Genomic DNA, 442,761 nt, shown 5'->3' on the forward strand with positions numbered 1-442,761 from the left:
CATTTAACTGCCAAACCCTCCATCTTCCTTACCAACAGAATCTTGATTTCATTCAGAAGAAAATGTGTTGACCTAAAGAACAAATTAAGTTGATCTAAGCCAATCATGTCCATTCTATCCTCACATTACTGAGTCATGGTTGAGGAAATCCCATCTAATCGAAATGTCAATCTTCTGGAGAGAACTTCCGGGAAAGATTTTCTACTCTGATAAAAGATAGAAGAAAGTCCTTTTCTTCCATCCTTCCTGCATGAGACAGGTTCTATGAGGATGTGAAGTTTGGAACTATGGTAGCCAACTTGCAACCTTCACAAAGACATACTGAAGAAGACAGATGGCAGGAGAAAAAGCCAGAATCTATGATGACACTGTTGCACTAACTGCCTACTCACTGCCAGACATAAAACAAAACAAAACAAAACAAAACAAAACAAAACAAAACAAAAACAAGAAACATTATTGTGGTTTTAAGCCATTGTCATCTGGTTTCCTATTACTTACAACCAAACTCAGCCTAACTTACATAGGGCACCACGGGGAGAAACAAACAAACAAAAAAAGGAAAAAGTCTGATCTGTTTGTTTCACCTGGCTCCTTCTAGCTGCCATAACTTTCCCTCAGTCTCCATACCCAAGTCTGGCTACAGTAAAACTAGTATCTTGATACTTTAAGAAATTGAGAAGTACAGAGCACTGAGCAAGCAATACCAATTCAAGAAAACCTTAAAAGTATAATAGCCGGCTCAGTTTTTAATAGTGAAATATTAAATTGTTCTAGAAATAGCCTAAAAATGTTATTCTATATATTTTCTAGTCCAAATTCTCCCACTGTCTAATCGGTAAGAAGGTCACCACAATGAAATCCAACAGTCTCAGCACTGAACTTGTTGGAGTCTGTTTCTTTTATTACAGTCTTATATATCAGTTTCCAAATTGATGAGAGAAAGCCAAAATTCCACCTTTTTAAGTCTAAGCTACAAAAACAAAAAGCCAAAAAATATTTCCCCAACCCACCTCCCACTGTAATCCTTATGACACTTAAAAACACTTAAATTTGAACTTTCTTGAGTGATGGAAATAGGTGGGATAGCAATAATTATTGTGGTAGATGTAAAATATGCTTGTATATCTATACTTATTCCTTGATTGGGTTTTATGACTATATACCTTTGTCACAATTGCCCTCCTGAATCTTGACCAGTGTTGGTTTATCAATACCTTTCATAAAATTTTTGCCAAGAACTGAGTATAGTACTCAAGATATAGTCAGACGAGCACAGACTAGACGTGGCATCTTGTCCTTCCTATTTTAGATGCCATCTAGGTTTCGCTAAGAAGTAACATTAGCTCTTCGAAAGCAAGTGATTCAGTGTTTGTAGGCAATTAACACCTATGGGTTCTGAATCTAATTTCAAAATTTTAAATGTATTTCTGTAAATCTATTCTTGTTAATTTGGCCCCAGTTCTTTCTAGATCATTCCAGACTCCAGTTTCTTTTTTTTTTTTAAATAGTAAGATTTTATTTATTCATTCATGAAAGACATAGAGAGAGAGAGAGGCAGAGACATAGGCAAAGGGAGAAGCAGGCTCCATGCAGGAAGCCCAATGTGGGACTCGATCCCAGGACTCCAGGATTACGCCCTGAGCTGAAGACAGATGCTCAACCACTGAGCCACGCAGGCGTCCCCAGACTCCCAATTTCTATTTTATATATATTGGCTCTTCCATTTTAGCTTTGTGACATCTGTAATTTGGTGTGCATGTTTTTGTTTATAGTATTTTGGAGACCATAAAGAATAGGTCATAAACATTTTTACAGTGTGATCCTGTTTTTATTTAAAATACTTACAACATTATCTTTTGATGGACACTTAGATTGTTTCCATATCCTGGCTATAGTAAATAATGCTACAATAAATGTAGAAATGCAGATTATCTCTTTGATATCTTGTTTTCATTTCCTTTGGATATATGTCTAGAGGTGAAAGTCCTGGATCATTTGGTAGTTTTATTTTTAGTTTTTTTTTTTATTTTTTTTTTATTTTTAGTTTTTTGAGGAACCTCCATAATGTTTTCTATAGAGGCCGCAGCAATTTACATTCCCATTAACACTGTACAAGGATTCCCTTTCCTCCATATCCTTGCCAGTATTTGTTTTCTCTTGTCTTTTTGATGACAACCACACTAACAGGTCTGAGGTTATACACTCTGATCCTATTGTAAATGGAATTGTTTTCTTAATTTATCTTAATGATAGTTCATTTTTAGTGTATAGAAATGCAACTGATATACATATAGATAGATATAGATATATAGATAAAGATTTATTTAAAAGATCTTATTTATTTATTCATGAGAGAGAGGGAGAGGCAGAGACACAGGCAGAGGGAGAAGCAGGCTCCATGCAGGAAGCCCGACGTGGGACTCGATCCCCGGGGTCTCCAGGATCACGCCCTGGGCTGAAGGCGGTGCTAAATCCCTGAGCCACCCAGGCATTCCTATATATTGATTTTTTTTTATGCTGCAAATTTACTGAATTCATCTACTGTTTCTAATAGTTTTTTTGGTTGAGTCTTTAGAGTTTTCTATATATATTATCATATCATCTGAAAAGAGAGACAATTTTATTTCTTCCTTTCTGACATTCTAAATGTACTTCGTGCCACTGGACTGTACGCTTAAAACTGGTTAAAATGGTAACTTCTGTCACGTATATTTTAACCAGTTAGAAACAATAAGAGCAGCCCCCCTGCAGTACTAAGAACTTAGAGCTTTTAGATTCATGAGAACCTTCACATGTAAAGCTAATATACTGGGGAGGCGCCCCGAATTCATCAGATTTGGGGTTTACCTTGTGTTTTCAGAGCTCCTGTGAACCTTGGGGGCTGAGGTGTGAGGCGGCCCTGCCTATGCGGCCGAGCAGGTTCCAGGAACGACTCCACAACCCGCCGCCCACCGCGCCCGAGAAGGCACCAGCCGGATTCGGGGCGGACACCGGCTGCCGCCCCGCAGCCGCCTTTAAAGCCGGGGAGATGCACAGTCTTCCAATCAAAGGGCCCCGGCGAGAGCTCCGAAGACAGAGCCAATCGCAAGACGCCCATTCCCTCTTGTCCCGCCCTCCCCTGCTTCCTACTGGCGGGTTTCAAACCCACAGGAGCCAATCAGAGCGAGCAGACGCGTTATGCCCCAGCCGTAGCTGCAGGCGCGGGCTTTGAAAAAAAAAACTGTCGCGGAGCCGTCATGGTGCCACCGGGGCCATCCGCAGCCGCCCGTGAGTATGACCAGGAGTCCCTGCGTCTTGCAGGCGCTCCAGCAAGGGCGGGGAAGAAGGGAGGCCACCCAGTCAGTTCTTTCTGCGGGAGGTGGCCGTCCGCTCGCGTGCCTGCCTCAGTCTCCCCCTGGGCGTTTTCCAGTCCAGGGGACGCTGACGCGAGCCCAGACGCCGGCCCTGGTAGAGGAGAGTAGATGCGGGGCCAGATGCCTCACAGGCATCCTCCCCGTAATTCCTGCAGCCGCTCTGCAAAGAGATGTCGTTGTCACCTCGTTTAGGTGGAAAACCTGATACCCTCCCTTGCTCCGGTCGCACATCCAGAAGAAAGCCATGCGCTCTTGCCACCCAGATTTGGCTACAGGCAGAGCCTGGGTGTGGTCATTTGTGCTGCGGCCTGAACTTTGACAGCTGCTTAGAGGCGGGGTCTGACCCTAACTGGGGGCACTGGAAGTTGATGGTTAAATCTGCACCAAGAACTGAGGGTCCTGGGTTCCCTGACCAGCTAAATGTACAGGGAGCCTTTAGCTTGCCTTTCAAAATACAATTCAGATGCCAACCACCTCCCAAATGCACTCAGTGTTTTGATAGTTTCAGTAACTCATAATACCTGTTGACTGTCTGCTAGGACCTGGGCATTGTTCTAGGCCTTTTACATAATAGCACTTAGAGACGGGCGTTTCTTTCTTTCTTTTCTTTTTTTTTTTTTTTTTTTAAGATTTTATTTATTTGACGGAGACATGGAGATAGACAGGGAGAGCACAAGCAGGGGGAGCAGCAGGCAGAGGGACAGGGAGAAGCAGGCTCCCTCCTGAGCAGGGAGCCCAACACCTGGCTGATCCCAGGACTCTGAGATCATGACCTGAGCCGAAGGCAGACATTTAACCAACTGAGGCACCCCAAGATGGAAATTTCTGTCTCCATTTTATAGGTTCAGCAGCAGCGAGGTTTGCTAACTTGCTAGAAACCACAGCGTTGGGATTCCAGCTGGGTGTCTTAGCACCTGATCTCTATACTGCCTGGCAAAGGATAAAATGCATAATCCTCAAAGCTGTCTCCTAGGAATGCATCAGAGCCAGATATTAAAACACACAGCACCTCAGTTTAGGTGAAATTAAGAATAGTTTTGCACCTCTATTATCTTTTTGTGTGTGTGTGTCCATTATTGACTTTAGACTTTTCCAACCACCTATTCTTCATTTTAGACTTTTCCAACCACCTATTCTTCTCTCTCAGTTCCTGCCTCCGAACTCCTGTAATTTTCTTTGACCCTTTCTTATGGTACCCAGGTTTTGCCTTATATTGTAATTATTCTTGTGTTTATTTTATCTCCCCTAGTAAATTGAAACTTTCTGAAGACAGAAATACTGCATTTTCATCCCCTCACAAATGCCTTGCTTAGAAAGTTACCATGTAATAGATGTTTGCCATGAACCACCTAACCTGGCCTATTTTGTCTGTAGGCCCAAAGGAAACCCTGTAAGGGTTTGTGGCAAAAACCATCATCCCTGTCAAAAAAAATATATAACTACTAAGACCAGGCCAGGGCACCTGGGTGGCTCCATCAGTTAGGCACTGGACTCTTGATTTCAGCTCAGATCTTGATCTCAGAGTCGTGAGTTCAAACCTCATGTTGGGATCCATACTGGGCATGGAGCCTACTTAAAAACAAGTTCAAAATCAAAAAATATATATTTAAAAAAGACCAAGACTGGTTCACCAACTCAGGTGAGCCAGTAACAGATTTCTTCATGCAGTGCATATGTTGTAGCTGAGAATGGTGGCTGTAAGTAAGGGTTCTGGGGTTGGACAAACATGGTTTCAGATCCCAGCTTTGCTACATATCAGCTAGGCATCTCATTTACCCTCTTTAGATTTCAGACTGTAAAAAACCTTGTGATGAGGATTAAAGAAAAATAATGTAAATATGAAGAACTTAGTATAGGACATGGCACACAAATGATACTGTTGATATAGACATTAACTTAGAGGCAAATTTGTGGATCTAGGGACTTATAATATGGTCCAATGCCAAAATCATTACCAATAAGTGCCATCTTTTAGAATATAGATGAACTGGTTAAAAATCTCCATCTAAAGTCCTGTTGTTTGTTTGCTTGCCTATCTTGCAGAAGAGCGACAGAGAAAGCTCCAGGAGTACCTAGCAGCCAAAGGAAAACTGAAGTGCCAAACCACCAAGTGAGTTTGTTTCACACAGTTACGCAAGTTTGGTTACCCTCGCTGCAACTAGCAATTTAAAGCCTTTCAAAACATAGCCCTATTGTTTGCAGTGTACTCAGCCTGCGTTGACATCCTATGATCCCTCAAAAAAGGGTATATTAGTCCAGACATGACAAAAACCCCTGGGCAGCCCAAGCACTATTATTGTGACAGTTTCTGTAGGAAGGGGGAGAAGGTCCACAGCATTGCCTACTGGAAACTTTCCCTGACCCTGCTTTTTCTTTCCTGGGAAAGTGATTCTTGTGAAGGCTAGAAAGAGTTCAGGAGTTGAATGATGCTGGTTCTGTTTGTCCTTAGTAAGGCAGGAGAGCCAGTTCTAGTCAGTCTTCCCTAGCTGCACACCATCATCCTCCAGCCTGACAGTGCTCTTTGGTCATTCTCTTAGCATTTACTCTTAAGGTGGACAGATTATGACTAATTCACTTTTATCTTTTGTCAACAGCTTGCCATTGTAGTGGTGTTATTAGTCCCTCTTGTTTTAGTCTTGATGTATTTTTCTCCCCAGATGTTGCTAAATTTTTATTTGGAAGTGAATTTTTACAAAGTTAGTTTTGGCCTTGTATTTTAGTTTCCTTTTACTCTGGGACTTCACTCAACTCTAGTTCCTTGATTAAATAAATCTAATTCATTTGTCCAACAAATCCTTATTTAATACCTCTACTATATCAATCACTCTTGGTTCTGGAGATATGGTACTTAAAAAGACAGAGAGGTACCTTCCCCTCCAGGGTTTATATTCAAGATACAGGAAACTAACAGCAAGTCATGATCAAAGTCCCTATTAGGCTGGCAATTATTTTTGATTCATGCATATTGAATCCTTCTAAATACTCCTCTACTTTCCTAACCTTTTTTGCATTTTCTGTCTCACTGGCTAGATTTTATATATGCCTCTGGTTTTTATTTTTTTAATATTCAGGGGTAAATAATGAATATTCACGGTGAAAGATACTTAAAACAAGGAAATTTTTCAAAGGAGCTGTTACCTTACTTGACATTGTATCTCTAGAGGAGCCTGGCACATTGCCATGTTCAAGGAATGATGTTTGAATGAACAACACTATGCAAATATGAAGAAAACACATATATTTCATTAACCTTGTTAGAGTACTGTATTTATGCATAGGACATCTCTGAAAGAATCACAAAAAAATGGGAGAGTGGTGTGGTCACTGAGGAGTAGAATAGCAGGCATAAGAAAGGGATAATAAGAAGACTTTATTGCATATAATTTTGAATTATTTTACTATATACAGAAATTCCAGTTATTTATAATTCTAATTATAATAAATTTTAATCACTATACTTCCCAAACCTTACTGATCATTCTGTACTAAGAATTAATCTTATTTTATCTTTTATAGGCCTTATCTAAAAGCCAAGAGTAATCGTCTGAATCCTCCACCTTCTAAATCTGTAAGTAGAAATAAGTCTTTTAAAAAAAGTATTATTTTGTGGGTGCCTGGGTGCCTGACTCTTGATTTTGGTTCAGGTCATAATCTCAAAGTTGTAAGATCAAGCCCCACATCGGGCTCTCCCCTAGCGTAGAGTCTGCTTAAGATGTACCTGAGTCCAGCCCTCCCCCTTCTCTCTCTCTCTCTCTCTCTCTCTCTCTAAAATAAGTAAATAAAATAAATCTTTAAAAAATAATCATCATCATTTTGGGGACACCTGGGTGACTCAGTCAGTTGAGCGACCGACTCATGATTTCGGCTTAGGTCATGATCTCAGGGTCCTGGGATCCAGCTCCACATCAGGCTCTGTGCTCAGCAGCATCTGCTTGAGATTGTGCCTCTTCCTCTCCCTCTGCCCCTCCCCCACTCACCGCATGCATTCTCTCTCTAAATAAATAAAATCTTTAAAACTAATAATCATCATTTTGGATGATTAATGATAAAAATAATAAAGATGTTTGCAACCTAAAGACTATGTTATGCAAAGATATTTCTCATAAATAAAAAACATTTGGTTTAGTAAGAGATAGAATCACTTTTTGAAAAGTATAGCATGTTATAGTTCAGCTTTATTAACCAAAAAAATCCTCAGGTGTACATTGGTCCTCTTAATAACTAACACTAATTGAGTACATGCTATGTGTAGCACTTTTCTGACTTAACATAAACTCATTGAGTCCTTATAACTTTATAAGGTAAGTACTTAGTAGCCCCATATTACAGATGAGGGACCTAACTCACAGAAACATTAAGTAACTTCCCAAGGTCACATAGTTCTTACATGATAGAGTGAGAGCCTATGGTCTTAACCACTTTGGTACTGCCATGAAGTTAAATGGCTCGGTAGCCATTAAAAGGGAACACCTATATTAGATCTTCCAAGCTGCTTAACAAGATAGCTTCCTCAACAGTTCAATTCAGCTAGATTATGGATAGAGTGGTAAAGGATCCTCACATTTTCAAGGTTTAAATGGGAAAAACTAGTCTTCTGAAAGGCTACATATAACATAATTGACACTGTGAAGGATAGAAAATGAATATAAGGCAAAATTAGTACATCATGATGTGAACAGTTGAGAATCACTAGGTTAAACTTCTACTTTATGCAGATTGAATTAGTGTAGCATGCAAGTCTTAGAGGAAAAATCTCCTGGGAAAAAAAAACTGTCCACATTCAGAGTTCCCAGAGGCTTCTCTAGAAGCTGACAATACTGATTTTCAGTAAATCATCTCTTATGTGAGGTGATGCCTACCTATCTTTTTTACCCAATTGTGAAGATAAAAATTAAGGGGGAAAGGCAATTATGGAATAGGAGAAACTAAAAGGACTAGGCAAATAATAGTCATCATTTATATGACAGAATTTATAAAAAACTTATAAAACATTTTCATACCTAATTGTAATAGCTAACATTTGAGTACTTATCATCCAGATACTGGACAAGACACTTTACACACAGTATCTCAATATTCAAAACAACCCTGTAAGAAGAGTGGCCTTACGATTTAATGCCCAGATACTTTTGAGATTAAAGGGGGAAACTTGTTGGGCCAATAGCCATAAATAAAAACTATCTTTTGAAAACCAGAATGTTATGACACCCTTCCTAGAAGATAAATATCATTATTGTTATTCCCATTTTACAGATGAGAAGACTGAGGCTAAAGGAGATTGAGTACTTTGCCAAAATTACACAGCCATTAAGGGTTAGAGCCAGGACTTGAACAAAGCTTTTCTGGCATACTCTTACCGCAGTATTACTACTTAAAGGAACACATAATGTTTTTCATCTTCTGTTCCTATCTGGCAGTTTAACATATTGAACCAAGATTTGAAAGGATTCCTTGGGGCCATGCTCTTAAGTTTATTGAGAAACTGTAAAGCATAATTGTTAAAAAATACCTAGGTCCAAATCCTAACTCCTTCATTTTCTAGTTAAATGACTTTGGGCAAGTTATTTAACTTTATCTGTAAAATGGAAATAAGAGGTGGTATCTCATAGAGCTGTTCAAAGGGATTGAGTTAGTGCATATTGAAATACATTTAGAAATGTCTACACACTGGACTGTATGATCCTCTGGAGGTGCATAAATATCTCCATTGGGTAAACATTTTAGTAGAATCAATTTCCAGATTTTCAACTTCCAATGCTTAAAATTGATTTGTTGTAGAATGTGCCTCACATACAGTTAATCCTTTCCCACATCCCTTGGCAATGTCATCCTTCTACCATTTCTATTAGTGCTCCTCAGCGGCAGGTGTCCTCTCCTCTCATCTTTGCATGCCCTTAGAGTCTGGTACAGTGCCTAGTATACATCCAGAAAACCTGTCTTGATTTAAATTCTAGTCATATCCTTTGTGCATTTTCTCTCTCCTCTGGCTTCATATGTCCAAAATAAAGTGACCCAATTCAGTTTGAATCAATTGTTCTTTCTTGTACATTCTTGGATTTTTTTTTTTTAATCATTTTGATCCATCAATTCTGAGGTGAGTTATCAGAAATGAGGAGCTGGAGACTGAAGTTCTAGCTCCAGCCCTGCCTATGCCTGACCTTTCCTTCTTAAATGGAGGGGCTCAATTCCAACCCAAGGAGCACTCAGCTGGCTCAGTCAGTAGAGCATGCAACTCTTGATCTTGATTTGTAGGTTTGAGCCCCATGTTGAGTATAGAGATTACTTAAAAGTAAAATCTTAAAAAAAAATAATAATGATGATAATAAAATAAAATTCCAGCCTTAATGGTCTGTATTTGCATATTGATTGCAGGCTATTTTGTTAGCCAGATGACTTTTGTAAGCATAGTGTTTCTTGTAAGCATTTAGTACTTAAAACTGAAGGACAGGACCGTTTCTACCACTTAAATAAATTAGCAAGGTCAGGCTGATCTCAAAGGAATAAAAACTGAACAAAAGAGAAAAATACCTGCAAGTCTTATATATGATAAGAACCTATACTACCCAGGATATATAAAGAACCCTTGTAGCTCAACAATTAAAAGACAAATAACCCAACTTTAAAATAGACAAAGAAAAATAGTAATATAATAATAATAATAATAATAATTTAAAAATGGACAAAAGATCTGAATAAACATTTCTCCAAAGATATACAGGTGGCCAATAAGGGCATGAAAAGATGCTCCATATCATTACCCATCAAGGAAATGCAAATAAAAACCACAATGAAATACCACTTCATACCCACTAGGATGGTTATAATCAAAAAAAGACAGATAACAAGGATTGGGGAAGATGTGGAGAAATTAGAGTCTTATACAATGTTGGTGGGAATGTAAAATGCTACAGCCACTTTGGAAAACAGTCTAGCAGTTCCTCGAAGTTAAGCAGAATTACCATATGATCCAGCAATTCCACTCCTAGGTATATATCCAAGAGAACTGAAAAAAATCTGCTCCCATAAAAGCTTATAACAAATGTTCATAGCAACATAATTCATAATAGCCAAAAAGTGGAAACAATTCAAATGCCCATCAGTCAATGTGTAGATAACCAAAATATGGTATATCCATGAAATGGAATATTTATTCAGCCATAAAAAGTAATGAAATGCATGTATGCAGACAAGGAGTTTACAAGAATTTGTACTTGTCACTCAAATTTGCTTTGAACCTAAAACTGCTCTAAAAAAATAAAGTTTATTATTGAAAAATTGTGGTGAAGATTGACACATGCTGCAATATGAATGAGCCTCAAGAACATTCTGCTACATGAAAGAAGCCAGACACAAAAGGCCCATATTATATGATTCCATTCATATGAAATGTCTAGAACAGCCAAATCTGTAGAGGCAGAAAGTAGATTAGTGGTTGCCACTGTTTGTGGGGAGAAGGAAATGAGTGGCTTCTATCAGGTATGGGATTTCTTTCTGGGGTGATGAAAATATTCTGAATCTAGAGAGTGGTGATGGTTATACAACCTTGTGAATATACTAAAACTCACTGACTTAGACATTTTAATGATGAATTCTATGGGATGCAAATTATATCTCAATTTAAATAAAAAGAACAACTAATGAATAGCACATGTTTGGAAACTTTGATACCATCATCCCTGCCTCTTCACTAAGCAATAATGGAATGATCAGAGGTGGATGTAAACGTTAGGACTCAAGGAGTAACCCAGCTTTAACCATGGTAACCATGTAACCATCCATCTCCTTGCCTCCCACTTCCAACCCTGCCCCATCCCACCCCCAGCAACACTGCTGTACATTTACCATTCTAGAGCGAACATCTCTGCCCTTAATGTCAAATAGTTCTGATTATAGACTTTCTTTATATGTTCACAAAGTTTACATAGTAATTCTCAAGAATATTACCAAATCAAAAGTAAAGAGTGGTAACTCTAGCACTCCCATATCTTCCCCTGGACATATATAATCTATAAATCTCTGCCAAATTCTCCTTTCTAAATACTTGCTCTCAGGGACACCTAGGTGGCTCAGTGGTTGAGCATCTGCCTTTGGCTCAGGTCATGATCCCAGGGTCCTGGGATTGAGTCCCACATCAGGCTCCCCAAAGGGAGTCTACTCCCTCTGCCTGTATCTCTGCCTCTCTCTGTGTGTCTCTCATGAATAAATAAATAAAATCTTTTAAAAATAATAATAAATAGGGATCCCTGGGTGGCTCAGTGGTTTAGCATCTGCTTTCATCCCAGGGCATGATCCTGGGGACCCGGGATCGAGTCCCACGTCCCTGCATGGAGCCTGCTTCTCCCTCTGCCTGTGTCTCTGCCTCTCTGTTTCTCTCTGTGTCTCTCATGAATAAATAAATAAATAAATCTTTAAAAAATAATAAAAATAATAATAATAATAAATAAGTAAATACTTGTTCTCAGTGCAAATGCTCCAGAATCCACAGTGGCTTGCTCTAATTATTTCCCATATCAATTATAAATTCCTATCCCTAGTTTTCTAAGTTCTCTATGACCTAGTCCTACCTTTCTTATCCAAGATAAAATCACATAACTAAAATATTTACTTGATAATAATGTAGAATCTAACCTTAAAACCGTGTCCCGGCTTTAAAAATATGACTAACTTTCTACTAAGATGTTAGATTTTATTGAAAACTGTTCTAAAGTATCTTAGGCCTCCCAGCATCTACCACCTATCCTTGCACTGATCTCCAGAGACAAGACAAAGGTTCTTGTGTGACAATGACCTTTACAAAAACAGTGTTGTTTAAAAAAGAAAAGAAGAAGAAAAAATTAGTGGAGCAATACACAGTACTACTAGGAGGCACTTGGGAGATACCTCAACAGAAGTTTATTATGTATCTATCTTCCCAGAGTCCCTCCCTAGAAGGACACTTGATCTGGAACATAATGGAGCATTCAGCAAGTACTTGTTCAACTGAGGCAAATTTATTTTTTAAATAGCAATTTTTGGATGTTCACTGTATCTCTGCTTAATTCTATCAAGCTTAAATATTCTGGTATATTCTGATTACAGTTCAAGTTTTCAAGATCATCTAGGGGCATCTGAGTGGCTCAGTCATTTGAGCATCTGACTTTTAGTTTCAGCTCAGGTCATGATCTCATGGTCAGGAGATCAAGCCTTGGTCTGGCTCTACACTCTGCACTCAGTGGGGAGTCTGCTTGAAATTCTCTCCCTCTGCCCCTCCCCCCACCCACTCATGCTCACTCTCTAAATTAAATAAATAAATTTTAAGTCATCAATGAGCATTTATTTTCTCAGATTCAGCTTTTTAAATTCTAAATAAAATAATTTTTTTTATTTTTTAGTAATTTTTTATTTTAAAAATAGTGAGCTATTGTGATGAATTTACTTTTTTATGTTTCTCTTTGTCTTTTTAGAATATAATACCCAAAAAGGATGTTACCAATCATGTTGCTTTGCCTATCAAAGCTACAAGACCCATCAGCATTAAGCTCCAGCCCAGACCTGGCAATCTTATGGGATCCCAGAAGTCAAAGTTGGAGCCACCAAAACTTCTGGGTAGAAGGCTGACTTCAGGATGTGTTTCTTCTAACTCGAACTGTAAGCCTTCCAGCAAAGGCCAACAGCATAAAGCTGTATCATCCACTACTGAAGAATTATCTAGAAAAACCATGGGATCACTTAATATGCAAGAATTGAAAACTGCAAAGCAGCAAGTAGCAGATCAAGGAAATACTAAATATGCAGACTCTGTGAACAGTAACCATATTGAAAATGAACCCTTGGATAGCTTTCTAAAAGAGATGAACAAAGAGAACTTGCCCCAAACTTTACCAGACTCTGAAACGAAGCCAAATCCTGAATTATGGGCCATAGGTAAGCCAAAGACTAACTCTTATAATCAAGTCAAGAGCAGTTTGGCTCCTAAACAAGCCTTGGGCAAAGGTTCAGGAAATAGTGCTGTTCTGAAAGACAGAGTTAATAAACAGTTTGTTGGAAAAACACAAATTAGGACACCACCAGTAAAGTCACAGCAACTCTCAAGAGGAACAAATCTTGCAAGACCAGGAGAAAAACTCCCAAAGACAGTTCCGTCTCATAATGTTCAGACCCTTGGTAGGACTCAGGCATCAAAAAAAACAGTGGTCAAGGACATAAAGGATATAAAGGTTAATAGAGATAACTCTGAAAGACCAAATGAAAGTAAGGTACAGTCACACACTGTTACTGAACAGAAAGTAAAACAAACCAAACCCTGGACATGCCCCAGTGTGCTTCGGGGAGGCTTTAACAACAGACATCCAAACATTAAGCAAGATCAGAAATCCACTCAACCTTGTTCCAAAACTCAGACGTCATGTGCACCACAAAAATCAAAACGCACAAGCCAAAGGCCTAATTTGGCAGTTGGCAGTTTTAATTCAGTCATTCCAAGCACCCCTGTCATAACAGCAAATGGAACCAGTGGTAATAAATGCCGCAACAGCTATGAACAAAAAGCACAGACTTTGGACTCCAAGTTGAAAAAGACTCTTCCCCAGAACCACTTTCTTAATAAGACAGCTCCCAAAACTCAAGCTGGTAACAAAACTATAAATGGAGGAAGAGTCCCAAATGGGACCCAGACCAATCCAAATATTAAGAAGATCACAGCAGAGGATCGAAGGTACTTTGTCTAATTCCATAGTTTTGCAATTTAAGATTAGGCAAACTGAGAATCAGGAATACTCAATCAGGAGATAGGCTTCTGTAAATAATGGATTCTGAGTAATTTTTAGCTACAACCCTGAAAAAGAGAAGATTGGAAGCAAATATAACAAATATTAAGACTTGATAGAGCTGGGTAGTACATACATGTGTTAGAAATTATTTTCTGTAATTTTCTGTATGCTTGAAATAATTTATTTTTTTAGTATATGTGCTGCCGAAGCGAAAAATAATTTATTTTTAAAAAGAAATTGAAACAATGGTTGAGTGAGGAATAGGGGTTGAAGATGTAGACTACTCATTCAAGAAACACCCTGCAGGGACTGAAGAGCAGTGCAAGAGGCCAAATGGGAGGAGCTAGAACACTGAATTTACATAGCTAGCACGTGGGGAGCTGGTAGTCGTTGTTAAGCAGACCAGTGGTTAAATTCAGAAAAGCTATCAGGGAAGAAGGAACAGGAAACTTCCATGAGTGTGAGCAGGCCGTTTTGGAACGTAAGCTAAGACAAAGAGGAGCAATGAGTTCACATCCAGAGTTCAAATGGTAGAAATCAGGATCTCAGGGTACTGGGAGTTAACATTAACACCCATGTAGCTGGAAACCAAGCCAAGGGATTTCACACTGTCTGCCTGCACAGGACCTGATATAGTCTCATAATGCAGTGAACCTCCCAGAAGAAGCACTTGTGTACACTTGGTTGGAGTAGAAAATAAGGAGATTCCCAACAAAGGTGAAATGAACATGGAAAATGAGATGGTAGCCAAAAGGTATATAGCAGGATGAAGTGAGGGCAGGATTTATTCCCTGAATACAGCCCTGCACACCACCAACAAGCTCTCTGCCCTCCTGAAGAGACAGAAAATAAACAGTTTAATTTAGGGTGAAGTGATTGAGAGAATGAGGCTGAGTTGACTTCTTGAGATAGATGGGTCAGGGAAATACTTTCAACAGTGACATCTGGTCTAGGAAAAGATAGTGACAAAAAAAAGGATGAGCCTTCTGAGCAAAGAGAAAACTGAGTACAAGACCTCAAGCTGGTGAATGAGGAAGTCAGGGTGTCTCCCCTGGAGCTCATAGTCTAGACCAGATAAGGGATGATGGGTCTTTAAGACAGTGTGTGGAGTGCTGACCATGTTTGATTACATAAGAGGAATCTGTGAAGAGGGATAGATCACTCACTCATTGCTCAAATGTCCCTTCAGCACCTATAATGTACTGGACACTGAGAGATACAGGGGTGAGCACAGTCTGCCTTAGTGGAGTTTTTTCTGGTGTCTATATGGAAAGTACTAGAATAATAAAATCATAGCATTGAGGTTCTGGGAATAAGTTGGCTTTAGAAAAAGGTAAATTTCTTCTTCATTTATCGTTGGAAGGAAGGCTAAGATAGGAAGAATGCCAGGACCCTAGAGGAAACATATGCCAGAATCTCAGCATCTGTCATTATAAGCAGGTGGTCAGCATGAAGGTGAAGGGAGCAGGGCAGTTGGGCCTGAAATAAGTGCTATGGATTGTGCTCTGGAGTCAAGGAGAGAAGCTAAGAGGTTTTAATTCATTACTGATATTCTGGAAAAAAGCAAAACCATAAGGTCAGAATAGATTGGTGATCACCAGGAGCTGGGAAGAGAAACAGAAGTGACTACCAAGAAGCATGAGGGAATTTTTGAAGGTATATATTGAATGTAGTTATAGTTAGATAGCTTTGTGCATTTGTCAAAACTCGCAGAACTATATACTTGAAAAAAAGTGAATTTTGCTGTAGATTACTGAACACTTGTGTGTTCTAGGCACTGAGCTAGGCACTGGTATATCCATGGTGTTTGCCTTCACAGAATTTGCATTCTAGTGGAGAAGACAAAAAATGAACACATTGATGAAATAAAATAATTACCGATAATTACCTCTTAAAGAGGTGTCATTTGGGCAGAAGACTGGATGAAGACGATAATTCAAGACCCTGAGACAGGAATGAGCATGGCTCAAGTAACTGAAGGGATACCAGAGCTCCTGGAGGGGAGGGAGAGGGAAAGTGGTATGACATGAGGTTGGAGAGGCAGGCAGGACACAAATTATACTGCCTTTCCGCCATGGAAAATATGTTTAATTTTATTCCAAGAGCCATGGGAAGTTTCTGGTAGTGGCACAGTCCACTTTACACTTTAAAAACCACTCTGGCTACTGTGCACATGATGAATTTGATAAGGATGAAAGTGGAAGCAAGGACATGGTTTAGGAAAGAGGCTGCTATGGCATTTCAGGCAGAAGGTGATAGTGATAAGGACTAGGAGGGTGGTAGGAGGGATAGAAGCCTACTGCCTCTACAGTGGTTTGTCAGAGGTGGGGAAAAGAAAGAACTACATAAAGACAACTCCTAGCTTTAGATCCTAGCAACTGGGTAGATTGGGGTACTATTCACCAATGTAGGAAAGGCTGTTTGGGAACAGGTTTAGAGATGAAAATCAAGACCTTTGTTTTAGACAGTATTAAATTTGAAATGCCTGCCAGCATCAAATAAAAAAACCAACAAGGGGGTGCCTGAGTGGCTCAGTCAGTTGAATGTGCCAGGTTCCTGGGATTGAGCTCCATGTTGGGGGAGGGGGGATTCCCTGCTCAGCAGGGAGCCTGCTTTTCCCTCTCCCTCTGTCTGCTGCTCCCCCTGCTTGTCCTTGCTCTATTTCTCTAAAATAAATAAATAAAATCTTTTTTTTTCTCTCAAGGATTTTATTTATTTATTCATGAGAGACACAGAAAGAGGGATCCCTGGGTGGCACAGCGGTTTGGCGCCTGCCTTTGGCCCAGGGCGCGATCCTGGACACCTGGGATCGAATCCCACGTCGGGCTCCCGGTGCATGGAGCCTGCTTCTCCCTCCGCCTGTGTCTCTGCCTCTCTCTCTCTCTCTCTGTGTGTGACTATCATAAATAAATAAAAATTTAAAAAAAAAAAAAAAAAAAGAGAGACACAGAAAGAGAGGCAGAGACACAGGCAGAGGGAGAAGCAGGCTCCATGCAGGGAGCCCGATGCGGGACTCAATCCCAGGACTCCAGAATCATGCCCTGGGCAGAAGGCAGGTGCTAAACCGCTGAGCCATCCAGGGATGGCCCCAATAAAATATTTTTTTAGAAAATTTTTAATAAAAATAACAATTAGGAGTGGGTTTTACAAAGTTTGAGGCTCCAGGGAAAAATCTGGCTTGAAATATATATCTGTGAGTTATAAACATGTAGTAATTTAAAGAAGCTAAAGACCATACATTCACATGCTTGAATCCATGGGGCTTGATCCCTCCTCCAACAGTAGTCTGTTGACTGCTTAGAAGCAGGAGTGGAAGATGTGAACAGTGGAGGAGAATGAGGATTAGAACTTGGCCACCATCAGAGACTAGCTCCTTAACACTCTTGAAATTACTGATCTTGTTTAGGAAGGAAGAAAAAATAAATAAATAAATAAAAAATAAAAAATAAAAAAAATAAAAAAAAAAGAAGGAAGGGGGTCATATGTGGTCAGGAGAGGGCTAAGGAACTGGGCAAAGTGGATCATTCTGCCCAAGACCCTAATAAGGGCAGAATGCAGGTTTGGTGGGTCTGTTTGAATGGCAGAGAGTTTATGGTAAGAGAAATGGAGTACTGAGTTTGAGATCTCAGAGGTGGAAGGATCTCCTAGGAAAGCAAATACTAGAGGTAATATACAGGTGAAATGAAAATTTTTAGAAAAAAATAATGAAGAATAATTGTGAAGTCAAGGAATTTGAAGATTAAGATACTAGCCACTGTATCACAGGGATTACTGTAATCCTAGTAATCCCTCTGCAGTCTGCCTTCTGAAGGGTAGGGGCAACCAGTGCTGCCATTACCCATTTGTAAATTGTTTTTATTCCATTTTCCTAATTTTGTGTATCGGTGTAGGTATTTAGCGGTACTCAATCCATGCATATCTATACTTCGGAACTGTGACTATATACAAAAAGAAACCTAAAGCATTTTCCCACCCCACCCCCTTTAATTTTATAACAGGAAACAACTGGAAGAATGGCAGAAGTCTAAGGGGAAAATCTATAAACGGCCTCCTATGGAACTTAAAACAAAAAGAAAAGTAATAGAGGAAATGAATATTTCATTCTGGAAGAGTATGGAAAAAGAAGATGAAGAAAAGAAAGCACAACTTGAACTGTCCAATAAAATTAACAGCACCCTAACACAATGTCTGCAGCTCATTGAGGAGGTGAGAAGGATAAGCTCCCAAAGCCTTGGCCTAGAGTCTTAGAGTTTTTAAACAGTTTTCTTAAATATAGTTTAAGAGAAAAAAAACCTGGTCTAAGCAGAAATTCAGCTGCTTTTTTTAATTATAGAAGAAGAGTAGCAATAATAATGATGACATGCACTTAAATAGTGGCTCTTGAATGCCAGGCCCTATTCTAACACTTTATATGATCTCATACAATTATCATAAAAGAAGAGAAAGGAAGTATATAGTTTTGTGAATTGCAAATATTTTATTTCAGATTTTTATGTATATTCTTTAGTTGTCTTTTCCTGTGTTTCCCTAAAATTAGTATTGTGCTGTCTTTGTCAAATAAGTTGGGCATTTTCCTTTCCTCCTATACTCTGAAAATAGTTTATACAACATGAGAATTATTTTTTTCTTTGAAAGTTTAGTAAGAACTTGCCCATAAAGTTATCTAGACTATGGGGGATAGTTTTAGGTATATCTTTTCAATTTTTTTCTATGATCATTAGTTTATTGGGATTTTATATTTCTCCAGGTAATGTTAGTAATTTTGTGCCTTTTATTTAAAGATTTCTCTATTAATCTTTTTAAAAGGCCATCTTTGGGGTTTTATTGATTTTTTTTCTCTTGCATCCATGTCTGCATCTATTTTTATGTTTGTTTTTTATTAGCCTTTTTAGTTGAAAGCTTAAATCATTTATATCAGTCTTATTTTCTTAAAAATATAATTAATGCTATAAATTTGCCTCTGAATTTAGCTTTGGTCATACCCTTTACATTTGACTAAGTAATGTTCTGTGTTAGAGTCAAGTCAGAAAAGCAGAAATTGCACCAGGTATCTTCATAAAAAGAATGTAATGTAAAGGTTGTTTTCACAGTGTCTTTTGTAAGTTCCCTAGAAGCAAACCCTAAGAGGAGAATTTGTGTGAAAGTAATTTATTAGGAAGAGGATCCCAAGGAAAACTAAGAGGGGAGTGGGGATGTGAAGCCAGGAAGGGAAAGGAGGACAAGTAGGATGTAGTATCAAACAAAATCCATGGAATATAACTGTGAGCACAATCCCACAGGGGAGCTCTGGAGACTGGATCAGACCTCTCAGAGTCATCCTGATTAGGGGCAAGGAGCAATAGTATTAATACTTCCCTAGTCATTGATTAACAGCCACACTGGAGAGACAATTTCCCAGGCACCCTGACTCCCCGGTACATACTAAGAGGAGCAGATGCTGGCTGTGGGATATGAAAGCACTTTGTGAGCCTGTGTGCACAAAAAATGGTAAAGGGACCATCAGAGGAGATGTGGGTACTACACACAGGGCTGGCAGCAAAAGGGAACCTGACATAACAGTGGCAGTAACTTTGGGAAGCAGCTATCACCCACTGGGTCTGGGAGAGTGGGGACAAAGAAAGGTTGAGGGTATCGGAACCAAGAAGCTGAGACTGACAAACTCCAGCTCTAACGAACTAGCTAGGAGATGCCAGGAGATGCGGGTTCCAGAGGAACTGGAGGAGGGGCCCAGCAGGTCTAGGACTCAGACCTTGAGGAAACGATGCTACCTTGTTGGTGCCCTTGCCGCTGAAGGAGCACAGTGAGGCAGGATCTCTAAGTACCAGGAAAAAACGTGGAGGGTAGAACTAACTGCTGCTGCCAGAGTGAAGGCCCATTGCTGGCTTGGCAAAAGGAAATAGGAAAGAGGAAGTCCCTCTCTTCTCCATCCCCACAACCTCCCTCAACGTCCCCCTACTGGCAGAGTCCAGCAAGGAGCTGCTGCGAAAGCAGCCAGTGATTTACAGAATCCCAGCGCGCAGCGCCCCCCCCCCCCCAAAATATTGGAAGAATATTTTTCAACTTCCAGATAGAGTTCTGTTTTGTTTTGTGGGGTTTTTTTCTATTTTTCTTTCAACTTTTAATTATACTGCATTGTAAATGTAGCCTACATGTGTTCTGCTTGATAGAATTTGTTGAAATTAGTGTCTGATCAGTCTTGGTGAATGTTCCCTCTCTTAGATGGGTGTTGGAATTCCTGAGTAATAGATACACCCTCCAGAACTCAACTTCCTTTCATGCTCTTCATTACTTTGTTCTGTCGCACTGAGTTCTGGGAGAATTCCACAGCCAAATTATCAGCTCATTGATTTCTTCTTCAACTCTGTTGAGTTTTATGTCTCTTTCATGTAGTGTTGGTTTACTCAAACATTGATGATTCTTGATTATGAGCTTATCTTTGGGGCTCCCCTGTCTCAGGAGAAGTAGGAGGCACTGCTTGGCCAGGTATGCCAGTATCTGGGTTTCTGGACATGGTAGCTCCCCACATTCCTCTGGGTCCATGTCACTGCCTTGCTCCAGGTACAAGCCAGAAGGGGACCAAATCAGTGAGGCCATTTCAAAGTTACTTTTTGTAAGAATTAGCCCTTTTTATATACACTGCATGAATCCCCAAACACACACATATATATAGCCCTTGACCCTTGCTTACCTATGCCATCCTTCATACTTCTGTTAGAGGCATATGGAAATTCTATTCACTATTCAGTGTTTACAGTATTATGAATTTGTAAGAAATATATGCATGTTGATTATTCTAAGGTTTGGCTCGGTTTAGGGGTTGGTTTTGCATTAAAATGTAAACATAGTCCTTACCTTCAGCTATGAAAAACGTTTTCCTATTTGGTCTCATATAACTCTTAAAATTAAATGACCAGTGTCAAAATTCATTTAAATAAACTGTTTAAATGGGTGCATTTTATTATATGTAAACTGTACCTCAGTATAACTGAATTTTTTTTAAAAAAAGTAAGAAAAAGTGATCAGACTGATTTCTATATAACTGATGAATATTAAATGTGAGAATAACAACAAAGTGGTAATAATACCTCTGGGTATTTTTTTTTAACAGGGTGTACCTTCTAATGCAATATTAACCATATTGTCCAGTATTCCTGAGATTGAAAAATTTTCTAAATTCTGGATCCTTAAAGCAAAGTTGTTGGCAAGTAAAGGTACCTTTGATGTTATTGGGCTGTATGAAGAGGCCATTAGAAATGGGGCAACAGTGAGTATCTGTCTTGGCTGGGTAACTTCCTGAAAATCCTCTCATGTGAGTGGTCTGTTGTTTGCAATGTGGCAGTCATACAGTGTCATGTTAAATCTCTAATTCACTTCATAAAGTTATATACAATATACAAAGCACAACATGTCCTTTATGTATATTTAATTAAAAATGTATATAGAAACTCATGATTTCAGTTCAGGTCATGATCTCATGGATCATGTGATCAGGCTCCATGTGGGGCTTCCCAGTAGGGAGTCTGCTTGAGATTCTCTCCCTCTCCCTCTGCCCCTCCCCCCCACTCGTGTGCACACGCACTCTCTTTCAAATGAATAAACTTTGAAAATATTTTTTTTAATTTATTTGGCAAGAAGTAGTGTTTCATGTAAACCAATAGAATCACTGTTGTTGTGAAGTGAGTGTGTCTCACTTTACACTCATTGTAGAAATAGGCATTTGTGGAAAGTAATAGCATGAAAGTTACGTCAATTTGCAGTACTTACAAAGTCATACCCCACTATAAAGGACCTAAAAACACATTAAGCCCAACATGTCAATATTCACCCAGCAATAATTCAGAGCCAGGGCATGAAAAAAAATTTAATTCTAAAACCTAGTAAAACCACTGTCTCCATATAACTTTTTTTTTTTAAGATTTTATTTATTTATTCATGAGAGACACACACACAGAGAGAGAGAGAGAGGCAGAGACATAGGCAGAGGGAGAAGCAGGCTCCATGCAGAGGGCCCAATGTGGGCCTCAATCCTGGGTCTCTAGGATCACGCCCTGGGTTAAAGGCAGCGCTAAACCACTGAGCCACCTGGGCTGCCCCTCCATATAACTTTTTTTAACAAAGACTGCCTCCAAGTTTTATGACTCTTTTCACTTAAATGTCACTTACCATGTCATTTTATATTCCAATGTGCCTCTTCCCATGATTGTTCAAAATCAGAGTTGTACACACACATGGATTAAATAGTCAAAAACATTTAATAAGTTTCTTTCCATAAGGCCTCTGTGTCCCTCCCCTCCCATTCCCCACTTCCCAGAGCAAACATTATTTTCACATTTACCTGGATAGTTTGAGATATTATACTTATATTGCTATTTCTTGATTTTTCAGTTTTAGACATGATTTGTAGACTTCCAACTGTGCAATATGAGGATTTAACCCTCTTTCTCTCATACACACATACACACACACACACACACACACACACGCCTGCAAGAGATAGATGCCTGCAAACTTTTGCCATCCTCCATATTTCCACTAGAGTCATATGGAAATCCTGGTCACTATTGTTATGAATAATGCTGTGTTTATATTGTTATGAATATGTAAGAAATACATGAATACATATAGCCATGTAATATATACTATGGTTACTTTGCCTTTCAAGCACAACTTTCTACTTTCCTGAAGTTAATTTTTGTCTTATTTTCTTAGTTCTTAGTCCTTTGCTTAGTTCTCTGAGTATTTATTACTATATAATTAATTCCCAAGCTTTTTTCTGTTTGTATTTTTCAATGCTTTTTTTTTTTTTAATTCAAGTTAGTTAACATGTATTTTAGTATTGGTTTCAGGAGTAGAATTTAGTGATTCATCACTTACACGTAATACCATGTACTCATCACAATAAGGCCCTTTTTAATGCCCATCACACACCCACCTCCCCTCCAGCAACTCTGTTTATTCTCTATAGTTAAGCGTCACCTCCCTCTCTGTTTTCATCTTATTTTATTTTTCCTTTCCTTTCCTTCCCCTATGTTCATCTGTTTGGTTTCCTAAATTCTACTTATGAGTGAAATCATATGATATTTGTCTTCTTCTGACTGATTAATTTCACTTAGCATAATACACTCTAGTTCCATCCATGTTGTTGCAAATGGCAAGATTTCATTCTTTTTGATGGCTGAGTAATATTCCATTCCAATATTCTGGCTATTGTAGATAGTGCTGCTATAAACATTGAGGTGCACGTACCCCTTCAAATCAACATTTTTGTATCTATTGGATAAATACCCAGTAGTACAATTGCTGGTGATTAGAATTTATAATTCTAAAAATAGAATTATAATTCTATTTTTAACTTTTTGAGGAACCTCCATACTGTTTTCCAGAATGGCTGCACCAGTTTGCATTCCCACCAACAAAACAAGAGGGTTCCCCTTTCTCTGCATCCTCGCCAACATCTGTTATTTCCTGAGTTGTTAATTTAAGCCATTCTGACAGGTGTGAGGTGGTATCTAATTGCAGTTTTGATTTGTATTTCCCTGATGGCAAGTAATGTTGAGCATTTTTTCATGTGTGTTGGCCATTTGTATGTCTTCTTTGGAGAAATGTCTGTTCATGTTCTCTGCCTGAAGAAGCAATAAGTAACTGGATTATTTATTTTTGGAGTGTTGATTTTGAGAAGTTCTTTATAGATTCTAGATATTAACCCTTTTTCGGATATATCGTTTACAAATATCTTTTCCCATTCCATTGGTTGCCTTTTAGTTTTGTTGTTTCCTTTGCTGTGCAAAAGCTTTTTATCTTGATGAGGTCCAAAATATCCCAATACTTTTAAAACATCAGATATCCTAGCAATTTCTTTTTCTTAGAAACCCTTCTCCCAGAACTTTCTGACATATTCCAGGCTTGATAGGTTGCATTGGGCTTCCTGCTTTTCCCTCTCTCTCTCCCTCTGCCACTCCGCCTGCTTGTGCTTTCTCTCTCTCTCTGTCTCTCTCTCAATTAAATAAAGAAAATCTTTAAAGAAAAAAAAAAAAAAAAAAAGAGGGGCAGCCCCGGTGGCACAGTGGTTTAGCGCCGCCTGCAGCCCGGGTGTGATCCTGGGGACTGGGGATCAAGTCCCACATCGGGCTTCCTGCATGGAGCCTGCTTCTCCCTCTGCCTGTGTCTCTGCCTCTCTCTCGTTCTCTCTGAATAAGTAAATAAATAAATCTTTAAAAAAAGACTTAGAGGTCTGACTGCTGAACAGATGTTTGAGTCCTCCTGATTTTGACCCCACCCTTCATTCCTGAGCCTTTCCGAAAGGCCCTGGGGTTGAATCATGTTGTGCCACACTGCCAGCTTAGGATTCAGGTCTTTCAAGTTGGCTAAGTTGATTACCTCTTCCTTCTACATTCTAGCTTCCAAATCTTGATATTTCTTCTATTCTTCATAGCTATTGCTTCCTTTATTCCCATTATCATTTTAGTAGAGTTCAGTGGGGGTTAGAAATAAATGTATATTGAATCCATCATCTTTAACTAGAAGACTGTAAAAATGTAAAATATGTTTGATAAATGTTTTATATAATTCAGACTTTTTGCAAGGTATTCTGTACATTTATTCCCATTCCCTTAAGCTTAAAGCACATTAGACTTTGTGAAAATGTATAAATAGCTTTGCTATTATACTTTATTGTCAGTTTACATTTATCATTTATTTGATACAGAATCCCAGGTCAAAAAGACCAAGCTCCAAATACAATGTTCCTATGAAATATTACAGTTCATTTATGATGTTCTGCTCCATGGCATGGTTTAGATACTTTGAAAAAAGGAAGGCTATCTCAGAAAAGTTTACCAGAAAAGTACTGTTTAATATTTTACCAGAAAAGTACTTTTAATAATAATGGATTTTTTCTAATATTATATTTTTATGTGAGGTTTAATATTTATTTTATATATTGTGTTTAGTGCTATGTTATATTACTAAATAAAAGAAGAAAGAAAGGAAAGGCTGGGAAAAATTATCCAAAATGCTAACTAAAGGCTGTATTTGGGTGATTGGATTGTGGGTGATTTCTCTTTTTAGGTTTGAATATTGTTCAGTTTTCCTGTAATAATAATATGATATAATAGTATATGGCTTTTATGATAAACACAAAGACACTTAAGACAACACTGAAAACATATGCTACATTTTTGTATAGCTAACTTTACATCTTTGAGCCAGAATCTTTATGTGGAAACACACCTCAGTGGGATCATATAAGTCATTAAGAAAATTAACTGATTAGAGAAATGTCACTATAGATAGCTTTCCATAAGCATATCTCTTCATTAAAGTCAAGCATGCCAGCATTTAACCAACATCTTCTTTGTTCCTTCATTTTTCACATAAAGCTCTAAGTCTGGAACTTTTTAAATGTTATAGTTAGATAAGAGGTAAAAAAGGAAACATTTTTATTATTAAAAAAAAGCTCATTGGTTGGTAAGCAAAGTTCCTTAGATCATTTTCTCCATTAATGTTTTTAATACTGTTTATGTATTTTCTTTCTTCTAGCCAATACAAGAGTTACGGGAAGTCGTTCTTAAAATTTTGCAAGACCCAAACAGAACCACAGAAGGTACTGTTATTTTTGTATTTAAATTCACTCCCTCCAGCTGCTCAAGTAAAAGTCATTGAGGAATTCAAAAGGGAAAAAAAGAAAAGAATTAGAAGTCCCCTGAAATCCCTCTCACTTCTTGGTTCATTTAGCCACGTTTTTTTTTAGCCACGGTCAGTAGCTGATTTTTTTAGCCACAGTCAGTAGCTGATTTATTTCTATTTTTACAGGTAAATATACTGCTCAGCACCACACAAAGGTTATTTGCACAAAAGCAGCCTAGAGTAAGGTGTCTTGCTTCCCTGGAGCACTAGGTAGGAGCAGACAAGTGGCTCTTTCTCAGACAAGACTGAGGCAGAAGGGAGAGATGCCTCTATGTTATAACAACCCACCAGCACTTACATCCAAATTCACATTATAGCCTTTTAAAATAGCTGGAGTGGGAACCTTTTCACTCAGTTAACCATTGCTGTAATTGGTCAGAAGCTTTAGAAAACTCTTCTATGAAAAATACTGTGCCAAACACAGTAGTGGCCCACTATAGTTGTTTATATTTGTTATATGAATGGAAAGAAAAAACAAGCTACTTTGAGAAAATAAAATAGATTCATTTTCTGATCCTGGAAGGTGACAAATGCTTTTCTTTTAAGACAGTTTGAACTTTGGGGAACAATCAAGTCATGTGGAATGATGTCTAACTAGCCCATTACTTTTGGTGATAAGGTCACAGAGAAGATATATGCAATCATACCCTTATACTGGGCATGATGTTACTATTCAGATATTTATTTATAATTTATAGCATTATTCTTCTGAAGGCTGAGAAGAAAGACAGGAATCCATGCCTTTCCCACTTCTTGGCCCCCACTGACCTCTCTTAGAGCTTTAGCCTCCAGCCATAATATCTGCCTATCTCATTCTAATTTCCATCCTTTCATTTTGGTTGTTGTGACTGAGCTATCACAAGACATTTTTTCACCCACTTCCCAAAATAATAGCCATGTGGTCATCTCTGGGTAGGAAGAGATTGGAAGGTCAAATGAGTTAACCCTAGTAAGTCAAGGAAATTGACCCTAGGTACAGCATTAGAGTAAAGGACAATGATTAGTCCCTATGGGAACCTCCCTCAAGAATGAATAAGAGATTAGGGATGTGTTCAGAATGTTGAAAAGGTATCAAGAATCCATCTCAAGTGGCAAGAAAACCCAAAGGCTGTCTGGAGGGCTGGTTAGAAGGATGGCCTGATATAGCAGGGTGTTTCTAGAGGGCTGGGCAGGAAAAACTAGTTATACATCTCACTTCAAATCAGTTGCTCTGTATTTAACTGGGAAATCATTGTATATATTGATTTTTCATTTTATTGCCTTTTAGTTTCAGCATTAAGTTGTTAAACCTTATTTTCCTTCTTGACCTTGCATATACAGGAGTTACCTCTGACTCTATAGTTACTGACACAAATATAACATCAACAGAAGAACTGGCCAATAAGACAGAATCTGAAATGTCTTGTCTTTCTCTGAACGAGAGAGAACAGGTTACAGCAACACCCCAAATAACCAAGGCAGAACAGGATAATCATCCTAGTATCAAACTACAGATCGCCCCAATCCCTAGGTAAGCAACCTCTAAAGTAAGCTATGTGTTTACAGATCTAATTCAAGCCCTGTTCTCAGTCTCACTTCCATAGATCCAGAGTACCAGCAGTTTGGGAACACTCCCACATCATGTGAAGACCAAGGGGGTCTAATCCATCTTTGGCATTAAGGAAAGGAGCTGAGCGTGAGGGGAGGGTTGAAACCATTGACAAGAAATCTGTGCCCTTTCTGTGCACACACACCATCTCCCAACACAGCACTCTAAGGAGACCTAACCCACCATGAGGAAGGTGATGCTGGAATGTGGAGATGGGTTGGAATGGATTTCCCCTCCCTCCTGGATTTGGTCCTGCACTCACAGATCCTACCCGCCTTTCCTCCCAGCCCCAGGGAGGGACACAGAGTGCCAAGCAGGGACAACTTCTGTAATTGTGGGAGAGAAGAGACAGCCAATAGGCCTATAAGGACAGGCTGTGCAGTCAGGTATGTACTAGATAGAAGCTGCTAATTTTATTGAAAGTGTTCAGTTTTTGAATAAGTATAAGACAGAATTCATAGGAACTGTGTCAGGGTACCAGTGCTATTTCCTAAAACGTTAATATAACATCAGTCTCTATTTGTGATTTTTATTTTAAGATTTTATTTATTTATCCATGAGAGAGAAAGAGGGAGGGAAGGAGGGAGAGGGAGAAGCAGGCTCCTTGCTGAGCAGGGAGCCCAATGCAGGACTCGATCCCAGGACCCTGGGATCATGACCTGAGCCAAAGGCAGACACTTAAACGATGGAGCCACCCAGGTACCCTCTATTTGTGATCTTAAATAATTTTTATTTTTTATTTATTTATTCATGAGAGACACAGAGAGAGAGAGAGGCAGAGACACAGGCAGAGGGAGAAACCGGCTCCATGCAGGGAGCCAGATGTGGGACTGCATCCTGGGTCTCCAGGATCAGGCTCTGGACTGAAGGTGGTGCTAAACCGCTGAGCCACCTGGGCTGCCCTATTTGTGGATTCCCTTTTAAGGGAATTCCAAACGAAAGTACCAGGACCACTCAGTTCTATATTTTAGTTCCCTGGAAAGCACAGCTGGGCCTCTTCCAGTCCAAAACCCCTCCTTCAGTCCTGGCATTACAGCCGGCTCACAGACAGATGAAGGCAAGCAGGTGACCTGAAAATAATCTCTGGAATTCATGATGAGAGTTTCTAGCAGTTTGTGAGGCGTAGACCAGATTCACTACATGGAAAGATCTCTGCAAACTATCCTCCTGGCTACTTTTTATTGGAACACATTAAAACTCACAAGGAAGATGACCCGTTTGTTCTAGTTTGTTTGTGGTTTGGTCCACCATCTTTAAAGGTATTTTTTTAATAATTTTCTGTCAAAGCTAGAAAGAATGTTAGAATTCATTAGTCCAACGCCATTTGGTGTTAGACCCAGTTTCCTCAAAACCTAGCAACTCTCTGAAAGTCTATGGAATAAACAAACACCAAATGCCAAGTATTTGACTCCAAATAAAAACTACGCTTAACACTTCATTCAGTAAATCCCTGTGCTTATCTCATTTGAGAGCAGATGGATACCATCCAGTTCATTCTGATGATCAAGGAAAAGCCATCTTCGGAGGAGAGTGGCCCTACACGTACTCTTACATCCACTTTCCTTGACATGTCTACCGTATATTATTAGGGAAGAAGAAAAAAATTCAGAAGAATTTTAAAAGAAATTATAAGATTCTGAATGCATCTTTCTTTCTCACAGAATAAGTGGAATGCCAGACGTGCAAGACATGAAGCTCATCACCCCTGTACGGCGTTCGGCAAGGATTGAGCGAGCCATGTCCCGCTACCCAGAAATGTTGCAGGAACATGATATAGTCGTGGCTTCTCTTAATGAGCTGTTAGAAGTGGAAGAAACAGAGTGTTTTATATTCCGTAAAAATGAGGCTTTGCCAGTAACATTAGGGTTTAAAGTCCTCGAGTCATAATTTCTTGATGCCCTTTTTTTTCTTAAAGATGTTTCAGAGCCTCTGTGAACCAAGAAATACCCTTCTCCAGGTGACCTGGAAAAAACTATAATGGACAGACAGATTGTGGGATCTCAAGATTTAGTATTCACTGGGCTTACTCTCAAATTTAATATCCCCACAGGACTGTGTTTGGTTTATTGAAGACTATAGTTTGCCACAGTTTTATAGTACATAAATTTTAAAATATTGAATATTAATTTACCCCACAAGTATGGTAAAAATTTTCACTTTATTGATCTAAATTACTCTCAATATAGTTCTTTTTTATATCACAATGTTGGTGCCACAGTATGCTAGACTTTCCTTCCTACATCTGCCTTAGCAGAGAGGGTGAGTCCTCCCTGCCCCAACAGTGTTGCTTAGAAGCTAGCCTTCTGGACCAGATGCCATGTGACAGACTGTCTGATCAAATTCCCCTCATTTTATGGAGCTGATGCTAGCTATGCTTTTGCTTAGAGATCCTACATGTTTTTTGTGTGCAACTTTGACTTCTGACACAGCGTCCCTATAGATGAGGGGCAATTCACGTCCTCTCTGTGCCAAGGCTTCTCCAATGAAACACAGTTCTGAATGGGGTAGTCATCTAGCTTTTTATATCCAAATCCAGTTTTACATTTGTTATTCAGAAATGCTTCAAATAAAAACAAAAGGGAGCGGGAAAGAGGGGAGGGGAGGGTCACTTGCTTCTTCACTGCCATTCTTTGCTCTACTATGGGACACCTGGCCTGAGAAGACTGTACAAGCCCCAGAGGCTTTCCTTTCCTTCCTCCTGGGCAACTGTTCTTAGGTAAAATCAGAATCATTATGTAAATATAATGTGTAGAAAAACTTAGCCAACATATTTTGAATTTTAGCTTTCTTAATATTTAAGTACTATCTAAAACAAAATAATTAAATTTTGTTCATTCCTGCTTATTTATTTATTATTTTTTTAAAAAACAGTGATAATCGCTTGGCCTGGAGAATTAGGGTTTTGTCCAAGAAACACTGATAGACAATCTTAAGAGGCCTCATAGGGAACATTCATTGCCATGGAGAACTCCTCTTGATCAAGGGTCTGACCGTCATCCTCACCCAGGAACTAGATTTTATCACAATAAGGGAAGCACCATCCCTCTATGTCAGGTTTATAATAACAAGATCCATAAAACTGAGCTATAAAACCATAAAGTTAATATGCTACTTTTCAATAAGAATAGATAGCCACCATAACAAAAATACAGGAATCCACACAGCCAGTCCTTTCCTTGCCTTTGGACAGACTTCCTTTACCTGCAAAGCCAAATAATGTCCAGGGAGTTATTTAGAGATCACAAAATCTAAAAGCCAGTTTCAATTAGGTTTCTGTCAGTTGCTAGGAGAAAAGTCCTACACACACAAACAATAGTGTAAGACACTGTTATTTACTGCTTCCTTTGGCCATGTTCTGGGCATCTTATCTCACTACATCTTCACAATAGCCTTATGATATAGGGATGGAGACGATAGTTAGACAGTCAATGATAGGGCTGAAATTTCAAACTCAGAGTTGTCTGGTGCCAAGTCCAGAGCTTTCAATCCCTACCTCTACTTGAAGTAAAATAATGAGTAGGAAGGTGATAAGGAAAGAGAATTTCCCATTTGCCAAATTGCTATGAGAGCCAGAGTACTGTTTATTCTACAAATGAGGTGACTTGATCACATTTTTTTAATCACTAGGCCACCAACGCAGGAATGATGCTTCCATTCCCTTTATTTCTGACTGCTCAGGGCTGGATGTCAGAATTATCAATTCAGCTGCTGTAACTAATCCCAAAGGGAAAGCATCCAAGTGAACCTGTCCAGTGTCAGATGCCAGGCTCAGGTGACATCTGTCTTGTGGCTCTGCCATCCCCAAGGTACAGCCTCATTCATATGGCCAGGGGTGGCTCCAACGAATGTCATATCCCAGCCAGAGGGATGGGAGAAGAAAGAAGGTGGAAGACATGCCCCTCTTCTTTTAAGGTTACAACTTGGAAGTTGGACACATTATTCATTATTCCTACTTAGGATTGCAGGGCCATCGGGCACATGCATTTATCTTCAAAGAAGGCTGGGAAACATTTTGGGTGGCCACACGCCCAACTAAAAACTCTTCCTGAAATGGACTACAGTCTGGAATAATGGAGTACATTTCCAACTAAGGTGTAGGAAAATGAGTACAAAGGTAACATTAGGTTTAAAAAAAAAAAATGCATTAAATGAACAGCCCCTGGATGGAAGTATCTTCCACCCTGCCGTGCCCCTGCTGAGTTCCTAAGAGTTTAGAAGAGCTTTTTTTTTTTTTTTTTTTTTTTTTAAGATTTTCTTTATTCATGAGAGACATAGAGAGAGAGAGGCAGAGGGAGAAGCAGGCTCCCTGCAGGGAGAGCCTGATGTAGGGACTCAATCCCAGGACTCCAGGATCACACCCTGAGCCAAAGGCAGACACTCAACCACTGAGTCACCCAGGTGCCCCTGGAAGAGTTCTAATCCAAAGCTTTCTAGTCTTTCCCCACTTCCTCTTGTCTTATAATAATCTTTGGCCCCACCTTCTCCCCTGCAATGTAATAATAAACCAGATGGACCTCGCCTGCGCCCGCCCCGAGCCCGCATCCTCCACTCGCCCCGCAGCCAGGGACACGCGCCGCCCACCGACCCCGACGGAGCGGACATGGGCAGAGCGATGGTGGCCAGGCTCGGACTGGGGCTGCTGCTCCTGGCGCTGCTCCTACCCACGCAGATGTATTCAAATCAAACAACTATTGTAACACTTTCAAGTAACTCCTCCCAGAGTACCTCGACTGCCCCAAATCCAGCAAATACCACCACCACACCAACTGGCGGTGCTCTGCTGTCAACAGCCAGTCTCTTCGTGATCTCGTTCTCCCTTCTACATCTCTACTGTTAAAAGACTCAGGCCAAGAAACGTCTATACTTCCCCATCTTCTAAACCCAATCCAAATGGCGTCTAGACATCCAGTGTGACAAGGAAAAATACAGGTCTTCATTGAATCTGCTAATTCCACACCTTATTTTATTGACACAAAATGTTGAGGATCCCAAATTTGATTGGTTTGAAGAACATGTGAAGGGTTTGACTAGATGATGAATGTTTATTAAATCTACTGGAGTTTCATGTACAAGATGAAGAGACAACATCCAAGATTAGATAAGAGATAATTTCTTTAAATGTGGCTTAAAAAGTATGGACATGTAAAATTCTACCTTGAAAATGAGAATAGATTTTCTCTTACCAAGATGTAAAAGATGGGACATGAACAGATTCAGTTTTCATTCGGTTCATTAAATCTTTAAGGCCATAAAACGGTTAATACAAGAAGCTTCCATGATTCTATTTATATGTACATTAGAAGGAACTTCCAGGTGTTACTGTAAATCCTCAATGCATTGTTTCAGCAGTACTAATTTAATGCCTATGTACTCTAGATAAAAGTTTTACATTGTTAAGCTATCACTGTTTCTTAGGAACTGAACTCTCCTCTGAGGCTTTAGGTTTGACATTGCATTTGATTTTTTATATAGTAATTGACATGTGCCAGGGCAATGATGAATTGGAATCTACCCCTGATTGTGAAGCATAACGAATAAATTTTGCTTAAATATTTATCACTTATTCCTATTGAACAAGGATGCCAGATTCATTTAGCTAAACTGATTCCAAAGAGTAGAAGTACGTTGACTTCAACTAATTTCAAAATGCTTATTTCTGCATAGGTGGAGTACTTCTTACAATTTAAAAATGATCTGTTTTCAAGGTAAAATCGACAAATCTTGAAATTAAAAAAGGCAAAATATGTGCGGGAGCCAAAAATCATAAATCAAGTATTTGGGAAGTGAAGACTGGAAGCTTGCTTACATTAAATTTGGAAAAACTTTTATACTTTTTCTGTAAATACTTTAAAAAAAAAAAAAACTCTGAATCAGAATAGCCACATTTGGAACACTTTCTGTTAGTCAATATTTTTAGATAGTTAGAACCTGGTCCTAAGCCTAAAGTGGGCTTGATTCTGGAAAGTAAATCTTTTCACAACTGCCTCGATGCACAGAAAGCTTTTTAAAAATAGACACTCTAAGGTCTTTTGTTGGGGGATCCCTGGGTGGCGCAGCGGTTTAGCGCCTGCCTTTGGCCCAGGGCGCGATCCTGGAGACCCAGGATCAAATCCCACGTCGGGCTCCCGGTGCATGGAGCCTGCTTCTCCCTCTGCCTGTGTCTCTGCCTCTCTCTTTCTCTCTGTGTGACTATCATAAGTAAATAAAAAATTAAAAAAAAAAAAAATAAGGTCTTTTGTTCGCATGGTCACACACTGATGCTTAGATGTTCCAGTATCTAATATGGCCACAGTAGTCTTGATAACCAAAGTCATTTTTCCCATCTTTAGGAACCTACACCAGAACAACAATATCCAACAGATCTCAAGCTACTGTGTGTGTGAATGAACATTACGTTTTGTTTCATCCCTGAATGCTGTACATCAGTTTTGGATTGTATATTGTGTTTGTGTATTTATGCTTTGATTCATAGTAACTTCTCATGTTATGGAATTGATTTGCATTGAACACAAACTGTAAATAAAAAGAAATGGCTGAAAGAGCAAAATAATAATAATAATAATAATAATAATAATAATAATAATAAACCAGATGATGTAGTTCACTCAGTAAAACAGGACACCATAGACGCCAGAGATGCAACGATGAGCCACGTGACCTGGCCCCGTGAAGCCAAGAGTCTTGGGGGGACACATGTGAAAATGGAATAATCCTCAGAAAGAGAGGTCACTAGGAGAGAGACTAAGAGAAGGATCTGATCCAGTCAGGGAGGTAGGGAGGCCTGTTAAGTCTGAGGAAAGACAAGTTTAACAGAAGAGGTAGAGGATGCTTCAGGCAGAAGGAAAAGCAAGCAAAAGGCCCTTTGGCCACATCTCCCCCCCCCCCCCCATTCTTCCTCAGATCCAAAGAGTTCTTCTGGTGACTATTCATCCTCCAGCCCTCTCTGCATTCTTGCTACCCTAGGAGGGAATTCTAAGGATTGATGGGTAGCATTAGCTACTGCACCATATTTCAGCATCTTTCCAGAAAAGCATGGGCCCTAGGGTCTGGGCAATTTTTCTGATAAAATTCTACCCTCTGGCCCTTGAATAAGAATATAGTGTTTGAAAACATAAGGCCAGGGATACCTGGTCTCTGCCTGGAGAATCCGCCTAACAGACTCAGGCCCAAAGGTCAATCCAGGAAGAAGAACAAAAGGCCTTAGTGCCAGACCTAGAAGCTTCTGAAACTTATTCGGAAATAAACCCTTATTTATCCTCAGATATTCCAAATGTTTCCCTTGTTTATCCATAGAAAGTAAAACTAGTGAACTGTTTCACGGACCTGTTCCTTCAAGAGTTTGTCATTTCAGTTATGTAGGTATATTCATCCTAAGCCTCTAGATGATGCCAGATGATGCTACTAACAGACAAAACAGGAGCCGCAGAAGTGAATTCAAATCAGTGACATCAGAACAATGAAGGGCCCAGGCTTAGCACCGCATAGCATCTCCTGCCAAAATAAAATGAGTCTTTATGTCATAAGTTTGACTTTGTATATGTTCCTTTTTTTAAAAGATTTTATTTATTCATTCATTCATGAGAGACACAGAGAAAGGGGCGGGGGGCAGAGACACAGGCAGAGGGAGAAGCAGGCTCCACGCAGGGAGCCGGACGTGGGACTCGATCCCAGGTCCCCAGGATCACACCCCGGGCTGCAGGCTGCGCTAAACCGCTGAGCCACCTGGGCTGCCCTTTGTATATGTTCTAATGCCATGTATGCATCAAGCTCAAAGATGGTTGGGCTGTCTCATTTCCTGTCTTTCACAGTGACCTGGAGAGAAAGAACAGTTAATGAAGTCATGTAAAGTCAATTGAATATTATTGTTAATACTAGTAACAGAATCAAAGTACCCAAAAATGCTATTTTTAAAAAGAAATGTGTACAAATAAAACTGGATGTGAATGATGATGCAACTCAGGGGACCTAGGTAAAATCATTCTACTTGTTATGCCCATTTTCAAATGGTTCAAAGGCCACAGGGGATGTCTTCTAGGATGAGGACTCCCTTCTCCCTAAAAGACAAATTTTGGGGCTCCAATCTGTTACATTTATATTTCAATATGACCTCTTTTTCTCTCTTCCATACTTTTCCATTGATCTGAAAAATATCTCAAGTAGAAGACTACTATTATGCCAGCCCATGTCCAGGATTCACTCAGCCTCAACGCAGCCCTCTTGGTCCTCATCTCTCTTTGCCCTCAGCCTTCTAAGAAACAAAGAAAGCTCGTCATGGGATCTGCCCTCCTGAGCTCACACAATGGCTCCCAATCCAGGGTAGAGAATGTGTCAAAATGCCCTAGTCTGGTTTGGGATGGTGATGAGGGGTAGAGAAATCAAACCACACACATATCCCCCAGAGAACTCGCAGTTCTGATGGGATTGTGTCCAGCCCTCTGGTGGGTCAAGATGGAAAAATAGTTGCAGACCACTGATAAAAGACTGCTAATGTACTTAAATTGTGAGCTCCTCCTAGGCATGAGTAAGGTAGCTTATGATTCGCTTTCTAAATTACTAGGCAAGCAGGAGGCACTTGGTAAACACTGATAGAAAAAATTCACACTGAGCCTAGAACTGCCCAGCCACAGGAAGCCCATGAAATGGCCATGTTAAAACTCAAGCCCCAGGAAGCCTCATGCCAGGCTCAGGGATGCAAAACCAGGCTAGGAGCCAAGCCACTCACAGGGGTACCAGGAGTACAAAGTGACAAAGGAGCTGAAGAAGAGGCCCTTCTCATTGTGTTTATAAAGGCTGTCTGGAGAGGAATCCTGGCTCAGAAGAGCACATGTTCTTTTCCAGAGTTGGGAATAGATTTGTCAGATGAATCAGCCAAAAGTGGTCTGGAGAGATGGGAGGCACCAGCTAACCTCTGCTGAACAAGACCTGTGAATCTGGGCTTCAAGCCAGTGCTTCCTGGCCCTAGGGGACCCAATGCCCCATTTTAAAAACAAACATTTTCATTTCTTCTTTCCTCTCCTGAATTGAGGTTCATAGATAATATAATTATTGTCTCTATAACTTTAAAAATCTATGTACTACTATAACAGGAGAAATAAAAAGAAAAGCAATTTATGATAAAATAATATCTATTTCTACATAAGTACTCAGGAATGATTACACTGAAGACAACAAAGATCCCACAAATCTCCAGAATGCCTCCTCAGTTTAATACCATTCCACTGGGAACCCCTAGCCTAGCCCATGGTAGTCCCAGGTAGCTGAGCTCCCACACACACAGCCAAGGGGCTCCTCCCAGCTCCTGTGGAAATGAGCAACCTGCCACCTTCTAGCAACTCGTTCTCTGGCTGTAGAAGAGGTAGGCGAGGGGATCCAGGTTAGCTCGTTCTTGCTCCACAGCTGATCCATGGGGCATCTGTAGAGACAAATGCAGGTGGAGATGGAGCAGCTCCCTCAGTGGCAAGGCTTTCTGGAAGCCCTCAGTTATGCATAGACAACCACCCATTCCACTCTGCCCACAGCTGCCAGCTTCCTGTCCAACGATGCTGCGCAAGAGGAAGCTCAGGAGGGTCAGCTGGAGAAGGCAGGTTCTGGCAGATGGACATCACTTTCTCAAAAATCCCAGGCCAGCATGGCTAAGTAAAGGTCAGATTTCTTTACATGCTTCACTCTGGTACTCAGGTTGCTTTTTCTTCACCTGTCTGGTCACTACTTTCATAATGATGTCCAATAACACCGATAACTAGGCTTCGGATCCCCAGGAATGCTCCAGCCCCGCTCATCTAAAAACCTGGAGATGAGATGAGGCTTCACCCAGAGGGCTCACTCCCCTCTGCCAGCGTGCAGCAGTGCAGTGCAGGGGACAGAGCATGTCCTCAGTTCTTCAAAAGCACTGGGTTTAAATCCTGGCTCTGCAGTCTCCCAGCAGCGTGACACAGCAAGTTACTTAGGATCTCTGCACTTCCATTTCGCCAATGGTACAATGAGGATTTTAAAAAACTACTGGTGGGTTATACTGAGCATTAAGCAAAATTACTTAAAAAAAAAAAAAAAGGCAAAGGCCCCCAAGCCCAATGCAGGAAACCCAGGAGACACTCAGAAAATGGTTTTCCCCTCTTGAACATCTGGAAGGCAGCTGAGAGTGGCAAGCAAAGCAGGAAACAAGGAGCCCCAGAGAATACTTGCAAGTCCAGATCTTTGACACAAGACCACATGTCCTACGATGAAAATACTGACATTTCGTTGGGAGAACTGGCACGAGTGCTCAGGGAAGTGCTGCACTGGTGGGTCTCTCAGCTCCCGCTAACCCAGTGGCATCATCGCCACCCCCACTCCCTGCTCTTGACTCAGGAGTGTGTGCAGGTGTTCCAGAGGAAAACCAGCAGAGGTGTTTACTGTATCATCTGCTGCTTCGTCCATTTCTTCTGAAGTCACTGTTAATTGAGGGTCGAGGGACTGCAGCCTTCCACCTAGCAGCTGGCACCCTTTCTACTAAGGAAATACCGAGGTAATGTGGTCTCAGCTTAAAGCAGGTGTGAAGGCTGGGCAGGAAGCAAACCTCCCCAGCAGAGCCATCCCATCTCCATAACTGTAACTCCTCCCCTGCATTTTTTTATATCACCACAGTTCCCTGCCAGGCTTTGACCCACTTGTGTCTGGAGGTGGGAGATTGGGTCTATAGTGACCTTGAAAGCTCTTGGCGGGGCTGGGGACCAGCTGGGGCAGAGGATAGGGGATGCCAAGGATGGTCTAGGACCCACCAGCTCTGGGCCTGCCTGAAACAGCGAGCTGAGCGGCTAGCGCAGAGGCTGAGGCAGGTGGCAGCGTGGAGGTCTGCACAGCGCGGCAGCTGCTTGGAGAAGAGCGTCTGGCGGAAGCTGCAGCGGAACAGGCTGCCCTTCGTGCTGTAGCACAGGGCCTGCTCCTCCGTGACACGCTGGGAGAGGAGCGATCCCACCCACCTGGACCTGCATCACCCAGAGCCGACCCTACCCTGCTGGGGCTGGCCCCCCTCTGCCCTCCCTGAGTCTGTCGCCCCAGGACATTGGAGCCTCTCTCCCCGTAGGGAAGAAGCTAAGTTCTCTAAACCCAGAGGCGGCGCATGGTGCTTTGGGAGGTGGGCAGCTCTCCACTTTGCGCCGGGCCCCCCTCCCTGCTTTCCTCATGGTTACCTGCCTGGACCTGGAGAATGACCACCCAGACTAAACGCTCAGCTTAAGGTAGTTTCTGATGCCCCGACAGAGGGCTCTGCAGAGGCCCGCGCACTGGACCCCATGCCTGCCCCCTTGCAGGCCCCCACCTCATCACTAGACCTTGCTTTTAGCATCTAGAGAACTGGCCTGGACATTTCCTCCCAGACTGATCAGAAGCATGCTATCGCCCCTCTCTGAGCCTCCGTTTCCTCATCTGGAAAATAAAGAGAACTGCCCCTGCCGAGCCCACTTCTCAGGGCTATGGAAGGATCCAGTAGCGTGCAAGGGGCCCTATACCCCGCCAAAGGCTCCGCAGAGATCTTCCATTATTGGGCCCAGCGGGCTCTGGGTAAGCCAAATGGCCTCAATCCCGTCCACCGGGCCTGTGGGACTCCCCCAGCTTCGGTGGCTGCTCAGGAGCGCCACAGGGCGTCTCCCCTCCTCCTTTCCCCAGGACCCGTCAGCTCCCTGGCCCTAAACCCCACCCTCCGGGGCGGCGCCTCCAGCTGCCCCCAGAGGCGGATCACAGCTGGCCAGTGGGTCACAGGAGGCCCCAAGCGGGCAGGCTGCCGCGTCTCGAGGAGGGTTCCCGGAGACTGCGAGATGCGCCACCCCCCGACCCCCCTCGCCCCCGCTCCTTCCCCGCAACCCCGGGCTAAACTCAGCCCTTCCGCGCCGGACCTCTGCTGTCATTTGGAACGTGGGCCGGCAGAGGGCGCCGGCAGACAAGGACAGGTGGCGCTGGGCGGAGGCTGCGGGACGGGACCGGCGGATGGGGGCACACACCCCACTCCCCCAGCCCCGCCGGGGTCTCCTCCTCACTCAGCACTCACTCTTAGCTGCATCTCCCTCTTGATGGAGCTGATGACTTGCCACCTATAGCTGCTCCCATCCGTGTGCCTAGTGCAAAAATGGCCACATGACCCAGGAGAAGAGGAACCTGGCCTCCAAGCTCCAGACACAACCTCCCTAGACCACAGGGGGGTCAGAGGGCATTCACGGGCACCCAGTGAGGCCCCTGAGCTGGGTGCGCATACACGTGGGTGAGAAGATAGGCAGTCTGAGTCCATGATGAGTGGGTAAGGAGGAAGGGCCTAGAGGTCACACACAGTGTGGCCCAAGGGGGGCACAGGGATCCCAAAATCCAGTTTACTAGGGAAGCCCAGCCTGGAACAGAACTAGATTTCCTGACTACCCTGACCAGGACCCTCCATCCCCCCTCTGCAGGCGGGGATCGACCCTATCCTGGGCCCTTCAGGGCTCTCGAGGTACAGCTTTACCAGGTGCATGTCCAACCTCTTCAGCTCCTCCCTCCACTCTGAGAAGTTGACCGGGAACAGCAGGGGGGTGGGGGGAGTGACAGTCCTGCCTACCTTTGTCTGCTCCAGGCCCAGGTCCACCATGTGGTGAGGGTAGAGAGGTCACCAGGGGTCTACACACCTCTCCCCCCACCACCACCCCAAACTGTGTGCATAACATCCTTCACCCCCTCCTTACATCAAGTGAAGCTCCACCCAGAGCAAAGCAGAGACAGCAAAGGTCCTGTGGGACAGGTAAGGAAGCCCGTCAGGGAGTCAGGTGACCCACCCGAAATCACATGCCAATGACTCAAACCCATCTCTTAGAACAAACCAGAATTGTTAAGGCTCATAGTCACTCCCGCCCCTGAGGATACTTTAAGTCATTCCCAGGTCGGGGAGTGTGCCTTCCACTCTCTAAGAGTCCTCAGATGAGTGGGGAGGGCAGAGTCAGGTGAGGAAGGAAGCCTCAGACTACAGAAACACCACAGTACTCAGGAGTGAGGAGAGAGAAGTTGAGTCGGCTTTGCCCTTTCTGGCTGTGTGACTTTGGGCAAGCGGCTTAGCCTCTCTGGATCTGTTTCCTCGTTTACAAAGTAGACCACAGAGTGGACCATATTATTATAGTCACTACCAACCCCCAAAAGGAAAGAGAGCAAGATGATGAAGGGGCAGGCCTCTGCACTAGTGGCCAGCGCCCCCCTACCTGGCCCTGACCCCTCCACAGCTCACCCTTCCCTTGGACCCAGACGCCCAGCTCCCGGGACAGCTCAGGAACCCCCATGCAAGTCCACAGCCCTGCTGCTTCTTAGACTTGAGGCTGTCCTTGAAGATGTGGTCCCCGATGTACAGAATATCCTTCCCATGCACCCCGAGCAGCTCGCGCACCTCGTCCGAGGAGCCTGCCCTGCCAAGGGGACACAGGCTTGCTCATGGCCCCTCTCCCGGCGGACAGGTTGGGGACACGGGCTCCCAGTCAAGGTAGGGTGCCTGCGGAGGCAGGGGGGCCAGGAGGGAGCTGGTGCGTCCAGAGTCAACCGCACGGTGCTGGTGGGGCCCCGGGCAGGGGCCCAAGTCCTGCTGGGGCAGGGGGCACCCAGGTCAGAGAGAGCCGGCGGCAGCGAGCGGCAGGGAGCGGCAGGGATAACCATGGGGTGCGGGAGGAACGACGCGACAGCGGGCCCCGAAGGGGAACCCTGGTTCCCGGGCTCCAGGGACAGACAGAGCAGCAGGGAGGCAGCTGCCAAGGGCAGGTCAAGCCTGAGGGGCAGCCTCCCTCCCCACAACGAGGCCACAGGGCCCTCAGCCCCCCACTAGGGCCACTACCCTGTTGCTCTGTCTGGGCCCCGTGCCCTCGGCAGAGAGGCGCGCTCAGTGTGTCTACCACAGTCTGGTCCCAGGAGGACATCCAGGGCCCGGCTGAGGCCCGACCGTGACACAGCCCGCGGCTCCTGCGGTCACTGCCCACCCCCCACCTTGCTTGGCAGGGGCACCGGCCCAGGTTCAGCCGCTCTGCGCCGGGGAAGCTTGCCAGCCCCGAGGTCACAGCCCATCCACGTGCGCCGCAGCACCCCTGGATCTGGCTCCCCAGCCTCCCTGACCATGCTCGCCGGCTTGAGGAAGTGCTCAAAAGGAGTTCGTGGGAGCAGGTGTAGGATACTGTGCGGGCTCTCCTGGCAGCCTCCAGAGCCCCTTGCAGCGCTCATGCCCGGTCAGCGACCCAGGGACACAGGATAGGAGTGCCATTGGTGACTTAGAGCCCCGCTCACCCGTTAGCCTGCCAGTGACTCCTGGTCACACACGGTGCCACAGGGTGTGTCACACACTCCCCTCTCTTGGGTCTGCCACAGCCTGATCTCACCCCCTTGCATCTCCTCCAACGTCCGACTGCCTTTTTGTGGCCTCCCCCCCACCCCCCAAAAGGTCCTCCCTTAGCCTGGCTGAGGTCACTGGCCTCCCACCCCCTGCTCTCTCTGACCACTTCCAGGGAGGCCCATGTGTGGGAGACGCCCCCTCCCACACTTGGTTCTTCCTCAAGGGGAGAGCCAGACAGGAGAGAGGCATCACTCTGGTCCTGGAAGGAAGAGGCTTCGGAAGGAGTGAAGAGGTTCCCATGCCGATAGCTAGTGTCACAGCTGGGGCAGGCCGAGAGGACAGGGGAGGCTGATGAGGCGGCTGAGGTGACCACCAAACCTGGACCCTATACCAGAGTCAGCCCTCGAACCACACTGGGTTTATGTCCCAGCTATGCTGGAAGGAGTGTCACCTGTGCTGAGGGTCATCCTTTGGGGGGCATGGGGGTGGGGCCTGCAGTGAAAGCCTTCCCACTGAGCTCTTAGAGCCCCTCAGCAGGGGTCTTTGCTCCTTGACAGGGACCCCAGTTCAGAGCCTGGGCCCTGGGCAGTGGCAGTGTCCAGTCGGTCACTCAGGGCTGGACAGGGCACAGGACACCCTGGGTATAGCGGGAGCGCCAGAGAAGTCCACCATGCAGACCTACAGGTAGGTTTCTGGGGTGGAGAGGCCAGTCAGTCCCTGGCCCAGGGATCCAGGCAGCACCCCACCAAGCCAGAGCTGGGTGCCCCGAGGACACCCCTATCCTGCCCTCACCAGGCAGGTTGAAGAGCCTGTTGAGGATGTGGAACCTCTACAGGCCATCCCTCTGAATGAACTTGCTGGGGTGGAAGCTCCAGATCTCTGCCCTGGGGTGGGGGGAGTGGGCTGGGTGTACTCAATGGCCCCTCCCTAGTGGCCCATTCAAGCCCTGCCATTCCATCCCACCTCCACCCACCAATGCTCTCTCTCTTTTATCCAGCGGGCATTGTTACGCCTCTGCTGTGAGCCCCAGTCTCTCCTCCCACCTCCTTCTTTCCTCCAGCATCTTTGCCCTCCACCCCTTGTCCCTTATTCTGAAAGGCAGGTGAGGCCATGGGTGCCCACCTTCAGCAGGTTCCTATCAAGCACATCAAACACCAGCCCCCCAGGGAGAGAGTGCAGAGGCCTTGGATGGGGGTGCCAGGGCTGGCAACTGGCCACTGCCTCCCTCCCCAGCAAGCTCATACACCTAGTGGGGGAGGAGGTGTCGCAGGTGTAACGCAGGATCTCACGTGGGTACCCCATGCACACTGGGCACTCCAGCAGTAACTCAAAGGCCGGTGCCTCATAGGCTGGAGATTTATAAGCTGTGGGAATCGAAGTGGCCGATGAGCAGAATCTCAGAATCAGAAAAAAAGTGGTATCAAGTGAATATCAAGAGCAGAGCAATTGAGACATTGAGTGTAGAGCTGCAAAGAGTCCTGAGGGCCCTCAGTGCTGATTTTACAACAAATCACTATGACTGCCATTTACAGCTTCGACCTGGATCATCTGAAAAGACATATGGATGTAGCATGTCCTCTTTTTAAAAGGAAGACAAGGGCAGCCCCGGTGGCTCAGCGGTTTAGCGCCACCTTCAGCCCAGGGTGTGATCCTGGAGACCCAGGATTGAGTCCCACATTAGGCTCCCAGCATGGAGCCTGCTTCTCCCTCTGCCTGTGTCTCTGCCTCTGTGTGTGTGTGTGTGTGTGTGTGTGTGTGTGTGTCTCATGAATAAATAAATAAAATCTTTTAAAAAAAATAGAATGATGAAGTAAGAATCTGGAGATTCAGGAGCTATAGTCCCTCACTGGATGGATGGATGGATGGATGGATGGACGGACAGATGGACAGTTGGATAGACGGATGGATGGATGTTTATATAAATAAGTGGGTGAGGGGGTGGATGGATGGATGGATGGACAATTAGATGAGTAGATAAATGGACAGACAGATGGACCATAAATGGCAGGCTTTATTGAGAGTATCAGAGGAATATCAAGCTTCAGAAAGCAGGATTTCCAGAGTCTGTTTCACCCATAATCCTGTGATTTCTGCTCATGTTGAGTCAACCTTTTAAAAATCACTCTTTCCAGAGCACCTGGGTGGCTCAGTTGGTTGGGCATCCAACTCTTGATTTTGGCTCAGGTCTCAATCTCAGGGTCATGAGATCGGGCCCCATGTCAGGCCCTGAGTCAAGCTCCACACTGGGCTGGAGTCTGCCCTCTCCCTCTGCCTCTCCCCCCTCATGCTCTCTCTCTCTCTCAATAAATAAATAAAATCTTTAAAAAAATAAAAATTACCCTTCCTATGGTACTTTGCATGGTTCCCATCTAGTCAGAAACAAAGGAGCACAGGGGGGTCTTGGTTATAGGAAATCACTGGGAAGCTCCTAGCCCTAGCCCTTCCACTGGAAGTCAACACACAACACTTGCTTTTCCTATAGGCAAACATGGGGTTCCATGTTCATGAAAGCTTCCCTTTCACCTGAGGACAGGGAGGTCAGCCAATGACGTTCGTACACTCTGTCACTTCAGCTCTTTCTTGGGCCACTTCTCCAAGTGCACTCCCAGCCACCTCCTGGAGGGGACTGAATGACGTGAGGCTTATGCCTGGTCGTGCTTGTAGCTGGCAACTACTGCCCATCACTTCTCTGTGGGGCCTGTTGTGACCTGCGCTGGCACAGCTAGGAGCCAGCTTCTCCTCGTGTTTGTGTCTGCTGAGGTGGCCAGTCTCTGCTCCCATCCCAGGACATGGAGAGCTCCTTAACCACCTACAGGTCCAGCTAGAGAAGGACCTTTGGCTGTCACAGGGCCCTCTTGACCTTGACCCCTGTGCCACTGTCACACATGTGAGGCTTGCTTCATTTCAGAACCCTTCAGGAAAAGATTTGTCATAGTAACAGTAAAAGAATCCTTGCATTGCGCTTACCACAAGGCAGGCCTCAGACCAACCCTATGAGACAGGCCTCGTGCTATTCCAAATTTACAAACGACTGAACAGAGGCACTGAGGAGTTTAGCATCTTGCCCAGATGTACAAAACTAATACACAGCAGAGCAAGGACTGCACCCAGAGGCCAGGCTCTGTGCTCTGGTCCCCACAAATGTGCTTAGGACAGTGTACCAGTCAGCACTTCTCAAACTGTGAGGTGCATAGGAATTACCTGGGGTCTGGTTAAGTGCAGCTACTGATTTAGCAGGTTTGAGGGGCCTGAGAGTTTACATCTCTAACAAGTGCCCAAATCATCACTGGCATGCCAGCCGCATTCACCACATTTGGGTGACAAGGGTGTAGCGTTAGCGGCATGTGCCAATCACCTGGGGAGCTAGATCACCTGTTGATGAGTGAGCATCAGCCAGGCAAGTGCAGGTGGGGGGGCATTCGAGCCCAGGAGGACTGAGTGCTGAGTACTGAGTGACAGCCTGGCAGGTGGGCAGACCTTCTCCCTCTCCGAGATTCGCAGGTAACTGGTCCAGAGTGGGACCTAAGTATTGGGCATTTTTTACTCCTTAGGTGAGTATAACATACAACAGTTCAGGACTTCACTTTAAAAAGACATTTAACAAATCAAGCCAACACCAGATACAGTGGGTGCACATGGAGGCTGAAGCTGCCCTATCCTTGGGCCTTGGGAATCTCATCCCTCGTGGAAACACCTAGCATTTTTTGAAAACTATGTCTTCAGTTCATTTTCTCATTTGATTCTCACCTCACCCCTGTACTGTGGATATTATTACTATTATTACCATCTTCTTCTCTTTCTAGAGGAGGAAATGGAGGCTGAGCCAAGTTGAGGGCTTGCTTCCTCTTCATTCTCTGAGGCTTTGCTTTTTCCTTCACTAACCCTCCTCTTAAAGACCTGATGCCACCACAAACAATACCACCACCCACTCTCTGGGGAAGGTTCTGGGGCAAACATCCCTGCTGATTTCCATGTAGTCTGCCCTGAGTCTCAGCCACAGCCCCATCCCAGTTGGCAGGGTGGCGGGGGAGGGGTGGTCCTTAGTCCCTCTTCCACTTGGCCCAGTAGACAGATGGAGGGCAGGGGTAAGAATAGATATCCCTGTTGCAGGCACCTAGGTAGCTCAGATGGTTGAGCAACTGACTCTTGATTTCAATTCAGGTCATGGTCTCAGAGTCGTGGAATCGGGCCCTGAGGCTGGTTCTGCGCTCAGCAAGGAGTCTGCTTTCTCTCTCTCGCTCTCTCTCAAATAAATACATCTTTAAAAAGAAAAAAAAAAAAAACAAGACTAGAAATCCTTACAGTTGCACTGGGCCAGGAGCTCTGCTCAAGGTATAAAGGAGTGGAGGGCAGAAGGGGAGGGGTCAGCAGCCAGATGTTTTTGTTGAGCTTGAAATCCTCTGCAAGCCTGGCCACTATCTCCTGTTGAATCAGCCAGGACGTGGAGAGAGCATGGGACCTGGGCCTGTCCTCCAGGCCACATTCCGAGAATGACCACGCCCTCCACATACACCATTTGTTGTCAGCAGTCACTATCCCCTCCCCAGGCTTCAGGCAGATCCAGTCCCAAGAATTCCCATTTCGTTTGAATCCTCCAGTTCTGAGAATCCATCCTTTACAAAACCACCTAGGAAAGAAAAAAGCTAAATGTAAGATGATTCATGAAAAAGAATAGACCACCTCAGTGTCCAACGAAAGAGCACATCTGTATCTTTAAACAGTTGAACAAACTTTACTAATTGTGGTTAAGAAGCTGAACTCAAAAACTGCTAAAGACAGAATGCCACGCAAGAAAAAAAGCAGAACACAAAATTGCTTTTGCACTGGCGTGCCAACCATTTACAAAATGCAGACACAAAAGGACTGGAGACAATAACTCAAAATAAACAACAGCTTAATGTGCGTATGAGTCACACAGGGGTGGTCAAAATGTAAGGTTATATTTAATTTCCTGTCTTCAGTATCTCAATATTCTGATACATGGCTTGAAAATGAAAAAAAAAAAAAAAGAGCTACATGAAGTGACATAGAAACTCGAGAAATACTTATGCCAAATGAAAATAGCAGAATACAAAATGCTATATAATTGATATTTTTGTTTTAAATAAGACTTTTTATTTCCCTTGAAGAATGGGCCCCCTGATCATACCAATATCTAGCACCCATGTCCTGAGCACAGGATGCTGCCCATGAGGTCCAGAGGCAGCCAGCCAGAGCGACCGGGGAACTCCTCTGTTAGGGGTGAGGGCAGTCCCCAGAAGAAAGTGATGCCAGCCAGATTTTACAAAGAACTCCCAGCAGGACAACTACAAGTATGAAAGTAAAAAGGTGTGCAACGAGCCCACAACTCTTTCTGGGAGACCCAAAGAGGTAAGGTAGGGAAGCAAAACCAGATCAGGAAAAGTCCTATGTTCTACTAAAGAACTTGACCTCACGGAGCTTAGGGGGCTCAGTTGATTAAGCATCTGCCTTCCACTCAGACCATGGTCTCAGGGTCCTGGGATTGGGCAGCCTGGGTGGCTCAGCGGTTTAGTGCCGCCTTCAGCCCAGGGCGTGATCCTGGAGACCCGGGATCGAGTCCCACCTCAGGCTCCCTGCATGGAGCCTGCTTCTCCCTCTGCCTGTGTCTGCCTCTCTGTGTGTGTGTCTTTCATGAATGAATAATAAAATCTTAAAAAAAAAAAAAAAAATCAGGGTCCTGGGATCAAGTCCCGCATTGGGTTCCCTGTTCAAGGGGGGGAACCTGCTACTCCCTCCCCCCTCTCCTTGTGCTCTCTATTTCTGTCTCGCTGTCTCTTAAATTTTTAAAAATCAAAAGAAAGAAAAGAACGGACAAACTTGACCTTGACCCTAAAGGAGCTGCCTCTGGGGGCGCCTTGGTGGCTCAGATGGTTAAGCATCTGCCTTAGGTTCAGGTCATGATCTCTGCATCCTGGGAGCCCTGTGGTCCTAGGATCGGCCCCAAGGCTTTGGCACGTGGCTGTCTCCTCAATGAAGAGTCTGGTTCTCTCTCTGCCTCTGCCTCTCCCCCTGCTTGTACTCTCTCTGTCTCTCTCTCAATCTCTCAAATGAATAAATTTTTTTAAAACTTTTTAAAGCTGCCTCTGGTGTCAGTGCCAAGGACTGGCCAGCTAGGAAAAGGGACAGCTACTGAGAGGTCACTGCAGTAGCCCTGGCAGTGGTGTGGTGTGCCTGAATTAAAGGGAACAGAGAGAGGAGGGGTAAGCAGAGAGTCACTGGGGTAGTCAGGACCTGGGAATGATGAACTGGAGGTGATTCTAAGGAAGGAAAAAGCTAAGACACTGAAAAGCCACAGGTATAGGGGCCACCAACTCAGAGATGACAGCAGGAAATAAAAGGGTTTGTTGGCAGGGCATGAGGTGGGGAGACGGCTCTGGGTCTGCAAACCCCTACCTAAAGTCCAAGGGGCCAGATATGTTTCAATATTTTCTGAGTTTAAGAAGGTAATACATGATTTACTGTATATATGCACAATCACACCCTTGATGGGTCTGGGACAAGAGCCCATAACCAAACACATTGACATTCCTGCAGCCAACGTATGAATATTCATTCACACGAAGTGGGTATATAACTCCAATAAACAAGTTCATGTCAGGGCCCGTTCAAGGCTTGCCACCAAATGAGTTTGGAAAATCCTTTCAGTTTGGGGATCTAGGGATTGAGGAGGAAGGAAGTTGCATTGGTATCTATGGTAGCTAATGACCCAAGAGGGCCCTTCAGTAGAGATGAGAGCTGAGGACAGAGCCCCAGGAACAACCACCTGGGGATGGACACAGGAGAGGAGACAGCAAAGGAGGCTGAGAGGGAGCAGCCAGATTTGCAGGAGAGAAGTAGAAAAGGCTTTCCCCGAAACCTTGTGGGGAAAGAGCCATAAGCAGGGACAGGGCCACAGAAAGGCCAAGTCAGAGAACCCCCAAATGTCACCTACAAATGACAAAGGTAGGTCAGAGGAGACCTGAACCAATGGAGCGTCAGAGTCAAGATGACGACAGCTGAGTGGGGCAGAGGGTAGGGAAGCAGGAGTAGCATGAAAGAGGCTCCCCTTGCAGGGGTGTTGACCACAAAAGAAATGAGACTGGGCACAGTAACCAGACTGATAAACCAAAAAATGTGGTGCAGCTGCCAGATTGGGGTGTCAATAAGCAACAAAGAGGGCGAGAAAAGAAAGCAGCTTATGGAGATAATGTGTGTCCACCAAAGAATGGGTAAATAAATGGAGATACGTCCATCCAATGGAATTAGCAGTGAAAAATAACTACACTGTCCACAACACCATGGGCAGATCGTACAGACATACGATGCATAAGAATTCATGTACTTTATTGTATGTACCTTATTCCTCAATAAAAAAAAAAAATTCAGGATGATGGAATTTAAGGTTTCAGATGTGGAGCAGTCTGGGAGAAGACAAGGCCAAGTGCTGCCTTGCCGGGTGGAGCTGAAGCAGGTCCAAGGGAGCCTGATGGGGTCTGGGAGGCGAGGGAGGTCTGTGCTCCACTGACAGAGAAATCATTCAGCAGTTGAGGTAGATGATTGTAAGGACAGCTCCGAAAGCTCTTCTTGGAGGAGCAACTCCTGGGCAACTCCGGCTCCGCTCCGCTGAGGCTGCCAGTCCCGCTGTCCCCTCCCAGTCCCCCAGTGCATCGCAGCTCCCCCTGGGCCCGCCCTGCCCAGGACTGTGGACCCAGCGCCCACCACCACTCACTCACATCCTCCCCCCCACCCGCAAACCTGGATAAAGAGGTTAGGGAATCCATAGAGGGGAGTGGCCCTTGCCAGCGCCTTTACAATCAGGCTGGTCGCAGACTCCTTTTTCCCTTGGATGGGGTTCCCAAACCAGGAGAGGGGCTCTCTTGCAAATGAGATTTCTGAGAATACTCCCTCCCACATGGGCCCACCTGCCAGCCACTCCAGGGCCCACAGGGTATGACACGGTTTACGGAGGAGGCCCCAGGGAGCAAGACAGAAGAGGTGCCTGGCATAGCAGCTATTGTCATCCCAGATTACTGTCAACCCAAAATGGTCAGAATGTTGACTTCATGAGTCTTACTTTTCTCTTCCATAAAATTGGGAGGTCTTGTTACTTTTCTTTTTTTCTTTTAGGATTTTATTTATTTTTTCATGAGAGACACACATAGAGAGGCAGAGACACCAGGCAGAGGGAGAAGCAGGCTCCCTGCTGGGAACCCATGCGGGACTGGATCCCAGGACCCTGGGATCAGAACCTGAGCCAAAGGCAGACGCTCAACCACTGAGCAACCCGGGGGTCCCTAAATTACTTTTTTGAAGGAGACGTGTTAGAGGGACGGGAGGGTGGCTGCTCTGGAAGGGCAGGGTGACAGTTCACAGATTTCTCAAATCCAGACTAAGCAGCCATAGCAGCGGCCCAGGAGGCTCAGCGCTCCAGCCTGAGATCCGTCTCAGGGGTTCTGGGCGGCGCAAGCTGAGCTCGGTGCAAGGATTCTAGGGCAGCAAGAGACTGACCTAATTAAACACCTGGCCTTATTCTTAGACAAGGAGCCCCAGTTAGGGCCCCTGGACAGCCACCACGCAAAGGCACAGCCCTAGAGGTGACTGGAATAATTCTTATTTTAAATAGCAGTTACTTCTGATTATAAAAGTAGTACATACTCATCATAGAACATCTGGAAAATACGGAAAGCACAGAAAAGAGAACGCGAGCCAGAGATAACCACTAGTTTTGCCTCTTTCCTCACAGTCTTTGTCTATTCATACTTACATGTTTGACACTTGGCAGAAGTGCTTATTCACATGATGTAAGTGAAAAAATATACAAAGTTATAGAGAGCATGATCCTGTATTTGTTATATAAATTAGGATTGTCATATGGCTATAGTTCTGTATCCCATTTATCCACTCAGTATTAAAATGCAAACATCTCCCCCGTTCATTAAACATCCAGCTACTTGATTCTTATGGCTGCATAGTATCCATCATATAGAATAAAATATAAACTATGACCTTGTGATGGGGCATTTAGGTTGTTTCCAATTTGTCAAATAACTCTGTTATGAACCTCCCTGCATATCCCCGGTTATTTTCTTGACCTAGATTTCTAGAAGTAAAAATTATTTTAGAACTCTCATTATACGTTGCCAAATGGCTTTTCAAACATTCCAAGCAACTGGTCCTGCCACTAGCAAAGTATGGGATTTCGTAGTGCCCATGGCATACCTTGATTCCTATAATAACCAGGGCTTCTTTATCAGTTGGTGGTAAATCCAGATCCAACCCAGAGGCCACTGTAGACAGGTAAAGCAGTTCCCCAGACCCATCTAGGACTCTGTGACTGATCACAGCCCTTGCAATTTGCTCGGCATAAGCCAGTTTTCACAAGGTGAGGGTGAAGTAACAAAAGATCCAGAGTTTTAGGAGCTCATGACAAGCAAGGTTTATTTCTCACCCATATTACTCATAAGATGTGGATCAGCTGTGGCTTTTGACCAAATGTCCCCTGGTTCTGGGGCCCAGGCTGACAGAACAATCTCTGTCTCCATTCTCATGTCCAAGGACAAAGACACAGCAGGAGCCCATGCTGGCTCTGAAAGCTCTGACTCGGACATGGCAGGTGTCACCTCGGCTCACTTCCATCAGCCCAGGGAGGTAATGTGGCCAAGGCTGATGCCAGTGAGGGGACATGTCCACTCCTCCCACGGGGATGCACTCACTGAAGGTCATATTCAGGGGTACAGAAGCTCTATGGAGTGGACAGGAAATACCTGGAAACAAAATTATAATTGACCACAGCCACGCCCTCAGAAACAATGCTTGGTATTTGTCATCACCTCCAGTACTGAATCTGACATCGGAATGTCCAGCAGCCAGAACGCCTCCTCATACAGAAACCCCGATGCCCTAGAAGGCTTCCCACTGGCCAATGAAGAGGGTCACTTAGGTTTGCCCTTTATACGAATACAAGAAAAAATACATATGTTTGTGTGAGTGATTACGTGTATATATTTATAGGTAGCTCCATTAAAAATAGTAAAGATATATTGTTAAATTTTTAAAAGGCAAAAGAAGGGGTGCCCAGCTGGCTCAGTCAGAAGAGCATATAGCTCTTGATCTCAGGGTCGTGAGCTAGACCCCCACGTGGGGTGTAGAGATTACTTAAATAAATAAATGTCTAAAGAAAAGCCTTATGTATAACAGGCTACCATTTATTTTTAAAAGAGAATACATATACATAATGTATGTAATTTATGCTTATATATGCATAAAATATCTCCAAAAAATCAATAAGAAGCTAGTAACAGTGGTTATTTTAGGAAAGCAAACGTGGGGACTGATGGTGGAGGGGAGAGGCTTGCTTTGCATGCTATATTCGGTTTTCTACAGTTTGGATTGTTTTCTTTTCTTTTTTTTTTTTTGGATTGTTTTCCTTGTGTTTATATCACCTTTCATTGTCCTTTCCCAACCCTTTCTCACACACTCACTGTTGCTCCTCTTCCTCCATCGCTCCCATATTAGGGTGTCCTGACTCCCACTCCTAGAGCCTCAGAAAGCAGAATTTCCAGAAAACACCCAAAACCCTAAGAAAAACAAATAGCAAGAGTTATAAAAAAAAAAAAAAAAAAAAACATTCATGCTCCAACAGGCCAGGCCACCTCACATCATGCTCGTGACTGACCGCCAGAGAAACCCCTTCCAGTAAGGTAAGATCAAAAGATAGAGCTGAACTTCTCTTGCATGAGTCAGGAGTCTTGCTCCCGAGAGGAAGGTAGACAGACGGTGAGAAAAGGAGACAGAGAGAAAGCCACAACATTTGCTGCGGAAACCAGTGGCGCCCCCGAAGACAGGGCACTTTAAAGGTGGGGCTGCCTGCTATGCCATCGGCTGCCAAGACCCCTCCTCTGTCCTCCTCACATCCCCGCATGTGCTCCAGATCTTCAGCACCGCCTCCCATGCCCCACATGCTTGGTGTGAGCAGGTCCCTTTGTAGAAATATAAAGGGCTGACATTTACCATCTGGATGAGTGGAACAGAGACAGCACCCATGGGGGCGGGAGCTGAAGTCAGAGATAACATGAGAACATAATCTTCAGGGTGTTGGTGAGGACACTGGGGAGTGCTTTGGATTTCTAGAGGGCATGAGATATGGAGTTCAGATCAAGCCTATGTCTAGATAAGCCTGGAGCCCACAGCCATCACTGGGTTATACAAGCAAAGCTGCTGAATACAGAATGTCCTGCATAAGCAGGTGTGGTGAGGGTGGTCTACACCAGCAGCACCTGCTGCTGGGATTGTCAGGGGAGGCTCACATTCTCTGAGGCTTCTTCCACACCCTGGCAAAACCCGAAAGGCCCTGAGGAAGTGCGGGATTCACAGCACATTTGCATAGGACACCGTGTCACTGAGACCCTGATCTGGGACACTTTGATTGCCTGCACAAGCTCCTGGGCTCCCTGTAGTGTCCCACAGAACCAGCGACTGCAAAGGTGTTACTAGGGTTCCATGAAGCAAAGGTGTTGTAATTAAATAAGTTTGGGAACCAGTTTGAACGAACAGGGATTTATAATTGCAGGACCTGGAGGACAGTTTGCTAATGAGATAAGTCAGAGAAAGACAAATACCATAGGATTTCACTTATATGTGGAACCTAAAACGTATAGTTATTTTAAAAAGAGGGGTGCTTGGGTGGCTCAGTTGGCTAAGCAACTGATTCTTGGTTTCGGCTCAGGTCATGATCTCTGGGTCCGGAGATTGAGCCCTGTGTCGGGCTCCATGGTCAGTGAGGAGTCGGCTTGAGATTCTCTCTCTCTCTCTCTCTCTCCTTCTGCCCTCGTGCTCACTGTCTCTAAAATAAACAAATAAATATTTTTAGAAATTGAACGAAAGAAAGAGAGGAGAGAAGAAAGGAGGGAAGGAAGGAAGGACTGAACTAACGAACAAACTAAGCTCATAGATACAGATAACAAATTGGTGGTTGCCGGAGGTGGGCGTTAGGGGCAGGAGAAACGGGTGAGCTGTTTTTGTTATTTTAATTTAAATAAAATTTCTTAAAAAGTAGGCAAGAACCATAGAAAAATCTATTGTAAAAATTAAAAGTTCCCTCACTAAGGCCCTTCCCTATTCTCACTGTCCAGGGGTAACCACTGTTAAGTTCTATCTATCCTTCCAGACCTTTCTCTATATACAACTACACAGACACATGTATGCATAGAATTATGATGTGTATACCATTGTTCAGTAACTTAAATCATTTGTTAACCTGGACATTCTCCCATGTATGAGCATAGAAACCTACCTCAACTTCCTTAAACCCGTGATTTGAGAAATGCTTGACATTTGTTATAAAATGAATGCATGCACATGGTAATAAAAAAATGTTTAAGGGGCACCTGGGTGGCTCAGTCGGTTGCACGTCTGCTCAGTCGGTTATGCATCTGCTTACACTTAAGCTCAGATCATGATCTCAGGGTCGTGGGACCGGGCCCTGTGTCAGACCCTCTGCTCACCTCCTGCTCATGCTCGCTCTCTCTTTCTCTCTCTCTCTCAAATAAATAAAATATTTTTAATATTTTTAAATGTTTTAAATAAAACTGCCGATACCAATTTTCACCTATCAGATTGGCAAAAATCCAACAAGTTGATAATCCACCCCATCGGTAAGGCTATGGAAAAAGGAACTTTCACACATTCTTTGTGAGTTGGTGAAGTGGTACAACTCCTTCGGCAAGGAAGTTTGGCAGCATCTGTCAAAATTAAGAGAAAACTTCTCACCCAGAAGCTCCACTGTTACACTTAAGACTGACTTGTACACATCTCAAGTGACCACATATACAAGTATACTCATTACAACAATCTTCGTAATGTGAAAAAAATAGTAAATACTCATCCACAGAGGACTGGTTAAATAAATAAGCTCCCTCCATAATAGAATACCTGATATGTATGGAACTATGGAAAAAATCTACTAGTAAGGAAAATTTTCCAAGGTATATTGATAACATGGGGGGAAAAAGAGGTTGTAGAACAATTAGTGTGCTACATTCTGTGTATAAAGGGGGGGGCGGTTAAGAATCAATATTTGTATTTGCTTGTATTTTATAAAGAAACCCTGGAATAATATATAAGAAACTAAAAATAGGGGGCAGCCCCAGTGTCCGAGCAGTTTAGCACGGTCTTTGCCTTCAACCCGGATGTGATCCTGGAGACCAAGGATCGAGTTCCACGTTGGGCTCCCTGCATGGAGCCTGCTTCTCCCTCTGCCTGTATCTCTGCCCCTCTCTCTCTCTCTCTCTCTCTCTCTGTGAGTCTGTCATGAATAAATAAATAAAATCTTAAAAAAAATAGGATATTAGAGGATAGAGAAGGTAGGAGGAATCAGAGATGGGAAATAAGGAGAAAAAAAACTTCACAGTATGCTGACTTGTATTATTGGATTGTGAGCCATGTAAATTTCTTACTTCTTCAAAAGATGAAATAAAAACCATAGGGAAATGATCATATACAGAAAATGTGATTACAACCAGATACAAAATTATACCCTGAGTGTGCTCAGTCATTATTAGAATTAAAGATGTATTTTTAACTCAGTAGGGACAAGACAAATGCCTCGGACCCAAACTTTGCAAGATAATTTAAGCCATATCAACAGACCAAATGCTAATGGAATGCGGTGATGTGACAAAGCAAGATGATGAATATACCCAGGAGTTAGATGCCAGAGAACCAGCTGAACCACCAAACTATAGGAAATTGTGATGTACATTTCATTTTTATTCCTGTCATGTTACTATGGAAAAGGCAAAGTTTTTGCCTCTCTGTTTCTCAGTTATAAGGAAAAAGGAAAGAAAGAAGGAAGGAAGGGAGAGGAGGAAAGAAGGAGGGAGAGAGAAAAAGCAAGAAGGAAGGAGGGAGCCATGGAAGCAAGGGAGAATGCAGGCAGGAAGGGAGGAAAGAAGGGAAGAAGGATCAAAGAGCCCATTGATAGGAAGTACCCTTTTTGCAGGGCAATTTTGCAACATCTAGCAACACTTAATACACATATCTTTAGACCCAGGAAGGGGTCTGCAAATGTACCCAACAGATATATTCCCACAGCGATGTCAAAAGTAATGTGGCATATAAAGATCTTTAGTGCAGCATAGTTTGTAGAGCCAAGAAGCTGGAAGCTACCAAAATCAGCAGAAAACTGGCTCAATTGTGGAGTATCCTAAAACACAGCCCTCTACAGGATGATGCAAATACGTCTAGACCAAAATGGAAACATGGTCTAGATATTGGCAAGGGGAAAACAAATTATGGTATAGTCAACAACATGATTCTATCTGTATAAGGACAAAACATGGTGAAGGACAAGCACATCTAGGGAAAATGTCTGGAAGGATCCACCGGCATCTGCTAACAATGGGTAACTCTGAGGAGGTAAACAGGATCAGGAGCCAGAGGGAGGGGATGGGGAGGATCAATAGGAAAACATTTCTTTCTTACAAAAAAAAATATATATATATATATATTTTTTTTTTTTTTTTGACACACAGAGAGAGAGCACAAGCAGAGGGAGGCAGAGGGAGAGGGAGAAGCAGATTCCCTGCTGAGCAGAGAGCCCAACAACGTAGGGCTCCTCCCCAGGACCCTGAGATCATGACCTGAGCCAAAGGCAGACACTTAACCGACTGAGCCACCCAGGTGCCCAAACATTTCCTTTCTTGAATAAATTATGCTCACCATGGGCATGTATTACTTTGTTTATTCTTATTGTGGTCTAATATACATAACAGAAAATTTACCACTTTAACCATTTTTTTTTAAGATTTTACTTATTTTAGAGAGAGAGAGCAGGGGGAGGAAGGGGAGAGGGAGAGGAGAGAGAATCTCAAGCAGACTCCCCACTGAGCAGGGAACCTGACTCGGGCTCGATCCCAGGGCTCCAGGATCAAGACTTGAGCCGAAGGCAGCCATGTAACCGACTGAGCCCCCCAAGCACCCCAGGGATCAATTTTTTTTAATACATTAGCCACTTGTTAGAAAAAAAAAAAACTGTGCTGCCGTCTGTGGAGGCCTTTCTGGGGAAGGAGGAAAGAAAGTCAGAAGAGCCTGGGAAGCATGAATTCCTCCTGATGGATATCCCCACCCCAACCACAGTCAACACCCCAGGCGCTCCTCAGGCCCCAGTGGCATTCCAGAGCCCAGGACACCAGCTGGCTGCAGCTGCTGGGGCCCAAGGCCAGGCTGGCCGCGGGCCCGGCCCCGGGACCTGCCACAGCAGTACAAAGCGGGGCTCTGCTTGGGGCCCGCCGGCAGCGCATTGGATTTCCAAAGCCGGCGACCAGATTTCTTGTTAAATAGGACATCTTCTCAAACCTTTTCGGTCACGTGAGTGTCCCAGAGGACAAGCAGGTCTCTCCGGAGGCTACCTCATTTCACCTGTTCACCTGCTACCTACTTTACCGCCAGCTTGGTGTTCCAGAGATGCTGGCTCTTTTGAGTTTCGTGGGTCTTTACTGCCTAAACAATAACCACAAATGCGTGGGAATGAAAATCCAACACACCTGTGTTCAGGCCCAACACCTAATTTCCATGGAGACACAAGTGGGGGCTTTGAGGAGGGGCTCTTTGGGAATGGGGAGGGGAGGGAGGGGCTGCCTCTCCTCCCAGCTGGTTCCAGGTCACGGGCACAGCCATTGCTTCCTTTACCTGCTCTGACCCATTCTCCAGACAGAACTGGAGAGACCTCCTAAGAACCCAAAGAAGAATTGGTGGCTGGCAGAGTGTATCAAAGCTTCACCCCCCAAACTGGCTTCAAGTTCTTTATCCCAGGGCCCCTCCTGGCCTCTCCCAGCTCATCACTCCTTCTCCCCCCGCTCGAGTTTCTCCAGCCACACCAACCTTCTACCCCTTGAAACCCCCAAGTCTTTCCTATTTCAGGCCCTGGCTCTCCCTGAGCCTTCCCAGCTCTTGCACCATCACTCTGCCACCATCTTGTCCCAAAAGGGACAGAGGCTTCCTCTCAGACAGCTGGCAGGCAATGGTTTGACTGAGGTGCAGATAAAGTGGAGCAGAGGGGGCCTTACTAGGTGCTTCTAATCTGCACATTGTGGGCATTCCTCTTTTGAACCTCAAGGTCCATTCCCAGAGCTTCTCAGCTTCAGAATGAACTCAAACTTGGAAACTGAGAAAACCAGAGAGAGTCTGGAAAGCATCCAATAGAATCCTGCAAAACACTGGCTCCTGTGGCTTTGATGCTGGGGTCTCATCGCAGGTTCCCAGTCTGAATCCAAAGCCCAGTTCTCTCTTGACACTGAGCAAGCCCACCCAGAAAAACCCTTCCTCCACCCTTCTGTTCCCCATTCCCACGCAGCCACAAGTCCAAAGACCAGGACAGCAAGGGCTGACAGTGTACCCCCTCCTGCCAGGGAACAGAGAGCTTGCGTCTCTTCCCAGGAGGGGAAAGTAGCTGCAATGACTAACCTCCAGCTACTGCTTTAAGCTGCTCAAAGCTCCTAATTACGTTTGATTCCCTGCCCCCTCCCCCCTAAGCATCCTATAAGGTAGAGAGCACAGCTAATTATCACACCCTTGTTATGGATGAGAAGATTGGTTCCAGAAAGTTCAAATGTGTTGTGTAGGTTGTTCAGTGGGAAGGTGGATCTCAAATCCAGATTTTCTGATTTGTTTTTCTTTCTTCTTAAAACACCTGTGTCTAATCCTCTTGCGCTTGCTCTGTACTAGGACCTAATGATAAACAAATTCAAATATCCAGATTTTAATGGGTTCATGATTTCACTATTTTCATTTCACAAGGAACCCAAAGATCCTGTATTAACCCAGTCTGATAAAAGAGCTAGTGCTAAGTAAGGAGAATTTTCTAGGACCTTCAAATCACAAATCTCAGAATTCATCAGTTGAACCTTCAGGCCCACATTTGTGACTCATTTCCTTCTTCAGGGGCTCCCGCTCTGTCTCCCAGTGACTCACCCTCCCCCTACATTCCGGCTCCTCAGCTGTGCCCATCCACCCCCACCAGGACACTCCTACCTGCCTCAGGGTGACCAGAGGAGAGCCATGGGATTGGAAAAGATTGAGCCCAATCTCTTGCGGTCAGAGGTTCCAGCATCTAATCTCTGCGAGGCAAAGGAGGGAATGCAAAGGCGAGTCCTCACAGGAGAAGATGCAGCAGAGAGGCCGAGGCTGGCTCTGGCCTCAGCTCCCAGTGTGGGTGTGGGAGTGAGGGAGCTACGGAGGGTCCAGAGGGCCCACTGCAGGGAGGAGGAAGCTGTGATGGCAGAGAGCCTGGGCAGAGAGCAGACATGCAGTGCAGACCCTGCTGGACCAAAGTGAGGGAAACCGGGCAGTCACAGATCCTGAGGATTGGGGTCAGGGGTTCTTGTGACTACTGTCATAGCCTCACCGCAGAAGCCAGAGGTCAAATCCAGGCTTGCTGGTTTCTGGCAGTAGAGCCAACAGTAGCAAGCGAAAAATGCCACTGATGAGAAGGTGAGAATCACAGAACGAAACAGCAAAAACCAAAGTCAGGAAGGCGGGAGAAAGGGCAGCTGTGGGGATGGGAAGAGCAAGCAGGGCTGGGGCATCTGCCCCCGTGTCTCTGGCCAGAGTCTGCCCCAGCTCTCACCTCACTCCACGCAGAAGTCAAAGTCCAGCTAGAATCGCTTCTTGGCCTTTGGTTCAGATCAAGTGTTCAGCTAGTCACTTGCCCTCACACCAGCTAGCGAGGGCTGCTTTCCCCAGCATGCACCTGACCTTGAACACGTGGAAGGAAATGGGGTTGCTGCATTCAGAAAAAGAGTGAGTACAAAGGGGACAGGGAACCGAACATCATTCCAGTCCCACGGTGAGGGATCAGCCTACAAACCTATCCCTCAAAATAAGGATTTGAGTTGCTCAGTGGCTATAAAAACGTCCAAGAGGGATCCCTGGGTGGCGCAGCGCTTTGGCGCCTGCCTTTGGCCCAGGGCGCGATCCTGGAGACCCGGGATCGAATCCCACATCGGGCTCCCGGTGCATGGAGCCTGCTTCTCCCTCTGCCTATGTCTCTGCCTCTCTCTCTCTCTCTCTGTGACTATCATAAATAAATAAAAATTAAAAAAAAAAAAAACGTCCAAGAGAGGGCAGCCCGGGTGGCTCAGTGGTTTAGCACTGCCTTCAGTCCAGGGCCTGATCCTGGAGACCTGGGATCGGGTCCTGCGTCAGGCTCCCTGCATGGAACCTGCTTCTCCCTCTGCCTCTGTCTCTGCCTCTCTCTCTCTCTCATGAATAAATAAATAAAATATTTTTTAAAAATATCCAAGAGATATTAGGCCAAGTTGCCAACCAGGTCCCAGGCACTTCGTCTAATATAACCATTTCTGGGGCTTTCTTCCAAGTCTCTGAGCTCCAGACAATGCAGCTGGTCATAGTGGAACAAGAAATTCAGCCCTCTGCAGATATAGCTACTGTTTGGGTTGTGACATTTCTCACTGTAGACTTCCTGCCAAGCCTCACTCAGGTGCCTACACCCACCCACAGGCACATGGAGACCTCACCAGCAGCAGCCCCTATAACTTCATGCCTAGGAGGGCGAAGGGCTAGCGTTCACCTCCAGCTGGACCCAGCCATGTCCCTGCATGCACAGAGGTGAGATATGCAAGCACAAGGATGCAGCACAGTTTGAATTCCTAACGATGAACGACTCCATGTTCATCCAGAGTGATATATTAAGTAAATCGTGGTTCATTCACTCATCAGTCATCAAAACACATACGGCAGCTCTCTACTTGTACTACGATGAAATGACCTCTGAGCTATGCTGTAAAAAGTCAGGTGCCAAAGCCTTGTGCAGAGAAGGACATAACTCATATAAAAAATGCACACAGATTTTGGTCCCTCTCACATGTTTACGTTGGCCAGGATAAAATCATTGAGCATTCAGAGGTTCCCATCAGTGTTTGAATCCCAAAGCTGTTATATGAAGCGCTCTAGAAAACCCACTCAGGAGACAGGTGGCCATGGTGGCAGTACATTCGTTCTCCAGGGCGGCGGTTGCAATGGCCCTAGCAGCTGGCAAGCTGGGGCGAGAGTGGGCGCTGTGGTGGTGTTGCAGGCTGCAGCCGCCAGCACCCACATCAGTGGTCAGGACATTTTAAGCAGACCAACTCCATGACATGATTTTTGGGTTGGTCTCGCCTACAGAGGCTCCCAGCTGTGAGCAATCCAGAGATTGTGTGAGCACCTAATATTGTCTAACAGAAAACAGAGCTTTCTCTTGCTTACAACCAAGAATCCTGACCGAGACACGTGTGTGCTGTGTACCTCTCTCCTCAATGCTCTCAAGAGACCTTCAATAAAGACCTACACAATTTTCAAATGCAAGGCCACATTTCACTGTGCTAAGGCAAGAATGCAGAGGCCAGGGGGCAGACAACGTGCATTTTGGATGTTGGAAATGTGGGGGGAGATTTTCCACAGCCTTCCACAGTGGCTGTCCTGAGGAATGAGGACAACCTGGGGAGAATGACTTCTCAACGGACATTTCTTCTGTACTTTTGAATCTGGTTTTGCCATATTCATCTATTATTTTTAAATGTTTTTACAGTTTAAAATAAGCACCTAAAAAGAAATGTGATACATCCACAAATATATCAGTGTCTACATAAGAAAAAAATAAAGTAAAATATGCATTCTGGCAAAAAAAAAGGGTAGGCTTTTGAAGAAGCAAATGGTAAGGAATTGGTAGCCTGCTAAAATCGGGCAAAAATCTTAATTTGGTGGGCTGTCAGGAGTGCACCCTTTTTTTTTTTTTTAGTTTTTTATCTGGCATCTTTTGTTGTTACTTTATACTACTTATGCAATAAATGATTATTTTTAACATAACCTTAACCAAAAGAATTGCTTGCTCTACAGCAGACCTAAGGCAATAGAGGGATAGGGGAGAAAGGGCTCAGGTTAGCAGGAAAAAGTAGAAGAGAAAGATCCAGTACATATACAGGCCACCAGTGACCCCAAGGGGGCAAATGAAAAGACCATCTCTTGTAAAGTCAAAAATAAGAACGGGATCCCTGGGTGGTGCAGAGGTTTGGCGCCTGCCTTTGGCCCAGGGCGCGATCCTGGAGACCCGGGATCGAATCCCACATTGGGCTCCCGGTGCATGGAGCCTGCTTCTCCCTCTGCCTGTGTCTCTGCCTCTCTCTCTGTGTGTGTGTGACTATCATAAATAAAAAAAAAATTAAAAAAAAAATAAGAACAATTCTAAAACTTGTGGTATACCCATACAATGGAATATTATTCAGCAACAAAAAGAAAAATACTGCTGATACAGCAACACAGAAAAACCTCACAAACATATGGATTGACAAACACAAAAGAATACATACTGCTTGATATAATTTGGTTTTGCTTTAAAATATTTTATTAGAATCTTTTTGATAAACCAAGTACTTGTTTATGATAAAGAAGTCAGGGGTGCCTGGGTGGCTCAGTGGTTGAGCATCTAACTTTGGCTCAGGTCATGATCTCAGGATCCTGGGATCGAGTCCCACACATTGGGGAGGATCCTTGCTCAGAGGGGAGCATGCTTCTGCCTCTCCCTCTGCTGCTCCCCCTGCTTGTTGTGCTCTCTGTCAAATAAATAAATAAAATCTTAAAAAAAAAAAAGACATCCTAGGCATCTTTTTTTTTAAGCTTTTATTTATTTATTCATAGAGACACACACAGAGAGAGAGGGGCAGAGACACAGGCAGAGGGAGAAGCAGGCTCCATGCAGGAAGCCCGACGTGGGACTTGATCCCAGGTCTCTAGGATCACGCCCTGGGCTGCAGGCGGCGCTAAACCGCTGTGCCACTGGGGCTGCCCCATCCTAGGCATCTCAACAGCACTTCTCCAAGAGGGTAAATTCCAAACTTCAGCCCCACAGTCACCAGATTAGTACCTTATCTGTGAAAGGGCACTGCCCCAGCTAGACTTTCAGAATAATCATGCTGGAGGAGGAAAGACGTTCTCTTGATTACCAGTCTTAGCAGGACCAACTGACTGGCCCTGAGCTCAGGACATGTTCATCAGGAAAGCATCAGGTATGTGGGCTGGCCAGAGCTTCCATTTTATTTTCAAGGTTTGGTGTTCATTCCTCCTATTGGGAAATAGGCAAGCAACATCATGAAAACCAGACCCAAAAAAATCATAACAGTGACTGTCACTGTCAGTTCCACATTCCATCTCCTTGCACAACCCACCGAGTGAGCGCCTGACACCACTCGGGGGTGGGGAGAGAAACCAAGGAGGCCCCAGGCTCTTGCCCTCAACTCACTCACTCGCTCCCTCTCAAGGGCCAGAGGCCTGTGCCCAGGCCCTACCCAGCCTTGATCTTCAGGTCCTAGGTTGAGAGGCAGGGCAGCCCAGCAGGAATTAATTATCTTTAAAACCTGACTTCAAAAGGGTTGGGGGGGCACTCGCTTGGGCAGCATATCTAGAAAAGTGGAGCAGTACAGAAAAGATAGGTACAAAAAAAAAAGAAAGAAAGAAAGAAAGAAAGAAAGAAAGAAAGAAAGAAAGAAAGAAAGAAAGAAAGAAAGAAAGAAAAAAGAAAAGGTAGGTACAGGGGCACCTGGGTGGCTCAGTGGTTGAGTGTCTGCCTTTGGCTCAGGTCGTATTCCTGGGGTTCTGGGATTGAGTCCCACATCGGGCTCACCACAGGGAGCCTCTTCTCCCTCTGCTGTGTCTCTGCCTCTCTCTCTGTCTCATGAATAAACAAAATCTTAAAAAAGAGAAAAGATAGGTACAAACTTCCAGTTATAAAATAAATCGATCATGGGGATGAAAAGTACTACATTGGGAATACAATCAATAAGATTTTAACAATTTCATATGCTGACAGATGAAGCTTATCTACATCTGTCAAGAAGATTTTAACAACTTCATATGCTACACTAATCGTGGCAAGTATAGCAGAATGTGTATAACTGTTAAATCACCATGTTGTACACCTGAAACTAATATCATATGTCAACTAGATTTCAATTTAAAAAGTTTTTAAAAGAATGTGAGGAACACCTTTCTCACTCTGATTGTAAGAAGAGGAGCGGTCAAGAGAGAGAAGTTACTGTGAGTTCCAGCTCCAGCCAGCTCCTGATAACTCTACGTGGAAATATATATATGTCAGAATGAGAAGACAGGCTCTGGGCCAAGGGCAGACTCATATTTTTATCCAGAGAATTTAAGATTGCAAAGGCTTTCTGATGGGAGTATTCTCAGAAGCTCCAAAGATTAATACCAATTGCAGCTAGTTTGAAAGAAAATTAATAATGCTGATTAAGCACAATAGCAACCTACATGTACTTACAGCTTTAAGATTTACAGGCTTTCAGTTAAATTATTACACTTGATCTTCAGAGAAACTTTAAAGACAGAGAACATATTATTATCCAGGTTCAAGTTAATGCTGTAAAATTTTATATCAATTCAGAAAAGCACTTTGAAGATCTAATACACTGACAAACATTGTTTGGCATTATTGGATAGAATTGGCTATGTTATCTGGATCTTTGTGATATTTGTGGAGACATCGCAGATCTCTCTGGTGAGCCGCAGGGCTGGTTCTACATGGTATTTCCATTCTCAGCCCCCTCTTCTGCTCAACAGCACTATCTCTGCCTGGCTAACCCACACCCTGCTGCTCTGTCTCTTGACTTACATTTTTGAGCTAAGAGTTCATGTTTGGTAGGTAGTTGCTTCTATTATAATAAAGTATTCATTAGAAAAATCACCAAAATTCATAGATCACATAAAATGATCTCTTGGTTGGCCACACCCAGGGAAAACCAGCCTGAAGACCCCAGATGGACAGCAGGACCCTGGCATGGTGACTGTCCCCTTGAAGGTCAGCGCAGGGCCTGGGAACAGTAGGGGATGTCCTCCAATACAGGGAATAATGTATATTCAACCTGCCTTCCAGGAATGCTGGGGACATAGCACCCTGGTAGCTATATACTGATATCATATGATAACATAAATATATCATCATATCACAAATGCATATGCATTATCATCATATAATATTAATAGTATCATCATTCTTATGAATGCCTTCTCTTTTTTCTCCTGGGCGTTTTTGGTCTCTGTGGAGGGGCTAAGCCTCATAGAAACGAAAAATGCTGTGCACAGATGAATATCAAGGGTCATGGAAGACTGGCAAGTGGGTCCTTGAGAAGGCCTCTGGGAATCTTTTTTCTGGGCAGCTTATCAGGGAGACCCTACTCACCGAGACCAACAGCCCAGGCCGTCCTGCTGCTGGGAGATAATTTGACCTGTCTCCTTCAGCCTCCAGGGGCCCCTCCCTACTCTGAACCCCACTGCACTATCCAGCTTGTCACTGCACTAGAAGTGAATTGGTTTTGTCTCCCCTGATGGCCTGTGAACTCCAAGGAGTCCAGAACTGTGCCAAGGGCTGTGGAGGCGAATGGGTGTCATGGGAGGAGCAGCTGAGGAGGAGAGGGAAGGCTGGGTCTGTCCCTGCTCTGCTGGGCATACCTGTGGGCCCTCTGTGCCTCTCTTTCTCCAGCTTTAAAAGAGGGGAAATAAGCCTGCCTACCTCATAGAGCTTAGAGGTGCACTAGCCAGTATGGTGGCCGCAAGACATGTGGAGCTATTGAGAACTTGAGGTATGGCTGGTCTGATTCAAGGAGTCTTCTAAGTATAAAATACCAGCTATCAAAGACTTAGTACCAAAAAATAAAGATAAATCTCAATAATTTTCTATGGATTACATGTTAAAATAATATTTTCAATATTGGATTAAATCCAATATATTATTAAAATTAATTTCACCTGTTTCTTTTTACTTTGTTTTTTTAAGTAGGCTCCATGCCTAGTAAGGAGCCCAACGTGGGGCTTGAACTCATGACCCTGAGGTCGAGGCTTGAGCTGAGATCCAGAGTCAGATGTTTAGCCTACAAAGTCACCCAGGTACCCCTTTTTACTTATCCAAATGTGGCTACTAGAAATGCTACAATTACACACAGTCTCTCATTATACTTCTATGGAGCAGGGCTAATTTAGAAAATCAAGAAAGCACAGTAAAGAGCTATCCAGATGAACAGTTCTTATAACCTGATTTCTTCTGTTTCTTTCTCCTGCACCTCGCAGAACATAGGCACAGCCAGAAGGGCTTGAGAAGTCCCTAGCAGACATAAAAATGTTGGAATTTTTCAGCTAAAATGTCAGGTCATCCAAATCCACCTCCCCTCCCCCAATGATGAGGATGAAGACACTGAAACCAGAAGCAAATTAAGTGACATCCTCTGATGATCCACCAGCAAGACAACATAATCCTTTCCCCCAGGAGTTTTTAGACTTTTCTGTTCCAGAGGTCTCTCCTGAACATCTTTTCTACATTAGCTTTTACACTGATAACACTGCTTTGTTCTGCTGCTCATAGACTCCTTCTCCCATGTACTCTGCCCAGCTTTCCTTAGTGACTTAATAATAAGGGAGCTCTGGGCTCCCTGTACATACAAAGGCCCTTGGGTTTACTTTTACCAGGTAAAAGTTCCTGAATAGGAAAGCATCAAACCTAAGTGATGAAAAAAAAAACAAAAAAACAAAAATACAAAAAACAAAACCTAAGTGATGTCCCTCTTTCTGGACTTCAGGTTGCCAAGCTCTAAAATTGGCCCTGTCACCTCTCTACTTTGTATTTGGCCAAATCCCAGTGATGGAAGAAATATATTTGTCTTTTTGTAAATAAATTATCTGTCATAAATTTGCAAGGCCCACATTGCTAACTCTTTTTTTTAAGATTTTTTATTATTTTTAAGTAATCTCTACACCCAACCTAGGGCTCAAACTGACAACCCTGAGATCAAGAGTCACATGCTCCGTGCACCTGAGCCAGCCAGGCGCCCCCTACATTGCTACCTCTTAATGAAGAAGAAAAACAAGGGAATATTTTGGCACAAAGTCTTCATGATTCATCAGCCTTTGACAGCAGCAGTTGAGCACTGTAGGCATCTGAGGGTCTACACCATCCAGCCCACATTTTACAGATGAGAAGATCAAGGGCTCAGGGGAGGAGGGAAAGGGTCTGGCCCAAAGACCAGAAGCCAAGACTGCAAAACTCTGGAAGAGCACTTGGTTTGTACTCTACAATCACTTTGCTTAAAAATTACATTTATTTTGTATCACAAAGTAGCCCCCTTTAGAAATTTCTAAAAATACACAGTTATGGTTATAGTTATGGCTATAGTCCATAACTCAGTCTTCTCAACCAGAGATAATCCAATCAACTGCTTGCTGTCTTTACATGGTCGTTTTTCTACTCACGGGAACATTTTTTTTTTTCTTTTACAAATGTGACACTACTACAAATTTGTGATTTCTTCTCCCTCGGAATAAATGGTAAACATTCTTCTAAGTGAAATATCCTTTACACAATTATTACATTCATTGATGACTCCACGGTATTCCCTTGAACAGATGTTTAATTATCTTTTAATTATTGGACACTGACTTTTTCTCGTTTTTATCTATTATAATAGTGCTATAATGGGAAGTCTTGCAGGGTTCTTTCATTTTTGCATACTTTCATGATCATTCACTTTTTAAGTTTTTTATATTGACAACTGCCCCTCAAAAGGATATAACTTTGCATTCTCTCAATGATACATGAGTATCCATTTCTCCAAACCTTATCTATGCTATAATGGGGGTTATTAGTTTTTCCTCCTTTCCAGTATCCTAGGTAAACTAAGCACCTACCCTTAAATTTTTATTTCTCTGCTTATTGCTAAAATTATGGGCCTCCCAGGTGGCTCACGGTTCTGCGCCGCCTTCAGCCCAGGGTGTGATCCTGGAAACCTGAGATCGGGTCCCACGTCAGGCTCCCTGCATGGAGCCTGCTTCTCCCTCTGCCTATGTCTCTGCCTCTCTCTGTGTGTGTCTCTCATGAGTGAATAAATAAACAAACAAACAAACAAACATTGTTCCAAAAAAATTAAATTAAATTAAATTAGGGATCCCTGGGTGGCTCAGAGGTTTGGCGCCTGCCTGTGGCCCGGGGCGTAATCCTGGAGTCCCGGGATTGAGTCCCACATCAGGCTTCCTGCAGGGAGCCTGCTTCTCCCTCTGCCTGTGTCTCTGCCTCTGTGTCTCTCATGAGTAAATAAATAAAATCTTTAAAAATTAATCAATTAATTAATTAAATTAAACATTGTTCATAGGTTTATTGACCTTCTTTCTTTTCTTAATATCTTCCTGGCCATCCACTTCCATTGCTCATTTTCAACTGTAGTCTGTTACCATTTTCTTCATTATTTTTTAAAAGTCGGCTCCATGCCCAATGGAGGGCTTGAACTTGAGATCAAAAGACCTGACATCCAGAGTCAAACATCTGGGACGCCTGGGTAGCTCAGCAGTTGAGTGTCTGCCTTTGGCTCAGGGCGTGATCCTGGAGAACTGAGATCAAGTCCCGCATTGGGCTCCCTGCAGGGACCCTGCTTTTCTCTCTGCCTATGTCTCTGCCTCTCTCTCTGTGTCTCTCATGAATAAATAAATAAAAGTTTTAGAAAAAAAAAAGAGTCAGACACCCTACCAACTGAGCCACCCAGGCTCCCATTTCTTGACTATTTCTAATAGCTCCTTATATGTTAAGACTAATACCACAGCCAGACAAGGACACTACAAGAAAAGAAAATTACAGGTCAATATCCAGTACTACTCAGCCATGAAAAAAGTGAAATGTTATCATTTGCAACAACATGGATGGACCTTGAGGGGTTAAGTGAAATAGGTCAGACAGGGGATCCCTGGGTGGCTCAGCGGTTTCGCTCCTGCCTTTGGCCCAGGGTGCGGTCCTGGAGTCCCGGGATCGAGTCCCGTGTCGGGCTCTTGGTATGGAGCCTGCTTCTCCCTCTGCCTGTCTGTCTCTCTCTCTGTCTATCATAAAATAAAAGTAAATCTTAAAAAAAAAAGAAATAGGTCAGACAGAAAAACACAAATGTGATCTCATTTATATGTGGAATCTAAAAAAAAAAAAAAAGCCAAGCTCTTAGATACAGAAATCAAATTAGGGAGTGGATGGAGTAGGTGAAGGCAGTTAAAAAGTACAAACCTCCAGTTATAAAATAAATATGTCCTGGGGATGTAATGTACACAGCATGGTGATTGTAGTTAATAATACAGTATTACATATTTCAAAGTTACTAAGAGAGTAAATCTTAAAAGTTCTTAACACAAGAAAAAAATACTAGCAAAGCAAATTCCACAGAGCATATTAAAAAGATCATACATATACATCAATTATATCTCAATAAAGCTGAGGGGTGGGAAAGATTGTACACCAATCAAGTGGGATTTATCTCTGGGATGCAAAAATTGTTCAACATATGCAAATCGATAAACATGGTACACCACATTAACAGAATGAAGGGTAAAAAAACCTACAATCATCTCAGTAGATGAAGAAGAAGGACTTGACAAAACTGAATGTATTATCATGATAAAAGCTCTCATATTGAGTGTAGAAGGAATGTACCTCAACACAATAAAGGCCCTGTATGATAATCCATAGCTAAGATCATACTTGATTGTGAAAAGCTGAAAACTTTTCCTTAAGATCAGAAACAAGACAAGGATGCTCACTTGTATTCAACATAGTACTGAAAATCCTAGCCAGCAATTAGGCAAGGAACGGAAACAAAAGCATCCAAATCGAAAAGGAAGAAGTAAAATTGTCTTTTTATAGATGATGTGATTATATATATATATATATATATATATATATATATATGTGTGTGTGTATATACGTATATACATATATATACGTGTGTATATATATATATATGATCAAGTTCATATATGATCTCAAGTTTATATATATATATATATATATATAACCCTAATGATTCCACCAAAATATTTAGAACCAATAAATTAATTCAGTAAAGTTGCAGGATACAAAATCAACATACAAAACTCAGTTGTGGGGCAGCCTGGGTGGCTCAGCAGTTTAGTGCCGCCTTCAGCCCAAGGCCTAATCCTGGAGACCTGGGATTGAGTCCCACTTCAGGCTCCCTGCATGGAGCCTGCTTCTCCCTCTGCCTGTGTCTCTGCCTCTCTCTCTCTCTCTCTCTCTCTGTGTGTGTGTCTCATGACTAAATAAATAAAAACTTAAAAAAAAACCCTCAGTTGTGTTTCTATACACTAACAATTAACTCTCTGAAAGAGAAATTAAGAAAATAATCCCATTTACAGTAGCGCAAAAAGAATATAAACACTTAGTAATAAATTTCACCAAGAAGGTGAAAGATCTTTACACTGAAAACTAAAAACTGATGATGAAAGAAATTGAAGAAGATACAAATAAATGGAAAGATATCCTGTGTTCATAGATTGGAAGGAGTAATATTGTTAACCTGTCCATACTACCCAAAATGATCTACAGATTTAATGCAATTCATATCAAAATTCCAATGGCATTTTTTACAAAAAAATAAAAAACCAATCCTAAAATTTGTATGGAGCCAGAAAGACTCCAAATAGCCAAAGCAATCTTAAGAAAGAAGAACAAAGCTAGGGATCCCTGGGTGGCGCAGCGGTTTGGCGCCTGCCTTTGGCCCAGGGCGCGATCCTGGAGATCCGGGATCGAATCCCACGTCGGGCTCCCGGTGCATGGAGCCTGCTTCTCCCTCTGCCTGTGTCTCTGCCTCTCTCTCTCTCTCACTGTGTGCCTATCATGAATAAATTAAAAAAAAAAAATTTTTTTTTTAAAAAAAAAAAGAAGAACAAAGCTAGAAGCATCACATTTCTTGATTTCACTCTATATTACAAAACTAAAGTAATCAAAACAGTATGGTATTGGTAATAAAAATAAATTCATAGGCCAATGGAACAGAATACAAAGCCCAGATATAAACCCAATATATGATTAATTAATGATCAATTCATTTTTAGTTGATTATAAGGTCAATTGTTTTTAACAGAGGTGCCAAGAATATATAATAGGGAAAGGGACTGTCTCTTCAACAGATGGTCCTGGGAAAACTGGATATTCACATGCAATGGAATGAAATTGGAACCTTATAATATATACAAAAATCAACCCAAAATAGGTTAAATATTTAAACATATGACCTAAAACTATAAAGCTTCTAAAAGTAAATATAGAGAATAAGCTCTCCAACACTGGTCTTGGCAATGATTTTTTTCGATGACACTAAAAGCACTGGCAACAAAAGCAAAATTATGGGACTACACCAAATTAAAAAACTTCTGCACAAAGAAACAATCAACAAAGTGGAAAGGCAATCTCCAGAACATGAGAAAAGCTTTACAAACCATATATCTGATAAGGGGTTAAGATCCAAAATATACAAAGAAGTCACAAGACTCAATAGTAATAACAATAGCCCAATTAAAAAATGGCCAAAGACATTGAATAGGCATACAAATGGCCAACATTTGTTGGTATATGAAAAGGTACTCAACAGTACTAATCATTAGAGAAATGCAAATCAAAACTGAGCCACAACAATATATCACCTTACTCCTGTTAGGACGGCTATTATTAAAAAAAAAAAGAAAGAAAGAAACAAGAGATACCGGGTGTTGGCAAGGTTATGGAGAAAAGGGAATACTTGTACACTGCTGGTGGGATGTCAACAGGTACAGCCATGATAGAAAACAGTATGGAGGTTCCTCAAAAAACTAAAAATAGAACTACCATATGATCCAGCAATTCCACTTCTTGGGTATATATCCAAAGGAAATTAAATCAGGGACGATTGGATGGTTCAGTCCATGGAGCATGCAATACCTGATCACAGGATTGTGAATTCCAGTCCCATGTTGGGTGTAGAGATTACTTAAAAATAAAATCTTTAGGGTGCCTGGGTGGCTTAGGTGACTGAACATCAGCCTTTGCCTCAGATAATGATCTCTGGGTCCTGGGATCAAGCCCAAGTCTAGCTCCCTGCTCTGCAGGGAGTCTGCTTCTCCCTCTGCCTCTCTCTCAGATCATTCTCTCTCTCTCCCTCCCTCTCTCTCTCAGTAAATGAATAAATAATTTTTAAAAATCTTAAAGGGGTGGCTAGGTATCTCAGTTAAGTGTCAGACTCTTGACTTCTGCTCAAGTCACAATCTCAGGGTTGTGGGATCTGCACTCAGCAGAGAGTCTGCCTGAGATTCTCTCTCTCCTCCTCTGTCTGCCCCTCCCCCCCAAAATAAATAAGTAAATCTTTTAAAAATACAAAAATTTAGGGCAGCCCGGGTGGCTCAGTGGTTTAGCGCCACCTTCAGCCCAGGGCCTGATCCTGGAGACCCGGGATCAAGTCCCACGTCGGGCTCCCTGCATGGAGCCTGCTTCTCCCTCTGCCTGTGTCTCTGCCTCTCTCTCTCTCTGTGTATGTCTCTCATGAATAAATAAAAAAAATATTTAAAAATAAAAAATAAAATAAGAATATAAAAATTTAAAAATAAAATGAAATCTTAAAAAAAAAAAAAGGAAATGAAATCAGCATCTCAAAGAGATATCTGCACTGCAAAGTTCATTGCAATACTATTCACAATAGCCAAGATATGGAAACAACCAATATAAGTTGATGGATGAATAAAAGAATTCTAATAGATATCTTATGATATATATTTTTATTTCATTATATTATATATACTATAATGGAAAATGACTTAGCCTTAAAAAAGGAGAGAAATTCTGCCATTTGCAATAACATGGATGAACTTGGAGAACACAGCTAGTCACAGAAAGACAAATATTGCAGGATATCACTTATATGTAGAATTTAAAATTATCAAATTTGAGGGCAGCTGGGTGGCTTAGTCAGTTAAGCAGCTTCCTTTGGTTTGAGTCATGATCCCAGGGTCCTGCATCAGGCTTTCTGCTCAGTGGGGAGCCTACTTCTCCCTCTCCTTCTGCCTGCCACTCCATCTGCTTATGTGCTCTCTGTCAAATGAATAAATGATCTTTCAAAATAAAAATAAATAGGGATCCCTGGGTGGCGCAGCGGTTTGGCGCCTGCCTTTGGCCCAGGGCGTGATCCTGGAGACCCGGGATCGAATCCCACATCAGGCTCCCAGTGCATGGAGCCTGCTTCTCCCTCTGTCTGTGTCTCTGCCTCTCTCTCTCTCTCTCTCTGTGACTATCATAAATAAATTAAAAAAATAAAAAATAAAATAAAATAAAAACAAAATAAAAATAAATAAAATCATCAAATTTGGAGAAACACTTAAGAAATGATGTTTTCCAAATAATCCAATTTAAAAGTAGGCAGAAGACATGAACAGAAATTTCTCCAAAGAAGACATGCAGATGGCCAACACACGAAAAGATGTTCATCACTTACAATCAGGGGAATGCAAATCAGAACTACAATGAGATATCATCTCATACCTGTCAGAATGGCTAGAATCAAAAACACAAGAAACAACAGGTTTTGGTGAGAATGTGAAGAAAGGGGAACCCTTGTGCACGGAGAAAGGGGAAACTTCATGCACTGTTGGTGGGAACGCAAGCTTATATAGCCATTGTGAAAACAGCATGGAGGTTCCTCAAGGAGTTAAACATAGAACTACCCTACCATCCAGCAACTGCACTTCTAGGTTCTAGCCAAAGAATACAAAAACAATAATTCAAAAAGATACATGCACCCTTATGTTTATAGCAGCATTATTTACATTAGCCAAATTATGGAAGCTGCCCATGTGTCCATCAATTGATGAATGGATAAAAAAAAGGAGTGAGATTGGGACATCTGGGTGGCTCAGCAATTGAGCACCTACCTTCAGCCCAGGGCGTGATCCTGGAGTCCCAGGATCAAGTCTCACATTGGGCTCCCTGCGTGGAGCCTGCTTCTCTCTCTGCCTGTGTCTCTACCTCTCTGTGTGTCTCTCATGAATAAATAAATAAAATCTTAAAAAAAAAAAAAAAAGATGAGGGCAGCCCTGGTGGCTCAGCAGTTTAGCACCTGCCTTCAGCCCAGGGTGTGATCCTGGAGACCCCGGATCGAATCCCACGTCAGGCTCCCTCATGGAGCCTGCTTCTCCCTCTGCCTGCTTCTCCCTCCGCCTGTGTCTCTGCCTCTCTGTGTGTCTTTCATGAATAAATAAATAAAAATTTTTAAAAAGGATGAGATATACATAATGGAATATATGTATATATAATGTGTATATATGTACATATATATGTATAGATAGATATATATACATATAATGGAATATATATATTGAAATATAATGGAATATTATTATATTACATAATGGAATATTATTCAGCCATAAAAAGAATGAAATACTGCCATTTGCAACAACACAGAGCTAAAGAGTATAATGCTAAGCAAGTCAGTCAGAGAAAGACGAATACTCTGATTTCACTCATATGTGGAATTTAAAAAATAAAACAAATAAGCAAAGGGAAAAGAGACAAATCAAGAAACAGATTCTTTTTTTTCAGATTTTTATTATTTATTCATGAGAGACACAGAGAGACAAGCAGAGACACAGGCAGAGGGAGAAGCAGGCTCCACGCAGAAAGCCCAATCAATGCAGGACTTGATCCCAGGACTCCAGGACCACGCCCTGGGCCAAAGGCAGGCACTAAACCGCTGAGCCACCCAGGCGTCCCCAGACTCTTTTTTTTTTTTTTAAGATTTTATTTATTTATTCATGAGAGACGCAGAGGGAGAAGCAGGCTCCCTCTGAGGAGTTTGATGCAGGACTCAACCCAGGACCCCGGGATCACAACCTGAGCCAAAGGCAGACGCTCAACCACTGAGCCACCCAGGTGCCCATGGAGTTGTTGAATCACTATATTGTACACCTGAAACTAATATAATACTGTATGTTAACTGTAATTAAAATTAAAACTTAAAAAAGAAAAAGAAATGCATTTCTTTGTCAAATGTATGAGGCTCATAGCTTCACTTAGCATAATGAATATTCTTATTGGAGTTTTGCATTATCATTTCTAGACAATAATAAATCAATTATGAAAAAATTGTTTTCCAGGGACTAGGTAGTGGAGAGGTCGGGGATGTTGGTCATAGGGAAAAACTTTAAGTTATAAGATGAATACATTCTAGAAAACTAAGGTAGAGAATGATAACTATGGTTAGTAAGTTTTTATATTTGAAATTTGCTAAGAGAATAGATCTTAAGTGTGTTCATCACATATACACACATGCACACAAATTTTAACTATGTGAAGTAACAGATATGTTAATTGTGTTGTGTTGATCATTATCATCACTTCTATCAAAACACCACATTGTATCTTTTTTTTTTTTTTTTTTAAGATTTTATTTGAAAGAGAGAAAGCACAAGAGAGGGAGAAGAAGCAGACTCTCCCACTGAGCAGGGAGCCCAATGTGGGGCTCAATCTCAGGAATTTGAGACCATGACCTGAACTGAAGGCAAATGCTCAACCTGACTGAGCCACCCAGGCACCCCCACATCGTGCACCTTAAGGACATACAATTTTTTTAGTGTCAATCATACCTCAATATAGCTGGAAAAAAGTCATTGCAAAATGATGTTTGACTAATCTCTTTCAATGTTTTTATTTTTTATTTATTTATGATAGTCACAGAGAGAGAAAGAGAGAGGCAGAGACATAGGCAGAGGGAGAAGCAGGCTCCATGCACCGGGAGCCCGATGTGGGATTCAATCCCGGGTCTCCAGGATCGCGCCCTGGGCCAAAGGCAGGCGCCAAACCGCTGCGCCACCCAAGGATCCCATCTCTTTCAATGTTAATAAAATCCTCCCAATATGAAAAAATAAATATATTAATCCTTTGTCACACATGTTGCAACTCTTGTAGGTATTTTTTAAATTGTCTTTATGGTGTTTTGTCATGATTAGAGTTAAATCTATTGATATTTCCTTCCTTGTTTCTGATTGTATGGTTCAAAAAGTCTCTACACTATAAGGATAAATATCTAGGTCTTTTTCTAAGTTTTATTAAAGGTCTTATTAAAGATTCTACTTATTAAAATGTATTTATCTAACCTGAAATTATTTCTATTGTGATATGATTCAGAATCTAACTCCATTTCCTTTTCCTGAATGGCTAGCCAATTCTTCCAGTTATCTCATTTATCCCAAGGTTTCTTGAAAGTGGCATTCTTGGTATTTGGGGCCAGAAACTTCTTTGATGCAGGGTTACCTGCACATTGTAAAATATTTAGCAGCATCCTCAACCTCTATCAAATTCCAGGATCATTTCTCCAGGTATGACAACCAAAAATGTCTCCAGACACTGCAAAGTATCCCCTGGGAGACAAAATCACCCCCAGTTGATAACTACTGATTTATTGTTTCCCCCAGTGATTTGAAATACTCCTTTTACATTGGCAATGAATCCTTACACACTTAGGTCTGTTTCAGTACTTTCCAATGATTTGATATCTATTCTTGGACCTTATGTAAAGTAGCACTAAACTGTTTCCGTTATTGTGCTTTTGTATTAATTTTTAATCAGTTATGCTCTCCCTCTCCCTATCTCCCTATCTCTCCCTCTCCCTATCTCTTTAAAGCCAGGTGGCTTTAAATCCCTCATACAGGATACTTAATCTTATTGATCAACTAGGTGGGAAAGAAACAAGATACCCAAGTGGAATCTGAGGCAAAGGAGGCCCTGCCTTCCTGCCATCAAGTCCCAGATTGGGTGGTGCAGACAGGCATAGGGCTGCCTAGGCTGATAGAAAAAGGCATCTGACAGCACCTGAAAGCCACATCCCCAGGACCATCCAGTGAGACCCAAAGGGAAGGAGTGACAGAAAACAAAAACAAAAGGCAGACAGTGTTTTGAGCTGCCAGGATCTTTTATTCATTTTATTGTTTTTTTAAGTAGGCTCCAGGCCCACCATGGATCCCAACATAGGACTTGAACTCACAACCCTGAGATCAAGACTTGAGCTGAGATTTAGAGTCAGACACTTGGGATGCATGGGTGGCTCAGTCAGTTGACTCTGACTCAAGAGTCAGTCTGACTCTTCATTTCAGCTCAGGTCATGATCTCAGGGTTGTGAGATGGAGCCCCACGTTGGGCTCTGTGCTCAGTGGGGAGTCTGCTTGAGGCTCTCTCAATCTCCATCTGCCCCTTCCCACCACACATGCTCTCTCATAAAAATTAATAAATAAATATTTTTAAAAAGTCAGAGGCTTAACCAAGCTGCTGGTATTAAATGAAGATAGGGGAAGGATGGAGAATGGGACATTTGTGGTTATTTACAGGGTATCTAGACTTCCCTTGTTCTAAAGGGACTTGAATATAGTCCTATATGGAATTAGGCCTTTAAGCCCAGTGGGCAAACCATATTCACACGGCATAACTGCTTGACAGTCAACTCCCTCAGGACCAGGCAGTTAGGTCCTCCTCACCTCTGGGAAGAAGGGCTCCACCTCTGCTAGGACTATTGGGATGAACAAGTCAGGGCTGCCCCCTCCTCCCCACCGCCGGAGTCTACAGCCCTGGGGTTCTAGAATTCTCAGAAGGGCCTATGCCATGATTCCCAAGTTGTCCCTCCTCTACATCAGAAAGAACAGCTCAGATCAAAGTAGTAACTGGCATCCCACAGGTACCAGTTAAGATGGTTTCAGTTGCAAAAAACAGAAAACCTGACTCAAACTGGCTTAAATAACAATGGAAATTCATAGAAGCAGAGTGGAAGAGTCCACAGTGAGGCTTCCTCCAGTAGTTCAGTAATGTTTTAAAAATCGGTTTCTAGGGGCAGTCCTGGTGGCACAGCCGTTTAGCACCACCCTTGGCCCAGGGCGTGATCCTGGAGACCCAGGATCGAGTCCCACGTCGGGCTCCCTGCATGGAGCCTGCTTCTCCCTCTGCCTGTGTCTCTGCCTCTCCCTCTATGTATCTCATGAATAAATAAATAAATGAAAAATTTTTTAAAAATCGGTTTCTAGGGCAACCCGGGTGGCTCAGCAGTTTAGTGCCGCCTTCAGCCCAGGGTGTGATCCTGGAGACCCAGGATCGAGTCCCACATTGGTCTCCCTGCATGGAGCCTGCTTCTCCCTGCCTATGTCTCTGCCCCTCTCTCTTTCATGAATAAATGAAATCTTTAAAAAAAAAAAAAAAAAAAAAAGCAAAGATCTTTAGTGGGAAGGATCCTTGCTGTCTCACCTGCTATATGCCAAGCATTGTAATAACTTTAAAAAAAAAAAAATCGGTTTCTCGGGGCACCTGGGTAGCTTTTTCTATCAGCGTCTGCCTTCAGCTCTGGTCGTGATCCCAGAGCCCTGGGATCCCCTGCGGGGAGGCTGCTTCTCCCTCTACCTGTGTCTCTGTCTCTCATGAATAAAAAAATATTTTTTTAAAAAAATGTTTCTATCCTTGGCTCTGCACTTTCTCATTGCTAGTGGCATCTTTGGTTGGATACCTGGGGCTGCCGCATGCTTCCTTTTGGATAGATTGTGGTGATAATCACAAAGCAGAAATTCCCAGCAAAAGTCCTGAGAATCCCTCTGATTAGACCACACTTGTTCACATGTCCATCCCAGAAGATAGAATTGGCTTGTCTTGATTGGCTTAGAGCTGGAACCACTTACGACCTCCACCAGAAATCTGGAGCTGCCAAGAAGGAAGGGGGAGAGGGAAGAGGGAGTGGCTGCTGAGATGTCCACAAGTATCCATTGTTCCTGCTTCTGAAGGAACTGGAAGGGAAGCAGCCTGGAACCTGGATCTTGAAATCTGAAGAGAAATACTTGTCACTGGAGGAAACTTGCCTCCTAAATTTTAGATGGACTCACAACATCACTTGTCTTTATAATATCCTTATAATTTCTTCCCAAGCTCAGGATTCGAAAGCCAAATTCCTGCTGTCTATTCCAGTCAGTCTCTCAATAAAGTGTACACACGAGCTCTAAGTGATGGGGATGTGTAACAGGGCTTTGTGTGGGAAACAAGTTCCAACTATTACAACAAAAAGGGCCCTTGTGATGCAAGTTTGCCTGACAAGGTCACTGTCTATCCTGAGGTAACAGGTTATTCTTTGGTGCCAGAAGGGCTGCTCAGGATGAAGGAAGCAAAGAAGCCAGCCTCAGTCTGGTGTTAACCCAGCAGCTTTATGAAGGCAATTCCAGGAACAGCCCCTTTCCAGAGCAGGTTTCTCATCTGCTTGTCCCAGCAGTTTTGTGTCAATTAGATCAGTGGCTCCTATCCATGAACTCTATCATGTGACTGAAAGTACAAGGTGAGAGTGGGGAGTTGCCTCTTTCACGCAGGGTGGGGGCAAACCAGGCTTAGCCCATTAGGACACCATCATGCCTCAAGCCTCCTTCTGCCGTCAGGGTAGACCAATATGCCACAGGCCACAGGTTTGCACTGGGAATGCCAGTTTCATGCCAGGCATGCAGAAAATGGCAGCATTATCAGTATCACCATAATTAGACTTGCAAATCAGACTGTTTAAAGTCCAGCGCTTCACCTTGGTTCACTAATATGGTAGAGTACAAGCTTCCCAGCACCAAAACCCCAGAGGTGGGGAACAAAGGCATCTCTACCATCTACTAAGCCAACAACCACCTCACTGTTCTTTAGTTTCCCTGTTTTGTTTTTGTTTCTTTAAGATTTAGAGAGTGAGCAGGTGAGTTGGGAGGGATGGAAGGGATGGAGAAAGTATCTCAAGCAGACTTCCCTCTGAGCAGGGAGCCCAAGTAGTGACTCAATCCCAGGACTATGGGATCATGACTAGAGCTGAAGGTAGATGCTTAAGCAACTGAGCCACCCAGGTGCCCCAGGTCTTGGGTTCCTTAGTAAGGACTCTTTTCTCCAAGTACATGCACAAGTCTCAGTGGGTTGTCTTTATGGTATCCAGCTCTTCCGCTGGCTAGTTTTCTGAAGGAGCTATTGCCAAAGCACACAGCCAATGTTGTTTCCATGCTCCTTAACTTGTCTTCCTAGCACTGGGTCACTGCAGGAGGAGCAGTCCAACTGGCATCTAGCAGTCCATTTATCTGATCTGGAAATGCTCCTGCCTCACTTGATGAATGTGTTCTCTCTGTAAGGGCCACAGATACACTGTTTCTTGTACTTTAACTTTCTCCATTACCATAATGTCTCCATTACCATAACTTAGTGTGCTGGTTATGTGACCTTGCATTGTTTCCTAAACCCTAGGATGCCTTAGTCTTTTTTTAAAAAAAGATTTTATTTATTTATTCATGAGAGACACAGAGAGGCAGAGATATAGGCAGTGAGAGAGAAGCAGGCTCCATGCATAGAGCCCGATGTGGGACTCTGTCCTGGGACTCTAGGATCACGCCCTGGGCCGAAGGTAGGCAGGTGCTCAACCACAGGAGCCACCCAGGCGTCCCTGACTTAGTCTTCTCATTTGTAGTATGCAACTTCCTGAGTTATTGTATAAATGAGTTAAAGCACAGTGAGTGCTAAATTAACGTGAACTACGAATAATTTTATACCATCCTAACAGTGATTTCCCCTTAACCAAATCCATCTGAAAATTTTAACATGGGAAATTTAAATTGCATCTATTTCATAATAGCATAATTAATTAGAAATTAAATATTTCATTAAAGCAAAGACTAGAACAGAACATGGAAAAATGAAAATAGTAGATTGGGAGTCATGGGTAGGTGATTTTATAAATGTGCTACTTGCAGAACATGGGAAAAATAAACACCAAATAGTTGTATTGGGTGGATCTCAAATTTTGACATGTTAGTTAAATATACTTTTCCATATCCATGAAGGGTAAGAAATGTCTCCCCTTCACTTTCTATCTTGCCTGTAGCTCTGGTTATCTATTATCACATAACGAATAAAGAACACAAGTAGTTAGGCCCTAAATGGAAAAAAGGGAAACAATCCAGGCCCTGGAACCTTAAGCTATATTGCAGGTACAAGAGTGTTCATTATTTTATCCTTTATATAACCTTTCCCCGTGTCTTAAATGTTTCACATTAAATTTTAAAAGTTTTAAAGACCTGCTTTATATAATTATGTAGCACAATGCTGGGGATAGGCAAAGGCTCCATATACTAGTAACAACTTCTATCCTTTTTACTGAGACATTTCACCCCTTGTGTTTACTCATTTGGGGATTCTCTCCTTCACTGCATGCATAAGATACAAAAATGTTTCCATTTTTACAGAAGTTCAAATGAATTTATGATTAGTCATGAGAATTGCTCTAAATCTGGTTGCCTGGATCTAGACTAGCTGGGTCAGAATGGATTTTGAGAACTTTTTTCTTTGAAGGGGAGAAGTCAAATTTACAAACATGCCATGTGGTCAAACACTAACAGTGGGCAGATTTCTGGAAGTGCAGATATGAAAGCAAGGCATGCCAATAAACCCAGTTCAATTCCTTCATTCCCATCCAATGGAAAGGAACAGATAATCTTAATTTACTCCATGTGACCAATGTAAGCTGCCTGTTCCAGAGCCCTCAACTCTGGAAGCATATTGGAATCCATGAGAGCTTTTCAAAATCCTGATACCCAGGTCACATCTATACCTATGACGTCCTAATGCCCCAGGCTGGAACTCAGGCCTCATCTCTCCAGGTGAGTCCAGGGTGCAGCCATGATGAGAACCACTGGCCTATGTTGTCATCTCAGGAGAATGAGGACCCTGAAACACTAATTCTGGTTGTTTTTCTTCATCCTTCCATATGTAAAACAATTCTTATTCTAAACACTTTTACTATTCAAGTTAATTATAGACCCAATTGTAGATCTAAAAGACTGCTTAGGCCAGGAATTGTTAAGAGTGTTAGCTGCCTACACCAGTGTCTGTTCCATCCCAGCTCTTAAGTATTATTAGAACTCCAACTCAGCTGTGTATGTGGCCACCCAAGTGAAAACCACGTTTCCTATGGCAAGAGAAGAAAGGTTCTTTCTTTTCTTGCCTTTACCAAAGAATGTCAACTAATAAACATATAAGGAATGAGAAACAGGAAAATCACCATTATTTTATTTTTAAGTAGGCTCCACACCGGGCATGGGGCTTAAACTCAGGACCCTGAGATCAAGACCTGAGCTGAGATTAAGAGTGGGACACTTGGGACACCTGGGTGGCTCAGTGGTTGAGCATCTGCCTTTGGCTCAGGGCGAGATCCCGGGGTCCTGGAATTGAGTCCCACAGGGAGCCTGCTTAGGTCTCTGCCTCTATGTCTCTCATGAATACATAAAAATCTTTAAAAAAAAAAAAAAAAGGTTGGACACTTAACCAACCCTTCTAGGTGCCCCCAAAATCACCATTTTACAACCATCTTAGTGGTAATTGATTCAAGTTACATTCATCAGTGGATACTAAGGCAACTGAGTGTAAGACTGCTAGAGCACAGGTCACACAATCTTTCACTCCACTGATCAGGTATTAATTCCAAAGATTCTTCTGAAATGGATAAATCTGGGGCACCTGGTTGGCTCAGTCAGTAGAGCACACAACTCTTGATCATGGGTTTGTAAGTTTGAGCCCCACATTGGGTATAGAAATTACTTTAAAAAAAATCTGAAAAAGAATTCATAAAACTCTAGAAAGTAAAATAAAATGGAGACATCTGGCAGGCACCCCCAGTGTTGGATAAGCTCATATCTCAGCCTCTAAGCTTTGTGGGGATATTGGGTGCAGGACACATGATGCGAGACATACTCCCCCAATCACATTGGCTTGCAGCTGCTTCTCTGTTGCAGTCTGCCACTAGGGGGAGTTAGGTGGAGACCAGGGGGGAAGGAGCTTCCCCCTTGCTTGCTTCTTGTTCCTGGTGAAGGAACGTTTCACTAGGACAGCAGCAATACCCTCCTATACAGCAGCCCTCACAGAATCAGCCCTCTTCACAGACCTTAGTCACTATACGCCAGCATGCCCTCAATGGTTCGGGCCCTGCTCCAGCCCACAGCAACCATTCCTCAGAGGTCTGAGTTTTTCAGCTTCACCTTCACCAGGGTTCTTCTGCTTCTAAGGTTTTAATATTTCCAACGTCTTATCTTTGTTTTCCCAGTATGCTACTGCTAGGATACTGCTGTGTCTGCCTTTTGCCATTTCAGTTGCACTGGTAGCTCTTTAATTCTCTGTTAAAACACCTATGATTTGTCTTCTGACTGGATTCAGAGGCAGAAATTAGTACCAAGAGTGGGGTTTATATCCCACCACCACCCCAGCATGTATACATATCTTACTAAGGCATTTAAACTACTTGCATTTCCTGTTCATTAAGACTAAGTAATCAAACAATATTACCAATGAGAAAACTGGCATGTTTGGGTCTTTAAGTCTTGAGGTAATAGTCCCATGCTGAAGATGAGGAAAGATAGAATCTATCCCAATGACCACCATGCCCCTTTAACAGCCATTATAAAAAACAAACAAAAAAAAAAAAAAACACTTTTTCCCTGTTCTTAGGATTTCCTGTCACTCAGCTTAATCTAATCCCAATTTATAGAGTCCTATATACTTTTCCTCAAAGACACTCCAAAGTTAGGTCCTTTACTTTAGACTTAAGAAATGATGATAGAGGGACGCCTGGGTGGCTCGGCGGTTAAGCATCTGCCTTTGACTCAGGGCGTGATCCCCAGGTCTGGGGATCAAGTCCCATATCGGGTTCCCTGCAGGGAGCCTGCTTCTCCCTCTATCTGCCTCTCTCTGTGTGTTTCTCATGAATAAATAAAATCTTTAAAAAAAGAAAAGAAAAACAAATGATGATCAAGGGCAGCCCTGGTGGCGCAGCGGTTTAGCGCCGCCTGCAGCCTGGGGCGTGATGCTGGAGACCTGGGATCAAGTCCCACATCGGGCTCCCTGCATGGGGTCTGCTTCTCCCTCTGCCTGTGTCTCTGCCTCTCTCTCGCTCTGTGTCTCTCATGAGTAAATTTAAAAAAATAAAATCTTAAAAAAAAAAAAAAGAAAAAAGAAATGATGATCGAGTTAAGAAAAATTATTTGTCCCACCAGTCAGGGAGGAAAGGTTATCATGTCAAGTTGAACATCATCAAGAAAATTACCTATATTTATTTGGAGGATGAGATCCATTAACATTATTTACAAAGGGCTTATGAAGTGTCAGGCATTACACACTTCACATGCATTATTTCATATAAACCTCATGAAAATCCTGTGACATAAGTACCAGTATTATCACCAATCTAAACAAGGAACTGAGGCTTAGAAAGATTAAACAGCCTCCAAGATATACAACTAGCAAATGCTAAAGCTGGGATTAGAACCCAGATAAATGTGGCTCCAGATCTTATGTTCCTAACCACTATACTATACTGCACACATGAGGTAATCAACTGCCTTTAAGACCTCTGATTCCAGGATCCCTGGGTGGCGCAGCGGTTTGGCGCCTGCCTTTGGCCCAGGGCGCGATCCTGGAGACCCGGGATCGAATCCCACATCGGGCTCCCGGTGCATGGAGCCTGCTTCTCCCTCTGCCTATGTCTCTGCCTCTCTCTCTCTCTCTGTGACTATCATAAATAAATAAAAATTAAAAAAAAAAAAAAAAAAAAAAAAAAAAAAGACCTCTGATTCCAAAGGAAACTTTGAGTTTAAAGCCCTTCTCTATACTAGACAGTGACTCTAACAGGAACTCTTGAGAAAAACCAAAGATTCTAAACAGAAGTGTCACACCAACTCTATACACACAAGCTGACAGTATTCCCAAAAAGCTGGCAAGGCTAACCATATTTGATGTGGATGGAAAGCTCGCCAGAAGCCCAAGATCTTAGCTAAAAAAAAAAAAAATTATCTCCCTTCCAAATCAATAAAGTACATACAAGGCATCTCCTAGGACTGTTCAACTAATGGGAAATATTGATTTACATTCCCAGAACCTGCCCCCCGAAAAATTTTAATTGAAATTAAATGTAATAAAAGCTCCTAGAAAAAGGTACCAAATCAATAGGCACTGAGTTCGTACGGGCTGAAGCTTGATCTCTAATGGTCCTTATACACAGCGTAAGTTCTCCCTGCAGCATCCTGGGTGGCTCAGCCGTTTAGTGCCGCCTTCAGCCCAGGGCCTGATCCTGGAAACCCAGGATCGAGTCCCACATCGGGCTTCCTGCATGGAGCCTGCTTCTCCACCTCTCTCTCTCTGTCTCTCATGAATAAATAAATAAAATCTTAAAAAAAAAAAAAAAGTTCTCCCTGGAATTTCCAAAGATCCATTATCCTTAGAGCTAACCTAAAAAGCACCACTTTACTTTAGGAACCAAAGTGGCAACTCAGCTGCCAACTATTATTTTGCAAAGCAGGACACAGTTAGTTCAGAATTATATTTTTCCAATTAGCACAGTGGGAAACACTGTTGAGGCATTCAGCCCAAGCCTGCAATTAGAGAACATTTGCTTGCTTCTAGAAATAGAATGAATGGGAACTAGAAACCTGCTATCTAGGTCTTTAGCAATAATACTATGGGAGGAGAGACCTTGCTATATCAGCAGTCTCCAGAAAATAACCATCTTGTCCTCTTAATAAGTAGCATTCTGCATTGCACCACAGCATGCTCAGATGAGAGAAATCCAGCATCATCTCTGAATATAACAAAACAGGTTTACATTAAAGCTCAATCATTACAAAGGCAAAGACTATGGCCAATGAGCAGTTCCAGTGTTTTCTTTTAGTTATTTTTAAAAAACTCTATTCATAAACTCTCAAAAGTCTCCATCTGTCACAAAAGGAATAGTTTGGTATCAACTCCTCAGCAATCTACAGCCAGCTGACCCCTCTCAGCTTTTCAAATAGCTCAGTGTCTCAGGTGAAACAATGGATGAGATTTAGATCTCTCAAATAGAGCAGAAGAGAAAGGCAGAGAACAGTATTACAAAGAAACAAGTTTCACACCACAGGTAGGAAATCAAGAACCTTACCAAAATTTGGAGCACTTAACAAAATTTTGGCATGAGGCAAGAAAAAAACATTGCCAATTAAGATATATATGAAAATCAGAGTGCCTGGGTGGCTCAGTCGGTTGTCTGCCGTGGGCTCAGGTCATGATCCTGGGATCAAGCCCCAAGTCCAGCTCCCTGCTCAGTGAGGAGTCTGCTTCTCCCACTCCTGCTCCCCTCTCGCTTGTGCTCTCAAATAAATGAATTTGGAAAGAAAAACAAAACAAGCTCAGAAGTTCAGTAACAGCTTCTAAATACAAGTATAATCTTAGCAAAATTAAGACCCAATTATACAGTGAAAGTGGGAGGTTGGGTCAGTGTATGGTAAAAGTTAAAGACAACTGAAACTTTACATCAGACTCCTGAGTGGCTCAGAGGTTGAGCATCTGCCTTCAGCTCAGGGAGTGATCCGGGATTGAGTCCCGCATCGGGCTCCTTGCACAGAGCCTGCTTCTCCCTCTGCCTGTGTCTCTGCCCCCGCCCCCTCTGTGTGTCTCTCATGAATAAATACAATCTTTAAAAAAAAAAAATTTTTTTTCATCATTTTCCACAATGGGAAGGCAAAAGCCAAAAGCTGGAAGGGCCAAGTGGTTTTTTTTTTGTTTTTTGTTTTTTGTTTTTAAGATTTATTTATTCATGAGAGACACAGAGAGAGGCAGAGACACAAGCAGAGAGAAGCAGGCTCCATGCAGGAAGCCCGACCTGGGAATTATTATTTCCAAATCCCAGATCCCGAGATCACATCCTGAGCCAAAGGCAGATGCTCAACCGCTAAGCCACCCAGGCATCCAAGGGTCAAGTAGTTTTACAAACATGTTATCATTCGGCAACACTGAGGCAAATACCAAGTGGACTGAGTGGGGCAGCCCAAGTGGCTCAGCAGTTTAGTGCCACCTTCAGCTAAGAGATCCTGGAGACCCAGGATCGAGTCCCAAGTCGGGCTCCCTGCATGGAGCCTGCTTCTCCCTCTAGCCTGTGTCTCTGCCTCTTTCTCTCTGGATGTCTCATGAATAAATAAAATCTTTTTTAAAAAAAAGACTGAGTGGAGCAGCATCAGGAAAAGAGAGATGGTGGTGGGAGACCCATTCTGTTATAAGCTTTACTGAATCACGACTCCTCCATAACCACACATACAACCTTGACTTTAAAAACGTTGTTTAAAAAAAGACATCTATGCCCAAGAAACACAGACCAAGGTTCTCCAAAGCATGTATCCCCAACCCATGGCAGTGGTTATTACTGTATCCAGAAATACAAACTTCTTCTGGTCTCTTCCTAGCTCTTGGGGTTCCTCTTCCCCAGATCTAGCTGCTCTTCCTAGAGAAACACATCCTTGATTCAAGTATTTTCTCAGCTATTCTCTCCCAAGCCAAGGAGAAAATGCTCAAGAGAGTTCATTTCATCACAGGAAAACTGGATCGAGGCTTGTGTCAGGTCACGAGGAAAGAAAGCTAATACCAAAACTAAGAGGAGTGTCTCCCCCAAAACCTTCAGTTCAGGGATTAATGCTAAGTTCTCTTTACCATACAGGGCCCCCTCCCTCCTTCCTCAAATAAAAGTCACAAGGCTACATTCCACCAGCCCCAAAGGCTACAACTGATGTCCATTCTCTGCTAACATGTAATACTAGGCAAGATAGAGCTCCCCAGGCCGGTTCTATCACCTGTAAAAGACCTACTCAAAGAGGTCCTGAGAGTTAAATGTAGATGAAAAGCTTAGCCCAGTGTCTGACCTTAAATGGTGAATACTGACTCAGCAAGTCTATGGCATGTACCCAACCAGTGATCTAATCTCTCTCTCAGGCATTAAGTCAGGCAGGCATAGCTTTATGCAGTACAGTGTGGCTTCTCAAAAGCTCTTCTTAAAGCACAACTCTCAGGACAGGAACTTTCAACCTAGTTTGCAAAGCAAAGCATTTTTCATAAACTGTTCTGATAAAGGAATGAGACTCAAGAACCCGGGACACCTGGGTGGTTCAGTGGTTAAACGTCTGCCTTCAGCTCAGGGTCATGATTCCAAGGTCCTGGGACCGAATTCCACATTGGGCTCCTCGCAGGGAGCCTGCTTCTCCCTCTGCCTATGTTTCTGCCTCTCTCTCTGTCTCTCTCACGAATAAATAAATAAAATCTTAAAAAAAAAAGACTCAACCCAACACAGAATTTTTAAATAAGTTGAGCTCTATACACATACACACACCCCCATGTGTGTATCCTTCATAACATCCTTCATAACAGCAAAGCTAGGAACACTCTAAAGGATCTGGTAAAACAGACCATTCAAACAGGAAAACTTTGTGGCTATCAAACAATGAGTAGATTTATACATGCTAACATGAAAGTATCTAGACTGTGCTATTACAAGGAAAAATGCCAAAAGGCTACAACAGTCGAATATATATATATATATATATATGCTGTGATCACAAACTTAACAAGGAGGAGTGGGGGGAAACTTAAGTGGGTCGGTAGTTCCCATTTAAGATATTCACATTCTCCTAAAAATGGCCTAGGGCTAATTCATTTGGAGTCCATATGCTTCAAATAAGAACAAAAACCATGAGGACAAAATTTTCTAGAAATTGTAGGCTTTTTTATTCAGTTAAGAGGTAGACAGATGAACATGGAAGGCTGTCCCATTTAACTTGTCCAAAGTTCATATTCCACTCCATTCATCCATCCCACACTGCCGGAACTCTTAAATAACCCAGACTGCCAGAAGGCTTTTTCTTCCTACTTCTTTTTAGCAATAATAGTCAATGAACTGCTTGCAAAGAAGTTACTACTAACTTAAATTTTCAGTGTCCAAAGAACCTCGTCCCTCTAAGAAGTTCCCACATATGCCAATGGAACCTGCCACTACCGACAGGAGGGCAGAGTACAAATGGCTCTATTTCTCTAAGAGACTACAAGGGAAGCTTCAGTTATGTTTCTGTTGTTAAGTCCCTGTGCATGTTAGGGCAGAAGCTGGTGAAACCACCAAAACAGAGCACATTGTCAAATGGCTCTGAATGGTTGTTTAAAAAAAAAAAAAAAGTTTTCTTCAGAGACAACATTAAAACATAATGGAATTGAAGCCTGATACAAAAAGTAGAGAATTATGTACAGGAATTCACAGCCCAGAAGGAAAAGGGACCTCAATAGGAACCAGTGGAAACCTGGCTATTTTACATAGCTAAGTTTGAGACAAGTCATATTTAGCACAAAAGCAATTATAGCACAAGTAACACTTCCCTCCCACAGCTCCCAAACTTTAAAAAGACTCTTGTCGGTCTTCTGTAACACTGTGATCCTTCTTCAAAGGAGCAGGAATGTGTAAGGTGGCCCCAAACATTGACATGAATTTTAATCTCAAATAGCTTTAGCTCTGAGGATGACATATTTGAAGAGTGCCATAATAGCAGCACTTATAATCCCAGAAATGGGGACCGTGACAAACCAAGCCATAAAAATGTTGCGGAAGAGTCGCCAGTCAACAGCCTTTTTGGATCGGAGCCAGCCAACGGATACAACAGATCCCACCTAGCAGAGAAAGGGGTATCAAGGAAACTGGTTAGTAAAGGCCAATGATATTTTGGTAACAGACATATGACCCTACATAGGTAAGGCGCCCCAGTCTGCTGGATGAGACAGATTCCATGAAAGATGGTCTGTAACAGGTTAAGAAACAGATTACTCATGGGAAGATGGAGGCAATATAAAAATCCAATCATTAAATCTGTGTTAATTGGGGTAAAATATGAAAACACTTCCTCTTTCCTGAGCTACTGGAATGTAATCAACTGCTTTAATAATGACTGTTTTTAATAAATTAATTTTCAAGTTTTCCAAACATCATTTTAGAGGGGGGCAGATATTAGACCTCATATAGCCAATCACCTGGAGATACCCTAGAAGAAAAAGGATGACTCACAGGCTCCATGAGACGAACCAACTTAAATTGCCTCAAGGAAGCCAGTTTCTTCCTTTTTCTACAGTTATTATATGGCCATCAAGCAACTTCAGAATTCAACAAGATTCTTAGTACTTCAGTTCTGAGAGGCTATGAATATATGCCTTCCATAAATCATGCTGCCCTTCAATAGCCCAGTAAGCCTTACAGATGGGCTAAACGGACTTTTGCCATCATTTGGGGATCACATACATTATTGGCTTAAATAAGAGTACTGACCCAAGGAATTGTAAATTATAAGCCTTTACGTTATTGTGGTCATTTGTCCTAAATTTGTAAACTCTTCAAAGACTTCAATTGCATAAAACTTTCTAAACCACAGTATCACGCTTAAAAACAAAAAACAAAAGTATTACTAGAACCATCCAATAGACACAGTACGTATACATTACACTTACTTTACAATGTGTTGTACTGATGGGAAGACCAATATTTGATGCAATTACCACAGTGAGAGCAGATGCCAATTCAATACTGAAGCCACTGAAGACATAAAAAGATTACTTGTCAAGAATGGAAGTTGTTTTTGTTTTATAAGCTAACCCTACCTCAAAGTTAACACAATCTTACTGTGCTCTACTCAGACAAAATCTTCACTAACATCTTTAATTTGCTATATAGCTCCTGAAATCTACTTTAAATCAGGCTCTCTTCCCTCTTCTTTAATGTTTTGAGGTTTTAAGTTTTACTGGAAGCCCATTATTAAAGTCTGCATGTTTATTATGAAGAATTTAATAAACAGTCTTAGCTCCTAAGACAAATAAATGACAAGTATACAGAGCTATTCACTACACACACACACACACACACACACCCCTTTCTCAGAAAAGTTACATTTTTAAGAGACCACCAGAGATGAATATTTGACCAAAATCATGCATAAGGGCCAGACAATATATAAAAATCTAAAAAGTTCACAACAAGAGTAATTATCAGGAACCTACACAAGCTTGGATTACATTAGCTGAACAATTGTGTGTTAATACTACATAGTATTACACACCCTAAGAAAATGAGCATTAGCTTAAGATCTGCTTTACCAACTTACCTAGAAGGTGTGATTGGTGTCAGATCTTTCCCCATGGTCTGGATAACTCTCCTTCCCCAAACCCACAGACCAATACAAATACCAACTCCACCATAAAGCAGAAGCCATATTGGTGTTGCTACTTTTGAAGAAACATCTCCTGTGTCATAAACCAGATACAAAGCAACCAGAGGACCAATGGCATTGCTGAAAGAAGAAAGAGGACAAAGATGATTTTTCAGGCAGAACTAGAACTCGGCAAGGTCCAGTTTGCTAAATGATCTACTAGATTATTTAAAGCAAAGTGGTCAAGCTCATTTAGGAAATGGTCCTTTCAATAGAAATAAATGGAACCCCAACATGCATAGCAGAAGAAAATGAAAGCTGCTCGCAGAAAAAAATCCCATGCATTTGGTGGCCTATTTTCCAACAGGTAGCCTAGAACTCAGGTTCCAATGACCAATTTACAAACCACAGAACTGAGGCTAACAGCCTCCAACTTCATTACCTAGGTCAGTGATTTTTAAGTTTTTCATCTCAGTCCACAGAATTTACTATCACAGAACTGGATCCTATCTCAATAAACAAGAAGCTCTCTCCATGAAGAATATCCGTGTTTATCATCTACAGTAACATTCTTTGTAATCTCTAAAGGAAAAGAATTTTTTTTAAAGACTATTTTTAAGTAATCTCTACACTCAACATGGGACTCGAACTTACAACCCTGTGATCAAGAGTCACGTGTTCTACCAACTGTGCCAGTCACAATTGGTAAAAAAAAAAAAAAAAGAAATTTTACTGCATATTTTATTAAGTCAGTAACTGCTATTACCACATCCTCTTTAGACTATTTATGTTCCATGGGGTGGTCTGAGTACCAAAGCCACAGCATAGCCTTATAAACGGGATAAGTGACATAAAAATAGAAAGTGTGATGCTGAGATTCCAAGTCAACTGACCTGACATCATTTCCACCATGGGCGAATGACCCAAAGCAAGCTGTAAGGATCTGCAAGAACTGGAAGAGGAGAGACACCTCTGGTTTATCCTGGTCATACCATTCTTCTAGAGAGCTGCTACTTCCTTTTCGGTCACCCAGACCCATGTCTGCCTTGACACTCATGTCCATCTCGGATGCCGAGTGAATATCAGACACAGCATTGCAGTAACTGGTGTAACTGTCCATTCGAATTCGCTTCTTGCTATCTGCGTTAGGCCATGTCAGCTTCTCCATTTCTTCCCCTTTCTGTTCACCTTCTTTGGCACGGAATGAATCCAGAGGCATGCCACAAATTGCCATGGTATAGGAAGTATAGCTATTGTTGCGCCTCAAGGGTTTGTCTCCAGAGTCTCCCATGCAGTCTCCCACCTTAGCAAGATGTAATTTATGAAGCAGCTCTTTGTATAAGCCAGAATCTTTATGCACGGTGTGATACTGATAGTGGCCACTGGAATTTATCTGGTTACTGACGGCTTGATTGAACTGAACAAGGTTCCCATTAGGCAACTGCACTGCCCCTGGCCAAGACCAAAACAGTAACACTAAATACAAAGAGCATCAGGTCCAAACAGTGAGCCTCCTCACCAGTACAAGTAACAAGTAAAATTCTATTTTCCCCACTGAAGAAACTCCACTCACCGTTCATGGCACTGTCTATGCTGGTTTCCTCTTTCAGATCCACGCTGGGAAGCCTCTCTCGCTCTGGAGCTTCCTCTAAGTCTCCAAGTTTGAACGAAACTGTTCTCTCCTCCACCACAGCCCGAAGGGGCACAGTGGCAGACCCTACCTCAGAAATGGGATTCCTGGTCTCAATATCACTGAGAGACAACTTTGTTTCTTCATGGTCTTCTTTCAAGCTATTCTTTTTTTCCATTAAGGGGCTTTCAGAAGGACTAGACTTTATTTCTCCTAGAAAAAAAGGGGTTTTTGATTTGGTTTTGACCAAACTCACTTGTTTCATATCTCACTTCTCCCCCCAAAAAATCCATCTCAAAATAATATATTTCAGTGAAAATTCAGGATAATTTTCCCTATCTACTTCAGTTGCCGTATCATGTATCTCTCCTTTGGGAAGAAATCAGCAATGCTTCAGAAATCAGAAACTTCTTCAGTAAAGAGCCAGACAGTAAAATATTTTAGGCTTTATGGGCTTTGCTGTGTATTCTCCTTTACGAAACAAAGGTTTTGGTATTACAAGGGTAAAAACCATTCCTAGGTTCCCTGCTGACCCATTCTGAGGTGAAAGGTACCTCAAAAGCATGACGCTGAGAGATTGAAAATTTACACTGCGTCCAATTCATGTTCTTTTTAAAAGAGGAATGACCTCAAACACAGCTCAATGCCAGTAAAGATTGCCACCTTGAATTTCCAGCTCTGTAAAACACAGGTATGCCTTAAGGTTCTGCCTTACGGTTCTAAATGCCCTGATTAGGCAGGAGCGTTTTCTGTCTACCAAGGCCCGTATGTTTACATGTTCATTCAGGCATCACAACCAAGCTACAGACCAGGACATAAAACATTAGCATGATTTGTCTCATCTTCTCCCAAACCAGGGGAAAAATGAGGTCAGGAAGTCATGTAAGCCTCACTCCCACCATGCGCTCGGCCCAAGCAGGCTAGCACAGACTAGAGCCTCTCTGAGCCACCTCAGTGCAGCTGCGTGACGCAGCACTCTTCCTAGTGCCCCTGCAGTCCATGCATCCCTCCACTTCCCGAAGAGGAACCTGAAATCACTAACCAAGCATTTGCAAATGAAAAGGGCAGAAAAAGATTATTCTAACAGATCTTAGCCAATAAGGAAATAAATACAAGATATAAAGAAGACAGACACTGACAAAATTTATTCCATTTAATTACACTCTACTACCACACACAGTAATGGTCTAATGATTCCCTCACATTAACACAGAAAATGTCTGCCTCTACAATCTCTGCTACAATTTTGAGAATTAGCCAAATCTAAAGTCAGATATTAATATGTGACTCAGCTTTGCATGTCTAAATCTGAAGTTACACACGGAAGAGGTTAGGACAAAGTTTCCTCCTTGACAATATTTCGTACCTACACCCCTATTAACACATTAAAATATCTTCACACTTCCCAATTAATGTTAAGCTACATCTCTGTTTGCTACCAGCAACTGATGTCAAGGTACACTAAAAAGTAGGTTAAATAAACAGTTTGTCCCCAGCACTGTCAAATATTTCTTTATGACTAGATCTCAGGTCATTACAAGTCAACAAAAATAGTTTGGACAATAAGCCATATCCTGAAATCTCATTTAAAATTTTGACTTTGCCAATCTATCCAAATAGTGGATTTTTATTAAGTGATCACACAAGAAGAAACAAGCACATTGCTAGTTAAAATGATCTGTCACAATTTGGTACTTACGTTCAATTTTTCTCTTCATCCTGGGACATACAAAGAACCAGACGATAAGGGCACAGAAAACTGCACAACCCACCGAGATGAGGATGGTGCCCCACAGAGGAAGTTTGTCAAAGCCCAGCACTAGGAGATAAAATGGTGCATCTTGAAAACCCCAGGGCAACAGCCCCCTGCAACAATGTGTAAACCCTCCTCTGGGGACTCTGGGGTTCCCCAAGCCAGCCCATCACCCTTTTCTAACTGCTACCAGCCTTAGGTCCACAGGGTTTATAGTGCTAATGACTACACAAATTCAGGAGGGGAGAAAAATCCCATGGTCATCTGAAACCCACACCTCCACCTCTGGCCCACTCTCCACACCTGTTAGATTCAAGTATCCCAACCTCCTTCGAAAACTAGCTCTTTTCCTTTCTTTGCTTAGTAGAGAATAAGGATCACTATACTGAGGATCTGCAACTAGCTATGGAAAAAAAAAATGGAAGTGTTCCACTCCCTAAACTCCAGATGGTAGCTGCCACACATTATGTTTGCACATACAGATTTTGATGTTAAAAAAGAAAGGGTCCCCAAGAGTCAAATTTGTCATACTGACAGAATTCTCTGTGGAAGTTATCACATCCATTGTATTACCCTCCAGTAAAATCCTTTAACGAGATTATCTCTTAGGAGACATTATCAAACTAAGATACAGAAAACCAGAATATTATCTATCAAAAGATAAGAATAGTTCAAAGGGCTATCTTTCACAAAAAGAAAATAGTTTAGTGGTAATTTCATTAACAAGCCCTATCTTAGAGACTTGCCTACTTTTCACCTGACTTTGGGATCATTAGTATCATTCCTCACCTGCTTATGACTCAAATGCCAACAGACTCCAAGCTACTAGCCTAGACTAATGACAGAAGCAACGCACTATAGAATTCTATTAAGCCTAAAAGATGTTATAATAATCTATAGTTCATCCAAGAATAGCTTGGCTACCTGCAGTTCTTTTGCTTTTTATTCTGATTAGGAATTAAATTACTTATAAAATGGAAAATCTATTGTCCCAATGATTGATATTTAAAAATCAGATATAAATTATAGTCTCTTCAAAACTAAAGGTTCTATAGTGACTATAAATCTTTCCATTTTAATTCCTATCAATTCTAACCATGTGATTAGTCACACAAACTAAAATATACATGAAATTTAATAAATCTCTATCACAATTTAAATTTGCCTATATTCAAAGTCCAAAAGGGTTTCAAAATAAGAGGGGAAATTTTTCTTGTAAATGATCCACAAAGAACAGAAAATGTTCCAAGTTCCTTCTTCAAAAACAATTGAAAGTTTACGTTTCTGATTTCACTGAACTATGAGCTTTGCTCTACCAGTTAAAACATCAGTGCTCAGAGCCTCACAAGACTTTTTTAGTTTAGCACGAAGCAGTCAATTTAAAACAAAAGAAATGTAGCATCCAAGTTTTTCTTTGCCTGTACCATTTGGTTAAGGAATCTTTATCTCCTAAGTAGGATCAATATTCTCATAAAGTTGTCCATTTTCTTTCCTAATTATTCTAAAATTAAAGACAAGGTTAAAAATACTTAGCTAATTCCATTTTTGGTGACTTATTACTTCAGTGAAGTTTAAGAAGCAAGTTATAATCTATTAGTTAGAAAAGTGATCAATTTAGTGGGCCCCAATGAGCATTAAAAAAAGCTAGAGAACTGTCTGAAAATAGGAGTATACAGCATATCGTGAGGGTAAGTAGCTTCAAAATACTATTCTGTTGGGATGCCTGGGTGGCTGAGCAGTTGAGCATCTGCCTTCAGCCCAGGATGTGATCCTGGAATCTCAGGATCGAGTCCCACATCGGGCTTCCTGCATGGAGCCTGCTTCTTCCTCTGCCTAGGTCTCTGCCTCTCTCCTGTGTCTCTCGTGAATAAATAAATAAATCCTTAAAAAAAAATACTATTTTGTTTTTCCCTCCTCTCTGTCTCTACACGTGTGTCTTGGGTAGCAATGTACAATGTATTTTTTCCAGTGGGTCACAATCAAAAGATCTAAAGTCACTGACTTGACCATCAAGTCAAATGACCCTAGGGAGCAAAACTGAACTGATCAAAGCATGTACTGTCCTGATCTGTTACAAGTGATTGATCTTTTTCAGTTGCTAAATTAAACATGTATAATTTAATCCATACTTTGCCTTAGTCCCAAAATAAAAGTAATCATTTCAATCTTTATATCCTCACAAATTATTTCCTCATAGCTGCAAAAATTCTTCTTCCAAGTGTACTTAGACCAGTTGTTAAACATCCCAACTCTTCTTATTCAAGCAGATTCAGGAAGTAAATTTAGTGCTTAGAAACCAAAGTAGCTCCATTTGGGAGAGAAAAATGAGAATATCCAGCAAACCAGTCCTAAATGACCGATTATTGAAGACCAAATATAACTAATGACTCTTCAGTAGTCAGTAGTCGAGGTCAGTATAATTCCAGTATTTTTTAGCATAATAGATAGGAAAAAGGGAGGGAGAAGATCATATTATCGGTGGATCCTGTGAAGACTAAAGAGTAAAGGTCTGTAGTGATTTAGAATCTGAGCAGGTCTCTTTGGTTGAAAAACTATCTAGGTTAACTCAGCATACACTAGCCTGCAGCCTTCTGAAATGGGCGCAGGCCAGCCACCTTCTAGGAGATTTCAGCCCTGTAAAGCAAAAAGGGGTAAATTGGGCATTTAATGCAAGTTTTATAAACAACTTTAAATTCACATTTAAATATTTTGATATGTACTTACAAGGTGCTCCAGTATACATGATGGAAAAAAGGTTTATTCCAACTGTGCAAGCATAGAAAACTGGCAAAGCTCGCAAACCATTAGGAACTGGATCTGCCTGTAAAAAATCATGATGATCAATACCTTAAAAGGTGTTAGTTATTTCCACAGAACCTTGTAAAAGGGTAGATTCAAGAATTATAGTGCCAGTTAATGGCCTCCATAATAGTAGGAAAAACCCAATTGGCCTTGTTCCTGGAAGTCTCCCTACCAAGGCTGATCTCATCTTTTACATCTACCTAAATTTAAGTTTCTACTTGTTTTTCTTTTTAATTATTGGGGGGAGGGGGTGCTATTTCTAACAAGGCTACCTATACCAATGACTGGGAATATCTCAATCAGTTTCATGACCCACTGTTTTTGTTTTTTTGTTTTTTAAAGATTTTATTTATTTATTCATGAGAGACACAGAGGGAGAGAGGCAGAGACACAGGCAGAGGGAGAAGCAGGCTCCATGCAGGGAGCCCAACATAGGACTTGATCCCGGGACTCCAGGATCACGCCCTGGGCCAAAGGCAGGCGCTAAACTGCTAAGCCACCCAGGGATTCCCATGACCCACTGTTCTAAGGTACCTGATATCCAGATGTAAATCTGAACATCCATCTGAGAAGTACTATACGTTTGTAAAAGATGTCAAGAAATAGACTATGAGGGGAGGTGGGTGGGGGGAATCAGAAACGATGACAGGCACTGTGGAGGGCACATGATTAGATGAGCACTGAATGTCATACTATATGGTGGCAAAATTGAATTTAAATAAAATTTTTAAAAAGAAAGAAATAGACTGAGGTGTTAGGACATTTCTCACCATGTCTGCAAAGATTTCTTAAAACCAAAACATGCAGAATTTACCTGCAACCATCTTTTCTAGACATCAATAAACATGCCATTATTAATGTTTATCAAAGTGCAAAGATAAAAATCAACTGTACAGGGATCCCTGGGTGGCGCAGTGGTTTGGCGCCTGCCTTTGGCCCAGGGCGCGATCCTGGAGATCCGGGATCGAATCCCACGTCAGGCTCCCGGTGCATGGAGCCTGCTTCTTCCTCTGCCTGTGTCTCTGCCTCTCTCTCTCTCTCTCTATCAAAATAAATAAATTAAAAAAAAAAAAATCAACTGTACACTAAGTCTCCTCTTCATTAAACAAGACTGTTGAAAAAAAAAAAAACAGACTGTTGTAGAACACTATCCTGGGCACTAAAATATGGGAATAAATGAGACAAAATTCCTGCCCTCAGAGAACTTACATTTACATTCCAGTACAGAATAAAGTAGCAATAAATATTATGAAGAAAATAAAGGATAAGGGGAAGTGATGGAAGGAGACGCACACTAGGACTATGAGGGGTACAAAGACATAGGTGGTTAAGTCAACAAACTCTGTACATACCTAAGGGTGGAAAAAAAAAAAAAAAAGCAAGCCACTTTGGGGGGGAGGGAGAGAATGTTCCAGACAGAGATATCAGCAAGTACAAAAGCCCTGAGGCAAAAACTCAAAATGTTTAAGGAATTGCAAGGCCAGTGTGACTAGAAGTAAGAAGAGTTCCACTTACAACAAATGTGTAATAATTCTACAGGAAAACACTAAAATCAATCACTTCAAGAGAACACAGATTTGAATATACAGAAAGACTAAACTTTGAAGATGTTATCCAAAGGTTTAATGTTGTCTTGATCACAATCCAAAAGAAAATCTTGAGAAAAAGACCCAAAGTGATTCTAAATCTTCTGACTAGGGACGGATGGCTGGCTCAGTCGGTGGAGCATGTGACTCTTGATCTCAGAGTTGTGAATTCAAGCCCCACAATGGGCACAGAGAGTATTTAAAAATAAAATCTTTTGGGCAGCCCTGGTGGCTCAGCAGTTTAGTACTGCCTTCGGCCCAGGGCGGGATCCTGGAGACCGGGGATCAAGTCCCATGTCAGGATCAAGTCCCATGTCAGGCTCCCTGCATGAAGCCTGCTTCTCCCTCTGCCTGTGTCTCTGCCTCTCTCTCTCTCTCTCTCTGTCTCTCTCAGGAGTAAATAAGTAAAACCTTTAAAAAAAAAAAAAAAATCTTGGGACACCTGGGTGGCTCAGCGGTTGAGCCTCTTCCTTCGGCTCAGGGCGTGATGCTGGAGACCCGGGATCGAGTCCCACATCGGGCTCCTTGCATAGAGCCTGATTCTCCCTCTGTCTGTGTCTCTGTCTCTGTGTCTTTCATGGATAAATAAAATCTTAAAAAAAAAAAATATTTAAAAAATAAATAAATAAAGCTTCTGATTAGGGTAATCGGACATTAGGACGAGGGAGGTAGAGGCCAGAGATGCACTCAACAGAAGATGCTGTTCCAAATCAGTAGAAATGAGCCCTCACAGAAAACCACTTTGAATTTTAGCTTCCATACTTTAGCAATGAAAACCAGAAAACCACTTTGAATTTTAGGTAGCCATACTTTAAATATACATATATAATATATAAATAAATATACAAACAAATAAATGCTACAAATAGGAAAGTAAAATAAAAATAGCTTATGCCCAATAACTATTCTATACCTAGAAACTGTTAAGAATCCTGGAATAACTCAACAGGGTGGATCACACTCCAAGGACAGTCAATAAAGTTATAAATTTGATGCGTACATGCATTTTTCTTCTAAGAACTATCCATGGTTTTAAAAGCCCCCCAAAGCCAAAACCTGTTAGGGTTCTATAAACATTATATAGGGACCTCTCAACTGATTTTTTTTTTAAGATTTATTTATTCATGAGACACACACAGAGAGAGGAAGAAACATAGGCAGAGGGAGAAGCAGGCTCCTTGCAGGGAGCTTGATGTAGGACTTGATGCCCAGACTCCAGGATCACCGGAGCCGAAGGCAGATACTCAACCACTGAGCCACCCAGGCATCCCTTAACAGATTTTCAAATACTTTTAGGTAATATGGTACTGAATCAAATTAATAAGAGTCGGCAGTAGCTTATGTTTTGTTTTTCTATATAGCCCAATTATATATTCCCTGAAGGTAGCCAATAATTAATTAGTTGGGGGGAAGGTAGGGAATGAATGATACTACTATGGTTTATTATGAAACACAGGCTCATAATTTTAAAAAAGGCTAAGTTCAGTGACGCCTGGGTGGCTCAGCGATGGTTGAGCATCTGCGTTGGGCTCAGGGCGTGATCCCGGGATCCCTGATTGAGTCCCACACTGATCTCCCCACAGGGAGCCTGCTTCTCCCTCCTATGTCTTTGCCTCTATGTGTCTGTCGCTCATGAATAAATAAATAAAATCTTAAAAAAAAAAAAAAACAAAAAAAGGCTAAGATAATAAATTGGCTGGGAGGGGAGGGGATAAAACAAACTGTGTCCTCCCTTTTGCTTCCTCCCGACTCGTCTCTGTCCCACACAAGAGATAACCACAGCTAACAACTTTAGAGTATTTTTTATTACTGTATGACCCATCTGACATGCACCTGAAACTTTACCTGGAAATAATGTAAATATCTCATCATCCAGTTATGTGCGATGTGAAAAGAAGATCTTCATAACTCCCTGTCTTCAACCAGACTAGCCCATTGTTTACATACTGGATGTTTCCACAAGCCTTTGTCTAAAGAAAAAGGCTCCTCTGAGTTTGAAAAGATGTCCTAGATTTAATGGGATTCTTAACAAAAGGGAGAATGCTGAAGAACCCAGTTTTCTCTGACTAGCATTTAAATACTCCACAGGAAAACTTTCCCTTTTCCCCTATTTCTTGTTTACTGCCCCCCAGTCCTTAAGGAGAAGTACCTCACCTCCTTTCTGGTTTTTCCTACTACTAGACTACCCAATACCCTTGAACAGACATTCAAAAAACAGAAAATTTTGAAAAATCAATTTTAATATTAATTCCCCAAATAAAATCTTAAGTTGGAAAGCATCTAAATGGTCAAATATTCAGACTTTAGCTTACTAGCATAAAGTTGTTTTTTTCTTGGGATTTATAATCTAACAGTAATCAGAACTATTCACATTCATCACCTAAAAACTCACTGATAGATTGGGCCATGACAAGGAAAGGGGGGTTTGGAGATAAAGAAGTTCCTCAAAATCAATATCGTTTTAAACACTATTCCAATCATTCTTGATCATGTCCATTCTCATTCCCACATGAATAATACATAGTTAAGAAGTTAACATATTTAACTTAAGCTCTCAATTGTGGGTAAAAAAATACCTGCCATGCATTTCTCAAATGAGAAATCCTGGGCACTAAAAATCCCTCTTCACATCTCTGAGCACCATCATTATCCCTCCAAAAAAGAAGACAAGTTTGTTTTGTCTTGTAATACACAAAGCCTCCCCAGAATCAGAACAATCTGCTTCCCAATAATCAACAAAGACGCAGTGTAAAACTTTTATAAAGCAGGAATCCCTAACAGGGGATCCTATTAATTCTCCTGGTTCTCTAGTATGGAGCAGGCTATATGGCTACAATAAGAACATTGAAAAATCTGACCTATGACTACTGGTAAGCCTCAAATCTAAGAATCATGTTATATGGTACGGCAGTTGTGGGGATTGAGAGGGTAGGTGCTCATCACACTTGTTTCCGAAGTAGAACAATACCAAACTTCTAATCCATTAGTAACAATGAACTATTTACTCTCGAATTACAACCAACTACACGTTTCAAATTTTCCAAGTATTCAACTGCTATACTCTGCCAGACTCAGGCCATAGGAAGAGTGATTCATGAATCAACTTATCAGTCATTATTTCTAGAGGTACAAACCCTTCCCTACAGCAGCTTACAACTAGTCCAAACAAGTGGGTCTGAATATATTCTTACCCCTTGGGATTAAGCTACCTATCTCCCTTCACTCAGATTTCTACAGTTTAGGAGCATTTTTAAGAACTTACAATGGACCGTTAAGAGCTATTCACCTCAGAAAAAGGACAACTTTGTTTCCTGAGAAAAATGCATTTATTCTTATTCAGTAAGTAACTCAGTCCAGCAACAACATCCCTTGTTGTCTACATTTTGGAGCCAGCATCAGACTTCTTGATAAAAGAAATGCTATTGGGTCACTCAAAAGGGATTTTCAAATGGGGCAGGAAATTAAATGACTATCTGGAATTTTTTTTTTTTTTGCCAAGAAAAACAAAACAAACCAAAAACTACCTTTACTGGCTCTTTTTACCTAGTCTAAGAAATTACTCAAGTCACTGTGAGAGACTGAGTCCCCACCTAGAAACTTATAAACTGGTTAGGATAATCAAAACTAACTACCTGGAGACCCAAACTACTCAATTTAACTATTAGCTAAAAAAAAAAAAAAAAAAAAAAAAAGCCACAAGAGACATTGTGACTCACTGAACCTCAAGCTTATAAGTCAAACTGGATTGTATATGATGGTTTAGGTAAAGCAATCATCTGCAAACACCTGTACAAAGCCACCCTGAATAAATTTCCTTATTTTTTCATTCCCAGCTTCTCCTATTACTTGGCACACCAGAGTACTCATTCAATTTTCCGTTCCTGAATGCATTCTTGATTATTGAAAACTTGTTTCTTTGAGAGAACTCAGCAACATATAAGACATATACCGAACATAAATTTTTTAATTTTCCAAACCCATACCAATCATATCTGCAAGAATGCCAGCAGTCTGAATCCCATCAAAGGTCATAAAAGAGGTGAAAGATTACCTTACGGAGGATGAATGCACGAACAAGGAAGAATAAAATTCCAGACATAATACCAGAAAGCAGTGGAGAGATGAACCAAGACATCACTGGAACAGAACACATTTAACAAAAAAAAAAAAAAGTCAACTAATGAAAATCAGAAACCAAAAGAAAAAACCCACTTTAAATTTTAATATTGTATCTTCAAAACTTCCTATCCCTCCATTTTACACCATATATTTGACATAATGCCATGGTAGCACATAACAAGAATAAAAATTTTAAAACCCTCCAATAAAAAATACAATTTAAAAACCATTTAGAATTAAACATACCAATTTTTATCAGTTCAGACCACTTGACACCCTCCTGCCCTTTTGCCACAAGAGAGAAACCAATGGTTGCACCAACAATACAATGGGTTCCAGAAATGGGAAGCTTCAAAAACGAAGCCACTAGTTGCCACACAGCAGAACCTGAAACACAGGCAAGTCTCATTAAATGACAAAATTCCTAGGACTGCAGTACGTTCTGAAGAAAAAAAAATCTGAAAAGGAGAGCCCAGAAATGGAACTACCTACCCATTTGCTCACCCACCCCTAAGGGGCAATACATAAAAAGAACTTACCAAACATCGCACTGACGGAGCCGGCCATCAACAGCTGTTGGGTCGAGTTGTACATCTCCACGTCGATCAAGCCCTTCCTGATGGTTTCGCTCACTTTGGCCCCCAGTAGGGCGGAGCCCACGGTTTCAAAGATACTAGCTAGGATGCAGGCTTGCTTGAGGGTCACTACACCTGAGCCCACAGCTGTACCAAACGAATTTGCTACATCATTGGCTCCCACGGAGAATGCCAAGACAAATGCAATAATGAAGCCCAGGATCAGCATCCATAGGTAGTCCACCTTCAGTGGACCAGAAGCAGCAGTAGCAGCAATAGTACTGGTAATCAGCGTTGCCACGGTAGATGCCATTCTCTAGACTAGTGGTTTGTTTTCTTTTTTTGTTTTTTTTTGTTTTTTAATTATAAGAGAATTACTGAGCGGCTTTCGAGATGTGTAAACAGAATATGAGGTATCAAAAATGCTATAATAAATAATATATATTATATAAAATTAAATACTGTAAACTACGGCACAGAAACCGAGCTGGGGAGTTACTGCTATACGCTGCGTATGGGCATCTGTTGTCTGGGGTTTCTTTGGCTCTGGAGGGCTAAAAGCGAGGAGAATTCCATGGCGGAGAAGAGAAAGGACGCAAGTTCATCCTGGGGGGAGGGGGGAGAAAATAACAATAGCAGCGCGCCCTTGGGGGACCGGAGTGGCGCCCCGCGCTGGCCCACGCGGCTGGGGGGGGGGGGGGCCGGGGGAGACCTTGTCCTCCGCCCGCAGCCCCCCGGCCCCGACCCGAGCAGGGCGCGCCAGGCGGCGGGCACGTGGCGCCGGGGACCTCCTCGGCCGGCGCGCGCCCAGCCCGCCGCCCAGCCCGCCCGCGCGCGCCCTTCCCACGAAAACCGGAAAAAGGCCGTTCCCGCGCGCGCCGCCCGGGGACCGCCAAAAAGGCCCGCGGGCGGGCGGGCGGGCGGGCCGGCGGGGTGGGGGAGGGAGGAGGGCAGAAACGAAGCGAGGATCCGGCCGCGTCCCGCGCCACGGCGCTGGCGCCCGGCCCCACAGCGAGAAGAAAGCCTTTCCAAGGTGGCGCCACCACTCACCAGAGGAAACGGAGGGCCGAGCGGGAGACGACGGGAGCAGGTAGCGGCGGGGGGCTGGAGCCACGGACGCACGCACCTGTGAGCGACGAGGCGACGGCCCGGGCGGAGGCTCCGAGGACGGTCCGGCGGGGCTCGGCGACCCACCCGGGAAGCACCCGCGGGCGCCTCAGCGGCCGAGAAGGAGCAGCACGCAGCGCGCGCCGGCAGCCATCACTCTGGCGGCACGCGCCGCTGGCCGCTACTTATAGCCCGGCGCCGCGCCCCGCGTGACCCGCCGCGCCTCGCCCCGGCTCCGGAGCCCCGCCCCCGGGTGGCGCAGCCCCCACCGGCCGGCGTGCCCAACCGGGTGAGCCCAGCGGCGGCGCTCATTGGCCGGGCCCGCGCGGGCGGCCACGCCCCCGGCGGGGAGGGGGTCCACGTGGGGAGGGCCAGCCCCCTCTGCAGCCTCGCCCTGGCATCTGTGCGGAGTGCGGCGGCGCCGGGTAGCTCAGGGGTAGGGGGCCCCGGCGCTAGCGCGGGAGGCCGTCCAGTGGGGTTATGGAGGCCGCGACCAAGGTCGTCCGCACCCCCCCCCCGCCCCCCGACCCGGCGGGCCCCATTTCACGGTGCTGATCGCTTCGTCTCCAGCTTCCCTTTGAGCGCACTGGTGACCTGCCGCGTCCGGAGGCCGCACCTGGGCGAGGTCCCCGCCCGTCCGTCCAGTGACGCTGCCGGGGAGCTCGAGCCCTCGGGCTCCGGATCCAGTCCTGGCACGTTGGCGCACCTGTGACTTGCCCTTGGCCAGACAGGCACTGGCCCTCGCGGGGGTAGGGAGAAGGCTCACGTGGTCGCTTTGCTCCCGCAGTCATGCACTTGGGTGAGAACAGAGAGACCGAGGAGTCACGAGGACCAGGTTGTCTCCCCGTTGATGGCGCAGAACCTCTGAAAGGCCGTGGATCATTAATTTCCCCGTAGTAGACCTGTGTTTTCTGCGTGGTGGCTGGGCCGGGGCGGGGGTGGGGGAGGACACTGCTTCAGATTCAAATCCTGACTCCTGCTTGCTGCAGTGTGTCACCTTGAGCAAATTCCAGATCTCTCCGACTGCACTGCCAACGAATGGAAACTGTTAACAGTGGCAGGACTACTTTGTTGGCAGGACTTAAATGAGTTAACGTGTGCGAATGTGACCAGAACGTTCAGTAGGCACAGAATGCTAACTTCCGGTTTGCTCTTAATATATTTTTTTTTAAATGCTTGTTTTAGGATGTAGGAAAGGGTGTAAAGGGACGTTCTCTGTGCATCCCAGAAGCTTTCCTGTTCTTTTGATGTAAAGAATGATTTCTGATCTCCTACAGGGTACGTAATGTAGTTTTGACATTAATAAGATTTGTTCTGAGTATTTGGGGGCATTCACTCTATTGTGCGGCTTAAGATCAAAACTAATCATGCCGGGAGATTAAAGTCGTGGTTTCTTGTCAGGGTTGTAGTGAGATTGAAGAATTTCAACTAGAAATACTTACCAGGCTTAGAATGTTCTGGAGCACTCCCCACCTTTTTGCCATCTCTAGTAGCAGGGCACTGAATCCCGGAAGGAAAGATGCTATAAGCCATTGCTATGTCTGGGACATCGATGGGGGCTTAAACTACGTGTAAGTATCCCCTGACCTGCCCATAACATCTGGTGCAGTTCTGTGAGTAACTGCAAAGCTCTGGGTCCCAAGGTCATGTCTGAAACAGAAAGGGCATGTCCAGGAGCAATGACCCAAGAATGCAATTCTGATGTAATCCTGGCACCTTAAAACGTACTCCTCCCTCCACCTTCAGTTCATTTCAAGGTTATGAAAAAATTAAATCAAAGGTCCTTAGTGTTCTGCCGCTTAAAACAATAATTTTGGGTTGGAGGAGGTATGTGTGAAATAGGTGGAGGGGATTAAGAGAACACTTATCATGATGAGCACTAAGTAATGTGTTAAATTGTTGAATCATTATACACCTAAAACTAATGTAACACTGTATGTTAATTATACTTGAATTTCAAAAATAAATAATAAAAATTTAAAAACAATGTTCAAAGCAGCTATTTGTAAGGGAATTGCTTAAAACTTTTCACAGCATGTGTGGTTTGTTTGATTTTTTTTTTTTTTTTCATTTTGTCCATACTTTTTCTGGCCTGTGGTATTAGCCCTTCCAGTTTGCAAATACTTGCTGGACAACCTCTGTGTGAGGGGGTGGGGCAGCCACAGTGAGTAGCCATCAGGGTGAGAGTTCACCCTCGGGCCCCTTGGAATGGGTTGGTAGGGAATAGGAGAGCCCTGGGGCAGAGATTCAAAGAGACTTCCCCTTGCATTACAGATGAATTCCCTCAACATCTTTAGACTGATCCTTTCCTTCCTCAGGACAACAGAGTGCTGCCTCTGCCAACCAGGTTACAAGGAGAGAGAAGTTGGAGATTGGGGTGGGTCCTGGCCACCTCACCATGGAAGAGAGGGTCAGTGGGGTACAGCCCTTAGAGACCTGGACTTGCCTTGGTCCTGACACCTTCATCCTCCCATAGGGGAGGAAAGGTAGGACTCTGCCTGTAAGAGAAGTTACAGTGTGGAAAGAGAAGGTAGGACCCCCAAGTCATGCACAAATGACACTGGTTCTGACCTTATCACTAAACTTGGAAAAGAGGGTAGAGATCCTAATGATAATGTTTATCTATTAGAGTCAAGGTGTTGGTACACACCCTTTAGGATCTTAGGCCATTCAGTCTAGTGATTAAACACAGACTGTAAAGCCAGATTACCTCCTCTGCTATTCACTAGTCATATGACCAAGGGCAAATAAATTCTCTGCCTAATTTCCCTCATCTGTAGAGGTGAAATGCAGAGTTCCTACTTGATAGGGCCATTGTGAGGACTTAGTGTGTAAAAAAACTCTTCTAGAGTTCTCACACATGGCTAGTGCTACCTCAGCATTCATACTGCCCTTACCTGCTGAAGCCCTACTGTGTGTGTGTGTCTGTGTGTGTGTGTGTGTGTGTGTGTGTGTAAGGTGTCAAAGCTATGATCCAGCCCAAGCTCTTTTAGACTTCTCCCACTGCTGATAAAAAAATGGGAGGCGGGATCCCTGGGTGGCTCAGCTGTTTAGCGTCTGCCTTCAGCCCAGGGCATGATCCTGGAGACCAAGGATCCAGTCCCACATCAGGCTCCCTGTGTGGAACCTGCTTCTCCCTCTGCCTGTGTCTCTGCCTCTCTGTTTCTCTGTGTCTCTCATGAATAAATAAATAAATAAATACATCTTTTAAAAAAAATGGGAGGCCATACGGACACCTGGGTGGCTCAGCAGTTGAGCGTCTGCCTTTGGCTCAGGGCGTCATCACAGGATCCAGGATAGAGTCCTACATTGGGCTTCCTGTGGGGGGCCTGCTTCTCCCTCTGCCTATGTCTCTGCCTCTCTCTCTATCTCTCATGAATAAATAAATAAATCTTTAAAAAAAATGAGGCCACAAAATCCTGGGGACTTGCTGCCAGAGGGGGAAGGGCAGTGTGTGGCACAAAACATATGGGGGGCTCACTGGCCTGGGCAGAGGACATCTTCGGTAGATCAGAGTCCCTGCCATCGAGCTTGGAAGCCCAAAGGACCCGACCCATCCTCTTCAAAGAAGACAGAAAGACAGCCTACTATATGCTGCTAAACACCAACCTGGCACTGTGGGCTCAGGAGCTTTCTGGAAGATGTTTCCATCCCTCACTAACTCAAGGGAGTTAAGTTTCTGAGAGCTGGGAAAGCAGACCCACCAGCCCCTCTAGACCTGCAGAAGTGGGAAAAAGGAGGCTTCCTGAGCCTGAAAGACACTTGCAGTCCAGGAAATGCATCTGAGGTCACTGTTCAATGAGCATGAACCAAGTATCCGGGAAATAGTCTACTTGGAGGGGCAGGGACTGCAGTGGCAATGGGAACATCTTGGAGCCAGACCAGGATCCGAGGCAATTTCAGAGACTGTCCATTAGGACTGGGATAGAGGGACGCCTGGGTGGCTCAGGGCGTGATCCTGGTCCAGGGATGAAGCTCCGCATCAGGCTTCCTGCAAGGACCCTGCTTTTCCCTTTGCCTATGTCTCTGCCTCTCTATGTCTCTCATGAATAAATAAATAAAACCTTAAAAAAAAAAAAAAAGGACTTGGATGGAGTAGGAAAAAGAAAGTAGGAACCTTTGAATAAAGGAAAATCATCTCGCCTCTATCCACCACTCCCTTCCACTTGGCTATGGTCACAGATGAATGAGGTCATAGTATCTATGATTGTTTGATTGGATGTTTACAAGTGCCAAACATTGCTTCAGGTGGTCTGTGTGTATCATCTCATGTGACACTCTACATAAACCTCAGGTTGCCATACCTTATTTTACACTCAGAGAAACCGAGGCACAGAGAATAAAGCAACATGTAAAAACTCCAAGTTCATAGGTGCTTCTTCCCTGGCTGTCAGTAAGTGCAGAGGCAAATATGATGCCCTCGGGTGTTAATTCTTATTTGCACTTAACACATCTACTTGCCCTTTCTTTCCTCTTTATTTTTATTAACTTTGTTGTTTTTACCCTGTTGTTTCTCCTGCCTACATATAAGCCTCCTCAAACCCTGCTGGAATAGAAAGGGCATTTCTAGGACACCTGACTCCAAGATTGTCTCCAGTTTCCCCAGAGTAAAAAGCGGAGGCAGGAAGCCAGGGGCACATTGAAATAAAGTCAATTCAGTAGCCTGACCAGTCTTCGAGTTACTGAAAACTCCGTTCTCTTGAGACTTCTCAAGAAAGGAAATCTATCTTGCACCCACCTGTAGTCAATTCCTACAGGCAATAGGTTCAGAATAAATTAATAAACAATAATAATGAATGAATAATAAATAATAGTAAAGTTAGGACCACACATCACCGTTACCACCAGCACTTTCCCACCTGCTGTGGATGTAGCTGCCCTCTGCCTTCAAACTTTTCCCCACTCCCCATCAAATAGAACTGGGCACCCAGTATCCATGGCTCTGCCCTCACCAGGTCCAGGGTAAGTTCCAGACAGAGACAGAGTGCAGGGGGAGGGTGCTTTCAAGTACCCAGACAGCCAATGTCTGATGTGGGGACACTGGTTGAGACTGGTCGCAGGCCAGTGTCCCACAGCAATAAAGAGCCAGATTTTAGTTGCCTCAGACAATGGGTCAGTCCATTCCTCTGCCCATCCCAGGAGTGAGGGACAAGGCTACCCACTCCAGAGTTTATGTGCCTCCTCCCTGACTGCTCATCGCCTGGTTTCTTTCCTTTGGTTTTAAGTTCATACTTTTGGGTGTGATGTGGCCTAGCACCCAGACAGAGGGGGCAGAGGGATAGTTCTTAGAGCTAGAAATGGCCCTGAAGTCTCTGGTTCTCCTTCAAGCCAGCTTCAGGACAGCCCAGTGTTCTTGAACACTTCTTTGGAAAGACCTCTCCAGAGACCTGAACTGGGACCCATTTTCTCCAAGGTCCAAATTTCTCAGCTCTTACCCGGAAAGCAGGGAGAAAAGGCAGCTGGCTGGAAACTCAGGAACTGTGTGTCATGAAGATCCTGTAGCAGAAGGGGGGAAGAGGTCAGCTCACTGCCACCACACCCCAGGACATGTGGTTTTAGGCTGAGAAAGTGAGTGGGCAGCAGGACGTGAGTCATCCACATAGCCATCTCAAGGACGAGGTAGAGGATAAGGACTCCAGGCACTGCAGCTGCTTCCCCTAGCTCTTCATTTGTTCATTCATTCAACAAATAGTCTGCGATGGATTTGGCAGATCAACAAAATTGACCAGCCCACGCCCTCACAAAACACAAACTCTTTCTTACATCTAGAACTTCATACTGAGGACCAGCCACGATCACAACAGCCAAGGAGGCAAAGTCAACCTTCTACCCAACGCCAGACTTCCTAGTCCTGTACCCAGCTCGCATGACTCCTTTTCCAGTACATCCTTATTATTGTTCTCTCAGTGAACATTTCCAGGGTGCAAGAGAGTGCCAGGCCACTCATCTCAGCCTACTCACCCTGCCCCGCCTCCTGCTCTCCATAGGCTCCCCCCCGCCCCCTGCCGCTGGCTCAGGGACCCTGTCTTCAGATCTCCTCAGCAAGAGAAAAGAATCCCACAGGGCTCCATGGGTAAAGTTGAAGAAAAAGCTGTCTGACTTGGGGGAGAGATCAGAGCTTCAGCAGGTCCAGAAATTTTGGTCTTTGGGGACTCAAAGACGAGCTTCAGCAGTTGGAAGCTGCCTCGTGGGAGCCTAAGGATCTGAGCAGTTTCTTTATTTTCAGTGGCAAATCCATTTCCTATGATGAGGACCTTCTAGCCCTCTGCCTAATGCCTGGCTCCTTAAAGTGCGGTCTGCAGACCAGCAAGCCAGGCGGTTTGCAGTCTCTGGTCCCACCCAGACCTACTGAATCAGAATCTGCATTTTAACAAGGTCACCATGTGATTCATATGTACATTACAGCTTGAGAAGCAGTTACAGAAAAAGAATGGTTCTTGCTACTGGAAAGTTTAGGAACATTATGTTAAAGACCTTCAGTCCGATGTTGAAAAGCCACCCCTTTTTTCTATATTAAGTCCCCCTTTTCCTGAGCAAGTACTCCTACCGTTTTAGCTGAGGAGTCCTTCAGCACATAGACTCTGGGGTCAGACAATCTGAAATTAAAATCCTGGCTCTACCATTTCCCTTGCTAGGACTGAGGGCAAATCACTTTACTGCTCTGTGCCGCCCATTCCTCCACTATAAAGTGGAGATAATAGGGTTGTCATGAGGATCAAATAACTAAAGTGCTTGCACTATACCTGGCATTTAGCAAGCATGCAATACGTTTGGATACTAATTGGATTTGGGTGTCTCCAAATTTCCTATGTACTGTATTTACCATCTTTTAGGCTGAAATGCTTCTGTAGTAGATGATCTCATCTATTATGTACAGATTCTTCCTAGTTTTATTTTCAAAAGGTTACTTTATTTCCTGAGGGCAACCTACTGTCACTTCCAAATGCATCTGTTTCAGGACTGTTTAATTTACCCCCTTGCCAGCTGCAGGCAACTGAACTTTTTTTTTTCCCTTTTTTTTTTTAATTCTGGTATAGTTAACATACAATGTGGTGTTAGTTTCAGGTGTACAACATAGTGATTCAGCCATTCTATACATTACTCAGTGCTCATCATGGCAAGTGTGCTCTTCATCCTCCTCACCCATTTCACCCATCTCCCTACCATCTCCCCTCTGGTAACTAACTGCCAGTTTGTTCTAGAGTTAAGAGTCTGGGGTTTTTCCTGCAGATCTCTTTTGTTTTCTTCATTCCTTTGTTTCTTAAATTCTACATATGAGTGAGATCATGTGGTATTTCTCTTTCTCTGATTCAATTTCAGTCAGCATTATACCTCTAGATCCATCCATGTCATTGCAAATGGCAAGCTTTCAATCTTTTTTTAATATTTTATTTATTTATTCATGAGAGACACAGAGAGAGAGAGAGAGAAAGAGAGAGACATAGGCAGAGGGAGAAGCAGGCTGCCCTTGGGGAGCCCAGTGTGGGACTTGATCCCAGAACCCAGGATCACGACCTGAGCCAAAGGTAGATGTTCAACCATTAAGCCACCTAGGTACCCCGGTTTCGATCTTTTTTATGGCTGAGTAATATTCCATTGTGCATATGTGCATATGCATGTGCATGTGTGTATGTGTGTGTATACCACATCTTCTTTATCCATTCATCTATGGTGGACACTTGTGTTGTTTCCATATCTTGGCTATTGTAAATAATGCTGCGATAAACATAGGGGTGTACATAGCTTTTCAAATTAGTGTTTTCATATTCCTTGTATAAATACCCACTAGTGAGGGGTGGGTATTTATACACCTGGGTGGCTCAGTTGGTTAAGCATTTGCCTTTTAGCTCAGGTCACGATCCCAGAGTTTGGGGACTCGAGCCCTGAGGCACCCCCTTCTCACTCCCCCTGCTTGTGCTCTCTCTCTGTCAAATAAATAAATAAAATCCTTAAAGTTCAAGATAGGGCTACCCTAAAACCCAGCAATTGCAATACTACTGAGTATTTACCCCAATGTTCATAGAGCAATGTCCACAATAGCCAAGCTGTGGAAGGAGCCAAGATATCTCTCAACATATGAATGCATAAAGAAGATGTGCAGGTGGCTGGGTGGCTCAGTGGTTGAGCGTCTGCCTTTGGCTTAGGTTGTGGTCCCAGGATCGAGCCCTGCACCAGGCTCCCTATGGAAGCCTGTTTCTCCCTCTGCCTATGTCTCTGACTCTTTTCTGTCTCTGTGTCTCTCATGAATAAATAAATAAAATCTTAAAAAAAAGTGTGGTGTATATATACAATGAAATATTATTCAACCATCAGAAAGGATAAATACCTACCATTTATATTGATGTGGATGGAACTGGAGGGTATTATGCTGAGTGAAATTGGAGAAAGACAAGTATATGTTTTCACTCATGTGGGATATAGGAAATAGTGAAAGGGACCATTGGGAAGGAGGGGAAACTGAGTGGGGAAAAATTAGGGAGAAAGACAAACCATGAGAGACTCGACTCTGGGAAACAAACAGAGGGTTGCTGAAGGAGAAGTGGGTGGGGGTATGGGGTAACTGGGTGGTGGGCATTAAGGAGAGTAGGTGATGTGATGAGCACTGGGTGTTATACTACATGTTGGCAAACAGAATTTAAATTTAAAAAATTGGAACAAAAAATAATAAAATCTTTTTAAAAAATAATAAATACCCACTAGTGGAATTACTGGATCACATGGTGATTCTGTTTGTTTATTTATTTATTTATTTATTTATTTATTTATTTATTTATCTATATTTTAATTCCAGTATAGTTGACATACAATGTTATATTCGTTTTTTTGTTTTTGTTTTTGTTTTTTTTTATTTATGATAGTCACACACAGAAAGAGAGAGAGAGAGAGGCAGAGACATAGGCAGAGGGAGAAGCAGGCTCCATGCACCGGGAGCCCGACGTGGAATTCGATCCCGGGTCTCCAGGATCGCGCCCTGGGCCAAAGGCAGGCGCTAAACCACTGCGCCACCCAGGGATCCCTGTTACATTCGTTTTGCATGTAAAATATGATTCAATAGTTCCATATACTACTCAGTGCTCAGGATATGTGTACTCTTCATCGCCTTCACCTATTTCACTCATTCTCTCACCCAATTCCATAATTCTGTTTTTAACTTCTTGAGGAACTTCCATACTGTTTTCCACAGTGTCTGTAACAGTTTGCATTCCCCCTGCCAAGGGTACAAGAGGGTTCCTTTTTTTCTGCATCCTTGCCAACAGTTGTTTTTTTGTGTTGTTGATTTCAGCCATTCTGACAGGTATGATGTGATACCTCACTGTAGTTTTGATTTGCATTCCCTTGATAATCAGTGATGTTACGCATCTTTTTATATGTCTGTGAGCCATCAGTATGTCTAAGTCTTCTGCCCATTTTGGGGACACCTGGGTGGTTCAGCAGTTGAGCCTCTGCCTTTGGCTCAGGCCATGATCCCAGTCCAGGGATCCAGTCCCTCATTGGGCTCCCTGCAAGAAGCATGCTTCTCCCTCTCCCTCTATGTCTCTGCCTCTCTCTGTGTGTCTCTCATAAATAAATAAAATCTTAATAAAAAAAAAAGTCATCTGCCCATTTTGATTGGATTATCTGGTTTTTGCATGTTGAGTTGTTTAAGTTTTTTTTATAGATTTTGGATACTAACTGCAGAGAATTGAAGTTTGTTTCCTTTTTCAAGATTTTATTTTTAAGTATTCTCTACATGCAACATGGGGCTCAAACTCCCAACCCTGAGATCAAGAGTTGCACGCTCCCCCAATAAAGCCAGTTAGGTGCTCCAGGAATTAAATTTTTAATTGTGACCTTGGATAATGCCTCTGATAATGATTTATAAAAACCTCAAATCTGTATATAGGACTCTTACCCTCCTAGTTCCAGGTATTTTCAAAAGCTTTTTCATTTCATCTGTGTGATATAGATGTTGTTGCTCTGTGCTTTGGAGCCAAAACATAATGTGAAGATAGAGTTTGGGATAAAGAGAAATAATAGCTTTATTGCTTTGCCCAGCAGCAGGCTATGGCCTTCAAAGACTGCAAGCCTGCCCAGAGGAAAGGGCTGGGGGGTTTAATAGGGAAAATCAGTGCATGTACTGCCAGCCCCCTAAGTCATTAGTCATTTTCAGGATGGCACCAAGTTCCTGAAACAAAAGGCTAAGCAGGGAAGATGGGAGGTTTGCAGAACAGAGGAAAAAGGTGACTTTGAAATTAAACTTCACTGAAGCATTAGTGCATCCATTTTTATTTTTGTTCAACTTTATGCTTTTAAATGGTTTTATAGGCAGAACAAGTATTATTACTCCATCTTACAGGGATATGCCAAGAGCCCACAGCCAGATAGTAAGTAGGGGAATAGGGCCTAGAACACTGGCACAGTAGGCCCTGGCAGGGAGTCCATGAATGAATAACCCAAAGGCCAACGTTTTTCCCTCCAGATTTACACCAGAGAAGCTGTTTACAGGAGTGAGACTTCCAGGCCAGATAAGGGAGAGAGAAGAAAAGGAGAGTGTACTTCACTTTCTAGGATGACCTCCATTGCAAATATTCTGTGCCATTGTCCCTGTAAAAATTCGTATTTATCAGCCTTGTGTTCCGACTATCTAATTCACAAAATGTGATCACTGAAACTATCAAGCTAAATAATATATGCTGCTATTAAAAACCACACCATGTGGATATTAAAAAGAAAATCCAGGCCCTAAATGGAGTCACTTATGCTAGGCCAAGTCACCCAACTGGGGCTTAATCTTTAATCTAATGGCAGTTCCAACTTTTCCCAGAAATGTGGTCTTAACCAACTAGCCAGGAATTTGCTAGAAAGCACCAGTGTGGTCATCTGTCACAGGGGCCCTCTCCATCCCCCAAAGGAAGATGAGGTAATCCACCTAGTAAGACCCTTGCTCTTCCCCCTAAGGGAAGATAACCTTGCCTGAAAATATCCTTTCTTTCCTTTTGCTAATTGCTCCACCCACTCACCCACCCCCATCTGCCTCTGTTTCTGCCTGTAAAGTCCTTCTGTTTTGTGCAACTCCTTGGAACTCCTTCCTATTTTGCTAGGTGATTTTCTGCCTGGTTCCTGGATGGTTGAACAAAGCCAGTTTGATCTTGAATTTTTTTTAAGTTCATTTATTTTTCTTTAGTAATCTCTACACCCAAAGTGGGGCTTGAAGTCACAACCCCAAGATCAAGAGTCGCATGTTCTCCTGATTGAGCCAGGCGCCCCAAATTTGGAGGAGGGGGTTTGTATGAATTTTGTTTTTTAACACTGAAGACTATCCAGTTAAATGTGGCCCTCCGTAGAACCCCAATTTTCTAATCCAACCCCCAAAATAACTACTAACTGTTCCTTATGAATTCAAGTTGTATACATAAATGCATACAGCTGGTTGTATGTCAGTCATACCTCAAGAAAGTGTTTTTAATTCCTTGTGATATACACATGCAAACATGTTTGTATTTCTCTATAATATATAATATACATCATTCTTTTTTTAAGATTTTATTTATTCATGAGAGACACACACACAGAGAAGTAGAGACACAGGCAGAGGGAGAAGCAGGCTTCATGCAGGGAGCCGGATGTGAGACTCGATCCCGGGTCTCCAGGATCATGCCCTGGGCCGAAGGTGGCGCCAAACCTCTGAGCCACCCGGGCTGCCCTACGTCATTCTTTTTTTAATCAAATGAAACACTACCATGTACAATGATACAACCTGTGCTTTTCACTTAACATTGTCTTAGATACCTTTGCATGCATGTCATTGCAGATAGAGCTGTTTCTTTTTTTTTTTTTTTAAGATTTTATTTATTTTTTCGTGGGAGACACAGAGAGAGAGAAAGAGAGAGAGGCAGAGACACGGGCAGAGGGAGAAGCAGGCTCCATGCAGGAAGCCGGACGTGGGACTCGATCCCGAGTCTCCAGGATCACGCCCTGGGCCGAAGGCAGCGCTAAACCACGGAGTGACCCGGGATGCCCTGCTTCATTCTTTTAATATCTGAATAAGAGTCCATTATAAAGTGTGTGCATGTGTACACGTGCACACCCTAGGGCGAATAGAGTAGCTGGGCTATTGGCCGTTTGAATGTTTTCATTTTCTAAAATATCAAGGCCCACCCACCATATAATGGGAAATGCCAGTTTCGAGGCTCAGAATGTTTTAGATCTCCTTCAGATGACACGATGTCAGGGCCTAATGGCCCACCCAGATGTCCATCCATACAGCCTACCTCTTCAGAGAGTCTTCTCGCTGGGCCAGAAAGAACCCTTCGGACTCTCAGCCCCAGCAATGGGCTTTCCCTTTTCCTCTTTAGCCCTTGTCATTCTGGCACCATCCCTTTCCCTTTGGTACTGTCCCTTCCAGCTTAGCTCTGTCTTCCCACCCTGCACTCTCCAGAACAGCCTCCCCCAGCCACGCTGGGAGCCAGCACCTCCTTCCCCTCCTAGGATGTGTTTGCTTTTGGGGTGAGGTCATCGTCACCACCACCTCCTTGCTTGTTGATGCTCCTACCTCTGCCGGGTCTGTTGGGGTGGTGGTTGTTATGGTCTCAGCGTAGGTGACCAGACCCTGAAGAGACACAAACTTTGTGGCTAAGAACTCTACATCTGTAGTTACTTACTCATCGTCTCAGCAAAGGCTAGCTGGGAGCATGTGGCTGAGAATTCCTACGATTAACCCGGTCCTCGATCCCTCCTCCTTGTGGTCACACTACTTTCACTTCTGGTCTGCCTGTTTGTGCCTGCGCACCTAAAACAGGGGCCAGAGGCTTCCCTACTGTGTACAGCCCTCTGGAGAGTATGGAGCCACCAGGTCTAACGGGGCCCTGTGATAGAGAAAAGGGGAGGAATCCATGGCAAAGGGGATGAGGGATTACTGCTGGTGCTCTGGGTCCCAGATCGAGGGAAGAACCCAGCCTGCCCCTCCCCACTTCCTTTTGCTGCCTAACCACAAGAATGAGAACCATGGACAGCGGGGGGGGGGGGGGGGGGGGGGGTTTTGGGGGGGGAGGTACCCAGGACTTGGCCCAACATTGAGGGACAAGGAGATGCAGAAGTTGTGAAATCCAAGGTGAGCATGTCCATCTACCTCTTGCACCTCCTCTGGGTCCTGTCTTCTTCATTTTATCCCTTATTTTGACTAGATCTAGTTCTCTCACCTCTGTATCCTTCCTTCTACCTTCAAACTTTCATGGGTTTCCTTTTGTTCCTACTGTGGCTTCTATCTGCTACAGGCTCCTTGAGATAATGCTCTGTACCTGTTATTACCTTCCTCCCCACCCATTCTCCTTGACTCTGAGATATGTTGACCCCTTCTCCACACCAGCAGAAATCCCTGTTGCCTCCTAGCTTCAAACCCCTGGCTTTTCTCCACTCTGTTCTTCTGGAAGCTCCTGTAGTTGATAATGCTAACAGACCTCTTCCTTCCCTGCTGACATCTGTTTACTCTCCACCCCTTCAATTCCAGGTTAGTCTCCTCCTCTGATTTCTCCTGGTTGCTCTTCCCCCTTTCCCCCTTACCTGTCTCTCTCTCCACCTTGCCCCACCTCATCTCCCATGGTAGTCCCATCTAATCCACTGCTGCCCTGAATCATCACCTCTGTCTCCATCCTAAATGCCAGCTGCATATTTCTTCCATCAAATGTAACACGTTTAGATCAAAATTTCTTTCAACTTCTTGCACACCACCCCAAGCAGCTGCCTTCTGATGACTTTCCTGTCGTAGTCTAGAACAGCATCTCTAAGATGCTCCAAGCTTCCCTGATACCCTCTGGATCCTTTGACTCCCACTCTGCACACCAGTCTTTACATCGTCAAAGTACCTGGGGCACCTGCCTGGCTCAGTCGGTAGAGCATTCAACTCTTGATCTCAGGGTTGTAAATGCAAGCCCCACGTTGGGTATAGAGATTACTTAGAAAAATAAAATCTTGGAATACCTGGGTGGCTCAGTCAGTTAAGTGTCTGCCTTTGGCTCAGGTCCTGATGGTTGGTCTCCCTGCACAGTGGGGAGTCTCCTTCTCCCTCTGCCCCTCTCCCACTGCTTGTGTACTTTCTCTCAAATAAATGGATAAAATATATTTTTAAATTATTTATTTATTTATTCATGAGAGACAGAGAGAGAGGCAGAGACACAGGCAGAGGGAGAAGTAGGCTCCTTGCAAGGAGCTTGATATGGGACTCCATTTCAGGACTCTGGAATCACGACCCTGAGCCAAAGGCAGACGCTCAACCACTGAGCCACCCAGGCATCCCGATGAAATATTTTTTTAAAACATCTTTTTTTAATAAAAATAAGATCTTTAAAAAAATTTCTCCCTAATTCAGCTCCCACATACCCCCTACATTTCCTGGATTGTGTTTTGTGTTCATCATCACCACCCTGTGCAAACACCTCAGAGGTGGTCCTGAGCTGCATGTGCACCTTCTCAACACTGGCTCCTCCTGCCTGTCCCTATCTGGGAGCATCCCTACCTTGTCTCCAATTGAGAACTGTCTCTTCCAGCAAGTTGCCCCTGACTTCTACATACCCTTTTCTCATGACCTCATTAGGAGTAGAGCTCCTGTGTAAGCTCAACTCAAAATACCAGTGTCTGCCCCATACATTGGGTCTGGTATGCCCAATGTATTGGCCTGTGTATTTGTTTTGTTTTAGTTTTCCCAGCAATGTTGGAAGCTCCTGGAACATCTTTGGTTTGTTTTTGTTTAAATATTTTATTTTAAAAAATAAATAAATAAATGAATAAATAATTAAATATTTTATTTATTTATTTGGCAGAAAGAGAGAGAGAAAGCACGAGCAAGGGAAGAGGCAGGGAGAGGCAGAGGGAGAAGCAGACTCCCCACTGAGCAAGGAGCCAGTGAGCCACTGAGCAGGATGCCAGGCTTGATCCCAGGACCCCAGGACCATGACCTGAACTGAAGGCAGACACCTAACTAACTGAGCCACCCAGGTGCCCCTGGGACATCTTTGTATTTCTTTGTGCCTTCTAGGATGGGACTGGTAAATTCATAAGCCCAGGTGCCACCAGTTTGAGATCCTCACCCAGGTGCCTTGCCTCGGCCACTATTTCATGAACATTTCTTTATAGTTGATCCCCCCAGAGGCAGCAGTCAGTCCCTCAGTGTCTGGCAAGTGAACCGAGTGACCTGATTTCTTTGGCTTAGAGTAGAAGGAGCAATGGGCCTCAGCAGCCTAGAGGTATCACCTCTCTTCTCACCCACCCAGTTGTACTGCACTTGATGTCAGGTGCTGTCACTTGGCTCCAGCTTCCTGTGAGGTCTAACCTGCAGTAGCTTTTCTCACTCACATACTAAAGAAAACGTGGGCCTGCTCTCCCCGCTCATGACCCAATCAATGCCAGCCAGAGCAGCTTTACCCAGGAAGGCCTGCCAGGCAGCATCTTTATCATCAGCAGCATTTGCTGGGCCACATTTGCCTGCCTCCTTAGGTGGTAGAAGGACACAGGGCTGATAATGAAGGTGGGGGTAGGGGTGGGGACGGGACAAGAAGGAGAAAAACAGACAGGGAGAAAGAAAGAAGCGGTGCGGGGAATATATAGAGCTATCAGAAACCCAGTTTTGACTCCTCTTGGGGCCTGCCTCTCACACCTGCTCCCCCCTGCCCGCCCCGGTCCTTCTAAGCCTCCTAAGTCCAGCTGCTCACCCCTCTTCCCAGCTTCCAGTCTCACTCTGCTTCCAACCAGACTTTAGGCCAGACTAATCTGCCAAACCGTTACTTTCATGAAGTCTTTCACCTGCTACCACTGCCTACAGAACAAAATGCAGCCAGTTCCGTCTGGCTGAGGTTTTTCCATGACTGGGCCCTCTAACCACCCAGCTTTATTTTCCACTGATTCACAACGGGGAAAGCCTACTCTGTCCGGTCTGGCTCCCCACCTCTGTCTCTCTTCCTTGCCCTGAAGCCAGTGGGCTTGCGTGGTCACCTCAGAAAGTTACCAGCTTCACGAAGGTTAGCTGTTCCCATCTCTATCCCCTCATTCCCCTCCTTGCAGTGGCCTGGGGAGCAGCATGGCTGTCCTCATGCTACAGAGGAGAAGAAATTGGGTTCAGAAAGAGTCAGTCTCGTCCCAGGACTACAGGGATTGTGAGTGGCAGAGCCAAAGTCTCTGCTCAGACCTTTGTTCTTTTCAGGCCACGGCCTTCTCATTTTACCTTAGTTACACGAGAGAGGTCAGCTCAGAGGGAACAAGGGCCAGGTTCTCTTCCCCATGTGATAATGCTTATGGTGGATTATAACTTGGGTGTGTAACAGAAAGCAGAACTAGGCAAACAGCTAAGAGGAATTCGTTTTTGTTTCTTTTTAACCTGCAGAGCTGCTTGCGCAAATCCTTCTGCAAGTTAAATTTCCTCCCCTGTGGGAGACACCACAGTGCTATCCTGCTAGAAGGCATTCAGTAAGGTTGAAAGAACAAAGACACAAAGGGAGTGGGGCCCAGATGCAGGCAGAAACCAGCTGGAATGTTCTGGAATCAGATGCCAGGTTCCCTTCTGTGGTGTTGGGCCCTGTGCAGAATGGAGCTAGCAATGTTTGTTGTTTCTTTCTTTGTGAAAGTGTGGCTACCCCCATCATAGGACAAGCAGAACCATAACTTACATGTCCCATTGTAGTGCTGTGATTTATGTGCTACTGATGTGTCATGATCTGTGTCATTTATGACAGTTACATGAAAATTTTCTACCAGGACTATTAGCATGTTGGATTGAGAGATGGAGGGACACGGCATTCACCGCCCTCTGTCCCTGTATTCTCCTTACTTGCTCAGGGTGATGTATAACAGAGCAGAGAAGAGGCGGGAGCTCTGGAGGCTCTGGGCTTGGATTAACTAGCCAGGAAAGACTTGGGTCACCTTTGTGTTCCTGGTGCTGGGCCATTGGTTGCCACCTGCCATTCCTTTTTTTTTTTTTTAGATTTTATTTATTTGAGAGAGTGAGTGAGAGAGACAGAGAGAGATAATGAGAGCATGGGCAGGCAGGAGAGGTAGAAGCAGGCTCCCCATGGGCAGAAAGCCTGTCTTGGGGCTTGATCCCAGGCCCCTGGGATCATGACCTGAGCCAAAGGCAGACGCTTAACCAACTGAGTCCCCTAGGCGCCCCTCCACCTGCGACTCTAATTAGTTCATCAGTGACTCCAGTCACCAGTCCCAAGAGCCTGCTTTCGAGTGTCAAAGTTTACCCTGAAGCTCAGGCTTATCGTCTTCCTTTATTATTATTTTTTAAGATTTTATTTATTTATTTGTAAAGAGACAGAGAGAGAAAGAGGCACAGACAAGGCAGAGAGGGAAGCAGGCCCCCCGCAGGAAGCCCATTGAGGGACTCCATCCTGGATCCCATGATCACGCCCTGAGCCGAAGGCAGATGCTCAACTGCTGAGCCACCCAGGTGTCTTCATTTCTTAAATTGTGAGATTTCTACACAAAGTGAAGAGATAAATGAGTTTTGTAAATTCCCTGTTGAATTCCGGGCACCACTGCTTCCTGCCTGTGGGCAGCACCTGCCCATCCTGCTCCAGAGCAGCTTGACCCTGCCTGCTTCTCCCTGGTCTCACCACCCTGAGCCCGTGGCAACCCCCTACCCAGGCCGCAGTCAAGAAGAGACGAGCGCCTGCAGACCCCAAGAGTGCAGCCACTCATCTCAGACACACCCCAACCCCTTCTTGACATAGGAAAGCTAGGCCCCCTCCAGGAATTCAGTTGAGCAGCCAGCCACGGGGAAAAGACTTACATTTCGGTCTGGCATGATAAGAGCAATCACAGAGGTCTGCACGGAGTGCCACGGGAGGACCTCTTTGTGAGGTGGGGATGGCTATGTCAAGGAAAGAAGGAAAACTGTGAGGGTCCGAACAGGAAAGATGCCAATGGTCACAGTAGCCCCGCGCTGAGGTCCATCAATGGTCAATAAAGCCCACCCAGCCCTCTGCTTCATAATAAGGCCAAAGCCCTTCTGGTCCGCACATCAGGGCTGGCTGAGGCCCTCATTTGTTTACAGCTTAATCCTAATCTGATCCTGGCTTGGAAGGGAAGCTCTTCTCATTTGAGCTACAACAGCTTTTTTTTCTTTAGGACTGTGGCTTTCCACCTGCAAGTCCCAATAAACACTTTAAAGGAGAAGGAAAGAGAGAGAAATAAAAGAGAAAATATCAGAGTGCATCTAACACAGTAAGTATTATTTCTTGAAACTTTTGTTTCAGTTAGGTGTGTGTATGATGAGTCTGCGTAAACTGGGTCATGGTGTAAAAGATATTTTTTACTGAGAGCTGTGGTTTAAAAAGTTTAAGGAACATTGTTGTAAGGGAAAATGGCCATTCCTCAAATACTAAACAAATACTGTCAAAAACTGTATCTTGCTCTAGTACAGAAAAAAAGCAAGACTAAGCTCCGAGCCTGAGGGTGGAAAGACAAACAGTCACTGGGAACAGGATATGAAAACCACACAGACAGAGGAGTGGGCGCCCCTCCTCCCAGTTCCAAGGAGGGAGCCACCACTTCACCCCAAAGTCCCCGGGCTCCCCTAGGAGGTGGTGTGTGGCTGGGGCTGGTGAGGCTGCCCCGAGGCAGGGTTGGGGGCCGGTGCTGGGGAGGGAACAGGCAGCAGGCAGCAATGAAAAGATCAGAAGGGGCCAGATGATGACTTCATCCTCTGAGAGATGTGAGATCAGTTCTGTTGTTTCACAAGGGGATGACCCTACACCACATGGAGGGCAACAATTTTTTTTTTTTAAGATTTTAGTAATTTATTCATGAGACACACTCAGAGAGGCAAGAGAGACAAAGGCAGAGGGAGAAGCAGGCTCCCTGTGAGGAGCCCGATGTGGGACTCCATCCCAGCACCCCGGGATCACACCCAGAGCCAAAGGCAGACGCTCAACCACTGAGCCACCCAGGCGTCCTGAGGGCAGCAATTTGAAAGCTATTGTTGTAATGGTCCCTGGTTCAAGATAAGCTTTTCAGGTTTATCTGAATATGGGTGCTGATAAAAACTTAGGATATACAGTTAAACATTCGTCTGATACAAATGTCCAGGTTTTTATTTTCTTCATGTTTCCGCTTTGCTACCTAGCCAGAACCAGCACTGGTGTCTGCCCACTGGGCTCGGCCTGCTTTCCTTCCTTCTGTATCCCCCAGCCTCCTTGCTGGCCCTCCCTGTCTCCTCTCATTATCCCGGCTGAGCATTAAACCCTCCAGCTGAGGAGATGAGAAGTGCTTTCCCTTAACACCTCTCCTTGCATAGCCCGGGGGCTGCCCGCAGGCTGGCTTGAGACTGGTGCAAGGCTAACAGTCTGCCTTTCCGCTCAGCAAACAAGCTGGGAGTGGCTCCTCTTCCTGCTTGTGAATCTCCGCGGAGGAAGTAGAGATGGAAGAGGAGAGCAAAAGCAACAAAAGAGCTAGCATTTCATTTCTCCTTTGCATGCAAAAGGAGTTTTGAACCTGTTGATCCAGACTATAGTGTCTACCTTTTCCTAGTAATTTCGTTGAGCCCCTACTAACTGGAAAGAGTCTAGACAAATATCAAATATCAATTTACAGCTATGAAAGGGCTAACGTCTAGGGCCTGTGAGAATTCACCTACCTCATCCCAGCCTCACTGTGGCCACCTTCCTCCCATAATGTTCAGCTTGATTTTGAACCCCAACACATCTCCAAGAAGGTTACGTATGCACTCTTCTATGTTGTCCATTGTTCTGCAAAGGCTGGTCTTCTTGACTCCCCGCACCAACCCCTTTCCTGCACCTCTGCTCTCAGTGGGTTCTACTGCCTGGAATTCCTTCGCCCCCTTTCCCACACCAATCTGAATCCTACCTACAATCTCATCTCCAGGAAGCCAGCCCTCAAGGAATGCTCAGAATTCCTGAAATCTTTATGGCCTTTACATCTTTATGAATGATAAGGGACTAATTCATTTCCCTATTTTTATAGCTTCATGGTGTTAAATGTTAATTACTGAGGTTGTAGATTCTTAGAACCCAGAGGGGCTAATTCATTCTTCTGTGTCTGACACAGAGCTGAGAATATAATATGATCTGAGAACTGAGACCTCCTACAGACCTGGTACAAAATCTGAGTTCAAGTCCCTGGGACCTTGGCAGCTTCCTGAATCCCACTGAGGCATGACTTCCTCTCTTGTAAAACTAGGATCGTAACAGCACCTACCATTTAGAGATGTTGCACGGGTTAAGTGAACTGCAGGGTAATGTTTAACATATAAGGGAACAATTATTTTCACTGGAATGTGAGATAGAAGTCAAAGGGCATTCTTTACTACTTATTTCTAAGTATATTCCATTTTTAGGGGTTTCCCCATCCTAGTGACTTTCGTGTTATTTTTATTTATTTTTGAAATGAAAATAAATTTATTTTTTGAAAAATCAAAACGGCTCCAAAAGCCAAGTCAGAACAAGAAGATATTTCAGAGAAGCATCATCCCCCTCATTCCCTCTGGCCTTTCCATCCTGTTTTCACCATGCCCTGCAGCTAACTAATCTCATTAGTCTAGTTTTCACTTTTTCTCTTTCTTTTCCCTTGAATAAGTAGTTAAATGCCCTTATTTCCTCCCCCCAAATGATATTCTTGAGATGATGTTCTCTTGAGATGGGATTTTCAGGACCCTCTTTTGCACAGCTGCTTGGGAGGTGCTTGCAAGCAGGAGCTAATAATCCTCACCCAGATTACTCATGGTGAGAACAACTGACACTCCTCACAGGACTGGCTCCATCCCAGGTACCAAAGGTGTCTCTATGACAGGTAATGAGGCCACAGCCCTATTCCTGCCACTCAGGAGGCTGAGCCCTAATGAGGCATCTCCACCAAGCCTGCTGATTCTCCTGGACAGGGTGAAAATGCCAGCATGCCTGCGTTGAGGATACACTTGTATAACACTGGATTTTTTAATTTATTATTTTTTAAAAGACTTTAATTTTTTTAATTTTTTAAGATTTCATTTATTTATTTGACAGAGAGTACAAGCAGGGGATGCGGGAGAGGTAAAAGCAGGCTCCCCACTGAGCAGGGAACCTGGTGTGGGGCTCCATCCCAGGACCCTGGGATCAAGACCTGAGCCAAAGGCAGACACTTAACCTACTGAGCCACCCAGGTGCCCCAACACTGGATTTTTAAAAAACCATGCTCAATCCTTGCAAAGCCACTACAGACACATGCTGTATCCCTGGGACCTTCTTCACACAATGTGGGGAATCAGCACTTCATGCCACTAGGCATTACTTCTTGGTGAGATCTGGGGAATTAAGGTTGAAAGTCCCCTGGGTACTTCTCCATAGGACCTCATTTCAAGGAGTAAAAGACCTGAGTAAATAGAAGTTTCTAGCTGTCCCGAGGTGGCCAGAGGAAGTGGAGTGCCACAGTGTGCCACAGCTGGAGGTATTCATTGGAAAAAGCAGTGGGAGGGAAGTTCTGTCTTGGAGTCAAGCTGTCCGCAAGTCAGCTCCGAAGCTGTGACTCACTGTGAGGAAAAGGAGGGCCCTGTATCCTGGGGGAGGCTACTTTCTCCAAACAGGGGATCGGAGGCCAAGGAAGGAAATGAAGTAATCCAGGACCAAGCAGCCCGCAGGGCAGGCGGAGCTGGAAGTCCAATCCTGCCCAGCTACCGAGTTTGAAAGAGGGGAATGACACCAAAGGGACCCCACTGGTGAGAAAGGGAATAATCGGGCCTGATCTTGGGCAAATTGTGTTCCCTCTCAGGACCTCAGTTTCTCACCATAAGATGAAAGAGAGGCCTGGAAGCCAGCGTCCCAGCGCAGCCCCAGGTGTTTTCTTTTCCTCTTGGTGAGGAGCCCAGTGAATGTAGGTGCTTTGGCCAGGCTTGTCTCCAGCTCACACAGCCACTGTCATTCCCCACCGTCTCACCCTGAGTCAGTAAGACAAATTGAGGCTCCCTGCCTGCATTTGAAGTTATTTGAAATGGCAACTCCTAGACCAGCAGTTCCCAAGTCCCTTCCAGCTCTGGGGACTCTATGCCTTGGAAAACCAGATCCTGAACGAGTAGAAACAGGGCAAGCAGCCTGCAATGGGATGAGAAAGAAATGATCCTTCGTCCCAGGACCCTAGAGAGGGTGAATGTGGCACAGCGCCAGGGCTGAGCATCTGCCAGGCAGAGCTGCCACAGCTTAGAGAGAATTCAAAACAGCCTTTTTTTTTTTTTTTTTTTTTTTTTTACAGCCTGCTGGTGCATCCTGTTTCTCTCGGGCTGCTGCCGCCAGCAAGTGGGCACCATGCCCAAGCTTCAGTGGCCAGTGAGGGGGCTAGGTACCCATCTGTCCAGTTTCCTAAGCAAGTTGCTAGGAAAGTGGTGCCCAGGCTCTGGCTGCCCTCTGCTGGGCAAGCACAGATGCTGCTGTACCGTCAGAGGCAACAGAAAGATCCAGAGGGGAAGGAGGCCCCCCTCTCCTAGAGTTTCCACATCTGCTGAGGTCAAGAAGGCCAATAGTCATGGAAGAGGTCTTCTAGAGACTTTTTACGAGGCACTGATATTTGAGGCTTCCTGGATAAGTCCAGAAAGACCCTATTTCTGACATAGGGTCTGACACAACAGTAAACATTTATTGAATAAATAATTAGATGGGCAGTCACCTCAGGTGGAAGGCGCTCCTGAACAAAGCCAGGAGCGCATTTACAGTTTACTGTCTCTCTTTCTGAAATTCCTCTAACAGATCTCTTGTCTGGCTCTCCCAGTTCCAAGCTGCTTCTCTTGGTGATTCCACTTGGGCTTCCTCCTTTGGTCTCAGGGACCTCTAGCTCCTTAACCCCACACCCAGTAACCCCTCATTCCCACCCCAAGATGCTTACTAATTACATGAGACCTAGTGCACAGCTCCTCCCATTTCTCTCTATGTATTTTCTTCTGTCTCCCTTCTAGACCTCTGGGTGCTCATTTGGCCTTTTAGCTCATGGGGGTTAAAGGTACTTTTTCCTTCCAGAAGCAGCTACAGGCAAGTCTCTCTTTCTGCCATTAACTTACCGACTGCGGTTACTTGACACTTGTAACTAAGATGGGTGGGTGGGAAGGGCTGGAAACTTCTGGTTTCCAGGAGGGAACTCTGGGAACCACCCACTCAGGGTTAGTCTGGGGCAAGGCCAGGCACAGGGAGGGGTTGAGGTGTGGCCTCAGGTCCAGACCATGTAGGCCGCATGGCAGGACACTCAGTAAGCATTGAGCTTTCCCTCAAGCCTGTCTGGGGGTATTCTCAAGCAGCCCCATGTGACCATCTCACCATACTTAGTGGTGTGTGGTCCTTATGTTTTTTTTCCCATTATTTCTCTTACAACTTGTTTTTCCTAATCAATAATAGGGCTCTAGGGGCACCTGGCTGGCTTAGTTGATAGAGCATGTGACTTTTGATCTCAGGGTTGTGAGTTCAAGCCTTACAATGGATGTAGAGCTTACTTAAAATAATAAGAAGAAGAAGGATCAAACTTATTTTTGAGTAGCTAGGTAAAATACATAGTGTTAAAAGATAGAGGTGTCTGGGTGGCTCAGTCAGTTGAGCATCTGACTCTTGATTTCAGTTCAGGTCATGATCTCAGAGTCCTGGAATCAAGCCCCTCATGGGTCTCCATGCTGAGCAGGGAGTCGACTTGAGGATTGTCTCCTTCCTTTCTCTCTTCCCCTACCCCCACTTGTGCTCTCTCTTCTCTCTCTCTCTCTCTCTCTCTCAAATAAACAAATCTTTTTTTTAAAGATTTTATTTATTTATTCATGTGAGACACAGAGAGAGAGAGGCAGAGACATAGGCAGAGAGAGAAGCAGACTCCATGCAGGGAGCCCAATGTGGGACTCGATCCTAGTTCTCGATCCTGGGACTCCAGTATCACACCCTGAACTGAAGGAAGGCGCTCAACCCAGGCATCCCTCAAACAAATCTTAAAAAAAGATAAATTGAGGCACATTAAAAATTGCTTATTTGAGCAAAAAGTAATTATAATCTGGCAACATTCAACCTAACACACAGAAAAGAGCTCTGAAGAGCTATACAAAATGAAAGACTTTTATAGCCAGAAGGGGCAGGAACAAGGAAGGAAGTCATATTAGGGGGAAAAATGGATAGGGTATTGCAAGGTTGATTTCCCTTAGGGGATGGCAGGGGTCTCTCAGGCAGGTCGCCTAACTAGTGTTGATCAGGTGACTCCTGATCGACTGCTTTAGTATTATTCCCTTTCTGTCACTCTTGGTTTGGTGATGTGGGGCGCAGCATGAACAATTTTATTTGGAGCCTCTTGTCTTGTTTTTAACAATGGGTAGGAAAAATTCAAAGGCTGAACAGAGTCAGTGAAAATTATACTCACTCCCACTCTTTCTCCCATTTCCCTTACCCACAGGAGGTCTCCTGCCATTTCCTTGCAGATCCTTATAGAAACAGTATCATGAACATAAAGATGTGGGTGTATAGTCATTCATTCTATCAGTACTTATCGAACACCTGCTATGATTCGTGCACTGTTCTTGCCCCAAACACAAAAATTCTTGCTCTAGGGAATTTACACTGTAGAGGGGTGAGGGAGTCAAGCAATAAAGGAGATAAATCAGTCAAATCTGTGATGTGTTAGATGCTTACACTGGCCATGGGAAACACTTAAGTAGGCTGAAGGGCTGGGGCTCGTCCAAATGCCCTTCCTCTCTGCTGCCTTAGCCACACCCTGAGAACCTGGCTACCCCCTGCCCCCATGAGTCAGGCCTCCACTGTGCTTACTGTTGCTGAGGGGCTTATCCACATGACCAGGAGGGGCTGTGGCAAGACCCTGGGGGATCAGTTGGGGAGCATCCGAAGCAAATATTGAGGTGGGGGCTGCTCATTTTCATTTATTCTGGGTCAAAGTTTATGAATATTTTTCTGGCTTCAATTAAATGTTACCACAACTCAGGGAACCTGGGTGGCTCAGTTTGTTAAGCATCAGACTTTTGAGTTTGGCTCAGGTCATGATCTCAGAATTGTGAGATCAACCCCAACCCAACCCCGTACTTCCCCCCCCCCCCCCCCCCCGGCCCCGCCCCGCTGAGTCAGGCTCAGCTCTGTGCTGGGCATGAAGCCTACGGAAGATTCTCTCTCTCCCTCTCCCTCTGCCCCTCCCCTACTCCCTCTCTCTAAAGAAAAAAAAAAGTAACAGAAAACTCTGAATACTCTACATCAGTAGTTAAGTGTGGTCTGTGGACCAGCAGCATCAGGATCAGCATCATTTGGGAACTTATCATAAATGCAAATTCTTTGGCCCCACCGCAGTCCTACTGGATCACAAACTAAGGCTGGCATCCAGAAATCGGTGTTTTAATTTGATATTTGCTCTACAGCAATGCTTTACCAATTCACACTGCTACAAGCTATGGTTAGAGCACACATTTTCTACAGTCTTATGAACTTTTATAAAATCTTTCCCAAATTAAATCCTAGACTAGGGGTACAGATTAGATGTTAAGAAGTAAGAGATAAATCTCATAGCTCAATTACTGGAAGATAAGGATCAAGTCATTTGATTCTCTGGTCCTTACTATCCAATCTGTCACGTAAGAATATTCATTCAACCTAATGAGTGACCTAGACCTAAGTTCCTATCCCTAAGTTCTGTTATTAAGAAGCAAAAAAGAGGCACCTGGGTGACTCAGTCAGCTAGGCATCTACCTTTAGCTCAGGTCATGATCCCAGGGTCCTGGGCTCCCTGCTCAGCAGGGAGTCTGCTTCTCCCTCTGCCTTTACCTGACCCCCTGCCCATGCTCACGTGTTCTCTCTCTCTCTCTCTCAAATGAATAAATAAAATCTTTAAAAAAAGAAGTAACAAAAATTAGAAATAAATGAGAAATTATTAAAAATGCATAAAATGAGGTATTAAAATACTCATAGATAGTAATATATATTTCTATTCTTCTTTATGCTTTCTAGAAGAAGTGGATGGTCCTGATGGGTGTTAGGCTGTATCCTAGGCAGGGTGCAAAGCACTCGATGTGTAATCTTATCATATCAGCACAAACAAGAAACAATCAGAAGAATATTTTTGGCTTTACAAATGAGTAAACAGGCTCAGAGAGTTTAAGGATTTTTCCCAATACACGCCTAACAAGAGAGAGGATTGGGAATCAGGTGCTTTAATCTCAGTCTATGATCATTTTACTGAAAGCCACATTTGTAGATACTGGTGCTTATCTGAGCCTAATCCCTGGAGCACTGTGATTCATTGGAGAAAGGATTAGAGAGGACAGAAGGATAAGTGTTGGCCAGAGTCCATCTCATAGAGGGTCAGGTGGGATCCCAGACACACCGTGTGGCTATTTTGCCAGCCTTGCTTCCTTTACCAGACGAATAGGTCTACTACAGTAAGAACAGCCAAATGAAGTCCTTGAATAGGCCTCCTACAGCCAAGATAATACCCCAAAATTCTGTGCTTCTGGGACATTGCAGAAATTAGTTCCATAAAAATTTGAAAGATGCAGGGCTAATGACTGTTACCACATCTGCATTGACCTCCCCTATGTGGTTGTGGTGGGCAATGAAGGAAAGTGAACAGAAACATATTCTTTTTTTTTTTTTTAATAAAGATTGTATTTATTTATTCATGAGAGATACACACACAGAGAGAGGCAGAGACATAGGCAGAAGGAGAAGCTGTCTCCATGCAGGAAGCCCGATGTGGGACTCGATCCCAGCACTCCGGGATCATGGCCTGACCCAAAGGCAGATACTCAACCGCTGAACCACCCAGGCATCCCCAAACATATTCTTGGTATGGATTTGTTTACCTGCCCACAGCACTTCTACCAAATCACTGTATGTAGATTTACAAATGCTTATTCAATTATAATGGTGTCCCACAAATTATTTGGCCATGAGACACTATTTTATGACAAAAAAATGTGGGCTGTGTGCCCAAATCATGGAATTCCCTGATGTTACCACATGCCGTATCTCCTAGAAGTGGCTAGCCTCCCAGAATGATGTGACAGCCTGCTGGAGTCTCATTGTGGTGGCAGTATGAACACAATGACTTTAGGGTGAGTAGTAGACCTCCGGACACTTCCCTGAATCCCTATCAGGACTCACTCCTCAAGCTGCCAGGGTATTCACTGCTAGTTACTCCCAGCTGAGTCCCCTTCAAGAATGAACTTAGCCCACAGGAACAATTGTATCCAGGTCATGCATCCTCCACAGTGTGGGGACACACAGCTATTTCAAGTATGTGTAGAACTTCTCTTGATGGTAAGAGACCCCACTGGGCAGATGCTACAAAGACAGTGCCAGTGGAATGAATATCCGTGAGGGACCCAGCAGGTGCCCCAGCCAGGCCCTGTGGCGTGGGGAGGCAGTACAGGATGTGGGGATGAGCCTACCTCACTGATGGAAGAGCTGGTGTGGGCAGGAGTGCTTAAGACCACTGTCCCACAGTCTGTCTGCGCTGCCCACCCCCTCTGACCAGTTTGTCCCGGTGAGCATTTTCTCTTGTCTTTTTTTTTTTTTTTTAAGATTTTCTTTCTTTATTTATTCATGAGACCCACAGAGAGAGAGACAGAGACACAGGCAGAGGGAGAAGCAGGCTCTCTGTGGGAAACCCGATGTGGGACTCAATCCCAGGACTCTGGGATCATGACCTGAGCCAAAGGCAGATGCTTAACCACTGAGTCGCCCAGATGCCCCACCTGTGAGCCTTTTAAACTGCAAAAGTCAGTGACTGGCTACTCCACAGGCTGGAGCCTCCAGGCATCAAAAGAGTCATGATGCTGCATAAAAATGAGATCAGACATCCCCAGATGCAGTGACCCCAGAGGAAAAGTTGGTGCCAGCGCCTCCAGCTTCTTGGGGGCACTAGTGCACCAAGGTCTCAGAGGATGCCTGGGCCCCATTCATAGATGGATCAGTCAAGTTAAAGGCCAATGGAATGTGCTTGGTCCCTGCAGCCGTGCAGTCACAGAAAACAAGTGTTTACAACTTTGCACGAAAAAGAAAACTCTTCCCAATGGACAGTTGGAGTCAATTGTGCTTGTCCTAAATAAACCCTCCAAAATGTATGTTGCTATGTGTTCAGTGATTCATGAACAGGAGCCAGTGGATTGCAGGGACTGGATATACCAACTACGCGACCATGTACGTAGAGCAACCACCCAGGCTCGTGGTGAAGGAATACCTTAGACCTTTCTTGGCTGCAGAACACCTGGCTCTGCCTGTCATCTTGGAGCACTTCAGTAACCTGGTCCCACAATATCACTACTGCCCTCAACCTAACTACAGGACACCTATTCTAGTGGAGACCTTAAATTAAGTTCTGGAAAAGTGGAGACTTTGGGCCCAACATATAAAAAAAGCCCACAAAATTCCCTTGGATTGCTGAATCTGTCTTACCCCTTTTGACCCGCTGACAAACCATTGAGAGGTCCTCCTTTGAATACTTTGGAAGTATTTTTCTAGAAAGTATTCTCTCTTATAGGTTCTTTCTGGTACTTAAGTTTCCTTTACATGGCTAATCCCAATCACCAGTCTTGTAAGAATTGGACCTTGACTTCACATTAGCAAAATGCTGCTGCTGAGGTGACTTGAACTTGCTATTAGCAGAATCTAAATCATCTCGGACAGGACACAGTGTTGGGCTGGGCTATATGATAGCTGGATAGTTACACTTCGAATATACCTTTGCCCCAAGTGAACAGTACTGTTTACAGGGAATATCAGGTACATAATTGCCTGCCACTAGTAAACAGTCTAACCTATCTCATGTGAGTGGTGATAGATGATCACACTGCCCTGGGTTGTCTGCTGACCAGTCAAGGCAGGGTATGTACAATAACCAACACCTCTTCTGGCACCAAAAATAATGACATATTAAATTAGCCTGGGCTGGATGGGAAGCCTGATTGCAATCCATCTTCTAAGTTGGCCTTGTTGTCCTAAGAGGAGTCGTGGTTGTGTCCACTCTCATTCAATGTTGCCTAAAGGAAGGAAAAAGGATTTGGTCTAAGTCCCTGTCAGCACAACTACCTATAGTATTTGATGGAGTGGCTTCTTTTTCTTTCTATCTTTTATTATTTATTTATTTATCTATTTATTTAAAGTTTTATTTATTTATTTATTTATGAGAGAGAGAGAGACACACACACACACACACACAGGGCAGCAGAGACACAGGCAGAGGGAGAGGCAGAGGGAGAAGCAGGCTCTATGCAGGGACCCTGATGTGGGACTCGATCCCAGCACTCCAGGATCACGCCCTGAGCCAAAGGCAAATGCTCAGCCGCTGAGCCACCCAAGCGTCCCTCTTTCGTTCTTTCTTAAAGTGTCCAATCTGAAAAAGGGCTCACTGTTCTTTGCCCACATATCAGCCAGACCTTAGAGCTGCTGGAGTGCCGGGGCTACCTGCTGCTTGGCCACAGCAGTAAGATAGCAGGCCTACAGGGTGAGGATGGGATGGAACACCAGAGGAACTGCAGGACATGGCCAATGTGTCCAGCAGGAGCTGGGGAATCCACGGGACTGGGTTCTCTTCATGCTGCACCAAGTAAGGCAAAACATGAAGTTAGATAAGGGAGAATGGATTAAGCTGGGAGCACTGTCGTGTAGTACAGGATTTAGCACCCTGGCAATGCACTAATGCTCTAGGGGTGCTTGGGTAGCTCAGTAGGTTAAGCATCTGACTTCAGCTCGGGTCATGATCTCAGGGTCCTGGGAACCAGTCCCACATCTGTCTCTGTGCTCAGCATGGAATCTGCTTGCCCCTTTCCCTTTGCCCCTCCCCCCACGTATGCGCACACACACACACACACACACACACACACATTCTCTCTCTCTCTCTCATAAATAAATAAAATCTTTAAAAAAAAAAAAAAAAGCTCCACTTGGCTGGCTCATGGAAACTTAGGAAAAGCAATGGCCCACACTAAGGGAAACAGAACTGTCAGAACCACCATGGCAAATAGGGGTGAAGGGATCCAAAAACTCAGAGAAATGGGCCTGCTAGTGTAGAGAGGCTACTGAGACAGAAAACCCACCAGGAAAAAAAAGAAAAAAGAAAAAAAAGAAAACCCACCAGGTGGCCACAAGAAGACCTGAAGAATGTTTTATTCTCTTGAGTGAGAAGGCTTGGGCTGGTGAACATGGCCAGCAGCATAAGTGAGAAGTTCAGTGGTGGCTCCTTTCTAGACCAGGGCTAGATGGGAGATGCCAGTTAAGAAAGAAGTATGCTTGGGGCGCCTGGGTGGCTCAGTGGTTGAGCCTCTGCCTTCAGCTCCAGGCGTGATCCTGAGGACTCAGGATCAAATCCCACATTGGGCTCTTTATGTGGAGCCTGCTTCTCCCTCTGCCATATCTCTGCCTCTCTCTCTCTCTGTCTCTCATGAATAAATGAAATAAAAAAAAAAAGAAAGAAAGAAAGAAGAAAGAAAGAAAGAAAGAAAGAAAGAAAGAAAGAAAGAAAGAAAGAATGCTTCTAATCCTAATAGGGATGACGGAATCTCAGAATAACCGAGGCCGGGTGACGGCCAGCCACTGCCAGCAGCAAGATGGGTGAGCTGACTGTAATACATGACAAGAACAGTAGTGATTCATGGCAGCCAGAGGAGTCTGTTCTCACAGAGAATTAGAGAGATGGTATTAAAACATAGTATTCCTAGGGGGCAAGATATAGCTTAATTTATACAACTAAAGGGAATCAGGATGGATGATAAAGGTTCAAGGCAGCCATCCCAATAAAAAATTATGATCCCTTGCCCCTCAGACTTCTAACTGAAAGGGAGGCTGGGCTGCATAAGGAAGGATCCTATACAATGTCATGGCAAATGTACATGGTAATGATGCCCTCAGTCCTTTTCCAAATGGATCTCCAAAAGGACCTCAGAGGTTGGGGATCTCTGGGTGGCTCAGCGGTTAAGCGTCAGCCTTCGGCGCAGGGCGTGATCCTGGAGTCCCAGGATCGAGTCCCACATCGGGCTCCCTGCATGGAGCCTGCTTCTCCCTCTGCCTGTCTCTCTCTCAGTCTGTGTGTGTGTGTGTGTCATGAATAAATAAATAAAATCTTTCAAAAATAAATAAGTTAAAAAAATAAAAGGACCCCAGAGGAAAGGGGAATAACCAGACATTTCAAGGACTGTTGGACACAGGACCTGAGTTAACACTGAAAAGTAGAGACTTGAAGCATCATCATTACAAAAGCAAGGTCATTTGTGGAGTCCTGGGCCAGAGCAAGTCATAGTGGATCCACAGTGTCCATAGATCCACCTGATGCTCATTTCCCTGATCCACAAATAGATCATTGGAATGGACATGCTTGCCAATGGGAATAACCCCACATGGTCCTTAGCCTGTAGGGAAGGTGGGAAAGGTCAAGTAAAAGCCCTGAGACTGTTTCCTCTGACCAAAATAATCCATCAAAAACAACACTCATCCCAGGGGGATTGGCCCAGATTAGTGTGACTCATAAAGAGGAAAGAATGTGCAGAAAGAGGTGCTTATCATACCTCCTTTAAATTACATCTGGTTCCTACACCAACTATACTTTCTGTCCTGGCAGAAGGCAAGTAGACAGCTTGCATACAACCAAAGGGTAGCCCCAGTGGTTATCACTGCCTCCCCTGAGAGGGCATCCAGATGTCTTCTTGGGGGAGCTAAACAGGCTATGGGTGGGGCGAATGCTGTAGGCAGTCAGTGGTCTAGCAAATGGTTCTTTTGTATCCTTGGTTGGGACCACTTACAGTCTTACCCCAGGGTGTAACTCTCCCACCCTCTGGCTGTGCTCAAAGGTGATTTGAGGTGGAATTAGGACCTCCTGAGACCAAGTCTGGGTTAGGTTAAAAAAAAAAAAAAAAAAAAAAAGAAGATGATCTTGTAGGGTCACAAGCAGGAGTAGACCAACTAAAGTGTTTACAGATAACTGGAGTCATCAGCAACATAATGAGCACAGAACTCCCTTTTGGAACCCAAGCTTCGGGAATTTGTATTAATTTCTAGCACCTCCCTCAGGACAGACTGGAGCGAAAGACATTGGAAGCAAGGAAAGAGGTTACTTGCACAAGCCCTGTATCCTGTCTCCCAAGACCAACTTTCCCCACCGTCTCTCTGCTCTGGGGCTTGACCCCACCCTCCAAATTCTGCATTTTGTGTATCTTCCTCTGCAGCCATTCCACATAGAGATCTGCTCCTTCTCCCCCGAAACTAAGCATGGACCTCCAGCCTCTTCCTGTCTTCCCACCCATTGGCCCTTAAACCCTCCTCCCCACATGGCCAGTATCAGGAATCCTTGATCCTCAGCTTCTATGTCTCTCAGTCTGTGCGTCCCACATCTGACCTGGGAGTCCAGCGGACAGAGGCAGGTGCCTCAGTGTTGCCGGGGTTATTTAAAGGGTATTTTAGGGATCCCTGGGTGGCGCAGCGGTTTGGCGCCTGCCTTTGGCCCAGGGCGCGATCCTGGAGACCCGGGATCGAATCCCACATCGGGCTCCCGGTGTGGAGCCTGCTTCTCCCTCTGCCTATGTCTCTGCCTCTCTCTCTCTCTCTCTCTCTGTGTGACTATCATAAATAAATAAAGAAAAAAAATATTAAAAAAAAAAAAAATAAAATAAAAAAAAAAATAAAGGGTATTTTAATCTTTCATCCTGGAGACAGCTTCTTGCTTATTTCCAGGCCTTAGTAGTTCTTCAGGCAGCCCAGGTCACAAGTTATTATGAGCAGGAAAGCCTCTGGGTATTTAACGACCTAGGACCTCTTCTTCCTGTAGAATCCCCTTCTCCACCATTTTTGAGCAAGTACTTGAGTTCCAACCATATGACAATCACTGTGCTTGAGCTGAGAATATAAGGATAACATCAAGACTTGCAGCTAACTTCTCGCCAGCAAGATTGGAAGCCAGAAAATGGTGGAATATATCCAGTGTTCTGAGATGAAATGACTGTGTGTCACGGCTCTTTCAGGTTCAACAGTTCACCAGGAGGGGTCACAGGACTCAGCATATAGTCAGACTCGTGCAATGATTTATTACAGTAAAAGGATACAAAGAAAAAACAAAAAGGAAATGGTGCATGGGGCACAGTCCAAAGGAAACCAGGTGCAAGTTTCCAAGAGTCCTCTCCCAGTGGAGTCACACGGGATGTGCTTAATTCTTCCAATGGAATTGTGACAACACGTGTGAAATGTTGTCCACCAGGAAAGCTCATTAGAGACTGTGTAAGATTTGTATTGGGAACTGGTAACGTAGGCACCCCTGTCTAGCACACATCAAAATTCCGGACTTCCAGTAGGAGAGCAGATGTTCAGCAGAGACCATATGGTATAGTTTCAACACAGTAAGACATTCTTGTCAGTTAGGGAATGATGGGAACCCTTCTGAAATCCAAGGGCCCAAATGCCAGCCAAGGGCCATCCTTGTAAGCAGTCCTTTCTAAAGATAGCAGTCTTGAGCCTGCTATGTTAACTCTTTTTTTCTCACCAACTGTCGACTTGGAATTTTGCAATCAGTAAAAATACTCTTGAAGAATGAAAGCAAAATGAAGACATTTCAAGCTAACAGTGTAGAGGGGTTGCCTCCAACAGAGCTGCAGTAAATTCTAAAGGATATACTTTAGACAGAAGGAGAGCAATCCAGAAAAAAAAAAAAAAAGAAGGAAAAAATGAAGAACATTTATGGTACAAAACATTAAAAAAACGTCTGCCGGGCTTAAAATAACAAGATGAAAAACAAAATAAGGAATAGAGGATGTGAGGTCAATGTATCCAATTATCCCTCTATGATGTGAAGGATAGTAAAGCTATTCATTAATTTTAGACTTCAATAAGTTCATTGTGAGTATCAAAATATCTGGGGTAAAAATTATTAAGCTAGGAATAGAAATCCCACACTTGTCCAGAGGGGGGGGAAAAAAAGAATTATAGAAAACTATTTAATCAGTACAAAAGAAGCCAATGACAAATAGAACTAAAAGGGAAGGCAAATATAAAGCACAAAATAAGGTGGCTAAAATATTCCAAACAGGTTGCTGATTGTCATATAAATATCATACAAATAACTGAAAATTTTCACTTAAAAGCTTTATACTAAAGGAATGTAAAAGGATATATTTAGACAAACAAAGGAAAAGAAAGCAGATGTGGCTATGTTATTATCAGACCAAATAGAATTTAGGGCAAAAAGCATTACTAGAGATAAAAAGGATCACTCCATTATGATAAAAGGCTTAATTCACCAGAACATGAAATAAATACAAACTTGTGTGAACCTAACTGAATAGCATAAAATACTGTATATAAATAAAATATGGGCAGAACTACAAGGAGAAATTCACGATACTACTATCCATGGGATATTTACACATCACTTTCAGTAATACTTTGATCAAGATGTTACTATAGTGACTGCACTCAGTAGTTAAAAGCATATCTTTTGGGTAGAAATGGAACAACAGTTGTGGAGTACACACTCTTTTGAATCTTACGTTGAACTTTTATGAAAAAAGACCACACATAACATTTTTCACCAAACCTCAAAGGATTGATGTCACTCCCTGACCACGTTTCAATCAAATTAGAAAGTATTAACCAAAAAAGAAAATTAGAAAAACATATTTGGAAATTCATGAAACAACATCTATTCTTTTTTTTATTTATTCTTTTTAAGTAGGCTCCACGCCCAACGTGGGGTTTGAACTCACGAACCGAGAACCAGAATCAAATGCTCTATCTACTGATCCAGCCAGGTACCCCTTCATTAAATAACTTCTAAATAATTCAACTGTCAATGAAGAAACCATAGTGGAAATCACTTAGGATTTAGAAATGAAAAACAGTGACAATACCACCATATCACAAACACTGTCTAGATATTGCAGCCTTAAATGCTTATGTTAGAGAAAACTAAAGGGTGAAAATTAAAGATCCATGTAAGTAATTTAACTTAAGCTGTTGCAAAAAGACAAAATAAATGGGTTTCTAGATGGTGAATTGCTGAGTTAAAGTTACTGATATTTTTCTTTTTTTTAAGACTTTATTTATTCATAAGAGACACATAGAGGCAGAAACATAGGCAGAGGGAAAAGCAGGCTCCTCTCAGGGAGCTCGATGCAGGACTCGATCCCAGGACCCCGGGATCATGCCCTGAGTCGAAGGCAGATGCTCAACCACTGAGCCACCCAGGCATCCCAAATAAAATCTTAAAAAAAAAAAAAAAAAAAAAAAAAAGATTCTCTCCCTCTCTCTCTGTCCCTCCCCACTCTAAAGAAATAAATAAAATAAATTATCCATAATGAAAAGTGTAATTAAATGTAGAGACCTAAGGAACCAGAATTCCAGGTAATCTCCATTCTTTTTCTTTGACGGGAGGGGGGTGGTGCTGAGGTAGTAGAGGGAGAAAGTATCTTAAGCAGGCTCTTTTTTTTTTATTATTTATGATACGCACACAGTGAGAGAGAGAGAGAGAGAGGCAGAGACACAGGCAGAGGGAGAAGCAGGCTCCATGCACCGGGAGCCCGACGTGGGATTCGATCCCGGGTCTCCAGGATCGCGCCCTGGGCGAAAGGCAGGCGCTAAACCGCTGCGCCACCCAGGGACCCCTTAAGCATGCCCTTAAAACAAGAATCGGAGGCTTAAGTAACAGCCACCCAGGTGCTCTTCCTCCTCTTTTTATAAAGGAGTTAGAAGTTTATCACACTGCAAGAGAGCGGTGGGCAGGACAGCAGAGGAGAGAGGCGGTCAGCCTACATCCTTTTCTTTAGAGAGAGTGTTCACCTGCATGAGGGGTGAAATGAAGAAGCAGAGGGAGAGAGAATCTCAAGCAGACTCCACACCAAGCACAGAACCCGACACAGGGCTTGCTTGATCTCACCACCCTGAGAGCATGACCTGAGCTGAAATCAAGAGTCAGATGCTTAACCAACGGAGCCATTCAGGTGCCCCTTAACTAACTAGAATTTTTTTTTTAAGATTTATTTATTCATGAGAGACTCAGAGAGAAAGAGAGAGAGAGAAACAGAGAGAGAGAGAGAGAGGCAGAGACACAGGCAGAGGGAGAAGCAGGCTCCACGCAGGGAGCCCGATGCAGGACTTGATCCCGGATCCCGGGATCATGCCCTGAGCCAAAGGCAGATGCTCAACTGCTGAGCCACCCAGGCGTCCCAACTAACTAGAATTTAGATAAAAACTTGAAAACATTAAAAAGTAAATAAATAAATAAAAAGAGAGAAGGAAAGGAAAGGAAAGGAGAGGAGAGGAGAGGAGAGGAGAGGAGAGGAGAGGAGAGAGGAGAGGAGAGGAGAGGAGAGGAGAGGAGAGGAGACAGTACTTAACAAGCATTCACTCCCCATTCCTCCCCCTCCCTAGTCCCTGGCAACCATGAATCTACTTTTCTGTCTCTGGGTTTGTCAATTCTGGCCATTTTATATAAATAGAATCATATAGTATATAGTCATTTGCAATTGTCTCCTTTTACTCAATATGATGTTTTCAAGGTTCATCTGTGTTGCAGCATGAGCAGTACTTTACCCCTTCTTTTTTTATAGTTTCTTTTTTTATATATAAATTTATTTTTTATTGGTGTTCAATTTGCTAACATATAGAATAACACCCAGTGCTCATCCCGTCAAGTGCCCACCTCAGTGCCCGTCACCCAGTCACCCCCACCCCCCGCCCTCCTCCCCTTCCACCATCCCTAGCTCGTTTCCCAGAGTTAGGAGACTTTCATGTTCTGTCTCCCTTTCTGATATTTCTACTTTACCCCTTCTTATGGCTGAATTATATGCCATTGTATGGAGATAGCACATTCTGTTTATTCATCAGTTGATAAAGATGTGGGTTCTTTTCCCCACTGTTGGGCTATTATGAATAATGTTGCTATGAAAATTCTTGCACGAATTTTTGTGTGAATATGTTTTCAACTCTCTTGGGGGGATACATGCAGGAGGGGAGTAGCTGGGTCATATGGTAACTCCACGTTTAACTTATTGAGGAACTTCCAGACTGTTTTCCAAAGCAGTGGCACCATATTACATTCCCATCAGAAATGTAGGATATTCTGAATATCCTGAGTTCTTGCATAGCAATGTATTTCATATTTCACAATCCTGAAAAGCACCCACTGAGCACCCACTTTCTTGCTGCTTCTCAAATTAAGTAAAAATACTGATTTTAACCAGTGATTTTGCTGAAATGAAGGCAAAAAAATAATTTAATGAAATAAATATTTAATAATTCTGAATTCTACTTGTTCTTATTTTATTAGTCATCCAACCATCATCAATCACTCAGACATGAGCAATAAACATTAAATGTTGGGACACCTGGGTGGCTCAGCGGTTGGGCGGCTGGGATCTGGGATCAAGTCCACATCCGGCTCCTGTGAAGAGCATGCTTCTCTCCCTCTGCCTATGTCTCTGCCTCTGTGTGTGTGTGTGTGTTTCTCATGAATAAATAATAAAAAGAAATCTTAAAAAAAATTAGATGTAATCACCTTTAAAATGTCAACTCTAGGGGCACCTGGGAGGCTCAGTGGTTGAGCATCTGCCTTTGGCTCAGATTGTGATCCTGGGGTCCTGGGATTGAGTCCTGCATCAGGCTCCCTGCAGGGAGCCTGCTTCTCCCTCTGCCTATGTCTCTGCCTCTCTCTCTGTGTCTCTCGTGAATAAATAAATAAAATCTTTTTTAAAAATAAAATGTTGTCGATTTTAATCATTTATAGCTACAGCTTTATACATGGGCTGAAGGCGGTGCTAAACTGCTGAGCCACCCAGGCTGCTCAGGACATATTTCTTTTAGCATCTTGTCAGTTTGACTTTTTAAATATTGGCTGTATTGGGGCAGGGCCTCCACTGCACTCTTGCCGTGGCTGCAAATGTTGGGGCCAGCTGGTAGTTGCCTGACTCTACTTTGTAATCTAGGAAATTAATCTCTCTTTTTTCCCCCCTTGCCAGATCTGGTAGGTGGAAAATGCTGGATAAGGATCTACGGTTTGAGTGTGAAATAAGAGAGCAGCTTTCCCAAATGAAGTTAATGAGACCAGGTTACTATCTAATCAAGCTGAGGTGGACTTTCAGCCTCTCTTCAGGGCCGGGGACATTGCCAAGACAATGAGTTTAATGTGGTTTAAAAACAATAGGCAGGGCAGCCCCAGTGGCTTGGTGGCTTAGCTGTTTAGTGCCGTTGTCAGCGCAGAATGTGATCCTGGAGACCCGGAATCGAGTCCCACATTGGGCTCCTGCGTAGAGCCTGCTTCTCCCTCTGCCTGTGTCTCTGCCTCTCTCTCTGTGTGTCTCTCATGAATAAATAAATAAAATCTTTAAAAAAATAATAGGCAGATTTACTCTTCTGAAAATCTGACCCCCCTGTAAAAACGGGTTGGGGGAAGACCATGTTACTCTGTACAGCTATCACAATCCTGTTTTAAGATGATTTCATTTGGGTGTGTTATTCTTCTTCATGAATACAGACTATGAGGTGTCTTCTCTATGAACTTAAATTCTTTTTTTTTTAAGATTATTTATTTACTTACTTATTTGAGAGAGGGAGAGAGAAAGAGAGAAAGCAAGTAGGGGAAGAGGCAGAGAGAAGAAGAAGCAGACTCCCAGCTGAGAAGGGAGCCTGATGCAGGGGCTCCATTCTAGGACTCTGGGGTCATGACCTGAGTCGAAGGCAGATGCTTAACAGGCTGAGCCACTCAGGCACCTCTATGAACTGAAATTTTTTCTTGGACTGCAGCCAAATGTAGACAAGTAGGATGAAAGCATGGTCCAGCTGATGCTTTCACCTCTGGCATTTCTCCAAACCAAGGTGGCCTTGATGCCTAGGAAAGCTCCACGCACAGGGCAGTCTGGTGGGGGAAGCAGGGTGAAGAAAGGCCTCTCCCCACCAGGAAGGACATCCACATAATTGTTTCCTGATGTGAATTCATAAATTCATGAGATACAGAAAACAACATCCTCTAATGAAAATTTTGGACTTAATAAAGTGCTTTCATAAAATTCTGAAAGTCTCAGGGAAAAATTAAAAGTTAACATCTGTAACATGTGCATGCATACAACGCAGTACAAGATAGGTGTCCCGGGACGCCTGAGTGGCTCAGTGGTTGAGCACCTGCCTTTGGCTCAGGGCGTGATCCCAGATTCCCAGGTTGAGTCCCACATCGGGCTCCTTGCATGGAGCCTACTTCTCCCTCTGCCTGTGTCTCTGCCTCTCTCTCTGTATCTCTCATGAATAAATACATAAAATATATATAAAAAAAAAACAAGATAGGTGTCCCAACAGAAAATGTAAAATGATAATTCACTGGATAGAGAAACATGGTATTTCTTTCCTTTTTAAAAAAATATCTTTTTTAAAGATTTTATTTTTATTTATTTGCTGGATAGAGAGTACAAGTGGTAAGGAGGAGCAGAGGGAGAGGGAGAAGAAGACTCAGTGCTGAGCATGGAGCCTGATGTGGGAGTCGATCCTGATCCCATAACTCTGAGATCATGACCTGAACCAAAATCAAAAACCAGTTGCTTAATATGTCACATATGTGTAAATACACATGTATATGAATGATAGGTATAGGTACATATCTAAAGTTAGATATAGATATATAAATATATATACAAACACTTTTTTTTTCTGAACTGTTTGGGAGTAAGTTGTATTTATTATGGGGCTTTGATCCTATACACTCCAACATGTACTTCCCACAAAGGACATTCTTCTATATTAAACTCAATATCATTATCAAACCCAAGACTTTTAATATTTGCACAATATTCATCTAATATGCAGTCCTTATTCAAATATCCCCAGTTATCCCAATGATGGCTTTTAGGGATGGTCTGGGCATGGGCAATGTTTCTTTTGTCTCTAATCAAGTACCATCTTCTGGGTATTTTCTTTCATGACACCGATATTTTTGAAGAGTCCAGTCCAGTCACTTTGCAGAGTATCTCTCAACTTGGATCTGCCTGATATTTCCTTTTTCAAGCGGGGTCATGAGTGAGAAGCTTGAATGTTGCTATGAAAATACATAGAAGTGGAATCCAGCCCTCTGAAGAGGAGGCAGAGAGGGAAGACTCTCTGAGGGGCTCTGGGCTAAGCTCAGGTCTGAAAGGTGAATTAACTGAGCACACTTTGCCATCAAGAGCAAGAGTACTCCAGGCCCAGAGTCCAGGACATGGTGGCAAGAGACAGCATGGCGGCTGAGAGGAATGACAAACTGGAGGGAACAATGCCTTCAGTCCTGGATGCCGTGGGGCTGAGTGTTCCCAGAGAAATATAAGGATAGGTCTGTGTAGCCAGGTGGAAGCCCGACTGGGCTGGGCTGGACATAATCATCCGCAAGCCAGTGATTTGTTTGATATTCTCTATAATGAATGAGATCACTGCAGAGTAGAGAATAGAAGAGATGGGGATTAGGCCTTGAAGAATACCACCATATGGTGGCTGGGTAGGAGGGGAGGAATAGCCAGAGAAGGAGGACTCCTGCAGAGTGTGTGTGAAAAAAGACAAGGGAAGAAGGGTTTCAAGAAAGTAGGAGGGAGGGCACCTGGCTGTCTCAGTCCACTGAGCATCTGCCTTTGGCTCAGGACGTGATCCCCCATGATGTGGGGCTGGGATTGAGCCCCATATCAGGCTTCCAGCTCCATGGGGAACCTACGTCTCCCTGCCTTTGCCTCCTTTTCTCTGTCTCTCATGAATAAATAAAATCCTTTATTTTTAAAAAAGATTTATTTAGGGGATCCCTGGGTGGCTCAGCAGTTTAGCACCTGCCTTCGGCCCAGGGCGTGATCCTGGAGTCCCGGGATCGAGTCCCACATGGGGCTCCCTACATAAAGCCTGCTTCTCCCTCTGCCTGTGTCTCTGCCTCTCTCTCTCTCATGAATAAATAAATAAAATCTTAAAAAAATAAAATAAAATAATAAAAATATTTATTTATTTATTCATGAGAGACACACACACAGAGAGGCAGAGACACAGGCAGAAGGAGAAGCAGGCTCTTCGCAGGAGCCCGATGCGGGACTTGATCCCAGATCACCGGATCACAACCTGAGCCATGGGCAGCCGCCCAACCGCTGAGCCATCCAGGCATCCCTAAATAAAATCCTTTAAAAGATAAATTAAAAAGAAATAAATAAAAGAAAGCAGGAGGGGGAAAAAAGTAGGAGGGCAGTTAAAGAAAAAAGTCATCTGACACTTGTTAAAAGAATAAGAAAGATTTTATTCAGGCTGTTGCAATAAGGGTATTGCAATAGGGGAGCAAAATCTGGCTCAACTCTGAATCCATGGCCAAGTGGGGATTTATAGCCAACAAACAGAGTGGATGGTCAGTGGATGGAAAACTACTAAGAGGGGACATCAGGGAAAGGGGATTTCTTGCTAAAGGCAAGAATCAAAGATGGGGTGTAAGGAATTGATCAGATAGCAAAGGTAAAGAGATTCTTGCTAAACCACTTTGCAGGGTTCTTTGCTGATACTGGGCTGGGCAGGCCAGCCTACAGGATGGGGCTCAAAAAGAGGCCCAGAGGAACCTGACTAAAATTTGCTCAAGCTGAGCATCCTTGTCAGGGGTCCACCAGCCAGCTGTAGAGATGAGGACCAAAAAGTGTAACGACATGGAGGTCATTTGGGCTTTTGCAAGAGCTATGAAGCTTGAGGATTTTTTCATATAGTTCTATGTATGTACAGAAAATACTTAATTTTAAATATAATTCCTTTGTATATCCATATATAGAAATATTATGAAGTTATAAATAGAACAAGAGAATTATTTATGTACTGACAAGGAATGGTTGCCAACTTCAATTTTTAGGTGAGAAAAGGAAAGTGAAGAACCTGCATAGTAAGTTAGCATTTGTATAAAAAAGGAGGTGATAAAAATATACAGACATATATGTGCAAGTGTGCCCACATATACATACACTTGCTGGTGTATGTAAAAGATGCTTTTGGGCAGCCCAGGTGGCTCAGCAGTTTAGCGCCTGCCTTCAGCCCAGGGTGTGATCCTGGAGACCCGGGATCGAGTCCCATGTTGGGCTCCCTGCATGGAGCCTGCTTCTCCCTCTGCCTGTGTCTCTGCCTCTCTGTGTGTCTCTCATGAATAAATAAATAAAAATCTTTAAAAAAAAAAAAAGATGCTTCTGGAAGGAGATACAAGCAACTGGGAGCATGGGTTAACTGCAAAGACAGGAACTCAATGATCCAAAGAATGAGTGAAAGGGAGACTTTGTAATGGACAGCCTTTTGTGCCTTTTGAATTTGAGAGCATACGCAAGTAAAGTTAAAATTAGTTATAGTTAAAAATTAGTTAAAAATTAGTATATGAATATTAGTTAAAATTAGTTAAAAATTAGTATATGAATATTCTTTCTGAGATAATATAATTTTCATTTTGTTAGACAATATCAGGAGATCTTCATTTTCATATTGTTATATGCATTCCATTTTATAGACAAATCATTATTTCCAACTATTCATTATTCTAAACTATACATGGGGTGTATCCTGTACATTCATGTTTGTGCACATGTTTCTGTAGCACAAATTCCAAGACTGCCTTCCTAAAAGGCTGTTCTAGGCCACATGTCTCTTCCCTCCATAGCAGTGTTTGCCTGTTGCTCCATGTATTTTACACTGAGTATTCACCCAAAATTTTGCAAGGTCTCTGCTGTGGCAGAAACGATGCTGAGTGCTCCCTACTTTTCCCCTGGAGCACACTGGTAGGCCACATTTTCCAGCATCCCTTACACTGAGGTAGGACTGAGTTCTGGTTGATGACAGTAGTGATGTATACCAGCACTTCTAGAGTTGACCCCTAAAAGAAAATCTCTCTGTAATCCTTGAAGCTCTCTCTCTTTCTTCATCTGCTCAGTGGATACAGAAGGGCACATGGAGGACTCTGAGCTCTAGAGCATTACTGGTTGAGCAGAGAAATAAGCTTACCATATCCCATTGCTGCCCCACTCCCTCCCTCCTAACTGGGATTTGATCCCATACGCAGGACCTGGCACCAAGTCTTTGCTCAAATGTCATCTTCGCAAAGTGCATTCCCTACCACCCAACTCAGCACAACCTCCTGCCACACTTCACTTCTCTGAGCCCTTCTCCTTCTGAGGGATCTGGCTGTCTTCCACAGTTAGCTGATACTTGCATTCCCTATCAACCTTCCTCCTCAGACAATGCTGCAACCTTGATCAACCTGGCTAGAGCCTCTTAGAGTGGGAGGTGAGAGGAAGCAGGAGTTGGCCACTAGGCCTCTGACCTCAGCCCATCACCCAACCACCATTCTGGGGACTCCATACCTCAAGACAACTACAGTCACACTTTCCGAGCTATAACCTGAACACAACCTGGTGACCACCTCCTTCACTCATTCTAAACTATTTACTGAGTACCTACTAAGTACTATATACTATTCTAAATTTATTGAATATATCAGGGAACAAAGGAAACATATATCCTTGCCCCATTCTGATGGGCAAGACAGATAAACAATAAGCCTGCCAAATAAGTGCCTTACATGAAAAGAGGTGATAGGGTAAAGATGAGGTCATTAGAAGCAGGGTAAGGAGTAGGTATATGTGCTAAGTAGGGCAGAAAGAAGGTGGCATTTGAGAAAAGACCTAGAGGTAACAGTCACATGTTTATCTGGGAGAAGTTTTCCAGTGAAACAATTATGCAAAGGCTTTGAGGTAGGGCCAAGCTTGGAGTGTTCAAAGGGCAGGAAGGCCATGTGGCTGGGAATGTGGAAAGAAATGATGTCAGAGAAGTAATGATGAGGGTGCCCAGATCACACAGGGCTTTGGAGGTGACTGTAAGGACTTTGACTTTTACTCTGAGTGAGATGATGTGCCCTTACATAGTTTTAGACAGAGAAGTGACTTATGTTCTGACTTTTGTATTAAAAGGGATCCCTCTGGCTCTTGTATTGAAAGCCTGCCATGGGATGGGAGCAAAGTAGAAATAGGGAGAGCAGGAAGGAGGCTGCTACAGAACCCAGGAGGAGCAACAGTGGTTTGTGTTGGATTTGGTAACAGGAGGTGTGGTTCTATTTTGAAGATGGAGCCAACAGGATATCCTAATGCATTTGCTACTGAGAAAACAGGGGTCGAGAAAGCTCCAAGGTCTTTGCCAGAACACCTAGAAGAATGGAACTGCATGAGTTACAGAAGGCTGAGGGTGGAGGGTGCAGTTCTGGGAGCAGGATCAGGGGCTCAGGTCTGAGCTTGGGCAGACTAGGACGCTTCAAGACATCAAAATAGAGATGTTGGGTAAGCAGTGGGTTACAAGTCTGTAGTTTAGGGGAGAAGTCTGAGTGGAGATTAAACTTCAGAAAGTGACTACCTTCAGGTCACCTGGGCGGCTCATTGGGTTGGGTGTCTGCCTTCAGCTCAGGTCATGATCTCAGGGTCCTGGGATCAAGCCTCCCGCTGAGCGGGGAGCCTATTTCTCCCTCTCCCTCTGCCACTCCTCCTGCTTGTGCTCTCTCTCTGCCAAATAAATAAATAAAATCTTAAAAAAAAGAAAAAAGAAGCTGACTACTTTCCATAGTTGCTGTGGCTCTCCAACCCCTCTACCCCCGGTCTGTACTGTGTGACTCAGAATAATGAATCATTTCTGGCTGCATCACTCTGAATGATGTGACTTAATGTGTGCAGCTTAAGAACAGTCTGTGCACTGAGCGTGGAGCGAGGCAGATCTCACCACCCTGAGATCACAACCTGAGCCAAAACCAAGAGTCGAAGGCTTAACCCACTGAGCGGCCCAGGCACCCCTCTAATTTTTAACAATGAGTATCATAAATGCATTTTCTAGGAGTTTGGATAATTCAAAACAGGATGGTTACATAACAATGCCAGCATGACCCAGACATCACCGAAAACACAGACTAAGTGATTAAGGTAGTTTCATAACAAATGGGAGGACACATATAACTGGATTAGAGAAGTAACCAGAACAGATCAGACCGCTCACAGTGCAGAAAGGAACGTGAGCTTGTGCATTGTGCACAGAAATATAGGAAAGTAATATGAATATGGAGACTGAATCTCACAAGCTCAGGATAAGACAGGCAAGTGCTTCGAAATCTGTCGGTAGTGAAGGGGTTTTTGTCTCCCCCAAAGAGACCAATGCTCAGTAGAAACCAACAGCTGCTGAATGGGCTTGGGCATACTCCACAAACAAGCAGCCGTTATCGTATCGTTCCCTTAAATGCTCTGCGACACTGAGCACCCTTCTCCTTCCTGATTCAGGCATTGCAACTCAAATATCCTGTGGGCTTCCAAAAGGGGAAATCCTGGTAACAGAAGTGTTGGCCCCTTAGGGTGCAAAACCCATTCTATCATGTCTTCCTATGGTTATTTTTTTTTAAAGCTTTTATTTATTTATTCATGAGAGACACACAGAGAGAGGCAGAGACATAGACAGGGGGAGAAGACAGAGGGCTCCCCTGCAGGGAGCCCAATGCAGGACTCAATCCCAGGACCCCAGGATCACGAGCTAAGCCAAGGGAGATGCTCAACCACTGAACCACCCAGGTATCCCTTCTTATGGTTATTCCTGCCATAGTTCTCATCCTATAGTCAACTGCAGTGTGGCAGCAACAACGAATGTGCCCCCTAGCTCTCAGGTGTTTTGATTTGAAAAATGGCATTTTGGTCATCTTAATTTCTATGACGATTGTAATGAAATTGCAGAAAACATAAAAGATTGATCTTTTATCCAAAGACAAACTAGAGGGACGCCTGGGTGGCTCAGCAGTTGAGCATCTGCCTTTGGCTCAGGGTGTGATCCTGGAGTCCCGGGATCGAGTCCCATTTTAGGCTCCCTGCATGGAGCCTGCTTCTCCCTCTGCCTGTGCCTCTGCTTCTCTCTCTCTGTGTCTCTCATGAATAAATAAAATAAAATCTTAAAAAAAAAAGACAAACTAGACTTTTCTTACTTATTTGCGTACTTGGCAGGCAGTACAAATGTAAATTTTGGAGCATCCCATTTGGTCTATGTTTCTTACGAAGGAAAATGAAAAGATCTTACGTGTTAGGTGTCCTGGACATCTTATATACAATGTTGCTAAAACAGAGATGTGATGTACTTACCTGTGATTCTGAGGCTTCCATAATGTGCATTTTGGTCAGGTTTCCATTTCTTCAAAATGTACAGAAGCATTTAATGAGATTTTTTTTCTTGATCACTTTTACTTCATTATGTAAAATTTGCTTTGATTTGCAGCTCAGCAAGCCCACATCATGCTGACTCCTGGTGTCAATCTGTCCTGGTGTCAATGTGATGCCATCAAACTCACTATCCTCTCAACAAAAGCACGGACCACGTAAGAATTAGGATTTTCAGTTTTTCCACTACATAAGGGCATCTTCAAAAACGCAGGCAGTTTAGAAAATTATTACTAGATGGGCAGCCCAGGTGGCCCATGGTTTAGCACCGCCTTCAGCCCAGGGCATGATCCTGGAGACCCGGGATCAAGTCCCACGTCAGGCTCCCTGCGTGGAGCCTGCTTCTCCCTCTGCCTGTGTCTCTGCCTCTCTCTCTCTCTGTGTCTCTCATGAATAAATAAAATCTTTAAAAAAAATATTACTAGAAAAGGAAATAGAGCGAAACTTTTTTTTTTTTAGAGCGAAACTCTTAACTATCATCAGACAGAAAGAAGTATGTAGTTGCTTTTTATTCAATAGAGGTAATTTGCTTTTTAAGTAGTATGATTGGGTTTACATTCTGCTTTTTAATTTTTTTTTTAATTTATGATAGTCACAGAGAGAGAGAGAGAGGCAGAGACATAGGCAGAGGGAGAAGCAGGCTCCATGCACCGGGAGCTGGATGTGGGATTCGATCCCGGGTCTCCAGGATCGCGCCCTGGGCCAAAGGCAGGCACCAAACCGCTGCACCACCCAGGGATCCCTACATTCTGCTTTTTAAAAGTCTTGCACTTATGTATCTTAAGAACATACATGCTTGCCTGGGCCCGGTTCCCTGGGCCTGGTGCTCTGCTGGGTATAGATGCCTTGGGGTTGTTCTGGTTCTTCATCTTTCTGGTCTGCAATTCCCCCTTTTCCTCACCAATACCTTATACTGCTGGACCACAGTCATGGGTGTTATCCCCAGTGGCTTATCCTGGGAAGTACGAGATTTGCCTATCTGCCCACACTCTGCAACAAAGGTAGTTCCAGGGACGGTGTCCAGATATCTGCCCTTGGGAGCCTCGGGAGGGCAGGTCCCTTCATCACACAAACCTGTTCATGTCCTTGGCATTTTTGTTGCTTTGTAATACTTTCCAGAGTGACATTCTTTCCTTCTATCCAGCTGACCTGACACACCATGCATCCCATAATTTCTGGCCCTCAGAGAAGGAATGGATTTAAACTATTTGGGTCTGACCTTGTCTCACATGTCACCACCTCACTGGTAAATATTTACTGAGTTTAAAAAAAAAAATACTATTGTGACACTCATCAGCTCCCTGGACTCTGAAACCTCTGTATCATCAGGGGCTTTAAAATAAGTTGACAACTTTCAAGCCTTAATTCCAAGTATGTTAATTTTATAAAACACAGTCAATCAAAATTGAGGAATTCCACTAGGACCGTGGTTCTCAGCCTTGCCTGCATATTGAAACAGATCTCAAAATCAGTATATAAAGGTGCCTGGGTGGCTCAGTTGGTTAAATGTCTGCCTTCGGCTCAGGTCATGATCCCAGCATCCTGGGATCAAGCCCCACATTGGTTCCCTGATCAGCAGGGCTGTCTGCTTCTCCCTCTCCCTCTGCCTCGGCTCCCTTGCACACACGTGCTACTCTCTCGCGCACTCTCTCAAATAAAATCTTACACACACACACATGCTGCTCTCTCGCGCGAGTACACACACACACTCTCAAATAAATCTTAAAAAATAAAACACACATATATGATTTTTTAAATATTTTATTTATTTATTCACGAGAGACACAGAGAGGCAAAGACATAGGCAGAGGGAGAAGCAGGCTCCATGCAGGGAGCCTGACGTGGGACTCGATCCCAGGTCTCCAGGATCACACCCTGGGCTGAAGGTGGCGCTAAACCACTGAGCCACCAGGGCTGCCTATGATTTTATTTTTAAATAAGCTCTGTACCGAATGTGGGCCTTGAACTCACATCCCTGAGATTAAGAGTCACATGCTTTATCCATTGAGCCAGCCAGTGCCCTCCCAACTTACTTTCTTTCAGGATTATGCATTTCCTTAGAGAATCTGGCTTCTATTTGTACAGATTCTGCCCAAAAGTTTTTCACAGCATAAAACAGGTGCTTACCCACTGAAGGCAAGTACTGTTTATTATCATACTTATTCTGATTATCTCTATACATCTTTATCAACAAAGTCAGTATATTCAATGGCAGGCACAAATTCTCAGTTCAACCACCAAAGGTGAAACAGAGACTTTTGACTCTGCTTTCTGGTTAACATACCCTACCTCCTCACCTCTGCGCTCGACTGGCATATCCTGCCTCTTCACAATCCTGAGAGTCATCAGCTCACTTGATCACTTCAACATCTGCACACGTCTCTCTACATTGCCACTTGTCTCCTCCCCACACAGTTCTCAGTACTCCCCCAGCCTTCATGCCCACCACCTCTAGTTGGCCTCCTCGGTTGAATATAGCCATCCTTTGTGAAGAGTCAAGCATTTTGAAAGCATTCATGTTATTGCAATACCTCCACCAATGGTACCTGTGACAGGATGCAGTCATGGGAGGCAGCAGTGACAGGCAGCAAAGGTAGCTGAGATGCTGTGGTGGCTGCTGTGGAGGTAGCCAGGACAGGCTGCGGAAATGGTGGCTATGGCCACGGGTCACATTGCAATGAAAAGCCACTGAGTGGCTACCACTGAAGCAGCTGCTCTTTGCTCCACCAAAGCCCACTCTGCCTGTGTATCTGGCAAACAGGAAGCAGCAGGGGATTTAAAATTCCAGCCCCCTAGGTGACCCTGAACAGAATGACTGATGGGGGTTAGTGTATAATTACCCCCACCCCTTGAGGGGGAAATTTATGTTCCCCACTGTTTCCCAGAGTTCCCCAGAGGATTAAGATGTCACCCAGTGATAACTTGCTGGATAATGCAGCCTTGATGTGCTGCTTTCCTTTCCTGTCTCACTTCCCTCTGCCCTACCAGTGCCTTTTGGGGTCATCTCCCAAAGTGTTGCCTCAAAATCTGTTTCTGGGGGAACATAACCTAAGATAGTGCATCATGAACCAAGGATTATGATTCAAGCACAGATGGCACATTAACAAAAGCCAACCCTATGCCAAGCCATAAAGTCTCAACATATTTCTAAAGATTGAAACCATATAAAATGTGTTCCCAATCCAATTGCAATTAGGCAAGATAACTAGAAAAGTCCCCATATGTTCAGAAATTTAAAAATACAGTTTTAAACTTCCAAATAATCTGGGATCAATGGGAAATGTAAAATAGAAAGGCTTGTGGGAAATTTAAGTGCATACATTAGAAAAGAAAGGTGGCTAAAAATCAGTGAGCTAAACCTTCACTTCAAAAAGAGAGAAAACAAAATTAAATCCAAAAAAGATAATTATAAAGAAGATAATTAAGAACAAATAAACAAAGTAAAGAATACCAGCAAGACCAAAAGTAAATTCTGTGAAAAGATTAATAAGTTAATAAACCATCAAGATTAAATAAGAAAAAAAGGAAGAGGGTACAAATAAACAATGTCAGAAATGAGAAAGGGGCTTTCACTACACATTCTGTAGATCTTAAAAAGATTATATGAGGATATTATGAACAAATTTATGGTAATTTGAAATTCAGATCATGTCAAAATTCCTAGATAAATACAATTTACCAAAATAGACACAGGAATAGAAACTATTGAGCTTTTTTTTTTTTTTTTTAGATTTATTTATTTTGAGAGAGAGAATGCATGTGTGAGAGGCAGAGGCAGAGGAAGAATTCCAAGTGGACTCCGTGCTGAGCACAGACATGGCACCAGGCTCAATTCCACAACCATGAGATCACGACCTGAGCTGAAACAAAGAGTTGACTGTACCAACTGCACTATCCAGAGGCCCCCAAACTATTAAATTTTTATGGTAGTTTAAATGTGGGCAAAATCCCTTTCAGCCAAATGCCATCGAGAGGTAATCTCCCCACCCCTTTAATCTGGGTTGGCCATGAGACTTGCATTGACCAATAGAATGTGATAAAAATGATGACTTTGAAGTTTCCATTTTTGCTTTCCTTGGGACCACTGGTATACCACCAGATAAGGAAGCTGGTGTAGCCTACTGGAAGAGAGGCCACTTAAGAGATTCTAAAATGTAGTCTTGACCTGTTTTGTTTGTTATACTTTTTTTTTTTTTTTTTTTTTTAATTGAGAGGGGCAGAGGGAGAGGAAGAGAGAGAATCTCAAGCAGAATCCTCAGAGTATGGAGCCTGACATGGGGCCGATCTCATGATCCAAGTCAAAATCCAAAGTTGGGTTCTTAACTGAGCCACCCAGGGACCCCCTTATTACATTTCTTTAATTACACAGAGCAGAATCCCACTCAAGCTTACCTAAGCAAAGTGGGATTGACTGAAAACATACAAAGAAACCTGAGGACTCAATCCACATCCCAAGGAAACCAAAGCTAGGAATAGAAAGCCACTAGGCCCCAAGCAGCCCTTTCAGGGACCCCAAGAACTATCACATCCCTTTTCTCTACCTGGCTTTTCTCTGGTTTGTGCCACATGGCTTCTGATGGCTCCTACAACTATGACTGCAGGACTTCCATCTTAGTTCCCAAGCCAACTGACAACTTTGTCTTAAAGAAGAAATCCCCAGGAGACTCTGTGGCTCATTTTTCCAAGCCAGAGCACAAGCCTTAGGTTTCAAATGGCTACTCCAGTCAGTGCTGGCCAGTCACTTCTAATTTCTAGAAGTCTGGAATCCCCTCCAAGGGGAAGGGACTTGTCTGAATGGTGAATCTGGGTGCAGGCGCTGGGCACACTGAGCTGGGCATTCCCAGATCTCTCACCCATATCTGTGTCTCTCTGCCCTTTGTCCCTCAGGACATGCCCATGCTGGCAAGCCCGTGATCCATCAGCTGGGCCCACAGAGTGTATATGCCCAAGAAGAAACAATCAGAAGCTGCAGCTGCTGAGTGGATCTAGTCCCTGCCCAGATCCACTCAGCACTCTTCTGGGCACTGAACGTTACTTACTTGATTCTCCGCTACTCTCCACTCAGGGCTTCTTTGATGGCAGGGCACGTGACCACACACAAAGAAGACAGTAGTGCTAAACGGTCAATGCCCATGAAAACTGCCCCCATGACAGATGGGAAGCTGGTGATCTATACCCCACTGAGTATAGAGCCCACTGCCCACTGTGATAACTGGCTTGATAATGCACCTTTCATTGGTTGCCTTCTTCTGTCTCACTTCTCCATTCCTCTCCAATATTTCTGGAATCACATTCCAAATATATTATCTGCACTCCATTCTCAGGGTTGGATTCTGGAAGAACACAACCAAGAGAGAACAGAAGTCCAGGACAGCAAACTGTAAGCCACACCCCTCAACGCAGCTGTTGTCAATAATAAAACCAATATTTTCATCCCCATTGCCTAGCGCCTATGTCTATCACACAACTGGCTCAAAACTCAGGAGGAAAAGAAGTGTGGTATTATTGCCCCCTTGCACCTCAAGGAAACACTCAATATTAAGACTTGGTAAATGGTCAAGTGGAAGGGAGAAAGAGCCTTTTCCCATGTATGTGCAGTAGCAGACAGGAAGCAGCTGTTGGCAGACTTAGCAAGGGAAGAGGGATCGTCTTAACCCTGGGGAGCAGGCCCTTTCTTGGCACACGGAGTGAAGGTGGGGAACAGAGGAGCAAGGTTTCCACCCAGCTGGCTCTCCAGGTCCCCCTCAGTACTGAAGGCAGAAGTCAAAGCCTTATATACAGAGTGTTTATTTATTGTGAGTCCTGCCATCCAGAGAAGCCAGACTCACATCCAGGGCTCTCATGACTCCATCTGCCCACTCTTCAGGGCTGGTGGCATCAAGTGATCAGTCACTCAGGTCCAGTTTTCCTATGGTTCAAAGGGTCCTCAGGAGGTAGGAAGTGGCTTTGTCTGTGGAAAGAACACATTGACATCTACTAGCATCTATTTTGTGCCTGGCCCTGGGGCCACTGCTGGGGAGATTATGTAGACACAGCAGAGACTGCCGTTGCCAAGTCCAGAGTCTGGATGGAAGAGGGTATCAGGGGATGACCTTGGCCATCTGTCACGTGAACATGTCTGACACAGTGAACTATCACCAGGAGCAAGGAAGGCACCATTTGCTGTCTTTACGGAGTACCTTCTGTGTGCCTGGCATTGTTACAAGGCAATGGATAAAGGGTACAAGTCACTAACTCTAGGAAGAAAGAAAACAAATAAACAGGTAAAAAGATGTCAACTGGATCAATTCTACAAAGAAAAGTAAATCAGGGTAAAGAGCACAGATGAGTGTGGAATGGGAGGTATAGACAGCACTTCAAATTGTTAGTTATGTGAACGTAAAATGTCTTTATATCACGTCTCATGAGAGGAGACCAGTTGTGTGTTTGCCACTTTGTAGAGAAGAGATTGGAAGAGGCTTGAGTCTCACTGCCTGCAATCAGGGGGAAAGCTGCAGCTGGGCTGCCATCATCTCAGAGGAGGAGGACAGTGAGGAGGGCCAGGTATGGTGGTAACTACCCTCAGTGCACTGAGGAGCTGCGAGCAGGCTGTAAAGGGGAGAGATGTGACCTGAACTCTATTTCCACAAGGTCCTCTGGCTGCCAGGGGAGAGCAGATTTAGGGGGGCAGGATGGCCACAGGAAGACCAGGGAGAGGCTGGCTGCTAAACCAGGGAGGGGACGAGTCCTGAGATGGGAAAGGAAGGTCTTTACTGTTCAGATGCCCAAAAAACTTGAAAGAAAAGACACATGACTAACATATAACCAATATATAGATAAAGAAACTAATGTGAACAGTATGCAATCATCACTAAATAATTTCTAAGAATTAAAAGTCCTTTCTGCTAGTGTCCGCTCTTAGGGCCTGAACCTTTCACTTATTACTGCCTAATTAAAACAAAATGAGGACTACTGGGCCTAGTAGAAGGGGATCTGCCCCATCTTTAGCCAAGAACTCTGAAACAGGCAATGGGAATGAAGGCGTTAGAAGGCAGTAAGATATCAGCCATGATGGAGGGAGCCCAGAGACCAGGGTGGGGATGAGGATGGGCCAGCATGGGAGGTGTTGGGAGGGAAGCGATATAAGCCAGAATAGCAAGCAGCCAGGTAGCTTAGAAAGGGTGGTCCAAGAAGAAGGAAACAGTTGGATAAAAGCCTGTCAACAGGAGACATGCACCTGAATAAATGCACATTTACTGGGGCTGGAACACAGAGTTTGAGGCAGAAAGTGGGGAGCGGTGGGGCCAGAGTCCACACCACACAGGGTTCTATACACTGTGCTAGATTTTAGATTTGGCCTCATGGAAATGAAGAGCTATGGAAAGGTGTTTTGTTTTTTTAAATTTATTTACTCATGAAATATACAGAGAGAGAGAGGCAGAGAACATAGGCAGAGGGAGATGCAGGACTTGATCCCAGGACCCGGGGATCACGAATTGAGCCAAAGGCAGACATTCAACCACTGAGCCACTCACGTGCCCTGATGGAAAGATTTTTAAGTGAAACAGAACATGGGGCCTGGGTGGCTCAGTCGGTTAAGCGTCCTAACTCTTGATTTTGGCTCAGGGCATGATTTCAGGGTTGTAAGCTTAGGACCTGTGTTAGTGTGGAGCCTGATCAGGATTCTCTCTCTCCTTTTCTCTCTGCTCCTCTCCCTACTCACATTTTCTTTTTCTCTCAATAAAATAAAGTAAGTGAAGCAGAACATGGTCAGATTTCCTCTTGGGTTCACTCTGGAACTCACAGACAATGGACAGAAAGCCATAATACAGAGCATAGAAGCTCAAACGAGAGTATTAAGAGAGGTGTTGCAAGACAGTGACTTTTGCCTTAGGAGTGCACAGTCCAGTGGGGAGGAGGCAGCAAGCATCTAAAGTAGCATTTCTCAACTTTGTTTTAAATTACTGCTCCCCAGGGGGTCTTTTAAGACATTTTCTAAAAACTGCAGCCATCCATGAAATTTTAGTATCGTAGTTATACTGCATGCCTATTTATGTACTGTATACATCAAAGAGGATAAGACTGCTTTGCCCCCTCTGCACCACTCACCCAGTATAGCTGAGGGGCAGTGAGAAAGGGAAAAAGAGCAGATAAGGAAGGAGGTGGGTGAGATCAGCCCGGGGAAGAACACAGAGAACCCAGCAAGGACCTGGGATTTTGTTCTCAATGTGGATTGGGAAACTACTGAAGAGTTCTAAGGAAGCAGCATATAATGTGACTAGTTTCCAGTTCCTTTTTTTTTTTATTTTTATTTTTTTTAATTTTTTTTTTTAATTTTTATTTATTTATGATAGTCACAGAGAGAGAGAGAGAGAGAGGCAGAGACACAGGCAGAGGGAGAAGCAGGCTCCATGCACCGGGAGCCCGACGTGGGATTCGATCCCAGGTCTCCAGGATCGCGCCCTGTGCCAAAGGCAGGCGCCAAACCGCTGCGCCACCCAGGGATCCCTAGTTTCCAGTTCCTAAATGGTCTCTCTGGCCACGGTGTGGAGTCAAGTAACAGGGGATTTCGAGAGTCACAGAAAAGGCTGGGGGCAAGAATCCTGTATGTTAACAGGTTGGGGAGGTGTCTTGACTAAAGCAAGGGCTATGGGAAGGGGCAAGAGGTGATCATGTTCTGGATCCCGGATGCTCAGTGCAGGTCTGTGCGGGGGGGGGGGGGGGGGGGATAGGGTGGGGCTGAAGAAAACTCCCAGGTCTTTATTCTGAGCAACTAGAAGGATGAAGGGGGTGAGAATAGATGAGCCCTCCTCCCTCCTGTCTCACCTCCATAGCTGAGGGTGAGCGTGGTGGTTGCACCTGCTCAGCACACTGCAGGAAGCGGCGCACATGCTCTGCACAGTTGCCCACAGCTGCCTCATTCTGTCGAAGACACTCTTCAAAGGCCTCAAAAGGCTCAGCACAAGCCTGGCGGATCTGACGGATGATTGGGCTGTGGAGGTAGGGCATTTCAGGCATTCAGACTTCCACTCCACCCTGCCACCCCCATGCCCCCACACCATCCCATTCTTGCCCCCACTCACTGGGAGGACGTGCATTGAGCAATACTCATCTTAAGGTGGTGACAGTCTCGCTGCCATGACTCAGGCTTGGCCACCACACACTGGCCATATTGCTCCAGCTCTCGGCCACAGTAGCGAGCAGTGATCTCCAGGGCCGCCTGCCTGTGGGACATGGTGGGCTGAGGATGATTCCAGGCAACAGACAAGAAAGGGAGTTCTGATCTGGGTAGGAGGGTGGAATGGGGAACAACACTAGAGATCTTGGGCAGATCTGGGAGTCTGAAAGATCCTGGGATAGGGCCAGGGAGATGGAGGGGAAAGTAAGGCTTGAGCCCTGGAGATTGTGTAACAGGCTGGGGGCTTCTCAGAAGATGGTGAAGCTCTCTTCCCAAAAAGGTCTAAGTATTCAAAGACAAGCCTTGGAGCCCTGGAAGAAGCGTCTTGGTGTCCAGGCATCCCTCAACAGGGCCTAAGAAGTAATATTTTGAGTCCTGGGAGAAAACCTGGAAGCCCTCAAGGGGTTTGGAGTCCTAAAAACAGGTTTAGAAATCCAAGTGATGGGCAGCCCGGGTGGCTCGGAGGTTTGGCGCTGCCTTCCACCCAGGGCCTGATCCTGGAGACCCGGGATTGAGTCCCACATCGGGCTCCCTGCATGGAGCCTGCTTCCCCCTCTGCCTGTGTCTCTGCCTCTCTCTCTCTCTCTCTGTGTGTCTCTCATGGATGGATGGATGGATGAATGAATAAATAAATAAATAAAATCTTAAAAAAAAGAAATAAATCCAAGTGATAAATAAATAAATAAATAAATAAATAAAATCTTAAAAAAAAGAAAGAAAGAAAGAAAGAAAGAAATCCAAGTGATAAGAGCTTGGGTCCTGGGGAAGGGTCTCTTGACCTGAGGCTTAAGGATTAGGCCTGAGAACAGGAGTACTGGAAGTGAGGCTTGAAGCCCTGGCGTGGGCTTGGGGGTCCTGGGGTGGGTCTCAGAGTTCTCGGGACCTGATGTGGAAGCCGTGGGTGAGGTTGGGGCTCTGAGACCGCTTTGGAGGATCCTACAAATAAGCTCCTGGGAATAAGATCTGGAGATCTAGACCGGGACCAGTGGTCTAGGAACCAGTCTGTGGGCGCCACAGGTGAGGTCTGGGATACTGCCCAGATCCAAAGGTTCAAAAGGTATGGTTAGGGGACCTAGGGGGATGAACCCGGAGCTGAAAGAACGAGTCTGAATACAGAGGTCCTGCGACAATTCTGGAGTCCCAAGGTTGCCAGCGGACGGGCAGTGCCTGGGGTCCTGGGGACCGGGGCCCGGCGGATGTGAAGCGTGGACCTGAGGGGGCGGGGTCTAAGGGTTCAGGGGGCGGGGCCTAGACACGCGGAGGGCCGAGACTTGTCATGGACTGCGCTGAATCCTAAGGGTCGGATCTCCGAGGAACAAAGAAGCCAATCCTTCCTCCCGGAGTGCTGGCCTAGGTCCGGGTCACTGGGGAAGAGAGGGAGAGCGGCGGCAGGTCCGGGGTAGGCGCTCCCGCTACTCACATCTCGAGGCCGATGCCCGTAGGAACTCAGTCAGGGGGGAGCGCCCCGCCTTTTCCGGTACAGGGTGTCATGGCGGCGCCCAGCTCGGCCGTCCTCGCCTCGTTTTCTTTTCCGGTCGCAGAACCGGCAAGCAGCCCATTCCCTTTAGGCCCCACCTGTCATGGCGGCGCCCTGTCTCTCCTTCCGGCCCCGCCTCTATTGGCGGCGCCTGCGCAGTCCGCGGCCCCCTCCCCGCCCGCCCGCCCGCAGTCGGCTAGTCACTGCAGCCCTTCCTACTTCCGGCTTGCGGAGGCCGCGCGGGAATGCGCCGGAAATGCGGGACGCCTTCTGCTGCGTGCGCTCCTAGCCACGCCCCCCGCCGGAGCAGGTAGCGAGCGGCCGCAGTGGCCTCTCCGCTGGGCGCCGCGGCTGCGCGGGACTCAGAGCCGGGCGCCTGGAGCCGCGGGGCCGCCTTCCGTCTCGCTCAAGCGGGTCCGTCGTCCCGGGATGCGGGTACTTGCGCGCACTCGGAGCTGCGGAAAGGGGGTCGCCGCCAGAGTAGGACCCCCCTCCCCCCCGGCCTGAGCCTCCCCCTCCCCCATCGCCTCACCCTGGGTTACCCAGACCAGGCCCCCCCTCCCCCTTCTTGGCATAAGCCCTGGGGCCACGCCAGACTTGAGTGATTATGGGCATGTGTGATTCTAATTCCTCCTGGCGAGATGCTGTTTCCACCTCTTGATCTGTTCTCCAGTGTGAGACCTCAGGGTAGTTTCCCACCGGCTAGGCTGGGCGCGAGTACCCCCATCCATGGTCAGAGAGCAGGCATCGGCCCAACCGTCGAGTATGTGGAGACTCCAACTGAAGTGAGCCAAAAATGCACGTCATCATAGTTTTGAGGAACAAGAGGTATTTGTGAGCAAGTGACAGCTGCTGGGAGAATCGGTGTGCTCATCTGTAAATGGGGATGATGATAGGGACATCCTTTCCATTGAGCATAGTGCATGTGAACAGTTCAGGGCAGAGCCCGGACCCTCAGGAGTTCTGGGTGAGTGAGAGCTGTCAGGGAGGCTGTTACTGTGAGCTGCCCTGGTTGGCCCTGGACATAGGATTGCCCCACCGGCCATCTGCACCTGCCTTAGATGACAGGATTAGGTCACCAGAGGAAGGCTTTTCATCCAAAGCCTTCCTATTCATCCTTCCTGCAAAAACTTCCCAAGTGTATTTTTGTTGGGGAGAAAGGGGGTGGGGAACACCATCAATGACAGAGAACACTTAGGGACAAATGTGGACTGAATCCTCATATTTTTCTCTCCTGAGGAAGTGAAATCTTAACCTGTCCCTTGCCACTTCCTGAATTTTATCTCAAAGTCCCTATAATGTGCTTCCTCAAGGGAAGGGGTTCAAACATCTGGGCTCACAAGTAGGTACAATGAAGACCTCAAGAGGAGACACCCCTCCTCTGGGGAGTGTGACATCTGTGCCTCCAAGCTTCTGGATGGGTTTTGGCCTGTAGCTCAAGAGCGTGACTAACTTCCTCTCTAGGGATCAAACGTAAGGCCAACCTATGGTGTGAAGCCGGCCTGGGTTTGAATCAAAGATCTTGAGCAGAATCTGCTCTCTGGGTTTCAATTTCCTCTAATAGCTGCTCATGATACCCTTATGAGCAGAGACTGAAATGACACCTGCAGAGCACGTGGTGTGGAGCACTTTGTACTTTCCCTTTCTAGCCTTATCAGAATTTATTACTATGTTAGTGTATTTTCTGCCTACTTCAAGACCCACGAAGAAAGGGGTCTTACATCGGTCTCCTGGTCACCGCTGGATCCTCCCCTGCCATAGCATGGGGTCTAGGAGAATAAAGGAATGAATGAAACCATAGGCTCAGGATTGCACGAGGGTAAAATGAGATCCAGTCATTGTTTTGTGTGGCACTTACTACATGCTATATATGTGCCAGGAACTGTTTTAGCTGCTGGGGAAACAGCAGCAAGTAAAAGAAAAAAATTATACTGCTAAAAATGGTATACAATGTGATATTTTGATATACATAGGCATTGTGAGATGATTACCATAGTCAAGCTGATTAACATAGCATTTTTTAAGTGTGATGTGATGAGGACATTTGAGATCTAATCTCTTAGCAATTTCCAAATATATAATATATTAACTAATGTTATACATTAGGTCTCAACTTCCTCATCTTAATAACTGAGTTTATACCCTTTGACCAACATCTCATTTCTCCCACACCCCAGGACTGCCAACCACCATTCTGTTTCCATGAGTTCAACTTCGATCCCACATATAAGTGAGGTCATGTGATATTTGTCTTTCTGGGTATTTCACTGAGCATATAGTTCTCTAGGTAGGGCATGTGAGATTTGATGAGGGGCAGGGAGTGTGATGGGTGGAAACAGGGTGCGGGGGAGAGGGTAGGAGGGTACACTTGTAGAATGTGACCCACCCGGAGGGAGTTATTATCTGGTGCTTTGACCCCTGGCCAGACAGAGCAGCCACAAATGGCAGTACAGAAACAACTTTGGCCAGATGACCTGTGAGCTGGCAGCAAAGTGAGTCCTGACCCTTGACCCCCTGAAGGGGCCATGTGGCAGGAAGGGATGGTGCTTGGGTGTGTCGGTGATTTCTTGATGGTGTTACAGGAAGAGCACTGGAGACCAGGAGGGGGTCTCCTGGACTCCAGAGGGCTCCTCTCCCCTCAGTTATCTTCACTGCCACCTTCATTTCCTGTTTTTTTTTTTTTTTCTATCTTGTCTTTTCTAGAAGCTCTCCCTCTTGATCTTAAGTTTATATGATGGGTGGGAGGCAAGTCCTGACAAGCTCAATACATGTAAAATCTCCAAGCTGAGGACAGCAGTGAGCAGTCATGCTCCTCCAGCCACATTACTTTTCTCACCAGCCAGTTGGCTAGTGACCTAGAGCTTCAGGACCATCCCTCTGGAAATAGTGGCACAGAAAATTGTTAGAGGAAACCACGTACTCCGACACTGAGGGAGGGGGGTGTCTCCCAGCTCTTGACTTCTTTATTCTCCATATTACACTCCTTACTAAAAAAAAAAAAAAAAAAAACACAAAAAACCTTTCACTTTCTTACTAGTGTCTTCTGGCTCCCTTGCCTCTCAGATTTACTCCCACAGAGCACAAAGCATTTGAATTCCTGGGAACTGCAATGGATCCCATCCCTGCCTCCTGCTTCTGGATTCTAGCCACTTGTCAGTGTAGGCAGGGGCCAGTGAGGCTTGGGAAAGGGTCTACTTGTTGGGTCCTGCCATGCTGTGCACACAGGACTGTATTAAGGGTGCTGGGCGACAGAGGGCTTGGGAGGAGGGGAAAGCCACAGCTCTGTCCCAGAGAAACTGACACGCACCAGTTTAACAACCTTCCTAAGTGATGATGGGTGCGAGGCACAACAGAGGGTGTGGTGCCCCCATGGTGAGGTCAGCTCTGCTCTCTTCTGCCTCTTGGGAACTGGTCTTAGGCAAGACCTTGACCGCTCACTCAGGGCAATTCCTTTCCTCCTGTACTGGGTGTACTGGGCCAGGTGGGCCTGGCCACCTCAGCACTGCCTGCCCCTTCCTTATCCACTGCAGGTTCTTGGGGTTGAGGCACAGGAGATGTGGATTCAGAAGCTGCAGCTGATGAGTGGGTCCTGGTGCCGATCTCTTTGAGGTCCTCGGGAGCTGTGGGCCACAGGCTGAAAAGAAGGTGTGCAGAAACCGTTTCCACCTAGAGGACATTGCCCTCACTCCTTGGCTTTGTCTTCAAGAAGCAGTAATTGATGTTTGAAGTAGCACACTGCACCACTTGGGGAGGAAAAGTGTGGGAAGGGTTAATTAAGTGGTTGGTTTCCCATACAGCCAACCTGAGCCTCCTCTCCAATCTCAGTATTACATTCCATCCACATGGAGGCATTGCACATTTGGAACCCATGCTAGTCTGTGAGCTGAGCCACTGGCTTTCTGAGGTTGCTGTAACAAACTGCCACAGACTGGGTAGCTCAAAACAACAGACCTGCATTTTCACAGTTAAGGAAGCCAGAAGTCCAAAATTAAGGTGCTGGCAGTAGATTCCTTCTGGAGGCTAGGAAAGGGAATCTGCTTCAGGCCTGTTGCCCAGCTCCTGGTGGTTACAGACAGTCCTTGGCATTCCTCAGCTGGTAGACACATTACTTCCATCTCTTTACTCACTTCACCTTCTCTGTGTGCTCTCCTCTTATAGGGACACCAAGGCCAAAACCAAACCCAGGGGGCGCTTTCACCTACATCCCTTTGCCACAAGCTGCAATGTTTCGTTACCAGTAATGCTTGCAGTTCAAAAGGCTCACCAGGACTAACTGGTCAGAGGGGGAGGGCAGCACGGACAGCTTGTGGGACAGTAGTCTTAAGCACTCCTGCCCGCACCAGCTCTTCCATCATCTGTGGTAGGCTCGTCCCCACATCTTGTACTGCCTCCCCACACCACAGGGCCTGGCTGGGGCACCTGCTGGGTCCCACAGATACTCATTCCACTGGCGCTGTCCTTGTAACATCTGCCCGGTGGGGTCTCTTACCATCAAGAGATTTAAATAGGGCAGCCTGGGTGGTTCAGCGGTTTAGTGGTTTAGCGGTTCCACCTGGGGCGTGATCCTGGAGACCTGGGATCGAGTCCCACATCTGGCTCCCTGCATGGAGCCTGCTTCTCCCTCTGCCTGTGTCTCTGCCTCTCTCTCTGTCTCTCATGAATAATAAATAAATATTTTTTAAAAAAAGATTTAAATAAATCTTTTAAAAAAGATTCAAGCTCTACACATACTCGAAACATCTATTTGTATAATATATCTTGCAGTTCCTGTTACAACCACTTGGGTGTATAAAATGTCCATTAAATAAAGCAGGTTAGTTTCAAGGACCACAGTGGGGCAATTCATTTTTGTTCTATCAACATTTTTTAAAAGATTTTATTTATTTGACAGAGTGAGAACAAGCGTGCACAACCATGGGGAGCAGGAGAGGGAGAAGCAGGATCCTCACTGAGCAGGGAGCATGACACAGGGCTCCGTCGCAGGAACCTAGGATCATGACCTGAACTGAAGGCAGAAGCTCAACTGACTGAGCCACCCAGGTGCCCTGTTAACAATTTTTTTAAAGATTTTATTTATTTATTCATGACAGACACAGGCAGAGAAAGAAGCAGGCTCCATGCAGGGATGGAGCATGGATGTGGGACTCGATCCCTGGTCTCCAGGGTCACACCTTGAGCTGAAGGCAGATGTTCAACCCCTTGAGCCACCCAGGTGTCCCTCTCATTTAAAATATTGTTATGCAATTTTCCATTCATAAATATAAGTAACATTGTATTACATACAGCTCCATCCTTTCCTTGAAGACATTTGTTTTGGACAGATACCCCACATTGAGGGATTTTTTTTTTTTTTTAAGATTTATTCATTCATGAGAGACACACACAGAGAGGCAGAGGGAGATGCAGGCTCCATACAGGAAGCCTGATGTGGGACTCGATCCTGGGACTCCAGGATCATGCTCTGGGCCAAAAGCAGGCGCTCAACCACTGAGCCACCCAGGCCAGGCGTCCCAAGACATTTGTTTTGTAACAACATTCCATTTGTATAAATATGTATCATGTCTATACCTGTCTGTATACCTTCACTGCATACACTGATTTGTGTTATACCAACACAACACTCAGAGAGATACATAAGGTATCACCCAATCTTATGGCAAAAAAAAAAAAAAAAGAATCTTGATCTGAACTTCACATCTTATACGAAAACTAACTCACGGGGTTCCTGGGTGATTCAGTCAGTTGGGCATCCAACTCTTGCTTTTGGTTCAGGTCATGATCTCAGGGTCCTGAGATTGAGCCCTGCCCTGCGGCGGGCTCACTCACCAGGGAATCTGCTTGTGATTCTGTCTGCCTCCCATTCTGCCCCACCACTCATGCACTCTAATAAATGCATAAATCTTAAAAAAAAAAACTCAAAAGGGATAAATCATAGATTGAAATGTACAGCATAAAACTATAAAACTTTTAGGAGGTAATAGAAAACTTTTGGGCTTGAAGAGGTTTTTTTTTTCCTTAAGATTTTATTTGAGAGAGAGACAAAGAGCCCAAGTGGGTAGGGAGGGGAGGAGATACCTCACCAAGCAGGGAAGCCCCATGTGGTTTGATCCCAGGATCCCAGGATCATGACCTTAGCCAAAGGCAGATGCTTAACCTACTGAACCACCCAGGAACCCCTGGGCTTGAATTCTTAAGACATGACACCAAAAAACATGATCTACCAAGAACCAAAACCAAATGATAAAGCATAAACTGTATTATGGAGTGCCGAGTGGCACTAAGGAGTAAATTACTGACACATGCAAGACCCTGAGTGAATCTCAGGGGAACTGCACTGAGTAGAAAAGGACAATTTCAAAATATCACATACTGTATGATTCCATTTATATAGTATTCTTGAAACAACAAAAATTATAAAGATGGAGAACAGATTAGTGGTTCCCAGGGGTTAAAGATGGTGGATAGGGTTGGGGACAGCTATAAAGGGAAAACATGGCAGAGCCCTGTGGTGTGGAGTAGCTGTGCATCTTGATTATGTTGGTTACATCAATCTGCACGTGTGATACAATTGAGCAGAACTATACACACATATACAAATGAGTGCGTGTAAAAATGGTGAAATAGGACTAAACTCTGAATTGTCCCAATATCAAGTTTGCGAATCTGTTAATTTTAAAAAGCAAATGATTTCACTCATATGGGGAATATAAGAAATAAAACAGATGAACATGGGGGGCGGTGGGAGGAAGACAGGCAAACCATAAAACAGACTTTTAACTATAGAAAAAAGCTAAAGGTTGCTGGAGAGGAGGCAGGCAGGTAGGATCATTAAATGGATGATGGCTATTAAGGAGGGCACTTGTGATGAGCACTGGGTGTTATATGTAAATGATGAATCTCTAAATTCTACTCGTGAAACTAATATTATACTATATGTTAACTGGAATTTAAGTTAAAACTTGAAACAAAGTTAAATTTTATTACCATTTTTAGTGATCCTAAAAAAATTGGGAGACTTGGAACAACATACCTCCACTATGGGATTGTGATATAGGCAGAGACTGGAATGGGGTAAGTTCACCTGGGATTCTACTAACAGCAGGTGGAAGTATCAACCAAGAGACTCGAAGTATTTTTCCTTTTTTTTCCCCCCCATGTTTCATGAAGCAAAGCCAGGATATACTTTTTCCCAGTCTACCCCTATCTGCCTTATATTTAGTAATAGACACCTAAACCCAGACTCAAGAATTATCTTTGTAAAGTTTAATATCAAAAGGCATGTATTCACGAGTGAAGACAATAAGTTTATCTACTGCCAACACTGTTTATAATAGCCAAAGAATGGAACTGCCCAAATATGCATCAGTAGGGAACAGTACAACCATACAATGAAATATTGTACATGAATAAAATAGCCACTGGATTTTAGAGATTAGTATGAAAAAAAGAATATAAAACATCTCCATAAATTGTTAGTATTTATTACATGTGAAAATGGCATTTTGGCTAGATTACATTAAATAAAATATAGTATATGAATATTATCTCTAAGATACGGACCAAGAGATGAACAAATAGGGATACCTGGATGGTTCACTTGGTTGAGCGTCTGCCATTGGTTCCAGTCATGATCCCAGGGTCTTGGGATAGAGCCTTCCTGCTCAACTCTTTTTTTTAAAGAATTTTATCTTATTTTAGTTAAAAAAAATAATTGTACCACCAAATGAAGAAGTAGCTTTCTTTAGGGGAAGGTGAGAAGGGAGGATGAAAAAAAAAAAAGCAATAAGCCAAAGAAAAAGAATTTTTTATATTCATCTGTATGAACATATCTGCCAAGGCAAACAATCCTGGGCCAAGGCTGCCACACTGGGGTCAGTACCTCCTAATTTCTGCAGGTTCTAAGGCCAAAAAATAAAACCTCTGCAAATCTGAGTTTTGTGGACTCTGGGGGCATTTTACTAAAATAAAGAGTGATCAAGTTTAAAAAGCAGTGACATTGTCATGACACACATCGGAAGTTGCATAACTGCAGCCTCGACGGCCATTCACTGGGAGCCTGCTTCTCCCCCAACCCCTCCTGCTGGTGCTTTCTCTTGCTATCTTTCTCAAATAAAATCTTTTTAAAAAGAGGGAGAGATGAATAAAGATCTACACACACACACAAACAATGGACTATTATTCAGCCTTAAGAAAGAGTGAAATTCTACCATATGCAACAACATGGGAAGGACACTGTGCTAAGTGAAATAAGCCAGTCACAGAAGCACAAATACTGCATGATCTCATTTATATGGGATATCTAAAATAGTCAAACTCCTCGACTAGTATGATGACTAGCAGGAGCTGGTGGAGAGGAATGGGAGTTGCTGCTGGTAAAGTTCTAAGTTACAAGGTGAGTAAATGCTGCCTGTAGCTAACCATGCTCTATCGTACATCCAAACATTTGTTATGAAGGTAGATGGTCATATTCAGTGTTCTTACCAAACACACACACACAAAGGGCACAAGGAATCTTTTGGAGGTGATGTTTATTACCTTGATTGTGGTGATCATTTTTGATAAGTGTATGCGTATGCTCAAACCCATCAAATTGTATGTTAACTATATGCAGTTTTATGTAATAATTACACTTCGATAGAGCTACCTTCTGTTTTTATTTTAATGTGGATATAAGCAAATATAAAATTACATAAACGGCCTGCATTGTATTTGTATTGGATTGCTCTGTTCTAGACAGGGAAATGTTCGACACTCACTGCCCACTGAAAGTAGGATTCAAAGACCCTGGGGTTGGAAAGACTTCCCTATATATCCTTCTACTTACCAGTAGAATCATTTAAGATACTCATCGAATTTTTGAACAAGTGTACTGAAAATCAACTTTAGTAGTTACTCTTCTGGTCAGACTCAGAAATCTTGAATTCTTAGTTGCCAAGTCTTGGTGGGAAACATGCTTGAAAATAACTCCAGAGTAACCAAGTAATATCTTCACTGAGCTAAAGTCACATTTTGTTTTAATCTGACAGTTCTCCTAACCCAAAAGGCCACATCAAGTTAAACAACATCCAATTTCACTTTGATGTTCATAGCTGCCAGTTCAGCTACAAAATACCGGAAAACATAAGGCACAGAAACAGTGTCGATAGTATCACTGCGGTCACACAAAGTACAGTTGTATTTTCTGTTGCGCATGGCAGACCAAGAAGGAGGTGGCTTCTCCAACAGTGGAGAGAGTAAACTACCACACTTGACACAGACATGGGCTACCGATCGATCTGAACAGTTGAAGAGGCGGTCGTGAAGGAGAAATGATGTACCATGAGCTAAGAGAGCATCCCGCTCCATTTCCCCAAAACGGATTCCACCCTGTACGTTTCTTCCCCCAATGGGCTGGTTAGTGACTTTGTCTCTGGCTCCTGTGGTTCTAACTTGGAATTTGTCTGAGACCATGTGGCGTAAACGTTGATAATAAACCACACCTATGAAAATGTCTGCTTCCAGTTCTATCCCACTGATGCCACTATACAACCTCTCAGTGCCATAGAAGTTGTAGCCAGCAGCTTTTAACAGCTCACCAAAGTATTCTAAGGCCGAGTTCTCTTCTGAAAAGGTGAAGGGTGTAGCATCATGGCAGAGACCGTGCAAAGCAGCAGACTTCCCTGCCATACTTTCAATTAACATACCAATAGTCATGCGGGAGGGAAAACCATGAGGATTGAACAGAATGTCTGGGACCATCCCACTCTCAGTAAATGGCATGTCCTCAACTGGCCACAACCTGCTCAAGATGCCCTTTTGCCCATGACGGCTAGCAAATTTATCTCCAATGGTTGGGTTCCGAGGGACTCTCATCGTGATGCAAACACACTTGAATCTCCCATTGCCAGTGTCATTACTACACACTTTGATGTTATCCACAATGCAATTTTCTTTACTCCTGGGGGAAAAAAGGAGACAGAAGGTCAAACTATTATTTTTAAACTTACAAAGACACCTCAGTTTTACTGACATAAAGGATATTTGCAAAATTTATTTTTTCATTTATTCTCCAGTACAAATAGATTTGATATCCCTGAAAGTATTTATGAACAGGGCTACTGATTCGATTTGCTACAGAACTCTGCTCATCTGAAAGAATAGTCACAAGAGACTACCAAAACACCATAACAAAGACCTACTGCTAAAACCATTTAATAGATGTAAAATAAGCTAGACACTTTTTTTTTTTTTTTTACATTTTTAATTTTAACGAGAGGCACACTGAACTTGACATTTTTAGCTAGGGAAACCCAAAAAAACATTCATGAGAGAGATAGCAAGTTTGAATAACTCAGTTTTCAAAGAAGTCACAGATAACTTATCAAATCGTGTAACAGACTGACAAGAGAAATAGAAAAAGACAGACACAGAACTGTGTCTCATTTAAGAAATACCAATTCAGTTATGACTGAGTAACCGAGCTACCACTTATATTTTTTCCACAACTCTCCTGTTACAAGATAACTTTCACTGACCTTGGCAATTTCACTGAGAAAACCACCTTTAAAAAACAGCACTGGGGAGGGGGGTGGGTACACCTGGGTGGCTCAGAGGCTGGGTGCCTTTGGCTCTGGTCAAGTTCTGCATCGGGCTCCCTGCAGGGAGCCTGCTTTTCCCTCTGCTTATGTCTCTGTGTCTCTCATAAATAAATAAATAAAATCTTAAAAAAAAAATAACCAGCACTGGGTACCCAAACTTACTTATAGTACGTCACAAAGCTTTCCCCGGTGTTGAGGTTCAGGTAACTATAATATGGATCTCCATACTGCAGCCGTGCTCCAATAAATGGCAATCCATCATCATCTAACTTCTGCAAAATCCGTGGGTCCCCAGGCTTGACACCAAACACCAGACTATCATCTCCTTGTTTAATTTTTTCAGAGAGATCTATGAACTCGGACTTGTAGACACTTCCATGGGCAAAGCCTCGTTCCCAGGAGGCTTTATTCACAATCTACAAAGTCAAAGAATCATTAATTTAAGAGACTGAGGCCAAATGGGGATTTTCACAATAAAGATGGCTAGAATTAAAATACTTGGTTTAGGATAACTGGCATTCTAATTTAAAAACTCCAGGGATCCCTGGGTGGCTCAGGGGTTTAGCGCCTGCCTTCAGCCCAGGCCGAGGTCCTGCAGTCCCGGGATCGAGTCCCGCATTGGGCTCCCTGAGTGGAGCCTGCTTTTCCCTCTGCCTGTGTCTCGGCCTCTCTCTCTCTCTCATGAATAAATAAATAAAATCTTTAAAAAAAAATATAAAGACTCTAAATTTCAGGGGCACCTGGGTAGTTCAGTTGGTTAAGGATCTGCCTTCAGCTCAGGTCCTGATCCCAGGACCCTGGGATCGTGCCCCGCATTGGGCTCCTTGCCCAGCAGGAAGCCTGCCTCTCCCTCTCCTTTTGCCCCTCTCCCTTCCTTGCTTGTGTGCACACACTGTTTCTCAAATAAATAAAAAAAAATTTTTTTGATGACAGAAGGATGTTTAAAGTTTGATTTCTTGATATTGTCATATGTGTAAAAATATATAATTTAAAGTCAGGGAAATAATCAGCTTGGTGTCGCCTCCTTCCACCCCTTCAGTACAGCTTTTCCAACTGGCCTCCATTTCAGCCATTCCCTTCAAAATCCTGGCATGTGGAGGACAGGGTCACTTCTTGGTAGCTTTTGTCTGGGCTGCCAAATCTGCCTCTTTGTGGGCAGCCAAGAATGTGGCTTGCTCCTTGTGGTAAGCTGCCAGCTTTTCTGAATGGAGGTCCTTCACCACACGAATGCCCAGGGAATGGGCAGAGCCAATGATGGAGTGAACCACAGAGGACAGAGTGAACCACATCCTGCAGGGCGAAGGCCTCATCCTGAGCTTTAATTTGGGCGATTTCATACACATGCTTCAAGGTCACCAGGCTGGCCACCTCCTTCCCTGTCTGCCAGGCCCCCTTCTCAATCCCAGCAGCTGCTTTCAGGAAGTAGGAAACAGTGGGCTGTCCAATTTGATTTCAAATGTCCTATTAGGCTTCACAAAAATCTTGTGGGCAAAGGAATGCCTTCTTTGATGTCTTTTGTCTTCTTGTTGAACTCCTTGCACAGAACTGGTTGATGGAAACACCTCTCTGACCCAGGATGGGACCTAATGGAGGCCCAGATGTGGCCTGGCCTGCCCGCATGATGGTCCGGATCATGCCTCTGGCCTCGGGCTTCCTGAGGGCCTGAGTCGCTCGGTTCAGCATCGACATGATGTGGGGTTGCCAGCCTCAATTCACTTCAGGGTTACAGAAAGAGTGATGGCCACAGGTGTCACCATCCTGGGACAGTGGTCAAGCGTCTTCACCATAAATAAATAAAATCTTAAAAAAAAAAAAAAAAAAACCCTCCAAATTTTCCAAGCTTTCTATACTATTAAAACCCACTGATAGGGGCGCCTGGGTGGCTCAGTGGTTGAGTGGTTGAGCCGTTGGCTCAGGTCATGGTCCCAGGGTCCTAGGATCGATTCCTTTCATCAGGCTCCCTGCGGGGAGCCTGCTTCTCCCTCTGCCCATGTCTCTGCCTCTCTCTGTGTGTTTCTCATGAATAAATTCATAAATAAATCTTTTTTTAAAAATAAAAAACAAAACCCACTTATAAAGGGCTTAAAGCCTAATCATGCATAATGAATATAAAAGGTAGATATATCCAAAACTACATTCATTCAACATCTACTCATACTATGCACTCAAATATGCACAATATATGCATATCTGAATATTTAGTGAATATTCCTCAGGGCTTACCACTTTCAATGGAGACTAGGAACTAATCATTTAACAGAATACTCATGTGCAGGGATACAGAAAAACAGTAAATGAAAAAGTTAAAAATTAAAAGGAATGGAACTACATCTCTTAGTAGAACTTACCATGGCATCTTCCATATCATACCCAGTGTAAGAAATAACAGCAACAATGGCATTTGTCCCAATTGGATAGTTATCCATGTCATAATAATCATACATGTATGGTCTCACTAAAGGGCTTTGTGGGGTCTGAAGACGATACAGTTTATTATCTGATCGGGCTTGGTAGGTGAGAAGTGGAAAGCCCATAGTTTGCTTCCCTACAAAGGGAAAAAAAAAAAAAAACCAAGCCTGTAGCATCTTCTTTTTTTCCCCTTGATTATAAAGGTCATATATAAAATTGGAAACAATAAAATATACATCACAGAGCAATGAATAAATCAATACACAGCATGAAAATGAAGCAGAATCACATGTATCTATGTAATCAGACCATGAAAACAATGCTGAGTGGGGAAAAAAAAAGCACAGAATGTCATTTAATGTATGATTTATGTACATTCGTAACACATCCCAGACAATTCTATACCTAGTTTATGGGGACATGTATATTATGTAAAAAAAGCATAAAAAAGGAGATTATAAAGGATATCTATATCTATATATATAAACAAACTACAGGGTATTACTAGTGGAAGAGAAGGGGTGAAAAGGGGACAGTAACTATTATCGAATTAGATTATTTTCTTACACAGCAAAATGCCAGTGTTTGTTAATTCTGGGTGTGGGGTACAGAGGGTAGGGAAGTAAGACTTCTTTGTACTACATTATAGAGTATCGATTTGAAACAATGTTAAGACTAAATATATATATGCATACATACATAGCGGAATTTTAAAAGACAGAAAAGGAGACTTCCAGTTTCCAGTAATAAAATGCTGCTCCTACAAGACCACTCTCAGCACATAAAATCCAGAACAATATAAAACAGAAAATCACCACTTATGCACACACAGACACACACACACAAAATCTGAACCCACTGGAAAATAACCAAGAGCTAACAGGTACTAGAGACGAATTTACACTTGAACAAAAGAAATGGAACAGAGTGAAAATACTAGCTTTTTTAGTTTTTAATGTTTTGCCTGATGGTCCAGTCAGTATAGTGGCTACAACTTAGAGACCTACAGTCTTGCTGGCTTGAAGAACCAAGGAGTAGAGTTCAGAACACAAGAGCAACTCAAATGTAAGAGGGGATATTTTAGAAAGGAAGGAACAGTAAAGAGCCTGAAATTCTGCATATAAACCGAGTCAAATCTTCGGTGGACTGAACTATGCATGCATGGGACAGATCTGAGCAGCCCACCTCAGGCCAGAAGAACATACTTCAACTGCTCTGTTCCACTACCTAACAGTTAAAGATAAGACCAATCCTCTTCAGAGGAACATAATAGAACCCATAGTCTTTTTTTCCTTTTCCCCTAAGGATTTTATTTATTTGAAAGAGAGCATGCACACAACAGAGACAGAACACGAGCAGGGGAGAGGGGTAGGGGGAGAGGGAGAAGCAGATTCCCCTCTAAGCAGGGAGCCCAATGTGAGGTTCCATTCCAGGACCCTGAGATATGACCCAAGCCAAAGACAGATGCTTAACCAACTGAGCCACCCACGTGCCCCTGATGATATCTTTTAAAACAGATTAAAAAAAAAACAAGAACAGATTTTAGAATATCAGTAAACTGCAAGCACAAAGATCATATCTAGACATATCATACTTAATCAGCTACAAACCAGATATAAAGAGAAAATCTTAAGGATGGGAAAATAACACATTATATACAATCAATCACTGACTTCTAGACACCAAGAAGAGACCGTGTAACATCTCTTAAGTGCTAAAAAAAAAAAAAAAAAAAGTAACTGTCAAATCAGAATCATACATCCAGTTCCAAGTAAAGATGAAATAGAGACATTTTTGGAGAAATAAAACCTAAGAGGATTTGTAGCCAGCCACCTACTATAAAAAATGTTATAGGAAGGTTTTTTAGGCTCAAGGGATGCAACACTCAACGGAAACCTGAATCATTAGGTAGGCAGAGCACCAGAAGTGATAAGATGTGGGTGACTACAAGGGCTTGTGTTCTTCAAAAATCAAATTACAAGATCTCAGACAAACCAAATCAATAAACATTCTACAAAATAAACTATATTTTTGTTAAACAATGTTAAAATCAAAAATGACAAAGGCTAAGGATCTAATTTAAAAGACTAAGAGGGGATCCCTGGGTGGCTCAGCGGTTTGGCGCCTGCCTTTGGCCCAGGGCGCAATCCTGGAGTCCCGGAATCGAGTCTTGCGTCGGGCTCCCACCATGGAGCCTGCTCCTCCCTCTGCCTGTGTGTGTCTCTGCCTCTCTCTATCATAAATAAATAAATAAATCTTTAAAAAAATATAATAAAATAAAAATAAAAGACTAAGGAGAGAGTGTCTAGATGACTGCCTTCAGCTCAGGTCATGATCCTGGAGCTTTGGGATGGAGCCCCCATCAGGCTCCCTGCTCAGGGGGGAACCTGCTCCTCCCTCTCCCTGCTGCTCCTCCTGCTTGTTCTCTGTCAAATAAATAAATAAAATCTTAAAAAAAAAAAAAAAAAAAGAATTAAATGACTAAAGAGATGTGTCACCTAATACACTGCGTGATCCTGGACTAGGTGCTACACAGAAAAAAATTTGCCATAAACCATATTTTGGGGATGATCAATCAAAATCAGAGTAAGGACTATAGAACAGTATAATGACATCAATATCAATGTCATTAACATCAATTTCCTGATGTTAATATTTGCCCTTGTTATATGTAAGGAGACATCCTTGCTGTTAGGAAATACACAATGAAATATTTAGGGATAAAGGGGCATCGTGTCTGCAATTTACCTCCAAATGGAAAACAGTGCACATGTTAACAGAATCTACATAAAGGGCTTACAGAAGTTCTTTGTAGCATTCCCACAACATTTCTCTGAATTTGAAATTATTTCAAAATAAAAAAGTTATAAGCACTTTTCTTCTGTGTGAATCCCACCACCCTCCACTCCATCTTACCCATCTGGCACTGATACATATTTCGGGGACTCTGGTTGTGATCGGAGAAGGGGATGAAGTTGGCAATCACACTCAGCAGGCTGTGAGGGAAGAGCTCCTGGTGAGTGGTAACTCCAGCCAAAACCTCATCCTCAAAGATGGCAATGTTCATGAAGATCTGGAAGAGAGGAAGGGTGAGGAAGTTCAAGGCACAGAATAACTCACTGCTAACATATGAACTCATCCTCTCTCTGAGTTTAGGACTCAAAGATGTGAATGCAAACGTTCCCACTCCATATCATGAACACTGATGGGATCCACTGGGAAGCACGGAGAAGCTTCCAGTCAGAAATACTGTTTGCCTGATGCATTTCATTCTAAATCTACCCTGGTCCAACTGTGAAGGACAGGAAGACAGACATTTTGAGGTAGCACAAAGCCCACAGTTTTGCAACTGCAAAGATGTAGGCAAATATTAAGTCTAATGGAATGTTCCCACCTCACCACCTGACTCAGAGTCAGGTGCAAAGGAGCTGGGCGGGATGGGAAGGCAGGTAATGTGACCACCAACTCTCTTTCTCGATATGTAAGCACAGTGAAGGAACATGTGAAAACTGCTTTGTTCTGGTAGGAGGCAGAAAGTAAATTCTGATTTTTTTCAAATGCCCAATTGTTATTAAAGAACAACAACACTTTCTTTATAAAAAGAAGTTTTCTGGGTTTTTTTTTTGTTGTTGTTGTTGTTTTGAGAGAGAGAAACAGGTGCTCATGCAAGCAGGCAGAGGGACAGAGGGAAAGAGAGAATGTGAAGCAGACTTCCTGCTGAGTGCAGAGCCCGACTTAGGGTTCGATCCCATGACCCTGAGATCATGACCTGAGCAGAAATCAAGAGTTGGACACTTAACTGACTGAGCCACCCAGGTACCCCGATAACACTTTTAAAAAAGAGTGGTTATTAAGTCTCTGAAAGTTGTGTACTGTAACAGGAGCATATACAGGCACCAATCACAATGTTCTACATACCTGTTCCATAGTTCCAATTAGTTCTTCTTTGCCTAATTCCAAGTTCTGCACAGGCCGTACCAATCTACAAGGAGTGGTAAACAGGAACAATCCCGGGTATAAACTTGGTTTTCCTGTCATAGGGATAAGGGCCACTTCCATCCAGGGAGGAATTCTTTTTTCTTTTAATACCTGTTTTCAACAGAGTTCAATTAAGAAGAAGTGATGTGTTTCACATTTATCCTCCTGTCACCTAGGAGGTGGGCAGAATGGGAAAGGAGGCCAAATATAAAAAGCAGCATCAAGAAATTAAATTAGTGGGACACCTGGGTGGCTCAGTGGTTGATCATTTGCGTTCAGCTCAGACCGTGATCCCGGAGGTCCTGGAATTGAGTCCCATATCAGGCTCCTTGCATGGAGCCTGCTTTCCCTGTCTCTGCCTCTCTCGTGAATTAAAAAATAAAATCTTGGGATCCCTGGGTGGCGCAGCGGTTTGGCGCCTGCCTTTGGCCCAGGGCGCGATCCTGGAGACCCGGGATCAAATCCCACGTCGGGCTCTCGGTGCATGGAGCCTGCTTCTCCCTCTGCCTATGTCTCTGCCTCTCTCTCTCTCTGTGACTATCATAAATAAATAAAAATGTTAAATAAAATAAAATAAAATAAAATCTTAAAGAAAAAATTTAAATCAGTTATGCCAGTAATAACTTTGTGCCCTTCCAGTCTCATCACCACACAGAATGCTACTCACCTCATATCCAGAATTTGCAAAAGCCCTACTTTCTGGGGGGTGGGTGGTACCTCACTATGTGGCAAACTGGTAAAGGGGAGCCTAGAGGAAAGGTAAACCAAGAAGGTGCACGTGGATGCATGAGGAAAGGTAAACCAAGAAGGTGCACGTGGATGCATAAGTAAAACTTTGTCCTCTGATGTCTAGAATGTAGTATATTACTGGTTTTATTTTAAACTGTACTCAATGAAAAGGCTCTTCTACCTGGAAATTAAAAAACAAAACAACAAAACTTCTACTAACCAACTCCAGGGTAAAATATAAACACACATTACAAAAATGTGAAAAAAAATAACAAGACCTATATATCAGAACTTCAGGGGATTCACAGCTAAACAAGTCATCAACAAAAACAGATGGATTAAATTCTTAACATAAAAGCTAAAAAAACCCCAAACAAACAGAACACACATACGTAAAACCCCCACAAGTTAACAAAGATAAAACCTGAACTTAATGAGGTATAGTACCGAAAAAGGCTCAAAGCAACAAATCAAAATTCTTGGTACTTTAAAAAAAAAAACAAACCAACAAATCCCCCTTGTTTAACTTAGTCAAGAAAAAAAGGAGTGGGGGGGGGCAGACACAAATGTACTGAGTAAGAAATGACAACAGCAAAAAAACTACTGAAACTAAAATTTAAAATTGTAAGTATACTCTGTACAACTCCAAGAAATCAAAATAAAATGGGTAAAATACAGGCTACCCAAACAGACCTCATTAGAAGTAGAAAACCTCTTAAACATGGTTATGATGGTAAATTCTGTTATGTAAATTTATTTATTTTTAAGATTTTATTTATTTATTCACGAGAGACACACAGAAAGAGGCAGAAATATAGGCAGAGGGAGAAGCAGGCTCCATGCAGGGAGCCCGATACAGAAACTCGATCCTAGGACCCCAGGATCATGACCTGAGCCAAAGGTAGACACTCAACCACTGAGCCACCCAGGGACCCCACCATTAGTATTTTCAAAACAAAAAAAGTTAAGATTTCTTAGATTTCTTAGACTAGGGCCTTGGTGAAACTACCAAAAAAAAACCCAAAAAACAAAAAAAAAACGCGCGCAGGTCAAAGCATTTGCCCCGGAGTCCGACTTCTGAGGTCAGCCCAAGACAAGATTCTGCAATTCTGGGGAATGTGCAGGCACTTAGGGAATTAGCTTCTGGCCTCCAGACCCCCTGACCACTCTAGACGGCACTGGGGCTATCTCAACAACCAGAAAAGGACTGACGACTTAAGATGAAGGGATAGAACAATTCACAAAGACTCAACCTTAAAATGTCGGAGAGACTCTGCAATGCTAGGAGCAAGCTCCTTATCCACCCAGCCAACCATGACGCCATCTAGCAGGACAGGGTAGCACTCGCTGTAGGGTCGATGTGGAGCTCCGTCAACTGGAGTGACCCCTGGTGGAAGGGAACAAACAGAAGGTTCACATCTGAACACTTTCTTACATTAAAAACTCCCTCCAGGTGGGCTCAACAGCCACTTCATCATTTTAGACATCTAGTTATCTTGTCTCTACACAAGAACATTTTTGTATCGCTTGAGTGTTTCTAAATCATTTCAACAAGGACACACAAGAAATGAATGACTCTGTCCATCTGAGGGGAGAGCAGCTGGGGGCCAGGGATCTAAGAGAGGCTTTCCACTGCATACCTTCTACATTTTGAAAACAGATTAACTCTTCCCCCAAAACCTAACTAACTACATTTAATCCTCATTATTTGTGGATTCCACACCTGTGAATTTGCCCTATTTGCTAAAATGTATTTGTAACCGCAGCATTAATACTAGTGCTTTTGTGGTCATTCCAGGACATTCAGCCAAAGCAGAGAGAGTGGCTAGAAGTCCCCAGGAACAAAGGCTGTGTCTCTGATTAACACCAGGGTACAGACTAACAACACCTTTTTAACTGTTTTCCTGCAAAAGGACCTTCTTTCCTACTTAGAGGTCCAGGAGTTAAGCCACCAGATGCAGGGAGAGTGACTCAAAATGCTTTTTCCAATATTAAATGCTGAATGCTGCTTTATTTCAAATGCTATGACGTCTTTTGAGGGAGAGAATGTGAAAGAGCAAAACTACAACATTTAATTTCTCCTTCACTTATTTTCAAAAAATGCACCCGACCTACAGAAAAGCCAAGTAACCAGCCCAATTGCTATGTAGAAGAGGAAACAGAATTCTTGCAGGAATTCTCTGCTCAGCACCTCAAAAAGCCTAACTTAATAGTCTGTACCTGTTAAAACCCACATACCCAAATAAGACTGTTTCAAACCTTACACAACATACCCAAGCTGCAGAGCAAAGTGGGAACAGATGCCGTATACACACATTGTGTGACGACCTCGCACACAGCGGTCAAGTGGTTCATCAGGCCACAGGGCTCCCCATCTGGGGTGTGCACAGGACAAAGGAAACCCCAGGACTCTGGCAGCAGCCTGCGTACTGTGGTGGTCCTCATCTTGGCAAAATCAGCCCCTCTGTGCACACAGCGGAAATGGGAGAGATAGCGTATGAAGTTCAGCTTATCAGCCACAACACAAAGTCCAGAATCTTGCAGGAAGCCAAGACCTTAATAAAACAAAAATCATTCAAATACAGGTTCAATTTAAAAAACAAAGTCTATTCTAATTTGCGGCTCTGGGGACAGAAAACTCAGAGCACACTAAAAACCACGGAGTTACCATAAAGTTTATTAGCTCTGATGAGTGGGAAGAGTTTACAAAATTAGTAGTAAAAAGGCAGTCAAAATCTTGATTTCCCAAATTATATAAGCCCCATGGGTTCCCTCTCCCCTCTACTACTACCTCCTTTGTGGGAAACATTAAAGGAACATGAAACAGCGAGCAACTAAATGGGATGCATCAGAAGGAACTGGAGAGTATATAAGAAGCTATTAGTCCTAAAAAAAATCTGTATCGGGACCATCTGTTTAAAAAAAACAGCAGAGGGCAGCCCTGGTGGCTCAGAACTTCGGCCCAGGGCCTGATCCTGGAGACCCAGGATCAAGTCCCACATCGGACTCCCTGCATGGAGCCTGCTTCTCCCTCTGCCTCTCTCTCTGTGTCTCTCATGAATAAATAAATAAAATCTTTAAAAAAAAAAAAAACAAAAAAAACCCCAGCAGATATCTGGGCTCTCAATGACCACTTAAGTTTTTCAGGCCTGGCTGATGCACCTAGTTTAGGGACGGGCATGTATCTACAACCCTTCCAAACTGCCTGTCCTGGTAACTGTCACTCACAGATTACACTGTCGTTAGTACTATGGAAGGAGGCACAGAGATGCATGTGACGATGAGAAATGGATTTAAGCTTTACGGATGCCTCATCTCAAGCCTTTCAGGCTGACACACACTTGTCAAATTTATAACGTGAAATCGAAGAGACAAGTTCACTTTTAAAGAGAACCAATACTGAGCGATTAAGATTTAACTTAAAATGAAGCCAATCTGTTTTATTTTACCTGTTTTAGAACGCAGATTCCCAGTAGCAAGAAGATATTCAAATGGTTTTGTAAGGTCTGTTCCCAGATTAAAAATCTTCATCAAATTTTCAGTGTTTATGGACACATTCGTCTTCTGAGACCTCTTATCTAGAGCTATTTTAATAGACACTAACCAAGATTCCATTTTTTCCTGAAATAAAATTTAAACTATTATATTCAGATTATTTGCTTTTTGTATTTACTCCTACGTAATCTATATACCCACAACAAAGGCCCACAACGTATACATTTGACATGGAAAACATGTGGCCTATAACCCTGAAAACCAGCCTTTCAATGCACTATTATAGGTTAGGCTTTTTTTTTTTTAAGATTTTATTTATTTATTCATGAGACAGACAGAAAAGGAGACAGAGACCTAGGAAGAGGGAGAAGCAGGCTCCATGCAGGGAGCCTGACATGGGACTCAATCCTGGGACTCCAGGATCATGCCCTGGGCTGAAGGTGGCACTAAACCACTGAGCCACCCAGGCTGCCCTTAGGTTAGGCATTCTTAAGACAGAAGCTACAAATTCCTGTAGATCAGTTTCTCAACCTTGGCACTATCAACATTTTGGCTGGAATAGTTCTTTGTGCAGAGGCACCCTGCATGCATGTAGGATGTCTAGCAGCATCCCTGGCCCTTAACCACTGGATGCCAAAAGCATCCCCCCAAGCTGTGACAACCGAAAATGTCTCCACGCATCGTCAAATATCCCTTGGAGTGGGGCAAAGTTGCTCCTATCAAGATTATTGACACAAATGGAAAGAATCAAAACGGTTTGCTTTGGTTTTAGAAAAGTTTTTCATTAAAATGCTCTTAATCAAGCAGTCAAAACAGCTTCTACCGGAGACAGGCAACAAAGCTTTGAGACCAAGCAGCAGCAGCCCGCTGTCCTAACAATAAAATCAACTAGGAAGAGCTCAGTATCTCAAATGACACCCAACATACAAGATAGTTGACAAGATCATAGGAAAGACTGATTTTTTTTTTTTTTAATTTTTAATTTATTTATGATAGTCACAGAGAGAGAGAGAGGCAGAGACACAGGCAGAGGGAGAAGCAGGCTCCATGCACCGGGAGCCCGATGTGGGACTCAATCCCGGGTTTCCGGGATCGCGCCCTGGGCCAAAGGCAGGCGCCAAACTGCTGCGCCACCCAGGGATCCCCAAGACTGATGTTTTCTTCTCCTATAAATCTAAAACAAAATGGAAAAGGGAAGGGAAGGGAAGGGGAGGGGAGGGGAGGGGAGGGGAGGGGAGGGGAGAGAAGAGAAGAGAAGAGAAGAGAAGAGAAGAGAAGAGAAGAGAAGAGAAGAGAAGAGAAGAGAAGAGGAGAGAAGAGAAGAGAAGAGAAAAAGAAAGCCACAGAACTGAGGGTCAGAGATACTGGAAGCAGTTCTGTAACCCAAGACAGGAGGCGGCGGGAAAAATGAGGAGCTTACTCTCTCTGCCTACTGCCACTTTGTTGTTAACCTGCAAGGGCAAGCAGCTAGTAGTTCTTGGATGCATACTGTAAAATGGTACTTTGCATATTTATTTAATCCTCACAACAAACTTTTCTTCATGAAGCAGGGCATTAGAGGATTGCTTAGGCCAAATGTATTTCAGTATTAAGAATTCCCCAGAGTTTAGAAAGGTAGCAGGTGCATAAACCCAACATGTATTATGAAGACTGAGGCACTGGCTTGTAATCAAACACATTTCTACAGTGAAACACACAAACTGTCACACTAAGTAGAATCAATAAAAATTATAAATAGCGTCATGTCAGGGCAGGTCAGGTTGTCCTGCCAATTCATGTTTTTTTTGTGTGTGTGTGTTCTAGCACCTTTTAGATTTAGAAAAGCAATTTGAATGACTGGGACTTGTTCTATGTAAGGCCTACACACAACAGTGCTAGAGAAGTGAGAGAGGCCTCTCAGAAGCCATCTATAAGGTTCACCAGCCTTTCCAGTGAAAGGTTTAAGCGTATAAAGCTGAGCAGGGAGGGGAGACCCCACAGAAGATGATGAACAGCGTCCACCCAATCTGCTCTTAGAAAGGGCAGCTCTGCAGTATCTCTAGCTCCCCACCCCCACCCCCCGCCCAATAAGAAGCCCTCAGAACCAAGCACAGAAATCACAGGACACTTCAATCTCTGCTGCAACACTCTGTGAAATAGCTAACGAAGCCCGTAATTCAGATTATGTCAATGTCCTGTACCTTCCTGAAGATTATTATGTCCCAAATTCAGAGGCTCGGAAGCTTAAAACAAAGCTGGTACAAAAGTAAGGAGATCACATACGTTAGGTCAGTAACATGTTACCATTAATGTTATGACCAACGTTTGATGTTGTCTTTACTCAGCCTCTAAGAAGCATTAAAGAAATTTCTTATTTGATATAAACTAAGATCTTTGATTAACTCCCTTACTACTAAACAAACAAAAAGAAAGGGCAAGACTAAAAAAAAAAAAAAAAAAGAAAAAGAAAAGGCAAGACTATGTAAAATGCCACACCTACAATTCATAAGTACGTAGGAAACACTACTGCTGGAAATTGTCTCACCATTCTGCAAGCAGGACAACTACCCACGGTGAAAGCAGCAGGTGTTTACCTTCAGAAACATAAGGAAGAGTTGACCAGGTGTGAGGACTTCTTGGTTCACTAAACTATCAGGATTGTCTTCCATGCACTCTCCTTTGGCTAAAGCAAAGAGTTTCCGTGTCATGAGACAAAGCATATAAAACTTCTCAGTACTGGATTTCAAGTGGATACAGATGCACTGGCTGTCAAAACAAAAAGTAAAGCTTAAAACAATTCAGTTGCCACTAGTACCAATCAAGGTTCCCAATTCCTATTTACTTATTCCTATTTACTCATTTTCAAAAAACCATTTTCATCTTTACTGGCAACATTAGCAAAAGGACTGTACGTAGTCACAAAATCTAGGGCTCTGCTGGACAATACGGCATGACAAGCAACATGTAGCCATTTTAATTTACATTAATTAAAATTAAATAAAATTAAGAATTCAGCTTCTCAGTTGCACTGGCCATTCAAGTTCTCAGTATGGGACTTGTGGCTGCCTACTGGATGGCACTAGTAACTATATGGTGGTTACATAACAGAGTCCTTGCCTTGGGGAAATAAAGGGACATGATGCCCAAAACTTTCAAATGCTGCAGAAAGAAAAACATTTATCTACATGCAAAGAAATTAAGAAAGTGAATGTAGTAAAAAAGATAACTAGTGAATGTAAGGGTTCACTGTACCATTTTTTTTTTTTGGCAGATCCACTGTACCATTTTTGCAGCAATTCTGGAAGTATGAAGTTGTTTCAAAATAAAAGTGTAAAAGTACAATAAAATAAAATGTAAGTACCACAAAAAGAAAGGTGAGGATGGCCACAGAAACAGAGCTAGCCCCCACTTCCTTAGACCAGAATCCTACCCACAGGTCCATTCTGAGTCCCAGATGACTCACCAGCCCTAACAACAATCAATATAAACTACCACTGACACCTTCCACCCCACAAAAAACAGTTTAAGCAAAAGCACACATACTTAAACAGAAATTCTGCAGCTTGTTCATTTGGATACCAGTCAGGGAGACTGAGCTTTACTCTGAAGCGTTCACCTAGATAGTTAAGGACCTGTTTTTGTGTGGAACAACCCTCTTCCATTACGATCCTTAACATCTGAGAAACTGAGTTTCTAAAGAAAGAGTCCTCCTCTTTGCCTTTGATGAGCTCCTGAAAAATCTGATAATCGGAGAAACTGACAAGTGCCTAGAACAGAAAAAAAAAAAAAGGTTTTCTTTTTAATTGGTAGTAACTAAACGATTTCACTCGTTAGATAACTATTCTCAATTTTTCTAATATCCAAGAAAAATAACTACTCCACTATTGGTGAATCGAAATGAATTCCCCAAAATAAGGCAGGGCTTGTATGTCATGAAGATAGCAAGATGGCCCCAATGATCCTTGCCTTCCGGTATTCACAGCCTTATATAGCCTCCTCCCATACTAAGTCAGCATGGGCCCATGTGACCAAGACCATGTGCTGAAGAAGTGGATGTGTGACTTTCAAGGACAGGTCATAACAAGGACCGGGTCAGCCTTGCTCTTTTGGCTAACCCTCTCAGGGAAGACAGCTGCCTCAAGCAGCCTATGGAGAGGCCCATGCAGAATGGAACTGAGCCTTCCTGCCAAGAGACTGTACTGACTTGCCAGCCAAGAGTGAGCACTTTGGGAGTGGATCCTCTGGCTGCTGGTCAAGCCTTCTAAATGACTGCAGCCACTCTGACATCTTACTGCAACCTCCTGAGACCTTGAGGCAGAAGTGTCCCTGACCCCAGCCACTTCCAAATTTCTGACCACAGAAATACTGAGAGGGAAATGTTGACTGATTCTTTAGGCCAGTGAACTTTGGATAATTTGTTATGGAGCAGTGCAAAGCTGTTACAGCATGAACTCCGCTGTGGAGAACATATTCATTCTGCCCCAAATGTGACTTCCAGTGAAGCTCTTCATAGCAAAAGAAATATATTCACTATGTCACACCTTAAGTGCAAATCCCAAAGGAAGAAAAAAGAGTTCTTTCCGATAAATAAAGTTCAACATGACCGTGCCATTTTCCAAGTAGTGAAGGTTCATGTTGACAGCAGAATGTTCCTCCCTCACACAGTGCATGGAGACTCCTGTTGAAACAAAGCAAAAAGTAAAAAACTCAGTGATACCGTAACTGCTTCGATCATCTTTTTTTTCTGAATTACTTTTACTTTTTTTTTTTAAGATTTTATTTATTTATTCATGAGAAACACAGAAAGAGAAAGTCAGACACACAGACAGAGCGAGAAGCAGGCTCCATGCAAGGAGTCTAATGCAGGACTCAATCCTGGAACTCCAGGACTACACCCTGAGCCAAAGGCAGATGCTCAGCCACTGAGCCACCCAGGCGTCCCTTTACTCTCTTAAAAATAAAGCCAAATCACCAAGGTTAGCTAAGACTGGCAACCAAAAATGTCTCCAAACCTTGCCAAATGTCCCCAACAGTGCACCATCTCCCTGGGTTGAAAACCACTCAAAGTAACTGAAGCTACAGATTCAAACTTCAAAGTTTCCTTAGAGGGCAGGGTCCATGTCTTACAACACATTATATCGCTAGCATCCTGCAGAATCTGATCATATAGCATTTTATATCCCCCATACCCTGTGGAATCTGGTCAGGAGATGATGGTATAATCTAAGAGTTCAAATGAGAAAAAGAAAATTTTAGATTTTAAGTTTGTTTCAGCTTTAAACAAAGATTGCTAAGACACTCTGCATCAGTGATGCAAAAGAATAAATGACTAGGCATTTGGACTTGCTGAGATGCTATTATTCTAGATACAGTATGTATGTCTATCTTTAAGGCTGATTTTTAGATTAGAATAAATTATTGAATTGTAAGGTTGCCCAATAATGCAAAGTCTTATGAAGCCAGGCACCGTCACAGAGAGTGCTCAGAGGTCAGGTGTCGTCAGCCAAGGACCCCAAGAAGAATGCCATGGTAGTCTGCACGAGAAGACTTTTGAGGCCCAAACCTACCTCTCAGTCAGGCCAACCTTCATCTTCATATGTAGTATCATAAATATACGTGTTCTTTCAATGTGAACAAAATGATACATAATAGAAAGGGTTTCCCACTATAAAATCCTTTTTTTTTTTTTTTAAGATTTTATTTATTTATTCGTGAGAGACAGAGAGAGAGAGAGAGAGAGAGAGAGAGAGACAGGCACAGGCACAGGCACAGGCACAGGAAGAAGCAGGCTCCATGCAGGGAACCCGACGTGGGACTTGATCCCGGGTCTCCAGGTTCACACCCTGGGCTGAAGGCAGTGCTAAACTGCTGAGCCACCTGGGCGCCCCCACCCCCTCGCCCCCTTTTTTGGGAAAGATTTTATTTGGCACCTAGGTGGCTCAACTGGTTAAGCTGGTTAAGCTGCCTTTGGCTCAGTCATGATCTTAAGGTCCTGGGATCAAGCCCCACATCAGGTTTCCAGCTCAGCAGAGAGTCTGCTTTTCTCTCTCTCTCCTGCTTGTGCTCTCTCACGTAAACAAATTTTAAAATTTATTTATTTATTTGACAGAGAAAGTGCGCGCAAATGCATGCACACAGGCAGGGGGAGTGGCAAAAGCAGAGTCCCTGCTGAGCAGGGAGCCCAACACAGCACTGGATCCCAGAACCCTAGGATCATGATCTGAGCTGAAGATAGGTGCTTAACTGACTGAACCACCCAGGCACCCCCCACTATAAAATCTTAACACAGAAATGCTTACTAGAAAAACAAAACTTTTCTAAGAGAACATTCCAAAGATCACTACAACTTACCATACTGAGTATAGCCAGGCCCTCTGGTTTTCCATTTTGGTCTTATCATTGCAATGGGGAAATTCCTCCGAGGCATAATCAACATTCGGATGACTTTTTCAATGCCATTAATTATAAAATAGCCTCCCATTTCCTGCCAAAGATATGAATTATAATTTGTTAAACAAAGAAACATTCATTGTAAACATGAAGCTAACTGTCAGATGCAGTGCAAGGTGCAAAAGAGGCACAGAGGCAAAAGGGTCTATGGATCCCTTGGAAACTATCTGGAAACTATCAGTTTGTGAATTAACAGTCTTTTTCAGTGCATTAGAAAGGTTCCAGGGACCTGGGAGAAAAGTATGGAAGAAAATCAGGGTACTCTCTTCCACTGGACAAACTTGACCTAACTTGCCCTTTTGTCCCCTAAAATGATTTGTCTTCAAATGATATTTATTTAAAGATTTTACTTATTTATCTATCTATTTATTTATTTATGAGACAAGAGCAAGAGAGAGCGAGCAAGAGCAGAGAGGGGAGACAGAGGGAGAAGCTGACTCCCTCCCAAGCAGGGAGCCTGATGAGAGGCTTGATCCCACAACCCTGGGGTCATGACCTGAGCTGAAGGCAGATGCTTAACTAAGATACCCAGGTGCCCCATCTTCAAATGATATTTAAAAAACAAAACAAAACCAAAAAAACTTTACTCTAAAGACATGAAAACAATAGCCATTTTCCTTCCAGGCAAATAAGGTTTTCTAAATAAGTTTAAAACCTTTGTGTAAAAACTTTGGAAACCAGAAATTCAGATGAGCTAAAGAGGAAAATATTCTTAATACCTCTAGTATCACACTTCTGTAATAAATAAAATGCTACTACACACTGATTGCCCACTATGAAGCAGGTATAAGTTCTATGTCACCATTCCATTTAATCCTCATAATAACGAGTGGCACAGTTGTTATGCCCCACAGAGGAAACTTAGGCTCAGAAAGATGGAACATGCCCCAAACCATGTAACTGGCAAGTAGAGCAGTTTGGTGTCAAACCCATCTGACACCATAACCCTCATCCCGAGACGTAACACAGTCTCTCTCCGTGATCACTTCAACTCAATACTGCAAAACCACATAATGCAGCTGAAAAAGATGCTGAAGGGAAGGTATGGGAAGCATTTAGTATGTTCACAGAATCTTAATGCTGGTAAAGCAGACATCTCTAAATGTGTATTTTACAGAAAATTCGGGAAAAATCAATTCTTCCTCCATAGTAATGTTCTCTAATTGTGTGGCCACTTTTTATACACTCCCTTGTTTGAGACTCATTCTGAGCCCTACACAGGATGCACACATGGTAGTAAGACCCATTTACCTATCCAGAAATTGAAGCACAGAAAGAAAAACTGACTCCAACTGACAAGTGTCGTTATCTTCTCACTCCCAACCCAAGCCTTTTCTAGCATCACCTGGCCTTGAAGCATACTGGCTGTAAGTTACCTCTACTTCTTCATGGTGCTCAATGAGGGCTTTGGGGGGAAGACTGTGTAAGTTGCAGAGCTTAGACTTCACCATGATGGGAATGTAACCAAGAAACTGTTTAATGATTCCTTTTGAGATTCCATTCACTGCCCAGCTGATGTCAGCCTAAATAAAAATGAGAGAGAGAGGGAAAAAAAAAATTAATGGAAAGAAATTACCTGGATCTATAAGAACAAGAATTTTAAAAGAATAAGGAAGAAAACCATAAAGTGAATGATTTTATGCTTCAGATATAGAAGACAGGGTCTCTTAGATGGCAGTACTAAGAAAGCAGAAATCTGGTATAAATTTTATTAGGCATCAGCCTTTTTCTCAAAAATGTACAGTCTGAGAGTCACGCACTGTCACATGTACTCACTGTCAACTTGCCACGGTAGGTACTCCTCCGGCCCCGGCATTCTGCTGGATAAATGTTGAGCTCTTTGCAGATGTTCCCTTTTGGAACCATGGGTGGACTGATGACAGCATCCACAATAGTAAGAGAGATCCGCTCATCTTTGAAAGCAAATTCAAAGGGAGGTATAGCCTGAAAGACAATTCACACTATCAACTGCTTGCATTTCTAAGGCTCATTTCTCTAAGAGTCTTCCAAACCCCACACGTTCTACAAGCACTGATGCCCATAATGCTAAATGTGACATATCTAAGAAGATGGTTAAAGCTACATCTATTCTACTCATCCCCTAAGTCCCTAAAACTCTAGCACGCTAATTCAGATTATAAGTGTCTAATGCACGTCAATTTCGTGGTAGGCTCTGGAGTACAGTTGTGTCTAGAACAAAGCTGTTCAAAGTGCCTGCCTTCTCTATTATACCTGGTGTCTGCTAAGAACATAGCAAGACAAATGGGACTGCTGCTAACAGGCAAGCATACGGAAACATCCTCCCGATTTAGGAGCAGACACTCTTAATGCCATTCTTTGATATTTGTACATTTCATTCCACAGTGGCTTCGCACTGCAGCCAGAGCCATGTGGGTAGTGGCCCTGGTGATTCTTCCCATTCCTAACCATTTCTTCTCTGCCCTACTCCCTGGGGGAAGCTCTATTGTTCAGAGGAAGGGGCATCACTGAGCTCCCCTACAGGTTAACTATTAACAACCTCCTAGCCTTAGCGTTAGAACAAGAATGCCAGAAATGGTGCCAAGAATATAAAGAAGGTTCTCCCCCTCTTGTCAGTTCAATTGACCTTTTCTAAATTTTAAAATTTTATCTAAAGCTGTCATTGTTATAAGTTTAATATTCTATAAAATTTTTTTTAATCTATACCCTATTTAAGGATGAAGCATTAATTTCTAAAAGGGAGAAGATTCACTTTCTCAAGCCACAGCTGCACTATCTATATCTCAAAACAATCACATTACTTGAGACGGTTACGGTCTATAAAGGAGTCATGAACACCGAATTAGTGAATACTGAACCACTGTTCTTAGGGGAAATACAAAGTTAGGTTCCTGTGAGTCTCTGATCACACTTTGTCAACTGATCAGTACATAACCCTGTTTGAAGGACACTTTAATTCATATTGTTGATTCATTAACACAGAACTCAGAACCAACAGCACTAACTCATGACTGAACAAAGGTTATCTCACACAAATTTTCTCTTAAGGGGTACATCACAGCCTTTCTACATTTAGAACACTAGACAGCACTTTAGCACTGTGCTTGAGAGCAATGTTAAACAGTTAAATCACCAACAAAAAGCACCAGAACAAGAAAAACTGGACAGACTTCAAAAAGGATACTTATTAGTATGAGAGCTTGAAACAGGAAAGCAGAGCATCACCTTCTTGGACTTCAGTTGGGACCATGCACATTGGGCAATTCAAATTTTTCACCATTCTGCACATGTTGCTGAGTATTGATTTGGGGGTTACAAATAAATTTTAGCCAGTAGGCAATTCACAAACATGAATTCCTGAATAATGAGAATTGACCGTAATTCTGAAAAGCCGCCTGTGAGGCATCAATTTGGACTCACAGAATGAAGGAATCCACCCTCCCCCCTCCGAATTGGGCAAAACTCTAAACAAACAAAAATGACAAATGCTACTCTTCCCTTGACTTTATAAATGGTAGTCATTTACTTGACTGTGTTTTATGTAACAATATTTTCACAGAGTATTATGGTACCAGCTAGGGTGCAGCACCTTGATCCATGTGACTACACTTTCTGCATGCACTTCAATGGAAACAATGTATCATGAGAGACTCCTAACCCTGGCAAACGAACAAGGGGTGGTAGAAAGGGAGGTGGACAGGGGGTGGGGGTGACTGGGTGACGGGCACTGAGGGGGGCACTTGACGGGATGAGCACTGGGTGTTATTCTATATGTTGGCAAATTGAACATACATACATACATACATACATAGAAACAATGTATCACGAGGGACGCCTGGGGGGCTCAGCGGTTGAGCATCTGCCTTCAGCCCAGGGCGTGTTCCTGGACTCCCAGGAGCGAGTCCCACATCGGGCTCCCTGCATTGGAGCCTGCTTCTCCCTTTGCCTGTGTCTCTGCCTCTGTGTGTGTGTGTGTCTCATGAATAAATAAATAAAATTTAAAAAAAGAGAGAGAGAGAGAATCTCTTCAGGTAAGTTTCAGAGAAGTAAATCTCCCAGGGATGTGAAAGTGTGCGTGGTGAATGCCTGGGAAGCCCACCACCACGGGGCACTTCCTCACTCTCACCGCACGCCGCTGAAACCCGGCCTACAAAACACCACCGTTCGAGTCACAGAGAAATCCCGCAGCCACAGGTTCACCCAGTATTCCCCTAGTCCACGCGACTCCACGCCCGGGCCCCGCGCGGAGCCTGGCGCGATCCAGGAGTGCACTGTGACCGCCCAGCATCTCTCCGGGACCCCTGCCCCACTCCGCCCAGGCCCCGCTCGCCCCCGCCTCCCCCGCCTCCAGGATCCTGATCCTACCCCCACCCCGCCGCCCCCACAGCCCCCGCCGACCCCCGGCGCAACACGCGCAGCCTCCCCTCCCGCCCCGCCCGGGGCTTCGCCTCCTCGCGGAAGGCGCAGGACCCAGCGGCGCTGGAGAACGCAGAGCCGACGAGCCCGCGAGGACGCCGCGCTCACCTGCACCGCGTGGCTGAGCCCCTCGCGGACCGCGTAGTTGAAGGACTCGACGTGCGCCCGTGTCAGTTCCTGCAACGCTGGCTTTTGCTGCTCCTGCGGGATTCCGTAAGACGGGTCAGTCAAGTGCTTTAGGCTAGGCCCGCTGGGCAGATTCTGCCACCGGCCGGGGGCATCCATGCGTCCGCCTGCACACGGGGAGCCGAGGCCCGCTCCACGCGCGCCGCCGGGAAGGACGGGCACTTCGGAGCCCACGGCCTGCTGGGAAATGTAGTTCCTCTGGTTCCGCCGGATCTTGGTCCCTCCGTTTTACAGGGTCGACTTGAATCCCAAACCGTGGAGTGAATGGGCCGGGCTAACACCGTACGGAGCCAGAGCGCGGCAGTCGCACCCGCGTCTCCCTTCCCGGAAGGCAGGTGGAGCCCCGCCCTCACGCAGCTCCACGTCCGGTTCAGCGTGTGATGGATCCGCTCAGCGTTTGTTGGCTCAGTTGGTTATCCCCGGAGGAGAGGAGGAGAGGGCGGTTCCGAGATTCCTTCCCTTCCGTTCCCCCCTGACGCTGACCGGGGCTCGGGGAATACAGCAGATGCTGGGCCCCAGACCCACGGCTTCCACCCAACTCTGGGTCGGGAGGACTTCACTGGTTGGTGAAGGAGGTTGTCCTGGCCAAGCTGCTGACCTCTGATAGACCCGAGTTCTAGGGGCGTGGGAGGCCCGAACATCCGAGGGGACTTCCAGCCTTTAAGATACGTTGAGTTTCTTGCTTTCTCTTTCTTGCTTTTCCTTTCTTGGGACGCCCGGGTGGCTCAGCGGTTGAGCACCTGCCTTTGGCCCAGGGCGTGACCCTGGGGGCCTGGGATCGAGTCCCGCGTTGGGCTCCCTGCCTGGGGCCTGCTTCTCCCTCCTCCTGTGTCTCTGCCTCTCCCTCTCCCTCTCTCTCTCTCTGTCTCTCATGAGGCACAGAGAGGGGCAGACACAGGCAGAGGGAGATGTGGGACTCGATCCCAGGACCCTGGGATCAAGACCTGAGCCAAAGGCAGACGCTCAACCACTGAGCCTCCCAGGTGCCCCCCAGCTGGTAGTTTTCATTCTTCCTATACACTTTGAAAAGTTATCTTCTGTTTCGATCCTATGCTGACACCATTAAACCTACCAAGATGTGTGGAGCTGTAACCTAAGTTGTGGCGCCTCCCGCTTCATGTCGCTGCTCCTTTTAAGGAAAACTCTTCATTTCCTCTCCCCTAGTCGAGGACTTCTAGAAGGCAAGAGGATGAGGGGATTATTGCTGGAGCAACCATTCCCATCAGCATAAACAGTTGCTGGAAAACTGTTAAAACAAAAACAACTCACTGATCCCTTATCCCTCTTTAACTACCAGGGTCTCCTCTTCAGAATGCAAGGTTGATCATCCTCACTATTGCTCTACTGCTTTCAAGGTTCATCCATTTTAGAGCAACTTTCAGTACTTCTTTTCTTTCGTGACTAAGAATGCATTCTATGGATACATTACATTTTTAGCATTTCATAAAATTCATCAGTGAATCTATTTGATCCTGGGCTTTTCCCTATGAAAAGATTTTTTTTATTATTAATTCAATCTATTTTTAGGTCTGTTCTGATTTTCTGTATCTTCTTGAATCAGGTTCATCAGTTTTGTTTTAAGATTTTGTTTATTTAATCATGAGAGACACAGAGAGAGAGGCAGAGACACAGGCAGAGGGAGAAGCAGACTCCATGCAGGGAGCCTGATGTGGGACTCGATCCCGGGTCTCCAGGATCACATCCTGGGCGGAAGGCAGGTGCTAAACCGCTGAGTCACCCGGGCTGCCCTCCTTAAACATTTTAAATGACTGAATTAAAAGTCTTTGCATAATAAGATGAATGCTTGGGCTTCCTCAAGGATGGTTTCTACTGATTGCCTTTTCCCTTCATATGCCATACTTTCCTTTTTCTTTCCATGTCCAATAGTTTGTGTTGAAAATTGGAAAAATCTAATATGATGGGGCAACTTTGAAAACCAGATACTCTATCCTCTCCAGGATTATTATTTTCTGAAACCATACTGTAAAGCCTTTATTCTTTGATGCATGTGACCACTGAAGTCTCTATTACTTTAGTGGTCAACTAATTATTGAACAGATTTCTTTAAACACTTGGACCAATAAGTCTCCCAGTTTTTGGCAAGGGACTCTGTGTATGGGTGTGTGTGTTGAGCATGCCGGGGAGTCTTGTGTAGATCCTCCTGGTCATATAGAGGTAAAAACTGAGGGAATTCAGGGTGCCTAGGTGGCTCAATTGGTTATGTATATATGACTCTTGTTTTCAGTTCAGGTCTTGATCTCAGAGTTGTGAGTTCAAGCCCCACGCTGGGCTCCATGCTGGGCATGCGGCCAACTTAAAAAGAAAAGAAAAAAAAAAAAAAAAAAGATGGGAAATTCAGGTCTCCCCAGGCATGCACACAGCCCCTTCCATGTGTGGCCTTATATTTTTCAGAAACTTTTCAAAACTTTCAATGGACATCTCATTCCCCATCTTTTCCTAAGTTTTTTTTTTAATTTGTGAAAGTACAAAAATATGGAATGCTTCACGAATTTTCATGTCATCCTTGCGCAGGGGCCATGCTAATCTTCTCTGTATTGTTCTAATTCTAGTATATATGCTGCCGAAGGGAGCACTTTTCCTAAGTTTTTTTAGACAGCTTGTTTTTTGTTCCAACTCATAGCCATCTCAGGAAGTTGAGGTATTAAACAATTGCTGGTGATTATTTTTAACAAACTCACCTAGGGAAAAGGTTGTTCACACTGGGAGCACTTTGAGAGCTGTTAAAGACAAGCCCTGGGATGCCTGGGTGGCTCAATGGTTGCGTATCTGCCTTCAGCTTAGAGTGTGATCCCCGTTCAGGATCGAGTTCCATATCAGGCTCCCTGTGAGGAGCCTGCTTCTCCCTCTGCCTCTGTGTGCCTCTGTCTCTGCCTCTCTGTGTCCCTCATTAATAAATAAATAAAAATCTTAAAAAAACAAAAATACAAGCCCTGAGAGGAGGACTTACATGGAACTGCCAGACAGGTCAAATGACAATTCACTGGGAATGGGGCTTTTTGGAGGAATCCAACCTCACTCTGTACCCTCCTGTTGTTGTTAGACTCCTGAGTTTCACCATAATTATGGGGCTTTTCTTTTCCAAAGCTTCTGTGGAGCTAGGAAAAGGGAGATGAAAATAGGGTGAATTAAAATATCACAAAACTTACTGTCCTTACCAAGGTGGAACTATTTTTTCTTTAATAAATGTTTCTGGACTGTTACAAGTCTTTGGTTAATTTCCATTTTTGTCAGTGTTCCCACTGCTTTCATGGAGAGGATTTTCAGAGGTTTTACCCTGCTATTCTGATACCCTCATGTGAATTTGCTTGCAGCAATCAAGCTGTGTCACCAAATATCCTATGAAACAGGGGCTTATTTTCTTTGCCCTTAGGGATGCTTTGGGGGAGACATCTTTAAAGTATCACTGGACCTCTGAGGTTATGGGATAACTTCAGGTTCTTTAAGGAGAAGGGGGCAGCAGCAGGACCAGCCTCTTAAGAGAAGTCCTCTAAAAGCTATAACCTGTCCACTCTCAGGATCTTATATAGATTCCTGGTTGGGTCCATGTCTGCTCATCCCTGCACCCTGCCCTTGCAATCTACACCAAGTCTGGTAAGTGTGTGTCATATCATATCAGAAATCTGTCTGGAGTGCTTAAGCCAGGGCTTCTATTTGTGGAAGGCTTTGTGTCTGTGCTAGAAGTTATATTTATGGAGTGAAAGCAGCCATACCTGGGAAAGAAGTCCAAAGCACCCAGCATCATCACACAGGAAGTTACAAGTTAACTACAGTTTACATAAATGACACTAAATGCTTGAGACGTGTGAGACTTACAGATATTTATATACCTGGCCTTAGTGAACTCTTAAGACTTCATGGCCTTCTGGCTGATTATAGAATCATTTCAGAAGCCCCTCTACCTCCTCCCTATGTTTGAAGCACACATAATGCTTTCTCACAACTATGGGTCTCACCTGACCATCTGTATCATGATTCAGACAATACACCAGACATGTAAGATGAACTGGATTTTGGCAGCTGAAATTGTTTAAATGCTTACCTTAGAGGAGCTCATCACAGTTTCAAAGGACAATCTGTTGGCTTATGTATTGAGTAATATGCTACGTCAGCAAACAATGGCCACATCTGGCTTGTGTTTGGCCTCTGAACTAAGTTGTTGTTTTTAAGAGTTGGTTAAAAAAAAATATGCAACAAAGAACATGTTTGGTTTGTAAAGCCTAGCGTATTTACTAATCTGATCCTTTATGGAAAAAGCCTGACTACCTCTCAGTAACAGAATCATGGATTTAAGTAACCAGTAATATCCTAGGACAGTCAAACACCATGATGAGATGATAGAACCAAAGGGCACAAAAAAACTTGAAATATTACTTTAATGCTCTGGGCATTTTCAACATTCATAAAATCACCTTATTTCAGAGGTCATTTCCTCTTAGGTACAGATTCTGTGTCCAGGATCAGAGACAAGGGTACCACTGAATTTTCTCCACAGCACCCACATGGTGCAGGGGACCTACTCTGGCACCTTGTCTTCTCTAGCAGAGTCCCCACCACACCCACAACAGGGCTTGATCCACACCTGCTTGACACAATGTTGGCTGTCAATGAAAACACACTCTGTAGCTTCACTGCTGCTTGCAGATTCTGTGGATCCCATACATTTCCAACACTACCAGATATTCCAAGTCTGTGATCATTATCCTGAGGCGCTAGTGAAACAGCAAGTCAGCCATTGAGTATGCCAGAACCTGTTCCACTATATCATACAGACACTGAGGCACTTCAATGTTCTGGGTAAAATTGAGTTTATAATTACCATAGGAGTTAAGAGCGAGGGAAGGAGTTTTCTCTCAATAATTCATAACCTTAACATATATTTAGCAGATTTATACATTCCTGTCTGTTTACATTTGTTGTCAAGGCTTCACAAACTGTTGAAGTCAATGAGAGTACATTTGAGTTTACAAATGCTGGGACAAGAAGCAAAGAGAGAACATGCTTTAGACAGTAGTTGCTTGTATCCTGAAAATGTAGGTCAACACACTGACCAACAACACGGTCATTCTTAAAGAAATGCCTGTCCTTCCAAAAGGAACTTTTTAAAAAAAGCCCTAGGCCTTGTTTGATTATTCTCAGGTAGTAATGTGTTTGTCCTTTCTTCTCAAGCAGTGGTTCAAGGCATCTCAAAGCATACTGACACCTGAGGTTCTGATTTAATTGGTCAGAGGTGGGAGAGAAAGGGAGGGTGGTGAAACCAACATTTTTCAAAAGCTTCCCAAGTGATTCCAGCATAAAGTCAGCACTGAGAACCTTGGTACCACAGGTTCTCGAGTCTTCCTAATCTTACCTGTCCTCACTAAAAGTCCTTGAGGTAGTCCCCAGGCCAGGCAACGATCTCTTCCATGAGATCAGAAACTAAGGCACAGAGAGGTTAACAGGTTCATCTCACACTGTGCGGCCAAATGATGGGACCAATATAGGAATTAACATCTCTAAATAAACAACACCTCCGCCCCCTCAATGGGCGACACATCGGCAGACTGCATATATAAAGACTAACTGAGGAGGAAGGAATGATCATCTGTGCCCAAGGTATCATGGAAGGGTGTGGACACAGTTCTGAGCCAACCATACCAATCGAAAATAAAGCGTAAAATAGATACTTAATTGAAACCATGTGAGGAATGAAGTACAACTTTCTTTCTAAAGCCTTACTTCCCTCACATATATGCTATTGATTTGTTTCTTAAAAAATCCATCAAGATCCATGGGCTTGCAAATCTAAATTTAGTTCTGTCATTGTAAGAGTTGGAAAACTCAAATGTCCCTTTAAATTAGGTCCAAAAGGTCATTACAAATCTGCATTCACATGTGATAGCATGATAAAAACTTCCATGCTTTTCCCATCAACAGTCCACAGAGACTTCTCAAGGACTCAGTATCTTAATACTTTCTAAATGGGTCATGATCTGCTCAAAGTCCCCAAAGACTAATCCAACAGTGCTGGACCTCCAAGATTGACTTTCACTGCTGACTGTTTTATTTTGCTCTGGACACAAACTTTATCATCTGTATTTTGGGTGACCACCAGGCCTTTTATTTTGTAATTCCAAATTTGCAGAAGAGCCAAGCCAGTTGGGCCTTTCTCCTTTACCCTGACATTATGCCATCACATCCTACACCCACTGCTGCATCTATTAAATACTCCTTATTTCTTTCTTCACTGTGAGCTCCCACATCTCATCATGTTTGAGGAGGCATTGCTCTTTTCTCTTTTTAAAAATGTTTCCACAATGGCAGAACTGTTGTTTGGTGCCACACAGAAATAACAATGGAGCACACATATATACAAAGGAAGAACACAGCATGTACTGGACAGGAGGCCTGTGGTGGTTCCCAGGACCCTCTAAGAAGGACCTGTTCATTCAGCTCACGCTGAACACAAGAAGCATCTTGTTCTTCCCATGGCTAGTGATGTAGCCTCCTGAAAAATCTGCAGAATATTTGACCAGCAAGTGGAAATTACACCTAACAGGACACATTAGTTGACTTACAAGATGCTATGTGGAGCTCTGAAACCACATCTTTCCCATTTTAGGAGACTCTCCCATTCAGGCTAGACATACACTCATTTAGACCCTTGCCCTGATGTTAAGAGGCACAAGCAGGCAGAGAATCCTCCCTGGAACAAAACCCGCCCTTCCAGCTCCCACGGAAGGTGTTTAGAGAGCAAGAAAATAGAGGAAAGCTATCTGTGCCTGGGGCAGTGCCACCTAGTGGTGTTGGTGGTGGTGGTGGTGTGTGTGTGTAATTCTACCCCTGCCCCAGACAGGGGTTTTTACAAAGTTTAAGACAACAGCAAAAAAAGGGAACAAAAGGGAGCTTTGCAAAAGTGCATGTAGAATTCTGGTTAAAATAAAGATAACTGAGAATCATATTTCAAAGACCCACCACACCCAACTATTAAGTATAGCAAGACATTGTGTTTTTTCTCTCTCATGCTTATTTGATGCTTATGGGTTTGTGGCAGACTTGCTGCTTGGTTTCTAAAACATGCACAGAGCAGATCGAGAGCAGCATTTGCCGTTTCGGTGCCCAGCCCACATCAACCCTGATGGGTGACTGATCAAACGCCATCAGAAACATGGTGAGGAAATCCCCCTCCGCTGTGAGGTGGTGCCCAGCATGAAACCAAGGACTGTTGGTGCATGCTTGTCCGGACTTTTCTGGGCAGGGTGTTGTGGAGAGGGATGGGCAGAGAAACACTGGCAACCTCCCAAATTCTATAATATCCAATGCCTGTCCCAGACGGAAGGGTTGCAGCTGGGCATAGAGCTAAGGCACTAAGGCTGCAGCAGGTGGAAAGACACCAACCAAAGGTCCGACAGTCTCAACCCCCAGGGAGGAAAGGCGCTGCTCACAATGCTGCCTTAGGATAAAAATTGGATTTTTTGAAGAATAAGAACATAAAATACTCAAATCCCTGTCTTTTCCCCTTAGAAGAATATTTTACTCCCCCCTCAGAGAAATTTGCTTCAGTTTTCACATCTTAATAGCAATGCTGAGAGCGCCACCTGGGAACCCCTGAGCAACCACTCTTTCGGGAAGGTGCCTTTTCCTCTCGTGTTCTCTCTTCTACCGTGTTCTCTCTTCTACCGTGGCTCTGCCGGTTGCTTCTCTTTCTCCAGTCCTGGCTTGGTAATGAGCAATCCTGACCTTTCACCTTCCCCTGGAGCAGGAGCTCGTGGTTCTTCTGAGGCAGCTCTGAGCACCTCCCTCAGTCACAGCTTGATGAACGCAGCTGGCTGGATGTGCTGCGGCTCCACATCTGGGGGTGGGAAGACACTGGATATGGCAATGTCCACGATGCCCTGGCACAGTTCTGCATAAAGCCTCCTGAAATGTTTTTCAAAAAACATCACTGACAATGTTCATCAAAGTACATGTGAAAAGTCAGTTTTTTTTCACCAGGACCTGCCCTAGATATTCCATCTCATGACCAAATTTATAAAATTGGTTTCCATGCTACATACAAAAGCTGCATGAAGATCAAGCATCACCTTAACAAATATTTCTCAAAGGTCTCAGGTGAATAGACAACTTCTGCTCTCACTGTCAGAGAAGAGGGGCAATTTCAATAGAGTATAAGAGCCATCTTGCCTGTCTGTGGTGGGTATACTTGGAGGGAAAGCACCTTCTCATTGTGGCTGAGGAGATTCTAGGAAAGGCTCTCAAGGGGTGACAAATAAGTTGAGACCTGAAGAATGAGTGAAGTGGATGACAAGACAATAGTAGATGACAGGGTAGAAAAGAGGACAGAGAGGAGAGATAGACCCAGGAGATAGAAGGAGGGGAAAGAGGAAAAGGAGGAGAAGAGAGAGTATGTGTTGGGGGAGGGGGAGAAGAAGGGTTGCACCAATGGAAGGAGCAGAGAACACTCAGAATGGATTTATTTTTATTTTTTATTTTTTGGATTTTTAAAAAAGATTTTTATTTATTTATTCAGGAGAGATACAGAGAGAGAGAGAAGCAGAGACACAGGCAGAGGGATAAGCAGGTTCCATGCAGGGAGCCCGATGTGGGACTCGATCTTGGGACTCCAGGATCATGCCCTGGGCCGAAGGCAGGCGCTAAACCGCTGAGCCACCCAGGGATCCCCGAGAGTGGATTTTATTGGAGCAGGAGCATCCCCATTAGAAGGCTTTCTGCAAAAGCCTCCACATTGGGGGTGGACAGTAGAGGATTGTTAAGGCTGGAGGACAAGGTCCCAATGGACAGAACTTGAGGGTAATGGAAAGGAGGAGGCTGGATCGTGGTCAGAAGTCCAGCTTGGATTCTGTGGGGAAGGGAGGTGGACATTCACAGGGATGGGAGAGTCTGGGGCAGGGGGTGCCTCTCAGACATCCACAGACATCCTTGCAGGACACTGGGCAGGCAGGTGCACACACTGGTCTGGAACTCTGGACTGTGATACAATTTGGTGGTCTTAAAATTATGAAGTTGAATAAGATCACATTCAGAGAAAGTGCAGGGGAGAGAGAAGACAACACCCAGGGCTGAGGCACTGACACAGGTCCACTGATGAGGAACAATAAGCCAATCTTGCCCACATTTCCTCAGTCAAAACTTCCCAGTACAGATTGTGCCTGAAGCCATGATAGAAGTACATCTCAGCAAGGTGTGAGCAGCTGCCTCAAAGGCTGTTGAGAGGTGGGATGTCCGCACAGAAAGGGGCCACTGGACTTGGCAATATGGACTTGGGTGGGGACCTTCAAAGAACAATTTCTATGGGGGGGGATGGTATACAGCCCAGAATGGACCGCAGTACAGATGAGAATACAGGAAGAGAAGACAGCCTGAGTAGACACTGCTTTCCAGAAGTTTGTCTGTGACAGGAGCAAGAAGAAGGAGTCACCAGAGCAGGATGAGGCTTCAAGGGAGGGCTCTTTTTTAACAGATGGGGAGATCTGCTGCATATGCACATGCTGATGGAAACCATATCCCAAAGAGGGGGAGAAGGTGATACTGTGAATGAGAAAGACAAAGAGACATGGGACAGGATAAGGAGGGGATAGGGTATAGAACACAAGGGAGGACTGAACCTTTATTGGAAGGACAAGGGAAAACAGGCATATTGCTGTGGATTTGGTGAACGGAAGATGTGAGCCATCCTGTTCTCCTCTTTGCTTCAGGTGGCTTACCTCTCCTTCTTCCATCCCACTCAGTTCCAAACACCACCCCTCAATAGCAGCCCTTTGCTCAATGATATTATCTTTAGCATCCTTTATCAAAGATAAAGCATGTCCCAGTTTGTGACCCAGGCCCCATTATGGGGCCTCGCAGGTTGGGAGTACTAAGAGTACTGGTTAGCTGAAAGGACTGCCAAACAAGAATAATCACACCTGCCATGTTGTGGCCATGGAGCAGGTGGCAAAGGCCTGGCTCCTAATGAAAGAGCTACTTGTATGTTAACACTGCCCCTTATAGGTCCAGGACTTTCTCCTGAAATGTGGAAGATACCTCAACTCCTCTAAGACATGGATGTGGGAAACCTGAAGGGTCTTGACCTGATGAAAACCATCTTTAGAAGAACCAGCAGCATTCAAGGATCATGTCCACCTGACTTCCACTTACATCTAAGACCTCCGTGATGCTTCTGAGGGTACGTTCTGTTCATCTGTGCATCTCCCACAGAGCCCGGCACAGGGCATAGTCCCACTAGATGCTACATCCCCCTTTCGCCCTTTTGAAGGCTCTCCTCCCCTCCTCTCCATGGTATATGTGACACTCTTCTCTCTATCCTAGTTCTAGCTCCACTGTGTCTACAACGCCTTCTCAGAATACTTCCTGCCTGAGGAGGCCCTCAATTTCTTGGTTATCAGTGTCCCCTCTCCCCTCTCCCAAACTCACAGGACCTCCATTCCCTGAACTGGTCACACAAAAGGGTCTCCTCTGACAGTTATTAGCTTTGCTTGAAACCCTCATTCATAGCACCTACCTGAGTAGACTACTGCTCAACACACATGGGGGAATTGGGAAGGACTGACCCAGCAAAGCCTCCCTGCTAGCCAGGGTCCTGCCAAAGGACATCTCCCTAACAATAAACAGTCTATGCTTGAACACTCTGGTAATGGGAGCTCACCACCTTGCCAAGACCGACTATCCAACTGTGGAACCAACTTCCCATTTGTTAAAACACAGTGATGTTCAGGCTTACTGAGCACAAGCAGGGGCGCCGTTGACCTCAATGAGCCAGACCTTCAGCGTCTCATCCACCATGAAGTCGAAGCCAAAGAGCTGGAAGCTCTGGTAAGGGAGGTACCTGGTGCTGATGGCAGGCTCCACACTCATGAGGCAGCTTCTGCAGGGCAAAGGAAGAGAGCTCACTGAGAGTGGGTTGGTTGAAGCAGAAGGAACATGGAAAATGTGCTTGGCTGATTTTATATCAAAAGTGATGATAAAATATCCACTTGGACTTAATTCTCTCTTTTATTTATTATATTGTATTTAAGATTTTATTTTGAAGTATCTCTACCAATGTAGGGCTCAAACTCACAACCCAGAGATCAAGAGTTGCAAGCTCTACCAACTGAGCCAGCCAAGTGCCCCAATTCTCTTTCAAATTTGTTACTAATAGGGGTACCTGGGTGGCTCAGTCAGTTAAGCATCTGCCTTCTGCTGGGGTGTGATCCTGGGGATCCAGCCTCCATCAGGCTCCCTACTCTGCAGGGAGCCTGCTTCTCCCTCTCCTTCTGCCCCTCCCCCTACTTGTGTTCTCTTTCAAATAAATACATAAAATCTTTTAAAAATGTATCACCAATAGAGTCTTTAAGACAATGTTATTTATGAAGCTATTTGTTACAAAACTCTGTAAACACTCATGTTCTTACAAGTAGGGCCTGCTTTCCCAGCACAGGGCTAAGTCACCACAGCCCTTGGAAAGGTGGATTCTTCCAATAGGAGGCTGCACCATGTTTGTAATAAATAAAACACTCCCATGCATTGTTGCCATATAAAAGAAATGGACTACCATTTGGTGAAGAGTAGAATTTGCAGTGAAGTTGGCCTCATCGATTGCTTTGCTTTCATTAGCTCCAGTTCTAATGCCAAATTATTATTAATTAAAAGATTTAAATATTGAAATACAAAATAGAATTACTAGTAACCTCAACTACCATTCAAAAATGGAGAAAAAACACAAAAAAACTGAAAACACAAAAAAGTTGAAAATGAACCTCAGAAACATATTGAGTTATTACATAAGATCTAAGGTCAAGGGCCTAAGACCAGAATCTTGGACAAGTTTTTTAACCTCTCTGAGACAAGCTTTGATTTAAAAAAATATATATTTTATTTATTTATTCATGAGAGAAGAACCAGAGAGAGGCAGAGACACAGGCAGAAGAAGAAGCAGGCTCCATGCAGGGAACCCGATGCGGGACTTGATCCCAGGACCCTGAGATCACAACATGAGCCGAAGGCAGACGCTCAACCACTGAGCCACCTAGGTGCCCCCAAGCTTTGATTTCTTTATCCACAAAGGAAGGGGTAAAAATAATACCTAGTCCTAGTGCTGGGATGGTTCAATTAAATAATTACATAAATAACTTACTAGGGTACCTGGGTGGCTTAGTAGGTTGGGGGTCTGCCTGGTCCTGGGATCAAGCCCCATGTCAGGCTCCCTGCTTAGCAGGAAGTTTGCTTCTCTCTCTTCCTCTGCCCCTTGTCTCCCCGCCACCACCCTGTTTATGCTCTCTCTCTTAACCTTACTACTTGATGGGATGAGCACTGAGTGTTATACTATATGTTGCCAAATCTAACTCCAATAAAAAATATATATACGAAACAAACAAAAAAAACCCCTTACTACTAATAAATCAGTTTTCTAGAATAATTATCCCAGAAAACCTCTGCCATTTCTGTTTTATAAAGATCTTTCCTGCCTTTTCCCCTCAAATGAATGTTGGGGCAAAATATCTATTTCAGTAATAAAATATGTTGTAATGACTCTAAGATTACCAGAGATAGCTTTCCTCCTACACAACTGTATGTTTACAAGGAAAAATTAACGAACTAGCTTTCACGTGACTAACTCCAAGATGCACCCATACAGGTACGTTTTGACTCATGACTTTAAAGAATTGAGACCTCTCTGAATTTGGAGCCAGGATCTTGCTCCTCCAGCCTACCCTCTACCACTACACCCCCAGAAAGGAAAATATTTCTATGCATATGTTTAAACCTTTAAAAGTAATTTTGAGCAGTTAGCTATTTAAGAATCAATTGGAATAAAAATTTCTTCCCTCATTCACCTTTAACGTGAACTGGTAAGCCACATACCACTTTTTTTTTTTTAATAGCTTTATCTCTACTCTATGAGGAAATACCCTTAACTTTTGTTTTAATTAAAATACCCTTTCCGATATTATATTTTTTTTAAAGATTTTATTTATTTATTCGTGAGAGATACAGAGAGAGAGAGGCAGAGACACAGGCAGAGGGAGAAGCAGGCTCCATGCAGGGAGCCCGATGTGGGACTCGACCCTGGGACTCCAGGATCATGCCCCGAGCCAAAGCCAGACGCTCAACTGCTAAGCCACGCAGGCGTCCCTCCAATATCATAATTAAGAAAACTTTTATACTTAATAGAGGCTCATGGAAAAAAAAAAGAGAGAGAAAAAAACCTAACAAAGTGAAAGAAACTCTATGTTCACATAAAGGAAAAGCTGAGAGCTAGAAGCAAATAAAAATTAAATACTATTTTTTTACAGCTAGAAGCTCAAGATTAATAATACACTTTTTCAAGAATTTTTTTTCATCATCAGAGACTTTATACAGTACATCTTTTTTTGGCAGGAGTGGGAAGTTAGGGGGAGGCTAGTTGGGGAGAAAAAAACAAACCATGAGAGCTGTTAGGAGCATTTTTAGCACCAAAGCAGCAACACTGTCTGAACTGTACAGAACAATCAGGGAGGGGGGACAAATACCCAATAAATCTTTTGCCTAAAATAGGAAATCTTTCTTCAGCATACTTGATTTATCCAATGTCAGAATTCTAAGCACCTACAATCCCTGAAGAAATGGGACTCTAATTATTCTGCCAGACTCTATGTAAGAATACATTAAGGAAAAAGTCTTAGTCATTGTGGTAATGTGGTAATGACAAAATGGATGACAGACTAACAGAACAGAATGGAGATTCCTAACATGTATGGCCACCTGATTTATAACAAAGGCTCACTAAAATGCAGTGGGAAAAGGCCAGCCTTTCACACAAATGGTCCTGGGTCAACAAGATGCCCCATAGAGAAACATGAAACCTGACATAGAACAATTCATAGCTTATAGGTCTAAAATGTAAAAGATAGGGACGCTGGGTAGCTCAGTGGTTTAGTACCTATCTTCAGCCCAGGGCATGATCCTAGAGTCCTGGGATCAAGTCCCACATCTCTGCCTGTGTCTCTGCCCCTCTCTCTTTCTGTGTCTCTCATGAATAAATAAATAAAATCTTTTTTTAAAAAATGTAAAAGATAAAGACCAAGATGGCCATCAACTTTAGAAGGATAAACCATGTAATAATCACACAAATATTGCACAGCAATAAAAAAGGAAATTACTGCCATATGCAACAATATGGATGAAACCCATAGATACAACTGTGAAAAAACATTGAACGTGAAACAGAAAATACAGTATAATTCCATTTATATAAAATGTAAGAGTAAGCAAAAGGAATCTATAGTCATGAAAGTCAGAAGAATGGCTATATGTGGCATGAAGTATATATTTTGAAGGAGTCCAACAGAGTATGTGGTGCTGTAAATGTTTTATATCCGATTTGTGTTATGATTAGTAAAGTGTATGCATAGTTAAAAGCTCACTACACTGTACACTTAAGATTTGGGGACTTCACCATATGCATGTTATACCTCAATTTTTTAAAAAATCTCTATTGGATTTAATAAATAATAACATAAAAAATTATTTCCAGGCTTATTAGGAAACAGAACCAAGAGAAAAGAACAGACAATAGAAACAAGATCTGTAAAAGTCAAGGGGTGGCAAATTTTTTTCTACAAAGGATCAGACAGTAACTATTTTAGGTTTTGAAGGGCTACATATGGTTTTTGTTACATATTCTTCTATTTCTAAAAAACCTTTTAAAAATCTGGAAACTATTTTTAGCTCATGGTATATATGAAAACAAGCTTTAGGTTGGATTTGGCCCATACACAGTTTACTAACCTCTACTACAAGTAATTTAGATTTCAGACTAATCAAATAAACATGTTAAAGAATTACCATTAACATGTTTTTTTTTTTTTAATTTTTATTTATTTGTGATAGTCACAGAGAGAGAGAGAGAGGCAGAGACACAGGCAGAGGGAGAAGCAGGCTCCATGCACCGGGAGCCCGATGTGGGATTCGATCCCAGGTCTCCAGGATCGCGCCCTGGGCCAAAGGCAGGCGCCAAACTGCTGCGCCACCCAGGGATCCCCCATTAACATGTTCAAGAAAATATAAGACAAGTGGGAGATTTCACAAGAGGACTATAATCTAAAAAGAGTGAAATGGAAATTCTAGAACTGAAAATTACAATACCTAAAATCAAGAATTCAACAGATGAGTTTAACAACAAATTTTAATGGTTTTCCTTTTTAAACAGGTTTTAGTTACTGAAGTGAGAGATCAATGATACACAAAAACCATGGGAGAAATGTGAGACAGTGAAAGGACTGGTATCCAGAATCCCAGAGGAGAGAAGAATGGGACAAAATCCGTAAGTGAAAAAGACAGTGGCCGTGAGTATCCCAAAACGAATAAATGACCTGAAGCCACAGATTCAAGAAGCACTATGACACCTATGTAATGCAGGTCAGAAAACAATGGTAAGCCATCTTCGAAGGACTTTAAAAAAAAAAAGAAAAAAAAAGATTCTGCTGATCTAGAAATCTGTTTCCAAAGCAAGTGTCTTTTTTCTTTTTCTTAAGAGATTTTTTATCCATTTATTTGACAGGGAGACAGAGAGAAAGTGAGCACAAGCTGGGGGAATGGCAGGCAGAGGGAGAGGGAGAAGTAGGCTCCCTGCTGAGCCAGGAGCCTAACATGGGGCTCGATCCCAAGACCCTGGAATCATGACCTGAGCTGAAGGCAGACGCTTAACCAACTGAACCACCCAGGCACCCAGCAAGTGTCTTTTTTTTTTTTTTTAAGATTTTATTTATTTGAGAGAGAGAGTGAGAGCGAGAGAGAGAGAGCCGGGGGAGGGACAGACATGGAGAGAGAATCTTAAGCAGACCCCCCACTGAGCAAAGAGCCCAACACAGGGCTTGATCTCACAACCCTGGGATCATGACCTGAGCAGAAGGCAGAAGCTTAACTGACTGAGCACCTCTATTTTTAATTTTTTTAAGGCCACTTGCTTTGGGGTCACCTGGGTTGCTCAGTTGGTTAAGTGACCGACTTTTGATTTCAGCTCAGGTCATGATCTCAGGGTCGTGAGGTCGAGCCCTACATTGGATTCTGCACTCAGCTGGGAGTCTGAGATTTTCTCTCTCTCCCTCTTCCCCTGCTTATTCACCCCCCAACATGTTCTCTCTCTTAAAAAAAAAAAAAAAAAAAAAAAAAGAATAAGGAAACTGATCCTAGACAAAATCAAGAAAATATATGAAACTTCAAAGAGAAGCAACATGAAGGGTAAAAATCTATGGGGAAATCTAAATGAATGTTAACTATATAATAACAATAATAATAATGTCTTGTGAGTTTACAACATAGGTAGCATTAATAACACCCATGGACCCATAATCCAATTCCATTAAGCCCCTTTCTTGGGTCCCTCCTGTTTCCACTTCAAAAATAACCACTATTTTGAATTTTTTGTTTTTCATACCTTCAGTTCTCTATTTTTATCATATATGGACATTCCTCTAAATAGTTTATTTAGTTCTGCTTGTTTTTCAATTTATATGAACAGAATCAATCTATATACAGCTTGTATACAGCTTATATTTTTTTTGTAATTTTTGCTTGACATTATTATGTTTGTGTAACACCAGTGAAAATATCCTTCAGGAATAAGGTGAGATAAAGACATTCTCAGATGACAGAAAATCAAGAGGAGTTATTATCTATAGAACTACTCTAAAAGAAATGCTAAAATCTGAAGGGAAATAATACCAGAGAAACTTGGAACATTAGGGCTGATGGAAGAGAATTAAAAAGGGCAAATACTTGGGTAAATAAAAAAACAGTATTTTTCTCTTTTTATATTGAACGTGAGTTTCTTGTAGGCAGCCTACCATTTGGTCTTGTATTTTTTAAAAAAATCCAACCGGATTGTCATATATATAAAAAATATATACGACTATTGATAGCAAAAATTATAACATTATGCCATAAAGATGTCAGTGTTTATGAATGTAATATACACCACAACTATAGAGGTAGAGAGTTAAATGAACCATAAAGTTGTAAGTTTTCTGCGTTTTCTGCATTTTATTTGAAGTGGTGAATTAGTAACTCTAAGAAGGCTGTGAAATACACACTACGTATATAAATCATAATCCCTAGAGTAACCACTAAAAAGAGAAAGGGAGCCAAATACTCAGTAGAAAAATTAAAATGGAACTCTAAATTTAAATAATTTTTAAAAGGCAGGAAATGGGAAAATAAAAAACAAAACCAGAAGGGGGCAGATAGCAAATAATAAAATAGTATACATATATCCAACCAAACCAATAATTACATTAAATTTAAATGATAAAGACACACCAATCAGAAAGGTAGAGATTGCCATACTAGATGTTTTGTTATACAAAACAATAACAAAGCCTAACTACATGCTATCCACCAGAAGCCCACTTTATTATTATTTTTTTAAGATTTTATTTTATTATTTATTCATGAGAGACAGACAGGGAGAGATAGAGAGAAAGAGAGAGAGAGAGAGAGAGAGAGGCAGAGACACAGGCCGAGGGAGAAGCAGGCTCCATGCAGGGAGCCTGATGCGGGACTCAATCCTGGGACTCCAGGTTCACGCCCTGGGCCAAAGCCAGACACTCAACTGCTGAGCCACCCAGGGATTCCCCCATAATGGAATTAAAGTAAAAATCAGTAATAAGAAAACATCTGGAAAATTCCCATTTGGAAATTAAGCAAAAATTTCTAAATAATACAAATCAAAGATGAAGTTACAAGAAAAACTAGAAAATATTTTAATAAAATGGAAATGAAAACATAGCAAAACGTGTGGGATGCAGCAAGTGAGTGCTTAGAGGGAAACTGACAGCATTAAATGCATTTAAAAAATGAAATCTTTTTGGTGCCTAAGTGGCTCAGTTGGTTAGGCATCTGCCTTTGGCTCAGGTCATGATCCCCGGGATCGAGCCACAAATTGGGATATCTGCTTGACAGGAAGTCTGCTTCTCCTCTACTCCTTGCCCTGCTCATGCTCTCTCTCTCTCAAATGAATAAGTAAAATCTAAAAAAAAAAAAAAAAAAAAAAAAAAAAAATATCTTTCAAATCAATGATGTAACTTTTCACCTTAAGGAAACTAGAAAACAAATTAAACCCCTCAAAAAAGCAGAAGGAAAGAAGTAATAAGGAAGAAATAAAAAAAAACAAAAAAATCAATAAAATCAAGTTTTTAAAAAGATTAATTAATAATATTGATAGACCCCCTAGCCAATCTGTCCCAATAAAATAGAGAGAAAATATAAATTACCAATATAAGGAATGCAAGCAGGGACATCATTACAGAATCTATAGATACTGAAAGGATAATAAAGGAATATTACAGATAATTTTTGTCCTTAAAACAGACAGCTTAAATGGAATAATTCCTTGAAAGGCACAAACTCCCAAAGCTTCTTCAAGACACATAACCAAAAAAGATACAATTAAGTTACCTTATTATATGTTTAATTTGTAGTAAAATACTACTTTCCAAGGTAATGTTCAAAGCACTTATAAGGTACTGATTGAACTCCTCAAAGAACATTTCGTTCCCTTCTTCATACTTTCCATAGTTCTTTGAGTACTCCTTTTGAATGCAATGATTGGTCAAATGGCAGGTTTTGTCTTGGAAATTATCAACATGATATGGTTCTGAAGCAGTCCGAAGCACACCCTCTTTATAGAGGTAGATATTATACTGATGATCCACCAAGACCCAGCTTCTGCAAGTCAATAAAAACAGTTTCACTCAAGTCATCCAAGGTTTCTCCATAGTATATACATCATCCCCACACCTTAACGTTTTTGGAGGGAAGTAGGAGGTAGGTTCTAAAATTATATGAGGCAAGCCAGGACAATTAGCTAAAATAGCAGATTATCAATGTAATGAGGCAAATAAAAGTTTACCATAAATGACAGGGAGTCCTTGATCTGTTTAAAAGATAGCATTTTGAAGAGATTTAGATGGGTTGAGTCCTAAGGTTTATCCATGAAACCTTCCATTTACCATGTTTGCTCTACTAGTAATCCTAAGAGGAAGATTATTCATCCTGAAGCTGATCTGACATAGGATTGGTGTTCAAGAAGCAAGTCATCATGAAGACATCAAGAAGACAGAGTCCTCAATGAAGAGATGTCAGCAAGGCCACAGGAAGGCGGGGGAGAGGGCTGTTTAGCTTTTGACAGCATGATACAACCTCTTACTCTCTGACAGGCCTTTTGCTCAGAAAGTTAAAATCCAAAATGGTGTATGAGGTGTTTATGAAATCCTTAAAAAATAGAGGCCTCAAATAATTAAGCAAGGGCATATTATTTGTCATGTCTGGATAATGTGTTTTCTCTTCACCTCTCAGCTTCTTCCATAAGCAACCGCCATACATATATACCCTCCTCTTTGAAGCCACAAGTCATTTTGATTAAAGAGAACATACTAAAAAGGAAAATCCACAATTTTAGTAGTGTTTTCTAGAAAGAAAAGAGAAATACTGAAGGAAAAATACAAAATTAGATACAGAAGCTCAGTTCTATTCAGCTGTGCTCAATTTTGGCTACATATTAAACATGGTCAAATATCTCCTCACATTCCATGTTACCCTTATCACCCACCACTGCATTTTTCTCAGATTAGTAATAAAAACTCTGGACACTGATGCATTACCGAATGTCAAACTTGCGGTGACCTGGCTCCAGAAGCAGAGGGTGCTCAAGGTATTTCTGGATCACATGCACCTGACCCTGGTTGTCAATGAAATCCAGAAGCTCTGTAGCCTCCGAGGAGATGAGGATGCCTTCACCTAACAGAAAAAAATTGTCACAGAAATAAGTCCAGTTTGTCCCAAGGGGAAAAACTCTCTACAAAGCCCGAAGGGAAATACTGACAGCAGAAGGAAACTGAGAGGAGGCTTCTACTGGCCTGCTCACCCTTCTTCCTCCATCCCATCACTTCCTCAATCTCTCACATTCTCCCCTCTGTCCACAAGAGCACCAGGGCCATCTAACTCTTTTTCCAGGTAAGACTGTAAACATGACCTTGACAGGCTCCAACTATGGAATTTCATTTTTACAGATACTCAAAATATCCAAGCATCCTAAATAAATGCCACTTTACTGCTGGCCACTGGCTGCCCTGACAAAGACAGCTGATAAACCCAGCTCTCACACTATAGCTTACAAAAATATCCAGAAAGTTAGGGCATAAACACAACTGTACAAGTCAATTCCCTACAGCATTGTAATAGGAAAAATTTGAAACATGTAAAGTACCCACAAACTTTAAATAAATGATGCAATGTCCTTATCAACAGGTTTGAGATGTATAAGATTTACCCTTTTAAAGTATAAAATTCAATGGCTTTTCCTATATCTAAGAGATTTGCAACCACTACTAACAATTTCAGAACATTTTCATCATCTCCCAGCAAAAACCGTAACTATTAGCAGTCTACTCCCCATTGCTTCCTTACCCTATTCTGACAACCACGAATCTACTTTCTGTCTGTATGGATTTGCTTAGTCCAGATGATTCATATAAATGGAATCATATAGTATGTTGCCTTGGTATCTGGCTTTTTCATCTAGCATAATATTCTCAAGGTTCATGTTGTAGCATATATTACTACTTCATTTTTCCTTTCCATTACTAGTTAATATCCCATTGTATGGATATACCATTTTTGTTCATCCATTCATCAATCAATGGAAATTTGAGTTTTTTCCACTGTTGTTTGGCTCTTACGAGTAATGCTGCTAAAAAGATCTGCACAGGGGCAACCCGGGTGGCTCAGCGGTTTAGCACCGCCTTCAGCCCAGGGCCTGATCCTGGGGACCTGGGATCGGGTCCTGCGTCGGGCTCCCTGCATGGGGCCTGTTTCTTCCTCTGCCTGTGTCTCTGCCTCTCTCCCTCTATATATATATCTCTCTCATGAATAAATAAATAAAATCTTTTTTAAAAAAAGATCTGCACTGAAGTTTTTGTGTGGTTTTCAATTCTTTTGTGAATATATCTAGGAGTGGAATAGTTGGGTCATATGGCAACTCTACGTTTAACTTTTTGAGAAACTGCCAAATTGATTTCCGAAATGTCCACACCATTTTACATTCTCAACAATACAGAAGTATTGTCCAATTTTTTCACATTCTTGCCAACACTTACTGTCTTCTTGATTATAGCTATCCCAGTGGGTGTGCAGTGGTCTCTCATTGTGGTTTGGATTTGCGTTTTCCTAATGACTAACAATGTTCTTTTTCTTTTTTTTCATTTATTTATTTATTTATTTATTTATTTATTTATTTGAGACAGAGAGAGAGAGGCAGAGACACAGGAAGAGGGAGAAGCAGGCTCCATGCAGGGAGCCTGACGTGGGACTCGATCCCGGGTCTCCAGGATCACGCCCTGGGCTGAAGGCGGCGCTAAACCGCTGAGCCACCGGGGCTGCCCGTTCTTTTTCTTTTTTTTTAAAGATTTTTAAAATTTATTCTTGACAGAGAGAGAGACAGGCAGAGGGAGAAGCAGGCTCCGTGCAGGGAGCCCAACCTGGGACTCGATCCCGGGTCTCCAGGATCACACCCTGGGCCGAAGGTGGCACTAAACTGCTGGGCCACCAGGGCTGCCCATGACTAACAATGTTGAGCATGTTTTCATATGCTTAATGGCTATTTGCATATCTTCTATGGAGAAATGTCTATTTAGGTTCTTTGTTTTTATCTTAATTAAGTTGTCCTTTTATTATTGAGTTATCAGAGTTCTTTACACATTCTGGATACAGGTGTCTTATAAGATACATGATTTGCAAATATATACTCCCATTTTGAACAGTTCCATTATAATGGATCCCTCAGTGTTGCTATTTTATTTTTATTTATTTTTATTTTTAAAGATTTTATTTATTCATGAGAGACAGAGAGAGGCAAAAACATAGGCAAAGGGAGAAGCAGGTTCCCTATGAGGAGCCTGATGTGGGACTCCATCCCAGGACCTCAGGATCATGACCTGAGCCATAGGCAGAAGCTCAACCACTGAGCCACCCAGTGTTGCTCTTTTCAAGTCACAACTACTCCCTCCCCATAACATCCTCCTGACAATTACTCATCTATTCTCTATTTCCATAATTTTGTTATTTCAGGAATTTTATATAAATAGAATTATACAGTATGTGATCTTTGGGGATTGGTTTCTTTCATTTGGCATGACTCTGGAGATTTCATCCAAGTTGTATATATCAATAGTTCATTCCCTTTTATTGTTCAGGAGTATTCCATAGTATTGATTTGGCTTAATTACTCAGCTTCTGAAGGAATCTGAGTTGTTTCCAGTTTGGGGCTACTACAGATAAAGCTGTTATGAACAATCAAGTGCAAGTTTTTGCATAGACAGAAGTCTTCATTTTTCTGAGACAAATGCCCAGGTGTGTGCAATTGCTTGGTAGTTACAGGTTTAGCTTAACGAGAAATTACAAGACTTTTTTTCCAGAATAAAATGTACCATTTTACATTTCCACTAATACCGTCAGATTGATCTAGTTTCTCATGACTCTTGCAGCATTTGCTGTCATTACCATTTCTTATTTTAGCCATTTTAATAGGAGCGTTGTGGTTCTAATTTGCATTTCCCTAATGCTTAATGATTAATTAAAAATCTTTTCATTTGCTTATTTTTTATCTGTAGAATCTGTCAATGCATTCCCACGTCTTCTGCCTTTCTAACTGGATTGTTTGTTTTTTTTAACTGTTGAGTTTTTAAAGTTTTTTATATATTATATATATAAAGTCTTTTGTCAGGTATGTGTTTGAAGGTCTTTTCTCCAAGCCTGTAGCTTGTACATTCAGCCTCTTTAATAGAGTCTTTCTTTTTTTCGTTTTTAAGATTTATTTATTCATGAGAGACACAGAGAGAGGGGCAGAGACCTAGGCAGAGGGAGAAGCAGGCTCCATGCAGGAAGCCTAATGTAGAACTCGATCCCGGGACTCTGGAATCATGCTCTGAGTGAAAGGCAGACTCTCAACCACTAAGCCACCCAGGCATCCCTTTAATAGAGTCTTACAGAGGAAAAAAAAAAAAACCTCATTGTTGAGGTTTGACTTATCAGCTTTTACTCTTATGGTCATATATGCGATACCAAGTTTAAGAATACTTTGTCTTAGTTTTATATTTTAAGTCCAAAACCCATCTTGAGTTAGTTTTTGCCTAATGTAAGGTTAACGTTGAAGTTCAGTTGTTTTTATCTATGGATATTCACTTGCTCCAGCCCCATCTGTTGAAAAGTCTGTCCTTCTATTGAATTGTTTTGTACCTTTGTCAAAAATCAGTAGTTATATATGTGGGGTCTATTTCTGAGTTCTTGCTTCTATAGATTTATGTTTCTGTCCCCCTACCAATACTGCAGGGTAGTGACTACTGTAGCTATATAGAGTATGCTTTAATATGAGGTACAGTGATTACTCCCAAGTGATTCTTCTTTTTCAAAATTGTTTAAGCTATTCTAGGGCTTGTACCTTTCCATATGAATTTTAGAAGAAGCTTCAGGTCTGCACAAAAAGCTGGTTGAGGTCTTGACAGCAGTTGCATTAGGCCTATAGACCAATTTGGGGGTGAACTGACATCTTTACTATGTTGAGTCTTGCAATCCATGAATATGGTATGTCTGTCCAATTACTTAGGTCTTTTTCGACCTCCTTCACAGTTGATTTGTAATCTTCAGCATTAAGATCCTATACGTGTTTGCTAAGTTTATACCTAAGCATCTCATTTTCTTTGGGGTGACTATTAAATGGTATTGTTTATACCTTTAGTTACAATATATTCATTGTTAATATACAGAAATGCAATCGATTTTTGTGTGATCTCATATCATGCAACCTTGCTGAACTCCGTTTCTTAGTTCTAGGACCTCCCACCTATGCTTTAGATTTCTAGCTCATCTCTATTTGGGTCTCATGCTTTCAGTACAAATTAATTTGTTACTTAATTTAATGATTCAATTTTCCTAAAACCCAGCCCCTTTTTCAACTATCTCATTTCTGTCACTTGCTCTACCATGTGGTTATCTCTTAAACAAGAAACTACAAATCAACTTGGAGAAGCTCCTTCCTCTCTTTTTGTAGGAAGAGGATTCTTTCTGTCTCATCTCCCTCAGGAACCACTCTCAGATATCCTGGTTCCTCTTTATTTCCACTTGCTAATTTTTTAGTACAGACCTTAGTTTCTCTTCCTTTTCACTTCCAAAATAGTTATCCTAAAACACCCCTTCCTACTAATGCCCTGGAACTGTACCACCTTTGATGCATTGCTCTCCATAATCTGTTCACATTCTCTCCTATTTGCTCTAACTTTATTTCCTTTATGCTATTTCCTTATGTACACTATTATTGAAAATATACCTAATGCTGATAGGTGGGGAAAATAATGGAAGTAGAAAGATACATCTCGATAACTTTAAAAACCTATTATCATTGAAAAAAGATATGGCATTAAAGTGAAATAGAAAAGTTACCTATAGTCTTATTTCCTAATATAATTATTTTTCTCTTTTAATATCACCTTCCTTTCCATAACGGCAAAGACTGGCTCATTCATAGTGAACTCACCGTATATTGTCATTTTTTTTGTTTCTATGTTAACATCACAATTAAGTTAGCAGCTGAAAAAATATCTCATTGTATATATAATCCCAAAATTATATATTGTTTACTGACTGCTGGACAGTGGGTTTGTTTCTAAGTAATATGCTGCTGTTATAGATCACATAGTAGTAAATGTCGTTGCTTTTAAAATATTTCCCTGGAGTTAATTTCATAGGAATGAGAGTAGTGGGCCAAAGCCTATGCACTCTTTATGGCTCTTCCTTTGTATTATCCTATTGCTTTTTCAAAGGCGTGTATTACAACTAAGAGGAAGTAGTTCATAACAAACTTTCAGCAATAGTCACTGAAGGTCTATCTTATTTGGTAAATATAAAATGATACATAAAATCTACATTCATTTTGTAAGTTTTGGATACAATGTAGCATGTTTCCATGTACTTCTTAACTGTATTTCTAATATTATTTCTCTAAATCTTCACTAACTTAACCTGAAGAAACTATAAGGAAACTCTGTAATTCTTTAAGGAGTTTCAAGGTGGTAAGTTTTTTTTGTTCTTTGTTCTCATCTCAACTATTTATCTGGAAATAGATGCATCACTAGCCTTCTTTCTGACTAGATTGGGTCCATTTGGGCGAGAGATCATGTCTGTTTTTTTTATCCCTGTATCTCCACTCATTACTTCATTCATTCATTCATCACTCAATACATATATTGAACTTTTGCTGGGTTCCATGTGCTACCCTGGCACCAAGGAGACAGCACTGAACACAGATGTGACAAGGTCTGACTGTGCTTTAATAGGATCTCTGTCTGCTGTACCGTGTGTAGATTCTGGAAAATGGCCAAGGGCAGGAGGACAAGGAGCAATGCTCCAGGTGAGAGGTGAAGGTGGCCCAGATCCAAGACTGGTAGTGGAGGGGTGTACAGGGGGTCTTTATACTGGATATAGTATGAAGAGCTAACTATTTCCAGCATGTGGTAGGTATTTAACACTTATTTAACAAGAACAAAAGCCATTTATTCATCCTATTGGTTTTATTTTATAGTTCCCAAACAAAACAAATGCATACCACTTAACTCCCTAGAGCAAAATTTCTTCATTTTTTTGGCATTTTATCCTCTTTTACCTCTCTCTAATGTTGACCATCTGACTGTCTTGGCAAAGGTTCAGACAACACCCAATGGAATCACTGCCATGACTGGACATGCCCTTCTCCAAGGACCTTGCCTTACTCCTGGTTCTCACACCAGCTAAGGCTCCATGATACAAGGTGTTCTTACAATGGCCATCCTGACTCAAGCCCAAGTCCACAGAAGGAATATGGAATACTGTAAATATCTATTTCCTCTTCCAATTCCCCCATTTATCATTAGAACCAAACTAGGGGATAGTACTTGAGAAGAGGTCACAAGAGGGGAAAGAGAAGTAGGTGAGGTACCTGGCTTGTGGCAAGAGTCCAACTCTCCCACTTTCAGGAGATTCCAGGTGATGCCCCCTTGTCTCATGGTTGGTAGAAAAGAAGGTGAGGTCCACTGGACCGGGGATAGAAATGAGTACCAATGGCCAGATGGTCTTCCAAGGCAATAAAAGAAGAAGTAAGTTCAAAATAGAATGGTTTTAAAAGGAGCATATGATGGTAGCTATAGAGACAGACCATGTTTATGTGTTCATTACATTGGGAACTGCCTGTATTTTGAGCTTGAGTCAATATTATAAACCTCATTCCTTCTATGCATTCATTCAACACACATTTACTGACTGCCTCTGGGGAGTGTAGAGATGAACAAGATAGAAAATCTGTGTTTACATGGAGCTTATGGTATGAGAGAGGAGACAGGCAGATAAACAGGTATGTAATGTAAGTGCTAGGAAAAGGTTAGTGCAAGGAGGAAAAATAAAGCAGGGCAAAGGACAGAGAGCAATGGGCATAAAGTCTATTTTAGAAAAGAAAAGGCTTCTCTGACAAGGCAATATTTGAGCTGAAATAGAAAATAATCCATAAAGACATTTGAGATACACAGACAAATTTAGAGAATTTGTAGGACTCCAGGCAGGTGTGGCTATAGAATAGTGAGCAAGGCCAAGAATAGGAGATGGGATCAGAGATAGGAGCAAATGTTAAATGGTATAAGCTACCAACAGCAATCTGGAGTTTATTTGAACTGCATTGGGAAGCCAGCTGGTAAGTCTTGAGCAGGGAGTAACATGATCAGATTTACAATTTTAGTCACTGCTCTGTCTTAGAAGGAGAACTAGCTGTGAGCAGACACAGCAGTTACACAGACTAGAAAGAACAGTAGTTTTGACTTCAAGTGAGAGCAGTGGAAATGACAAGAAAAGGTCTAATTCGGAATATATTTTAAAGGTAGAGCTAGCAAGATTTGCTGATGCATTAGGTATGGATTATAATGAAAAGAGCAGTCAGGGATGAAGCCTAGGTTTGGGTATTCAGAGACTAGGTGCTGAGTGGGATCACATACTATGTGGGAAGACTGAAAGAGGTAGGTTGGAGTGGGTTACATTGGGCAGGAAATGAGTCTATACCAGACACATTACATTTGAAATTCCTGTCATACTGGATCTGGAGCTTAAAGGGAAATACTTTGGCTGGAGATATACATTTAGAAGTCATCATTACCTAGGTAAGTATTTAAAACTATGTAATTAGTCATGGTCTCTACCTTTGAGGATTCAGATTAGAACAGCCACTCATCTAAAGATATCAGTGAATTCTAACACACAATTGAACAAACCCATGGGAACCTACAGGAAAGGAAGAAAGGGAGAGCAATGCCAACTTACCTTTGGCACCGGCTGATGACTTTGCAATCCAAACATTGCCCTCTCCATCTTCTTTCTTTCTATTGTAAGAAGCCAGGAAGAACTCTCTTTCATCTGTCCTTGAGTTATGGATCGGTGGATGGATTCCATTCTGTGCTGGAGCAACTGGGGTCTTGAGGTTAGTTGGATAAATCACATAGGACTCTGGAAACCATGTGCAGGACTCAGCCAGGTCTGGACTTGTCTTGATTAGCCTGACAGATGACAGAGGGTCAGTTTCCCTTCTTAATTCACCCTACCACTCCATTCAGAAAAGTCAGTGCTTTCCCACAGAGCTTGTCAAGGAGGCAGGGCAATACCAGGGCCAGGAACTGGTGTTTGTGGGGGTTTTTGTTTTTGTTTTTTAAGTAAAGATTTTATTTACTGGGTGTCTGGGTGGCTCAGTCAGTTGTGCATCTGTCTGCCTTCAGCTCAGGTCATGATCTTGGGGTTCTGGGATCAAACCCCATATCAGGTTCCCCGCTCAGTGGAGAGTCTGCTTCTCCCTCTCCCTTTGCCCCAGCTCATGCTCTCTCTCGGGTAAATAAATAAACTCTTTAAAAAAGTAAAATAAAAAACATTTTCTTTATTTAGGAGCTGGTTTTTTTATCCCACTCTTTGCTCTTGGCCTCCTTGAGCTGACCTGTAATGTACTAACTGGGCAGCACCCAGCTATTACATGCAACCCTAAAGCCACGCTCCAAGTAGTTATGAAAGAGCTTAATATACAGGATTTTAGCTCCTTTTAAAATACATCTCTAGGGATGCTGGGTGGCTCAGCGGTTGAGCGTCTGCCTTCAGCTCAACACAGTGATCCTGGTACCAGGATCAAGTCCCACTTGGGCTCCCTGCATGAAGCCTACTTCTCCCTCTGCCTGTGTCTGCCACTCGCTGTGTATCTGTCATGAATAAAAAAATAAAATCTAAAAGAAAAAAAAATCTCTAAGGAAAATGAACTTGATGTAATTCTGAGATAATACTTTTTCAATGTATATGTTGTGGTTGAGCTAGACCCAAGCAAAGAAAAAAAAAAAAGTAGAGAACTTAGGAAATTATTTGGCTTACTAGAAAAAATACTATCTTGGCCCAACTCTCTGGAGAGCAAAGACTACTGCTTAGGAATCTCAATTATCTGAAGACTTATTTTAGTTCTTCATTTCTTGCTTTTAGCTCAACCTTGTGTCAATGACAGATACAGGAGGAATCTTTCTAATGGGACACACGACCCCAGTGGTCATAACTAAACATATCTCCTGCCCCCAAAATAATATAACATGATGGAAGATAAAGTCAGGCTGAAGGCAAGGCACTTAATAAACACAAGGGCTTATGAAGGGCTTCCCATTGCATTTACCCTCCAATCAGACCTCCAGAGGGGGAGGTACTAGCATTCAGTTTCACAAATAAGCTACTGGGTCACAGAGAAATAAATTTCCCAAGATCATAAAGGTAGTAAAAAATAGCCCTTATGCAAGCTCCAAACTTCCAGTCCTCACTCAACATTTATTCTTACTCTGCAGGTCTCAGAGCCAGGAGGGAACTGATCCAAAGACATCTGCAGGCCTTCCCTAGGCTATGCTCCCTTCTCTATCTAGAACAGAATTATTCATGCTAAGCCTGTGTTAAGCTACAGAAACCAGTCTATGAGCAAATGGCAGAAATAATGAAAAGAAATGTTTAACTGAGATTTATTTTTTAATTTTATTTTAAGATTTTATTTATTTAACAGAGAGAGAGAGCATGCTTGCATGCACAAGTATGGGGAGCAGCAGAGGGAGAGGGAGAAGCAAGATCTCCACTGAGCAGGTAGCCAGATGCGGGGCTCGATCCCAGGACCCCAGGATCATGACCTGAGCCAAAGGTGTAGACGCTCAACCAATAAGCCACCCAGGTGTCCCAAACTTTGATTAGTTTTGATGTAAAAACTGAGGTATTGTAAAATATTTTTCCATTAATCACAATTGTACTCTTTTGGTAGGATGACATTAACCACTACATGACCTAAGATATTTTTGTGGTACTGCGGCGTGCATGTCAGGCGCATATGTTTCTACTGTATACATAAACACATCACTGTTCTACTCAAAGACAATAGACTGATTCAGCTCAAGTGGCTTTATCTCCCATGCCCTGATGAAGCATTATATTGTGTTTAGTTTATTACACAGCATGAGTTACAATGACAGCTATGTAAATCATAATTGGTAACTAATGTAAAATGTAACTAGTTAAAAAATAAGTATGGACAAATTTTTAAATTTAAAACAAAGGCATACTACTGATGCTAAATGTTTTGTCAAGTTAATGTGATAGCTTCATTCCCTTTGAGTTTGTATATTATCCACATTTGCACTGCTAGAATTCCCTTATCAGCTCTAAACCTGACAACTACAGGAACACATCCTCCAGCACATTCCTAGTGCATAGAAAACATTCATTTAGCATGGTTTTGTTAGTATAAGATATTTCTTCTTCTCTCAGTTTTTTATTCTTCTTATTTTTTTTAATCAAAGACTGATGCAGAATTGAGTGAGGATGCCAAAGCTAGAACTATGACTAAACAGTAAAGAAAAAAAAAGAACTGTCAGAAAGTATGTCAGAAATTTCATAATGAATGGCAATTGGAACTTGCTATAGCAGAGTAAAATGAAAAAAAAAGTTTACTGTACAAAGGAGGAATTTTCAGCAAATACATAATGAATTTCATAACCCGTTTCCTTCAACTACCAAACGAAAACAAAAATAAAACAAAAGACTGAGAGAGACAAACCGAGGAACAGACTCTTAACTATAGAGAATAAACTGATGGTTACCAGAGGGAAGGGGGATGGGTTAAATAGGTGATGGGGTAATTAAGGAGTACACTTTCTGTTATGAGCACCAGGGGTTGAATCACTAACTCGTACACCTTGAAACTAATATTACACTGTATGTTAACCAACTGGAATTTAAATAAAAACTTAAAAAGATAATCAGTGAAATTTGAGGTTGAAATCAGAATTAAATACCTAACAAAAAATGATAAACAAAATTTTAACAGGCTCTGAGCTTGTAACTTCAGTCAGTTACAAAATGGCATGGATTCTTTTTTTTTTTTTTAGTTTTATTTATTTATTCATGAGAATGCACAGAGAGGAGAGAGAGAGAGGCAGAGACGCAGGCAGAGGTAGAAGCAGGCTCCATGCACTGGGAGCCCGACGTGGGATTCGATCCCGGGTCTCCAGGATCGCGCCCTGGGCCAAAGGCAGGCGCCAAACTGCTGCGCCACCCAGGGATCCCAATGGCATGGATTCTTTTTTTTTTTTTTTAATGGCATGGATTCTTAAACAAAAAATAAAACCATTTTTTTAAGAGATTTATTTACTTGGTTTTAGAGAGTGAGAGAGAGAGAGAGAGAGCGTGTGAGTGTGCAAACACACAGGGGGTGAGAAGGAAGAGAATCTCAAGCAGGCTTCCCACTAAGCACAGAGCCCAGTGCAGATTTTGATCTCATGACCCTGAGATCATGACTTGGGCCGAAACCAAGAGTCATATACTCAACTGAATGAGCTACTCAAAAGCCCCAAAAGAAAATCATTTTAAGGGCATGGGGGTGGCTTAGCCAGTTAAGTGCCTTCAGCTCAGGTCATGACCTCGGGGTCCTGGGATAGAGTCCTGAGTCTGGCTTTCTGCTCAGTGGGGAGTCTGCTTCTCCCTCTCCCTCTGCCCTTTCCTCTCGCTCGTGCACACCCTTTCTCTCTCTCTCTCTCTCTTTCTAAAATAAATACATAAAATCTTTAAAAAAATTTTAGATAGAAATACAGTTAGACAAAATATTTTGAGGAAAAGAGTAAAAAAGATATTTTACAAAAAGTGAACAATCTTTAGCTAAGTCATGAACATAGCACAAGGAGTACAAGACCTTTCTAATAATATCAAAGACTGAGGGGATCCCTGGGTGGCGCAGCGGTTTGGCGCCTGCCTTTGGCCCGGGGCGCGATCCTGGAGACCCGGGATCGAATCCCACGTCGGGCTCCCGGTGTGTGGAGCCTGCTTCTCCCTCTGCCTGTGTCTCTGCCTCTCTCTCTCTCTCTATGTGACTATCATAAATAAATAAAATTAAAAAAAAAAAAAAAACAAAGACTGATTCAAAAGTAAAAAATCTTAAATATTTTTCTATAGTTAGTTTCTGTGACATGAGATGTTGCCCAATTGATACTTTATATACGCTCTGTTTCAAAGAATTTTCAAATACATGAAAAATATTATCAAATTGCAGTCTTAAAACTATCAATCTTGTGGTACAGATATTTTTTAATCTTTTACATCTGTCAAAGAATTTCACCTATGTGTGAAAATTTCTATTGTGACAGTACTTCAGCTAGGTTGGGTTGAACTCTGACTTACGAGGATTTTAATAGACTGATGCTTCTTTAATTGCTTCATTTTACTATATGTTACATATTGGAAACACTTGCTCTCAGTTTTCTGAAGCCCACTCTATGAAATCTATCATGGATACAGTTGTTGAAATGGTTTAGTATATACTTGCAAACGCTACAATGATTCTCCAGTATGAACTGTTGAAAGAAACAGAAGACAATGGATTTAATTACACTGTGTTCCCTGCCTCTGTTCACTGATTGAGAGATAAAGGAGTCCACAAAGACTCACTGTATTGTCAACTCCAAATCAGATTTCCTTGAAATAAAAGAAAATGCTTCTCAAATCAATAATTAATTATTTCACTCAATAATCAAAGATAGGGCAGCCCCAGTGGCACAGCGGTTTAGCGCCGCCTGCAGCCCAGGGCGTGATCCTGGAGACCCTGGATCAAGTCCCACGTCAGGCTCTCTGCATGGTGCCTGTTTCTCCCTCTGCCTGTGTCTCTGCCTCCCTCTCTCTCTCTCTCTCTCTCTGTGTGTGTCTCTATAAATAAATAAATAAAGTCTTTAAAAAAATAATAATAATAATCAAAGATAAAAAATGGCAGTGGGATTGACATTTTCTTGCCGATATCCACACTCCATATAATCAAGCTAAATTCAAAGTTCCAAGGAAGGGAAAAGAAGATCTTATTTAGGACTTAACCAGACAGGTGTAAGAATTTGTGTTTCAACCTCATAACACAAGTTAACAATAATGATTTTACATATTTTTATAACATGACTCAGTGTGTGGATTTAAATTGAAATACACAGCATTATGTAAATTGGCTGCAAAAACTAAAGAAAAGTTTGAAGAGCAGTGTTGATATTGTTAAATTTAGAGTTTCTTTTCATTTTATTCAATATTTCTTTTTTTAAGATTTTATTTTATTTATTTGACAGAGAGAGCAAGTGAGATGAGGGAGGGGAAGAGGGAGAGAGAGAAGCAGACTCCCTGCTGAGCAGGGAGCCTGATGCGGGGCTCAGTACCAGCACCCTGGGATCATGACCTGAGCTGATGGCAGCTACCCAACTGACTGAGCCACCCAGGCACTGCTATTTGAATTTGATATTAATAATACTGTGTTGACACAAGAGTTAGCAAATTTATTTAACTTGGACACAGTTTTGAAAAGTCAATTATTCTAAAAATATGAACCAGTTTTGTCAATGTACATGCAACTATTACAGGAAAATGATTTTTCTTTCAGTCACTGAAAAAGTTTATGTGGGAACAACTTCAGTATGTAAATCTACTTTTTCAGTCATAAATTTTTATGAAATATAACAAGGGTTTCAAATGAAACTTTATTGTCTGGATTAAGATGTTACAAAAATGTAAAATGCACACCAGATTTTGAAGACTCAGAATGAAAATAAAATATATAAAATATCTCACTGACTATTTTTTACGTTAATAACATGTCAAGGTGGTTATTTTGGATTTTTCTGGTCAAATAAAACATATTATTAAAATAAACTGCACCTGTTTCTTTGTACTTATTTTAATATTGCAACTAGGAAGTTTAAAGTTGCACAAGTGGCTTTCATTCTATTTCTGCTGGACAGCATCCTTTGCAACTGTTGCATTTCCTCAGAAGCCCATTTGGAAAGATATCACAAATGGAGGCTTATTTATATATACAAGGGATAAAAACTCACAAGAGGAAAAGAAAGCCTCTATCCTGGGTGAGAAGAAAAGAAGAAAAGAAGAAAAGGGCTCTGTGACTACAGCCTCAAGGCCTTGATGAATTTCTTAAATTCCCCGAAGTAACAGGAGGAAGGGACATGCTGTAAAGGGTCCAGTGGGAAACCCTATTAGGGTTCTGGGGAGCCCTGTGAGGGATGCCCAATCATATGGTCCATGGGTCCCATCTGTACAGATGACAACTGTCTTAGCTCAACACTAAATGCTATGGCCATGGTCAACCCAGTTGGCCTCTAGGAGCTGCCATTTTATCCTACTTTAAATGAGAAAAATTACATTTTTAACTCTCTGGAACCCTTTCAAGCCATACAAAATTATGAGAGAGAAACAAAATGACAAAGGGAATCATCAATTCCTGGAACTACTACAATCCCTTGCAGGATACCTGACAGAATGAAGGACAACTCCCAGCCTGCATAAGTCATGTCACCATTTACAAAGTGCCATCACAGACCATGTTACATGCCGCAGAGGGACAAAGAGCAAGTATGATCACCACCATCTACATTTACAGATGGGTCACTGGGATTCACAGTGGTGTTGCCCAGGGTCATACCTACTCAGACCTGATCAGGACTCCAGTCATGTATTCTCTCTACTTTATTATAGATGCTAACTATGCAAATATGTAGGATGTTTTATATATATATATATATATATTTTTACAGTATCCTCTGTTCATACTTATAAAAGCTAAATTCTACCTTTATCTTCAGTTTTTAAAATCATAAAGACTGAATAAACCTTTTTAAAAAATTTCTAAATAATCTGGATAAACAATAACATCCCACTTCTACTCTTAGTTCTAGTGAAACAATCTTTTGCATTCTAAATATGTAAATATGTAACAACAAGGGGCGACTGGGTAGCTCAGTCGGTTAGACATCTGTCTTTAGCTCAGGTCATGATCTCAGGGTCCTAGGATCAAGCCCACATCAGGCTCCCTGCTCAGTAGAGAGTCTGCTTCTCCCTCTCCCTCTGCGCTTCTCCCCCATCCTGCTTGTGCATGTGCACACATCTGTCAAATAAATAAAAATTTTTTAAAATGTACTAACAAGACTTCACAAAGCCTTGCTCACCTTTAGGGGTAGCTGGTGAATCATGAAAATCCATCACAGAAAGAAGTGGATACGTTAGTTACTGGAGCCAGTGAGTGTAAGCAAAAAGGAGAAAATGATGCCATGAACACCCAACCTTGGAAATAGATGGGAGCCCAGAGAAATGTGAAAGGGGAAAAGAGCATGTGCACTGAGTCATATCTTCTAGTGTCTTCTTCCCTAAATGATTTGTTTGGCTACACACACCTGTTTACCAATCATCATGGAAAGAATACTGGAGATCCATTAAAGCCCCAATTTTAGGGGCACTACCCAGTTTTTCCCAACTGAAATGAAAATAGTTACAGCAGTAACAGCCATAATAATAGCAATAACAAGAGCTTTTACTTATGTAGTGTGAACTCCGAGACAGATATTACTCAAAGCCAGTATATAAATTAACTTAATTAATTCTAATAACTCCAAGGTGGTTACTATTATTATCACCATTTTGTTTATAATGGCGATTTCTCCTACAGAGAAGGAAACTGAGGCACAGAGTCAAATACTTACTGTTTACCACTGTGCTATACACTTTACACGTGTTGCCTTATTTAATCCTTACAGTTACCTTATGAGGTAGATTCTGAAGCTCAGAAGGATGAGGAAACCTGCCCCAGCTAAGAAGAGGAAGAGCTGGGATTAAAACCCAAGCTGCTGATCCTAGCTTTTAATCACTGTATAATACTGCTGCCTCTACCTTATGGTATCATTCTTACGACACTGCCTTAACCGCACTGCTCAGAGAAGGGCAGTGTAGCAGATAGTATTATACCCAGCCTGGGTGTTCCTTTTGAGGGGACCCCTGGCTGCTGTGAGCTGGCTGCCAAGACCTTATGCATGCCTCTTCTCCAGGGTCTAGCCCCTGCCCAGAAATGGGGAAGCTACATTTTCCACTTTCCCCCACAGCCAGAGGCTTCCTGATATTAAAGGACAGAAGCCAGGTCATCTTGTCTCAACTCTGAGGTACCATTAACTCTTGAGCTCTGTGGAGTCAGGCTGAGAAGCAACTTGAGCTAAAACTGTATCTTTGCTTGGCTTCTTCTCCCACTGTCTGTCCCCCAACCCCTTGCTTCCAAGTGAGTTTCTCCCAAGAGCTTCCACCTGCCCCCCAGTAAATAACCCATACAAGCAACCTCGTTTCCCCTTCTGCTTCTAGGGAGCCTCATGTGGGCTTTAGCAAACAGCAAAGTTTTAGATTGCAATCAAAGTAGCACAGAGGATGCACCAGAATTAATACTGTTGGCTTTTTAGACAAAAGTATTTTTATCCTTTAAAAAAAAAAAACCCACATTTTTGCTTAAGTGCTTCAGGATGAAAGCTAAAACATTTATGTAATACATCGAATGGATCTCAAACACTTACTTCACTAAAGAAGCTTTGCGACACAGTTTGTCAGCCCCCCTGTAGTAATTCACCAACTGCATCAGCCCAGGCTCGTGACCTATAAAGGAAAGAGGAGGCTCAGAAGGGAAAGAGGACAGGTGGGAAATGACAATGTCAGCACCAGCATGCTGAAGAGAGAACAGCTGTGTCATGCCCAGCTTTCCTTTCTCCCATTTCAGAACTGGTTGGTGAAAATGGAACAATTCCGTTGCCCACCTGTACTCCCCTTTCACAGCATGGCACTGGAAACCCTCCCTCGCCCCATGGTGGATATTAGGGTATCAACATCCTAGCTCTGCCAAAGACGCTGCTGCCTTTATCTTCCTAGGGTGGAAGGGTACTTTCTATTTCTCTTGATCCCCACCACACCCTACTCTTCGCTTAACACAGAGGGACTTAATAATTTCTGTACAATACAGCTTTCATAGTCATGCTCTGACACCCCAACCTTGGTTTTCTATAGCCATCAAGGAAGGCAAAAGAACTACAATATTGCTGTTCTCAAGCATGTCTACCTCTGCAAGAGTCTAAGAGAGACACAAGACGTAAACGAAGGTGGAGAAGCCATGTCTATAAAATCAAAAGCCCTGAGGATTTTCTTCTGTGTATCCTCCACAGAGAAACTCATCCTCAATAAATCTTATTGCTTATCCCCTCCTCTAAAAAATGGAGCAGAAAAGATATATACAAAAACAAAAACCTCAATTTTTATTTGAAATCCTAACAAAATGTATTGACTTTCCAGCAACAAAAATAAAAGTAAAATCAAAGGAGTTTGAGTAGAAGATGCCAGAGGTAAGAACATGTCTGAGAAAAGCATATAATTGAATAAAAATATTTAGGTACTAACTAGCTCTCAGGGTCTCCCTAACTACTAGCCAGGCAGATGTACCTGGCTCACACCTGAACCACCTACCTTCTCATCTCCATGGCACCAAGCATTCCTGATATTTTACCTGGCTCTATAAGCTATCTCATTGGGTTTCACACAGTGCACTTACAGCAAAAATTAAATATCCCTAACAGTGAAGACACATAAATATATGGGTGTAGGATTCTGTTTTCTTTTCCATAAAAATCAAATGTTTACTTATCATCTGCTGACTCTGTGGTCCTGTTTAGGATTTGGACCCTATAAATTTCTGCTCCTTTTACCTCTAGTCCTGAGCATCATAGCAATGCCAACCACCCCTGCTTCAGCCCCAGTAGAGACAATTCGGTCTGTTTTTAATATTAGGATTCCCCCTAAACTTTTACAGCCAGGCATTGACCAGTCCAGGGAAGAAGGTAAGTCAGTATGGCAGGGAAGTGGACAGAGCAAGAAGGAAATATATTTTCTCAACTATAAGTACTTCTTCTTTCAGGAAAGGTATCCTCTTTGCTGAAGGTTTCCTGGAGAGACAGGTTAACAAAAGGGAATCTCCAGACACGTTCCCTGTAGTCTCAGAGTTCTGGGGGTTGGAATCAGCCCCTCCATGGAGTCCCCATCACGCATACATTCTAAAGTTGTATAACAATAAAAAGCTGTCCATGGTACCATTCCAAAGAAAAAATTCCCATAAGGCTATGCAACACCCTTCCTTCCTGAAATTACTACAACTATACAAGCCCCTCACGGAAAAGCTGTCATGTAAGCTCACCAGGAGCCAGTCAGTTCCAAACGGCCTGTTTTCAATCTGCCCATTCAACCTCTCTACCCTCTGACCACACCTATTTCTAAAAACTGTGTCCTCTGCTGGACACTGAACACCACCCTCTCTGGGTTGCCTTCCAGGGCAGAGATGACCTTTCCTCATCATTGATTTTCGTCTTCTGTCTTTGGCAATTCGATTTGGTCCCCACCCCAGGAGAATTTTGGAAAGGGACATAGCTACTCTGAGAGAGGCTGCATCTCCAGGATGACTGCGCAGTGAGGAGAAGCCACGAGACTGTCCAGGTCAACGGGAGGTAAGTTGAAGTGATCTGCACAACTTCTCGATGACGTCACCCGGAAAGGCGCTGCCGGTCCTCTCCTTTCCCCTGCTCCTCCCTCCAGGCGAGGATGTGGACATGATGGTGCCCAGCCAGCATCAATCATGTGAGTGAGGCTAACTCCCTCGGGATGGGCAGGGCAGAGAAGTGGAACACAGGGGGAAGCCGGTGTCATGTAAAATCCTCGGGGAAGCTAAGGAAAGGGCTAAATCAGACACCCTTCGGCCCTTCCCCGGCCGGGCTCACTTCTGGAACTCCTGCCTTTGGGTTCTAGAGGTCTTTTGCAAATCCCCAGTGTGTGTGAGCCCTCGGGGAGCTGAATCGGCAGCGTCTCCACCACGCACAAGGATCCCCCCCGCGCCTACGCCAGGCGGGTGGAATCCGCCGTGCAGGAAATTCCCAAGAGGACTCCAGCCTGAGGCGGGTCGCGCGCCGGCTCCGCGGGGCCTGGTCCCGCCGCAGCTCTGCGGTGCGCGGTCCGGGGGCGCCCGGCGGGGCAGGGCGGGAACGCGCGGCCCACGCCCCCCGGGCTGCAGGGACGCGCCATTGTCCGGAGGCGGCGGCGGCCCGGAACCCCGCTTACGGGACGGGAAGGCATGCAAAGCGGTTGGGCTTTAGACCGCTCCGCAGCCTTCTGCTCCATGCCCGAGGAACGACGGAGAGGAAGATTTATGACCTTAAGACAAAAGCGCTGGTGCTGAGGGCCGCGGGAGGAGCGGGAGGGCGGGGACCGGGGGCGCTCACCCAGTCTCCCGAAGGGCAGCCGGTTCCTCTCGCCCAGCATCAGGTTGAACCTGGGGTTGTCGCGCCTCAGCCTCTTCCAGTGCCCGGTGGCGAGCAGCAGCCGCGACACCTCGGCGTAGACGCTGCTGTTCTCGTCGCGCACCACGAAGGTGTACATGGCGAAGGGCCGTGCGCCCGGGTCGCCCGGGCCGCCGCCGCAGGGACCAGCCGGCAGAGGGGGCGGCTCAGTGCGGAAGCCGCCCGGACGCCCGCCGCCGCGCCGGCTCCCCGAGCCACTGGGGTCCCGGTGGCGACGCGCCCGGGCGCCCGCGCGTCAGCCCGGAGGCCGCGCCCCCTCCCTGTCCCCTCCCCGTCCCCTCCCCGTCCCCTCCCCCAAGCAGCTCCCGGCGCGGCCCCGCCCCCGCCCCGTGATGCCGCGCGGCCGTCCGGAGGCCGCGCCCCCTCCCCGTCCCCTCCCCGTCCCCTCCCCCGGCAGCTCCCGGCGCGGCCCCGCCCCCGCCCATGATGCCGCGCGGCCGTCCGGAGGCCGCGCCCCCTCCCCGACCCCTCCCCTTCCCCTCCCCCTCCCCTCCCCCCTCAGCTCCCGGCGCCGCCCCGCCCCCGCCCCGTGATGCCGCACGGCCGTCCGGAGGCCCGCCCTCTCCCCGGCCCCTCCCCATCCCCTCCCCTCCCCTCCCCCCTCAGCTCCCGGCGCCGCCCCGCCCCCGCCCCGTGATGCCGCACGGCCGTCCGGAGGCCACGCCCTCTCCCCGGCCCCTCCCCGGCCCCTCCCCTCCCCATCCCCTCCCCTTCCCCCTCAGCTCCCGGCTCGGCCCCGCCCCCGCCCCCGCCCCCTGACGCCGCACGGCCATCCGGAGGCCGTGCCCCCTCCCTTGCCCCCTCCCGTCCCCCCTCCCCCGTCCCCTCCTCCCGCAGCTGCGGGAGCGGCCCTGCCTCCGCCCCGTGATGCCGCGCGGCCGTCCGCGCCCGGGCCCGGTTGTCGGGCGGGGACGGGGGCGGGGACCGCGCTCCGCAGCTCGCGCTGTTCCCTGCTCCGGGCTCCCAGGGGGCTGGCGGCTGGCCGGGGCGAGCGCGGCTTTGGCGCACCCTTGATAAGGTGCTACTTAGGGAGAACGGAGACGGCGCGGCCCCCTGAGTCCCGGGCCCCAGCCGAGGATCCCCTTCTGTGCCGCACGTTGCGGCTCCTCCACCCTACTGTTCGAAGGGAAGATTTGTGGGTAAAGATGAAACGTTCCAAAGCCCAGTCCCGTGTCTGCGGATGGAAATCGACAAGGCAATTCTGAAATGTATGCAGAAACGCAAAGGTCGAAGAATAACAAAAGCAATCTTGATGAAGAAAGTTGGAAGACTTAATACTCCCAGATATCAAGACCTATAAAAGTTACAGTATTTAAGCACAAAGCTATAGCCATTAAGAAAATGTGGTTTGGGCACAGGAGAGACAAGTAGACCAAAGGAAAGATACCTATCTATCCATCGATTGATAGATAGAGTCACTTGGTTTATAACAAAGGTGACATTGTAGATCAATGGGGGGAAAACGGACTTTTCAATAAATGAGGCTGAATCAGTGGATCTACATTTGGAAAACAAAATTAATCTTGACCTCTATAGTACACAAAATCAGTTGCAGATTCATTGTGAGTTGATGCATCTAAATATGAAGGTAAGGCAATAAAGCTTTTAAAAGAAAACGAGAAAATCTTTATAAACTTACATTAGGTAAAGATCTTAAAGAGGACACAAAAAAACCTCTAGGGATAAAGGAAGAAACTGATGAATTAGCAACCTTGAAAATAACGTTTATTTATCAAAAAACACCATCCAGAGAACGAAAAGGAAAGCCACAGAATAGGATATGATGTTTGGCACATGTATATATATATATGTGTATATATATATACATCTGACTGAGGATCCTTATTTAGGAAATAGGAGGAATTGCAAATTAATAATTTAAAAAACTGGCAAGCTAATTACGAAAGAACTGAGCTGGGTATTTTAAGGGAGAATCCAAAAGGTAAATTCTCAGTGTAAGAGAATATTTGGAGAAAAGTCATAGGAAGACACTAAATAAAGAATATGTTGGGCTAAGAAGCAAGGCCACATCTAATACTTGTAGGGTAATAGTATAAATGAAAGCCATATGTGTAAATGTCTACCGTATGTCTAAATATTTTGAAGCTATAAACCATGCCCATAAGCTGCTAGATAAAATGTCTTCCTGCCTTACAAATACATAATGATAAGGATGACCTGGAAAGCCAAGATTTCTAGAATTTTCAGATTCCTGGAAGTTCAATGCCAGAAATTGGAAATACTGAAAGAGATGACACTGGCCTCTGTCCATGGCCTGCCCCTGTTTCTTCCCTTCCTTGATTCCATCCAGCTCCATGAGGGGGCCATGCCTATATGCATGGAGACACTACAGCCAGGAAATTCAAGCTCCATCTACTTACCCAGAACCTTCCACAAACAGCTGCATTTTGGCAACTGCCCAAGCATAGGGGTACACAAACCAGCAATGTCATTGACCCTTTGGAGACTAGACCCTGGGAACAAGCCAGTGCCGGATCAGAACAAGAGCTGAGGTATTTGGATCATGAATTCTGGTTCTCAGATACTTAGCATAGTCTAGAAAGGGGAAGGGACTATATCCCCTTGGCCTCACAAACATCTCATCCATAGGGAGGGACATGGCTAAAGGAGGGTCAGACTGGGAGTCCCTAAAGTAAGGGTCTTTCTTACATGGGCCTAAGGGTCATATTCCTAAGAAATAATCTTCAGAATCCTCCTCTATCCTTTCCCTTTCTCTGCTCTTTGTGTCCTATACTTGGACACCAAACTACTAAAAATTGTTTTTCTCTCATTATCTCTCACATTACCACAATCACGTTATGCTTTGGGTTTTGCATCTGTCTTCTTCCTTTAGCCCCTTTACCTCTCCAGTCTTTCCCGAATGTCACTACCAAATTAATCTTTCTAAAACATAGCATTCCTCATATCTACCCACACATCAAAGACTGCAACAGTGCATTGAAGCCAGCATCCTCAATTTCAGAGTCGTAGCCTTTTATTAAGTCTTTCCATTGTACCTTTATTGCCACACTCACCACACTACTCTAACCAAAGTCTTTGAAGTGCCCTGATCATCATCAAGGTCAAATGAAAGTGTGTTAGATAGCTTTAATGTTGAGTGTGCATTAACCTTTCCAAAACTGATGAATCATATGCCAGATGGATCATAAAGTTCCTATTAAAGCCTTTTTAAAAAAAAAGAATTTATTTATTCATGAAAGATACAGAGAGGCAGAAACATAGGCAGAGGGAGAAGCAGGCTCCCTACTGGGGAGACCGATGTGGGACTTGATCCTGGAGGCATCCCAATCAAAGCCTTTACTTAGCTAGCATTTTCTACCTCAGAATTGGGCTAAATAAAATAAGACTTACTATTTCTTTAGACCGAGGTCTTGGTTGCTCTTGAGCACTTTGGAGGTAGGACTGCCTCTTCCTTCAATAGAGGCTTTTGACACCCCTCCCTGAAATAGGATGCAACTCATACTCTTCTACTCTAGAACACCTGTGTTTAACAAGTCCTTGTTCCAGACCATGTTCAAGGCGTGGAGGACACAAGTCCTTGTTCTCACAGAGCTCCATTCCTGGGGAAGCTAACATTTTTCTGGATGCTACCTAGAGGAATTGAACTGGAGAAGCAAATATCCCTACAGTTTCTGCTGCTGGAATTCTGGGTTGGAGTGAGTGTGGGGACAGGAATACCTTTTAGAAACACTGACATCTCAACATGTAGGATGAAGCTGGTTATGTCCATATGGCACCTGAGTCATTTTCTCCTCTATTTCCTGTTCTTCCTAGATGCAATAGCTCCCACACAGAGATGAAGGAAAATAGAAAAATAACTCAGTGAGTTGTACTCAAGGGGCATTGTGAAATCTAGAGTTACAGGGTGTCAGTGACTGTGAGGTTTTGTCCATACCTCCTATCCAGAGGCCTCTGATGGAGCCCATACTCTCTTTCTATGGACCATGTTACTACAACATGATGCATGCTCAGAGTTTGCACAAGGGTAACAGGCCTGTGGATGACCAACTTAATTAGATATTGGTAGCATCTTTTCTATTCTTTCTTTTTTTAAAAGATTTTATTTATTTGTTTGGAAGAGAGAGCACAGTCAGGGGAGGGGCAGAGGCAGAGGGAGAAGCAGGCTCCCCACTGAGCAGAGAGCCCCATAGGGGGCAGATCCCATGACCCTCAATCCTGACCCAAGCCAAAGGCACGTGCTTAACCAACTGAGCCACCCAGGCATCCCATGACATCTTTTCAAAGAAATGAAAATATTGATACATTTAAGATGATTTTTTCCATCCTGTAAAATTATGATAACTAGTAGTGCTAAGGAGCTAGGAATACAAGAGGCATTTGAGAGGGGAGAATCATGGGATACCCGGGTGGCTCAGTGGTTGAGTGTCTGCCTTCAGCCCAGGGTGTGATCCTGGAGTCCCAGGATCGAGTCCCACATCAGGCTCCCTGCAAGGAGCCCGCTTTTCCCTCTGCCTATGTCTCTGCCTTTCTCTCTCTGTATCTCTCATGAATAAATTAATAAAACCTTTAAAAAAGAGAGAGGAGAATCATCAGGGAAAATTTCCTAGAAGAAATCAGTTTTGAAACCAATCTAGAATGGAAGGAAACTGAGTCCCATCTGTATTGACCGAAGGAAAGGCCAAAGGCTACATCTGCCTCTACCCAGTTTATACCTCATCTGACTTTGGGTATCACTAAGAATACCTCAACAAGGAACATCTAGGTTTTACTAGTTCATTCCTTCACCTACATAACTCCTGAGGCTGCCACTTGTGAAATTCTCTTTTCCTCATATATTCCTGGAAGGGGGCTTTCCTTCTCATACCAAGCCTCCTCTGTGGTTCTCTAGCCTGCAGTGCTCCTCAGGGTGAATCCTACCCTTCTCTGGTGTTCTCCCAAAGCTGGAAAGACCATCCAAGTGTCCCTGATGTTTCTACTGAAAGGGAAAGACTACCCACCCCTTTTAGAGTTCCCAGTCCTAGAGTAGAGCAAAAGAGTGATTCTTCTATTGTCTTCTCAGTGATCCTACTGAAATTCTCATTTCAGCTCCAAGCCTCCACTCCAAAAAAACCAACCTCCTGCTCCTCTAGGCAGATCACCTCTCAGCCTGTCTGGAATACTGGTTGTGGCCCAGCTGAAACAGCATGCTCCATCTTGGGTGGATTCCTAAGAATTGAATTGCTGCCTCCTCTGATAAATTTTATGTTTAACTTTTTAAGATACTACCAAACTGCTTTCTAAAGGGGATGTACCATTTTACATTCCTGCCAGCAATAAGAAAGGATCTCTTTGAAACCTTGTTAACACTTGGTATCATTGTTTTAATTTTAATTTTTAAAAATATTTTATTTATTTGTTTGTTTGTTTAGAGAGCACATGAACAGGGGAAGTGGCAGAGGGGGAGGAAGAGAGAGAGAAAGAGAGAATGCTCAAGCAGACTCCCTGCTGAGTGGGGAGCCCAACTTGGGATTCAGTCGCAGGACCCTGAGATCATGACCTGAGCTGAAACTGAGAAAGCATCACTCAACCAACTGAAACACCCAGATGCCTCAAGAATTCTTTTTTTTTTTAATTTTTATTTATTTATGATAGTCACACAGAGAGAGAGGCAGAGACACAGGCAGAGGGAGAAGCAGGCTCCGTGCACCGGGAGCCCAACGTGGGATTCGATCCCGGGTCTCCAGGATTGCGCCCTGGGCCAAAGGCAGGCGCCAAACCGCTGCACCACCCAGGGATCCCAAGAATTCTTTAAATACTTTGGATACAAGCCTTTTGTCAGATATATGACTGGTAAATATTTCTCCTAGTCTGTGGTTTATCTTTTCATTTTTAATGATATCTTTTATAGTGCAAAAGTTTTAAATTTCAATAAATTCTAATTTACTGATTTTTTTCTTTTTATGGATTTTAAAGCTATAAATTTCCCACTAACTACTGCCTTAGCTGTATCTGATATGTTTTGATCTGTTGTACTTTCATGTTCATTCAATTCAAGACAGTTCCTAAGGTCCCTTGTGATTTCTTCTTTGATCTATAGGCTATTTTTTTAATGTGTTGTTCAATTTTTAAATATTCAAGGATTTTCCAAATGTCTTTCTGTTGTTGATTTCTAATTTAAGTCTATTGGGATCAGAGAATATACTTTGCATAATTCTAATCCCTTTTATTTATTGAGACTCTTACAGCACAGCATGTGGTCTATCTTGGAAAAGTGCCACGTGTGCTTGAAGTAAAGAATGCATATTCTCCAGTCATTGTGTGGAGTGTTCTGTATATGCTAATTACGGTGCCTTGGTTGATAGTACTGTTCAAGTTTTCCTAATTTTCTGATCAATTTTTCTATTAATTATTTAAAATTGGATTTTATATTTTTTTAGGTAAACTCTACCCCTAATATGAGGCTTGAATTCATGACCCCAAGATTAAGAGTTGCATGCTCTCCTGACTGAGCCAGCCAGTCACCCTTAATTAAAATTGGGTTGTGAAATCTACAACTATAAATGTATTATTTCTCCTTTTTGTTCTGTTGGTTTTAGTTTCATATATTTTGGGGCTCTATTGTAAGGCACATTTACACTTCTAGGTGTTATATTTTATGACATATTTACCTTTTTTATCCTTATGAAATGTGTCTTTTTGTCTATAACAATATTATTGTCTTAAAGACTATTTTATAATAACAGAAGTGTGTATTCATTTTTTTTTTTTTTTTTTTTTTTTAGGGATGCTAACAAACTGGGTGGCTTAAAACAGAAATTGATTCTCTCACAGTTCTGAAGCCAGAAGTCTGAAATTAATGTGTCATCAGACCCATGCATTTTCTCAAGGCTTTAGGGAAGAATCCTACCCTTTCTCGTCCTACCATCTGATAGTTGTCAGCAGTTTCTGGTGCTCTTGGCTTATATCACTCCAATTTCTGCCTCCATCATTACATGGCATTCTGTCTGAGTTTCTCTCCTCTTTACAAGGACATCAGCCATTGAATTAGGGCCTACTCTAATCTAGTATGACCTTAACTTGATTACATCTTTCAGAGATCTCATTTTTAAATAAAGTTGCTTTCCTAGGTTCTGGGTAAACATGAAATTTGGAAGGACATTGTTCAACCCAGCAGAGCACTCTCCCTCTCTTTTACAAGGGATAGCTTATACCCATTCACTTTACTTTCCACCCATTTGTGTTTTTGAATCAAGTTTGTGTCTCTTGTAGATATAATTAGGTCTTACTTTTTTTTTTTTAAGATTTATTTATTTATTTCAGAGAGAGAGAACATGAGTGTGAGGGGCAGAGGCTTGAGAGAGAATCTCAAGCAGACTCCCCACTGAGTGTGGAACCCAAGGCAGGGCTCAATCTCACAACCCTGAGATCATGACCTGGGCCAAAATCAAGAGTTGATCACTTAACTGACCAAGTCACCCAGGCACCCCTGGGTCTTGCTTTTTTTATGCTGTCTGTTGATCTCTGTTTTGATTAGAGTGTTTAGAGAATTCAGATTTAATATAATTATTGATATTATTTATATGTTTGTCATTTTGCTATTTGTTTTCTATGTTCTTCTTGATTGTCTTCTTTTAAAAATAAATATTTTTAGTATGCTATTTTATTTTATTTTTCTAAGTATGTTCCATACCCTACATGGGGCTTGAACTCACAGCTCTGAGATCAAGTCACATGCTCTACTGACTAAGCCAGTCAGGTGCCCCTCATGTGCAATTTTAATTAATTGTTGGTTACCTTTAGTACTTTTTTTAATGTTTTATTTTGGGGGGGTGCCAGGGTGGCTTAGTTGGTTAAGTGTCTGACTCCTGGTTGTGGCTCAGGTCATGATCTCAGCGTAGTGAGATTGAACCCTCTGTCAGTCTCTGTGCTCAGCCTCCCTAGCTCATGTGCACATGCTCAGGTTCATGAGCTCACTCTCTCAAATAAGTAAAATCTTAAAAATAAAATATTTTACTTTTTAAAATATTTCATTTTTAATAAATAAAATATTTCATTTTTATTTTTTTAAAGATTTTATTTATTTATTCATGAGAGACACACACACAGAGAGAGACAGCAGAGACATAGGCACAGGGAGAAGCAGGCTCTATGCAGGGAGCCCAATGTGGAACTCAATCCCAGGACTCCAGGATCACGCCCTGGGCCAAAGGCAAGCACTCAACCGCTGAGCCGTCCAAGCATCCCAAATATTTCATTTTTAAAAAGTAATCTCAAAAAAAAAAAAAAAAGTAATCTCTACACCCAACATGGGGCTTGAATCTACAACCCCATGATCAAGAGTTGCATCCTCTACTGACTAAGCCATCCGGGTGCCCCTATCTTTAGTATTTTTTTTTAAAGTTATTTTCCTGTTGTTTCTTTTAGGATTATAATGTGCATCTTAACTTTTAAAAATATTTGCTGCAATTTAATACATTTTAATTCTGTTAAGATAATGAAAATTTGCTTTGTTTTTTAAAGATTTTATTTACTTATAAATGAGAGACACAGAGAGAGACAGAGACACAGGCAGAGGGAGAAGTAGGCTCCATGCAGGAAGCCCGACGTGGGACTCGATCCCAGGTCTCCAGGATCACGCCCTGGGCCGAAGGCATCGCTAAACCGCTGAGCTACCCGGACTGCCCTGAAAATTTGCTTTAATGTAGTTTTATTTTCTCCTCTTTCATGCTTTGATTCTTGTAAATCCAACAATACAGTGTTATAGTTATTATTTTACATAATCTTATATTTTTAAGTCTGTTAAGAGAAAAGAGAAAAATGTGTGTATGGTTTTGATAATTACTTATATATGTAGCAATATAGATATTCTTCATTGCTCTCTATTGATTTGAATTATCATTTGGTGCCATTCCCCTGTAGGCTAAAGGATAGTATGTCTTGTGATAGACATAGACTCTCCTGCCTCTGGGAAATCACTTTCACTGACAGGGAATCTGGGTGTCATCATCCGCTGCTCCAAACAGAGTGAGCCCTTTTCTTTTTTTTTTTTTTTTGAGTGAGCCCTTTTCAATGGCAATAGAGAAGCTACTGGTTCTTATGGATTTCCCTCCCTGACAGAACCTCACATTGAGGCCATAGATGGACTCAGCACCAGACTAGAATGCCGTAATGCTGCACAAAGCAATTGCTCAAGCATAAGCACTCCTCAGATTGTTGTATGCCTTTGACCAATTTCCAGAGTGCTGAAATGGTTGTTTTAGGGCAATTTCGTCTATCTTTATAGTTGCTTTTAGGGAAGAGTATTTGAGAGTCTTCTTGTTCAATCATTACCAGAAGTCCTGCCTCAATCACTGTCCCTCCTAACAGTGTTGTAATTAATTTCTTCAACCAAATTCCCTCCACTTTAAATACCTAGAATGGTTTCTGTTTTCCTGACCAGACACAACTCAAACAGCTGTAATCTTTAGGAATTTATTGAAAGTCCAGGAACGGGTGCTAATTTGAATAGGAAATCATTCTCAGAGATTTGGTAGCATTCATATGCCCCAGTCTTCAGTTTCTTCACTCAGAAAGTGAACTTAATAACACCTAATTAAATTGTTGTATGGAATAACTGAGTTGATGTGTGGAAAACATCTGGAACACAATATGAATTAATACAAAGTAAAGTCTAGGGACTCCTGAGTGGCTCAGTGGTTGAGCGTCTGCCTTTGACTCAGGGCTAGATCCCAGGATCCTGGGATCGAGTCCCGCATCGGGCTCCCTGCAGGGAGCCTGCTTCTCCCTCTGCCTGTGTCTCTGCTTCTCTATGTGTGTGTCTCTTATGAATAAATAAATAAGATCTTTTTAAAAATTTTAAAGTCTATTTTTCCTCCAGTTTAAACCCAATTACTCTTACTGTTCCAAGAAATAGCCAGAATATTTCCTCAACAAATTCTTGTAAAAATTCACACAAGGGAACTAGAAAGAATCCAAGTTAATTAAACTGCTCAGTGATTCATCATCTGCCTTTTATTAGCCCTGGTGCCAAATTTCTTCTCATTCCCAACAACAAAACTGTCTAAAGACTCCTAGTTAAGTTTTGTTTTTATGACTGGACTGATTAAAACAAGTTAGCTTTTTTCTCATACTTTAATCTTGTTCTTATTTTTGTAGATAAGCAGCAATTTTAATATTGCAGAAACAGCAGACTTTCCATAGCTCCATGCATAAATTATGATATTTGCTTGTTAGCAATCCTGTCTGTGACGTCAGTAGCAGAGTCAGCTAACAGTTGCTGGGCAATGCCACAGTCTCGAACTGTAGTGTGGATGTAAATAGATTCCTGTTGCTGAATTTTAAAAAACAAAACACAAAAAACCACCCAAACTTGGTTTCTTACAGTTAAAGTGAATCCAGGGGTCTGCTCTTTGGCTCAGAGAGTGGGAGGTGTCTTCTCATCAAGGTAAGCAAAAATGCCATGTTTTCCTCCCTTATTGGTTCGCTGTATGTGGCTACACTCTTGTAATTATTGATCAAACATTTCAGTCTTGGAATTTTGTCCATTTGAACAACAATGCTTGAAATTTCTATATAATATCCTCAAGTTGTCATTCAGCTTGTATGCCACCAGGGGAAGGAAGTTTATTAACCCCCAAGTAATAGTACTCCTAGGATTTTTGAGATTTTGATTGGAGATGCCCATTCAACCTAAGAGAGAATTTTCTCTTGCTACATGGCTTTCATCCCTTGTTCTGAGAAGCTCCATGGAGTAAAAGTCAGGCGTTCTTCCCTCTACTGTATGTAGTTCTAATGAAAACCTCAGCCATGTCTTCATAATTAGACTAACCATTGCTTAAACTGGTCCCTAGGTCATTCAGTTTGCATGCATGAGTCTGTTTTCCATCCCATTTTCCTTCCTCTGAACCTCACATGTCCTTATTTTACTTTTTTACATGTTGCTGCTAGGCCACAATATATTCTATTCTTGCAAGGTCCTGCAAATTACCCCTATTTAGCTCTTTAATATTTTGTAGATGTCTTTCCCCTTGTAGAGATTAAATTAGATGAACATCAAGTCAGAGAAATATTTATACATGTGAGTCAGCATGGGCTGAGACCATGTCACACTTCTGTTCACAGACTGGAAGGGATGGAATCTTTCCTCTCAGAAGACATTGGCTCCATGATACAGAACAAGGCCATTGAGAGAATCATCTCTCCAATGACTGTCCAGCTTTGCCATCTGATCATTTTGATGGAGAGGAAAGACAAGGAAATTGAAGCATTTGCCTGTTTAGAGAAGATGGCAGAGGAATTGGCTCAAGCAAGTGAAGACTTTGTGCAAGTTGCTAAAAGGTAATAATTTCAAAAAACTCCAGCCCTTTTCCCTGACAAGCTTGCAGAAGAAGAAGAGCCTTGTTACGGTATTCTTAAATGCTTTGGAAAGAAGTCAGGTAGAAAAATAAATTGGTATAACATAAAGCAAATCCTACTTATTAGTTAGGGTGTACATAACCCTAACTAATCTTTCTTCTCTTTGCTTTATTTACTTGAGGAAGAGAGGGAGAGTGTACAGGGAGAGAAAGAAGCCCAAGCAGATCTACCCTCAACATGGAGCCCGGTTCAGGACTCGATCTCACGACCCTGAGATTATGACCTAAAACCAAACCAAGAGTCAGTCACTTAACTGAGTCACCCAGACAGTCTGGGGTGTATTTTCATTTTTTTAAAAAATATTTTATTTGTTTATTTGAGACAGAGATTGAGTCCATGAGAGAGAGCAAGAGAGCACAAGCAGGGGGTAGGGGTAGAGGGAGAAGCCGACTCCCTGTAGAGCAGGGAGCCTAGGGGGAACTCAATCCCAGGACCCCGGGATCAAGACCCGAGCCAAAGGTAGACACTTAACTGACTGAGCCACCCAGGTGCCCTGGGGTATACTTTCAATATACAAACATTTCAGGATTAGTTCGGTTTCCTACTAAGAAGCAATTGTATGTTCCATCAAAGTTTCTAGGTTCGTTCTTCTTTCACAGATTATTTCTTATGGTAGAGATAAGACTTTTCAGAGTTGTCTAAACAGAATTTTCATTAGCTGTCATTCAGTGCATTGGGCCTGATTATTAGTTAACCTGCATGGGAGTTTTTTTCCATATTAAATTTAGTTCCAGGGTCCATGTGAAAGAGCCCAGTTCAACAAAACTGAACTCTATACTTGAAACAGAGTTGCATACTACAACAAAAGTTTTACATTTTCACTGCCCCAAACTTAACATAAGCTCAGCAGCTAGACTGCCTGTGTTTGAATGCTGGCCTCAGCCCCTTGCTGGTTGTCTGGCCATGGCTAACTTCTTAAATCTGTGGGGTGCCTCATCTGTAAAGGTAGATAATAACCAAACCTCTGTCATAGGACTGTCATCGGTGTATGAGAATAATCCACACAAGTCCCTGAGCACAGTGCCTAGCATACCGTAGCTAATGAGCAATTGCTTCAGGTATATCTTTTTTTTTAAAGATTTTATTTATTTATTTATTTGAGAGAGAAAGAGAACTCACAAACAGAGGGGACGGGTAGAGGGAGAGGGAGAAGCAGACATTCTGCTGAGCAGGGAGCCCCATGTGGGACTTGATCCCAGGACCCTGAGCACCCAGGAGCCTCAGATATATCTTTAAAATAAAAGAGGTCTCATAAATATTCCTCTCTTTTTTTGAAAAAGGTTTTTTAATTTATTTGAGAGAGAGAGAGAGTGGGTGAGAGAGAGAAAGAAAGGGACAGAATCCCAAGCAGACTCTCTGCTGAGCACAGAGCCCAGCACAGGGCTGGATCCCACAACCCTGAGATCATGACCTGAGCAGAAACCAAGAGTTGGTAGGTTAACCAACAAAGCCACTCAGGTGGCCTGGTATTTCTCTCTTTCATCCAACAAGTATTAATTGACCATGTAGTAAGGTGGCAGGTACTATTCTAAGTGCTGAAATATAGCAGTGAATAAGACGTTCACAGTTCCTGCCTTCAGGAGCAATGGAGCAAACAGAAAATGCAACAATTAACAAAAATGCAAATTAAAATGGGTAGATACTCTTTTTCTGGAAAATTAAAAATTCGTGACGAGGTAGAAACAAGCTAAATGTCCTAGTTTAGTAAAGCATGATATAACTTTATGGTGAAACATAAAATACAAAATAGGTGCTAAAAATGTGGATGAACATTTGTTAGGGGAAATTTGTAGCATTATTTTATGTGGTTACCAAACAAAAATTGTAAGCTAATATAGAGCTAGAATGAAGACTGAAAAAGTATGAAGCTGTCATAACAACTGTTCCAGCAAGGGTTCCCAGTGGATGCTAAAATTGGTGGGCAAATGTTTAATAGGAGCAAGATATTTATAATGTCTCAAGGTATCTTCTGGCAAAGTTTTTATTAACTACAAAGGAGAAAGTAGTCATTTTTTGTTTTGTTTATTAAAACCAGAATGTTTATTGTGACTAATCATTGAAATCCATAAGATGAACTGCAACAGCTGCCCTCTTGGGCTTAGGTGTCGTTCCTTCAGGGAATCCATGCCTGAATCTGCAGTATACAATTTTTAGGAGCCTCATTGGACCAGTCCCAGTGGAATTTTTATCCTTTACCCTTGGCACTCCAGTTATACTTTCTCTTCCGCTTGGCAGGCTAACCACATTTGCCGCAGGTGGACGGACTTCTGTAGGTGGTAGGCCTTAGAGCCACAGTGGTGGCACAACATGTCTTATTGCAACGCTTCCAAACGATGACGTCCCCTTCATCATCTTGTTTCCACGGCAGACCCCCGAAAGTAGTAGTTTTAAGGAAGAGAAGGCGGTCAGAGGTTGCCTTACCTGAGTGATCAAAGTTAACATTATTATTATTGGAAGAAAAATCCGATATGCCTGTTGATGTGATGCAGTGAGAAGGACAAAGCACCATTTCTGGGGAATTACTTCCTAAAATGGATAATGAGAATCTGTTAATAAAACAGACAAACCCAAGCTGAGGGACTTTCTACAAATAACTGGATTGTACTCAGTTTGGGAAGATGAAATATCTTATTTCATCATAAAATATTTTTTAAATAGATAAGCTGGTAAATTCTGTTATATTTATATGTATATTTCAAATATATATTTGTGGCTTTTAAAAATATTTTACTTATTTATTCATGAGAGACACAGAGAGAGAGGCAGAGACATAGGCAGAGGGAGAAGCAGACTCCCTGGGTGGAACCTGATGCAGGACTCAATCCCAGGGCTCTGGGATCATGACCTGAGCCAAAGGCAGATACTCAACCACTAAGCTACCCAGGCATCCCTGTATTTGTTATATATATTGCAACACACACATACAAAAAATATAGAGTTGGGGACTGGATATGATCTGACTCCAATTATGTAAAAAGAAAAAAAATCATAGAAAGAAACTTGCCAGAATATTTAACAATGTACTTAGGTGTTTTATAGTAATACTCTTTTGTACATTCCAAGTTTTTTTAATGTAATGCATTTATAACCACAAAAAAAGCACACAAAAATTTTGAGAATAGGTAAACATCTTTTTTGTCTGTTTCAGTATGAATGCCTTTTTTGTATTGTCTGTTTCAGGCAAGTAAAATATTTATAAAGAGAATTATCTGTGCTCATGACCATGGGAAATGATCCAGGTCACCAATCAGGACAATACTGCAAATAATTCATATTCTGACTTGGATTTGGCTCCATGGGCTTTCAGGGCAACTCCTTGAGCACTTCTCAAGATAGGCCAAATGGAGGCAATCAGCACAAAATGTGATAAGTGTCTGGCTGGCAAGTTCCCCTGTCTCTCTCTGCTGGGTAAGCTCTCAGGAAGCCAGAGAGAACCTGCCACGTCAGCAGACTAGTCTTGGGAGCAAGACAGGGCTTCAGGAAAGACCCCACAAGAAGAGATCTATACAAGTACATGTTTCCTTTTGCTTAAAATGTATCCTATGACAAACATTTAGAAAATATGAATGCAATGAGGAAGAAAATAATTGTCCACAAGCCTACTGCCCAAAGATAACCACTGTGAATATCCTGGTATATATTGATTACAGATAGTTCCCCCTTTTCTCTCTCTCCTTTGCACTCCCTCTTCCCATTCTATTTTCTTTCCCTGTCTCTCCCTTTTCCTTTTTTATTCATGTAAAAAAATATTTGCATAAGTTTATCTATCTCATACTGGTATCTCTAGTTCTAAACTTTTTTTTTAAGATTTTATTTATTTATTCATGAGAGACATACAGAGAGAGGCAGAGACATAAGCAGAGGGAGAAGCAGGTTCCCTGTGGGGAGCCCGATGTGGGACTCCATCCCAGGATCCTGGGATCATGATTTGAGTCAAAGGCAGATGTTCAACCACTGAGCCACCCAGGTGCCCTTCCGGTTCTAATCTAACACCACAAGGTCCTTCCCTGCCTTCCCATTTCCTTATTGGGATCTTCTTTCTCCAACGGTGAGAATCCTGGCTCTCACCATCCACAATATATCCACTGATCTCTTCAACCCTAGGGTACACATCAAAGAGTTGCAAACTTAACCTATACCCCATGTGAGAAACAAATGGACTAACTAGAGAGCAGTATTTGTGTGTAGTTCTTACTGTTTTTAACCTGACCCTATCCAGGAAAAACACTGTTCTCCAGTTACTTAGACTAGTTCTTTTTTTTTTTTCCTCACCTCTTTCAGAGTTGCTATGTTACCCATTTGTCATCATATTAGTTTTGTACTGTTGCATTTCAAGTTGCCACAGTCTGAAACAGCACATATTTATTATCTCACAGTGTCTGTGGGTCAAGAGCTGGTCCACTGCTTCGGGTCTCAGCAGACTGGGTGAGCCGTGTGACTCAGGTGGCAGCTAGGGCTGTAATATCTGAGGCTTGAGTCCCTTTTCCAAGCTCACTGGTCATTGGCAGAATTGTTTCTCAGGGTTGCAGAATTGAGACCTGGTCTTCTCCACAATGTGGCAATTTGCTTCTTCTAGGCCAACCAGAGAATATCCTTGCTTCTTCAAATCTGTCTCTTCAAGAAGGACCCACATACCCTCTTTTGAAGGCTCACCTGATTTGGTCAGCCCCATCCAAGATATCCCCATTTTTATTAACTCAAGCCAAATGATTAGAGATTCTAATTACATCTAACAACATCTCCTTTTCCACATAGCACAACTTGATCATAGAACAACATCTCATCTCATTTGAAGGTCCCACCCACATATAAGGGGAGACCATTATACAGGTAGTGTGCACGAAAGGATGAGAATTTTGGGTCCATCCTAGAATTCTGACAACTTTATTGACTAGTTAATTTGTTCCTTTTCGCATGTCATTTTTGGGTTTTCCTCCACATGCTAGTTGATTTTAACACGTATATATTCTTAGGGGTGCCTGTGTGGCTCAGTCAGTTAAGCATCCAACTCTTGATCTCAGCTCAGGTCTTGATCTCAGGGTTGTTGTGAGTTCAAGCCCCATGTTGGACTCTGCATTGGGCATGGAGACCACTTAAAAAAATAATAATAATAAAATAGAATAAAATAAAATAATAACATGCATATTTTCTTATATTTTCCTTTTTACATAAGGGTAACATACTGTAGACATAGTTTGCATTCTAATTATTTTACTTAACAGTATATCCTGGAGATCTCACATGTCATTTCATAGAAATTTTCTTTGCTTTTTTACACAATGGCATAACATTCCATCATTTGTATGAGTGCACCATAATTTACTTAACCACTTTCCTGTAATGGGCATTTAGATTGTTCCCAAAAGTTGAAATTACAAACGATGTGGCAATGAATAACTTTTTTTTTTAAGATTTTATTTATTTATTCATGAGAGACCCAGAGAGAGAGAGGCAGAGACATAGGCAGAGGGAGAAGCAGGCTCCCCTTAGGGAACCCAATGTAGGACTCAATCCCTAAACTCCAGGATCATGCCCTGAGCTGAAAGCAGGGGGCTCAACCGCTGAGCCATCCAGGAGTCCCATGGCAATGAATAACTTTATACATGTTTACTTTCATGTTGTTGGAAGTGGTAATTTCCTGGTAATGACGTTACTGGTTAAAATATATTACACGTTTTATATTGAATACATCAAAATATATAATAGGTTATTAACCCTTTATAATGTATTTTGGGTTACATTATTAATCCAATACTCACATACATTGTTAAGTGATAAAAGCAAAGTGTACAATGCAAAGTTATATTAGGCTTATAAACATTGAATATATTATATATTCTAAAGTTATTAGCTCTTTGTCATATATTGAAAATATCGTCTTCTAGTTTGCCATGTCATTTGATTTAATATAATTTATTTTGCCAAAAAAATTTATTTTGCCATGCAAATTAAAAATTTTTTATATAGTTAAATTTATCAACCTATTTTTTTATTGCTTTTGAATTTTTAAAAGATTTTTATTTATTTATTTGAGAGTGAGAGATTGAGAGCCAAAGAGAGAGCACAAACAGGGGGAGTGGCAGAGGGAGAAGCAGGCTCCCTGCCAAGCAGGGCTCAATCCCAGGGATCACGATGGGAGTCAAAGACAGATGCTTAACCGACCGAGCCACCCAGGGTGAATTTTGAATCATAGTTACAAAAACCTCCCTATACCAAGATTAAACAGGCATTCATTTGTGTTTTCTTCAAGTACTTATATAATTTTGACTTTACATTAGATTCCCTAATCCATTCAGAATTCAATCTTGTGTGTATTTTGAAATAGCTATCTAACTACATTTTTCCAGATGGCTACTCAGTTGTCCCAGTACTATTTATTATAAAGTCTATCTTTACCCAAATAATTTGAGGTGCCACTTTTACTTTTTTATGTGGGGGGCAATTTTTAAAAATTAATTGCAGTACATTGTGAATGAAAAATTTTAGTGTTTGTATGTAGTATTGTCTCCTTCTAGAGAAAGTTTAATTTATTGTGGTATGCAATTAATGTAGGGAAAAGTCACACTTATCTAATTAAAGCCTTGAGATGATTCAAGACGAATTTCACTCTTTGTAAGAAGATACCTATTTCCCACTTGTTCTTACTTCCAAGATGTAGCCTTCTGCAGGGGGTGAGGGGTGCGGGGGTCTCAGCTGAAATCCTGGGCTGTTCATCAGGTTCCCTTCACATTGACAAGACTTAAACTCTTTTTTTTTTTTTTTAAGATTTTATTTATTCATTCATGCATGACACAGAGAGAGGCAGAGACACAGGAAGAGGGAGGAAAAGCAGGCTCCCCGCCGGAGCCCCATGCGGGACTCAATCCCAGGACCCAGGATCATGTTCTGAGCCAAAGGCAGATGTTCAACCACTGAGCCACCCAGGCATCCTGACAAGACTTAAATTCTCATTTTTGTTTTCTCAGAAGTCATGGTATAGCTGCCATTTTGTATATGGCTTTGTGCCTCTTAGTTCTTGGCTCTTCTCTGAGTTTAGTAAACTATTTTATCCATCTTTTATAACTGTTCTTGGTGAGCAGTTTAGTCTGGTACCCTCACAGCTTGAAACAGAAGTTCGAGAATGTTTACAGTTACTGGGACGCCTGGGTGGCTCAGCAGCTGAGCGTCTGCCTTCCAGCTCAGGGCACGATCCTGGAGATCTGAGATTGAGTCCCACATTGGGCTCCCTGCATGGAGCCTGCTTCTCCCTCTGCCTGTGTCTCTGCCTCAATCTCTGTCTGTGTCTCTCATGAATAAATAAATAAATTTTTTTAAAAAAAAGAGAGAATGTAAAAAAGAGAGAGAGAGAGAGAGAATGTTTAGTTATGACTCCAATTGTGATCGTCAATCATACAATTCAAACCAGAGAGTGAAAGCAGGAAGATAGAAATTATATGAGAAGAGATGCAGAATTGGAAGACCAGGAGACCCAGTTTGCAAATAATGGGATTTCTAGAAGGAGAAAAATGAAAAGATTGAGAAGCAAAAATTAAATTATAGAAGAAAATTTCTCTGAGCCTGTTAATGACCCAAATCTATATATAAAAAGTTCCCTGGGTTCTCGGTGAGACTGTGGAGAAAAGATACACATAGGGATGCCTGGGTGGCTCAGCGGTTGAGCGTCTGCCTTCAGCTCAGGGTGTGATCCTGGAGATCCGGGATCCAGTCCCACATCGGGCTCCCTGCATGGAGCCCGCTTCTCCCTCTGCCTGCGTCTCTGCCCCTCTCTCTGTGTCTCTCATGAATAAATGAATAAAATCTTTATAAAAAAAAAAAAAAGAAAAAAGAAAAGATACACATAAAGCATATGTTGATAAAATTCCTGAACTCTAAGTGCTTTCAGACACAGGAAAAATGGATTATTCACAAAGGAAAATCAGTTAGACTGGTGTTGAATAGACTGGCCTCAGATTTCTCACCTGTACCTCTGGAGGCCAGAAGGTGCTGGAATCAGATCTATGGGCACCGGAGAGGAAAAGCCTGCCTCAGAGAATGGCCACTTGCCATTACATTCCCCCTGAGCACAGGAAGGACATATATGGTGCAGATGTGCAAGGACTATTACCACCATGTACCCCGATTCCAGAAACCAAGAAAATCAAGAAAAATAATGATTAACAACACAAACCCACAAATAGAAACCAGAGACCTCAAGCTAAGGGAAGATGAAGAAGAAAAGAACTTTGTACAGGATAACAGTATTGTGTCTTGGAATGCTTTAGACTCAAAATTCTTGGAAGAGAAAATGAAATGCTAAGGGAAATTCCTACTGTAGCTTCAAATGAATTACATTAAACTATCTCAGCCAAATCTAAAAGCAGGGATAGGAATGAGGGGTGAGGGGAAAACAAAAATGTTCCCCGGGTCTCAAGGAAGAGGGAGGAGCGTGGGGGAAGTCCAGCAGGTCATCACAGGGTATCTACTGAGATTCTCTGTGTGAAGCGCTTTGTACTCAAACGTATATTAGGAAGTAGCCATTTAAATGTCCTTAACACAGGACTCCACAGCCTCATTTCACACAGACAGCCCTGATCCTTGACAGCTTTGTTTCTCTCCCCCTCCTTTTAACATTGAGAAATGAGAAACCCCAGGAAGTCAGGCTGCATAGGTGAAGGTCCAAGCTCTGCAATCAAACAGCTGCCGGGATGTGGCGAGTCATATTTACGGGCCAAGCAGACTGCATGTCAACTGCAGCTGATGAGCAAGTTCTCTACAAGGAGTTAAAGTGAGAGAAGGAGACAGCTGTCACACATTCTTCACCCTGAAGGTTTCAGCATTTTGCCATGCTTGGGTTGTTTGGTTTGTGTGACTCTGCACAGTGGGAACTCAAGGGATGTTTTTCACGAGGGTGGCTGGGATGTTTGGAGCAGGCCAGGATGAGGGGCTTTGAAATTGGCTGCCAACTACGTAAGGGACCAAAAGCTGAGAGGAGATTCTTAGTGATTACTCTGGCTGGCACTCCTATGTCCTCTCATTCTACAATTCCAAAGGCCCAGAGCTCAGCTTCATTTGCAAAGAATAATCATAAGGGAGCCAGAGGACTTGGGACTTATGCTGTGTTTTGTGTAATTAGGGATTACTATTGAAAGGGAAATGTTTGCATCACATTAAAACAGTTGCTGTGGACATTCGTGTTCATGGAAATTGATTTTTGTTGTGCACAACCTTTCCTCTTGATAATGTGGGTTGAAATGAGATTCTAGGTATTTCTTACAAAAAGAGGCTTTTTGGTTTGTTTGTTTTTTTATATATTTTTTAAAGATTTACTTATTTATTTATGATAGACATAGAGAGAGAGAGAGAGAGAGGCAGAGACACAGGAGGAGGGAGAAGCAGGCTCCATGCCGGGAGCACAACGCGGGACTTGATCCCGGGACTCCAGGACCGCGCCCTGGGCCAAAGGCAGGTGCCAAACCGCTGAGCCACCCAGGGATCCCCTGTTTGTTTGTTTTTTTGTAGTAATTATACATGTTCATTGCAGAGAAAATGAGAGAGGAATTCAAAAAGGAATGAAGCATATTTTTAAATGCCAAGATATAACCACAGTTTGCTGATTATCCTCTAGATAGATAGTTCCCTATGTAGCCTGGTACATAATTGAAAACAAATGAGGTCTTGCCATACATGCTATTGTATAATTTGGTTTTATTTACTTAACATTATGTCCTGGAGAGGCTTCTATCACAGTAAATACAGGCCTACCTCACCACTTTAAGGGCTTCATAGTCCTCTGTAAATCCTATGTATCATAATTTCCTTATGGGTATGTTTCTTTTTTGTATCATTACATTCATGGACATATTGGTAATGCTGTTTGAGAATATGTCTGTCCAGGCTGGCAGGAGACTCTGAGGAGGAGTGGCTCTGGGAGGAAATGGGGCCTGCTGCTGAGTCTCTGATCCTGTCTGGGAGGAACATCATGCTAGTAGCTCAGAAGCTCCATCTTCAGCCAGAATGTCAAAGCTACCAGGAGGAACTAGTGACTACAGCTCAGCAGATCCTGGTGGATACCACAAAGGTGAGGCTGATATCAGATCTACTTGCTGGTTAGTTGGACATAGCTCATTGCAAGAAAGCATGGATTGGGCACATTATTCCCACAGTGGATGCCCCTTGCAGAGAGACACCCCTGCCCGAGCTTCCAACAAGATCACAGCACAGACTTCATTACCAGTTTAATAAATGCTGTGTGGGAGATGCCCTAGGGAGCCAGTAGACCTTCTAAATTAGGGTCTATGGCCTTAAACCCATGTGTGCTCCCTTATCCCCCACACTTAGCTTATCAACCCCTAATAAAAACGGTCTGCTGGAAGGATCTCAGGGGGGCAGAATAACCTCTTGGCCTCCAAATACTCCCCATTTTCCTGACATTCCACTATATGGCACAATTCTTTAAGGTTGGGGCATTGCTCCCTATTAGGATCTATATGCCTTAAATATTACCACAATATTATTAACGTTCATCATTAGAGCTTTAATAGTGTGGGTTATTGTGTGGGGAACAGTATTGGCAACTTAGCAGATCTTCATTAAAATGAGATTGGAAATGGAGAGATGTGAAGGCAAAGCTAGAGGGCTTTGGGCACCTGCTGATGGGAGGGAGGAGCAGAGGGAAGAAGGGCAGGCTCTGGAAAGTGTTTGAGTACCAGCTCTGTTGCAGGGGTTGGATAGATCCCTCCAGGATGGGCAAAATCAGGCTAGGAAAGATTCTCAGAGACACTTCTTGGACAGGTCATCTCTCCAGCCCCCATTAGCCTCATCCAAATAATAAGTCCCTCCTAAATACTTTTTCCTTAGTTATGTGTCGGTTACCCCATAGATAGTTGACTGCCCTGCTTCTAACCAGATGCCCACTCCAAAACCAAGTTGGCCGTCACATTAAATGTAGCTCAAATTTTGGAAGCCTCACGTTTTCAGCGGAGCCAAATAATTACTTTGAAGGTCACTCCTAGGTACCTTGTTTCTATATTTTCTAGGCCGAGAGTCTGTACTCTTTAGGCTGAGGGCGTTTGGGGGAGCGTCTATTCATAAACCTGGAGGAGGGAAGCCGCTGCCTTGCTTGCTCTCGCTCCAGGAACGATCCAGCATGGTCAACCTTCTCTTCCCCTGGCTGCCCGAACAGGTCCTGCTCCTGGAAGACGCGGCGACGGCGAGGAAGATGGTTCGGGAGGCGGGTTGGTGCCTGACCTGCCTGGACTCGCTGGAGGCCACGGCCGCTGCGGCCTCCCCGCGCGGGCCCTTCGCGTACCTGGCCGCGGCGCTGCTGCGCCTGGGCCGCCTGACCGAGCCGGGGCGCGGGGAGCGCCTGGGCCGCGCCGGCCGCCTGCTGCGGGGCTGTGTCCCCGCGCTGCTCCAGGCCGCCCGCGGCCGCCTGCAGCGTCCGCGCGACCCTCAGGTGGCCGCTGCCCAGCGCCGCGCTTTCGCCCAGACCCGGAGGACCCTCGGCGAGCTCCTGGCGCAGCTGGAGCCCAGCGCCGCGGCCCCCGCCTGCGCTCAGGCCGGCGCGCTCGCCGGGCGCCTGCGGGAGCTGCGCGAGCTGCTGGCGGCGCCGGGGCCCGAGCGCGTCGGCGGCCCTCTGGACGCGCCGCTGGCCGCCGTGGTGTGGCACTGCATGCGCCTGGCCGCCTGCTCCCCTCCGCCCGACAGGCTGCGCCTGGTGGCCCGCTGCGGCCAGCTGCTGGAGCTGCGCAGCGCCCAGCGCCTGGGTCGCATCGAGCGGCCCCCGGGAGCCGGCGGGGCCTCCGGGAGCCTGCAGCCCGGGCAGGAGTGCGCCGCGCTGCAGGCCGCGGCAGAGGCCCTCTCCCGGGGAGTCCGCACTGGGCTGCTGCGCCAGATCCTGGACACGTTCACCGACACGCAAAGTCCTCTTCGGAGACTGGTCCGGGCCGCTTTGGCCACTCGCCCAGTCGGCGCCCCGTGCGATGGCGAGGCCTTGCCAAAGACTTTCCAGCTTTGCCTTGCTGCTTTCCACGACCAGGCCAAGCAGATGCTCAGAGTGGCGTGCTTGGTCTTGGTTTGCTGCCCGCGACAACAAACTGGCAAAGACATGGAGGTCACCATGGCAGGCCTTTGGGGGCTTGTGGTCAGAGTGCAGCAACTTTTCTCACAGAGCCCCCAAGGGTCTGGTCTGGACTGGAGCCCTGCCGCCTTGCAGGCCCTGCTTCAGGCATGGACCAGGGCATCTGAAGGCTTGTTGGCATGTTTTGACGACGTTCTGGATATTCCTGAGTTCCTGAGTGTGTCCATTCAAGAAATGACCAAGTACTTGGACTTCTTTAAATGGACTTTGAGGAACCCAGATTCCAGAGAGTTTTCCCAACTTGTGGCGTATTTACAGGGTCGAGCCACACACATAGTGCAGGTGATGAGCAGGTACATGGACCAAGATCGAGATCCCATTTTCCGGAATGGCCTGAGAGTCTTGATCCAGCAGCTGGACCAGTCTTCACGGTTCTTGAGTGCAGCTGCTGAGTGCTGTTCAGGTGGGCACGGCACTCGGGGTACAGATGCATTTCTAACCATGGCAAAACACCTGATCCATTCAGCCCAGAGCATCCAAGAGGGGCTGGATGGGACTAACCACCCAGATATCCTTAGCCCTCTTCGAAACCAAGTCCAAAGGTTTGACACTACTAAGGGACCACCTTATTTTATTCTCCCCAGCCTTCTGGACTCTACAGCTCCTGCACTGAAACACCAGGGGGAACCTGTGCTGGAGAAAAGCAACCCAGGCACCTCCTATCCACCGAGGAACAATCTTTCCTACCTCTTGATTCCTGACATCCATCCCCAGATGGGGCACACTCTACTCCCAGGCATCAGCAAACTCATCCTTGCTGTAGAGAGCAAGAGCCACCAGGCACTGACCTCAGCTAGCACTAACTTGCAGGAGCAGGATGCAGCCATGGATGTACCTCCAGAGGCTCTGGGGTCAGAGAAGATGCCTGGACTCCAAGAAATCCCAACATCAGCACCTTCTGGTATTGACCTAACAAGGGAGATAACACACTGCACAACTGCTAGACCCGATGGGCTTCTGAAAGTGGCTCTCCAGCTGTCTGGGAGGCCCCAGGAAACTGGGCAGAGTTTGGTGGCCAGGGCTGGTGACTGGTACCCTCTGTGCCAACAGCTATTTTGTCACAACCCAGCAGCTGATCTTCCAGGGAACATGGCAGTTTTCATAGAGCTGCAGCAGAATTTAGCCTCAGTGGTTCAACTAGCAGCCAAAAGTGGGCCTCTGGATTTAGGGAAGGACCTTAATTCAACTGGGCATCCAGAAGCACTTTTACAAATGCAAGGCAGATTGGAGGAGGTGGAGACCCATGGCAAACAGCTATTGGACAAGATTCTGGCTTCTGATGGCCTCCAAGCCCCTAAGTCATGGGAGGAGAGCATTAAGGATGAATGCCTTCTATGGTCAGTGGCTGTCCAAGACCTACTCCAGTGCATGGAGAGACTCAGCAGGAGACAAGGCCTGTTCTTGCTGCCCCTGAGACAAGCCATGAAGGAGCAGCAGGGACTGCAGGAAGGGTTGGCCCAGGCAGCAGATGTTTCTCAGAGGCTACAAGAGGCTGCCAGGCTGTCTAGCCTCCTATGCAGAGATGTGCAGGTTAAAGGTGAGGTCTCCTTTTTGTGCAGGGAAATTCATGTGCTCACAGATGCTCTGCTGGATGTGGCAGTGATCCTGGCCTCTTCCCCAAAACCATCTCCCAGCCTGTCCACACGCTTTGAACTTCTCTACTTAGAGCTCTCCTTTCGAACCAAGGCCCTGACTGGTCACCTGAGCATCATTAATGCAGACTATGAACATGCCTTCCAAGATGCCTTCTGTCCAAGGCTCTCTGTCTCTAAAGAACCTCAGACCAGACGAGAAAGCTCCCTGGAAAGAATGGTGTCTGGTATCCTCGCTGCACAGAGAATTGTGGCAGGAAGTCAGGAGTATGGGACCTGCCAAGAAGACCTTTTAATGGCTCTGGAGAGCATTCTTGTCCTCACCAAGGAGGTGGCCCAGAGGATCCCAGTGCTCCAAGATTGCCCAGAGGAGTGGAGAATGCACATCCTGGACTGGCTTCAGTGGGAGTGGGCAGCCAGGGCCCATCATGCCATGGCCCAGGTCCAGGCCTGGAAAGGTGGTTACACCGAGGCCTGGAGACTCCTGGTCCAGTGCCTAAAGCCCAGTGAGGAGATGGCAGTGATGAAACCCAGGGGTGAACAGGACTCTGCCCATCCCCAGCTCTGCTGTGAGGAGGGTGCATCAGAAGCTGTTGCAGTGAACAGTTTGGAGTCTCAGGGTGCTGCCCCCCAAAACACCCCAGGGAGCTCAGTGGGGACCTGTGCCGCTGATCCAGTGTGTGCTGCTGATCCAGCCATCACTGGGACAGTCGAGGCAGACCTAGACACGGTAGGGCTGTCAGCATCTTTCCTCCTCCCCCACCACAGCCCTCTTTTTTTATTTTTTTAAAGATTTTATTTATTTATTCATGAGAGACACAGAGAGATAGAGAGGCAGAGACACAGGCAGAGGGAGAAGCAGGCTCCATGCAGGGAGCCCGACGTGGGACTTGATCCCGGGTCTCCAGGATCAGGCCCTGGGCTGCAGGCGGCGCTAAACCACTGAGCCATCTGGGCTGCCCCACAGCCCTCTTTCTAATAACCAAAGGCCACTGCCAAGTTCCAGAAAAAGCTGTCTTGGTGCCCACATGTGTAATGCACATTTGGCAGGCAGCACAGTACAGCCTTTGAGAGTCTGAGATCAGAAATTAGACTCCCTGGGGCTGTGCCCGCTTCTCGCATTTCCTAGCTCTGAGACCTCAGTGAAGCTTTCTTAGCTATATTGGACTTCAAGATTCTAGTCTAGAAAATGGGCACATTGATACTCTCCTGGCAGAGGGCTAATGAGAGCTTCCATGTAAAATACTCGCACTTGCCTGGACATATGTAGGAAGCGCCCTCTAACTAGTGGCTGTAATTACTGACTTCTGTGAAGTTTTCCCTCATTGCCCCACCTGGAAGAGGTCCCCTTGCTGTGACAGACAGCACCCCTCCTGTGGTTCAGGCTACCTCATGTCATCTCGACCTCTGTGATGTTACCTCCCCTCTCCAGTCAGGGCTCTTTGGTTTGCAAATGGCAGGGATCCAAGTTGAAGCAGCATAGGTGAAAAGGAAGGTTAATTGGAAGGGTGCTGGGTCTGTTGAACACCTTCCATTTCCTTCTGGGGCACCAGGTGGGACAGTGAGCCATTGTGGAGCTCAGACATTTAATTGACTTACACCAGCTGTGACCAAAGTCAGTGCGAGGTGCACTAGGTTGGCAGTACCCAAGAAATTCCCTAGCAGTACCCTTCTCCCCACACAGAGCTGACCAGACCTTGTGCCTCCACCCCCTTACTCTTTACTTTCTTTTTCTTTCTGAAGGGTCATTACCATGGGAGGGACCCTCTTCTCAAAGTAGCCCGGAGGAGAGCAGGCACTGTGCCTCTCCCCCTACAGCCTAAGGCCTCTTGCCTCCAATTCCCCTGCTGTCTTCTAGGCTCACCTTGCTGCATAGCTGTTGGTCTCACGAAATCTGTATCCTGCAGGCTCCTTCTTACCTGTTTCTCCATAGTCTTTCTGACGCTTACTTGGTGCCACGGACTTCACATTGACATGTTCTATTTCTGTCAGCTCACCTGCTGCATGCATCTCCTTCTTGTCAAAACCTCCTGACAGGAGCATTTTAAACAGCTGCGCCAGGGCGGGTGAGGCTGGCCCAGGTCAGACTCCCTGAAATAGCGAGAACAGCAAGCCCATTCGGCCTTCGTCGTCTCTCCTATCCGTGAAGGGATCTCATCTCTCCTGGTAGAGGCCGGTTGCCCCTGGGTCACGTTCCAAGGTCCCTACCACAGAGCAAGCGCTGTCCTGCGCACATTGTTCCAATGGGGACAGTGGCTCTGCCTCGAGGGCCCAGCCCCCGAGGTGAGGGCCTGGAGAAAAGGGAGGACCACCATCCCTGGTATCTGTCTGCTCTGCTGTCCCACTCCCCGGGGCTCCTGGGGGGTCAGAGACTCACCCTTCGTACAGCCTGGAGCAGCTCTTCAAACAGTGAGCCCCTAACCTGTCGAGGGAGGACGTGGGTTTGGGAAGCGGCTTGTCCATCTTCTGGGCACTTGGAAGTCACAAGTGGAAATTCTTTATTCCAGTTAAGGGACTCTCCACACACAGTGCCAGGCCTTTTCCCTTATTAAAGAGCTTGGAGACACCTCTGGCTTTGAATGCTTCAAGTCCCTGACAGTTGACTATGTGACATGAGTTGAAAAGAATATTTCCTACTTTCTTAACCCTTGACTCAAGGACCACACATCTCAATTTGCCGTTTTTACCCTTGTTGGCAGTCACTACGGTTCAGAGTCTCACCTGGATTCTCTCCCTCTTTCTTTCCTTTTCACCTACTGTGGGGCCCCATCTGGGGAAACAGAGAGCCTTAGTGGAATTTGGTCCCTCTCCAGAACAGCTCACCCCTCCCAGCATTCAGAGGACATCCCAAGCTGTCTGAAAGAAGGCTGACAAACAGTTTTCAGAAGGTGGAGGAGTATTAATTGAAGAAGTAACACGAAACAATAGCAAAGCCAGATGATTCCTCAATACGCACAAGCATAGAAAGCCTTAGCTCTCAGAGACACAGTGTTACTTGTCTTCAGATCCTTCAAACCAAGCATAGTCTCTGACATATCGTAGGTGCACAGTAAGTGATTTTGAATGCTTGCTAGGATGCTAATGATAGCTTATAGGTGCAGAAGAGGTTCGAGTTTGGGGCAAAATGGTCATGGGAGAGATGGAACAGGTGTTCTAGGTGTCTCCTAAGAGGAAGGCAGTCTTGAGTTTCCAAGGAAGCAATGCAATCTGTCTTGTCCGTGAGGATGGGAGGGACTCTCTAGGCAATGAAATCTCTGAGGTGAGCTGGTACCCAGAGGGCTTCCGGATGCCTGAGTCTGGTGTTGCGTGCCAGGGCTAAAATTTGCTCCTGGCATGAAAGTGAATACTTTATGGTTGGAGAGAAAAGCAATCAGAAGATAAGCCTTCACTGTGAATCTCTGCACCACCTCCAGCCACCCACCTGGCTGGTTGCTGGCCTCCACACCTGGACAGCTTCTGAGTCCAGCCTGAAGCATCAGGACACTTCCCACAGCCATGGCAGCTGTTATGTCTACTTCCTCCTGGGCCAAGCTTGAGGCCAAGTGCACTGCTGTGGAGCACCCAGACCCCAGGGTGGGTCCTCTGGATCTTGTCCTCTTTGGTCTCCTGGCCGCAGACTCAAGCCCCCCTCTACCACATCTTCCCATGGCAACTTCTTATTCCACACCCACCTAAACTCTACAGCTACAGCCAAAAGGATATGAATCATCCCACCACTTCCTTGGATGGTTGGTCTCCTGGTTCCACACCATTAGCTGTAGACCCCTTCCTGTGTGCTTGGCAGTGAGAAGCATGACAAAGACTGAACGTAGCCACCCAACAAGGTGGGGGTGGAAGGAACACAGGCAGGTCTTTCCACAGGCCTTGAAGAGCTGGCCTTTGTTTTCCATTCCTCTCTTGCCCAAATATTTGCTACATTTACAGTCTCGACCCAAATAGAATCTGGAACTTGTATCTTCCAATTTAGATAGAATTTATTATCATGTTCACGACCTCATACTTTTCCAACAGTGACATCTGACAGTTCTATCCCTTCTGAGGCATTAGTATGCTACACTGGGGTCCTGGGGAAGAAGCAGGGCTGGGGGCAGGCCCAGAGGTCCCTCCCACCCTGTTCCCTGCCCACCTATACCCAAGGCACAGCCCTGCCCTGAGGAGCTCAGGATCTGGTGGGTAAGGCCGAGAGACATCAAGGCCACTCTTGATCCTCCGTTATGGTATTTGTCCAGAACAACCCTCTGTCTCAATTCCAGAGTCTGGAAAAGGCTGATGGAGAAGCTCCAGGAAGGGTCCAATAAAAACATAACCTGGCCCAGCAGTGAGTGCCCCATTCCCTCCTGGGTGCCAGCGGTAGCTTTTTCTCACTCGAAAATAACAAGTAAGTTCATGGGGGAATATTCCTCATCATATCAGAACTGTAAAGTCCTTTCATATGCCATGATTGGTGAGAAAGTCTCTGGGTGCCCAAAGTTAGAACATTGAAGGCTTCCTGAGTTTCCACAAGAAGCTATAGATTCTCCCTTTTCCCATGTAAGGGCTGAAACTTTACAGAGGGAGAGAAAAGGGAATATTGAACATGGTCCTGGCATACTTTTTACACAAGCTCTGGATGAACAGAGCACCGAATAATAGGGACTCTCTTTCCCCCACTTGCAGTGGGGACTTGCAGACCATTGCCAGAGCTGCAGGCACGTGGGGAATCAGAAAGCCCTCTTGACTCTCACTCTTCTTTAAAATGTGGTGGGATGGCCCTTGCCATCCTCACAGTAATTTAAAGGCCTGAGCATTTGGAGTCTCACTAGTTATGCCCTGTCCTCTTGCAGGAGCAGCCCGACAGCCCCGCATCCAGCTCTCCGGGTGCCCAGGCCCTGCTGGGTCCTGCACCAGACCAGCTGCTCCCAGAGGATGGCAGCGCAGATGGTGGGAGCAGAATCATCCAGATTACCCATGAGATGGCCGCAGAGGTGCTCCTGATGGCTCAGAGTCTGAGGAAGAGAGGACCTATCTTGGTACTTGGCCTTCAGTGGGCCACTGTGGTGGAAGGGCTAGGCACCTTGGGGGGAAGCGAGCCCCCCTATAGCTGTCCTGTGGGAGCCCGGGCAGACCAGACAGGGCAGCTCCCGGGAAGGAAGCACCTGGCTTTGGGCTTATGGGCACATAATGTTTTAACATGCTCTCTTCTCTCTCTACCTGGGTACGTCCTAGAGTTTACTTCTCTCTTCCCCTCCTCTTTTGGGCTCAATCACAAAGTCTCTGCCTTCTTGCACCACGGAAGAGAATTTGTCAGAAATGGCAATTCACTAACATCAAGGACTCATTCATATCCCAAAAGGATGAACTGAAGGGGGCTGTTTACATCTTTAAAAATTCCCAGTAGGGGTACCTGGGTGGCTCCATCAGTTCAGCATCTGCTTTTGGCTCAGGTCATGATCAGGTCCTGGGATTGAGTCCCGCATCAGGCTCCCTGCTCAGCGGGGATCTGCTTCTTCCTCTCCCCCTCTTGTGCGTGCACACTCTGTCTCTCTCTCTCGAATAAACAAATAAAATCTTTAAAAAAAATAAAAATTCCCTCAAATAGAAGTAAGAGAGCTGCAACCTCCTGATGGATAGCCATTCAGGACCAACATAGCCTGGAGGGGAAGGGGGCTGCTTTTCCACTGTGGTCCTTTGCATCTTTGCTGCAGTTGAATCCCTTTCTTTCTTTCTTTCTTTCTTTTTTTTTTTTTTTTTTTTGCTGAGATCCTTTTCAATGTGGATATTCCCCATACCTGGCCCTTCTCGGGGGCCTCATCTCTGCCCTGGGCCTGCTGAAAACTAACCTGAGCCAGTGCAGGCCGCAGCTCCTGTGGGAACAGGGCTAGACCATTACCAGGAAGCTGGGCTCCCTTCTTTTCAGCAGTTTCCCTGTGGAAGCATGGGTGCCAACTGCTTCATTCTGCTGGTTTTCAAGAGTGAGCCCCTGAAGCCTTTGGAGGAGGTTCTGGAGATCATGGTTTTAGACCAAGGGTAAAACAGGTTTATTCTGGAGCTGAAGTACATTGTGCCAAACAAGTTTTGGATGATTTACGGGTAGTTTGTTTGTTTGTTTGTTTGTTTGTTTTGTATTCAGTTAGAGAGCATGGAAGCAAGCATGAGCAGGGGAAGGGGCAGAGGGAGAGGGAGAGAGACCCCTCACCCCATGCTGAGTGTGGAGCCTGATGTGGGGCTCAATCTCATCGCCCCAAGATTGTGACCTGAGCTGAAACCAAGAGTCAGCTGCTTAACATACTGAGCCACCCAGGCGCCCTGTTGGATGCTTTACAATATGCCACTGATTTCTTAGGGAAAACCTGGAAGGGCACCATTTACCTACTCTTTCATTTCTTTGATATAGACCAAAGATCAGCTCATTACCTCTGCTAAGAAAATTGCAACTTCTGGACAAAACTTCGCCAGATTTATCCACATCATTGCTAAGAACTGCATAGATCAGAGATATTCCCAGGAGCTTTTGTGTGTCGTAGAGCAGATTCAAATGATGAGCAACCAGCTCCGCATCATCTCCAGGTAGGAAACGACTGTGGTGGCAACTGCTATGCTCTGCTTTCTCAAGGGCCAGAGGGAGGGCTTAGGAGGGACAGATCTTTTGGTGGGTTTTTGGGGGGAGGGGGTTTGTATGCTTTTTAAAATGTTTCCTCCAAGAGTCTACATGTATGATGAAAATACTAAACAAATGTTGAAAATATAGAGGATTATTACAAGGGACAAAAAAAATTACATCTTAAGCACTGTCACTTCTTTTATCCCAAAAATATTATATGTAGCAATATACATAAGAAAGAAAAAAAAATATTTGACATGCAAAACTAGTTCCTGAGGAGGTGTGAACATAAAATAACCATACGGAATGTTTAAAAATCAAATACATCAGAACTTAGGCTTCCCTTCAAGTCTCCCCCTCCCTTCATGGCTCTGTGCACCTGCCCCAGTGGTCCTGCCGTATCACATCATATTGGAGTTAATCTACAAACCTAAATGACTTATCTCTATTTTGTAATCATGTTTAAATTTTGACCATTAGTTCTCTCTGTTTTTATACTAATCATATCTAATCAAAAAACAATTTGTCTGAAAGTACATTAGTTACAAAGTCAAAGCACTGTGAATGTCATCAGCCTAAGGAAAATTATGCCAGTACAAAGCTTATGTTAAGATTTACTCATTTAGGCACCCTGGCTGGCTCAGTCAGAAGAGCATGCAACTCTTGATTGTGAGATTGTGTTTGAGCCCCGTGGTGGGTGTAGAGATTACTTAAATAAAACTTGAAAGAATAAAATAAAAAAAAAGATTCACTGGGTGGCACAGTCAGCTAAGTGTCCAACTTTTGGTTTCAGCTCAGGTTGTGATGTCAGGGTGGTGAGATAGAGGCCCTCATCAGGCTCTGCACTCAGTGAGGAGTCTGCTTGACACTCTTTCTCCCTCTCCTCTCTGCCTCTTCCCTCCCCCTCCCCCTCACTCTCACTCTCTTTCTCTTTAAAAATAAATAAACCTTAAAAAAGAAGATTTATTCATTTAATGTGCCCAGACTGGAGTTGAGCAGTTTATGCTAATTGTCTCCTTATAGCAGCTTTTGTACTGATAATACAGAACATCACAATGTAAGCATGCAATGGTTTCATTTCAACTTGAGTCTCCCAATACCCACTTTGGCACATTTGTCGGTAGCAAACCCATATTCAAAATATTCTTATATTCTGGGAAAGCTTGATAGTTAAAACTATTATCAGTTGTTGTGAGGCAAAAATCAATCAATCAATCAATCAATCAATCATCACCAAGACCAGGTTATGTGAATTTTTATTTTTATTTTTATTTTTTTATTTTTTAATAAATTAAATTTTTATTGGTGTTCAATTTACCAAGATACAGAATAACACCCAGCGCTCATCCCATCAAGTGTCCCCCTCTGTGCCCACTTACCCCCACCCCCCCCCTCCTCCCCTTCCACCACCCCTAGTTCGTTTCCCAGAGTAAGGAGTCTTTATTTTCTGTCTCCCTTTCTGATATTTCCCACACATTTCTTCTCCCTTCCCTTATATTCCCTTTCACTATTATTTATATTCCCCAAATGAATGAGAACATACACTGTTTGTCCTTCTCCGATGGACTTACTTCACTCAGCATAATCCCCTCCAGTTCCATCCACGTTGAGCAAATGGTGGGTATTTGTCGTTTCTAATGGCTGAGGAATATTCCATTGTATACATAGACCACATCTTCTTTATCCATTCATCTTTCGATGGACACCGAGGCTCCTTCCACAGTTTGGCTATTGTGGACATTGCTGCTAGAAACATCGGGGTGCAGGTGTCCCGGTGTTTCATTGCATCTGAATCTTTGGGGTAAATCCCCAACAGTGCAATTGCTGGGTCGTAGGGCAGGTCTATTTTTAACTCTTTGAGGAACCTCCACACAGTTTTCCAGAGTGGCTGCACCAGTTCACATTCCCACCAACAGTGCAAGAGGGTTCCCTTTTCTCTGCATCCTCTCCAACATTTGTGGTTTCCTGCCTTGTTAATTTTCCCCATTCTCAATTACTTAAAAATAAAATGTGGGGATGCCTGGGTGACTTAGGGGTTGAGTGTCTGCCTTCAGCTCAGGTCATGATCCCAGGGTCCTGGGATGGAGTCCCACATCGGGATCCCCACAGGGAACCTGCTTCTCTCTCTGCCTGTGTCTCTGCCTCTCCCTCTCTCTGTGTCTCTCATGAATAAATAAATAAAATATTTTTAAAAATAAAAATTGGGTGCCTGGGTGGTTCAGCAATTTGGTGCCTGCCTTTGGCCCGGGGAGTGATCCTGGAGTCTCGGGATCGAGTCCCACGTCGAGCTCCCTGCATGGAGCTTGCTTCTCCCTCTGCCTGTGTCTCTGCCTCTCTCTGTGTCTCTCATGAATAAATAAATAAAATCTTTTTAAAAAATAACAATTAAAAATTAAAAATAATAAAAAACCACTTTTTAAAAAAGATTTTACTTATTCATGAGAGACACAGGGAGAGGGGTAAAGACATAGGCAGAGGGAGAAGCAGGCTTCCTGTGAGGAACCTAATGCGAGACTTGATCCCAGAACCCCAGGATCACGACCTGAGCCAAAGGCAGACGCTCAACCACTGAGCCACCCAGGTGCCCCTAAAAACACACTTCCTGTTAATTTGTAGATACTACATGATTCATCCTTTCATAGCGTTAACATGTAAATTTTATTTTTAAAATGTGAAAACTTGCTTTTGGAACATTTTCTTCTCAGAATAGTCCCAATAAAGGCATCCCAGCTTTCTGAAAGAGGCTCACATTGTAGAACCTTCTGGTATGAGTTTATGTGAGATCGCACCTCTTACCTGGTGTGATGTCTGCTTTTTTCCTATAAACTCTCAAGTGTAAAGGCCTCTCTGGTAAGAAGCAGGTCCTCTGAAGAGCTCCTGCTGGAAAATGCACAGCAGCTCCTCCAGGTGGTCTCCAAGACCGTGAGGACCACGGAAGCTGCAAGTCTCCGGGTAAGTGCGGGCATTGCAGAGAGTACATGAGCACGGCACCATGGCTCAGAGTCACAGGCTGAGAGGAACATTTATTAAAATGTAAGTGAGCACTGGCTGTTATATGCAACTGATAAATTATCAAACACTACATCTGAAACTAATGATGTATGTTGGTTCATTGAATTTAAATTAAAAAATGTAAACTGTAAAATATAAAATAGTACTGAATCACTATATTATATACCTGAAACTAATAGAACACTGTATGTTAACTACCCTGAAATTAAATTTTTAAAAAGCAAATTCCGTGAAGCCACAGACCTAGGTTGGTGCATAGGGGTGCTAAATAAATGGACGAGAATTTTCATTTCAAGTTTAAAGAAACTTCATACCAGTGAAGCTCAAAGAGTATGTGGAATAGACACACCCAGTGAAAAGCATTTGAAAAATGTGCATATCTTAGCTATAGGTTCTAGTCTCTTGGCCATGAAGAAGGCTGAGAGAAAAGCTCAGGCCTGGCCCCTACAGGACACAGTCCCAGCCCCCCACGGACCCTGCAGCACCACTTGAGGCAGGGCCAGTCCCCACAGCCCAGTGTCCAGGCCCCTTGAGTGCAAGAGACCTTGAGAGTGGGGGTGTGTCCTTGCAGTGTGGAGCCAAAGGCCCAGGGATCATTCACATAAAGCAAAGTGAATACAGCAAGATTCAGAAGGAGGCAGCATTTGGGGTAGAAAGGGGATCTTTAATTGGCTACATTTTCATAACATTTGATTCTTTGTTCTAGACATAGAACATAAGATTCTTTGTTCTGTTGTGTTTCTTTCATGAGCGAGTGAATGAGTGGGCTTTAATTCAGAGGACCTCTTCAAACACAGTTCCCTGATCTCTATTAAATTAGGGTCAAAAAAAAAAAATTAGGGCCAGTGGCACCTGGCCTGGCTCAGTTGGAAGAGCATGTAATTCTTGGTTTTGGGATCATGAGTTCGAACCCCATGTTGGGTGTAGAGATTAATTAACTAATTAATTTATTAACTAAAAAAATTAGGGTCAGAATGTCAGAAAATCAGCTCCAATCTCACTCAGTGGAGTCCCCAACTGAGAGCTCCTATAAATGTGCACAGTGTCCGCCATTACACAATATTACCCCTCTCTCTTCCAGGGCTTGAGACAACCTTCCTCAGACCCAGAAGAGTTGGAAGTTGCTGCCTTCTGCATGCAGTGGAGAAGAAAACTGCTAGGGCATAGACTTCGAGAGACTTCAAACCTGGACTGTGATGAGCCAGGCCTGCGAAAAACCAGCACCAAAGGGCCCCCCACACTAGCAGCCCTGGTTCAAGAAGGATTTATTTAAAGTCTGAGAAGTAGTCTCCGAGTCAGACTGTCTGTTGTTGCATACCTTGGCCCCGAGATGGGCAGCCCAGAGTGGGGAGTGCCTTTTAGGCTGAGTCAGCCTATGGGGACACAGGCTGGCCCTCACCTAGAGCTGCTCTGGCAGTGTCCCCAGTTAGGGGGACTGTCCCTGGGTCCCTGGTGAGGCTGGTATCCTGGTAAGGATGCTTCTGCTTCTGGGCTTATAGACTGTGGAAGGGAGGGGGGGAACATCCATGCCCCATTAGTTTAAGCCTTTACAGAGGCATTGCAAAGTGCGAACAGTCCCAGTTGTACGGGGAGCCAGGTATTGAAAGATTTGTAAGTTAGATTGGGGAGGCCAGTTGAGTTCAAGATACGGGGAAGCTGAGGTGGTGTTAGCCTGGGACAGGTTCCCTACAAGAGCTGCTTGCATTGCTGCTTGAAGATTTGTTTGGATTTTCTAGGATTTTTATAAAACTGGGATCCTGCAGTAGCATTCTTCTTTTCCCCTGCGGCTTCTTTCCTTCAGCATGATCACTGTGAGATAATCCTTCACAGCTCCTCAGGACTCTGCCACCCTTAGCTCTCAAGACTTCCTCCAATGTTTTCTTCTGAAAGATTAATGTAGAGATGTCTCCATTTTACTTAGCTTTTTAAATAAGCAACTTTGGGTTTTATTGACTTTCTCTCTTAGATTTCTGTTTTCTGCTTTATTGATTCTCTTTAATATTTCTTATCATGATTTTGAGCTTAACTTGCTCTCTTTTTCAAGTTTCTGAATGTAGAAGGGGAGATCATGTTCTGTAGTGTGTTTCTTTCTTTTTTTTTTAAGATTTTATTTATTTGAGAGAGAGAGAGAGCACACAAGCTGAGGGAGGGACAGAGGGAAAGGGATAAGCAGACTCCCAGCTGAGCACAGAGCCTGATGCAGGGCTCGACCCCAGAACCCCAAGATCAAGAGTAGATGCCTAACTGACTGTGCCACCCAGGGTCCCTACTCTTTTCTTTTTTAAAAAAGGATTTTATTTGTTTATTCATGAGAGACAGAGAGAGAGAGAGAGAGGCAGAGCATAGGCAGAGGGAGAAGCAGGCTCCCTCTGGGGAGCCTGATGCAGAACTGGATCCCAGTCCGCAGGATCATGACCTGAGCTGAATGCAGATGCTCAGACACTGAACCACCCAGGTATTCCACCACTGTTCTTTTCTAATACAGGCTTTTAGTGCTTAATTTCTAAGCACTACTTTAGCATTATTCTCCAATTTTTATTGTTTTCTTTCTCATTATGCATTCTAATTTCCTTTGTTTGACCCATGGATTACTTGCAATTGTGTTATTTAGTTTCAAAGTATGTGAGGGGGGGGATTTCCAGGTATTTTTGCTTTGATTTCTGATTTGATTTCTTTGTAATCATTAAACATTCTTTGTATTATTTGAATCTTTTTAAATTTTTTGAGCTTTGTTTTGTGGCCTGGCATATAGTCTATCCTGATAAATGTTCCATGCATACTAGGCAAGTACGTGCTTTCTGCTGTTGTTAGGTGGAGTGTTGTATGAATGCCAGCCGAGGCAAGTTAATTAACTCTGATGCTGTAGTCTTCGATGTCCTCTGTGATGTTCATTCTACTTTTTCTATCCATTTTGATAGAGGGGTATTGAAATCTGAAACCAGGAGTGTGAATTTGCCTGTTGGGCTTAATCCCTCTTAAGGGTGACTATCCTGTGCTGCCTGGGGTCCCCTACTGAAGACTCTTGTACATTTCATCTGGGTGTGTTGTGCCCTCGGATGGGGGTATGTGTATGGACCTGGTCTCTGTTACTCTGTCTCAGTCAGCAGGGGAAGTACTTACTTCTCTTTTTGAACTACCTTGTCTCTGGCTCAGGCTTGAGTCTCCTTTTCTGCTGCTGTTCAGAACCAAGTTCCTATAAATATTAGTCTATCCCTACTATTTTGTTTCTTTATTATCCGCCAATTCTTCAAAAATCTGGCTTAGGGGATCCCTGGGTGGCGCAGCGGTTTAGCGCCTGCCTTTAGCCCAGGACGTGATCCTGGAGACCCGGGATCGAATCCCACATCAGGCTCCCGGTGCTTGGAGCCTGCTTCTCCCTCTGCCTATGTCTCTGCCTCTCTCTCTCTCTCTCTGTGACTATCATAAATAATAAATAAAAGAAAAAAATTTTTTAAAAATCTGGCTTAGTTTTACATTTTTCCCAATGTTTCAGATGCAATGGGCTCTTCTCAGAACTTCGTTTCCCTGAGTTCTTGACTCACCCAACTCCAGAGACCTCTTCCTCCTTGACACTCTCTCCTCTATGGGCTTCTTCTCTGCAGTTTTCCCCTTTGCTGACTGGGCTTTTTTTCCTTACCGTTGCTTCACCTCAACTCCACCTGTTCTGTCCTCCACACTGTTGCCATGTTATGTGATGTTATGTTTTATCTATTGTGAGCAAGCCCCATGCCCAGCGTGGAGCTCCACACAGGGCTTGAACTCACAACCCTGACATCAAGGCCTCAGCTGAAGTCCAGCGTCAGAGCTCAACGCTCAGCGGACTGAGCCACCCAGGCTCCCCATTGTTGCATGCTAACCTCTCTACTCTGCAACTTCATGCCTCTTTGTGGCTTCATATCCTTCACGGCAAACAGAGGGCAGAGCAGGAATGAGGCGCCAGCCTGCTGCCGCTCTTCAGCCCCTACTGGAGAACCACTGCGCCATCAGAGCAGAGCACTTTAGGGGCAGGCTTGTCTCCTCGGGCACCAGTCTCTCCACCCGGGCGTCATAGTGAGGAGGCAGAGGTCACTTCCCCGATGCCCCGGACAGTGTGAGGGGAGCCTTTGGGAAAGGCGTGTGAGGACGCGGGTACCGATCTGGGGGTGGGGTGATTCCGGGTTGAATCTTGCCACAGGATGGGGTCGGTGTCATCATGTGTGTGCCTCATCAGTTCACCCCTAAAACCTAGCACAAAGCCGGCAGTGCTGGTTGAAGATGCGCGGGGTGGGGGGGGGTGGATTTGGAACCCCATCCGTGAGCAGTTACTCAGCATGGCCTCCAGGGGGCGCTCAGACCCAGCCGTCCTGCCTGGAGGCGGCCGAAACCAGTGACGGCCGAGGGCCTCCCTGGAAGAGACGGAGAGTTGCCGCTGCGTCCCTCGGTCCGTCCCTCCCGGGCACCCTGTGGCTCAGAGGCCCTGAGAAATGGCCCTCGGCACACTGTAATCGCACGCTCACCGCATGCCGGGCTCCTCCATGCAACTGTAAATTCCAAGGCCTTCTGTCCCGGTTGCATCTGAATCCCCAGCGCCTTGCTGAGCCTTGACAGGCAGTAAGGTGCTGTGCTTACCATCTGACGAATGAATACGTAAAGCCTAGGTAGTTACTCACAACTAGCTAACCTATCTTCCTCTTCAACATCTTGCACAAAGCATAGAAAACTATGCAGACGGACTCCCCATTTTTCTTGTATATATATGAAGAAATATAATTAACAGTAGTGACGCTCCAGGTTTACAGTATAAGCCCCATTTCTTTTATTCCAGGATATTTCTTGATTTTAAATTCTGGATTGGAAGCAAGGCCATGTGTTGACCTCCATATGCCCTAAGTACTCTCATTTCTAAAGATCTAAAGCTAGCAGAGTAAATGTATTCATTGTCCATCCTTTTTTTTTTTTTTAAGATTTTATTTATTTATTCATAGAGATGCAGAGAGAGAGGCAGAGACACAGGCAGAGGGAGCAGCAGGCTCCATGTAGACAGCCTGATGTGGGACTTGATCCAGGGTCTCCAGGATCACGCCCTGGGTTGCAGGCGAGGCTAAACCGCTGGGCCACCGGGGCTGCCCTTCATTGTCCATCCTAAGTGTATGGGTGGATACATATATTTATGGATGTGTTTATATATACAGGTAAAATCTATATGTATACAACTATTCATTATAAACATTGTGAAAATACTTAATAATTTTGCTTTCAAAATTAAGCATTTCACCTTTACAATGCCTTACAGCATTTTGAAACCAAAATTCTTTTTCGTCTCATTTTTTTTTTTTAAGATTTTACTTTTTTATTCATGAGAGACAGAGAGAGAGGCAGAGACATAAGCAGAGGGAGAAGCAGGCTCCTTGCAGGGAGTCCGAGGCGGAACTTGATCCCAGGACCCCAGGATCACACCCTGAGCTGAAGGCAGACACTCAATCACTGAGCCACCCAGGTGCCCCACAAGTCTCAAGTATTTCTGTAGACTTTTGAAAAGGCTGTGGGACCTGGAAGTGTGCCACCCAAATGGATAAAGGCCTCTGATTTGGAATCCTGGTCTGTCACGTCCTAGTGATCACTGATAGGGCTCCTGCTGAGGAATAGACCCAGTATGACATCCCAGGGAGATAGAGGCAAATCAAACTAGAGCTCATCATGCAACAGAGGACAGATTTCCAGCTCACAGAAGGGAACAAATAGTTCTCTGTTGATCCAGGAGTATGACAACCAGAATGAGGAAGGTGCTGGAAAAGGAGCCTGGACTGCCAAGCCACAAAGCTTGGACTTTTTGTGCAGATAAAGAAAACCTTGGAGGGTTTTTTAAGGCAACACGAGGTAAGATGATAGCTGCATTTTACAATGAGCTGGTTGCTGGTGGAGGATTTAGATTAGGGCTCTCAAATGTGCGCCTGTTCCTTAGAGGTAATGTAGGTTTGGGACCAAGCACCCCACCCCAACTTCAGCCAGAATGTCTCCACTTTTATCCATTTTGCAGACCGGGTTTCGCATACCTTTTTCTTTAGGGAAATGTGGGCTATAAAAGCAGTTCATCTTCTCCATCTCTGTAACTCAACACCTAATAGCATATACTGAGTGAGTGTTCAGTCTTTCTTAAATGAGTGATGGATCCCAATTTCGTTGATGAGGAACGTGATACTCAGGAGGTCATGACTTGCCCGGTGTTACATTGCTCAGGATAGTGTACACCAGGACAAGACTGCTAGATCCCAAGGAAGACCTTTCTACAGAGTTGCTCAATAATTAAATACAGGAATCTGGTAGGCTCCCTTAATTGAGACAGTGTGTCCTTGGCCACTGAACATACTAGAACAGAAACCAAAAAACATCTTTAAAAAAGATCTTATTTATTTGACAGAAAGAGAGCACAAGTAGGGGGAGCAGCAGGCAGAGGAAGAGGAAGAAGCCTCCCTGTCGAGCAGAGAGCTCAATGCAGGGTCTGATCCCAGGACCCTGGGATCATGACCCGAGCTGTAAGGCACACGCTTAACCGACTGAGCCACCCAGGCACTCCCAGGAAACATCTTTTGATAAGACTTCTGGACCTTTGAGGGATGCATGATCACTTTTTTTGCTCCTGATCTTGAAGAGGGGTACACACCCCATTGCTATGAGCCCTTCCTCTCCAGTGAGGTTCTACTCTAGTCCTGGAGAGCTCCTGCTCTGCTCTAAGCAGGGCATTTGCTAGCAGCCTCTTAGATTCAGATCCTTCAATCGAAAATTAATGTAAGCTAATGTAAGAGAGGCTTACGTACCCAGAATAAAGGCAGTATCAGGAAATAGGACTTTAGATGCTTTTAATCTGTGTGGCTAAGTGAAACACAATGTTTGTGTACTAGACGACTGCCATCCCTTTCTTTCAGGACGGTCTGCAACGGGCTCCATTTGTAAGCTATTATATGAGTACATACTCCCCTGTATTGTCTTTATTTAATAATATTATTTTTTAAAGATTATTTTAGAGAGAAAGCATGTGTGAGCAGGGGGAGGGAGAGGGGGAGAGAGAGAATCTCAAGCAGACTCCCCACTAAGCGTGGAGCTGACGTGGAGCTGACATGGGGCTTGATTTCACGACCTTGAGATCACAGCCGGAGCCAAAATCAAGAATCTGACACTCAACCAACCGAGCCACCCAGGCGCCCCTGTATTGTCTTTAAATGATAAAGATTTATTAAAGAAAAGCAACATAGTGCCAGACAGATATTATCAGAAATGTTTTTATTTTAAAGTCAGACAATAAAAAGGTGTCACAGAAAAAAATTACAGAAACTTGCAACAACAGAAAGTAACTTGGAAAGTTTATTAGTAAATGAGAAGAAATAATATTCCTGATTTTACCAAATGATTTGTTAGTCCATAAGTAGAATAATTAATTCAGCAAAATATATCCTGCTGGTATCTTTTGAACAGATAATAGATTAACAGTTTAATTAATTTACTAAATTGGTATCTACTAAAACCTTGCAAAGTGAAACAGTCAAGGCAGCATTTCCCCAGCATTTGAGATCAACTTGGGGAATCAAAATGATAACACTAGAAATGTTTTGTTTTAAAACCCCACTTCATTCTGAATAGATTTAACCTGCATTTTAGCCCACAGATGGTGCTTGTGGATCTGATAGAAAATGGACGATCATAAGTCTGAACACAGAATGTCCCCCCCGACAACCCCCCTCCTCCCCCAACACACACATAGAGACACACTGCATCGTAGGACACGAGTGCCATCAATGCCTTTGCTGTGCGCAGGCATGGAAGCCCTAGACTAAAAACAAAATGACCTGGGCCCTGGAAACTTGGATCTATGCTGAGCTCTTTCTGAATCCTGGGTGGTGGGGAGCAGTGGATTTAGGGTCAGGAATGTAAAATTCTTTTTAAAACTTTGGCAAGTAAGTATACAAATGACTATTTCTTGATTGTCACTTTTATAAGGAAATATCATTCCACCTCTTGAAAAGATATTCTCCTATCTTAATTGACTTCCCTCCCAAACAACTGGAGGGCAAACTTCTGTAAAACAGAGGTGGACAAAAAAACCTCTTGTAATAATGATTTGTTTATAATTTTTCACTTTCTCTATTTAAAAAGCATATAAAATGTATAGTCTATCACTGACAACTAACACCAAAATATTGCTCATAATGGAGGTTTGGGAACAACATGGATAGTTTTTTTTTTTTTTAATTCGGACCTCTATATATTTCTTTTACAATAAACTATAGATCAGACCTCTGACAAAATAATATTAGCTAATGCAAATTTTACAGCTCCTCTTAACCTTAATACCCTCACAGAGGTATTAAAATCAGTAATGAGCCAGGAAGTATGGGGTCTGGTAATTCACAGAGCTAATATTTTTCTAAAATGCTCTAGTTAGCTATATATATTTTTCTGACAAATTCAAAGTTTTAAAAACAAGAGATTCAAGGATAAACCAGACTATAAAATACTAGTCCAAGAACTCACAATCTTGCTTGAAGAAATAGATTTTCTCCATGCCCACAATGATTTTGCCTACTGTTAACACATGACTATTCTATTCCAAAGGGTAATGAAGGGTATTAAGGAATACACAGACCTGACGTAGAGTCCAGTTCATGACTTTAAAGGGTAAATTATCATTGATGGTGTTGGGATAAAAAGAAATTCAAATGTTATTGGAAATTCACTAGGTTAGGCATACCTTCATAATTGTGGTTGATATTTTGAAAACAGGAAGAGAGAAATTAGAGAAATATATTTTAAAATAAAAATATGGCTCTGATTATGCAGTTCTGCCTATAGAAAGAATCCTTCATAGATCTACAGGAATAAATGATTGATCAATTCAAACTTCCACCATGAAACAGTGATCTTGTAAATCTAGAGGACTCTTAGAGTTATGAATTAATGTAGAAACATTTAACTCCTAAGTAAAGCTGCCATAACCCTACCTTCACATTGTTTGGGTGGGAGCGGGGAGGGGAGGCAAAAAGAGAGAGAGAGAGAGAGAGAGAGACAGAGAGAAGGTAGGTGCCTTGTGTCTCCTGAAAGAGGTGTACTTTATGAATTGTACTCTTGGATACAATTATGGAATGGCTCTGACACATCAAAACCTAAACTTGGGTGGATGTCCAGAAGCAGTTAAGAAGCAATTAACATAGCACCCACCCTGTGCCTAGACCTAGGCTTGTTGCTGTGGGGAAGCAGCAAAGCAAGGAGGCACATAACGGTCCTGCCTCCACTTAAAATGTGCTTTTTATTTCTTATTTAAAAATTAGAAATTCTAAATATTATGTTGATGTTAACCTAAAGTCTTTTCTTAGGTCTGCATCCTTTCCAAGAAAAGCAGATTAATTTGGGCTCTGTTATAACTGGCAGATACTGCTGATAAATAACATACTCAAAAACAAAATCCCAGCGACTTGGTGATTGGTACCTACTGAAACTGGTTCTGTAAATCACATTAAACTCCTTGGGGGAAAGGCATTACACAAATGCTAAATCATAACAGGTACATGAGGAAAACAGCTTTAAACACTAGCCCTGTCCAGTTACATTTTGTTAAAGCTTACATTTCCTAAACATTTACTTAAACTAATTATTTACTAATTACTTATATATCCTATTAGACTTAATATTGACCATACTATGATCAAGTGCTGCCAACCCATTTCTGAAAAAATAATTACAACTCTTTGTTTTAGATATTCACAAAAGCCCAGTTACTGAAGTTTGCAGGGGCCCTATCAGTGGACCACTCACTGCAGACCACACTTCCAAGTCTGTGCCTTTAGCACAGACCACCTCTCCGAGGTGTAATTTCAAGCCCAGAAGGGTAAACTCAGGGAGAACATCTCTACCTTGACTTTGTGTTGTGCAATTGGAAAGATTTTTGACAAGACCTCACCTCAAGGTCTCTAGGAACTTCCAAATGTTGCCATTAACCAAAGGAAAATGATAGTTTCATCAAGCAAGTGGTCACTCAGAAAGACCTCCAGGTCATGTGTTGCAGAAATATACACTAAGAAGTGGGAGTAAACATCTCTATTGTTTCTAAGAGCCAATAGCATTTATAATGAGTAAGTTGGCCATTTTGCCCACACCACACATGCTATAAATGAATACACCATGCAATATGGACTGTCATACCATTTTTAACCCTCCATTAATATCCATCTTGTATAAAATGGGCAGAGCAGTCAGATCCTGAATAAACACTACAAGTCCACACAGCTCTAAGTTACAAAAGTCCTATGTCTTACTAACACACAAAATGTTGAAGGGAATTGCTAGCAATGGGTTAATATACTAAAACAACTTCTCACACAGTTCTATTGTCTTCAATGTACATCACCTGAAACAACATAAAATTGGTGAACCACAGAGACCATATTATTTTAGAATTTGTACAGCCTAATGCAGCCTAGTGGAAGTGTAATGATTGTGTCCGTAAAAGTTATAAACCAATTTTCCATTTAAAAATACTTTAATAATTTATTCACTCCTTACATCAAATCTGTGAACAGTCAAAATTATAACCATTTCACAGATAAGGAACTGGACATGGAGAAAAAACACCTATAAATCAATTCAGAACAAAAATATGAATTGTCTTTAAGCCTCCGGCCCTCCTAAGTTCTCCTCTCTCTTCAAATTAATTCAGCAAACTGGCTTATATGTATGCATATATAGGATTTCTTTACTAATCAACTATTCTTCCACTCTTAAAAGAAGTAGGACTAGCAAGGAAAACTAGTCCTTATAGCAAGTTAGAAGACAAACAGAAACCTAAGCAAACACCATCCATAATTAGGCTGTTTCAGTTGCAACCTAATTTTGGGGTCTGGCACATGTGGCTGGGTAACACAGAGGGTGCCTACAGAAGCAGATGTAATTGCTGAAGCAGAATTTGAAATCATTCCAATATTTGGTTTACTTACAGGTTCAGAATGAGGTCCTAACTGGGAAAGATCCAGAGACAGGAGTTTGGAGCAAAAACTAACCTGAAGTCGTAGGGAAGTAGTTGCCCAAACAAAATTATGGTCATCTGGGTATTCCAATTCAACACCTTGATAGATCCCATTCTCCTCAACATCACAATAAACAGGTATAAACCCTCTGTCACAAATCAGTATGAATAGTTAAGTTACATCTCAATCAATGAGTCTCATCCAGACTTTTAGGATACAAGTTATTTCCGTTACCTGTAAATGCCTGGCTTGTAAGAGTAGAGCCATAAAGTACTTTTCAGTGTGCTAAGTGTAAATCGACTTACATGGATTCTAACAAACACCGATTCACCTTAAAGAGGAACTTCTTCATCAGGGAAAGTGGCTACTTATTAGACGTTGTTGAGAAAAAGGAAAAAAAGAGTTTAAAATAATCTAAATAGACAGGACACAGTAGACTATCTCCTAAGCTAAAGTTATCTCGATTAAAAAAGACCACAAATTAAAATCATTATTTTAAACATAAGTAAAACATTTTCATATAAAATATATTGTTAAATTTGCAACTATGTCCACACTATCTTATAAAATAGCCTCTAGGACACTGGCTGACATAATAGGGACTCAAGAACATTGAGAAAAAAGACATTATACTTTGAATTACTGATTTTTAAACCTTACTTTTTAATTAACCTTAAGTAAGAAGGATCTTCTGTTAAGATTTGGATTCTATTTGGATCTTTAACAAGAAAAATTATCTTTTTCATGTGATATTTAAAATATGAACATCGTTACTTAATTTAATTATAAAATACAAGAGGGAATTAAAGATTTGCTAAAAATTTTAATTTAATTACTAAAATTCAGCAGTTTTACTGATTTTTCCTAATAATTATTAGTAATATGTACGTATATAAGTGTATGTGTGTATACCCACACACACTTTTTTTCTGTCAGTTTTAATCATTTATTGACTTTTCAATTAACTATAAAAGTTCATAGGTACAGTAAATCAGAAAATACTTTCTATAGTGGCTTTAAAATGCATTTTTAACCCAAAAATGTAATCCAGAGCCATTTTAGGCAACAATGTAACCAAAGTATAAACAGGAAAAATTCACATCCCCTTCAATAACTGTCCTTCCACTTAGAGCACAATGAACTTCCTGGGTCAGCAGAGTTGCTGTTCACTTAGCTGCAATCTGATTTAAGCATGGAATCAAAGTTAAAAAAAAAAAAAAAAGGAATCAAAGAAAAAAAATGAAGAATAAGAAAAAATATGCATTAATATTAAACCATAATATTAGCTAAGTGTTAGGTTCCCACAGAAATATTTTGCCATATATTTTTAAAATCACTTTTCCAGGGTAACTGTTTTCATCCAAGGACTGATTTCCTCCACTTCCATTATTTTTTATAGTGAAATGCTCTGTCTCAAGTTAGTTATGGAGTTGTTACCAGCAAACATGGCCACACAGATCCAGTTCAAGTTATAAGTATCAGTGTAATACTTAGTTTCCATTATAAATAATATATGTATAAAACAAACAGGGCTGCCATTATTTATATACTGCACAAAAGACACAAAAATTAATACAAATTATTTTTCATAAAAATACAATTTCTACTCAATTTAGGAGATTTCCAAACTCTGAGGACATTAAATAAATACTTAAAAAACCAGGCAGTCTCCTTTGTTACAGAATGCCAGTCAGGAGAGATCTGAAAGAGATTCTTTATTGGTAGCCATATACAGTTGATTATACCATCTCTGTGTTTTCTTGCTATTTAAGAAAAAAATATAGAACCTGGACATTAAAACATCATCAATGCAATAATCACTACAGACTGTCACTGGATCTTTTAAAATTTTGTTAAAAATTACCAAAGTCATGATGAATACAATTATTGCAGCTACATCATTTGAAAAAGTAATATAAATTATGCTGCTAAAGACAAAAAACACATTGAAACACACAAACATCACAATGTGACACAGCAAGAACTCATAACTATTTAATATGAAAAATTAAATTTAAAAAATTATGTTAGAGAACTTGAGGAGTTTTTCACTTTAGCAAAAACAATCTATATATCTCCAACTTCTATGATACAGTATAGAATAAAATACTTTTAAAAGATATGACATTCAAATGCTTCATTTACACAAATAATATTGCCAATACTAATAAAAGTGATGCCCTTAAACACAAACTGCTCTGCTAATTGTGATTTTTAAAATGTTTTCTTTACTTCATTTACATTTTAGTTAGCAGTTAGCATTACATATTAATCAGTTCTGTGTTGACAAATAGAGAAGATCCTAGTCAAAATACTGTTGCTCAAAAGTAATGTACATAATATTGCTTGAAACTAACAACCATATAAAAGTGGTAATCATTTATCTAAACATTGATTATGAAAGACAAATGGCATATATTTGGGCAGGGTGTTGAGTTCATGATGGTTTATGATAAAAGTACTTTTACCGAAGCTAACATGATATATAGGTTTCTATGTCAGTTACTACAGTCTCTTAAAGTTATAAAAATATTATATAAAATACCACAGGCTTTAGAGGATATAACTTCATGTGGTTCTGATACTAGCAGCTGAAAAGTATTTATAATTTAAAAATAAATAAACTATAGAGGTAAACCAGTTACAAAACAGCAGAGGACTGCAATAGTCACAGAGTGAAAAGAATTGCTTAATTACACAATAGCTAACAAAATGGTGAAGCAGTTGGATCAAAAGTTTTAAAAACCTCCTTCAGAGATTTGTCATCTGGTTCTCTATTGGGATCACTTTCTAGGGTGGGGCTCATCTGTCCTGGCTGCCGGGACTGCCTTGGATCACTGTACTGGGGTCTAATTAAGCCTGTTAATGCCTGAATAGGAAGACTGTGCACTGCTGGGACCTGAACCACACCAGAACTCCTGAGAATATCTGCCTGTGGGTCAGCCAGCCCATCCACAGTGGCTTCCACATTTGCACTGGTTTTCTGTGGCAGGACTGCTTCTCCAGGAGAAGGGTCATTTTTGTCACTACTTTTTAAACTACTTTTTTTCTGGTTCTCTGCATTTTCTGTTGCTAGCTCTGATGTAGATGATGAACCATGCTCCCTAGGGTCATACAAACTAATGCCACTAAGAACTGAACTTGGAGTTCCCAGGGGAAGGCCAGCTGAAGAGGAGAGTTTAGGGGCATATGGAGGCAAAGCCCCTGGCCCAGAACTGCTAGTCACTGCCCCTGTGGGCTGTGATGAAGCAGGGTTTGACCTGGCTAAATGAGGGGTGCCCTTTAATGTATGTGAGTCCTTCATAACCGCTGGGTGAGACTCTGTACTGTGCAGTCTATGAAGTCTGGGATCAAAATTTTTTTGCAGCCTAGGATCTCCTAATTTACTTCCTGAACTATGTAAGTCTCCAAATTGTTCTAGGTAGCCTTCTCTGTTTGTTGTATTCACTTTGGCTTTGGCTGCTGATTTCGAATCAACGGGCACTGTGTTTTGATGAAGATCACTTTTTGTATTCCATAACCTATTGAGCCTCTGGTCAGCTATAAGAGGGGGCAGAGGTAAATTGATTGAAGATACTGGGTCAGGTTTAGGTAAAGGGACTGGAAGTAAGTCTTCTGGAGCCCACACGATGTGTTTTGCAAAGTTGGGTTTGGTTAGGATAATATCCATTTTAATGTGACTGAACTGCCTTAGCTGTGACCTTGGATCCTGGAGCATTATGCCAGGGGAAGAATCCAAAGGTATTAAGAAAGCTTTCTCTCTCAATTCTCTTTCTGTATCTTCATCATCGTCATCTCCTCTTTTGTGTTTGACAGGGCCAGCATTTGCATGATGTGAATCAAACTTTGTTCCACCAACAGAAGATCCTACATGACTGCTTCCATTCCCTCTTAGTCTCCTGGGATCCCATGCAAGTCTGAGATCCAATGGGGTAGACTCAGAAGATTTTCTCATGTCTTGCCTTGGGATAGTCCTAAGTCTAGGGTCAACAACTTGGTTTCCCTTGCTTTTCTCTTTAGCAAGTCTTGGATCGGTAGGAGTGCTGAGTTCTGTGGAAGGCTGTTGCTGACTCCTTAAAGTTTCTGTTTGTTTCTGTAATGTTTTCAGTATTGACTTCACACTGCTTCCTTCTTCCTCTTCACTACTGGAATACCAGTTAACAGTATCATCTAAATGCAGACAAAAACTTATTGTAAAGAATGAAGCATTTATATTTGACCTTAATTAAGATAATTTTTTAAAACACATACTATTTCTGGAATAAGTATAATATAACTTCAAGAAAATGCATCATAGAAACGCCAGAGTTTCAAACCTGGAACAAAATTAGGTCTGTAATCACAACGATCAATTTAGTCATCATACTCTAAAAGAAAGAGGTGTGATGTTAGAATATGTGTTACTCCTTCCAGTCAGGGAGAAGTCAGGACTGCTCATATGGACTGGCCAAAAGGGAACTCAGAGTGTGTGTGCTATGACAGAGTTGGAGAAGAAGAAAAAGTACTCTTAGAAAAGAATACTAAAATGTTTTGGGCCTCTCTAATTCAAGTAATACTTAAGCTTCGTAGCTCTGGATTTATCACGATAACAAGGGTGAACTATTTTTCAAAAATCTTGAAAGAAAACAAAAACACTAATAGTACTGGTTAAGGAAGCAATGGCAACTGAGCGAATGAAGGATGACATAGAGATTTTTCATTTATAGCTTATTATATTTTTAGATGTTTGACATATGTGAATATATTATCTACTTAAATGTTTAAAAGTAAAAATAACAAAACTAATATCCTGAAACTTATATGCCTTAACTCTATGGGAACACTTTGGGCCTTATCCTAAAGTCTTTTTAACCCTAGTATGTTAGACAGTCTGCTAAGAAGCTTAGCTAACAGAGGCGTTCTCTATAGTAGGAAAGAAGGGATTACAAAATGCTGATACAGGAGGTAGTCTTCTTCCTTTCCATTAAAACATACACACATCAATTCTGAATTGGTAACACACATGTACACACATACAGCATATACATAAATATCTTAGAATATCTTGGATATTGTACATATTTTCATTTTACCTTATCTCACTGCTAACAATTTTCTACTACACGGTACTTTGGTGTTACATATTTAAGTTAGAACAGAGTGAGAACACAGGCATTGGTATTTAGGGCGGAATTGTGGTTTATAATCATATAGGTTATATATCACAATGGAAAAAAGTTTTGTTTTATTTTTAAAGGTTTTATTTTTAAGTAATCTCTCCACCCAACATAGGGCTTGAATTCACAACCCCAAGATCAGGAATCTCATGCTCCACTGACTCAGCCAGCAAGGCACCCCAACACAATGGAAAAATGTTTCACTCATATTTCAGTGTCAGAAAAAACTACTTCTAGACACTAGATATCTATTCCTTCTCTCTCTGACCTCAAGAAGACCAAAGCTGAACTACTGATTCACTTTTACCTGTTGCCATTATTTCAAATATTTCTGCATAGCAATTTCACTCCTCAAAGAATTTGTTACATGATCCAAATAGGTAAGATGATTCAAATCTGACCCACATAAGGAAAATGCTATTTTAACTTTCATTATCAATATATTTCATAAGCAATCTTAAATCCTTTTTGGAATGAGAATAAATATAGAACAGAAGGAATGCAAACCAGTAGAGCTAGGCCAATTGAAAAGAGGTATTAGATAAGAAATGACAGTTAACAGCTTTTTATCAAAGGACAGATACAATTTAAAAGGGCACTAAAATTTATAAAAATGAACACAGACACACAAAACCCCTAGCTGTTCACTACTAGGTATCGACCCCAAAGATAAGAATGTAGTGATCTGAAGGGGCACCTCCACCCCAATGTTTATAGCAGCAAGGTCCACAATAGTGAAATATGGAAAGAGCCCAGATGTTTATCAGCAAGTGAATGAATAAAGAAGATGTGGTGTGTGTGTGTGTGTGTGTGTGTGTGTGTATGTAATGGACTATTACTCAGCCGCCAAAAAGAATGAAATCTCACTATTTGCAATGACATGGATAGAACTAGAGGCTATTATGCTAAGTGAAACAAGTTAATCAGAGAAAGACAAATGATTTCACTCATATGTGGAATTTAAGAAACAAAACAGAGGAGTTTAGGGGAAGGGAGGGAAAAATAAAACAAGATGAAATCAGAGAGGGAGACAAATATTAGAGACTCTTAATCATAGGAAACAAACTGAGAGTCACTGGAGGGGAGGGAGGTGGGGGGATGGGGTAACTGGGTGAGAGGCATTAAGGAGGGCATGTGTTGTAATGAGCACTGGAGTATTTTTTTTTAATTTTTATTTATTTATGATAGTCACACACACCGAGAGAGAGAGAGAGAGAGAGAGAGAGAGAGAGGCAGAGACATAGGCAGAGGGAGAAGCAGGCTCCATGCACCGGGAGCCCGACGTGGGATTCGATCCTGGGTCTCCAGGATTGCGCCCTGGGCCAAAGGCAGGCGCTAAACCACTGCGCCACCCAGGGATCCCGAGCACTGGAGTATTATATACAACTGATGAATCACTAAACTCTACCTCTGAAACTAATAATATACCATATGTTAATTAATTGAATTAAAAAAATTTTTTAAAACCCAGCTGTTCAAGATTTTTTCTGGATACAAAGAAAAAACATTCATAAAACATTATCAATTATATTTCTTTAGTATAAAATTTTATATCCAGAAAAATTACAATTTTCTTGTTTATGAAAATAAACAAGATATATTTTTATAAAATCTTTGTAAGATTTTATAAAAAGATTATCATTAAAATAGTTCTTTTCTTAAAATTAAGCTCTTTAAGGAGCAAATATAAATTATACAGGAAATTATTAGGAATCCCTCATTTCCCTGTGATGTTAAATGAAGAGTTAGTGCTACCTTCTTTGAAAAGGTAACATAATATTTATATAATAGCTTGTAGCTACCTAATGTTATCTGGTTTTACATATTTGCAAATTTTATGCTTAAGAAGTGGGCAAACACACACCTGGCTGGCTTAGTTGGTGGAGCATGAGACTCTTAGTCTCAGGGTTGTGGGTTCGAGTCCCACATTGGCCATGCAATTTACTTAGTAAAAAGAAAAAAAAAATATATATATAAAAGAGTGGGCAAACATATCAATTTCATAATTTATCAGAAGAACTGGATGCATTAAGCTTTCTTTCCTTAACTGAATTAACTAACTGCTGTATACTTATCAATATCAAAAACACTAAGGTAAACTTGGTATCTCTACATCTTTTATATTAAAAATAATATTCCTGCATAATATGTAGTAGAACCTTAAGTGTACAGCCTATGCCCATAAAGACTTCTCTAATAACTGAATCATTTTAAACTTGGGGTAGAAGTAAAAATTCCTGAAATGGAAGATATCCAGTTCCTAATCTATTTCTTTCTTCCAGAAGGGCTTCAACCAGGCCTCACACTGTAGCTTCAGATCTACTCACTGCTTCTGGTCAAACTCTCTGCAATTAATTACTAAAGCATTAATAGCACTGGAAACCACAATCAATTTGAAGCAGACAGGAGCTACAAGGTATATTAGAAATAGAACAGATAGTTCAGAGGAACTCATTTTTCAAATTTTAACCTATTCAAGACAAATTCAGGAACTGCATAATCCAAGGTAAAATGCTACCATAACACCTGACATACCTTCTTCCTTGCTTGGTGCCCTGTGAGGCTGGGTGCTGCTTGGTTCATCTTCCTCTTGGTACTTCTGAGTAAGTCTGACAAAAAGAGCTCGATGCACTGCTGGGGGGAGACCTGGTGCAGGCAGGGGGCCATGGCCTGTCATGTTGGTGCTACCGTTAGATCCACTCCCACAGTTAGGGGAGTCTTGAACAATGGGAGGCTGATGCTGGGCAAAGTCAACATGCCACATCCCATCTATACACAGAAAGACAGACACTGATTTAGCACAGAACTCCACTAGAGAGTACTATGGTCAGTTATAAGAAATAGAAGCTCTAATAATTACTACATTTGATTACCAAGTTATTATGTGATTGTAAACTTTTTTTTTAAAGATTTTATTTATTTTAGAAAGAGAGCGAGCGAGCATGGTGGGGGGGGGGGTAGCCAGAGGGGGAGAGAGAAGGACAAGCAGACTCCATGTTGGGTGTAGAGCTGGATGCAGGGCTCCATCTTATGACCCCGAGATCAGGAACTGAGCTGAAACTCAGATGCTTAACCAACTGAGACACCCAGGCACCCCGACTGTAAATATTTTTTTAAAGCTGTCTAAAGTTCTGGTGTAACAAATGCTGGTTAAATGTAAAATATATTTTATGGTTTCAATTTCATTAAATTTTACTTAGCTTTATTAAAAACATACATTATGTTTTTAATGAAAAATAGAGAACTCCAAAGATTTTAAATTAAAAATGAGTTATTGAAAAGGTACACTTACCATCAGAGTTATTGGGAGGCTGAAAATTATGTACAGCATGCTGTGAATAGTAATTATCATAAAATTCAGCTGGGTTTTGTAGGGATTTGTAATTGGTGCTGAGCTGCATTTCACCAGTACTTTGCAGGTACGATGAACCTGGAGAACAGTGATTCTCTCTAGCTACTTTCATCATGTGTTCTGGAAAGCAATGGTAAGTACCACTCATACTTGGTGGTGTCAAAGGTGTATCTGGTTGAACAAGTGCTCCAGTTTGACCATGAGGACCTAAAATTCCAGGTGGAGCAGGCGGCAAAGGTGGGCTGTGTGGCACTGCTACACATGGATGATGTCCGGGAGAGCCTGGGTGCATCACAGGACTATTGTGTCCCTGAGACATATTAGGTCCAGGACCTGGACTTGATCCAGAACTATAGATATGTTGAGGATGTGGGCTGCTTTCCTGAAATTGTGGTCCTGGTGGTGAGGCACTGTTATAAAATGCTGGTGGCCTATAGGCAGAAAGAATAATATTTCTTAGTTCAAAGAAAAGAGGCAAACAAGAATGATCTATTTTTAAATATGTATTGGTTGTGTTTTCTGTATTAGAATGTGTTTTTAAGAAGCAATTTTTTCCACATTATCTCTAAATGAAAACACCAATATATGCATCTTGCCTTCATTTTAGCCTAGTCTCAATTGACGCTCACTATCAGCTGTTCTAAAGCTTACAGATACTTTGAAAAATACAGAAAAGTACAAAGATAAATAAGAATCACTTTTAATCCCACCACCCAAAAATAAATTTTTTGATTAGTTCTCTCCTAGACTTTTTCTAGGTATACACAGACCTTTCTTTTAATATAACAACATTAGAATTATACTATATAAACATACAACTTTTCAATTTCTAATTGAGTACTGCTGGCATATAAAAATAACTTTAGGTTTTGATTGTTGTTCTTTCTGGACATCTTACTAATTTAATTACTATTTCTAATAGTTTTGTCAGTTGATTCCTTTGGGTTTACTGAGGCAATCTGCCCAAATAATAAGCTGCCTCTCCATTTCTAATCTTTATATCTTTCTCTTTTTGCATTGGCTAAGGTCTGATCTACAGTATTAGCCAAACAGGGGACGTGCCTGTCTTCTTGACCTTAACAGAAATAATTTTAATGGTTCACATTAACTGTGACGTTTCCTGTAGATCTGCTGTTCCTCACTTGCTGGGATCTCATTACTTCCCTGAGTGTTCAGGGTTAAAATAATTGACAGTGGGAATTAAGGCCCAGGTGCACAGACCCTGGGTTATGGGCAGCAGGACTAGAATGGTTAGTTTGAAAATGCAAATCTGGATCCAGCTTATCCAAAGGCTTTCCTCTAATAGCCCAAGGAAATATTTCTCTAAAAGAACCAAATATTCTGGAGACATGCTAATGCCACTATCTGAAGATGTTATCAATGTCAATGTAGCTTCATAACAAACAATTTGGGAGAAATACCAACTCCATCCCCTAGCAGTGTCCTTCAGGATTATTACGTGGAAGAGGTTTCTGAAGCTGTTAAGGATTCCATAGAGAAAAGCACTGATGGCAAGGAGCAGAGACAAAGAGGAAGCAGGAAGAGCAATCAGGGTAAATGCCAGGTATCTGCTATCTCTACCTAAGTTTAATTATGTGATTAATATGGAATACAAGTTACTTTCTTAATAAGAATTAATAAGAACTTTTAGGGGAAAAAATGATGCTATCTTTGAAAATTGTAACTTACTTCTTCCCAATCTTATGTGCTAAATCCACAGTAGGTTTTACAACTATTTCAAAAAGAGATGGGATTTTCTTAAAATCATCAGAGAGATCTGTCTGAAAATCGTCTTCAGGATCAGAAAAGGGAAAATGCTCTGGTGGGGTTGGCAGAAGACCAACTCCTGGAGGTGGTTTGGGAAGAGGAGTTATGCCCCGTTTTCTAAGTTCTTCTAATTCTCGTTCATCTTCATTTATGGCTTCTTCTTCAGTGTTCAACACCTAAAAATAATCGGCAAAGATTACTATTCCAAAACAAGCTTTCTTCCTTACATTTAAAAACTGTGAAGACTTCAATAAACTAGTTTTGTTATTAGAAAAGTGTCATTTTAAAGTTAAAATGGATCAGAGAGAGCTAACTCATTTTAGACAGAGAATGAGGTTCAAAGTGGTAAAGATATTTCTCAAAGTACATTAGCTTTTTAATGGCAGAACAAGGATAAGAATAAAAGATTAATTCTTATTCCAATATTTCTGCTTTTCTAACATGCTACATTAACAGACTAAAACATAAAACAACAAATCCTTGATTTCTCAAGAGATTTCATGTTTTTATGAAATATGATTTGTAAAACATGATTCAAGTCATATGAATCTGCAGTGGGACCTAACAAATAATTGATGTACAAAAATATTACTCACTTTGTCCAAAAGTTTCTTTGTTTCTTTAGTCAGATCATCATGTGAAAATTTACAGTTGTCTCCTTGGTAACATTTTGCTCCACTATGATAGAACTTACACGGAAATTCATGTAAATAAAAATATTAAGGAACAGACGAAATGAAATAAAACTCTAGTATTTTTAAACTCCAAAACATAACTGTGCTGAGTCAATAAGACTGTATTACTATATATTGTACTGAATATATTTTTTAAGATTTTTATTTTATTTATTTGACAGAGAGCACTAGTGGGGGTTAACAGCAGAGGGTGAGGAAGAAACAAGCCTGATGCGGAGCTCAAATCTGGGACTCTGGGATCATGGTCTGAGCCAAAGGAAGTGCTTAACTGACTGAGCCACCCAGGTGCTCCTGTACTGAATTTTTTACAATCATGTCAGATTAATTTCATTTTTAAGATTAAATATTTTAATTATGCAGCAAAATATTCAAAAATTTAATATTACTATATAAAGCTAGAAAACATTTTATTTTTTTTTTAAGATTTTATTTATTTATTCATGAGAGACACAGAGAGAGAGAGAGAGAGAGGCAGAGACACAGACAGAGGAGAAGCAGGCTTCATGTAGGAAGCCTGATGTGGGACTCGATCCCAGGACTCCAGGATCACGCCCTGGGCCGAAGGCAGGCGCCAAACCACTGAGCCACCCAGGGATCCCCTCTAGAAAACATTTTAAAGAAAAAAATATTTATAATTGTTATAGCAAATACTATAGTATCTTAATTATGTAAGTCCTGTTATTTTCCACAATAAAAACTGTATACAAAGCAAATAAATTTTGCAACAAGAGGGGCAGCCCAGGTGGCTCAGAGGTTTAGTGCCGCCTTCAGCCCAGGCTTGATCCTGGAGACCCAGGAGACTCAGGATCAAGTCCCGCTTTGGACTCCCTGCATGGACCCTGCTTCTGTCTCTGCCTCTCTCTCTCTCTCTCTGTGTCTCTCATGAATAAATAAATAAAATCTTAAGAAAAAAAATTGTAGCAAGAGCTTATATCTATGAAGGAAACAAAAGGGCTCAATACGTCATGTTAAAGTCAAATATCCCAACATGGAAACTATAAGCTAATCTACCTCATGATTTTGGAAACACACTTTAAACTTCTCAAGAAAATATTAAATGCAGGAGTTTATTGAAAAATATGCCGTTTTCAGGTGGTTTATGTTCAGGGAATTCCTGAGAGGCTTTAGGAAATTTATCACTGTAATCAGTACATTGACAAGACCATGAGAGAAAAATTGTATGACCATAGCAGATGTAAAAGGCAACTGATAAAATTCAAAAATCCTTCTTTGATTAAAACAAAATAAAATAAAAAACTCTTACTAAAATAAAGAACTGTTACTTAACTTGATTTAAAACAAAAATCTATCTTAAAACTATAGTCACAAGAGGCACCTGGTTGGCTCAGTCCATGGAGTATAGGACTCCTGATCTCAAGGTTCTATTTTTGAGCTCCACGTTGGATGTAGAGATTATTTAAAAATAAAATCATAAAAAGAAAAAAAAACTACAGTCACAAGCCAAAGCAAAAGGGTGCTATTAAAACATGTATTATGTCTATCATAATCACTATTATTTAACATTGTTTTAGAAGTGTAGCCAATACAATGAAAATTAATTAGTACAAATATGATAAGAATTATTATTATTTACAGATGGCAGGACTATGAGGAAATCCTAATAGGCTGAAAGCTTTAGTTCAATAAGGTATTTGGTTTCTAAAAGGCCAAATCTTTTTTTTTTAATTTTATTCATGAGAGACACAGAGAGAGAGAGAGGCAGAGACACAGGCAGAGGGAGAAGCAGGCTCCACACAGGGAGCCCGATGCAGAACTCGATCCCAGGACTCCAGGATCACGCCCTGGGCTGAAGGCAGGTGTTAAACCGCTGAGCCACCCACGGATCCCCTAAAAGGCCAAATCCTAAAAAAAAAAAGGATTTATTTTTCTTGAATAAAGAAGAATTACTTGCCCATATCAAACATACTAAACGGGAACAAACAGCACAATGTGCAATTTAAGCAGCAGGGGGTCTGCTTAAATATTTTTCTCTCTCTTCTTCTGCCCCATCCCCTACTTGCGTGCATGCTCTCTCAAATAAATAAATACATCTTTAAAAACTACAACCTTCATACCTATAGCTAGATTACGTTTTTGTAGAATATTATGTGTAAAAATATATACATATATATATTCAGCCACACATACATATCTTATGCATGGAAAAAAATCTTAAAGACTTTACACCATATTGTTAGCATGGTTATCCCTGAAGAGTGAGATCACTTAGGATTAAAAAAAAAAGTCTATTTGAAAATTATCAAACATATTCCAAAGTAGAGAGAATAAAAAAATGAGCTCCCTCCTGATTGCCATGTAGGTTCAACAATTTTCATCATTTGGAATTCTGTAAGATCTCTCTCACTCTTATACTCTCTTCACAACTCTTTCCCCAAACACTGGAGTATGTAAAACATACCATACTCCAAGTACATTTCATCTGAAAATATTTCTAAATTTATTTCAAACAAATAAGGAGTATTTTTCTTAATCACTACCTTACCATCAACCTGGAAAAATTAATGCATTAACTTCACCTAATACCCCACCAATATGCAAATTTTCCAGATTATTTCCAAAAAATGTATTTTTTTTTAAGATTTTATTTATTTATTTATTTATTCATGAGAGACACAGACAGAGAGGCAGAGACACAGGCAGAGGGAGAAGCAGGCTCCATGCAGGGAGCCTGACCAATGTGGGACTTGATCCTGGGACTCCAGGATCAGGCCCTGGGCTGAAGGCGGCACCAAACCACTGAGCCACCCGGGCTGCCCCCAAAATTTATTTTTATAGTTGGTTTATTCACATGAGGATCCAAACATGATCTACAAATTCGATCCAGTTAATATATCTCCCACATTTCCTTTATTGATATCTAGAAGTCTGTGATTTTTATACGATTTGTTAATTTTAATATTTGTCATACATAAATGGTGTTTAAATACTCCCTACTGGGATCCCTGGGTGGCTCAGTGGTTGAGCATCTGCCTTTGGCTCAGGGCGTGATCCTGGAGTCCCAGGATTGAGTCCCACATCAGACTCCCTGCACGAAGCCTGCTTCTTCTCCCTCTACTTAAATTTCTGCCTTTCTGTGTCTCTTGTGAATAAATAAATAAAATCTTTAAAAAATACTCCTTATTGCAACATATTAGGAAGCATTTAGTGTATAGTGGGTTTTTTAGTGATATATTTTTTAAAAGATCTTATTTATTTATTCATGAGAGGCAGAGACATAGACAGAGGGAGAAGCAGGCTCCTCTCCTCACAGGGAGCCTGATGCGGGACTTGATCCTGGAACCCCGGATCACACCCTGAGCCAAAGACCGATGCTCAACTGCTGAGCCACTCAGGCATCCTGATTTTTTAGTGATATTAAGACTAAGCAATTGGCCCTGATGTTGTCAGCCCAATCTATCAATCATAAAGTTGCTCGCCAACATGTCAGATAACGAGTTGAGTAGCCATCAATAATCACTGCCTGGATCCAATCGGAATTTGCAAAATGGTAGGACTGCTGAGTCAAAGGGTGAATTCATGTGGAATTTTGCAGACACTGCCAAGCTCCCATTTATAAGGGTGAACAATTTTGCATTCCTACCACATGCTGAGTGTTATCTTATTTTTTCACAGCCTTGCTAACAAACCTTGCTATCACTTTTTGTTTTCATTTTTGCAAATCTGATAGCTGCAAATGATACCTCGACATACATTATATTGCATTCTTCTTATTATGAACAGGATTAAGCATCTCTTTATACATTTTGGGAACATTTGCATTTCTCTTCCTGTGAATTATCTGCATCTTGTCCATTTTTCTTCTCAATATTTAGAAATTTATACATTAAAGCTGTTACCTCTCTGTAAGTGATAAAAGTTGCAAATAATTTTTCTCATTACTTATCTTTTTTTTTCTATTACTTATCTTTAACTTTACGTATGTCGTATTTTTCTCATGCAAGTTTCCGATCTTTTCCTTTATTGTTTCTAGATTTTTTAAAAAATATTTCATTTATTTATTCGTGAGAGACACAGAGAAAGAGGCACAGACATAAGCAGAGGGAGAAGCAGGTTCCCCACAGGGAGCCCAATGCGAGACTCAGTCCCAGGATCCCGGGACCACGACCTGAGCCAAAGGCAAATACTCAACCACTGAACCACCCAGGTACCCTGCTTCTGGATTTTTTAAGTTAGACTTGGGAAGGTTTTCTGTTCTTCTGAATTATGAAGGAATCCATTCATGCAATCCTCTGATTTGTATGGTTTCATTTTTTATATTTAGATCTATGATAAAAAAGGATTTTTCACTTACTCTTTTTACATTATTGTTAGAACTGGACAAGACTACTTTAAAATTTAGGTGGAAGAGAAACATGAGGATCTATGAAATATCAGTGTTGGCAAGGCAGAAATAATCACAGTAAAGCAACGCAGACATAAAGGCAAATAGATCCATGGGGCCCAAAAGAAAGTCCAAAACAAAAACATACATATAAACACTTCATCTATGATGAAAATGGAGTTTCAAATCCATGAGGAAAGGCTCCATTAGTCATAAATGGTACTGAGTAAGCAGCAACATAATGGGGGGGGCAGTTAACATGGAAAGATGCATGATTTTATATATAGATATAGATATAAAATTATATATAATGAAAAATCAATTTGGGTAGAGACAGGAGTTATAACTTAAATGTATAGATTCCTATAGAGTAAAGTAGGGAAGAAGGACGCCTGGGTGGCTCAGTGGTTGAGCATCTGCCTTTGGCTCAGGTAGTGATCCTGGGGTCCTGGGATGGAGTCCCACATCGGGCTTCCCGTGGGGAGCCTGCTTCTCCCTCTGCCTGTAACTCTGCTTCTCTTTGTGTGGCTCTCATAATAAATAAATAAGATCTTTAAAAAAAAAAAAAAAGAAAAGTAGGGAAGAATATACTATGCTTGTCACTGGGTGGTAAGGTTTGATGAGACTGGTTTTATAATTTTCAACAATGATAATTTATTACTTATGTTCATAAGTAAAACAATTAAGTCACAGAATAAATATTTTGCCAACTATATTTTCAGGAAGACAGTTGCTTGAAATACTTATAATCTGAGTATATTAAATATAAACTACCTTTATTTCATAGATTTTGTTTTCCAAAGGAAAGTTTATTTTATTTCCGTAAAGAATAAAACTCAGTTTGCCCTTTTGAAGCACAAAGGCTAACTATACTTGGTTTATGTAACATGCTATTTTAATTTAAAACCAAAGTAGATTTTCTAGGTTGCACTTAGGATTTTTTTAAAACCTCAGTAATGTTTTATAACTTCAATATTTTCATTAACATATTTTTTAAGGCTATGTATTTTTTTTAAGATTTATTTATTTATGATAGACATAGAGAGAGAGAGAGAGGCAGAGACCCAGAAGGCGGGAGAAGCAGGCTCCATGCTGGGAGCCCGACGTGGGACTCGATCCCGGGACTCCAGGATCACGCCCTGGGCCAAAAGCAGGCGCTAAACCGCTGAGCCACCCAGGGATCCCCTGTTAACATATTTTTAACAAAGGATATTATGCATATAAATGCAGTTCTCTCCTTTGGTACAATATCCTTGTAAATAAAATTTGCAGATCTCTTTTCTCTTCTCCAACTCTGCATCATGATCAAATTTACACTGATCTCCCTGTCACAAAAAAGAAAGAAAGAGGAAAAAAAAAACAATTAAATTTTCTCTTTGGTGTTTCATGGAGAACTATGGCCATATCTTCAGTCTACAAATAAAAATAATGATCTAATAAACATTCAAACAATCCCTGGGAATTCTTGCCCAAGACAGTGGATGTGGCTATGTGTAGAGGCAACATAGTTAAGCATGACCTCAGAGATGACTGTCTGGGTTCTGCCAGCACTCACTATTTCTAGCTGAGCTACTGTGGGCACTTATTTAACCTCTTGGTTTGGCCATGTTTAAAATGGGGATTATAACAGTTACTACTTCATAGGTTGCTATAAAGATTAAAACACTTAATATTAGTTATCTACTTTGAACAGTACTTGCTACACAGTCGTATTATGTGTTTGTTAAATAAAATCTGAGATCAACAAATTATATTACTGTCCCAGAATATAATTAAATGAGCTCTGATGTGCAGCATTTTCCATAGATCACTTTGAAAAACCAGCTTTATTATTACAACTATACAAGAAATGAAAAAAACTAACCACCCCCCCAAAAAGAGTTTACATTTTAAAGATTATTTCAGAAATTAAAATGATTTATGATACTCATAAAAACTTACCTTAATACATCTTCCTTCCAAAAAATATTTACAGATTTGTTTTCCTTTGTGTTCCACTGTGTGCTGATTAATGAATTCCTGAGTCATAACCTTCCATTTTTTTCCTGGTTTACTATACTGTAAGGAAGAAAAATTCATTTGAATACAACATTTGAAATATTAAATAGGTACTAAAATGGATAGTCAAATGCATTGGGAAAACAATACAAATTACTATGTAAAAACAAAAAAAAAAAAACAAAAAAAAAATTACTATGTAAAGTGGTCAGGAGTAGGCATTCAGATGCTGGGGTATGCTTCTAATACACTGCTTATTGCTACTAATGGTTGCAAAGAACCCTGTTTCTATTTTAATGAAGATATACAACTATGTTTTAAAAATAAAATTATGAAAAGCTTGAAAATTAATAATACTCTGTTGGCAAAGGTATGTTAAATGTGCATTCTTGTGTATTGTTGATAGCAATGTTATAGAAGATTTATAATATCCATATTGTTTGACACAAAATTTGTACTTTTCAGGAGTATTCTGAAGAAATTATCAGGGAGGCATAATACATTTGTTCACAAAAATAACTATCACAGAATTACTTACATGATAAAACAACAAACAGATAGACACATAGAAATACTCTACACAGGGCAGCCCGGGTGGCTCAGTGGTTTAGTGCCGCCTGATCCTGGAGACCCAGTATCGAGTCCCACATCAGGTTCCTTGAATGGAGCCTGCTTTTCTCTCTCTCTCTCTCTCTCTCTCTGTGTGTGTTTCTCATGAATAAATAAAAAAAATCTTAAAAAAAAAAGAAATACTCTACACATTCCAAATAAAGAGACCAGTCAAATACACTGTGATGCAGATCAGTGGTAGATTATTATGTAATCATTACAAACTGATGAGATAGACAATTTAAGGACATAAGAAAATGTTCACAATACTTTACTAACTGGAAAACTGACCTGAATTTTATAATAACAAAGATAAAAAGACTAGAAGAATATACCCACACATCTAGGAGTATATGTTTCTAGATGGATCTCTAAAAAATTAGACACATTGCATGTGTGGTTACTCTGTACTTCCTTTAGGAAAAAAAAAAAAAAAGAGGGAGGATGTATTTCCTTTAACTTTTAAAAAATAACAAAAAGAAGTATATGGTAGAAAATCCCACAGCCCTACCTGTTTCCCTTACTTTCTCCTTCAATCCCTATTTGACTTTTGCTATGAGTACAAGAAGACTGAGTAACAAGAATATGATGCTTAGCCATGTAAGGACTTAAATTCATGAGCTCTATAAAACAGTACTGTTTTTCAAAACACCTGGTATGTACCATGCTTTGTATATAGTAGGAGTTCAAGAGCTCTTTACTCTTCTTTAAAAAAAAAAAGACTTTATTTATTTACTCATGACAGACACAGAGAGAGAGAGAGGCAGAGACAAGGCAGAGGGAGAAGCAGGCTCCATGCAGGGAGCCCAACGCAGGACTCGATCCCTGGTCCCCAGGATCACACCCTGGGCTGAAGGCGGCACTAAACCACTGAGCCACCCAGGCTGCCCACTCCTTATTCTTCTAATTTGATTTGTTTCCCTTTCTCTCAATTCGCTAGGAGATGTAGAAAAAAACACAACGTACTGAAAATAGGAAGCTGCCTCACAGCAAACTCTTGAGGCAAAGATGGCTAGACTTAAAGTCTGATCCTCAGTGCGAGAGTTTGAAATATATGTTTTACTCTAAGAATTTTGAAAAAAAAAGTACAAAAATAACAAGAAAACAGATAATCCTATAGGTTCTTTTTAAAAATATAAGTATACCCAAATTGCCCCAGGAAAACACAATGAAACGCTTATACTACTCTGATAGGATCATTTAAAATGTCTTATATTAACATAAATTTGACTCACAAACGTTTTCTATTTCCAGGCCTATTTAGAAAAGTAGATATAAATGACCAGCTCACATTATGCCTTCTGTACAAAGAATGGTGGCTATAATAAAATAGGAAACCAAGGAGAATGCATTATACAAAATCAATAAGCCAACTTGAAGAATATAACTGAAATTAGAAAGTAAAATATTAGGTAATCACCAAAAAAACCTCCAAAACCACCCTGAAAAATAACCAAGTTGTACCTACATTTCATCAACTCACTCTACATTACTTTCTAATGATGTGCCTCATTGTTTTAATAGAAGATAGAGGTTTTTCTGTTTTGTTTTTTTAGCTTAGCTTAGTTTAAATGAGTAGAAAGTATATCAGTAACCATACCATGAATAACCTAATTATAATCAAGATAATCTAGAAAATCTAAAGCAACGTTAAAAATAAAATTTTAGGATAAAATACAGTGCTTAGAAGATCTGATCTTTTATGTACGAGCCTACAGAAGCAACATGAATGCCCTCTACCCTTAAGATCTCTTGTTAAGAGAAGAAGTCATTTAGTTCATCACCCTTACTGGACAAATGTGAAAAGTGAAGATTAGAGAAATTAATGTCTTGCCAAGGGGTCATACGATGAGTTAGCAGTCAGGATACAAAGAATTGTTTGCATTGTATCATGCTATCTCTAAGAAAACACAATTCAAGAAAGGAGGAGGAAAAAAAAGAAAGAGGAAGAGAAAGGAAAGATGGAGAGAAGGAATATAAACTATCTACTTGGTTATATTAAAATGTATTTACTCTAGAAGATACATTATACTGACATCAGGAACAAGAGCATAAAATATTTTTTAAATATATAAGGAAGAGGAAATGAAAAGATTTACCAGCAAAAATAATATGTATTTATAGAAAATGTAACAGCTATTATAAAGACAAAAAAAAACAAGGAGTTTTATGGCAAACAGAATAAATAAATCCTTCAAATATATCAAGAATTTGTTCTATTTGCTTGTTCTATAACCATCCTTGAATTTTCAAGACAGTTCATGGACATGCAGGTATCTGTGAATTTATCTGGCTTTTGGAATATCTCACACTCCCCTGGAAAGGATGGAAACTGATCTGTGGTGGCCAGTCTAGCATGTTCACTCTACCCTGGATAGGTCTCCCCCAGATGACTCCTGAACATAAGCTACTTGCTTGGGCTCTGGCACTCTTCTGGTTGTTTCTGGAATCAAAACAAGAAATCTCTCTTGACAGCCAATAAATTGACACAGTTGATAACATTTTAATCTTAATAAACAAAAGGAAAAATATTCTAAATCTGATGAATGCAAAAGAAATAATTTATTCTGATTTTCTATAACATGATAAAGAATCTTTTAGTTGCAATCCAGATCTGTAAACGTGTTAGTGCTTATAGGGCTCCTGAGAATTATTTTAATACCATACTTTCTTTTTTTTTTTTTTTTTTTAATACCATACTTTCATTTCACAAATTAAGCAAACTGAGGCTTAGAGACAGTAAATTGTTCAAAGCCACATTTTTTTGGAAGCTAATTTTTTTCCCAAATATAGTGTGTAACTACTGGATATAGGAGAAACCTTACTTTCAGAAAGCATTCATATTAATTTGGTTAGGGAAAGCAGCACATTCTACAGAAGTCTAAGAAGATGGACAGGCAGGTTACAATCACTCAGAAATTCTAAGCTTGTTTCCAAGCTCCCATTCCATGGAACAGTGAGTGGTTCAATGAATATTAATAGATTGGTGTGGGGGAATCCCTGGGTGGTTCAGCAATTTAGCGCCTGCCTTCACCCAGAGCGTGATCCTGGAGACCCGGGCTCCCTGCATGGAGCCTGCTTATCCCTCTGCCTTTGTCTCTGCCTCTCTCTCTCTCTGTCTCTCATGAATAAATAAATAAAATCTTTAAAAAAATAGATTGTGGGAGTGTGGGGGCAGCTCAGGATCAAGTAAAATCTGAAAACAATGGATTGAACAAAGTAAAATAGGCTTTTTTACACCTAACTTGCAAGAAGCCTTTATACATTAATGTCAACTGAAAATCCCTTTGAGTGGCATGTGCTGGGTTTCACAAATTTATTTGGGCCTGAACTTTTTTTAGGTCATACCCATTAACATCTCCCTAAATAGTATACTGAGGAGTACAACATATTACAAAATCTTTTCCAGTATCTTTAAACCCAGACATCAGAAAACCATTTTCAAATTGCCATATATTGCTATTCTTTTGCTCTTACTCAAGGTTGCAGCTTCTAACAACCTACCCTTGCTCTGTATGATTCAATAAATCTGACTGCAACAGTGGCAGAACACTGGATTTGGACCACTTTAATCCCAAAAGTCGCAACAAGGCTGAAATGTACATGTTCAGAATTCAACATATATTTACTCAATATCTACTATATACAAGACACACGAATTCATCTTTCCAACCATTTATACTGCCTTTTCTTCTCTTTCAATGCTTTCAGTTCTAATAAGTTCTAATAAGTTAATTTACCACTACAGTATCATCTCCCTTTTTATTAGCCATGCTACCATATTGAGCTATTAGCATTTTATTGTCCTTTGCATCTAGAGAAGATCACTTCTAGGAAAGAAAAGCACAACAGAGGACTACTAGAACCACATTCTGACATACCAATTTTATTTTGAGGTGCTTTCAAACACATTAATTTTTTTGAGGTCACCTTACATTTGCATCTCTATTCTAGCATCTTGACTAATTAAAACAATTCTTTTAATTCTTTTTTTTTAGAATCTACTTATACTCATTTGATCTTAGCTAGAAATTTTTCATTTACTAGGAAAGTAGCATTAAAATCACAATGCTTTCTTTGCAGCCAAACAGATTAAACGCTCTCCTCATTATCTATAAAGTCTCAGTACCTCTTGAAAGTCATCCATTCCTGAAAACATATTAGGCCCTTTATTGGTTCTTCCCCCACGGTCTTTGCGTTTGATTTTCTTCGGCAAACCACGTCCACGACCAACATTAAAACTTTTAACCCTCTGTTCAATACCTAAAAGAGTTAAAATGTACTTCAAATATTATAGAAAAAACAACACATCTGTCAATCTATTAGTTTATAGGGAACAGCATATTTTAAATAGTCTATAATATACAGTGCATTCTTTTTCTTCTTCTCTAGATTCAGTGAAAAAAATTAAGTAAATCTTTACATTTTATTTTCTGGGTAGTGTTTCTCTCTCTCTCTCTCTCTTTTAAGGAATGTTAACAATAATAAGGCAGGCAAGGCACAAGAATATACATGGCTACAGAAATCCAAGCTAGTTTTATTCTTTTCAATTTTCCTTTGAATAAGAAAATAACAAGGCTTTCTGTTTTTAAGAGAATGAAATATTATATTCATCCCTAAGGAAGACACTGTAGGTATTAGTGGTTAATTTGACCAAACTGAGCTTCTAGTGATAATTTTGTGTTCATATCACATATATTTCTGAGTAAAATTTATACATCTTTTACTTTCAAAAAACTTGGTATTTAAAAGTATGTAATTATGAAAATTACGTATTAGGTAGGGTAGTAAGTTACAGAATGATTTCTTATTTTACCAATGTCACATTGAACTAATACATTTTCTTACATATTAAGTAATCATAAACCAACAAACCAGTAAATAAATATATGAAAAAAATGTTTTACCTCATTCAAAAAAGTCAAAGAAATTAAAAATTTTAAAATAACATACCAATTTTCACTTCAAAGAACAATGTTGGTAGGGACTTGGAGAAATTGGCATTTTCACACACTGGTGGGGTATTATTATAAATTGTTCTATCAACTTTTTGGAAATCAATTTGGTATATGGACCAAAAATCTTCAAATATGTGGCTATATCTTTTGATTAAATTCTGCATTTCAGAGTTTATTCTTCAGAAAAAATATTTGTGAAGATATCCTCTGAAACAGTGTATAAATATGCAGGGTTAATTACCGAATTAAAAAAAACCTGGGTGCAACTTAAATCTCAATTGACTACAATCACACAAACTTAAGAATCAAACAAAATATGGCATATCTATTTAATTGAATAGAATGTTAGCATTAAAAGCTACTCATTAATGTAAGAATGACTGAGATATAGTCCATAGTTTAGGGAAAAAATAAGTTAAACAATATGCATAGTTTTTTGTTAAAAATAATTGTCAGGAAAATTCTGGAAGAATGTACATTAAAAATATTAATAGTAATTATTTCTGGGTGTAGGGATTCAAATTAGTTTTGTTTTATCTTTGATCTTTGTTATATTATTGTATCTATATACAGAAAAATCTTTCTGCATTTGACCATATATTACTTTCACACCTGAGGGGGAAAAATGAATGTCAAAAATAGAAGAATACTCAATTCTTTAACAGAACAAACAGGAAGAGCTTGAAAGGGGAAACCTCAGGTGGGAATGGCTGAGCAAAATCTCTCCATGTTCCCTTATTCCCCAAGTGGAGTGATTCCTGACACCACTATGTCTAGACTTCAGGAAGAAACTTACTAATTACAGTAGCATATGCACAAATTCCTTTCCCTTTTAGGTCAGCAAAGCCTGGATTCACATTTTTCAAAGGAATTTTGCTACGAAATCAAGAAAAAATAAAAGTCATAAAAATAACTACATTTACTCATAACTGATTCCTTTTGTCAACAATATAGAAAGTATAGTCATATAGGGCTTGGGTGCTCACTCCTTCACTTCAGCATCATCTTGCTCCAGTTTTCTTGAAGCAGACATTGAGTGGACAGTTTTTAAGGCTGATTTGACCTTTACGTGACCCGCCATTTCTATGGCAACTCGCCCTGGTGTCTCAGGGATCATGTACCTCAACACAGCAGATGAATTAATGATCACTCCAGAAATTTCTTTAGTTTATGTTATTTCCAATCCTGAAGGATATTCATAATCCTAAGTATAAGTACATTTGCACAGCAAAGATGATCATCATCTTTTAAAGTTTAATAAAAGAAGAGCTTCCCAGAATTGTATTTACAGGTCTAAAATATAAAGCAATGTATAGAGTAACAGAAACAACTGAAAAAGGCAAGCCATTTTTTCAGTATACTTACGTCCTTATACAAGGAAAGGGAAAAAATGTAATAGGAAACGTGTTTTACATTTTTATAACTTTAAAAAATATTAGCGTATCTTTCTAATTCAAATATTAAGATATCATGCAGAATGAAATATTTGTAGATTTTTGTCCTCAAAGTCTATAAAATAAAGAAAAACAAATTCAGGAACCACAGGAACAAGCTGATCTTGAGAAGGAACTAAGAAACTGAAGTTGTTACTCCATAACTACCTGTTGTAATAAGGTTCTCATATTGAAAAAAAGAGACTGACAATTTCACACTTACCTTGCTGAACTTTCATCCTTTGTTTTTTCCCTGGTTCTTTAGAAAATGATGATCCTAAAGCAGTAGCTGAGGTTTCTTTAGCTTGTCTGTATTGTTTTAGCTGACTGGCAAAATCTTCCTCTGTTTCCTGACTGTAGGTACCGAAGTTGTCATCACTGTATGTACTGTACTCATCATATTCTTTACTTTTAAATTTTTTGTTATGTTGACTTTTCTTTGATGTCATGTAGCTTCCTGATAAATGTCCATGCTAAGTGAAAATGAACAATCATTATCAGGATTTTTTTAGTTACATAAATGAACTGATAATAACACAGGATATCTTTTTCCCTCAGAAATTTGAAGAAGGGGAAAAGAAAAGACAGTTGAAGTTCTGACTCCTGGTTAGTACTTGTCTATGACAGTATTTAAAACTAGGCTCAAAAAGCTAAATGGGGGCATCTGGGTGGCTCAGTGGTTGAGTATCTGCCTTTGGCTCAGGGCTCGATCCTAGGGTTCTGGGATGGAGTTCCATATCCTGTTCCCCTCAGGGAAGCTGCTTCCCCCTCCTGACTATTGTCTCTGCCTCTCTCTGTGTGTCTCTCATGAATAAAAAAATAAAATATTAAAAAAAAGCTAAATGCTACTCTGGTATTATTAAATATTATAAATTTAGTTCATAGATCCTTGCTGGTGTGTTTTGTTTTATTTTCCACGTTCCAGGTCTCAATATTTGTACACAAAAGTATACTTAAAAATCTATACTGTTATACATGAATTCTTTCTCTAAAAATTTAAAAAGTCTTTTGGAAAATATGGAAAATATAGTAAAATAGCTTGAGGTGGAAGAAAATATATATTCTTCTAATATTGTTCCAAACAAGTTTAAGCATATTAAATTAATTAAAAGACCATATGTGTGGAAATTTTAGAAAAAGGAAAGGTTTATATCTGAAGTCTAACAAAGATTTCTGTAAAAGTTAAAAACATCTAATGAAAAAATTGCTCATTAGTAACTATTTATTATAATATACATTATCAACTTTATTAATATTTTTCTAAAGCATATGAAAACTAAGAATATACTTTAGTTCTATAATTTTTTTTAAGTAGCATGGGACCTCAATGGTGGGACTTGAACTTTTAACCCTGAGATCAAGACTCGGACACTTAACAAACTGAGCCACCCAGACACTCCTAGTCCTACAATTTTATTTAATGATAGTATTCAATTCTATCTCTATTCATTAAAATATTTGTACTATTTCAATCCTATCTTCTGTCAATTGTTTTTTAAAAAAAGAAAAAATTCACAAAATTACAGTTTGAAGATCTAGCAAAGCCCAGGCCATGACTCACCTTCAGCTTAGCACATTTTAAATATAATATAAAAATACTGTCTGCCCTGGTAGATTATTAACAATTGACTAACAAAATGCAGGGAAATACTAGATATTTTTCAGTAATTATAAAATAGAGACAAAAAAACTTAACTAAACATATCAAGAAAATCAATTAGCTCATCAATTTTAAATTTTGAAGATATATTAAGATTTCTGAATTGTTTTAAGCAGTATTTTAGAAATTTTTTTGTTGTTTGTTGTTTTTAAAATGAACTGTTCTAATCTAGTATTTTAGAAATTCAGAAAGGGATTTATAATTGTAGCTACGAGGCAGTTTCTGACATTTTAAATAAAAACACTATGAAAATAAAGTAAAAAACAATTGCTTAGATTAGGTGAAGATTAATTAATTAGTTGAACGGTGCCTACTTTTCCTTTATTAAAAAAACGTGATTCCATGACCCACTAGATCAGATGGATTTAATAAATATATTCAGAACATACCATCCTAAAACAGAATACACATTCTTTTCAAGTGCACATGGAACACTCTCCAGAATAGATCACACATTACACCACAAAACAAGTCTCAACAAATTCAAAAAGATCAAAGTTATATCATGGTCTTTTCTGACCACAACACAATGAAACTAGAAATCAATCACAAGAAAAAAATCTGGAAAGAGTACGAATACATGGAAGTTAAATAACATGCTACTAAACAATGAATGGGTCAACCAAGAAATCAAAGAGGAAATAAAAAAATACATGGAGACAATTGAACATGAAAACACAACAGTCCAAAGTCTTTGGGATGCAGAAAAAGTAGTTCTAAGAGGAAAAAGTATAGCAATACAAGTCTACCTCAAGAAAAAAAACCTCAATAACCTAATCTTATACCTAATGGAGTTAGAAAAAGAACAAACAAAACCCAAAATCAGCAGAAGGAAGGAAATAATAAAGATTAGAAGAGAAATAAATGACATAGAGAACTAAATAAACTACAAAACAGGGCAGCCCCTGTGGCGCAGCGGTTTAGCGCCGCCTGCAGCCCAGGGTGTGATCCTGGAGACCCTGGATCAAGTCCCACGTTGGGCTCTCAGCATGGAGCCTGCTTCTCCCTCTGCCTGTCTCTGCCTCTCTCTCTCTCTCTCTCTGTGTCTCTATGAATAAATAAATAAAATCTTTAAAAAAAAAAAAAACTACAAAACAGATCAATGAAATCCGGAATTAGTTATTTTCAAAAACACAATTGATTAGATTTCTAGTCAAACTCACACACACACAAAAGAGGACTCAAACAAAATCAGAAACAAAAGAGGAGAAATAACAATACCACAGAAATACAAAAGATTATAAGAGAATATTATGAAAAATATGCCAACTAATTGGACAACCTAGAAGAAATGGGTGACTTTCTAGAGACATATAACCTACCAAAACTGATCAGGAAGAAATAGAAAATTTAAACAGACTGATTACTAGTGATGAAATTGATTCAGTAATCAAAAAACTCCCAATAAACTAAAGTCCAGGATCCAGATGGCTTCACAGATGAATTCTACCAAACATTTTTTTTCTTTTTAAAGATTTTATTTATTTATTCATGAAAGACACAGAGAGAAAGGTAGAGATGTAGGCAGAGGGAGAAGCAGGCTCCAGGCAGGGAGCCTGATATGGGACTCGATCCTGAGACCGCAGATCACACCCTGAGTCAGGGGCAGGTGCTCAACCGCTGAGCCACCCAGGTGTCCCCTACCAAACATTTAAAGAAGAATCAATACCTAGGCCAGCATTGCCCTGATTTCAAAATAAGATAAAGACACCATCAAAAAAGAGAACTATAGGCCAATATCTCTAATGAATATAGATGCAAAAATCCTCAACAAAATATTAGCAGACTGAATCCAACAATTCATTAAAAAAAATCATTCATGGATATTCAAGTGGGACCTATTCTTGGGCTAAAGAGTTGTTCAATATTCATAATCAACTACTGTGATATATCATACCAATAAGAGAAAGAATAGAAACTATATGATCATTTCAATAGATGCAGAAAAAGCATTTAACAAAGTACAACATCCATTCATGATTAAAATCCCCAACAAGGTAGGTTTAGAGGGAACTACGTCAACATAATAAAGGCCTTATATGAAAAACTCATAGCTAACATCATACTCATTGAGGAAAAACTGAGAACTTTATCCCTAAGGTCAGGAACAAGACAAAGATGTCCACTCTCACTTCTTTTATTCGACATAATATTAGAAGTCCTAGCCACAGCAATCAGACAAGAGAAAGGAATAAAAGGCATCAAAATTGTTAAGGAAGAAGTAAAATTTTCACTGCAGATGACTTGATACTATACATAGAAAACCCTAACAACTCCACCAAAAAACTACCAGAACTGATAAATGAATTTAGTGAGGTCAGAGAGCCCATAAAATCAAGGTACAGAAATTCATTGCATTTCTATACACTAATAGTGAAGCAGCAGAAAGAGAAATTAACAATCTCATTTACAATTGGACCAAAAATAATAAAATTACTAGGAATAAACCTAATCAAAGAGGTGAAAGACCTGTACTCTGAAAACTATAAAACACTAATGAAAGAAACTGAAGATGACACAAACAAATGGAAAGACATTCCATGTTCATGGATAGGAAAAACAAATATTGTTAAAATGTCTATACTACCCAAAGCAATCTACAGATTTAATGCAATCATTATCAAAATACCAATAGTATTTTTTACAGAATTAGAATAAACAATCCTAAAATTTGTTTGGAGCCACAAAAGATTTCAAATAGCCCAAAACAATCTTGAAAAAGGAAAAAACTAGATGTATAATAATTCCAGGCTTCAAGTATATTACAAAGCTGTGGTAATCAAAACAGTATGGTACTAGCACAAAAACAGACACATAGATCAATGGAACAGAATAGAAGCCCCAAAATAACCTGACAGTTATATGGTTAATGAATCTTTGACAAGAGGCAAGAATATGTAATGGGAAAAAGACAGTCTCAGGGCACTTGGGTTGCTCAGTCAGTTAAGTGTCTGTCTCAGGTCATGATCCAGGGTCCTGGGATCCAGCCCCACATTGGGCTCCCTGCTCAGCCAGGAGCCTGCTTCTCCCTCTCCCTCTGCTCCCCACCACCGACTCGTGTTCTCTCCTGCTTGCTCTGCTTTCTCTCTCTAAATACATAAATAAACCTTTTTTTAAAAAGATAAAAGAAAAAGTCTTTTCAACAAATGGTACTGGGAAAACTGGACAGATACATGCAAAAAAATGAAATGAGACCATTTTCTTAGACCATATACCAAAAAAAAAAAAAAAAAAGAAAGAAACCAAACAAACCTCAAAATGGATTGAGCACCTAAATGTGAGACCTGAAACCATAAAAATCTTAGAAAAGAGCACAGGCAGTAATTTCTCCAACATTTCCCATAGTATCTTTCTAGGTAACGTCTCTTGGGACAAGGGAAACAAAAACAAAAATAAACTATTGGACTACATCAAAATAAAAAGCTTCTGCACTGCAAAGGAAACAACAAAACTAAAAGAAAACCTACCAAATAGGAGAATATATTTGCAAATGACAATTTGATAAAGGGTCAGTATCCAAAATATATAAAGAACTTAATCAACTCAACACCAAAAAACAATCCAAAAATATGTGATTCCATTAATGCGTCAATGACATATTTCAGTACTCTATAACTAAAGAGTACTCTTTAGTACTCTGAATTTTTCTCTGCAGATTAGATGCTTGTCGTAAAAACTTTTCTTTTTTTTTAACTTTTTTTTTTATTATTTATGATAGTCACGGGGGGGAGAGAGAGAGAGAGAGAGAGAGAGAGAGGCAGAGACACAGGCAGAGGGAGAAGCAGGCTCCATGCACCGGGAGCCCGACGTGGGAGCCCAACGTGGGAGCCCAACGTGGGAGCCCAACGTGGGAGTCGATCCTGGGTCTCCAGGATCGCGCCCTGGGCCAAAGGCAGGCGCTAAACCACTGCGCCACCCAGGGATCCCCAAACTTTTCTTTTTTTTAAAGCAGGCTCCAGCCCCAGCAGAGAGCCCAATGGGAGGCTTAAACTCACAACCCTGAGGATCGAATCCTGAGCTGCTTAACCGATTAAGTCACCCAGCGCTTCCAAAACTTTGAATTCTTAGTATTAATTTAATCTGATTTTTCACAGGCTTTACAAAAATAATCTCCCTATTCCTACTTTTTTTTTTTTTAAGATTTTATTTATTTATTCATGAGAGACACAGAGACAGAGATAGAGAGAGGCAGGGACACAGGCAGAGGGAGAAGCAGGCTCCATGCAGGGAGCCTGACATGGGACTCGATCCCGGGTCTCCAGGATCACACCCCGGGCTGAAGGCGGCGGTAAACCACTGAGCCACCCGGGCTGCCCCCTATTCCTACTTTTTAAAATAGAATTATCCCTAAACATTCTATTTCTCCCCTTAGTTAGTTTTCCCAACTGCAAATATTCCTAATAGCCCTCTAATGATGCAAACTTCCCCCGCCCCGCCCCCCATCACAGAGCTCCTGCTGCAGTCAAAGACTCCAATGTTTGGGTCTGGGTGTCACCCATGCAGTGCTAATGCTCCATGAAGCACTAAATGTATGACATTAGAGGAGCATCTCCAGTTCTCTAGAAGACCTCCTTATGCTTCATATGTTCATCATCTGGAATGTACAAAATGCATTCACCAGCAAGAATCTAGCAAGTATTTTTTACAGCCTTCCGGCAAGAAGATAATAGATATGAAAAAGCCTGTAAGTTCTATCAAAGGATACAGTTTCTCCAATCACTTTGCTGACTATTAGACTAAATTCCTGGCTAGAATGCCTGCAGGGCAGACTGGGTTTCTGTAAAATGGAAAGTGGTCCCACAACAATCACTATAAACATGAAAGAAGGGAATGGGAGGCCTTGAGCAAGGAAGGATGAGGAAAAGGGTAGATATACTAACTCCTCAAATTCAAAAGCCAGATGTTAATACTATATTCTATTTTTGGCCTAAATTATAGAAATTATACAGCAGACATTTGTTATCCAGGAAAATAAGATTTTTAGGATGTACTTAAGGTATTTTCTATTCTCAGTAAGTCAACTCTAAAACATATGTGGATGAAATGGTATTGAACTTTCTTTTTTCCTGGCAGACTAAATAATTCAGATCAGTTCTCCTCCTAAAAAATGTAGAAAAGATGGACACAATATTTTTCTAAAATCCACTATAAACATGAGAGAGCTATCAAAAGTGTGAAGGATTACTGGACCTTTAATATACATGGAGTGGGGCAGCCCCGGTGGTGCAGTGGTTTAGCACCGCCTGTAGCCCAGGGCGTGATCCTGGAGACCCTGGATGGAGTCCCATGTCAGGCTCTCTGTATGATGCCTGCTTCTCCCTCTGCCTGTGTCTCTGCCTCTCTCTCGGTCTCTATGAATAAATAAATAAAATCTTTAAAAAAATATATATATATATATATACATGGAGTGGATGAAAATCGTGAGAAATGAGCAGGATCAGGAGCAGTTTTTCTCTGAAAGCATCAGCTCAACATGAAAAATCAGCTGAAAGATTCAACACTGCTTCTGACTATCCCTTTAATCTATGAGAACAAAAGGAGAAATCCAGAGTCTAGAAAAAGTAGAAGCTTTAGTAGCTAACCCCCACCCACCAATTCTGGGTCAACATCAAAAGGTGGATCAGAGGCTACAGTCCAATCTATCATCTTGGTGGCCAAGAAGAGTTTCAAACCCTGCAGTTGGAATAAAGTTTATAAGGGTCACTAAAAATTTGTCAGGAGCAAGTAAAAATCCTCCCTGGAGTAAATTAACATCACCCCAGGTCTCAAATTATTTCTATAAAATGCACTATATTTTGCAAACACAATGCTCAGCACACAGAAAAATAAACAAAAAAAACTCAATCATATGAGGAGACATGATCAGCAAGGGCATCAGCTAAAAGCAACCAGTAGGGCAGCCTGGGTGGCTCAGTGGTTTAGCACCACCTTTGGCCCAGGGTGTGATCCTGGAGACCCAGGATCAAGTCCCACGTCGGGCTCCCTGCATGGAGCCTGCTTCTCCCTCTGCCTGTGTCTCTTCCTCTCTCTCTCTCTGTGTCTCTCATGAATATATATATTAAAAATAATAAGATAATTTTAAAAATTAAATAAAAGCAATCAGTAATAGAAAGACTCCAGATATTGAAATTCCTGTGATCAGATTTTAAAATATCTGTGCTTATTATTTTCAAGTAAATGACATGAGAATTTCAGCAGTGAACTGGGAACTATAAAAATACTCTGCAGATCTGAAAAAAAAATCAAGTTTCTAGATTTGAAAAATGCAAATACTAGAATTAAGAACTTAACACATGGGTTTAGCTGCAAATTAGATCCTCTGAAGAAAAGAGAAGAAAGGTAAAGAATAAAACAAAGCATATGCAGTAAAATGTTAACATCCTGGAAATGTGGGTGAAAGCTATACAGAAGTTCTTTGCACCATTCCTGGAACTTTTCTAGAATTCATTAAGACAAAATTAAAAGTTATTAAAAATCCACCTGGGTGGATTAGCGGTTGAGCGGCTGCCTTCAACTCAGGGTGTGACCCCAGGTTCCTGGGATGGAGTCCCACATCGGGCTCCCCATTGGGAGCCTACTTCTCCGTCTGTCTATGTCTTTGCTTCTCTCTCTGTGTCTCTCATGATAATAAATGAAATCTTTAAAAAAATAACAGTGAAATAATTTCCCAATAGATAAAAGCTAAGAGATTTTACTGACAGTGCAACTGTACCACAAACGATGCTAAATAAAGACTAAGTACTTTTGGGATGCCTGGGTAGCTCAGTGGCTGAGCATCTGCCTTCAGCTCAGGTTGTGATCCTGGGGTCCTGGGGTTGAGTCTCACATCTGGCTCTCCGCGTGGAGCCTCTTCTCCCTCTGCCTATGTCTCTGTCTCTGTGTCAGTAAAGACTAAGTATTTAGTCTTTAGGTTAAAAGAAAATGATACCAGACTGAAATTCAGATCTACACGAAGGAACAAAGGACACTGGAAGTGAAATGTGGGTAATTATAAAAGATTATCTTTTTCTTTTAATTTCTTTAACTGAAAAAAATTTTTTTAAAGATTTTATTTATTTATTCATGAGAGACACAGAATGAGAGAGAGAGGCAGAGAAAGAAGCAGGTTCCATGCAGGGAGCCTGATGTGGGACTCGATCCCAGGACTCCAGAATCATGCCCTGGGCCAAAGGGAGGCACTTAACCGCTGAGCCACCCAGGGGTCTCATAACTGAAATTTTTAAACAAAAATAATTACATTGTAGTTGTAGTAATATGTAATCGTATAATGACAATCAATAACTATAATGCTTAAGAAAATATGAGTCAGGGAATCCCTGGGTGGCTCAGCAGTTTAGTGCCTGCCTTTGGCCCAGGGTGTGGTCCTGGAGTTCTGGGATTGGGTCCGCATCGGGCTCTCTGCATGAAGCCTGCTTCTGCCTCTGCCTGTGTCTCTGCCTCTCTCTCTCTCTCTCTCTCTGTCTTTCATGAATAAATAAAATCTTAAAAAAAAAAGAAAATATGAGTCAGTTAAAACAAGTGTAATGCTGTTTATACATACCAATTGATTTTGTCCTTCAGAGTAGCCCCCATAGAAGGCTACATATTTATTAAATATTTATTAAAATATTTATTAAAATACTTCTGCCACTGTTTTAAAATATTCTATACCTCCTTTTCTGGAATAATGTTTAGTGACAACTTGTGAATCAAGAGCTTATAAATCTCATTATTTGATATTTTCAAATGCTTTGCTATCTGAAGTGGTAATGATCATTCTGAGCATTTTTTCACTGTTTTGAATAGTCTCTAAATAACTTTTGACTATTTCTAAAAAAATAAATTTACCTGCAAATGATGAAATTTAGGTACCACATCAGTGTTGTTTTTTAAGATTTTATTTATTTATTCATGAGAAACACACAGTTAGAGGCAGAGACACAGGCAGAGGAAGAAGAGGCTCCCCATGGGGAGCCCGATGTGGGACTTGATTCCAGGACCCCAGGATCATGCCCTGAGCCAAAGGCAGATGCTCAACCACTGAGCCACCCAGGCATCCCCCCACATCAGTGTTTGATAGATTTAAAAGTTCTGTCATTAGTGGTAAAAATAATTCAAACAAATAGCTGTTAAAATGTTCTGAGAAATGGCAGCTCCATTTATTCCAAAATCAGCAAACACACTCAATATATGGATACATTCACCTAACTCAATAAAATTATCAACTAGAGTATAATTCTTTTCAAATTTTAAAAGAAGATATTATAATAAACTTCATTTATTCAACAGTTACTTACTGAGCAACCTCAACTATAAAGAAGGCAACAGAGAAACAGAAGGCAATAGAAATAACTCTAATCAACACAGTATTTTGTTTTCTAAGCTCATAAGGGATGAGGAACACCAAATTAGGAAAAAGAATAGAACTCTGTGGACAAGCATATTGACAGATTGGCAGAAACCAGAACTCAGAGAAAGTTTGTGGTTTTTCAGAAAGGTGCACACTGATCTGAATACTCCCCAGTGTTCCTGAGACCACTGTGATTTTTCTAGCACAAAATACTATGTTTTTTTAAGATTTTATTTATTTATTCATGAGAGACACACAGAGAGAGACAGGCAGAGACACAGGCAGGGGGAGAAGCAGGCTCCATGCAGGAAGCCTGACGTGGGACTCGATCCCGTGTCTTCAGGATCACACTCTGGGCCGAAGGCGGCGCTAAACCGCTGAGCCACCCGGGCTGCCCACAAAATACTATTTATATTGAAGACTGTTCATACAGTACAACATGCCTGAGAAAGATCTAAAGTATATCATGTTGTTTTAATTTTTTTCTACTTACAACACTTCCGATAGCTTTTGCACTTAAAGAGGTAGATGTCACATTATTCGTATGTGAAAGTCCTAACCCCCAATACCTCAGAATGTGACTGTATCTGGAGATAGGGCTTTGAAGAGGTGACTAAGTTAAAATGAGGTCACTACTATGGACCCTGATCTGATCTGACTGGTGTCCTTACAAGAGAAAATTTGGACACACAGAGAGATGCCAGGGGTGTGTATGCACAGCAGAATGACCATTTGAGGACAAAGCAGCAAGATGGTAGCCATCTACGAGCCAGGAGAAATGGTCCTCAAAGATATTATGATCCTCAAAGGAAATCAACCCTGCTGGCATCTTGATCTGGCACTTCTAGCCTCCAGACTAATAGAAAATAAACTTTTGTTGTTTAAACCACTAGTCTGTAGTATTTTGTTATGATAGACCTGGAAAGCTAACATATGATTATGATTTTCAAAGACTTAAAATTTGTAGCATATATCTACATATGCCTGTTTTTCTATACTGAAAAATATAAAACATTTTTCAGAATGTCAGAAGGCAAAGAATGAAACTGAAAATTTTATTTTTCCCCTTAAAGGCAGAACCTCAAATCCTCAATGAAATGTCATTTCATACCTGTTAAGAAGGCTATTATCAAAACAAAAACAAAAACCCAAAGCAAAAAAAAAAAAAACCAGAAAATAAGTTTGGGAAGGATGTGGAGAAAGTAGAAAACTTCATGTATAGTGGTGGGAATGTAAAAAAGTGTATCCATTATGGGAAATAGTTTGGTGGTTCCTCAAGAAATTAAACACAGAATTACTGTATGATCCACCAATTCCATTCTGAGGGGTATATGTCCCAAGGAACTGAAAGCAGAGTCTTTTTTTTTTTAAGCAGGGTCTTGAAGAGATATTATCCACCCATGTTCATAATCAGCATTATTCACAACAGTCAAAAGGTAGAAGTAATCCATGTGTTCAAAAACAGAAACACACAAACAAAATATGGTATATGCATACAATGGAATATCATCCAGCCTTAAAAAGGAAGCTAGATGAATGTTCAAAAAATTATGGTAAATGAAGTAAGTCAGACACAAAAAGACAAATACAGTAATGATTCCACCTTTATGCCTATAGAGTAGGCAAATTTATAGAGACAAAGTAGAATAGTGATTACTAGGGGCTGGTGGGGAGGAGGAATTGAGGTGTTATGATCTAAAGGGTACACGGCATCTGTCTGGGATGATGAAAAAGTTCTGTAAATGGATAGTAGTGATGGTTGCACTACATTGTGAATACACTTAATGCCAATGAATTGAAAGATGGTTAAAATGGTAAATTTTATGTTTATGTATATTTGATCACATTTTTTAAAAAAAGACAATACCTGAGAAAATGGAATGTCATAATCCCTGTAGAAACCAGCTCTTTTTTTGTGGGAACTTTCTGTATGTTCAACATCTGAATCAAGGCTGTAGTCTGAACTATCATCACTAGATGGAGAATGCTATAAAAAAGGAAAAAACAGTTACACATTTGCAAAAGGAAGAAAATTTTACTAATAATTAGATACACTTTTTTTAGCCAGAAGTGCCAACCAGCATATTGTATTATCCTAGTAGGTTCTGAAGTATTAACCAAAAAATCCTTGCTTCAAAGGCCACCACCAGCTCAACTTCTCTAAAATTTTCTGAGGAAAAGTATATCTTCTCCTCTTTTTAGGGGTTTAATGGCAGCATTCTCCTCATCATCCCTGTGGTCCAAGGACTCGTGCCATTTATTTATTTATTTATTTATTTATTTATTTATTAATTATTATTAAAAGAAATTTTTTTTGACTCGTGCCCTTCTATGTAAGATCACTTCTAAAGTGATCTCAGATTTTAATTAATCTTAAAAGAATTAAATTAGGGCACCTGGGTGGCTCAGTTGGTTAAGCATCTCAAGCTCAGGTCATGATCCCATGATCCTGGGATTGAGTCCTGCATGGGGCTCCCTGCTCAGTGGGGAGTCTGTTTCTCCTTCTCCCTCTGTCCTTCCCCTCTATTTGTGTGCTCTCTCTCTGACTCTTTCAAATAAATAAAATCTTAAAAAAAAAAAAAGGAATTAGATCTTCAAAAAGGATCACAGAACATAAGTAGAGTATGAGTTATTTTTACCTAAAATGTCTGTAGCACTCTTATTCTTTTGCATAAGTACCCTAAAGCTAAAAGATACTCAACATATCAAATTATAAATGTGAAATAAATCCAACCCACAAAATTGGGCAAAAGTCAAATGGAAACCACAAGTAACTGATAATGATTAGCAAATATCAAGAGTAAGCTTTCTAAGTATGAGTGCACTCCTTAAAAAAGGTCACCAAATCTCCATCTAGTCAAAATAATTACTTTCCCAAGTTAAGCACTTTCTTTAAAGAATTCTTAAAGTTCTTATCAGTGAAGATACTGACTCAGTAAAAATTTGAATGAAACTGAACTCTGATATTTTCACAGCAAAAGGATTTTTACCTCTACTCCATTCCTTTTATGATTTTATTTATTCATAAGAGACAGAGATAGAGAGAGAGAGAGAAGCAGAGACACAGGCAGAAGGAGAAGCAGGCTCCATGCAGGGAGCCTGACGTGGGACTCGATCCCGGGTCTCCAGGATCACACCCCGGGCGGAAGGCGGCACTAAACCGCTGAACCACCCGGGCTGCCCCCTCTACTCCATTCTTAAAGGCTCTTTTAAGAAAGACAAACTTTTCCCTCACTTTGTTCTTAAATATTTTCAGGTTTAGTTTTATGATGGTGTTATTTCCATTTTTGCCAATTTGATAGGTGATATGAAGAAATCTTTTTATAGTTATGCTATCAAATGCTTCAAGCTTATCTAATATTTGTGGGTCAAAGTTTGAAATAAATATTGCCCATTTCTTTTCTCAAGTAGACTCCATGTCCAACACAGGACTTCAACTCACAACCCTGAGATCAAGAGTTGCATGCTCTACCAACTGAGCCAACCTAGCACCCCTCAACACTGTCCATTCAAAAGCCAAGTTTGCTAAGTCAATGGTAGAAGTCAGCTCCAACTCAAAGGAAAACCTTTCACTTGAAGATCACTAAAGGGATAAGATCTGATTAAGAAGCTCAAATGAAGACACTACTTCAGGAAAAACCACCAGAGAAGAGAAGGTTCTACTTAAGGGAGAAGTTTCTTCAGACTATTCCGAAACAAAACAAAAAAGACACACACACACACACACACTTTCTCTCTCTCTCTTTCTAAAAAAAAATAAATAAATAAATAATAAAAAATATATATATATATATATTTATGAAATTTTCTTTCTGTTTTCTTCATATGTATATATGACAGGGCGCCTGGGTGGCTCAGCTGGCTAAGTGTCTGACTCTTGATTTCACTTCAGGTCATGATCTCAAGGTCATGAGATCAAGCCCTGAGTCAGGCTTTGTGTTGTGTGGAGCTTGCCTTCCTCCCACTCACTCAAGTCCTCTATATATATAATAAATAAATAAAATCTTTTTTTAAAAAGTAATTATTAACCTGAAATTAGCAATTGGGACTACTTTAAAAATAGCTAGAAAATAGTGTATGTCAGAAGAGATGGTATATCACTTCTGAGATTAGGTTATAAAAAGACTATAGCTTTCATCTTGTGTGCTTTCTCTTGCTCTCTCACTCTTGGTTCACCTGCTTTGGGGGAAGCCGGATAACTCATGAGGACACTGAGTCAGTCTCTAGAGTGGTCAGTAAGGAACTGAGGCCTGCCAAGAGCCATGTGAGTGAGCATGGAAGAGGATCCTGCCTCAGTCAAGCCTTGAGTTGACTGCAATCCCATGAGAGAAGCTGAGCCAGAATCACCTGGTTAAACTCCCAGATTCCTGACCCACAAAAACTGGGAAATAAATTTCTGTTCTTTTAAGCTTCTAAGTTTGGAGTAATACTGTGCAGCAATGGTTGACTACTAAGATTTTGGTGTCTGGAAATGCTGTGCTCCCCATAAGAAATATCTAAAAGGTAGGAGAGGTTCTGGAACCAGGCAGCGGATAGAAACTGGAAGGACTTCAAGAAAAGTGTTAGTGAAAGTCTAAAGTGCCTCAAATGAGGGGCACCTGGCTGGCTCAGTTGGTGGAATGAATATGCAGCTCTTAATCTCCAGGTCATGAGTGTGAGCCCCATGTTGGGTGTAGAGATACAAAAAATAGTAATAATTTTAAAATGGGTTAGGCGACTAACTCTTGTTTTCCTCTTGGGTCATGATTTCATAGGTCATGAGATAGAGCCCTCTGTCAGGTTCCATGCTCAGCAGGGAGTCTTCTTGGGATTCTCTCTCCCTTGGCCCCTCCCCCACCTCATACACACACATGCGCACGCACATATATGCATGCACTTTCTCTTCTCAAATACATACATACGTAAATAAATTGCCTCAAATGATTATTAGTAAAATTCTGGGCTTTGAGACAACTTAAAGGAAAGTGAGGTATCTTATTAAAGCTGGAAGAACGGAAATCTTCATTATGCAGTGGTAGAAAGTTGAACAACACAGTTATATTCAATAATGTGGAAAGTAGAAAATGTGTCTAGTGAACTAAGTAATCTAGTTAAGATTTTCAAGAAAAATGCTGAAAGTACTTATCTGCCAAAGACAGACAAATTAAAGGAAAGGCCGTTCAAAAGGAGATGTGGGACTTGATGGTTTTGAAAATTCTTAGCTTCAACACACTAAATTTTATTTTTGGTTTTCCCTTTTTTCTTTTTCTTTTCTTAAGTAAGCTCTACACCCAACAGAGATCGAACTCACACCCTGAGATCAGAGTCCTATGTTCTACCCACTGATCCAGGCATGTGCCCCTACTTTTTTCTTGATTAGTCTCGCCAATGACTTATATGTATCACTGATCTTTTTTTGAATAACTACTGGCTTTTCACTCTAATCCATTAAGTTCTGCTTCTAACATAATTAAAAGTCCTTTCCTTTTTGTTTTGTTTTGGTTTGCTACTTTTCTAGCAAAGAATAAATGAATTACTGCAATACTGTAATTTTTCTCCTGATAACTGCTTTAGCTATATTCTGTCATTACTTACACACCAAGATTTTATATCATCATTTTAATGAAATTCTGCAGTTTTAATCTGTTTCCCCTGTGCTCCACAGGCTATTTATAGCAGGCATTTGAATTACAAAGCAAAAAGACATTTTGTTTTTTGACTTTATTAGGAAATGTCTAGTTTTATTGTATTGTGATTTGACATTGCTCTTTTTAACACTTCCACTCAATCAAAGTAATTGGAGCATACAAGGCCTACTATATGGCCATAAAGACAAGAGGAAGATGTATTCTCAGGATTCAGAGCTCACTACATAATCTTTCTTTAATATCCTTACCACCTTTTCATCCACTTGATTGATCTCTTTGGATTAAGAGAGGCATATTGGTAGATCTCCTGTTATTAGTGTATTCCTAGTTCTTCTTGCAGTTCCTATAGCTCCTGCTTTATAAAAGTGGCTGTTTTAGGGGCTATAAAATATTAATAACTTATACTTAATTGTGAATTGTAGCCTTTAACATCATAAAATGTCTCTCTTTGTTTCTTTCAATGCCTTTTGACACAAATTTGACTTTTTCAGATATCAATGTTAGATTTCTGCCTTCTCTTTCTTTGTATTTGCTTGGCATAGCTTTACCCACTTCTAAAATCTTTCTCTTGTACACAGCTTAGAGTTGGATTTTTGCATTGTTGGGAAAGTATATACCTTTTGGTATTTAGAAAAGTTTGTATTTTTGTTTTAATTATTCCTTTTTATTTACTCATTTATATATGTTCCAAGCCCAGTGTGGAACCCAACACAAGGCTTGAACTCACGACTCTGAGATCAAGACCCAAGCTGAGATCAGGAGTATGAAGCTTAACTGACTGAGCCACCCAGGTGCCCCTCAATTATTTCTTTCATGCCTTTTCCAATAACCTTAGTCCCTGTCCCTTCTTTGCATATTATTTCTTTACTAACAGGACCAATACTAAAATTCGTCAGTAACCTCTTTTCCTTTTTCATTATCAGGATAACAATGTGAAGCAACATCCCCTTACTCTGAGTTAATAATATTAGGCAATCAGTAAGCTTATCCTGCTTGCCATATACTCTTCCGCTTTTCCTGATATTTTTTATAGTTGTAATGTTCAGATACATAATATACGGCTCCCCTTATGGCCATCATTTAGTCTTAGTTTTTATTTTTTTAAAGATTTTATTTATTTATTCATGAGAGAGAGAGAGAGAGAGAGAGAGAGAGAGAGGCAGAGACACAGGCAGAGGGAGAAGCAGGCTCCATGCAAGGAGGGAGCCTGATGTGGGACTCGATCCCGGATCTCCAGGATCAGGACCTGGCCTGAAGGTGGCGCTAAACCACTGAGCCACCCGGGTTGCCCTAGTCCTAGTTTTACAAAGAAATATGTATTACATGTATGTAGATCCCTCTCTCCCAAATAGTCATTTTGGTTATCTAAACTTGTTCTCTAGTGGATTCTACAGGAAGGCTCATGATAACAATATTTCCTGAGTTTTATCTTTTTTTTTGGAGAACTTTATATCTGAAGGTCAGTATTTAGCTGGATATAAAATTCTTGGACCACATCTTATCTAAATATGTCATTCCATTATCATCCAGCATAAAATATTTATATCAAAAAAGTTTTAAAAGATTTTATTTATTCATCAGAGGCACAGAGAGAGAGGCAGAGACACAGGCAGAAGGAGAATTGGCTACCTGCGGGGAGCCCGATGTGGGACTCAATACCAGGACCCTGGGATCACTCTCTGAGCCAAAGGCAAACAGACGCTCAACCACTGAGCCACACAGGCATCCTATATCAAAAATTTTTATAGAAAGCTGATTCTCTTTTCCTAATAGGGAGTTGGTCTTTTCACTTAGATGACCAAAGGATGTTTCCCCCAAATTGTATTTATGCTGTTTGATCATAGCTTATATACTTTCTTAATTTTATCATTTTGAAATATTAGGTTAGATATTTTATATGTTGTGTGGGAACTCTTTCTCTTATGGAAGAATATTATTCTCTCCATTATTCTGTTTTTTTAAAAATTATAACTTATACGGAATGTAATCATGGTCCTATCTTGTTCTCTAGGGTTACTGCTTGTTGTTTGCATGAAATATTAATATATATGGCTATGTATCTTCTGAGATATGCCTCATTTGCTCCCTTCCCTCATTTTTTTTCCTCATTTTTTTAAAGCTATTTCTTTCCTTGCCCAGCCCTAGTATCTTTGTCCTCTCAATTTAGATTCTAATTAGCAGTTATATTCTCAGTGTAGGACTCTAATAAGAGCGATTTGGTTGATTAGTATTAGAAGTTCATCAGACCCAGACCATTCAAGCACCATCCCAAATTCACATGGTCACCTTATACTCACAAGAGAATTGAAAGTCCCCTCTCACTTTTTCCCCCCCTCTCACTTTCTGCTCTGTTCTCAGTTTGGCCCATGGACTTTCCACATTGAGTGGGGACTCTTCCATTTGAGAGGAGTACCTATTGGCAATTTGTTTTCTGAAGTCCCATTACCTTCCCTCTGCTTCAGTATGCCCAATTGCTGATCCTATATGGGTCTTGTTGCTGTCTGTGGTTTGGCCTCATCCAGCGGTATTTTTAAGGTTTGTGGAGATAACTTGTTACTTCATTTTTTTTGTAGATGTTGCCAATGAGTTTTTGATTTTGCTATCCCCACTGCTTTGTTTTTATGGGGGAATTTCAGGGAGTTTCAAAACTACTCCACCACAGATGCCCACTTTTCCTAGAGTTCTCTGCATAGATGATCCCTTCTTCCCTATCCTATGCTACATTATTCTCTATCCAGCACCCTACTCTTTTTTCTTGATCACATTTGTTTTTCATTTGTTTATTGCCTTCTCCTTCCCATTTCAATGTAATCTATTTCCATTAGAGACTTTCACTCATTACTGTAACCCTAGCATAGAGCACAGAGATTTCCACAGCAAGCACATGATAATACATATGAATGAATAAATGGACAGACAATGCCAATGCTGCTAATCTATATCTGTAGAGAATAAAACAATAAAACTTTTCTAACCTTTATCATCCTTGCATACAATTCCATTAATTAAAAAGATTTTAACTTGCATTAAAAGTTACCTAGATTAATTTTTAAATATTTGAGGTAATTTACATAATCTTTATGTTCAGAAAATTTATTAATCACATAAATAAAAATATCTAATCAACAAGTTGTTTTTTGGGGGGGTTGGAGGAGCAGAAGAAGAGAGAAAATCTTATGCAGGCTCCATGCCCAGCAAGGAGTCTGAAGGGAGGCTTGATCTCATGACCTTGAGATTATTACCTGAGGTGAAATCCAGAGTCAGACACTTAACTGACTGAGCCACCCAGGTGCCCTTCTAATCAATAAGTTTTATAATAAAATAAGCAATGATTTATACTTTATGATTTTCAATATATTTCATAAACATTTACTAAAAGAATTAAAAGTAGATTCTAACTAACCTTATGTTTTTCACGTTTTCTTCTTTTGGATTTTTTCTTCTCTCTTTCTTTCTTGTGTTTTTTCCTTGATTTTCTATAAGCTTTCTCATTTTTGTGCTTTTCATCCTCTTTTGCTTCCTGTTCTTGTATTTCTTCAAGTCCTGCATCATCTATTTCACCATCTTCTAATTCACCATCTTCTCTGTAGAAAACAATGACATTTTTATTTTCAAATGTTATTTAAAAGTGAATCTTATAGAAACATTTCCAAAAGAAAAAAAAGCACATGCCAAGAATTTAAGTTATATTTATTTAGACCAGGAGTGGCAAACTTTTCCTATAAAGGACCAGGTAATACATTTGCAGGCCACATACGGTTTCTATTGCAAATTCTTCCCTATCTTCCTGGAACAATTCTCCAAATATATAAGAACCAGACAGAACAGCAAAAATTTGCCAACCTCTGATTTAGATTAAGATCACTAACTCACCAACTGAATGAACACATGCATGAATGCAGTGCTATTCCATGGCATTACAATAGTGACCATCTACTACACCACTTTTTTTAAAACGGGTTAAGCTAAAGCCCTTTAGGAAGTAAACATTTTTACTACTTAGTGTTATGTAAACAACTATAATTAGTTTTAAAACAAAAGTAATCTATATTAATTCTCACCATCAAAGTAAACTTCAATAAGAAAACAGATTTAAAAAAAAAGAAAGAAAACAGATTTTCAAATAGATGAGCAAAACCTGAGCCACAGAAGAATCATAAATTGAACTTGAATCTGGAAAAATATTCATAGTAAAACCTTAACTGAATTCCACTTTCCAAATACTATCATCTTTGCTATAAAGGAGACTGAACTAGACATAAACTTTTATATTGTTTATGACCTTTTTATACTCATAGAAGCCAAAATATTAATAGTGTTTTTAAGGCAAATTAAACAATGATTTATCTACATAAGAAGATAAATATATAAAATAAGTTTAGCATTTACTCATGTTTCCATAGTTAGGAAAAAAATGCAAACTGCTATAAACAGTGCAGAAAGACAAATGTCTTTATGACTGGAAGCAAATGAGATGCAACCAAACTGTGGTGTGTGCATTGTAAAGATACTTTAAATTTACTAGGGATATATGATTTATAAAACACAAAACTAATTATGTCACTCTCCTGCTCAAAATCTTCAATGATGAAGTGATGTCTCAAACTTCCTTCAGAACTATCCACTTGGGGAGGAAGGTAGTGGTATCAACATGATTGGTGATAAGTTGGTAACTGCTCAAATTATGGGATGTGTGCTTGACATTTTCCATAATAAAAAAAGATAGTACCAATGATTCCCTTCTGACCTGAGGACGTCAGACCTCCCGGATATGTCAAAAGGCCCTTTATAATTGAGTCTGTGCTTACCCAGCTACTTTCAATTTCTCCCATCACCAAGCTTTAAACACCGCCTTAAAAACTCTCATAGCCCTGCTCTTCTCAACACTCACCCTCCACTTCCTTCACCAGGCTAATTGCAGCTCATTCCATTGGACTCAGTTCAGATGTCATTTTCTCTGAGATGCTTCCACTGACTACCCAGGTTTAGATGAGATGCTTCACCTTAAGAATTCCCCTAATAATTCTCATTTCTTTATCACTGCAATCTATGCGTTATGTTCAAGTAACTTGAAGATATTGGTTGGGAAAGTAGGATGTGACTGTGTCTCTAACCCCTAGGATGGTTTCCTATTGTTCACTGAATGAATGAATGCGTAATATCCATAACCCTTGCATTATAGAACAGGCACATGATACCACCCAAAACTGGCTGTGAAGTAAAAGTTATTTTTCCCCAGTTTCTATTATAAAATCAAAGAGTTGGGATCCCTGGGTGGCGCAGCGGTTTGGCGCCTGCCTTTGGCCCAGGGTGCGATCCTGGAGACCCGGGATCGAATTCCACATCGGGCTCCCGGTGCATGGAGCCTGCTTCTCCCTCTGCCTGTGTCTCTGCCTCTCTCTCTCTCTGTGACTATCATGAATAAATAAATAAAATCTTAAAAAAATAAATAAATAAAATCAAAGAGTTAAACATATCCATTTAGGTGGACTTGAAAATTTCTGTGAGGCAGGTTTGGCATTCTGGCTGTTTTAACAAAAAAGTCCTGAACTTTTATAACACTTAAAACCTTAAGTCCCAAGAAAAGTGAGTGCATACTTTCACCAAAAGTTAAGCACAATAATGGACTTAGTAGCTTTAGTCACAATACTAAAAAAATTGTTAACAACCCAAATCACCATCAGCAGGTATATGGATGAATTGTGCTTTACTTATACTATAAAGCAAAAAAAATCAGCCACTGCTACACACAATATGGATGAATCTTATAGATACAAATACGAGTAAAAGAAGCTAGATACAAGAGAGTATCGTTTTATTCCATTTATATGCATTTCAAGAAGAAACAAAAGTAACCTACGGTGACAAAAGTCAAAATAGTGATTACCTCTTGGAGTGTTGTAACTGACAAAAAAAAGGGTACTAAGGAACCCTCTGAGGTGTTGGAATATTCTGTATATTGATCTGTGCGGTGATTATTACATATATATATATATATATTTACATGTAAAAATTCATCAAGTTGTAATTAAAGAGGGAGACAAACCAGAAGATACTCATAATTATAGGCAACAAACTCAGGGTTGCTGGAGGGGAGGTAGATGGGGAAATGGGGTAACTGGGTGATAGGCATGAAGGAGGGCATGTGATGTCATGAGCATTGGGTGTTATATGCAACAGATGAATTGCTGAACTCTACCTCTGAAACTGATTGATACACTATATGTTAATTAATTGAATTTTAAGTATAGTAAATATTTTTTAAATTCAAAAAAGTTGTACATTTAAGAATTGTATCCTTTACTACCTATCCTTACACTGTAACAAAATTTAAACACCACCAAAAAAAACCTACTGGCATTCATCCTTTCTTTTATTACCTTTCTCCTCCAACTTGACCTCAAAGCAACTCTTTTTATATCTTAAAATCACTAATTCATACTTAACATTTTGACTGGAACTACCTAAATACCTAAGTAGTAGTCAAGCTAAAAATGCATATGATTTATGTCCTACTTTATATAAGTTCTTTAACTGTGAAATATGGAGCATTTACATTTGTCATTAGACAAAAAGCATGAAAGATATTTTCTTTTTTTCTTTTCTTAGCCTATTTAACATTTTAGCATTTACGCAATAACAAATTTAAACTTGTGAATTTATGTATGGTTATAAGAAATAGAATAGAAAACGGAAATAAGAACATTGACCCCCAGTTCCATGAACTGTTTACAAGTGCTTTATAAAAATCAGCTTTGGGTACAAATGGAAAGCATGTGTGGCATAAGGGAAAGAGGAGACTTCCTGGGAGGATAGCTGGATTCTAATTCCAGTTCTGTCACCAAAACAAAATAAAGCTATCCTGATTGAGCACCTACTAATATATCAGATATTAATCTAACTCTGTGAAAAGTAAAAAAATAGAAGAGATAATTAAGAATGCTTAGCATTCTCTAGATTTTGAATTAGCTCAATACCATTATGAAAGCTGTTTTGTTTACTAAACTCAATGTTTTTTTTTTAATTTAATAAATCAAAAAGAGAGGCTCCCAGTTCAATTCTAATATGGATGACTTTTCATTAGTGTAAAATAATAGAGTGATTATCATTATGTCCTTTTCAGGAAGAGGAATATTCATGTTTACGGACACTTAAATAATTGTTTAGTTAACCAACTAATTATTTTTAAAATAATTTATCTCTTAGGCAAAACCAGAGACAGAAAGTAGACTAGGGATTGCCAGGTAGATCAGAGGAAGGAATGAAGAGTGACTGTCAACAGTCAGGGTTTTTTTCAGGGTGATGAAAATGTTCTAAAAGTAAGTAGTGGTAATGATTACACAACTCTGAACATCCTAAAAACCAGTGAACTGTATACTCTAAAAAGGTGAATTTTATCTCACTAAAGCTGTTATTTTAAAAAATAATTAGGTTTTAAAAGATTTTCTCTCTAGGTTTAAATATCTAGATTTCAAAATCATAATGCACAGTGGTATAAATTAAAAACTCTGAAATAGGGGATCCCTGGGTGGCTCAGCGGTTTGGCGCCTGCCTTCGGCCCGGGGCGTGATCCTGGAGTCCCAGGATCGAGTCCCGCATCAGGCTCCCTATATGGAGCCTGCTTCTCTGTGTGCCTGTGTCTCTGCCTCTCTCTCTCTCTCTCTCTCTCTGTGTCTCTCATGAATAAATAAAATCTTAAAAAAAAAAAAAAACTCTGAAATTGATCAATGCCCTCACCATCCATGATATGTTCTTATTCACAGGTAAATTTCACTAAATCCTTATAAACTGATTTGCTTCATAAAGGATTGTTTTCCCCATTCTGATACTGTTGCTACTAAAACAACTTAACCTGAACCATTCAGTCTTACCTCCACAGGTAGTTTCTGCTTTTTCTTTATGCTTGCCTGTTACAAGCTACAGATCAGAAACTGAGTCTTCTGGAAGAAACACAAAAGCCTCAATAAAAGACTATACAAGTACTCCTGATGGATGACATTATAAACGTATTACTCATAAATACAAGCGTCCTGGGATAAGCTGATATGATCACCAGAAAAAAGACCTTTCTAGGGATGCCTGGGTGGCCCAGCGGTTGGGCCTCTGCCCTCGGCTCAGGTCATGGTACAGGGATCCAGAATTGAGTCCTGCATCGGGCTCCCTGTGAGGAGCCTGCTTCTCCCTCTGCCTGGGTCTCTGCCTCTCTCCCTCAGTCTGTGTCTCTCTGAATAAATAAATAAATCTTAAAAAAAAAAAAAAAAAGGCATTTCTCAGAAGGTATCAAGGGACTGTCAGGCTGTCAAGGATGTCTTTACATTACAAAAGCAGATTACTTTATAGAAGTAGGCTGCTTATCCTAAGATGACAGAACACAAATTTCCCAGATACTTGAAACTATTACTTGTAACACTTTTCTTTTCATGCTTTTGTTCTAATTCACCTTGTCCTTTCTCCTTTACCATGGCTAATGGAGAGGAACTGCTCTGTACTGATAACCTGGCAACCTACATGTCTCCACCGAGGTCACACAGGCAAGGCTCGACCACAAGCACAGGCTGACCTGAGCCCTGACAGAATGCCTCACGATCCTCCAAAATATGGAATATAGACAATCTTGGGAAGTGCTGCTACAAAGCTATTTTTCACCAACCTCCATATACTCTCCTTGTAGGACTACTGTTCCTCAGCCACAGGGTACTCTAGCACTCATGTTGCCTGTTGGGATGCCTCGGTGGCTCAGTGGTTGAGGGTCTGCCTTTGGCTCAGGGCGTGGTCCCAGAGACTCGAGCTCGAGTCCCACCCACGTCGGGATCCTTGCATGAAGCCTGCTTCTCCCTCTATCTGTGTGTGTCTCTGCCTCTCTCTCTGTCTCTCATGAATAAATAATTAATTAAAATAAAATCCTTAAAAAAAAAAAAAAAGCACTCATGTTGCCTGTGATTATCTGGCTTCTCTGGTTTCAGTGTTATCCAGTGAGACAATGGGCATGAGCAACTGACACCATGGTGATCCTACATTTGTTGTCTATGTATGTAATCAACTGCATTTTACTGGCTGAATTCGTCAGCATTCATAACCGAAAACTCGCTTGGGTCTAGGCTTGCCCAAGCCTACTCCGATCTTTTCCTTCAACCTAGACAGCTTACGTATGATCCTCTTGATAAAACCTTGACCTAACTCCCTACCTTGTACCTCCCAAACTAAGTATTTCTTCTCAAGGAAAACACTCTCTGGTCGTATCAGGGCCATGGAAGAGCTACCTGACATGAGTTCTTGTGATTTTATGTTTATCCCCAAACTGGACCTTGAACATTTACATGTTAGATGGCTCATCTTGTTTTAGCAAAAGTTTCTCTTTACAAATTACTAGTGGGAAAATCTGATGGATACCTACAATTTTCAAAGTGTTTTTATTTTTATCCTTTATCCAATATATTCTTACATCCTCTGGAATGTATTTGGTTTGCAGAAACTCAGCTTATCCCTTTTTGACTTACCTACAGCTATAGCAAGTTTCACTCCTTGAACCAACCTTAGAATTTGTCAAAGCCTCAATTCAAATACAAATTCCTTCAAGAATGAGACTTGGTACAAATTTATGGGCAAAATTATAAATTCTAATTAGCCTAACATTCCCCCATAGTCTTATGCAACCTTTATAAATTTTGCTTAACTCTATATAAGTTATCTGTATGTATCCCAAAGATAACTAAGAATCTCTTTCTCAATTTTTTTACAACTCCACTTCTATTTTCACATATGTGACCCTTCTAATCTTTATTTCCTGAATCAACAACAGGCTTATTCATATTTGCCTCATCAAACTTTAACCTGCATATATAGATAGCTATATATAAAAATATAATGATTAGACAATTTTAGATATTTCATTCTCATGTCCTTTAGGAGACTATACTTCTGTGGAAGTGTCTGAAGGGACATTGATCTCCCTGGAGAAAGAAACAGATATTCCCTTTACGCTAGAAATCTTTGAGGCTCTATTTTCAACTATGGAGGTCACATAACTTGAAAATGTTACCCAAAATTTGTTACTAACATTAACTGAAAAGATAAATAATACTACAAAGCCCCAGAGTTACAACTAAAATCATTGATTTAGGTGGTCATGGATAATAGCATAGCTCTAGATTTCTTGCTGGCAAGCCAAGAAAAAAAAAATGAATTACTAATTCATTCACAGGGAATGCTGACCAATCTATATTCAAACAAAAGACAAGACAACTTGGCTATCAAAAGTAGACTCAGGGTAACGCATGGGTGGCTCAGTCGATTAAGCTTCTGCCTTCAGCTCATGATCTCTCAAGGTCGTGGGATTAAGCCCCATGTCAGGGTCCCAGGGAGCCTGCTTCTCCCTCTCCCTTTTTCCCCCTCCCCCTGCTCGTGCTCTCTCTTTCTCTTTTCCTCTCTCTCTCTCAAATAAATAAAATCTTAAAAAAAAAAAAAAAACCCATAAGCCTGAATTTTAAGATCTGATCTCCTAGTCAAAGTGAGGGCATCTGGTCATCACTCTGAAGTGCCTTTTAGTCTCTTATAATAGTCATGGCTATTCTTACTTGTCTCACAGTCTTCCAATGCCTGGTCTCCAGAATGACCTATGTTTCTGCACAGTTCTTATTTCATCAAATGGTACAAAAATTCATTTTTCAACAGAAGGAAAACAAAAGGACTCATATTATAAGTCAGGCTAAATACCAAGGTCTTTTGATCATGATTCCTGCAAAGATCATAACCCATACAACAGTGACTACGTAGCATGCTGTTCTATAAGGGTAGGACTAAGGCGGTACTGCTAAAATAAAACTCTACCAAGTTCCCAGAAAGTTCATACAAAAGTGCTGATCCTGTATCTTTGAGCCTAACAGATACTTTCATATCCCACCTCAGACTTCTTTATAAAGCAATCTCTATGCTTTTGTGACAGAACAAAATCAAAAGGACTAGTTCTCAAATGACCCAATCAGAACATAAAACCTAGAATTTCTCCTAATATATAATAAACCTTTTATCTTCCTTTCTGTTTTCCACTTTAAGCACAGAGAGACAGAGTGAACTTACTTCTTACCCAGCAAGCATATTAATTTAGCTTTAAAAAAAAATCTTGGGTGTATTTTATTATTCCTTGAATGCTATTTATAGAGCCTTTTATTGATCAAACTATAAAATATGTTAAAATTCTAAAGATGAAGGTGAAACTAAGACTAAAACTATTTTACATGGGGTTATGCCAGAAATCCTTAACTAATTTTTATATGTGAGCTGCAAATCTTGCTCTGAATTTCAGGAAACAAGGATTAGGTATAAGATTTTTATCTTGCAAAAAAAAAAAATTAAAAAAAAAAAGATTTTTATCTTGCTTCCAAGACAAAAATACACTAGTTGCTCAAGAGATGCACAGTTTTTCTAGTAGTGTGATCAGAAAGAAATTTCTTCCCTGAGTCCTCATAGAGACAACTTATCTGATACAATGGTCAGTCCATGGGCAGCCCGGGTGGCTCAGCAGTTTAGTGTCACCTTCAGTCCAGGGTGTGGTCCTGGAGACCTGGGATCGAATCCCACGTCAGGCTCCCTGCATGGAATGGAGCCTGCTTCTCCCTCTGCCTGTGTCTGTGCCTCTCTCTCTCTCTCTGTGTGTGTGTCTCATGAATAAATACATAAAATTTTTTTAAAAAGGTCAGTCCTTCACACAATGGACACTACCTTCAATAGTGTCTATACAACCAAAGCAACAGTTTATGACCTATAGCATGCCCCAATTTGAACCAAAGGCTTGCTGCCATAATCCATTGCAAAAAAGCAATTATGTGAGGATACAAATTAATATTGTCCAAGTATGCAATTATCTGATTTTCTGATTTTTTAAAAAGATTTTATTTATTTTTTTAAGTAATCTCTCCACCTAGCATGGGGCTCAAGCTCATAACCCTAAGACCAAGCATGGCAGGCTGAACCACTGAGCCAGCTAGACACTCTTCTGCTCTTCTGATTTAATCCAGGGATCAAATCCACAACATCTAGAGCAGAGATTCTCAAAAACTATATGTACATTAGAATTTTCTGCTCTCCTAACAAAAGGGGTGGCATTCATTCATTTACTTGTATTTATTCACCACCTTTTTAGTGGAGATACAATGATAAACAAGAAAGACATGATTTTTTTTTCTCTCAAGTTTTTAATCCAGTGATAGGGGAGATAGACATCAATGAAAGAACAACATAAATAAATTAACAACCATGTAAGTAAATGTAGGAAGTAAATAGTGCTATGAGAGCACACAATAGGAAAAAGTCATGTATCAGGGAAGTCTGGAAGGCTCTCCCTGAGGAAGTCATGAATGAACTGAGGTGAGGAGATCTAACCTAAGGCATAAAGGGTTGTGGAGGGAACTCTGACAGAGGTAATAGGATAAGCAAAATTTCTGTGTAGAACTGAGACAGGGGGATCCCTGGGTGGCGCAGCAGTTTAGTGCCTGCCTTTGGCCCAGGGCGCGATCCTGGAGACCCGGGATCGAATCCCACGTCGGGCTCCCGGTGCATGGAGCCTGCGTCTCCCTCTGCCTATGTCTCTGCCTCTCTCTCTCTCTCTCTCTCTCTGACACTATCATAAATAAATAAAAATTAAAAAAAAAAAGAACTGAGACAGAAACTGAGACAATGCCAACATCACTGGATCATAAAGATAAAAGGAAAGTTGGTTTAAAATTATGCTGGAATGATGGGAGTTCTAGATCATGCAGAACTTTGGCCATTTGGGGGGTTTATTCTAATAAAATGAGAAAGGACTGAAGTGTTTCGAAGAAAGGAGGTGATGTAATTAGATCTCCATTCTGAAAGATAACTTTGAGAGTAAAAAACAGACATAAAGGGGAAATAAAACAGATGCACAAAAGCAGTTCAGATACCACTGCAATAATCAAACAAGAATCCAAAAGAAGAATGGAACGCATTTGGAGAACTTGCTAACTTGACACTCCTCACTCAAATACATACACTTTATCATGGATGGGAATGTTTTTTCTACAATGGTGTTGAGGCAAAAAAAAAAAAAAAAGGCTGAAAACTACTAATATCTGAGAAATTAATAGACTATTATCCTTCAGGCAATCCTCCATGTATATTACAAACATTCTCATGATTTATACCTTTTAAAGATCACCTCATTATTCCTGAGGTCATTCCTTTAAATGGGATCAACATTTTCCTTAAAAGTAGTGAGAATGTGCATGAATAAAGTATTCATCTTCTATATCACAGGAGCACATAATCCTCATCATTTCACAGCCTCAGAATTTTCAAAGCAGGCATTATAATCTGGTAATGAATATATCAGTAACATATTAATGAAACATCTAAATTCAAGCAATGTAACTTCCTGGTGAACCTTGCAGTATAAATTTGGTGCAAAGTACACCATGAAGTCATTAATTAAAAGACTTGAACAAAGAAAAGGAGTCCTAAAGAAGATCTGTGCTTCTATGTAACACATTTTTAAGAAAATAAAAAGGTTAAAAACGAATGAGCTATACATTCAACTGAAGAACTTAGAAGTGGGCAACCCAGAAGAAGAATGAAAATAATAAATATAGGACAGAAATCAACAAAATGTGGGAGATCCCTGGGTGGCTCAGCGGCGGTTTAGCGCCTGCCTTTGGTCTGGGGCGTGATCCTGGAGACGGGATGGGTTCCCATGTCAGGCTCCCTGCATCGAGCCTGCTTCTCCCTCAGCCTGTGTCTCTGCCCCCTCCCACCCCCGTGTCTCATGAATAAATAAATAAAATCTTAAAAAAAAAAAAAAAAGGAAATCAACAAAATACAGAACAAGAACAAGAGAACATAAATAAAGCTAATGGCTATTCTTTAAAGAAAGCATCAATATTCATTATTCAGTATAGTGCCAGTTTGTTTTATCAGTCCTGCAATCAATCTCTCAAGTCTAGATATTAACAAACAAAATGCAAATGATTCCATTTTAACTGTTCCTTTTCTAAAAAAAAAAAAAAAAAAAAAAAAAAAATAAGGTAAGGTAACTTTGTTATTCTCCCCATAAAAGCCAAAATACTGCCTGCAACGGAACCTTTAAAAACCTGGGGGCCATCAGAGGATTATGGATATGTGACTTTAATACTTTAAATATAATTTTCAGCGATTTTTAGTCTACACTTTTCATTACCTAATTCTTTCACTGTTTAAGGTTATCTTCAATTCCAGCAGATGTGTTTATGACCAAGTAACAGTAATTCTGAAGTAAAATAGTATCTTAAATCAAATTTGTAGTAAAAAAAAAAAAAACCCACTAATATGATAGTTAAGTTACTGAATACTTACTATGCTGCAGACATGTTTGATTAGTTCTCTTCATTTTCATGTTAACTATGAAATATGTTGCTTATCCTCATTAAGCAGGTAAGAAAGAGGACAAAGAGCTTAACTGATTCTGCTAACAGATGACAGAGCTAGAGCCCAAACTCAGTCTGATTCCCAGATTCATAGTTCTTTTTTATCATGTTGCTATTATAGCTATACACATTTGGTCTTAGGAAGAAACTGCAAATAGTCAAACAAACCACTTAATAGCAGCGAATGTAAAGATTATTTAAGAAGCTCACCAACTGCTTGTTAGGATATGAGTGTGTTTATTGTAAGCTTCCTTCACATATTTGCATATTTGAAACTTATCATAATAAAATGCTAAGGAAAAGAAACATCATCAACACACATTTAAGTGGTATTTTAAGAGATGATACCAAAGAACTTTTAAGGTCTGAAGGTTGCATTTTTCTCACATGCAAAAGTAAATATGAATTACCTAACTTAAATAAGTAACTTCCACAGAAGTGATTTTAATGTTTGTAAGGAAATGGCAATCACCAGGCTAGATCAGTTGGATTGATAATATGGGACTTGGAATTATAAGGAGTTATAAGGTTTTCTTTTTACTAAACAGTATTTTTTAGGGGTTCAAAGGAAATACACCAAAAAAATTTATTGCATAGATTTTTTTGAAAAAGTAAAAAGAATCAAATTATATAGAGTTGGAAAATGGGTTTCCCTCTTCATTTCAGGGTCCCACACAAGTTGATAAAGTAGTGGTACAGTTTTAGCTGGAATGTAAATTGGTACATCCACTGTGGAAAACAGCATGTAGGGTCCTCAAAAAACTAAAACTAGAAATATACTAATAGAAAAAAACAGAATACCACTACTAGGTATTTACTCAAAGAAAATGAAAACTGTAATTTGAAAAGATATATACACCCCTATGTTTATTGCAGCATTATTTAAAACAGACAAGATATTGAAGCAACATAAATATCCATCAGTAGATGAATGGATAAAAAAGCTGTCTCTCTCTCTCTCTCACACACACACAGTGAAATATTACTCAGTCATAAAAAGAAAATTATATCTTGCCATATCTGACAACAGGGATGGACATATAGGGTATTATGCTAATGAAATAAGTCAGACAAAAACAAGTACCATATGATTTTACTATGGTATGTAAATAATTAAACAAGCAAGCAAGCAAACAAAAAATCAAACAGATTCATGAACAGAAAACAAACTGGTGAGTACGAAAGTGGAGGGGGTTAGAGGAATGGGAAAAATAGGTGAAGGGGATTCAAAGGTATAAACTTTTGCTTATAAAATAAGACACGGGGATGAAAAGTACAGAGAGAATATAGTCAATAATGTTGTGTAATAATATTGTATGGTGACAGTGACTAAACTTATTGAGATGAGTACTGAGTATAGAACTGTTGAATCACTATGTTACAATACTAACACAACATTGTTATGTCAACTGTACTTCAATAAAAATTTTAAAAAAATATGTATCATCCCACTGCTTTCTCGCCTCCAGGGTTTCTGATGAGGAGTACCGTTGAATTTTATTAAAGATCACGTATGTGACTTGAAAAAAAAAGAGTGGCACAGTTTAGATTAACGGCTTCCTTAAGGTGAAAGCCTCCATATGAAAGTCAGAAGATGGAAAGAAAAGAGAGGAATGCTATAGGTAATTAAAACTGCTATATTATCACTAAGATTTGCTGTTCAATAAAAACAAAACAGGGGCTAAGCACCAACATCCAGAAGAGTCAAACACTGATGAGGTTGTTGGCTGCCAGAATAGCAACTTTCACCCGAAGTTAAAGAGGAACCAAACCAAAACCAAACACACACTTTATTTAATGAGGACCCAAGATTCTGGCAAAGCAAGGTCACCTGAACCTGGAAATTAAAGCTGGAGTGTTAAACAAGAATAACCAAACATAAAAAAAAAAAAAAAAACCTAACATGTAGTATGTTAAAACTGATTATTTAAAAAGGCATCATAGTAAGGTAGAAGAACAAAAAGCTTTAGAGCCAGAAACATCTGGGTTCAGATTCTACTTCCCAGTCATATACTACCTATACTAACTTGAACCAATTATCTTGTGGCCCTAATATTCAGTTTCCTCATCCAAAGAAAGGATCAATCAATCTACCATCACAAAGTTGTTTAAAGGTTAATTGAGATAAAGTTAGGTAATTACTTAGCATTGTTCATAATAGTCCTCAACTGAAGTTTTCTTTCCTCTTATGACTTACCTGAAACCCATACCATTTTAATGGAACACGTATGGAAGATGACAGATACTTTCATAGAAATTGGGAAAAGGGGGCAGCGTGGGTGGCTCAGCGGTTCAAGCGCCTGCCTTCGGCCCAGGGCATGATCCTGGAGTCCTGAGATAGAGTTCCGCGCCGGGCTCCCTGCATGGAGCCTGCTTCTCCCTCTGTCTGTGTCTCTGCCTCTCCCTCTCCCTCTCTCTCGTATATAAATTAAAAAAAAAAAAAAAAGAAATTGGGAAAAGTTCTAAATCCAAAAAGCATGGATTCCAGGGGAAATTATGAAAAATTATTTCAAATAATGAAAAATTATTTCGAACAAATAAAAGCAGAAAAGCAGCTGTGGTAGACCAAATCTGGAGTCTGTTCTTGAGGCTGTTTCTCCTTTATCCTATCATTAAGCTACACTCAGCAACAATCCTTGTGAAAGCCTCCCATATTACCAAAGTGTCTAGGACACAACAGAAAATGTAAGATGAAGTATAATTCCTAGGGTTCATAGTGATTTTGGTGACAACAGATGGTCATGATGATCCAAAATAATTAAGAAAAATATAAATCAGTAATTGTCTAGTTAGTAAGACAGGAAAGCATGCCACATATTTTATTTACAAAGAGATCCTTTGAAAATATTTATAATAAAATTATTTGAGAGAGAGAGGGAGAGTGAGAGAGAGAGAATGAGCAGGGGAAAGGGGGAGGGAGAAGCAGACTGCCTGCTGAGCCGGAAGCCCAATGCAGGGCTTGATCCCAGAATCCTGGGATCAGGACCCAAGCCGAAGGCAGACACTAAACTGACTGAGATACCTAGGTGCCTCATAAAGTTAGTTTCTGATAATAAAATATCTATTGATGGTAAATTCCCTGCCCAGTGCCATATAGAAGAGGCATTGCTGTATATCAATCTATGAAATGAAGATTTTTTTAAAGATTTTATTTATTTATGACACACACACACACACACACACACACACGCACAGGCAGAGACATAGGCAGATGGAGAAGCAGGCTCCATGCAGGAAGCCCGAGGACGCGGGACTTGATCTTGGCTCTTGATCCTGGGACTCCGGGATCACGCCCTGAGGCAAAGGTAGAAGCTCAACTGCTGAGCCACCCAGGTGTCCCATGAAATGAAGAATTTTAAAATATATCCTTGAGCTTTTATATTTGACATCATGAAGAAAAAACATATTACTCCTCAAACATCCTTTATGCCATAAGCAGAGATAGACTATTACAGTAATAAAACAACATTTTGTATTTGCTTGCTATAGGTTTTTTTTAGACTACATTTTAAAAATTATTTTTTATATTTCATTTATTATCTTGGTTAGCCCAAGCTAAAATTCATTTACTTTCATTCTCTTTCAATTTATCCTCTTGACTTAGGCTCTCCAGTACAGGCTGAAGGAGCTAGAAACTCAACAGAAACAAATCAGCAAATAAAATACTCTTAGAATTTGAAAGCTAGAAAATATTCTAGGTATTATGACATCAGAAAAAAAGTCGAAAAAGTTTTGTTGGATGAATCTACAGCAAACTGGGTAAAATTGCCTATGACCCAGTAATATTAAAAAAAATCCCAGTTGGTCTGTTAAAGTTCCCCAAATGCCAAATTACCTGTTACCAGAGCCCCAGTACCTATGATATGAGGTACTGGGGCTCCAGGTTTTTGGGAGTGTCATGGGAGTAGATTTTTTTTTTAAAGATATGCTGAAATTAGGCTTTGGCCTAAGTATACAGCTAAAGCATGTTTCTCCATTCGGCCTTGGCCTGCTTCAAGTCATTTCTGGATCATGCATATGACATGACTGGCAATTACATGATCCTTAGGTTAGTTACTATTATAACTTAGTGGGTCATATATATTAAAAAAGCCATGTCATCTGGGTTTACTATTAGTATCTGAATATCCATTTTCCAAGTTAAGATGGTATTTTAGGTATAACTTACAAGAATCTCATGTGCTTTACATATTGAAATTTTATCAATTAGTTCAAGTACAATGAGATCTTCATTAATGAAGAAAAAATGTGCAATTAATGATTACGAAAACCGTTTTATGTATAAAAGAAACTAACGATCTTCAAACTGCCAAGTAGAAAACCAGAGTAATAATATTGAGAGAGTAATTATTGTAATTATGTAGAGCTATTAATTTTTTTTTTAAGATTTTATTTATTTATTCATGAAAGACACAGAGAGAGACAGAGGGAGAAGCAGGATCCTCACAGGGAGCCTGAGTGGGACTCAATCCCCCAACTGGGATCATGCCCCGAGCTGAAGGCAGACATTCAACCGCTGAGCCACCCAGGAGTCCCTAGCTATTGATTTTAAGAAAAATATTATAGACTGCTTATGCTGACAAAGGATTGTAAAAATTTAAATGAAAAATACAAAACGGAATAATAGAAATTTTATCATAATTCTAACTATTCAATTATTTGGCATTCTAATGATTCACAATATTATTTTTTTATTCACAATATTAAACAAAATAACTTCTAAGGAAGATTTTAAATTATTTAACCCCATGAATCTTTCAAGAAGAAATCCTATTTGAGAATTCACATCTTTTGTGAATGAATTAAAAACAGAATAACTGTTACATCAAAATTTCATGAGAAAAAGCTCTAAAGTTATATGTAATATAATCAATCATCTTTGCTCTAGATATTTTTAAAAAAATATTTAAAAAGGAAAATGTTAGAGGAAAAAAAGTTCCCCCAACTATCCTGTATTCCACTAATCTCAGTTGAAAGTGACCCTCTATGATGTGCATTATAGTAGTTATGGGAGTAATTTGTAATAGGCAGTGCTGAGAAATTATCGCTTCACTGGAATGTCTTATTTTTTAAATAGACCAACATTTCTAATAATTACAATAATTTAAGGGATATTTCAGATTTATTCATATTACAGAAATATAATCTATGATGATACTAACTTTAGTCTAAGGTTTGGTTAAATGCTGGTTTTGACACCTGGATAACTGGTATTTTTAAAAAATGTATATTTGGTGAATATGTATATATACAGCCAAAATATGTAGGTATTTCTTACATAAATGCATTATTCAGTTCCATTTTTGTTTGCTTACATAAAACATAATTTTAAAATAGACTCCTATGTATGCCAAGGATGTAGAAATCAACCCACAAGTTCCTTTATGGGCCAAAGAGTAGCCTTTACAAAGAACTCAAGCCTCACACACAAAAACCAGTGATCTAATATTTTATTGTCAACTGCCAGTCATCAAGGAAAATCCAAACAAAAGAGGTGTTGGTTCTTCTGATCTCTTATGTATCTTCAACAAATTGTCTAGTAGGTTAAAACTCAGATACAATGGAAGAATTCTTGTTTTCCATAGCTAAAAATGTGCAGTTAGCTAGATTTAACTGATTTCATACTCTTTTAAGAATACATGAAAAATCAATATTCTTTATACATTCAATTTTTTATCTCTTTAGAAAAACTCTTGTCATATAAGATGAATTTACAATAAAGTAGACTGAAATTGCCTGGGATCAGTAATATCTAAAATGAAAAAAAAAAACCCTAACCCCCTTTTTAAAAAAATTTTTTTTTTTTTAATTTATTCAGAGAGAGAGAGAGAAAGAGGCAGAGACACGGGCGGAAGGAGAAGCAGGCACCATGCGGAAAGCCCGATGTGGGACTCGATCCCGGGTCTCCAGGATCACGCCCCGGGCTGCAGGCGGCGCTAAACCGCTGAGCCACCTGGGCTGCCCCCTAACCCCTTTTTAAGTATCCAATATCCCAATCCAGCATTTGGTGTCAGATTTACTACCTTTATGAAATAACGGTGGCAGGGGAAAGAGTACAAAACCAAATGCTATGGAGATACAGACTGTGGTAAATAGTTATTTACCCTCTGTTTTCTAAACTATAAAATGAAGATACTAACATCTGTTCTGTCTACATGGATCAAATGAATTAAAGTATATGAATTATAAATAGCAATATATGGGGGATCCCTGGGTGGCTCAGCGGTTTAGTACCTGCCTTTAGCCCAGGGCGTGATCCTGGAGTCCCAGGATCGAGTCCCGTGTTGGGCTCCCTGCATGGAGCCTGCTTCTCCCTCTGCCTGTATCTCTGCCTATCATGAATGAACAAATAAAATCTTAAAAAAAATAGCAATATACGTAAAATATTGAGTATCATGAGTTCTAAATCTAAGTTCTTTTTTTCTATTACTTTTATAAATAGATTGTTAATGATTTTTATGTGGTTTTATAATCTTAATGAATAAACTTAGGATTCCCTTTAAACACTCCTTGGGACTTGCTTGGATAGTTATCTGCCACTCAAAAATGTGGGTGTATAATTTATGAATGTTGAAGTATTTAAGAGTTCATGTAAAGTAGTAATGTTAAGCCATGAACTCACATTAAAAACAAAACAAAGCATGGGCGCCTGGGTGGCTTAGTTGTTTAAGTGTCTGACTCAATCACAGCTCAGGTCTTGGTCTCAGGGTCTTATGTTCAAGCCCTGCATTGAGCTCCATGCTGGCATGGAGCTTTCTTACAAATATATATATATGTGTGTGTGTGTGTGTGTGTGTGTGTGTATATATGTGTTTATATATATATATATAAAGCTATTTTACGTTAGAGAAAGGTTGCTCTTTGCCAAGAGTAATGATAATCTGCTAAAACTGCTTTTGCAAAGGTCATCCAATGACTGCTATCTGAGTTGGTACACAGCATCAGTAGTCAAATAACACCTCCCAGGACCCAAACACCTCAAAGAAGATACTAGAAATAGGAACATCCTCAAAAAGTTCAACCATAATATCAAAATAAGATGAACCAAAACAGAGATGAGCAAGTCAGATACACAGGACCAAGTAAAAGATGACTAAATTTAAGATATTAATATGCAATGAAAAGAAATGTACTTATCAGAAAGAAGGACTGGTTAGCAATAGAAAGGATGAAAAAAGAAAGGTGGAGAGACAGAGATATGGCCAGTGCCCACATAAGTACTGCCCAGGACAGTGGATATTCTGTAAGACTGATAGATGCAAGTAACTGCTTGGCAGATACATTATGAAAATGGAAAAATCACTGTATCAGAGCCTGATGCCATTTAAAATTTCAGTTATTTACAATCAACTCCTTCATTCTAATTCCATGCTCCTGTTCATTAGGCAATTCTTGATAATTTGGTTTTCCATGTAGCATTCTACATGGAGAGAATACCCTCCCTGATACAAACATCTAGTCATTTTATGTGACTGAATTGGTATTCTGATACACACACACATATTCTCCTGTGATAAGGATGTCTATCCTTGATTAAAATAAAGGCTCTGGTATCAGATTACTTGAGTTCCCACTGATTACTTTGCAGCCTTGGGAAATTCATCAATCTCTTACTGTCTGTTTCCTCATTTGTAAAATGAGGGCTGTTGTGTAGCGCTGTGATGAAGATTAAATGCAGTCATCTGTGTAAAGCACTTAAAACAGAACCTGGCATATATTAAGTACGATGTAAATGTAAGCCACTGTTACTACTTTTTAGCATGAATTAGTATCTCCAAGTCTGATCAGCTCTGAGACTGAGCAGTTTCTGAATCTGAAAAACTGAAGTGAGGCCACTAGGCACATCAAAGCACAAAAGAATATTCTGACAGCTGCGGACTGACTGGAGGCTTGACTTGGTAAATTCAAGGCCTCAGTTTTTTTTTTTTTTTTTTGGAAACCAGATCACCTGTCTGTCCAGGTAAAAACCTGACTTTATCACGTAACAAAGGGTCACAAACTCAAATGCCTACCATGGTGGGGCAAGTCACTGTATGAGGAGACCTCAGGTGCTGAGTTTGCAAAGAAAATATCAGTGAAAAGACTGTGGAGGATGAAGAACACAAGTCAAGTCTAATAGCATTCACACACAAATATTTTTACAACATCCTGTCAGGCAAACAACAATGTGGACATATTTTAGGCATGAAGGCCAGCTGCTTGCAAACCCTGAAGCACTCTCTCATTCATGCTTTTAAAGGTTCTAATTTAGGCTATCCTGTGGCCAATTTTCAACCCTTTCATCTGCTCTGTGATTGTCCCTTCTTTGAAACTTTCTCCTTTCTTGGCTTCTAGAAAACTTCTGTCTTCTTTATGGTCTACTACACCTATCACTTTATGGTCTACTACACAAAATGATCTCATCATTTTAACTAACATCTTTGCTAAAAACTCTCAGATCTTTATCTCTGGTTCTATTAACTCTAAGAAATATCTCATGAATTTTGCCTTTTGTCTGCTTTCTCATTGCCAATGCTTTTGATCAGGTCTGCTACCCAATTTCTAGACTTTACAGTAGCTTTGACTCATTCCTTTTTTTTTTTTTTTTTTTGACTCATTCCTTTCTTTCACACTACACATCCATCAGAAAATCCAACTGGTTCTATCTCCAAACCATATCCAAAATCCAACCATTTTCACCTCCCTGGCCTAAACCATCATCACTTGTCACTTATATTACTATAAGCAACTTCCTTTTTACCATTCCTTTACCACAGCATGATCCCGCTCCTCCTCTGTTCAAATTCTCCAGTGGCTCCTGTACAATTCAGAGTGAAATCCAAGTTGCTTAAAATGGCTTTACAAGGCACGACAGAATTGCCCCTGTTGCCCATCTAACTTCATCTCCTACTTCTCTCCCCCTTGCTCATTCTTTTCTCTAGCCACACTACTCCCTTGTTTCTTTCTTAATTACACTAGGCTCGTCCTGGGTTCCAGGCTTTTTTCACCTTTTGCTCCCTTTATCTAGAATGCTTTTCCTCCAGACATTCTGAACCTGGATTGCTCTCTCATTTCCGGATTTTGCTCAAAGGTTACTTTTTCAGTTGAATGTTTCCCTAAATATCTATTTAAAGTGGAAATACCATCCCTGAACCCATAGGATATGCCACCTCCCTTTCTACTTTATCAGCATTGAACACATTTGTTTTTCATGTTTATTGTCTCTTTCTCCAAAGAACATATAAACTCCATTAGGTAAAGGATTTTTTTCTTTACTGCTGTCTTCCTGAAGTCCAAAACAAACATATATTAAATATTAGGTGCTTAATACTTAATGTAAATTATTGAAAGTTCCTTAACTTGTCTTCCTTTTACTGATCTCCCTTTCTGTAGTTTGCCTCCACCTAGCCCCTTAAGATATCATGCCAAAAATGCATCTGAACATTCTCCTGTTTAAAAAACTGATGAGAGGAGCACCTGCCTGGCTGCCTCAGTCAGTTAGAAGAACATGTGACTCTGGATCTTGGGGTTGTTTGAGCCCCACACTGGGTATAGGGATTACTTAAGTAAATAAACTTTAAAAAAAATTAAAAACTTGGGATCCCTGGGTGGCGCAGCGGTTTGGCGCCTGCCTTTGGCCCAGGGCGCGATCCTGGAGACCCGGGATCGAGTCCCACATCGGGCTCCCGGTGCATGGAGCCTGCTTCTCCCTCTGCCTGTCTCTGCGCCTCTCTCTCTCTCTCTGTGACTATCATAAATAAATAAAATTTAAAAAAAAAATTAAAAACTTTGATGAGATCTTTCTATCATACAGGGTCAGATCCCTAATTCACTGAAGCCTTTTCCTCATTCCCCAAAATACGTTGTACATGCTTCACATACTTTTTTATCCTCTCTGAAGCCATTATGCCATTTCACATCTTCATGTTTTTCATATACTTGAATCTGCTTAGCCAAACTTTTATTCATCCTCCAGATGTAGCTAATTCCATGATGCCTCCCTGAAACCCCCACCTATGTCACCACTGCACTCAATTTATAACTTTATTATAGTACTAGTGCTATAACTATGTATTTACCAGTCTATTTCTCCTACTACATGATAAGATCCTAGAGAGCAAATCCCAGTGCTTAACACTATATACTTTGCACAGAAGTCTGCTGAATGAAAATCTAATCAATGAAAATTTAAAAGTAAATGAAATAGTATACTTATGAAGGACTAGGAAAAGAAAAATGTCTAATAAGAGTCAAAGTGCTTTCCCACATCAAATATGAACATGATGTTTACCTTGGGTTTTTTACATTTGCTAAAGAAAAGCTCATTTTGATAGTTTTAACAATAGTCAAATTAGTAGATTCAGGAGTAAAAAATAAACTGATAGAATTTAAGTTTTGCAAGATGAACAGAGTTCTTAAAGATAGGTTGTACAACAATGGGAAGGTACTTAACACTACTGAACTGTCCACTTACAAATAGCTGAGATGTAAATTTTACATGTGTATTTTACAATTAAAAATAAATTCATTAGTAGCCTACTGAGAGGAGGCATTTGCTCAAGTACACAAATTAATTTATAAACCATGTATTTTATAGAACATCAAGTGAACTCTAATGTGAAATAAGGCATTTGCAATCTTTTAAATTAAAATTACTGACATTAAAGTAGGAAAGAAGATTGAATATCACCTAGTTCAACTACTTTATTTCACAAATAAAAATAATCATGGAAAATAGAAAAATATCAACCAAGTTAGAGGAAAAATCAGGATCAAAACCTAGGTTTTACTGAGAACGTAGGGCTCTCTTACATGTACCACATTACAATTTCTAACAATTTAGAAAGTTAAAAGCTAGAACTTATTGTATTACATCCCCATGCAAACATAATGAAGAGTGAAAATAATACTTCAGGTAGGAGTTTGCATACCTGGGCCTCTTATCTAGCCCCTATTCTGTGGGATCTTGTAGACAAGTTACTGAGCATTGTAATAGTATACTACCTCATGGGATTAATGTGAGAATCAAAAGAAAACCGTGTTACAAATGGAAAGTGTAATCAGCGTCTCTGTCATCATCCCTTAATTTTCCAGTGTAGTCTCTTGGCAATGTTTCAGTCATTATGTGCTGGGAGTGGGAGGAGAAAAAAACTACTATGATTCTGACTAGTTGGGAGTTTTGTTTTTGTTTTATATGAGGAAGGAAAGTGGAGAGAGGAGGGAAAGAAGGTGAGAAAGTCATTCATAATGGGCAAAGAATAAATTAACCTCTTACGGAATAATATATAGCTCTTACCAATTAAAGACTCTCAGAATCACAAGCTCTTATATTACTCATGTTAAAATTATTCTTCCCAGTGCAGACCCTGTAAACCTTTTTACTTTCAGCATATTTCAGAAAATTATGTAATAGTTACTTAGGTGTATATTTGTCTGTCCTACCCTACTGTACATGTGTCCAAACAGGGACTCCTAGTGTTTAGCCTTTAAAAGTTGTTTGTGTATTGTTTTAACTGGGTCATCATCCAGTGAAATATAAAGCTAGGTGGCTGAAGTTGTACCTAACAGAACCGGATGAAAGAGAAGAATTGAATGAAAAGAGACACAAGAATTTTATCTCCCTTTGGCTTCCCCCAACTCCTTTTCCACCTCTACTCTTGATTTCTCAGATCCTACCCACCTCTACCAATATTCTGTATATCCACAAATTTATTTATGGATATAAATAAAATAAAAATAAAAATAAAAAATAAAAATAAAAATATCGTATTTTCACTCTAGGCATGAAAATATTTAAAGTATTTTTTGAAAAAGTAACCTCATTTGGCAAACAAATCTTGTGCAAAATGTTCATCATACAAAACATGTGCAAGTAAAATTCAATTTTTTTAAAGAAAAAAGAGCTCCTTTTGTGAATTTTAATTTAAAATCTCATTCTGATGTAAGTTATAATAGTAATACTTTAATTCATATACAGTAGTTGTAAATAAAAATCATATATTCAACTTTTTCCTCTATATTCACAGTATGCCTTAATTTTCAAAAATGTCAGAAAAAGAGTATCCTCGAAACAATGCCTGGCTCCACATACCAGAATTCAAATATATCTTCACATAATTCACAGAAACTTGTGTTATAGTATAAAATAGTTATAATATGGAAGCACAGAATTATTTCAGGATTCCATAGACTAGTCCGTTTTTCCCTACATTTCTTAAGGATCACAATCTATTAAAAATAGATTACCACAATCTTCCCCTAGAGATTCTGATTCAGTAGCTCTGGGCAAGACAAAAATCTTTATTTCTTAAAGTGATTTTGATGATTAGCTAAGATTGTAAAACATTAATCTAGTATAGTTATTCTCAATTTGGCACATGTTGATAGAAATGATAGCAATATTAAAAAAAAAAAAACTTTCAGGAGGAGGATGAAATACACTGACCTTGTAAGAACTTGAAAAACTCTTGCAGAACCCTCTTATCAATAAAGAAACTAGGTTTGCTCAAGTTCACAAAGCTAAGTGGTAGCAAAGCTGGAGCTAGACCATTTCCTGACTCCTAGTTCACTTTGTTTTTTGATGTTATTGTTTTGCTTTTTGTATAGGTTGAAAAGAAAAATGTGTCAAAGTTAAATCATCTCTTTTTGCCTCAAAATAGTATCATCATTTAACAACTGAGTATGAAGCTTTGCTTTTTGTTTCAATAATACTAGTAAATATTATTTTCTTAGTCTTAAAACAAAAAAGGCTAAAATCACTATTATCTAATCTTTAGTTCTTAGTTCTAAGTGGTTAATAAATCCCACAAAAACTTCTTTAAAAAATTTTTTTTAACTTGTAATTTGGTATTTTAAAATTCCAAATTCTTTTTAAAGTCTGACATCACAGTTCCTTACTGGCAAAGTTATTGCAATACCTGAATTTGGTGACCCGTTTCCTCATTACACAGAATACCTAATTCTACATATTAAAGCTGCTTTGTAGACAGAGAACACATTTCCTTCTGCCATACAAAATAATGAACTTTAGGCTGCATTAGTCCAAAACCCAGTCATCGGTTTGTCCACAGATGCTCAGAGTGGGAAATTCATAATAGGAAATTTCTCAAAACATTAGTTAGCCGATTCCAAGAATTCTGTCATTTTAGTGACAAGATAATGTAAAATAATCATGAAAGATATGTCAAGTGCAAGCTTATGTAGCCATAATTTTAAAGAACTGTTTTTTACTTTATAAAAAATTACTGTTATGTTTAATTGACTTGCCTTCTGGAGATCTACTTTCATTACTAGGATATTAAAATTGTTGAAGTATTTTTATCACTCTCAAGGTTGCCAAATGTCTAGATATTTCAAATTTCGGTGATGTTTGTTATTTCTACTTGTGAGGTTAACAAAAAAAAAAAAAAAAAAAAAGCTTGTAATGCTTCGCCAGGAGCACATCACATTACTCCACAGGTAAAAAAACTTGAGCGATCTGTACCTAAGTTTACACTACAATATATACTTTTGATTACTTCTAGTCACAAAATAGGAATTTCCTATTTCTAAATATTCTAAATAAGAAGCAGATGCCACGTATTTTATTCCAGTAATTTAATGAACTAAAGCCCTCTCTTTCTGTTTTTACGACTAAGGTAGATAGCAATGTAAATTAAAAACCTAACCCAACTAAGTAGACTATTTGCGCTTTTCAGGATATGAAAATACCCCCCAAAGCACTAAGAGGAACCAAGAATGGGCCCCTTGAGCCACAGCAAAAATATCATAATCTCCCTTAACTGTTCAAATCACACACAGTATTTAGAAAACGCAGCTAGATGGGATAATCCATGGAGTTTGTACTTTTAGGAGAAAGCTGTGCTACACTGAGGTCCGCAAAGCCTAAGTACTTTGTGTTCACATTTTTAATTTGAAACGCTTTCAAATTCCGAGGACTAAGACTATATAAATAAACACATGGCCTTTGGGGGTTGTTTAAAAAATCCCCCCCCCCCCCGAAAAAAAAAAAAAAAAGAAAAGTTTATTTTTAGAAGTGTGCTCGGGCAGGAGTCAACTACAACACCAGCTACTACAAATTCCGGGCTGGTCCCATCTGGAAGCGCACGGCGGGCCCTGCGCTGGGAGAGGCTCCGCCGCAGCCAGGCTGGACCGCAGCACCGAGCCAGCACGCGGGAGGCGCCGGGCGCAGACCGAGCGGCAGACGGAGCCGCCCGGGGGCGGGGGGCTCGCACGTGCCGGCCGGGGGCGGGGCCGGCCGGAAAGGACCCCGGCGCGGGGAGGCGGGCGCGGCCGGGCCGACCTCCCCCGCGGCCGCCAGCCTGGGCTTTACATAAGGGCGCACGTCATGGAACTGAGGGAGCCACACAGAGACGTCTAAGTCATGCAGGAGGCGCGCGGCCCCGGCCCGCTCCCGCCGCCCCAGACCCCTCCTCTCATCCGACAGAAAGACAGACAAGAAGGGTTCCCGACCTGTCGTGCCCTGCATGTTCAGAGTCTGTCATGTTTGGTCAAGAACGGGGCGGGGCTGGAGGACAGGTCTGCGAGGCCGGCGGCGGCGGGGCGCGGGGGGGACCCCTGCGCCGCCTGCGGGTACCTGCTCCCGGCCGCCGCCGAGAGGTGACGAAGTGGTAAAAACTCACGGTTACTAGTGAGCGACACAGACACAGACTTTCCAGTCTATTAACAACCACGCCAGAGAGATGGGGTTCTAACTGCAAACACTGGGCAACGGCCCCGCGCTGCCGGCGCTGCCGCTTTAGTCTCTATTCGCCGCCGGTGGCTGAGGCTTGGGAGCGGGCGGGCGGGCGGCGTGCAGCGACGCGGGGATTTGGACACTGGCCGTAACGGTGATTTCTCCTCACCAACATGGCGGCACCCGAGACAGGCGGCTCGATAAAATGGCGCCTGCCGCAACACCTAGCCCGGGACTAAAGGGCAGGAGAGATTCCTCCGCGTGCCGCGGCCCTCGGCCGGCCCGCCGGGGCCGAGCGCGTTGCCCATTGGAGGAGGCCGCCCGTCAATCACCGCCAGGGGCGGGTCCCCGTCCTCGTCTGGGAAGCGGCGGACGCGGCAGCCAGCTGGCGGGGCCGGGCGGCGCCGGAGGTAGAACCGGGCGGGGGAGGCGGCCTGCGAGCCCCGCGTTGTTGCTCCGCGCCCCTGGGCCTGGCGCGGCGTGCCCCGCTGAGGGACGGGCTGAGGGACGGGCTGACGGGGCTCGAGGCGCGGCCTCGCAGCCCGACCCCCAAGGCCACTCTGCGGCCTGGGCGGGGTGGTCAAAGGACACGCGGGTGTAGACTCTCGTAAGAAAAATCTCGGTCGCTTAAAATAATGGGAAAATGCGCTTCCTGCCACAGGATAGCGCCTCCTTTTGTGAGGTCTCGTACTCGGCAGCGTTTTCAAGAAAATAGCTCGGCACCTAACTGTTTCCCATAGTTGATAGCAAATTTACCCGATTATTCGTAATGATAAAAGCAATTTAAAAAGTTGATAAAAATAACAAGTCAGCTTTAAGTTATTTAGTAAAAACCTCTTAACATTCCATGTGTGAAATATACACGGATATTTTATAAACAAACACTAGCCATCACAGGTCTTTATACTTATGAACCTGACCTTTTTTAACGACGTGTCAAACGGTTTGGCTTCTGTAGTAAATTAACTTCCTTCTGAAGGAAAGTTCCTTGTTTTGTACTGAAGTGATGGACAGTGGTAAATCCTCTCATACCTTTGTGGTAGGTAATGCGTTTGGTCAACGTGTAAATGCAATGCATTCAGAAGCAATCACAATCGCAATTAGTACATTTAAAAATTAAAAAAAAAATTGAATAGGTACCTTGAAAAAGAGAAAAGAGGGGCACCTGAGTGGCTCAGTGGTTGAGCGTCTGCCTTCGGCTCAGGGCCTGATCCTGGGGTCTGGAGATGGAGTCCTGCATTCGGCTTCCTGCAGGGAGCCTGCTTCTCTCTCTGCCTCTGTCTCTGCCTCTCTCTGTGTTTCTTATGAATAAATAAATACATAAAATATTAAAAAGAAAAAAGAAATTGCATTTTTAAACAGTTGAATGTGACCATTGACAAGACCTGCACACTGATAGATAATTCTGCAGGCACTTGCCACATTTCAACATAATACATAACTAGGAAACTCAAAAGGCAGATCTATGTTGTCTGATTAACATTAATTAGTATTTGGAGTTAGACTCTCAGGTCTTTGTCTATTGTGACTATTTTACTTAATTTAAGTCTTACTGTAGCTAATTCAGATAGCCCACTTCTCATTCTCCCCACCCCCACCCCCTTTTTTAAAGTAGGCTCCGTGGCCAGTGCAGATCCCAATGTGACCTTGAACTCACAACCCTGAGTTCAAGACGGTTAACCAACTAAGCCACCCAGGTGCCCCTTCCCTTTATTTTTTTTAATAGCTTTATAGACATAAAAGCATATACCTGAAAGTTTACCCATTTTAAGTGTACAATTTAGTGCCTTTAATAAATTTGCCAAGTAATGAAGCTATCACCAACAGTTTTAGAACATTCCATTCCAGGCAGCCCAGGTGGCTCAGCAGTTTAGTGCAGCCTTCAGTCCAGGGCCTGATCCTGGAGACCTGGGATCAGGTCCCACATCAGGTTCCCTGCATGGAGCCTGCTTCTCCCTCTGCCTCTCTGCCTCTCTCTCTCTCTCTCATGAATAAATAGATAAAAATCTTTAACAAAAAGCAAAAACATTCCATTCCCCAAAGTGCCTATTTACAATTAATCCCGCCTTGCCACTCCTGCCTCAGGCAACCAATAATCTGCTTTCTGTCTCTAATAATCTGTCAAATCCTGTCTTCAAAAGGATTTGCCCTTTTGAACATCTCGTGTAAATTGAATTATGTTATTTTATTCTCCCTTTAAAGCACCCAGTCACGTCTACAAGTCTAAATGGAGCTCAGTCCTTAGTCAGTAATTTCTGAGTGAAATCTGTTTTTGCTGCTTTAATGTCTGGCTTTGTTTATCTGTGACAATCATCCCCGCCCTTAATGCACACAAATATTGTAACCACTATAAAGGTGCCAACAAGGGAAGGAGTGCTACTGGCATCTAGTGGGGAGAGCATCCCTATGCTGCTAAACTTCCTATTATGCACAGAACTGTCTCCCACAATTACTCAGCCCCAAAATGTGAGAATGTTAAGGTTGAAAACTCTGCTCTTGACTAGTAGAACCCAAGTTTTGGGGGTTAAAAGCAAAAATTTTTTAAAGACAAAAAAATTCTACTAGGGATAATAAAGGAAGGGTCCACTCGCATTTCCATGGCTTAATTCCCAGACCCATGAATCCTGACTATGGGACAAACAGCACCATATTATTGACTGCTGATTTATAGGATATATCCTCAAAACATCTAGCTAGTACTGAAACTGGGACTCAAGAGAGCATTCTATCATCTTATGTCATTTGCTTGTTTGTGGTAAAATATATATGATATAAAATTTGCCATTTTAACTATTTTGAAGCAACAGTTTCAGTGACATGAACTACATTCACACTGCTGTGCAACTATCACTGTCTGCTTCCAAACTTTTTCATTGCTCCTAAAAGAAACTATAACCATTAAGCAATAACTCCTTTTCCCCCTCTCCCAGCACTGAAAGCCTCTATTTCTGTCTCTGTGATTTGCCCACTCAAGATACTCCATATAAGCAGAAATACAGTGTTTATGTTTTTGAGCCTGGTTTATTTCATTTAGCCTACTGTTTTCAAGTTTCATCGTGTTGTAGCACGTATCTGAATTTCATCCCTTTGTGCGGCTGGATAATATTCCATTGTATGGATATACCACATTTGATTTATCCAGTACTTGGGATATTTCCACCTATTGGCCCTCCTGCTGCAATGAATATGAGTATGCAAATATTTGTTTCAGTCCCAGTTTTCAGTTCTTTGGGGTATATACCCAGGAATAGTATTGCTAGGTCATCTGATAATCCTACGTTTAGGCCAGCTGCTTTATAATGATAGAGACATCACTTATCTATTGCTACATAGCAAATTATCCCAAATGTTTGTGGTTTAAAACATAAATGAGGGTGCCTGGGTAGCTCAGTCAGTTAAATATCTGCCTTCAGCTCAGGTCATGATCTCAGGATCCTGGGATTGAGCTCCATGCTCAGCAAGGAGTCTGCTTCTCCCTCTCTCTCTCCCTCTCTCAAATAAATAAATAAAACCTTAAAAAAAAAAAACACAAAACATAAATGAGACAGGGACCTTGGGAAAATGCCCCTATGCATCGGGCACTCTCTTGGGTGGCTGTTATTACTTCTCTTGCAGAACAACCTGTGAACTGTTATTGCTTTTTCTTGCAGAAAGCACCAGCCAAGGAACAAGCCTAGACCAGGTTCAAACTATTCTGAGATAAAATAGGCAGCAAATATACCTTTCACTGACCTTTTCACTCATTATAATGCTAAAGCACACACACAGAGGTAGACACATGCAAATGAAATATACGGTATATGAAGAAGCATGTTTTGTCAACTGGGCCTGTGCCCCCAATTTCCTGGAATTCCCTGCCCCTACATCACTCGTTTCCTGCCTCAGTCTCCTTAAAAGTTTCTCTGGCTATTGTTCAGAGAGCCAGTCAGTCTGACACTTTTGTCATGACTGTGTCTCCCTTCAGCTGCAGCTGTTGCCCCTATAATAAAACCTTGCCTGTGTTTTTAAATTTGGGGTCCAGCCTCATTTCTACCATTGCTGGGCCCAAAGACCCAAGTCCAGTTACATAAACATTTACCTTCTTATATTTTCGTGGATCAGGAATCCAGGAGCTACTTAGCTGGTTAGTTCTGTCCCAGAGTTAGGTGCTGGCAGACCAGCTTCCAAGGTGGCTCACTCACATGGCTGGCTTTTCACAGGCTGCAGGAGTGCTTTCTGACATGGTGACGGACTTCCCTTTGGGTTGACAATTGAAGAGAGGAAGGCAGAAACTGCAGTGGTTTTTACCACCTAGCCTCAGAAGTTGGGCAGCATCTAATACCTAACACTGTATATGCTAGAAGTCGCTAGATCTAGTCCACATTTAAGGAAAAGGGAATAGGCTCCAGCTTTTGAAGGGAAAAGTGTTAAGGAATTTGTGAACACATTTTATTTTTTAAAAAGATTATTTATTTATTTATTCATGAGAGACAAGAAAAAGGGGCAGAGACATAGGCAGATGGAGAAGCAGGCTCCCCATGGGGAGCCCTATATGGGACTCAATCCCAGGACCCTGGGATCACACCCTGAGCCAAAGGCAGATGCTCAACCACTGAACCACCCATGCATTCCTATATGAACACATTTTATTTATTTATTTATTTAATTTTTTAAAAAGATTTACTTATTTATTATAGACATAGAGAGAGGCAGAGACACAGGAGGAGGGAGAAGCAGGCCCATGCCGGGAGCCTGACGTGGGACTTGATCCCGGGACTCCAGGATCACACCCTGGGCCAAAGGCAGACGCTAAACCGCTGAGCCACCCATGCATTCCTATATGAACACATTTTTTTTTTTTTTATGATAGTCACACAGAGAGAGAGAGAGAAAGAGAGAGGCAGAGACAGAAGCAGGCTCCATGCACCGGGAGCCCGACGTGGGACTCGATCCCGGGTCTCCAGGATCGCGCCCTGGGCCAAAGGCAGGCGCTAAACCGCTGCGCCACCCAGGGATCCCATTATGAACACATTTTAAAAGTACCACACAATCTATTGATTTTTTTTTAAATTTCAGTAACATATTTTTAACTTCTAAAAGTAGCATATTTTTAACTTGGGGGGGTACCTGGGTGGCTCAGTGGTTGAGTGTCTGCCTTTGGCTCAGTCTGTGATCCTGGGGTCCTGGGATCGAGTCTTCTGTCGGGCTTTCCACAGGGAGCCTGCTTCTCCTTCTGCCTATGTCTCTGCCTCTCTCTGTGTCTCTCATGAATAAATAAATAAATAAATATCAATCAATAAAAGCTCTACTTAGTTCTTTTTCAGCTCCTTAATGGCACTTTTTATAGTTTCCTTTTTATCAGGTTTTGCTATATAATAAACTTTAAAAACCTGTTGGCTTAAAACAACTACTTATTTAGCTTACAATGCTGGTCAGCAGTTTGGACTGGGATCATCTGGGAGATTCTTCAGTTGTCCACTGGGTTCCACTGTGTGTCTGTGGCCAGCTGTGTGTTGGCTTGGCTGCTTTTGCTTTTAGGGCCTTGCTGGCTGTTAACAGGATGTTGTTACTCTCTGCCATTTGTCTTATCCTCCACATGTCTCTCTCTTCTCTTCAGCAAGGTGGCCTGAGCTGCTTGTTCTGGAGAAGGCAGGAGTTCAAGACAAAGCACACACACACATGGCCTCTTAGAGCCTTGGGTTGGCATTGGCAGGCCTTTTCTGCTGCATTCTATTAGCAAAAAGTAAGTTACAAATTCAACTTAGATTAAAGAGGAGATTAAATAAAAAGGAGTTGCACTTGACGGGAGCTGCAAAGTCATATTGCAAAGAATGTGGAAATGTAGGAAAATGTAGAGAATTGGGCCCATTTTAAAAATCAATCTGTAGGGGACACCTGGGTGGTTCAGTGTCTGAGTGTCTGTGGCTCAGGTTGTGATTCCGGGGTTCTAGGATCCAGTCCTGTATCAGACTTCTCGCAAGAAGCCTGTTTCTCCCTCTATGTCTCTTCTTCTGTTTCTCATGAATAAATAAAATCTTTAAAAAAAAAATCAATCTGTAAAAGCACTCCTGTCGGTCTTAAGAGTTAACTTGCTTCAAGCTTATGTACTCCTTGCTTGCTGACCTAAGTCCCTTGGTCTATAGCAGAAACAGCCTACTTTCCTTGAGATTTGCTGGTGGTTCTCAAACACCATCTTCCCTGTCCAGCCAAAGCTGGAGGGTTTTAAAGAAGGCATGGGAAAAAGGGAGGGGGGGGGGCTACATGCAGAAGCAGGTGTTCAGATGCTTACTTATATATTGAAAAGACACTGAATGGACTTACAGGCATTAGTGGCAGCTATTTTCAAAGGTAGTCAGGCCTTATCTTCTGGGAAAGTTTGGTGTTTCATGCCTCAGGGCCAGTGGTCTCCTGTAAATTTACCACATACTTAGCTTTTTTATAGTTTTTATCTGAAAAGGCTAGTAGCCGATGCCTTTGCAGGTCAGTTTTTCTTGCTATGTTTGCTGCTTTTTTACATATTTTAATTTCCTTCCATGGGCTGGACATTTTATATGAAAATGTTATGTATGGTAATAATCTGAGTTGTATGACCTAGTACTTTCCTCCAAATGGGATAATATCTTAATCCCCAATTTTCCTCTCAGTTTTTAGTAACGATTCTTATACAAAAAGGGACTGCCTATAATATAAACAACAAGAAAAAGTAAACTTCCCTTCAGTTGTCTGGGAAGTGGACCCTGATTCGTGCCGGGAATCAAGCAGTCCCTCCCCAATAGGAGCCAGTCAGGTCACCAGCCTAGCCTACTGTTTGAGGCTTCCTTTTCATTATTCCTGCAATTTCCAGTGTCCCATAGGCATTATAGTAAGGAAAACTCAACAGCTCTGTTTCCCAAATATGTGCTCTATTTTCCTGCCTTGATACAATTCTCTACCCTAATGAAAGTGAAAGAAGGAGAATCCCAAGGTCGCCGGTTAAAAACTCTAATAGATTGGATTATAGACCAAGAAGCGAACCAGAAAAAAAAAAAAAAGCAATCAGACCGGCGCCTGCGCAGAGCCGCCGAGGAGCAAGAGGGCGTGCGCGGGGGCGGGGCGGCGCATGCGCGCCGCGGCCTGTGGCCCATGCGCAGTGCCGGGTCCAACCTCCTCTCACGCGTTGGTTGTTACTCCAGCTGCCGGGCCCTCGCGAGGGTGATGGATTTTGAGAATCTTTTCTCCAAACCCCCCAACCCGGCTCTGGGTAAAAAACCGACCGCGGACTTTGATGAAAGGTGATTCCCTGTCTTTTCACGCTTTGATCTCAGGGGCCCCTCCGGGGTCTGCCTTTTGGTTCGGTTCGGAGGCCGCCGCGGCCGCGTGAGGACCACGCCGCGGGGTCGCGGGAGGGCGAGCGCGTGGGGTCCGCCCGGCCGGCGAGGGGGGTCAGGCGTGGAGAGGTCTCTTTGGGGCCGCAGGGATGGAAGCCGGAGATGGGGCTCTCCGTTCGTCAGCCGCCACGGCCAGAGGTACCAGGACCCTGCTGGAGGGGAGCAGCGGGGTCCCGGCGGCGATGCGGTGGGGCCAAGGGGGGCCCAGGATGCTCCCTTTTCTCTGCGCTTCTGACCCTCTAGACGCGGTTAGAAACCTCCGTGTGTTCCCACTGTACTCGTCCCTCCACCAGACCGTCAGCTCCTAGCGGACAGGTTGCTCACTGACACATGCTAAACGCTTTTTTTTTTCTTTTCTTTTTTTCTTTTTGTGCAAAAAATCGAAACCCTAAGTTCTTGAAGCAACGAGGGTAAATAGTGAATGGTTTACCTTTAGTTCGTTGATTTGTATCAAAAAACCCGAAAGACCATAATAAAGCAGCAAACACCATTGGGATGTAACATTTCCTATAGGTTGAGAAAGGAACTGACAGCGCTGGCTAAATGGTGCTAGTTTATTGATGTGCTTAGAGACGTGTATAGTGCAGTGTGTTAACACCTAGATATTCATTTACTTTTTTTTTTTTTCTGTTTGAAGTGCTAAAAACCAACTTCTAAACCTGTTCCCCCCCCCCCCCCCCCCCAGTTTCCCTGAGCTGAAACCAAGACACACAGCCTTTTGTTCCCTCTATTTCTCTCATTCTCAGCATATCCATCCCTTATTCTGGTTGATTTTTACCTCGCGACAGCACTCAAATATGTTCACTTCTCTCTGTCACAAATACCTTAAGTAAAATCACTATCTTAATTCAGGCTACTGTCAAGAGTTTTACTAAGGGCTCTACATGAAATATGTCATTTAATCTTACTTAACCTTGAAGATAAGATCTTGTCCTTGTTTTTGCAGATGAGAAAATTGAGGCACAGAGAGGATAGATTGCACAGTGTAAGTGGCAGAACTAGGATTAAGTTATCCATGTTTGTGTTTCTAAGGCAAAACAACTAAAATAAAATACGATCTGTAAATATTGAAAAGAGAAAAAGACACTACCTGCAGATTATATGATCACCTAAAAAGGAAGTCAAGCGGAATCAGTTAAACTATTAAAAAACATAAGAGAATTCAGCAAGGTGAATCATCACAAAAAAAGACAATAACTGTGTGTAAGGAAACAATAGCAGCTATCAATTTGGAAATGTGTTGGACCAAAGACTCTATTCACAAAAACTTTACTGAACTACATGAAAGACACTTCTGGATTTTTGCCAAAATGTTAGGTAAAGAATAGTATTGAAGTATGGAAAGCATCTGTGAACCATTCTTGTTCATATCCTTTGTCCGTTTTCCTCTTCATTAGTCTTTCTCTTTAAAATTTTAGGATCTCTAGTCTGCAGATATTTTGCATTCGATTTATTTGTCTTTTGACTCTGCTTATGGCATTATTTTCATTGCATAAAGGGTTTTTTATTTTGTTTGTTTTAAATAAGGTCACATGAATAAATCTTTTATGGTTTTTGGATTTTTTTTCCTAATAATTTTATGATGGGATTACTCATTTCTTGGGCACCTGCCATTTTCCTAGACCATGGGGCTATTGCAATAAATAAATAAAAGAGATAAACATCTCCCTGAGATTTATATTCTTCTGGTACAGACAATGCATAAATAGTATTTTAAGTGATGATAAATGCCATGGAGAAAAATGAAAGCTGGGTAGGGGGATAGGAAAGGTAGATATTTTATAGAAGGTAGTTAAAGAAAGCCTCAGTATATCACTGATAAGTAATATTTGAGTAGGGTGGTGAGGAAGGTTGATTTATAGCAGAATATAAAGGTCTTGAGGAGGAGTGAGCATGGTGTGATTAGGTGATGGGAGCAAAGTGGCTAGAATGACAGCTGGAGTGGACTTAGTGTGGCGGGACTTGAAGAGAAATAGGACTTGAGAAGTACCTGGGGATAAGGTCAGGGAGGCAAATCATGTAGGGGCTTGTAAGGTGTCATAAGAAGGACTTTGGCTTTTACCCTGAATAAGATGAAAGGCTATTTATTGGGAGGATTTCAACAGAGAGTGACATTTTAGCAGGGTCATTCTGATTGTGTTGAGAGTGGAATATAACAGGGCAAGGGTAGCTTGGATCATGGTATTAGTAGCAAGAAGTGACCAAATATGGATGTATTTTGAAGATAAACTTTATTTTCTCACAGATTGGTTGGGGAATATTAAAAGAAGAGTCTAAGTTGACTTCGAGGTTTTGGGTGATTAGAAAGGTGTCATTAGAAGGGTGAAGTTGCTGTTTAAAATAACAGGAGGATTAGGTCAAGAGTTCAGTTTGGGCTCTATTAAAAATATGTCAAGTAGCTATCCAGGTGGATGTGTTGGCTAGGAAGTTGGTCCTGCCTGCCTGAGCTCAAATCTCAGCTCTACTAGTTAACTAGGTGTGTGGCAAGTTTTATAAAGCTTTGTGTAATTCCGTTTTCTCATCTGTAAAATGGGCTTCTAAGCCCTAGTATATATGTTATAGGGCTGTTGTGATGTGGATAATATGCATAGAATCGCTTCTGGAACAGGGTAAGCATAATGCAAGTGTCAGCCGCTGCTGTTACTGCTCTTACAGTCATTATCGTCATGATTGCTTTGCCTCAAGAGATGTTGCTTCCTACTCTGTTAGATGATTTATTACTGATAACTGGAGCAAAGAAGGTTTGCAACATTTGGTTTAATGGCTCTTGCAGTGATGGCTTCCATAGAGGCTCACAACTTGGTGCTTTATCTGATAGACGAAACTCAGGCTCTGTAGGGACAAATCAATGTTGAATTGGATGAAGCTGTGAAGCCTGAGCTCCTCCTGTAACTGCAAGAAAGCTCAAAGCCACTATTCACATTCTTGTTCTGGTAGTGCATTCCATATGTAGCACGTTTTTTGAGAAAGTACACATTGCCTTCTTGACTTAATCTGGCATGTAACTCCTATCTTAAGCTTTTATTCAGTAGTCACTGCTTGTCCAGATACAAATGCTTTCAGCCCTCTGTATTTATGGTGTAAGCCATTATTTAGATTTGTATATAAATTTCAGTGCCATCTTTGTTCACCAGCTTCTTATATTTCCCATCTTCATCTTTCTTGGGTTCATTTTTCGTTTTGGTAGAGTATCCTCAAATCATGGTCTCAGACAATGTCTCTCTGCATGTTCAACTTCTCAATCCTTGCAAGTCTAGAAACACCTTTCTTTTTCATCTTCCTGCTTGAATGTAAGTTAGGTCCTCTCCTGACCTTGAAAGGCACCTTGGATTCTACCTGAAATACTATTCTTCCGTACGTTCCTTTGTTTGCTAACTTCTCTCTCTCTCTCTTTTTTCTTTTTTTTTTTTTTTTTACAGATTTTATTTATTTACTTGATAGAGACAGAGTGTGCATTGGGGGGAAGAGGGACAAGCAGACTCCCTGCTGAGTAGGGAGCCTGACACAGGCTCCATCCCGGGACCCTGGGATTATGACCTGAGCTGAAGGCAGCTGCTTAATTGACTGAGCTACCCAACTTTTTTTTGTAAAGTTTGTTTGTTTGTTTGTTTGTTTGTTTGAAGTAATCTCTGCACTCATTGTGGGGCTCGAACTCACAACCTGAGGATCAGGAGTGCATGCCCTATCTACTGAGCCAGCCAGGTGTCCCTATTTGCTAACCCTTACATATTTTTTAAGCTTAGAAGACTTTGGCCCCCAAATCTAGGTTAAGAGTTCCCCATATATATGTACTATGGTATTCATACTATATTAAAATTTCTTTTTTTTTTTTTTAAGATTTATTTCTTTATTCATGAGAGACACAGGCAGAGGGAGAAGCAGTCTCCTTGCAGGAAGCCCAATGTGGGACTTGATCCCGAATCCTGGGATCACACCTTAAGCTGAAGGCAGACGCTCAACTGCTGAGCCACCCAAGCATCCCTATATTAAAATTTCTGTATTTTTTTTTCCCTCCCACGTACATAGGAAGTTCTCAGAAGGCAGGAACAAGGTCTTTTTCATCGTTGTATTCCAGGATTTAAAGCCTACAGCCTTGTATATGGTGGACACTCAATATTTGTTGAATGAATGGAGCGATGAATGAATGGGTGGTTTATACAGCTCCTGATACTAGAACGTGAAGATTATGTAAACTAAAATTTCAGCTTTATGGTTTACTTACAAACACAAGTTGACATGTACAGCTTATCATAAATTTGTACAATATTCCTTGGAGTATTTGGAGTAGAATTTGAATTTGGGACTTCTTTGAGGGCAAGTAGAAGATAAGCCAAATCTGTGAATTTTAATGCTTTAATTTTAAAATGGTATGAACCATTTTCAGGTTGAAAAAACCATCTTGTGTCATTTGATGTTTTTGCTGCAGAATCGATGATGGAATAGATGATACAGAAGTTGAAGAAACACAAGAAGAGAAAATAAAATGGGAAGTAAAACTGGAATGTGAACGAATACCCAAAAAAGTAAGATTAAGTTGGCATATTGAAAAAACAGACAGGAGTGAGTGTGAGAAATTTATCAGGGGTCCTATTTGTCCCCGTTTAGTCAGCATTGGAGACCTAGTTGCCTATATCAAGGAAACCTGATAACACTTAAGAAAATTTATCATTCAGAAGCTTCGGTCATTTAACATGAACTGTTTTAGTGTATTGCTTTTATTTTGGTTTTCCTTTTTTGTTTGTTTGTTTGCTTTTTTAAGATTTTATTTATTCATGAGAGACGAACCCAGGCTCTACTTGCAAATGCATAAAACATCAATGTGTAGTATCATAGCTGATTAAAAAGAGAACACCTAGGTAGAGACTTCGCAAGTCAAGAAACAGCATTACCCTCTGATGCCTCTTTTCTCATATTCCTTTGTTTCCTACTAGAGATAACTAGAGTTCTAACTTGCATGCTAATCACTTCCTTGCTCTTCTTTAGAGTTTTAGTTTTACTACTAATGCTGTCATCCTTAAAAATACAGATTTTCCTTGCCTGTTTTTACACTTTATAGGAAGAGAATGAATAGTATTGTATGTGTTCTTTCTGTTATCTTTTTCTCAACATTATAAGATTCATAGTTGTTGTAGCATATACTTTTTTTATTTTCTGAGCTGCAACATATGCCAATATTGAATATACTAGATTTCATTGTTGGTAGACATTTGGTCTGATTTCCATTTTTGGAGGTTATGGGTAGTGCTACTGCATTCTTTCACATGTATCCTGTTGCACAGGTGCTCGTATTTACCTAGAACTAAAATTGCTGGGTCTTACAGTATAAGCATCTTTACCTTTACCTTAATGCCAAACTCTACTCCAAAGTAGTTCTACCAGTTTTTATTCCCAGGGGTAGCGTATGAGAGACTGTATTTCTGTGGCTTCACATTTGATATTGTCATCCATCATGTTTTTCGCCATCTGGTGAAGTAGCTCATTGTAACTAAGCTTGCATTTTCTTGATTACTATTGGGATGGAGCCTCTTTTCATATGTTTGTCCCATTTGGGTTTTTTGTTGTTGTTGTCCGTTCAAGTCTTTCTGTCTTCTTATAATTATTAGTTTCTCTGTGATTGTTTTTTTCTTGATTTACAATTCTTTATTTTGGATTGTAAGGGTTTTTTTTCCCCTTCATTGTGGATTATGTATTGCAAATACCTGCTTATTTTGTGGCTTTACATGATGGTATTTTTTAATTAAAAGTTCATAATTTTAGTGTATTCAAATTTATTAACCTTCTTTGTAGTTAGTATTTTCTGTGTTTTACTTAAATATCCTGAGATAATAAAAATATTTTACTGTAGTCTCTTCTAAAAGATTGTTTTGTTTTTCACATTTAAATTTATAGTCATCCATAATTTATTTTTGTATCTGTATACTGTGAGGTAGGCGTGACAAATTCTGTTTTACTTTTTTTTCCTGTTGTCATACTCAGTTGTTCTGGCATCATTCATTGAGGAAAAAGAATCATTTTTTCCCCCGCTGGTCTGTTGTAAAAAAATCAAATGTTCATGTTTGATGGGTTTGTTTCTGGGCTCTGTTCTCTTCCTCTGGTTTATCTGTCTAGCCCTCCCCCAAGATCTCACCATGTTAATTATTGCAGCTTTATAATGAGTTTGGATGAGGGATCTCTTCTGGACAGCAGGGTAGAACTCCTGTTGTAAGTTGAGCAGATAGAGTATATTTCTGATGGGGCTTGCTCCCAAATGCCAGGATGTAGAGGACTTCACTCTGTGGTCTTAGTACCCACATAAGAAGACTGAGCTTTTATCAGACATTTTATTCAATTTCTTTATTCTCTTTTTTGCCTGTTTGAAAGTATTCTAGTAAAGGACAGGGCAGAGAGAATTTGTTACAATAGCTCTATCTGTTTTTATGTAGAATTTTTTTTAAATTTTATTTATTCATGAGAGACACAGAGAAAGAGAGGCAGAGACACAGGCAGAGGGAGAAGCAGGCTCCATGCAGGGAGCCCAATGTGGGACTCGATCCCCAGACCCCAGGACCACTCCCTGAGCGAAAGGCAGGCGCTAAACGCTGAGCCACCCAGGGATTCCCTGTTTTTATGTAGAATTTTAATTCATCCTCATTTATAGTCCCATTCTCACACTCCAGCCGAAGCCCAACCTCCCAATTATAACTTTCTGTTTTTCAAAAATTTGCCAAGAATTTGTTAAACTTTTCTCAATTACTGATGAGTGCACTTCATGTCCCCCCTACCCCCATTAATATTAGGGAGCTATTTTTACATTTTTGTATTTTTATTTGGTATCTCAGGAAGCCATACTACCTCAATAAATCATCCTGAATTAAAAATCATTTGCTTAGAAAAACCCTTTATTTAGACTTCTTCATTAAAGAGAAAAAGTTATAGTATATTTGTATACTTTCTAAATTATATAGAGAACAACAAATATCAAAGCAATGAGTTTATAGCTAGTTGCATGAAGAAAGTATTAAAGCAGTCATTTGTATTTTGTGTATTTCATTGCCCTCTGAAAAGTCATATCAATTAGTAATATTCATCTCTAAGTATAATAAAACAACATAGTTAATGATTATTCTGGTTTTGTTCATCTTGCCATGTCATTTCATCTCTTTATTATAAATAAATCAGACATGTTATCACCTGTTAAAGGGGGTCTGCTTTGGTACATAATTTTATGTGTAAGTGAGCACTAATCACTATTTAGATCATTGTGTTATTTTGATTCAGATATACTGAATCGAATCTCATCTCTGTGTATTTGACTAAGCCATACTCCATGGGAGCTGTTGCGTAATTGAAGGACTCTCCCTGTGCCCACTAAATAAAATTAAAGGCCCAAACCATGGTAAACATAATAATTATCACAGGAGTTAGCCAGCTTTTTCATAAAGGACCAGATAGTGCATCTTATCGTCTACCATACTGTCCCTGTCACAAATAAACAGATGAAGATAACACAGAAGTGAATGAATGGGTATGACTGTGTTCCAGCAAAACTTTGTTTAACAAAAACAGGAGGCCAGGCTGACATCTGCCAACCCCTGACCAGAAGTTATGTTTACAAGTTTGTTCCATGGTATTAGTTTTAAAAGGTACTCTTTCTTGAAAACTTGGAGACAGGGAACTTGATGGCGTGGTATTGTTGGATTGGTTAATAGTCTTGTCAAGTGTAATGAAGATGAGGTAGGTGTACATTGGAGCCATCATCAGGTTAGGAAACTTTCTCCCCTTGATTCTTCACTCAGGGAGCAAATTCATTTTATAGGCCTTAGATCATTCCTCTGGTGGTATGACTCCTAGATTTGTGTTAACCATCAAAAGTAAGCCATTAAGTTGGACCACCTAGTATATTTTATAATGGAGGTTTTCTGGTTTGTTTGGTTTGAGTCTGCTGCCTTCGTCAGTTGTGTGAAAGTAGATTAGAGTCCAGGTCCCAAAGCATGCTCTGGGGCAGGATGATTGGCCAATTTAACGGTACATATGTCATCTCTTCCTAACATCAAAATAGGAGCCCTTTGGCACTTGGACTTTTTTTTTTTTAATAAATCTTTTAATTAAAATGTATCCCAGATACAAACTGTAATTAGTTACACAACTTGATATACTTGTGTCACCAAGTGTAGACACCTATATCAGTACTTGAAAATTCTTGTACACAAAGTATTTTAAGTTGTCTGCTGTGGGTGTACCTGGTTGAGTGTCTGCCTTTGGCTCAGGTCGTGATCCCAGTGTCCTAGAATCAAGTACTTAATAGGCTTCCCACAGGGAGCCTGCTTCTCCCTCTGCCTGTGTCTCTGCCTCTCTCTCTCTGTCTCTCATGAATAAATAAATAAAATCTTAAAAAAAAAAAAAAGTCTGCTGTGATCATCTCAGGCTGACTCAGGGTCAACTGCCATACCTGGGTTCCTATTCCAGTGGGTGCCTATGTTTGATTACAACAACAGGGTTAGAAAACTTTCTGAAAGTAAACTTGCTTACAGAGAACTGGGCACTTCTTTGTTCCTTGTCATCAGTGTGCTGCCACCAATGCTGTGAGTTACAGGAAAAAGAACAGGTTTTGCTAGCTGTGATATATCTTAGTATAGTAGATTTTTCACTTGGGCCATTACTGTTTACTTGTTCTTTTATGAAATGACGAGTTATTGAATTAAACCATTTAAAAGCATAGTTGATGGAAAGGGAGAGATAAAATGTAAATTATAATACTGTAGTTCAATCAAATTATATCAAATAATTAAGATTTGGGGTTTACTCTTGATTCAGTAAAGTACATCTAGTGTACAAATTGAGAATTTTCCATCAAATTTTCTTCAAGGATGGATTTGTTGTGTTGGGTTTTGTTGTGTTTGTTTTAAATTCTGGACAATTTTAAATATTTAAGAGTAGAAAGAACAGTATACAAATCTCTATATACCCATCACCCAACCTCAGCAATGATCAGTTCTTGGCCCGTCTTTATTTCTTCTTTTTAACCAGATTGTTTTGTATCATGCCAGCTGTTTAAAATTGAAAATTTAATTTTTACTTAGTTTAGGCACTTTGGGAACTCTACAACATCACCAAAGAATTTGCAATATAGAAAATCAAGAAGTAAGGACTACGATGTGTATAGTGATAATGATATCTGCAGTCAGGAATCAGAAGATAATTTTGCTAAAGAGCTTCAGCAGTATATACAAGCTAAAGAGATGGCAAATGCTGCTCAATCCTTACCATGTTCTGAAGAATCAAGGAAGAAAGAAGGAGTGAAGGATACCCAGAAAGGTAGGGGTGAAACTATTTTGTCATTTAAAGTCTTTCTAGAGAACCAATCACTGTTATCCATATCTGGACTCGGATTTGGGAGTGGAGGGGATTTTCTCCTGCATTTTATCTCATAGTAAGATCATGCTTTCCATGGATCTCTACATCAGATGCGAGTTTACATGACCTGAAACTCCCCACCCCCCTCCTGGCCATTCAGTATACAATGCTTAGTTTGTAGGAAGAGAGTATAGGGCAGTTATCAAAGGCTTTGAAAGGGAGACTGCTTTGAAAGGGAGAGTGGTAAATTCTTAGCCTCTGCATATATGAAGGACAAGATATACCTGTTTGGGGCACGCCTACGTGACTTAGTGGTTGAATGTCTGCCTTTGGCTCAGAGCGTGATCCTGGTCCCTGGTTTGACTCCCACATCAGGCTCCCTGCATGGAGCTCCCTCTGCCTGTGTCTCTGCCTCTCTCTCTCTCTCTCTCTCATGAATAAATAAATCTGTATTAAAAAAAAAAACTTGCGCAAGAGAGGGAGAAAAAGGGAGGGAATCCTAAGCAGACTCTGCACCAAGCACAGAGCCTGACATGGGGCTTGTTCCCACAACCCTGAAGTCATGGCCTGAGCTGAAACCAAGAGTCAGACACCTAAGCCATTGAGTCACCCAGGCGCCCCTGTAGAGAATATTTCCTAAGAATAAATTGCTATTGTGCTTTTATGTTCTCATAAACTGAAATTAAAGTATTAACACTTAGTGTTTACGATTTAAACACATCAGATTAACTTTCTTGTTTTTAGCTGTTAAACAAAAAAACAAAAACCTTAAAGCTGTTCAGAAAAATGGTAAACAGAAGAAAATGAAGCGAAAATGGGCTGGTGCTGGACAGAAAGGATCAAACATCTCACTGCAGAGCAGTGGCTCACTGGAAAAGGTACAAGAGTATAGACATGCAGAAAGACACCTACATGTTGCAGAATTTTTATCTTACACTTCAGGGACAAGCCATAAGACAAGGGTTCTCTGATGGTGAAAAATGTCCTCACTGTCTTTGGGTTCTCCATGTCATCCCTTGTCACTGTTGCAGCTGCCTTCCTCTCACTTGTTAGGTGCCAGCACCATTGTGAAGCCTTAGTGTTGTGCTTGTTTACCTAAATACATGCACACAAATCCCTTGATTTTGGAGTGTTGTACTGTCAGTGACTGGAAAAACATGGGAAGCAAGGAGAAGATAAAGTATCTAAGAGAACACTTCAAAAGTCACGGAGTCTTAACAGAGTTTCTAGTATTGCAGTCTCTGTGGAAATGAAACATGAATATTCCTGAGCTTTAGCCTTCCAAAACACCCCCAACCCCTCCTGGTATTTTGATTTTGCTCTGTAGAAGGACCTCTTCCTTGGTCTGCAGATATATTCAGGATGGGACAATAAGTGACTACTGTGAACTCTGCCTTTCTCAGGGCTTCGAAACTAACCTTTTTTGTTATGCTTTGTCCAGAAGACAAGAGTTAAGGGTGGTAAAATATTAGAAAGTTCAAATATTAATAGACTGAAACATATTTATATAAAATCTTGCCTTGCTTCTGTATTTTACAAATGAGGAATTTGAAGCCCTGGGGGTGCAGATAACTGCTCAGAGTCACACAGGGCCAGGCCACAGCTGGAGCTTGCTTTCCCGACCCTGTCTGCAATCCTTTCATTTGGTTTACATTAACTCAAGTAATTTTTCAGCTGACAGCCCTTCTACATGAGGAACGAACTGTAAACATGTATGTTGGAGTTTAATAATATAGTCAAATAAAACCAAAGATTTATGCTGACACGTATTTATTAGACACGTAACTTTGATGGTGTTAAGTGGAAATTTGACATTATTACAGAGCAGATCACAAAAATGTAGTTAGGTCCCTTCTTTGCACACTGAATTTCTAAAACTGTATTCAGAAATTTGGTATGCAAAAGCTATAAATTGTACCACAAGTTAACAAACTAAAAATGGTTTATGTTTCTGAAGAGCTAAAATGTATTATGCAATTCCCCTTTCGTTTTTTATATAATAGTTGCCTTCTGTTTTTATATCTCTTTTGCCATCTTTGAGGTTATATTTGTTGTTACATTTTTTAATGTGAGCTGGTTATTATTCTCTGCTCTCACTCAGTGAGCATCTCCCTGAAATGAAAGATCACATTGCTTTTGGTTCACTTTATTGGTTTTAGTTTTGTCTCCATTGTTCTGAAGAGGCTTAGTCCTAGACTGGTTTTTATCACAAGGAGTAGCACTTTCATTAAAAAAGATTTTTTTATCCAATCTTTAAAAATAAGGGCAAAGTATAATAAAATATTCAAATTGCACAAACACAAATATTCATTGCTGGAATGCTATTGTAATTGGCAGAATATTTATTTTTCAGTTGATGTGCAAAAGTTCAAATCTTACAAATGAAGGCCAATTAAAAAGTTACAAAGGTAGTTAAAATAATTTTGTGCAATGGAATAAAATGTTTAAATTTCTATTTCTCACAATTAGTTCTTTGTTTTTGTTTTCAAAGGATGATAAACCTAAAGAGAAGCAGCAGCATGTGAGAATGAGTCAGGGATTCATCAACCAACATACGGTGGAACGCAAGGGGAAACAAATTTGTAAATATTTTCTTGAGCGGAAATGTATTAAGGTATAAAAACCTACGTAAGCAAAAGTATAATAAAATGTAAGGTATAGCAAAAATGTATTAAAGCTAACTTTTGTTTCCCTTAGATAGTCTAAAAGCATACCTATATATTTTTATAATTGTTTCCTTTTGGGAAAGATTAAACTAGAAAACTTTATTGAAATATTCTTTTATGTTTACTTTTTTTTTTAAAGATTGTATTTATTTATTCATGAAAGACACAGAGAGAGAAAGGCAGAGACACAGGCAGAGGGAGAAGCAGGCTCCAGGGAGGGAGCCCGATGTGGGACTCAATCCTGAGACCGCGGATCACGCCCTGAGCCAGGGGCAGGTGCTCAACCGCTGAGCCACCGAGGCATCCTTTTTATGTTTAAGAAGAGTTTTTTAAAAAATATTTTGTGTTAAAAATGTTTAGGACTTAACAGGATTTTAAGCAGTTAGGTATGGTGTAGTTATAAGATAGTTCTTTAAGAATTAGACTGTTGGGGATGCCTGGATGGCTCAGCAGTTAAGCACCTGCCTTCAGCCCAGGGCGTGATCCTAGAGTCCTGGGATCGAGTCCCACATTGGGCTCCCTGCATAGAGCCTACTTCTCCCTCTGTCTCTGTCTCTGCCTCTCTCTCTCTCTGTGTCTCTCATGAATAAATAAAATCCCTTTAAAAAAAATTAGACTGTAGTTTAAAAAAAAGTTTTATACTTTAATTTAATGCTTCTAAGACTTTCTGGGATCATTTGCTTATCTTAAGCTCAGTAGGAATTGAATGACTTGGGACGCCTGGGTAGCTCAGCAGTTGAGCGTCTGCCCTCGGCTCAGGGCATGGTCCTGGAGTCCCAGGATCGAGTCCCACATTGGGCTCCCTGCATGGAGCCTGCTTCTTTCTCTGCCTGTGTCTCTGCCTCTCTCTCTATGTGTCTCTTTTGAATAAATAAATAAAATCTTAAAAAAAAAAAAAAGAAAAAGGAATTGAATGACTTAATTGTGAGAAATAATGGCTTTTTGTTGTTCCTTCTTTTGGCCCAGGGAGACCAGTGTAAATTTGACCATGATGCAGAGATAGAGAAGAAAAAGGAAATGTGTAAATTTTATGTACAAGGATATTGTACCAGAGGTGAAAACTGTCTGTATTTGCATAATATCCTTTATCACAAGTTATAATAACTACTTTTTCTGAATATTTACATGAGCATTTTAAATATGTATAATTTTGAATGAAACTTGTGTTTTAGCTATGGTAAAATCATGTTATCCAAGCCCAACCCAGTATCAAAGTGGTTAAATTGTATAGATATTTTTTCCCCAAGAAAGAAAAGATAGATTCTTTAGTAATTCTCTCAAATGAAGATCCTTCACCTAGTTAGTACAGCAGCAAGTTCATAAGACCTATTCAACCCCCAGAAAGACTGTCAGAATTTCTGCTGTGACATTAACTGTGTTTATATTCATATAAGCTGCTTTGTTGTTTCTTTTTTTTTTTTTAATGATTTTATTTTTAAGTAATCTCTATACCCAACGTGGGACTTGAATTTTACAACCCAGAGATCAGGAGTTGCATGCTATGCCAATTGAGCCAGCCAGGTGCCCTCATATAAGCTACTTTGTTTTTTTTTTGTTTTGTTTTTTGTTTTTAAAAAGGAATTGCATAGTTTGGGAGTACTTGTTTTCTCTATATTCTGTACTGGATAGAGGTTAACTGTCCCTTAATTTGGTAAATAACCCTAACTCTTTAGTACAAATGGTGCAGATATGTTGTAAAAACGTGGAACATAAACATTTTAGGATAATAGCACCTTTGGGTATTACAAAAGTTGTTTTCCTTCAGTCATTCAATAGAAGGAATCTCAAATTCTAACTTGAGAGTTTTTTCCTAGAAAACAATATTGAAGTTGTTTAAATTGATCCTATTTTAAACAAGCCTAATATCTGAAGGATATAGATTTATAATATCTATGATTGTTATTGACTTTAATTCCCCCACCCCAAAAGAGTGGTTTAAAAATAATCTCATTTCTTAAAGTATTTGAAGTACACATTCTTTTCTTATATCAATGAAACATACCTATAGTTTATTATAAAAATAGATATGAAGAAAAAGTATCCTATGATAGCTATTAAGCTTGATTTATATAATTATCCTAAAATTAGATGTTTCATGTAATTCAATTAAGAATGTATTGTCTCATATTTTAAGAGAGATTTAGTGTTTCTACTACTAGGAAAGGCCTTTATATAGTGAAAATAAAATCAGGAAATTAATAACAAATTATTTTAGTTGGATTAAAGTTGTTCTCCTCCTTAACACTGGGATTACATGAATATCCTTGCAAGTTTTACCATACAGGAACAAAATGTTATCAGGGTGAATATTGTAAGTTTTCACATTCTCCACTGACTCCTGAAACACAGGAATTGTTGGCTAAAGTAAGTATAATTTTAACTTTTGTTTTTCTTTTTTAAAGAATATGTTTGAACTAAGGGTGAGAATTTGGAAACACACTGTTCTTTAAGGTTACTATATGGGACATATTAGGACTGACAATCTTAGAATTTATTTCCATTTAGAAAATTATTATTCACGTGTGTGTATTTTTTTGTTAAAGGAAAATTCATACTATTGTTGGTGAGAACATGCCAGTTTATACTTATTACTTATATAAGTATATGTATATGTTGTATGTTGTCATTACTGTTTTGTACTTATTACTTATATAAGTATAAACTGGCATGTTCTCAAAACCTTCAATATATTTCAACTTTAGTAGCTTTGCTAACCAAAGGAAAACAAAGTAAGTAGGAAAACTTGTACTCCTGTTATACTCTTAGAAGGAATGCTAAGAATCATTGGGTGGTAAATATTTTGAGTTACATCAAAACATAAGTAGTTATTTCACGAGTTTTCTTCAAATATGCTTTTAGTCAATAAGGAAAGATAAATTAAAAAATAATAGTCATTTACATACTCTCATTTTCTGTATGGTAGTTGGAATTAGTGTCTTCAAAATTAAATTGCAATATAAGTGAAAATAAAAGATTATCTTAGAACCAAGCCATACCGTCGTGTTGCAGAAGGTTCTCTTGAGTGTATGTAAATATTAGAAAGTCAAAGATGCTTATTTTTGGATATTTTTAGGTTATAAAAATGAAGGCTTACCCTGGAACTAAAATCATACCAAATATTTTGTTACTAGTATGAAATATATATGGAAAAAAGATAGATGTAAAAGTTATCTTTCAGGCCTTACAGTAAATATTAGACGATTACTAGAATAAATAGTATTGGAATCACTAGACAATTACAAGAGCATTATGATGTAGCTGAATTAAACATTGATGCATAAAAATGATTGATTTTTTTTCATATTAGGTTTTGGATACTGAAAAGAAATCATCATGAAAATAAAAGGCATAAAAAAGGTAAAATTAGCATTTAGCATGTTTCTTTTTTTCTCTCTGAAGCATCTCTAGAAATTGGCTTGGAAGCATAGGACTTTTCCATTTTCTAAAATAGAAATCTTTTTCTTTCTCTTCTCTCACTAAAAAATTACAAAATTTTTGATACATATACATAGATATATATGTCCACCTTCTTGGACCTGCTTCTCTCTCTTGGTTTGTCACTATCTTTTGTATTTGATGTACTAACTAGTCTAGTTTTGCTTGTGTTTGGATTTTATTTATTTTTTTAAATTTTTTATTTATTTATGATAGTCACACAGAGAGAGAGAGAGAGAGGCAGAGACATAGGCAGAGGGAGAAGCAGGCTCCATGCACCGGGAGCCCAATGTGGGATTTGATCCCAGGTCTCCAGGATCGCGCCCTGGGCCAAAGGCAGGCGCTAAACCGCTGCGCCACCCAGGGATCCCGTGTTTGGATTTTATAAATATTCTGTGTATTTATTGGTGACTTGCTATTTTCACTCAACATTACATTTCTTTTTTTGATGAGGTGGAGAAAGAGCATGAGTGAGCAAGCAGGGGAAAGGGGTAGGGGGAGAGGGAAGAGAGCATCTCAAGCAGTCTCCATACCCAGTGTACAGCCCAATGCAGGGCTTGATCTCATGATCTAGACACCTTTGTCAGAAATCAGTTGTCTATAAATGTAAGAATTTCTAGACTTTCAGTTGTGTTCTGCTGCTTTATATGTTTATCCTTGTATTTTATATGTTATGCTCTATATGTTGCTTGTTCCATGTGTTTATCCGTATATGTTGTCACACTGTCTTGTGATTACTGTGGCTTTATACCAAGTTGTTTTTTTTTTTACTTTTATTTATTTATTTTTAAAGATTTTATTTATTTATTCACGAGAGACACAGAAAGAGAGAGGCAGAGACACAGGCAGAGGGAGAAGCAGCTCCATGCAGGGAGCCTGATGTGGGACTCAGTCCCAGGACCCCGGGATCACACCCAGAGCCAAAGGCAGATGCTTAACCACTGAGCCACCCAGGTGTCCCATATATCAAGTTTTAAAATAAGGAAATATAAGCTGCCCCCAATTTTATTCACCTTTTTAAACATTGTTTTGGCTATTTGGTATCTTTTGCTTTTCCATATAAATTTTAGGAAAATTTCTGCAAAAAACCTGTGCTGGGATTTTTTTTTTTAAAGATTTTATTTATTTATTCATGAGAGACATACACAGAGAAAGAGGCAGAGACACAGGCAGAGGGAGAAGCAGGCTCCATGCAGGCAGCCCAACAGGGAACTCGATCCCGGGACCCCAGGATCACACCCTAGGCTGAAGGCAGCGCTAAACCACTGAGCCATCCGGGCTGCCCTGTGCTGGGATTTTGACAGAGATTTGCGTTGATATGTGGAGAATTGCCATGTTCTATGTTCTGTGAATATGGAATGTATCTCAATTTATTTTAGTTTCTCTCAGTTTTATAGTTTTCAGTGTACAAGTATGTTGTTTACACTTCTTGTGTTAAGTTTATTTACACATATTTTTTCCTCTTTGATGCTCTTGATGAATGGAATAGTTTTTATTTTTTAATTAAAAAATTTTTTAAAATATTTTATTTATTTATTTATTTGAGAGAGAGAGTGAGAAAGAGCAGGAGCTGGAGGCGGGGAGAGGGAGTAGCAGGCTCCCTGCTGAGCAGGGAGCCAGATGTGGGGCTCGATCCCAGGACCCTGGGATCATGACCTGAGCCAAAGGCAGCCGCTTAGCTGACTGGGCCACCGGGCGCCCTGAATGGAATGTTTTTTAAACTTCATTTTTGGATCATATATTCAGGTATAGAGAAATAGAACTGATTTTTGCGTTTTGATCTTGTTTCCTGAGACTTTGCTGTACTCATTTATTAGCTCTGTAGGTGTGTATGTATGTTCCTTAGGAATTTCTATATATTCTCTGAGAATAAAGACAGTTTTACTTCTTCCTTTCTAAACTGGATGCCTTTCTTTCTTTTGATTGAGTGATTTCACTGGCCAAAACCTCTTGTGCAATGTTACATAGAAGAAACAGTACACATCATTGACATTTCCTGATATTAGGCAAAAACCATTCAGCCCTTCACCATTGTGTATGATTTTAGTTGTAGGTTTTTCAGAGATACTCTTCATTGGTTTGAGGAAGTTCCCTTCTATTTTATTGAGAGCTTTTATTGTGGATGGGTGTTGGATTTTGTCAAATGTGTTTTCCTTATTTACTAAGATGCTCATATCATTTTCCCCCTTTATCCTATTAACATGATATAGTACATTATTGTGACATATTCAGATGTTAAACCAGTCTTGCATTCTTGAGATAAATCCCACTTGGTTATGGCGAATAACCTGTTTTGAATATTTTTGGATTTGGTTTGCTAATATTTTATTAAGGATTTTTATTCTATTCCTATATAGCTTTCTTCTCTTATGATGTCTTTTTCTAGCTTTGCTGTCAGGGTACTGGCTTCTTCAAGTGAATTGAGAGATGTTCCTTCTTCCTTTATTTTCTGGAAGAGGTTTTGAAGGATTGGTATTATTTCTTCTTTAAATATGTGGTAGAATTTACCAGTGAAGACACCTGAGTCTGAGCTTTTCTTTAACAGAAGATTTTACATATTGATTCAGTTTCTTTCCTTTTAATGGGTTTATTCAGGGTTTTTTTTTTTTTTTTTCCTTGAATCAGTTTTGGTAATTTGTATTTTCCTGTTAATTTTGCTATTTCATCTAAGTTGTCTACTTTGGTGGCATAAATTTATCCATAATATTGTTTTATAATCCTTTTGAGTTCTATATCAAAAACATTTCTGTATCAAGAAGAGATTTCTGTGTCAAGAATTTTGAGTTCTATATCATAGTGATGTGTCCCCCTTTTATTCCTCATTTTGGTACTTTTAAGTCTACTTTTTTTTTCTTGATCAGTGTAACTAAATGTCTGTTTTGTTGATCTTTCAAAGAACCAACTTGATTTCATTGATCTCTATTTTTTTTTAATTTTTATTTATTTATGATAGTCACAGAGAGAGAGAGAGAGAGAGGCAGAGACACAGGCAGAGGGAGAAGCAGGCTCCATGCACCGGGAGCCTGACGTGGGACTCGATCCCGGGTCTCCAGGATCGCGCCCTGGGCCAAAGGCAGGCGCTAAACCGCTGCGCCACCCAGGGATCCCCTGTTCTCTATTTTTTTATTGATATCTAATCAATTTTTAAAATTTCCTTCCTTTTGCTTACTCTGTGTTTAGTTTGCTCCTGTGTAGATTTTAGAGTCAGTTTCCCGAACCCCTCTCCCCCCAAGCAAAGCAAAACAAAAACAAATGCTTTGGGGTTTTTCTTGTTTTGTTTTGTTTTTAAAGATTTTATTTATTTATTCATGAGAGAGGCAGAGACACAGGCAGAGGGAGAAGCAGGCTCCATGCAGGGAGCCTAACGTGGGACTCGATCCTGGGACTCCAGGATCACGCCCTGAGCCGAAGGCAGGTGCCAAACCGCTGAGCCACCCAGGGATCCCCATTTTGGGGTTTTTTTGATAGTATTTCTTTAGCTGTGTACATCAGTTTGGAAACAATTGAGAGCTTTTTGAAAGTGAGTTTTTCAGTCCATGAATATGTTGTCTATAGTCTTCAAATGTTTTTTTGATAAAGTTATCATTTGCCCCAGTGGGCCTACACATTTTTGTTAGATTTTTTTTTCCTCAAATACTTAATAATTTTGGATGTTATTCTTACTCCTATTTTCAAAGTTGATTTTTCTGAATTGAATTAGCAACTTTGCTAATTTCTCTGTTAAATTAATGAGTAAATGTTTCTGGATTTTTCTGTAGACATATCTGCATATAATGATTTTTATTCTTTTTGCAGTTCTTATTTATTTATTTTTATTTTTATTGTTGACTAGGCCTTATTAGTACAAGATTTTAAAAATATCAATTATATTGAAGTATACATTATATATAATGTACCCATTTTAAGCATACAGTTCAGTTCAGTTAAATATATTCACATTGTTTTGCATCCAATCTTCAGAACTTTTTCATCTTGCAAAACTGAAACTGTGAACCCATTATACAGTAACTACCCATTTCTTCCCTCCCCCAAGCCTTGGCAACCACCATTCTCCTTTATGTCTCTATGATTTGGATAATTCCAGGTACTTCGTGTAAGTGGAATCCTGGAGTACTTGTTTTTTTGTGACTGGCTTATTTCACTTAACATAATATCCTCAAGGTTCATTTACGTGGCATGTATCAGAATTTCCATCCTTTTTCAGGCTGAGTAATTCTCCATTATATGTAGCTACCACATTTTGCTTACTCATTCATCTGTTGATGGTTACTTGGGTTGCTTCCATGTTTTAACTACTGTGAATAATGCTAGTATGAACATGATGTACATGTATCTTTTTGAAAGCTCCTTTCATTTTTGGGTATATATGCAGATGTGAAATTGTTCGGCCATGTGATAATTCTGTTCTTAATTTTTTAAGGAACCACCATATTGTTTCCATAGTAGCTGTACCATTTTGCATTTCCACCAGGAATGCGCAGAATTCCAATTTCTCCACATTCTCACCAAACTTGTTACTTTCTTTTTCTTTTTTTATTTGATAGTAGCCATCCTAATGGGTATGAGGTGGTAGCCATTTCATCATAGTTGTAATTTGCGTTTTCCTAATGATTAGTGTTGTTGCACATCCTTTCAAGTGCTTATTAGCCATTTGTGTATCATCTTTGGAGAAATTCAAAGGCTATTCAAGTCCTTTGCACTATTTTGAATAGCGTTTTGTTGTTTTAGGGTGTTCTCTGTATATTCTGGATTTTATTCACTTATATAGGACTTGCAAGTATTTTCTCCCATTCTATAGGTTGCCTTTTCATTCTGTTGACAGTGTCCTTTGATGCACAAGATTTTAAAATTTTCATGAAGTCCAGATTGTCTTTTTTTTTTTTTCCTTGTGCTGCCTGTGCCTTAGGTCTCATATTTAAGAAACCATTGCAGAACCCAGTGTTGTGAAACTTGTATCCTGTCTTTTCTTCTAATAGTTATATAGTTCTAACTCTTAATTTAAGTTTCTGATGCATTTTGAGTTAATTTTTGTATGAGGTGTTTGGGAAAGATTCCAACATCATTCTTTTGCATTTGGATATCCAGTTTTGCCAGCCCCCTTTTTTCTTTTTTAAAGATTTATTTATTTATTTATTCAGAGAGAGAGAGAGAGAGAGAGAGAGGCAGAGACACAGGCAGAGGAAGAAGCAGGCTCCATGCAGGAAGCCCGATGTGGAACTCGATCCCGGGTCTCCAGGATCACACCCCGGGCTGCAGGCGGCGCTAAACTGCTGTGCCACCGGGGCTGCCCTGCCAGCCCCATTTTTGAAAGGACTGTCATTTCCCCATTGAATGGTTTTGGCATCCTTGTGAAAAATTATTGACTATGTATGGAAAGGTTTATTTCTGAGCTCTGTTTTATTGGTCTTATATGTTGTCTTTATGCCAGTACCATACCATTTAATTATTGTAGGTTTGTAATTAGTTTTGAAGTTTAGAAGTATAAGCCTCAACTTTGTTCTTTTTTAAAATTATTTGGCTCTTTGGGGCCTATTGAAATTCCATGTGAATTTTCAGATGGATTTTTGTTTCTGTAAAGAAGGTCATTGTGACTTCGATAGTGAATGCATTGAAGCTGTAGATCACTTTGGGCACTATTGATGACTTAACTATATTAAGTCTTTCCAATTCATGAACATAAGATGTCTATTTATTTATGTCTTTATGTTCTTTCAGAAATGCTTTGTAGTTTTTATTGTACAAGTCTTTCACCATCTTGGTTAAGTTGACTCCCAAGAATTTTATTCTTTTCGAGGTATAGTAATGAATTATTTTCTTAACTTCCTTTTCAGATTGTTTATTATTATTATTATTATTATTATTATTATTATTATTATATAGAAATGCAACTGATTCTTGTGTGTTGACTTTATATCCTTCTATTCTTTGAATTCATTTATTCTAACTATTTTTGTGGAAGCTTTAAGATTTTCTATTTACAGGTCATAGATTTTACATATAGATTATAGATACATAGATGAATGGTTTTTTAAAATTTAAATTCAATTAATTAACATATAGTGTATTATTAGTTTCAGAAGTAGAGTTCTGTGTAGATGAATGTTTTCTTTACATGATAAAATATATTATACTTTAGTAAGAAAGTGAGCATCATACTTAATTGGGAAACAGTGGGGGCATTTCCGCTAGAGGAGTTTGTCTAGTGGGACTGTCCGGTTTCTGAAAGTTAAATAGAATTCACCTCTGAAAACATCTGTATCTGGTGCCAGTTTCATTTAAGAATGTTCTTGGGTAACCCGGGTGGCTCAGCGGTGTAGTGCCGCCTTCAGTCCAGGGCCTGATCCTGGAGACCCAGGATCGAGTCCCACATCGGGTTCCCTGCATGGAGCCTGCTTCTCCCTCTGCCTGTGTCTCTACCTCTCTCTCTCTCTCTCTGTGTCTCTCATGAATAAATAAATAAAATCTTAAAGAAAAAAAGAATATTCTTGATGAAAGTTAAAATTATTAATGTTGTTAAACCTCAATTCTTGAGTAAATGTCATGTCAATATTACCTGTAGCGAAATGGGAAGATGTATAAAGTATCCTCAAGGAAAAACATTTGTGTACTATTATCTTAATTACAAGCTGAATTAGCTGCATTTTTTCATGAGTACTCGAACAACTGAGGGGTCAGCAAAGTTTTTTTCAGATGTGGATGTTTGGCAGGTATTTTTTCACAGATGAATGAAGTGATCCCATTACTTCAAGGAAAATAATTGAAAATATTTGTTATCAATGATAAAATTCTGGCTTTTGAGCAAAAAATTACAATTTTGGAACATTTGATCTGCTTCTGTATGCTTGAAAGCTTTCCTATACTTTTTAGTAAGATTGGTTGGTGATATTAAAGACTGGTGATATTTTAAGATGTGTTTTAAATAATGTACAATTCAAACATTTGAGAGGTGTGCATAAATTAATAAGCTAATATTTTCCAAATAAGTAAGGCATGATGTTACAAGGTTATGCATGAATTAAACATCCATCCAACCTATAATATAGATTAATGGGTTTTAATATAACAGTACAAAAAGTTCCTTCTTGTGGTTTCAGATTTTATATTGCAACTGGAAATTTAATTGCATTTGCTTTTAGTATTTATTTGCCCACCATTTCATTTTTTTTTTAATTTTTTTTTTTTTAATTTATTTGTGATAGTCACAGAGAGAGAGAGAGAATGAGGCAGAGACACAGGCAGAGGGAGAAGCAGGCTCCATGCACCGGGAGCCCGACTTGGGACTCGATCCCGGGTCTCCAGGATCGCGCCCTGGGCCAAAGGCAGGCGCCAAACCGCTGCGCCACCCAGGGATCCCCATTTCATTTTTTAGTTTGTCTAAGTTTTAACCTTTCTTATATGTAGTATATAGTTGGGATTTGTTCTATGAGCCAAATATAAAATCCTTTCCTACTTTTGATAGTGAATTAAGCCCATTCACATTTATTGAAATGACTGAATGTTTAGGTTAGCTTCTGTCATTTTATATTATAGTTACCACATAAATTATGTTACAAATATATGTTTTCCCTCTATGATGCATTTTTTTGTTCTTTTATAAATTTTGCTTTCTTCCTCTTTTTATTCTTTCTGTTCTTTTAACACTTTTTAAAAAAAGATTTTATTTATTCATGAGAGAGAGAGAGAGAGGCAGAGACATAGGCAGAGAGAGAAGCAGGCTCCATGCAGGGAGCCCGACATGGGATTTGATCCCAGGACCCCGCTATCACGACCTGAGCCAAAGGCACATGCTCAACCACTAAGCTACCCAGGCGTCCCTCCTTTTCCACTTTTATCCAATAACTCTTATTAAATTTCCATTAAAATTTCTCCTATCCTGTCTTAGAGTCTACATTTTTGACATGATCTCTTTTTTGTATCATTTTTGAGATCAGCCAACTCTTGTTTCATTACTTGTATTCTTTTGTTCAGTTTTTTTTTTTTTTTTTTAAGATTTTATTTATTCAGAGAGAGAGAGAGAGAGAGAGGCAGAGACACGGGCAGAGGGAGAAGCAGGCTCCATGCAGGGAGCCTGACGTGGGACTTGATGCCGGGTCTCCAGGATCATGCCCTGGGCTGAAGGCGGCACTAAACAGCTGAGCACTCCCGGTCTGCCCTTTGGTTCAGTTTTTGTCTTAGGTTTTGAATTTCAAAATCAGGTGGTTTTTTCATATTCCTAAACAGATATTTAATTCAGTTTGGATTTCTGTGTTACAGTTCTCTGCTGGTGCATGGTTTTTTTTTGAGGGAAGGGAGTAGGGGTGGCTAAGTTGGTAATCTTCACTAGCTGATGTGTTTTTGTTGTTTTTTTCCTGTAGTTTTATATAGATGAAGAGTACTTATGACTACGCCCGTTCAAGACTTGGAGTGGTTTACAAGCGTCCTCATTTAAAGCGCCCTCTTGTGTCATTATCATGTTGTGCATCTTCTTTAATGGATGATGCGGATGGGACAGAATCTAGTGTAGAAGTGAGGGGATTAGTCCTCACCAACTTGTTTCAGCCAGTGGAACAGGAGAGTAGCATACATGGCAGAGATGCTGGCTGGTAGGCAGATGTTGTGGTAGTAAATTGTATAAGTCTTTTCTGATTGAGTTTTGTCAATAAAATAGGAAGCAAGATTAGGCTGAGTGAGGATGAAGAGATCTAGGAGATCGAAGAGAGAAAACTGTTAGGTTTCTCTAAGAAGACATTGGGATAATAGGTAGATAACTATATGGTTAGATCTTTTCATGTCATTAAATACATTTGCAACATATTTTTAATGGTTGCTCACAGTTTTGTTTTATGGCTTAAATTATGGATTTATGATATTTTTTAAAAAACCACTTTCTTGTTGCTTCCAATTTCTTACTATTGTAAATAAAATGGAACAATGTCTCTTGCTATACCATTCCTACACTTGGAGTTCTTAACTTTTTTGTTGTCAAGATATGGAAATGGTTATCTTTCTCATTGGTTCATAAACTAGTGAGATTGTACACTTGTGTAAAATGTAAATTTTAGAAGTGTGATGATATCTTTAATAGTCAAAGGCAAAATTCTTCAACCACAATCATGAGGTTCTAAATATGTACTTTTATATAGTGGTACTAATTATTATTAGAATAATACTGTGAGACTGAAACTGTCATTATCATATTGTTGTATTGCTGGGAAAAATAATAGCATCACTAACTTGCTGTATACACAGAGTATATACCAAAGGTAGTGAATTCTTAGCCAAGTCCATTTGAAAATATGAGTCAGTTATTTTGCTTGTAACCTAGTCCTGCCAAAGCAAGAAAGGGAATTGCACGTACTTCAAGCAAAGGTTTATCAGACAAGACCTAGGAAAGGAAGAAATCAGGATAGACTCCTGATGCCCTTAGCATCTCTTCATGCCCCATTGCTGTCTCCTAGGTTGATTGGTTCACTTCCTGGTGGTGGCTAGGGTGGAGGGCAAGACAGTGCACTAAAAGCTGCTATTGGTGGAAGACACAGAGGAGAGAGGTTGAGTTGATACTTCAGAAGGATCCGTTAAAAAAGTCTTTAATAATTTAATAAAATTGTGCAAAGGAGTAATTATATTACCTGTAGAATTGATACTTTGTATCTTTTAAACATCACATAGAACTCAAAGGATTTCCAGATCCTGTCATACATAGCTCACCATTCTATTTTTATTTTTTTTATTATTAATGTATTTATTTATGATTATCACAGAGAGAGAGGCAGAGACACAGTCAGAGGGAGAAGCAGGCTCCATGCACTGGGAGCCCAATGTGGGACTCGATCCCGGGTCTCCAGGATCGCGCCCTGGGCCAAAGACAGGCGCCAAACCGCTGCGCCACCCAGGGATCCCCATAACTCACCATTCTAGAAGGTCAGTTTTATAGCAAACCTGTATGTAAGCTAACATTGGTTAGCAATAAGCAACACTTGTGCACACTTACCATCTGTGGGCACAATGCTTTTTTAATACTGTTTAACTTTCTTGTATAAGCCATATTACTCTCTGAGGTGGATAATGGGATCAATGGCATAGAAAAGGGAATAAATAAGAACATTTACCTTCTATTTTTTCTGTTTCCATGAACCTTAAAAAGTCTTATATTTAATCTTCTATGACAGCCTACAGTTTATTTCCTTATAATGTTATCTCACATATACTTTAATACTGATGAGGTATAAATTTTTACCCATAAAGTTCATGTATAAGAAAAAAATAAGTTTATATTCTAAGTGGCAGGACTCATCATCTTACTTGTAAACTTAGAAGACCAAGCAGAGGTTTGAGGGGCTGAGAAGTCAGAGAAGTTAAAAAAAAAAACTCTTCCTTTACAACTTCAATTTTAAAGAGGCAAACATATTTGTGTTCGTGAACTCTCTTAACTTCTGTTAAATCAAGTTGAGGAGAGACCCCTTCACACCTAAAGCAGCCATTAGGCTGTGGGTGTCTTCTATCTAGGTGGTTATTGCACCCTCTTTCACACTTTCTGACTTTTCTGCTCTCTAGCTCACTCTCTTTTCCTCAGTTAGAGCCCATTTCCTAGTGTCCTGCTTTAGCCATGTCCCCACCCCGAGCAGTACTCAAATCAAGACCCATTTGTCCACCAGGTCTTCAGTGCCCTATGGTATGGCCATCTCAGCTGTACCCGTTTAGTTCCTGCCGACATGTGCTCCTCGCTTCTCTTCTGGTTTCCTCCTGTGAGGTAAATATCCCTGACCCTTGATGCAGCTCAGGCAAGTACCTGAGTACTAAAACCATAATTGGTCAGAAAAAATTCTGGACCAGAACTATAAGACCGTTGTGATAGGAAAGTCTGTACATGGATTTCTGCATCATTTAGCCAGCACAGTGATCTTGGCTATCTTAAATTTATCTCTGCTTTTTTTTTAGAGCCAAAACAAAAATGACAAACTGGCTATCTAACCTCTCATTATCAGAATGGAGGTGGGATGTAAAACCTCACCTCTCCTAATAATTCATGCAAACAGTTCTTACGTGGGTCTACTTCATGAGTAGAATGAACATAGTTGTAATTTCTAAGATTCTTTGTGACAGGTTTCCTGTAACTTTTTTTGTGGTCAGTTACTAAAAGCCACAAGACAGCAAAACTCATTTTTTTTTTTCAGTTGGTAAGATAATAGAAGTCGAACTGTACAGTCTTCTAGTGTTTCACCTTGATCTGGTTGTAGAACTTAAGGAATTCAGCCCCAGAGATGTTAAATGACTTGTCCTTTGTCTTAATAGGCTTCTTGACTACCAGCACAAGTGTGTCAATTCACTGACTGGTTTTGATAACCATCATACAGTGATGCATGTCTGTTTGATAAGCATAACCATTGGAGGGTTACTTTCAAAGATTTCTTCTGAGCTATTGCTTGTTGAGGTCAAAATACTATGATATGATGATCTGGCCTGAGGAATATGGGGTTCATACTGCCAATTAGAAGCACAAATGCCACATTTGGGATTTAGTGAGATCAGAATATCTCAGGTTAAACACCTGCTGAATGCTAGGATCATACATAGGAAATCCTTTTCAATACCTGTTACAGTCCTATAATAGGGAGTATTATAGCAATAGTGATTGCTATTGCTATTTACAGATAAGAAAACCATGTTTGTAAGAAGACATTACCTGCCCTGAGTCTCCATAGCTTATATGCTTAGTTGCATACCATTACACGTTTTCTCCCTTTCCTAACAGAATTTCAGTTTTGCTTAGGTGTCCTTCTTTCCTCCATAATACCATCTGTGCTTTGTAGATGGTGGGCTCTGGCTTCAGCCCTTAGGGTTGTATCAACAAGGATCTAAAGTTGTGGTTCCCAACCTTGGCTTCACATTTTAATCTTTCTAAAGAGAAACTTAAACAGTGATGCCTGGAGCCTACTCCCAGAAACTCTTGATTTTTTTTGGCAGAGGGCAGGGTACAGGGAAGCCTGGGGTGTGGACATGAGATTTTTGGTAGCTCCCAGGTGATTCTAAAGCATAGCCAAGGTTGAAAACCACTGGTCTCAACAACTAGGAAGTGCCATTCTTGCAATAGCTGGTTTGGGCTTGAACTATAAATACATGTCCTCTGGTACACTTCTGGGAGAGTTAACATCTCTTAAGATACACAGGAGGTTAGACATTGCCATGTCTAAATATGACACCAAGAACTGATGTTGCTGTCTTATGACCTCAAGGGGAACTAGCTAACCAGCCAAAGTGACAGAGAAGGAAGTTGGGAAGAAGCTGGGTCCTTGATGACAACTGAGCCATGGACTTCACCAGCCTTGCAAAATATCAACCTACAGATTTTGTTATACCACATGAATAACCTATTTTCTTTACTCTTTAAACCATTTTGATTTGAGTTCCCTGTTACCTACAGCCAAAGGCAAGCTAGTAAATGTGAGCCAAGAATCAAACCTCCATTTGTCTGCAAAAGTTCACATTTCTCTCCTGACCACCTTCTTCACCGAAGACTGTTTTCGATCTCTGCTCCTGTGGACAACACAGAGTAAGAAACAGGTGTGAGAGAGGAGGAAACGTGACAGTGGGCAGGGCTGTGTTCCCTCCCAGCATGGAACAGAAACTGGGAAGGAATAAATATATTTAAAGGAGAAAATGTACATGTTAGGAGGGATAAGATGCCCAACTCACCTCAAAGTGGCGTCAATTCCTGTGAAATTTGTAACACTTTTCACATTATTTAAAAATAACATAAGAAAATAGTAGACGTATTTTTCGTTGCTATGTGTTATTCTGGGATATGTCTTTATTTTCATAGTTAACATCTCTGCAATTGGAATTTTACAGTTGATGGAATATCACATTTTACTCAGCAGGTTATTTTTTTTTGCTGGTACATAATAAAGGGTAAATCTTGCCAAGAAGTTAGTGACGTTTAGATTTGAATGTAATTTTTTAATTGAACTTATATATGTATATAGTCAAAAGTTTAATATAAAATAAACTTCTGAAATTTATTTTGGATTAATAAATTATGAAAACATAAAAAGGTTTCTTAAATGAAGCAGAGTGGCTGGCTCTCTGTCTCCCAACTTCCCCTGCTCTCTTTGTGGTTGGCAGAACTCTAAGATGGCTCCGAGATACTTTGCCCCTGGTGTACACGACCTGTTTAACCACTTCCTCCATAGGCATTACTCTATGATGGATTTCACTCCCATGATTATTTTACAGTATGTGTCAGAGATGAAGTGGTTTTACTTCTGATGTAATTGAGGTCTTAAATCAGTTGGTTTGGAGTTTAATCAAAGGGGAGATGATCTCAAGTGGGCCTAAGCTATAATTGTATGAACCCTTAAAAGAGACTTGGTCCAAAGTTTAGAACGGAGCTTCTCCCACTGGCCTTGAAGAAATAAGTTGCCATGTTGTGACAGGGCCTTGTGTCTAGAGCCGAGAACAACCCTCAAATAATGTGGAAGAAGTGCCAATCACCTGAATAAACTAAGGACAGGTGTTCGGGCTCATTTTGTATATTCCCACCCCAGGCCTCTGAGGAGCTCAGATTCCTTCTAACTGGGAATATTAATTATAATCCAAGATGTAGGTGCTGGGTATGCTTAGTGCTATTGAGTCTGGTCAGATGAAGACAGGCCCTGAGAATATAGTGTAAACTGTCACACACTTCAAAAAGCGACAGCCTGCGGGGAATGGAGCTTCTGAGGAGCTCCGAATCTGTCCTACCCTCTCTGGTGACCACTAGGGTTAGGGTTCTGGTTTTCACAGTTACTGTAGTTGTGGGGCTGTTAATCTTCAAGGCTGCTGTGGAGCTGGGGAGAGAATGAGCTTAGGGCAAGTCATTGCCACAAGGCATTTTACCAAGATTCAGCTGTTTTTCTTGAGTACATTCTCTCTGTTGTAAGCCTTTAATTTCCAGAATTCTGAAAAAAATTGGTTTTGACTGTTTTTGCCATTTCTCTTGTGCCTTATATGGAATGGTGGATTTTTAGAGATTTAGTTTGCCATTCCGGAAGTAGAAACCCTGGTTCACTTTTAAGTATTGTTTGACATCATAATACCTTCTCTTCTCCCCCCTCTTATCTGCACTTTAGAAATATTTGTGACTGGTATGAAGACTGAATGTGTGCCAGCTTCTACTCTTTTTATTTCAGAATTCCCCCTTTTCCTGCCTTGCCATCCAGGGACTCATCTTTCTGGCAGGATACTCCTTGTTCCTGAGTTTTTAGGACTTCACTCATGTTCCAAATTTTTAACTACCTTTTTTAGGAGTTCCACAGAAGTGGTCTTATTTACCATTCACATCAGTAAGTCTTAGATAAATATAAATTTTATATCCTAGCTGAGTCCTATGCAAAAATACTTCAAATTTATTTGCCTCCATGTGTTGTTTGGCAGGTATATTTGTTACATAATAATATAAACTAGACTTTAATCTTGGACTTCCTGAACAAATTTGTGATTCAGCCCCATATCTGCTGACACACCAGCTCTTTTCAGCTTTCTGTATGCTGGCAGATTGCAAGCCAATTTAAACTTCCATGTGTAGCTGAACTCTGTTAGGTGAACCCGGAATCAACAGAAATGCTCCTTATTTCAGCCAAATGCACATAAAACAGTCATTTCAGTCCATGAAGAAGGAAAACCTGGTCCCAGTGAATTCCTGATTGTCTCAGAGCCTGAATGCCTGTCCTTGTGCTGCTGTGAAGGGTTCTATGTTCTCCCCAAGCTGGGGAGATGATGTGCGCGGCCACTCCGGAAACAGAAACCCGCCTGGCCTCCCCTGGCCCCTGCCACTCTGGCCTGCCAGCAGTTCTGCAGGGCTGTGTTCTTTGGGATGCACCTCCAACCAAATCTGTACGGGGTGGGGGGGGTGGGGGGTGACATGAAGAATGACTCTGACTTTTTAAACGGGGTGTGCAATCCCCCTTGCCCCATCTAGGGGCCAAAAGGCAAGACAGAGAAGAGGGTGCCCTGTACCAAAAGGAGAGACACTGTGCCCATGGCCTCTGTTTTGTTAAATCTCAGAATACCATAGCTGTGACTAGGCCATGGTATGGGAGCTGCGTGAAGGATTGTGAAACAGCCTCCTGGGCCCACCCTCCAATCAGCAAGACTTCTTGTTCAGCCCCCAGGTCAAATCCCAGATTTGGAAAATAGGGTCCTGGACGTCAGGCATGCCTGCAGGTGTTATTCCTCTTGTTGGCCTGCTCTCCCCTGAGGCCTGGCCCACATCTCTGTCGTCAGGGCCCAGCTTTAAGGTATACCAGGCATGGCGCCCTTCATCCTCCACCCTTTCTGGGCTCAGCAGCCCTGGCACTCCTTGTCCTCAGTTGTCCTCCCTGATATTCTGGAAGCAACACAAGAGCATTCAATGTCTCTGTCTTATTCATGGCTGGATTCCCTGCAAGGATCAGGTGCATAGAAGACCCTCATTCAGTATTCATTAAATCATTATCAAAATTTATTTTTTTTAAGATTTTTTTTAGTCATGAGAGACAGAGAGAGAGAGAGAGGCAGAGACACAGGCAGAGGGAGAAGCAGGTTCCATGCAGGGAGCCCGACATGGGACTCGATCCAGGGACTCCAGGATCACACCCCGGGCTGAAGGCGGCGCTAAACCACTGGGCCACCAGGGCTACCCCTTATTTTTTATTTTTATTGAATTTTGTAAAGTTTACTGAGTGATAGTACAAAGCTCCCAAAGAGGAAGGGGTCCTGAGCCCCCCCCCTAATTTTTTTTTTTTTTTTTTTTTAAGACAGCACATGAGCAGGGGCTAAAGTGTCCTGAGCATGTGTAAGGTAGACTGGGCTATGCTATGTTCAGTAGGTTAGATGTATTAGATGCACTTTTGACTCATGATATTTTCAACTTAGAATGGGCTTATAGCCATCATAATTCAAGGAAGGTCTGTATGTGACATTCACTTAACATGTGACAGGCCTTTGAGGCTTTGCAATTTTACCTAAATGCTACCCAGTCTCCTTTCTCATTTGCAGATTCAGGACTCTTAACCAGTGTCATCCCCAACTATATGGTACACACTCATGGTTGAGCTCCGCACACCAGTGGATCCAGGGACTGTGGGTGGAGTCTGCTGGTTGCCCAAATTGGAAATTGATGCTCATTGGTCTAAGACCACCTGGGACCCACTTGGAGTCAACTAGGACAGGTTTATTACTTACTGTAGTGAGAGAAAGCTTGCATTTCAGGGGGCTGGGGGCCCTCTCAATAGGAGAGAGTTAAAGGAAAAATAATTTGAGTTCTTGAGGCTAGAGTAAGTCATGGGATAGTCTTGGCAGGGATGGGTCAGATTTTGTCAACTAGAGAGCTGCTGGCAGAGTCACTGGTCTTGTCTGTGAGTGAGCAGGTGTTAGGAGTTTATACTTGGATGCTTTGTGACATGCATGCTGTGAAGGGGTGCAGTTTATGGCTTGTGTAAGTCCTAGAGTACTACACAGTTTTTCACCTTTTTTTTTTTTTTTTTTTTAAGATTTTATTCATGAGAGACACACAGAGAGAGGCAGGGACATAGGGAGAGGGAGAAGCAGGCTCCCTGTTGGGAAACCTGATGCACGATTCAATCCCAGCTCCCCAGGATCACGACCTGAGCCAAAGGCAAATGCTCAACCACTGAGCCACCCAGCATTCCAGTTTTTCATTTTTATCAAGGGGAGAGTGTGGCAAAAGAGAGCCATGAGAGGGAATGCTAGGCAATGTCTTGCCGATATGACCACTGCATCCCCTGCCAACAGTAAGAGGGGGAGGTGTGTGCAGTGGTGCCGGTGGAGACTGCCAGGGAGATGTCTCAGGTTTGGGGAAGGCCCTGCCTGGCCTTGGAGGAGTTTCTGTGGAATTCCCATCTGTGTATGTTTCGCCTCACTTTTGACCTAGATTACAAATTGTATCTTCTGTTTGTATAAGAGGAAGAGTGGGGCGCCTGGGTGGCTTAGTTGGTTAAACATCTGACTGGATTTCGGCTCAGGTCATGATCTCAGGGTCCTGGGATTGAGCCCCATGTCAGGGTCCGAGTTCAACAGGAATCCTGCTTGAGATTCTCTCTCTCCCTTACCTTCTGCCCCTCCCTCCACTCTGTCTCTCTCTGAATAAATAAATAAAATCTTAAAAAAAAAAAAGGTGGAAAAGGAAATGCAGGCCATGCATTCTGTGTCTTAGTGTACAAATTGAGTGTAATCCAGTCCTCCCCTTGCTCTCTAATGTCACTTCATTTTGATGAAAGCAGAGACTCTCAGGGCAGTGCTTCTTCACTAGCAAGCCACAGAGGGAGGGTGCACTGGGGGAGTAAGAGCCACACCCCTTCTGTGGGAAGCCTCTGGAAAAGAGGGGGGAGGGGGAAGAGAGGCAGGGGAGGGATAGATCCCAGGGGAGAAGGGCTTTGATTTTGTTTCCAGGCCTCTAGGCTAATCCAGGGTTAGGATTAAGAGTCCAAATTCCTTGCTTATCCCTGGACTCAATGACTCCCTTTATGAAATATGCTGATTGAGCCCTTTGTTTCAGCTGGTGCTACAGAAAGAAATAGAATTCTATCATTACTAGTTATAACATTAGCCAATTTCTCTTTCAAAAAAAGAAAAGAAGGACACCATGTTTGAAAATCAGCCTCTGAAATGTCCCCAATGTGACTTTGTACTCATTGCAAATGGCCTTCTTTTTTTTTTTTAAGGTATTTTTATTTATTTATTTATTTATTTATTTATGATAGTCACAGAGAGAGAGAGAGAGAGAGAGAGAGAGAGGCAGAGACACAGGCAGAGGGAGAAGCAGGCTCCATGCACCGGAAGCCCAAAGGCAGGTGCTAAACCGCTGCACCACCCAGGGATCCCCTGCAAATGGCCTTCTTCTGGGGCTCTAAATTTATTTAATTATTTAAAATTTATTATTTTTTTATTTTAATTTTAAATTCTTAAAATATTTTTTCATGAGAGACACAGAGAGAGGCAGAGACACGCCCTAAGCCAAAGGCAGATGCTCAACCGCTGAGCCACCCAGGTGCCCAGCAGCACTTACACTAAGAAAGCAGCACTTACACTAAGAAAGTGATCATCTTTGACAAAAGAATGGCTTGGGCAGCCCCGGTGGCTCAGCGGTTTAGCACAGCTTTCGGCCCAGGGCCTGGTCCTGGAGACCCGGGATGGAGTCCCATGTCGGGCTCCCTGCATGGAGCCTGCTTCTCCCTCTGCCTGTGTCTCTGCCTCTCTCTCTCTCTCTCTCTCTCTCTCATGAATAAATAAATAAAATCTTAAAAAAAAAAGAAAGAAAGAAAGAAAAAGGGATGGCTGGGCCAGGATGTGGACTTCTGAAATGTGTGCTTGGTAGACAGTGACTGAGCCTGTTCCCCAGGAGTCCCCCAGCAGGTAAGCTGATGGACCCTCAGCAGCTGTTCTGGAGGGGAAACATACGAGTTGTATTTGTTTCCTAGGGCTGCTGTAACAGAGCACTGCAAACTGGGTACCTTAAAACGACAGAAATTTCTTCTCAGTTCCATAAGTGACAAGTCTAAAATCAAGGCGCCAGCAGGGCCACACCCCCTCTGAGGGTTCTAAGGCAGGATCTTGCCCTGCCTCTTCCTAGCTTCTGGTGATAACTGGCAATCCTTGGCACTTCTTAGCTATGACAGCGTAAATCCAATCTCTGCATCTGTCTTCTAAGGATACCAGTCATTGGGCTATGGTCCACCCTCATTTTCTTTTCTTTTTTTTTTTTTTTTTAATTTTTTTTTTTAATTTATTTATGATAGTCACACAGAGTGAGAGAGAGAGAGAGGCAGAGACACAGGCAGAGGGAGAAGCAGGCTCCATGCACTGGGAGCCCGACGTGGGACTCGATCCCGGGTCTCCAGGATCGCGCCCTGGGCCAAAGGCAGGCGCCAAACCGCTGCGCCACCCAGGGATCCCTCCACCCTCATTTTCATTTAATTGCTTATATCTGTGAAAACCCTATTTCCAAGCAAGGTCACATTCACAAGTACGAGGTGTTAGACTGAACATAACTTTTCAGGAGGACACAGTTCAACCAACAACACAAAGCCTGTTCTCCAAGGTAGGAGTTTGGGGGCAGAGCTGGGGTTTGGCCTCTACAACCTCCCAATACTCTTCTGTGGTGCTGGGAAGCCTACTTCAAACTTTGAGACATACCATTCTAGCCCAGTTTTGCAATTTAAGATATAAGTCATGTGCATGTCTGTTTGTTGTAAAGCAGGTAGAAGGAGTCGAATTTACTCCATTCTGAGTCCACAGCATAATCTCATCATCCAGTGATGGAGGGATTCTCTCTCATTTATTTTTTCCCTTTCTGCCCTGAAGCAGTAAGGATAGTTATGTTGGGGTGACTCCTAAAAATCTCCATGGCTTAAAACCACAAGGATGACATTATGCTCATGCTGTTCATGCTGTAGGCCAGCAGTTCATTGCATCAGGCACCTGAGCTGAAAGGGCAGCCTCCATGTGAGTGGGGCCAGTCGCCATGCTGGAGGCTAGAGAACTCAGGGGTTCCATTGGCCCAGCTCAGTCCTTGGCCCTAAAGAGACGTGCACCCCCTCTTAGCCAGGACAGGTCCCACCCCCAGCCACAGGGGAAGGCCTACCACGACTCCAGAGACAGGAGAATAGGAAAGGTCTCCCCGAATTCACCAGCGTCTGCCATTAAGAATCTCCATCTATAAGAGGCCCTCGCCCCTGTTTCCTTCCTGTTCCTCTTTCTAATATTCCCTTCCCAATCGACTGTCCCGGCCCTCCTCTTTCCAAACTGAATTAAAGCCAAGTTGTTTATAGCAGCCATGGGTGGTCCCCCTTAATGTATTCACATCAGTCCTCATGATGAAAGGTTTTTCAGTCATCAGTTGATGAACAAGTATTGAGCACCTTCTGTTAGCAGGCAGAGGCTGGGGCTGCGGTAGCAGGCGTGCAGAAAAGTTGCCTGCTCTCATGGAGCCAGGAGTCAAGCCAGTTAGATCCAGGCTGTATTGGGCTTCAAACACCAAGAACTCCATCTCCAGCCCACTTACACCACAACCACGTTATCTCATATAACAGGAAGTCCACAGGTGGGAAAGCTTCGGACATCTTTAACTGGGTTCCCTTGGCTCTGCTTTCAGCCAGGAACCTTTTTCCTTAAACTCTCTTCTCTCATTGAGAGAAGCTTCCCACTTCAAATGTGATGACATTTCCTTCCATCCAGTGGAAAAGAGACCTTTCCAACCACATTTTAAGAAAGCCCCATTCCCTTCACTCTGCCTGGGATACTGTGGGACACAGCACTCACCTGGAGAATGCCCTGCATGGCTCGTTCCAGTCTGGGTATCAGATACTCATCTGTCAAGGGTGATGCACTGTGTTGCCTTGGAGCCTAGAGGGGAGTGGAGTGTGGTGGTCCCCTTCCCCTAAGACACAGGCTGGAATAAGTAGTGTATTTGTTGGCTAGGTCTGCCATAACAGTACCGAAGGCCAGGCGATGTGACAACACGATTTTCTCACAGTTCTGGAAGCTAGAAGTCTGAGATCAAGGTGTCAGCAAGGTTGGTTTCTTCTGAAGCCTTGCTCCTTGACATGTGGATGTCTATCTTCTCTTCCCTCTATCCTCATATGGTCTTCCCTCTGTGTGATCTCTTTCCTTATTTCTTTTTATAAAGACACCAAACTGGATCAGTGACCACCCTCATCACCTCATTTTAACTGAATCATCTCTTTAAAGACCCTGTCTCAAAATACAGTCCCATTTGGAAGTACTAGGGTTTAGGACTTCAACATAGAATTTTGGGGTGTGGGCGACAGAATTTAGCCCACATCAACGAGAGAAGGTGGCCTGAACAAAACAGGCTTCTTTTCAGAAGGTAGAAAAGGAAAATGGATCTTGAATGGGCAACCAACAGGGTCTGTGCTATGGGGAGAGACAGAAAAAAAGCCAGGTAACAAATACAATTATTTCAGATAGTGAAAAATGCTTTTAAATAAGAAAAAGCAGCAGAGGAAAGCAATCCAGAGGGACTACAGAGGGTGAGCAGCATTAGCAAGGGCAGCTGAAACGGCCCCTCAAGAGGAAGGGATGTCTGAGCTACACCCAGTGAGGGCTAAGCGAGGAGCACTGCAGGGAGGAAGCAGCAAAGCCAAAAGGCCCTGAGGCAGGAATGAGCTTGGCAGAGTCAAAGGGCAGAAAGGAGGCAGTGCATTTGGGAACTTCATGAGCAGTGGTCCCAGAGGTCAGCAGGGGCCAGACCATTCAGGACTCTCAGGATTTGGGGTTACATTCTAGGATCCAGCTGCCTTTGGGGAGATACCACAATTATGATTGAACATGGAATGTGTTGAATTCCCACATGGCCAGGTAACCTCAGCGATACATCTATAACCTAAAATCAGCACTGGAGTAGAAAGGATTGTCCCCCTCCCACAACGCCCCCCCCCCCCCCCCCCCCACACACACACACAGAGGGCAGTGTTCTTATCTCCAGCATCCAAGCTGCAACCCAGTCTGCCACCCTCTACTGGCCTGGCCAAAGGTGGAAATGAAGGAACCTGTAACATCTATCAACCCGTGGGAGGACTTGGCAAGGGGTGAGAAACAAACTTCCTCTGATGGCATTTGGTGGCTTGAGTAGGGAGGACAGATACATCCAAGAAGCAGAGAAACAGTCCCAGTCTTCAAGTTTCCCAGCCCAGGTCAGACATGTGAGTGAGTCAGTGACCCTCAGGTAACTGCAGCCCCGGCCCTGGGGTCCTCCTAGCTGAGGGAGGTGCCAACAGTGTGGAGGCAAATACAAACTCTGCTCTGTCTGAATTCCTGACCCACAGAATCCAAGAGTATAATACTATAATGGGATATGCTATACAGCAGTAATGACAAAAATACAAAATTAGGCTCCCCTTGCAAGTCCCCATGGTCTCGTTTCCTCTTTCCATGTCAACATCATTGTTCTCTCTCTGTGTATATGGCTTTCCTTCATGCCCATAAGCCAATGTGGTCATTCTAGGCCTTGCTTTACATCACTCCTTCATTCAAACACTAGAGATTTTGGGTCATATTTCCAAACACTGAGAGGTCAGATCTCACTGTCACCACACACGATTACAGTGTTTGCAACATCTAGGCTTCCTAGATGATCTGTCTGCGTGGATTAGTGCGTGCATTTACTATACGCTGACACCCTCTTGTGCTGCTTTCATTTTCATAGCACTCATCCCTCTTTGAAATTATGTACTTTTCTTATCTCATGTGTATTATCATCTCACTTGCTGAAACATAAGCTCCATGAGGTCAGGATCTCTGTCAATCTTGTCAACTGCTGTGTCCTAGGCAACTAAAATAGTGCCTGCAACAGAGTAGACATTCAGGAATATTTATGCACCTTATAAATACCTGTAGATTTTCATATGTACAAGGTAAAAGGCATGACAGTCCATCTTCCCATCCCTGCAGTGTGGGTGTGGTAAAAGCTGAGGCAGTGGCTGGTGGCAGGTAACCCATTCAAGTCTGCTTCTTCACGTCTGTCCTTGGGGCATATGCTCAGATTTCCAGTAAACCCATCAAGTTTACTATGTCTCTGCAGTGATATTTTGTTCTAGGCTCATTTTCCCCTTTTTTGGGGGAGGGGAGTGGCTACTGTTGGAGGTGCTACGTTTTAAAAGTCTGACTTTTAAAAGTTATCCAAAAACTTAGCTAACTTTCCATCTGTCATGAGTCTGTGATCCGGTTGGCTGGTCTCTTACCTTTCTGGTGACTGTTGACTGCTAGAAGTCTTGGACAGGCAGGTGGGGTAGTTGTGGAATAGCCCTACATTCAGTCTTCTATGTCCTTCCAAAGGAGGGTCTGGTATGTGTGCAGTTATGAGAATTAGGGACACCACTGGGGCCTTCTTTGATTCAGGAATAGGAACTCCCATACACTGTTGCAGACAGGAAGTGTAATTCTTATAGAGGAAAAATTGACCTCAGGTAAAAAGGCAAAAATACAAGAAGACAAATGCATATTGCTGCAATACTTTTAATAGCAAAGGATTGGAAACAACCCAAATGTCAATCAAGGGTGACTGGTTGAATAAACAATGGTATGTATGACCTCATAATGGAGCATTTAATAGGAGAACATTCTATCTTGTTCTATGGAATGATATTCAGTATATTGTTATGGGGAAAAGAAAGCAAGACCAAGGAAAGTGTGAAATACTGTGCTATCATTTATCATTCGTCTATATATATATATATATTTTTTTTAATGGAAGAATAAATGGGAAAAAAAGTATTATCTAAGGAAGAAGGAGGGGGAGGGGACTGGGTCACGATACAGATTTCTCTGAAAGTAGCTCATTTTGTGGATTTGACTTTGGAGCCATGTAAATAGTTTACATAATTATAAAAAAAATTAAAATAAAAAAGCAATCTAAAATTTTAAGCAAAATAAAGTAACCATACCTGATTTAAGTTTGAAACATAACCACTATTCTAAGTTATTTTAAAATAGTAATTTGATGGGACATCCCTAATGGCAAAACCCTAAGGACAAAAAGAATTGCAAAAGAAAATTTTAACTGTTTTTAGTAACTATTTGTATGGTAGTTTGGGCATTGTTATTCTGAGGATTTAAAACAATATGCAGTTATTTTGGTGATTTTGAGAAAGAGGTTTTCAGAATGAGTAAAAGAAGAGCAGATGTAAAATCAGTAAGGTTACATTAAAAACCCTATACTCCTGAACTGAATTGGAAGTATCATTATAAACTCATAGTATATATTTCCTAGATCTGTCCACTAACACCAAGAAACAGTGACCAAACCACTAGTGAGCACTCCTCACACCCAGATTTTGGTCTCTAATTATTATTGCCTACTAAGAGGAACCAGAGGCCCCTGGGAACCACTGGATGACTTCAGAGCTAGGGCATAAAATACAAAGATGAACCTGAAACATTTTGCCATACAAGATAACTACAAAACCATCAAAGACCACTAGGGTCATATCAAAAGGAATCAGCCAACTTAACACAGTTCCCAAGAGCCAAAAATAAGATAATTTCAGTAACAGTAAAGATTACAACTGCAATGGATTGAAACACACATGAAATATGTTTAAACCATAAGTTCATAATATACTCAAAGCAGAAAACAACTCTCACTGGAGAGCTTGGAAAGATGCCAGAAAATCACCATGGAAACTAAGGAAGGGGGAAAAAATCAAGAATTTATGCTGCCTTCCTATACAAACCAAACTTCAGACTAACCAAACAAAGAACTGATAAAAGAAGTTTCTCTTTATAAAGTATGCCAGCTAACAAGAAACAACAGCACAAGAATACTGTGCTGTGCATTAAATGGGAAGAATACTGTTTGCAACCCCTGAAGAAGTAGCAGGTCTATGCAGTAATCATGAATGGCTGCTACCATCAGAAAATTGAGGCAACTAGAGATTGTATGGCTCCCACCAGAAGTACCTGTCACCCCCAATAAAGTAGTCTTGCACAAACAAACACAACTGGACTCTGACTAAATCTCTCAATACAACTATATATATATATATAAGAAACAGGACAGAGGAACCTGTTAAAAGACACTACAGAGATGCACTCGGGAAGACCCACACTGAGAAATTCTACAGGTCACACGATCCAATACCATCTTCTATCAAGTCTCCATGTTATTCCAGTATGTGCTAAAGGGTGAGAGCCATTGCTACATTTAAAGGAGACTTGAGATGCATGTCCACAAATTACAGAGCATGGACCTAACTCAAACAAACAAAAACTCATGAGCCACTCAGAAATTTGACAAATGACTGAATATTTGAAGGTAGTAAGGAATTACTGATTTTTAAGCGTGATTGGTATTGAGGTTATGCTTTTTCAGAAGTCCCTGTGGTTTAGAGATAGATATATGCTGAAATATTTACCAATGAAATGATATGATGTCCAGGATCTGCTTCAAAAACATCGTGGTAGGGGAAAGTTGGCTGTATGTTAATTGTTGAATTAACAATTGTTAATTGTTGAAGCTGGTGGTTTCCACATGGTGTTCATCATACTATACTTCTGTACGTGTTTGCAACTATGCATGGTAACAGTTTTACAATGCCAATGATAGGAAGCTGTCTTACCTAGAGAGAGGTACAACTCCTAGCTTCTCTGGTAACTCCTCACTACTCTGGCCTAGTGCATACTACAGCTAGGAAAGGACAAGGGAGAAGTTGGTTTTCCAGAGGAAAGTGAGTAGTGGAAAGAGTGCAGAGACAAGGTATTGCCCAGGGAGGAAGAGCCCAGGCATCATCCACAAAATGGGGTCCCAAGCCATCAGGCATTCATATGTTGGTACTGTGGGGACAGGGCTGGGTTTGGGAATCCATAAATGGGAAGCAGCTTTGATGACGGCAGTCATGGTGATGTAAACCACTGTTTTAGACTGGGCCTATATGGCATCCAAGTCATCATCATACATCAGTCTAGGCAGGGCACGTGCTCTGTAGCTCCCAAATCACTCCTCATCTGCTGGGAGGTGAGAGACTTGTCCCTCAAAACCAGTCCTGCTCTAGGAGGGAGGAATGCACTGCTGTGACACTGTACTTTCAGGATCATGGCCATGCCCTTGGACTGCCCTCCCTGGCATTCTGCACAGGGGACTGGATGGCATGCAAGGATCTAACCCCAGTCATAGCACCATTTGAAAACACAAGGCTGTGGCTAATATTGTGACTACAGTCTTGTAACAGTCCACAAAAGCAGATTTGCAGGCCCTCGTTCTGTTAGAGAGACTGCAGCCGGGCCCACGAGAGAAGAAACATGTCAAAAGCAACTCTTGACCGGGTTTCACTCTTTGACACAATAAGACAAGGATAGGTTTTCCTAGAAACCATCTTGGTATATGGCTTAATCACTAACTGGGCAACACACTTCCTCTGGCCCCATCTCACCAAGGCAAATACAATGAATTTTTAATTAAAATATCTGATGAAATCTCACCTAGATTAACATGTATTTGGCTCCTCCCAGTTCAGCTGGCTTTTTGGTTTTAACTTGAATGGTCTCCTCCACCCCACCCCATGTCCAAGCCGTGCTTGTTTTCTTCAGTCACCTGGAGGGCACTGCCCCTTGGCTCCTACACCTGAAGTAGGAGGCCCTGGAATCAATGTAAATTCAAGCATTTTTGTAAGCTCGCCACAGCCAGATGTTGCCTTCTCCCATTTGGCCAAGCCAAGTTTCTGTTGGTGGTGTAATCTCAAGGTTACCTCCATGTTTTCTTTCTTCTGCATTTATCCCAGTGGCTCCAGCCTAGATAGAAAGAGAGCCAGGTATCCCCTCCTAGAAGGAACTGGGCTAACTCCCATTCAGGGACAGGCCAGGTGGGCATGGAGGAGCAACTGACTTTATTTATTCAGTTGTAATACCAGGTTATGTTCTGAGATATGATTTCTCAAAAGGGAATTCATTCAGGCAGCACTTATGCTTTAATGTCGGTTCCTTGGTCTAGAAGAATCTGTGTGCGGGTTCTAGGCCTTGCCATGGCTTTCTGTGAAAAGGCTGGCAGGCATGTCACAGAGGGAATGCAGATGAGAACAGCATGCCAGGTTGTGGCAGGAGACCCACTCCCTATGCCCCACGTTGCAGGGGCATGATCCGGCCCTCAGCATGCTAGAGCAGCTTCATAACGAGGCTTGACTCTAGTGATACAGAGGACTGACAGTCATTTCAGACACACACCGTAAGCATTTCCCTCCCCAGCTGGTTCAAACACACACTGCCATTTACCTAGCATTTTGAAAAAGTGCCCATTTCCCTGTAGAAAAGACTTGAGAAGGGTCGTGCATAATCTACAGGAAGAGCTTAAAGCAGAAAAAAAACAAAACAAACCGTGATGGCAGCAGTTTGGGTCCTGTAGCTGCCATGTGTGCCACTCCGTGGAAGAGTGTCAGCACTGCCCTAGGAACCTGGGGGCACAGACGGGTGGGCAGGGGCAAGGCAGGCTGGGGAGAGAGAGCTGTCGCTGGCAGGGCCCTCAGCTGGATCTTTGAGGAAGAGAAATGAGCCCAGATCTCTGCACCGCCGTGACCCCCCAGCTGCCCTAGAAGTCATAAGGGGACACAAAGATGGTGACCTTGGACACGTGGTTGGCTTGGAAGGTGCGGTCCAGGTATTCCGACATGTCGACATCCACCTCTAGCGTCTGAGGCCCCTCCAGGGTCTGGACGAGGATCAGCTCCCCCGTCTGCCGGTCAGAGCGCTGCATCACGAAGTGTCCCCGGCTGTTCCCACCCACAATCCCAAACCGCAGGCTGTTGGGTCCAGGTCGGCCGGGGGCAGAGGCTGTAGCCATGCGGAAGAGCGTGATGGGTGTCTTCAGGTTGGAGGGCAGAGAAAGGTAATGGAAGGAGATGGTCTTGGGCAAGTGCCGGCACGGTCTGCTGTCCATGGGGCAGGGGTTTCGCTCACACTGGCTGGAACAGAGAGGCCAAAAGTAGGGAGTCAGTCTTGGGGAGACTCAGGAGAGGTTGCTCTGCCCTGGCTTGTCTGCCCCATTGCCTTCTTGCAGAGGCCACTAGAGTGACCTTCTCCACCACCAGCCCCTCACCACAGGCACTCAAAGCTACTGGCCAGTGAGTGGGGCGGGCGGCAGGTGTGGCCAGGGAAGAAGTGCTCCCCTGACCCATTTGCATCTGTATGCATGTCCACGTATATTTATATATGCTGTTACTGTAGTTTTCACAGACAGATACAGCCACGAAGATTAAGTAGTGATGATGCTGGTATTCAAACCAGGCACCCCTTCTATACATGCCAAGACTTCTCTCAGCAATGCTGGGACCCCAGCAGGTTGCCGGCAAAACCCTGGAATGTGGTGCTCTACAGGAGGTGAACTTTGCAAGCACCCAGTATTTATTCTTAAAGAGGAAACCTCGTCTTAACCATTTGGAATCAGGATCTTGTGGAAGTGCTTCTGATATTTTTCTACTTTATCCAACACACAGATATGATTTAGCATATTTAGTGACTCATATTATCACAGTTATGTAGGTCGAATATTGCACCTGGCTGATAATCGGGGTTGTCCCCATAGGCTATGACATACGGTCCCTTCACTGAGTGACTTCTGAGGAAGATCCTGCTGCCTCTGGTCTCAGTAAATAACTGCCACTGTTCAGTGCCACTGACCTTCTTGATGCTTCTATGCTGCCAGAAAGCAGCATAGATACTTCTTTCTAGCCCAGAAAGCAATTCAAGTATCTGAACTTGTGAAGTTAATTCATTCTAAAGACAATGCTAAGGCTCTTGTGATCTCTTTCAGAAGAGAATAGAGGTATTTTGTGATAGTTGTTGTTATTCTCCTGAAAGGCCCGTCTCCCACCTTTTGAAAAACAAAAAACAAAAAACAAAAAAACCCCCACAAACCATTAGGTGCTTAGATTACCGGAACTCAAACCTCCTAAACCAGTGGAAAAGTAGATCAATAGAACACAAAGTGCACAGGACATGCAGTGTGACTGGAAATGCCCAGTTATTAGCCAAGTGAACATGAGGAAACAATCCTCTCCCAAATCTGTGTAATATCTCCCTACCCTCCTGGAAACATCACCACAGCAGTCTTCTCTCCAGTGGCCACCCCCATGCCCAACAGTACTGCACCAAGGTGCTATAATCCATCATCCTCCATGTCCATAGGGAACACTTGGAACATTACTCCTATGAGGGCAAACTGGGTTATTGCTGCACACAGCAGCATTGCATTAAATGCAACCACCAAAGGGAAATGGAAGTTCAGAGAAGCCGACTTCCAGCTCCCTGCCTTCCATCTTTCCTTGGATATAACTGTATCTTCTCCTAAGAACCTCTGAATCTGGCCCAGCCAGGGGGTCCAACCATGGAGGCCTGATGAGGGACAAATGTGCCCAGCCGTGGATGGCCCTAGCTATACTCACAATGGAGAAGTCTTCACGTAGCTCACGTTGCCACTGCCCTCAGGGCATTCTGGGCTAACGCACTGGAAGCTTCCACCGGTGTTGATGCACATGGTCCCCCGGGGGCACATGAGCTGTGGGCTCACACATTCATCAACATCTGAAATAAGGGACACCCAGGAAGGGTGAAGATCCCCTAAGGTCCCTTCCATCACACGACCACATGAAAAACCCAACAGGCATTGGAATGTGGTGAGCTTTCCAAATACCCAATACTTATTTTTCAAACGGGAAACCCTGTCATCTTTAACTATTTGAAATCCAGACCTTGTGGAAGTGCTGCAGAACCGTGCAGGGGAGCCCCCCTCCCCGAGATCTTGTCTTTCCTCAGGGTAGACACGTTACAGAGCTGCTAAAAACACAGGAGTGTTACAGGTCACAGGTCACAATGCTTCACTCAGACCTGCCTCCTCCTCAGCCTAAATGCCCTAGAGTCTCCCCTCAATGGCTGTTATTAGGCCCCTTAAGAGTCAAATCTTGTGGAAAGGCTTTCTCCTCAGCCTCACCCCACCCCAAATGCAGATGTCTCCACTCTCCTTTGTAGGAGTTCTCTGCTGCTGCCTTCCCCTCAGCTGGAACCCAATCTGCACAAACTTACCTGGACCTTCTTGAGCATTTGTGGGATGAATGGATAGAGGGAGGGATGGATGGAGATGGATGGATAGAGGGATGGATGGAGAGATGGATGAATGGAAGGAGGAAGGGATGGAAGGATGGATGAAGGGATGAATGGATAGAAGGAGAGATGGTTGGAGAGATGGAAGGGGGGATGGATGGAGGGAGGGAGGGATGAAGGAGAGATGGATGGAGAGTGGATGATTGGGGGATGGATGGATGGAGGAATGGAAGAATGGATGGAGGAAAGGATGGATGAATGGATGGAGAGAGGGAGGGACGGAAGGAGGGATGGATGGAGGTGTGGACGAATGGGGGATGGATGGAAGGGTCTTCTCCAGTCCCAGGTTACCCACTTCTAGGATCCTTGCAGCAGAGCCCCACTAGGACATCACTGGGAAGCCCCTCTCCTCTCACATTCCACATGGACGAGCCCTTGCCTTTTCTGTTCCTTCTTTCCCAATGTTGGAGCCACTGACTGGGACCAGCCAGGCTCTCCCTCGAGCCCTGCAGCCACCTGCCTCTACAGCAGCATCACTCACCCTCACAACTCTTCCCATCAGCCAGCATCCGGTACCCGCTGGGGCAGGCACAGCGATAGGAACCTGGGGTGTTCACACAGGTGTGCATGCAGAGCCGGGGGCGTCCCTCCTGCCCGTAGAGCTCACATTCATTCACATCTGGAGACAGAAGTGCCCGGTATGACCAGAAGCCACGAGGTGGACATCCAGTAACCATGACCCAGGATGGCTGTGCCTCAATTCTTCGAGGCGATGGCTACTGTGGCTTAGTGGCTGGGCCCAGTGCCCTGTCCCCAACAGAGCACCCAGAAGAATGGCAGGCATACGCCTCTTTCTTCCCCAGCCAGGGGCCGAGAGGGCTGAAGGGAGGGGTGACAGGGACCTAGTAGTAGACCCCAGATGGGTTGCTCCGTGTAAGGCTGAAGACTAACGGGGGACCCTGCAGAGGTTGGCAGATCAGGTGGGCAGCCCAGAGTACCAGCCTGGGTCCCAGCCCCACTTGAAACAGGCCTCATCAACGAGGGTCTCGTTTCTGCTGCTGTAAAACGAGGCGGTTCGCACCCAACTGGCCAGTTCTCTGGGTTGGGCCCGTTTGGTGTGAGTGTTTCTCAGAGGCACTTTGGTATCAAGAGAGGTTGGCTGGGGTTGGCTGGGGTTGGCTGGGGTTGGCTGGGTCCACAAAGCGAAGTAGAGAGGGGGCCGGGGCGGAGTCCTCCTGCCGGGCACAGCGCAGGGGCCTTCCTGACGCACCAGGACTCCAGCTCTCTCTGCGCCCACCCGCGGGATTGCAGCCGGGATGCGGCAGGGGGCGCGAGGCCCTTCGACACGGGTGCGCGCCGTCTGGAGGGCCCCGCGGGCTCCTGACACCGGGCCCAGCCCGCGCTCCCCCGCTCTCTCCAGCCTTGACTTCTTACCGCCGGTGGCGCAGAGCTGCGTCTCGGCAGCCCTTAGGTCGCCGCTTACCTAGACGGCGAGCTGGGCGGGGCTTTCGGAGACTCGCCCCCGCCCCGCCCCTCCCGGCCCCGCCCCGGCCCCGCCCCCAGAGCTCCCGCCTACCCTGGCAGACGCTGCCGCCCGCCGCGCCGCTCAGCTGGAATCCCGCCTCGCAGCTGCAGTGCTGCGCCCTCTCCACCTGCGCGCAGCGCGGCGCGCGGCTGAACGAGGGGTCGCCGGGCACGCCGCCGTCGGGGGCCGCTGCGGGGAGAAGACACCCTCAGCGCACCTGCCGGGCTGGGGCCGGAGGAGAACCCAGACCGGGGCGCGGCGCCCCTCAGAGCTTACTCTGGAGTAGGGAAAGGAAAGACAAGTGAGCGACCGGACACCCGCAGGCGCCCCGGGAGGGCGGGAGAAGCACCTGGCAGGAGCCCGCAGCCCGGCCACGGCGCACAGAAGGACCCCAGTGCTCTGAAATCCACGCTTTCCCTTCCAAAGGCTGAACAAACGCCAAAATGCTAACCGTGATCCCCGGAGTTTAAAACTATGGAATGTAAAACACAACTTTTCTTTGGAGGGGGTGGGGCAGGGTGTCTTTTTTTGTTGTCATTTTTATACTTTACTAAAATATCTAAGCTTTTTGTTTTTAAACTAAGAACATCAATTTTCTTTTAAAAAGATTTTATTTTCTGAAAGATTTTATTTATTTGAGAGAGAGAGAGCGCAAGCGAGCACGAACAGGGGAGGAGCAGAGGGAGAGGGAGAAGCAGACTCCCCACTGAGCAGGGCACCCCATGAGGCTCCAGGGGAGGACCCCAAGATCATGACCTGAGCTGAAGGCAATTGCTTAGTGAACTGAGCCACCCAAGCATCCCTATTTATTTATTTGAGAGAGAGAGAGAGAGACTGAGCAAGAGGAGGGGCAGAGGGACAAGGAGACTCCTCACTGATCAGAGACACGGACTCCACTCCGGCTCCATCCTAGAACCCTGGGATCATGGACCTGGGCCGGAGTCAGATGCTTAATCGACTGAGCCACCCAGGCACCCTAGGAACATCAATTTTCTAATCAGAAAAAAAAAATTAGTTTTTGAAAGTTTTCAAAGGATTTGGAGATCTCAAGGTTAGGGGAGATGGTAGAGGAATCAGAAGTGAAAGTAATGACACAGAAGAGGACACCAGAGGACATGTATTGTGTGACTCTACTGAGGCTAGGTTCTCAGAGTAGTCAGATTCATAGACTGGGAAAGCAGGAGGCCGGGAGAGGAGGAAATGGGGAATTATTGTTTCAAGGGCCAGGTGAAAAAGTGGAGGTGGATTATTGCAGCAGAACAGGGTAAGTGCACTTAATGCCTCTGGCCAGTACACTTGAAATGGTTAAAGTGGTAAATTTTATGTATGTATATTCTATTATAATAGGGGGGAAATGGTGAATGGATTTTAAAAAGTATTTGGAGAGAGGCTCCCCTCAGAGCTGAGCAGACATGAGCAGAGCCGATGGGAAGGAAGGATCCAGGCTGGGAGACCGGGTGAGCAAGAACCCTGGCCTTTGCTGAGCTGTTCAAGGAGACCATGAGGACATAAGCTGGCTTATGGCAGATGCACCTGCTCACTCCCTCTTCCCCTTCCCTGGGGAGATTCTTGTCAAGGGGATACTTTATATATAAAGTACCCCCCAGACCTGAGGAGCAACTGCCTAAGGTCCTGACAGCAGAAACCCTGACATGTAGGGTTTAGAACATTCAGGACCCAGTACCAGCTCACCTGGGTTGAAAGAAGGCCCATTTCTTTTTCCTTCCTGTTTGTAAGTAGGACGAGAGGCAGTGGGGCTGTCAAGAAGGCCCTGCCTCTGGTCTCTGTTTCCAGAGAGAGCAGCCACGGGGATAGGGGCAGGCTGGCAGGGAGCCTCTGGGCTCCTGGGGAGGGCAGCTTCTTTCTGAGAAAGCTCCCAGCAAGGCTGACTCAGCTGAATGGAACCAAGACAATTAAGCAGCAAATCTCTGGGGGCAGTATTTAAAATTGGCCTTGCACTGGGTCTGATGCAAGAATATCAAGTACTGACAAAGCTCTTATTTTCTGGACACTGCTGTTAACTACCAATTCCTCCTCCCCACACCAAGATTCCACATAGAAATCCAGACAACAAGACAGGACTTTGCCAGAATTTTCTGGCAAAGAAAAAGGACATCTTTAGGATTTGATTTTTTTATATAGGAAATGTTGGTTACAGCACAGTGTAAGACCCTTCATAGATTCCTTATTGGATTGTCTTGCCATCTGCAAAAACAGCCACTTCATAGCCTCTAGACCTGGCTAGGGATGTGTTGGGACTCAAGATGTGGATAATAAGCTCACCACCGGGGGGGCCTGGGGCTCAGTCAGTTTAGCGTCTGCCTTCCACTCAGTCTCTGATCTCGGGGTCCTGGGATGGAGCTCCACATCGGACTCCCTGCTCATTGGGGAACCTGTTTCTCCCTCAGCCTGCTCATGCTTTCTCTCTCTCTCAAATAAATAATAAAAATAAAATCTGTAAAGAAAAAATAATCTCACCATCAGTCAAATATCTAGTTGCACAGCTCTGAGGGTTAGTTTCACTAACTACAGACTTTACAGGGTGTGAGGGAAGCATTTGAAATGAAGAGCCATTCTGTCGATCTGCAGAGAAAATGTGCAACAAGTGAAGGTGGAACAACAAAACCTCTTGGGCCAAATTCCCAGTTTGGGGTGCTTTCATATTGGGGGGGGGCAATCCCCCTACCTGCATTTTCTTCCATAAAAAGGACCAAAACTCTGCTTACACAAAAGAGCTAACTCCTATCCCAGATAACCACGTCAGGGAACCAGAGGAATTAAGAGTCAAAGAGCCCTCTCCCCAGGTGGGCAACCAAGGTCCTGACACATCTGCATCTGGTGACCCACAATCAGGCTGCCCTCCCTCTGCAGCGGAACGTCCTCCCGCAGCCCCACAGCAGCCACATACCTGTCTGGGCCTGGTGCTGACAACGGCTCCCAGTCCTCCCTGGAGGACAGATGCATTTGTACTCATTGACTCCTTCTACACATGTTCCACCATTCTGACAAGGCTCGCTGGAGCATCCGCTGATGCCTAGGAAAGGAATAATTTTCAAATACATGTAGGTGGGTTCTAATTCTAAAAGGAACCCAAACCAGAGATGGGTTACCTGTCTTCACATGACAGGATGACTTCAGCTTTTGCTCGCCCACTCTGCCCTCGCTGCTGCCCCGAGCAGCAAGAGCTGGGAGAGGGGCTGCTGGGCCTGAGCTGCAGCCCACCCACCATTCGGCAAGCCACGTACCCTTTGGCACACACTCTGCTCACCTGGAGCTCTGCCTGCAGGAGCTGGCCTGTCACCCAGCTATGCTCCATCAGACGCACTCTCTAATTTACAGGGTAGGCTGCCACGTGTGCACCCCAGTCTGGGGTGCTTTCACATTAGGGGGCAATCCCTCTACCTTCATTTTCTTCCATAAAAAGGACCAAAACTTTGCTTACACAAAAGAGCTAACTTCCGTCCCAGATAACCACATCAGGGAACCAGAGGGGTCAAAGGGTAGAAAAGCCCTCTCCCCGAGTTCCTGACACATCTGCCTTTGAGTCAAGCCATACTGTCGCCCTCAACTCTGCCCTTAGCAGCCAGCACCCAGGAAGGGCAACTTTTTTTTAAAAGATTTTATTTATTTATTTTGAGCACAAACAGGGGGAGGTGCAGAGGGAGAGAGAGAATCCCAAGTAGATGCCACACCCAGGACAGATCCCGACACAGGGCTCCATCCCACAACCCTGAGGATCATGACCTGAGCTGAAATCAAGAGTCAGATGCTTAGCTGACTGAGCCACCAGCCGCCCCGGGAAGAACAGCCTTTGAATAAGAACCCAATTCAGGGGAGTTATAAGAGGGAGAGATGGTCCACCGCAGTTTTCAGAGAAGGGGAAAATGAAGTCTCTCCAAATCCCCACCCAGTAGCCCTCCTGTGCTCATTTCCTGTGCATCCAAGGAAGACTTCCTTTTGACTCTTGAATTTCCTCAATGGCAGAAAAGAGAAATATTCTCTGCTCATACACATAGCAGTCCTGTGGGAAAGCTATAGATAGAGATATATATATACAAATTTAATAGATTTCTCTCTGTGTGGTAGGATTCCAGGCAATTTTTCTTTATTTACACTTTTTTTTTGTACTCTTCTGTTTTACCATAATGAGCTTTTCCACAATAAATTTTCTAATCAGAAAAAAAAAATTCTTTTAAAGTCTCAGGCCACATCTGCTTGCTAGGAATCCTTAGCCCAGTCTTAATGCACAGAGCACAGGCCCTTTCTACCAGAGAGAGATTTGTCAGTTCACTGAATTGACCACAGCATCTCAGGGAAGGAAATTGGAGACCTCGCCTTGTTGGCATACGAGCGTCCTTCCCTGCTGTATCTATCAAAGGGAAGAAAGGTGCTTTGCTCCTGATGAGAACAGCAGCCCTGCCGTGGGTGGGTTGGCAGGGGCTTCGGCTTCCCTTCCTCCTCCTCACCGCTGGGATGTTAGACGGACTATTGTATGGTTGCTGTTTGTCGTGAAGGGACCCAGACCGTCCAGATGCTGCTTATCCCTGGGGACAGAGCCTTTTCAGCTTCTCAGCAACCTCAGCCTGCTTGTGCTCTCCCCATCCGTTCTGTTCGCAGATGACCGGGTTCCAGGAATGTGTCTGGAATGACACTGCACACAAATGCCACAGAGCTTGAAATTCCCGTTTCTGCCCATCATTCAGCCCCAACGCTGCTCACCAGCAGAGTCTGAGAGTGGGCAGACCACAGGCTGTGACGTGGTGGGCAGAGAGCCAACGAGTGCGACACTGGCAGCTTGCAGTCTGGCCCCGGGAGGAGCAGCTCCATTGTCTCTCCCCTCTGGGCCTCCAGTGGGACGGACGGGGTCCAGCTGCACCTGGGGGTGGTGGTAGTGGGGTGCGAGGGGGGGGTCATCGGCCCGACAGAGAAATGCACAGGTGCCCCGGGACCCTGGGGTCCATCTCCCTGTCTGGATCTTGTTGCCCGGGCTTCTTATTTCTAGACGGGCTCCCCACAGACTCTTTCTTTCTTATCTTGGTGCACTGTTGGAGGCTTTCCATGGCCTGACGCCCAGGCCTGGTGCCCCATCTGCGTCCTCATTGAAGTCCAGTTGTCATCACGTTCACATCTGTCCCAGGCTGTGGCATTTAGTTCAGTGCAGGGTGACTTCAGAGCTGTAAAGAGGCTGCCAAGCCAAAAGCATGCAGGATAATTCTGTTTTAATCTACCGTTTAGCGAGCACTTACTTTTTCCCTGGAGCTAGGCTGTGTGTTTTACACGCACGATCTGCTTTTCCTCTTGTATTTCTAATCCTTTCCTGTGTTCTGTCATCTTGTTTCAGATTTTCCATTTCTCCAATCACCTCATTGCTGAAGCTTTCTAGTTTTTATTTATGCTGTCCTTTCATAGTTTTTATCTTTTTCAAATTTCTTTCAGCTTGTTTGGCAATATTAGGTAATAGTTTTCATCTGTTTCATGGCCATGTCTTTCTGGCATTTCCTCATTGTCTGTAGAGACTTTTTATTCTCTTTTTTTCTTATAATAGTTTGTATGGGATTTGACAAAAATCCTTTTCTGCTCCTCATGTTTAGGGGAAACAACTTTTCCTATCTGGCTGGTCCAGCTTCCAGACTGTCTGCCTTGGGATTCTTTTTCTTTTTCTTTCTTTCTTTCCATTTTTTTTTTTTTAAGATTTTATTCATTCATGAGACACACAGAGAGAGGGAGAGACACACGCAGAGGGAGAAGCAGGCTCCCCACGGGGAGCCCGATACAGAACTCGATCCCTGAACTGGGATCACGCCCTGAGCCAAAGGCAGACGCTCAGCCGCTGAGCCACCCAGGGGTCCCATGGTTCAGGATTTCTCTGCTCTGCCCCTTTTGTGCTCCTCTCCTGCTTTTCCCTGGGCCATCTCTTTCATTTGCACCGACTTTCTTAGTTGGGCTCATGAGAATCTTCTCAACACGGGGCTTTGTCCTGGAAAGTTTTGAGAGTTCCTCTGGGCCAGCAGAGCACTCCAGCAACTGAGACTTCGTGTTGAAAAGCTGCGCCTTGCCCTTGCGAAAACTGGCCCAGGAAAGCCAGGACTGGCACAGATCCTAATAAGATTATTAGATTTCAAAGAAAAAGAAAAAAAATCCTTTGGGCATCCAGGCAAGAAGACCAAGATACTTATGGATGGCAGCACCAGAACCAGCTGCAACAGAAGACATGGAGGCACATTTAACATACTCAGGGAAAGAAGATGTGAGATAGTTGATGTCCAGCCAAATTGGCGTCCAGTGGGAAAGTGGTACACTCTCCAAAAGGACAAGAGCTCAGGGAATGGCCCCCAGTCCCTCTGCAGGAACAGGCTGGGGAAATGTACACATGAGGACAGCAGTGAGGCTCCCCAAGGCACAGCATCACAAGGAGGGATGACAGACAGCACGGCTTCCCGGCAGCAGTGTCTACTGCCTGGCCCAAACAAAACAAAAATTTCACCTGGATCTCATCAAGCCTCTGGAGTTAGCTACCAGTTTATAAGAAATTCAGAGACCAAAAAGGTACAAACTTCCAGTTATAAGTAAGCCCTGGGGTTGTGATTGCAGCATGGTGACTGTAGCTAACACTGTTGGGTTGGTGTGTAGGGAAGTTGTTAAGAGAGTAGATCCTAAAAGTTCTCATCACAAGGGAAAAACTATTTCTTTTCCTTTTTATTTTTGCATGTCTATATGAGAGGATGGATGGTGTAACTAAATCTGGTGCCGTAATCATTTCACAGTAAATGTAGGTCAGGTCATTATGCTGCACACTTTACACTTAACACAGTGCTGGATCTCAATTGTATGTCAATAAAACTGGGGTGAGGGAGAAAGATATCAGAAGATCACGCTAAATGACCCCACAGGGATGCAGTTAGCAAAATCAAGGCTGTGGAAAAGAAACCAATTTCTTCAACAAATAAACTACAAGGGATTGAAGTGGGGTGGCAGGAGGAAGGAAAAGGAGGGAAAAGAGGAGACGGTAAACTTCTATAAAAAGGCATAAGAGAGGGGTGCCTGGGTAGCTCAGTCATTTAAGCCTCTGACTCTTGATTTAGGCTCAGGTCATGATCTCAGGGTCGTGGGATCTAGCCCTTTGTTGGTCTCCACAAAGGAGACCCAAAGGTCTCCCAGCATGGAGCCTGCTTAAGACTCTCTGTTTCTCTGACACTCCCCCTTCTCTCCCTCTCTACTAAAAATAAGATAGAAATTAGAAAAAAACCCATAAACTTAAAAAAAAAAAGTGTAAGAGACATATCAACCAATGGTAGTGTGGCACCTAAATGAATTCTGGTTCAACCAAAGTGTTAAAACCACGTGAGACAACTGGAGAAATTTTTACCCTGATGAGATATTTGAAGATAATAAAGGAATTTGCTATATTTGAGTATGTACAGATCATGATACTATTTCTTTCCACTTTTGTGCAGTTGAAATTGTCCATAGTGAATACTGTTTTCAGATTGCTTGTTTTAGCATTATTTATGATTACGAAAACCTGGATATAGCAAAGGAATAGTTCAGTAAAGTGCAGAATAACCCTTATAAGGAAGTGCTTCATAATCATTAAAGTTTTGTTTAGAAGGAAGAGTTAATGAAGATTTGCTTGTGTTAATATCTATACATAGGTGATGCTAAACTTGCATATACAGTCCTACATAAAAGTCTGCAAGGAAATTCACAGGTTTTTAAACATAATCCCTTATTTGTTCATTCCACCATTGGGTAAATTAGCCAGCTGGTCTCTTAGTAACTACTAAGTGGCTACTGTAGCAAAGGAAGCTGTCTACTCAAATCTCTTTTTTTTCTTTTAAGATTTTTTAATTCATTCGTGAGAGACACAGCACATAGGCAGAGGGAGAAGCAGGCTCCCTGTGGGGAGCCCGATGGGGAACTTGATCCCCGGACCCCCAGATCATGACCTGAGCCAAAGCAGACACTCAACCACTAAGCCACCCAGGTGCCCCCCACTTTTTTTTGGTAAAGATTTTTATTTGAGATGAAGTGAGAGCACGATCAGAGGGAGAGGGAGAAGCAAACTTACCGCTGAGCAGGGAGCCTGATGGGACTCCATCCCAGGACTCCAGGGCCACGCCCTGGGCTGAAGGCAGGCACTCAACCACTGAGACCCCCAGGAGCCCCTACTCAAATCCTTTTTTAAAGATCTCTGAGAAAAGGCCTCATATGCAGCAGTTGAGCGAAGTGTGCTCTAATCTGACTGCAAAATACCCTTCCAAGCCCTTGATCCACTGCTACAGCTTTGCTTTTCCAGTATCCTGGGGGCTCGGGCCTCGGTGGGCTTCTCCTGTCTGCTGGGCCCTCCCTCTCCATCTGACCTTTCAGTGCTCTTCAGGTCCTGAGCCACTTCCTTTCTGTCTCTACTCTCCTCACCCTTGCTCTTAACCACGGTCTGTGAATTTCAATCCCGTCATTGTGCTAGTAACTCCCAAGTGTGTATCTCCCACCGTCCGCCTGTCCACCTGACTTCTCTGTCGGGAGAGGCAGCCTCAGGCACGTGGTCTTTGGAGCCCCATTTGGCTGAATGAGAATGGGCCTTGGGCCTGGAACGCTTCCTTAACATGTGCTAAAGATCCCAAGCCGCTGCGGCCTCTGCACCTCTTGGGAGAGCTTCCTTTCCCTGGTTCATGCTCAACGAGTGTTCTTTGGTTCTGCTCACATGTGCGTGTCAATGACCCTGAGCTTCCAAACATTCAGACTCCATGGGAAGGGGTTGGAGAGGGGTACACACCTAGGGATTGCCCGTGTCAGCTGCTGAGAGACACCTGCTGGCCACCCTGAACCGGCACTTCTGAGGCAGATCTTGCTCTGTCTCCTCCCTACATGAGCCACATGTTGTTCCGTCCGGTGCCTGACCGTGCTGTGTTTCCCTCGGTGGCTCCACTACTAAGATGCAGTGGCCAGAAGTGCCCAGCGTCCTCACTGGGATTGGTAACGGGGTGTTCTGCCTGAGGGTCTCCTGATGGTATTCTGATGCTTGATGGTATTCTGATCAGTGACCCCCCCCCACAGGTTGCTTAAAAACAAATTTCCACTGGTTGCTCAGTCTGCATTATCTCTATAAATGACACCATGCACTCCAACATTCAAGCGGAGTCGGGGAGCCTTGACTTCTCTTCCATGTAGATGGCCCACATGGGGTCGTGGTAAGTTCCATCAGTTCTGTCTCTAGGTTTGCTCTCAACCTCCTCTCTCCCCTGGACTTCAGCAGCTCCCACGTGGTCTCCCAACTCCATTCCTATCCTCTCTAGCGCACTTTCTACGCAGCAGCAACACACAAGTCCAATTACCACATGTCTATCCTACACCTGTTTATTGTGCTCTGACTACAACCCCGCCTCCCGCACGGCCTCCAAGGCTGCAAGGGCTGGCCTGTGTGTTCCCCCACTCTCCTTGCTCACGCTCAGCTCACACCTGCTCCGGGAGCAAGGCTCTATACCTTCTTTCTTTGTTTCCTCAAGCATGCCAAGTTCTTCCCTTCCTGAGGGCTTCCTTGCACCTGTTATTCCCTCTTCTTGAAACAGCATCTTCCCCTGCCACCCCACACCCTGCTCATCATGTGACTGGACCCCACACACCCTTCCACATCTCTGCATACCCACAGCAGCCTCAGAGAGGCCCTCCTGTGTTCCCACCCTCATCATGTTCTCAGCCCCTTCTTAGATCCCTTCAAGGCACTGACCACAAACCCCCATTTAACCTTTGTATTTGCCCATCTGTTTTGCTTGCTTCCACCTTCGCAGGTGAGCACCTCCCCCCCAAGGTTGGCCGTGTCTCTTAGATTCAGTGTGAATCTCTAGCAATCTTTTGTGCATTGCTGTTGCTCAATGAAAATTGGTTGAATGAATGAAAGGTTAAAACGAATGAATAAAGGTTAAAAGGGGGGGGGGAAGAGGTGACTGCCCCAAACAATTCTTTTTTCCTAGCATGGAAATAAGGGGAAAAGTTATTTATTTCTCTCAAGTTTTTTCTTTGGTTACCAGTGTTGTCAAAGCAACAAGGCCTGTGGCTATGGTTCTCCCAGTGCAGAAAGCTTCAGATCTTAAAAACATACCCTTCCGAGAAAGAAGGGGAAAAAGGGAAATAATCCAGGGAGCCAAATGGCTGCTTTCCATTCTGGAGCTCTGGAGCCTACCTCTCTGCCCACAGGGCTTTCTAATGGCAGGATTATGTGCAATTTCCTTCCATGCCAAGTTGGGTTCATCACCTTCTTTCCAAGCAGCTGGCTGTGGATGGGGTGGGGGCAAGTATTACAGAGCTGCTAAATCTTTCACTGTCACTGACATTTTGGGTCTTGAAATGAATCCCCTATGATTAAGATTCTTTTCTCTCTGTGGTCACAACACAATGACCACAAGACTGCGGATATGGAAAATGAAGCGGGTGCATGTGTAGCTAAGATTCTAGGGCCATCTGAGGTGTGGTGTGTGTGTGGTCACTGGATTGCTGAACCCCAGCCCATGTCCTGCCCACACTGTTAACACTGTTACAAGAGGTCACCAAACAGCAGATTGAAGTTCTGCTTCTCCCTCTTGACAGGCTTGGGTGGCATCCCTTTGAGGCTCTTATTGGAGACAGCATCCATGAGTCAAATCAATTCCTGCCAGGGACAGAAGTGTCAACACAGGGACGAGCCACTAACCCAAGGAGACGTCATGTGCCATAGCTGGTTGAGCCCCTGGGCTATGACATATCAGAGTCTTTTTGGCCCATCACGATCACAGGTTAACTCCCATGACCAGTTTACACTTAAAGAGATGAAAAATATCCATCTGGGGTCTCCATGTGGAATGGCCACAGCCTCGTTCCCTGAGCCAATCTTTCCCGGGTTTTAGGTAGTTAATGTGGTCCCAGTAGAAGTCCAGTGTGGGCAGTGCCAAGCAATCCTCAGGCAGCAGGGGGCGGGGGGTGAGGGATGTCAGGGAAGAAGGACAAATAGGAAGGAGGCTGAGGGAGAGGGGAGACAAAGAATGCATGGCAAATCTGGTATAAGGTGGTAAGTTCAAGGGTGCGAGTCAGGAAGTGCACCATGTTGGACAATGAAGAAGGCCAGCAGGCTTGCCAGCCACACTTGGCATTGGTCCTCCAGGGAAAGTCTGATCTCTACATCTCAGGAAAGTAGACCTCTCAGTGGGGCAGGGTGGCCTGATCTTTGTAAGGCCTTCCCAAAATGTCAGTGCAGGTGAATGTGAGCAAGTGCAGGTAAGTCTCACCTGGTCAGGGCTGACACAGGCCCAATCAGGAAGTGGCTCTACCTTTGGCTTGCCGCAGGCAGCATTCTGATTGGTGAGGGCCCAGAATGCATCCATGCTTCAAAACTTTCAATATCTTCTCCCTCTGGCAGTGACCAAGAACCACTTTGGTGTTTCTCAAAATTGAGTTAATGTCAGAATCACATTAAAAATGTAGTTTTCAAAAAAAATAATAAAAAATAAAAATAAAAATGTAGTTTTCCAAAGTCTCATCTCTAAAGCTCTCACCCAACTCTGTAGGTCTTTTGAGGCCTCAGAGCCTGCCTTTTACCAAGCTTTCTCGGTGACTCTGGAGCACCTGACAGTTTGAGAACCACAGCACATAAATCATGGTACAGTAGGACGCTCTTTTACACAGAGGGGTCCTGCTGCAGGGAGACAGGGTGACCTGACACATGCAAGCTCAAGAGGGAAGCTGGCCGACGTGCTCAGAATCCTCAGGGGAGGCATCCTAGCCAGCTGCTAAGGTGGAGCTGGGCTGTGGGGAGCATTATGGGGTTCTACCCTTGTTAAGCTGCTATGTATTCCTTTGCTCAAGCCGTTCCTTGTAACTATGGTCCTGACCCTCTGGTGTTTCTTACTCATTTGCCTAAAAACACATTCTTTCAGCTATCTCCTCTGATGATCTAATGTTTTCAGTGAAACCACATCGTGCTCACTGTAAATGCCTATCACTACTGACATCAGAATACGTAGACAATACCTGAGCAAGACAGAAAACCTATGGGCAAAATGTGTTGAGCAGCATGGCAGTGCTTAGTTCAAAGGAAGTGAGCATGCAGCCAACTGCCCCCAACTCCAAACCCAGAGATAGCCCTGGAGACAGAGGGGAAATCAAAGGACCTTGCCAGCACCATTTATGGTGATGGGGAGTTGACCACCATCCGGGCAGATGCTGGGGGCATCCCATGGAGGATGATGCAGCCATTGGAGCACCTGTGTGCTGCAAGAAAGAAATCAACAAATTGAGTCTGTAACTCAATCTGTAAATTACAAATGAAGACATCCAAAGCAATGACATGAGATGTCATTCTGTTCCCACCTCTGCTGCCATAGTTTGTCACCCATAAGGTGCTTACCCTAGATGGAGATTTTTCAGGTTTGGGGTAAATCCAGATACTGGTATTCCCCCATTGTGTTTGCCAGTTACATAGTTGATGGTTTTTGGCTGGTTCCCAGCTAGATCTGAGAGCTGGTACCTGCAATCAACCTTCAAACCATTGTTTTTCCCAGGAGATGGGAAATGGAAGTCTTAAATCCATGAATGGGGTTCTGGTTGCCCTGGGCTCTGCATGTCAACCCACACAAGCTGTCTCTGGAGAGCTTGGGGGGGGGGCAGAGGGAGAGAGGGACTCTTAAGCAGGCTCCATTGCCCAACATGGAGCCCAACAAGGAGCTGGATCTCACGACCCTGAGATCATGACCTGACCCAAAATCAAGAGTCAGACACGTAAGTGACTGAGCCACCCAGGTGCCCTGAGATGATATATTTCCTAATGTTCCATTGTATTTTCAAGTATTCAAATCTCTCTACACTGCTCTTGACAACAGACTTATTTATGTAACATGTGCATTTCTCTTTCAACTCTTGGGCTAAAATCATGGACATTCTGCCCCTGTAGACATCCTATGAGCCCTGCTCTAAAAATGACTGGTATCCATGACTTGATGAAGATCCATGACTTGACCACAGACTTTTGAAAAACCTCTTCTGATAGAGAATGCCAAGTCTGATTTTCCTCTACATTAAGAAAGTACTGCTGGTGAGCTGAGCAGAGAGAAAGGGAATGCTTTATGCTTTCATGCCTGCCCCTCATCCAGGCTCTCTCCTGGAGCCTGTCTACCCCAAGTCCCAAAGCAGACACAAAAGACACCTGGGCATTTCCTTAACCCTACTGGTCATCAATAGTCTTGCAAACTACAGCCCCAGGACATCGGTAAGAGCCCATCACCAGAGCCTAGAGCAGAGTGAGGTGTTGAGGAGCACAGGCTCTGGGGTCAGCGTGTCTGGGAATGAATCAGTTTAGCCTGTTCCCCAGCTGGGTGGTCTGGGGCAAGTTCTCCCACCTCTCCCTGCCTCAATTTCCCCATGTGCAAAGCAAGACTAAACTGGTGAGAGGGTTTGGCAGAGCTCATGCTGACCAGCCCAGGCCTGGCATGGAGGTAAGTCACTGGACATGTGCGCCACTATTTTGCAGCTGAGGAATGGTGGAGGCATCAGGCAAAAAGTGTCCTGCGGAATGACCCTTCTATCCAGCAGACCGCTGCTGGGCTGCGACGGGTCCAGCCGAGGGAGATGAGAAGAAGAGTCTGTACCTTGACAGTGGGGCTGCTCCCCTGACCAGGTGCCATTGGAAAGACACACCACGCTGCTGGGCCCAACCAGCTGGAACCCAGGGTTGCAGGTAAAATGGACTTCATGATCCACTAAGTACTTGCTTCCAAACTTTCTGCCATCGGGAGGGGCGTTCAGAGCAGGGCAGGACACTGTAAGGACAAAACGAAGGCCCACAGTCACTTAACATCTCTCTCTGTTACAAGGCTTCTCATCTTGAAGTACTCCTGTGTTGAGTGTCTCCTCTAGGCTATGCTCAGCGCTGGACAATTTCTTTCTTAAGATTTATTTGTTTATTTGAGAGAGAGAGAGAGAGAGAGAGAAAGATTGAGGGAGGGTGGCACAGAGGGAAGGAAAGTCTCAAGCAGACTCCCTGCTGAGCGCAGAGCCTGATTTGGGGGCTGATCCCGTGATCCTGAGACCATGACCTGAGCCAAAACCACAAGTCGGACGCTCAACTGACTGCACCACCCAGATGCCCCAGTGCTGCACATTTTTAATGCTATGTCTCATTGAATCCTCAAAGTACTCTTAGGCATGGATGATACATGCCCACTAGTGAAAGCTGAGCTGGCGCCTCAGAGACACCAAGGATTGAATATAGAGCTGGGCAGCGTGGGAGGGTCAGAGCTGGGACAACCCCTACCCATCACCCTCACCAGTGGGTGCGGCTGGCCCACCCACCCCGGCCTCCCAGGAGCTCCAGATACCCTGGGTTTCTTAGGCTTTCTGAACAGGCCATGGTCGGGCCCACTTCTAGGACTTGGCTTTTGTTCTCTTCTCAGCCTGGAATGTTCTTTCCCCAGAACATCCCCTCTCTGGTTCCTTCTCACTCTTCAGGTCTTGACTCGAACGCCACCACCTCCCAGAGTATTCTCTGGCCACCTCGCTTAACTAAAACCTCCCCAGGCACTCTCTACCGCATAAGCTGACTTTGCTTTCTTCTTAGTATGTGTAATTGTTGGAGTTGTCTTCTTGACGTATTTGTTGTCAGTGTTCTTCCTCCAAACGCAGCTCGAGAGGGCAGGGGCTTTACCTGGCCTTGTACCCTTGATGTGGCCCCAGCCCCAGCCCAGTGCCTGGCACACAGTGAGTGCCCAATACATAATTCTTGAACGAACGAATGAATGAAAAATTGTTTACTGAGTGGCTTATCATGTGTCAGGCACTATATCAGGTGCTTGGAATAATTAGTAACCAAGACAGACAAAACCCAGCTCTTGGGAAGTCCCCTTCTAACAGGTGTGACCATCAATAACCAAGATCCATAAGCAGATGGTAGAGGGTGATAAGAAGTGGTAAGTGTCATGTAGGGAGTGTCATGTAAAGATAGGGAGTTAGTTTGGGAATACCAGGGGAGGGGCCCAATCTTGAATGTGGTGGTCAGGGTAGGCCTCATTGGGGCAGAGTTGAAGAAATGAAGGCATAATTATGCAGACATCTGCGAAAGACAGAGGGAACGAGCTGGTGCAAAGGCCTGTGGTGGGACTGTGCCTGGCAGGTCTGAGGACTGTCAAGGGGAGCACAGTGACTACAGTCAAGGGGAAAACAGTCGGGGAGGAAGTCAGAGAGGCATCAGGGAGTCAGAGAGGGTTTGAGCCGAGGCATGAAGTGGCCGACTTCCATGCTGACAGCACCAGCTGGCTGCAGCCTGAGCACAAGGTGTCGGGTATGAGGCAGGAAGGAGGAGGCACAAGCCTGAGATGAAGCCTGGTGTGGACCAGGGCAGGAACTGGGAGCAGAGACAGGCGGCTTAGATGCTGGCTGTGCTGTGAAGGCAGAACCAAGTGGATTTCCCAAATGTGTGCTGTGGGCTGTGGGGACACAGAGAAGCTCTCCACTCCTCCTCTACCTGTGGCCGGGCAGTCTCCCATGGCCAGCATTTGTTGAGTGAAAGTGCCAAAGGTGGGACAGGTTGGATTTAGATTTTGTTTAGTTAGAAATTCAGAGCCACTCCTAAAACGCTTTAAAATAAGTTCCAAGTGTCATTTGTGAAAATGCTCTTGGGGTTTTAGACAGATGTGAAAGAAGGTGCTGGTTCAGCTGTGCTGGCTCTGCCCACACAGCTCAGGCCCTGATGAGCCTCCCTACTCCAGAAGACAGCAGGCAGGCCGCTGCGGCTCTGCCCACATATCCCACCCGCGTCCTGCATGCAGCAGCCACGGCAGGCTGGCCTGGACAGACAGGCAGAAGCCAGCCCCTCTGAGCACTCACGGTGCCCCCTGGTTATTGGGAGACCATCACTATACCCCTTTCCTTTAGTAAGCCTTCAACGTGGCACCCAGTGTTAATCACTTTGTGAGCTGGAAGCCACAGTGAGCTCACATCCCAGTGCATGGGTGCTCCCAGATTGCAAATAAATGCCTTTATAGCTCTCTTAAAATATCAACTTACTTTATTGTGCTGAAAGGGATTGCAGATGCTTTAGGGGAAAGGAGTAGGATCTCTTTGGGGATAAGAAATCTTTAAAATCCTCCAAAAGAAAAACCTACCTGCTGGGACAACTCACAGGTGAATCATGCCTGAGTCAACGCAGCAGAATCTGGCACACACACAGTAGGTGCTCAGTAAATGTCAGTGAAATTAATAAACGGGTAAAGACCAACTGCAAATCCATTTCCAGTCACTTCTCATACGGGAGCCAAAGGCCTCTGTCCTGCAGAAGGACGTGCCTCTTTGGCTGACTCATGTTGAGCACAACGTGGTGAGGCTACAGAGCCACAGGGAAGCTTCCTGCAGCTTCTGGAATGAGGTTACTAGGTAAGCTGTGAGATCTGCAGTGGAGTAATCCTAGAGATTTGGTAACAGGAATGGAACGAGGCTGCCTTGATAAGCCCTGACGCTTACTGGGTGTGTTGTTCCCCAGAAAGAGATGCTGGGAAGATAGGAGGGCAAGTCTTGAAGAAGGCCAAGAGTTCTCCAGGACCAAAAGTTATTCTTCCTGACTCCTAGCAAATGCCCTTAAAAAAAAAAAAAAAAAAAAGGGAAAAGACAATTTCCCTACAACCTGCAAGCTTCTGGCTTCCTCCAGGTACAGACCCAGCTCCCCAGCCCCTGCCCTGTGGCAAGGGTCCTGACAGCTGCTTGCCTCCCCGTCCAGCACACAGGAGAGACCAAACATACCATGGCGGTATCTAAAAAGAGAATTGGCCACTTTAAAAAATCTTGTAGGTTTCAAGGAAGAAAGACCCTACATCTGGCAATGAGAGGATCAGTAATGTAACCATAGCTACCTGTCCGTCTGTTCTAGTGGACAGAGGCCTCCAATACAACACAGAGGCAGGGCTGTTTTATGAATGATCCCTTGCAAGTTCTTTTTGGAAGCTCCCAGGGACCATAGGAACTATGATCCAATGAAAGCAGAAAAGCTCTGTGCTGTTGAGCCTCTAGCAGGAAAAAATAAAAATAAGAGTCAGATCTGGTATGCAGGACTGCTACCTCACTTCTGGTGGCCTCCATTTCCTCATCTAGAACAAAAAAGAAGGATGCCCCGCCTGCCTCTCAGGGTCTGGCTGTGGTGACCCCCCCTAAAGGCAGGGGCCTCACGGTGCCTTGGAAAGCATGAGGACCTTGGCAGGCAGGTCTAGCTCTGCACCTGTATAGCCAAGGAAAACAACCGCAGACTCAGTGCTGGGGAGGCTCTGGATCTGCTACCACACTCTCTGAAAATGTAGGAAATCCAATGCCTTTCCCAGGAAACTTCATCTCACACAACAGAGAGGGCCCTTACTGTGTCTCAAGTGAGTAAATGACATCAGATGTGCCACAGGTTCATGACTTAGAGCAAACATGATGAGTGCCCCCCGACCCCTACCACCCTGAGGAGCGGCCAAAAGAAATCCACTGGAAACCCATCCAATGGCTCCATAGTGAAAGCTCTTACTGGGACCACCAGGGAAACACCCAGGGTCAGTCAGAATCCTACGCTCTGGGGAGGGAGTCTGCGGGGCTACTGGAACCTCACTGAATGGGACTTGCCCTCAGCAGCATCCCCCACCGCATCCACCACCAATGGGGGACTCACGTCAGAGGACTAGCTATCATGCCTGAAAAACTGGAGCCAGTGTTGTTTCATGGGTCGTAGAGGGCATGGCACACTGGTGTGGGATGTTGATGGAGGGGAGGTCAAGTGTGTGTTTGGGGACCGAACTCTCTGTGATTTCCATCGTTTTGCTGTGAACTTAAAACTGTTAGGAAAAAAAAAAAAAAAGGAACCACCTGGAGTCTACCTGGGTGAGGACAGGGCAGGGGAAAGCAGCTCATGCTCTAAAAGCCCTGCTTTTGGACAGTTCTACAAGGATGACAGGTGGATGAGGGAGTTACCAAGCCTAGAATGAACAGGTCTGAGAGGAAGTGGGTGACATTCAGATGATAGAGAGGAGAGCCCATGGGATCCCTGGGTGGCGCAGCGGTTTGGCGCCTGCCTTTGGCCCAGGGCGCGATCCTGGAGACCCGGGATCGAATCCCACGTCGGGCTCCCGGTGCATGGAGCCTGCTTCTCCCTCTGACTGTGTCTCTGCCTCATTCTCTCTCTCTCTCTATGACTATCACAAATAAATAAAAATTAAAAAAAAAAAAAAAAGAGAGAGGAGAGCCCACAGATGCTTTTTTGACATACTCACTGCGTTGTGCTCCCTACTAACCAGGCTGTGAAAATGGGCCCCTTGCAGGAGGCAGGGAAAGGCCTGGGGACCTGCCTCAGGACAGGATGAGGCATGCAGGTGGGATGGGCAGGGAACCCACAGGGGAAGGGCCTGGGTGTGCTGCGGCCCCAGTGGTACAGATGGGGGGACCTTACCTGGGGGGGCGCCCGGGCCCACTCTGTTCACGGAGCTGTGCAGTGCGGCCAGCCGGCTCTTCATGTTGCGGATGCCCTCGGCGAAGCGGGTCTCCTGGCCCTTGAGCACCTGCTGCAGCTGGCGGATGGCCGCGAGGAGCTGCTGTTTGTTGAAACAGTTCTGCGGGGGAGAGAGAATCGGTGTCACCATTGCAGCGGCCACCTCAGTGCCACACTCTCACTCTCAGCTTCTGAGAGGTCACCTGTAGGTCCTACTGAGGCCTCTAGGCCCCAAATGGCAAGGCGGCTCCCTAAGCACAACATGAGCGAGGGTGGCCTCACAAGACTCCCCGACATCTGGTGCTGAGCTGGGTCACCAGGCGGAGGCCCCGAGCACACAGATCACAGCGCCAGTTCGCTTCTCGACAAAAACAAAACTCCTGCTTTTTGGAGCAAAGGGCAGAACTGATGATTCTAAACAATCGGGTGGTTGAGCAGTTATTTCAACGCCAAGGGCCTTACAGTCAGTAGTCTGTTCCTTCAAAGGACTCCCTCATTCTTCACTCTGAATCAATGCTCTGAAATCTGGGCTTGGTGACCTTGTTCTTTCTTTCTCCTGTGAACATTGTTGAAAACAGATAGATGACAAAATGTATAAAACAGGCAAAACAGGAACACTCTATGCTTCCTGTACCTTTTTAAAAATGCACCAAGGCAAAGACAAAAGAAACTCAGTAGAGTTAAAGAGTTCAGTGAAAGTCAACACCCAGTTCGATGGTCTCTAAAAAGCTTAAGAAATAGAAAAAGGTGGCACGTGTTTATTTATCATGATAGACTGTCTCACTTCAATCAACACCCAGCATCACACTTAGGGATAAACATCTCAAGCTTTCCAGTCTCAGTTACCTTTGAGAGCCAGCACATAAAAAGGAGTAAAGGAGGGGGTGAACACAGTAGGCCCTTGGCCTTGGGGGCCGTCCCCTGGGAGCTGTGTGTTACCTCGGCATAGCCTTGTCTAACCTGACTCGCGTGACCTGCACAGAACAAAGGAGAGCATCAAGGAGATAATGAAGGTTATCTCCAGGGAGTGGCTTATGGATCATTTTTTAATTTTATTTTTTTGTACCTAATTTTTATTTTATTTTATTTTTTTGTACAATGAGTACTGGTTTTTATAATTTAAAAAAATTTTCAAAAAGGCAGCAGGGCAGCTGGAAGTCATGTGGCCGCCGCAGGCTGGTTGGCTTCCAGCCTCGCCAGTGGAGCGCTGCCGCCACGGTGGAGACAGAGCCACGGCCGCTGCTCCCGGGGAGGCTGCCAGGCCGCTGCACCTTGGGGATTTCACCAAACAGATGACTCACTGGCCTGGTTCAATGGATGCTTTTGACACAGCTGAATCCCCAGTTGCCCCTGGAACTCGTTAATCCATGGGGGCTCCTTGGCCTCCACCCTACCATGGCCTGACTGGGCCTAGCCCCAAATGCAACTGCTGGGAAGGGAAGTTTTGTTTGTTTTCCTTCTTTCTCCCCCATTGTGGTCCTTCCCATGCAGGTTCTGGGGTCCCCGGGCAGTGACCTCCTGCAATCCCCTACCTGCCCAGCACCGCACAGCCATCTCACCCAGACCTGATTCCCCACAACACATCCACTCCCTTCTCGTATAAGCTGCTGCTGCTTATACGCTCGATCTCAGCCCAAAGGCCTAGACATGATTAGGAGCTGCTTTTATAGATGGCTACGTGACTTGTGTGTAATTTGCATTCGTGAAGTTCCTCACAGTTTACAAAGCTAATTCTGATTCAGAGACTACTTGGTAGCAACCCTATGAAGGCCTGGGACTGCCTCTCTTTCATAGATGAAAATATACAGGCTGGGGTGCCTGGGTGGCTCAGTTGGGTAAGTGTCTGCCATCCACCCAGGTCATGATCCCAGCGTCCTGGGAGTGAGCCCCGCATAGGGCTCCCAGCTCACTGAAGAGTCAGCTTCTCCCTCTCCTGCTGCAGCTCTCCTCCTGCCTGTGCTATTCTCTCTCTCTATCTCCATCTCTCTCTGTCAAATAAATAAATAAAATCTTCAAAAAAAAAAAAAAAAAAAAGGAAAAGAAAACATATGGGCTGAAAGTCAAGCAACATTCCCTAAATCATGCAGCTTAGGAGTGATAGAACCAAAATGGGAAGCCTGGTGACCTCCATCCTAGAGTCACCAGCCCCAAGTCCCAGGCCCCTCGACTGCATGTGTCCCAGTGGACTCTCATGCCCTGTCTCATCTGTTCTTCACACATTACTGTGTGGTGAATGGTCTGACCGATCAATTTGTACTAGCAATTGATAACTCTATGACCCAAGCAAAATATCCCACAGGAGTGCAATTCAGACTCTTGTGCAAGTTTCGAGTGAGGGAGTAGGGTTGTGGGGGTGGAGGTGGGGAGGGAGTGGAGGAAACATCCCCGAGCACATTGAGCCAGGTGAACAGCTGCCCTGCTTTTGTACAGGTGTCCAGGGTCTTGACAGCTGGGAGAGGGTTCGCTGGGCCACAGCTGCTCTAGGGGACATGGAAGGGCTACATTTTGAAGTAGGGAAGAGGAGAGCAATGTCAAGGGGATTGGTGCCATGAGGGTGGTGCCATGGGGCTCCAGTAAGTAAAGAAAGAAGGTCAGAGTATGTGGCGGAAAAGAGGCCTAGGTTCTGCTTGGTCACTGAGCTGCCAAGTATGTCTAACTGGCTCCTGGGTCCAAGCACAGCTGTCTTCTGCTTCTAGTGGCACTTTCTGGAGCCCTTCCCAGCACCTGCACAGTGGACAATAGGCACCAGCCTCTCAAGGCTCATTACAGATGAGATGTGCTCACCTGGCCGGGCACAATGGAAAAACCTTCAAGACCAAGCACAGTGGGGCTGCATCCCAGGTCGGGAGGGCGATGGCAGGGCTTCAGGCAGACTTACAGAGGGAAAGTCTCAAAACCCTGGCCCATCCCTGCCTTCCATTTCACTGGGGTGAAGCTGACAGAACAAAGAAGGTATAAGAAAGAACTTTGTAAGCCCAGAAGTAAACCCATACACTTACGGTCAATCAATTTATGACGAAGGAGGTAAAAACACCCAATGGGAAAAGAACAGTCTCTTCAATAAATGAGTTGTTGGGAAAACTGGACAGCCACATGCAAAAGAATGAAACTGAACCTCTATCTGATACCATACACAAGAACTCACTCAAACTGGATTAAAGACTTGAACATAAGACCTGAAACCATAAAACTCCTAGAAGACAACAGCGGGAATAAGCTCCTTGACATCATTTTTGGCAATGATTTTTTGGATTTGACGCCAAAAGCAAAGGCAACAAAAGGGAAAATAAACAAGCAGGACTACATTAAACTAAAAAAGCTCCAGCACAGCAAAGAAAACCACCAACAAGATGAAAAGGCAACCTACAGAATGGGAGAAAATATTTGCAAATTATATATCTGATAAGGGATTAATATCCAAAATATGTAAAAAACTCATCTAATTCTATAGCAAAAAAAAAAAACTAATTAAAAATGGGCAGAGGAACTGAATAGATATTTTTCCAAAAAAAGACATACAAATGGCCAACAGGCACATAAAAAGATGCACAACATCACATTTCATCAGGGAAATGCAAATCAAAACTACAATGAGCCCACCTCACACCTGTTAGAAGGCTAGCATCAAAAGGACAAGAAATAACAAGTGTTGGAGAAGATGTGGAGAAAAGGGAACCTTCATGCACTGTTGGAGGAAATGAAAATTGGTGTAGCCACTATGGAAAACAGTATTAAGATCCCTTAAAAAACTTAAAAATGAAACTATCATATCATCCAGCAATTCTACTTCTGGGCATATATTCAAGGGAAACAAAACCATTCTCTCGGAAAGTCATCAGCACCTTCATATTTGTTGCAGCATTATTCACATTAGCTTGGAAGTAACCTCATGCCCACCAATGGATGAAAAGTTTTTAAAAATGTGGTATACATAAACAGTGCAATATTACTCTGACATAAAAAAGAAGAAAATCTTTCTATTTGAGACAATATGGGTAGACCTTCAAATAAGTCAGACCCAGAAAGACAGATGCTACATGAACTCACTTATATGTAAAATCTAAAATACCAAACCCAAAGCTATAGCAAACAGATTGGCAGTTGCCTGAGTTGAGGGGTTGGTGCATGGAGGAAATGCATGAAGAAGGTCAAAAGGAACAAAATACCAGTTATAAGATAAATAAGTTCTGGGGATGTGATGTACAGCATAGTGGCTCTAGTTAACAGCATGTATTGTACATTTGAAAGTTGCTAAGAGAGTAGATCTTAAAAGTTCCCATTACAAGAGAAAAACAACTTGTTACTATGTGAGCTAATGTCAACTAATTGTACTGTGGCGATTGTTTCGCAACATATACATATATATGTCAATATATATGTATACAAATATGTATATGTATATCAATATATATCAATTATATCTCAATAAAACTGGAAAAAATAAAAGAAATAAAGTTCCTAAGATAGAAAGAAAGAAAGAAAGAAAGAAAGAAAGAAAGAAAGAAAGAAAGAAAGAAAGGAAGAGAGAGAGAGAGAGAGAGAGAGAGAGAGAAAGAAAGAAAGATCCTTGTGATCTTGGTAAGCCAGCATGCCGGGGTCAGGGCCAGGGTGCCAGGGAAAGCAGAAAATTATTGCCTTTTGACATGAGGTTTGATGGGCCTGTATGGCAGTTGCTACTAATACGGGATCCTTCTTGATCCCAAAGTGCTTGAAATGGATCCTTTGAGAGCCATGCTCAGAATGTGTCACCTGGAGTGGGACTTTGGCACAGGCATTAACTGGGTTCATCTGCAGAGCTGGGTGCTGAAGCTGGAGTCCTCACAGACCAAGTCAGGTGCTCAAGAGGTCTGCGTTATGGGAACAAAACGGGTCATTGGACGGGACTAAGGAGGTACGTGCTTCCCCTTTCCAAACTGAGAAAGCTTCAGCCTCTTGCTTGATCATAAAAATAAAGCATTACTCCTGGCCAAGCAATTCAAAATCCTGAAAACACATCAAAACAAAGAACAAGTCCCATGACCAAAGACAACCACTGTTAACTTTTTGTTTGTTTTTAGCTTTTGGATTAGACACAAAGGCACACACAGACAAGTATCATCTTGCAGACCCTGGACCACAGAATGCAGGTTCTAGATTGCTCTTTCTTCTCCACACTGGAGCGTGGCATCGTTTCCCTGTCAACAAGCACAGCAACTTGTAGGACCCTGGGCCTCCACTTCACTTCTGGCCCCTGTGCTCCTTTCTGTCTGGGGAACGGGCTCCAATCATCAGCCCCCCTCCTCTCCCACACCCACTACCCTCCCCTGACCTGGGCCACTGAGGAGCAGTGGCCTGGAAAGAGTCATTTCCTCTCTGTAAACGTGGCCCTTGGCAAGGTCAGCCTGAGGGGGAAGCAGGCCCAACCCCCAGGGTCCCCAACCTACACCGCAGCCTGGCCCCGCCACAGCGAAGGCTGGCTTGGGGCCACCCCTACCCAGCTCATAGTCCCAGACCCCAACTGTAAACCCACGGCAGGCCCCACGTGCCGCTTCACAGCCAATCTGCCATTCCGGTGGGAAGGCGCACAGCAGCCACGCCGGGCGAGGTCAAGTCAAATCCGGATGGGGCTGGCGAGGTGAGCGCTCCTGCAGGGAGGGATGGGCAGACCCCGGAGGCTGAAGAGGGGAGTTCCTTTTTAATATTTTTCTTGAAAAGATCCCCTCCACTGGTCTAAGTTTCCATCCCTTCTAAACCTGGCCCCGCGCCTGACTTATGCCACTGACAATAAATAACGAAAAATAGTTTCCATTTCTTGGAGTTAATAACCTTCTTTGAAATGGAACCAGGAAGAGACATGCGGTGAACCTCTTCCATCTTTGAGGGGAAAACACCAGGATTTACGGTGTCTGTGATCAAACCCCTCAAAGGGGAGGCACCTCATGTCACCCAGTGCGGATGGCAGTGTTTGCAGAGAGGACGTGAGCCAGTGAAAGAAGTAGCAGCAGAAGTCACCCCACCTAGCTGCTCCCCAGCGGGGTGGAGGTGGCATAGACGGTTCTGGAACACACGGGCCAGTACCGAGAGCTGGGAGGGTAGAGGCACTGGTCCAAAGGCTCTTGGAGGTAATGCAGCCACAGAACTATGCTCCACACATCCTGCCACCCCCGGGAAAATCTTGCGCACCTTCCCCCCAACCCACTCTCTCACAGTATTTACTCTGGAGGATCTAACGGACACTCCTCAGCACTTACGACACTCCCCTTTCTCTGAGACTAACCAGTGTCCCGGTAGAGTGGGCCTCCAGAGCCATTTTATACCTCAAGACCCTACCTGCTGGGCTGGCCAGGGATGGACAAAGACAAAGACGTTATGTGCCCCCTACCTCAGCTCACCCTGTCACCATGCCAGAACCCAGTAGGCCTGCCACCCCTGTCACTACATCCAGGCCTTCTGGCCACTTGGGTTCAATTTATAAATGAAATTCAAGCCTCAGAGCCAGCTCTCAAGGCACCTCAGGGCATGGGTGAAACTCCAGGGGTGTGCACGATTCGGGGGGGGTGGTGGTCCTTGAAGCTTTTTTTCTCACATGACCTGGCTTGATGGTCTTTCTTACAGTGGCAGTCTTGATACAGTGACAATTCCCGAGAGCCACCTCGGTGACAGTAGTGCCTCGAGACCCCTTCAGGTGGCCACGGATGACCCCTCAGACTTCAGAGGGGCTGTCTCTTGAGCTGGTTTCTTCTAAGCCACAGCTATGTGTCATGTCAGCATTTTGTTAATGGGAACACAGATGTTTTGATGCCTTTAGGTCTAGGAAAGGACAGAGCACACTTGCCAAATGTGTGCCTGCTAGCCAAGGCTTGAAGCCCTCCGCGTCTGAGTCATGTCGGATTCGTGCATGTTTTTTTTTCTCCAGAAGTTATTTTAATTTTAGGCCAAGTCAGAAGCGAGTTAGAACTCCTTCAACTTCATCCCAGTGACCTCTACCCAGGACTCAGGAAGCGGAGTGAAAGTGGATGCTTCTGGGGGGAAATGAGAGAAATTGCCTGGGGATTTGACTGAGGCCCTTGTATTAATCGGGGTTCTCTAGAGAAACAGAACCAGCAGAATGCATGTTGTATACGTACACATCCTATTGAGAGAGACAGAGGATAAGAGGCAGATTTATTTTAAGGAACTGGCTCATGCAATTATGGGGGCTGAGAAGTCAAAATCTGCAAAGCATGTGGCAGGCTGAAGACCCAGGGAAGAGCTGATGTAGCTTGAATCCAAAGGCAGTTTGGAAACAGACTTCCCTCCATTTTGGGGGATCCTGGTCCTTTGGATGGGGCCCACCCACATTATGAAAGGCAATCTGCTGTACTCAAAGTCTACTGGTTTGATGCTAATCACATCTTAAAAAAAAAAAAATACCTTCACAGCAAAATCTAGATTCTAGGTGTTTGACCAAATATTTGTGTGCCATGGCCTAGTCAAGTGTATACATAAAATTAGCCACCACAGTCCATCAGCTAGAGTCTCCTTTTGGGGCTCTGGACCACTGGGGTACTCAGGGCATTTGGGGTTTTTATGCTAGCTGTCTCTAATTCTGTATTTACACCCCAATCCCCCTGTGTATCTTTTACAATGACCACATGGGCGATGACCACAGAGGGAGCCTAGACCCAGCTATGTCACCAAGTAACTTGTTAGATGCTCACAACAACGCCAGAATGTGGACACATTATTATGCCCACTTTATAGGTAAGGAAGCCAAGTGGTCACTTGGCTACGGTGACACATCCAGAATTTAAAGCCCAGCATGCTTTCTCCAGACCCTAATGTGATGGGATGGCAGGGTCTACTTTAGAGAGGGATCCTTGGAGTGCCAGCTCTGGCCATCTCCTGACTCCTCTCAGTTTAAACCCGGCCCCCTGCTGGCCTTGACGGCCACCATCCGGACACCCTCCCAGCCCACCTCTACCCTGGCTGATTTGCATGTGTGAGAGCAGAAAACAAGTTGTGGACAACTTGGAATCCTCATCACTGAGCATAGGATCTGCGTTCGCAATAGATGAACCAACAAACCACCTCACAGATGAACAAGGAGTGAGGAAATGAAATAAGTGTGCGGCTGGGACAATCGTGTTCATCTCACTGCCCAGACCCACCTTACTCTTTCACTGGCTTGCTGCCCAGCTAACTTTTGTCCAGTCACTACCTTCACCTACAGACCTGGTTGTGTCTTACCAGCATCGGAATTATCTTTAGCACACATAATGCCCAGCCCAGTGGAGAGCTCAGTTCCCACACATGCACATGCATGCGCGTGTGCACACACACACACACACACACAGAGTTGTGTTGCACAACCAGGTGCAGTCTCCTGCTGGAGCCCACCTGGTATGCAGGCCTCCCCTCCCCTCTCTCCACTACTTGAGGACCTCAGAACCTCAGAAATGGGGCATGTTATGCAAAATTTAACAGAGTGCGTCTTTTCATTCATTCATGTATTTACGATTCTGCAGATATCTACCGAGTCCCCTACTTCAAGTCAGGTGCTGCTGCAGAACACGGAACCATCCTTATCTCAGTTAGTCCTCCTTGCAGCCCTATTAGGCAGGTACCATTATCTCAATTTTACAGCTAGAGAAGCTGAGGCTAAAGGACACTCAGTTGGTGGATGGTGTGACCACCTTGTGTGCCACACTGCATCTAGCCCACCCATTCAGAAAGCATGTCCTGCCTCTTTCTTCAGCCTATGGGAACCAGGGTAGGGGTCTCCGAGAAGTCTCCCCATCTGCTGGTGACCCCTCTCAGTTCCCCAGGCTGTCCCCTGACACACACATAGACCCTTCCAGGAACGTTCACACTGGGCTGTTGGTTGTTCAGTGTGTGGCACACATGTGCATGCATGTTCACACATGACCCAAGATTTAGGTCATGAGAACTGACATCTGGGTTTTACTGGAAAACGGTGTCTCCTGTGGTTGACTTTGAAAGATGGGGAGGAGAGAGGGCTGAGGAGGGAGGGCCTGATCCCCGTGGACAGCCTGCGCAAAGCTAAGGCACGTATAAAATGGCTGCTTTGAGCTTGGGCATGGTGGGAGACTCGGAGTCTTGGGAGTCATTATTCTAAGAGTAATAACTAGCCTGGATGATGGTGAAGGCTAAATGAAAGGTGTGCTATGTCTCCGGATCTTCCTACACTCTCTAGCCAACAGTCCCAAGTGTTTCTGGGTGGGTGGGCACTGGCCCACGGCATTGTCCCACCCACTCTCCCCATGTCCTCACCCTCCCCCCTAGGATCCTGCTTCCCAAAGTCAGAGGTCAGGGCCAGACGGCATCACTTCCTTGCTTAAGTGTCACCAACGGCTCCCCACCTATGGGAAAAAGGCCAACTCCTCACCACGGCGCTGAGAGCGTATTCCTTTCCTATTGCTGCTGTAACAAATCAACATAAACTTGACAGCTTAAAACAATGTACATTTATTATCTTACAGCTCTGTAGATCAGGAGTCCGACATGGCTCTCACTGGGTTGAAATCAGGGTGAGATTCCCAGGTTTCGGGGGTAAGAACATACACATCTTTGGGGGCTATTACTCTGCCTACAGAGCTGTGTGTGATCAAGACCTGCCACTGCCAACTGTGCCCAGGTTGAGCGCCCTCCTCTATCCAGTGAACTCCAGTATCTGGACCGCCTCTGTGTTTCTCCACACACACTATAGCAAGTTTGTTTCTACCTCAGGGCCTTGGCACTGGCTATTTCCTCTGCTCAGAAAATCTGCTCCTAGTCCTCAGAAGTCAGGTCCTGTCCTTCCACTTTGACTGAGAAGTCCCCTTACCTGCTTACTTAGCGTACAGTAGCCTCCTGGTCTTCCTTCAAAACAGCACCTCACTTCAGTTGTCTGCCTTTGGATACTTTTCACATTTATCTTGGTTTTCTCTCCCTGCTTGGTAAGCTACGTGACAGCGGGGCCTATGCCCGCCTCGGCTTCCCCTCCCCTACCACATACTGAGCATTTACTATGAACCCGTTCTTTGAATGTCGTGCATTTTCTCCTTAATACAATCCTACGAGATGCGTATGTCTATTTTCACTGTTCACGGGCGGAAACTGATTCATTAAAAGCAGGAACTTGCCCAGGGCATTCAGACAGGAAGAGTGGGAGCCCAGACACCCACCAGGTACTGTGAGTTTTTTCCACTTGCTATACTGCCTCGGGCCCTGCTGCCTCCCCAGGCCCAGAACAGTACCGGACCTGGCAGCAGGATGGGCTCTCAGGACATAGTTGTTGAACGAGCACATTATCTTGTTAGATTCCCTTCTTGGAGAGTACAGTCTTGAATCATGCAATCAGACAAAAAGCCTAAATCACAGGAGCCCCTGAGGTGATAACTAACATGTTTAGCTGATTCTAACTTGTTTGTTTGTTTTCTCACTACAGTGTAAATGACTGGTACTTCTCTGGAAACAGCTTTGTTTCTTTTTTGCCTCTGAAACTACAGATACCCCTTCCTGCCCCAGAACTCCGTGGTGCTTTCCCTTCCTTCAGAAAAGCTGGGAAGCATCGATGCCCTCAGCTCCCTGGACAGTGCGCCCAGTTACAGGTGATGCTCTCTGACCTCAGCCCCTCCTGCAGAGATGGGGGACACAGCCCCAGTGGGCAGAGGAAAGGGTTCCTCCTGGGCTTGGAGGGTGCCCTCCCCTTCTGTTTAGGGTCTAGAGGTACTTTAATCTCCAGCATGAAGAGAAATGTCTGAGTCACTGGACAATCCAGAGGGCCAAGTGGGGCCAACACTCAGCTTGGGGACTTTTAGGTGCCCTGAACTGCCACCAGCCTCTCCCCTAGCCTCTTCAGTCTTTGATGTAAAGAGTTGTCATATCTCAATCTTACTTGGAAACCCAACCCTGGGATGAGTGCCTTGGGCCCTGCTTCCCATTTAGGTGCTTCCCCAGGGAGAGCCTGGTGCCCAGACTGCCAGAGGGGCACACGTTCTCCTACATATGGGGAAAATAAATGATTACTTTCTTGAGGTATAGATTTTACTTATGGAAATGGGTTGATTTGGGTTTTATCAAAATATAGGGAATTTATTTTTGTTTCATGGAAATGTAATGGCCTAATCATAGGCCCTAGGCAGTTACTGAAAAGCATGGAAGACTCTGGTGAAGGGTAGGAAAGGATGTAGAAAGTTCTACCCACCCAGGGAGTCTACCCTGATGTCCCCAGGACCCTAGGGCTGCATAAGCCTTGGGAAGGTTGGCAGCAGTCCATTAGCCTTGCCACTGTCCCTAGGGACCAAGGGAATGACCGGCAACACATCCAGGCTTATATCAACAATCAGGTGATGGCCATCCCTCCTGGGACATCAGGAGCATGGGCAGCTGGCTGGAGGCAGGACTGGGTGGGCATGGAGAATGGGCCGGTGCCCAGACAGTGATGGGAGCAGTTCCACAGACCAAGATGGTTTGATCTCCCTGGAATCAAACCATGTTGTGTCAGTGAGGATGGATCCTCTGGTGTGAGCAGGCCTGGCAGGACACTGGTTCCCAACTGAAAGACTCTAGACGACCCAAGAAAGCATGGTGCCGCTGGTCACATTGTCCTCCTTTCCTAGAGGGCCACATCTGTTCACTTTGTCAGTCCCCACTGCCCAAGGCTGGAGCCAGAGGGGCAACCCTGTGCTGAAGTTTGTGCGGAATGTGCCCTGGGAATTTGGTGACGTGCTTCCCGACTATGTGCTGGGCCAGAGCACCTGTGCCCTGTTCCTCAGCCTCCGCTACCACAATCTCCACCCGGACTACCTCCACGAGCGGCTGCAGAGCCTGGGGAAGAGTTTTGCGCTGCGGGTCCTGCTGGTCCAGGTGGACGTGAAAGATCCTCAGCAGGCCCTCAAGGAGCTGGCTAAGATGTGCATCCTGGCCTACTGCACCCTGGTCCTCGCCTGGAGCCCCGAGGAGGCTGGGCGGTACCTGGAGACTTACAAAGCCTATGAGCAGAAGCCGGCCGACCTCCTGATGGAGAAGCTGGAGCAGGACTTCGTCTCCCGGGTGACTGAATGCCTGACCACCGTGAAGTCAGTCAATAAAACAGACAGCCAGACCCTCCTGACAACTTTTGGGTCTCTGGAACAGCTCATGACTGCATCGAGGGAAGATCTGGCTTTGTGTCCAGGCCTGGGGCCCCAGAAGGCCTGGAGGCTGTTTGATGTCCTACACGAGCCCTTCTTGAAAGTGCCCCGATGACCCCAGCTGTGAAGGAGGAGGCCCTCAGTGTAACAATAAAGCATTTTTCCTGACCCAGAAAAAAAAATGGGGAACAAAGGGGCCTCCACTCTTCTCTGTAATTAAGCCCCAGATAGGACTTGAGTCCCTTTCCTGAAGGTGCCAGGAAGAGGAGGAGATGGCTAGAGAAGGCTCGAGATGCCCAGGAAAGCCCTTCTCTCCCCTGTCCTCACAGACTGCATGTACTTGTCTGGACGCAAGTGCCTGTGCAGAGTACACCTCTGGGTTACTGTGAGGGAAAGTCTGCATAAACAGCCATAGTCCCCCCCACCCCCGCTCCAGGCATCCACAGCATCTGCAAGGAGACTGTGCCGCTCTTCCCATAAGGAAATCTGTTTTCCCACCTCTCGGGGCTATGCTGGCCTTATGACTTGCTTGTGACTGGCGTTGGCCAACAGAATGTAGTGGAAGTGATATACCAGTTCCAAGGCTGGATCTAGATGAACCATGTTGTCTAGTTTCGGTGTCTGATGTTTTGACATGTGGGGCCTTGCTGGCTTGGCAGAGACTGCCCCTCTCAGGACTAGCCAATTCCTAGAGGTAGCAAACAGCTCAACACCCTGCACCCACCTGCCAGCACACCTTTGACATGCAAGCCAACCTGTCCAGAACCATTCCCCCTGCCTTATCTGGCTCTAACACCCCCTGATCCCCAATCTTTTCCCCCTTTCTCCAGTAACCCTGGGGTCAGGCACCAGGTAAGCCCTACACCTCAATCCTGCTAAAATGAGTCAAACTAGTCAGTCCCAACTTGGTTAGCCCCCTGACCCTGTCTCACCCATTCCTTCCCTCAGAAACCCCAGGATAGGCTTTCTAGAAGTTCCCTTCTTTCTCTATGCCTGCTGTTCTCTCCTGAGGCCTCCTAAGGTCTGTCATGCCCCATCTGCTTGGGAACTGTTTTCAATAGCGGTTGTCTCCTGATCTGCTGGCATCACCATACCTGGATAAACCTCAAATCCCAGCTTTATTCTGGAACAGAGTCTCAAGAAGTCCTGTGCATTATGCTCAGCTTCAGCCCTCAACCACCACACCATGTGAAAAGGCCACGCTAGCCTGCTGGAGGATAAGAGGCTGTGTGGGGCAGAGCAGAGACCACCAGATGAGCCCCCCTAGGCCAACTTGCCCCAACTAACCTGGCAGTTGCCCACAGATGAAGGGGGTCCCAGCCCAGAGGGGCCGTGTCTGGAGCAGATCTACAGAACAGCCCAGCTGAGGCTAGCTCCAATTGCCATCCTGGCTTGTTAAATTCAGCTCCAGGGCAAAGCTCCTGCTTTTAAAACCAAAAGCAGGATCCTGGTCTGTTTGGATCCTTGGGCCATGGGAGGCACACCAAGTCCTTGTTCCGTGAAATACAGGTCCATTCTCTCCCACCCCTCTACCCTCCCATCTGAAAGTTGAGCGTTCCTAGGAAACCTTCTGTAAGCCAGGGCGGCATAAAGCAAAGATGCAATTACAATTCATCTATATGGACATTTTTTTTTGAGCTTTCCCAGACGGAGCAAAGATGCTCCCGGACCCCAGGCAAAGCTCTGGCGGCCGGAGGCGAGAAGCCGAGTGCAGTTCCCGGGGAAGGCGCTGGGTGGCGCCACTCTCGCTGCGCTCTCGCCCGCGCCCGCTACCCCCGCTCGCTGCAAAACCAACACCGAACGCGCATTTTTGCTTTTCGCCTTGTTTTTCAAAAACAGCGAAAATCCTCTTCGGATTTCCTCCCGATCGTGAAAACAGGTCATTCCTAAAAGCGACGTGGCGCAACGCAGACTCTCAAAGAGTGGGGGATACCTGTACCCCTATTTCAGGTCTGGATGCTTCACGTGTGCCTGTCGCTCCAGCCCATCCCCAGGATCGCGTGCAGACTCCCCCGATGCCTCGCGGTGTCCTTTCCCTCCGAGCTCCTACGGGAGCAGCGAGCCGTCCCAGCGGCGGCCCGAGGCGGGCCCAGGGGCGCACCCGCAGCCTGGGTGCTCACCCCTGACCTGGGAAAGCTGACCCCGCTCTGCCGCGGGCGGAGGAGCGCTCGGGTTGGCCGCCGCACCTCGTCTGGTCATCTCCGCCTGGAACCCCTCCACCAGCCCCCACCCCCCGCAGCCCGTAGGGACAGTGGAAGGGGCAGCTGCGTCCCTCGCTTCTCCCGGTGGCCCCGCTGCCCACGCGACTCCCGCGCCGCCCGCTTCCCCGCGCGGCAGGTGCCCCATCCGCAGCCCGGGGTAACGGTGCTCCCCGGACTGCTCTAACCGGTCGGCGTGGAAAAGGGGTAATATCTACAGTACGCCAGTGATTTGGGAATGCCTAACGATAGCAGATTAAAACAGCATTTTCCTGGGGACGCGTTCAAAAAAACCAGGGAGTAAGCCAAGAAAGAGGAAGAGGTTTGATCTATAAAACACAGACTCCAGCTCCGAGGAGGAGGCAGCCAAAGTCAGGGTCAGCCCGGCTGGAGAGCACAGGCTCCAAGGGAAAGCAGCCCTGACATAACCTGGAATAGGAAAGAGCTTCTGGAAATCACCGTGCTTAGGTATCTGACTGAGGGCAAAGGGGAAAAACTTCAGGATGGCCAAAGGGTTGCACAAGAAACAGAGTTAATCATAGTAGACTATTTGGCTCAGCTGTTAACAAAGGAACAGAGTATCTATCTATCTGTCATTACAGGAGATCCCTTGTTTAGAAATGTGGAGTCACCTCCAGGGCATTCAAAAACAACTGCCTCAAGACGCAGAGGACTGCAGATCGATTCCCACCCCCCACCCACCCCCACCCCCGAAAGCCACAAACTACCAAAACTCGCCCAAAGAAGAAAACTAACCTAAGTAGTTCGGTATCTGTCAAAGAAACTGAATTCATAGCTAAAACCTTTTAGAAAAGAAGTCTCCAGGCCCACGTGATTTCACTGGTAAACTCTACCAAATATTTCAAGAACTGACACAAATCCTACACAATCTCTTCCAGAAAACAGAAGACAAGGGAAACTTCACTCACTTTATGAAGCCGGCCCTACCCTGGTAACAGGAGCCCGCAAAGACAGGACCAGGGGTCAGCAAACTTATCTGTAGAGGGTCAGAGAGTATTTTCTTTCTTGAAGCCCATATGGTTTCTGTTGCCACCTCTCAACTCTGCAGTTGTAGGGCAGAAAGCAGCTGCAGAAATATGTAAATGAATAGATGTCACCAGATTTGACCAGCAGTGGGCTGGATGTGGCCCAGGGGCCATAGTCTGCTGACCCCTACTATACATCAATATCCCTCATGAAAACAGACAAAAATTCTCACCCAATATTAGCAGAAATATAGAGAATCCAGAATTTTATATATATATATATATATATATATATATATATAGAGAGAGAGAGAGAGAGAGAGAGAGAGAGAGAGAGAGAGGAATAAAACTACAACCAATTAGGATTATCTGGGACTGCAAGGCTGCTTTCAAAATCAGAAAATCAATCAAGGTAATCCACCTTTTTAACAAATTGAAGAAAACCCCTTGGATCATATCAGTTGAAGCAGAAAAAAGCATGTGACAAAATTCAACATCCATTTGTAATACTCTGTCAAACTATGATTTGAAGGAAATCTTAATTTGATAAATGGCATCTACAAAAACCTATAGGTAGCATCACACTTTAAAAAAAATGCAAACTGAATGCTTTCTTCCTAAGTTCTAGAACAAGGCAAGGATGTTCACTTCCCTATTCAACATAGTACTGGAGGTTTCAGTGTAATAGGGCTAAATAAATAAACCAATGACACATAAATTAGAAAGGAAGGAATAAAACTGCCCATATTCACTGATGACACAATTGTTTATGTAAAAAAAATCTGAGAGAATCAACAACAAAAAAAACCCTTTAATAAGTGATTTCCACAATGTCACAGGATACAGGGTCAATATAGAAAAAGTCCATTAGGGCAGCCCGGATGGCTCAGCGGTTTAGCGCTGCCTTCGGCCCAGGGCCTGATCCTAGAGACCAGGGATCAAGTCCTATATCGGGCTCCCTGCGTGGAGCCTGCTTCTCCCTCTGCCTGTGTCTCTGCCTCTTTCTACATGTCTCTCATGAATAAATAAAATAAAATCTTTTAAAAAAAAAGAAAAAGTCCATTAAATTTCCATATACTAGGAATATATCACTGAAAATGAAAATTTAACAAAGCAATACCATTTAAAGATTCCAAAAATGAAATACTTAGGCATAAATCTGACAAAGCATATGCTAACTCTGGGAAACGAACTAGGGGTGGTAGAAGGGGAGGAGGGCGGGGGGTGGGAGTGAATGGGTGACGGGCACTGGGTGTTATTCTGTATTTTAGTAAATTGAACACCAATAAAAAAAAAAAAAAAACAGGTACATTTCCGCTTTGTACCTGTTTTCAAGCTTCTGACACATAAGAGAGAAAAAAAAAAAAGAAAAAAAGAAAAATTTTAAATGCTGATGAAAGAAATTGAAGATCTAGATAAATGGATGGACATATTGGGGCACCTGGGTGGCTCAGTCCGTTAAGTGTCTGCCTTCAGCTTGGGTCATAATCCTGGTCCTGGGATGGAGCCCACACTGGGCTTCCTGCTCAGCGGGTAGCCTCCTTCTCCACCCCCTCCCGCTCCTCCTGCTTGTGCTTTCTCTCTCTTTCTCTGTCAAATAGATAAATAAAATCTTAAAAAAAAAAGACATGTTCACGAATTGGAAGACTGTATTGTTAAGATGCCAATTCACCCCTAATCAATCAATAGCATTAATGTAATCCCAATCAAAATTCCAATAGGATTTCTTGTCTACAAGAAATAGACAAGCTAATTCTAAAAATTTAATGGAAAGGCAAAGAAACTAGGATAGTCAAAACAATTTTGGAAAAGAATAACAAAATCTTAAAATCTCCCTGATTTGAATCTTACTATAGAATTACAGTAATCAAGATAGTGTGTGACTGGCAGAAATAGTCCCATACCTGTGTGATGAATTGATTTTTGTTAAAGCTGCTGAGATAATTCAAAGGTGACTCAAGCATTTTCTCAACAAGCAATATTAGAACAATTGGAAATCTACATGCAAAAAGTGATCCCCAATATAAAACTCACACTGTGTGAACATTAACTCCAATGGATCACGGATCTAAATGTAAAAATGCAAAACTATATATAAAAAAAACAATTAGAAGAAAACACAGAAGAGAAATTTCAGGACCTGAGGTTGGGCAGAGTTCTCAGACTTGACACCAGAGGCATGATCCATAAAAATAAAAAGCCGATCGGTTTAGATTCATCAAAGTTTAAAATGTTTGCTCTGGGGTGGACATTAAGATAAGCTACAGACTGAGAGAAAATATTTGCAGTTCGCTTATCTGAAAATGACTCGCAATGAGAATATACAAAGAACACTCAAAACTGAACCATAAGAAATTAATTCATTTTTAAAATAGGCAGACAGACACTTTACCTGTAGACTACTCATGGCAAATAAAGACATGAAAAGATTTTCAATGTTATAGTCATTGGGGAAATGGAAATAAAACCCACAGTGAGATGCCACTGCATACCTATCAGAATGACTTGGAAACAAACTAACCAACTTGACAATATTAAGTGGTGAGGATGACAGTGTCTTTTTATACATTGCTGGTAGGAATGTAAAATGATACAACTAAAATGGAATACAGTTTGATAGTTTCTTACAAAGTTAAAGATACATTTGCCATATGACCCTACAATCTCACTTCTACATATTTGCCCAAGAGAAATGAGTATTTCTCTTGGGAATCATTTATAATAGCAGCTCCATTCATAATTGCCAAAAAGTCGAAATGACACCATAGGTGTCATTCAGTTCAGTGGGTGAACCGACGCACAGACTGTGGTACATCTGCACAACGGGATATGACTCAGTCATAGTATTAGTAAAAACAACTATGCAGACCCAGAACAACACAGAAGAATCTTAAATGCATTATGCTAAATTTTAGAAAGCCAGACTCAAAAGGCTATGCATTTGTTGATTCCATTTACAGGACATTGTGGAGAAGACAAAACTATACAGTGATGAAGGACAGACTGGTTCTGGGGTAGTGGAACAGTATCCTGACTGTGGTGGGGGTTACCACATATGGAATATAGTTTCATGGAAAAAAATCATGGAAATGTATACCAAAAACTTTTTTTTGCATTAAACTGTAAAAAGTAAATGGGAGACCGTAACCAAAAGAATGAACTTCTAACGGTGGAACTTGGAACCCTGTGACATCTGTTCACAAGGAGAAGTTTTCGGGAAGGGGAAGCCTTCTGAATAACCCCATAGGCAAGAAGGATGCTGAGACCCTGCCCTCCTTGTTCACCTAGGGCTGTTGTGGGGACAAGAGGTGCAGGGGTTTGTTACACGTTTCCCGTTCTTGTCTCCCCCAACAGAACTGTTTCTCTTCCAGTGGAAAGACCACAGAGTATGTAGCAGTTTTAAGATAGGGCCCCCACTTGTGGGATCCCCACATTGCTAAACCTGCCGTCCCTCCCCATGACCACCTGCTCCCATTCAGCTAATCACAAAAACCCTGCAAAGTGACTCAGGACAGGTGTGCTGACAAGAGGGACAGAAATGGAAAGCCATGGAGGGCCACAGGAGAGGGGAGGATACTGTCCATCCCCAAGAGATCACTGCTCCAGACCCTTGCAGACAGCAGCCTCCCCTTACCCGGTAACACACACACACACACACACACACACACACACACTCACTCATACTCACACAAAGACACACATAGATATGCATGCACATACACAGGCCACAGTAAACACAACCACTCCTTCACACAGACATGTGTGTCTTCACGGGCACACAGATATGCACACACATACTCACAAACACACACCCATCGTATTTCCTGTGGGTTTTCACCTGACAGAACAAAGTAAGCACATTTCCTGGGAAACAGAGGAACCCCGGACAGCACTGTGCAGCACTGCCAGCAAGCAATGCCCACTGCCTCTAGCTAGAGGTCCGTGGGTGGTCATGTGCCCTGTCCATCTCCTGTGTGGCAGCACATAGTCCCATGGGTGCCATTCATTCTCCAGACATGAGCTGAGTCTCCACCAGCTGGCAGGTCTTACTGTCGGGTCCAAGAGCCCCAGAGTCACACTGTGTTCAGATCAAGTCAACTCCAGGGATGCTATATCACCTTGGGTCTTCCTGAGTCCAATCCTTTGCCCACTCTAAACTCCCCTGCTCTTGGCCCTCTCCTAGGTCTGCCACTTTTAACTCAGAAAGACCGGGTTTCACTGAGTCTCATACATGTGCTTGATTAAAATCACTAGGGACAATTTTTTTTTAAATCCTGATGCCTGACCCCCAGCCCAGACAAGTTGAAGCAGATTTTCTGGGATGTGGCTGGCACTGAGATTTCTAGAAGCTTCCCAGGTGACCTGATGTGCAGCTAAGGTTTACCCAGAGGCTGCCCAGCTTGGTCCTGCTCAGAGCAGCACCAGTGTGACTATACTCCATTCATTCTGCTGAACTCCTGCGATGTGTGGTCCCTGGTTAAAAACCCCAGATATGATCCCTAGCCCTGAGGCCTGTAGTGAAGACAGACAATAAACTCAAAATGTAAAAACAAAAACAAACAAACAAAAAACCCTCAAAATCTACCAAAAGAAACCACTACCAACGTGATCAGTCCTATTCCAGAGCCCTTCATAGGACCACAATAGGAAGCACAAAGGCAAGGAGGAGATCCGTTTAGCATGGTGTTGGGAAGGCCTCTGCTTATTTGAGCAGGACCAAGAGATGAGAAGAAGCCAGGTAAGGAAAGTTCCTGGGGCCTTCTTTATGGTTTACCTGTCAGGCTCCCCCAGGCAGGGGTTGGGGGCAGAGACCCCTCAAACACATAAGACTTTGTGTGAAGGACAGTTTCACTAGCATTTTTAAACCAGCTTCTCTGGACAATCCCTTTTGCTCCTGATTTCCCCCTCACAAAGCCCAGGGAGGCAGGGATTGGACCCAGATCCCCCAGGACCAGAGCCTGAGAGGGCTCACTCTTCTGCCTCTGTAGTAGCCACAGACATCTGAGAACTGCCAGGGTCTCACCTGTTTTACGGTAATCTGGAGATTACCTAAAAAGGCCCCAGAAGGTGAGACCGCGGCAGAGCAGGTGCCTCAGCATCTCCTTGTGCATCCTGTCCATCCTCTGACGGCTGGGACTAGATGCGCCCACCTATGCTTCTGGCCTTCCGCTCTGGACCTGATGTTTTGTTCTGTTTTGTATTCTGCAAAGTGGGTGGGAGAGACTTTGCTCTCTTGCTGGGTTCACTGTGGCCTTGAACTAGCCTCTGCTGCCTGGTTGCTGAGTGGCTTCCTGCAGTTGCCTGCTTTTTTTATTTTATTTTTATTTTTTAAAGATTTGGGAACCCTGGGTGCCGCAGCGGTTTAGCGCCTCGCCTGCCTTTGGCCCAGGGCGCGATCCTGGAGACCTGGGATCGAATCCCATGTCGGGCTCCCGGTGCACGGAGCCTGCTTCTCCCTCTGTCTCTGCCTCTCTCTCTCTCTGTGTGTGTGTGACTATCATAAATAAATACAAATTAAAAAAAAAAAAAAAGATTTGCGAGACAGCATGCACCTGTGTGCAAGGGAGGAGGGGCAGAGGGAGAAGGAGAGAGAATCTTAAGCAGACTCAGTGCTGAGCAGGAGACTCCCCCGAGGCTGATCTCACGGCCCTGAGATCAAGACCCTGAGATGGCTTCCTGAGCAGAAACCAAGTGTGTGACGCTTTGCCAGCTGTGCCCCCTTCCCCATCAACTGCCTCTTTTCCTGACCACTTGTGCACTTCCACTACGCACCTCTGGTCTGAACTGCAGTCTCCCGGCCTGGAATCCCTTCCCGCACCCCAGGGACTCCCAGGTGACCAAGAGGGTGCCTGCCTGGTTCAGGAATTTAGACCGTAAAGGCGTGTCGACGGGAAAGGCGAAAGGTTTGGAACCCAAGGAGACCGACTGAATTTCCTCTACTCCTTCCTGGCTGTGGGGCCTCAAGTCACAGTCTCCCTGGGCCTTAGGTACCCTCCTCTGCAAAATGGGGATGACAGACCGTGGTCCTCAGCGCCCAGGGCTGAGAATTAAGGGCTTGGCAGATGCTTAGCAAAGAGCCGGGCAGTCATCAGGCTTTCAGGAGGCGCGTGCGGGCTTTGCTGCTGCCCGCGTTACTGTAACTGCCCTGACGCCCGCCACGGGCCGGGGCCGGGAGCTCCCGGGGGGGGGGGAATCCCGGGAGGCGGGGGGGTCCCGCGGCCCGAGCGCGGCCGGCGGTTGCTGGCGCGGAATTCAGCAATTCCAGTTCCACGGTCCCCCTCTCGGAGGACGTTATTTTACCTGCGTTCTCATCTTCACTTTGACCACCGGTTCTTACCGGCTAGCGCAGGAGTGACCGCGGCCAATGCAGGGCTCCACCGGGACTCCGGCCGACCCGAGCGGCGAGGGGGGGGGCGGTGCGGCGCCCGCCGGGTGGGGAGGGAAAGGCGGCCCCGCGCTCGGGTCCCGGGACCTCCCCGACCGCAGTAGGAGCTCGGCGTGTGCGGCGGGGGGCGGGGACGCCGTCGACCCTAGCGGGGCCGGGGGCGTCCGGGGAGCCCTCCTCGCGCCCACGACGGGCCCGCGGGCCGAGCGGTGCTCCCGGGGGGCGCGGGGGGGACCCCGAGAGCCGCCGCGCCCCCAGCCCGGCGTCCCGGGCCCGAGCGGCCGGCCCAGGTGAGCGGCGGGCACCGACCTGGGAAGCCCGCGACGCGGGGCCGGCGAGCAGCAGCAGCAGCAGCAGCAGCAGGAGCGCGCGGGGGCGGCCGGGCACCATCTTGCCGGGGAGCCGCTCGGCCGGGGGCGGGGAGACGCCGCGGGGGCCGGGGCGGGGGCGGCGGGGGCCGGGGCCGGGTCCAGGTGCGCCGCGCGCCCGCCTCGAGCCTCCGCAGCCGCCCGCACGAGCCCGCGCGACCAGGCGGGGAGGCGCCAGCCCGGGGGCCGGGGCCGGGAGGGGAGGGAGGGAGGGGGGCGGGGGGGCTGCCCGGCCAGGAATGCGCCTGGGAGCGCGCCCAGCCCGCGCGGCTCCCCGAGGAGGCCGGGCGCCGCGCCGAGGACGAGCCGGGCATCCGTCCGGAGGGCCTGGGGCAGGGGGCAGGGGCGGGCCCCGGCGGGAGAGCTGCGCCGGGCCGCGGGGCCCCTGGGCTGCCGCCCCAGACCAGTGCGGTCGCGCGGGCGAGGACCCTCGGACCCGATGGTTCCCCCCTCCCCACCCGGAAGGAGAGACCGCGGGAGACGAGGCCGGCTCAGCGGGGCTCCCGAGGCTCCGCAGACGTCGGGGCGAAACCCCTCGGGAGGGCACCGCCCCGGGGCGGCGGGAGGACCCCGACGGCCTCAGCCCCCAGCTCCTGGAAAACACGATCGAGTTCTTCCCGGAGGAATGTTTGCAGGAGGCCACACTGCGGATGTTTACTTTTATTTATTTTTTAAATATTTTATTTATTTATTCATGAGAAACACAGAGAGAGGCAGAGGCAGAGGCAGAGGGAGAAGCAGGCTCCCTGCAGGGAGCCCCGTGCGGGATCACGCCCTGGGCCAAAGGCAGACGCTCAACGCCGAGCCACCCAGGGGTCCCCACTGCAGAGGTCTACGGTGCACACCAAGTCTGGGCGGTTCTTCCTCCCCGCATTTCACTTAGCAGAGCCCACTCAGCTCAAGGACCGGAGCTCAGAAGACCGTCATCTCAGACCAAGAGTTCCGCTGGAAGGCAGCAGGGGAAGTCGGAGTCCCCAGAAAAGTGAGGGTGTGGTGTGGGCTGGCCACCTGAGCCCTCGTTACCCAGGAAATTCGCCTGTGCTTCTCCCTCCACCTTCCTGTCGCAGGAAGTAGAGCAGCGCCCGTGTGATCTTACTCTGCATTCCTGGAGACCCAGGAAACATTGCTTCCCCCTGTCCAAGTGCAGGGACTGGGCAGCAGTGGCTCAGTCCCAGGAAGCCTGTGGAAATTATGGTTTTCTGCCTCATTCTGTCTTTTGCCCTTGATGCCAAAGCCAGTGCGCCCCCCCCCCCCAGCCCCTTTCATTTACCCTCCTCTCTCCCTCCCACTACTGAAAGATTTGGTTCCATGGTTAACGCGTGTTTTATCCCACCTTGTGTTTACGTGGTGACCTCCCCTGGAGGGCCCAGACTTCTTGGCCGTCTTCTGGCTGCGCACTGGGAACCAGACTTTGGCAGATCTGAGGAAGCTTCTGTTTTTCTCTCTTGCCCTCTCTGTGCATTCATGAAGCTGAATCTGGGCATGATTGAATGACTTGCCCAAGGTATGTAAACCCCAGACTCAGGCTCCCTCCCGGAGCTGTGCTGTTTCCAGCAAAGGCTACCACCTTCCACCTCACCACATTTCACTTAAGTACATGAGCAGAGGATTTCAGGAATTTTAGTTATAGAATTTGTCTCATCTTTTTCCTTTCCTTCGTTCCTTCTTCCCTCCCTCCCTTCCTTTTCTTTTTATATTTTGTAAGCATTTCTAAATTTCAACAGGGATTTTATTCCCCTATCTACTGGTTTGTTTGTCGCCCTGGTCCTATGGCAGCCTTCCACTTGGAGCTCTGGTGTCTGCTCTGAATTAAACTTCTAAGGTCCCACTGCCCCAGCAGTACTGCCTCTTCTCTCTGTCCTC

The 442,761-nt window shown here is 42.7% G+C and overlaps 9 protein-coding genes, 7 long non-coding RNA genes, 1 other non-coding gene and 3 pseudogenes across 56 annotated transcripts; 9 read left to right on the forward strand and 11 right to left on the reverse strand.

The window, feature by feature from the left end:
* The first annotated feature begins 3,121 nt into the window (after positions 1-3,121).
* Positions 3,122-34,884, forward strand: CKAP2L (cytoskeleton associated protein 2 like). 4 transcript variants are annotated; one of them, XM_077843262.1, is made up of 10 exons: positions 3,122-3,270; positions 5,400-5,466; positions 6,873-6,924; positions 12,800-14,049; positions 18,103-18,310; positions 21,213-21,368; positions 25,643-25,706; positions 27,110-27,299; positions 27,665-27,763; positions 29,039-33,292. In XM_077843262.1, the coding sequence occupies exons 1-10, from the start codon at positions 3,240-3,242 to the stop codon at positions 29,262-29,264; spliced, it is 2,343 nt and encodes a 780-aa protein (XP_077699388.1). In that variant the 5' UTR covers positions 3,122-3,239; the 3' UTR covers positions 29,265-33,292. The 4 variants fall into 4 exon arrangements, with proteins under 4 accessions (XP_077699388.1, XP_077699390.1, XP_077699391.1 ...); XM_077843264.1 differs by lacking the exons at positions 27,665-27,763; positions 29,039-33,292 and adding an exon at positions 27,373-27,636; XM_077843265.1 differs by lacking the exons at positions 27,665-27,763; positions 29,039-33,292 and adding an exon at positions 34,729-34,884 and having other exon boundaries at positions 3,123-3,270.
* A 17-nt stretch (positions 34,885-34,901) lies between these two features.
* Positions 34,902-40,076, reverse strand: LOC144280842 (uncharacterized). Its single transcript, XR_013349246.1, has 3 exons — positions 39,940-40,076; positions 36,700-36,789; positions 34,902-35,189 (listed from the first exon to the last, which is right to left on the reverse strand). It is a non-coding gene; the product is annotated as an uncharacterized LOC144280842 (long non-coding RNA).
* Positions 40,077-74,147: 34,071 nt separating this feature from the next.
* On the reverse strand, positions 74,148-85,886 carry LOC144280845 (uncharacterized). The gene is made up of 3 exons (XR_013349249.1): positions 84,160-85,886; positions 78,430-83,943; positions 74,148-78,247 (listed from the first exon to the last, which is right to left on the reverse strand). It is a non-coding gene; the product is annotated as an uncharacterized LOC144280845 (long non-coding RNA).
* A 2,204-nt stretch (positions 85,887-88,090) lies between these two features.
* Positions 88,091-104,301, reverse strand: SLC20A1 (solute carrier family 20 member 1). 2 transcript variants are annotated; one of them, XM_077843276.1, is made up of 11 exons: positions 104,156-104,301; positions 102,994-103,635; positions 102,701-102,841; positions 102,387-102,472; positions 96,672-96,768; positions 93,894-94,013; positions 92,138-92,407; positions 91,458-92,016; positions 90,520-90,705; positions 89,870-89,954; positions 88,091-89,041 (listed from the first exon to the last, which is right to left on the reverse strand). In XM_077843276.1, exons 2-11 carry the CDS (start codon positions 103,340-103,342, stop codon positions 88,871-88,873), a joined length of 2,064 nt encoding a protein of 687 aa, XP_077699402.1. In that variant the 5' UTR covers positions 103,343-103,635; positions 104,156-104,301; the 3' UTR covers positions 88,091-88,870. The 2 variants fall into 2 exon arrangements, with proteins under 2 accessions (XP_077699402.1, XP_077699401.1); XM_077843275.1 differs by having other exon boundaries at positions 104,080-104,290.
* On the forward strand, positions 103,973-108,245 carry LOC144280846 (uncharacterized). The gene is made up of 2 exons (XR_013349250.1): positions 103,973-106,300; positions 106,455-108,245. It is a non-coding gene; the product is annotated as an uncharacterized LOC144280846 (long non-coding RNA).
* A 35,773-nt stretch (positions 108,246-144,018) lies between these two features.
* LOC144280848 (uncharacterized) lies at positions 144,019-154,299 on the forward strand. The gene is made up of 3 exons (XR_013349256.1): positions 144,019-144,198; positions 150,312-150,411; positions 153,984-154,299. It is a non-coding gene; the product is annotated as an uncharacterized LOC144280848 (long non-coding RNA).
* Positions 152,002-161,015, reverse strand: CHCHD5 (coiled-coil-helix-coiled-coil-helix domain containing 5). 6 transcript variants are annotated; one of them, XR_013349252.1, is made up of 6 exons: positions 160,831-161,015; positions 159,316-159,456; positions 159,059-159,224; positions 156,082-156,203; positions 155,483-155,586; positions 152,002-154,108 (listed from the first exon to the last, which is right to left on the reverse strand). XR_013349252.1 is itself a non-coding variant. In XM_077843278.1 (4 exons), coding segments are annotated over exons 1-4 (333 nt in total). In that variant the 5' UTR covers positions 160,833-161,015; the 3' UTR covers positions 156,025-156,179. The 6 variants fall into 6 exon arrangements, 1 of the variants encoding a protein (XP_077699404.1); XR_013349253.1 differs by having other exon boundaries at positions 152,002-154,113; XR_013349255.1 differs by lacking the exon at positions 155,483-155,586.
* Positions 161,016-161,202: 187 nt separating this feature from the next.
* LOC144280854 (uncharacterized) lies at positions 161,203-170,227 on the forward strand. 7 transcript variants are annotated; one of them, XR_013349268.1, is made up of 5 exons: positions 161,203-161,322; positions 161,561-161,715; positions 163,065-164,532; positions 167,881-167,958; positions 169,914-170,227. It is a non-coding gene; the product is annotated as an uncharacterized LOC144280854 (long non-coding RNA). The 7 variants fall into 7 exon arrangements; XR_013349269.1 differs by having other exon boundaries at positions 161,210-161,367; XR_013349270.1 differs by having other exon boundaries at positions 161,210-161,301.
* POLR1B (RNA polymerase I subunit B) lies at positions 168,136-193,275 on the reverse strand. Of its 2 annotated transcripts, XM_077843282.1 has the most exons (15): positions 193,008-193,275; positions 190,281-190,448; positions 189,881-190,027; positions 188,406-188,538; positions 186,596-186,732; positions 185,598-185,821; positions 184,649-184,820; positions 182,030-182,201; positions 180,854-181,135; positions 179,834-179,967; positions 177,792-177,962; positions 176,790-176,946; positions 173,813-174,009; positions 171,627-171,880; positions 168,136-170,824 (listed from the first exon to the last, which is right to left on the reverse strand). In XM_077843282.1, exons 1-15 carry the CDS (start codon positions 193,182-193,184, stop codon positions 169,942-169,944), a joined length of 3,408 nt encoding a protein of 1,135 aa, XP_077699408.1. In that variant the 5' UTR covers positions 193,185-193,275; the 3' UTR covers positions 168,136-169,941. The 2 variants fall into 2 exon arrangements, with proteins under 2 accessions (XP_077699408.1, XP_077699409.1); XM_077843283.1 differs by lacking the exons at positions 179,834-179,967; positions 180,854-181,135; positions 182,030-182,201.
* LOC144280853 (large ribosomal subunit protein uL11m pseudogene) lies at positions 171,887-173,767 on the reverse strand (annotated as a pseudogene).
* A 2,297-nt stretch (positions 193,276-195,572) lies between the features above and the next one.
* Positions 195,573-195,679, reverse strand: LOC144281468 (U6 spliceosomal RNA). The gene has a single exon (XR_013349984.1). It is a non-coding gene; the product is annotated as a U6 spliceosomal RNA (small nuclear RNA).
* Positions 195,680-197,460: 1,781 nt separating this feature from the next.
* Positions 197,461-232,074, reverse strand: TTL (tubulin tyrosine ligase). Of its 4 annotated transcripts, none has more exons than XM_077843287.1 (7): positions 231,779-232,067; positions 229,043-229,121; positions 220,449-220,681; positions 212,723-212,858; positions 211,518-211,787; positions 203,824-203,967; positions 197,461-201,002 (listed from the first exon to the last, which is right to left on the reverse strand). In XM_077843287.1, exons 1-7 carry the CDS (start codon positions 231,933-231,935, stop codon positions 200,888-200,890), a joined length of 1,134 nt encoding a protein of 377 aa, XP_077699413.1. In that variant the 5' UTR covers positions 231,936-232,067; the 3' UTR covers positions 197,461-200,887. The 4 variants fall into 4 exon arrangements, with proteins under 4 accessions (XP_077699413.1, XP_077699414.1, XP_077699412.1 ...); XM_077843286.1 differs by lacking the exons at positions 197,461-201,002; positions 231,779-232,067 and adding exons at positions 201,581-202,631; positions 230,416-230,563; XM_077843285.1 differs by lacking the exon at positions 197,461-201,002 and adding an exon at positions 201,582-202,631 and having other exon boundaries at positions 231,779-232,074.
* On the forward strand, positions 230,619-239,454 carry LOC144280855 (uncharacterized). Its single transcript, XR_013349273.1, has 4 exons — positions 230,619-230,693; positions 230,838-231,010; positions 237,470-237,667; positions 238,600-239,454. It is a non-coding gene; the product is annotated as an uncharacterized LOC144280855 (long non-coding RNA).
* Positions 239,455-241,805: 2,351 nt separating this feature from the next.
* On the forward strand, positions 241,806-269,242 carry LOC144324544 (uncharacterized). The gene is made up of 8 exons (XM_077916001.1): positions 241,806-242,261; positions 242,939-243,154; positions 253,106-253,289; positions 254,394-257,672; positions 261,766-261,951; positions 263,316-263,488; positions 266,357-266,474; positions 267,616-269,242. Exons 2-8 carry the CDS (start codon positions 242,949-242,951, stop codon positions 267,805-267,807), a joined length of 4,338 nt encoding a protein of 1,445 aa, XP_077772127.1. The 5' UTR covers positions 241,806-242,261; positions 242,939-242,948; the 3' UTR covers positions 267,808-269,242.
* On the reverse strand, positions 245,282-245,584 carry LOC144281369 (large ribosomal subunit protein eL37-like; annotated as a pseudogene).
* A 1,118-nt stretch (positions 269,243-270,360) lies between the features above and the next one.
* On the forward strand, positions 270,361-277,669 carry LOC144280856 (uncharacterized). 2 transcript variants are annotated; one of them, XR_013349274.1, is made up of 3 exons: positions 270,361-270,662; positions 272,272-272,390; positions 277,498-277,669. It is a non-coding gene; the product is annotated as an uncharacterized LOC144280856 (long non-coding RNA). The 2 variants fall into 2 exon arrangements; XR_013349275.1 differs by having other exon boundaries at positions 270,363-270,624.
* A 1,556-nt stretch (positions 277,670-279,225) lies between these two features.
* Positions 279,226-346,702, reverse strand: ZC3H6 (zinc finger CCCH-type containing 6). 3 transcript variants are annotated; one of them, XM_077843280.1, is made up of 12 exons: positions 346,317-346,702; positions 320,855-321,030; positions 313,692-313,811; positions 302,059-302,308; positions 299,574-299,707; positions 294,779-294,895; positions 294,049-294,162; positions 288,397-288,504; positions 287,723-287,976; positions 285,974-286,464; positions 285,217-285,450; positions 279,226-281,695 (listed from the first exon to the last, which is right to left on the reverse strand). In XM_077843280.1, exons 1-12 carry the CDS (start codon positions 346,330-346,332, stop codon positions 280,230-280,232), a joined length of 3,480 nt encoding a protein of 1,159 aa, XP_077699406.1. In that variant the 5' UTR covers positions 346,333-346,702; the 3' UTR covers positions 279,226-280,229. The 3 variants fall into 3 exon arrangements, with proteins under 3 accessions (XP_077699406.1, XP_077699405.1, XP_077699407.1); XM_077843279.1 differs by having other exon boundaries at positions 320,855-321,035; XM_077843281.1 differs by lacking the exons at positions 302,059-302,308; positions 313,692-313,811; positions 320,855-321,030; positions 346,317-346,702 and adding an exon at positions 301,199-301,269.
* Positions 346,213-382,224, forward strand: ZC3H8 (zinc finger CCCH-type containing 8). 13 transcript variants are annotated; one of them, XR_013349260.1, is made up of 11 exons: positions 346,213-346,382; positions 358,312-358,408; positions 362,945-363,179; positions 363,963-364,096; positions 365,710-365,832; positions 366,851-366,962; positions 368,139-368,248; positions 369,192-369,241; positions 379,060-379,219; positions 379,954-380,048; positions 381,532-382,224. XR_013349260.1 is itself a non-coding variant. In XM_077843289.1 (9 exons), exons 1-8 carry the CDS (start codon positions 346,228-346,230, stop codon positions 369,219-369,221), a joined length of 996 nt encoding a protein of 331 aa, XP_077699415.1. In that variant the 5' UTR covers positions 346,213-346,227; the 3' UTR covers positions 369,222-369,241; positions 379,060-382,224. The 13 variants fall into 13 exon arrangements, 5 of the variants coding, with proteins under 5 accessions (XP_077699415.1, XP_077699416.1, XP_077699419.1 ...); XR_013349263.1 differs by having other exon boundaries at positions 381,720-382,224; XR_013349259.1 differs by having other exon boundaries at positions 379,060-380,048.
* Positions 382,225-392,292: 10,068 nt separating this feature from the next.
* Positions 392,293-440,969, reverse strand: FBLN7 (fibulin 7). Of its 6 annotated transcripts, none has more exons than XM_077843296.1 (9): positions 440,840-440,969; positions 418,828-418,987; positions 414,011-414,181; positions 403,309-403,434; positions 402,879-402,983; positions 400,452-400,589; positions 399,417-399,554; positions 398,221-398,359; positions 392,293-396,741 (listed from the first exon to the last, which is right to left on the reverse strand). In XM_077843296.1, the coding sequence occupies exons 1-9, from the start codon at positions 440,918-440,920 to the stop codon at positions 396,369-396,371; spliced, it is 1,431 nt and encodes a 476-aa protein (XP_077699422.1). In that variant the 5' UTR covers positions 440,921-440,969; the 3' UTR covers positions 392,293-396,368. The 6 variants fall into 6 exon arrangements, with proteins under 6 accessions (XP_077699422.1, XP_077699427.1, XP_077699423.1 ...); XM_077843301.1 differs by lacking the exon at positions 440,840-440,969 and adding an exon at positions 440,483-440,610; XM_077843297.1 differs by lacking the exon at positions 440,840-440,969 and adding an exon at positions 440,446-440,556.
* On the forward strand, positions 430,399-431,143 carry LOC144280858 (DNA excision repair protein ERCC-1 pseudogene; annotated as a pseudogene).
* Positions 440,970-442,761: the final 1,792 nt, after the last annotated feature.

This window comes from Canis aureus, chromosome 12 (assembly GCF_053574225.1).
Source record: "Canis aureus isolate CA01 chromosome 12, VMU_Caureus_v.1.0, whole genome shotgun sequence".
Classification (NCBI taxonomy): domain Eukaryota; kingdom Metazoa; phylum Chordata; class Mammalia; order Carnivora; family Canidae; genus Canis; species Canis aureus.

Excerpts from the sequence above, each read along its gene's own strand:
- CKAP2L (XM_077843262.1), top strand. The coding sequence starts at position 3,240 with ATGGTGCCACCGGGGCCATCCGCAGCCGCCC. Across the intron at positions 18,311-21,212 it reads GTCTGCAGCTCATTGAGGAG|GGTGTACCTTCTAATGCAAT; the intron begins GTGAGAAGGATA and ends TTTTTTTAACAG. Across the intron at positions 21,369-25,642 it reads CCATTAGAAATGGGGCAACA|CCAATACAAGAGTTACGGGA; the intron begins GTGAGTATCTGT and ends TCTTTCTTCTAG.
- SLC20A1 (XM_077843276.1), bottom strand. The coding sequence starts at position 103,342 with ATGGCATCTACCGTGGCAACGCTGATTACCAGTACTATTGCTGCTACT. Across the intron at positions 92,408-93,893 it reads GATGAAGAGAAAAATTGAAC|GAGAAATAAAGTCTAGTCCT; the intron begins GTAAGTACCAAA and ends CTTTTTTTCTAG. Across the intron at positions 89,955-90,519 it reads ACACCAATCACACCTTCTAG|TGGCTTCAGTATTGAATTGG; the intron begins GTAAGTTGGTAA and ends TTATGTCTTCAG.
- CHCHD5 (XM_077843278.1), bottom strand. Across the intron at positions 159,225-159,315 it reads GCTCAATGCACGTCCTCCCA|CCCAATCATCCGTCAGATCC; the intron begins GTGAGTGGGGGC and ends CTACCTCCACAG. Across the intron at positions 156,204-159,058 it reads GCTCACCCTCAGCTATGGAG|ACAAAGCCACTTCCTACCTC; the intron begins GTGAGACAGGAG and ends TTCTTTCCACAG.
- POLR1B (XM_077843282.1), bottom strand. The coding sequence starts at position 193,184 with ATGGATGCCCCCGGCCGGTGGCAGAATCTGCCCAGCGGGCCTAGCCTA. Across the intron at positions 190,028-190,280 it reads CCTACCGTGGCAAGTTGACA|GCTGACATCAGCTGGGCAGT; the intron begins GTGAGTACATGT and ends ATTTTTATTTAG. Across the intron at positions 182,202-184,648 it reads TCTTCCTTATGTTTCTGAAG|GAAAAAATGGAATCTTGGTT; the intron begins GTAAACACCTGC and ends ATTTTATTTCAG.
- TTL (XM_077843285.1), bottom strand. The coding sequence starts at position 231,935 with ATGTACACCTTCGTGGTGCGCGACGAGAACAGCAGCGTCTACGCCGAG. Across the intron at positions 229,122-231,778 it reads GCTGCCCTTCGGGAGACTGG|GTCACGAGCCTGGGCTGATG; the intron begins GTGAGCGCCCCC and ends TTTCCTTTATAG. Across the intron at positions 202,632-203,823 it reads GGCGCCCCTGCTTGTGCTCA|TATCACCTTCTCCCCCTCTT; the intron begins GTAAGCCTGAAC and ends TCTCATTCACAG.
- LOC144324544 (XM_077916001.1), top strand. The coding sequence starts at position 242,949 with ATGGAATCTTTCCTCTCAGAAGACATTGGCTCCATGATACAGAACAAG. Across the intron at positions 243,155-253,105 it reads TTTGTGCAAGTTGCTAAAAG|GCTGGCAGGAGACTCTGAGG; the intron begins GTAATAATTTCA and ends ATGTCTGTCCAG. Across the intron at positions 261,952-263,315 it reads GGAAGAGAGGACCTATCTTG|ACCAAAGATCAGCTCATTAC; the intron begins GTACTTGGCCTT and ends TCTTTGATATAG.
- ZC3H8 (XM_077843289.1), top strand. The coding sequence starts at position 346,228 with ATGCAGGAGGCGCGCGGCCCCGGCCCGCTCCCGCCGCCCCAGACCCCT. Across the intron at positions 346,383-358,311 it reads GGGGCGGGGCTGGAGGACAG|AATCGATGATGGAATAGATG; the intron begins GTCTGCGAGGCC and ends TTTTTGCTGCAG. Across the intron at positions 365,833-366,850 it reads TTGAGCGGAAATGTATTAAG|GGAGACCAGTGTAAATTTGA; the intron begins GTATAAAAACCT and ends CTTTTGGCCCAG.
- ZC3H6 (XM_077843279.1), bottom strand. The coding sequence starts at position 346,348 with ATGACAGACTCTGAACATGCAGGGCACGACAG. Across the intron at positions 302,309-313,691 it reads ATGACATTCCATTTTCTCAG|CATGGACATTTATCAGGAAG; the intron begins GTATTGTCTTTT and ends ATTTTCACTTAG. Across the intron at positions 288,505-294,048 it reads ACTGCATTTATATGCATAAT|GAATTTCCGTGTAAGTTCTA; the intron begins ATCCTTTGTTAA and ends TTTTATTTACAT.
- FBLN7 (XM_077843296.1), bottom strand. The coding sequence starts at position 440,920 with ATGGTGCCCGGCCGCCCCCGCGCGCTCCTGCTGCTGCTGCTGCTGCTG. Across the intron at positions 414,182-418,827 it reads GGGCCCGGGCGCCCCCCCAG|TGTCCTGCCCTGCTCTGAAC; the intron begins GTAAGGTCCCCC and ends TTGTCCTTACAG. Across the intron at positions 396,742-398,220 it reads TACGTGAAGACTTCTCCATT|CCAGTGTGAGCGAAACCCCT; the intron begins GTGAGTATAGCT and ends TCTCTGTTCCAG.